Raw genomic sequence first — 549,983 nt, forward strand, 5'->3', positions numbered from 1 at the left:
CACCTTCATGCTTTGGAGAAGGAAATGGCAACCCGCTCCAGTGTTCTTGCCTGGAGAATCCCAGGGATGGAGGAGCTTGGTGGGCTGCCGTCTATGGGGTTGCACAGAGTTGGACATGACTGATGTGACTTAACAGCAGCAGCAGCTGAAGGACTGGGGTGAACCTCGGGTTCTCTCTCTGGTCCAATGATGGTAACAGCACAGAGAAAGCAGGGGGATGAGGAAAGAGCTCACATTTATAAGAAGGAAGGTGTAGAGCTATTCAAGGGGTGATTCAGATCACACCCTGACAGAGTGCTTTGATTGCAGATTTGGAGCTTAAGATATGAAACATCAAATTGCAGAAAGGCAGGAAGCAGCAGCGCACCTTGGCTCTCTGGAGAGGGAAGGAGATTGACTGCAGCTGTGGTCTGTGGACCTGGAGCCTTCATGGGGCTACTCTGCTTGCTAAGAAATCCCAGGAGGGTCTTTTAGAGTAAAGATTGGCCCCAGAAGTCAGATCGCAGAATGATAGCTACCTGGCCATGTGCAGAGATTGAAGATCAATGGGTGAAAGATCAATCTGAATAAATGATCTATTAATATATACCACTGGTTCCTAGCAATTAATCTCCAGGAGAATGACAGCCCGCCAGTTACAGTGAACTGCTGATGGTGATTGACATAATGGGATCGTCTGCAGCTGCCAGGCTGCTGAGTTAGTGATATTCACATTTATTTTCCTGGTTGGATTGAGTGGTTTCTGGGGCAGCTCTGGAGTTTAGAACTGAAAACATACTGCTCACAAGACCAAAATAGTCTCTTCTAAGAGAAAGCGTACATAAGCAGATCTAGGACCAACCAGTGATCTACTGGAAGGAAAAAAGAGAGACCTTTCTTCTCTCCCCAGTGCTTAGTGAGGTCGTTGAAATATGGAGCTTGGTAGAGGGATTGGGAGAAACTTGCTCAGAAAAGAGGAAAGTTATCCCACATTTGAGGGCTGTCATTGTGAATGGAAATAACTGCATAGCCATGAGAAATATGTACTTTAGAGTATTTTTCCTTGTTTTTTTTTTTTTTTTAGAAGAATGCCGTGAAGGACACTTGTTCTTCCAAAATACGTGACCCCAGACTCTTTGTCTTCTAAGCTTAGAATCTGAAAGTCTACCTAGGGAATCCCTACTTATTCTTCAAAGCCCATCTCATTAGCTTATAACCTCTCCTGAAAGATATTTCCCAGGTGCTTTTGATGCTCCTCCCAAAATGTATTCCTCATCCACCCACCCTTCTCTGTGTCCACACCTACCATTTTAGTTATCACTTGCCTGCACTTCTGCTGGAGCCTCCTACCTGGTCTCCCCACTGACCGCCTTACCCATGGTCTAGTCTTCACACAACATCCAAATTCTGTGTCTTAATTATATATCAATGTGTATTATTAACATTGCACTCAGAGGAAACTTCACCGTAATCCTCACCACTGCCCACATAGCCCTACAAAAGCCGGCTCCTCACAGCTTCTATGCTTTCACCTCTTACCAAGCTCCCTACAGTTCCTGCTGCGCCAGGATAAGGTCAGACTCTTCTGCTCCATGAAGCCTTCCTTTTTCTGTCCACCCTCCCAGCACCTTCTTCTCCCGAACCCCACAGCTCAGATCTTCCCGTGATGGTTTCCTCATCATATGTAGATTTCAGCTCCTCAAAGAGGCATATCTGGACCAAGCCGGAAGGTAGCTTCCACCCCCTCACCCTAGTCACTATCATATTACCTTGCATATTGCCTTCACAGCGCTCATCATTATGTGGAATTATATATATATATATAATGTATGCATAATACTTGTTTATTACCTGTCTTTACCCACTAGAAGTTAAGCTCGGTAAAAATAGAATAGTTCTAGCATTATTTGCATCTCGCAGCAGGCAGTCAAGTACCTGGCTTATAGCAAGTATTCAAGTCTTTTTAGAATGAATGACTGAAAGAATGGCACAGGCTATCACTTACTCCTCTGAATTCCCATCGTATCCTATTCCCTTCTCTGTAACGATGTTCCCTACACTGTCGAATGGGGATCTGTCAGAATCCGTTTCTCTCATGCTTGATTACGAGCCCCTTATGGAGAGGACCGTGTATCCTGAGATGACATGTACTAAAGCAGAGGACAGTGTTATCCACATCGTCAGTATTTCTCAAACTTTAATGGGCGCACAAATCAGTGAGAGGATCCTGTCAAATGCAGTTTCTGATTCACAGTCTGGAGCGGAACTCAAGCACTCCTAACAGGCTTCCGAGTGATGCCAGTACTGCTGGGACTCAGCATACTTTGCGTAGAAAGGCATATTTTGAGTGAGTGATTTAAAATGTTGTTGTTGCTTCCCTTTGTATTTGCTACACAGCCCCACACAGCACTGGATATAAATTAGCATATATTAAGGAGAATGAATAAATGAATGAATCAAATGCTCTCAAATTTAGAGGAAGTAAAACTGACTCATAAATAATTAAAAAACATGCTTTACCTAAGACATCACAGTCCAGTCTAGAATCTTTGCCTCTATGGTTCTCTTTCCTGAGTCACAAGTCCTCCTTCCAGTCACCTCTTAGGGTTAAGGTTTACAGGTTCAAAGACATCAAAGATAAACTGCGAGTAGCTCCCCACCCCAAAATAAATGTCAAAGCTCTGGGAGGGGCACCCCGAGAGGAGAAGGGGCCATTGCTTGGTAACTACCCAATGCGCTCACACCCCTACAGGCTGTCAGGGTTTTTGTGGTCTGCCCAGCCTGGAGGGGTATCATCCAAGAGATCTTTGCCTGCCAGGCCTTTCTTTTTGGCAGAATCCATCGCATTTACATATGCCAATTGCTGAAGGGGGCCGGCAGAGACTTGAGAGTTGATAACCTAGTTTTAGCGGGTTGAAGAGGAAAATCCCCATGACCTGGGATTAGGGGGTGAGGGGCAGACCCCAGGGCATCAGGAGGACCCTGATGCACGGCTCCCAAGAGGTCTGGGGAGTGAAGACTGTGCTCCAGGCTGTCTCTACTCCGAAGTAGCTCAGAAAGGGTTCCCCCTGGGCAGGTGGGCTCTTGATTCCCACCCCACCTGACAGCACTGGAGCCCCCTGGGGGCTCTTCATTCAGAAAGTGCTCACTACGCACTAGCACCACGGGATCTGCCTGGAAGAAGCTGTGTTGACTTGCAGGGGGCTGAGCACAAAGAACAGCCTAGGAAACAGACGCGCACCGTTGCTCCAGGCGCCCGTGGGAACACAGGCCCTGGCCCTAGGGAGAGCATATGGAACACACAGAAAAAGCGTAAGCTGCCAAACAGCTGACCTGACTGGAAGCTTTTCCCAAACTCTTTCCTCTCATCATTTTTCCCATCCCTGTTGGTCTTGAAAAGCTGTGATGGTTATCTCGGTCCTTCCAATCAGTCACTGAGCGTAGAATCAGGCCAGGCTTGCGGGGAAGCCCCAGAGTCAAGGCTTCCAGATTCTCCAGGATTGTATCACCCCCTGCTTCCCAAGTAACTCCGAGGACTTGGGGAATTTGAAAGATCCAAAGGATTAATATGAAGAAAGGGTTCAGCTGTTTTGCCCCTTTGCTGTGAGCAGGAAGAAAAGCAAAATGCAGGATGTCCACAGGGCACTTCGGTCAGATAGACAGATGTGAGTGTGAACACACCGAGATTTTGGATCCCAAGCCGCCTCCCTGCAGCGCTGATGGGCAGCCTGCTTACTCAGAACACGGTCCACGAGCACCCGGGAGAGGGCTGACAATGCGGGTCCTCCTCCCAGACCCTGATGCGCCTTCAGCTGGGCTAGTATCTTCCATCCTGCTGGGGGAAAGGAGGTGGACGAATGAGGATTCAAGTTCCCTAGGATTTTCTCATCAAAACCCGCTTCTCCTCTGTCCTGATTATGGGTGCCTAATTACTGTGCAAGTGTAAAACCCGCATTTCTGTTTTAGCCCCCAAACACAGCAATATTTAAATTCTTAGGCACCAAGAACAGACAAGTGAGATAAACTGCAACTTGTCCCACGAATCAAAAGTGACATCAGGAGTGGCCCCTTTCCCTCACAGAAAGAGCAGGGTCCACGGTGCGCCCCTCGCTTTCTCACAACCACCCCTTCAGCTCTGTCCGCCCCCCGTGTCCCTGTTCTTCCTCTTCAATTTCTTGACTCAGAATAGTTGCTGGCTCATCATGTGATGGGGTCTCTCCCATCCCTGAGTGTTTGGTCAATAGGATCTGACCAGGAAGGGGTCCTCCCAGTCTCCATCTCTCCAGCTGGCTCTTAGATTCAAGGCCCTTCTTGCTTTGCACTCCCCTGCACTGCTCTTCAGCCTGAAGCTCCCCCAGAGCTCTGGGCTGGGGGGAGCATGTCCTTCTGTCACTGTGAGCGCTCACTGTCTCCAGGACCCTCTGGCTTGAACCCCTCTTTTGCCTGGCTGCTCACAGCTCCTTTGATCCCTGGGGAACCAGAATGGCAGGTGGCAGCTTGGTGTTTGAGACCTCTTCACAGGTGAGTTCATATGCCCCACTCTGGAAAGCATCCCGCTGGCCACTCTTCATGGACTGAGAAATATATACACTTGGAGTCTATGCAGGGTAGTGAGACTGATTAGGCTGGCTGAAGTTCAAATCCCAGCCCTGCCATTGAAAATCTATCTGACCTTGAACAACCATGGGATGGGAACTGTTTCTTTGGATTCTTCAGCTGGGTATTCAGGATCATAACACCCACTTCCTAGCATGTAACTGGCACAGAAGTCATCGGTTTTTCTAGGTTTTTCTTCCTTTCCAGAAAACCTCTCCTGGTCAACCAGATGCTGGTTACCTGGACTGTCTCTGGTTCTGTGTATTCGAGCTGCCAGCCTCCCTCTTTACTCTTCATGCCCACGGACAGTACAGTCCCTTCTTCCAAAGACTGGTAGTCAGTGCACCTGGAGCTCCGAGAGGTGACCTGTCCTTGTCTGGGCAAAATCGTTCTGGAAATGTGAACCCTTCATGGATGAAGGAATTCACTGCCACACTGTTAGAAGCTGTGGGACAGCAAAGATTCCCAGGAGCCCCCTGCCCAGTGTTCACTCAGGTGGCTCGACCTTGTGTTCACTTTTTAGCCACTTCATTGCTGCAAAAAAAAAAAAAAAATCTGGACAGATCAATTAAGATTTAATTATTATTCTACAATGAATACAAAATAATTATTGTGGTCTTTTAATTAAGGATTGATGTGGGGAAAGTGGAAATCATAAGAACAGTTATATAACAGTTTCTTTCCTCAGGGAGGCTTTGACTTGTTAGTCTCAGGAGATGTGAACCCAACATAACGGTTTTATTAGCTCTTATTAAAGCTTTGATACATGCACTTCAAAGAAGTGGCCGTTCTCCTTTTCATCTGAAGTGCAGGAATCTCCTCCGGCATCTGGGCTGTCTGGAGGGGCAGCTGCTCTCTGTAGAGCTCAGAGCCGAGAACCTAGAACAAACCGAATTTTCTGACAACCCCAGTTCTCCCTACAGCTGTTTATTTTCCCTTTTTCCATCTTCTCCTATAGAGTTACGGAGTAGGGTGTGGACAATGGGACAGGGGCTTCTGTAATCAGGGTCAAACACCCTTTAGGGGTCAGCAGAGGTGGCTTGACTCAGAGAACAGACTGTAATCCTAGAGTTGGGAGCCATCAGTGAGATCCCCTAGCCCGCCCAACCCATTCTGTGCGAGAATCTTAGCAGCAGCATCTGGTCCTCAGCTGGTCGCCTAACCTCTGCTCTTAAGCCTATCAGTGATCAGGAGCCGGCTAACTTGGAAGTCTGCCTTGTCAACGTCTAGATACTGCCAGCTATTTTTCTAATCTTCTGTACATTGAGTCCATATCCATTTCCCTTTCCTACCATTCACAGACCCCAGTTCTGTCCTCTGGAACACAACTGAATAATCCAATTCATCTTCTCCATGGGACACTTTCAAATACCTAAAGCCAGCTGTTACTGCTTCCTGAAGTATTCTCTTTCTAAATTCATTGCCAGCGCAATCAGTCTTTTATTGACAAGATACCGAGACATTTCTCAGCCTTCTGGTCCCCCTTCTTCTCTTTCAGTGTCCTTCCCGAGTACAGAGCCCAGAACTGACTAGAGGGCTCTGAGCGACTCCAACTAGGAGAGAAGAGGGCAGGCCCTCATGTTATTCATACACGTATAAATAACAGGGCAGAGAAATGTACGTGTATATCCTGGTAAAGTCTATGGTCACCTGAAACTCACACAAATATTTCTTTTATAAACTGTATTCAAACCAATTCTTCTTTATCCTCTATTTGCAAAATCAAGCTGCCTTTCAAACCTGAAAACTAAGGCTCTACTTTTATCCTTGTAAAATTTATCTTGTTGCTTTCAACCTATCTTTCCAGATATCAAGATCTTTTGAGACTTGTTTATATCATTTGTCATATTAACTGACCTCTGCTTCGTGTCATCACAGATTTGATAAGCACAGGGTCAATGTTTCATCTGAGTCGTTGATAAATTCTTGAAACATGACAGAGACACGCAAAAACCTTTAAGATGCTCCTAGAGACCTGCCTCCCCTTAGATACCATTCCAGAGATCAACTCTCTTTTGAATGGCATTGCGCTATCAGCCTTAAATCCACACACAGCCTGTATTTTCCAGCTCATTCCAGAGGATACCAGGAGAAACTCTGTCAGAGTTTAACTATACTGTTATTGTTTCTCTACCACCCACCCCAGCACCACCATTCCTGTCTGCCAGACTAATGAAGATATCAAAAAAGGAGCTGAGGACGTTCAGCATGGCTTTCTTGTAGGAAATCGTGGATGCTTCTAATAGTCATCTCTTTACGTTTTGTGTGTTCACAGACCATCTGCTTAATAATACACTCTAGGACTTCTCTAAGAGTGAACATCAAGATCACTGGCCTGAAGTTTTTATCATTCACGTTTCCCCTTTTGTGAAACTGAGGACAACATTTGCCTATTAATCCAATTCCTCATGATTGAGGAAGATAAGATCAAGGCCGCCCAGGACTATATAATCAGATATTCAATTCAGAGTCCAAAGAATCGGGGAATCTGCATTATAAAAACATATTTCTTGGCCAGAGAGAGAGAGAGCCCCAAAGGCCTTGCCTTAGAGTTCTCCTGAGCACCTTAAAAATTTACCATCTAGGCCTGAAAAGCTGCTGGAAGATCTAACGAAAAGGTAAAATCCTAGCTTTATCTCCAACCAACAATTAGTTTCTACTGGTCCCAGTTTCCTCACCTGTAAAATGATGAAATATACTCTAATTTAGGTTTTAGTGATTTACCGGGTTAGTTACTAAGGGTGACCACACAGGTGACTAGATTTACATACCAAGACCTGACTCCCCAACTTTTTTCTGGAGGGTTTAAATAGCAATGCCATTTCCATTTGCCTTCTGGATATAAACGTACACAAACATATATACACACACACATGCTCACACACGTCAGACTCTACGATCATTAACTGTTTTTCTTTCCGATATGTGCATTTGCTGAAAATAAAATCCATTGTTCTAACATTATCTCTGTGTTATAATGAATCTGTTCTAGGAACAACTTGTTACAGCATCATCTGTCAAGAATGTATTACTAATGCCTTATAAGACGTTCTTTACTATGTACCCAAAGAACAGCCCTGGATCTAAATAACATTTATTACATGTTAGAAACATTGTCAGATAACTTCATACACGCAAGTAAGGTTGGAGGGTTTGTGCATGTCAACACACATGTCTTTCTAAGGAGAATAACAAAGCCCGGTGTGAACAGAAATATTTTGTGATATTCTGTCAAATTCAACATATCCTATTTATGTTCCTTGAAACACTTCAGGGCACATATATTTATCCAAACAGAATTGAAGTGAGCAAAATACAGGGAGGCCAGAAAGACATATGAACACACACACACACACATGCATGCACACGCACACACATACACAGTACCGCCAAGAGGCTGCTGGCAAAGAGGAGATTAAGAAAGAGGATGTAGAACTTGGCTCAAGGAGCTATGGAAAGCTGCCTCTATTCCATTATGTAGAATGTTAGGATGTCTCTCTCAGCTTTACTTCCTAGCTTAGGTCTAGGTGGAAAGATGTAAGGATGGTTCTCAATCCTCATGGCTGAGAAGAATCACCTATCAGATCAGATCAGATCAGATCAGTCGCTCAGTCGTGTCTAACTCTTTGCGACTCCATGAATCGCAGCACGCCAGGCCTCCCTGTCCATCACCAACTCCCGGAGTTCACTCAGACTCACATCCATCGAGTCAGTGATGCCATCCAGCCATCTCATCCTCTGTCGTCCCCTTCTCCTCTTGCCCCCAATCCGTCCCAGCATCAGAGTCTTTTCCAATGAGTCAACTCTTCGCATGAGGTGGCCAAAGTACTGGAGTTTCAGCTTTAGCATCATTCCTTCCAAAGAAATCCCAGGGCTGATCTCCTTCAGAATGGACTGGTTGGATCTCCTTGCAGTTCAAGGGACTCTCAAGAGTCTTCTCCAACATCACAGTTCAAAAGCATCAATTCTTCGGCGCTCAACCTTCTTCACAGTCCAACTCTCACATCCATACATGACCACAGGAAAAACCATAGCCTTGACTAGACGAAACTTTGTTGGCAAAGTAATGTCTCTGCTTTTGAATATGCTGCCTAGGTTGGTCATAACTTTCCTTCCAAAGAGTAAATGTCTTTTAATGTCATGGCTGCAGTCACCATCTGCAGTGATTTTGGAGCCCAGAAAAATAAAGTCTGACACTGTTTCCACTGTTTCCCCATCTATTTCCCATGAAGTGATGGGACCGGATGCCATGATCTTCGTTTTCTGAATGTTGAGTTTTAAGCCAACTTTTTCACTCTCCACTTTCACTTTCATCAAGAGGCTTTTTAGTTCCTCTTCACTTTCTGCCATAAGGGTGGTGTCATCTGCACACGTCCAAGGAGCCATGGCTGTGCAGGCGCAGGAAGGCCTAGAGGAGCTATCCCACATTGAAGGTCAGGAAGGGCGGCGGTGAGGAGATACTCCTGGTCCAAGGTAAGGAGCAATGGCTGCGCTTTGCTGGAGCAGCCATGAAGAGATACCCCACGCCCAAGGTAAGAGAAACCCAAGTAAGACGGTAGGTGTTGCAAGAGGGCATCAGAGGGCAAACACACTGAAACCATACTCACAGAAAACTAGTCAATCTAATCACACTAGGACCACAGCCTTGTCTAACTCAATGAAACTAAGCCATGCCCATGGGGCAACCCAAGACGGGCGGGCGGGTCATGGTGGAGAGATCTGACAGAATGTGGTCCACTGGAGAAGGGAATGGCAAACCACTTCAGTATTCTTGCCTTGAGAACCCCATGAACAGTATGAAAAGGCAAAATGATAGGATACTGAAAGAGAAACTCCCCAGGTCAGTAGGTGCCCAATATGCTACTGGAGATCAGTGGAGAAATAACTCCAGAAAGAATGAAGGGATAGAGCCAAAGTAAAAAGAATATCCAGCTGTGGATGTGACTGGTGATTGATAGAAGCAAGGTCTGATGCTATAAAGAGCAATATTGCATAGGAACCTGGAATGTCAGGTCCATGAATCAAGGCAAATTGAAAGTGGTCAAACAAGAGATGGCAAGAGTGAATGTCGACTTTCTAGGAATCAGCGAACTGAAATGGACTGGAATGGGTGAATTTAACTCAGATGACCATTATATCTACTACTGTGGGATTCCCTCAGAAGAAATGGAGTGGCCATCATGGTCAACAAAAGAGTCTGAAATGCAGTACTTGGATGCAATCTCAAAAACGAAAGAATGATCTCTGTTCGTTTCCAAGGCAAACCATTCAATATCACAGTAATCCAAGTCTATGCCCCAACCAGTAACACTGAAGAAGCTGAAGTTGAAGGGTTCTATGAAGACCTATAAGACCTTTTAGAACTAACACCCAAAAAAAATGTCCTTTTCATTGTAGGGGACTTGAATGTAAAAGTAGGAAGTCAAGAAACACCTGAAGTAACAGGCAAATTTGGCCTTGGAATCCGGAATGAAGCAGGGCAAAGACTAATAGAGTTTTGCCAAGAAAATGCACTGGTCATAACAAACACCCTCTTCCAACAACACAAGAGAAGACTCTACACATGGACATCACCAGATGGTCAACACCGAAATCAGATTGATTATATTCTTTGCAGCCAAAGATGGAGAAGCTCTATACAGTCAGCAAAAACAAGACCAGGAGCTGACTGTGGCTCAGACCATGAACTCCTTATTGCCAAATTCAGACTTAAATTGAAGAAAGTAGAGAAAACCACTAGACCATTCAGGTATGACCTAAATCAAATCCCTTATGATTATACAGTGGAAGTGAGAAATAGATTTAAGGGCCTAGATCTGATAGATAGAGTGCCTGATGAACTATGGAGTGAGGTTCGTGACATTGTATAGGAGACAGGGATCAAGACCATTCCCATGGAAAAGAAATGCAAAAAAGCAAAATGGCTGTCTGGGGAGGCCTTACAAATAGCTGTGAAAAGAAGAGAAGTGAAAAGCAAAGGAGAAAAGGGAAAATATAAACATCTGAATGCAGAGTTCCAAAGAATAGCAAGAAGAGATAAGAAAGCCTTCTTCAGCAATCAATGCAAAGAAATAGAGGAAAACAACAGAATGGGAAAGACTAGGGATCTCTTCAAGAAAATCAGAGATACCAAAGGAACATTTCATGCAAAGATGGGCTCGATAAAGGACAGAAATGGTATGGACCTAACAGAAGCAGAAGATATTAAGAAGAGATGGCAAAAATACACAGAAGAACTGTACAAAAAAGATCTTCACAACCCAGATAATCAGGATGGTGTGATCACTGACCTAGAGCCAGACATCCTGGAATGTGAAGTCAAGTGGGCCTTAGGAAGCATCATTACGAACAAAGCTAGTGGAGGTGATGGAATTCCAGTTGAGCTCTTCCAAATCCTAAAAGATGATGCTGTGAAAGTGCTGCACTCAATATGCCAGCAAATTTGGAAAACTCAGCAGTGGCCACAGGACTGGAAAAGGTCAGTTCTCATTCCAATCCCAAAGAATCACCTATAGGAACTTTCAATATGAAATATGATGGTATGGTTGGGTACTAGCCTCTACAGCCAAACTCTTTGGGTTCAAATGTGTTTTCAACTACCTTCAATCATCTCTGAACATTCATCTCCTCTGACATGAAACAGCTACTAATGGCATTACTATTAAGAACAAGTGAGTTAATATATATAAGAAATTGGTTTTTCCTTTAAGGTAAGCATTCATAAATGTCAACTCTTTTAGGCAAATATACCTAGCCCTGGTAGCTCAGACAATAAAGAATCTGCCTGTAATACAGGAGGCCCAGGTTCGATCCCTGGATTAGGAAGATCCCCTGGAGAATGGAACGGCTACCTACTCTAGGATTCTTGCGTGGGAAATCCCATGGACAGAGGAGCCTGGTGGGCTATAGTCCACAAGGCTGGCACACATGGCCGTATTTTCTGGTGAAGCCATGGCCAGTTTGACCACGTGCTGCCTTCTATTTGACTTTCTTCCTGCCCTGTGTCAGTTCCTTTTCATCTCCATCCTGCTTCTCTGGGATCACCTCTTCCACGAACACACCATAAAGCACTTGCCATAAGTTATGCCTCAGGCTCTGTTTTCCAGGGAACTAAACAAAGATTTAAGGTTTACTAAGATAAACTGGCATGGAGTGTTATTATGCTTTTGAACAGAAAACATAAATATCCATAATTGGAGTCTGCTACAATCATCAGAGGTGACCTAGCCAGCCACAGTTTGCCTAGGACTTGAAGATTAAAGTAGGGGCCAATCTAGAGGGCAGGGCCCACCCCCATGATCCTTCCCTGACACCCCCAGTGAAAACGGCCAGAGAAAAAGTTCAGTTCAAGATCAAGGAGGCCTTTCCCCTGAGGACAGACCCAGAAGCGACGGGTTTTAGAAAAGTCCAACACCTTAGCAGAGTGCCCTGTGGACCAAACCTATGCTGGAAAACTGTGAGAAGCTCCATAATTTGAAGGCTTACTTAAGTCCCCAGGAATAGGTCATGGGATCCAAGGTCCACCTAGGAGAAAGATAGAACTCCTGGAAAACCAGGAGTCTATGTAGCTAAATTGCTTGATCCAAGGCCTCACAAAGTGGATTGATTATTCTCCCAGATCAATGCAGGGTGAGGATTTTTGCATGGGTCCTACCTACATTCCTGAATTTGGCTCAGGAATGGAGTGACCTACAGTCAAAATTGAGACCCTTCACTAAGGAGGAACAGGGATTGAGACACTTAGACAAGATGTATGCTGTGAGATCACAGGACCCTGTGGGAAAGTGTTTCTATAACCCGAACATTTGTCTAAGCACACTCATGGTAAAAAAAAACTACACGTGGGAGATTCCAGAGAGAGCAATCAGGGAGACGGGCCACGGTGCCGAGAGCTGTGTCTAACGTCACACTCCTCAGCAGAGCGCAAACGGAAGCAAATACCAACCACGGAAGTCATTTCTCTTTCCACCTCCTCAGTTTGCCTGAGGCGGTTACACTCACTGCCTTTTCCTCTGTGTCCTAAGCTAGCTAACCTAGTTCCTGCCCACACAGGAAGGCTATGAAGAGCCCAGTATCAAGGCCAAGGATTGCCTCAGCAACCCAAGTCCTCATTCCTGGCACATACTCATCACGTCCCCTCTTCTGCTTCCTGGTTCCATTTCTGAGCTTTCGTACCTCCACTGGTTTCTGATGTTTGGCCTAGGATTTGAAATTTTCTCTTTCTGTCTCTTTTTTGGTACCTTTGGGATATTCGTTCTTTTCTATATAACTGCAACTTGGCCACCAGCCAATCCTGGTCTCCCTGGTCAAGTATAACTGGACTTTTGGCTGATCCACCTGATTTAACAGACTTCCCCTACCCAATACTACCAACTGAATTCCAACTGTGGCCCTATGCTCCCCAAAGTCTCTATTAAACACACACATACACGCATGGATGTGTGAACGCACACGCACGCGTGCACACACACACACACTGCAGAATGATAAATGACCCATTTTCCCGGAGTTTTAAAAGAGAGAAAAACCATCTCATTCTGTTTGTGAGTTCCCAAGCTAGATCTATTACCCCCGTGATAATGTAGAGTCCAGATGAATCACAGAGTCAGCCGGCTGCACTCAGTGGTCCTGGGCACACGAGTTCTTTGGTGAGAGAAGACCTGAGCTACACTACATGACCCTGCTGATGTCAAGCTGATTTATCCACAGCTCCTTCCACTTCTCCTCCGTTACCCAAACCTCAGGAGACAAGAAGCCTCATTTTGCCATTGACAATAAAGGGAAAGAGAAGTAGGGGTGGGAAGTGGATGAAATCAGAAAAGGGAAAACAAATCAAAGCTGTCTCTGGGTTTCCATTTGTACCAGACCCCACTCCCTGGCTGCATTTAAGCCCACTCACTGTTGTGAGTGGATTTTCACCAATGAGGCAAAAGTTATTTCTAGAGCCACCAAATTCACATTACTTAAGCAAGATGGAACTGTTTAAAATTTCAATGTTGTCCACCAAAAAAATAATAATAGGAAGTTGTATAGCACAGAATGTACCGACAGCAGTAATGTTTAGGTAATAATTCATGTGTAGGAGACGATGCTCTGGAAACCAGCCCAGCTGACTAATGCAGATTGGGGATGCTCTCCTATGGATGGCCAAACGATTGATTGACATTTCTGCCCCATCGTGAAATCAGCTCGCAAATGAAGTGGAGGTGGTTCCAAAAGGAGGGAAATTGAAGAAGAACGAGGTAATGAAGGGTGCTGAGCAGTCCTGCCCAGAGAAATTTGGGCAGAAAGACCAAAGTAACATTTTCAAGCTCAGTTTCTAATCTAAGCCAGCTCCTGTCTTGATTCTCGGCTATAATTTTAAAAGCTAAAAACAAGCTAATCATCTAATAAAGGTGACATTAACTATGCATTCTATCTTCCACTTGGAACCAGATCTCCCTCCCAAATAAATTAGCTGCCTCTTCCCAATCGTTCTGACAATAAGATCCATAAAACCAATGAACTCTCCTGCTGTACACACAGACCTCAGTGCTTATCTGCCCTCATCGGGAAATGTGGCATCAACTCTTGATGTCCGTGAGGGGGCAGGGCTTGAGTCTCCCTGCCATTCGGGGTGCTTTATGGTCTCCTCTGTCCATGACTCAGAAAAGGAAAATTCTCTGAACTATGATCTATGGAATGTAATGAGATAAGAAAATCAGCTCCCCTTGACTATGTAATGCCTAACAAAGCGAACTGGACCTAGCCTCCTGAATGTAACGCGGAGATTTTGAAGGAGATATCCTCCATATTTTGTGACTGAAATTTAGGGACAAGAGAGAACTTAGAAAGGGGCTACCATGTGCTAAGCTCTTGAAATGTAACGACTGTTTTATGTGTTGTAAGTATACAAATGGGCAATGGGCTTGAAGAGTAAGTATGAAAAGTGAACATAAAATATTGTGCTGATAATTATTATATTAGTCATGTCTGACTCTTTGCGATCTCATAGACTGTAGCCTACCAGGCTTCTCTGTCCATGGGATTTTCCAGGCAAGAGTACTGGAGTGGGTTGCCGTTTCCTTCTCCAGGGGATCTTCCTGACCCAGGTATCGAACCCAGGTCTCCTGTATTGCAGGCAGACGCTTTACCCTCTGAGCCACCAGGGAAGCCCCAATTATTATATTGTTTCTACATTGAAATGATACATTAGAAATATTGGGTCAAATAAAATATAAAAATAAAATTAACTTCACCTGTCTCTCTTGGTTCTTTTCAATGTGGTCTAAGTCCAGGTCTCCATTTCTTCTAAGTTCCTTAACCTCTTGGTCTCTTCTCTTTATCTGGGAAGCATTATGGCAGGATGAGGCAATCAATATTAGGATAAAATGAGGTAATTAATGTTAGGATATTTTGCCCCATCAAGTTTTATTTATTTATATATTTTTTTAGTTATCATGAAATGAAAATGAAGCTCAGGTAAACCTGAGTTTAAGTCCAGCTCTACCATTTATGAGATATTTCTTCTTAATTTAGTCCTTAGTCTTCTCATCTATGAAAGGGCTTAATAACAATTAATTTGCAAGATTGCTGTGAAGTTTAAATAAAATGATGTGTGTAAAGCAGTTCCTACAATGCCTGGGATATAGTAATCATTCAAAAAATAAGGTTGTTATTACTATTGGTCAAAGGAAATGGTGGAATAAAAGTGATTTTTAAACCTGTTATTGAATAATATGCCTCTTATCATGGGTGGTCATTCAAAATTGAATTATGGATACAGAGGAGACTTTTAACAATTGCTGGCTATCCTGTTGATGCACTTTCTGCATGGATTCAAAATCCTCTCCGGATCATTTTAGACCATTGCGCATAGAGACACGAGGACAACCCAACTCAGATCAAGTTCCACCTGCTCCCTGATCCTTGTCTGAGCCCTACGCCTCTCAAAAGGGACCGTCCACATCTATTTCTGAGGATAAGAATCTCCCACCCACTGTCTCATTGACCACACTGCCCACAATGTCCAGGGCCTGGCGTCAGTGGGAATCAATGGTGAAGACCTTGCCCTCTGTCCCTTCTACAACATCTTAGCTGGCTGGACCTCCTGCAACTACACTCAAAATACTGGCTGAAGAAAATTATAGAAAGCATTATTTTTTTCCTGTAAACCTTTTATTAGCTTCTTGTGGCTCTTAGAAATAAATCTAAGCTCATTGACGTTGTCTGCGGGACCAGTAGGATCAGGCCATGCCTGCCTCACCAGCTGTATTTTCACACATCCCCCTCCCTCTTCCTCTCTGCTCTATGCAAGTTGGTCCTAATTCCCACCGACCTCACCAGGGTCTTCCCTGCCTCTGAGTCCCTGATATAATGTTTTCTCTTCCCTCAGACTTCATCTTCCTGACTCCTGTTTATCCTTCAGGTCTCTGTTTATGTCTCCTCTGAAGAGAGATTTTCCTCATCTTTAATTCTAACATCACCCTGATTTTTCCTTCATGCCCCTTATGGTCCTGATGAAAATTTTACTTTTTCTTTCTCCTTCAGAATCACAACTTTCTTAAGGGCTGCATCCCCAGCACCTCATACAAATATGGATGCAATAACACTTGTTGACTCAGAGCATAAATAGATGAATAGCTAGACACTGGCTGTCCAAAGTGGAATTCATGACTCATCTACCTTTCTAATACCAGTATTTTCTCATCTCCATTGCCACTCCAGACCCTCAAGCCTAGAGTTCTTTCTTTTAAATGATTCTTCAGCAGGCCCTACACTCAGCCAGCAGTTGTGATGAATAAATCATTCTATGGCCAGATGCTGCAGCCGAGGAAGGAGTTACACAGGGTCTTCAATGCACAAGTGTATTGAAAATAATATTTTATCATTTGGAGTGTGCTACATCAGTTTTCATTCCAATCCCAAAGAAAGGCAATGCCAAAGAATGCTCAAACTACCGCACAATTGCACTCATCTCACACGCTAGTAAAGTAATGCTCAAAATTCTCCAAGCAAGGCTTCAACAATACATGAACTGTGAACTTCCAGATGTTCAAGCTGGTTTTAGAAAAGGCAGAGGAACCACAGATCAAATCGCCAACATCCATTGGATCATCGAAAAAGCAAGAGAGTTCCAGAAAATGATCTACTTCTGCTTTATTGACTATGCCAAAGCCTTTGACTGTGTGGATCACAACAAACTGTGGACAATTATGAAAGAGATGGGATTACCAGATCATCTGACCTGCCTCTTGAGAAATCTCTATGCAGGTCAAGAAGCAACAGTTAGAACTGGACATGGAACAACAGACTGGTTCCAAGTAGGAAAAGGAGTACATCAAGGTTGTATATTGTCACCCTCCTTATTTAACTTATATGCAGAGTACATCATGAGAAATGCTGGGCTGGAAGAAGCACAAGCTGGGATGAAGATTGCCAGGAGAAATATCAATAGCCTCAGATATGAAGATTACACCACCCTTATGGCAGAAAGTGAAGAAGAACTAAAGGGCCTCTTGATGAAAGTGAAAGAGGAGAGTGAAAAAGTTGGCTTAAAGCTCAACATTCAGAAAACTAAGATCATGGCATCCAGTCCCATCACTTCATGGGAAATAGATGGGGAAACAGTGGAAAGAGTGTCAGACTTTATTTTGGGGGGCTCCAAAATCACTGCAGTGGTGATTGAAGCCATGAAATTAAAAGACGCTTACTGCTTGGAAGGAAAGTTATGACCAACCTAAATAGCATGTTCAAAAGCAGAGACATTACTTTGCCAACAAAGGTCTGTCTAGTCAAAGCTATGGTTTTTCCAGTGGTCATGTGTGAATGTGAGAGTTAGACTGTAAAGAAAGCTGAGCACCGAAGAATTGATGCTTTTGAACTGTGGTGTTGGAGAAGACTCTTGAGAGTCCCTTGGACTGCAAGGAGATCCAACCAGTCTATCCTAAAGGAGATCAGTCCTGAGTGTTCATTGGAAGGACTGATGTTGAAGCTGAAACTCCAATACTTTGGTCACCTTATGCAAAGAGCTGACTCATTTGAAAAGATCTTGATGCTGGGAAAGATTGAAGGCAGGAGGAGAAGGGAATGACAGAGGATGAAATGGCTGGATGGCATCACCAACTCAATGGACATGAGTTTGAGTAAAGTCCAGGAGTTGGTGATGGACAGGGAGGCCTGGCGTGCTGCAATCCATGGGGTCTCAAAGAGTCAGACACAACTGAACGACTGAACTGACTGACTAACACAATGTGTGAGTACATGTATATTATCTCATTTTTCCTTCACAACAGTCTTACAGGATAGGAACATCAACTGTCCCCATTTTGCAGATGAGCAAACTGAGACAGAGATTAGGAATGAAGCCGTAACATCAGCTAATTGCCAAATGAAGATCTGAAACAAACTTGGTTTAACTCCAACATTCATACGTCTAATCTCCGGAGTTCACTGTCTTTCTCAGCTACAGGCACTAGCTTTGTCAGTTAACTCTCATTTGACCTTAGCTCCTCTCTGCTTCTCTCTTAATCCACCTAAGCTCTTTTCTTAGATTGTTTGTTTAGTCACTAAGTAGTGTCCAACTTTTCGTGACCCCATGGACTGTAGTCTGCCAGGATCCTCTGTCCATAGGATTTTCCAGGCAAGAATATTGAAGTGGGCCACCATGCCCTCTTCCAAGGGATCTTCCTGACCCAGAAATTTAACCTGCATGCATCTCTTGCATTACAGGTGAATTCTTTACCACTGAGCCACCTGGGAAGCCCTTTTTCTGGATAGTGAGCACTAATACTCAGAAATATATCATTTTTCAGGGACTAGATTTTCAACCTAATGATTACCTCTGAAAATTTCCTCTCCTTTTGACTTTATTGCCCTAAAGATTTTGCTTTATTGGGTGATCCATCCTGACTATAGGGAGAGAGGTCATGAAACTAAAAATCTTCCACTATTTGTTAGAAGCTGTGAAAAGTGAGCTTTAACCCAGTATGTAAGAAGAAGGAAGTGACTACCCTGGTGGGCCAGTGGCTAAGACTCCACGCAGGAGCAACACCTTAATGGTAGTTCCCCCAAACAACTCCAATCTCAGGCAGAAGTTAGTTTTTCCTCAACACTCTAGTACTATGGATGGTTGAGTCTTCTCTCTGGTTCTGACATCCAGAATGCCTTTTACTAGATCTATAACTCCTTTTGTAAAAAAAAAAAAAAAAAAACTAAGGTCATTGTGACTCTTGGACTTAACTAAGGGACAGGAGAAAAGCAGCATTTAGTTGGTCCCTTCTGTGCGTCAGTCATTCTAAGTATTTCACATGCGTCACCTTATCCAACTGCCTAACAACCCATGACATGATTATCAGTATCCCTTTAATATACAAGATAACACACAGAGACACAGAGCAGTTAAATAATGTGTCCAAGATCACATTAGCTACTATGTAGTAAGCTGAATATGTCATACCTATTTTTTTTAATTCCTAGGTCATGCTTTTTCCTTTATCTGCGTGATATCCATAACCCCAAACCTTTCTGGTTTGACCAGTAAACCTCCTCTCGTTTTGTTTCTGAGTCTCCTGGTCCTCATTGTTTTTGGGTGGGTTTCCCCCTCAGACACCACCTCCATCCAGACCCTGAGTGCTATAGTTTCCTCTCCCACCCGTCACCAAAAAAGTCATCTTATTTTCCTCTTTCCTTTCTTGAGCAATATAAATTTATGTTTAGATGTATGTTTATTTGACTTACATTTGCAAGACAAATCACTTGCATTTCATTTGGGAGCTGGGCTTGTGCAAATGTGCGTGCATGCGTGCTCAGTCGCTTCAGTGGTGTCCGACTCTTTTCGACCCCAGAGACCAATACCCACCAGGCTCCTCTGTCCTTGGGATTTTCCGGGCATGAGTGCTGAAGTGGGTTGCCATTTCCTTCTCCAGGGGATCTTCTTGACCCAGGGATCAAACCCGGGTCTCCTGCATCTCCTGCACTGCAGGCAGATTCTTTTCTGCTGAACAAATGCCTGCATGATGCCACATATTATCAGGTTAACAGAAAGTAGGACCCATGGGATGGAAGATAGAGCAGCTTTGATAGGATAAGTGGAGATCTTGTAAAAGGCAGCTAATGGATGAGAGGGCAACTTGGCTACTGGAGGTAGAGGTGGAATGGAACCAGGGAAAGGGCTCAGGGGGCCCTAATGCACTGAAAGAGAGACAAGAGCCAAGGGAGGTGGGAGCACACTGCTTGACCAAATGAAGAGTGAGCTTCAAGTTTCCATTCAGTCTGGTCCAAAATGTACCATTACCATTGTGTGTGTGTGTGTGTGTGTGTGTGTGTGTTAGTTGCTCAGTCATGTCTGACTCTTTACAACCCCATGGACTGTAGTCTGCCAGGATCCTGTGTCCATGGGATTTTCCAGGCAAGAATACTGGAGTGGGTCGCCATTACCTTCTCCAAGCATTACCTTTGACTTATCTCTAAATGTAAAAGAGACGTAGAGAAAGATTAATTGCAATGTGACCCTTATAGAAGACAGTATTGGTCACAGACGACCTGGCTCAAGCAGTGAATCTGATTGGGTTGCATACACAGAGGATACCTACGAAATATCATGGATCTAGCACAGCAGACACAATTAACCAGGTTTCTCATACAATTTAAGCATGGCATCTGTGTTGGTTAGGTTCACACAAAAGATGGGTCTGCTCATATTAGTGAGGGTTCTAGGGAAGATCTACCTTGTGGAATCTGCATTCTGCAGGCTAGTTTTTAAGATTCTTCTCTTGGGAGTCATCAGCCATCTCTCTTGGGTAAAAATCTGTGAGCTTTAATTTATAAACACGACCATCAGATTTACTTGTAAGTGCCCTGATTTGAGTTTCAGTGTAAGCGCAATGTCTGAATGCCAAGTGTGAGAGAGGTTTTTAGAGATACAGTTTTACAGAGATATAGAACGCACTGATGGCTTACATGTGTGTGTTGCCTAGGAATGAATGCCTGGCCACTCTTGATAAGAGACATAACTATATCCAGTTTACAGTCCCTCTTCCTGGGACTGCCTGATGTAGAGACTTGCTCTGGGCTAAGTCACAACTGTTAATAGTCATACGACCCCCATAAAGTAGATACAATTTTCATCCACCCAGATGTTTTACCTGTAGGTATAAGTGTCCTAGTTGCTGTGCATTGGCTAGATATCAGCTCACAGCTCCCTCGTCTGTAGAATTGCCTTGGGTTAAGCCATAACTACCATATCCCACCACCTCCAGAGCCTTGCTCAGGAGGATCATGTTTTATACGCAATTTGTGCTTCACAGCTTCCCTGATGATGAGAACCAAAGCAAGTGTCCAGAAAATATATTCTCCTTAACCTTTCCCTCTGTCCCATCCTGTTCTTCTCATTCTCCTTCCTCCAAGAGCACGCCTCCAAAATTGAGATGTATATATACAATGGCTTCCCTCGTGGCTCAGACAGTGAAAGAATCTGCCTGCAATGTGGGAGACCTGGGTTTGATCCCTGGGTCTGGAAGATCCACTGCAGAAGGAAATGGCAACCCACTTCAGTATTCTTGTCTGGGAAATCCCATGGACAGAGGACCCTGACCAGATACAGTCCATGGGGTTGCAAAGAGTCCAACACACCTGAGTGACTGAGCACACACAAAGAAACATATACAATGGAATATCATTCAGCTATGAGAAAGAAGGATATCCTGCCATTTGCAACAACATGAATGAACCTTGAAGACATTATGCTAAGTGAAATAAGCCAGACAGAGAAAGACAAATACTGTAGGTTCTCACACTCAGAATCCCGGAAAGTTGAACTTATGGAAGCATGAAATAGAATGGTGGTTACCAAGACCCAGAGGAGTAGGGAAAAAGGGAAACATTGGCCACAGAGTACAAACTTCCAGTTAGAAGATGAATAAATCCTAGGGATCTAGTGCATAGCATGGTGATTATAGATAACAATACTGTACTGTACCCTTGAAAGTTGCTAACAGAGGAGATCTTACATGTTCTCACTGCAAGAAAGAGATGATAATTACCCGATGTGATGAAGGTGTTAGCTAACACCACCGTGGTAATTATATTGCAATATATAAGTGTATCTAATCAACACTGTACACCTTGGAATTACACATGTTATATGTCAATTATATCTCAACAAAGCTGAGAAAAAAATTGTTTGAACAAGGATCCCCATTTTAGGCTCTGCCAGATAATTTTTTCCCAGCTTTGTTGAGATCTAGGGCTTCCCAGGTGGCACTAATGGTAAAAAGAACCCTCCTGCCAAAGCAAGAAATGTAAGAGATGTGGGTTCAGTCCCTGGGTCGGAAAGTCCCATGGAGAAGGGCATGGCAACCCACTCCAGTATTCTTGCCTGGAGAATCCCAAGGACTGAGGAGCCTGGCGGGCTGTGGTCCACAGGGTCACAAAGAGTCAGACATGACTGAAGTGACTCAGCACTCACGCGCTAGGGAACACCCCCAGTGGCATCAGCTTCCTGCCTCTGGCTGGACCAAGCTCTTCTGGAGCTGTTGCCTAGGCAACACTCAATAGCTCTCCAGCCCCACTCAGGCCACCCTGTCCCACCCAGTTACATGCCCTGTGAGTAGAGTGATGTGACCTGTGCTCCACCCTGGCTGGCAACAACCTACTGAGGACTCAGGAGGAGGCTGGCTTTCCTCATTTCCCCAGGTCTATAAAGAGCCCACTCTTGCATTCACCTTCAGATTTAGGGAATGAGGCTTTGACCTGACTCAGCCCCAGCTGCTCCTGTTCCTGGACTCAGGGAGAGTCCACAGGGTGAAGCAGAGGTTTCAAGTCTGCGTGGGATTGAGGCCAAACTCACTGAATCGCTGGTACCCAACACTAAACTGTCCTGACACCTCTCTTAACAAGTCTCTCCTCATGAGCAGCAGGGACAAGGAGAGGGAGCCGCTCCTTCTCCATGAACAGGTGTTCCCCGGGCCATTCTCCTACAAGCAAGGTGATCAGCAATGGACTCAGGCAGAGAACTGGGAAAGAAGATGCTGACCAACCCCCAATGTACATCTATTGAGTTTTGAGGTGCTTGGGAAGTAACACTCCTTTCTCTCCCTCCATATAGAAGAAAGAATCAACAGATGGAGAACAACAGGTCATCTTTCCTCTTTGCTAAGTGTCAAGAAAACAAGACCTTCCCCAAGAGGTCTGCTAACACTTCATCCCTGAATTTCACGATTTACTGACCGTGTGAGAGGCCACGCCAGACAACCTCTGGCCTCCCATGAGGCTTCCTGCTCAGGAGAGAGGAGACAGGAATGCATGAGACAGGCCAGGCCAGAGAGCAAGCAAGCAAGAGGAGGAGCTCAGTTTCTCCCACTTAGATTCTGTAATGGAAGATGTCACTGTTCCCCGCCCTGGAGAGGAGAGAGGGTTGGGTAGAGAAGTGTTACCTCTATCTGGTGCTTTCTTTTCCATCATTACTAAATGCCCCAGGAAGGTGGGAGGCTTTGGAAAACGCAAAGGGATTTGCAAGCACTCAGCAGGCAGGAGTAAGAGCTAAACAATCCCTAATGCCCGCTGGGCAGTGCCTTTCACCGAGAACGGTCCCACCCAAAATACCACCAGCACCCCCATGGGAAGCAGAAGTTCTTCTAGGAGGAAACAGGAGGCAAGGAGCGGGAAGACCACTTCCACCCTCAAGCACACACACTATTGATCACTTATAGATTCCAAAGCGCAAGACACTCAGCAAAGTGAATCAGGAGGGGCACCACCAGTTTCCCAAGCTCGGAAAAACCAGGAGACACAGATCCCTGGAGAGCAAGGCATCATTCCGAGCGCTTCATTGAGCGCCCCGCTCCAGGAGGGCGGAAGTCGGCCGTGGCCTTTCCCGGGAGAAAACACCTGCAGAGACGGCAACGCAGTCCGTGGCCGGTCATTTCTGCGGAAAGCTGCAGTCAGCTACCCGGGAGTTCTCACCTCCCTTTCTTCCTTCCCGTTTCTCTTTCCCTTTTCTTAAAGACTGCAATCCTTCTCTGCGAGGCTAATTGTTTGCCTGTCATAATTCCCAGGACTGTCCCTGTCAGCCCCCATCTGCTTAAGGACAAAAGGTTTTCAAGGGAGAATTTTTACAAATGCCAGTTCACACACCCACCCCCTTGTTCCTTTCCTGCTTTCAAAAAAGACCAGTGTTGCCTTGGCTTTAGCCTTTAAACAAGTATTCCCAGAACTGTGGCTTGGCCATCTAATTCTGCACACATTATGGGGTCTGGCCATATTAACAGGGTTATAAATATGCCTGAAGTTTAGAATTGATGATCAACAAAGTACTCGAGCAGGCATACTTCTTACTGAAGCCCGAGAGCGCCACAGTGACTCGCAGAGAGGGTCCACACACATCATTTTCACCTTCATTTCCTAATCTGATCTACTTATATTTTACGCCACATGAAAAATGGATGGGAAGCTACTTGATGAGTAGCTTTGATGAGTTTGGTGAATTTTCTCTGTAAGTCGTCTCCCCCACCTGCTGTTCCAGTGAGCATGACACCAGAATTCTCAGAACCACTTAGCCCAGGCCAGGCCAGGCCAGCCGCAGAGCCAAAACCCACACCCAAGGACCGGAAGAAACAGGGGCCCCAGATCTTCATGGAAATAAGAACCGGGCACTCAGGAAGTCAGCCAGCAGGCCCAGGAAAGTGCCATAGACTCAGCCTTTCCCAGCATCTCAGGGGTTGAGTGAGTTATGGGCAAATGAAAGTTTGTAGATAAAAAGAATCCCGGAAACCAATTGGTTTCAGATTTATTTACATAACTGGCTTGGAGAGCCTTTTGGAAACGGTCCTCTGTGTCTGACCCTTGTGCTTTTAGTAACACACATTTCATAATACCAGGCACTCCATCTTATCCTGGAAATTTTAGCCAAACATTTTAAGATGATTTGCTACTCAAGATTGTATACATATTTCAGAAAAAGGCCTAATAATAATCAGAGTGACGACCAACTACGACTGACCACTTAGGATGTGTCTGGCAGTATTCTGAGCACTTTAGAGAGACTGATTTATTTATTCTTCCCAGGATTGTGTCCATTACACAGATGAGGGAATAGAGGCAACATTGCAGATCAGAGATGTGCTGGCAAGTGGCACAGCAGGGATTCAAAGACAGGTAGACTGGCTGTGGAGCCCAAACACTTAGCCAAGACACTATGCTACTTCTCACATTTATGTTCATCAAGATTCTGTTATGAAATTAACATATACACATGACTATGTATAAAACAGATAATCAAGAAGGGCTTCCCTGGTGGCTCAGTGGTAAAGAATCTGCCTGCCAATACAGGAGATGAGTTCGATCCCTGGGTTGGGAAGATTCCCTGGAGAAGGAAATGACAACCCACTCCAGTATTCTTGCTGGGAAATCCCATGGACAGAGGAGCGTGGTAGGCTACAGTCCATGGGGTGCAAAAGAGTCAGCACAACTTAGCAACTAAACAGCAATAAACAATCAACAAGGACTTACTTATAACAAGAAACTCTATTCAATACTTTGTAATAACCTATAAGGGAAAAGAGTCCACAAAAGAATAAATATATGTATAATGCGATCACTTTACTGTACACCCGAAACTAACACAGCATGTAAATCAACTATGTGCTGTGCTGTGTGTAGTTGCTCAGTCGTGTATGACTCTTTGTGACCCTATGGACTGTAGGGGTCTCTGTCCATGGGGATTCTCCAAGCAAGAATACTGGAGTGGGTTGCCATACCCTCCTATAGGGGATCTTCCCAACCCAGGGATTGAACCCAGGTCTCCCACTTTGTAGGTAATTCTTTACCATCTGAGCCAGCAGAGAAGCCCAAGAATACTGGAGTGGGTAGCCTATCCCTTCTCCAAAATCAACTATAACCCAATATAAAATAAAAACTAAATTAAAAAAAAATTTTTTGAGGAAAAAGATTCTGTTATGAACAAGCTGAGTATAAGGATAGAGTCAATTAACATTCAGTTCAGTTTAGTCACTCAGTCGTGTCTGACTCTTTGCAACCCCATGGACTGCAGCATGCCAGGCCTCCCTGTCCATCACCAACTCCCAGAGCCTACTTAAACTCATGTCCATCGAGTCAGTGATGCCATCCAACCATCTCATCCTCTGTCATCACCTTCTCCTCCCACCTTCAACCTTTTCCTTCAATCTCTCCCAAATAACACCAGAGCCTTCTATAAAAAAGTAGTCCAATTGTCTATCTCAAATGCCTGTATAAAAGGGCAAGTAACATCTAGCAAGAATAGTATGGCCTGTGAACTGGGGAATATGAAAGAGGCCTAAATTTATTAAATAAAAAAAAAAACACTACTTTATTTATTTATTGTCCATGCTGCACAACTTGTGGGATCTTAGGTCCCCAACCAGGGATTGAACCCATGTCCCCGGCACAGAAAAATGCACTTTTAAGCACTGGACCACTAGGAAAGTCCCGATTTTTTAAAAACACTGCTTTAAAAAAAAATGTCCTTAGGCTCAATTCTGCCAACTGGCTGCCAATAGGGGAGTCCTAGATCTAGTCTAAAATTTTGCAGACAGTGAAACTAGCCCAGAAAGGGAAAGTGGTCTGCACAAGGTCACACATAAATAGTGACAGAAGCCAGGCTAGAATCCAAGACTCATGGGCCTTTCTGCCTGCATAAAAATACTCTCCACCCACTACCTCCCCAAGCCTTTTCCTCCCTCACTAGTTCCCATCTCACTGATGCACATGCAAGGAGGCTTTTATTCTATTTGCAAAGTAAATAGAGCTGAGACACAGATTACTCTCAAGCTTCGACGCTTTTATCCAATATAAACAGAATCAGGGTAACCTGCTCCCTCTCACTCCTGTCTCCCTCACGCACACAGGCTCTGTGCCACCTTCAGCATCATTAGCAGAAGGCAAATAGGACTCAGGCACCCCAGCCAAACTGGGGAACACTGTTTACCTCCAGTCCTACCAGGGAGATGCTTAGAATTTCTGCTTTCCTTCTGTTTTCCCACTGACTCTCTGGTGGGAATGAAGACTGGATAGTTCTACATGAGGTACGTCACAGGAGAAAGAGCTGTGGACTGGGAGTTGGAAGATCTGGGTTCTCTCATAGACCCCTGAATCTCAGTTTACTTATTGCAGTGATGTGAGGATTAAATAGGTTAATAGAAAATAAAGGTCTGAAATCTGGTAATTAGCAAAGTCCCTATTCTCTGCTCCTCAGATTCCCCAAACTAACCAAAGAGAACACACACTCTCTCTCTCGTACACGTACACCTATGAAAAATAATACACGTAGTTAAGAAGTTACACTTTGATAACGATAGAGCTGCCATTATGCAAAAGACTCTTTTTCAGAACTCATTCCTCAGAATGATATCAGGGGCTCTAGAAAATTCAGGATGGCTCTGACAGTGGCAACTCTTCATTCTCTAAGTGTGAATTGATTCGATCTTCGGTTATAACCAGATGTCTTTCTTAGCTCTGGAGACTACACCTGGGATGCGAGCCTGGGACATTAGGTTTGGGTGTGGGAGGCAGGGCGGTGTAGAAAAAAGTGCTCAGGATTCCACGTCAGAAGACCTGGATTGTGCTCTGCTCAGACACCTACCAGTCCTGTAGCTTCAGGCAAGTCCATAACGTCTCTCAGCCTCAGTGTCTTCATCTATAAAACAGGAAGGATAACAATTTCTTCATAGGATTTTTATGAGAACCAAAAGATAATAGTATATGTAAAAGTGTTCCTTAGGCCATAAAATCCAAATGTAAATTCTAAAGCAGTTTTTTTTTAAATATAAAAGATGTGGAGTGATTAGTAAATTAAATCTGAAGGCAGTTCTTATAATGGAACTTTAAAGTCATTATACTGGGAGCAAGAATAATTACCATCATTGTAAAGCTCCTGATAAGACAACCTTAAATGGCCAAACTCATATCTACACAGTTCATTCATTTAGTCCGCAAGTTGACAAGTGTCCTTGGATCACCTAGAAGTGCCAAGATCTGGTAGATTCAGGGGATGCCAAGTCAAATGCAAATAGCCCCTTTATGTCTAAAAGCTCACAGAGCAATGTGACTAGACGTCTAACATTTGCTGTTCATTTATCTCATTACCTTAGAGTTCAATCTGCTATGAACAAACTACAACTGCAGAGCAGCCCTAGAGGCTTCTTGAGGCTCCTGAGCATCTACAAAATGCTCTGAAAAATAAAAGGCACTCTCACCACGTGAGCCAAAGAGAGGATGAACCAGCATGTGGGTGAGTGAGGACCACAAAGATGGTGGAGTCAACACCAGGGAAAGTTTCCGGGAGGAAGTGAGAATGGAAACACATCAGGAGTGCCACCCATAGCTCGGAGGACCACCCTTACCAAACGCCACTCACTTCCTGCCCGCCATCTGGTCTCTGGTGATGTAATCTACAACATAAAGGAACTAAGCAAAGAACGGTCAACATCCATCTCAGCTCTGAGATTTCGTGATTCCTTGCCATGCTCAGCTAACCTGAAGGAGTCAATTCATCTCAAAATAGTTGAAACCTGAGTCAGCACAGGTGAGGCAGAATACAAGGAGCATCCCCACCACCATCACCACCCCCGCCCCACGCTTTCCAAGAAGACAAAGCTGCCCATCATTTGCCTTTAATCTGTTTTCTTAATTTTCTTCCGAAGGAAAGTCACAGCTCCAATCAGTCCTCTAATCAATGGCTGCACTGCTCTTGTACAAATGAGCTGGATTTATTAAAGGAGTCCTCTCTTCGATGGAAATGGGCTCCCTGCTGGGGCTGCAAATACAGGCTAAGATTGACTGCTCCCAGAATAGGTGAAGATGTAAAGGAAATGAGCGCAGGCAAGTGACGGGGAAGAGAGGTTCCAAGGCCTCTGTGCGACCACCGCACCACCGTAGGCAGGAACGGGTGGTCACCAGGGACCCCCGGACATTTACATCTCAGGCTGAGCCTGGGCACGTAATAGCAGTGCCTCCCAAGTAAGCGTCCTCTGTCAATCCTCCCCGGGCCTTAGGAAAAGAAGCTTACCCAAAAACAGGCTGAAAGGGAGACTCTTCCAGAGACAGAACCTCACAGAAACCAAGAGGTTATAGGCTGTCATAGCTGGAGAGATCCCCGGAGGGTGAGGTACAGCCCCCCACTGAGAGTGTGCTCTGTGAAAGGACCCCAATATTTATGAATCACGGACAACTAGAAGCAGAGGAAATTCATATTCCAAAGCTGTAAGAAATTGTTCACATTAGACAAACATTAGATATTTGCATATTACATTTGGGGGCTGAGATCTCCTTGATGGTAAGAAGTAGACACTAAACTCTTGCTTACAAAGAGAGGAAGCCAGTGGAGACGCTTGGAATGAGGAAAACTTCATCTGTGCTGCAAATCATGTCAAGTTCTGCCTTCACTGTAGGCAGATTCATATTTCTGGAAATTACTATTATGTTTCCTGGGGTGTTGTGGAGAGGATGGGGAAATCAATTTCTTGTTTATTTTCCCTTGAAGCCTCCAAGAAGCCTGAGGGGATGGGATCTCAGTGTAAAATATGGACAAAGGCACTTGTGTGGTGGGCTGGCATCTGGCTCTGGTGACATGATGGAAGACAGAGACACAGAGAGAGAGAGAGAGACAGAGAGAGAGAAAGAGGGACAGAGCCACAGAGAGAGAGAGACAGAAAGAGACAGAGAGAGAGAGAGGGAGGGACAGAGCCACAGAAGGGGCAGGGAGAATGGGAGTCCTATGCCGTAAACAATAGGAGCCAAGCTGCTTAGTCGCTCTGTTTCAAGCATTTCTATGCTCAGTTATAATTTCCTTCTGTTACCCTCAAACCTCACTTTTGTTCAGTGTGTCAGCCTGAGAGAGAGCAGTCTGCAAAAGCAAAACAATTGCAAGATGGTGAGGAGTATCAGCGTAGCAGAGATGCAGCACAAAACCAGCATGGAGATGATGAGGGTCACGCAGGATGTGTTTGTGGACCACGCAGCCACTCCTCGATAATCCTCCTTCAAAGCTGCGGCCAGGGGAACCTGGCCGAAGGCGTGCTGTTCTGTAGTTGGGTGGAAAAGGAGGCTGGTGCTGACTGTGAATAAGGGGAGGCTGGGTAACGTCTGAAGGCTGGAGAACATCTGGATTCCAGGAGAAACAGAGTCCAGACGTGTCACGAAGTGACTTGCCCAGGGCCACAGAGCTAGTCAGTGACAGAGACAAACTCAGGTAGAGCTGGTGTGATTCTTAGTCTTGAGGGGTTTTTTTTGTTTTTTTTTTTAACAACCCTGGACTCACCACACCTCTCCCCACATTTCAAAGTCCAGTCAAGCTTTAAGTCACCAGTGCTCACCACTCAGAGAGAGAGGAGGAGGAGGAGGAGGAAGGAGGGGAGGAAAGGGAGGGGAGCAGACTTAGACAGTGCTTAGGGAAGCAGACGTTCCAGAGTTTTCGGATTGCTCATACTTTTCTTGACCTGGCTCTGTTTTCTGGAGACTTGTGGACTGTTAGAACTGGAGGATCAGCCAGTCTATTGCCCAGAGAGTGCTGGTGACTGGCCTAAAATTACTGCAGCTACAAGTCCAGGATGCTTGGAAGCAGAGGATGACAGCAGCAGACACAAAATGTGGAGGGAAAATGAAGAAAAACAAAGGCCCCAGGGAGACCCGACTGCAGGGAGGGCGGTGGGAGGAACCCCTGTGTACCTTCCTGTTCTCCCTGGCCCACCGGCTTCCCTGACTCTGCTGTGTCGCTTCCTCTCTCCTTCCTGGAGCCCCTAAAGCAACTAGAGTGAGAAAAGACCGCATCTTACTCGTCTGCATCCTGTCTCGTTCCCCATCCTTACTCACCTCGTGTGAGTCCTGTTTCCCCTACACTCCTAGCTCCTGTGAGGTGGGAACTGGACTCCATGGTATGGACTGTTCTGCATGCTTCTCTTTTACAAAACACCTCGCCCTATTTTGAATAAGCGATCCATGATCAATAAGTACCTGCTTGTTGATTACCCTTTGAGAAAACTTGCAAAACTTCTCAAGGTGCACACATTCTTATATTATAGAGGGAAACATGTAAAGGCAGGGGAAATGAGGCTTAGTCTTCTAATCTGAAAAATATAAAAGGGAAAGACTCCATGACACAGGGCCATTCCTTCTTATCTGAGCTGCGTTATTTTTGGGAACAAAATGCAGCAATGGCACTGACTGACTGTACAGTGTGGACAGGACATCCTCAGACCAAGAGGCTCTCTCCCCCTTTCCCTGCCGTCCCCTTCTGTCTCATTCCACACAGAGTCTTCCAAGAGCCTTGCCACGCAGAGTGTTCAGGGTGTGACCGCAGCCTCAAGGACTCCAGCAGAGACACAGGCAGGAACCCGCCCGAGGTCTGTGAGGAGTGGCTGCTTTGGGATGCGTTTATATTTGCTTCGTCTCAGTCGAAACTCCAAGTCTGATGGCGAGGAAGGGGATTCTGCAACGTGCGGTTGGCAACACTGTCAGAACATGGAGTTGGCTTTGCCTTCAGAGACGGGGCCGGAAGTGGGTGGTGGCTGCAACTGGAGAACCTGCCTCAGGCACGGACGAGTGTGTGGAGTGTGGCAGTGGCCCCCTCTCCCCCACACCTTCCCCACACCTCCCAGCCTATGTGTCTGTGCATCATTAAAATCTTACTCGTGATGTAAAATGCCAGCCTGAAGTCCTGAGGTAACTTTGGCAGCCATAAAACTATCTATGGAAATCTTGAATTTTAAGTTGTCTCCTCTCCTCATTGCAGAACATTCTAGGGGATTGTGAGAAGGAGGCTCAGGCTTCCTCATCAACTAGGGAGATGCTAACAAAAGACTGGAGAGGAGCACACATGCGCCCACCTAAAACATCCATCACAAAGCCTTTTGCCTGACATTACACCGTCACTTAACCTTTTCCAACTGAAAAGCAGATTCCTTCTGTATTTACTGTTGAGCCAGGTCATAGCTCCGCAGCCCTCGCAGAGAGCAACCACATGCAGCATCCATCCTTCCATCCTGGCAAATTGAGGCAGAGCTAAAGACAGATGCCCCTCTGACCCTCATCCTCTGACCTTCGCTCCTGAAAACCACTTGCCTTCAAGGTGACCAAGTTTTGTGTTGGAACCTATTAAATATACACACCACAGTGACTGAAGTGTTCCTGAAAGGATGGGAAAAGGGAGTGCCAAGAAAGAGGAAGCATTCTGGAATGAATTATTGATCAAGTTTTCTTTCACACACATACACACACACACACACGCCACACACACACACGTGCAAGGGTCAAGCATTCCCAGCCAGAAGGAGATGGCATCTTGTGCAGTCTTCACAGGGTTAAGAAAGATAACCTCTTTGCTCTAAACTCCATCTATCTGGTGGTTGGGAAATGTGTTTACGTCTCTGTGTATCTCCTTTTGTTTGGTTTTCCGAGAGAGCCTGAATCAGCGGATTTCAGAAGAAAGCTAACACATCTGATAGGCTTAGAGAAATGATGTGTGCCACGTGAAAAAAAAATTAATTAAATAAAATGTTTTTCACTTATATAGCAGTTTTTATCCCAGTCTCTAAACAGGTTATGGGTATTAATTAAATGTTGTCATGCATGACTTGTCACCTGGGCTCTATTGACCCGAGTGGAAAGCGCGGGTCTGATTGCTGTGAGAGACAGAGAAACTGAGGCAGTGTGGAAGGAAGGATGAAACAGTCCTGAGGAAGGTTCCCTTACCATCTCACGAGAACCTAGTCAGTGAGGAACTCAAGGGAACTGTCACCTCTGCACTGGCCACGCCGGCTTCACTGGTCTCATGAGAACCACTGTGGAGATGGCAAACCATGTACAGCCGATACCAGTTCTGGAAACCTCACTCTCAATGGGGGCCATTCCCTGCTCCAGCAGCTGATGCAACTGCCTCCTTCCAGGCCAACTTTGTAGCCATTACAAGAGTATTAGTTATCTATGCTTATATTCTTTGCAGCCAAAGATGGAGAAGTTCTATACAGTTAGCAAATGCAAGACCAGGAGCTGACTGTGGCTCAGATCATGAACTCCTTATTGCCAAATTCAGACTTAAATTGAAGAAAGTAGAGAAAACCACTAGACCATTCAGGTATGACCTAAATCAAATCCCTTATGATTATACAGTGGAAGTGAGAAATAGATTTAAGGGACTAGATCTGATAGATAGAGTGCCTGATGAACTATGGACAGAGGTTGGTGACATTGTACAGGAGACAGGGATCTAGACCATCCCCATGGAAAAGAAATGCGAAAAAAGCAAAATGGCTATCTGGGGAAGCCTTACAAATAGCTGTGAAAAGAAGAGAAGCGAAAAGCAAAGGAGAAAAGGAAAGATATAAGCATCTGAATGCAGAGTTCCAAAGAATAGCAAGGAGAGATAAGAAAGCCTTCCTCAGGGATCAATGCAAAGAAATAGAGGAAAACAACAGAATGGGAAAGACTAGAGGTCTCTTCAAGAAAATTAGAGATACCAAGGGGACATTTCATGCAAAGATGGGCTCGATAAATGACAGAAATGGTATGGACCTAACAGAAGCAGAAGATAACAAGAAGAGGTGGCAAGAATACACAGAAGAACTGTACAAAAAGATCTTCATGACCCAGATAATCACGATGGTGTGATCACTCACCTAGAGCCAGACATCAAGGAATGTGAGTCAAGTAGGCCTTAGAAAGCATCACTACGAACAAAGCTAGTGGAGGTGATGGAATTCCAGTTGAGCTATTTCAAATCCTGAAAGATGATGCTGTGAAAGTGCTGCACTCAATATGCCAGCAAATTTGGAAAATTCAGCAGTGGCCACAGGACTGGAAAAGGTCAGTATTCATTCCAATCCCAAAGAAAGGCAATGCCAAAGAATGCTCAAACTACTGCACAATTGCACTCATCTCACACGCTAGTAAAGTGATGCTCAAAATTCTTCAAGCCAGGCTTCAGCAATACGTGAACCGTGAACTTTCAGATGTTCAAGCTGATTTTAGAAAAGGCAGAGGAACCAGACATCAAATTGCCAACATCCACTGGATCATGGAAAAAGGAAGAGAGTGCCAGAAAAACATCTACTTCTACTTTATTGACTATGCCAAAGCCTTTGACTGTGTGGATCACAATAAACTGTGGAAAATTCTGAAAGAAATGGGAATACCAGAGCACCTGACCTGCCTCTTGATAAATCTCTATGCAGGTCAGGAAGCAACAGTTAGAACTGGACATGGAACAACAGACTGGTTCCAAATAGGAAAAGGAGTACGTCAAGGCTGTATATTGTCACCCTGCTTATTTAACTTATAAGCAGAGTACATCATGAGAAATGCTGGGCTGGATGAAGCACAAGCTGGAATCAAGATTGTCAGGAGAAATATCAATAACCTCAGATATGCAGATGACATCACCCTTATGGCAGAAAGTGAAGAGGGACTAAACAGCCTCTTGATGAAAGTGAAAGAGGAGAGTGAAAATGTTGGCTTAAAGCTCAACATTCAGAAAACGAAGATCATGGCATCTGGTCCCATCACTTCATGGGAAATAGATGGGGAAACAGTGGAAAGAGTGTCAGACTTTATTTTTGGGGGCTCCAAAATCACTGCAGTGGTGATTGAAGCCATGAAATTAAAAGACACTTCCTCCTTGGAAGGAAAGTTATGACCAACCTAGGTAGCATGTTCAAAAGCAGAGACATTACTTTGCCAACAAAGGTCTGTCTAGTCAAGGCTATGGTTTTTCCAGTGATCATGTATGGATGTGAGAGTTGGACTGTGAAGAAAGCTGAGCACTGAAGAATTGATGCTTTTGAACTGTGGTGCTGGAGAAGACTCTTATGAGTCCCTTGGACTGCAAGGAGGTCCAACCAGTCCACCCTAAAGGAGATCAGTCCTGGGTGTTCATTGGAAGGACTGATGCTAAAGCTGAAACTCCAATACTTTGGCTACCTCATGCAAAGAGTTGACTCATTGGAAAAGACCCTGATTCTGGAAGGGATTGGGGGCAGGAGGAGAAGGGGACGACAGAGGATGAGATGGCTGGATGGCATCACCGACTCAATGGACATGGGTTTGGGTGAACTCCCGGAGTTGGTGACGGACAGGGAGGCCTGGCATGCTGAGATTCATGGGGTTGCAAGGAGTCGGACACGACTGAGCCACTGAAATGAACTGAACTGAACTAATTAAAGCAATTATCACGAACATAAACTTAAGCAACACACATTTATTGTCTCACCGTTTCTGCAGACCAGGAATCTGAGCATGAGTCAGCTGGGTTCCATGCTTAGGGTCTTACAAGATGTCAGTGGGGGCTGCGTTCTCACCTGGAGGCTCAGCTGAGGAAGGGTCTGCCCCCACAATCTGGGCAGCATTCCGTTCCTTGCCGCTATTTTTCGTTGGCTGTTGGCTGCTCTCCCTAAAGTCTACCAGCAGTTCCTTGCTGCCTAGGCTTCCTCTGCATGCACGTTTATTTATCATGTCAGCAAGGAGAGGATTTGTGTCAGATATCAAGACAGAATCTTATACAACGTAATACAATCACGCTCTGTGCTTTGTGATTATAAAAGGGGACATCTCATCACTTTCTCTGTATTCTATTAGAAGGAATTTGCATGTCTCACCCACACTCAAGGTAAGGGAATTACATAAAGGTGTAGATACCAGGAGAAAGGGATCCTGAGAAGCTGGAGTCTGGCAGCCAAATTCAGAAATCTGGAAATAGAAACTCCTTCATATCTCCAAGCTCTGTAGCTGGCTTTTAAGGAAAAAAAAAAAAAAAAAAGGTAAGGAGTTTGTCAGATTATTTGATATTACAGGCAGACTTCTGAGACATTGCCAGTTCGGTTCCAGACCACCACAATAAAGCAAATATCACATAAAGAGAGTCATGAATTTTTTCTTATTTCTCAGGGCATATAAAAGTTATGTTTACACTAAACTGTGGTCGATTAAGTATGCAATAGCATTATGTCTAAAAAAATGTGTGTACCTTGATTAAGAATATTGATTACTAATGACCATCCTCTGACAATGCAGTTACACAAAACTTCACTTGTAAAAAGTGCAATATGGGCAAAGCACAGTAAGATGAGGTATGCCTGTATCTACCTCGCAGAAAACAGGAGAACTCAGCAGAACACTGAACCCATACAAAAACAGATGTTTGATAAAGATCTCAGGGAAGCTGCAGAGGTTTCCCTCATTAATCAAGACATACAGGATTAATTTACTCAACTAGCAGCCAGGGTGCTAAGATGGCCCCTTCAGTTCCCCTCTTTTAGTTCAAGAACCACAGGGAGTCTCATCTAGATTGAAGTGTGAGGGACCTAGGTGGAGCAGCACGTCAGAAACTTTAACATGCATGTGACTTAACTAGGCTTCTTGTTTTCGCCTACTCTTTTTTTTTTCTTTTCTTTTTTCTTTTTAGTTGATTCACAGTAATGTGTTAGTTAAGGTGTACAGCCACGTGATTCAGTTATACCCACACGAGTTCTGAGGTCTTGTTGGAATGCAGACTCTGACACAATAAGTCTGGACTCAGGTCAAGATTCTGCAAGCTCCCAGATGACATCACTGTTGCTGGTCCTCAGAACATACTTTGAATACCAAGAGGACAAGGTAAGAGAGGATGAAAGAACCAAATAGTAAAATTTTCCCTCTGCCCAAAGTGACTGTGACTAATAGGATTTTAAGTCATTTAAATATTTTGAGTGAAAAATCTCTGAAACATTCCAAGAGCCAGATGGGAATTGCCTTTTTTTCCACGCACATGGCATACTGTGAATTTGGGGAGAAAATGATATTTAGGCTTGGGGAAGTGTGGAGAGAGAAAGCTTGGAGTGGGACAGTGAGTGACGCCATGGGGAGAAATCTTGAAGCCAGTGAGGATTCAGGTGAGTGTCTGAGAAAACTGGAGCTTGGTCAGAGCTAGCTAAAACAGCCTAGATGGACCTGAAGGAGAGATGGAGCATTGAGCATCCTGGATGGGATCAACTAGAGAGAGTCAAAAAACAAAAAAGGAGAAAAAGGAGACAGGATTTCTAACAATTATGGATCAGAAACAACCAACAGTCTCCAACCAAATGCACAAAAGAGAATGGAAAGCAAACGGGATTTCTGAGAAGGATGCAAAGGGCAGGAGGCAAGGAGTAGAGAATGTGGCCACCAGTTTAGCTTTCTAGCAGAAGCTAATGGGGGTATATTTTAAAGGCAAAGGTTTGGTTTTGAGCCAGAGAATAGAAGCAGAGGAAATGCCATGCCTGGGAGGCCCAGGGTGGCTAAGTAATATTTTAACTCTGAGTGACGCTAACTTAGCCATGGGGCAGCACAATATTGGAAGGCACAGGGCCATGCAATGTGGAGCGAAGACTTGGAACTGGGGATCAGGAGACCTGGCTTCTCTGTCGGGTTCATCTTTTCACTCATTATAAATTCACTGGGAGCCTGCCAGACTCCAAGCCCTATGCTAAGTTCTGGAAAACTTAAAATAGCAATTGAAATAATAATAAAAAAAATAACAAAAGTAATACAATAATGTTAGTAATAACATTTGAAGTGATTTATTTGTGTTAAGTGCTATCCTAAGTAATTCATATTTGTTGAGTACTTTAACTGTTAGAGGCTTCCCTGGTGGCTCAGACGGTAAAGAACCCACCTGCAATGCAGGAGATCCAGGTTTGATCCCTGGGTCAGGAAAATCCCCTAAAGAAGGGAATGGCTACCCCCCTTCACCCCCACTATCCTTGCAGTATCCTTGCCTGAAGAATCCGATAGACAGAGGAGCCTAGTGGGCTGCAGTCCATGAGTTCACAAAGAGTTGGATATGACTGAGCAACTAACTTTTTAGATATGAGAACAATCTATTGAGGTAAGTAATGCTTTTATGTTCATTTTTCAGATGTTGAAACTGAGGTGGATAAATAACAGGACAGATTATTTCTGCTCTAAGGGAGCTTATTTCTAACAGTCATGTCTCCAATTAACAGAATGACTTCTGGTGACTTCTCAAGCTGTTTCCCCTTCTTTAGCTATGACAATCATAGATAAAAGTGTGAAGAACTGTTCATTATCGTATTCAATCCTTGCAATAACCTTATGAGGTAATTACTATTATCATTCCCATTTCACAGATGAGGAAACTAAGGTTCAGAGAAGCTAAATAAATTTCCCAAGGGGCCTCGTCTGGGATTTAAACTCAGGCAGCCTAACTCTAGACTGAAATACAGCACCATGGCAAATTAGGAGACTGGACTAAATCTCTGAGGTCACATTTCACTGGAACGTTCCACTGCCTTCCTATAAGTCCCTTGAATCTCATGTATTTTATGATTCAGATATTTCTGTATTCAAACTGGCTATGTGCGCCAACAGAGTTCAAGGGGTAGGACACATTGTGACAGGGAAGGAATCCATCTGTGGTCTGTGGGCAAAGGCAGTGAAGAGCCAAGTCAGCTCTCTCTCTGTGGTTGCTGGTTTCATCATGCGGACCCAGACCCGGTACTGTAGGGAGAGGCTCCACTCAGCTGGGAGGCCTCACGGTGCAAGGAATAACTGACTGTGCATGCAGGGATTTGTTTCAGCAGAGATCCAGAATGCAACCTTTCCGGATCGAGTTGGACAGGAAAGGATTTAAATTGAGGTCATGCACTGAGAAAGAGGAGAGTGCATGAGTCATGCTCATTGCTGGAGTCAGAAACAAATCCATTTCCCTGTGAGGAGTGTTATCAAGCAGGAAATCAAGTCCCCAGGTGAAGGAGGCAATGAGGTGCCCGAGGGAAACGGCAGAGGCAGCCAGGCAGACACCGGAGTGAGTGCGTCTCCAGACTCCGTCGAACTTCACACTAAAGCAAAAAGTCTTCACAGACCATGTGCAATCTTTTGGCTTTTAGAAGACATAACAAAATTTAATGGATGTCCCCAAACTTGAGAATTTTAACTTGTCCAGAGTCAAAGTCATTCATTCATTCCTTCATCCCACAAGTATTCAGTGAATGTCTGCTAAGCTCCAAGCCTAAGAGATTTGACAAACAGAAACGGACCCTGGCTTTCTCAAGCTCATTTCTAGCTACAGAAAACACTCAGAGAGCCTGATAACTATAGATAAACCCATAGTAGTTAAGTAAGACAATTTGAGATGGTGATAATGTTATGTAGGGCACAGAGATGATCTGATTGAAAGGGAGGGGCTGGAGATGGGACGCTCTTAGACATGGCGGTCAGGAAAGATCTACATTATGAGTGACACTGGATCTGAGACCTGAAGGGTGAAAGGAAACCCGTGTGACAAGCAAGGGGAAGAGAGTGCCCGCAAGCGGGAAGGGCAGGTTCAAGGGCTCCGGAGCAGCAGCAAGCATGGCCTGTTCAGGGACGTCACAGGAGGCCATGTGGCCACAGAGTGATGGGAGGAGCACGCTGGGTGAGGTCCTCGAGAGCAGAAGCCAGGACAGGGAGGGGACAGGGGGCTGTGGGTGCCTCACCGAGCAGGTTGGTTCTAGTCTAAGAGCAAAGGTAGCTTATTAAGCAGAGGAGAGACTTGCTTTGCTTTATGCCAAAGGGCACTTTGCTCCAGTGTGGAGAACGAACTTGAGGGGGTTCCAGAATGCTGGCCGGGAGACTTGTGAGAAGGCTATCGCAGTCACCCACATGGGAGATGATGGAGGGGCAGAGGAGGTGGGGAAAAGAGTGGATGGATCCAAGAGCTATTCTGGAGCTGAAACTGATGGTACTTGCGAATGGATTAGGTGTGGGGATGAGGAAGAGGGTGTATGTGTCCCCCAGTATCACAGTCTTTCTGTTCTCAAAGCTCTTCTTGGTGAATTCCATTCAACTTCATAAAACAGGGCTTCCCTGGTGGCTCAGATGATAAAGAGTTTACCTACAATGTGGGAGACCCAGGTTCGATCCTTGGGTCAGGAAGATCCACTGGAGAAGGAAACGGCAACCCACTCCAATCCTCTTGCCTGAGAAATTCCATGGATGGAGGAGCCTGGTGCGGTACGGCCCATGGGGTCGCAAAGAGTCGGACACGACTGAGCAACTTCACTTTCACTTTCATAAAACAGAGATGCCCCAGTGTGCAAAGCACAGTTAACCAGTGCAGGCATCCCGCGCTCTTCTCTTTTGTGCTGCTGACCGTGACCCAGGGCAGACCACGGTGGAGAGGAGAGAGAGCCAAGGATGTGGACGACCTGCCCCCTGGATCTGCAGCCTCCCTGCACCATTAGCCTCCAGACTCCCAGGCTGGAATCACCTGGGGGAGGCCAGAGATGCTGCGCTGGGCACAGACCATTGGCAGATGGCTTTGCCAATAGTTTCATCTCTGCCTGTGCCATCAGTGAGGAATGAGTAGATCAGGATGGGTGTGTGGGTGTGTGTGTAGGAAAGTCAAGGTTAAAGTTGAGAAAACCATGGAGAGCAGAGGCAGGCTTGCAATTACCTACTGAAAGGGTCCTCCTCAGCTGCCTTGAATTAACAGAAAGAAAAATAACTCCATCTCACTCCTGGATGTCTCTGAACTCTTGGAAATCTGTCTGTGATTTGCAGCAGGAGGGCAGGAGGTAAAATCTGCCCGTCCTTAGCTTCCCTCCCTCCCCAGTACCCCTCGTCCCCTCTAAGGCAGGGCCCTCTGGCGGGACGGTGGGCTGCCGCCTCCCAGAGGCCAGGTCGTGAGCCAGAGGGAATCTCGGACACGCTGCCCCTTCGTGACCTAGTCAAAGCCAATTAGCCAGAAAGCAGGAAGAGTAGGTCTTTGAAAACTTTTCTTGAAAGCAAAATAAAAACCCAGAGCTGGGCCTGAGTGATCCACCTTCAAAAATCAGAGAAAACGAAGAGGAATCTCAGGTGGGAGGAAAAGCAGACTCATTGAAGACAGAACCCAAGGGTATGTCTTATTTGGCCCGTGATAAAAGGGGGAGCACCAGACGGATGGAGTGAGGGGTCTGCTGAGCCTTTAGAAAGGGGCTCTCCCTTCCATCCACGCATTTCATATTACGAGTTTTGACAAATTACTCAATCTTGTAGGCCTTTGTTACTTTGTAGGGCTTCCCTTGTGGCTCAGCTGGTAAAGAATCTGCCTGCAATGCAGGAGACCTGGGTTCAATCCCTGGGTTGGGAAGATCCCCTAGAGAAGGGAAAGGCTATCCACTCCAGTATTCTGGCCTGGAGAATATAGGGACAGTTCATGAGGTCTCAAAGAGTCGGACACGACTGAGCCACTTTTAAGGGAAAGGGAAAACACACCATAAAACCTTAATTGGGGACTGGGCCAAATGACCTATCGAGGTCTTTGCAAGGTGTAAGGACTACAACAGTATACAAGAGGCAGAAGCGTGCAGCGGCAGGGAACACAGAGGAGAAACAGCTTACACCCAGCTGTATCATATCCTGGACAAGCAGCCTTGGACATCAAATCATGACTTCTCTGTCCTTTAATTCCTTAACTTGCAAAGCACAGACCATAGGAAGGTTGCTGTAAGGACTGAATGAGTTAACATAAGTAAACTGCTTAGAACAGAGCCTGCTTATTGCTCCATAAATATTAGATGTGTTTTCTCTGAAAACCAGTCTCCTGTATACCAATTACTCAATTATTTTGGCTCCAAAGAATTCAAATACAAGATCCTTAGGCTACCAGGATGATCTGGCCTCATCTTGTCTGTTTTCCTGCTTCCATGGAAACTTTGTCTAAACTATCCCAGAGAGACGGGAGCTTGTGCCACAGAATAGAATTTGGGGAAGTGCCCCGAGTTGTCTGGTTTCCATGGCTACCAGCTGGCGAGCCTGGATATGACCAGGAAGTCTCCCCTCTGACTAGGAAATCTGGTGGGTGCCACCGCCACCGTAAATGAGGCCGGCCTCACAAAATCAGGCATTTGGGCAAAAGATCACAGTGAAGGGTAGCTGTCTGAGAGCATAAAGCCACTTAAAGAGCCAGCTCAAGCTCTTATCCCCCGGTCAGTGTTCCAGGGGCTCGTGGAACAGAATACTCTCATCCCAATCTTGTTTTACTTAGTAAGGCCAAAGATTCATTAATTAACCATCAGTCTCATTAAAAAGAAGAGACACAACTTCACAAAGCACTGGGGACCCACAGTTCTCAGAGCCAGGAGCAGAGACTGTCGGGAAAGGGAGGCCGAGAATGGTGACTCTGTGACCCGGCTTGGGGAGCAAAGCATCCCCAGAAGTCTTCCTTTCTTTAGCACGATGTTGAATGCTGCTCTGAAATATGAATAATAAATGGCATGTGGGTGAGTCCATTCTCCAACAACTCAGAGCGTCAGAAGCAGCTGTCATCCTATCCACTCCAGAAGAAAGGGGCAGAACTGCAAATGCCTTTCCTTATTTAACAGAAAACTGAGGTCCACCGGAGAAGAACTGACCCAAGTCTGCAAAGCACTGAGAGATTTGAAATTGAACTCCGTTGTCTGACACCCAGCTACTCAGGCAGCCTCATACCTGATAGTTTAAGCAAGGGAGAATAAGATACCTTCCCACAGAATCTCCAGTTACTCGCCTTGCATGACCCAAAAAAGCAGTAATGTTTGGAAAGAATAGGGAAACCATCTCCCAGTGGTCTCAGTGCCTCTGGTCCCTTCCCCTGCAATGCAATACTGTTCCCAGAGTGATTTTTTCTAAAACTTAAATCTGCTTCTGTTACTCTCCTGGTTAAATCCTTAAATGACTCCCCATTGACTTTAGGATAAAATCCAAAGGCCTTGTAATGAGACCAATTCATGAATTGGCTCCTGCTTCTCTTACCAGCATCATCCCTTCTTCTACCCCAAACACACACACACACACACACACACCATTCCACCCATCAGAAGCGCCCAATAGCTATGCTTTCTCTTTTCTCCAAGATACAGTATGGATCTCACACTGTCTGTCCAGCCTTTCCGACTTCAGTTCCTCCACAGCCAGACACCGCCTCCCCCAGGATGCCTTCCCTGACCATCAGGCTGAATGAGGTTCCCCTGTCCGTGCTCTTGCAAGGTACGGAGGAGTTCCCTTAGCTAGCGTGTGTCACCACCTTTCGAGTCAGTGACCCCTTTCCATACGAGCTGCCCTAGGGCAGAGGCTGGGAATATCCATGCCCGTCTCCCCAGTCCCTAAAACAGTATCTGGCACATGGTAGATGCCTAATAGATAGTTAACAATTGCCTCTCTCTCACCTAAATTCTGCCCCTTTAGTTTTAATATTTTTATATATATTTATTTGCAACCCCATTTTATCTCAACCAAGGAAAAAACAAGGGAGCAGAATCAATAGTTAATTACTCTGAAAATGATTATCACCAGCTTTATTGACAAAAAGAATGGTATCTATAGCTCAAATCAACAGATGCCCTAGAAGTCCTTTCTAGCTAATGTGTATGCCTCTGTGGTATAGATGTGCGTTTGTGCACACATATATGCATGTGTGAAGAGCAATGTGGTATGTGCAATTGCCTGTGAGGTTTGTTTTTATAATTTAACCTTTATTTTGCTGATTGCGTACATGTTAGAGAATGAAGGGGAGAAAATAGCAAGAAGTTGGAAGAAATGAGCCTGATACTACAAATGACCCAAAGGCATACAATCCACCAGAGGGATAACTCACAATACCCCAGGAATTTAGCCAAAAGCTATCAGTGTTCATGATCCCTTTGTCATAATAACCCCTTAAGTTCCAGTTGCCTGCTAGAGTTTACAAAGCACTTTCGCATTACCCATTTGTTTCTGACAGCATTCTGAAAGGTATGAAGCATATTTGATCTTGTCTTGTTTTATCTCTAAATAATGTAGCAAGCAGCCATGTACCCACCAACAAAGCGAAAGTTAGAGCCTTACTGCAGATCTGCACTTTCGGTGCTCGCCAGTGTTGTCGTCTTCGCCCACCCCACTTCTCCCCTACCCCGTACCCTGTAGCACCACGCTAAAGGAAGCCGTCTCTTCCCTCTATATGTATTTCCAAAAAGCATCTTTTTATTTTAGTTTTTTTAAACTAAAGCTAGCTTGAAGTGAGCATCACGTGACATAATATCTTTGTGTCTGATTTTTTTAACTTAATGCTGTATTGCTAGATTTCAGTCTTACTGTTGCATGGAACTGTTGTATGTTCTTTTTGTGTGCCAGATAATATTCCATTCTACAACTAACTATACATTATACAACTTCTATATATACATTATACAAATTCTCCCTCAGTGGGTACTTGAGTTGTTTACAAGTTGTTTTGCTATTGAACGATGCTGTTATGGATATTCTTATGCACGTATCTTTGTACACATGTGCAGAGGTATCTCTTGGGTATTGATCAGCAGTGCAATTTCAAGGAAATAGAGAAAGTAAATGTTAAACTTCCCAGGATAAGGTTAGATTGTTTTATGAAGTGATTGCACCAAATTGCCTGAGCGCCACCAGACTGTAGGCGCCCCCATCAATCCGGATCCTCTCCAACAGTGAGGTTGACCCAAATAACTGAGAGTGATAAAACATGAGTCTCAAGCCAGTATCCTCTGAGCCAAATGAGGCTATCTGTCTTGCAAAGTATTTTACTGGTTATTTGCTTTGTTGTTGTTTCATAGCTAAGTCGTGTCCAATTCTTTTGCAACCCCACAGACGGTAGCTCGCCAAGCTCCACTGTGCATGTGATTTCCCAGGCAAGAATACTGGGTGGGTTGCCATTTTCATCTGCAGGAAGTCTTCCCGATCCAGGGATCGAACCTGCGTTTCCTACTTTGGCAGGCGGATTCTCTACCAATGAGCCGCCTGTTATTTGTTGACTGAGTTTAATCTGACTTGAAAGGCTTTGGATGAACAGACAGTTTTGTCTACTACAGTCCTCAGTCTTCCCTGATGTCTTATACGTGGGCTAATTCACACATTTTATTATCACCCGGCCTCTATGAGCATCTGCGTTTGAGATCCCTGTGAGTCATAAAGCTTCTGAATTTAGACTTACGGAAGAGTGAGTCCAAGAAAACGTGCTTTCTAAAAGAATACAGGAAGATTTCATCAAATGCCTTGAAGATTGTTGAAAATTATCTCTAAAAACTGAAACCGAGGTATAATCTAAGGAGTTAGTGAAATTCAAGTCCAACTGCCAGGTGCAAATGGGATGGTATGCGAAATAAGCAATGTTGAAGGCACGTGCTGTCATAGTTAAGCTTTACGCCAACTCATAGAGGTATGTGTTCTTCATTCAAAGCCCAAGAAAGTGAAGCATAGGGAAGGCCCGTGGCATCTCAAGCTAATAAGCAGGGGAGAGCTGGGTTTTGAATGGATGACTGGATCCAAAACCCATGTACAGTACTCTAGAGCACACTGCCTCCAAAATAACACCAAGTACCTCCTCTCTGTTCATGAGAGCACATACCAGTTTCATGCTGCTGCTAAGTCGCTTCAGTCGTGTCCAACTCTGTGCAACTCCATAGACAGTAGCCCACCAGGCTCCCCTGTCCCTGGAATTCTCCAGGCAAGAACACTGGAGTAGGTTGCCATTTCCTTCTCCAATGCATGAAAGTGAAAAGTTAAAGTGAAGTCACTTAGTCGTGTCTGACCCTCAGCGACCCCCCAGACTGCAGCCCACCGGGCTCCCCCGTCCATGGGATTTTCCAGGCAAGAGTGCTGGAGTGGGGTGCCATTGCAAGTTTCATAGGAAGCACCAAATTTAACCCCCTATTATCACTGCAGGGGGGTATAGCAGTGGTTCCTGCTGTTTTGTGGAAACGAGAAATCGAGGTCTGGAGAAATTAAGGGGTTCACCCAACATCACCTGGGGAGTAGGTGAAGGTACTGGGATTTGGACATATTCTCCTCTCACTAACACCAGCTTCTTATTCCGTACAGGCTGAGTCACCAGCCCATACCGAAAGAACCAATGGGAGTCATTGCCAGCTGACGTAATTTATTCTTTCTGGATAGAACCACAAGTCTCCTCACAGCCAGGCACGGAAATTGATGGTCCCACAAGGAGCAAGTTTGGGAAGGAAGAGAACAGTTTCACCTGTACTCATCTAGATATGGGGCTGAACTTTGAGACTAATTATCTCCTCTGGAAGCCTGCTAAAACAGGAGGCACATGCCAAAGCTCAGAGATTCACTAATCTCCCTGGAAAGGAGAGAAATGTCAGGAAGATAGTCTTCCAGAGAAAAGTAACATCCTCCCAGGAAACAATGACAAGCGTGGGAACCACTTCCATCAAGTTTTAACACGATGCCCTTCTCCTTCTCAAAGTAGGTTTGGGAGGTTGCCAGAATAAACTGATCATCCTTGGAGAATAAACTAAACTTTGAATTTTTCCAATCCAGGTCAGCTTTCCTCCATGCTGGGTCCTGCTGAGGGTTTTATTGTAGAGACCAGGAGGACCTTCCAATTTCAGAATTGTCCTCCAGAAGAGCCATCACTGGATCATTTACCAACAAGTCTGAAATCTGAGCCTATTTGAAAAGAGAATGTTTCTGAAAGACTGGGATGTCATTAATAATAGGTGCTCCAAGCTTGCATGGAGGCTGTTTCTTCCTGAGCATCTCCCAATCCCAGGAAAGTCTTGGGATGATGACTACTTGCTTTCCTTCAGGCACAGAACTAGGCACAGAGGATGCAATGATGAATAAGATAGGCCTCGCCCTCAAAGATCTTGCAGACTTCTATGGAAGACACATACAGAAATAGGCACAGGGAAGTTTCCTGGGGGTCCAGTGGCCAAGGCTCCGTGCTCCCAATGCAGGGGCCCAGGGTCTGATCCCTGGTTAGGGAGCTAGATCCCACATTCCACAACTAAGACCCAGTGCAGCCAAGTAAATAAATTAATTTTAAAAAATAAATAGGCAAAATCAGAGTACCACGTTCAATGATAAAAGCATGCAGCCAGTCCTGAAGATGAGAGAAATGTGGTTAGCGCTCTCTGTGGTGAAAAAAGAGCATGAGGAAAAGGAGACTTAAGAGTTGTACTTTAAGAATGGATATAAATTCCATCCTTTGGATGGTCAGTTCCATCCACTGGATTCCAAGTTTGTGTCTAGAATCCTGTCCTGAGCTACCTCTTCACCAAAAAGACAGAGTAGGTATCTCCTGTGTGGCAGAAAATTAATACTTTCATTCGTAGAGCTGAGACTCAATGGTCCTAAGATTAAAGAGAAAATATATCCCCTTGAAAGGCATGAGTGTAGATTGCAGCCCTGTTCCTACGCTAGAGGAAGAAACTAGCCCTCCACTCAAGGGTTCTCCACCTACCTGGATTTGTTTTGTACCTGTGGAGACAGAGGCTGAATTGATCACCTCTGATAGTAGCATCTGCCTCTTTATCTTTCTCTCTCTTACCCAGCAATAATAGCAACCTTTTCTATTGTCTCAGAATCCACAAGTTCAAACTGGCACCTTTATCTCCTGTGACCATCGGATCACCAGATGCGCCTGTCTCTACTTTGCCCTCCAGAGAAACTACAGGTTAATTTGTTGCAAAGTAGTGGAGAAAAGAACTGCCATCACCTTCTCCCCGGCAATTTTAGCATCCCCACTCCTCCTATCCCCCTCCCTCCCATCGAAGTCAATAACGCCAACCATTTCATCCTGATCTGTCCCTTTCCCCTGCACTATATAAAGCTAGCTACAGATGGCATGCACGATTGATGCTCCAAAACTCACCAGTGCCCACTCCCTTCCATCAAGCTGGTTCCTAAATCTGTGGATGCAGCAGGCTTCAGAAGAGGAAGCGGCGTGATCATGCAGTATGAGCCTTGGCACAATGGACTCTGGGCTGTGCCAGGGCCATGATGCCCGAGTCTCACCCGCTCTGATGCAGCACTCAGGATGGCATCTGGTTGCCCTACTGCCCACGTGATGGGAGCCTGGTGCTGAGAGCCAAGTTTCTCTCTTGAACGTGCCTTGGGTAGTAGATAAAGAAATTCATGATAAGTGGGGAGAGATGAAAAAGAAAAGGAACAGGGGCAAAGGGGTTGAGGGGGCTTAGAGGAAACAAAACCTGGAACACTTCTTTCTCTGCTCATTCATCTTCCTGCAGACAGCTTCCAGAGGGGTCTTGGGTAGAACCAACTGAAGAAGCAGGATAAAGGATTCTGGAGGCCTTTCTCCCTTGAGAGTTTTTTGTTTTGTTTTGTTTTTTAGCTGTTCCCTATATTTGTGCCCCAGTCATCCTAAATTCTGTCCCCAGAGCATTTAATAATCATAATAATACTCATAGGTTGATATCTATTATGTTCTAAGCATTGAATAAGATGTTTTCTACTCCGTTTCTCATTTAATTCTTAGGCAAAGCTGAAAACTGGTATTTCCTCCCAGTTTTCTTCCCAATTTCTTCCCTTTTTATTAGAAGATAAAATGGAGATATTAAAGAAGTTGCCAAGATCATACAGCTCTTAAATGGTGGAGCCAGGATTCAAACCCCGGTCGGGAAGATATCAAACGCTTATTCCTAAAGGATCTTGTCAACCTCAACCAGCTGTCTTAGTAGAGTCAAAAAGCATTACCTGAAGCTCCCTTTCTTGGAGATATTTACATTTTAATAGCCTGTCTTTTAATGAGGCTTCAATGAGCAAAGAAATGAGTTGCTTGTAATGCTATTTGGGGCACTGTAATAGGTCACAGAGAAAATTCACGGGGTCAAGTGTGTCTCAAATAATGGTGCGTATCTCTCGCAACTCTATGTAATGAAGCCAGACCCATCTGAAGGGAGATTGAAACTGTTTTGTATTTATCTCAATAGAAATTGTGTTCATTAGGGTTATGACCAAGAGAAATTTTACATGGATATAGGAAAGACTTCCCAGAGAGGGAGATTGTGGAAGTATGACAGATGACTGCAACACACACATGAACACACACACACACAGCTCTCACTCTCCAGCCTGGAGAAGTTCGGTCCTACCTGTTCACAGAGATGAATCTAAGGTGATTTCCCAGGAAAACTCTTCTTCTCAACTTGGAACATTTAACTTTGACTCAGAATATTTCATTTGATTTCCCAGGACCTCCTAAAGGCACACAGTTGACATTTTCTGTCCTTAAAACAAGATCAGATAAGCAAAACTAGAGACTTCCAACACATTCTTTGAAAAGAAAAATATTTCCCCAGACTTGGCTTAAGAATAGGCTGTCCAGGCAGTAACATTTGGAAATTCAACTGTCGCCTTTTTCCAGGCTTCCAGGTCTCTCAACCCAAGTTAACTCTCTGTCCTTCTGGGTCAGCCTATCAGTTCAGTGCAGTCGCTCCACTGAACCTGAGCAAATCACTTACTGATCGGCTACCAAGCACAACCCCTTGAAAGCAAGCAGCAAACCCAAGGGCCTTTATTTGTCCATGTCTCTCCTTTCCTGCTGTGGAGACAAGCTCGTCTCCCATCAAGGAAGATAGAAGGGGAGCTGCCCACCTCAACCCCAGGGCGGGCAGAGGCTAGGATGCTCCCTCCCTCTCCCTCTCCCTCTTCCCTTCCCAAGTCCTCCGGAGGCTGCCCTGCCAGAAAGGGAGAAGAAGGAAGGCCACAGCCTCCAGAGGAGAATCCATCCATCAGGAGCCTCAGTTCAGTTCAGTTCAGACGCTCAGTCATGTCCGACTCTTTGCAACCCCATCACCAACTCCTGGAGCTTGCTCAAAACTCATGTCCGTCGAGTCAGTGATGTCATCCAACCTGCCTGCCATGTGCAAATCAAGAATGAAAAGAAATTGAAACAGGGTTTTAACACATTCTCATCCAGAGATGTAAAGGCAGGTGAGCTGGATGAATATGGGCTTGGGGAGCCCACGGCTGACTTTCTGTGTGCTCTTTCTTCCTGGCACAGGCAAGAAGCCCTGAATATTCTAGTTCCATCCTACCCACAAGCTGTATGCTATCTGACAAATGCTTTCGTAATCAGCTATTGGTGATTTTGTCCTGCCCTTAAGAATAGATGATCAAGCTGGTCAGTGTTTAACCTCAGAGGAGAAGCCAAAGTCCCCGTTACAAGTGTCCCACGGCACCTTTGCAATGTGCCCCCCACCCCCAGCCTGTCTGCCCTCATTTCTTAATAATTGCCCTCTCACAGCCCTCCAGCAAATGGTCTCCTTGCTGGATCTCCGATTTAATGGTCCTTGCCCTGGCTATGCTTTTTGACTAGAATCATATTTCCCTAGAAATCTCCTCCGATCATCCCCTTATCACATCAAGTGTTTGTTCAAATACCACCTGTCAAAGGAGCCTCCCCTCTTCCCTAAGCCCCAGAGCACCCCAGCTGCCCTGGCCCCTCCTCAGGCCCCCTCCCCACAGATCCACTTTGCCCTGTCCTGTGCTCTCCTCTTCCATTGCACCCATCATTTCATAACATACTGCATACTTTACTGGTTTATTGTTTATGTTGTTTATTTTCCTTTATCTGCATATCCTACTGGAATACAAACTCTATTAGAGCAGGGTTTCTTGAGGTTTTTTTTTTTTTTCCATCACGATGTATCCCAAAATATCTAGGGTAATCCCTGCCACATAATAGATGCTCAAGAAATGTTGGCCGAATGAGTGCTGACTGAAGGGAGTACATCTCTGATGGAGGGATTCCAAATACTCTCTAGAACCAGATATTCACGCTCTACCTGTATTCCAGGCAGTCAGGTTCACCCCAACTCTCCAAAGACAGGCAGACTCACGTATTTCTTCTATTCCTCACACCCTTAAATCCTCAGTCCCCTTCGATCTATTTTCCTTTCACATTTCTTTTCATTTCACGTTCTGCAACCACAGGCAAAGTTCACCCTCCCACCTTTTTACTTCCTGATTCATCTCGCATTATAGATTTACGGTGCCCACCCACAGCCTCTCGGGTTGCTGCTGTACTTGCCTGCAATTCAGGCTCTTCTTCCCTCTCACTGGTTCTGGTCTCCCAGGCCTGCCTGCCACTCGGTTCTGCTTGGACGCTGAGTTCCTCTGCTGGACAAGAGCTGCCCCACACACCCTGACTTGGCTTGGAGAGGCTCTTCTGAGGAAACTGGGACCCTGGAATAAAGTCATGTTCTTGAAATTCACTTACTGTTGTCAGTGGTACCTGAACACACTCGAATCAATAGTAACAAGCTCTCCGCTCCATCAGGAAACAAGTTTAGTAAAGAGGATGACGCACACTCATGCCTCCTCTTGTTCTGGATGTCAGGACTAACCTTGAATTTGTACATCAATATGACAACAGCAAAACTTGTAAAAACCTAAAGCCACAATGATGATAAACTGTCCCTGAACTGCACGTGTGTTTTACAGAAAATTTCTCCTAAATAACTCTTTCTGACAGCAAGAATCAAATGATACTTCCCTTTTCAACAGCTGCTCAATCTCAAAGCTGGGGGCAGCCAGTTTTTACACTGTCATCAGCCACCTTGCCAACTTTATGGGATGGAAGCTCTGAAGGCTCCAGACGGAGGCGAGGCTGCAAGGCTCACAGCGGGATACAGAGAGGCTAGGTTTGAGCCCAGGCCCCAGACCCCATAGCCAGGGTTCAGCCTTCCCATCTGTGCTCTCTGACTCAGCCCCGCAGCACTCTTCAGCTCCCAGTTGATTAGTTCAGTTCAGCTGCTCAGTTGTGTCCGACTCTTTGCAACCCCATGGACCGCAGCACGCCAGACCTGCCTGTCCATCACCAACTCCTGGAGCTTACTCAACCTCATGTCCATTGAGCTGGTGATGCCATCCAACCATCTCATCCTCTGTCATCCCCTTCTCCTCCAGCCCTCAATCTTTCCCAGCATCAGGGTCTTTTCCAAGGAGTCAGTTCTTCGCATCAGGTGGCCAAAGGATTGGAGTTTCAGCTTCAGCATCAGTCCTCCCAATGAATATTCAGGACTGATTTCCTTTAGGATAGACTGGTCTCAGTCAATACTTCTGCAGATAAATCCTTCTCCTTTCATGCTGCAGAAATGTTTTTTCCTCACCCCAACTGCATAGCCATATTGTCCCCTTGGTGGATGTGCAAGGCATCTATTTCAGGTTGAGGCACCAAACAGATGCTCTCTGCTCCAGCTCCCTGCCTCCTCTTCGCTCTTGATCCACACCTCGACTATCACACTTCTTGCTTTGAAGTTACTTGCTTGTGTGTCACTCTCCTCTAAAGGGCTCCTCCAGAACAGGGACCCTGTCTTACTCAGCTCTATTGCCCCAGATTTTAGCACAACATTTGATACAAAAGTTTTCAATCAAGATAGGTAGTCTTTGAGATGTCAAATGAGTGACAGTCGTGTCCAGAAGAGGGAGCACCCTTTCCAAAGGGTGGAGCACCAGATCCAAACTCCATTCCAGGCCCACGGGCACTACCCCAGCTACACAGTCCTCTCCAGAGCTGGCCAGTCAGGGGCCTCCAGAACAGCTACAACTCACTTCAGGATCTAAAGTCCCAGGGACCCCACAGTATTGCTGCTCCAAGAGCCTTGGAGAAAACTCAGAGAAGCAAAGAGGTGCTGGAGTTGGCAGGCACACAAATAGAGGAGAGTAAAGCTCTCAAGAGGGCAGAGGAGGGGCAGGGGGTGCTGGGAGGAGCACCCACTACATCTCCAGTCTGAACCCTGATGTGGCAGAGCCTCAGAAGTCTCTGAACTAAGTGCTCCCGCTCTGAGGCCCCTACAAGGAGGGCCATGGCTGAGTCAAGAAAGGGCTTTCATATCGATCTGGAATTACACTCTCTATAAGCAAAATCTCAAGCTCCCTGAAAGCTGGCCCAGCTGTACTTTGTTTTATTTCCATAATCTTCACTCCAAACCCCGCTTCTAGTTGGGGCCTCCCTCCTAAATACACACACACACACTCCTAGGACCAAGTTCAAATGTCTACCACAATGATGGGACCTAGAGTCTTCTCAGCTGTCTGTGCAAGTCAGTTAGATGTAACTAAGGTGCTAAGGCCTCCTCTGTATCCAGCACAGTTCTGGGCATACGAACCTGAACAAGCATGGCTCCTGCCCACATAGAGCTCTCAATCGAGGAAATCAGATGAACACACAGAGAAAGTAGTGTTAGTTACTCAGTTGTGTCCCACTGTCTGCAAGCGAGTGGACTGTAGCTTGCCAGGCTCCTCTCTCCATGGAATTCTCCAGGCAAGAATATTGGACTGGGTTACCATTTCCTTTTCAAGGGATCGTCCTCACACAGGAATCAAACCCAGGTCTCCTGCATTGTATGCAGATTCTTTACTGTCTGAGCCACAAGGGAAGCCCCTATATAGAAGTTACTGCTACTGCTGCTGCTACTGCTAAGTTGCTTCAGTCGTGTCCAACTCTGTGCAACCCCTTAGACAGCAGCCCACTAGGCTCCTCTGTCCCTGGGATTCTCCAGGCAAGAATACTGGAGTGGGTTGCCATTTCCTTCTCCGATGCATGAAAGTGAAAAGTGAAAGTGAAGTCACTCAGCCATGCCCAATCTTAGTGACCTCATGGACTGCAGTCTACCAGGCTCCTCCGTCCATGGGATTTTCCAGGCAAGAGTACTGGAGTGAGGTGCCATTGCCTTCTCTAATATAGAAGTTAAGGAAGTTGTAAAAAGCAATAGAAATGCTGTGGAATTAAGAAAGAGAAGGAGCCATTCCTCTTAAAGAGGATCGGAGATGGCTGAAGCGGCTTAGCACATACCCGCGTACCTTGAATATTTACTTTCAAACTTTATCCCCAGTGGGAGCCCCTGCCCTCAGTCTTGATATCAAATCTCAACACGTAGACTTCAATAAGAAGTTGTGAATCGGGGCAGTGTTCCATGGGAACGGTGGCACGTGGGGCCTCTCGGGGAACTGAGAATATTCCCACACCACTTAATAGGTGGGGATAGTGGGAAGCAGTGTGCCCAGAGGACTTGGGGATCAAAGCATGTGGGACTATAAAGTGCCAAGCCAAGGGCTTCCAATGGGATGGCGCCGGCAGGGCGGACCACTGAAGGCTTCTAAGGAGTGAACTGATCCGATCAGGTCTCGGCTGGTTTCCCTGAGATCTGTGTCCTCACTGCAGGAAGTAATCACCCTGCAAGGAACACAGTGTTCCTCCTATTCTTAAACGATGAGGAAGGCGTTCGCTGCCTCTGTGGTCTGTCTGAGTTCCTGGAGGTCGATCTCTGTGTGTTTATCTCCGAGGGCCTTCAATGCCAAGTACGCCACTAGATGCTGAACACGGCCAGGTGAGCACGGGTGCGGCACCTCATCCCCCTGTGAGAGGACCACCAGGCCTGTGTGTGCAGTGCCTTCTACCTAACCGATTCGGGTCCCCAGATGGCAAATACGGTGTTCCTTTTGTTCACAACACATATTCTCTATCTTCCCTGAAGGCTTCCCAAGGAGAAGGCATTGCTACTCAGTGACATGCAGCCATTTTCATTACAAACATACGGTATTGACCAACCCCTGCGAATGGGTTACCACTGAGCAACACACACTCACTTGTCTAGCCCAAATGACAATGTGTGTTAGCCAGTGGAGGGCCATGAGTGACCCATCCTTGCTGTGCAAGGGCATACACACGAAAGCAGGTAAACTCGAATCATTAGAGGCAAGAAGGAAGGGTGCTGTGGCCAACCTTGCTCTTTGATCAGAGGAAATGCAAGTGGATGTTCCCTCGCTAATGACACTCACGTTCTGCCGCATACTGACTTATCTGGATTAGCGGGCTTGGGCGGAGCTGGAGCAGAAACTGTGAAGTCAGAAGAAGTAAGCCTTCCTTTCTTGTGGCTTCTGGGTTATCGGGGACTAAGGAGTGTTTCCATGGTAGAAGCGATAATCAGATAATTACAGGGAACATATTTTTAATATAAAAATTGGACATATGGTTTGACAAGTGTGGAAAATATAAGAGAGTTTAAAAAAAAACACATTGAAAATTTGGACTGTTCCTGAACAAGCTTTGACATGTGGTCACCTTCACATAGTGCCCTCACTTAGAGACGAATACAGCGCGTGTAATTCAGGATAAACCAATTAACACAAACCATTAATCACAACTCTGGTTCACCTGTGATCTGCATGTAAGACCTCATCAGCATTGCTCAGCTGGGCCTCTGTGTGACTCTCAGTGGCTCAGCCAGTGACTCAGAGGTCTCCGCGTCCTGCAAGTGAGGAGCCTCCATCGCTGTGAGCACACAGGACAGCTCTGGCCAGTGCAGCACCTGGGCGAGACTTCGAAGCTGATCAAGTTAAGGGGGGCGGGTTACACAGTGTCCTCCCAGGGAGCTTTCTCGGAGGGGGTTCTCCATCTCGTTTGTGGACAGTTCCCATCAGGATGAAGTCACGGCTTTCCTCGCCACCTAAGAATTATTTTGTTCTCATCCACAAAATGCTCAGTTGGTCTCAATCACCCCGATACACATGTAGACACACCTCCGACATAATCCACCCCTCTCTCACACACACACACATGCACACGCACGCACACACACGTAAGAGCAGGTTCCATTTGGTTGTAGCTCTTGGGAGGGATGCAAAAAGGAGCCAGATTTGCATAGGATGCCAGACAAGCCCTCCGGCCCCTGAAACTTCACACCTGTCTCCTGCCAGCACTCCAAGTGCCATCTGCTTCCCCAGGAAAGCCAGACACAAGGCCCCCCTCTTTCTGCCTTTGGTAGATGAAGAGAAAACCTGGCATGGGGAGCCTTAATTGCTCAGAAATAACCCCATGGTATGCAACATACAGTTACATGAAGATCCGAAGAGAAAGCCTTGGCAGTCTTCTTACAAACATTCAGATAATGGTTGGGACATGCAAAAGAGAAACTATTTAAGGACTCAACCGCATCCCATATTATTTCCACCGCCAAGAACTCCACCAGTGAGGAGCTCTGAGTGTGCGGTAGAAAGTCCCCCAACAAAGGCATGGGAAGCATCCAGGCAGGATTGTCCTTTTTCATCTACCTCACACTGGGGTTGTGAGGCTCTCCTAGAGCTCTTTCTATTAATACCACCTCACACAAATAATCTTACTCCTTGGTACTACTTGTAAAATCGACTTCTAACTCCAGTTTCGAGGCCAGAGCAGAGGGAAATGCCCTCTTCCAGGCCTGAACGAGAGCAGCCACACAAAGCAGGGAGGCGTGAGAGAAGCAGCAGGGTTTCTCATGTGGAGAGTCGGCGCAGGACTGTCAAGGCCGGAGGACGCTCGAGGGCAGGGTTTATCAGTGGTGCCCTCTTGACATTTGGGGCTGGATGCTTCTTTGCCATAGGGAGGTTTTCTGTGTGGGGTGGGATGTTTCGAGCATTCTTGGCTTCAATTCATTACATCCCAGACATCCTGCTCCCCAGTAAGACAGCCAGAAATATCTTCAGACGTTGTCCAATGTCTCCTGGGGTTGAGGGAGGGGCTGGTGGGGAGGGCAGCTTCACCCCTTTGGAAAACCACTGAACTAGAGAGTCTCGCAAAGTCTCTTCAAAGCCCATTGGGGTATGTAGGTGGCAGAGAACGTTCTGATAGCGTTGCATTAATCACAGAGAATGATATTCACTTGCTTGTGAGCGATGTCTCCCACTAGACTGCGTTTCAGTGAGGACAGGCGTCGTCTCCCTCTGAGCCCTGCCGTCTCTCCAGTCCACAGCCTGGTGCCTGGCACAGGCGTCAAAGGGAGGGGTCAACGCCTGGATGAAGCAGGTTGGACCTGGTCTCCTTCCCAGCCTCGAGCTCCCTGTGCCAAGTGCGGGGTCTTTGTGTTGGTGATGGGGGTAGGGCAGGATAACTTCACAAAACTAATAAAATAAATGACTAAATAAATGGAACCTCTCGTCTAAAGAACACAGAGATAAGATAAATCATTCTGAGTCCTGGGAAAATTATCTCCACCATCCTGCCCCACTTTCTCCGTTCAGCCAGAAAACACTTTAATTTATCTTGTGAAATTTTTCATCCACCAGACGAACATTAAGTATTTCTTTCTTCTTTTTTTTTTTTTTTTAAATATTCTTCTCTCTACAAAGGTGGGTTGGCTCTTGACTCATTGGAATAAAAGCTCCATTAGCCTCACTGCACGTAAGGCTCGTGAGGTTGGCCTGGATTCAGGGCCGGCAGAAGGATAAAGAAATCTGACACTCATTCTTCACGTAATTAGAGTTGGTAAAATAAACTGTGTGCATTTCATTAAGGGAATGGATCCATCAGGCCCAAGACAGGGCGGGAATCCCATGCTCACTGTATCAGCCTTTTGTCTCAAATTAGCCCCCAGCTGATCAAAAAGGTTCCTGTGGAGTCCCTGGGGAAAATTCCTGCGCCCCACCACCTCTAGCCCTTCACGCCATTTAGTTTCTGAGTCCACATAGTTTTGCTCAGCTGGCTCAGACTCAGCAAACTACACACAGTTGTCTGCTTATACACGACACATGTTCTCCAAATCCCTGCGTCAGACGCTGCTCTCGCCCCTGTAACATGATGGCGTTTGCCAGCAGATACCCAGGAATCCTCCCCTGGCCAAGAAGGCACTGGTTTTTTATGCATGTCAAGAGCCAGGATGGGTTTGCACGGAGAAACCCACACTTGTGACCCGCCTTGGGACAAGTAGCAAAAGGAATGACATTGCTGATGGGGCATTAATAGAATAATCTGTGATGTAGAAATAATTTCTTTTTGAAAAGCAAATGCCCCTTCCTAAATTCAAATTATGGTTTTTACCTGTTAATATCCTCTTTTGCATGCCGGATCCAACCAACCCTAACTCAGCTTTCAAAAAACGCCTAGGTCTTGGAAGCGTCCAATGTTCTTGGATTACCAACTGAAAGCTGCAGTCATAGGTCTGTGTGGTCTCCCTCTCTGCCATCTTACCATGCCCTCACTTTGGCTAACTTAAAATCAGTCTAAATCTCCTCTAGCAGTTCTCCCCCGCTCCTCACCTAGCAGATGCTCTTATCTTTCTGCATATTTGATCTCTAGGACAGAGAGGAAGGCGGCTCTGGGAATAAGATAGGCTTAAGGAACAGACAAGCCAGGTCTCTCCGGATTTGGAAAAATATCTCAAGTAAGAAACAAGAAAAGAGCCAGAATAGTATAGGACCACTGGGAAGGAAAGACAGTCTTCGAAACTGACAGCCTGGGGAGGAGGCTAGGGAAGTAGGAATTGTTTTATCCAGAGGTGCCAGAGAGCAGCCTGGCAGTCTGCCCTCATTAGAATTTGTGGGGCCCTATGCAGGGGCCACATGGCTGTGCTGTGCTGGGAGAGACGAGGAAATAGCCGAGGCTACGATATCAGCTAGCAAGGGGACTTCTCTGCTGGTGCGGGCTGTGAAACGGCTTTCACCATTTCCGGGGTCTTCAAGATCAGGAGAGGCGGTTTTCTATCTGAGAAGAAAATAATGTTGAGCTAGCCCGAGTGGATCCTTAGAAGTTTCTGTAACTCTAGGAAACTATAAAAATGTCCAAGGGGCTCTTCCCAGGGTAGGGTGCAGGGCCCGAGCAGACTCCAGGAGGGGAAGGGGTGCTATGGGAGTCTGGCTGGGTCCAGCATTCGCACCCTTTAACCCAGCCGGGGTCTCCTCCGGCTTCAGCGTGTGCTGACGGTATTTCTCCGTAGTCCTGGTGGGTGTACTTTGCGGTGTTTTCTTTTTCATCATCTCGCTGATAGAAGTGCTTGTGTGTATGTGTGTGCTTGCACACATGTGCATTTTCTTGGCCATTTGCTCCATGGGAAGGTTTCCAGGGATATTTCCATGAGGGTAGAAGCTTGAGCAGAGATGAAGAGCTAGGGGGAGGTGGCTCAGGGGTGGGGAGAGGGGCTGTTCACGGCTGAGCCGTGGCTTCTCCGTGAACTCAGCTGCTTGGCATCCATGACATCTCTGCCGTCGAGCTCACAGCAGAGCTGGGGGCCGTTCTCCCCACACCCTCCTCCCCAGCTCCCTCCTCCCCCGCTCCCTCCTCCGTCCCCATCTACACCCTGCTCTCCTTCTCCCCACTGGGTTCTTCAATTTCAATGAGTTTATTGGCATGACGAATGTTGCCAAAGCCAAGAGCGCCGAGTCTCAGCGTCTGGGGATGGATTTCACAGTGGGAAGGGGGTGATGACCGGGGCCTCAGACCACATTCCCACTGTGGGTTTCAGCTTCAGTCTGAGCCGGTGGCAGGCTGCCAGAGACCCTGTTCCCGTGGATTTCCAGTCCCAGCTGAACTCACCAACCTTGTCTCCAGACGGGGAGAAAGTTCTTATTATGGCAGAGGTCATGTCTGGAGCCTCAGGTCGGGGCAGAGGGGCAGAGGGGAAGCTTCAAGCTCCTGTTTTCAAGGAGCAGTTTATAAACACATCTCTCACTGTCCTGTGTAAGCCAGGCCGCCAAAACTCCAGCCACCCACCGACACTGCAAATTCACACACTGGGGCCAGGGTGACGAAGACAGGCAGCTCTCAGCCCAGGCATTCACGGGAGATTAGAAAGGGTCCTTGATGGTCTTCTGAACATGGAACAGTTCTATCTTTTTCCATACCCACCCCCTCCCCCAAACACACACATAAGAAAAACAGTTTGGAGTAGGCAAGAGAAGATGGATATTGTTACAACCAGAGCCTCAAATATCCATCTCAAATGAGTTCTAGCTAAGGAAGTCTCCTTCCTAATGAACGAGCCTTATGAGGCTTATCAAACTTCTATTTTCTCTGTCTCTCTTTTTCTCTTTCTCATTTTCTCAAACACACGCGCGTGCGTGCGCACACACACACACACACACACACACACACTCCCCTTGTCAGCACAGCAGACTTTCCCCACCAGGGTGCCTCAGCTGATGGAAATTTCTATTTGCAATGAAAATCAACTTTGGATAAAACACATCACAGCAAGGGACTTTTTTTCCCCGGCTGCCCCAAGATTGATCTGGTCCATAGGATGCCCCAGATCATTGCATTCGGTAATTTCATTCTGCTTATGATCTATTTCTTATACGATCAATATGATAAATGCGAGGGAGAGCAAAGCGGGTTACGGCCCGACGCTGCTGAAGTGAGGAGAGGGGAGCGCTGGGCTGCCGCGCCGTGTGTCTCATGAAGCAGAAAAGCAATTCAGTCAGACTAAAGGCTACAGACAAGGTGGTATATTCTCCGTGATAAATGCAAATGATGTGAGTCCATTTCCTTCCCACCCCAACCCCGCGCACATGGCGGGAGGGGTGGGCAGAGAAGAGCCCGGGTCTGGAATCACGGTATTCCCCTAGGGACCCTCAGGAAGTCTGCACGAGGCACGCACGTGGTATGGGGTGAACGTGGGGGTGCCGGGAGGGAAGAGCCAGGGTTGGTTACATAGTCAGAGCTAAGCAAGGCCCCTCTTCCTGATCCAGCCATGCCTCTGAGCACTGCCACTCTTAAAGCGGGGCACAAGGGAATCAGGCATCTAGCCAGTGGAGAACCACGGGGAAATTTGGGGCCGTGCACTGATCCATGAGAACCACATCATCTTTTCTGAGCCCCTGAGTTCCCTTTGGCTACAGGTCTTATAAGAAACAATCCGTGTCCCTGCCTGCCTTGTTATTTTGTGCCAGGGTCTCCTGCTGTCCCAGAGGAGCTGGTGTACTTCGGTTCAGTTCAGCCGCTCAGTCCTGTCCGACTCTGCAGCCCCATGGACTGCAGCACGCCAGGCCTCCCTATCCATCACCACAACTTCCAGAGTTTACTCAAACTCATGTCCATCGAGTCAGTGATGCCATCCAACCATCTCATCCTCTGTCGTCCCCTTCTCCTCCCACTTTCAATCTTTCCCAGCATCAGGGTCTTTTCCAATAAGTCAGTTCTTCACATCAGGTGGTCAAGGGATTGGAGCTTCAGCATCAGTCCTTCCAGTGAATATTCAGGACTGATTTCCTTTAGGATGGACTGGTTGGATCTCCTTGCCTGGTGTACTTAGGTGTCTTTGAACAAGCCACTGAATTCTCTGCATTCGAGTTTCATCATCTGATAAAGGAGATCCATTCTGTCTCTGAGGTTGTTGGAGAGTGTCTTTATGAGGATGAAATGAAATAATGTAGATAGGTGTAGAAACATATAATGTGCCCAAAGTGTAAGATGCTGGTTGTTGTAGGCATTGGGAAACCTAGAAAAGAAGAAAGGGAGGCAACTGTCCTCAGAGCTTAGAGCTTGATGGGAAAGATGGTCAAATACAAGAAGAGGAGAAGCAAGGCAAGTTCACACAGAATAAACAGTCCTGGACCAGGGAATACAAACCCTGAGCTGTAAGCATGGTTCTTCCACTCCCCCGTCACATGGTTGTACAAGTTCCTTCCTCTCCTGGGCCTCAGCTTACCCAAAGGAGCATGTTGGAGAATCTCCAAGGCCACCATAGGCTCTGATTTTTTTTTTATGATGCTGTAACAAATCAATCCCTAATGTGGATGCAAAAAATGGAAGAGCAATCTGAGCTCCAGAAGGAAATGAAATAGACTGAGATTTTTAGAACAGGGGAAGGGCATGCTTTGGCAAAATGGAATGGCAGGGACATTCCAAATGTGGAAATCAACCTTGCTAAGCTTCCCAAGTGGGAGTGGGTGTCTCCCAATCAAACGTGTTCAAACACAGGTGGCTGGATCTTAGAGAAGAAGGGTAAAGAGAAAGGTCAAATGGCATGGGAGATACCTTTGGCATCTGAGGCCTCATCTGGGAAGAGGGCAGACAGATGGCAGGGGACGGCACTGTCAGGGTGGTTGGGCTCTCCACACCAGTTGAGAAGGGCCTGACATGCTGCCCTCTCACCTCCCGTCTGCACCAAAAAGACCTCGGGATCTTTCACAGGAGGGCTTTGTCACCACAACGCTGCTGTGTCTTGTGTCCTTCCAGGAAATTAAATTTGAAGTTGCTTAACCCTGCTAGTGTTTGATCCCTCCCAGACACTCTCCCCCTCCCGCTGCAGAAAGCCTGAGGCGGGTGCGGGGAACGTAGGCCAGGGAGAGAGTGCTGTGGGTGGGGACGTCGTGTAAGATGGATTCCAGCAACTCTGCGCCGGTGATTCTCTGCCCTCCCGCCCCTGCCACTGCAAGAAAGTCTGGCCTGTGTTTGAATAGGGGCAGACAGAAGTCCCTGTCTCTTCTCATCCAGGCGGCAGAGGTTGGCATGAATCTCCAGGGGGAATGTTGGCTAGCCACTGTACCAAGGGCAGAACTGGGAACTGTGATCCCACTGATAACCAAGCCTTCATTGCCCATGTGAAAATGGTCAGGACAGCTCCTCTGGACACCTTCCATGTGCAAGGGGGCCAAGGGAATTGTGTTCTTAATATGTACTATTTCTACCAAACGTATATCTTGGTGGTGGTGTTCAGTCACTAAGTCATGTCCTACTCTTTGTGACTCCATGGACTGCAGCATACCAGGCTTCCCTGTCCATCACCATCTCCCAGAGTTTGCTCAAACCCATGTCCATTGAGTCGATGATGCCATCCAATCATCTCATCCTCTGTCATCCCCTTCTCTTCTTGCTTTCAATCTTTCCCGGCATCAGGGTCTTTTCTTATGAGTCAGGTGGCCAAAGTATTGGAGCTTCAGCTTCAGCATCAGTCCTTCCAGTGAATATTCAAGTTTGATTTCCTTTAGGATTGACTGGTTTGATCTCCTTAGATTTTATATCTTAGATTTTATTAAAGGTGACCTTTCATGTGTTCATTCAGTACTGAGAAGAGAGCTCCAAAACATGAAAGTGTTGCCTCCTTCATGATGGCTGAGACAGCTGAGACCTGTCCAGGGTGAGACAGATGGTAATTAGAAGACTCGAGGGTCTAGACAGTGTGGGAGGTCTGTGGCTTTTGAAGGAGGTGGGGGCCTGGGTGGGAGACCATATGCAGCTGTTTGGCCACATGCAGCTGTTTTCCGATTAAAAGAAGACATGAAACTTTGAAAATGGGAACCACTTATTTTAGCCCAAGTTTTCTCATCTCCTCTCCACTCAAGTATCTCAGCAGGTATGAAGCTCAGAAGGAGCACAGGGCGGTGTCAAGGATCAAAGGTGAGATCCACCCCCTTTGGCTTTGCTGGCACGAGTCGTCCAGGCAGAGTGCTTCAAACTTGCTTATCAGTGACTGAGGATCATCAGCAAAGGAAAAGAACTTACTGAGTTGGTGTGTTCAAAAGCTGCAGCTGGTGTGCTGAATTAAGAATATACAACTCAATAACAAAAAAAAAAAAAACAATCCGATTGATAACTGGGCAGAGGATCTGAACAGACATTTTTCCAAAGAAGATATACGAATGGCCAACAGATACATGAAAAAATGTTCAACATCATGAATCATCAGGGCAATGCAATTAACACCATGATGCTAGATCATCTCACAATTGTTACAATGGCTATGATCAAAAAGACAGCAAATACAAGTGTTGGCAAGGATGTGGAAAAGGGGAACCTTCGTGCACTGTTGGTGAGAGTGTAAGTTGGTGCAGTCACAGTGGAAAACCGTATCAAGGTTTCTCCAAAAATTAAGAATAGAATCACCACATGATCCAGCAATGATATTTCTGGGAATTTATATTAAGAATACGAAAATATCAACTCAAAAATAAATATGCACCCATATGTTAGCTGCAGCATTATTAGCAACAGCCAAGATATGGAAATAGCCTAAGTGCTGTTCATCCATTCAGTGGATGAATGGATAAAGTAAATATGGTCTATATGTATGGAATACTACTCAGCCATAAAAAAGATGAAATCTGGCTATTCATGACAACATGGATGAACTTTGATGGTATTATCCTAGGTGAAAAAATCAGATGGAGAAGGACTAATACTATATGATTTTACTCATATGTGGAATAGTAAACAAACAAGACAAAACAAAAACATGTAGATATAGAGAACAGACGGTTACAAGAGGGGGAAGGGGATGGAGGGAAGATGAAATGGACAAAGAGGGTCAATTGTGTGGTGACATATGGAGGCTTACTTTTCATGGTAAGTAGACTGCAGGGTATACAGAAGCCAAAGTACAATGCTATGCTCAAGAAACTGATATAATGTTATAAACCAGTGTTACCCCAATAATAAAATTAAGTAAGGGCACATATGACCTACTGAAGGTGGAGGTACAAGCCACTTACATGTGATCAGCAGCTAACTTCCTCAGCATCAGAGCTCCCATTTCAAGGGATTGAAAACTCTGAGGTCCTTTTAATTGGTACAGGGCTTCCCAGGTGGTGCTAGTGATAAAGAACCCACCTGTCAATGCAGGAGACATAAGAGATGCGGGTTCGATCCGTGGGTCAGGGAGATCCCCTGGAGGAGGGCATGGTCACCCACTCCAGTATTCTTGCCTGGAAAATCCCATGGAGAGAGGAGCCTGGTGGGCTAGAGTCCATGGGGTCACAAAGAATCGGACATGACCGAGCGACTTGGCATGCACAGCACACAGTTTCAACAACCCCACACAAAGGAAAGAAAGTGACAAAATTTGCTTCTCACAGATCCCACAAATGGGGAGGATGCACAAAGTGAGCTGAGGCAGGGACAGTCCTTTACCCCTGCTTCCCAGGTCAATCACAGATCAAAGGTCACAGGCAGGTGGGCAGAAAATACAGAGCAGGGTAGTGAGCACCTGTTACTTGTAAGATGGTTGGGGTGGAGATCACTAACTTCTCATGAGCTCAACTCTGAACAGTTATTTCAAAAGGCGACCCAGGAAAAGCCAAGTGGGAACTTGGGTCAGGACTCCTAAGCTCCATCCTTATCTACGTGTCCAGACTCGGAGTAAGCAGTGTTGGCATCCTGTAAAATGCCAGGCAGCAGCTCAAAATAGTCATTCTTCCTGTCCCACCTTCCAGGTCAGAAGAGGAGAAACACTGCTCCTCCCCCAGCCTCCCCACTTGTGAGTTCCTTTTCTAATGCCTTGACTTCAGCTTCTTTCGGTTTTCGGCCTTGAAGGGATTTCTAACTCGCTCTGTGCCAGCAGCCCAGGTTGCTCTTCTTTGGTCTGTAACGAGTTCAATTCCCGTGAAAAGCCAGAGCCTGCTTCAGAGGCATCAGGGCAAGTCCCAGGCAACCTTTCTGCCTTACTTGCCTGTGAATTCATCTCAAGCCCCCGGACAACTTAGACTCTGCTCCCTCCAGCCCACTCTCAATGCTCCAGAAGAAGTCAAATACCAAAACTCAAGGGGAATTTTCCAGTGGAAAGGCTTCCAAAATCACCAAAGACTTGAATTACCTTTCCATCGTTGGGAAAGTCCACCAAATAGCAGAGACATGATCTCTTTCTTTTTCCCCTGGCTTGCCATTCGAAACAGTCTGCTCCCGATCCAAGGCCTGTCACGAGGCCTCTCCCCAAAGAGCTCAACTCCAGTAATTGGAAGCAGCCCTACCTCGCCTTTGGTCTTGGGTATTTTCATCATGGGACTGTTCCAGCCAAGGCATAAATTTTGCCAAGGAAAACTTTGCTTTGAAACCTCCATCTTATCCAAACAGAGAGCTGGAATTGACTCTTGGCAGCTCCAGAGATAGTTCTGAGTTATGAAAAATAGAACATATGTGTCAGCGAATCTATGAGATTGTCCCAGTTTGCGGGGGGGTGGAAAAAAAGGCAATCTTACACATGAACTCATCTCTCCTTCCTATAGCTGATAAAGCCACTGCACCTGCCAAGTTCAGAGTCCTTTGAAGCCACCTGTTCTGCTCCCCTAGATGTGACCACCCCCTCAAACCTTTTACCCAAGGAAGTTTGTAAGGCAAAAGAGCAAGAGGTGTTTCAAAGAAAGAGAAGATCTAAGGTACAGAGAAACATAGCTGTATTCTTCAAGGGGAGGCATTCAAATTCCAGCTCCTGGCAAGATTACAACTTGGGGAAGGTTTGGTCCAACTTGGAGGAACTTCAGTGTTGGGGAAAAAGGGCATTTGCAGGCGCTGTCTACCTCCTTCGGGAGTAGAGTGGGTCCTCATGATGGAAACCAGATTTATACCCAGAAGCTGGAGAAAACATTTGCAAATATTCAAGCCAATCATCTGACCTGGAAAACAGAAAGTATGCAACCCCCTGACAGCCTTCCCCCAGGCAGGGGTTGAGGGAGGCAGAGAAGGGCCCTTCTTGAGAAATTCCAGGCTCTGTGAATTTCCTCCTGTCCTGCCTCATCCCGGATTACCGATTTCTCTCCTAGTGGCTTTCACAGCTCCTGGAGAAGAAGTGTTATCACATCACACTCTCAGGACAGTCACCCTAGGGGGAGAGAAGGCTTTAGAATCACAAAATCTCACAATGAGACATGACTGTAAAGTCCATTTAGTCACCTGGCCCATCTCATCAAGAATGCCTCCCAACACAGGAACCTCCATTGCCCAGAAGGTTGCTGTCGTCCGAATAGCTCGAGGGGCAGGACCACACAGGCTGCGTCATCGCTGTGGTAACCAGATATGGAGACAGACGAAACAACTTTACCAGCTTAGGGGATAATGCTGCTTAAGACCATGGGCTGAGACTGCCCGGAATTAGACCCCCTAAGCTCAAACACTAGCCCTACCATTTACTCTTAGGTGACTCTGGGCAACCCAACTGACCTGTCTGAGCCTTGGTCCCTCATTTGTAAAATAGGGGTCATGATAAGACCTACCTCATTTGGTGTGTGTGAGGTTAAAATGATCCAACATGAGTAAAGCACCTAGAATACGCTTATTCCACCACATCAGCCAATAGAGATCCTCAATGTAAAAAAACTTACTATAAGTAATTGTATATACTATGTATACAAAAGCATTAATATCAGTATAATGGGCCCTCATACATCAAAATAGTATCATGAATGATTCATCCAGCTGCAACTGCACTCCACCCACTTCACTCCCAGCCCCAACTATTTTAAAGCAAATCCTATTTAATCCTTAAAGGTTTCAGTATTCATCTTTAAAAAGGGGCACACTTTAAAAAATTAATAACCATAATAACATTATCACCCTCCTCCCAAAATATAAAATGATTCTATAATATCAAATATCTTCCATCTCTGTTCAAAATAATATGAAGAAAGGTCCGCACATTGAAATTTGTTGATATGTCTCTTGCTGTGGTCAGTCGCTCAGTCATGTCCAATTCTTTGTGACCCTACACACCGTAGCCTGCCAGGCTCCTCTGTTCATGGGGATTTCTCCAGGCAAAAATACTGGAGTGGGTATTGCCACGCCCTCGTCCAGGGGATCTTCCCAACCCGGGGACCGGAATCAGGTCTCCTGCATCCCAGGCAGATTCTTTACCCGCTGACCTACCAAGTAAGCCTGGTATGTCTCTTTCAGCTCAGTTCAGCTCAGTCGTGTCCAACTCTTTTCGACCCCATGAATCGCAGCACGCCAGGCCTTCCTGTCCATCACCAACTCCCGGAGTTCACTCAAACTCATGTGCATCGAGTCAGTGATGCCATCCAGCCATCTCATCCTCTGTCGTCCCCTTCTCCCCCTGCCCCCAATCCCTCCCAGCATCAGGGTCTTTTCCAATGAGTCAACTCTTCACATGAGGTGGCCAAAGTATTGGAGTTTCAGCCTCAGCATCAGTCCTTTCAATGAACACCCAGGACTGGTCTCCTTTAAGATGGACTGGTTGGATCTCCTTGCAGTCCAAGAGACTCGCAAGAGTCTTCTCCAACACCACAGTTCAAAAGCAGCAATTCTTTGGCGCTCAGCTTTCTTCACAGTCCAACTCTCACATTCATACATGACCACAGGAAAAACCATAGCCTTGACTAGATGGACCTTTGTTGGCAAAGTAATGTCTCTGCTTTTTAATATGCTACCTAGGTTGGTCATAACTGTCCTTCCAAGGAGTAAGGGTCTTTAAATTTCATGGCTTCAATCACCATCTGCAGTGATTTTGGAGCCCAAAAAAATAAAGTCTGCCACTGTTTCTACTGTTTTCCCATCTATTTCCCATGAAGTGATGGGACCAGATGACCTATAGTTTCCTCCTTCAATTTTATTTTTTTTACTCATTTTCTCCTTGCAACTTTTTTGTCATAAGATCGGAGCATTTGTTGTATAGACTTTCTAACAGTCTGGAGTCTACTGATTACATATCATTTAACATGTTTCTCCATCCTTTTTATTTCTTGTATATTGATCATTAGATCTGCAGGCTTTAATAATTTGATACATCTACTTTAATAATCGAGATTCAATAATTTGACAAGCCTACTTCATGGGCAGCGGTATGTGCCACTGTCAGGAGGTTCACAACGTCTGGCTGGCGCTTTGGTGAGGATGTCAGCAGTGTCAGTGATCACCGTCTAGATTTATTAATTCATGGTCAGATCGGCAGCCAAAATGCAGGACGTCCAGTTACATTTGAATTTCAGGTAAACGATGAACAATTTTTAGTGTCAGTTTATTTTAAATACACTTGTACTAAGGAATTAATTGTTTTTTATCTGAAACTTATAGTTAAGTGGGGTTCTATGTTTTTATTTGTTAAATCTGGCAACCATAATAAGGGGCTGCAAAACAGTGACTTTCTATGATTCCTTTTTTATTTCTTAGTCATATTTTTCTAAACATGCACTTCCCTTCGTTGATTTGATAGCCCTAAAATACATATCACATATGAGAAGCAGAAGAGATACTTGACTTTTTTTTTCTTTTACTTGTCAGTTGAAAAATAATGAGATACATCCTCTAATGATCAATAGAGGCAACCTCATGAGCTCACAGATGTGAATGTATTTGTTGTGAATTCCAACTCTTTGCAATTATTATCTTTTTTGATGCTTAAACCATCCCATCTCTGATCAGTGAAAATCTATTCTAGTAGGCTCCTGAGTCCTTTTTGACATGACATCAGTAGTTTAATATTTAGTTTGCTTTCTAGCGTGACCAGATTTTCTAGGCTCATCATGTATATTTCCAGCCCTGGATCTTAAATCAGGCATTTCTTCAAGAAACCCTATTTCCCTTTAAGGGGAAATGGTACTTAGAAAACATAACCAGGGAGCTACAAGAGTTCCATGCTACTGAGGTGTTCATTATTTGTAGGTCTTTTCAGCAAATAGACCCAGGAAACATGTATCTTTTTCAAAGATAATGAAATTCATAAATTTGTAATATTTTCCTTAGTGATGCAAAACCACGTGTTTTTCTTTGCTTCATTGATCTCACATCTGTATTCCTTTTCTCCCATGGTAAAAATCCCTATTGTCAATGACATTCATTTGATTACTCACATACAATACATACACATAAAATAATGTATACACCCAATATACAACTTCGCTTACACCACAACTTTGGATAGCAAAATATCAATGCTACCACCAGCAATATGCTTGGTAAACATAACATAAGGTTCTGTTTCATTTTGTATAGTTATTTTTATTCTTAGGGCATATATCACTAGGGAAATAAAAATATGTACTTTTTATATAAGCAGAGACATTACTTTGCTGACAAAGGTCTGCTTAGTCAAAGCTATGGTTTTTCCAATAGTCATGTATGGATGTGAGAGCTGGACCATAAAGAAAGCTGAGGGCTGAAAAATTGATGCTTTTGAACTGTGTTGTTGGAGAAGACTCTTGAGTCCCTTGGAAAGCAAGGAGATCAAACCAGTCAATCCTAAAGGAAATCAGTCCTGAATATTCAATGAAAGGACCAATGCTGAAGCTGAAGCTCTAATACTTTAGCCACCTGATGCAAAGAACTGACTCACTGGAAAAGACCCTGATGCTGGGAAAGATTAAAGTCAGGAGGAGAAGGGGATGACAGAGGATGAGATGGTTGGATGGCATTACCGACTCCATGAACATGAGTTTGAGTAAACTCAGGGAGTTGGTGATGGACAGGGAAGCCCGGTGTGCTGCAGTCCATGGGGTTGCAAAGAGTCAGACACGACTGAGTGACTAAACTGAACTGATGTTCCAACTGGATGTACATTTAAGTTCTCTTTTTAAAATTTCATTTTACTTTAAATCAATAGGAATTGCTCTTTTGTGTTGCATTTTTAAATTATGTAAAAGCATTTATATAGTTCCAAAGACAACTCTATAAAACATTCAAAGAAATCTAATGCTTATTCTGGTCTCCTCTACTCTACTCTTTTCTTCCTTCTAAAGGTAAACAAACTATTTTCACAATTTATCCTTCATTGGTTTATCCTTCTATAATTACTTTAATCTAAGCAAATACAAAGATACATCTGTATCCTCCTCATTCTCCAAGGCTCAGCTCCAACATTACTCCTCTGAGGCTTCACCACCAAGAGCTGAGTACTCACCAAATTGATTACAGTTAGAAGGATCACCTGCCTAACAATATACCAGTATGGCCACACTGTTCACAACTAACCTCCATTCTTATGGATCCGTTTTCTGTTCTAATGGGTTGGTGCCCGAGTTTTACCCGATGACGGTTCGTTGCATTTGCATCTGCCTCTCTTGGGAGCAAACGCTGCTCAGATTTCCTAGAAAGTCAAGGCCAGGCCAGCCCTTATATCTTTTTTTTATGTTCCATACAGCCACCCTTAATGAAAATTCGTTGAATTGAAAGCATATAAATCAGGGCCTCTTAGCCCTGGATAAGCATCCAAATTACCCATATAGCTTTTCCAGCTTTTTTAATAAGTACAGGTTGCCAAGTTCTACCCAAGACCCACTGAATCAGAATCTCCAAATGTGATCACCAAGAATCTGTATTAAATAATAAAGCACGATTCTATTACACAGCCAGTTTGAGAGCCTTTGACCAAAAGCCACTCCACATAAAGGCCCCCGTGGAGCACGTGCAGGCAGCTGCAGTGGGTGTTTCTTAGTAGAGTCTCCCCTCCGCTGTTTAAGATGGGGCAGTTCTGTCAGTACAACCAAGAGGAAAGCTTAGCTAGCCATTTCATTTTCCCTGAGGATTTCCTCCGGAGAAAACCTAAAGAACTGTGGAGGGTGGGCTTATGCCTTTGAAAGAAAATGGTTGCATTCAAAGGTTAATTACTTTTTAAGGTCACATAGTTTTGTCAACACCAAGGATAAAACTGGCTCCATGGTCTCCTGGCCCAGAGCTCGTCATCATTAGTAAAACAGTTGCTTCCCTTTACCAAGCCCAGGATTATCCAAGGGCAGGGATAACCCACGTCTTCTCTGTCTCTCCAAGGGCACTTCCATCCCCAGGCAGGATCCAGAAGGGATTTCAGGGATCTGATCCAATCCCTAAGGTGAGACAGCCCTGTCCTGAGTCAGACAGTTAAACGCAGGGCTCAGACTAGAAGCCCAGTCTCCAGCCTTCCGGGCTGATCAGGCTTTTTACTTTCCTCAATGCCTCCAGTCTCGCCCTTTCCTATGTCACCCGGTTAACAGGGACTGCATCCACGCTTTGGGTACGAACAAAGCTGAGTTGGGGTTGCTGACATCTAGTCTCAGCCAAATGGGCCGAGTCTCAGAAATCTCAGATTTCTGCAACTATGTCGAAGGCAGGACTCAGATCCTGCTCCACTTGTCTCAGCTTCAGAGACAAAGCCATTCCCAGACCAGTGTCCAGGAAGCCACCAGACGTGAGCTGGGAGGGGCAGAGGGAGCTGGTGGAGAAAGGATTATCTCCTCCTTTTACAATAGCTTTAAATGAGCTCTCATTTTATTTTTCTTGATCATCTGGCAGTGAAACGGGGCAGCGGGTGCGTGGGATGGCTGGGGCAGGGGCCCCCTGAAGTAGCAGCGCCATCGGCTTCCTCCAATTCTGCCTTTTCACGTCTAGCCCCAGGGCTCTGTAAGCCAGAGATGGTCTAATTGGTGTCCTGGTGGAAAGGGATGGTGGCTGAGCTCTACAGAAACAGGCCTAGGTTTTTCTTCCATTGTGCCAGGCTCCGTAATCCTCACCATTCTCTGCCCCCCGCCCCCAGTTTGAACCAAAGGCAAAACCTGGAGGTGGTCCACTTGGGTACATCTGGCTATTTTGGAAAACTCCGGGGAGGAAGTCATCACAGTAATCGAATGCATCAATTAAACCCAACAGATCCTTTTCAATCACAGGCAGCATATATGTACACGCACACACACACACACACACACACACAATCTCATTGTACTCTCCAGGACTCACTCTGGCCTCCCCATCTTCCACATTGTGAAGAAAGGCAAAAAAAAAAAAAAAAAAAAAAGAAACTCTATGCAGATCACAAGGCTGAGGTTATGAGGGATGAAGGAAACCGGTGGGGGGAGGAGGGGGGCAAGCATGCTGGTGAACTTGGGTGTGTGCCAGGGAAGGGGCTTTGAAGGAAGAGTGCTCATTCTATAGGGACGCTAATCTTGAGAAGTTCACTGGGATAATTCTGGGTCTCTCTCACTGGGACGCACACAAAACTGTGCTGTGGGATGGGAGCCTCCCAGCTGTTCCCTGTGGCTCCTTTGGAACAGAGGTCAGTGGTAGAGAACAGCCTTCTGCCCAAGGCTTTCAGAAAAATCACTGCTTTCACTAGATTAAAGTTCAAAAGAAAATTGTAAGCTAGAATTTAAGAATCTTCCAGGCTAAAAGTGCTGTAAAAACTATAACAAGTACCAAGAGTTTTAGTAATATATTCTAGGTCTCCTAAAGGTTATAAGATAGTAAATGCTTAATCATTGGATGGATACAAAGAGATAAAGAATGACCACTTATTGAGTTGATGCAGGCAATAATTTTTATAGAGGGTATCCCCCCCAAATATATGTTCAAGTTTGTGTCTACTAAAAGTATATGTTCAATTTCTAACCCTAGTACCTCTGTATGTGACCTTATTTAAAAATAGAGTCTTTGCAGATGTATTCAAGTTAAGAGGAAGTCATACTGGATTAGTTCAGTTCAGTTCTGTCGCTCAGTTGTGTCCGACTCTTTGCAACCCCATGGACTGCAGCACACCAGGCTTCCCTGTCCATCACCAACTCCCGAAGTTTACTCAAACTCACATACATCATGTTGGTGATGCCATCCAACCATCCCATCCTTTGTCATCCCCTTCTCTTCCCACCTTCAATCTTTCCCAGCATCAGGGTCTTTTCCAATGAGTCAATTCTTCACATCAGGTGGCCAAAGTATTGGAGCTTCCGCTTCAGCATCAGTCCTTCCAATGAATATTCAGGACTGATCTCCTTTAGGATGGACTGGTGGGATCTCCAAGCAGTCCAAGGGACTCTCAAGAGTCTTCTCCAACACCACATTTCAAAAGCATCAATTCTGGATTCAGTTCAGCTCACTTCAGTCGCTCAGTCATGTCTGACTTTATGCAACCCCATGAATTGCAGCACACCAGGCCTCCCTGTCCATCACCAACTCCCGGAGTTCACTCAAACTCAGGTCCAGCAAGTCAGTGATGCCATCCAGCCATCTCATCCTCTGTCGTCCCCTTCTCCTCCTGCCCCCAATCTCTCCCAGCATCAGAGTCTTTTCCAATGAGTCAACTCTTCGCATGAGGTGGCCAAAGTACTGGAGTTTCAGCTTTAGCATCAGTCCTTCCAAAGAACACCCAGGACCAATCTCCTTCAGAATGGACTGGTTGGATCTCCTTGCAGTCCAAGGGACTCTCAAGAGTCTTCTCCAACACTAGGGTGGGCCCAAATCCAATGATTGATATCCTTATAAGAAGGCCATAGGAACACACACATGGACAGGAAAGATGACCATGTGAAGACAGGGGCAGAAAGTGGAGAGATCTGACTACAAACTAAGGAATTCCAAGGGCTCTGGACAACAGCCAGAAGCTGGAAGAGGCAAGGAAGGGTCTTCACTAGAGCTTTCAGAGGGACCCATGGCCCTGCTGACACCATGACTTCCAATTTCTGGACTCCAGCCACCATGAGAGGATAATCTGTGGGTTTAAACCATCCAGTGTGTGGTCCTTTAGGAAACCAATGGGCTGCCCAGGTGGCACAGTGGTAAAGAATCCACCTGCCAACGCAGGAGGCACAAGAGACAAGGGTTCCATCCCAGGGTCGGGAAGATCCCGTTAGACTTCATTGTGCTATGAATTTCTCTCACACATGCTCACTCTTCCTGCCCCTTGAGTAAATATCAGCTGCATACCTTGTGCTTGCTCTTGGGGACGGAAACCAGACCCTAGTACCCAGAGCTGGCAAGTGCGACTCCTGACTCAGGAGCACATTCAATCCCAAACAATTAAGATAATCCAATCCACATCGCCACTGATGCCTTCAGAGGCAGAATCTCCCCCAGGCAGTGGGAGGAGGAGGAGAAGGGGAGAAGAAAGACAGTGGGCTCAGTCTCAAGGTCACTGTGACCTCCCAGCCTGAGTTACTTGGGACAGATGGCTTAGAGGCAATGCCAAAGTTCTTAGAGGCTGACACCAGAGTCCACTTCTGAGGAATCGTGATTGAAAGTAAAGATGGCACAAGCTTCAAGGGACAGGGCACCTTCCAGAGACTTGCGGGGGAGCCCACACATCTCCATGAACAGTGCATGGAGCTGGCCTCAGAAATCTTGCCTTGATCTTGGCTTCTCCATTTATCAGCTGCATCCCTTGAATGAAGCGTTCGATCTCCTAAGCCTCAGTGGCCTCGTTGGAAAACAGTGATGTTGCTTGACTTCCTTGCTATCTTTCTGTGTTGTTCCGAAGACTGAAACATATCAGGACCCAACGCATCCCACTTTACGGAGGAGGAGAACCAGGCTGCCTGACTTCCCCAGGGCCACAGTGCCAGTTAGTGACAGACAGGGGCTGACACGGAGGAGCTGCCCTGTAAGTAGCAGGTTTTCTCGAGCCAGACACTGCGGTTTACAAGACTCATTTAATTCTCCTAACAACTCTGTGATGTCCACATTCTTTTCCTATTTTCCTGTTGAGGGGATTGACGTCAGCAAGAGGTTAAGTAACTGCTGAGACCAAAAGGAGTCGGTGGCACAGCCAGGAACCAAGTCCACTCTGAAGTCTGTGCTCTGAGCAACTGTACTTGGACCCAGCCAGCTTTCTAGCATGTGTCCACCTGCTCCTAATGCACTTGAAAACTTTGCCAATGCTTGCTACACACACTATTATGTTAATTATTAATTGTAACTTTTATATATTATTGCATTAAGAGAAGTGAGCATTAATTTGACTTTGAAGCTCGTCAGAAGCACACAGGTGAGTCACAGGTCCTGGGATGAGGTGGCTTCAGAAACTACAAAGCAATTTATCACGTTCTTATGTCAAAGGGTCTTTCCTATACCAGTAACAGTGAATTAGAAAGCATCTCGGATGTCTCAAATGAGGAGACGTTCAGCCTCCTGAGAGTCCTGTGCCGTCACATTCCATGTAGGAAAGGGAGACCCAGATCGGTGGAGCGGGGCTGGGCGGAGGAACACAGTTCACGGGTGTGTGCAGATCCAAGTCTGCAGAAGACCCCAGTGTCAGAACCAAGACCTTCTAAAGTTTGGCTCCGAGATGTGTATTTAGCCAGTTTTGACAGACTGGAGGAAAGCCAGGGTGAAGTGGTAACAGCAGATTGATTAAAATTTTTCACTTCCAAGGTAAGGTACAAGAGAAACATAAGGCCTGGCCTCTGCCCAAAAGGACTTCGCAACCTGATGAAAAAAAAAAATGCAATGCTGAAGCTAAGCACACTAGTGAGTAAAAAGAGAGGTCAGAGGAGATTGTAGCAGAAATGTTGCATAGCAAAAGGAAAAGACCCTGGACTCAGAGTGAAAACATCCAGGTTCCAGTATCTTCTCTGCCACATAACTGGATGGGTGATCTACAAACGGCTTAAGCTTGCTGACCGTCTTTACCTTTATCTTCTGGGAAATGGTGAAAGTAACTCAGCAAACATGTATCTAGTGAATTCTCTAGGCCAAGCTCACTATGGATAGAAACAAGTTTACAAATTATTAACCTTTTATGAGCATCAAGTGCCCTGAGCAGACCTTGGAAAGAATATCTTTAAAAACACAGGTCCTGGAAATGGCAACCCACTCCAGTATCCTTGCCTGGAAAAGTCTAAGGACAGAGGAGCCTGGAGGGCTGCAGTCCATGGGGTTACTCTACTGAGCACGTGTGCATGAGGGTGGAGGGAGGTGGGTTGGTATTAATAAACTGGTTCGGTTCAGTTCAGTCCCTCAGTCGTGTTCAACTCTGCAACCACATGAATCACAGCATGCCAGGCCTCCCTGTCCATCACCAACTCCTGGAGTTCACTCAGACTCACGTCCATCGAGTCGGTAATGCCATCCAGCCATCTCATCCTCTGTTGTCCCCTTCTCCCCCTGCCCCCAATCCCTCCCAGCATCAGGGTCTTTTCCAATGAGTCAACTCTTCACATGAGGTGGCCAAAGTATTGGAGTTTCACCCTCAGCATCAGTCCTTCCAAAGAACACCCAGGACTGGTCTCCTTTAAGATGGACTGGTTGGATCTCCTTGCAGTCCAAGGGACTCGCAAGAATCTTCTCCAACACCACAGTTCAAAAGCATCAATTCTTCGGCGCTTGGCTTTCTTCACAGTCCAACTCTCATATCCATACATGACCACGGGAAAAACCATAGCCGTGACTAGATGGACCTTTGTTGGCAAAGTAATATCTCTGCTTTTGAATATGCTGTCTAGGTTGGTCATAACTTTCCTTCCAAGGAGGAAGTGTCTTTCAATTTCATGGCTGCAATCACCATCTGCAGTGATTTTGGAGCCCCCCAAAATAAAGTCTGACACTCTTTCCACTGCTTCCCCATCTATTTCCAATGAAGTGATGGGACCAGATGCCATGATCTTCATTTTCTGAATGTTGAGCTTTAAGCCAACTTTTTCACTCTCCACTTTCACTTTCATCAAGAGGCTTTTTAGTTCCTCTTCACTTTCTGCCATAAGGGTGGTGTCATCTGCATATCTGAGGTTATTGATATTTCTCCCGGCAATCTTGATTCCAGCTTGTGTTTCTTCCAGTCCAGCGTTTCTCATGATGTATTCTGCATAGAAGTTAAATAAGCAAGTTAAATAAGCAATTGTTAAATAAACAAGCAATATACAGCCTTGATGTACTCCTTTTCCTATTTGGAACCAGTCTGTTGTTCCATGTCCAGTTCTAACTGTTGCTTCCTGACCTGCATATAGGTTTCTCAAGAGGCAGGTAGGACTATTAAAAAAAAAAAAAAAAAAGGTCTTGAGATCCTAAAGCTTGTTCAGGTTCTGGGAAGTGAGGAAAGGAACAATGTGTTCCAGAACATGGGCAGAAGTATGGAGAGAAAACAGGCTTAACAATTTCAGGAAACCCAGAGAGGACCAGTAGTCTAGATGGGTGGACAGAGGTTTTCAGAAATAAGACTGAGCATAGAGAGTGGGCAAGGTAATGAAGAACCTTGAAAGATGACCTATACGTCTTCTGATATTATGATTATGGGGTGTTATTTTTATTCAAGGGGAGGAAAAAGCAAAGCAATTCATGCTGCTCACCCAAACATCAGGACATTCTGTTCCTCTGTGATTGTGCTTCATGAAAATGCTCTCCAGCAAAAAAAAAAAAAAAAAAAAAGAGAGAGAGAGAAAGAATGATTAAGGGGAAAAAAAATAACCAGAGCCACATTCACTTCAGCTCCACTGAGAGCACAGCAGGAAGAAGTCGCTGTGTTTGCCAAACTCCAGAAAGAGACACAATTGATGGGGGGGGGGGGGGGAGGGTAGAGAGGGGGCAGGGGCTGGTGTAGCTTTATTCTCCCAAGAGGATATTGTAAATAATGGCGAGGTATGGTGCACAGAAGGGGAAATTACTCTGACAGGGCCCTTTTAGGGAGGAAAATGGAACTAAATACATGTTCCATTATTTCTGATCTTTCATTCAACTCCCCATTTACATGGGGGCTCCCCGGAGCTGATGTTTCCCCTTCGCTGTCATAAGTAGTCATTGACTGGAGCCAATCATTTCGAAATAAAGGCCCACAATTCTTCCATTGTCATGATTAACACAGGGTAATAATTATTAGCCACACGGAAAAACTGCATAGCAGAGAGATACCGCTGCCAGGCTGCCCAGCTTTCCCCACGCCAGAAAAGTTCCCCAGCATTCCACCAGGGGGGGCAACGTCCCCGAGAGACCACAGAAGGGCTTTGGGAGGCCAGGTGGGCAGGCAGGGCTGGGGTTTGTGGCTCAGATGGTAAAGAATCTGCCTGCAAGGCGGGAGACCTGGGTTTGATCCATGGGTCGGGAAGATCCCCTGGAAGAGGGCATGGCAACCCACTCTAGTATTCATGCCTGGAGAATCCCCATGGACAGAGGGGCCTGGCAGGCTGCAGTCCATGGGGTCGCAAAGAGTCGGACACGCCTGAGCGACTAAGCACAGCACAGCAGGACCTTGTGGGACAGCATAAGACAGAAATTCCACAAAGAGGAGAGGGGTCGGGAGAGCCAGGTGGGAGGGGTCGGAGGATGAGGGGAGGAAGTGAAGCAGATCCACCCTACCTGATAATCCCCTACTCGCCTCGGAAACATCAGGAAATATTATCAGCTGGATGGGTCGAAGGGGCTGGAGCCACCCACGACTCAGAAAGCGTCATAACAGCAGAGCCCTGGACAAGAGAGTTTATCAAAGGCAGGCAGAGACAGAAATATCCAACTGCAGGCAATTCAAAGGCAAATTCCTCCTTTGCAGCTCCATTACTGCACTGCACATCCCGGGTGGTGTCCTGGGCACTGGGCTCTCTTAGTCGTGGCCAGAAAGCTGTCTAGTGTCCAAGGCCCTTCTTCCATTCTCCAAGGAGAGAGTTGGAGTGAGGACAGCAGAGAGGGGCATAAGGAGTCTAATTCCTCCTTCTTACGGATGCGGAAACCAGGGCCAAAAGGAGGGAAGGGTCTCGTGCAAGGCCAGGCAAGCGTGGCAGCGAGGTCAGCACTCAGGTCGCCCAACACCCAGAGGGGAGGGGGTCCAACCTCCGTTTATTGATGGAAATAGTAGCCTTGCCATTTGGATACTGATTCTGAGTGCATAGAAGCCATTTCAGAAAGGGGAAGAAAAACACATACACAAAAACAAATAAACAAAAATCAGTGTTGTGACCCCAGAAAGAAAGACGAGGAAAGTTAGAAGATGACAGAACCAGAATCGCTCTTGCTCTTAATCTTTGCTTTCCACCTCGTATGTGCGAAGTTGCTTCGGCTGTGTCCGACTCTCTGTGACCCCGTGGACCGTAGCCCACCAGTCTCCTCTATCCATGGGGTTCTCCAGGCAAGAATACTAGGGTAACCGGCAAGAATTTATTTCAGAAAAGGGATAAAAACGGAATTATTAAACTGACTATGAGGGGAATGTGTGGACCTTACTTTCTAGGAATTCAAAACTCAGAATACAGCAAATAACGTTAAAGTGCTTTCTTTCCTGGTGGCTATTAATTGTTTCATGATTGGTGATGACCCTGTTGATTCCTGCCTGCCAAGACTTGCGCCATTTCTGACTTTTTCCTTTTAGACACTAGTAGTTCACATCCTGCCCTAAATTTACAGCATTGAAGCAGGCCCTGGGGTGGGCATCTGGATGCCAGGACATCTGAGTTATTTAGGCAGTGAGGGCAGTGGACTTTACTCTCCACCAGCCTCCTCTGGGCAAGGCCCCATCCCCCTACCCCCACCCCGTCCAAGGGCCCAGGATCAGCCGCTAGAGGCATCCCAGGCCCCTCCTCGCCAGCCCCTGCTCGGCACTGCCTCCCAGCAGATCAGCAGACCCGAGACAAGCCCCCGGGCGGGGTCTAGCTTTTCCAACCAGCCCCTGTTCATCACTCGAATCACACACAGGCTCCAGTCCCAGGGAGGGCCTGGCACCGCATTAGGTCCTCCAGGTATCAGACAGGAGAGAGAAGGCTGGGGGCAGACAGAGAAAGAGCTTAATGTTCTGTCCCTGAAGAGCCTGCAGTCAGAGGCAGGAAGAAATTCTTCTGCTATCATTCTTGTCTTCCTTTCTCCCCTAATTGGGAGGAGATGTAAGTTCAATTCTGTTGGGGTTTGCAGAGCCCAGATGCAATCAAGGAGAATGCAGACTCTGGTGCTTGGCTGGCCCTGCTCCCTGTGAATCCCACAGTGACCGGCTGGTATGCTCTCTCTAAGGCTGGGGCTCCAGCCCATCACCCCATTATCCTGCGGTGTTGTGCGGGGCAGAGGTTGACAGAAGCTAGTGGGGACCTGCACGTGTGGGCAACTTCTTTCCTCTGGACCAAGTCTCACGGTTCAATGCATTCACCCTGCGAAAGAGAGGAAAGTTGAGCCCATCAGTATGATTGTTTATAATAATCACCGTAACAACGGCGACACGCTCTCCTGTGTAGGAGAAAATGACTCTGCTGACCTTCAGCAGAAGCGGAGCTCGGCGATGTTCTGCTGGACTTGTGATGAGGACTCCCAAGGAGCCTCTGGCTCACTGGCCAGCTCAGTGCTGAGAATGGGGATTGAGGCCCGGAGCCTCCCGTGTCCTGCCACGTGAAGAGCAGACTCCCATACTTTCATCCCTTTTTCCTCCTCAGAAGAGAACAAAACTAGAGAAAAGGGATGTCAGAGAAACCCAAGTTCAAATTCGGACTACCTGGACGATCTCGGGTCAGTTCCTTGGCTTTCTGGTCATCAGTTTCTGCATCTAGAAAGTGGGGTGGTAACACCTATGAAGACCAGACTTGTGAGGACATGGAGTCAGGTGGGCACACTGCCAACTGCAGTGATGGAAGCAAGGTGGGCAACCCAATACATGTTAGCATGGACCACCTTATGACGAAAATCATGAGCAACTGAAGGGCAGGTATCCCTTTGTCTAAATGAAGAAACCTGGAATAAGGAGGTGCTCCCCTACAGGTTGTGATCTCAGAGGAGTAGACTGCATTGGCTCTGTCCTCGCTGCCTTACTCCCACTGGGAAGGCCTTGCCTGTGTCTGCCCACAAGACACTGCGTCCTCAGAAAGCCAGGCCGCCCAGCTCCGGCTGGAGTTCGGAGAGTGACTGTCCTCTGATTCAGGCTGGGAGGTTAACGTGGAGTTTGTGGCTGGTGAGGGCGGCTAAGCAGAGAAGGACCTCAAAAGAGCATCTTCATACTGTCTCTCAGGCAGTGAGGGTCCACGCCTTTCTGATTCCTGTACACTTGGGAGTGTCCTCCGAGGCATCTCAGCATCTCCGGTCCTCCCCCGCCTGTCTGGAAGAAGCAGGTGGATGGGGACCGGCCTGCAGTGAGGGCCGACTGCAGCTGGGAAGTGCCCTGTGCTTCCACACAGGAAGGGAACTGGGCAGAATCTCGGTCTGCAGCACTTTCCCGTGGATGCGTGGGAGAGAAGGAGGGACGCCAACGGGATGGGGAGACGATGTAGCCACCCCAAAAGCAGAGGGGTATCTCTAAGGCAACCAACTCATTCTCTCAAACACTGAACAAGAGGATGGACTGTAGATTCAGCAACTGAGAAGGCTTGGCTCTCAAAAGGACCTTTAGAACTTTAAGACTGCATCCCTGTTAGACAAATGTGTTGTGCTCTCCAACTCACAGCGAGCATCGTGTCTGATTCTTGTGAAGCAGAGCATGCAGGCCAAGGATATCATTTCCACTTTATAGATGAGGAAACAGAGGCACAGAGAGGCTTAGCCAGGGATTACATGGCCAAACCGGTAGTATGTCTCCTTTTGGGGGGATCTCTTAGGGAAAAAAAATAGCAAAGAGGACCCTGTCTCAGGTCTTCAGTACCCTGCACAGAACAGCAGCAAAAGCCACATGCCGCAGCTGAGCCCTTCGCCCCATCTTCACCTCCCACATCTGAAGCCCGGCGGTCCATGCTCCCCCCTCGCCCCCTGCAATCTTCTCACCCAGGACACACAGGAGTCTTTAGATGGATCCAGAGGCCCTTCACATAGGTTTAGGGCTGCAGTTGGCTGAGCCTCTGAGAATATTCTCCTCCCAGAGCAGCATTCTTGATGGATGGAGAGAGAGAGGGAGGGTTAGGGAGAGAAGCTGAGGACACAGGCACACCAGCTCCACTTGTGGGAGGTTGAGTGAGAAAGGAGTGAAATCCCGCCTTGCTTGATTTGGAGCCTTAACAGGCTGGCTACTGTTTAAGGTACACAGGAACGTGGGTTTTGTGAAGGGCCAAAAGGGGAGGAGAGAGGCGGCTGACATCTTTATGAATGGTGCTGAGAATCCTGGAGCAGGTGCCCAGTGGCCACATCCTGGACCGCTGTCCCCAGCGCCCAGCCAGTGGCCCGCCGCTCTTCATTCCCGTGGCCTGGCCCACACACTCCAGTCTGGCCCATCAGACCAGGCCCTTGGTCCCAGTCCATGTGGGGGGCGGAGGGGCGGCTGCTTCTGCACTGCGCCCGCCTCAGCATCCACTGGCAAAAGTGAGGTGGGGGGTGGGAGACGGAAGGGCCCACCCACCGGGGAACGTGTCCCTGCCGTGAAGTGGGGGAGGTTCAGGACGCGTGGGGCAAACGAAAGGGGGCAGGCGTCTTGGAGCCAGGGGAGCTTGGAGCCAGGGCACCCGCGGTCTCAGCTCTGGGAGCTAGAGGCAAGCCCGCTAAGAGACCGTGCTCCACCCAATGGTCACCGCTGACACTGGCTTCCTGCCCACAGCTCCAAGCATGCAGCCCCCCAGCCCAGGCCCCGTGCCACTCAAAGCCCCCTAAATGTATGCACGGGCACACTCGCAGGCAGCGTTCCCATGCTCAACACTGACTGCTTGCCACCCTCCCAACCTCCGAAAGAGAGCAGACTGGATGCTGAAAGCCTGCCAAAGTATGGCCGCCTTCCAGCACCAAAAATACCTCCCGCCATCCGAGGGGCTACCGGACTGGCATCTATTTGTGGGGCTGGAGCTGCTACTGTGACAGAGAGGACTTCCCCTGAGCATGGGCTTGTTGCCCACTTGGGCCTATTCTCCCCCAAAGTCTCAGGCTTGCTTGCAAAGGCCTGCGGAGGCCTGCGGAGGCCTGCTCAGCCAGACCTGCCTCTGCAGGAGCAATGCTTCTTTCTCCCGGGCGAAGTTCGGCTCCATTCCGGAGTGTGCCTTTGTCCTGTTCTCTCCTGCTCCTATGATCCTCCTCCCCAGCCCAAGTCACCCATCTGGGGACCAGCAAAGAAGAGCCTGGGGCCTGGAATGGCAATGCAGTAGGCACCAGTGATTTTGCAGGACTGAGGATCCAGGAGCACCGTGGCCTGTAGAGGTGGGTGGCTGGGGCGAGGAAAACCCTGTTGAGCTACAGTCTTCCAAAGATGAGGATTGGGCTTACAGCAAACATCTGCCCACCCATTCCTCTATTCATCTGATAGACATTTACTAAACACCCACCACTTGCCCAGAGCTGTGCTGGGCTGTGACCATCACTCCTGATGGACACGAGGAGGAACTTGCAAGGGGCTGGCAGAGGCTTGATGAGTCCCCAGGGGCCATGAGTTTGATATCAGCTGAACAGGATGAGAAAGAGGACATCAAAGCTCACAAAGATGCCAGGAAACTCAGGTCCGAGAAAGACGTAGATGGGTCTGAGGGCATGAAACCTATGAGCAAGATTATCAGCATAATTTCCCTTAAAAAATATGTGTGGAAGAAATAATCATGTACTATATACCATTCCATTTAAGAAATCTAATAAAGTCACTCTTAATAAATAATGTTTGTGGAATGAATGAATGAATGGATACCCAGTGATCAAAAGGATATGATTATTGGAGCACCTTTGAAGATCAAAGGCTCATATATATTGCCATTGCCTCAGAGAGTGTTATATCTAAATATACAGCATGAATCCGAGGTGTTCTTTTTTTATTCCCAAGATATATTGTTGTAATAATGTGCTTAACTAATAAGACCTATATTTGTTTTAGCCTATCAGGACTAAAAATATGAACAAATCTTTCCATTTTAATGACACTATTAAAATCTGCTAACATTTCTATATATTTCTATTTTAGCTCCCACAACTCTCTGAAGATTGAAAGTAGGAATTCCCATTTTACAGATGGACAAACCAAGGCCCAGAGAAGTTGAGGGTTCTTAACAGGTGCCTCCCAGTAGACCGAGTAGTGTCCTTGCCATTGTTGTGCTGGCCACAGGCACCCCCATCACGTCACAGGACTCAGACCTCAGGCTGTGCTCCATGGCGACGTGCAGACGGGGTGGCGTCGGGTCGTGTGCGACAGGCTTTCCTGCCTGGCTTCCCTCTCTCCCTCCCTCTCTTCACTATTTATTTGAAAGGGAGAGGGGAGACTGGGGTGAAGGAGGCAGTGAGTGTTTCATTTTACCTCCCTTACTCTTCCTTCTAGGGTTGATTTCTGGACCACAGGAGGTAGGATTAGAAAGTTATTTAAATTGCTACCAAAATCAAAATCGTCCCAAGACATAATTAAGTTGAGGCATAAGGAGATCAAGCCAGTCCATCCTACAGGAAATCAACCCTGAATATTCATTGGAAGGACTGATGCTGAAACTGAAGCTCCAATACTTTGGTCACCTGATGCAAAGAGCCAATTCATTAGAAAAGACCCTGATACTTGGAAATATTGAAGGCAGGAGAAGGGGACAACAGAGGATGAGATGGTCAGATGGCGTCACCAACTTAATGGACATGAGTTTGAGCAAGCTCTGGAAGATGATGAAGGACAGGGAAGCCTGGCATGCTGCGGTCCATGGGGTTGAAAAGAGTCGGACATGACTGAGCGACTGAACAACAACAACAACAAAAAAAGAGAGAGATGGAACCTCTTCCAGAGCCATGCAGCACTTGATTTGAGAACCAGAAGGTCCTAATTTTCAGCTTCAAGCTTTATCAGTTAGGTATTTCCAAGCCTACCACTGCCTATCCTGGGTTGAGCTGACCAGACCCATGCTCCATGTATCAAATAAAGAAATTTTCCAAAATCTTCTAGCAACTTCTTCAAATCATATTCCTTAATAAATTGTGGTTTATATTCAGTCTAACCAAAGTTAAGACGGTAGGCAAGGCTGTCTGGATGGAGAGACAAGATCAAGTTATAAAGAGAAATAAATAACAGTATAGAGTAACATGATAATTGCCTGGAGGACTGCCAACAATAAATACTAAAGAAGTTTAAAGAAGAGAGCAGGTATGGATCAGGAAAGACAGCTTAGACAAATTCTTTGTGGCTGCACAGGACACTACAAAGAATAACCAGTTTAAGTCACAAGAAGACAAATTTCAGCTAATTAACAGTGAGGAAAGAACTTTTGAGAAATGAGCTAATTTTTGTGGATGAAGTAAATCTTACATTTCCCCCACAATACCTTACTTAATTCAAGGGGTGATTGCACAGCATAACAGGTGAGTCTACATTTATTTCTCCTTTTTTTTTTTTTTATTCTTTAAGGCCCCTGCTGCCCTGAGAATTACGTGCGATTTGTTTTAGGGTTTCTTGTGATTTTTTCCCCCCCTTCTCTTTTCTTTATACTACTGAGGGCTGTGGCCACGAGAGGGCAGTAGACGGAGCTTATCAGAATACTTGGACGTATTGAGTAAACTCGCGTGTGCTCTGATCGCCAACAGGGACTATGCAGATCCAGCGAAGTCGCTGGAGTCCAGCTCGCAGGCCTGTTTCGCAAAGCCGCGTGCAGAGGCTGCGGGGGAACCGAGATTCTACAGGACGTGGAAGCAAGCAAGTTAAGGCACTGAGGCCCTGCCATCCGGAATCCAGGCGCCTCTCACCTTAGTTTATTAAAACAAGTTCTTGTACCGCTACCTCTCTGATTCCCCTGCCAGGAAGGCTTCCTGGGTCTGGACATAGAAAGCTCCCCGCTTGTCTCAGCCTCCCTACATTTGCCAGATGCCCAGGGTCTCTAACCAGAGTCGGAAACTTGCAATTCAGAGCAAGGCTCGTCTTCACATAATAAATATGGTAATTAAAAACAACAACAACAACAACTTCAAACCTCATTTGACAGCTTGTTGGCTTTCTGAGATTCACGAGCAGACGGAATCTGCTTGCACAAATTCCGAGAGCCCCCTTCTTAACCTCATCAGCCAAAGGCCGGTCCCCCCCACCCCCCGCAACGCACCCCTCCAATTAAAGACGAAGAGGAACTGTGCAGTATGCGCGCGGTGACAGGTGATGCTGGCGGGGGCGTGGGGGGAGGGGTGCCCACGTCCCGACTGACCTCACCCACCCACTCCGCTTCAGTCCTGAGCTCCCCACGCCCCGCGGGGCTCGGCGAGGCCCCCACCCGAATTCCCAGGCCCCAGCACGATTGGCGTGCCCAACCCCCCGCAATCCCGCTTTGGCCACTTAAGGTGGCTGGCGGGTCCAGGCTGGAGTTGGGCGCCGAGAAGACAGCGGGGCGGCCTCCCCCGGCCCAAGCTGGTTGTCCTTTGTTGACAGCTGGCGGAGGAGGAGGTCCGGGGGTGGGGGTGGCAGGGGTTGGGGGGGGGGTGGGCGGGGAAGGGGCAGGGGGCTGGCTGCAGAGGGCGGTGCCAGCGGCGGGCGCGGCCCCCGTCCGGGCGGGCGCGGCCGGCAGGGAGGGGGTTAAGGCGCGCGGCCTCTATGATAATGAGCCGCCTGGTAATATAGGGGGGCCGGCGCTCAGGGCCCTGCCGCCGCCGCCGCCGCCGCGGGAGCCGAGCCGCCGGGCGCAGCGCCGTCCGCGCCAGACTGGAGCGGGAGCGCGGCCGAACGCAGTTGCTGGGAATTTTTCAGCCGAGAGGGCAGGCGATCCAGACACAGGGACCCCGCGATTCAGACAGGGACCCCGCGATCCAGACCGAGACCCCGCGATCCAGACCGAGACCCCGCGCGAGCTCGGGAGCCGTGGGGAGCCCGGGGGCCGCCGGAGCAAGCGGAGCCAACCTCGAAATAGATCCGGAGAGCCAGGTTCCCGGAGGAAATGGGACTGTGAACGAACCCGGGGAGCGAGAAGGGAAGGAAGCGCTGCGATTGCTGATGTCAGAGGAGCCCGGAAAGTCGCGCTGGAAAAAATCTGAAGACAGCCGGGGCTCTGCCGCTTCCCAAGGAGAGACCACAGCCAGCCGCCACCACCGCCGCCGCCCCCCGCCCCCCACACCCCCTCGGCGCCTCCCGGTTCTCCCCGCGAGCCGGCCACCGCGCCCGGCGGGGCTGCCACCGGGCGGCGGATGACGGAGGGGCTCGCGGGCCGGAGACCGAGGGGCCACTTCAGGAATACAGATAAGTGGCTGGTGGCTTGACGTGGATTTTAATGAATTTGGACTCCATGTGGATGCGGTCGTCCGCGTGATCGCGAGCCGTGAGCAGCCGGAGAAGCAGGCAGCGCGCCGGCCTCGGTAGCCGGCGGCCGAAGCGGTCGGACCGGGGACGGAAGGACAGACCGACATCTCCGAGCTGGGTAAGCGGTGCCCAAGGCCGGGCGCTCGGAGTCCGCGGCGCCTGCCCGCTGCCCGATCCTCCGGAAGCGCGCTCGCCTCGCGGCGGCTTCCCCGGTGCCCCGCCTCCGCGGGGTCCCAGCCCCGAGCGCCGGGGCTCGGCTGCAGCCGGCGAGACCCCGCGCCGGGCCGGCCACTTTCGCGGGCCGGAGCGCGGCGCCCGGGCGCGCGCGCGTGTGCGGGCTTCACTCGGTGCGGCCGCCTCACGCCCCGGCTTCCCCGCCGGCGCCTCGCTTCCCCGCCCGGCTGCTGGCAGGCGGCGCTCCTCCGCGCGCCTCCACGGCGCACCTGCCGGCTAGCTGCGGCTCCGGGCAGCACAGGGGTGGCGGGGCTGTCCCGAGAGCTGCAGCCCCAAGCGGGCCTACCCGGACACCGCACCCGCAGGAAAGCCGGGTCCATGGTGGCCGCCGCTCAACGGGGGGCGGAGGGGAGGGCGGCGTTCCCTCTGGAGCCCAGAGACCCTGGAGGCCACTGGCGGTTTTTTGGAGCAGGGAACTCGGGAATCCTAGGCGCAGCTTCCCGAGGCTCAGGGAAGGAGTCCAAGGCACGAATGGGACAAGTGCTCTGTGCGCCCTGGCGGTGAAGCGCCCATCACTGCCACCCCCAGCTCTGAGCTGCAGGAGAGGGTCGGGGGCTGAAGGATGAGCTTACTTCGGGTCTGAGAGGCGCCTTATAAGCCACTTTAGAATATTTCTTTCCTTAGGCTTCTTCCTGCCCCACCCCACAAGTGATGTAGGGATCTTAGAAAATTCTAGCCCTGTTTCTCCATCCCACAGGTAGTCTCTATACATACGTTAATCATGGTCTGGATGGTCAGAGAGAGAGCCATCCCGAAACTGCCATCCCAGGCCCCTGACGAATGTCCACCTGTTTGGCACGACCCTTGCTCTAGGAAAGAGCTACCTACTCAGACTCATCCTGTAGGGATGGAGTTGGAGGGAGTCAGCTGTTTCTAGAAATGAGAGCCCTATGAAGTGGGTAGTGGAAATATCACTGGTCTCCTGTAAGAATCTAAGATCCTAGGGCAACCGTGGCATATCCTAGCAGCGGGTAGACACGGGACACTAGACAGGACCAGCTCGAGGTGGTGGCTTGGGGACCCAGCAGCTTGGAGGGAACCCACTGGGATCTTGGAACCCACTCAATCCCCTTCCTTCTATCCCTGAGCACAGTGGACAAGGTTATGAGCGGCAGATGAAGATGAGTACTGGGCTGGGCAGGGCTGGACCTTCTGGAAGCTGGGAGTCAGCTTCAGCTCAGCCTCCACCCCCACCCCAACAAGAGCAGGCTCTGTCTTGCTGGGCTTCTTTCCCAGACCTTGAAACTTCACTCTTCCCTCTGGACAGGCTTTGGGTTCTGGGGCCTTCCCCAGAGTGACAGAGCCCAGGGAAGAGATAGCTCTGGCTGGAAGAATTCAGCTATTCCTATTTGAGATGCACAACTTTTGTGCAGTCACCCCAGAATGCTCCAGGAGTTGCTAGCAGCTGCCTCTCCTGTGACCTCCTGGCAAGAAGAGAAGAATCCATTAACTTTCCCTTCACCCCCATCTAGTACCTTTTGAAGTAATTACCTAGGCTGTCCCCTCCTTGGCCTGGGGGGAGGGGGTCCAGAGGCAAGGTGGGTAAACTAAGAGCCATCTGGCAAGATGCCCTGGTAAGGTTTTGCTTTTCCCCTTCTTCCACCTGGCATCTCTGTTTCTACCCACCCTTCCTCATCCCAGAATGTGTCCTCGCCGGCTGTCAGCGTCACCTAAAAGAGAGGTTCCGCTCAGCCCTCCAGCCAGCCATCTTCGTGCACTGCTGATAACGGCAGGGCAGGGCGGGCTGCCCTCTCTGCTCCCTCGCTGTCCTCAACAAATCGTATTAGGATGGGGCAGATTGGCTTGCAGAGCAGCTAAATGGAAATGACATGTAGAGCGCTGTGCAATGGAGACGCGGCTAAGGAGTGTCAAGGTGGGAAGTGATGGAGAGTGGGAAGGGCCCCTCTGCCCAGGACTGCGAGTCTGGCAAGGGGATTCCACCTGGCCCTTCTCTTTGACAGGATGTAAGGACCAGGGTCACTCATAGCCTGGTGCCGGACGGGGGGACTGGTTGGCCTTTCAGCCCTAGGCTAAATGAAGAGTAAATGGTGGTGTCCCATCACCCCCAAAGAAACGGTGCAATTACAAGGTTGGTGGCCCTGCTCTCAGAGCTGCTCTGAACACCCACCCCTGTCCCCAGAGCACCAGGGAACATTCGCCCCCTCCAGCCTCTAGACCATCAGAGCCGCAGGCATGTCGGATGCAAAAGTTCTCCAGCTGTTGTAGTGGAGTCTGAGCTTAACATGAGGTTCCAGAGACACCCCTTGAAGAACAGCTACTTCTCTACCAGGCTCCTTTCCCACTTCCAGATCCTTCTGGCAATTCTGTTCATCTTTATTTCATGGGCACATTACAAGGAAACACACGAGCAGGAGGGGAGGCCAGTGACACAGTTAAATATACACGGCGGCAGCTGGCAGCAGCCTCAACTCGCCAGTTCAGGTGCCATGAAATATTTATGGCCCTGGAGTTGTCACTGTTGGGGGGGTTTCTAGTCTCTGTCCTGCCTCCTCTGCTATGGCTGCCTCTCCAAGCTCTGGGGTTTGGTGCAGGGGGAGGTGATTTCTGTCTCCAGAAGCGATATCCTTCCCCCACCCCACCCCCCGCCCCAGCTGTCTCCCTGCATTGCCACACAGCTGTCTCCACACACGCAGACAGGGATGGGGGGGAGCAGTATCATCTGTGTCCATCACAGCCGAGGGGAAGAGAGACGCCCCAAGCCAAGCCCGCAGCCCACCCCCCCGCCCCGGCCCGTTCTGATCATAGAGACCGGAGCATCGTATTACTGGAGTCTGAACTACAAATAAGTCAGGATGGTCAATAGGGAAACTGGCAGGAGCAGGCTTTGGGGTGCTGTAGTTTTAGAGCTCGTGGACACAGCCACCCCCCAGCACTGCCGCCCTCGCCCAGGGCCAGTCTGTTATCAATTCATTCTAAGAGCATCTTTCTCCCCTTTGCAGATGCTCAGTTCCAACAATAATGAACGGAACCGATTCCCTTATGGGAAACAGTTTTTTTTTTTTTTTTTTTTCCACTTAGTTACAAAGATTTCATGCCTGATTAGAGTAAATGAGGGGTGGTGGGGGGGGTGTTCCCTTCTTGTCTGGTTGTTTCTAAAGGTGAGCCCTGTGGAGACAGAGAAAGGCCGTTCTTCCCGGGGATGGGGGGAGGGGGTCAAACAGCTGGTCCCAAGGGCCAGGAGGGATGAAGGTAAGAGCTGGACACCCCCTTTCTCCATGGGCGTAGCCCTCAGCTTCTTCAGGGCCCCGTTTCCTGGCCTTTGGGGCATAGGGAACCTCTACTCTTCTATCTGGGATTCAAAGGCAGAAATAGAGGCCAGAAAGTTCTTTGTTGGGGAGCCAGGTCCCTACTGGGAAAGTGTAAAGGGAGAGGAAGAGGGGAGGCGGGGAGAGGAAAGAAAAGGTCCCAGCAGCGCAGGGGCTCCTGCTCCCACCGCGTTGGCCCCTGGCCTGGCCTGGTCCTGTCTCCTACAGGGTGGGGTGTTCCCTGTGCCCCCCTCTCCTCACCGCAGGCCATCTGCCCTGTCTCCCCTCGGCCCCCAGCTCAGCCCGGGCCCTACTGACCCTTTACCCTGCCCCCCTCCGCTGGCACCAGCATCCTCCTCCCAACCCCTGCCGGCTGGCCCCTCCCTGAGGCTCTGCCAGCTGTTGGCCTGGCAGCAGGCTGCCCCACGGGGATGCTGGCGGGATGGTGGGGAGAGTGGACGGAGGGGGCATGCTGGGTTCATGCAGGCCTTCAAGGCTGGAGCTCCGAGCTCAGGCTACAGACTGCTTCAAACCTGCGCATCAGCCCCGTGGGGGTGCCAGGTTTGCTAGGGAGCGGTCGTGAGGCTGGGGTTCCCTCCCCTCGGGGAACGCCTGAGTTGGGTGAGGAGTCCCCACCTTGGCCCTCGGAGACAGGCTATTTGCTCCAAGGCTTGGTCAAAGCATTTCCCTCTCCCCAGACCTAGAGCCCTGAACTTTGTGGGGATGGAACCCAGCAGACTGACCAGAGATGCAGACCAAGATACAGGCACGCCAGGCGCACGTGGTGAGACCCAAGTCAAGACGCAGGAGCAGTCACAGACAGGCTGAGGCAGGCGGGGGTGACAGAGGACAGAGATAAAGACAGAGAGCCTGACGGTGGAAGGGGGGCGGGAAGGGCTGAGAGCAAACTCAGGGACAGCCGGTGGGAAGGATGCGGGCAGAACAACCCTCGGGTCCTCCGGGGGCCTTAAGGGGGCTGAACCGGGAAACCGAAGCTGCAGGTTCTCTCCACTAGAGGGGGCGCTTGAAAACCAGGCTGGGCCCTAAACAGTGGCTTTTGTAGAGGGTTTTTTGTGTGTGTGTTTTCTGATTTGTTTTTGCTGTGTTTGTTTTGTTTTAGGAGAAGGAAAAATATAGTTAAGATATATTAGAAACTCCCAGCTGTCACTGCTCTGAGGCCACAACGGGCAGGGTCCCATTGCTGGTGGGACGTCGGGGCCCCGTCTGGTGGCAGGGGAGCAGGACAGGGCGCCTGCGGCATTAAGAGGGGGGCCAGGGTGGGGGAGCCGCTCCAGGAGGGGCCTGCCAGGCTGGCAGGATGCGTCTGGGGGCCGGGGGGTGGGCAGGCATTCTCAAGCAGTCCTGGCCGCCAGCTGGCCCCGCCACGGAGAGGCTCTAGCCTCTCTTTATCAGCGATGCAAGTTTTTGGCCCGACCCCAAAGTGCCTTCACAGGCTTTCCTTTTCTCCCAGCCCCACTAAACGTGCATTTTCCAAACAGTCTCAGGTGGTGGCAAGACTGCTCCTGAGGAGACTTTTTAAAAGAGACCTTTCAGGAACTGAACGCATGTCAGCGTTGTATCACTGATTTCATCTTTGTCTTCATACTCTCTGTGGGAGCCTTTCTCTGAATTATAATTCCCCCTTTCATTTCAGCAGAGGACAATATGGAGAGAACAGGGTCCAGAGGCTTTTCTCATCTGAGCAGACAGTAACCGTCTGATGGGGGTGGGGAAGATATTAAAAGTTTGGGGATGGCAGCGGGCCGGAAAGGAGCATCTCTTAGGATCTGATAGCTTCCTCTGATATTTAATCTTGGCTCCCCCTTTGGCTCACGTTTACCTGGGGTCAAAGAGGGAGTGGAGGGAGGAGAGAGCAAGGAAAAAAGAAAAACAAGATAAATGTATCATGTTATGAAAGTCTAATCCTGCTTTCCCTTGGCTAAAATTACTTTCGGTATGAGAGATAAAAGGCAGTGGAGTCGCCCTTGCAGAGTTCAGCTTGTCTGCGAGAAGGAAGTGGGGGAGAGCGCCCAGGGCCAGTGGATTATCCCCCCTGCTCTGCCTGCCCCCCGCAAAAAACATGTGTTCTCTCTGCAGCTTTGAGAGAGGGGGCGGAGGCCCTGACTAAGGCACCTTGACTTCTTCTCCACGCTGTCTGGGGAGTTAAACTTCTTGTATCTTTGCATTTACAAGCCTGCCTTCCCACCTTGGTTTCTTGTTTGCCTATGGAGGAACAGGGAGGGATAGCAGAAAGAGGAGTGGAACAGCTCAACAAACTCCAAGTGAGAATCGTTGCCCTTGTGCTGAACCAAGACAGAAAGACAATGAAACCTGGAATCGGAACCCACTTAGGTTTAATCAAGTAGAAATTGATCACTTAGGCACTGCCAGGAATGTGTAACACCCAGTACCAAGACGAAAATATAACTGATCCTACCTTCAAGACACTTACAGCATCCTGTGGGGGAGGGAAAATGAACCTCCCCTCCCAGAATTTCAATATGAAAGTAAAGGCAGAATGGAGTTAGCAGTATGCTGGGGGATCAGAGGGAGTGGAGGTGCAGAAGTTTCCCTTTTGCTCGCAGGTTTTCTGGGAGGAAGACTGTGATGCCAGAAAACCTCACAGTTCCCGTCAAGAGGGCCTGTCTCAGCCTCTCCCATTGCTCAGCCTCTCAGAGCTACCCCAGCCTTTTTTTCCCCCCTCATCCCCCTCCACGGATTTTAAACTGACACCACTGTAGTTGTTTTCTATTAGTCAACATCCTAGAGCAAGATCTCCATGTAGCACCCTCCCAAGGGCTTTGCACTGTGTATTCTATGTAAATTGCATCCCTTTCCGGTCTCCTGGAGCTGGCAGCTTGGACTCCACTGTGCTTCATCAGGAAATGTTGTTACTCATCTGTATTCACATTGAAGTGTCCAGAATCCTGCTGTTAGCGCACGCACTTTTGTCTGAAAGAACCCATTAAAGGGAACCCAGAGAAAATATATTCGGATTTCTCCCCCTCACCTTGACTGAGCAGGAAAGCCCCCTCCAAGAGCCATCCCTGCCTTCTGTCTGCCTCCTGGAGAAGGACTCTCCTTTAAAGGTTCTGTCCATAGAGAAGGCAGGAGGATTAAGGGAGGGAGGTTACAAGCAGGCGGATCTCACTTCAACTTGAAAACTTTCTCTAATCCCATAATGGAGGGTGGTGTTCTGCTTGTACCTTGATGTGTTCAGATCAGATTTGGGGTGCGAGGAGACCCGGGCCTGGGGTGGACAGAACCAGGGGGCGTGCTTGGATTGTAAGAGGCCTTTGAAACCTTTAAAGTCTATGCTTTTGAGAAATACGTGTATGTGTGTACGTGTGTGTGTGTGTATTTCTGAAGAGAAGGAATTTGTAAGCACCCCCGCCCCCGCCCGGTGTGAAGAACCACTGAACTTGAGGCTCCAGGAGCTTACTTGGCCTCAGTTTCCACTTGATGCTCTGGTGGTGTAGAGGCTTCGGGTGAGGAATTGTAACCCCAGTGCCTGCTCCGTGTCCCCAAGTGACAGATGACTGACTCAGAGGAAAGACGAGGGGTCCAAGGCTGGAGCGCCCAGGTGTGGGCATCGCTGTGCAACCGTGGACAAGTCATGGCACCTCTCTGGGCAGGAGGCAGGGCAGAGGGTTTCTGCCTTGAAGGGGCCAAGGGTGGAAGGTTCAGGAGGGGAAGAAGGGCTGGGTGAGAAAGCCCTGACTGCCCCGTGGAGGCAGGAGGGCCAGCGGGCAGACAGAAGTGACACCAGGGGACGTTGCCGCTTTGAAGCGGTTTCCTGCTCCATGAAAGCGAAAGGCCTCAGCTGGGCTGGGTAAATATTACGCTGGCCTCTGACCTCCCACCTCCCCTGACCACCCCCACCCCCTACTGCAGCTTCCTTTTTTTTTTTTTTTTTTTCCTGAGCTACAAAGATACCTGAGGGAGAAGAAGCTGCTTTCTGAACTCAGGGTTCTCATTGGAAGCCCTTGGCCAAAGCCAGGCGGGAGGGCCAGGCTCCACCGCTGCACCCAGCCCTGGGAGCCCAGGTCAGCCAGCCCTACAGGGTCTGAACCCCTGCTCCACGCTGAAGGCTGGTGATTTTTCCAGGAAAGAGGCAGTCAGGGTTTCACAAGCCTCTGGAAGGACTGGCCCCCTACTCTCACCCCAGCCACCCAGACCTTCCTGGCAAGTCCCTTGACTCTCTGTGAAATTAAAACCCATAACCAATAGGGTTTCGGCCAGGCAAACACCCCCTGAGGTTTATCTGGAAATTAACAGAATTCAAGTCTAACGCCCCATTCCGAGTGACCCCCAGCGTGTGAAGCCCTGCAGGCTCTGGGCCCAAGAACATAGCTGTGAGAGGCTTTGAGAAAACCATGTGAACCATTTGTGAAACTGGGAAGTCACACCTGGCACCCGCCTTCAAGATCCTGAGAGCAGCTAAGAGGGGTCGGAACAGATGGTCAGGAAGAGGCTTGTGTCAGGTTAGGGTCCTGATGCATGAGAACAAAGGGCCTGCCTTCACACTTGTGGCTCTTCCATCTTCCTGAAAGCTTTCTCACCTGTTGACTAATGCTCATCCTCCAATTGCTCCCAGGTCAAAGAGGGAGATACGAGGGAGCCCCAAGGCACTCTGGGAGAATGGCCTCCTGCCCCTCACACAGCACCTCTGTTTCTTCATCTGTATAGTGGGGATGAATTCTTTCCCTGACTCTTCAAGCGCCCTCACTTGCCTTTGTTTCTGGAGCTGGGCATGGGAAGATAATGTTAAGGGATTTGGAAAAACAACAATTGTCACAACGTGCAAAATAATTCTAAAAGAGCAGAAATACAGCCAAGCTAGAGATTGTTTTCCCCTCCCCTCTCTCTCTCTCTGAAATTTGTTTGGAATTTTCTGATAAAAATAAGATTTTATTTAAAGAAAATCTGTGTGCTAAAGATTTTTATATGTAGAAATAGATGAAGAGCTTAAGACTCAATGGAGACTGGAAACTGAGAACAAAACCCACTGTGATCCTGGCACCCAGGTCATATGTGTGGCTCTGGGTTAGGACTAAGCTGTGGAGATGGAGTTTGAATTCCGAATTTGCTACCCTTGGAGCTTTGATGTCTTCACATATAAGAGTAGAGATTTAGGATACTATCACAGACCTGACACGTTGGCATTTTCCTGGGAGTCAGCCTCCAATGAAGGACAGAGGGCAGAGTTCTCAGGCTCCTAGCTGCCTGCCTGCAATCAGCTTACATTTGTCTGCAGAGGGAGCTCCTAGAAGCGTGGATATGAATGGGATGGACACAGCATGAAAAGCACTTGCAGACACTGGGGCCCAGGGCCCAAGCTAGACCCTGGGGCTCAGGAACTAGATCCCTGGGCAGAGCTGATCCCTGGGCAGAACGTAGCAGGATGTCGGGGGAGAAGCTGTCTTCTACTAGCCCAAGAAGCTCCCCCTGACCCAGCCCTCCCCTCTTCAGCGCAGAGCCTGGCCCCTCGTTGGAAACAGCACGGGAGGGCGGACGCAAGCAGAGGGAGCCCCGTGCCTTCCACAGCACTGCCCAAGAGCCAGAGGTGGAAAGCGAGGGTGACAAGGTGCCTGGGGTTTCTTTTCCAGAATGTTATGAAGAAAACTGTTTGCACTGCAAGAGAATAGGTGTTATACATAGAACACTTGAGAAACGTCTCTGAGTGTTTGATAGCAACTTTTCCCCGGTCCACACAATAGATGCAGAAGCTGAGCCCAACCTGGGGGAGTGGACTGTCATCCAGCCCGGTGAGTCGAGCTGTGGAGAGAATGAGGAGGTCCGTCTGCCCCAGCCAAGCCCAGCACACCGTCTCCACCTGCCTGTGTGAGAATTTCTCTTTCCAGCCTCTCATGCCTCGACCCTGAGCCCCGCCACGTCTCTGACTCTCTTTCTTGGGTTTGAGCAGGTGTCCCTGAGGCCGGACCTCTCCCCTGCCCTGCCAGTCTGCCAGCCCTCGGGCACCCCCACGCTTCTCCATGGCACAGGGCAGTGTGTGGAGAAACCGCTCCCCCCCATTAAAGACTCCAACAAGCTTTCCCCCATCCACAGCAGGCCTTGCTATTTGCAGAGTCAATGGCCCTGGCAAAGCCTAGCTCTCCCCTCCCTCCCCAGAGGCAGTGTGGGCCCTGTTTGCGTGGCGGTCTCTATAGACTCGGCATTCACAGCTTGGAGAGGCTGAGACAATGACCTGAGCAGCTGTCTGCAAACGGAGCTGGCTGGGAGACTGCCGGAACGGGAGGTGGGAGCCAGGGCCGGCCGGGTTTGCCCAGCTCACACCTGCGAGCTTTCTCAGGCAGCCATGGTGGGCCCGAAGGCCACAGGAGGCAGGGCTGGGATCCAGCGGACCTGGCCCAGGCCACCTGACTGACTCCGGCCACAAGCCCCAGCCTCCTGGGCCAAGGCTTCCACCAGCCGTGTAGTCACTCTGGGCCTGGAGGGACAAGCAAGGCCCTGTCTTCTGAGGAAGCAGTGGCCTCTGGCCTGAGGACAGGAAGCGGAGAACACCTGTCCAGGTAGGGACAGACAGGCCACCTCCCCAGGAGCCTGCCCAGGCAGAAGAAAGGTTTTGGGTTTTTTGGTTTCTTTTTTGCATTACTTGTAAGGAGGCTGAAGTTGGCACAACGTAATTAACTTTGTACAAATGTTTATCGAATACCTGCTATGTGGCGGGTATCATGTGAGGGAGGCAAGGCGCTGTCCTGGCTCTTGAGGAGCTCCCTGTGTGGCAAGGGAAATGGGAACACACGCAAATAATGGTCATACAAATTAAGTGTTGTGGGAACACAGGAGAGAGAAATCAGCCAGTCATATGATCCAGGGAGGGAAGGAACTCTGCATCCACGTGGGGGATTCAAGCAGAGGCTGGAAGGTAATGACCAGGTCTCCTGTGAAGCAGGAAGGTGGAAGAGGTGATGACCAAAGTCCTCACCCACACCCCAGCGCTCTCACCATGGGTCTTTATGTTTGCTGCTCGGGGAATTCAATGCAGGAAAAGGCTCCTTTGAGAAGTGAGGTTGGGTATCAGGCCCTTGAGAATGACCGGCAGCTGCTGGCCTAAATTCCACAGTAAACAGAGCCGGTTCTCACACCTTCGCCCCCACCCCATGACTCCCCTCAGAGCAGGGTGCCAGGAAGGCTGGAGGACTGGGATAAGCCCTGGCCTCTCCTGGAGCCAGAATTGTCCTAATCGTGTCCAAGTGAGCCCTCTGTCTACAAGCAGGGGCAGAGCCGCGTACATGGTCAGCTCTCTGCCTGCACAGCTCTAACTTCTAATCACTGTCATAAACAGGATGGAAGCAGCTGCTCACTCCAGTCTATTATCAGCTTGGTTGGAGACAGAGAAATTTAAATGACAGTAAGATGCTTAGCAAAGAAACGAAAGTCGGTGTTAAAAATAAAGAAAACGAGACAGCTTGTTTCATCGAAATAGAAGGGTTATTAAACAGCCCTGAATTAATCAGTGATCTGCCAGGGCTGGGACTCAGAGCCCGCGGAGCCGGGATAGAGAGCTGGAGAAGACAGGGCAATCAGAGGCAGGTAGGGGCTGCCTGCGATCTCGGGCCAGCTGCTGGGACCGTGGAAGCAAGGGTCTTAGAAGGGAAGGTGGCAAGTATAGGTTTTCTTCCCCACAGATAAGAGCAGGTCAGGTGGGGAGGGGACTTTGGCACCCCAGCCTCTCTGCCTGCAAAGCCCTGTTTCTGGATTCTTTTCACCTGCCACACCTGCGTTAGCCCGTGAGCCATCTCCAGTCCTCAGCCCCTCCCCAGGGCTGGACAGGAGCCAAGGGGCATTGGGTGGAGGGCTCCTAGCCAGGCCTCTTCTTTTCTCACAGGGTGTCTCCAAGAATGCAAGTCTGACTTAAGCTCCTTACACTGCACCCCCATTCCGGAAGAGTGGTGACCATGTATGCTGGGTGTGGCCAGAGCCTGCCTGGTGCAGGGAGACTGACCTCCAGAGTCGGGGGTCTGTCCTTGCTGGTATCACTCACTCCCCGCAGCAGAGCAGCAGAGAGAGGGATGTAACTCCAGGATCACGTCCAAGGCCCACTTCCAAATCAGTGCTTTCTCCAAAATATTTCACCTCAAGTCTGCCTATGTCTGTGAAGTGGTTATGCTGATGCTCCTCTCTCCTTCACAGGCTTGCATGAGCAGTGCATTAACGGGATGCTGTTGTTCAGTCACTCAGTTGTGTCCAACTTTTTGCAACCCCATGATTCCCTGTCCTTCACTATCTCCTGGAGCTTGCTCAAACTCATGTCCATTGAGCCGGTGGTGCCATCTAACCACCTGTCCTCTGTCACCCCCTTCTTCTCCCGCCTTCAGTCTTTCCCAGAATCAGGGTCTTTTCTAATAAGTCAGCTCTTCCCATCAGCCAAAGTACTGGAACTTCAGCTTCAGCATCAGTCCTTCCATTGAAAATTCAGGGTTGATTTCCTTTAGGATTGACTGGTTTGATCTCCTTGCAGTCCAAGGGACTCTCAAGAGCCTTCTCCAGTACCAGAATTCGAAAGCATCAATTCTTTGGCACTCAGTGTAGGTGAAATTCTTATTATAGTTAGCTATAAGATCGCTACACAAATGCTAGTTTACACTACAGTGGGGTCCCTTGGAGACTCAGGACAAATGGAAAGGAAGGTTTGCCAGAGAGTGTGGAGTGGGTCTGGGGAAAAGAGATTTGCGCGCACCTGGGCGGGGCCTCAGGCGGGGAGGCGGGGCCTCGGGCGGGAGGCGTGGCCGCGAGGAGGCGGGGCCATGGCCGGGGAGGCGGGGCCTCGCTTGTCCTGAGCACATGTGGCTCCTGACAGGCCGCCTGCTAGATCTTGAATTAATCACCCCAGGAGCGTTTTCTTTGCTCTTTGACCTCAACATTCTTTCTCCTCCCGCCTCCCTCCCTCTCGCTTCCCTCCTGGCTGTTTACCCTTTTCCAGGCTCCTCTCTCACACCCCATTCATCATCGGGGGCCAGATCCTCCCTGGAAAAGCCCTCTCATCTCCGGCCCAGGTGGCCCCGTGCTGCCCCGGCCTGTGTTTCCCTCTCTCCCCTCCGGCACATTTTTCTCCCTGCCGTGTCCGGCGTCTCCCATAACTGTGCCCTTCCCTTTCGCTCACCACTGTAGGGCCTCAAAAGCCTCTTCTCTCCTCCCCGCTCACCCAGGTGCTCAGGGTCCTCCAGACCGAGTGCGTTCTGGCACAGACAAGCCCCGTAAGTGGGCACATCTCTGCCCAGAGTGCCCCTGGCCCCGCCGTGTCCACGTGTCTCCTTTATCCAGTGCCACCACGGTTCCCCTGCTCCGTGTGAGCCTGAGTGCGCCTGTTACTTAACAGAAGCTGCTTGACAGCTCTGGATCTTTTCTGCCAAGAGCTCAGAGCCTCAGACAAAGAGAGAAAAATAATAGAAGCTGAAGGTGGGGAGGGACAGGGTGGGGACACAGCCTGCTTAAGAAGCTTCCTCATAAAAAGGAGTTATAGCTTTTTATTCAAAGGCAGGCTGTTGGTTCAGAAAAGCCTGGGAAAGAAGGAGAGGCGGAGAAGGTACTGGAGGGGAGTTCCATCCATTGTGCTGACCAGACCCCAAGCATGGGAAGAGCCCCCCCAGACTGTGGAGATCAGCCCGGGCAAGCAGCTCTCAGCATCTCTCCCTCCTCCTGTAGACCAGCTGTCCTCTCTTCCCCTTTCCTTCTTTCCTGCCAGGGGCACCTGGGTGAATCATCCAGAGCCCAAAAGGGGCCCTTAAATCTCTCTCAGGACCCTGAGAGGAGGGGGTGAGGCCCAGGACAGTGTGGAGCCCAAGGGACTGGAGTGATGGCTACCAGTCCTCCCCAGAGGCCTGGGTCCCCAAGCTCCACGCACAAGAAGCCAAGGCTTCCTTGTCGTCGCCACCACCCAGGGCAGCCATTGTTGCCAAGGAGATGATGCCCTTGCAAGTGTTTCTCCAAAAACAGAAACAAGAGTAATTGGTGTTTATTCAAAACTGTAGTGTTTGCAAAACACCTCGTCTGTTTTCTCATGGACTCTCACCACAACCCTGTGAGGTATCCTTTTACAGTTGAGGAAAGTCAGACTCCAAAACATTAAATAATGTGTTCAAGGTCACTGAACTAGTAAGTGGTAGAGCAAGACTTGCACCCAGGTCTACTTCCAAAGGGCTTCCTGGGTGGCTTAGCCATAAAGAATCTGCTGGCTAATGTAGGAGCTCCAGGAACCGAAGGTTCGATCCCTGGTTTGGGAAGATCCCCTGGAGGAGGGCATGGCAACCCACTCCAGTATTCTTGCCTGGAGAACCCCATGGACAGAGGAGCCTGGTGGGCTACAATCCATGGGGTCACAAAGAGTCAGACACGAAGTGACTTAGCATGCACTCACATCCTACCTCCAAAACCCACAGCCTTCCCTCTGTGTCTGCTGCCATGTGTCACAGTGAGTTTGACTTCCTCATAGAAGAGTCCTCCTCTGAAACCTTCCGGGGGGGAGTCTCACCCCACCCCCTCTGCTCCTGATCACTTTATGCTATCTGCTGGCCACTTACGAGTGTGTATTTTTTAATGTGATCAATGGTAGTATATGATTCATGGCTTTGGCACTCTCTTGCCAAGGCTTTTCCTGCACCAGCCCTGTCTGTAGGGGGCATTCTTCAAAGGAGAGCTGGCATCTTCCCACTCTGCTCCATCCTTTTCCCCACCTTATCCATCCAGCTAATGACATTTGCTAATCACCCAGTGGGCCCAAGATGAACAGCAGCCAGGATCCTTCCCAAGTGGTTCACTCTCTTCTTCACTGCTGCCCAGTGACCGATTATGACAAATATTTGAGCCAAGTGTGTTAGTTCCACCACGGCTTAGAGCAGCCTAGGGGGTGAGAGAAGCATATATGCAATCCCCTCCCCTTTGCCCTGCTCTCCACAAGTCAGACTGAGTGCTGCTACTGCTGCTAAGTCGCTTCAGTCGTGTCCGACTCTTCGCGACCCCAAGGACTGCAGCCCACCAGTCTCCTCCACCCATGGGATTTTCCAGGCAAGAGTACTGGAGTGGGGTGCCATCGCCTTCTCTGAGACTGAGTGCAGTGTTGAGTCAAAGGCCTCATGCTAACCCTGCACAGATGTCAAAGACCTCTACTTCAATGGGAAGGTAGGACATAGTCACATGGAAAAGAGGGCAGACACTACAGTGCAATGTTTGCTAGAAACAGCAATTTCTAATTGACTTTGGAGAAGAGACAGGTGAGCGTCTAGAGGCTTCCTGAAATTCTGAAGGATGGGCAGGGTTTGGAGACGCCAAGAAGAAAGTGGAGATGGGCATTCCAGAGATAAAACTGTGCGAGGTCTTTTGGGGACTCGGCAAATGAACAAGTTTGTTAGGAGTGGAGTCACTCTGGAAGAGGCAGGAAGGAGAGCCAGAGAAAGACAGAAGAGCCAGCTTGGGAGAACTTGAACTTGTGCACTTAGCAGTCCCAGGTCTGTCTGGGCAACAGCAGGGAACCCAGGAGGGTGTTTCCATGGGTGGATGTCATACTTTGGCCATATGCCTGGCAAAGTCAGTCAACGGTAGTCTTCTGACGCACGAGAAATGAAGCAGGACAAGGCACACCTTGCAGGAAATCTTCGGCTCAATCTTTGATGCTGGTGGCTTTCACCATAGCCGGGGGCGTCCATCAGGGTGGGAAGCCTGGATGGTGACTGTCTTACATGCACATTTTCAGGGTGGCAGTGCAGGGTTGCTGGTGAAGAGGACCACTCTTTTGAACTTTGGGAACCCCAGCTTCTGGAAACCACATTAAAAAAAAAATGCACCTTGATCTGGCATTAATGGCCACTTTCCCTGACAAAGACAAGGAAGCAGTGATGGGGAGCTCCCCTGGTCCCTGGAGCCTCTTAGTGGCTGCCATGGGGCAGAAAGCAGGAAGGTCTGCAAGAGAAACAGCAAGTGCATCCAGGGTCTCCTGGGAGCTGCTAAAATTCTTCTTCAAGAGGAGAAAGGCAGGACCGCTTCCCAGAGAGTAAGTGTCGTGTAGGGCCAGTCCCCTGTCTAAGTTGAGATGAATGTCTAGGGCTTTGTTTTTTCACTTTCTTCGCTCTTTTGCCTCCTCCAACACCTCACCCCTCACTGCTGAGAACTGGACATGTGTCACTATTCTCTGAAAATATGGCAGGTAACGGAGCATAATATGCCATCATGTGGAGTAACTGTACCTGATTAGGATCTAAGCCCTTAGTGGGGCCCCTCTGCCCTGTGTTCTGCTCTCTTGTCCTGTTTCTGTCTCGGAGTTCCTAGCTCTCCCTTGTACAGTAAGCATGGGTGAGAAGGCAGGAGACGCCCTGCCAGGCCTCTCGGAAAGATCTTTTGGAATTTCTCTGAAAGGTGACTGCCAGCCAGCAAACCTTTTGTCACAAAGCACCTCTGGACTCCACCTTGTATCAGATAACTCAGTCCTGGCCGCTCCACCCTCAGCCCTGCTCCCTTACCCAGATAAAATGGGAACCTCAAGGCTTGACCTTTAAAGTACTTGCCAAGTCTTGTTTAACATTCTCGCGAGTCTTCCGAGACCAGGGACAAGAGAGTTTGGTTGAAAAATAATTTGTAAATATCTCAGTGATGTAAAAGGGTGGGGAAAGCATGGGTGTCAGTAAGTTCTGCTTCCTAGCAGAATGATGCTAGTTACTCAACCCTCCTGAGAAGATTCCATTTTTGTCATCTGTGAAATGGGGAGAATAATACCTATCTTGCAAAATAATCACAAAATTACCCATTCGTTTGCCAAGAATCTAGCAGTGTGCCACATAGCAGATGGTTAATAAATAATAATAATGATAGCTGCTCCTCTTTATTATTTTTGCCATCATGGAAATTTTTATCGTCCTACTAGTCACGGCCCTTCAATTATGAGGTCTTCAAACATGAATTTGGATTTGACTTAGCAAAGCTAAATTCCCACTTTTATTCCTTTGCCAGACTTGGGAAGGGGCTTGAAAATGCCTCTTCCTGTCCTTTGATTTCAAAAGGCCTACCCACAGAACAACCCCACCACTGGGGTGGTTTGGGTACAGTCCGGCTGGAGTCCGGGGACCAGTGGGGTAACCTTTCTAGGGGCCCCATAATGCAGAGGGCAGGCACACTCCCAGAGCTCAGCTTGGAGGCTCAGTGCCCCGCTAAGTCACCGAAATTCTTTCTGCCCCGGGGGTGAGGTGGTCACGGCCAGGCCGGGCCGCACCATCCCCCAGAGGGGGTTGAAGAGGGCAGAGCCCACGGAAGGGGGACAGGGAGGGGTGGCGGGCTGGCAGCTGCTTGAAATTGATGGTTCTTGTAGTTTGGTTTATACCGTGGGCCCCTCTCCGCGCTGCCCGGGGGGCGACCTTTAGATAATAAAGGGAATTCTGGGAGAGCTCTGACAGGCCCGTGACATATGGGGCAGGTCTGCAGGGTCAGGCGGTGTATCTCCCTGCTCCCGCCCCCGGGGTAATGAATCTTGTTTTGACTTGGCGGAGCCAGCCCAGCCAGTGCCCCAGAAAGGAGCCCAGCCCCTCCCTGCTGCAGCCCTTCAAATCAGCGCCTGTCTTTGGAACCCCTTCATAATGCAGGGAGACAATTCCAAACTTTGATAGCCTGTGAGTGGAGAGGAGAAACATGGCGTGTTTTGCTAAGGTGCTGGGAGAACTGGTGCAGTTTCCAGGGCTCAAGGAGAGCCCACTGGGAGAACTGGGAGAAATTAAAAACAACAACAGAAAACCCTCCCCGGGGTGAAGAGGCAGGGCTCCCCAGAGGACAGGCCAGAGGAGGATCTGTGGTGGGAATAGAGCAATGTGGCTCCCAGGGGGCCACAGAGTATCCCCAAGTGTTCTTAGGGTGGGCAGGCGACACGTGGACTCTTCTGGGCCGGAGCAGAAGAGGGTGGGGGAGGCGAGATGGACCGGAACTCTCTGCAGGAGCAACGAGAGAGGTGAGAGGTACTACACCCGCCGGGGCCAAAGTGGGCTCAGGGGCCCTGTGTTTGCCTGGGTGAGAAGGGAAGCTCGTCTCGCCACCCTTGGTTCTCACAGAAACCCGAAGGGGCCTCCATCTCCAGGAGAGTTGGCCCCGTGGTGGTTTCCACCCACCCCCCTCGCCACAGACACCCTTTTCTTTCAAGGAGCAGGTCGCAAGCCCAGCCGGTGGAGTGGGTCGCTCCTCCTGGCTTCAGGAGTTTGCGAGGAGTGCTGTGGCTGAGCACCACCCCGGGTGGCTTAGACACTGGGGGTTAACGGCCTCCTGGAGGCCTGGAGTGAGGGTGCGGGCAGGGCTGTGAGGGAGGGCGCTGTCCCGGACTCTCTCCTTGGCTTGCAGGTGGCCGTCATCTCCCTGTGTCTGTTCACATGTCTTCCCTCAAAGCCTATCTGTTTCTGTGCCCGAAAGCCCCCTTTTTGTAAGGACACCAGTACATTGAGACATAAGAGATGTGGGTTCGATCCCTGGATCAGGAAGGTCCCCTGGAGAAAGGCATGGCCACCCACTCCAGTATTCTTGGCCTAGAGAATCCGGTGGACAGAGGGGCCTGGCGGGCTACAGTCCATGCAGTTGCAAAGACTTGGACATGACTGAAGTGACTTATAATACACACACACCACCCTAATTATCTAATTTTAATTCAGTTACCTCTGTAAAGACCCTGACAACAAACGCAGTCCTGCTCTGAGGTCGTGAGGCTTAAGACTTTGCCGTATGAATCTGGGGGTGCGTGTCAGCAGAGGCACCTGAGACACCTGCCTTTCAAGCCAGGGCCCAGCCCTGAACCTCCCCTGCCCCTGCCTTGCCCACGGTGCCATCTGGGGGCGGAAAACCCGCCCCTGCCATGCACTCATGGGGGATGCAAGGCATCCGCCTGGCCCCCTCACCATCTGGAATCTGGGTGCTTCCCTAACTGCTGATCAGTGTTAGGGACGCCCCCACATTTCCTTCATTTACTCCTTGATTATTTGAAACTGGATTGGATTTATCCACCTGTGGAAAAGAATGGCGTGAAGGATAAGCAGGGTATCTCCCTTCGCACAGTGAGAGGAGCAACTTCCAGATGCTACTGAAAGTTGCCTTGACATACTGCGGGGTCGGGGCTGGGGAACACAATGTCGTCTATTTCACTTTCTCAGAAAAGAGGCCCAGAGGCCACATAGACAGAGGCCCGTTTTCCTCCTCCGTCTCCCCTCGCCTCCTCTCTCTCGCTCTGGGGCAAGGTGTAGCCACTTAGCTTCACAGAACAGCCCAGAGTCTGGGGGGGGGGGAAAATGACATTCGATTAATGATGCAAACGCAGCTGGTGCAGCAGTGACATCTAAATTGTTCCTTTGGTCCTGTTATTTTCTGTAGGAAATTCTGCCTCTCCCCACCCCACCCCCTCCCCTTTTCCCTTTAAATCGCGTGCATGAAATACACTAATAACAATCTCGGGTGTCTGTGCCTGAGTGACAGCTGAAATAAGAAAAAGACTAATCGTACCTCCTGCAGCCCCGTCACATGGAGATTAAATGAGTCTCTCCCCCACCCCCTCCCTGCCCCCCTCCCCCTCCCCCCACTTTCTCTCCTGGTCTCTTCTCAATGAGAATCATGGGCATTTGAATAATAATATTATAGACGCCATCAGGGTGACAGTGGGGGAAAAAATCAGCTCAAACCCATGATTACTCCTTCCATCTAATAATTATTTAAATACCAGATAACTCCTTTCACTCTAATTGAGGCCTTTCAGCTGTCGGCGTCACCCTGGGCCTCTGCGCACGCCCTGGCGCTCACCTTGTGCTACCCAGCGTGCCTGGACTACCGCGGAGGTCGCTGTTCGACAGAATGACACTTGGAGTCCTGGCATGTACAGCCATGCAGATGACATGCGTGTGGGTCCTTCGGGGCAGTCCATCCACGGGAGGCAAGGCGGGGCCCCCCGAATTTTGCTGTGAGAACATTTTACTCTCGTAGATTTTGATTCATAGAAATCCTACCAGAAAGGCTGCTTTCTCGGGTCATTGGAACCAGTCCCCTGCCTCTGGGTAAGCGTATTCCTCAACAGCTGTCAGGAAAACTCACTGTCAGAAAATTCCATAATTTCCTTGGCAGGATGCCCCGGGATCCTCTCTGGATAGGATGCCCGCTGGATAGCTCACTCCTGTCCCTTCTGCTCTATTTCTGACTCTTTGAGAAAAAGAAAGACACGGCCTGTGCTGGGACACGTGTCCTGTCTATGAGGTTGTCTGCAAGCCCGAGGAAGATGGTACGGGATGCTGTGGTAGCTCCCCAGTCATAGTTCAGTCAGTTCAGTCGCTCAGTCGTGTCCGACTCCCTGCGACCCCGTGAACCACAGCACGCCAGGCCTCCCCATCTATCACCAACTCCCAGAGCTCACCCAAACCCATGTCTATCGAGTTGGTGATGCCATCCAACCGGCTCATCCTCTGTCGTTCCCTTCTCCTCCTGCCCTCAATCTTTCCCAGCATCAGGGTCTTTTCAAATGAGTCAGCTCTTCGCATCAGGTAGCCAAAGTATTGGAGTTACAGCTTCAGCATCATTCCTTCCAATGAACACCCAGGACTGATCTCCTTCAGAATGGACTGGTTGGATCTCCTTGCAGTCCAAGGGGCACTCAAGAGTCTTCTCCAGCACCACAGTTCAAAAGCATCAATTCTTCGGCGCTCAGCTTTCTTCACAGTCCAACTCTCACGTCCACACATGACCACTGGGAAGACCAGTCACAGAAGAGGCGCCCTTCTCATGCGTGATGACCGCCTGGGCCTGCCTGGGCCTGGAGGAGGTCACTTCCCTGACACAGAGGGGAGCCTTGTGTCCCTTTTCTTCCCTGCCCCTTAATCTGCACCCCTTGAGTCTGCCCTGCATTATCACCTCCCTGTCCAGGCCCAGTGCCAGGCCCACTTCCGCCGTCACTGGGCCTCCACCATCAAAAGGCATCTTCTGCGCCCCCCAAACAGGGCAGCGTCGAGTCTTAACGTAACTGACCCTTGGGACTGCTTCGCCCACAGCAGAGGAAGCAATGGGGCTTTGGTCACAAGGTCTGGGTTCTGCTGGCACCTGCCTGCAAGTCACGCTGACTCACCTTTGACGATTTGTTTCCTTTCCATGTGTTTTGGCTTCTTCATTTGAAAAAAGAGAAGTGGGTTGGAGTCATCTTAGAGTCGCCTTCAGCGCTGGCCTGGAATCCCTGCTTTAAAGGCGCCACTTGTTAGGAGGGGCAGCTGAGGAGAGAACGGGCTTCTCCCCGACATGGAGAGGAAAGGGCTTTGGGTGAAGCCCAGGAACAGCTGCTGACTCCTCTGACTTCACAGGCCTCGTTTTCTGTTTGTTTTCTGTTCAGTCTCTCAATCGTGTCCAACGCTTTGTGACCCCGTGGACTGCAGCACACCAGGCTTCCCTGTCCGTTTTGTTTTATTGATGTATAGTTGATTTTATTATAGCTGATGTTGTGTTAGTTTCAGGTGTACAGCAAAGTGATTCAGCTATATATATATTTTTTCAGATTCTTTTCCATTATAGGTTATTATAAGATATTGAATATTGCACCCTCTGTTTTAAAGTAAATCCTATTTTATATATTGTAGTATCTGTTAATCCTATACCCCTAAATTATCCCTGCCCCCGTTCTTTTTCCCTTTAGTAGCCATAAATTTGCTTTCTATGTCTGAGTTGGTATCTGTTTTGTATATGGGTTCATTTGTATTATTTTTTAGAATCCACATATGTGATATCACTATAATATTTGTCTTCCTCTGTCTTAATTAGTATGATATTCTCTAGGTCCACCCATGTTGCTGCGAATGGCAGTATTTCCGTTTTTTTATGACTGGGTAATATTCCATTGTATATGCGTACCGTAGCTTCTTGATCCATTCCTCTGTGGATGGACACTGTCGTTGCTTCCACGTCTTGCCTGTTGTAAGTAGCGCACAGCCCCCGTCCTCATACTTACTGTGTGGATTCTGGCTTCTCAGGATCCTGGCTGTGTGAGCCGCCTAGTTGGTGCAGTTATAATAATAGACACCTTTACTGTTATCGTGATGAAACGTATCATAGCCTGGGTGTGATGATGCCAGCAGTGCCAATGACAGAGCGATGGAGGAGCTGCGGATGGGCCCAAGGGCGGGGGCTCAAGCACCAAGAACTTTCACTCAGTTTAGCAAAATTGTATTCCGACGCTAACTCCTCTTCCTGCCTCCTCTTCTTTCCTTTTGCAATAAGGGGGGCCAACAAGCAGAGAGGCTTGTGCTCCCAGATATCCTGAAAGAGGCAACAGAACGGGTTGTGGGGAGAGAATCCTTCACTGAGCTGAGCTGGAAATGCGTGATTGTCGTCTCGTCCCTGCTCTGCCCCTGGTGCCCGCAGCATCTGATCGGGAAGGTATTAGATGCCTTCTCTAGCTGTCATCAACACCTGCTTCCTGAGCCCTCATCGGGGAGATGGTGTCACCAGGCCCTCCAAATGGAATATTTAGTGACTCTTGCTTCCCAAAGAGGCAAGTGTGGCCTCCCCTTGGCATCAGTGCGCTGAGTGCTTTGTGGGTAGAGCTGGCATCCCAGGGCGGCGCGTCCTCACCTGAGACCTGGGATGGGGGAGAGGGAAGCTGGTAGGAGAACAGCCACTCAGCAGGTGTGGCTCTCGAGAATGCATGCGGCACAGCGACTTCACAAACTAGACAGAGAGAGGAAGAGGGACCGGAAGGAGGCATCATGGAGAAAATCCCCGGGGGTGACACTTGGGGTGAGGAGGAAATGCTAGATCTACAAAACCATATGCATGTGTTCACTGGCTTCTACCAAATTAAGGGTGGAAAATGTATTCTAAGACAGACTGTGGGATGGACGGAGATGAAAAGCTGGGAATGTTGACAAATAGATTACTACTGATAAAGGCTAAGGTATCTCGAACGTTTACGATGGGCCAAGCATTGTTCTAAGCGCTTTATGTGTATTAAATGACTTCACCGTCATAACCCTATGAGGTAGATGCTAGTGCCAATCTCGTTACGTCTAGTGAGACAGCATCAGAGAACAGCTATGTACCTTGACCAAGTTTACACAGCTGTTGCCTCTGTTTGAATCCAAGCACCTAAATCCAGAGCGTATGAGTCTCTCCATCAGAGGCATCTCATCAGAGGCACAGAGGTGGGTACCCTTCTCCCTTACCCTGAACTCAGACAGGACCAACCAGACCAGACCTTGCCAACCAGACCCTTCTTTGGAAGAGCTACCTGGTAACGTCAGCCTTGGCATTGAAAGCTCTCGATTCACTCTTGAAGCCAGTTTGTCCTTGTGAATTCCAAGGTGGGATGCAAGCGTCCCTCCGCCCCTGCACCGCAGGGGACCCGGTCTCCTCTTGACCCTGACGCCCCAGTGCCTGCGTCTCCCACGTGGACCACGCTTGAGCCCCGTGAAAGGAATCTGTGTGGCTGGTCCCCAGGAGCAGTCTGTCCCAGAGTAGATGCTGATTGAGAGGGAAGGGGAAAACAGTACAATTACTGGTCTGTTGAGACCTCTAGATTTAACCAGCCCTGCCAGGCAGGACAGAAGGACCTCAGCTGTTATTGCAATTATTGACTCTAGAAACTGAAAGAAGCAAGTCTCAAGATACCATTTTGTCTGAAGGAAGAAATCTTACCAACTGCTTATGACATCCTTTGTTTTAATAGCATTCTTTAAGATCAAATAACATCCTTTATTGGTCAAGAAATAGGCTCGGGTTGACGCTGGAGCAGCCTAAAGCCACACACCTCATGGTGACACAGGCAGGATTTGAACGCAGGTCTCTCTGAGTTCCCCACTCTGCCCCCTGCCCCAGGGCTCCATGCCTTCTGGACACCAGGCCAGTTTTCCCACTCACACTTCAACTCTTCGGATCCTGTACCTCTACCAGGCTCCCTGCAGGCTGCAGAGAGCCGTGCTGGGACTTGTGCAGTAGTGTGCTGGAGATGATCACCTTCAATCTATTCTCTTTTCTCTGATGCACACCTTCACCAGGCCAGGGAGGGCTGGGGCTCAATGGGCTGCCCGCAGTGTTCATTCCCATGGAAAGGAAGAATATGAGCGAAAAGAGAAGTCAGGAGGTCTGGCAGGATTCCTAAAGTGCTGTCTCTTGGGGAGGCTTCAATGATAATAATAACTAGTATGAGTTAAGCGTTCACTGAGTGCCAGCTCCCATGCTAAGAGGCGTTCCCCGCATTATCTCATTTACTCGGATGACAACCCGAGGGGTCGGTACCGTCATTATCCCATCCTCCCAGAAAGGAGGATGAGACTGGACTTGCCCAAGGTCCCAAATTTCTTCCCAGATTCTGCCTGACAATAGAAGCCACTCACTCTTCAAACTGTGTCTCTGGAGGATGCCTGGCAGGGCGGTGAGACAGTTCATCTTAACCTCACTTGGTGTCCTCTGGTGTCACCTCTGCTCCTGGGACCGTCCCCGCCCCCCCATGGGCTAAGCATGTCTGTGCATGTATGTTGTGGGGCAGGCAGGGGTTCTCTGCCCGCGTACTCAATGCCAGAGTGTCTCAGAGAGCCCTGCCCAAAAGGCCAAACCCCAAGTACATCATGATGGCAACTATATCCTCACGGCGGGAGGCGGAGGGAGACGCACTACCCTCCAACTGTAGGCAAAGGAGCTCTCCCGCCCAGAGAAGGGGCGCGCACAGCCCTGCCTCCTGCCGCTCCCTACCCAGATGGAGAATATGAGGATTCTGTTATTTCCTTTCTGCAGCTCCTCTTGAGGAATTCATGTCCGGCTACCGGCCCCAGGACATAGCTAAAAATAACCTCCGATTTTCAAACCGAAAGCTCAGTCCGTCGGGGAGGCTTTGCCGGTGAGCGCATGGGGCCGGAAGGGCTGTGTCAGAGCTCCTGAGGTCAGCCCAGGCCTCATGCCGCTGCGCCTTCCTCTTTCCAAGGAAGCCCGGGGCCTGATGAATCACCCCAGAAGAGCACCCCAGTGCAGCCTCCTTGGAGGCGAGCAGTCAGGTGGGGCCCGCCTCTGGCACCATGGGGGCTGTCAGGTGTGGGAGGCACAGTTGTGGAGGACAGGGGGAGTTTTGAAAAACACGGAGCAGAGAGCACGTGGATCCCGCAGGGGCCATCTATTCGATCCCCAATTCCAGCCCCGTGTAGCCCGGTGGGGGATAAATAAAGGGACCCAGGACCCTGATGCTGGGAAAGATTGAAAGTGGGAGGAGAAGGGGACAACAGAGGATGGGATGGTTGGATGGCATCACCAACTCAATGGACGTGAGTTTGAGTAAACTCAGAGGCCTGGCACGCTGCAGACCATGGGGTCACAAAGTGACGGACATGACTGAGCCACTGACCTGAACTGAATTGGACTCTCCTAGGCTGCCTTGGAGCACGTGCTCCATCCTGGGCGTGAGCCTTTTCACTCCTGCTGCCTCATTGCCCCAACTTCTGTCTGGACTTGTCCGAGAAGGTTGCCGGACAGTCTGTCCAGCCGGGAGAAAAGATTTCTCTGCTAAAGCCACCACTGTCCCCGCCTCCCCCATAAAAGTCAGGAGCAGGCAGAGCAATGGGAAGGCTCCACCGTCTACCCCCTGCCCACCACTCTCTGAAGGTCTGCGGGAGCCCCACCTTGCCCCTCTGGGCAAGCTTCCCTGGAATAGTAGGAAAAGCTGTAGAACCTGGGGCTTGGGAGGGCAGGGAGGGAGCAGGGAAGTCAGGGCAGGGGACTCACCGGCGGGGGCGGGCAGCCTGAGGTTGACCGTGTGGAGCCTTAAGCCATCATGGGGCTCCAGCAGTGGCTGCCATGAGACTGACCTTCAACTCACCTCCCTTTGCTCCTGCCCGTGTCTCCCAAACCCAGAACTCTCGCCCGGGTGGGTAAGGCTGGACTCAGCCAGCCAGTCCCCGTGAGTAAGGTGGCCGGCTCCCCGCTGGACTCAGCCTGCAAAGGAGGCAACAGGGTCCATGCTTTCCGGGGAAGCAGTGGCTGACGTCCTCCTGACTCAAAGAGGAGGGGTGGGTGGTTGTCTGCCCTTTTCCCGGGGACTCTTCAGGGTCCTGAATAGCACCCGTGGGGGCCCCGGGCCTAGCTCACTCTCCGAACAAGTTTTCCCTGCTAACACTGCGGGATTCTCTCTAGAGAGGACCAGACTGAAGGGCGGTGAGAGGCAATGTTAGATGACCAGCTCCCCTCCTTCCTTCCCTGTGGGGGACGGAGCGTGAAAGAGGAAACCAGTGGTGCGAGGGGGTGGACGGCTGAAATAAGAAGGAATTTTATTTGTGACACCAGATTCGGAAGGGAGAGCCTGGGAGAGGGCCTCCCTAACCACGGGTGTTTCACAGGCTGGAGCATTTTCCACTGGACTGGGAGCAAGCAGGAGGAACCTGGCAACTGAGTGGGAAGACTGGCCTTAGTCCTCACACTGGGATCCACTGGCTGCGGGGACTCAGTCTGTTAACCTCTCTGAGAGGTAAAAACGATCTCTGAAGAGGACAGAAATAGAGATGCTTTGTAAAGTTTAAAAAAAAAAAAAACATTTTATAGTGTCAAAGCTGGAGACCAAAATAGATAATAGGATTCCCTGAACATCCGGAAGAGGGAGAATGTTTGTTAAAAATAGAAAAACCCAAATACAGAAGGAAGAGGCTCACAGAGCTAGTAGGCGCTGGGACCTGGGTCAAGCAAGATTTGTTTTCTGTCTGACCGCTCTGCCTCTTGTGTTTTGCAGAACCATGTGAGGGCCAGGCCGGGAAGGCGGAGTTCGCGAGAGATCGGAGGCCCTGTGTCCTGGCCCTCGGCCGGCTCAGAATGGAACAGAGGAGGCCTGGGCAGCGGGCGGCAGATGGGGACGGCTGGCCTGTGGTCCTGCTCTCGGCCGTCTGCGTGCTGCTTGCGCCCCGGGCGGCCGGCGTGCCCCAGTTCAGCACCTTCCACTCGGAGAACCGCGACTGGACCTTCAACCACCTGACGGTGCACCGCGGGACTGGGGCGGTGTACGTGGGCGCCATCAACCGCGTGTACAAGCTTACGGGCAACCTGACCATCCAGGTGGCTCACAAGACGGGCCCGGAGGAGGACAACAAGTCCTGCTACCCGCCGCTGATCGTGCAGCCCTGCGGCGAGGTGCTTACGCTGACCAACAACGTCAACAAGCTGCTCATCATCGACTACTCGGAGAACCGGCTGCTGGCCTGCGGCAGTCTGTACCAGGGCGTGTGCAAGCTGCTGCGGCTCGACGACCTCTTCATCCTGGTGGAGCCGTCCCACAAGAAGGAGCACTACCTGTCCAGCGTCAACAAGACGGGCACGATGTACGGGGTGATCGTGCGCTCCGAAGGCGAGGACGGCAAGCTCTTCATCGGCACGGCCGTGGACGGCAAGCAGGACTACTTCCCCACGCTGTCGAGCCGCAAGCTGCCGCGCGACCCCGAGTCCTCCGCCATGCTCGACTACGAGCTGCACAGCGACTTCGTCTCCTCGCTCATCAAGATCCCCTCTGACACCCTGGCCCTGGTGGCCCACTTCGACATCTTCTACATCTACGGCTTCGCCAGCGGGGGCTTCGTCTACTTCCTGACGGTCCAGCCCGAGACGCCCGAAGGCGTGGCCATCAACTCGGCCGGGGACCTCTTCTACACCTCGCGCATCGTGCGGCTCTGCAAGGACGACCCCAAGTTCCACTCCTACGTGTCCCTGCCCTTCGGCTGCACGCGGGCCGGGGTGGAATACCGCCTCCTGCAGGCCGCCTACCTCGCCAAGCCTGGGGACGCGCTGGCGCGGGCCTTCAACATCAGCAGCCAGGACGACGTGCTCTTCGCCATCTTCTCCAAAGGGCAGAAGCAGTACCACCAGCCGCCGGATGACTCCGCCCTCTGCGCCTTCCCCATCCGCGCCATCAACCTGCAGATCAAGGAGCGCCTGCAGTCGTGCTACCAGGGCGAGGGCAACCTGGAGCTCAACTGGCTGCTGGGGAAGGACGTGCAGTGCACCAAGGCGGTAAGGAGGACGCCCCTGGCACACACCCCGCTCAGTACACGCCTGCCCCCAGACCCCCTGCGGGAGGAAATGGCAACCCGCTCCAGTATTCTCGCCGGGAAAACCCCATGGACAGAGGAGCCTGGCGGGGCTACCGTCCATGGGGTCGCAAAGAGTCAGACAGGACTTTGCTACTGGACAACCCAGACCATCGCAGCCTGCAATGAGAGAGGTGGCAGGTTCATGCACTTGAGCTACCTTTGTTGATCCTGCGGAATCATCCCGCATGTATCTCATCCAGTGTCTCTACCCCACCAGCCACTGTTGTAAGCGTTGCCAGCTTCAGCTGTGAACCCTACCACATCACGAACTGCCCTCATGGAGTTTTTGTGTGTGTCCATGACTTTTGCTCAGTCGTGTCCGACTCTTTGCGAACCCATGGACTGCAGCCCGCCAGGCTCCTCTGTCCATGGGGATTCTCCAGGCAAGAATACTGGAGTGGGTTGCCATGCCCTCCTCCAGGGGATCTTCCCAACCCAGGGATCGAACCTGGGTCTCCCGTGCTGCAGGCAGATTCTTTAACGTCTTAGCCACCAAGGAAAGCCCCTCACTCACTTCGTTAGTGAGGCAAGACATAGAAATACATAAAACGGGTAGTCTCTCCAGTGATGACTGTTGCTGTAGAGAGAAAATAAAGCAGGGAATGGGGAGAGGCAGGACCCAAGAGGACTGGTTCATTGAGAAAGCAGCATCTGAGCAAAGAATGAGGAAAAGCCAGCTGTGTGGGTATCTGGGGAGAGCATTGGAGAGAGTGGGCAGGAACAGCAGTACAGAGAATGCCGGGCATGTCCAGAGCATGTGAGGAAGAGCGAGGAGACCACTGCAGCTGGACCACAGCATGTGGCAGAAATTGTGGCTAGAGAGGAGGCCGGTCAGGGGTAACAGGAACCACATCCTGTCCACGCAGGGCCCTGCCGGCCACGGTAAGGGGTAAAGGAGGCAGGCAGGTATGTAGGCTGGAAGAGAGGGAAGAGGGTCAAGCGCAACTGGTAGGTTGAAAACTAGGGAAGAAGAACCAGGCATCCCAGCAGAGGGAAAGAAGGAGAGGAAGGGGAGTTCAGAGTCCAGACCTGAGGGTGGCAGAGACAAGGAAGTTGGTGGCGAGCCCTGTCCTATGAGAGGATCAGAATGCCGCCATCTCGGTGGTCACCATGATCCATCAGTCTGTCCATCCATCCGTCACGTCATCCATCTACCCACCCCTCCGTTCTTCCCTTCATCCCTCCTTCCGTCCATCCATTCAGCAAGAGGGTATCGAAGATCTCTCGAGTGCCCAGCACCGTACTGGGCACTGGGAATGCACACATAAAAAAGACATGGTCGTGACTCTCCAAAAAAATAGCCAGCAGCGTCATGTGATGCCGAAGAGTTTGGGATCAGAGTTTAGATTCCATCTGTGCTACTTCCCGGCTTCAGAAGTGGCTTAGTGTATCTACATCATCATCTGTGAAGTGGGACTCATAATGCCTACTTCACAGGATGATCAGATGTGGCAAGATTAACACCATGCCTGGCGTGTTAGGTTGGCCATTATTAGTTAACTGTTATGCAGTGTGACAAATTCTAAGATGGATTTCTGTGCAAAGTCCTATGGACACGAGATCTGCAGCCTGGGGAACAATGTGACACCAAGTGACCCATATGGCTGCCTTTTGAACCCCATAAAGGGGGAGTGTCTGCTACTGGGACCAAAAGCCACTTCTTAAAGCAAGAAAAAAAAATCACATGTAGACTATGTTTCTGTTTCTACTGTCGGTTTCTTGGTAAATAGAACAGTAGTTAAGGCCACAGGCTTGGAATTCCAACAGATTTGTATTTAAAAGTCATTCCTACCACTTGTGTGACCTTGGGCAAGTTACGCACCTGATCTGAGTTGTATTTTTATTTTAACAATAGAAATACCAAGTCTCTTTTTATGGTTTTTATGAGGATTAAAAGTATGTATTAGTGCAATACTTGGCACATAGCATCTAATACAGAGAAGGCAATGGCACCCCACTCCAGTACTCTTGCCTGGAAAATCCCATGGATGGAGGAGCCTGGTGGGCTGCAGTCCATGGGGTCGCTAAGAGTCAGACACGACTGACTGACTTCACTTTTACTTTTCACTTTCCTGCATTGGAGGAGGAAATGGCAACCCACTCCAGTGTTCTTGCCTGGAGAATCCCAGGGACGGGGGAGCCTGGTGGGCTGCTGCCTATAGGGTCACACAGAGTCGAACACGACTGAAGTGACTTAGCAGCAGCAGCAGCAGCAGCATCTGATAAATGACAGCTATATATTAATTAAAGAACCAATCATTTCTTGTTATTTTTCCTTTGTACAATGAGGAGGTTGAGCCAAATAGTTTCCAAAGTTCTTTACAGCCCTGAAATTCTATAACCTATGGCCCCAATGAATTGAGAAAGTAGCATTGAGATATATACATTGCCATGTGTAAAATAGACAGCCAGTGAGAAGGTGCTATATAACCCAGGGAGCTCCGCCCAGTGCTCCGTGATGACTTGGATGTGGGGAGAGATGCTCCTGAGGGCGGGTATATATGTATACTTGCATCTGATTCACGTTGTTGTACAGCAGACAACAACCCAGTATTGAAAGCAATTATCCTCCAATTAAAAATAAATTTAAAAGATAATAAAACAAAAATACAGATTGACAACCAAAAAAAAAAAGAAGAAGAAGAAATGGCCTTCAGTCAGCACAGCAGGCTGCCCACCACAGGTTTGTTAAATGAATAAATAAAATTCCCTCAAGCACTTAAAAAAACAGAGAGGAGAGGAAACGAAAGGGTTAACGCCTTGCAGAGTCTGTCCTGGTTCCCACTGCCCAGAGGGGGCCTTGTCAGGAGGAAACTGCTGATTCCTGCCTGCTTCTGAGCCAGAGGAAGGAGGAAGAGCCCACACCCTCACGGGACTCCCCTGTCTGCAGAGACAAGCCTGGGCTAGTAAGCAAAGGGCTGCAAAGGCGGGGGACAGCAAGTGGGCTATAGGGCTCGGAGAGAAGAGCCCCGCACTCACCACGCCCACCCAGAGCATCAGACTCTGCTGAGGTCACCTGGATAGCAGGGGTGGGGTGGGGGGCTACAGGAAGGGCCCCTTACCCTCCTTATAGTCCCAGACCTGGGCACCCAGAGGCATTTTGGTGGCCTCAGAGGGGCTTAAGGGTGAGTGAGAGAAGCAGAGGTCCCAGGGCTTAATTTTAACATGCTCTCTGGACTCACAGGAAACTCTCAGATAAAAGATTTTGAGCTCTGTTCCCAGGAAAGAAATAAGGAAGGGGACCCTCACTCACTTAATAGCAGCTCTGTCCTAAAGGCTGTGCTGGCCAGCTTAAGGGTTATCTCACTTGATCCTTAGTATGATCCTATAAAGCAAGGATGTTTGACAGATGGAAGAATAAAGATCCCCAAAACTCAATTGCTAACATCAATACAACCATAAATGGCACAGCAGGGGGTTGGATGCGGTTTAGCCCATAGGACTTCTGAATCCAAGCTCTTTGCCTTTAGCCATGATGTTCCTAAGGAAAGCCATGCTTCAGGCTCTCCCTTTCTGGACAAAAGTAAACAGGCAGCAGGTGTCTGAGAATATCTGACAACTTAGAGAAGAGAGAAAGAAATGCTGGCCAATCCTGGCAGCTTAGGCTCAGAACAAGCCATTTCCCTCCCAGTCTGGGGATTCTAGACTCAGGAGGGATATAGAGAAATTCAAAATCACAGACAAATGTTCGGCTTCTGTCATTATTTCTCAGAAGCTGGCTTGAGTTATGCCTGAGCCCAGACTCTGCAGCCTTACTGGTCCCTGGAGAGAGTGAGAAGGAAAGCAAGGCCATGAAATCAAGAACTTTCAGAGCCGAAAGGCAGCTTGACGATTGCCTGGTCCAATCCTTTTCCTTTACAGTTGAGAACATTTAGACTCAAAGAGGGTATGTGACAGATCAAGATCACCTGTCTGGAGGCAGGGCTACAATCTAGATTTTCTGATTCTTTACCGGGCACTTGTGCCTACAGCGTAGGGATGAGAAAGAGAAGTAGAAAATGTAAAAAGTGGTAGCTGAGTCCTCTGACCTGTCTTTCTAGGGAGCTTGAAATCCCCATCATTGGCTCCAGGGATGTGCTGGTGAGTCTTAAACGCATGGTTATATGCAGGCAGTGAATGTGGTAGGGAAGAGATGGGGCTGGGGGATCTTGATCAAAAGCATCTGCCAATGTCCTTGGTGTAAATACTCCGACTGTGAATGATTTCAAGCCACTAATGTGATGCCACTAAATGCAGAGATAGATGTATGGGCATCCCTCCTGAGCTGGCTGGAGCAGGTCATTGCTTCACTCCCTTCCTGAGAAACTTATCTCTTCTGTTGTACAGAGTTGCATAAAATCCAGAGTTCAAGGTAATCCTTAACCTGAGACTTAAGTTTCCTTTCCTAAAGAATAAACACATACATACACACACAACCACACACAAGCGTGGTGCCATGAGTCACTTGTTGGAGCAGCAGATCACGACAAAACACCAAGGAATCAGAAGGATGCAAACACTGTGCCCTTTGGATCTGAACAGGGAATGGAAGGGAAGTCCCTGTTTTACCAAAAGGGAAAAAAAAAAACAAAACACGCTGATACACCAGTTCTTCCTAGGAAATGAGTCTGTCAGGGAGCAATAAGTCAGCCCGCTCTTCCCTGGTGTGGCTGAGAGGAGGAGCGTAATGGGAACACGTCTCTCCACCATGCCTTCCATGCTTCCTGTGACCATCATTTCCTTCCTCCCTGGGATGCCCAGAAGGAACAGCTGCAACCGTGCTCAGTGCTCTTTCAAGCCCAGAGTTGGCAACTTTTGCCCAAAGGGTCCCCTGTTGTGTAATCAGCCAGGCCATGTCAGAGGACCCGTCATGGCCAGCCCCAGGCCAAACAGGGTACAGAGAATGCAAGCTCCTTAGCAGGACCTGGTCTTGGGATGCATGCAGTCTGTTTTCTTCTTCTTTTTTTTTTTTTTAGCTGAATGAGATCTTGGAAATAATTTAAAAGCTCCTAAAGAGGATGTTACTAGTTAAGGTTCACAGAGCCACACAGAGATAGAGCAGAGGGTAGAAATCTTTCTCTCCAGCTATTTTTCCACTTGTTCAAGGCCATCTCCTTTTGAAGTGCCCCAGTCTCTCCTGGTAGATACTCTTTATACAAGCACACCCTGCAAAAGGCTGCTAATGGGAAGGTCTTCATCCTCAGAATCTACCCAAACTCCATCGAAGCCCTCTAACAGACGATGGTGAAAATCGCTGTGTGCTTGTGCTTACTTGCTCAGTCGTGTCCGACTCTTGCGACCCCAAGGACTGTAGCCCACCAGGCTTCTCTGTCCTTGGGATTCTCCAGGCAAGAATACTGGAGTGAGTTGCATGTCTTCCTCTAGGGGATCTGCTCGAGCCAGGCAGAACCCGTGTCTCCTGCATTGCATGTAGGTGGATTCTTTACCCACTGAACCATAAGGGAAGCCTGAAAATCACTGTCCAATGTAACCAATCTTTGCAGGCATCATTTCCTTTCCTCCCCAGTGATTCTCTCATGCAGATGGGCAGGTAGTGTGACACATGAAGAAACTGAGATTCATGTAGATGAAGTAACTTTTCCAAAGTATAAGGCATTATTCAATATTACGATAACTGTTTTCAGTCTATCCCCAGTATGGGATGTGGAATGGCTGAAAATTCCTTATGCCCAGAGGCAGGACTTTACAGTCCAGGAAACAAATAAGGAGCCCCGTCCAGGCTGGTAAGAATCTTGTGAGGTTGCCTCTAGACTGAATCCTCACTGTCTAAACAGAAAGAACCCCACCAATGGCATGGGCCACAAGGAGTTTCAATGACAAGGACATAAGTTCCAGCAATCAGTTTTGCAAATTGCCGCTGGTGATCTCTGGGTGGCAGCGGGTGCAGGAGGAAGAAAGCTGCTGGGTCCTCTCTCTGGATTCGCTGGAGCCAGCGTAGGTTCACAGGGCGGGTGTATGGGTCTGCGCAGGCAGCACATGTTAGTCCCCACGCCTGCACTTCTCCGAGGCCCAGTGTCCCAGGCTGATGGCCGCAGCGGCTGGGCTGGTGTGGAGTGACTCGGCCCTGCCTCCACTGACACTCACCCCAGGTCCCTCCCCTTCTCTCCAGCCGGTGCCCATCGATGACAACTTCTGTGGACTGGACATCAACCAGCCACTCGGAGGCTCGGTCCCAGTGGAGGGCCTGACCCTGTATGCCACCAGCCGGGACCGCATGACCTCAGTGGCCTCCTACGTTTACAATGGCTACAGCGTGGTGTTCGTGGGGACAAAAAGCGGCAAGCTGAAAAAGGTAAGGGTCTGAGCCTGGATGTCACAATGCCGTAACTAGAGGCAACTTGGTTTTCTTGGGGGTGGGGTTAGTTAAAATGGGGACGGCACTAGGGGGTCATCTGTGGTTTATCTTCCAGCTAGTTCCTCTAGCTGTTGGTCAATGAGTGTCTTGGGAATATACACATATTTCAATATTGTTGAAACACCAAGGAATTAGGAAGGTGTGTCTGTCTAAAGGAGAAAAAACAAATGTTATCTTCAAATCAAGTAGAACTGGTTTTTTGATTATCTATATTATGAATGGCTCACATCACAAATCCCTCCCCACAGCTTCCAGAGTTGAGCAGAAGTCTTTGTTGAGTCCCAAGAAGCTGCTTGAAGCAGATGATGGGTCCCGGTTCTCAGTAAATGGGGTGCAGCTCTGGGATGGTATACGTGCCTGGCTTAGAGGCCATTCCCCTGCCTCCTTTTCCTGCAATCGCAGACCCTTCCCCACCCCTCCGTCCCCACCCCCAGGACCCAGGAGGAAGTAGACATCTTATCCTGTGTGTGTGTGTGCGCGCGCGTGCACGCCTGACCCGGGCGCTTCTGCCTGCAGGAGGGCATGGGCCCTCTGGGGCTGGCAGCGCGGGAAGTCTCCTGCGTGGCGGGCTGAGGCTGGCAGCTTGTACCTGCTTGTCTAGTGCTCCGGGCATGGAGATGACGGAGTGCAGTCTGGTTCATTACGTGGGATTACAGCCGCTGCATTCTTTCCAGTCCCTGCTAATCCCTTTTTTCCAAGCTCACCCCTCCATCCTGCCCCCTTTCCCCGTGCTCCCACCTGTGGATCAAGGCACCGGCCAGACCTCTCTGCCTCTCACCTTTGATGTTGGTTTCAACCCTCCTAGATCTTCCCTCCTAATCCATTTAGAGCCTCTGGAGAGGTGTTGTTTGGGAAGGAGGGTGGCAGGGAAGGAGCCTGAGGAGGAAGTACCGTGTTCTGCTTGTTCTGAGTTGCTGGCAAGGAGGTGAGAAAAACCAGTCCGGGTTGATGTGGAGGTGCTGAACCCAGCAGACCTCTTCTTCTCGTGGTACCAGAGCCCCTTAAGCCTTTCCTCACTCCAGGGAGAGCTTCCTGCCTCTTCCAGCCCTGCACCTCTCCTCGGCCTGGGACTGTGGGCCCTGGCTTGGTTTCAGGCCCAGGAGACTGAGGATATGTGTGGTCCCTGTGTTTGCTTTTCCAAAAGTGGAGAGGGAAGGGGTTGGCCTTCTGAGATTCCACTAGGATTTAAAAGTGGTATATTCTGGGAAAGAATCTGCAAAGGAATGTATATATTTAAAACTGAATCAGTTTGGTGTGGCTCAGATGATAAAGAAATTTGCCTGCAGTGGGGGACACCCGGGTTTGATCCCTGAGTTAGGACGATCCCCTGGAGAAAGAAATGGCAACCCATTCCAGTATTCTTGCTTGGAGAATTCCATAGACAGAGAGCCTGGCAGGGGACAGTTCATGGGATCGCAAAGAGTCGGACACAACTGAGCAACAAACACACACACACCTACCTGAACCTAACACAACATTATAAATCAACTATACTTTGACTTTTAAAAAGTAGTGTAGAATCAGAAAGACCCCCTGGAGGAGGAAAGGGCACCGGACTCTAGTACTTGCCTGGAGAATTCAGAGGAGCCGGGTGAGCTACAGTCCATATGGAGTCGCAAAGAGTCAGACACGACTGAATGACTGAGCACAGCATATATTCTATCCACAGGGTTCAACTTGGACACTCCGAGGCTGGCTACCTTTCTGCAGGGTTATCTATACAGTCGAGTAAATTTCGCCCAGGGACTTTGGGCCAAAGGGTCTATGGGAGTTGAAATCTAGCCCGAACTCTTCTTGTCAAGCCAGGCACCCTCGGGTATAAACATACCCCCAGAGGGGTCCTCTTACTCTTTCATCTGCCCATAGAAACCACCTCCTTCTCAGCTGCACAAGGACTTTCTAAGGCCAGCAGTAGCCACAACCAGGCTGGTGCTCAGCATCTTTTCCTGTCCTTCTGGAACCTTCAGTCTTCTTCTGGATCATTCCTGTGACCCTGTCTCTGTTCTCTTAAAAGTTCTATTAAAGGCGGGAGTCATGCTTCATTCATATTTATTTCCTTCTTCCTGCCTCATCCTTTCATCAAATTTTCCCTCCTGGGATGGGCCCCAAAACTATCTTGAAAAATAGAACCCTTTTCTGAGAATTCTTAGAGACCATCTAGCCCAACACTTGTGTTATTTGACAGGAAAATTGAGGTCCAGAGAGGAAAAATTACTCATCCAAGCTTGGAGATGAGGACAAATTGCCTCTTGCCCTGACACCCAAGTTGGCACCCTTTTTACATAAAGAGGCAGCCACGGAGCCTGAGGGTGGAGGCTGAGAACAGTCTTCGGGTTCAGGCTTGCTACAGGGTTCAGCCAGGGGCTAGCACCTTCACTCTGCTGGACTCTGGATCCGAGTTAAGGAATTATTGTTTTCTGAATGGATGGATGAGGGCTGAGTGAAGGCAGAACCCCCCAGCTAGGCCCAAAGGACCCTGTGCACACCTTCCATTGCCTCTGTGCGTCTTGTGCACACAGACAGGGCGCTGCTTGGGGCACCTTTCCAAGCCAGGCTCTCCAGGTGGCCGAGCTCTCCTAACCCTGTAGGAACCCCAGCAGACAGGTCACTAAGGAGGCAAGTTGCAGGGTTCGAGGACGAGGCTGGGGGTGTGGCCGCCCACAGCTTGTTCCAACCTGCAGGCTGGCTCCTTCTCCTCTCTCTTGGCTTCGCTGTTCTCTGCCTGTTTCTATGAGCTCATAATACCCCTCTTTCTCCTCTGGCGACTCACCCTTCCTTTCCACCCACACGCCTTGGAAGCACCTGATACCAATGCCAGGCTCCCACGAGCCTCCCGTTTACCCAGAGAAATGGCCCATAAGGAATTTGTGGAATGTCCCCAGGAAACCCTACCATGGTCCAGGCCCCAAAGCTCTTTCAACACAGGAAGGAAAATAAAGAAAAAAAATATATATATAGCCAAGAGTTTGGAGACGGGAGGGAAGCTGGGTGCGTCAGAACCACTCACTTCTTCCCTGCCTGGCCAGGCGTCTGTCAGACCGTGTGGACTGCGTCCATGGCAGCCCATGGGAACAGGATGTCCCGAGTGGGGACGGCTAGAGGAAGCAGAGACTCGCTAGACGTGGCAGGACCGTGAAGGGCTGCTCTGTGCTGTGTCACGTTCATGCTCACACCCAGCCCTCTGCTAGACACGTGGAGAGCAGTGCAGACAGGCCACTGCCTGCTGAGTCGCGAACATGCGGAGGGAACAAACAGAATAAGGGCGAGACCTCAGAACCAAGAGGGGTCATATTGCAGAGCCTAAGGTCCAGTGCAGTAGAGGCCATAAGAGGACAGGCTAGAATCCCCTACAGAGATGGAACAGTTCCAGAGATATCAGCTGCAACCAGGTGATTAACCTGGAGGGCTTCCTGGAAGAGGAAGCTTACCAGGATTTGCTCCAAGACTGAATTAAACAAAGTTGAGGGTGGGAGAAAGGGACCCTGTAGACCTCGGCTGCCACACTGAGAAGATACGAAGCATGTGTCAGGAAGGTCTAGAGTGCCTGGCGGGGCTTGGAGGACTCGGTGATGTAGAAGCCAAGAGGCAGAGTGTCTTGAGGCTTCAGGCGTTAAGAGGATCAAGTGAAAAGGACCTTGGGATTTTCACTGACCTTGTGAGCCAACTGTCTGATCCGGCAGAGTTAATTAGCCTTCACCACACAAACAAAAGAGCAAATTCCAAGTCATGGGAAATGGTGTCTCCACTTTACACTGCAGATAACATTGTAAGAGGGCTAAGTCAACTAAAAAGCATGAGCTCAGCAAGGGCTGGAAGGATATGGGAGTCTTGCTCTCCGGAGAGTAAAGGAGGAGACCTAACAGCTTTCTTCATACAGTGTGATTTACTGAGCACTTATTAAGTGTTGTTCATAGAGCTTTTATCTCCTAACTCATCTAATCTTTATATCACTCACTGGGGTAAGTGCTGTGATGCCCTCCATTTTACTGATGAGGAAACGGAGGCCCAGAAAGGTAAAGAAATATGTCCAAGGCTGCACGGCAAAGTAAGTGGCAGAGCTGGGGTTCAAACCTGGATCACCTGGTTTCCCAAGCTTCGGGCTTCTCCTCTAAGCTGTTGCAGATGAATTAGACGGACTCGTGTGGCCCCAAAGGGCACCCGAGGGCCACCAGGTGGGGCTTCCGGTAAAATAGCTTTCCACTTAGTATAAGGAAGGAGCTTCTGGTAGCCAAACCATCCCATCATAGAAAGGGTTGACTCAGAAGGAAATGATCTCCCAGTCTCAGTGGAAACATTGGGGCAGAGCCTGGGTGGCCCCCGATCAGCGAGGCTGTGGAGGGCGCCTGCCCCACGCACGAGACTTTCCATTCATGCCACGGCTCCTGCTCTGCCTCCTTCGGTAGGAGTGGGGGTTAAGGGGGACCAGAGGAGGCGTCCAGAGCTGGGAGGCCGAGGCCCCTGGGGTGTGTGGGCTCTGAAGTCCCCTCTGGGCCTGTGCTGACCCTTGGGGTGTGGCAGAAAGGCCCCTCGGGGTCAGGAGGGAGACACTTGGCCCAGAGAGAGGGCGAGACGGGGCGCAGATGATGGTGAAGGTGGGCTGGCCAGGGACGCGGGGCCCCCCGGACCTGGGTGCGACCGACTCCCAACAGCCCTCCTGGCCGCGGGCGGGCCCTGGGGGCCCCCGGAGCAGACAGGGAAGAGTGTGGCCACAGGGACCACGAGCTCGTTGCCTACCACATCCCAGGTTGGCGCGTGCAGTCCGAGAGGCAGGCCGCAGGCTGTAGGAGGGAAGGGGCTGAGCCGAGATGGCAAGAGACACCAGGAGCAGGAGGCAGGACTCGCAGGGCTTGGGGCAAAGACCTGTTGGTTCCTCTCCTTCATTCGCAGCTGCTGAAACCACTGCCTCAAGGCCTGGCTTCCCCTTTCTCGGCCTCCTCTGGCCCCCCAGCCCCAGGGCCTCCCAAGAGCAGGGGCCCGCTTCTCCTTCTTGTCCCTGCATCGCGACACCCCTCCTGCTGTTGGAGGCCTGTCCTCACCTAGCCCGTAAGGCCCTCCTCAGATACCCCACCGCTTTGCTCCAACAAACACGGGAGCAGCTGCTAACGCGTCCCCGCCTCTTGAGAGTCACCATCCTGGAGATCAGGGACCCTCTTTTCCATAGATGTCACCCATCCCTGCGGTCAGATCCCTTGCCTCTCACCCCTCAGGTGCTCATGAAATTTGTCTCAGATGTACTGGGCATACCTCCTCCAGGCCAGACGTGCATTTGTACACAGTGATACAGAGCCAGACACCAAGAGTGACTCCTGTTCACGTGGCTGGTTTGCAGAGGAAGGAAGTTGGGATGTGGTGGGCAAGTCTGGGCGGAAGGGGAGGCGGGTGAGGAGTCTAAGAAGCAAGAGAACTGCCAGGACAGGAAGAGAGTTTGTTTGCTGGTGAACAGCGCTTGGAAGAGGGTGGAGCGGAGGTCTCAGAAATGTGGACGGAGCTGGGAGAAGGGAGCTGGGTTGCCGCAGTCGCCTGCGTGTCCCCGGGAGAGCATGGCCAGCCATCTGCTTTGCCTGCATCACGGGCAGGCTGGCCTCCAGCAGGGAGGCAGGTACCAAGGCCCAGGTGACGACCCTCCTCAGCACCATCCCCCCCGCCAGCCCTCTGTTTATTGGACGAACTCCCGGACATTTTGGCAAATCCACAGAGACTCAGCCTTTTCAAGGTCTGGGGAGGGCCGTGGCCTCTTCTAGCCCCACCTTCTTTCCCGATGGCTAAGGCAGCCACCAGAATGCCTGTGAAATTCTTGAGGAAAATTCTTTCTGCCTTCCCCCATGGGACCTAGCAGCGAAGGCCTCCAGTCCGCAGCCCACAGGAAACCCGTCTGACATCCCTTCCCATTCCTATTCTTCTCTTTGTAAGCTCACAGACGATTTACTGAGCCAAGTCAGGAAAACTGCAAGCTTCTTGCAGGAGTAGCTTAAGAGCTGGAAAGGCTCCATCAGGAGCACAGAAGGATTAAGTCTCCCGGGCCCTGGGGCTGATGGCTCGGTTACTTGATAACACTGATTGTTTCTAAGATATCTTTCCGCAGTTCTTTGCATCCTCCACAAACACTCCAGCTAAGGGTGGTGACTGCTCCCTGCATCTCCGCTCCATCTTCCAAACGTGGAAAATGGAGCCCCCAGGATGTTCACTATCTTGCCCAAGGTTACACGGCCCCGCCGTTGGCAACACGGAAAGCTTGGCATTTAGGCTTCCTCCCACACAGACGTTCCTAACCTATGACTTGGCTCCTTTGTGGGGTGGGGTTGTCTTGTGGACGGAAAGCCAAGTTGGATGCAAAGCTGAGAAACATGCCCCTCTCTGTGAGCCAACGCCACCAAACAATAGCCACTCATTCCTCATTCCTCGGAGTGGAAATGATTCACTCGGTCTCTCGGTGTGAACCCTGGACCAAGTAAACAGCCAGGGTCGCGGCTCTTGTCGCAGGAGACTCAGCGGCTGTCCCGGGACCTGGGACCACTGGGCCGATGCTCTGGCTCCCCGAGACATTTCAGCAGCAGCTCCAGGGGCTGGGGGGAGTGGGAAGCAGACACCCTCTCCTCCTGCCCTAGGGCCCGCGCGGAGGAGGTTGGGGTGGTGGTTGGAGCTCACCATCACATCCCTAGTAATGAGGTTGGCTCCCTGCCCAGGCTCCTGCCGCCAAACTCGCTGTTTGTTTTGTTGTTTTATCGGCCTCTTGGGTCCCGAGAACCGGTCTTCTGAAAGCTGGGAAAGGCAGCATTTCATTGGCACAGGGAAGGGGGCATATTTACAGAATCCCCCTAAACCCTTGCCCCCAGCCAAAACATCTCCCTGACCATGACAAGCGGGGAGAGGGGTGTGGGTTTCTATCTGCAGCCCCCGCTGAGCTCCAGGGAAGAGGCCCTGATCTCCCAGAGCCGTTCTGAAAGGGAGAAGGGAAAGGTTCGTTTACTGTTTGCACCTTTCGTGTGCCTCCTCGTGTGCTTGAGTCCCGGGCAGGCCCTGCGTGAGGCGCCAGGCCGCGTGCTCAGCTGCTGCTTACCACACCCGAGAGGAACCCTTTGGAGTCCAGGCTGTGTCTCAGAGCAGGTGAAGCACAAGGGTCATGATTCAAGCTCTCGGAACCCAAGTGGCCCAAATAGGTTCTGGAGAATTTTTCAGAGGCCACAGTGCTAATGTTTGCAGAGCATCTTTAGGAACATACAAACCGCATCGACGTACATCCTTTGGGACCATTGAGCCTCGCCTGCTTGTGGATACAGAGCATGGCAAAGAGCTCAAAGTTGGACAAGACCTCCGAAGACCACCTGGTCCTGTCCTCCTGCCCTCAGATAGGAGCTTGTTTGCATAACAAAGAGCATCTGAGCTTCCAGAATGCAGTCCTGACTCCAACTATTAACTGCTTGACCTCTGAGCTTTAGTTTTCTCATGTGTAAAATGAAGACAATCATAATACCTGCCTCGTGAAACTGTAATGAGAATTAAATGAAATCATTCGCTTTTGAACAAAAATGTACTGAATGCCTACTATGCACCATTTGCTGGGTATACAGTACTGAAAAGTCAACACTGCCTGCCCTAGTCAAGATTATACCTTAATGTGGGAAGACAGATGAGAAAATAATGGGAAAGCACAATATACAGTATATTTAGAAGATAACAAGTGATAACGAAAAAAATAGAGCATAATAAAATAATTTATGAAAAGCGGGGTGCTGAGTTTATATGCATTTAAGTATGACTATGATTGTTACTTAACTTGTGAGCCTCACGGTTTTGTTTTTTTTTCCCTGTGGAGTGGGTAGTAGTAATAAACACTTTGCGTGGTTGCTGGAAGGACACAGTGAAATCTTGTATGAAAAGCGCTTGCTCTGGTGCTTGGCAACAAAAGCGCTTCTTTATCATTAGCAGCATCTCTGAGGCTGCCCCCGAAGCCCACTTCTCCTCTGACTCCCTGGGGGAGTGGAGCTGTCAGATCAGCCTCCTTTTTAGTGACATGTTTGCAAGGTCAGATGGAGGAAGCGAATCCTGCTTCCTGCCCCCAGCCCTAATCATGGGAAAGAAAATACTTAGAAGACTAGACCAGCCGGGCCAAACTAATCTAACCCTGCTGGACACTGCCACCCAGCTGCCTTAGTCACCAGGGAGAGCTTTCCAAGTCCCGTATCATCCAACTGTAGGTACTGACCCCTCCTCGAGGCGGGGCTGGGGGAAGTGCGGGTTCCGCTCCTACAGCTTGGTAGTATGAACTAAAGTGGAATCATTCGCTGTGCTTCACTCACTCCCAAGCCCACCATAATATCCTTGGGTTGCACAGCTCTGACTTAGATGAACTGTGTGATCTTGAGCAGACCTCAGTTTCCTAAACTGACCCACTGATGCTGCTTTGTAAGATTGCTATGCACGTCAGACACGGGGGCTGTAAAGTACTTACTCTCGGGCCTGGTGCATAGTAGATGCTCAATAAACGGCCGCCGTTGTTGCCATTACCGCTGTTACTACAAGCGGGACCCTCTCTAGTATTATTGCTACCACTTTTGTACCATTACCATGCTTTACTTCCAACGACGCAGATTCTCTTGGTTTCTATTAGCTCATGAATCCTTATTTTAATGGCACCCCACTCCAGTACTCTTGCCTGGAAAATCCCATGGACGGAGGAGCCTGGTAGGCTGCAGTCCATGGGGTCGCTAAGAGTAGGAAATGACTGAGCAACTTCACTTTCACTTTTCACTTTCATGCATTGGAGAAGGAAATGGCAACCCACTCCAGTGTTCTTGCCTGGAGAATCCCAGAGACGGCGGAGCCTGGTGGGCTTCCGTCTTTGGGGTCGCACAGAGTCAGACATGACTGAAGTGACTTAGCAGCAGCAGGGTGCTTCCCAGGTGGGGCAGTGGTAAAGAATCCACAGGAGACTTGGGTTCGATCCCTGTGTCGGGAAGATCCCCTGGAGAAGGAAATGGCAACCCACTCCAGTATTCCTGTCTGGAGAATCCCATGGACGGAGGAGCCTGGCAGGCTACAGTCCATGGGGTCTCTAGAGGCGGACACGAGTGAGCCTGCGTGACAAGGAAAAATGCTCTGTTGCAGATGGTAGTACTGAGGTTCACAGGTATCATGGATTGCTCAGGGCCACAGGGTAAACCAAGGGAAGACTGGAATGAGAGCTGTCACAGATATTTCAGGGGGACATGGTACAGCACGCATCTGGTCACCTGTATGGTCCCTGCAACGATGAAGCTGAAAGCTTGCAGCTACTTGAGCTTCCTTTCCTTCCTGTTATCATGTATGCTTCCATCCAGAGAAACCAGAGATATATGGAGATGCAGGATGGTGAAGGTCACCCTGAGGTTCTGTCCTTTGAATTTCTTGCTGGGATTCTGTCTTTTCTGGCCTCAGCCTCCAAAAAGGTTTCCAGGCTCGTAGGAGCTGGTGCCTCTGGGATTGTCCCGGTATCTCATCACACTCCAGTACCTCATTGGATTTCAAAGGCTATTGCGACCAGCTGGGTAGATACGCCCCGTCCCAACCTGGAAGGGGCAGTGGCATCCACTTGCTTTAGTAACACATCAGGAGTTCTCACCCTTGTCTGTTCAGAGTGGACGAAAGTGCAGCCAAGGAAAGAGGAGAAAGCCATGGAGTCCGGACCTTGCAAAGGGGTCAGGCCCTCTTATCACACGAAGTCAGGAAGGTTCCCCTGATCTTATAACTGGAAAGGATCTCAGAAATTAGTCCAGCCAACAGACTCTGGGCAGGTGAGATGTTCATTGTTCTCATTTGTGAATAAGATGGCTGAGGCCTAGGAAGGTTAAGTGATCAGCACAGGGTCACCCAGGTTCTTAGTAACAAAGGCAAGACTAAAATCTAGGTTTTTAGATTTCAGTTCGGGGACCCTTCTTTCTGTATCGTTTGGAAGAACATTCCCTCTGCACGAAACCTCAGGCTCACCTCTGCCTCTCCGTGGGTTCTAAGCACCCCAAGCAGAACCCAAACGTAGTCCAGGGATTGTTCTAGCTGAGTCTAGCTGAGCTTCCTGTCCCAGGCCTGGCCATGCAGCCTTCCTCTGGGGTGGCCAGCATCCCTGAGCCCTCACCATATGTGACCTGAGGCGCTTCCTAGAGGCTGTCCAGCTCAGGGGCCTGCTCACCCACAAAATGCTTCTCTTGGACTAAGAAGTTCTGACAAGTCAGAAGAACACTGAATTGGGGACCTCAGTCAGGTCTTATAGGTGAGTCCTTTTTCTAGGCATGCTGCTTTATTTTTTATTTTTGACGAGGAGTGAGCCCATTATAAGTTAAGCACTCACTATCCCCTGGAGGAGGGGATGATAACCCACTCCAGTATTCTTGCCTGAAAAATCCCATGGACAGAGGACCGTGGCAGGTTACAGTCCATGCGGTCACAAAGAGTCAGACACAATTGAGCCAGCATACACACACACACACACACACACACACACACACACGTGCTAAGCCCTGCACTAAGTGGCTTTTTAGTTAAGCCTCGCCGTACCCTTGTAAGGTAAGGATTAATAGTATGTCCATTTTCCATATGAGCAAAGGGAGGCTCAGCAGAGTTAGGTAGCTAGCCAGAGCCTCATTGCTACTAAGTGGAAAGCTGGGATTGGAATCTGAACCTGTCTGTCTCCAGACCTGGGCTTAGTGAACCACTAACGCTGAGCCCTGGGCTGCCCTCCTCTAAGGCTCGGCTGGCTCCTCTGTGACCCACCACCTGCCCAAGGGAGCTGCAAGGAGCTGCAAGAGAGGAGAGTCGGGGGGACCGAGTTTGCCCTCTTTCCAGCCAAGGTGCCCGGGGCCATGGCAGCTGTCCCCCCAGCACACGCTGCCTGGTGCCACTCCCCGCAGGCCTCCTCCTCCCCTCCCCACCCACCTCAGCCCAGACCACAGAGGATGGCGTGGCTGCCTTTGCACCACACACAGTCCCCAGCTGACCCCCCCTTTACCCAGGCATCATTGTTTGCCATGAGCTTTCTGAAGGGGACACAAAGCAGTGTTACTGACGAGGCGAAGAGCAGCTGTGTCAAGTGTGGGGCATCACGCTGCTGTCAAGCCCATCACCCGGGCATCCCTTGGAGCCTCCCGGCTCTCCTTCAAAGACGCTGTCTGGGGTCTTTTGTGTGCCCGTCATACCGTTTGGAGCTGTCCGGGCAAAGGTTTTGGCCGTGGGGAGGAAGACAGTGAGCAATGGAGTCATTTCGATCTGGCGACATTGGAAGAGACGTTTAATGCAATAGTTAACAGCAAACCACGGCCAGGGGGTGGGGGTGGGTGGGTCGCAATGCTTGTTCTCTGTTTATGGAGCTTATGCAATCCCATCAATATTGATGCCTGATGCCTTTGATTCTGACACTAATCATTGCTATGAATTAAATTTGCAGCCATATAATTAGGATTGCTATTAATAGGGCCCTGAGCTAAGCTCTACGATGCGGCATGTCTTTTTCTTGATAGAAATGGCATCCTTGGAACTCTGCTAATGGGGCGCACCTGGGATTTGCCAAGAATGACGCGAAAATTATACATTCTATATTTGTATTGGGCCTTTACTAAAATGCCAGCGAGCAAAGGTGAGGCTGGCTGGAAGGTTCTCCCCTGCCCTGTGGCTGTGGGCAGCAATTAGGTATCTCTCTCACACTTCCAAGTCTTTAGGAAAGGATATTCCAGAGCCAACTTGCTTGCTCATGGTCCAGCTACAGAGAGCAGAGAGTCAGGAAGGTCTTCCTTAAGTTTAACCTAGTTCTAGTTAGCTTAGGCTAAGGGACTAGGTACTCTCGTAATTTTGTTCTCAGACTTTGAGGGGGATATGAACCAACCAAGGGAAGAAGAGTGTCTTGGTATGCCCCAAGCTTGCTGGAAGGGGCTGAGCCAAACCCCTATTGAGAATCCCAGTTGGCCGCATTTCTAGGGTGATGAGTAAGCATGACCCCCCAACTCATAATTGATTCCAAGGCCTCCCATCCAGAGAGCACCAGTGAACCTCACACCTAAAAGAGCCCCCTGCTAGCCTGCTGGGAAAGAGCGAGCTGTCCAGCGTGATGAGATGCCTTCCCAGCTAAACCTACAGCAGGTTCATTGACTGAGGAGCCCCGTCTTTTATTACCATGAGGTCCCCAGGTCAGCACTCGAGACCCGATGCCCCCATTCAGCCTCTGAGTAATCACGTGTCATGGTGCACGAAAGGGTCCTCTAATCCTTTTCCAACAGCAACACATGTGATGACGGGCCCTGGCCCCTGGGAATAGCAGTGCGCACCAGTCGGCATAAGGGATGCATTAGTCCCTGCCCGTTTGACCTTCAGCCTGAAAATAATTTTTCCTCCCTATCATCATTTATTGATTTTTTTCCTTTCATGTTTTTAAGTCATTGTGAGAAGACAATGGTTTGAGTTCAAGTCCTAACCTTCCCATTTATTAAATCTGTGGTCTTAGCTAAGTTACGTAACCTCTTGGAAACTTGGAGTTGCAAGTTTGCATCCTTAAAGCAGGGATGGTAATATCTACTTTGTAAGGATCATAATGATTTTAAAGAAGTGTCTGAATTGCTTATCACAGGGCTTCTGTACCTAATGAGAGTCCCCGCTTCCCTTCCCCTTTCTCACGTACATACTTGGATGCACAGGACGACAGGCGGTAACTCTTGGTACCCACAGCATTCGGGAGAATGCCACTCTATTTCCCACCTATTCTCAGGGGCAGCACATGGAAAATTGGTTCTTCCAAACGAATGGTGAGCTGCAGCATCAATTCCAAATGCCTTTGATCTTTTGCTCACTACTCATGAGAAGGCTGAACAGGGGTTCCTCACCCCACCACAGACACCCAAGTCTCTGCTGTTTCTCTGTATTCTCAAGTAACACAGAATCCTAGGCGGACTGAACACATCCTTGGGTATTCAGGGGCCCTGAGTTCCAGCATGGCTTCCCAGCGCTTAGCACCTCGAGGCAGAGAAAGGGGTGAGAGCGCCTTAGCATCTCCTGGAATGGAGGCTCTTTTTCATACAGGAGTCTTACTCAGTTCTGCGTTCAACCCACACCTCCAGGGTACATTTACCCATTCTGTGTGCGGGCATGTGCAGGGGCCAGTGGCCAACATTAGCCAGAGAATGTATTGATAGAAAAGCCTGGAAAACAGTGTGCTTGGTTCAGTCCTCAAGTACCCGAATTTGTCACAAATTAGCAAACAACTATTTTACTCTTTGTGCCTGAAGTTGAGAGGGGTAGAGATTCGTGTTGGGGTATTGTTGAGGGGGTCACTGTTCTTTTGGTTCCCACCAGGCAGAGAGCATAGATCAGTCCCTTTAATTCTTTAAATTAGCTTGCTGTTGGGCAAGCACCTAGTTACTCATATATGCATTCAAGCACAACCACACAGTGAACGCTCATCCCATTATGGCCTCTTGTCACTTGCAAGATCTTGAATGATGCAAGCGAAACCCCCATGGGCTCACCCAGTGAGGTGATGCTCCCACAAGTGCTGCTGAACCTCCAGTCTTCCCAAGAGTCTAACTGCTCTGGAATCCATAAAACACGGAGTGGCTTCAGTCCCAGACAGATTGCTGGTCTCCCCAGAGGAATGGCCACAGTCAGAGAAACAGAGGAAAAAATATGCCCAACCTCCCCCCACCATCAAATCAAAGAAATAAAAAATCTGTCTCCTTGGTGCCTCCCCAGTATTTATGTCTGAGCTCAGCAGACACCCCTGGGCTGCAGCCAGTCTGTGTTAGCATTAGTCCATTACGCTTTTTATGATGCATGTTACCTACCCTGCACCCTACCCCCCCATTGCAACATTTTATGACTGTCCTTTTCATTTCTGGAAAGAGCTTCACAGAATGGCAGATGCCTGCATTTCCCCACTCTTTGGGGAGCTATTTGTAGGCAGCCTGTCCCAGGCCATAAACAATGGGAGATAAACCACAGCCACTCGCAGTAAATGCATCCAAGGCCAAGGAGACACAAAGAGTACGGGCTAGGGGGAGCTTGGTGCTGTCTCTACATGCCCAGTGGCCAGTGGGTCTGGAGTAGCTGCCGCCCACAGGGAGAAGCAAGGGACTGATGCAGAAGTGGATGCCACAGTCCCGGATTTCTGCAAAAGCCAGAGGGAAATCCTACCACGCTCCCTCATTCCCATGCAAGCCCCTTGTCCCTGAACTGTGATCAGAACCAGTAAACTTTCCAATAAGAAGAGGATGGTTCCCTTTGGCATCATTTTCTGCTGCCAGTTCGTGTTACTACACAGATCACTCAGTGCCACTCCTATCCCATTGATGCTGCTAGATCTTGGAGCCGCTGTCCGCCAAGTGTCTGTGCCTTCCGCCACCCCATGTCCCTGGGACACCCACCCCAGCCCCTCCCTTCTCCCTTCTCCCCTCTCCAATCTTCTTACCCTCCCTTACGGCCAAGACCTAGTCTTACCAATCAATCACGGCCAACTTCTGCCTCATTAAAACTTCAGCCAGGACTCTGGTGGTCCTGGAGGTGATATTTATGTATTTCAGCTTGAAGCGGCACCCACACACAAGCTGCTTGTGACGCCGCAGGAGCCAACACCTGGAGCCAGCTTTGCTCCATAAAAGGCACCCCTGGGAGAAGAAAACCAAATTCTGAATGAATAATTGGTCTGGTGGAGCTTTCAGATTCTTTCTGCACGCACAAACAGCCACCGCAAGCAATGAATGGAGCAGAGATAGAAGGAGGCGGTTGGTGGAGAAGGACTGCCAGCAAAGCCCTGAATAATGAGTGCGTGGAAGAGTTTTCTTCATCCTCAACCCCGTCGTCACGGCAGCACGTGGACTGAGGGTGGAGGTGACGCTCTTTTTCTCCTCCTCCTTTGGTTCCAGACCCCACATCAAATGGATACAAGCAGATGAAAGTGGTGTGCATTTAAAATGTCTGTACACATCAGGCTGCTGGAGATAGTAGCTATTATACCACATGTATGTTTTTTTTGCAGTAAGCTGCTAAATTATTTATTGGGCACTGGGCTTTAATCTCATAAACCTGCCTGCGGGTCCCAGGCCCTGGCAGGCTGAGCACCACATAAAACGCAGACATAGGCCCGGCTGTGCGGAGCACTCTGGTGACTCTGGGTAGTGAGTCTTCATTTTCACTCAATCCTTCCCCCCAGATCAGCTCATTAACAGCAGGCAGACCCAATGAAGAGCCTTCTCGTTTTTCTCTGACTCTGAACTCGGAAGTTGATTGGCATCTTATGTGGTAGACCAGAGCCCCCACCTGAGCACAGAGAGCCAGGGGCGTAGTGGTAAGGGGCTGTCCCAGAGGCTGAGGGATGGGAGCCCTTAGAGAGGGCGGATGAGCCCAGGACCCCTGGATGTTGTTGGGATCGTCCAGAACTAAATCCCTAAGCTGTGAGCGCTTCTGATTACCCCAACTTACTGAGAGATGACCCTGAATGAACCCTTGCCCCTTGGGCATCAATTTGTCCCTTTTAAGTCAAAGTGGTCTCTGCTCTCCTCCCTGGTTCCAGTCCAGAAGGTAGCTCTCTCGGTGTAAATCTCCTGGTCATTCTCTGAATGCCAAGATACTAAGAACCCCCTTGAACTCACCTAATGGTTTGAGGTACAAAGAGCTTTCATATATACAGCACCCATTTTGAGCTCATCTAGTAATCCTAACAACCCCATAGGCTGATCTTACAGATGAGGAAGCTGGCCCAGCAGCATCAAGTGGTTTGCCCAGCATCACCCGACGATAGCACTATAATCAGACCCTGGCTGCCGATCCTTTGTCCGTTCTAGGTAGGGGAGCTCACAGGCGTTAAGCTAGTGTGGAAACTGAGGCAGCAGCCATCTCTGACACCCAAGCTGCCCAGGGCTGGCTGTGTGGGAGCCATGTTAACAGCCATGCCCTTGTCCCAAGAATGTGAGTACAAGAAGGCTGTGCTTTCCAGACCCTGGGCCTCTCCTCTCCTTGAGCAGATGAAGCAGTGCCGGGACTTGTCTGGGTTTCATCATTCACCGCGCTGCAGCCGCCAGCATCTTGTAACTCTTTCTCACAAAGTCAGAGGGGCAGGGACGTCCACTAGGAGGATGTGGCAGGAGCTGGATGTGGCAGGAGCTGAATGCATGGGATTTTTCACCAACGTTCCGGGATTCGGGAGAGTTCACGATCTGCCCCACAAATGTTCTGCAAACGTCTATATGTCCATAATGTGTGTATAGAGGGCCCATTACTCTCATCAGATTCTCAGGGCAGTCCATGACCCTACAACGTTGACTCTAATTTTTTAATATATACATTTTTAATTGGAGGGCGTGTGCTTCACAATGATGTGTTAGTTCCTGCTGTACAGCAGTGTGAATCAGCAATAGGTGCACATATAGCCCCTCCTTCTGCACCTCCCTCCCAGCCCCCAATCCCACCACTCTGGGTCCTCACAGAGCGCCAAGCTGAGCTCCCTGTGTCATACAACGGCTTCCCACGAGCTGTTTCATACGTCAGGGTCATTCTCTCAATTTTTCCCTCGTGGTTTTTAGGCAGTGCGCCTTTGAGCTGTAGGGCGATGACTTCAGTCCCCCAATTCCATCCTCCTTTAATCAAAGCATCTTGCTCTCATCTATTTAATATGTGTCAGGGTTACCAGTATGATTCCTTTGTTGTTTAAAAAGTAAGTTCAAATGACAGGTGATGAAATCTTGGCCTTACCTGACCATCGAGTGGTGTGTGCCTCTTGTAACAGGCATGCCTATAGCATACTCACCACCTACCATGCACACACGCACATATTAGACACATATGTATGCACATGAACACATGTACAAGTGTGTATTCTCACACACAACAACAGCAACAACCGCTCCCATTCCCAACCTGGTGTAAGTGGCAACAGAACAAGGTGAGACAGAAGGAACCCAGATCAAGGCCAAGAGGTGAGTGAGAGCCGAGGCATGGAGACTAGATCAGGCCTGTGGGAAGACCACGCAGGCAGGAGGCAGAACACCCATCCCTGTCCTGGTTGCAAAGGCAAATCGGACCGCACAGGCCAGGACAGGAGGACAAATGGGCAGGTCCACGTGAGTGTCCGGAGGACTAGCCCAGGCTGGAGGCAGGAGTCCTGATCGTTGAGTCTGTGGTTCCAAGCCCAGCCTGAGGCCAGGGACAGGGGTGTGCATGGGGAGGGCGTGAGTTACTCCTAGAACCTTGATGCGTCTCCGTGGCCTTCTCACCTTGGGACTTTGTGTGCCGTCCTCTCATAGTAGAAACACTTCCTTCCCCTTGCCCACCTAACACCTTCTCATTGTCAAGATGCCTTGACATCACCTCCTCCAGGAAGCCCCCCACCCCGGCTTGTGTGCTCCGTGGGGCCCCATCACATGGCTATCAGAGTAGAGAACACAGTGGTTAACAAGAGTCCAAACGTGAGAGCCAAGATGTCCTGGTTCCACTCCTGACTCTGCCCCTTGGTACTTGGGTGACACAGTAGGAATCACTCCCCCTCTCTACGCCTGCTGCTTCATCTGCAAACTAGAAATAATGAAAGTTTCTATCTCACAGGCTTGTTGAGTTAGTTACATGAGCTGCATGTTGGTGAGCCAATACAGGTAAAGCATGTAGATCCGTGTCCAAAATAGGACCAGGGCTCAGTGAATGTCACCTATGGTCATTATATGTTTCGTCATCATCCTGCTTCTTCTCCCTGCCCTTCAGTACACTCAGCAGTTTTGGGATTGTGGTTGCATTTGTCATTTCTGCGTCTGTAGGATCAAATAATATGGCAGTCACTCAGTACAAGTCTAAAAAGAAAGAAAGGAGTCAGGGAAAGTGAGCAGTGGGGGGAAGAACTCCTCAAACAGAAGTCATCTCTCTGCCCCTGTCGTAAGGCATCTTCTCGGTGGGAGTCAGAAAGGGCTTGCGGGGGTGTCCTCCTCCACATAAGGGAGCACTGAGGAGTTCCTAGCAATGTCTCTGCCTGGCCAAGAGCAAGAGACGGGATTCTTTGAGGAGTGCACGTGAGTCAAGCCATCACATCTCATACACAGGAATTCAAGCCGTCAACTGCCGCAGGCAGATTCCTTTGGGACTACCCTTTCCCAGAAGGGAAAATTCCTTCAGCCTCATTTCACTCACAGCCTCACTCACCTGTCACTTCTCTGTCTGCAAATCCTACTAGGCACCAGTATGTTAGTTGCTCAGTCACGTCCAAGTCTTTGCAACCTCATGAACCATAGCCCACACCAGGTTCCCCTGTCCAGGGAATTCTCCAGGCAGGAATATTGCAGTGGGTAACCATTTCCTTCTCCAAAGGATCTTCCTGACCTAGGGATCAAATCTGGGTCTCCTGCATTACAGGCAGATTCTTTACCCTCTGAGCCAGCAGAGAAGCCCACTAGGTACCAGGTCTGCACCAAACAACAGCCGGCAGCAGAGATACCAAGATGCTCTGCCCAGCCCGCTCTGTGATTCCATCAATCTTCTGGAGTCCAGAGCTTAGTAGACTGTATGCCTCCTGCCACCAAGGGTTTGAAGGTGCAGAACTATGTCCATGATTACTTCACATGTCCATTCATACATTTGCTCATTCAAAAAAATGTGAATATTACTATCGATGCCTACTATGTGCTTTCAAGTATATTACTTGTTGCTGATATCATCATTAATTACATTAAGCCAGTATCCCTCAACTGAGGCAATTCTGTGGACATTTGGCAAGGTCTGGAGACATTTGGTTGTTATGTCTGGGGCAGGAGGGGCTACTGGCATCCACTGGGCGGAGGCCAGGGATACTGCCGAACATCCTAGGATGCACAGAACAGCGCCCACAACAAGGAATGATCTGGCCCCACATGCTGTAATGCCGCAGCGGAGAAACTGAGTGAAGCAACGTACAGTTATTGGTCATCAGCCCTGTGCCAGCCAACTGCGCTAGGCACTCGGCTTTATTTAATCCTCCCAACTGCTCTGCAGCACGGGGACCAGGACTCCGTATCTTTCCAGATGAGAAAACCAAGTCGCAGGGAGGTGGAATTATTTCCCCATTCATCCATGTCACGTGTGTTTATTGGACAGCTCAGTCAGGTGGTGGATTTGGAGAGGAAAAGCAGGTCTGCGGGCCCCACAGTCTGTGCTCGTCCATTAAACCAGGCTAGCTCTCTGCTCCAGAGCAGGCGAGAGAAAATAGGAAATAAGTAAGGACAGGAGAAGCGCAAGTTTGGGGAGGAACGCGGAGCTGATAAATGCCACTGGGTATGATGACAAAGGTCCTGCTTTCCTTCCCGGCCCTGCTGCCCTTCTCCCCCACACGGACACGCACGCTCCCAGACATGCACGTAAGCTATGGAACCACATCCCTGAGGCCCCAGTTTGCCTTCAGGTTTATTTTGGTGTGGGTGGTGATTTTCGCTTGAGATTGCACCCCCACTCCCCTCCCTTCAAAACGTGTCTCATCTTATAAACACAGCCAACCCTTCGGCTGGGAGAAGGGTGGAAATATTTCTCCTCCTGTTCCTGAAGTGTCTTGATAAAGATCTGCTCTCTGCCAGCCTCCAGCTTCTCCTTGTGCTGATTTAGTGTGTGCTGGAGGAGGTGTGGTATTTTATCTGTAGCTCCTGCCTGGTGGGCTGTCTGGACGGGGCCCACATGTGTCGTGGGAAGAATGTGGACTTTGGAATCAGACTATTCTGGTGCAAATCTTGGCCCACCTACTTGGTAGATGGTATTGGGAAAATTAGCCTTATTGAGCTCTGATTTCGTCATCTGTGAAAGGAGAATGATGAGATATACCTTGAAGGGTGCTTTTCATAAATAAATGAGGTCAGGCATGTTCAGCTTTTAGCGTGGTGCTTGGTGAAGAGTGAGTCCTTGGGAAATGCAAGCCAGTATCCCCATCTCCCCTTCAGCCCCAGGTCGGCTCTTCCCAGGGGCTCACGGAGAGGGAGCTGTAGTCTGTGCATCCTCCTGGTGGGCCTCCCTACCTGCTCTGGGTCTTCTCTGGGGCTCGTGTGCGTGGGTCAGCCTAGGCCCCCAAATCGACCACAGAACTGCCGTCCTGCCCTGCCTCTGCGGTTAGCTGGGTGACTTAGACCAAAGCCGCCAACCCCCTGGCACAACTCGTGAGTCACCCATATTTCCCATTTGGCCCTCAGCCCAGCAGAGGCCTGAAGAATGCCACAGAAGAGTGAGCAGTGGCACAGCTGACCCTTTTTAAGGTTGTATCCTGACATCATTTCAGATGCTGGGGCCAGGAGCCATCTTCAAGATGCCTTGGAGTAGTAACTGTCCTCAGCACCGACCTTTTGTCCTTCTCCAGCTTCTCACAACAGCACCTCTCCTAGAATGAATGGAGACAGGAGGAAAACGCATTCATTGAGCAGCTACCGAGCACTTAGGCCTTTTGCGCCCTGGACACAGCCCGCCCTCCCCTCCTGGGTGCACTACACCCAGCCCACCCGAAGCAGGAGGCATGAGCTCTGCTCTAAGGGCCCTCAGAAGAGGAGCTCCCTTTCCTCTCTGCTGTCGTATCTTGGGTGACCTCCTGAACCGCAGGGGCAGGAAGATCCAGCGTTGGCCATTACAGCATGCAGTGTCCTTTCTCACGCCCTGTCTCGTTCAGTTCCGGTAGCAGCTTGAGAGGTGCATCTCCTTATCTCCATTAGGAAGGTGGGGTAAACAGCTCCCAGAAAATGATTCGGTCCATGAGCCCTGGAGCCTTGACAGAAGTTCTCCTTTCCTGGTTCAAAGCTCACAGTCCCCACGATGCCTCAGCTCCCTCACTGGATTCTTTTTTATATCCTACTTAAGCAACCATTTAAAACATGTTCTCAGAACCCTGTAGGTGATGGGCCCTGGGAGATTTAAAGGGCAGCGCCACAAGGGTCCTCTCCTCAGGTACCTGCAGTCTATTTGAAGGTGTGGGATATGTTTACCTACTTCTCGCTTCCTCTGAAGACAGGATGCTGTGGGCCCTCTCACTGAGGTTCTGGCAGTGCAGCTGGGGCAGGGGTGGATATAGAACAGGGGAATAGGAGCCCAGACATCAAGGAGCCTGGGCTCCAGCCGTTGCTCTGTAGCCATAGACCTTGGGGAAGTTGTCCTGTTCCCTTATATCTAAAGTGGAGACCTTGATAATTCTGGTTCCTAGTTCTAAGGACTAAGGGGGAGATTGAGTGAAATAATATGTGTGAAAGCTTTTGGAAAGCAAATGTTAGGCTCAGTATTCTCATTCTTTCCCCCGCCCCACCCTGCCACGTCTTATTAGGCGCCTCAGACACTCTGAGACATTTCTATCGCTAGATCACCATTGCAGCCTGACCATATGTCTCGTGACCCAGGAATTACAGTTCCGTGCTATAACTCTTGCACCAAGCCTTGCCCTCCTCCCCTTCAATTGAACATCTTCACATGTTCCTCCTAAAGGAGATCAGTCCTGAATATTCATTGGAAAGACTAATGTTGAAGCTGAAACTCCAATACTTTGGCCACCTGACGTGAAGAGCTGACTCATTTGAAAAGACCCTGATGCTGGGAAAGATTGAAGGTGGGAGGAGAAGGGGACGACAGCAGATAAGATGGTTGGATGACATCACCTACTCAATGGACATGGGTTTGGGTGGACTCCAGGAGTTGGTGATGGACAGGGAGGCGTGCTGCAGTTCATGGGGTCGCAAAGAGTCGGACACAACTGAGCGACTGAACTGAAACTGAAACATGCGTGATGGTAGGTTAAATAACATCCCTCCCCATTAAAATAATAGAATGAGCAAGGCCCTGGAAAGAGACGTGGACGTGCAGGTTAGACTCCAGGAACACGTGACCCGGTGATGCCTGCAGGTGGAGAGCAAAACGCCAGAAATTTCCACCAGCTCTTGGTCGCCATCCCAGCAGGAGGGGGATCAGCAGCTCAGGAAGGGCCAGGTGCCCTGAGGACATCTATCTTCCCGCAGCTCTAGGTGTCATGGTCTCTCCAAGGAAGAGTTTTAACCGGGAAAGTTTTCAGAGTTGCCTTCGTGAGATGGGTTGTAGGGAAGTAAGCTTGAGCACAGAGCAGAAAAGCATTTCAGGTCTCAAGTGCTCACGGGATGCACTCCTTGTGAAGGCTGCTGCCCCCGTCCTTCTAAAGCCAGCCCTGCCTGGTGTCTCTGGCTCCCTGCAGAGCTGAGATTAGCTAGGTAACCCAAACGTCTCCCTCTCGCTGGTCTGTGACGCGCCCCTGCCAGGACGGGAGCCATTACCTTTTCCAGATGTTGGGATAATTGCAGGGCCCGTCACCCTTGGGGGCTTCTGGGATCACTCTCCCAGGGACTCCAGATCCTTTTACTTGATCCTCAGGGGAGTCAGTAACCATAAATGAGCAAGTGGGGGATGCGGAGGAGAGGAGCTAAAGTATTTGCCCAGAGACATAGTGAGCTGCTCGTAATTCCAGCTCAGAATTCTTAAGTCCGCGAAACGCTGAAATATGTCTCTTGTCCCTCCCCCTTACTTCCTACAGGAAGACTTTGGTACAAAATAGCGTTGCAGTTCCCAGAGCAGCGCTCTATCGCTCAGCTCCCTCTCCACAGATGTGGGGCCGCCTACTCCGCCCCCCCATCCCACTTTCTCCATCACTGCCTCCTGCCTCCGAGCCTACCTTCCTGGAGACACTCTTGACACTGGCATTAAACAGCTGCCGGCAGCACCTGCTGGCACTCCCTGGTGCACGGATAACAACCCAACTTTAGAAAGAAAGAATGCCGGACAAGAAAGGCTGTAAGAGTTGTAGTCCTAAGTTCGGAGCTTTTTTTTTTGCCAAATTACCTTTTCTGCATTTCTCTGTTGATTCTCCTATTCTTGGGTATTTTCTACTTTCCACTTATGAATCCACTGCTCCAACCCCTACTTGGAAAACCAAGAAAAGGAAACCTGTTTCGGGATGAAATGTGGTGTCAGCATGTGGCTAGGCTCTTAACAGCTCACATGCAAGTCCCTGGGGCTGCCTCCAGTCTCCAGAGCCTTTAGCAGTGGAGGGGGGAAAGACAGAGGCGTCAGCTGTTCCCTCCTCCCCGCTCCGCCCGTTTCCAGCAGTGCTGATGCAGGGTGATGGAGAGACAGTTCTTAGAGTCTGTGCCTCATGACAACGCCCTCGAAAGTCGTTACCTGGACGGCTTTTCCTGCTCTGTGCTTCCGCCCTGGAGTTCCTCCTGTTTATCTCAGGAGCCATCAGAGGGAGACCCACCACATCTCTGCTTACCATCCGGTGGTTGCTAAGCCCGCCCACCGGGCGGCTCACCATCCTGCACACAGAGGTCTAGCTGCTCGGAAGCCACCTACACCCCGTTCTTCACGACAGTGTCCCTGAGTACCGAGGGATCCTGCTGCCCTGCTCATTTCTTCCTGCTGCCAGCTGGAGCTCACATACAAAGCCTATGATTTACTTTAAAATGGTAGGTCAGAAGCAGTGGATTCTTTTTTTTTTTTTTTCCTTGCTTTCAGACAGAGGCCAATGAGGAAGAAAGTGGCAGCTTCAGGAAACTGAGTTGTGTCTTGTGGTTGCCAGGGGTGTGCGGCCTGTGAGGGCTGGAGGGGCTGAGTTACTGGAAGCAGGGTTCAAGGGAGCCTTGCAAAGGTCAACCCAAAGCTGTATTTGTGGGAACAATCAAACTTGATGACTCCACTGGTTTTCTCTTGTGTCATGGAAAGGGCTCCAGGGGAATTCTTGGCAAGTCTTTAGAAAAAGAAAAAGAAAAAAAAATATACATATATATATATAGCTAAAGATGGGTGTATTTATAGAGAGCTATATGGATCTATTTATGCCAGTCATGCCAATTATCTCTGCAGGGAGGAGGAGGTGCCTCTGGAAAGAGGAAAGCAGAAGCATCTCCCTGCAGCTCTCCCAGGCTCTCGGAGAAGGAAACACAAGCGTCATGGGAGATACTGGGGTCCTTGGGCTTAATCCCCAGGGACCCACTCCTAGACCAAGAAAGGCTCCCCGATGGAGGCCAAGCCTCTGAGCCCAGAGTTCTCTGAACTATTCTGGCAAGTCCCTGCCATCTAGAGGACACCTTGGAAGGAGATCTTTCTGGGTTCTGCAACCTAATCTTCAGAGTGGAGTGTGAGAGGCAAGGGGACCATATGGGAAAGCGCAGGGGTGCCGGCGGGGGGGGTGACGACTGAGAGCTGATGACCCAGAGAAGCGGAGGAATGCTCCGCATTCATTTGCTTCCCACCTGTGAGAACAAAGCTTAATTGGACTTTTGGGTTTGGAGGGGCCCAGACCCTGATTTTAGAGGCGTCAGGAAGTTTGCCTGCTTGGCTGGGACCATCTGCTGGCCCCCTGGGAGTCTGGAGGAACAACCAAGACTTACTGAGAAGCTGGGCTCAAGATTCTTTGCAGAATCTCCCTGGAATTACATGATGTATGTGTGGTATACATGTATGTGTGAGTGTGTATATGCATGTGCCTGTGCATGCACATGCGTTTATATATGTGTGTGTGGTGTGTCTGTGTGTCTCTGTGTATGTGCGTGTGTGGTTTGTGTGTATGTGTGTGTGAGCATGCCTGCCTGTGTGCGTGTGCTCTTCCCAGCTTCTCTCCATCAAGGGCCCTCCCGGGGTGGGTGAGGCAGCCAGGGCCGTGAGTGCTTTGGGTGGGAGGGTTAGCTGGGCGAGCCCAGCATCTGACTCTGCACCTCTTATCCCATTTCCGTCGTGTCAACAGCTTTCAGAATTGACTGAAGCATAACCACCTGCCTCACCCCCAGCTTGTGCCCCGCCTCCCCATCCCTGCCTATACCCGCCCATTAGAGGCCCAGGGGTGTGATGAGTAAGCTGGGCTAATGACACTACACCCACCTCGTGTAGGATTGCCCTTGGTATGTACCTCCCTTGACATGGTTCTGAAGCCGCGGGAGGGGATGGGAGGCAGGACCTTATTGCCAAACCCTTTTGGCTGGAGCTGTCACCTGTATTCCTCCTCCACTGCAGACACCCCATGCCGCTCCTCCCCCGGCAAACTGAATAGCCTAGTACCAGCAGGGAGATGCAGGGTCTAAGGAAGATGTCCAGGGTGGCAGCAGAGAACACGGCAGTTGTGACATTCTTGCACCTCCCCTTCCTCCTACCCATCTCACCCCACCCACACCCATCCTTAGGGCCAGTCATTCCTCATTCCTCAGGCGTAGGCCAGCGTGTGAGCATCTGGAGAAATCAGGAATGGAAGTCAGGCTCATGTCAGGAACTTTCTAGAATACCACTGTCCCAAAGAACTTCCTGTGATAAGGGGAACGTTTATGTCTCTTCCAGCCAGTACTGGAGCTACTACCCACAAGTGCCTATTGAGAGACTGAGACACGTTAGTGCAGCTGAAAAACTGGATCTCCTGATTTTCCTGAATTTTAATTAATTGTGATATAAGTAGCTGCACGTGGCTAGTGGCTAGCCCACTGGATGGGGTACTTTGGGAATATGCAGTAGAAAGAACCCGAAAGTCTAGGACACCTTTCACGCCTAAAAGAGAATCCTCCGTCTGTCAGTCCCAATTTAAAAGTTGGGGGCAGGGGGTGGGGAGTTTTGTCAGATGCCTAGGCAGAGTTTATTTTCCATCAGCCCCCAGAGTGAGCCGCATTTTCAGCCTACAGCACGCGATCTGCTTCTTTCTATGATCTGTTCCCCAGGCGAAAGACACTGAGGGCGGGAACAAACAGGAGGGGCCCAGCCCTCCCCACCCCCTGCCCGGGAACCACCCTGGCCCTCCCCTGCACCTGGCCCGGTTCCCGTCCTCCGCGTGGGACCCTCGGAGGCGGTGGGGCTGGGGGCGCCACGCAGAGCGGGGCCACAGCTGCAGACCTCTGCTCGCCCTCCGTCTCTGCCCCTTCGTTTCTTTCCAGTCAGCAGAGTCAAAGAGGCCCTGCAGCCCTCTTTCCCGGTCTCCTCTGCTCCCCATCCCCTGCTGCGGGAGATTAAGAGGGAACGAAGGGAGACAGGAGGCCGAGCGAGTGTGAAATGAAATGTTAGCGATATTCAAGGCAGTGACTTTCTGAGCCCCTCACTGCCCTCCCTCCCAATCCGGGATGAACCTGTCTGGTCTCTGAGCCGTCGGAGACTTCTTTCCTGTCTTGAGCCGTCAGACCCTTGGTCCTGCACGCTCTCCCCCCTCCCAGGAACACAAGAACACGTGTGGCCGGTCCATCTGTGACCTTTATTCTCCGGACCTCACTCCCGGAAGGGGAGGAAGCCCCAGAAGAGCTTGTGCTCCCTACCCCAGATTGGATGAATTCCATCTTCCTCCCGGCCCTCAACCTTCCCAGTTCCTCCGGGGACACAACAGGAAGAGGGGAAAAGCCCTCTTTCTGGGCCAGAGGTTGGCAGTCCCGGCTGGATCCTGCAGGAGGAGAAAGCCCGGCAGGAGGGAAGTCTTCCTCCTTCGGATCCCAGAAGGGCATCCTCTGCCAGCCTCTACAGCCAGAGAACTGACCACCCTGTGAAGCTTTGTTCATTCATCGCCCAGCAGCGGGTGGAGCCTCCTTGAACAGAGGCTAGCTGCCCCTCCCAGGGTAGGTGGCCACCCAGGAGTCCAGGACGCAGACCCTGCACAAGTCATCTCAGCTGGGAGGCCGCTCTGCAAGCCCCTTTGCTTTGCCTCACCTGCAGAGACCGCTGAAAAGCCCCCGTTTTGCTGCCAACCAGCAGAATGATGGCAGATACCCCTTGGTTTCCTTCTTCTTAAGCTGACCTTCCATGAATGTCATTCCAAAAAAAAAAAAAAAACCAAACTCCACTTCCGTGGGCCAAGCAAGGGGCTTTTAATCGCTGTGGAAGGGCAGCAACCGTCTCTTGCAGTTCTCTTGGTGGCTCTGATTTCTCAAGGAAGAGAGAGGAGCCAGCTCTTGGTTTGAGTTGGAGTCACTCACTGCCTCGCCAGCTCTGCACTTTGGAACTGGGCTGAGCTAGATTGAACAGACCGTGGCAGGGGACAGAGGACAGATATTAGTGAATTCGCGGTTGTTTGTGCAGTAGTGAGAGCAGGGAGGAGCCAGAGTGAGGTAATAGGACTTCCTAAATCGGTACTCTCCGGGGAATGGAGCATTTCAGCATTTCCTTTCCTAGCTGAGTTTCCAAATAAGAAAGTTGGAGGGGCACATTTGCATCTTGAAAGTTGTTTTTCAGGATGTGGATTTAAAAATATACATCCTCCTCCTACCTACTGGTACACCACCACCTCCTCCAATGCCCAGACCCTCTCTCTTCCCGCCAGGTCTGTGGGGGCTGGCCTACAGATCGGGGGAGGAGGTGATTCTGGGAGAAGAGGGGGGTCTGGCAGAAACCAGGGGTGAAATTCCCCTCCCAGCCGCTCACTGACTTCTGACCTCTGCACCTTTCTTGCTAGCGATCCCTAAATTACTGAGCTGTCTAAGCCTCCCTTGGGAGGAGGGAGGCAAACAGGGCTGCTGGGAGGTAGAGCAGGGAAAGTATGAGGGGAAGGTCAGGGGTCGTTTCACAGTATGTTTTGGCAAAGGAGGCCCATGGAGCAACCAGTGGGATCGGACTTTCATCCTTCCAGAACTTCCCTCCCAAGGCAAACAAAGGCTGTCACTGGAGTGGTGATTTGGAGCATGTGCTCTGAGGAACCGGGGCTCAGCCTTCAGGGCCTGCGACCTGGGGGAAGGATTAAGTAACGGTCTCCCCTGCACCCCGCCTGCCCCCAGGCTCCTCAGCCTGGGGAGGTGACGGAAATGCCTGGGAAGGCCACAGCCGGGACCACAGAGGCTCAGCCACGCGGGCAGCTGGTGTCCTCAGGGTCCAGCCAGGACGCAGCTTCCGCAGCGCTCTGATAGCTTCCAGCATTGCCATGCGGCTCCAGAGAACCACCCTGCGCGTCTGTCTCCTGTGCGGGCAAAATCAGGTCTGAAAGGAAAGAAGAGGTGGTGGTGAGCTCAGGCCCGGTTAGTTAGCTCGTCTTCCTCATTCAGTCGCGCTCAGCTCTTTGCGATCCCATGGCTCCTCTGTCCATGGGATTCTCCAGGCAAGAATACTGGAGTGGGTGGCCGTTCCCTTCTCCAGGGGGGGCCTTCCCAGCCCGGGGATCTCAACTGAGTCGCTCACGTTGCAGGCAGATTCTTTACCATCTGAGCCATGAGGGAAGCCCGGAGGTGAGTGCCGGGACAGCTCGGAAGGCTGGGAGTTTGGGAGTCCAGAAGAACCAGCCCCTGCCAGCCCCCGCCAGCCCCCCTCAAACCTGGGGAGTGGGGAGACACCAAAAACTTGACCTGACCATGACAGTAGCCAGTAGGACTCTTCCCCCGCCCCCCCCAGCTTAGATGTCTTCTCCCACAGCTCTCCTTGGCTGCTTCAGCATTCAGGGCGGTAGCAGCAAATCCTCCTGAAGGGCAGGAACTCCCCAGCACGAGCTGGTCTTAACTGGAACCAAGTCTCCAAAGATAGGGCCGTGGCATCACATGATCTCTGTCTTCATTGGTTCGTCTTCCGCTTGCTCACTGCCTGACTTTGGGCAAGGCCCTTGGCCACTGTGACTCGGGGGTCCTCCTCTGTGAAACAGGGATATCGCTCGTGCCCCCTGGTGTGCACGCGGCCGCCCCGTGAAAGCAGATGCAGAGAGCACAGGGCTGGATCAGTGTCGGCTCTTCCGGTTCTGTCTTGCCTCCCAGCTCTGTTCTTTGTGGGGGCCTTGGGAACATGTACCCACTGACCATCCACCCCCCAGGTAGCCATGACCTCTGCCATGCCAAGGAGTGGACTGAGCGATGACCCCTTAACTCTGCCCCCTCATCCTGCTCGTGGCCTTCCAGGCAAGGAGGTGGCCACTTAGCCCTTCTGGACCTAGCCCCTCTCCCCTCTCCCTGAAGCAGAGGCGTTTCCTCCGCTGACAGTTTGAAGACAGGTCATTTTTCTTCTCTTCCCATATAATGGCCTTTACTCCCCTACCCACCACCCCCCCTTTCCAAGCCTTAATGACTTTAACATACACATAGTTCTGAAAAAAAAAAATACAAGCCCCCTGTGAGCTGCCCAGACCCCTTGTAGTGGAGGAGAAATAACCCAAGCACATGTCCACAAGTCACCGCCGGCGATGACAGGGGTCTGCGCGCCGACTTCCTCCTGTGTTTGAAGCCAGAGCAGGGGGGCGGGGTGGCAGGGAGGAGACAGGGGCCTGGGCATTCGGTGGTTCCCTTTGATCCTCCTAGAAACGCTGTAGCATTTAGGGAAATATTTCACCCTGAGAAATCTAAAGCGTAAGAAAGACAGGCTGGGCGGGTGTCGGGGACGATGATGGAGGGAGATTGCTACCAGATGACCTTTTCTCTCCTTGAGAGTCTGAATCTCTGCTGTCTTGCTTCTCTGGGCTGGGGAGGGAGGAGACAGTCTCTAAGGGGAGACACTGGCTCAGAGTATTTATGGATCTGCTGAGACCTGCTACCCCGACCAACATGCATGGCTTCTACCTCCAGCTTCTCTGTGGTTTGCCTGACAGAGAGAGACACGGAGGCCCACAGAGCCCAGGGCCCTCATCTTCCCAGTGCAGACAGCATCCAGGGCCACCCTGTCCGCCTGCCACCCTCAGGGCTGTGCCCCAGCCTCCAGGGATGGCACCTTGTCTGTGAATGAACATCCAGGGGACGGTCTGCTAGGAGGTGGAAGACAGGCGCCACCTGCCTCTTGATTGTGTCCCCAGCCCTGCATCTACCCACACGGGGCCCGGAGCAGGAGCTGACCTGCAGGAGGAAGGATCCAGCAGAAGGGAGAGATGACACAGGCCTGGGGCCCCGCTGCACCCCCAGGCGTGGAAATGGAGCTGGCCGGAATCCAGGTTTTCCTCTAAATCAGAGGCAAAGGCACCCACCCAGCAACCTTACCCCTTGACCGAAGACGGGAACGTGCCTGTCTGACCTCACGTTATTGGTGCAATTATCATCATTATTGGTAATACCACCATCATTATCCTGTAATTGACCAGTTTCAATGGCAGGGAGTCCCAGACCTCCTCTGGGCTTTTGTGTTCCGAGAAAATGAGTTGTGGCAGCCTCCCCACCCCTCTGCTCATCCTTACCACCCACAGGGCCTCTTCCCTGTCCCATCACCTGAGACTCCCTGGCCCCGGTCCAGCGCCTATATCCTTCTGTGGGGATGCCGCGTGGTGGGGTTAGGTTCCCCGGGCAAACGGGGAGGCCTATTTGCTGGGAGATGGCATATGTCTCCCTCCTTCCAGACAAGAACAAGATTCAATCCAGGCCCCAAGCCAGTGGTTCTCAGGCTTGAATGTGCCTCAGGGTCCCCTGGAGAGCTGGCTGGACTGCAGATTGCTAGGCCCTGTCCGGGGAGTTTCAGATTTCATGGAGCGGGGCATGGGGCCCGAGAACGTGTCTTTCCCAGATGCTGATTTTTGCCAAGTCCCCAGATGATGCTGACGCTCTTGTAGGGAGTGCACTTTGCAAACCATGGCCCTAAATCATCCTCAGTTGAGTATGAAAGGGTTGAGTCGCTTGCACTCTTGTCTCTTCCCATCCTCCTGGATACGGTGTTTACACTGTGCCTTATTCCATGGCCTCAAAATCCAGTTCCCAGGCAGGGGGCTGAGGGCCCAGGTGCTGCAGGAGGTGGGGAGCACTGCTAGCCCTTACACCGCAGGACCCCTTGGAGAGAAGGCATAGGCAGGCAACAACCCTCCCCACCCCCTGAAGACTGAGGCCTTCAGTTGGCATTTCGGTGAGCCTTCCTCCGGGGGAGGCTGAGGCCAGCCTGGCTCACCGTGCTAACCTTTGTTGGGAACGCTGGGCTGCAGCCAAGCCCTCCTCCCTGCTTCTTGCCCACCTGTTCCTCTAGCTGAGCTTTGGGCTCCGCAGAGGGTGACTGGCTCTCTGTGCCCACTGTCCCCAGCCCCCGGGGTGCCCACTGTCTGCACACGTTCTCAAAGGGAGGCTCCCACAAGTCTGTGCCGTAGCCTCCCGCGCATCCCCACCCGCTGCAGAGCTCAGGGATCCTCCAGAAGCTGCGTCCTGGGAGCAGGGCTGTTTCTCTTTCTCTGCTCTTACATCACACCTCTGGAGGAAAAGGAGGGAGGCGGGCTGGAGCTGACCCTCGGTGGCCTGCTCCTGTATGGCAGAGACCAGGCTAGATGTGTTCCTCATGGTCTCCCATCAGCAGGAGTGTTTGTTCCCCTGATGCTTGCTCTGGTCCTCTGGGGAAGGCCCCAAGCTTGTGTTTTTTGTTTTTTTTTTTTTTAATTTTAATTGGAGGATAATTACAATATTGTAATTTTTTTTTTTTTTTTGCCATACATCAACATGAATCAGCCACAGGCCCCAAACTTGTTTTGCAACAACAGGTTTGAAATCTCAGGGCATACACTATACCTGGATTATAAGAAGTGGGCAGAGTCTAGCCCAGAGGTTCTGAAACTCAAATTGGCATCAAAATCCCCTGAAAGCTTGTTAAAACATACGCGGTTGTGTCCCCCACACTTGCGAGGGGCTCTGATTCAGAAGCTCCGGTCCGGTATGGGGCCTGAGACTTCTATTTCTAACAAGTTCCAGGTGGGGCTGATGCCACTGACATGGGGACCATGCTTGAAGTACCACAGGTCCAGTTCTGTAGTCCGTTGATGAGGCTTTTGCTGACTGTAATTCCGTGTTTCTCTTCATCAGAACTTTATTCCACCCCCTACATTAGATTATAGTCTTTCTGAGTTCTTCTGAGGTCACTGAGGAGAAATGTGACCAGCTTGCTGATTCCAAGCTGCTTCTTCATTCATTCAAAAGATAATAATCATTATAGCAAATGCTTACACAGTGCTTACTAAGTGCCACTGTCCTAGAGCATTGCATATATTATCTCTTTTCATCCCCATAATGGTCCTGTGAGGTATCTGGAATCATTATCTCCATTAGACTAGTGAGTAACTGAGGCACAGGGAAGTTCAGGTTATAAGTTGAGTTAAGGTTCACCAGAGGCAGAGTGAACCAGACAGTGTGGTTCTAGGATCTGTCCTCCTAACCAGTCCTCAGCTCCTGAGTATCTGTTGAAAGGTAGGCACCGTACTGGATTCTGAAGGGTCAGGTAGGGAGAACGCAAAGAGGCTTGCCACATTTTGCCTTGTATTAACAGTCGGAAGGAATGCCATAGGACAGCACCGTGCCAAGTGCTGAGCACGTAAAGCAGGGAGGATGAGTGGCTTGGCCTGGGAAAGGCGGCAAAGGAGAGTGGGCGCTGAGCTCAGCTTACAAATCAGGAAGGAGTTTTCCAGCTGGAGAAAAGGCTAAAAGGCCACTCCCTGGTGGCAGCCAGACAGTCCGTGCAAAGGCACTGTGTTCACGAACACAGCAGTCCAGAGGCTGAGAGTGGCTCCATGTTCGAGGGGCTGGAGGAGGAAGGGGAAGGAGAGAGAGAGCTGCCGCAAAAGCAGGTCGGGCCAGGCGGTGCACCGTCTTGAATGACATGCTCAGGGGTTTGGACTCCGGAATGAAGGGGGAGCCATTTGAGGTCTTTGAGCAAGTCAGGGGCATAACCAGAGGTATTACTGTGAAAGGTCCAGCCTTGGGTCTACCGTGGGCTCACCTCCCACTGCACCCTCTGTCACATTCCTGAACAAAATCACTTTCCCTGGCACTTTTTACGGTCTGAACAACATCCTTTGTCTATTTTGCAGTTCAGAACTTTTTCTAGTTCTCTTTCCCATTCTCCTTGAGGCTTTTCCAACTGGTATCAACCTAATTCCGACCTTGTCACTCATGGTCATTGGATCTTATTCTCCATGACCCCAAGTCATGCTGTTGTATAGCCTCAAAGTCCGTGCTTAGGTAGATCAAGGCTCCGGCTTGGGCAGGTACGGGTATCCTTGGATACACACATAAGGTCAAGGATTACAGGGGTCATAGCCCTGCGTCCTCCTCGCTCCCATGGAAATGGATGGGCCCCAGAGTTAATTTCAAGCCATTTGAATTCCCTCTCAGGGCTTACTTCAGTGCATTTAAAAGGTTTTGTGAGATCTGTCTAAACTGGCTCTTATCATCTGATTGGAAATGCTGTTGGAATGAATATCAGAGGCAGCATCCTTTGACCTTCATTTTCTCACCTGTGAAATGGCAATAGTTCCTTACCCATGTATTCAACAGAGTTTTATGATCTGAAATCAAACCTGGATTTGGAAGCATTCTGTAAGCTGTAAAGCACCCAAGAAACATGAGATAAAGGAGGAGGCATAAGGCTGGTAGCTTCAGATAAGCGCAGAGTCGAGTCATCCATCAATTTGCTTCAAACGAAACCCCAAGATACCACGCAATGGGAGGCAAACCCATGTCCAGCTTTTTAACCACCCCAATGAGTCCCTCAGTTCAGTTCAGTCGTTCAGTCATGTCCAACTCTTTGTGACCCCAGGAACTGCAGCACGCCAGGCCTCTCTGTCCATCACCAACTCCTGGAGTCCACCCAAACCCATGTCCATCAAGTCAGTGATGCCATCCAACCATTTCATCCTCTGCTATGCCCTTCTCCTCCTGCCCTCAGTCTTTCCCAAGATCGAACAACCATGAGCGACAAGGTTGGAATTAGGTTGATTCAGTTGGAATGAGTCCCCAGGTGCCTTGTAACCATCTTGTAGGGCCCTCTGTCTCGGGCCATCGGTTTCCTTAGGCTCTCTCTTGGGAAAACTGCCTTTCTTGCGTTGTTTCTGCAGCCTGACCTCTGCTCCCCAGGGCTTCCAGCTGTAGCTCCCATCCCCCGCTGGGACTCTGGATAACCCTTCCAGCTTTCCAGCCCATTTCCCAGGAGAACAGTGATGACTGGATGGGAGCCAGCTGGTCCCAGAGTTCCGAGCAGAGAAGCTTCTGGTCCCGGGCTCAAGCAGGCGGATGGAGTCCTCACCAGGCTGCCAAGATCTTTAAGAGACACAGGCAAGTTAGGCCTTGTCCACCCTGACAGGCTCTTTAAGAGATAACCTTACCTCTTGCTCATCCTTCAGGCCAGGTGGCCTCTCTCCTTTCCTACTCGGATGCTGGAGCCTTTGTATCTCCCATTCGGAGAACTCTGGGCTGGCAGCTATACCAGCCCTGGGGATGTCCAGTGGTGAAGGAAGGGGGCACTTCCCCTGAGAAGGAATGGCTCCACTCCCCCAGCAATTGGCCGTATTCCGTAGTTGAGTCCACACTCACCATCGACGCTGCTCTGGGTTGGGTGAACCTGATGGAACATCCACATTTGTTCTCAGCCCAGCACTTCCTGTCCTCCCCGCCACACTCTCCCCTTAGCCTTCTTTCCCGTCATCCCTCAGTCTAGTTTCCAAGTGGTCCAGGGTCTCCAGGTGTTCCCTTCTCCCATCATATGCTTCCTTCCAAAGATTTCTGCAGCGTCAGCCAGGTTGCTCACTGCTGGAGGCCCGGTGGAGGTGCTGTTGACTTCTGTTTTCTGAAGCATCTGGGAGCAGCACCCACAGAGTTGCCGGCACACAAAGTTCCAGCCACAGCTGGCTGCCCGAGAGCATCAGTCTGCCAGGTCAGGCTAGGCCAGGCCAGAGACTTCCAGCATCAGGGAGGTGTCAGATCAAGGGGACCAAATCCCACCTCCTTGGTGTCCCAGGGATGTTGAGGGAGACAGGGAAGCACCAGCTCCTTTCCTTGAGCACGTCTCTCCTGGGCCCACCATTGCTGTCCTGGGGGCCTTGTCACTCTGCAGCAGTGACCCCTAGGATGTGACACAGGAGGGGAGGGCTCGGGGCTGGTACAGAGTCGGGAGTGTCCTGTGGGCTTCGAGTCCTGGTGGAGACGTAACGCAGAGGGAGCCGCCAGAGCCTCCCCCAGGCTGCCTGTCAGTGGCATGGTCCTGGCGCACTAACTGGCTTAGCAGGAGACACGGCAACCACCCCCCCCCAACCCTGATGGCATTGCTAGGAGACACGGCAACCACCCCCCGCCACCCTGACGGCATCGCTAGGAGACACGGCAACCACCCCCCGCCACCCTGACGGCATCGCTGAGCGGGCCGACCTAGGAGAGCTGCCACCCTCGGCCACGTCCTCTACCCTGCCCAGCCATGCAGCGCCCACCCCCAGCCCGTCTCCTCCGTCTGGCCCCACACCTGGCCGACGACCAGCAGGAGAGTTAGGCAGCATCTCTGCCCTCCTTGGGCAGCCCTCGCCTCCTCCCAGCCACCCACGGAGTCTCCTTATGACCCTGCCTTCTGTGTTCCTGCCTGCCTCCCCCGGGTGCCCTGCAAGAACAGAGCAGGAATGCGGGCTGTCCGAGGAGTCAGCCCTTCGCTCCCTTGCCCTCAGCCCCTCATACAACCCGAGGTCTTACCAGGAGCCCCCGCTCCCCTCCTTCCTACATCCGGAAGCCCCGCTCACAGGGGAGGCCAGTCCGTGGGCGGGGTCACCAGGCAGACCCTGGACTCATTTGCAGAGATTGGCCTCTGACCCCAATACCGTCCTCAGAGAGGGTTTGGCAGAAGCCAGAGACCTGGGTCCGATCCCTGGGTTGGGAAGATCTCTTGGAGAAGGGAAAGGCTACCCACTCCAGTATTCTGCCCTGGAGAATTCTAGGGACTGTAGAGTCCATGGGGTGGCAAAGAGTCAGACGCGACTGAGCGACTTTCACTTCAGTGTTTCTCTCTCTAAGGATCTCCTCCCGGGCTCCTAATTCTGCCCCTGGTGTGGTTTGTGCCTGCGTGTGTGTGTGTCCATACACAGTGTGTGTGTGTGTCCATACATGGTGTGTGTGTGTCCATCCATACATGGCATGTGTCCATCCATCTGTACACGGCGTGTGTGTTCTGTACACATGGTGTGTGTGTGTGTCCATACACCTGTGTGTCTGTACACAGCGTGTGCCTGTACACAGCATGCGTGTGTGTCCATACACAGTGTGTGTGTGTGTATCCGTTCACAGTGTCTGTGTGTCCGTACACGTGTGTCTGTTCGTACATTCTGTGTGTGTGTCCATACACGGTGTGTGTGTGTCTGTACGAGCCTCACACCCTGGCATCCCAGCACATGCCCGCGCAGCATCCCCGGCGGCACGCGGACGTGGAAGTGGAGATTGCAGAGCAGATGTTGCTGGGAGTTCTTCCTGGTCCAGTGCTGCCCATCCCTCCGCAGGCCAGGCCTGTAATGAGAGGATTAGTTTTCGTTCCCCTCAATCTCAGCCCCAGTATGGCTGGCAAATGCTGGTTCAGCTGTAGCATTTTCATTGGCAAATCCCCGACTCACCCTGGAGACGGGTTCACCAAACACACTCAGGCCCAGAACTGGATCTGCCTGGAACTGGCGCCCGGGCCTCTGGTCTCGGCCAGATGCAACAGCTGGGGACCGCAGCGTGGGCCTTTTGTCCCCCTGCAGATGGATGGGGGCACATGGAGGCTGGGTGGGGCCGCACGTGAATCCTGACTGCCTGAGCTAGCTGCGTGACCTTGAGGATGTAGCTGAAGTTCTCTGAGGTTAGCTTTTCTCCTTCCTTAATGAGCATAGTAACACAGGACTCACAGGACTTGTTGTGAGGATTAAGGACGATAGTGTGTTCGCGTGTAGTCAGCGCTCAGTAAAGGCTAGGGGAGTCGGAATCTAAATGGTACACACGGTGCAGGAAAAGCGAGCCACAAACTTTTTAGAGCCCTTGGAAGGGCTCACGCATCCGAGACTCTTAGAGCAGCAGGAGGGAGCATGGCCATCCTAGAGAACCCCTCACATGCTTCCCCTGCTAGCTCCCGTGCTGAGTGCTCCGTGTGTATTAGCCACAGTCCCCCACCAGCCCACCTTATGAATGAGGAAATTCGGCTTGCCAAAGGGCAGTACCTTGCCCCACGTCATGCAGCCCTGTCGTGGTTCAGCGTGGAGTCCAACCGAGCAAGAAGGGCTCCGGGCTTCCCTCTCAACCACAACCCTCTACCACCCTCGGCTGTGCCAGGCACCTCCAGCCCAGAGAGGACAGGGACTGGCTCCAGGCCACCCAGCTGGGAACCTTCTCCCTCCTAGGCCTGGACTCTCTGTCCACAGGCTAATTGGCCACATTATGTATTTTTTTAATTTTATGTGTTTATTTTTGGCCGCACTGATCTTCGTTGCCACGTGGGCTTTTCTCTAGTTGTGCTGAGTGGGGGCTCCTCTTCTTTGCAGCGGGGGGCTTCTCATCGCCGCGTCCTCTCTCGTTGCAGAGCATAGGCTCTAGGGCACACACGCTCAGTAGTTGTGACTCGAGGGCTTAGCTTTTTAGAGGTATGTGGGATCTTCCCAGACCAGGGATCAAACCCGTGTTTCCTGCATTGGCGAGCGGACCCTTCACCACTGAGCCACCGGGGAGCCCTGGCCGCATTTTTTTAGAAGGTGCTGGAGGGACCCATCTTCTCCAGCCAGACAGCCCCATGTGACTCAGTTAGCCCCTTCTCCTCTGCTACTGGAGGAAACGTCCCCTGAAGTCAGAGAGCTGTTTTGTGCAGGTCCTGAGGGGACTCCAGGCAAGGCAGGAGTTCAGCCTTCCCTTCTGCGCAAAGAGGCAGCGTGCTCAGTACTCCCTGGGGACACGATGCGCTCAGCACCCTCTGCCCTCTGGGATCTTTTAGAAACACAGGCGGCTTCCTTGGGATGGTTGCCACCCAAGAACTCAGAACACTTGCTCCCCAGTGGTGAGATAAGTGTCAGGGCATGTGCTCTGCTCAGCCTGCCCAGGCTGAGATCAGACCCTTGTGACCTTCAGTGTCAGCTGCAGATGTAGGCAGTGCCATGGGCACCAGCCGGCAGTGGCATCAGCAATGGGAAAGAGGGGCAGCCCTGAATTGCAAGCACGTAGCTAGGGTAAAGATCCCACCTGCCAATGCAGGACACCTGAGAGATCATAAACTATAGCCCTTGTTCTCAAGAATCCCAGGATCTAATGAAGAGGACAAGACAGGGAAAGTAACAGGGAAAAAAGCCAGTGAGCAAATTCTGATACCAGTGATAGTCATGCCAGGAGTTCAAGGATCAGTTCAGGGATCAGGGGTCAAGGACCATATTTTATTTAAGCTTCATACTGCAGGATTTTTAACACTCAGAAGGGACTTAAAGAACTTTGTTGGTGCATCACCAATCATGGTTGATTGTTCATTAAAAGCAATGCAAATTGTTCAATCCCTGGGTTTGGAAGATCCCCTGGAAAAGGAAATGGCAACCCACTCCAATATTCTTGCCTGGGAAATCCCATGGACAGAGGAACCTGGCCAATTACAGTCCATGTGGTTACAAAAGAACTGGACATGACTTGGAGACTAAAAAACAACAGTATGTAAACATATAGCTGATTCACTTTGCTGTACAGAAGAAACTAAGACAACATTGTGAAGACTACATACTCTGATAAAACTTTTAAAGATTGGAATAGTGTTTGGCCATAGTAAACGTTGAATAAAAGTAAGCTATGATTATGATTACCCAATTGCACTCATCCCACACGCTGGTAAAGTAATGCTCAAAATTCTCCAAGCCAGGCTTCAGCAATACATAAACCATGAACTTCCAGATGTTCAAGCTGGTTTTAGAAAAGGCAGAGGAACCAGAGATCAAATTGCCAACATCCACTGGATCATTGAAAAGGCAAGAGAGTTCCAGAAAAACGTCTATTTCTGCTTTATTGACTATGCCAAAGCCTTTGTGTGGATCACAATAAACTCTGGAAAATTCTGAAAGAGATGGGAATACAAGACCACCTGACGTGCCTCTTAAGAAACCTATATGCAGGTCAGGAAGCAACAGTTAGAACTGGACATGGAACAACAGACTGGCTCCAAATAGGAAAAGGAGTACATCAAGGCTGTATATTGTCACCCTGCTTATTTAACTTCTATGCAGAGTACATCATGAGAAACACTGGGCTGGAAGAATCACAAGCTGGAATCAAGATTGCTGGGAGAAATATCAATAACCTCAGATATGCAGATGACACCACCCTTATGGCAGAAAGTGAAGAGGAACTCAAAAGCCTCTTGATGAAAGTGAAAGATGAGAGTGAAAAAGTTGGTTTAAAGTTTAACATTCAGAAAACTAAGATCATGGCATCTGGTCCCATCACTTCATGGGAAATAGATGGGGAAACAGTGTCAGACTTTATTTTTTTGGGCTCCAGAATCACTGCAGATGGTGACTGCAGCCATGAAATTAAAAGACGCTTACTCCTTGGAAGGAAAGTTATGACCAACCTAGATAGCATATTGAAAAGCAGAGACATTACTTTGCCAACAAAGGTCTGTCTAGTCAAGGCTATGGCTTTTCCAGTGGTCAGGTATGGATGTGAGAGTTGGACTGTGAAGAAAGCTGAGCGCCGAAGAATTCATGCTTTTGAAGTGTGGTGTTGGAGAAGACTTGAGAGTCCCTTGGACTGCAAGGAGATCCAACCAGTCCATCCTAAAGGAGATCAGCCCTGGGTGTTCATTGGAAGGAATGATGCTAAAGCTGAAACTCCAATACTTTGGCCACCTGATGCAAAGAGCTGACTCATTGGAAAAGACTCTGATGCTGGGAGGGATTGGGGGCAGGAGGAGAAGGGAACGACAGAGGATGAGATGGCTGGACGGCATCACCAACTCTATGGACGTGAGTTTGGGTGAACTCCAGGAGTCAGTGATGGACAGGGAGGCCTGGCATGCTGGAATTCACAGGGTCGCAAAGAGTCGGACACAACTGAGCGACTGAACTGAACTGAAGTAAGTCTGATTGAAAGCACCCCATTCCCAGCATCCTTAATTCCTAATAGCCCTTTCAGGTCAAATAGTGGCAATGCCAGTGCATGGCAGCCTCTTCACTCCCGCTACCGTCACCGCTCTTTTTTGATATGGGCAACTGACCTCTTTCCAAGTTTGTCAAGTGCGAAGCAAATTTACCTACTTACTTTTACTATGTGCCCCCTTATTCTGTCTGGCAGTCAGATTGAGCCCCATAATGAGATGCTGCTGCTAAGTTGCTTCAGTCGTGTCCGATTCTGTGTGACCCCATAGACGGCAGCCCACAAGGCTCCCCCGTCCCTGGGATTCTCCAGGCAAGAACACTGGAGAGGGTTGCCATTTCCTTCTCCTATGCATGAAAGTGAAAAGTGAAAGTGAAGTTGCTCAGTCGTGTCCGACTCTTAGCAACCCCATGGACTGCAGCCCACCAGGCTCCTCCGTCCATGGGACTTTCCAGGCAAGAGTACTGGAGTGGGGTGACATTGCCTTCTCCACCATAATGAGATAGGACCACCAATTACTGCAACCTGGGAATGGCACCCCCTCCAGGAAGGCTTGCCTTCTCAGCCCTAACTGATCCCTGAACTGCTGGCACGACTATCGCTAGTATCAGACATTTGCTCACTGGCTTTGTTCCCTGTTTCTTTCCCTGTCTTGTCCTCTCCGTTAGATCCTGGGATTCTTGAGAAGCAAGGACCATATTTTATTTAAGCTTCATACTGTGGGATATTTAACACTCAGAAGGGCTTAAAGAACTTGGTTGGTGGATCGCCAATCATGGTTGATTGTTTATTAAAAGCAATGCAGATTGTAGACAGTTTTGGTCAGTATCTAGGCCTGTCCCAAAGGCCAAAGTAACTTTGGGGTCGTGAAATCCTATCATGAAGCCTGTTCAACTTTGACCACGCCAGAATCATTCCATCTTCAGGTCCTTGGCTCAGCTAGCCCCGTGAGGAGCACCCCCACAGACAGCTGTTGCCCACCAGCTGCCCCTTACCCTCACCTGGCAGGCATCCAGCCCTGCAGGGCCCCCCCCCCGCCCCTCCCCTCTCTGTGGGTGGCTGTGGCTGTTTTCCTGGCTGAGGTTCAGATCCCCCCCGCCCCCCACCCCCCGGCTTCCCCTTCAGCCTGTCAATCACCACTCTCTGGAGATGGTCACCAAGGCCCACCCTCCTTCTCCCCAGCTTCCAGTCACAAATGACTGCTCCAAGGCAGGCTGCTCTTTGTTTAAAGTTCCTTTCATTTGACTTTGGGCTAAAGAGGAAGATAAATGACACTCTGTCTCTTTAAGGTAAAAAAAAGCATTAAAAAAAAAAGACTTCTTTTCTTTTTTTTTTTTTTTTTTTTGCCTTTTAGAAGGAAAAAAAAATTCCTTTAAGTTATTAGGGGAAAGAAAATCATTTGACTTAAGCAGCCTCTGGCAGTCTGGTGATGCTGAGACAATATACCTGTCAGCATCTATCAGGTTTGGAAAACAAAGCCATCTGCATATGGGGAAACGCAGGGGGCTGGGAGTGAGAAGAGGTGGTGAATAGCTGATAAGGGAGGTACGGGGCACCCCACGCCACAGAAGCCCTTGCACATCCTGATTGCCGTGACTGGCTGTGACCAGGAAAGTCCAGATATTTGAGGAGGGAGTATTAAGTCTGAAATTTCCCTTTTTTTTTTTTTTAAATAGTGAAGATTTTAAAGTTCATCCAGCCTAGACTTTCAGTTTTGGGGGGTTAAAAAAAACTCGAGTGTGTGAAAGGGAGGTGATTTACTCAAAGCCAGTGCCAGAACCAAGGCTGGAATCCAGTTTCCACCCAGTTTCCACGCCTCTGTGGGTCTTGGTCCCTTCTCTGCTGATCCGAGTCCGCGTTGTCACCTGTTGAACACACTGTTTCTGTTCTTCCCCTCCCATCCCCCAGATTCTGCCCCTGGGAACCCCAACGCTATCTCCAAGTCCAAGCCTGACTCCTTATTGCCCCCACCCCCTTGGTGCCCAAGCCCCTTGCCCCCTTGCCCGCAAGACAGGGTTCACTCTAGAGCAAATGTTCTAGGAGAGGGGCTCTGGCTTATATCCGGACAGGGCCAGGTGCACCCAAATTATCCTTCTGGATGAAGCACCGATCTGCCCTGGGGCTGGGGCTGTGCAATACCCAGTCTCCTGTAGGTGACAGAGAACTCTGCCTGATGAGGTTCAGTTTTATCAGCGCACAAGGCTGGCGCTTCAAGATTTTTTGCTGATCCTACTATATAACCCATCTGAACTCTCCCTGTGTCTTGTCGTCACTCCATTAATCTGCGCTTGTTTATCGGGTTTTTAGTATGTGTCACGTCTGGATCTGGAGCGTGTGGCCTGTCACCCCCATCTGCCCGTGACTCCCGGAGGTCAGCCTCTTCTTTCCTCCGACTCTCCCCACAGCACACAGGGGAGTGCAGTGCAGGGAGGGGCCGGCCTCAACCCAGCCCAGCTGCTCCACATCCAATAACTTGGCCTGGGCAAGGGCAATCAGGACCCTCTCCAGGGAGTTCACTCTACAGCGTGCAGGATGGGCTGCTGATCAGCACAGACTGATAGACCACTACAGGGGCTGAGTATCTTTTGGAATGAATGTGGGGGTGGAGTCTAAAGTACCCGATCCTAGAGGCGTCCAGCCTTCTGCTTCCCAGATGTCCCACCTCTTGTGGCCCCATGTCCTGGTTAAGAACTGTGGTGGGGGGGCAGGCGTTAGCCTCTCGGGAGCAGTACCTGTTACTCTTTAAAACCACATATACTTTATATCTTCTGTCTTTATTTTCCCTTTTTCGTAAACTAGAAAAGCTCCCCTGATGGAAGCACCAGCAAGAGCACTTGAATCAGGCACCTTTTTTTTTTTTTTTTTTCCAAATTAGCTGTTGTGCCTTGGACAAGGCACTCAACCTCTCTGAGCCTATTTATTCTTTCACAAAACTATGACAACATAATCCTCCACATGGGTTTGTTATGAGGATGAAATAAGGGAAAGGGTGTCGTTCACTTACTTATTCAGTGTTTCTTGAGTACCTACCGTGTATAGGTTACTGTTCTAGGGGTTGGGGACACATCAGTGCAGAAAAGAGCAAAGAACCTGTTGGGTTCTGGTGACCTGCTCTAAAATCAGCATCCTGAGTGGATGGCATCTTTCCATCCCCACAGTCCACTCCTCTCCTCTGGGTAGATGCCGCCACACCCCACCCAGACGCAGCTTTGTATGCAGAGGGAACAGGAGAGAGAGACAAGCACTGACGTTTCTTATAAATTGTACCCTTTAATCCTCCCAGCGTGTAGGTATCATTGTGGACACTTTCCATTTTTAAAAAACCAAGGCCCCAAAGGGTTAGGTCACTTGCTCAAGAATAGCAACACCAGAATACAAAGCCAGGCCTTCCGACTCGAAAGCCCTGCCCTTGCGGTTCCACCCACAGGCATCCGCACGGCAAGTTCATCCTGTCATTTGAATCAGTCCTAATTACGCTGGGTCCCCAAAGCCAGGGAGTCATTCTGTGATGGGTCGAGGGGGGCAAGGGGGGCCCAGGAGGGCACGCAGGTGCTGGTGTTTGTATCTGCCGAGTCTGTGCGTGGGGTATCAGCGACGGGGGTCTCGGCGGGGAATTGGCATTTGGGCTGCTAAATAACCGCAATTTGTATTAAGCAAAAACATAGTCATTATGTATCACGTGTGGCCTGCCGTGGCTCGCTCACGCTGGAGAAGCGGGAAGCTGATGGCGCTCTGGCCTGCGGTCTAGCAAGCAGTTTCCATCAGGGGTCCTGGGAGGCCCTTCTAGGGGCAGGATGAGGGGGTCAGGTGGTTGGCCAGAAGACAGGAGGATGGGGGCGTATGCCCCTCAGCTTCAGAAGGGGACTTGTGTCTCTTGCCCTCCTACCTCTGTGGGCTCCTCGTCAGTAGGGCCATTCCGATTCTCATTAACTCCAGTAAATACGCATCCCAGTGCTGGGCAGGGGACACACGTGTTGATATTTAATTATATAGTGTGCACTGAGTCTATTATGGCTCCTCCAGGGAATGGCAGTTGCAGACAACGAGGTGCAATGGAGTACGTTCAAAACGACTTAGTTAATGAATGCATTAGCCGCTCACTTTGGTGTGTGTGTGTATGTGGTGGTGGGTGGGGTGAGGGGAGAGAGAACACCAGCTCTTTTCCTGGTGCCTTCTTCTCCTCCTCTAAGCCCTTTTCTTCAAGGAGCTCTAGGAAATTCTCGACCGTCAGAACGGCCTCCATCAGGAGCTCTGGTCAAAGAGCTAGAGAGCAAAGAGGGTTAAAACTTGGCAGTGACTGAAGTCAGTGAAGCTTGGAAATGACGTGTGGATTTCCTTTGTCTGGCTGATGCCAGTCCCCAACGACCTAGAGACTCAGGGAAATCATCGAGCTGACATTCCATCGTAGCCCCGAGCTCTGCTCTCTATTTTGGGAACTCCCTCCCCCGTCCTGTAGCCCCAGGTGCAGACTCACTCAGGTGCTGAGCTGCACAGAATCCCAGCACGCTGGCAATTGAGTGGTTTCGGGGGCAAGGAGGAGGAGGAGGACTGCAGGGAGTAAGCCAGGTGAGGTGTTAGGAACTGAAGCCAGAGGTGATGAATCCCTTCACTTAGTAACTGTCAGGGGAGAGAGCCTTTGTCCCAAGTTCCTGCCAGTATGTATCCCTCACCCTCCTCCAAATCTGTGCCCCTTCCTGCCTTTGGTGAAGTGTGAGGTCAGTGCATGAAGTTGTTTTGTGTTCTGTGCAGATTTCATTACTCTCCCACTTTGCGTGTTTGTCAATTCCCCTTTCCTTGCCCCCTACCCTACGGACTCAATCTCTCATCCCTTTGAACTTCCAGAACGCTTTCCGAAGATTCCACCTGCATTTGTTGTTAAGTTTCAAAGTTCTCTGTAAGGTTCCCTCCCAGTGCGAGCTGCTGGGTGCAGAGCCCAGATCGTGGTCAGCTGTCTGCGCCTAGCACCGTGCTTTGCATAACAGGCATTCGAGCAGTATTGGAAGTGATGCAGTCTGTCCCCATCACGTCTTCAGGACATCCCAGCAGGTCTGTGAGCCTATCTTCCTTTGTCTTTGGAGTTTGTGCTCCCGCCTCAGTGGACACAGCCTGGTGGCCAGTTGCCCACTTTATCAGCCTAGTATCAGCTCTTAGGGCAGCTAGCCAAGCCAGAGACCTCACCGAGAGAACGGGTGACTGGGGGTGGCACTCGGGTGACCAGCTGCCAGCCTTTCTACGGAAGTTCCTGATCGGTTGAGATTTCTTTTCTCTCCCTTCCAAAATGTTGCTGTTTGGGGTTGATTTCTTTCTGCACCACGTGTTAAATGTGAGAGAAGGTAACCTGGTGGAGACAAGGCACCTTTTCAGAGTTCTGTGTCCTTGGACCACTGGAGGTGGGCCCTGCCTTCTCGTGGAAGGTGACCCGCAATTTATCTGTACAGCGTAAATAGCCCTCAGCCTGTCGCAGGACGTGAACCCTCCAGGGGATGTTTCTGAGCAGGAGGGAGGAGTATAGTCAGCCCTGAGTCAGTGTGCCCGTGGAAACTGCGGGACATTTGTCATCTTTGGTCAAAAAGTGAGACCCAGGTGCCCTCGTCCATGTAGAGGACAGAATCCCACCTGGATGCTTGGGGTCTTCTCAGAGCTGGGGCTCTGAAGTCCTAAGATGGAAGAGGGGGGCCCCAGCCACACACTTGCCTCTGGGTCCCCGCAAGAGAGAGACAAATCCTCTAAGACCAGCCTAAGGCTGGACTGGCCTTAAACCTAGTGGAGGCACCTGGGCCTGAGGGCCTTTTAAGTCCAGTGACATTAAACGAGGGTTTGTCCTGAGCTGATGGGGAGAGCCTGGTGGGTGGGTATGTCCCTGGGAGGAGGATTATGGGAGCAAAACTGTTGAGACAATAGAGGATGCGGGATCCAGAAAACCCTCATCCGAGCGCGTGCTCTGCCACTTCCTAGATACGTGACCTTGGGCAAGTCTCATAAACCCGCAGAGCTTTGTTTCCCCATATATAAAATTGGGATAATAATTCTCACCCTGCAGGCACGTCGTGAGGCTGCAGTGAGGTATAGTATGAGGAAAGACTTCAGAAGCAATAAAAGCATTCTATAAAGGTAGGGTGTTATTATGCTCTCCCATCCAGGCCTCGGTTCCTTCTCCAGGGTAAGAGAACGAGCGTTATAAAATGAATCAGAGCCTAGGCACCCATCAGCCGACGCAGGGAGGGCCAGGTGCCTGCAGTAGACCCACCAATACGGGACTGTCCAGACCTCGTAAATGAGGCAGAAAGGAAACCCTCCATCTCCGAGCTCTTTTGCAAATTCGAGTTGGAGGCAAAAGAGCGGCTGAAGTCCAGCACATCTGGTTCCACTCCTGACTTCCTGTCCCGGAGACCTCTCCTGCCTGGAACTCCCATAGCCGGCCCCTACCTAAGCTGCTCTGCTAACAGAGTATTTTTAACCTGCCACCTCCTTCCGCTTTGCCGATCTGCAGACAAGGGTCCCGGCGAGATAACAGAATCCATTAGTGCCGCTAGCGTCAGGCAGTGCCTGCTAAGTATGTCCTCGGAGCGCCCTCGCCAGACACCCCTGCCGGATGATGGACACTGAGGGCAGGCTGGCTCCAGGCCCCGGGCAAAGGAGGCTCCTGTGGGGCCCCAGGGGGTCTGTGTCCCCGCTTCTTGGGCGTTTTCAGGGATGGTCCCTTTCCTTGTATGTAGAGGAGCCATGTTATTCCAGAGTAAGGATCAGTGCTTCCCTGGTGGCTCAGCAGGTAAAGAATCCACCTGCAATGCAGGAAACACAGGAGACGTGGGTTCGATCCCTGGGTCGGGAAGATCCCCAGGGGGAGGAAATGGCAACCCACTCCAGTATTCTTGCCTGGAAAATCCCATGGACCGAGGAGCATGGTGGGCTACAGCCCTAAAGGTCTCACAAGAGTCCGGCACGACTAAGCAACTGAGCGTGTATTAGATAAAGAGTGAGGATCAGATGCCCTTGGCTTCCCTTTCCTCTCAAAATCCCACTGGAATTCGGGTAGAAAGCATTGCTTAGAAGAGTCTGGAACTGGCTCTCAAGGGAAGACACCAGCAAGGGGTAACTGGTGGTGAACCCATGGGAGGAGGGACTAGGGAGGAAGAATCACGTTCTCCTTACCTTTGGAGGGGGCAGGGGAACGAGGCTGCAACTCCAGAAGGTGGAGAAGGATTCGGGGAACACGATGGGGGACTCTCAGCCCCTCCCCGGGACCCTCCTCAGGTCCAGGTTGGCAGTGGTGGCCCAGAGGAGCTTGGAGAAAGCTCGGACGGCAGGCAGGGGCGGATCGGCTGGGAGGGGCTGGCCACAGAAGGGAAGATCTCTTCAGCGGGAGCCCGCTGGTGGGCTGAAGGTGTCCCCCAGCCAAGTCCTCTGTAACGGCTCACACCCACACCAGCCCCTCCTGCTGAGGCCCATTTCCATGCTAAACTGTTCATTATGGCCACGCGGCCAGCACTACAGAGGTGTCAGAACCCATCAGTGCGGGGAGAGTGGACAGGGGTTCACAGGAACGCACCCCCGCCCTGCGCTCGGCGGGAGGCTCAGACCCCGGGGAAGCGGTGATGAGAATCCGTGATGCTGACGTCCAAGGGTGGGAGAAGGGCGTGCAGCCCAGAGGTGGAGCTCAGTTCTCTGAGCCAGTCTTTACTGAGCATCGCTGTACCCCACGCTGTGCTCCACCTAGGGCAGAACACAGCTCAGTTCAGATAGGGAAAAGGACACACCAGCAAGTAACCACAGGACTCGCTGTTTGAAGGTACAGGGATGTATGAGGTCCCATATGCAAGTGAGGACCTGTGCCTAGGGATGCAGAGTTCCTGGGGGTGGGAGGTCAGAAGAGGCTCCACCGGGGAAGTGAGCTGTAAGCCGAGTTGGGGAGGCCTCATCAGCCTCCCTGCTTCAGCCCTGGGGTGTGCAGTTTGGAGCCCCCACCGTCCCCAATCTCCAGCTGCCCACGAGCAGCTGGCCCCTCTGTCTTCCCCAGGTGCCCCTCCTGCCTTCCTCTTTGCCCCCCCCGCCCCAGCCCAGCTGAGGCTTTGCTCGCCTGCTCCTGAACCTCTGCTGGCTCCGCATCCCTTCCCTTAAGTTCAGTCAGTTCTATTCAGTCGCTTGGTCGTGTCCGACTCTTTGCGACCCCATGGACTGCAGCATGCCAGGCCTCCCTGTCCATCACCAACTCCTGGAGCTTGCTCAAATTCATATCCGTTGAGCGGGTGATGCTATCTAACCATCTTATCCTCTGTTGCCCCCTTATCCTTTTACCCTCAGTCTTTCCCAGCATCAGGGTTATTTCCAATGAGTCAGCTTTTGGCATCAGGTGGTCAGAGTGTTAGAGCTTCAGCATCAGTTCAGTTCAGTTCAGTTGTGTCCAACTCTTTGTGACCTCATGGACTGCAGCACTCCAGGCCTCCCTGTCCATCACCGACTCCCAGAGCTTGCTCAAACTCACGTCCATTGAGTTGGTGATGCCATCCAACCGTCTCATCCTCTGTCGTCCCCTTCTCCTCCCGCCTTCAGTCTTTCCCAGCATCAGGGGCCGTATTCTCTAACCCTTTTCACAGCGCCCCACAGCTTTTAGGAGGCAGCTCAGACCCCTGAGCAAGGTCCCGGCGTCTGGCCACCAGAAACCCCTCACCTCCACCCACGTGCCTTCCCCACGTCTGCCACACTCAGAGCCCTCGTTCTGGGTTCTCCAGGCCTCTTTCTCTCTCCTCATCCAGATTCCACCTCCTCAGGGAAGCCCTCCCTGATTTTCCCATTCAGTCAGTTAAGCTCTTACTGTTGGGGAGAGCACTTAGCAAAGCCAGCGTCCTGCTTGAGTTATTCAACGTTCCTCTCTCCAAGGCAGCATGCACAGTGACCAGTGTCGCAGAGTTTGGGGTGGGACTGTCTGGATTCAAAACTTGATCTGTTTGCTAGTGTGTCTTTGGCCAAGCACTTAAGCTCCCTATGTCTTATTTTTCTCATCAGCAATATGCGTGAACAGTGGTACCTGTCTCAGTGGGGCTGTTGTGGGCAAGTAATCATTGCCATGGGTAAAGCATGCAGAAACGGGCCTGTTTCCTCTTATTTTTATTTCCTGTGTGATTGCTGTCTGCTCTTCTTGCCTGGTTGTGAATTCCTGGAGGTCAGGAAGCACACAGGATTCATCTTTGTATTCTTCCAAAGAGATTCCGCTTCTCCTGTGGTCTAGAAAGAAACACAAAGGGCTCAAGCTAGAAAGGACCAGAGAGGTCATTTGGAGCGAATGCTGGTTTTCCTGATTGGTAAACCGAGGTCCAGATGAGCTGAAGGACCTGCTCGAATCACACAGCCAAAGGAACCTCACGGTCAGGATGTGAGATCCAGGTCTCATCAGCCTTTCCCGAGCCAACACAAATGCTATTTCTATGTGCTCTTCGGAGAACAGATGGTCAGCATTGTCTCAGCCTTCTCTCGGCGTATCAGTGACCACACTTTAGATGGCCGCTCAACCCCGGACCCCGCCTGCTAATGGATGTCCACTGTCCTCAGCCCTTTGGCCTTTCCTACTGAGGCAGGTTTTCCAACCTTCCAGTCGGGGTGCTGCGTGTGCTTTACGTAGGGAGTGGCACCCCAGATCGGGACTTGACCCTAACAGAGACTCCAGGGGTGGAGGGGGGGGTGCAGGGGAAGGGAACCAACCGAGTCCAGAAGACACGGTCCGGCCCAATCCCACTTCCTCCCGGCACCTCCCTGCCAGGCACCCAGGACGCGTTCAGACTCCTCCCTTCACCGTGGACTTGATACAATCTGGAAAATGCATTAAACATTAGAGAGTAGTTGACGCGTAATTAATAAAGTACGGATTTTGGCTGGAAGCCTCAACTTAAAATAGCACGGCGGCTGAGAGCGAGGGCAGGGGAGGGAGGCGCAGAAGATGGCATGTGATGAGAAACGAGACTGTTATCTCTGTGCAGAACGGGGTCGAGTCCCTGAAATTAAGGAGGGGGCAGAAAGAGAACAGTTGTGTTTGTGTCATTAATAAGGGTAAGGTCATAGCTCAGGGAGGTGAAACGTCTTGCCCCGGGCTAGCTGTGTGTCCCAGGACAGAGCCAGGGACCCGAGCCTGGGCCGGGGCCTTTGACACTAGTCCACACTCGGGCATTGAAAGAGTGCCTTTCGCGTCTCCCTGAACCCCTCTCGTGAGGTTGCACCTTCCAGGGCTCTTTTTAATTTGAGAGATGTTTTAATGGCATTTTGAGACAGCCTGTTCCCTCGCCGATTCTCCAGAGAGGCTGGAGGGAGGTTTGTGTCTTCTTTGAAGAAGAAAAAAAAAAAAGGTGGAGGGGAGCCTTTTCTTCTGCCAGCACGTTCAGAGAGACCCTTGCTGTGGTTAACCAGCCTTGTGGTGTGAGGGGAGAGGTGAAGAAGGGGCTTGAGGAAGCAGAGGGAGAGGGGAGAAAAGGCTTCTGTGGTTAATTCAAATGCCTGGCCTCCGGGGCTTTCTCTACGGAAGCTGGAGCCCTGCTGCTTTCTGCCAGCCAACCCCAAGCTGGCTTTCAGAAGCAAAATGCAAATTTCTGCCCAGCTAATCAACCCTGACAAGGTAGCGTCACCTCCAGCCTGCCCGTCATTAACAAACGACCCAAGACAGACCTGAGCAATCAGGAGTACCCGCCCCGGGTGGAGGAGGCCACGCTGGAAGGTTCCAGAAACTTTAAAATGAGCTCACCAGAGAGCAGAACCTTAACACCGAAAGGGACACTGAGTCAGACAGGAAGTCCCTGCATGACCCCTTCATTCCGCTTTGACAATATTGCCTTCCTCTCTCTGGGGACAGAAACGAACTGGATTGTGTTTAAACAGTAATGAGTGGGTGAGGGCGTGTGGAAGTCTATTATATTATGAGACCCGGTGGGCCCTCTATGAGAATAATTAATCTATTAATTATGTGACATAAGGAAAACAGTCCTGGCTTCTGCGGCGTGATTGCTGTTGCATTTGTTTCTATATCCCCAAAGCCGTAAGCACCATGACTGGCACGTCAGTCAGTCCGTTCAGTCGCTCAGTCGTGTCCGACTCTTTGCCACCCCATGGGCTGCAGCACGCCAGGCCTCCCTGTCCATCACCAACCCCAGGAGTTTACTCAAACTCATGTCCGCTGTGTCTGTGATACCATCCAACCATCTCATCCGCTGTCATCTCCTTCTTCTCCCACCTTCAATCTTTTCCAGCATCAGGGGCTTTTCCAGTGAGTCAGTTCTTCCCATCAGGTGGCCAAAGGACTGGAGCTTCAGCTTCAGCATCAGTCCTTCCAATGAATATTCAGGACTGATTTCCTTTAGGGTGGACTGGTTGGATCAGTGGCACATGGCTCTTCAGAAATGCTTGTGGTCAAATCTTTGCTCCAGGTCTCCCAGAGCCTCAGTATGTTAGTCTATGGCATGGAGATGGAGGGAGCTCCCCTTCCCTCCAGGCTGTTGAGTGGATTCAGTGAGAAGCCACTGTGGGTCTGGGAGCCAGGCAGCAGCCCAGTGATGTCTGACTACCTTGTTCTGCCTGTTTCTGGCTTCTCCCTTCTTCCCTCCCATGACTGGGTCACAGCGAGCAAGAGGATCTGAGAGTCAGAGAGACACGAGGCATTTCTGCCCTCTATCCCCTGATTCCCCATGCAGGCACCTCATGCTCAAATATCTGAAACTTGAACCCAGGACCGTATATGACTACTTCTTTCCCTGGAAGAAGTAGGTCAGTGATCCCGACCTGGGGGCCCAGCCAGCAGCCAAAGTCCCAGCTCTAACCATTCCTGCTTTACTGGGTGGGGGGTTGTCACCAGGAAGGAGGGAAGGGGCAGAGGAGGAGAGTGCCGTCTCTGGTGCCCAGGGAGTGAGGGGGAGGCCGGTGGGAGCGGCAGGTTGGGTTTCACTGGCATTCCAGAGCGGGCTTTCGTCCTGCGGCTGAATCAGAGCCGAGGAGCTGCGGAGACCAGAGGAGCCTCAGAGCCGGGCTGTGGGCAAACCTGATAGCCCATCTGGAATCTGTCCCCGGACTGCCCCCTCCTCCCCCGCGCCCTGAGCCCATTGGAGGAGCCACCGCTGTGGGAATGCAGGGCCTGGCGCCTTAACCAGCAGGCTGGGCAAATCCCCCAGGTGCCAGCCCACTGGCCTGCACAACCTCTCCCAGCTCTAAAAGCACAGATCCCCTCCGCACCAGCCCCCAGCATGGGTTCCTGCCCATTCCTCTCAGAACCAGAGTGAGCCAACCTCAAGGCTCCCCATAGCTCCAAAGAAGGAGGTGCCTCAGAGTTCAAGCCATCCTGTGTTCACTCCAGGGGCCAGAGAGTGTCTCCCCAATGCATAACAGGAAGACATCTAGATGGGCATCCAGGTCAGTCAGTCAGTTCAGTCACTCAGTCGTGTCTAACTCTCTGCGACCTCATGGACTGCAGCACACCAGGCCTTCCTGTCCATCACCATCTCCCAGAACTTGCTCAAACTCATCTCCCTTGAGTTGGTGATGCCATCCAACCATCTCATCCTCTGCCATCCCCTTCTCCTCCTGCCTTCAATCTTTCCCAGCATCAGGGTCCTTTCAAATGAGTCAGTTCTTCACATCAGGTGGCCAAAGGATTGCAGCTTCAGCTTCAGCGTCAGTCCTTCCAATGAATATCCAGGGCTGATTTCCTTTAGGGCGACCAGGTAGCCCTGGGCTTTCTGAATCCTCCCAGCCCTTGGCTGTCCAAGTCCTGAATCTCCTTGGATGTCTGGTGCCCTACAACTCCCGTCACTCCAGTGTTCTAAATGCCCAAACTCTCCCAACGAAGGGATCGAAGAGCTGAAAGAGCCCGATTTATGCCCAGGGCAGGGACAACCAGCTGTCTGCAGCCTCGCACTTGCTTCTCAGATCTGCCTGAAGGTGGTTTGCTTTGAAACTTGAAGGAGTTGTTTGCTGCCTGAGGGACTCAGTTTGCTCTTTCCTAATAGGATACCCGTCTTGCAGGAATGATCATGAGGATCACAGAGGAAAATGTGGATTACAGGGAAAAAAAATGTTGCTAGTTCCAACTCTTTGAGACCTCATGGACTACAACATGCCAGCCTTCACTGTCCTTCACCATCTCCCAGAGTTTGCTCAAACTCGTGTCCATTCAGTGAGTGATTCGATCCAACCATCTCATCCTCTGTCATGCCCTTCTCCTCTTGCCCTCAACCTTTCCCAGCATCAAGGTCTTTTCTAATGAGTCAGCTCTTCACATCAGGTGGAGACCACCCCTCGACCATCCTCTCTGCAGAGCAGCTGACACCACAGTGGCAGTGGCAGTGATAAGTGCCAGCCTCAGCTGGAGACCCTGACCCCCAGGACTCCTTGTCCCCTCCCTCTCTGGGGTGTCCTCCCAAAGCCTCTTGGAGTGGGATTTATTTCTCCATGTCCCCGGCACCTCCCTACCCCGGGGACCTGATCGGGGGGTCATGGTGCCATGTTATCACCCACCATATTTGATTAACCTTTGATCACTACCCAAAACCGAGACAGCGTATTAAAAAGCAGAGACATCCCTTTGTCGACAGAGGTCCGTCTAGTTAAAGCTATGGTTTTTCCAGTGGTCATGTACAGAAACGAGAGTTGGACCATAAAGAAGGCTGAGAGCCAGAGAACTGATGCTTTCGAACTGTGGTGTTGGAGAAGACTCTTGAGAGTCCCTTGGACTGCAAGGAGATCCAACCTGTCCATCCTAAAGGAGATCAGTTCTGAATATTCACTGGAAGGACTGATGCTGAAGCTAAAGCTCCAGTCCTTTGGCCATCTAATACGAAGAGTTGACTCATTAGAAAAGACCCTGATGCTGGGAAAGGTTGAGGGCAGGAGGAGAAGGGGATGACAGAGGATGAGATGGTTGGATGGCATCACTGACTGAATGGACACAAGTTTGAGCAAACTCTGGGAGATGGTGAAGGACAGTGAAGCCTGGCGTGCTGCAGTCCATGGGGTTGCAAAGAGTTGGACAGGACTGAGCGACTGAACAACAGCCACCCAGCCAGCATGTGGGGTTGGACACCTGTGGGCCTCTCCCCCTGTCTCTCCATGAGCAGGAAGGAGTACCCCCCACCCCCGGAATACCCTCAGCTTAGTGGGCTGGAAACAGAGCCCACCAGAGGGATCCTGAAATCTGAGTAAAGTTATCCTTTGTTGGAGAACCTGATGGGGTCAGAGGCAGCTCAGACCACCTGGAGGGAACAGGCCCTTTGCCCACCACAAATCTCTTTTCACAACAAACTTTGAGAACAGCCTGTTTTCCCAGCGCGACTTCCTGCATGGTGTTTGCCTAATCCGCCTGTCCAAAATCCCTCTCCAAACACGAGGTTTCCTGCCCAGCACTGGCAATCAGAGAGCTAATTATCTGGGATTAGAGATGGAATGGAGGGTGGGGGAAGGCTCCCATTTAATTACAGGAAAAAATTAGCCCAACTGATGTGGGCAAAGCCACTGGGATTAGAATGGAGGTCCAGGTTTGAAGGCAGGGCAGGTTGGAAGGCACGAGCACCCTGTGCTCCAGCCTGGGGTCGTCTGCCCTTTGGCGGCCATGAGATGAGGAGGAGGGCTCCAAGAGTTTCTCTCTTGGGGATACAGGAGAGATGTGTGTGTATGTGTGTGTGTGTTGGAGAAAGACCAGGGGGAGAGGCAGAGACAGCTCAGAGAAAGACAAAGAGGGATAACAGACACGCAGAGAAACTGGAAGTGACAGGAGAAACACAAGGAAGAGAGGGAGAAGGGGACCCACGGGCAGGAGGCGGGAGGGGCTTGCTGGCGACAGCAGACATCCCTGAGGCCGCATCCTGCCCCAGCGTCCCGCGGGCTGGCCTTTGCGTCCCTTTCAAGGCGGGATGGGGGAAATAGGCCTCCCCCGCCTTCCTTCTTCTCCTCTCCCCGCTCTCCTTCTTCTAGCGCCTGGCACACGGACCCATTTTGCCACCCACAGCGCAGGTGATGAGCAGGCTCATCCCAGCAGGAGGACGAGGCTGCAATGAAGAGCATGGCTCCTTTGGGGTCCTAGTGATCTGGAGTCCCTTCTGTGGCCTGAAGATAGGGCTTCCTGCCAGTCCTTGCCTCCTCTCCTAGGAGAAGAAGCTCCTGGCTCAGAGAGACATTCATTCATTAAGTTATTCGTTCATTCTTCCATTTTACAAATAGCTAGGGAGCCTGAGTTTGAGTGAGCTCCAGGAGTTGGTGATGGACAGGGAAGCCTGGCATGTCCATGGGGTCGCAAAGAGTTGGACGTGACTGAATGACTGAACTGATCTGAGGGAGCAGTATTAGGGGCCAAACCCATCATTGAGGTATGGATTTTCGTTAGCCCAACAGAATGGAAATTGACTCTGGCTCTAAGTTGTGAGCGATAATCTCCTCAGTTCTTCCCTCTCACATACACTAAAACCATCCTGGAAATAGCCCAGAAACACCTCCTGGCCGGCTCCTTTCCACAGAGGATCTGAGCACATTGTACAAAGACCTGACAAAGCACCAGGACATCAAACAACACAGTGCAAGCCTGTGCTGTGCACAGTGTGTGAGTCCTTGAAAATGATTATTTATATGCATTCATATGTAGTAGCCCACTTCTTTCCAAATAAAGAATTAGGTGACATACAAGACTGGCAGACATTTATAACGAAAACCATCCCTGGACTAGAAAGCCCAAGTCGTGAGAGGAGCAAAAATAAATAGGCCATGAATAAAGCCAAAACAGATACCAGCACCCAGCCTCAAATTTGCCCTGAGTATCCTGGCAGCCACATCAAAAAGGGAAATGGGCTGAACTAGAAATTTTTAATCTCCAATAGAAGAGATTTTTATTTTTCAGGAGAGACAATTTCCAGACATTACGTTCTATAAGTAGTTTGCCGTGTGAGCCCTTATACAGAAACCAGGAAAAAAGTTTGGCATCACAATCAGAAGCATCTTGTATGTGGCAGTTTCTTAGCTCGCCTTCCACTGACGCGTCGGGGCTGTGACCCCCTCGTAGCAGTCATCAGGCAGTGAACTGCTCTCATGGAGTAACCAACAAAAAGAGGCAAGAGTAAGGCCTTTGAGGAAAGTGAAACTTGCTGGTTGAGCTCTAGAGGCCCACGTTTGTGGCTTTCTGGAGCTCTAACTTAACTCAAGGACAGAATGCAATTTTTTAATCACCCTCTTTGTGCTTGGCACTCTGTTGAAAGTTGAATAAAATGAACTCGATAGCTTCAGCTTCTGGGAATTTATCATTTTTGTGGGCACTTCTATTGGGGCTCAGACAGCAGAATAAGAGCCTTAAAATGATCAATAGTAAGATGTTAACATCCTTTATAAGACAAGGGTGAATGCGTTTTGGGGAGGCATTGTTGTTCAGTCACCGTGTCTGACTCTTTGTGGCCTCATGAACTGCAGCACCCCAGGCTCCTCTGTCCTTCACTATCTCCTGGAGTTTGCTCAGATTCATCTCTGTAGAGTCAATGACGCCATCCAACCATCTCGTCATCTGCTGCCCCCTTCTCCTTCTGTCTTCAATCTTTCCCAGCATCACTGGGGAGGCACGCAGCTTAGTAAAAGACTATATAATCAAACTGACCCAGGTTCCGGTCTCTCTCTACCACTTACTGGCTATGTGACCTAAAGCTAGCCTGACCTCTCTGAGGCCCATGTCTTCATCAGTAAAGTGGGCCTGGGGGATTAAAGTGGGTACTTGGAATAAGGCAGCTGTTGCCTCACGCGGCACATAGCATATGCTCAGTTAAGGGCAGCTGCACTGCATTCCAGGGTTTCTGACGAAGGCGACCTTCCTGGCATGAGGAGAGGAGGCTGAGCAAGCGAGGAGGCTCGCCAGGGTGGCGGGGACCCATGGTCCCCCTCTGAGAAATCCCCTCAAAGCCATCACTCCCTAACAACTGGGATGGTCCAGAGCAGCTCTGCAGCTATCCAGCCTAAGTTCTGCCTCTCAGCTTTATGTTTATCACCAGTTGACTGGGAAATCCATGACCCTCCTATCTCTCCCGTTTGCTTTCCTCTTTGGAGACGCCCAGGACTTGGCCTTTCAGCGAAGGAAGGCCCGTCTCTCCTTGTAGGGAAGGCCCATCCTTTCCTGCCCAGCCCCGTGGTCTCTCTCCAGACCTCTGCCCTCAGGGGACCTTCCTCTGCAAGTCCTGGTGAGGTTCAGGTGTCAGATGGAGTGAGGGGCATCCCTTCCTGATTCGCCCGGAGGCAGCCCTTGTCTAGACTGGATGCCAGCCAGCCCCAGGCAGCCTCCGGGTGACAGCGGAGAGAAGGGCAGACGCCCAGAGCTGGGCGGGTTGAGAGAGGCAGATCCATCCCGAGCATCGCGGGGTCGGCCAGGGCTGGGCTCACACCAGGCTGGTCTTTGGGACACACCCCTTTGGCCCACCCTCTCCTGCTCTGCTTTTTTTTTCCGCGGTTTCTCTGGTACTTTCCAGCTCACTGCCAAATTGTCAAAAGCCATGAGAGGCAAAGTGCTGTTCAGTTAATGATTCCGGTCCCTGGAGAGGTGGAGCGCTCTTTTAAGAGGAAAAAAAATAGGATTCGGGGGGGGGGTGGGGGGTGGGAGGGGCACGGAGGGGGGTCGCCTTAGTACTTTACACAAAAGCCAAGCTGCAGCTCCTTCTAGTTCTTTCTTTTAAGGAGGAGATTAGAAGTGGGGAGGGTTGCCCCGAGCGGCCTTCTCTCTGTGGGGAAAAGCCGGGGCCTCCCCCTCACTTGCCTCTTTCTCACAGAGCAGAAAGAGTCTGCAGCGGAATGCAGCCATCCTTTGGGGGCCCAGCAGCCTCTGCCCTCAGCATCCCCAGCACAGGTCCTGGGGAGACCCTGGCAAAACCACCCCTCCGCGCTCAGAGGTCGCTTTCAAAAGCAGGCAGCAACCTCCCGCCCCACAAAGGGCGCCCGCCGCACCTGCCCTCGCTGCCCGCCCCCCTCTCCTTCCCCAGCTGTTCCCCTGGGAAAGGGCTGAGAGTTGGGGGGCGGGGAGCCTTGGGCCCCTGAAGAGGTCCCTCCCGGCCCAGTTTTCCTCCTCAGTCTGGTCCCTCCCAAGTCTGTGGATCAGGAGTGAATCAGTCAGAAAGTCTTCACCTCCGTGCAGCCCTTTCCAGAGTCCTGGTTGTTTCCAGATTCCTTATCTAATTTGTCCTCACGATAGCCTTGTCATGCTGGCTGTATTTTTTTTTTTTTTTTTTACCATTTTTGCAGAGGAAGAAAGTAAAAATTAACCTCCTTGACTGAGGGTCCCCTGTGTGGCCTCCCCCCGAGCCAGTTAAGACATCAGCCCTGACTGGACAGTCTACGCCTGTCAGAAGGGAAGCCTGACGTGTCAGAGAGGAAACAGCAAACCCCTCTGAAGAGAAACAGCAAACCCCTCTGAAGAGGCTGCCCTCCTCACAGAGACGAGACCCGGGCACTCTTTAATTCCCATCATCTCCAAGTGTGTGGAGAAGGCAATGGCAACACACTCCAGTACTCTTGCCTGGAAAATCCCATGGGTGGAGAAGCTGAGGTCGCAAAGAGTTGGACACGACTGAACGACTTCACTTTCTTTCTTTTCAAGTGTGACCTGCCTTGAGGGGGAGTTTTATGTTTTGTTTCAGAGTATCCCCAGGACAGCCCCCTGCCTTCTTGACCCCTGTCCTCTGCTCACATCCTCATGGGAAGAATCCCATAGGCTGCAGAGAGACAGCCACCCACTGGGTGCCGTGGCATGTGGCTGCCCAGAGTCCAGGGGCCCATAGCCTTCCAGGCAGTGGGACCCTCTCAGGGGTCGGGAGGATGGGAAGCCAGAAACAATGGGCAGTGGCTGCACCTGGCTGACCCTGGAGCCCATGGGATGTTCTGTTCAGAGAAAAGGTGGTACGAGGTTTGCAGTGCACAAGGCCGAGCCCACTTCCTGCCTTCACCAGCCCCCTCCGTGAGCCCCTGGCACCTGCTGCAGGCAGTGTGGCACCCAGGCCCCAGTGGGGGCTGCGTGCTGGTGCTGCGCCTGGCAGCTGTGGGGTGTCAGCTCAGGAGGGGGCGGGCATTGAGGAGAAGCAGGTGTCCAGCCCAAGAGAAACTGGTGACCGGGAAGGGTCTCTGAGCAGCGAGGCCCGGGTAGGCGGCTAGAGTCCATGGCGGACCGAGCAAACGAGACGGTCCTTGCTCATCACCCCACCCCACCCCCAGCCCACCTTGATTAGAATGATCTGGCCCCCGAAGAACAGCAAGGAATTAATTAGGGGTCTGTTGTCATGAAGCAGCTCATTATTAAAGTCCCTTTCCTGGGAGGGGAGATGGGAAAGGTGAGACAACAACAGCTATTCAGACAGAATCTTCCTCAGCTGCCTGCTCTGCCCTTGTGCTCCGCCAGGAAGCCAGACACAGCAGAGCCCACACGGCAGCCCTGAGCTGCCCCGGCCGCCCGGATTTCAGGCGGTGGAGGCTTTCTGTCCTCACCGCCCTTCCCTTCTCGGACCCTGTTCCTCAGACCTCAACTCTGACTCCATCTTCGTGACCCTAACCCTCACTCTCCATCTGTTGCTGAGTCAGCAGAGCTCCAGCTTAGTGCTTCTTTTCAGAGCAGCACCTTGAATGTTTATAGTTGTTGCTGTTCAGCCGCGTCTGACTCTTTGTGACCCCAGAGACTGCAGCATACCAGGATTCCCTGTCCTTCACCATCTCCTGGAGCTTGCTCAAACTCATGTCCATTGAGCTGCTGATGCCATCCAATCATCTCATCCTCTGTCGTCGCCTTCTCCTCCTGCCTTCAATCTTTCCCAGCATCAGGGTCTTTTCCAGTGAGTCGGCTCTTTGCATCAGGTGGCCAAAGAATCAGAGCTTCAGCTTCAGTCCTTCCAATGAATATTCAGGACTGATTTCCTATAGGATGGACTGGTTTGATCTCCTTGCCATCCAAGGGACTCTCAGGAGTCTTCTCCAACACCTCCTGCTAAGAGCTCTTACCAATCCCACGGGAGCCAAAAAAAGCTCATTTCAACAGATGCTAAAGTGCTCGGTATGTTTGCGTGCCAGGTTCCAGAAGACTTTGCCGTGGGGGATGGGGTGGATATATGGACAGGATTGCCTCATTCTCTCCCCAGTCTTTTCTATAAATGGGAAAACAGAGGCCCAAAAGAGTTGAGTTCTGGCTTGCTGCCTGCCAGCTCTGTGACCTTGCGGAAGTTACTCACACCTCTGTGCCTCAGTTTCTCATCTATGACATGGGATAATAAGACCTTTGTGTGGATTACATGAGATGTGTAAAGTCCTTGGCATGATAGCTAACAATGTGTTGTTGTTTAGTTGCTCAGTCTAAACTGACTAAAGTCACTAAAGTTTAGTGACTAAAAGTCATGTCCGACTCTTTTCAACCCCATGGACTGTAGCCCACGAGGCTCCTCTGTCCATGGGATTTCCCAGGCAAAAATACTGGAGTGGGTTGCCATTTTCTTCTCCAGGAGATCTTCCCAACCCAGGGATTGAACTTCATCTCCTGCATGGGCAGGCAGATTCTTTACCACTGAGCCACCTGGAAAGCCCTGTCTAACAATAAGAGGGATTAAATAAAGGCTGTGACTTGCGTTCCACTCCTGCCTGGTTTCAGCAGCAAGAATCTATCCATCCATCAGTATGTGTTCCTGCGGTCCTACTCAGTACACAGCAGTACCCAGTACATAAGGCATATGGTGCTGTACAGAACTCAGTGTCTGCTTCCCAGGGACTGACAACAACCTCAGGAAAGATAACTTCACATTTTCACAAGTACCTGTGCCTAGGTACTTGTGGGGGTACCTAACCCCCACGCTAGGTACTATGGGGGTTCAAAGGAAGGACTGGTGTAGACTTCATGGAGGAGGTGGCGTTTGGGTTGGGCCTTGAAGGATGATTAGGATCTAGGAAGTAAAATGAATTCTTAAGCAGAGGTATAAAAACCAAGAACCTGGGGACCCAACGGGGAAAAAAATTGCTGGGAGAGACTGAAGGTGGGAGAAGAAATGGACGACAGAGGATGAGATGGTTGGATGGCATCACCGACTCTATGGACATGAGTTTGAGTGAACTCCAGGAGTTTGTGATGGACAGGGAGGCCTGGCATGCTGCAGTCCATGGAATCGAAAAGAGTTGGACACAACTGAGCAACTGAACTGAATTGGAAAATGGTGAGAAGGTCATATGAGTTAGACCTCTGAATGACACCATGGACTGTAGCCCACGAGGCTCCTCCATCCATGGAATTTTCTAGGCAAGAGTACTGGAGTGGGTTGCCATTTCCTTCTCCATTCAGTTGGGACAATTACAGGTAATTTGTGTGTGTGTGTGTGTGTGTGTGTGTGTGTGTGTGTGTGTGCGCGCGCGCGCGCATGGATGCATGCAGTAATTTCCTTTATTTAATTTTCCAAAAGTAGTGTGTGTTCATCATTTAAAAAAAAAATAGGAGGCCAAGATAAGCTAGAGAAAGAAAATTACAAACACCTGAAATTTAAGGACTTTGCATACAGAAAAGGCAGGATCAAATAAGTGTTTTAAGAAGATTAATCTGGCAGTGTTTGGTGGAACAGATTAGAGCAGGAATATGCTGGAGGCAGGGAGATTTCTCAGGTTATTGCAGTAACACAGATAAGAGGCAATAAAGACTCAGACCTAGCCCGTTAGCAATGGGAACAGAAATACAGCGACGTGGATGTGTTTCTCTCAGTTATGGTGCCTTTTTTGCACCGTGGTAGACACATGCCACATGCGTTTTTAAAAAATGACTTTTCCTTTTAAAGTCTCAGGGAGTCTCCTGCACTCAGGCACAAGCCCGGTGTCAGAAAGCCATGCTCACAGCCTAGACCTCGCTTCCGATCTTTCCAGCCTGAAATGCCATCTTCCGTGTTAATGAAAGCAAGAGATTACTGTTCCAGATTATAAAATGTGGGGCAATTTTAGGCCATTGAAAAGAATGAGTTAATTAAAGAGTGTAATAACCCTCTTCAGCTCCCGCCCTGTTTTGCTCTTTTTCCAGCTGCAGGTGGCCTTCTTTGTCACCCTGGAGGAGACAGCTATATGATCTATTTTGTTCCCCGGGACTTATCTCCAGGGACACCCAGCACTTTGCACATGTAATTTTTAGTCCCAGTGCAGGCATTGTCCTCCTGTTTGACTTAGGGAAAGCAGAGGCCCCAGGGGATGGCTGAGTGAAAGGCTGAGTGCAGGCTCAGGCAGCCTCTGCTTGGAGGTCTGCTAGACTCCCTCCTAGCAGCCTGATCTTGAGCTCGACACTTTGTTTCTAATGCTGTAAGATGGGAAGGCCCTACGCAGAGTGTTTTCAAGATTGTTCACTGTCTGTATCTCCAGCTTTTTTGCACACTGGTTGTCAAGCTCAATAGATGTTCCGTAAATATGTTGAACTAATTGATAAAGGGAGATAAGCCATTCAAAGAAAGAAAGAAAGAAAGAAAGTGAAGTCTCTCAGTCGTGTCCAACTCTTTGCAACCCTGTGGACTGTAGTCCACCAGGCTTCTCTGTCCATGGGATTCTCCAGGCAAGAATACTGGAGTGGGTTGCCATGCCCTCCTCCAGAAGATCTTCCCAACCCAGGGATTGAACCCGGGTCTCCTGCATTGCAGACAGACGCTTTATCCTAGGAGCCACCAGGAAACAACCCAGCCCCAGGAAGTGTTAGTTTCCTTTGCCCCATCCCCACCCCTCTCCGCCAGTGGCCCCTGGAAATTTTCCGAGGTAGTAGTTAACCCTGGCGGGCATATGTCCATATGCCTCATCTTCCCTGCCTGCTGTTTCAGAGCTTGGTGAAGCCTGCATTGCCCGAACATGGACCTAAAGGTTGGTTCTAAATCATTCCCAGTTCAAAAAGCCTAAGCGGTTAGATTGTATCCCCACACGGCCAGGGCCTCCCCAGGCCAGTCACCTGGGTGTGATGGCTTGAATGGAGATCCTGAGGCTCCAACATTGCTAGAGCTTTGGGTAAACAGAGATTCTGAATTTAGCAGGAGACGCTCATTATTCTTTATGAATTCCTCCTGCTACCCCTCCGTGCTCCCCGCCCCCCAGCTCTGTGCGCTCCCAGCGAATTATTGCTTTGCCGCTGCGTGATTTGATTTCATCTGAGGCTGCTTAATGCTTCTTCCGTCCCTCGCTGTGTTTATCTTATTGTTTCCCAGAACAATCAAGTGCTTCCTCTGCCCCTGGCAGCTTCAGCTTGTTCCTGGAGCCTCCTGACCTGCCCAAGCCTTGAGCTGGAGCATCCTTGAAAGGCAGAGCTGGTCTCAGGTCAGAGCCCCGTGCTCCGGAACTGCCTCTAGTCACTCACCTCTCTTGGTTTCTCTTGTCCCTTCCCGAGCCCCTGCCAGCCCTCCCTGGTAGAGCGAGACCCAAGATGCTGGATTCTGGTACTTCTGGGCCTCGGTGTCGCTCTCCCATGAAAAGTACAGGGCCAGGCCCTGAGACAGGAGTTGGTGCCCTTGTGAAGTGTAGCTGGTCCTTACCCCCAGAAAGGCAGGAAGATTCCTCGCCACTCTGTGGGCTGTTGGATGGTGATGCCTTGGCCAGCCACCCCTGGCTGACAAGGAGCAGAGAAGTCATGACTTAGAAGAGAACCCCAGCTAACATCCTAAACCCCAGGTCAGAGGCCCCTGCGCAGTACCTAGTCACCACATCCCCTGTCCTCAGAAGCCTAAATTCTCAGCCCGTCCAGAGATGCAGAAGTCCAGAGGCAAGTGGTTCCTCTTGAGACCCCCTCCCTGCTCTCCAGGAGAAAACCCTCCCTGACCTGACCTTCTGAAATCCAGGAGCCTCTAGCCCCGAGGCCTGTGTGCTAGCCCGTCCACCCCCTGGTTACTATCTGGGGCAGGTTCCTAACATGCACAGAAACAGAAATAACTGAACCTGGAAATGTCAGTCTCCAGTGTCAAAGCCCCAGGATTGACCGACAACTCACTGGGGACCAGTGCAGGCAGCATCCACGTGCATGTGTGTGGAGGATGTGTGTGTGTGTGTGTGTGTGTGTGTGCGCGCACACACAAGGGTGAGGGTCACTGGAGTTCTCAAGTTTAGTGCACCTCAGTGACCTCCTTCTATCTTGTGGACAGGAAAGATCCTTAGTTTCCCTCTTCCTCGTCTCTCCTGGCTCCATGCAACCCACAGGCCAAGTTTTCTAGGCTCCTGTGTCCTCTGCAGTTATCCGAGCGTTTAGGGGCAGGCTCCCAGCTGTCCTCCAGGGAGCCTCAGCCCACTGGACTGTGTGTGACTACCGTTTGCACAGATTGGGGCCTGAGAGAGGGGCGCTGAGCCCCTTCCAGCACCCTGGAGGTTGCTGCTGCTGTGTCTCTGTGTCCGTCTGTGGATTCACGTGTAGTGAGTGCCGGAGAGAGGGAGGAAGACTCTCAGAGACCGAATCTACCAGAGACTTCAATCTATAAATAATTCGGGTCATGAAACTCTACAAAAATAAACTTCAGCACGAATCCTCACCCTCGAAGCACTAAATGCACAGCTGCAGATACACACGCTCATTAACTCACTCCCAAGTTCAGTCTGAGCAGCAGCAGGCTTCTCGACCTTCTTTAACAGACTCAGTGTGTACACACACACACACTTGTGCATGGAGACACACATTATGCACTACACAAGCCCAGAGTCCTGAGGCAGAAATAAAATCAAATAATAAAGGCCTCCTCCAAGGGGAATTTTACGACACACGGTGGTAAGACCTGCTGAAATTGTTGAGCCCTCAGTGACTACATACCAAAAGCCTCACCCTCTCCAAATTTACTCAGGTCTGACAAACTGAGTTTCCAAGAAATCTGGGCTTGGACGTAATAATCGCACTTCTATATTTATGTCACATCTTATAAAGTTTGCAAAGACTTTGCATTTCCTTCCCCTCCTGTTTCTCAGGTTCGGTATCAGCTCCTCCAGGAAGCCCTCCCCTCCTTGCCAGCCTTCCTGGATTTCCCCCCGCAAACCTCTGTCACACGGGGCAGCCCAGGTGTGTGAGGTCTGATGGGATTGTCCATTTGCCCGTTCCTGGGCCTTCCTAAGGGGACCCTTTCTCAAAGCATCCCCAGCTCTCAACAGAAGCCTAGCTCCCAGGAGGCCATGTCCTGAATGAATATTGGACAGTCCTGAAACTCATGGCTAATAAGTCATTTCATCTCACAACATCCTGCTTGAGCTCTGAGGACAGAAGTAACCACCCTTATTTGGCAGCAACGGAACCTATTACACAAACAACTGAAGCGACTTGCCTGAAGTCACACAGCCAATTAATGAGAAAGCTGGGATTAGATCCCAGCCCTACAGACACAAACCAGCACCTCCCTCTGCGGGGTGCTGCCTCTCAAACCAATCTTCTTCCTACTGAGACGCCCGAGAAGATCCCTGGTTCTATGGCTCCTCAGCAGCTATTACAAAAAATACTATGACTTCTAGTACCCCTACTACTACTAATAAAGTGATATGAGAGTGTCAGATCCCAAGCAAAAGCTCCATAATTTAGAACTAACTAGAGAAGAAGTTGATGCATAGGAAAAAGCGTTTGGAGGGCCTGCAGGTAACCTAGTTAATTGGATATGCTGATTTGAATTGGATATTCAAGTAAAGAGGCTGTCATTAATTTCTGTGCAGACCTAGCTGTGATTTAAAGGCAAGTGACTGCTAATAGGATTACTATTTCATTCTCCTTTCGAAGAGGCCCCTCCTACCTGGAAGACCAGACAGTAAATCTCCCATGGATTTCAGCTCACCTCCTCCTGCCTCAGAGCCAGCCCTCATCAGCTGACTTTTAGCCTCCCAGCACAGTCCTCCCAAATGAGGCTCTGAGCTTACTGCCACCTCTGGGAGACAGGTGATTGTCCCACTGTGGCCTTGGGGTCTGAAAGAGGAAGAGCAGCTAAAGGCAGAGCTTGGACGCTCATCTACCCATCTCCTCTGTTCTCAGCTGCAGTGAACAGCTGTGTGCACCCATTAATATTTCTTAGGAGAGTCACAAATTGACTCTGAGAAACTGGACGCTGTGTGGGTAACCCAGTTCTGCCACCCTTTAGCTGTGTGGTCTTGAGAAAGTGATGTCCTTCTCCGCGCCTCCAATTTCCTATCTGTACAATGGGAATGGTAATAATATGTCCTTCAGGGGTGGCTCGTAAGGATTAAATGAGTTCATTTTTGTTAAGCACTTTCGACAGCAGTCAGCATGTTATAAAAGCTATAGAAGTGGTTGTGTGTGTTGTGTGTTTAATCGCTAAGTCGTGTCCAACTCTCTGCGACCCCATGGACAGTAGTCCGCCAGGCTCCTCTTTCCATGGGATTTTCCAGGCAAGAGTACTGGAGTGGGTTGCTATTTCCTTCCCCAGGGGAATCTTCCTGACCCAGGGATCGAACCGGCATCACCTGCATTCCAGGTGGATTCTTTACCGCCGAGCCACCAAAGAAGCTCCAATAGAAATGGGAGCTATTATTAAATTCTTTAGGCCAACAGGGCCCTTTGAAAAATCCACCAAGTCCATCCCACCTTGAGGCAGGTCCACATCTAACCGTGAACCAAAGAAGCCATCCTGTGTTCAAAGCCCTCCTGAGGAGGAGGGCGCGGCCTCCTGCGGTCTCCCCCTGTGCGGCAGGGGCTCCTCTCAGCAGGAATTCTGCCTGGACCGAGCCTCAGCCTCCTTGTCCGATGGTTTAGGCACATGATTTTCCTTTTGCTGGTCTCTGTGGAGACTGTCGCCCTCCGTTGTAGGACACTGTCCATCTTGTCCCACCTTCTGAGCGGTGTCCAAGCAAAATGACAACCGCTAACTCTGCGTGTCCGCTGAGATCCCGCCCTCCCAGGAGAGGAGGAGCCCAACTAGAAAGACAGGTTGAAGTGACCAGCTTTCCCCTCTGGCCTGCGTCACCTCCCTGCCTGCGCGGACTCCACGCTCCTCCTCTGCCTGGTTGGATTACCTGGCTGGGGCCTGTGCGGCTCGGTCTGATAACGCCCTTCTCTTGGATTGGATTCCTGGCCTATTTCAGCGTCCTGTGTCCTTGTGGTCATTGGATCCTGGCCCTGGGGCTCAAGCTTCAAAGCTGAAGAGAACTCTGATCGCGGGACACTACAGGACAGACGCAAGCTGCTGCGTTTTACTATCCACTTTTGTCTGGGTTTCTGCCGCAGTCTCCACCACCCCCATCCTGTGTCTGGCGAGGACGGAGGGCAACGTCAAAACAGAAAACTTCCAAGGCAGAGAAAGACGGGGACCCCTGGGCTTGAATTACAACAGGGCCACCCTTGTCCCTCCTCAGTCCAGGGGTGTTGGCTTCATCAGCCGTGTTTTCCTCTGGACCACCCTGGATGGAGCTGGTGGGAGCCCCAGGGCCAGCCCTGACCGCCTGCGTCCACGAGTGGAAGGGCTTGGATGAGACGGGCTCCAAAGCCCCATAGCTCCAGCAGTGTCCCTAAGTCTGTGATTCTCCTGTGACAGGTACGGAGCAGATCGCCTATTCAGAGAGAGAAACTGCGGCTCGGGGAGGTGAGGTAACTGACCTGAAAGTAAACAGGAGGCAGAAATCAAGCCCAGACAAGAACAAGAACACAGTCAGAGCAGAAACCCCGGAACCTGGTGTCGCACTAGGCGTGCTGCCCGCAGGGAGAGAGAGGAATCAGGGGAGGGAACGGCCTCTGCTGCCCAGCTGGCCCGACCCACCTTCAGCCTGCCGGTACCACCCGCACCTCATCCCTGGGACCCCAGCCCCCTGTCCCCCTTCTACATCTCTGTCTTCTCATCGGGATCTCGGAGGGCTGCACACCTCAAGCCGAACAGTACGGACTTCTCGGGCAGGACTGCTCCCCTCTCCAGGGATTTAGAGGGAGTGACATAGGCTAGCTCAGTTCAGGTTCAGTATGAAGAACATTTTCTGTTCTGGTTTTGTTTCAGCTCTGATGTTTTCAGAGTTCTGTAGGTTAGATTCTGGCCTCAACTGGTTTATTGAAAGGTTCGGATTGTAGACAGGAAAAAAAAAAAGTTTAGCCTTCTTATTCAGAAAAAAGTTAAGGACTGGGATTAGTCCTAACTGGGACATACCAGAGTATGTGATGATAAGTTATCTTTGGTAAGATTCCACTCCAACATGGCCATGGGTACCATCTAGTCCCAGGGCCCAGAGAGGGAGGGCCAGACGAGGTGTTCCTCCTTCTGAGTGTGTGTGCCCAGCCTCTTGGGGAGGAGGTTGATATATCTGGCAGAGGGTTAACCAGCCTGCCCAGGTGGGGATATCCTAAGCTGGCCAGCCCTGAAGTAGGATGATGGTTCTGCAGCTCTTGGGGCTGAGCCAGTGCCTGGAGGAAAATTAAAACATCCTTGGAGAGGAGCAGCTGTCCTAGGGAGGGTGGGAAGCGACACTGGGACATTTCCTTTTCAGAGGAGAAAGCGGAGCTTGAACGCTCCCATTTTATGGATATGGAATAGTGAGGTTAAGCTAATCAGAAGTCATGACTATCACATCTCCCCCTACATCCTGCAGTAGCCTGAGAACTTTTTTTTTTAACAGTCTTTTTAAAAAATATTAATGTATTTATTTGACTCCATTTGGTCTTAGTTGTGGCATGCAGGGTCTTCATTGTATCACGGGGATCTTTCGTTGAGACTCAAGGACTCTCTCCAGTTTGGGGCTCGTGGTCTCCGGAGCACAGGCTTAGTTGCTCCGTGGTAGTTCCCTGACCAGGAATTGAACCCATGTCCCCTGTGTTGTAAGGCAGATTCTTAACCACGGGGCCACCAGGGAAGTCCCGGCTGAGAACTTCTGTGATTAAAAGCTACTATGTTTCTAGAAGAATCTCTTGGAAATTTTGGATTTCTCCATCTAAGAGAGAATGCTGTTCTGAAAGCTAAGAGGAGCTATTTTCATTGTGGGGCATTTTCCCAGACTGAGACCCTTGTTCTTCCCTCTGTTTGAATCCATCATGAGATTCGCTGCAGGGTGGGGAACAGTAGCCTCGGCCCCACCGCATCATTGCTGACCCTGAGTCTTCCTCCACCCAACAAGAATGAACTAAATGGCCTCCTCACCCCTGCCTGGAAGGAGGGGCTTTAATGACAGTTGTCAAGGCAGCAGCTTGGAACAGTAGGAAGCCACTAGTTAGGAAGGAAAAGGTCGAAAGAGGAGTTTAGGGGAAAAGAAGAATCTACCCTACAGGGCAGTTTCTGGGGTAAGAGTGGCTAAGAGCGAGTTTCTTTGGTTCCACTGAGGTCACCCCCTCATCTTCAAGACCAGAGCTCCCACCAAAGTCACCCACGAAGCAGGCAAGGAAAGCACGGCACCTCAACTCTCGCCCTGCTCCAGTGGCCGCACCCCTGGGATCCAGGCACAGGGCCTCACGCAGGAATCTGCTGGTCCCGCCACTAGGAGCTCCAGAACCACTGTGCCCTGCCCCACAGTGGGATCGTGGTCTGCTTCTTACCCACGCCAGTCCAGCCAAGTCAACAATCACAGACCATACCCCGGCTCAGGCCCCTCAAGTATGCGAACTCTTAGGAGGCTAGAAAAATGTGAAAAGGAGCACTAATCCAACTTTCCCAAGTCTGCAGTAAATAAATGCTCCTGACCTTCCCTACTAGGCCAGTAAAAACTGAAAATGCATCCATTCGTCCATGCTTGCCTGTTTACTGTGGCATCGGGCTCCATGCTTAGCGCTTGTGATGAATAAGTCATAGTCCTTGCTCTCAGTGGGGTGGGAGAAATGGGCAGAGGGAAGGAGATGGTTAGAAGTCCAAGAGAGAAATCAAAGTGAATAGGAGGGAAGGACTTCATCTTAAAATCATCCAGAGAAAACTGTCTTTTGACCTCAACTTTGATTTAGCACGAAAGAGCCCACGATACTTTATCAGCTGGATCATAGTTCATGTCCTTTCAATAAGCATTTCTCAAGCAGTCCCTTTTATCCGTCACCGGCTCTGTTCCCAGTTTCATTCTAGTCCTCAGAGGCTAGTCCTCAGAGAAACAGAAAGCATTCCTGCCTTCAAAATGTTGGTGGACTTACGCACATGTGAGGCAATCAGAGAACAATTTAAGTAGGTAGTCAATACGCATTAGCTAATATATATACAATGAACAAGTCAATTGATTATAATCTCAGGACAAAAAGCCCTCAGGGTGAGGAGCAATTAGTGTGGTAGAGATATTGGAGAAGGCTTTATGGGGGAAGTGGGCTTGAACGAGGGGGTTTAGATGGACAGAGAACGAAGAAACGGCCCGCGTTGGCAAAATTGGTCAACAGTCAGCTTGTGTGTTGGAAACAGGAAGCCTGGCAGGAGGAGTGCGTTCAAACCATGGGCTCCCCGTCATCTTGTTTCTGTATGAACTGATGGTCCTCGGGGGCCTCTCTCTACTGGCTTTCCATATTCTATGTACAACTTGAGTGTTAGTTGCTGAGTCATGTCCAACTCTTTGTGACCCCATGGACTGTAGCCCTCCAGGCTCCTCCGTCCTTGGGATTTTCCAGGCAAGAATACTGGAGTGGGTTGCCATTTTCTTCCCCGGGGGATCTTCCCAACCCAGGGGTCGAGCCCCAGTCTTCGGCATTGCAGGCAGAGTCATTACCGCCTGAGCTACCAGGACACTTCATGTAATGCTTAGACTACAGGAATGTTTCTCCAACCCTCAGCCCGGTAGTCTCCACATCAGCTGGGAATTTATTAGAAATGAAGTTTCTCAGGCCTCATTCCCCCTGAATCAGAAACTGGGATAGTCCCGGGGTGAATTTCTCCACTCCCTCAGGTGGTTCTCCGGGCGTGCTGGTTTGAGAACCGTGGGTGACATTGGTGCCTTTAAACCCCGGCTGCTCATTAGCGTCCCCCGGGGAGCTTTGAAACCCAAACAAGATGCCAGGTCCCCAAGCACAGAGTTCCTGATGAATGGATCCAGCCATGTGTTTTAAAACCTCCCCAAATTATTCTCATGTACATCAAGCCTGAGAAGCACCAAACTTGATGATCTCTAGGTTCGTCCTGATTTCTTATCCTGGGATGGACTCTGAGACTGACTCCCAGGTTTCTGTCCTCAGGGATTCCTGGCTCCCCAAAATCACCTGGTGGATTTGCACACATCATTCAGGGGATATTGTTGTGGTGGGGTGGCGGGAGCAGAAAGCTCTTTCTGAGATCCTAAAATCCTCAGTTTTTTGATGGTTTCTGTGCTGGCCCCACCATCCTCCCTTACCTGCTCAAGGCAGAACCACTGTGTGTAGATGTTGATTCTCCTACCCCAAACGCAACCAAGTGTGCACAAGCACACACTCACACCCCCCCATCACACGGTGCTGAGTACATGTGCATACACACACAAGAATAACCATGTAAGGATATTCAGATCACACCTAAAGACATATATGCACACACAAATAAACCCACCATTAGAAGGTTCAGACCAGCACACTCAGACTGCTTGGAAAAGGATTCCTCTTGGTGGAAACTGGACTGTTTGAACTAAGAAGCACCTCTGTCTTCCCTGTAACCCAGCCTGCTTCAGGTAGCCCTTGGGGACCGGACATGAGGATTATCTTCTATAAACTACCTGCTCTAGGCTCAGGCAGGGAATTCACAAGGGGCTGCCGAGGACAGATGCTGAGGATGCCCTTGTTTCTTTCGCAGATTCGAGCCGATGGTCCCCCCCACGGTGGGGTCCAATATGAGATGGTCTCCGTGCTCAAAGATGGGAGCCCCATCCTCCGGGACATGGCCTTCTCCATCGACCAGCGCTACCTGTACATCATGTCTGAGAGGCAGGTACGTGCTGGCACCTACCCCTGCTCTCCAGAGCCCAGGAGGCGCAGATCACCATGACCTTTTGCAGAAGCTTTTCCGAGGAACAAGAGAGACCCCTGGGCCTGCTGCTCAGAGGCCCGGGGAAGCTTATGCAGGGAGTCAGGGAGAAGCCACTGGGGCCAGGCGCTTCCCGGAGCTTCTCTGCAGGCCACAGACCCTGTCTGAGCACATGATGAACAGCCCCGCAAGAACAGGCCAGACTGCACGGAGCAGCTTGGTGTGATTAGAAGGTAGATTTACTGCCCCGGGGCCCACAGAGTCTGCTGCTCAAGGGAGCCAAAGATGTGTAAATAATCCAGGCCTCCAGGCTGGACTCAGTCCTGGGAGAGATAAACCCAAGATAGGGCCCCAAAAGGAGATTAAAAAAAAAAATCTTGGCCTGAGTCTTAGAGGGATGCCAGGTAGAAGTTGGCCAGCTCTGAGGAGCTGCAGCTCTGCCTGCAGAGATGGGGAGCCCTGAGAAATGGACCTCTCTCCTTTGCTGGGTAACCCCCGAGTGGGTTCCCCACTTGCCTGGGTGAAACGTTATTCCCTCGGGGTTTTATTCGACCTGATATATGTAGGAGCAGAGCGAAGGCAAATGCAAGGAGAGCCGTAGTGAAGGATAAGAGAAGGGGAAGACAGGGATTCACCAAAGCAATGGAGATGCAGCAAGCAAAGCTTAGACCTTAGGAAAAGCTGGCTCCTTTTCCACTCATTGCCAGTGGGTCAACAGCTGGTCAGCAGTGGCGGCGGCCTTGTCATTGACCTGCCCATGGTAAGATCAAGGCCGTAAGAAGCAGAAAGGACCGTGACTCTGTCTTGGTGCAGAGGACACTGACTTGGGCTAGGTAAGGATGCTGTGCTGGACAACCAGCGAGCTCTCTCAAGCTGCCTCCCTGCTTGAGCATCATTCTCAAAACACTGCAAAGATCCCAGGCATCTGTCATCAGGTTCACCTGCCCAGCGTTCTCTCTCTCTCTCCTTCATGTTTGTGTTTGTGAATTCTGAATCAGGGACAAGGGAGGAGGGAAGGAGGCAGCGGTAAACGGATACCTGATGGCATAAAGGCAGTAGGGCTGCAACTCTAACTTGAAAATTCCTTCTCAGAAGAGATGACACAAATCAGAGGCTAATCATTGGCAAATCATACCACATCCTCTTGAAGCCGCTTTTTTTTTTTACCTGCCTTTATGTAGCCCCCATGATCAAGGCATAAACAGGGCCAGATGGGAACTTGTAACCCTAAAAAAGAAAAAAAAAAAAAAAGGCTGGTCATGTATTTATTGGGAACAACGTTCTGGAAAAACATCACAATAAATGGAACTTGGTCACTCTCCTTAAGTTGCTTGGAATCTAACAAGGGAATCTTTAGCATCAGATTGGAGGCTATAAATGCTCTGCCTTTCCTTCCTGTTTTTCTTTGTTTATAAAACAAACAGTTATTTCTTTAAAATGGTAGATGGGCACCATACAAATTCAAATAATACACACAGAAAAGGAAATAACAAGTTCCCAAACCAAACAGCCCCAAATGTAACACCATGTCATCATTTGATGAACACCATTCTGGATGCTTCTGCAGAATTATCTACAGATTTAGAAGGATGGGTGAATAGATGGTCCCATAGGCAGGTGCATAAAAGGATGGTCAGAGGGATTAAATAGACCTGTGGTCCCCCACCTTTTTTGACACCAGGAACCAATTTCATGGAAGACAGTTTTTCCATAGACGGCAGTGGGGGGTGGCGGGGTTGGTTTCGGGATGATTCAAGGACATTGCATTTATCATGCACTTTATTTCTATTGTGGTTACGCCAGCTCCACCTCAGACCATCGGGCATTAGACCCCAGAGGTTGGGGAGCCCTGAAATAGAGCCACATTGACATGATATTAATATTTCAGAAGATGTTAAGTATGGCTGAGGAGCAAGCTAACTCTGGATAAAAATTCTGTCTTGGGTTCTCAGAGCCCCATGAAGTGGAAAAGCAGAAAGAGCTAACAGAAGTGGCCAGTGAGACTTTAGTGGGACTGAGACGATGCTGAGACACATCTCTGGGCTAAATGCTCGGTCTCTTCAGTCCCGTCTGACTCTTTGCAGCTCTATGGACTGTGTAGCCTGCCAGGCTCCTCTGTCCAGAGATTCATATCTTTCACTCAAATGAGATGCTTTTTGAAATTGAATTCAAAACGTGACCAAAGGAAAGGGCTGGAGGCTGATAAGTGGCCTTCAGGGAATATAATGACCTCTCCAAACAATATCTGATGTTGCCTCTGAGAGCATCAGCTCTGACTAAACTGAGCATCTGCAGCTCATTTCTGAATAACCCTCCTTCAGTCTCATCGTCTGGGTCTGCTGCCCAGCTCCTGTCAGTTTGCACCAAAGCAGAGCTGCTCAGCGGTAACTGTCACACTAAACAGATATAGGAGGAGTTTGGGTTTAATGCCCTGTGGCTATCTGGAATCAGGTGAGCTGTGAGTCGGGGAGGTCCCTGTGCCAGGCGGAGCCTGGATCAGTGGGCAGTGTCGGGGTGGAGGGTGGGGAATTGGTGGTAGAGCTCGGAGTCCTGTCGCTTGGAGAGCCACAGGCCACATGCCAGTCGCTACCCCAGGGATCTCACCAGGAGCCGGGCTCGGGGAGAGGGGCCAAGAGCCACTCAGGAGGGCCATGTGATGCGAGCAGCGATGAGTGCAGAGTTCTCACAGACCGCCTGGACCTCTCTAAGGGAGCAGTTGAATGTGTGGCGAGAGAACAGTCAATGGTAATGAAATCAGATGACGTGCGTTCTGGTTCAGTGTTTGCTCTGATACTGGATGGATGACCCCCTTAACAGCCTCTATTTCTTCCCTTCTGAAATGGAAGAAGTGAGGTGAAGTCGTTCAGTCCTGTCCGACTCTTTGTGACCCCATGGACCGTAGCCCCCGCCGCCAGTCTCCTCCATCCGTGGGATTCTTCCAGGCAAGAATGCTGGAGTGGGTTGCCATTTCCTTCTCCAGGGGATCTTCCTGACCCAGGGATCAAACTCTGGTCTCCTGCATTGCAGGCAAACTCTATACTGTCTAAGCCACCAGTGAATCCTGGTGGAAATGGAAGATTTGTGTCCAATAACAGGATCGTGTCTGAGGTCTGACGCTCTCAACAGGGTGGCCTCAGACAAGTCCCACCACCTCGTCTCACGGGGGTCGATGTGATATGGGCTGAGACGGCAAGCAGGGAGTTCCTGCCGCATCACCTCGCATGCCACAAACGCTCATTCCTGACGGCCCCTCCCAGCTCTCAGCCCATGGGTGCTGATTAGGAGGAAGCTGAGTGGCGGTCGGTACTGCCAGCAGGCCTCAGGCCAGGCCAGGAGCCCTGTGCTCTCATTCCAGCCCCCCTTTAGCCAGCTTGGTGACCTAGACCCTGGACTTCCCAGGGACTCAGTGTCCTCAGCTTGAAAGATGGAGAGAATAAATATGACTTTTGAGTCTCTTCCAGCTATTAAAGAGTTTGTCTAAGGTCTGGGGATCAGGACTCTTTTCCATCTCCAGAAGACAGCCTCAAAGCACAGGAAACAATCTTGAGGTTAGACCAAAAGAACTTTCTGAAGGAGGCTTTTTATGAGGCTGTGTGTGCTCGTATGAACTTCATCCCCCAAGGATGAACACTGCAGTGAGGATAGAATGGTGGCTATGGGCTTCCCTGGTGGCTCAGTTGATAAAGAATCGGCCTGCAATGCAGGAGACCCGGGTTTGATCCCTGGGTTGGGAAGATTCCCTGAAGAAGGCAATGGCAACCCACTCCAGTATTCTTGTTTGGGAAATCCCATGGCCAGAGGAGCCTGGAGGGCTACAGTCCATGGGGTTGCAAAAGTCAGACAAGACTGAAGTGACTAAACCACCACCATGGATAAGCAGATTCCTGTTTTGAGGCAACGATCTAAGGCTTTGGAGTTCCCTGAAAGACCTAAGACTTTGACTTTATAAGACATGATGGGAATGGGGGTTTCCATCACTCTACTTTACAATAAACCTCTGGGCAGCCTCCTCTCATCTCTCCCTTCCCCGGGTCCCTAGCTTTTGTCTCCATTTCCCTCCCCTTCCCCCAAATCATGGTGCCTGTTGTATCCTTGATGCCGCAAGAGAGTAGATGCAGGTGCCTGACCTCCAGTCCTGCCTAGAGAGTCTCCCCTCCCCACAGAGTCAGAAGAATCCAATATAGGCTCATGTGTTCAGGCAAGCTTCCTCTCTCTCTCTCTTAGTTAATTAAATGTAATTAAGAAATAGGACTAGTAAGAAGTGTTGGACCATTAGTGCCACTGCTTAACGACCTTTGACAAGTTAGTGTTAATGTTCTGTTAATAGATCCAAGGCCGGCCGGTCCCAGGGGAGCGTTTGGGACCCGATTCCCCCAATCCTACTAATTGCCCAGGTGCTCCACTGATACGCTGCCCGGCCCTTCCTTAGAAAGTCCGCCCCGGCTTCCTCGACAGCGAACCGACAGGCAGATGTTGTGGGAGGGGATACAAGTCGCTACCACATCCTCGGTGTCTAATGGGAGTCAGACTGCGGGTCCAGGGAAAATCAGGCAGTGAGCCAAGTGAAAACCTAAGTCATGAGATGAAAAGAAACTTGATAGCCCCAGTTTCCACCCAGCTTGTCAGGCTGGCCACTCTCCGAAAGGGAAGCTCCCCCTGTACGCGGGGTGGATGGGAAAGTAGTATGGGGATGGAAGCAATTATTCTATTTTATACTTTAATTAGTTTGAATTAGCAGAGGGAATAGAGGCATAAAATGATCCAGCGAAGGGTGAAATGGAAAAAGGGAGTCACAGTGGAGAATGGCTCCGCGAAGGCTGGAAAAGGCCTTGGGAACAGCAGAGAGGCTGGCGATGGGTGTGGGCGTGCGTGCTCGCACGTGTGTGTGTGTGTGTGTGTGTGTGTGTTTAGGGTGGGTGAGGGCATGGGATGCTGCTGTCTACTTCAAGACCTGGAGAGGCAAGATAGCATAGTGGTTAATTAGCACGAGCATGGCCGTCAGACCACCTTGCACGTCATCTGTTGCCACTAACTAGATATATGGCTTTAAGAAAGCGATTTCACTTTTTGACACCTCACTTTCTCCATCTGTATAATGGGCCTAATAGTGGTGACCATTGCGAGGATTGAGAGACCTCAGTGCTCAGTCACACAGCCAGTGCTTTCAATAAGTGGCAGTGATTATCATCATTATCACAAGACCCTGATGCTGGGAAAGACTGAAGGCAGGAGGAGAAGGGGATGACAGAGGACGAGATGGTTGGATGGCATCACCGACTCAGGGGACATGAGTTTGAGGAAGTTCCGGGAGCTGGTGATGAACAGGGAGGGCTGGCGTGCTGCAGTCCATGCGGTTGCAAACAGTCGGAAATGACTGAGCGGCTGAACAACAACATTGTTATTAGTGGTATTATTCGAATTTCTGAGACCTCAGGGAGGGCCAGAAGCATCTCCACTGTAAATTACGGGTAAGACAGATCCCAGTCTCGGGCAAACACCTCCAACCTGGCATTCTTGCTGCTCGATCCCAAGGGACGCCTCAGAAACCTCTGCCCTGGTCGAACGACAGCGTCCGGCTGAGTTGCTCACAATCTGCTATTTATTTTTAAAGTCCAGGAATGTGCCCAGCAGACTAAACAGTCCTGCTCCCCTTGATACAGACAGAGGCAGCTCTGGGCTCATGTGTGAGGCCCAGGAGGCCAGTATTCCAGGCATCTGTGGAGAGAAGGGAGGGGGACCCTGAGCCCCAGTCATCCCCCAAGACTCAGGCTCCTGTCTGGCCACGTGTGTGGACAGTGGGGTAGAAAGGCGCTGCCCACCATGTCTGACCTCTGCAACGAAGTGAACTGTATCTCCAGCTCACTGCCATAGATGGAGCCGCCGTGCTCACAAACTAAGTCAGGCGTTCAGGCAGGTGCCCCAAAGGCTGCTTGTCTCTTCTCTGCAGCATCCAGACTGGAACCTCAGCTGGGAAGACGTGAATGGGCGGGGGTGACTGGATGACTAGGGCTAGCATGCTCTGGAGCCACGTCCTCCCACTCAAATGGCAGCTGGAACCAGCTGGGCCGTCAGCTGCTGTGGCTTCCACGAGGCCTCCCCCTGTGCCTTGGGCTTCCTCACAGCATGGCGGCCTCAAGGTGCTCAGACTTCCTGAGCACGGCCGCTCAGGGCTCCAAGAGTGAATATTCCCCCAGATAACGTGTGTCAGGCGAGTGTATTCTCCTTGGTTCTGTCTCGTCTCAACAAAAATTTGAAGCACCGGACGTTAGAGTCCTCGGCATGTCATAGCTCTTGGACAGACTGTTATAGCTCTCGGGTCTCGAACAGACCGTGTTATAGCTCTTAGACAAATCCATGTTACAGCTCCGTGTTACAGCTCAATTTTATTTAGAAAATAGCAGGAAAATACATCCTCGAGGCGTGAGGGCATGCCAACCCAAAGACGTGAAGAGAAGAGGGGGGGAGCACGCCAGCGCATGGGAGAAAGAGAGAGAGACCCCCGCCCTTCGGCTCCTCTTTTTATATGATTTCTCTTCCCCCTGGGCCTGCCCCGCGTAAATTGGGCAAGCCAGCAGGGCTGTTCGTTCTACCTGAGGTCCTCACTCCGGTCTTCGGACCTTCCTTTGTTCCATTTTCGCGGGCTTTTCCCTTCCTTGCTTTTAACCACCGCCATTTCTGGACTCCTGTTTGCTATTCTAACTATCTAACAGGTGGGACTGTTACTGCCTTCTTTATGACTTAACCTTAGAAGTCTTACAGTTCCTTCTTCCGCCTGCCTCCTCACCTCTCTACCGCCCGTCTCCCCGTGACTCTGGCGCGTGTAGCCCATGACCCCACTTTGAGACCCAAAGCACGGGGAAGATAAATACATGGTTTCCTGTCTCAGGAACCCACAGAGCATCTGCGCTGGTAAGGACTCACAGCTCACCCATCCTGACCCCAGTATGAGGCCCATGGGGTGTAGAGCAGGCCAGCTTCCATTTCAGCCTATGCTAAACCCAACACCTAAGATCAGAGTCCTCAGAACTGGTTTGGTTTCCCTAAACTCACAGAAAAGTGCCAGTAGCTTTAAAGCTGGCTGTTGATGGACTGAAGGTTGTGTTGAGCCCTAAAGGAGACCTACATCAAAGGTGGCTCCTGAAACTGCTTCTGGGAAGCCTTTGAAGGAATCCATCAGGAATAGGATCATGCTACCTGGAAACTGCCCAGGTGATGGCATGTGATTTTCAAGGGCTGTCCTGGTCTTGTATCCCTGTGCAGAGTTTGCGGCAGCCCACTCAAAAGACCCTTCTCCTGGGCAATCCACCTTCACATGCAGGGTAGGGCAATGGGACTTCACCATTGATGAATGGATAGTGACTTTCTCACCACCTCCACCTTAAGTCGTTTCAGAGAGTTGGGGCAAGGAGAACTCTGGCCTGGAGTTACTAGAAATCAAAATTATTTGGAAAGATTATGAAGCCGCCCTTCTCTGAATGTTTCAAGCGTAGGAGAGACCCCTGCCCCTCAGCTCCTTGCACCGGTTTAAGACCCCGTGCATGGTGGGGGAGAGGACTTGGAGGGCAAACCGAATGCCTCTAGCATGCCACCCCAGCCAGCTTCACCTGAGAATCAATTTTGGTTTCCTTGGTTTGGAGGAGGGCCTGTCAACTATAAACCAGGACCAAGGGCCAAAAATAAGAAGCATTTTCAAAGGGCCTTATTGTGATGTAAGGGTACTAAGTCTGTCACCTGTGGCCAACACCACTGAACGGCCAAGCCCCTAGGCCTCTAACGACTTGGGGAAGGAGCAGAAAAGAATGTGCGGAGCTGTCCTTCCAGATGGCCCCTGCTCATTTATTTTGACATCTCAGACTATTATTTTGATTGTGCACATTTGTTTAGTCCTGGCGATAAGGCTTCCCAGGGCGCAGGCAGAGCGTGCCAAGGTGTATTTTTACAAGGCGGTTGGAGTCCCAGTAACAGGAGACCTCCCTTCTGCCGGGACTGAGAGGCCTGGGCTGCAGCCGGGGAAGGAGGGAATCTGAGGAGGCAGGGGCTGGAGCAGAGCCTGGGGGACTTTGGGGGAGAATTACAGAGTTTGCGGATTAGGAAAGTGAGAATAAGCAAATTTCTGCCGTACTTGTGTTTTCAAATGTGTCACTTTCAATCCAGGCCTTTGATGCACACATGTTTCTAGTTAAGGACCGCACTGTGGCCCAGAAGCCAAGCACACATCTCAGCGTCTTTCCCAAAGGAGGGGCAAAGCCTGCCTCCCGGAGGATGGGGCGCAAGGACCAGTGACCACCCCAGGCTCGGGTTTGATTTTTTTTCCCCTCTTTCTCTCCCCCCATTTCAAATGTCAGGGAGCAAAGAGGCTGACACGGAGCTGATTCCCTGGCTATTAATATTCTCATTGGAGCATTTTTAATAAATATTTTCACATGAAGGAAGCGAATCACAAACCCACCCTATTAATCAGGCGCTTGGCTTGTATTTAAGAAAGAAAACTCCAGCCTCTTATTTTAAAATCCTTTGGTTTGGAAAGAAATGATTGAACACAATGCCCAGGCTGGGAGAACCGGTGCCAAAAAAGCTCATTTCTCTAAATGCGCAGGGAGGCTGGAGACTCTTCCTCTAATCCTTGGCAGGGGACGTGATGTCTCTTACCAGGTAGGACTGCCAGATGCTGACTCTCTGATGACCCAGAATGACGTTCCTAGGATGGAGAGGTGGGACATCACCATACCTCAATCCCAGAAGGAACTCCTCCCCATATACTAAAGATGAGGAAAACGATGCCAGAGAGGGGAATCACTTCCTAGATCATTCCCCGAATTACCAAAAAAGCCAGAATTAATCCTAATTCACCTGGTCCAGCCCGGCATTCTTTTCCCAACTTGGCAACAGCTTCACTCAGCACAGGCCAGACTGAACATCGGTTGTGTTAAAAAAAAAAAAAAAAAAAGACTTTCAATTAAAAAACATTAAAGCTACCCAAGCCCAAGGGAGTCCCTGTAGATGTTCCCAAGGGTCAAATTAAAATAAGGAAAGATTTGCATCTCATTTGCATACACAGACTCATTCATTCAACAGACCATTAAGTGTCTACCATGTATAATGCATAGAGCTGTCCACTGGCAAGTTATTTGCATATGCAGATATAGACAGGGCAATCTTTCTAAGTCATATTCCAGCAAAAGGTCTTATAAATAGGTACCTTCTTGATTTCTTTCTGTTCTTTACAATGCAACAACAGCACCGTTCAGCATGCTTTTGTATAGGGATAAATAAAATATAATCCCTGACCTCAGGGATGCTACATTCCGGTGGGGAAGAATGACGTATAGATAAATTGCGATATAAAGTGAGCAGTACTGTCGCAGAGATATACAGCATGCCCAGTGACTGAAGTAACTCATACCGACCATGGGGAGCCCTGTCCTCGTCCCTCCCATGCTTGGGCTCATTCAGAGGACAGACCCTCTCCCTGACCTAGCAGTCCAGAGCTGGGGGAGCTTCAGGAACTGTCTGGTGAAGGGCAGTCCTTCCTTTTATAGGTGAGAACAGGGGACCTTTGAGACCTTGAGACCAAAGTATCCACCAAGCCAGAGTGCAAAGAAGTAGATAGTGACTGATGATGGGCAGTTTCCTGGCCACCATGAAGAGCATGGGCTCTGGAGACTGCCAGCCTGCCCACCTTCCTGGCTGCCTGCTGTGTGACCTTAGGCCAATTGTTTCCCCTCTCTGCTTCGCTTGCCTCTACTAAAAATGGGGATAATTATGACATTGCTTGAGGATTAAGTGAAGTGAATGAATACATTAAAAATATTAAATGAAGTGAATTCATACATTAAAAAGCACTCTGAAAAGTACCTGACATGCATTACCTGCTTAATAAACGTTAGTAACAGTAATTATGCTTTTAAGGTGGTGGCCCCATGCATAATCGCCAGGTGAAGCTCTGCGAATCAAGCTCCCCTCACAGCCACACCTCGAAAAGAAACTTGGCCACCCCGCCTTGCCTCTCAGCTCTACCTAATTTAAGACGTGTTGAAATCTAACTAACATTTAGGTCGTGTTTTTCTTCTGATAGTTTGCAAACATGACCTGGGCTAATACAACAATCTCCTGGGATAAATAGTATTGTCTTTGCTTTTTTTTTTTTTAATAGATAAGAAAACTGCGATTCAGTCTGGCTAAGTAATTTGCCCAGGGCCCCTGAGCTGGCCCGCGGGCAGAGCTAGGACAGCGCCCCCCACCCCCCGCACCCTGACCAGGGAACAGACGCGGAGTGAAGCCGAGCCTTGTCCCGCGTCCTCCGGGGATGGCGCCCCCTGGTGGCCGCACGGCTGCAGCGGGCCCGCCCCCCTGCTCCCGGTCCACCTGCAGCTCTCAGGGCTCCAGACCAGGCCAGACTCGAGACTCCTCCCTGGACACCCGCCAAGGACCCTGGGGCAGGGCGCTGTTTTGTTTTATAAAAAAGAAACCAATAGAGGCCTGCTGCCCGATGTGTCCAGTCACAGGAAATGTCTCTGGTGGTCAGAGAGGAAAGAGAGAGGGCACCCGCCCCAGGAAGCTGCTGTTTGTCCGGCAGGCCGGGTCTTCCGCCAGCATCATCTCAGCCGCTTACAGCAACCTTGAAAGACTGGTATTCTCAGCCCCGTGTGACACGGGGGGAAGTCAGGGGCGGCAGGGTCCAGCGACCAGAGAAAGGCCGGGCCCCCCAGGGACTCCTAGGAGGCAGAGCCGGGGCAGAGGCGCTTGCCAAGCTATCTCCTGCCCTGCCTGCCATCCCCCCACCACCTAGGAGCCCAGTTCAAGGTGCCCAGTGGGTGAGGCCAGCACTGCCCTGCACACTCTACCACACGGCCTGTCTGGCAGAGGCACACCTTTGCTAGGAGGGCAGGTGCAGACGCGTGAGAGACATTGCACAAAGCTGATCGAGCGTTTTAGGCGCACTTCCAAGTGTGAGCCAGGCAACAGGTACCGATCGGCTGCCTCGCTGGCCCTACCCAGGGGTTCTTGGGCTCTCAAGAGCCTTCTGTGTTGCCATCTTGAGTCTGTCTCATCTAGCCAAATGCGGGGGGCCCCATCACGACGCCCCAAAACCCTGCAGCCTACGTTTCGGCTCCCTACCAGAGCGCCCTCTCACACTCCCCACGTGGAGTTTCTGTAACCGAGCATGTTTTATTTAGACCGTAACATTTAGTGCCGCTTTGGATTTCCAATTAGGCTTCAGTCAGATGCGGAGAGCCTGATTTCGTTTTGGTGTTTTGATCAACACAAAAGAGGGCCACATCAAGAGGAGCCCTTGTCAGTTATTTCTACCTGCTGGCAGCTGGAACAGTTGCTGTGATGTGAAGATGAAGCTTTGGAGATGCCAAGAGATTGGCCGGGTATGGAAGGGGCGAGGGTGGGGGGGTTAGTGAGCCCCTGGGAAGAAGCACAAGTTAGGGTTCTGAGAGCCCAGCCCATACTCCATGGGGTCCCTCAGCAGGCAGCCTGAGCTCCTTCCTGCCTGGACCAGGGTCCCACTGCCCTTGTGAGATGGCCTTTTATCCAGAGGTTCCTAGAACACTGGCTTTCCCCAACACGGGAAGCTGATCACTAGTGGATTTCTCCAGAGAAAAGTTGCTGAGCTCTCTAGCCAGAAATGACCCCCTAAGCTAGTTTCTAGAAATATCAGAGAGAGGGTTGCTTCACTACCCATGAGTTCTGCCCAGCTCACTCACATGTGCTGCCTGTCAGACAGGTTTTCCCTCTGGGGCTGGCCTAAGGGACAACATTTAGAAGCCAACTTTGAGCTGCCAGGGAGTCGGAGGGGCAGCAGAGGGGTGAGTGTGGCAGAGTGTCAGGGGAGTGGGAAGTTAGGATCCTGCCTCCAGGGACTCATCACAGACTGTCACGAGTGCCTCTGAGTTAAGGCCAACTGGAGCCTCAGTTTCCCCATCAATAAAATGTATCGGAATGCTCCCCGCGGCCATGACATGTGGGTGTTTCTGCAGCCGTAAATGTATTTCAGACGGTGGCTATGGGTACAGCCCTTGGAGGCTGACCCAGATCGGCCTGTGTGATCATGTGTGTATGCGCGTGAGACAGGGGTACGTGGAGACAAGGGAGGTGAAAATAGCATCACTTTGTGTTCTGGGCTGTGGAGAGGTCTCTCCACTAACACGACTTTTTCCTGCAACAGGGCAGGAAGCTCTGCTGTGCTCACTGCGGGGGGAAGTGGTCATGCGCCCTCTCCTGCAGGCGGGCTTGCTGTTTTCAGAGCCCGGCTTCGCTGTGGTTTTCCAGCTGGCCCTTTGATCTCGCCTGCCCCACTTAGGGACCCAGCGTCTCAGCCACAGTCTTCCTTCATAGTTTGCATGCCGCACAGTTCAATTCCCCGAGCCTTCACCACTCCGCCCAGAGTTCCCTTCCTCTCTCCTGCTTCTGGTTATCCCCACTCCCTACCAGACCACCTACAGATTGGGGTTTGAAATTTGCACCAGCTGGAGGGAGAACTGGCCATGTCATCAGCCGTTGGTGGCTTCCAAGCAGTCTGGGTTCAGTCTGTCCATCAAGTCGTGTTTAATGATGGGAAGAGGGAGATGGGCAGAGAGGAGAGCCAGGCAGACGGAAGATTAGAAAAGGGGAAAGTGAAGTGGACAGAGCTGAGAACAGTGTCTCAGTGAGCCATTCACCCACCGAGTAACTCATCAACAACCTCTGAGGACTTCTTATGCGCACAGAGCTCGCCCTCACAAAATCACAGATCCAGGATGCACGCACACATCCACATTTACAACAGTGTGCAGAGCACTGGGAATGTGTGAGAGGGTGCTACCCGACAGAGCCGGTGAGTCAAGGAAGGCTTCCTGGAGGGGGTGATATTCTAGGTATATTATGAAAGAAGAGGGGGTTCACTGAGTGGAAGCCAAAGCCAAAGAATCTGAAAAATCACATTGTGTTTACTAATATGCATGAGTGCTAAGTCACTTGAGTTGTGTCCAACTCTTTGTGACCTTACGGACTTGTAGCCCGTACTGGGATTCTCCAGGCAAGAATACTGGAGTGGGTTGCCATGCCCTCCTCCAGGGAATCTTCACAACCCAGGGATCGAACCTGCCTCTTCCACACTGCAGGCAGATTCTTTACAACTGAGCCACCATGGGGGAAGCCTGTGATTCCTAACACAGCATCGTAAATCATCTCTGCTTCAATTTTTTTGAAAAAAAAAACAAAAAACAAAAAACAAAGGAATGCTTCTCAAGTGAGGGAAAGCATGGAGGCATGAAATAATTCAGCATGCTCAGGGACCGTACCCCTAAATCTGATGTTGGAGCCGAAGGCAAGGGTTTCGGGGCATCAGTCCTCGTGGAATATCCACAGCTCACAGGCAGGCAGCCTTCCAGTGGATGCTCCCCACCTCCTCTTGCCAAGAGGAGAGGAGCCTCAGCCTAGAGAGAAGGTACCACTGGTTCCCCAACCCTGCCGCTGGCATACGGTGCCCGGGAGGAAACAAGCCCATGCCCAGCTCTCTGTGATCCTCCTCCACCAGCGGGGACCCTGGCCAGGCCTTGGAGCTGAGCAGCAAGTCAAAAGATGCGCAGTGAGAAGGAAGATGCCCGCCACGGGCAGAGCCCACTGCTGAAGCCCCCTGTGGCCAGGCCAGCGCCCCGTCCCTCAGGACAGTCACCCCTCCGGCTGTGCGGCAGGGAAACCTCTGCCCGACGCAGGTTTGTGGGAAAGGAGAGTGCGCCGGTTCGGTTCATTCAGTTGATCATCCCAACAGCACTCCTTGCTGACGGGGACCTTGTCTGTCCAGGCGGCTTCTGTCTCCCAAAGACATATTGCAGTGTTTGGCCCTTACTAGGTGCTCGATAAACAGTTGCTGAAGTCTTGGAAGAGGGGAAAAGACAAGAAAAGGGAGGGTTCGGAAGCATTGTGGGATAATCTAAAGAGCTCGTTTTTGGAGGCAGGTGGGCCTGTATTCTCGGCTCTGCCGCTCTTCGTTGAGCCTGGCTTATCCTCCCTAAAGCCTCAGTTTTACCTTCTGAAAAATGGGGAGAAGAGTAAGACCTGCATTGTAAGGGTGCTAAGAAGATTCAGTGACTAATCCCTGCAGCATGCCTGGGACAGAGGAAGAGCCAGACCCTAGAAGCAGCTCCAGCTAAGCCCTGTCCTTCCCTCTGCTTCACTCATGAGCTTTCTGCTCCTCTACCTCTGAGCACCGCCCACTGCCAACCCCACTCCAACTAACATGTTGCTCATTTTTCATCCTTCAGTCATCTGCCAGTTGCATCTATTTCTAGCCTCTGTCTTATGAGACAAGAAGAAGGAAGGGAACAGATAACTGCAGAGGCTCATTTGCCAGTTGTCAGCTCCTGCCGTCAGCAGAGCTCTCTGTCTGCTTCTCCCTGGGCGCCTGGAGAGAATCACTGTGACCTTTTATTTACTAGTTGATCTAGTCGGCTCTTGGCTCCGTATCACCTCTCTGCTCCCCGCCGCCCACCACGCGGCTCCAGCCCACCTTCAGCATCCCTGCCCCTCCATCAACCCAGCGCTGGCTTCCTGCCTCCCATGCCCCATCACACTTAGGACGGGCGAGCTGCCCCGGGCCCTCTGAGCCACCCCGTCTTCATGATCGGAGTCTTAAAAACCTGTGAGCAGGCATAGAGAGGGAGGAGAACCAGAATTATGGATGGCTCCTGCTCGCTGCTCCCACCAGGGAGGATTTCTGCTGCTGATTCTCTTCTGCAGGGCTCCTTCTCCATCTCGGTTTCACTGTGGAGCTGCACACAGATGTCAGCCAGTAAGCGACCTGCCCCAGAGCTCTCAGTAAGGCAGCAACACAGTCTCTCCCAGTTCCTCACCCCAGAGTCTGTCCTTTGACCTTTGCAGTTTTCACTCCATCTCCCTTCAACTTCTGCCACCCTGTGTGCGAGCTCCTGGCCTGGATGGATGCAGTGGTCCACAGCCCTTTCAGCTTTTCTTTCTCGTTCATCCCTAAAGCCAGCTACACATTCACCTACAGCCCCTCTGAGCCAGCTGGGCTGAGATGGGCAGGCCTGGGGGTTCGTCGTTGGAAACGGTGACAAGTGTAGAGGTGAGGAGGAGATAAAGATGACTAAGAAGTGGGTGCTGACAGGGGTCCCAGAAGGCCAGAAATGAGCCAGGCAGACCCAAGCTCTGTGTCTTGCAGGAGCTAATTGTATATACAGTATGCCTGTGTGTGCATGTGTATGCACATGCACCCATATTATATCATATGCAAATTCACTTCTGGAAAAAATGGTCCAAAGTAGAGTATGGCTTTCTGACTCCATCACCTTCAGGCCATCTGCCTTGGACTTCCCAAAGCCTTCAATGCCCATCCCAGAACTGGCCAGCCTTCCAGCTCCCTTGAACGGGAGTTGAGGGAGAGGAATTTTAAAAGCCTTTGGGCAAGTCAGCTCCCTGCTTTCCAAGCTCTCTTCTTGGCTATCGCTGTCAGCATCAATTTTCTGCAGGGAGTGATTTAACCTTCATTTATTCATTAATTCTTTTTTCCCCTTAACTTCATTAGGTAAGATTTATAAAGGTGCTGAATTGGAAAGGTCACCTGTCCCTGGGCCCAGGACACGGTGTGCCTGCCTGCGTACTCCTGAGTTTCCTTCCAGGAGTGCTCTGGTGGTAGGGAGGGGAGGGGAGCAGAGGAGAGAGTGAAAGCGGAGCCTGTGATGCCCAGAAAGGCCAGGCAGGCAGAGGGGTGCTGGAACCTCTAAGCACAGGCCATGCTACCTTCTTGGGGTTGAAAGACTGAGCTGTGTGGGGGCAAGGCAGACTCCATGTTAAGCACATCTGGAATCCTGTCCCCACCCCTTGCTATATTGACCCTCATCCGACGACCCCATCTTATCGAGCCTTCCGTTTCCTCAGATAAATTGTCTATAAGGGTAGACTCTACTTTATCAGATGCAGCAGGGTGAAATAAGGTGACGCAAGCACAGCGCTGAGCACGGTGCCTGGCACACAGCAACCAGGAGCCTTTGAAAAAGCTCTTGAACGTTCTAGATGGGCCCTGGCCGTGCTGGGCAATTCATCAACTAGTGACCACTGAAGACTGGTGGGTGGGGAGTCTGATTTCTCCAAGAAAATGAAGGGCCCATATTTTATGACTGATCCCATCTCCAGAACCACAGGGAAAGCCTCAGCTCAGGGAGAAGCCAGAAGGAACCACGCCACGGCTCCATGTCAAGACTGTTTGCCAAGGCCCAGCAGATTTCTGCAGGAAGTCGGGCTAAGCTGGCATCCTGCTGTCTGACTACACGCACTGTCTCAGGCCCACCCAGCAATTACCCAGAGCCATGGGCCTTCCTTCAGCCTTGAGCCATCTCTTCTTGAGGAGCTGTCTCTTTTAGGAACAGCCTCCCTAGAAGGAGGGGACGCAGAATACAGACGAAAGATCCAGGCAGGTATTTTGAACTTGTAGAAAGACGAGAGTATCTGCTTGCTGCCATTTTCTTGAGTTCCATCAGAACTCAAGACGGTCCCAGTTGACCCCAGGCAGAATGAATTTAGCTCTCTGAGTTTCTCTAACTTTATGGTAAAAGCTACATACCTGGAGGGAACATCTATTTGGTGCCTCCCTCATTAGGATCTAAGCTACTCAGGGTACCTGTTACAGGTCCGAGGTACCCCACACCCCTCCAGTGCCTATAATACAGCCAGAACTCAATCAGCGTTTGAGAAAATAGTTTTAATAGGAAAGCACGGAGGGAAGCGGGCAGACAAACCTATGCTGTGTGCCAAGCTGAGAATATTGGGTTTGAATGTGATCACAGAGGATTACAATAATTAATTTTATTTTATCTAATACTCTTGCAGTTGGGGCCTCCAGAATCCAACATGCAAATGTACGCTCTTAGTGCAAATTGGAGCATGCCCAGATTAATAGAGAAAAGTCTAGTCCCCCGACTTTCTCTGGAGTCCTATCTCCCTCACCTGGGCTCACCTATTGTTTGCCAAGGATGGGCTGAGGAGTAAATTCCAGGACAAGAAGGAGCTCCAGGGCTGCGTAAATGTGACCAGTGCCTCCCCGCTGCTGCATGGAGTGAAGAGAGGTGCTGGGCATGGGACAGCAGCCCGTCAAGCCCAGGGTTTCCAAGTAGCAGCCGCAGGAAATCTAGACTGCGAATCTGGCCCCAGCGCGGTCCCCACCGCCACGAAAACCATGTCACATGTATGATATTAGTCAGTACTGTTCTCACGCCCCCAGATTTAATGAGATGTTTTGAGCATGGTTAATAAACAATGCTTGACCTTTTTAGAGTAGCAGCCCTGTACCGTTTTATTTCCCGAGATAGGGCCTTATACAACAGACTCTGTGGTGTCGTGACTGCTGTTTTCTGATGGATGTAGTTCTAAACATGAGTTTGATTCTGTGACACACGGGTCTCCCCTGAGGTCCCCGGGGATACGGGTCACTGAAAAGCCCAGATAGGAAGTCACCAGCCGTCATACCTGGGCTTCACAGTCACGCCTCATTTCCGAGTTCTTCCCTGCTTCCGCCTGTGGCCGCAACCATGACCCCCGTGTCTGGCAACTGAGGCCACTGTAGTCCGTGCCTCTGTCTCAGCCTGGCTGTGGACAATTTCCTCTTCCTGGAGCTCAAGCTAAATCAATTTCTAGGAAAGCAAGAAGGCGTCACATAACCCTCTTTTGGTGGGTTTTCCTGAAGCATAGATATTAGTCCATGGTATACCTGGTTCTATTTTGCATTAAGCTCAATTTTTTTTTTTAACCTGTTCAGTTCAGTTCAGTTCAGTCGCTCAGTTGTGTCCGACTCTTTGCGACCCCATGAATCGCAGCACTCCAGGCCTCCCTGTCCATCACCAACTCCCTGAGTTTACCCAAACTCATGTCTGTCAAGTCAGTGATGCCATCCAGCCATCTCATCCTCCGTCGTCCTCTTCTCCTCCTGCCCCCAATCCCTCCTAGCATCAGAGTCTTTTCCAATGAGTCAACTCTTCACATGAGGTGGCCAAAGTATCAGAGTTTCAGCTTCAGCGTCAGTCCTTCCAATGAACACCCAGGACTGATCTCCTTTAGGATGGACTGGTTGGATCTCCTTGCAGTCCAAGGGACTCTCAAGAGTCTTCTCCAACACCACAGTTCAAAAGCATCAATTCTTCGGCACTCAGCCCTCTTCACAGTCCAACTCTCACATCCATACATGACCACTGCAAAAACCATACCTTGACTAGACGGACCTTTGTTGGCAAAGTAATATCTCTGCTTTTGAATATGCTATCTGGTTGGTCATAACTTTCCTTCCAAGGAGTGAGCATCTTTTAATTTCATGGCTACAATCACCATCTGCAGTGATTTTAGAGCCCCCAAAAATAAAGTCTGCCACTGTTTCCACTGTTTCCCCATCTATTTGCCATGAGGTGATGGGACCAGATGCCAGGATCTTAGTTTTCTGAATGTTGAGCTTTAAGCCAACTTTTTCACTCTCCTCTTTCACTTTCATCAAGACTCTTTTTAGTTCCTCTTCACTTTCTGCCATAAGGGGGGTGTCATCTGCATATCTGAGGTTATTGATATTTCTCCCGGCAATCTTGATTCTAGCTTGTGTTTCTTCCAGTCCAGCATTTCTCATGATGGACTCTGCATATAAGTTAAATAAGCAGGGTGAAAATATACAGCCTTGACGTACTCCTTTTCCTATTTGGAACCACTCTGTAGCCCTAGACTAACATCTAGTGGCCATGACATAATGGTGGGCATCAGGACAGAGACTGAAGCTTCACCAACAATTTAGTCTTTAAATATTTTCACCCTGGAGCTAGGTGGACAGAATAGATAACCTGTATCTCTCAGAACCTGCCCCTCAGGGACACATCTCGCATCCTTTATAGAACAAAGGTGATTGACATTTCCCGAGTCCAATGAATAGCTTTGTCATTTCAGTCCAGCGTATAAGCCCCTCCTCCTTCAGGGGGGCCTTTGGCCCAGAGGTGTGGCTTCCCTGCATCCTAAGGCTACAGTCTGAACATCTAAAATTACTTGAAACATAAACAATGACAGATAACCATTAGAGGAGAGTCATTCTTTTACACTGTAAAAATAAAGCTGGGAATTGTCACTTTTAAGAGGTAAGAGAGAGACATATGGGCAGAATACCAAGAGACGCTCATTTGCCTCTTAACATTAAATCTAAATCATAAAACCGCAGACAGGAGACTCTTACATTTGGATCCTCTTTTGTTTTCCTTTCTTTGTATAAAGGGTATAGTGTGTGCAAAAAAAAAAAAAATACACACTCAAAAGAATGTATCCTTTCTCCACTGTTATTCCTCGGTGGTAAAAAATAGATTCCAGCTGTCTCACCTCTAAGTCTGTAACTACTAACTAATCTTGATCCAGTGAGATTTCTTGGGGCGACATTTGGACCGTTTCCATCATGACACTGGCTTCTATGTGTGTGTGTGAAGCTCTGCTCTTCCACTTGCTTGGCCTTGACAGAAGAAATTTAGGAAGTTACTAATACACGCTACTGGAGAAGGCAATGGCACCCCACTCCTGTACTCTTGCCCGGAAAATCCCATGGACGGAGCTACAACAGGAACAAACCTTGAAAACACAATACTAAGTAAAAAAAAAAAAGCCAGCCACAGAAACCCTCCTGTTGCTTGCTTCATTGATGTAAAATGTCCAGAATGGCAAATCCATAGAGAAAGAGAGCTGACTGGTGCTTCCCTGGGGCTGGAGAGGTGCAGGGGCGGGCAAAATGGAGAGTGACTGCCAATGGGTACAGGGTTTCTTTTGGAAAGTGAGGGAAATGCCCTAAAATTGATCATGGTCATGGACGCAAAACTCTGAATATCCTGAAAACCACTGACTTGTACACTTTACATATGTGAATATTGCAGTATGTGAATTATATCTCAATAAAGCTGTGGCTTAAAGAGAACTCACGGGAAGGGTGGGCCATGATTGGCAGTTACTCCACAACCGGTCCTCGGGCACCCTCACCCGAGAAGGCATGGCTGCCCGCCGCGGGTGATGCCGGCGGGGGGCCGTCCTCGGGCACCCTCACCCGAGAAGGCATGGCTGCCTGCCGTGGGTGATGCCGGCGGGGGGCCTCCAGGGGGTCTGGCTGTCCTTCTCTCTCTCTTCCTTCCCTTCTCCGCCCTGCCCGTCTCCTGCCTTGGTCTCTGCTCTACCTGTCCCTTCTGTTTCCCCTCTTTTTCCTTCTCTCCCTATGCTCCCACCAGCCAGCAGGCTTTCCTTGACCCCAGGAAGCTGAAAGGGGAGGGGACAAGAGATAACCGTGAACATTCATCGTTCACTATATTGATAAATTATTATTGCTGCCTAGAACTTCATCTAATCTGCACAACATCCCCATTAAGGGGATAATCATCCACACTTCATAGATGAAGAAACTGAGACTCGAGCGAGCAGCATAACCCAAGCTGGTCAAGGGGCAAAACGAGAATTCAAAAGCCAGGTCTCTCTGGCCTCAGCGTCAATTCTCCAGAGCATGAGAGGACCTTGAATATGAGTCTGGACTGGGTTATTTATTGATGAATTCTAATAGCAGCCATTTGATGGGCTTCAAAACTGCAGTATCCACGATCTCATCTGTTGGCCCGATATTTATGGCCACTTATGGGTGATATCTGTGTGGCCCTCCATTCATTCCATTCATTATGGTTTCATTAAGAGCCTGGTCCTTTTTAGAAGTCTGTTTGTCACTTTTAACTGCTCTGTTTAATCTCCGAGTGCCCTGATCCTTCTTCACCACAAGCCGGAGGGGGGCAGCTCCGGATGGCCCTTTTCTTCTCGCAGTTGTGTGCAGGCGGTGGGGCGGGGGTGACAAGCGTGATGGGGACATCTGTGTGTCATGAGTGTGTGTGACGTGAGCATGTGTGTGCGTGTGATGGGAGGACGTGTGAAGTGTGCGTGCTGTCCGTGTGCTGGTGTGGAGTGTGAGTGAAGGGTATGAATGTGTGTTTGTGTTCGTGAGTGTTTGTACTGAAGAGTATGTGTGTGTAGAGTGAGGGTGTGTGTGTGTGTCGGGAGGCTATCATCCACTGTATCCTCTTTATTTTCAGAAGCACCCAGATTCTTGAATTAAGGCCTAGCCGTTTATTTCCAAAGCACAGGGATTGCTCCCCCCTCTCCCATGACGGCCTCCCAGGCTTCCTCCCCTAAGACATGCTTGGAGTTGGAAGGGGGTCTTGAGACCAGCCTTGCGCTCATCAGGGACCTTGAATTCTTGCTTAGAGGTCCCAGGGATGGAGATCAACCCTTCCTCCCTGCGTTGCTGGTTCATAGAAAGATTCTTGCTTTGGACTAATCTTCCTTGAGGGAGGCCTGGAGCTGTTTTACTGTGTTTAATTCATATGCAAAATGGCTACTCCTGAGGAATCGGAAAGAAAAGACATTCAAAAGGGATGTGCTTTATCCTGTCCTTCGCTGTCCCCAGAGCACACCCGAAAGCTCATTCTGTCTGTTGGTGTCTGCCCAGGACACTTCACCCACCCCCTCCGCGAACCGCCCCCCACCTCCATGGAGCCTTCTCTTCTCCTCAACCCACTCTTGACTCTCACCTTCTCTGGACTGCCCCCCACCAGAGAATTTAGAAGAGATAGTGTTTAGGATCCGAAACTATTCTGTCTGTGGGTCATCTGGGTAAAACTCTGGTCAAGCCACACTACACATTTCCCCTCCCTGTTTCACTAGAGATGCCCTGTTTGGGCTTTCCAGGTGGCACTAATGGTAAAGAACCCACTTGCCAATGCAGGAGACATAAGAGACGCAGGTTCGATTGCCGGGTTGGGAAGATCCCTTGCAGGAAGGCATGGCAACCTACTCCAGTGTTCTTGCCTGGAGAATCCCATGGACAGAGGAGCCTGCTGGGCTACAGTCCATAGGGTCGCAAAAGGTCAGACACGACCGAAGCACTTAGCACACACGCGCCCTATTGGGCATCAGGGCCGGTGGATGTGATGGTTCAGGTTGTGTGCAGCAAGCTGAGGGCCAGTTCAGTTCAGTCGCTCAGTCGTGTCCAACTCTTTGCGACCCCATGGACCGCAGCATGCCAGGCTTCCCTGTCCATCAGCCACTCCCAAAGCTTGCTCAAACTCATGTCCATCAAGTCGGTGATGGCATCCAACCATCTCATCCTCTGTTGTCCTCTTCTCCTCCCACCTTCAATCTTTCCCAGCCTCAAGGTCTTTTCCAATGAGTCAGTTCTTCACATCTGCTGGCCAAAGTATTGGGAGTTTCAGTTTCAGGGTTCATTTCCTTTAGGATGGACTAATCTGATCTCTTTGCAGTCCAAGGGACTCTCAAGAGTCTTCTCCAACACCATAGTTCAAAAGTGTCAGTTCTTTGGCTGAGGGCCAAGGGGAGCCAAAACCAAGTCCTTACTCATCTTACCAAACCATGCACCTAGAGGGGTCACCTTTTCCAAATTGCACAAAAGGGCTGTATTGGCTAGAGGTGGCCAGGAAAGGGAGCCTCAGAGGGCTCATACCTGTTGTCTCAAGGCCTCTAGTTGCAGCCAGAGGCATGCTTGATGGGGACGCAGAGAGGCTGCCTCCCTGGCCCTCAGCAGATGAAGCCAGGCCCCCGCAGCCCTCCTGCAGAAGGCCTGGACCCCTCCCATCACACTTGGATCACTGCTTAACTCCACATAGCTCTTGTCTGACTCCAGCTTAATTTTCACTTATCAGTATCTGCCTTTTAAGTGTCCTAAGTCTTTTTTTCACATCTTTGTTGTGTCCTTCCAGATAGCAAGCTCTAGGAGGGTGGACAGCATGCCCACCCTTTGCTTTCCGCCACCCCTGTGACATCTATCCAAAGATTCGGCCCCACTCGGGGCCAAGTCAGTGTTGCTGATCTGCTGAGCCACCAGCTGAAGGGGTAGCAAAACCAAAGCTCTGTTTGCGAAGACTTGATGGATCCCTCTCCTGAAATGCCAGCTCAGCTGAGTGTCTCAGGGGACAGAACCCATCCACTCAGCCTCCCTCCTTCTCTGGTTCCTAAGGGTTAGAAGGTTCTGGAGAAACTCAGCCCATCTCCTGATCTCTCTCCAGGGTGACACAAAATGCTGGACAGGAAAATGAAGAAGTGGCCCCAGTCCTCCACCAGATTAACTTTTGATTATCACTTAGCAAACCATCAGTTGAGGCTTTCCATGTGGCACAGTGTTAAAGAAACTGCCTGCCAACGCAGGAGATGTAAGAAACGTAGGTTCGATCCCTGGGTCAGGAAGAGCCACTGGAGTAGCAAATGGCAACCTGCTCCAGTATTCTTCCCTGGAAAATTCCATGGACAGAGGAGGCCGGTGGGCTACCGTCCATGGGATCGCAAAGAGCTGGACACAAATGAGTGCACACCCATGCATTATGAACCATTGATCAGCACTGTGATGTGCGGTGGCTTGGCAGGGATTAAAGCTGTACCCCTCCAGATGCACGTCTGGTTTGAATGAGGGACAGGTCATCGTGGAGACAGAGCATGCCAGGAAATGGCCTTTACCTGGCTCTGTGATGTGGTGCCTCTTCAGTTCAGTGTATGAGGCGTGTCCAGCCTGCAGCAGTGGGAGAAGTACCTGTCTGCCTTTCTTCCTGGGGACCTCAAACCCCGGGCCCCTGGCTGACCCCCTCCACTTCTGTCTCCATCTTTCAGCATTGGTACCCCCTCAGCATGCTCTCACACTCTGAAATAAAGCATTCAGGCAGTCACGAAATAGCTGTATTGATGCTCCACCCCGCATGCCCCGAGATGATAATGCATCGCCCGTCGTGCGTATCCAGACGGAGCCAGATTACGCTCAGGTGCTTAAAAGTCCAGGTCTAATTAGAGTTCCAGGGAATCAAGCCATTGTATTATTAATGATTCTCCGCCAATGTTCTGATTAAAACAGTAATTTTAATAAGCACAGCTCGATGCTAAGTGTTCACTGAGCACCTAATTACATCAGTTATAACTCCAAAATTATTTAAAATTCCCCCTTTTTTTTTTCCACCAGACCCAGCATGCACCAAGTAAAATAGAGACTCAGACAACTCGGTGATTATTTGGTCTAATTAATTTCTTAAGGACCTGTTTTTTTAATAAAGAATCTTTTGTCTGTCTTCCATCTACCCACCTCCCCCTCCACCCCTTTCTATGCTCAGAGGCTCCGTGTCATTGGTTACATTTGAGGCCACCATCGAAGGAGGCCATGAACAGAAAGAAGTGAGGAAGGGAAAGATGTGGCCCGTCCCCTGCACCAGCCTCCAGGCGAGGCAAGGTTGCAGAGTCCGCACTGATGGCCCCAGCCTGGCTGGGCTGAGAGGGCGTGTAGCCAGAAGCCAGTTCCTCACCACATGCTTGTCTCCTAACTTAGACCAGCTTGGGATGTCTTCTGTAATGATCACACTTGCATCTCCAGGAGGACGAAGGCAAGTGGGTTGACAGGCTTCCTTCCCATCGTGGCTGTTCATAAATCCTTTTGACCCGTGAGGCACTTGAGTTTGAAAAAGAGACCTCACACCTGTTCACTAATTGCAAGGACACCAGAATTTCAGAAAGAATGGTCTGCTGAGTCATCCGAGAGTCGACGTGCAACGTTTCCTTTAAAAAAAAAAAATCGTGTCATCAATAAGTTATCAGTCTATCGCCAGAAATAACACCAATAAACTCCCCTGCATTTGTGCGGTAAACTCCATCCTGAACAATGCACTGCTCCGGCTCTCACTTCATGTGACCCTCATGACAACAAGAGAGTTAGGAACAGCTGTTGTTAGCATTCTCACACTCAACCGGTATGTCGGAGAACCAAATCACAGCTTTATTTTTTTTTCCCACCATCCCTTCACCTCTGCCTGGGGCAGACTGCTTAGCTCATCATCTCACTCTTGGATAATAAAAAGTCCTTCATGTCTCAAACACAGTCTCCAGCCAGGAGTATAATGCCTGGTTCCAGACTAGAAGTAAAACTCTGGACTTCACTGATGCCCAGATCTTTCTCCCCCCAACCCCCTGGGTCTGCTGCATGCTCCCCACTTGCAGAGGTGGGGAGACGCATTTCCTGTCTTTCTGTCACTTATCTCCCCCCACTTAGGCTGTCGTTACTGACCCCTTGCACATCCTTAGCCTGTCACTGTCACCAGGGAGCTCAGTGGCCTCCCAAAGTCCTGCCTTCCCTGTGTCTCCCAAGAGCTCGCCACCCTACTCTCTGGATTTCCTGCTTCCCAGCTCTTCCTGTCCACTCTGACCCCTACAGTCCTGAGGATGCATCTCAAGCTTCCTAAGAGGTCATAATGAATGCGCCTCCCTGGTGGCTCAAATGGTAAAGAATCTGCCTGCAATGTGGAAGACTATGGTTCGACCTCTGGGTTGGGAAGATCCTCTGGAGAAGGGCATGGCAACCCACTCCAGTGTTCTTGCCTGGAGAATCCCCATGGTCAGAGGAGCCTGGTGGGCTTCATTCCATGGGATCACAGAGTCGGACACAACTGAGCAACTAACCCACAATGAAGGGTGGCTGGGTTACAACATCCCAGGGCCTTCTTCCGAATATCTCACAAAATCCTTCCGTCATTCTTCTTCGACCACATTGCATTAATGTGGGTCAAGGGATGCAGAGTAAAGGGTAGAAGATTCATGTGGTTGGATCTTAAGAACCTACTCTGAAATCTTGCCTGACAGCCAGCCATCCTACTTTAGTAGGCAGCAGTCATATCTCAGCACCTTGGTGGATGCTTTCGTTCTGACATCCACCGATATTTACAAGTGTGGAAACTGAAGCTCAGAGAGGTTAAGTGGCTCACCCAGCACAGCTGAGCATATGCTGCGGCTGAGCCAAGTGCTTCTGACACTAATAGTCGTGTCCTTTCCATGACACCATGCACCTCTGCTAGGTTATAAACATTAACTCTATTAAAAAAAAAAAAAAAAGCCTTCGCGTCACCTAATGGATCCCAGCAGAATGCCAGGAGCCTCAGCCACACCTACAGCGTCTTTGCATAGTTCTTAGTACATTTACTTAAGGAGCTTAAAATAAAACCTGGATCACCCGGTAAGTGTGATTAGCTTCTCAGCAGGTATTTATAGACCTATTTTATGTAAGAAACTGGAGTTGGAACATACAGGGATATCTCATATGAAGAAATAGAAAGTAGAGCCCTGTGAATAACCTAAAAAGATAGAGACCTCAGAAGAGTTTAAAAAATATGTTCAGAGTCCTGCCAGTTGGGCAGGGGATCGGATTCTAGACTCAGAGAGAGAGGTCACAGAGGTCAATGAAAGAGGGTTCCTGGAGCAGGGATTTGCGTGCTCAGGAGAGAAAGACATTCTGATTAGTAGGAACGTGTGCACAAAGCAAGTTAAGGAGGCAAAACCATGCAGAGCAGGAGAGGAGGCCTGCCTGCCAGGCGTGGGATTCACGCTGACAGAAGAGTCTGGAATGGGGATGTGAGCTCGGATGGGGAGCAGAGGTTAAAATGCTCAAACACTGGGCTGGGATGTTTGGATTATAAACTTCCTCCAAGAAGCATTTTTTTCTTGTTGTTTTTGAATTTTTATTTTTTGGGCAGGGGGAAGGTATTGATTTTTGTTTGTATTTTAGCTGAGGCCATGGTTACAGAACACCGCCTCTGAGAATCCTTCCCTGATTTTCCCTTCCTCTTTGCTCTCGTACTTTTGCCACATCCCAGTAATAGTGCGGTTCCGTGATGATTTGGCACACCATGTGTCTTCCTGACAACACTATGAGTGCTTCAGGATCAGGACCCAAAGTCTACTCATCTTTGAACTCTATGCCTACACAGACTATATAGCTGGCCCTTCATGTATTAATAATAACTAACAGCTGTATCCCAAGCACTGGACTAAGTGTTTTCCAACCCATGTCACCCTTTATGCCTGAGAGGCAGTTTAGGGGGAGGTTCTGCAGCCAACCTGCCAAGATTTGAATCCCAGCTCTACGACTTACTGAATATAACTTACTTAACGGGGTGTTAGCAGCTCAGTCATGTCCGACTCTGCGACCCCATGGACTGCAGCCCACCAGGCTCCTCTGTCCATGGGATTTTCCAGGCAAGAGTACTGGAGCAGGTTGCCATTTCCTCCTTCAGGGCATCTTCTCAACCCAGGGATCGAACCCGGGTCTCCCACATTGCAGGCAGATGCTTTCCGTCTGAGCCACCAGGGAAGCCCACTGTGACTGTGTGACTATCAACAGATTCGCTAAGCCTCTCTGTGCCTCAGTTTCTTCCCCATCTGCAGAGAGAAATCCTACACAGGTATGTGCTATACCTATCACCGTTTTGTGAAGTCGCTCAGTCATATCCAACTCTTTGTGACCCCGTGGGCTGTAGCCTACCGGGCTCCTCCGTCCATGGGATTCTCCAGGCAAGAATACTGGAGTGGGCTGCCATTTCCTTCTCCAGGGGATCTTCCCGACCCAGGGATCGAACCCGGGTCTCCCGCATGGCAGGCAGATGCTTTACCCTCTGAGCCACCAGGGAAGCCACAAATGAGGCTCGGAGCTGAGTAACGTGCCACGGTTCACATTGTCTGAGAAGCAAAGGGGCAGGGGTCTGGACGAGGCGGCTTGACTGTAGGGCCCGTGCCCTCAAGCACTACGCCTTTTTCAGGAGGAGAGCCGAGGGAGTGCAGAACACATGCAGTGTGGGAGGCGGAGAAGGGAGATGGATGGCCCTCCGCCCCGTCCTGCCGTGAGGATGGGCCCCGAAGAGCGAGGCCGCGGGAACGCCCGGGCAGGGACGGACCTGACACGCTCGTGAGAGCGGACACGCAGAGCTCCGCCCCTTCCTCCTTCCTCTTCCGCCTCCGCCGCCCTGGCCCGCCAAGCCTCGGCCCTGCGTCGCCTTTCTGGTCGGCAGTCTCACCCTAGGACACGCACGGCCTTCGGCTTCTCCCAGCACCTTCGCGTGGCTGTTTTCTGTGCCTGCTTCTCTCTCCTTGCACAGTGTCCTTCCGCCACTCCTGCCTCCGAAGATATCACCCAGTTTGCCAGGCCTCCCGCCCCGGATAATGCCTTACTGCCCCTTCAGCCCGAAGGGGTCACTCCCCGTTGAACCTCTCATCTTTCCCTTTCTGGCTTCTCCACCAGCGGGGATGGTCTTTATCCACTTGGCCCGTCTCTAAAGCTTCCCAAAGCAGCACTGAGGCATGGGATTCAGCCTTACACCACCTTGTCAAGCTTAAGTGACGGAGTGTGTGTTAGTCGCTCATTCGTGTCCGACTCTTTGCGACCCCATGGACTGGAGCCCGCCAGGATCCTCCCTCCATGGAATCCTCCAGCCAAGAATACTGGAGTGGGTTGCTATGCCCTCCTCCAGGGAAATGAATGGGTGCATGAATGAATAAGCGAGCTCTATACTCAGATATGCAGATGACACCACCCTTATGGCAGAAAGTGAAGAGGAACTCAAAAGCCTCTTGATGGAAGTGAAAGTGGAGAGTGAAAAAGTTGGCTTAAAGCTCAACATTCAGAAAACGAAGATCATGGCATCCGCTCCCACCACTTAATGGGAAATAGATGGGGAAACAGTGGAAACTGTCAGACTTTATTTTTCTGGGCTCCAAAATCACTACAGATGGTGACTGCAGCCATGAAATTAAAAGACGCTTACTCCTTGGAAGGAAAGTTATGACCAACCTAGATAGCATATTCAAAAGCAGAGACATTACTTTGCCAACAAAGGTTCATCTAGTCAAGGCTATGGTTTTTCCTGTGGTCATGTATGGATGTGAGAGTTGGACTGTGAAGAAGGCTGAGCGCCAAAGAATTGATGCATTTGAACTGTGGTGTTGGAGAAGACTCTTGAGAGTCCCTTGGACTGCAAGGAGATCCAACCAGTCCATTCTGAAGGAGCCCTGGGATTTCTTTGGAAGGAATGATGCTAAAGCTGAAACTCCAGTACTTTGGCCACCTCATGCGAAGGGTTGACTCATTGGAAAAGACGCTGACGCTGGGAGGGATTGGGGGCAGGAGGAGAAGGGGACGACAGAGGATGAGATGGCTGGATGGCATCACTGACTCGATGGACGTGAGTCTGAGTGAATTCCGGGAGTTGGTGGTGGACAGGGAGGCCTGGCGTGCTGCGATTCATGGGGTCGCAAAGAGTCGGACATGACTGAACGACTGATCTGATCTGATACTGAAAGCTGGAGAAGGCAATGGCACCCCACTCCAGTACTCTTGCCTGGAAAATCCCATGGACGGAGGAGCCTGGTGGTCTGCAGTCCATGGGGTCGCTAGGAGTCGGACACGACTGAGCAACTTCCCTTTCATTTTTCACTTTCATGCATTGGAGAAGGAAATGGCAACCCACTCCAGTGTTCTTGCCTGGAGAATCCCAGGGACAAGGGAGCCTGGTGGGATGCCGTCTACGGGGTTGCACGGAGTCGGACACGACTGAAGTGACGTAGCAGCAGCAGCATACTGAAAGTGGGGCTTCCCAGGCGGCTCGGTAATAAAGAACTCACTTGCCAATGCAGGAGACATAAGAGATGCCGGTTTGATCCCTGGGTCGAGAAGATCCCCTTAGGGAGGGCTGCAATTCATGGGGTCGCAAAGAGTCAAACACGACTGAGTGACTGATCTGATCTGATCTGTTTCTTGCCTGGAGAATCCCGTGGACAGAGGAGCCTGGCGGGCTACAGTCCTTGGGGTTCAAAGAGTCGGGAATGACTGAAGCGACTTAGCATGCTCGCAGGCATACTGAAAGCAAGTTAAAAATCTTAATATAAGTGAGGAGACTTTTGTAACATACAGTCGTATCCTCCACTCCTGTCTCTTACACACATGTGCACACGTGTGCATGCACACTTATCCACTACCTACTAACTTGTCCTAGAAAGCTGTGAATCACAAGAAACTTCTCTGTCCTTTCTAGGGGAGCTAGTCACTCAGCATTCGAAGAAAAATCAGTGTTTTCACATCAAATGTGTCAGGGAGGACAAGATGTCATCGTGTCAGATAGTTGGAAAGGCGTGTTGAGAGATGACGGGAAAGACGCACTCCCTGGGTCTACTGCAGATCAGAGTTCTGTTTCAGTGGCTTCCGGTCTGCTCAGAGTTGCGTGGCAGCTCAGGCAGCGAGGGGGGCCGTCTCCGACCCAGCACCTGTGGGCAGGGCTGAGACAGCTCTGTTCCTTCCTTGTGTGCACAGCTGCTGCTGGGGATGGGCTGACAAGGGGCCTAGGAGGTTTGGCTTACCCAGAGCTGAGTCCAGCTTCTACTGTCTGGGAGGACTGCATTCCCTATATCAGGATGACCTGGGAACTTCAACCTGGGGGCCCTTCACTATCCAGGAAGTGTATTCCAGGGAAGGTATTGAGGTCCCGAGACCCCACCAGCTTGTCTCAGTAACGCTGTGTGCCAGCACCCGAGGCAGAAGTGCCGTTGGGCACCAGGAAGCAGAAACTGGAGCTTGGTCGGGAGGCAGTGCCAGCAACTCTGCTAAACGGGGCTTGGTGTGAACCCCTTGGGGAGTAGGGGTGTCCTGAAGGCCCACTTGCCGTCTTAGAGGAGTCCCTGAGTCCCCTTCTCAGACAACACTGAAGGAGCCCCACCTCCTACCCAGGCAACAGCAAAGGTGTTCTTACCCCAGGTGTCTGAGCAGCCTCTTCACCGCCCTGATGATTCCGTCCCCAAACCTCACCTTTTATTTTTTTTAATTAATTTATTTATTGTAATTGGAGGCTAATTACTTTACAATACTGTAGTGGGTTTTGGCGTACATTGTCATGAATCAGCCATGGGTGTACCTGTGTTCCCCAAACCTCACCTTTTAGAACTTATGGGCGGCAGACCCTTCAAAGAGAACTCAGGATTAACAGGAGGGCCACGCCCTCCTGTCTTGCTCCCCAGGTGATGGGAAGGTGGGAGAGCCAGAAGTTGAAGGGGTGCGGCCCAGAAACCAGGTTGCGTTGGGCAGATGTCCCACTCTCAGATGAATCAGGCTCCATGTGACAAGGCTGCCCGTGGGCCCTCTGCATCCAGGGGCCTGTGGAAAAGCCTGGACCCACAGGAGTGTGAATGAATGAATGGGAATGGGCTGGTGAAGGGCATCCTTGCTTCATCACTCCATCCCCTGCCATCATCACTCTCCCCTCTGGGGTTGATGACGAGTTGATGTTGGCCCTGCAGGGAGCTTTGTGGGCCCTCTCTAATCCCAGCCATCTGGTTTCCAGGTGAGAGATCTGTTTTAGCTATTTCTTAGGCCCTATTTCCCAAATCCTCTCATCCCCTATTTCCTACCCCACCTGCTTTCCCTCACTGAATAAATCCACGGTTGTCATGGAGACAACATAGTATCAGCATCTCTGCTGCTTTGTAGATCCTTCCGGAAAACAGAATGAGAAAGGGCCCTCCTTGTACCTTCTTAGTGTGTCTGGCACAGGAGTCCTGTCTGACAAAGTGTGGTCTGGTGTTGGATGTTTCTGCTTCGCCCACTCACTTTCCTCCCTCTGTCCTTCCTTCGCCCAAGTTCCACCTTCTTAGGAGACTAAGCCCGGTTTGACTTTTTTCAGCCGAGGTCAGGGTCCTGTGTTCTTCAGCCTCCAGCAGGGACTGTGTCATGAATAAGGAGAAGAGTTTGAGGGACTGTACAGATGTAATTCTCCCCAGATGATGGATCAGCAGTCTCAGTGCAGAGAGGCCAGGTGGCTCGCTCTAGATCACGCCACATGCAGTGCAGAGCCTGCAGCTTCCCTTGCAAACACTGCCACCTTCAGTGGGTCTGCACCAAGAGACAGCACAGTAACTACCACTATTAAGCACCAACTGTGTGCAAGGCTCTCCGTGTACAAATGTCACTCAAACCTCCAAACAACCTTGTGAAGTTAATATCATTATTGTCGGCATGTTACAGAGGAGGAAACTGAGGCATGAGGAGGTCAATGAGGACCCTTTACTCATTGATCATCATAGCAGCTGGATTTGAAACTGAGATCTGTCTCCTTCAAAGCCCCACTTCTTAACCAGGACAAAGTAAATAGGGCCTCTACCAAAAGGCTTCAAGAGGGGCCATCATTACCCAAGTGTTCATCGATAGCATGAATTCCACTGTTTGGGGCCAGAAATTGCTTTCCCCATCATCCTTTCCCCTTTGACTCCTACATGACCCTCTGCTGGGTTTTATGAATGAGAAAGGGAAAAAAAATATATCATTGAAAAGTCCGACGAACTTTGGCTCCCATTCTCAGAATGATAGATAGCTTTAATTACTCCGAACTACTCAGCCACTCCACTCTTCTCCCCCAAGTCATTAAAAATAGATTTTTCTCTTTGAGCTTCACTCCGCCCTCGGGTGTCCAGATAGTCAGGAGTTCTTAGGAGACAGCCCCAGGGTCAGCTTCTGGTCAGAAGGTTGCACGTTGCTTTGGTGACAATCACAGGGTCCAGAAACTCCAGCTGGCTTCCTGAGAGGTTCACGCCTCCTTCTTGATGCTATTGGTCACGTGACTTTCACAGCTCAGAGGATGGGCAGGGGGCTGGATTGGCATTTACTTTATGAGGATTTAAGGGGCTCTCACACATCACTATTGGTTTTTAAAGAACTGGACCTAAACCTGGGAACAAACAATAATGACTTCTTCACATTAATTACTGGGAAGTTGATTCGTTGGAAAGGCCGGAGCTGAAAATAGGAGCTCAGAAGGGCTCTGCTCCCTGATGAGCAGGCAGGATGAAGTGAGATGGGTATGGTGGGCTCCGTTTTAAAAATAAGGGAGGGAGGCTTGAAGAGGTTAAGCCGCTTTGCTGAGGTCTCACTGCAAATGACTAGCAAGGCCAGGACAGGAAGCCCCTGCCCCCTCGGCCTCCAGGCGGGGCTGGCTGAGGGCTTGTGGCTCAGGGTAGAGGGTGTGGGACCCGTTCAGAGTCACACTGCTCTGGTCCTGGCAGGCTTTTAAGACATCCCTCAGGGCATCCTCAGCCCCATCAGCCTTCCCCCCCCACACCCTCTCACATCAGCCCTTGTATCATCTGGCTCCAGATCCACCAGCTGACTCCCCGTCAGCAAACAGAAAGCCGAGCATGCGGCCAGCAGCGGTCGGAGGGGAGGTGTCAGTACAGGGGCCGGCCCCCGTGTCCAGAAGGAAGAAAGGTGATCCTGACGGCCAGCCCTAGGGGCAGCCCCAGGCGAGGGGCCTTCCCTGTCTGCTGCCGCCGCGCCCCCCTCACCACCCCATCCTGGCAGTCGGGCATACCCAGGCTCCAGTTCCGTTTCCGCCACCTGCAGGCGTACAACTAGGGCAGGTGATTGAACCCAAGACTCGGGCAAACCCACTCCAGTGTTCTTGCCTGGAGAATCCCAGGGACAGGGGAGCCTGGTGGGCTGCCGTCCATGGGGTCACACGACTGACGCGACTTAGCAGCAGCAGCAGTTTTCTAACAAGCAAGGTGGGTCTCTTCCCTCACCTGTGAGGCTGGTGTGAGGATCAGGCGAGGGGACAGAGGACGGAGTACAGCAGGCGCAGATGAACAGCCGCCTCATCCCCTTCCTTGGACAAAGCTCAGCCAACTGCCCGCTCAGAGGAAGGTGGCGTGGGCCTGGGGCGCCCTCAGCGGAGGCCTCAGTCCCCCTCAGATCCAAAGAGGGGGTCTCACGGCTGCCCCCAACCACACCTAGCAGAGGAGAACGAGGTTAAAATGCTGCTTCAGACATCTGGTCGACAATCAGCTCTTTGCCTGTAAAGCACGAGAGAGCGAACAAGGGTATTATTCCATGAAGTCTTGCTGAGCCAAAGAGCTATTTATTGTACGAGGTGTGTTTGGAGCCTGGGGAGGCTGGCCTGTCCCTGGAGGGTCAGCTTTGGCTTGGATGCCTGAGGGCTGGGGGCTGGACGAGGCCTCCCTAACCGTCTGCCTGTGTTTCTCTTCCTGCGAGAATGCTGAACTCTGGCCCCATCGGGCGTACAGGGAAGGCAGAGCCCTAAGCTGTCAGGCCAGCTGTACCTGTTCCCCATGGGGCTGACAAGATTTGGCTAAGCCTGTGAAGAGAGACTCCTCCCGCCCATCCCTGCCAGCCGGTAACAACTGCCAGGTACCGGCCAGCTCCTAAGATCAGTGGAGTCAAATGAAAGCCCAGCCTGCCCTCTGGTTGCTTCCCACCTCTTGAATCCCACTCTGACCTCAGCCTCCGGACTGACCCCTGCACCTCCTGTCCCTCTTTTTCTCCAAAAGATCCCTTATGGCATGTCACCACTACGGCCACGGAGGACCCCCTCCCCTCCAGCTGACCTTCTACACTCCCTGAGACGGGCCCCAGGGTTTCAGCCAACACTTTGTGTGTACTAGTCACTCAGTCATATCCAATTCTTTGCAACCCTGTGGACTGTAACCTGCCAGGCTCTGTCCATGGAATTCTCCGGGGAAGCATACTGGAGTGGGTTGCCATTTCCTTCTCCCGGGGATCCTCCCAATCCAGGGAACGAACCTGGGTCTCCCACCACGGTGAAGGCAGATTCTTCACCATCTGAGCCACCTTGGGTGCCTCTATTTCCTGGTGAAGCAAATGGATCTCTCACTACGTAACAATCCGCAGCCTCTGCCTGCAGGAGCTGAGTACAGCGAACGAGATAAGCGCGCAGAGCGTGCTCACACCCTCTCCCAGCCTGGCTGTGATGGTGCCGAGGAGCCCAGCCTGCATGCCAGCCCTGGCAGGGCCTCCCTTCAGCCTGCCCTCGGCCTGTGACCACAGATGAGCATCAGGTTGCTTCTTGAAAAAACATATCTGGTTTGGGAAAAAGAGCAGAAAGGAGGTCTGAGACCCTAGAGGCTCCAAGGGAAGAGAGGGTGGGCTGGGGGGAGGGCCCATCAAGAGAAGGGACAAAAGACAGGAGGGCGGCTCCGGGAGCCAGCTGTGCCTCAGCTGCTGTGCGCTTTGCCCCGGGGCCCCGGGGCCCCTGAGGCTGTGGCTCAGGCCAACTGCATGCTTCCACGCAGGCTGTGTGTGTGCCCTCCCAGCCCCGCCACCTGGCTCTCAGCCACTGAGAAGGCCGCTGTTTCTCTCCTTGAGTCAGGAGGCAGGGGATATGTGTGGGGACAGGTGGGGACATCTGGCGGGGGCGGGAGGCGCAGGTTCCGGGGAAGCAGGGGGTGAAATGCTCAGTCCTCAGGGCCCCTGCGGCCTGGGGAGCAGCTTTCCCTTATTCCTCCCTCTCTCTGTCTCTCTCTTACCCGACTGCCCCCTCTGAAGCAGGCTGCCCACGTGAAAGGCCCCCGAGGCCAGCCTCTGCACTTGGTCCTCTGATCCACAGCTGCCCCTTGCTTGATGTCCCAGATGTCCCTCCGTCGTGCGTCTGTTCTACCATGCTAAGATGATCCAGTTTCCTTGGTTTTGTCCTCAACCAAACCATGGGCTCCAGAGAGCAGAGAATGTGGCCTGAGCGTTTCACCCTCTGCCTAATGGAGAGCTTGCATGCTAAGTTGAGTCCGACTCTTTGCAGTCCTGTGGACTCTAGCTCGCGAGTCTCCTCTGTCCATGGGGACTCTCCGGGCAAGAATACTGGAGTGGGTTGCCATGCCCTCCTCCAGGGGATCTTCCCGACCCAGGGATCGGGCCCCGGTCTCTCATGTCTCCTGCTTTGGCAGGCAGGTTCTTTGCCACTCGTGCCACCTGGGAAGCCCAGTGGAGAGCTTTGTGTGTGTGTGTGTTGCTTAGTCGTGTCCAGCTCTTTACGACCCCACCCACCAGGCTCCCCTGTCCTTGGGATTCTCCAGGTAGGTTACTGGAGTGGGTTGCCATGGCCTTCTCCAGGGGATCTTCCCAACCCAGGGATCGAACTCAGGTTTCCCACATTGCAGGCAGATTCTTTACCTTCTGAGCCACCAAGGAAGCCCACAGTATAAATGCTCTGTAAATACTAAAGGGTCACGGGGGACCCAGGCCCAGCCCACGGTCAGAATTCTCTACGTTGGTCTCCTTCTAACTCAGGTGTCTCTCCCGTAGACACCCCCGGATTCTCAGAACCCGGTAGCTCCTTCTCGGTGTCCACACAGGGTGGCAGAGATGTGGGCTTGATTCTCTCTCCCCAGGCTTCCCTGCTGAGGCGTGCTGTCCCTCGCTCAGCTATTGGGGAGCTCTTCTCTGAAGAGGGACGGCTTGGCACCTGACGGAGAAACTCTCCAGGCTGATGGTAACCACCAGGGTCACAGAGGTCTCCGGGGCCTTCCTGGACGGTTCTAGCCCTGCAGGTGTGCCGTGTCCTTTGAGACCTTCAGGAAGGAGGTGGCTTCTAGCCCTTCCCTTGGTGACTTGTCCCCAAAGCCAATGATCATCTGCTGTCACAGCCCTTGTTGAGCTAGACCCCTCACCCTGTGGGCCAACGGGGGCGGGTGGGGAGCAGGGACCACTCCAAACTCTGAGCCCTGCTGAGCCCCACCCGCGTTACATGAGCCCCTGGGACTCAGGCCAAGGGGGAGGCCCTGGAGACTGGGGCCCCGGAGCTGGAGAAGCCAAGAACACAGGATGAGTCACCTTTAATGAAGAGTGTTTCTTAAGTAAATGACTTAATAGGGCAGTTACATTCATTAGAGGCGTAATTACGAGGCCTAAGATCAAGTGGAGATGAATGCCGAGTGAGCGGTGGGTGGACTCCAGTGTGGCGTGACCCCGTGGTGCAGGGGAGAAGGTGGTGGAGGCAGCAGGGGAGGGTTGTCCTCACTGCCGCACCCGTGTGCCCTCCCAGCCACCCGGATCCCCGCACTCAGGCTGGGGGGCTGGGGGGCCTCCAGCATAATGAAAGCACAATCATAATAAACAAACACTAATTAAAATGTCATCGAGTGTCCCATTAGACTCTGAGTCAGCCCTGACAAAGCCCCGCCTGACGCGGTGGACGCTCTCCAGGACTAGCTCCCTTTCCTTCTAGAGCTTCCCCAAGACAGAGCGCATCCCCAGCCCATCCTCCCCCAGGCCCCGGAGCAAGTGCCCACCTGTCGCCTGCCTGGTGCCAGCTGAGTGGTCCCTGACCCCAGGTCCCCCACAGACTCAGAGATATTGGAATCAATTACTCCCTGGGCCGTGGAGCAGTCCCCAGACCAGCCTCCAGCTCTCCTCCCCGAGAAGCAGTCTAGTTCCTTCTGCAGCCCCAAGGCAGAGTTTGATTCTATTTCTTCATGGCCCCAGGCAGAGCCTGACATTTAAAAAGATTTCCCAGGATGTGAGGTCACGTTCACCAGTGGTTCTCATTAAAAAAAATTAGCTGGAGAGCTTGTTGGAACCATTTCTCAGGCCCTGCCTCATGCCAGAATTTCTGACTCAGTTGGACTCTGGATTTTGATGTCTCTGAAGGTCACAGGTCATGCCAAGGGTGTTGGTTTGAGGATCCAGGATGCCTCTTCATGGAGGACACTCTTTTGGCCAAGAAGTGATGGACTGGAGAGCTTACATTGTGTGTGTATTCCAGCTGTGTGGACTTCTCTGTCCTTCCCAAGTCAACCCAGACTTGTTCTCCAGATTTCTATACACTCATCACTCTTTACCCTCAAGCTCTGCTTTCCTGTTTGCTCATGTGGTTCCTTCCACCTGGGACGCTCTTCATCTGTGTAAATTCACCCTTGAAGACCCAGACCCAGGCCACATCCCTCACAAAGCCTCCTTGGGACACCCATATAGAGCCACGCTCCCCCCATGAGAACAAAACTCCAGGAACCTAGCGGCGTGTGTCATTTTAAGTTTTCTAGCAACCATATTTTAAAGAGTAAAAGAGGCAGCTGAAATCAATAGTGAGGTTTTTATTTAACCCAAAATTTACTAAATTTTCTCAACACTTGTCAATAAGAATTATTAATGTGCTATTTCCCATCCTGGTTTTTCATGCTCGGTCATCTACATCCAGTTGTCTTTAGAGCGTATCTCAATTCCAGCTAGCCCCTTCCATATGCTGGTAGCCACACGGGCTCATGTGTTGGATGGCATAGATGTAGAAGTAGTTTTTTCTTTGCTGCAAATTCCCTCAGCCCTCTTTCAATACCTCTTTTAGAACACACATCACTTTTCTTGTTTTTATTGCTAGTCTGCTTGCAACTTGAAGGTGAAGGCTGTGTTTTAATGCTGCTGTTGATTTTATTGCCCTAAAGTGCCCGGCACTGGCCTTTCTGTACAATGTGATCAATGCCTTCGAGTTGATGAATGAATATGGAAGCACATGATTATAGGGAAGACAGAGCACCCGTGGAAACACCTGACTCTGAGTGCCTCCCTCCAGTACCCCGTGACGTTTCTCTCCTCCAGTTTGTATGTGGCTGTCAGATCTCCGAAAAGAGAATAAATTCAAGTTTTAGGACCCCCACTCCCATAAAAGTTTCCTGTTTTACTTTGCTCTTCAACTCTGTGTATTAAAAAAAAAAAAAAAATTCCCACCAGGAGGGCCCAGGAAACAGGAAAATAGTTGTGCAGTTGGTTTCGTGTTTGGAGAAGAACAGGCTTCTCACTATCTCCGCGGCACTTGGCGTGAAAGTGGGCTTTGTTGCTGGAGACACTGCTCCCATTCAGGGCCCCGTTCCCCAGCTGCTGAGAGCAGGGCTGTGTTTTGACAGACGGGCCGAATGCAATGCAGACAGTTGTTTTAATTTCCAGCCAGATGCAGACATCACTCACACGGAGCCCGAAACCCAGGAAAGGGAGCGGGGCACTGGACCGTGGCTCTCAGGCCTCCGAGGGCGGGTTGGGAGGGGGAGGGCGCTAGCGGAAGCCCCCCTGGGTGACTGGGGTCAGGGATACCCTGAAGGGCTGAGGGTCCCTGGGCGTGGGGAAGGGCCCACAGGGAGAGCATCCATCAGGCACACGCCAGAAAGGTGCTTCTGGCAGGGATCGCAGGTCACGAGTCAGGGGTCAGTGGGGGCTCCTTAAGGCAGGGTGCTGTCAGCGGCCGGTGGTATGGCTGGAGATTACCTTTGAACCGTCCACGTCATTCAGCAGTCTCAGGGAGAAGTTAGGAGCATCCTGGAAGACAGAGCTGGAAGGACTCAAGCGGCCTTCCTCTGGGTCAGAAGTGTACCTTCCGAAGCCTCCCAGACACACGTCCCCTTGACTCGGCTCACACCTCCCATGGATGGGAGTCCCTGCTAGAACCCCGGTCTGCTGCGTTATTGGACAGCCTTGACGTTCTTCTGTTGAGCTTTCGTGGATCTTTTCACCCCTGGGTCTCACCTCCGCCACAGGGCTGCCCTTCAAACCATGGCAAACCACTTCCGTGTCCCCCTTGAGATTCACCTTCTCTGAGCTAAAGAAACATCCAGGTCTCTCAAGCTGTACTTCAGATGCCAGTGCTGGGTCCCACCCCATCGTGACCACCCTTCTGGGAAGTCTGTCTGGTGAGGCTACACGTCTCCAGGGGCAGGCTGCCCAGCCCTGAACTGGGAACTCCCCAGGGTGGGGCACCTTCGTCTTGACACCACGTCCATTAACGCAGCCTGTGACCCAGTTGGCCCCCAGAGCCGTGCCATCACCCTGTCAGGTCCAATTGGACCTCCAAGTTGAGAGTCCACTCAAACCTGCACACCTGTCGTGCATGAGCTATTTCAAACCAGCTGTCTCCAACCTCCACTTAGAATATCTGCTTTTTTAAACTGAATTTCCAGATTTTACACTTAGGCTTTCTGCATTTCATTTATTTTATTATTAAAGGCAACTCAGGAATGCTTAAAGCTGATCATGTCACTCAGAGGGAAAAGCTTTGTAATTCAGAATGTTAAGATGTGGGGAGAATGAGTCGGTGCAGGGGACACCCAATAGAGAGAAGGAAGGTTTCTGGGGTTGGTACCCAAAACCTCTCACGATCTGACCCCTGGTCACACACACCAGCCGCATCTCTCAGCTCGTTGCATCCAGTGTGCACACCACACTTGAGTTAAGCTGAGCTGAGCCATGATTCCCAGGAGATGCAGTGGTAAGAATCCGCCTGCCAATGCAGGAGACACAAGAGATGCGGGTTTGATCCCTGGGTCGAAAGATCCCGTGAGGAAGGAAATGGCAACCCACTCCAGTATTCTGGCCTGGACAATTCTATGGACAGCGGAGCCTGATGGGCTACAGTCCACGGGGTCGCGAAAGAGTCGGACAGGACTGAGTTCGCATGCACCAACAGCCATGATTACTTTTGCTCATGGTAATCTCTCAGCTAGGAAGGCCCTTCCAGGCATCTGCAGCAGGCCCACTCTTACCCTGACTCTCCCACACTCGGCTGCTGGTCCGTTTTCCAGACAGATTGTGCTGGGTGGCCCCTCCTTTAATGTGCCAAGGCCCCTAGGGCATATACCCATCTCCTGCGATGGATGTTCACCACAATGTAGAGTAGGTCTCAGTTTGTAATTACCGAGTCCCGCGGGCTTCGTGCTCTGCAGGGGGGCAGATCTGTGTCCGATTCGCTGCAGTTTCTCTAGCACACAGCACTGGAGCCTTGACGCAGTGACATCTGATAAATGGTTGCTGGGTGAGCCGTGTTAGACTCCATCCCGAGCCTCTCGGGAGGATGCTGTGAAGGCGTCTCCATCAGACCCTTCATCTCTCTGTCAGAGGCGGAACACTGGGCTGCTGGACCCCAGGTTGTGTTTCTGCTTGACTTCACACGTCCAGTAGGTGGGGAACCTCTCTGCCCTGACACATGAGATCCCATTCCCAGCCTAGCAAATGTTTTTGCAGCCCAGCTGCCTGCAGGCTCAGCCATCGACAGATACCTAGGACATACCGAATGCAAGACTTCAATCTTCTGACCCTTTGCCTGGCCTTAATGTTAACACCCGCTGGGCAGGTAAGGGTGAGTAATGAGCACATAGGCCTGGTTTCTGTCCCAGCATGGCCTCACCCGGAAGCCAGAAAGGGAAGGCTGCCTGCTCTTGGGGGGAGGTCACAGGCTTGAGCTACACACTCCCCGTTTCCCTAGCAAGACGGCATCAGACAGGCAGCTCATCTCTGTTCACATTTAGCCAGACTTTTCAAAGGACGGGAGATTTACTAGAGAAAAGTGAATACAGACATCAGAGAATGGGATAATTGGATCCAGGTGGTGCGTCTGGTTGGCGGTAAAAAGATGGTGCCACTCAGTGCATACTATTTGATAGGAAAAGTTTCTCCTTCTCTCTTTTTATTTATCAGTGTTTTCTTTGCAGGCAGGATGTCTCAGCCCGAGCCCAGCTGAAAGCTCTTCAGAGGCTAGCTGGTGGCACTCAATAGCCTTTCAGCAGACTTAACCATTTCCAGCGTCTTCCCGGAGCAGGCCTGGCCCTCCTGAGGACTTGAGAGCAGGCAGAGAGAGGCTGGAGGGCTTGCTTCCACCCCTGGGGAAGGCCAGAAGCCTGAGAGCTGTTAGCTGTGCCTGCCTCGTGCAGGGGAAACAGATGAGAACACCGAAGGACCGATTCAGCCCTGTTGTCTCCTCTCTAGGCGTGGTGGCAGTGCAAGTGTGCACACGCGCGTGTGTGTTAGTCACTCAATCGTGTCCGACTCTTTGAGACCCCATGAACTGTAGCCCACCAAGCTCCTCTGTCCATGGACGTCTCCAGGCAAGAATACTGGAGTGGGTAGCCTATCCCTGCTCCAGAGGATCTTCCCGACCCAGGGATGGAACTCTGGTCTCCTGCATCGCAGGCAGATTCTTTCCCATTTGAGCTACAGTGGTTAGGTGTAACTGAGTCTGAACACACCGTCCGGAGGCATCACTCCCTGATCTAACCTGCTGTCTTTTCCCTCTCGGCCAGATCACCAGGGTCCCCGTGGAATCCTGTGAGCAGTACACGACCTGCGGGGAGTGCCTGAGCTCGGGGGACCCTCACTGTGGCTGGTGTGCCCTGCACAACATGTAAGTTTGGCACAGTCTGGAAAAAAACACCTGGAATGCAGAAGACCAGGTACTTTCCTGGGACTGTTGATGAGGGATGTGACCTCAGTTTGCAGGGAGAGAGGAATTTCCCTCTGCTGAGCAGTAATTCTAATCGCAGTCAGAGTGCTGAAAGCAAAGAAGAGAGGCTGTAAGTGCCTTCTTTCCAAGGGCAGTGCCTCTGTGGTCTCACCTCCAAAACCCGACCCCTACTCCCTCCATCTCTGGCCAGCTGCTCTGAAGTCTGCGCCTTTGCTACAGGGAAGGCTAGTGGTGTTGGAAGAACTTGCAAGGGAGTTTGAAGTGTCTCTAGATTGTAGCCTGAACAAGGCACCTCATTCCTGGAGTCTGGACTCCAGTGAGAGGCCGTGTGACCCGGCATGGTCCACTGACAACCCTGGGCCTCCTTTTCCCCATCACCAGAAAGGGATAATGCCTACCTCGCAGGTGAACCGTGAGGATTAAATGCTAAATAAATGCTTTGGCAGTAAGGAAGCTCAGGATAAGCTACACAAGTCAAAATGATGATCATGGACTCGGAACCCTTGGGAGGACCCTTCTGGCCTCGTCAGTCAGTCCCTGGTTCCAAGAAGCCTACATCTTACTCCAACTGGCCTCGAATCCCTATTCAGATACACCCCCTGCCACTGAATACCAGCCCAATGGAAATGCAAAATCGCACGTAAACTTCCTAACTCCAAGAGCCCCAGAGGGAGAGCAGAGGGAAGAAACTCCAAAGACAGAGGGGGAGGCGGCTGGCTAGGAATTCTGCTCCCCAGCGGCCTAGGAAACTCCAGGGCTCCTTGCCAGCCAGCAGAGCACCCCCACGAGAAGTGCCGGTTTAGGGTGGGGGCGGAGGCGGAGGGCCAGAGTTCAGGGTCCTGCACAATCGCTCTTGGCTTCCAGCCTCCGCAGCAGGTGTTGGAAGGGCTATGCAGGGAGAGAGCGAAGCAGGCGCCTCACAGATGCAAAATCCGGACTGGATTGGCGCCCACACATCCTGGGTTCCCGGCTTAGATTCGGAGGTAAGGGGCTCCTCAGAAAAGTTTTTGCCAGAAATGCCCTCACTAGAACCCAGACAGAGTGGTACCATGTGGGTCAGACAAATGGTAGAGATACTGATGGCACCCCCGCTGGGCCCCAGGAATGCCAGAAAGGGAAAAGTGAAGTCATGCAGTCGTGTCCGACTCTTTGTGACCCCGTGGACCATAGCCCACCAGGCTCCTCGGTCCATGGGATTTTCCAGGCAAGAGTACTGGAGTGCGTTGCCATTTCCTTCTCCAGGGGATCTTCCCGACCCAGGAATTGAACCTGGGTCTCCAGCATTGAGAGGTGGCTACAATTGGGATTCCCGTCAGTGAGGCTGGCCCTACAGCCAGCAGGCTGTCTTTCCTCACGAGGGTTTCTCCCTCCACGGAACCTGACAGCCACCCCCAGCTCCTTGCAGTGGCCTGGGTCACCTGGCCCCCTCACTGGGCGGTGGACAGGTCCAGCCATACCACCTGCTCCCTGCTCCTCCCTGCCAATCTGGCCACGATGTCTGAATCTGCCAGAGGCCCCAGACCACCCATCCTCCTCCTGGGCCAGATCAGCGGGGGAGCTGACTTAGAATGACTGCAGAAAGGGTCTCAGGTTTCCTCTACGCTCTGAGCCCCTCCCCTGTCATCAAGGCCCAGGGATGCACTGCTCCTTCCAACAGCTCAGTTTGCCTCTTGTACCACGTGGGGATCAAGCCTTTCCTGTTTCACCTGGACTTTTCCCTTCTCCTGGCCCGTCTCATCTTCGGCCCCTCGGGCACTGCCCACCCACCTGCTGTCCCCTTGCCTGGGTGACAGGACCGAGCGGAGGGACCACCTCCAGCAGCCCGGCCCACGCGCTGGATTTGAGCAGAGGCAGAGGGCTGAGGGCGGTAGCTCAAGAGCCGCTGGGTCCAGGGATGGGGGGCGGAGTGGATCTGAAACCCTCCTGTCTCTTCTGTAGGCCTTGCTCTTGCGAGTGTGTTATTGTCTCAGAGGCTATTTATCTCTGTTGGGGCTGTTGCCATAAATAGTATGATAAAAAAGAGCCATTTCAGTGAGTCAATGAGATAAAGGCTCCAGTCAAGAGCTCACTTTAGAGCTATCTTAAGGATTCACTTAAACCTCCATAATTCTTTCCTTTGACAGCATTCATATTTAGATCCATTATGTGCGTGGCAAGGAAGGGTTGGGGGGAGGGACTTTGTGGGGAGTTCGGTGGGAATCTCTGCTGGGTCGTGGACTCTTGTCGCATCCCCGGAGGGGGCGCTTTGGTCAGAGAAGTGCCAGCCCTGGAGCATGTTCCCAGGGGTTCCCTGCGTGCAGGGGTCACAGTGCCCACCTGCTGCTGTGGCCCTGGACGCCAAGGACCAGAGATGAAGGTGGGGGACGAAGCCACCACACGCGCTTCCTGACAGAGGCAACCCTGCCCGCGCATCCCCGTCTGTGTCTGTGTTTCACAAACATTTATTGAAAATAAGCCATGTGGCAGGTGGAATATCTCAATGAATAAAACATGGCCCCTGCCTTCAAAGAGCCGGGAATCCAGCCACAAGGTCACACGCACACTATCCCACACAGCTAAGACCCTGTCCAGGGTTTTACATGTCCCTGGGGGGGAATAATAATAATATCCATAGCCATCATCATTAATATTTTTCTTAGTAGGGCCAAGAACAGGCCATTTTCCAAACACTAATTCTTTTAATACTTACACCAGGCCTGTGAGATATAGTATTATCATTGGGCCCAGCATTTTACAGCTGGGGGAGCTGACACGTGGGGACTTCCAGGAACTTGCCCAATGGGACCACAGCTAGTAGGCTGGAGATCTGGGTTAGAACCCAAGCAGCCTGGCCCCAGAGTTCACATTCTGTGCCTTTTGCCTGATACTTCTTCTGTTCCCCAACCTTCCCTCCCTCACTCACAGAGCTTCCCATAAAGATGCTGTCTATACGAGCTATTCTTTATGTCTGAACTGCATCTCTCATTTGGGAGGGGGGGCGTTGATCCCACATCTCTTAGTCTGTCCTCTTTTTAAATAATCTTCTCAATTGTTTCTTATTACTTTTGGCTGTCCCGGGTCTCTGTTGCTGAGCAGGCTTTTCTCTCGCTGCAGAGCACGGGCTCTGAGGTGCGTGGGCTTCAGTAGGTGCAGCTCCGGGGCTCTAGAACACAGGCTCTGGAGTTGTGGTGCCCGGGCTTAGTTGCTCCACAGCATGAGGGATCTTCCCGAATCAGGGGTTGAACCTGTGTCTCCTGTATTGGCAAGCAGATCTGTTGCAGGAAGGGGGACCCCTTCCAGGGCCCAAAACTGGGCTTTTGTCTAACACTCAGAAATGAATTGCCCAAGGAGATACACATGTTGACAAAGCAAGACACTTTATTGGAAAGGCCGCTGGGCAGACAGCAGGAGGGTGAGGGAACCCAGGAGAACTGCTCCGCCACGTGGCTCGCAGTCTCTGGTTTTACGGTGATGGGATTAGTTTCCGGGTTGTCTTTAGCCCATCATTCTGGTGGTGCACGCCTTGTTCAGCCAAGATGGATGCCAGCGAGGAGGATTCTGGGAGGAGGTCAGACCTGTGGTGTCTCCTTTTGACCTTTCCCGAACTCTTCCGGTGGGCGGTGGCTTCTCAGTTCCGTGTTCCTCACCAGGACCTCCTGTCATAAAACAACTCATGCCAGCGGTGACTGCGGTGGCCGGCCAGGGTGGCGGTTTCAGTCAGTGTGCGTCCCCCAACAGAGTCTTTCCCACCGAGCCACCAGGGAAGCCCCTCCCTTAGTCTGTCTTTGACCGCAGTAGAGACCACCTGGGAGTCACCGAGCCCCCTGGGAGAAGTGACGCTCGTCCTGAGGAGGCGGACACGGGCCGCAGAGCCCCCTCCTCACCCCTGTGCGTCTGTGGCAGGTGTTCCCGCAGGGACCGGTGCCAGCGGGCCTGGGAGCCCAACCGATTTGCCGCCAGCATCAGCCAGTGCGTGAGGCTCGAGGCGCACCCCAGCAGCATCTCCGTGTCTGAGCACAGCCGGCTGGTGAGTGAGCCCCTGCGGGGCCTGGGGGCGGGGCACAGCGCGCACAAGCGTGGGTGTGTTCCTTTAACTCCAGCACAGTGTAAGCCGATCGGACTTGACGCGCTCCGAGGACATTTTAGAGGAAAACTACGGTAACGCCTGTCCTTACTCAGGACCCAGTCATTCGCCCCACTCCTTGCAGATCCATCACCCATTGATCTGGTTTGTAAATCTACATTTTGCATTTAGCAGCAAGCCTCTGCAACATCATGCAATCCCATCCCATTCTGTGGTGTATGATAGAGATTTCAAGGGACCACCTGGTAGAGTTGCTCACAGGAACTTGGAGTTGCCTTTGTACATGTATGTGAGAGAGAGACAGACAGACAGATGGACAGACAGACACAGAGAGACTGAGGCTTAATTCACAGGGTGTGCGGAAAGAGAATATTAAAGAGAAGACAGCAGTCCTTCACCACCTGTCGAGGTGCAACCCCAAATATTCCGCGTCCTCAGGCCTGCGCAGTTATTTCCTTCTGGAGGTTTTATGGGCATTCACGAATGCTAATTAGTTAATGAACCTTCCAAGACTTGTGTTCATTCATCCCCACCGGGAGGTTTTGGCTCCCACAGAGCTGAGGGAACAAACAGCAGAGTTTGTACCTAAGTCTCTCGGCCCCATGGAAACGAAACTGGGGCAGAGATTCAGCGGCAGACAAATGTATGGAAAGGCTAGGTGATGGCCACTGGGGCTGAGAAAGCCCTCCAGGCATCATGGGAGGACAAAGTGAGACCTCCCTCCCTCAGGACTCGCTTCTCGGAGGACACGGGGTGTTGTCACCGCGAACCCCCATGGGCACTCCCCACTGGGAGTCACGTTTCTCACCTCTGGTTTCCAATACCACTTAGATATATTGTTGTCATTTAGTACAAACCCACTTCCAAGGGCACGCAATTCAGAGTGGTGTTTTGCTATTAAATGGTTTCTCGATCGTTCTTCTGACAGTCTGTGATGTTTTTACCATTCAGAGGAGGATATTCAAACTTAAAAAGCCTGCAGACCACTGGCCTGCCTCCCTGGAAGCCTAGGGAACCACAGACATCATCCAGGGCATTGGTGTCCACTTCCTGCCTTTCTCTGATCCCCTAAGCGCCTTGTGAGGCAACTGCCCTGCTCTCAGGGAACACTCAGTGGGCAAAGAGCCAGAGGCCAACCGAGAATAGAAGCCCACCACCTTGGCGACCGAGAATAGAAGCCCACCACCTTGGTAGCCAGCCCCTGCATGACAGCCAGGGTGGGGAGCCAGCCAAATGGTAAACTCCTTATAAACCTCCAGGCTGGTGGCACGTGTTCTCCTATGAACCGGAGCTAAGGCTTATTTGTGATGAGTCCAACTCTGACTGGCTTTTTTCAAGTTTTCATGGTTTCATGTCAAAATGAGCTCAGGCTGAGATGGGTTTTGGGACCTTCCCTCACCCCTACCATCCCTTCCTCTCCCCTCAGTGCTTTATGATTCTGGACAAGACTGAAGAGTAATATTAATAATAAAGACCACTGATCCTGCATCACCCCTTGCAGTGCTACGGTAAAGGCTCTGGGTCAAAGCTAGAAGGTCTCCTGGACCGACATCTTCTTCCTAGATGAGGTCCAGGGAGAGGAGTGAGCAAGTGGACAGTGGCAGGGCCAGGCCTGGAGCCCAGGTCCCCCGAGCCCTGCGGGGTCTTCCCACAGCATCGTCTCTCTGCTCCACCCACAGCTCAGCCTGGTTGTGAGCGATGCCCCCGATCTGTCTGTGGGCATCTCCTGTGCCTTTGGGAACCTGACGGAGGTAGAGGGACAAGTATCTGGGAGCCAGGTCATCTGCATCTCACCGGGACCCAAGGATGTGCCTGTCATCCCTCTGGATCAGGGTAAGAAGCCTCTGCAGTGAGCGTCAAATGCTCGGAGCTGCTTGATCAGGCTGGCCCAGAGTAGGGGACCCAGGAGACAGGGTGGCAAGTGCCAGCACAGACCGACTGACGGCTGCCAGACTAGGTCTTCTTACGCCAGACTCTAATTTGACTTATAAATCCATTTAAGTTTGAAAGCAAACTGTCATGCCCCAAGGACATTTCAGGAAGAGGGAGGTCCCTGTCTCCCACTTGGGTTAAGCCTGCACAGTGTGCATAAGAGTTTTTCCAGACTTCCCTTTCCTTCAAGGAACGTCAGTGGCTTCAGCCAGTGGTTTTTAGTAGGTTCTCTCTGTAGAACTGGGGGCCTTTAGGGCTTTTGACCTGATATATATATATATTTTTTTTTAAGTTTTATTTTTATATTGGTGACCTGATATTTCTGACAGTCTTTCAGTAACTGAACATATTCGACCTAGGCAGGGGACTCTACAGGGTCTGATCTGTCACCTCCTCCCTAAGAGGGGGACCTAGGGTGACTGGGTCTCAGTGATGGGCTGGTCATCAGAAGGATGAAAGGGACTCTTGGAAGAGGACTCAGGAAGGCTCCGTCTGCCATCACTGCCCCATGGGAGCCCCGGAGTGGCTGAATGATTTAGCCCCCAGCCTCTCCACTGGGCTCCCAGCTTGTAACTTTCTCCTTCCGCCCCCCCCCCCCCCCCCGCTTTTTTTTTTCAGACTGGTTTGGGCTAGAGCTGCAGCTGAGATCCAAGGAGACGGGGAAGATATTCGTCAGCACTGAGTTCAAGTTCTACAACTGCAGCGCCCACCAACTGTAAGCACGCCCCTAGCGCGAGCCGGCGTTCAGTGCCAGAGCGGGAAGAGCACTAGGCCAGTGCCCTCCCTTAGAGATGAGGTCGGGGAGACTGGCGAGCAAGCAGGTCATGGCAGGGCCAGGCCAGGAGCCGACTTGCCCCGGGTCTGGATGCGTGTGTGGGGGGGAGTTTCCTAAGTTCCCACAGGACAAGAACTTGTCACCACCCAGTCTCCCGATCAGACGTGGCACTTTGTCTAGAACAGCGTAAAGTGCCCCCTAAATATTTCAGTTATATTCGGTTTATTCAGTTATACCAAACCGAATGGCATTCGCTGTCCACAGCCTCTGATCTCATTCAGTCTCCCTTGCACCACACCCTACCCTCAACTCTCAAGCTAAGAGTTAAAAAGGGTTTGAAGTAAAAATAGAAGTCACGGCCCAGGAGCCCGAAGGAAAGTCCTCCCTTTTATGCCAGCGGGTGGTGGCTTTGAATGTGGAGATCGACAGCCAGCGAAACGTAGCCACATCATCCATGGGCACATGAAGAGGGACTCAGAGATGACAGCCTCAGAGGAAGGGGCAAGGCTGGGGAAATGGCCTCACCCAGCGCCCAAATAAAGGACCTGGGCTGGGACACAGCAAGGAGGCTTTCAACTCTACTGACGTCCACACTGAGCCTTCAACTTTTCAAGGAGGAAGTGAAAACCAGACCCAACCATCGGTCCCCAGAGGGGCTTAGGTGCTGCCCATCTGACTTCACCAGCCACGTCCAGCGGCTGAGTGCCATGGCTGTGAGTTCTTACAGCTATGCAGGAAGCTGGGCACACTTCATAAGTAAAAATTGGGGCCAGGAGTGGAGGAGAGAGACCCATACTTAGTTTCTGCCGGTCTTCTCTTGAAGGGAAACTGAGACTCTTTCCACGTCATCTGGAAACTCATGTGCTGTTTGATTTAGAAAAAGAGAAATCGGGGTCTCTATAATAGGGCCACGTAAGGGCCATATGACCTTGGTCATAGGCAAGAGCAGAGGTCAACCAAGAGCTCCAGGCCGGAGGGAGAAGCGCCTGGGAACGTTCTGTGGCCCCATCCTTCCTGTTGCCCAGGACAGGATCCACCTGAGCACTCCAGGGGCGTCAAGTCTGAGGGTCCAGGCTGTGGCCACGATGGGCCCAGCAATCCATGTGGGGAAAGGGTCTGTTAGCAGCTAAGCCCTAAAGGAAACTTTAAGCCGTAAAAATAGACAAATGAGCTTCGTTCATCTCCCCTTTTCTGATCTGGATTTTCATGATGAGAATCATCTGCTGGAGTTCTCGGGTCTCCAGAGTAGCTAAGGAAGGAGACGTCGCTTGGATCCATTCAGGACAAATCAATAGATATGCCGAGAAAGACAGAACAAGTGATAGAAAGTGGCCTGGGAGGAGCCAAGGCAAGGCGGTATGTGGCAGGAGCTGAACCAGATAAAATCGCCCCCCAAGCCCTGCGTCCAATCCCAGCTAACCCTGTTTTGGGAACTGTGAGCATCTTGGAGTGGGAACTCCCCAACCTCCCTCTCACGCTCCAGCACAGTGGTGATGGAACGCATTGCTTGTGAGGACGTCCTCACCTCCACGACACCCGGTGTGATGTCACCACTCTCAACCATGGCAGTGGAGATGCTATCACGGGCAGCAAGTTTTAGCAGAAAGAAAAGCAAGTATCTTTGACCTTTTATTGCCACGCACTGTCTTATCCGTCCACTTACAAATCACAGGATCACGTTCAAGCCTCTCCTTTTACTATGGTAAACTAAGGCCCAGAGGGGACAGGTGCTCCATTGGAGGCCACCAGATTAGCAGGTGGACAAGCCTGTTCTCGAAGAACCCTGATCTCATCATCCTTGATCCATTTTTGTGATTTACTTGCTGAATCGTAAGATGTGAGGAAGACCCAATCCATCTGGCCCAAGTTCAGGAACGAAATAACTACGGGCATATCTAGAAGGGGATGAAAATATCCGGCATGGGGAAGAAGTGTCGATGGGATAACGCGCCTGGTCCTTATAAACCAACGGGCCCTGGATCAAGCCCCATCCTCCCAAATGCCATTAGAGCCCCAGCAGGTGGCGCCAGTTTGCAGACCTGGCCATGTGCCTGCCAGGTTGGTCCAGAGGCGACAAGACTGGACTAGGGGATCTGGCAAGGAGCGAGTAGGAAAACTCCACCGGCCAAACCTATTTCCCTGATGGTGGTCTGACCGCACACAGGGAACCTAGATGATACACACAGAATGCAGGGGAAACCAGAGGCAAAGAGGCGCTCTACCTGGCGAGAAAGGCAGGAGCCACGCACAGCCTGTGGCTACCATGTCTGGCTACTTGGAGGGGGTGACAGAGTTATCAGTTGATACCATTCACTCCACTCAAACTCCAAAACACAGGTGATATGAACCACCTGTGAACACTCAAATATGGTTTAAGAGCTTGAAGTAACAGGTAAGTTAAGCCCCTAAAGATAATACATTTAGCATTGTATTTTTTAAAACCACGTCATGTACGTTATCTCGTTTGGCACAAAACATCCCTGTGGAGTGGACAGAAAAGTTTCCGTACAGACGGATGAAGAAATTCTGGTTCAGCAGGTGAAGTGACTTACTCGGGGCAGCCATAATGGCAGGGCCAGAGGCAAAACGGGAACCAGGTCAGCCCAGTTCCTATCCCTGCTCTCCTTGGGCTGTTCCATCCTATAAGTGGTGCTAGGCTGGCAAATGTTTAGCTATCAGAAATCAGGGGGAAAAATTTAGTAGGTGGCATTTTCCAATTGCTATGGCATAAATACTCCCTCTGTGGCTCGTTTCAAGCTGCTATCATGTCGATGACCCGCTTGCAACATTCCTGAAAATATGAATAATTGGCTGTCATGAGCTGAAACAGACCAGCTCTAGCACTCCACTGCTTTCGGAGACATTATTCCCACTCTGGACACATTTCTCCCTCAATTTTCTGGCCCCCTGGTCCCCTGAGCATCTTAGAGGGAGAGGCCACAATTTCAGGGCTGGGGAAATTGTGAGCGCGAGACTCGGGTGACAGACTTACGTCACGGTGCGTGGGCTCCCTGGCCCCCTCCCCTGCCCTGTGTGCTCTCCTCTCTCTGCCTCTTACTGTCTGTGTCTTTGCAGGTGCCTGTCCTGTGTCAACAGCGCCTTCCGCTGCCATTGGTGCAAATACCGAAACCTCTGTACTCATGACCCCACCACCTGCTCCTTCCAGGAGGGTCGGATCAACATTTCAGAGGTAAGCAGGGCTCAGCCTGGCACGGCAACATCCCCAGTAGATCTAAGCAGACCTCCCTTTTCAGATGGCCAGTCCGACAGCTTGGCCATCTCCTTGCCCTGGTCCATGTTGGGCTTCTTCCAGAGAGGTTAGAAAGCCCTGGTATTATAAAGCTCCCCCACCCCAAAAAAAGGCAGCAAATACTCCCGAGAAGAAGTGCGCTGTATTTGCTAGACTCCTGGAATTGTATTCATTCAAAAGTTCGAGGGGAGCTGAGGGCTGAGACTGAAAGCTCAGGGGAAACATATCCAACCAAACAGACTCCACGGTCTAGAAGAGCGTAGAGAATGGCATTTGTTCTCTGAGTTTTAAGCCCTCTGCTTGGCTGCAGACATGGTCTAGTTCAATAGCACATTCACTGTCAACCACTCTTTCATGCCAGCCTCTCTTCCTAGGCTAAAATTCAATGATTCTTTGACTCTTTTGTAGGACTGAGTAGGTAGCCTTACAGAAGAGAGAGGCAGTCCACTGGAGAAAAGAGCCCAGGCTTGCTAAAGCCACATGTCATGATCCACTCGATGTGCCATCGCTAAGACCGGTTCCACCCTTGTTATCAACACAGGGAGATAATAAATTGCTTATCTTTCCAATAAATAATCCCACCCAGTGATGCTTCCTTGAGGTTCACTTTCTTACAAGCTCACAGCAGGCCTTAGGACAACGAAGCCTGCTGGGTCAATGTCCTTTTCTGATATCTAATGTTTTCCATGCCCCAGGGTGATCAGTAGTTGGGTTTGAACAACTATAGAGACCTTACGTATTCCCACAAATACACATGTGCGTGAATATACATCCCCATCTCGTTCTACCTTTTAGGAAATCCATAAATGTAAATAAGTGACTGTGTAGCATGTACAAATATTGCTGTGACCTTTATCTGTCTCCCTCTTACACTAGACTGAAGAAGTGAAGTCGCTCAGTCGTGTCCGACTCTTTGTGACCCCATGGACTGTAGCCTGCCAGGCTCCTCTGTCCATGGGATTTTCCAGACAAGAATACTGGAGTGGGTTGCCATTTCACTACAACCTCCTTAAAGGCAGGAGTTTCCTCAGGGCCTTTTTCAGTGAAAGTTTGTAGCACGCATGCGTGAAAGCATAGAGGAATCAATGACCACTGTAACCAAACGTCATTGATAGGAAGTGTTCCTTGGAGCTCCTTGTCTAAGATTTCAAGAAAGTTTCTTGTCTCTCCTAATCAAGGTAGAAGTAACAGTTACTTCCAAGAAAGAGCACCTTGATTGACATGATCATGTTGTACAGTTAATTTTTTTTTAATTAGAGGATAATTGCTTTACAATGTTGTGTTGGTTTCTACTGTAGAAAAATATGAATCAGCCATTCAGTTCAATTCAGTCACTCAGTCGTGTCCAACTCTTTGAGACCCCATGGACTGCAGCACGCCAGGCCTCCCTGTCCATCACCAACTCCTGGGGTTTACTCAAACTCATGAGCCATTGAGTTGGTGATGCTATCCAATCATCTCATCCTCTGTCATCCCCTTCTCCTCCCGCCTTCAATCCCAGCATCAGGGTCTTTTCAAATAAGTCAGTTCTTTGCATCAGGTGGCCAAAGTATTGGAGTTTCAGCTTCAGCACCAGTCCTTCTAATGAATAGTAAGGACTGATCTCCTTTAGGATGGACTGGTTGGATCTCCTTGCAGTCCAAGGGACTCTCAAGAGTCTTCTCCAACACCACAGTTCAAAAGCATCAATTCTTCGACGCTCAGCTTTCTTCACAGTCCAACTCTCACATCCATACATGACTACTGGAAAAACCATAGCTTTGACTACACGGACCTTTGTTGGCAAAGTAATGTCTTTGTTTTTTAACATGGTGTGTAGGCTGGTCATAACTTTTCTTCCAAGGAGTAAGCATCTTTTAATTTCATGGCTGCAGTCACCATCTGCAATGATTTGGGAGCCCAAAAAAATAAAGTCTGTCACTGTTTCCACTGTTTTCTCATCTATTTGCCATGAAGTGATGGGACCAGATGCCATGATCTTAGTTTTCTGAATGCTGAGTGTTAAGCCAACTTTTTAACTCTCCTCTTTCACGTTCATCAAGAGGCTCTTTAGTTCCTCTTCACTTTCTCCCATAATGGTGGTGTTACCTGCATATCTGAGGTTATTGATATTTCTCCCGGCAATCTTGATTCCAGCTTGTGTTTCTTCCAGTCCAGCATTTCTCATGATGGACTCTGCATATAAGTTAAATAAGCAAGGTGACAATATACAGCCTTGACGTACTCCTTCTCCTATTTGGAACCAGTCTGTTGTTCCATGTCCAGTTCTAACTGCTGCTTCCTGACCTGTTAAGTGTCCCTATATCCCCTCCCCTTGAGCCTCCTTCTACTCCACCCGCCCAGCCCTCCAGGTATCACAGAGCACCAGGCTGAGCTGCCTGTGTTATATAGCAACTTCCCACGAGCTGGCCATTTGACACACGGCAGCGTAGATATTTCGGCACTGCTCTCTCTGTTCATCCCAGCCTCTCCTCCTCCTGACGTGTCCACAAGTCCGCGCTCTGTGTCTGCGTCTCTATCCTTGCCCTGCGGATAGGCTCATCAGTGTTAAACACCTCACAATTTTATTTGTCAATTGTTGTTTAGTCGCTAAGTCAGGCCTGACTGTTTTGCAACCCCATGTACTGTAACTCACCAGGCTCCTCTGTCCATGGGATTTCCCAGGAAAGAACACTGGAATGGGTTGCCATTTCCTTCCCCAAGGAATCTTCCTGACCCAGGAATCAAACTCAGGTCTCCTGTATTGGCAGGCAGGTTCTTCACCACTGAGCTACCCGGGAAGCCCAGTTATACCTCAATAAAGCTAATTTTTTAAACTTTTAATTTAAGAAGAAAGTAAGCCTTGAAAGGTTTCCCAAATGCAATCACACACACACACACACACACACACACACACACACACATACACACACACACACACACACACACACGGTCTTGAATTCTTCTTAGCTTCTGAAACAATATGTGTTATATTCAGGCTAGAAAAAAAATGAAATCTGCCTGTCTTGAAAGAAACACACACAGATGGTGCCCACAGGCGGTATTTAAGGCAGACCCAACTGCAGGTGCCTCCGCGGGATGGAGCCAGTTATCTCAGGCCCTGAGAACCTTTCAGGGAAGGCCTTTCCTCCAGCCAGTCAGGATGCTTTGAAGTGGCTGCCCAGAGAGTGCCACACTGGTCTTAGTCAGCCTTGGAAATTAATCCCAGCCCTGGGATCCTGCAGGAGGCTGAGACCACTTTTCAGGCCTGTCTTCTCACCCATAGGAAAGGACCCACAACCCGAGGGTGCGGTGGGAGAGAGGGGGGACCCAGCCTGGGAGTCCACAGGACAATGGCCAGGGGAGGCTGGACGCCAGGGGCAGGGTGACGCTGAGGCCAAGGCTGGGCAGTGAAGGGCCTCAGAAACTGACCTTCATACCAGCCGCTTCTAACCTCCTAACTTAAGTTAGTAAGTGTTAGTCGCTCAGTCGTGCCCAACTCTTTGCGACCCCATAGACTGCAGCCCGCCAGGCTCCTCTATCCATGTGATTCTCCAGGCAAGGATACTAGAGGGGGTTGCCATTTCCTCCTCCAGGGGATCTTCCCTACCCAGGGATCTAACACGGGTCTCCAGCACTGCAGGCAGATTCTTTACGGACTGAGCTACAAGGGAAGCCCTTAACCTCCTAACTTGGTTAATGAAATAAGTCGAGAAGGACCACAGAATGCCGAGAGAGAGAGAGAGAGAGAGAGAGAGAGAGAGGGAGGATGACGGGGACATCCGGATGAGAAGCCACTTCATTTTCTCCTGGCAGCTGGGTTCCTTCAGGCCCAGAGAAACCCAGAGCCGAGCCAGAGAGGACCTGCAAGCCACAGGAGTGCGGGGGGTGGAAGACCCAGCGAGACAGTAACTCTGCCCGTGTGGGGCCAGGGGCCTGAGGCCCAGAGGGCTAACTGGAATCATGCCGCCTCCCTCACACTCTCTAGAAGTCCCTGGAACACAGCTCCCTCTCGGCCACGGGTAACTCAAGTATTCCAGAGAGCCGGGCCTGGGAGAGACGGTTGCCATCCGAAGTTAGGATTAAATTAATACCGAAAGAGCCCTGGGGGTAAAGCCAGAGGCTTCCCGGCTCCGTTTTCATTTCCTCTCCTTAATGTCTGCTCCTGGAGGTGAGAGAAATGCCTTAGTCTCATCGCCTCCTCCTCCTCACCCTGCTGACAGGCCCCAGGCCCCACCCCGGGGATGGGCTCTCTCGGAGGGGTGGCCCCGGGCCCCCTAAGGCTCCTGACTTAGCTCAGGATGGGAAGTGGGAGGCAGGACCCCAGGAGATGGCAGGGCCGCAGCCCCTCACACATCACTTCCCAGCTGACAGCCCCCAGACCCTGCTGCTTGCTGTCCAAAGCTTGCTTTAGGGGGAAGTCCCGATCCGGAAAACGGGGGGAACCACAGAGGTAAGCGTGTTCAGCTTGAGCAAAGTTCCTTTATTCAGTTGGGAGTCTTTCCTGGCATCCTCAGGTTCTTCTGGGAACTCGAGATCCCTTAGCAGTCCCTTTGGGGTTCCTAGAATATCTTTTATGCTTCCAGTAAGCCCCCTCCCCCCTACCCCATTGCAATTTAAACCAAAATTTTACATCTATCTACTTCTTAGGAACAATATATAACTGATTAGCTCCATTGATTTGTATAGCAAGGCTAAGACATCACGCATTTGCATTTCTCTCGCATGTGACAGGAGGGTGGGGGAGGGGAACCAGCCTCACCAGCATCACTCGGGAACTTGTTAGAAATTCAAATTCCTGGGCCCCATCCCAGAGTAAGCCGAAGATTGAGAACCACTGACATATGGCATCTCAATTGATTCTCACAACAGACCTGCAGTTTCACATAATTCATATTTGACAGATGTAGTAACCAAGATGCTAAAAATTTAGTTTTTTTTTTTTCTTTGCCTAAGGCTACAGAGAACTCAGGCATCCAAAAAGGCGGAGTACAGGATGCTTTCTCCAGAAAATCAGGCCCAGTTCACACGTCTGTTTTCATGGTCTCAGCTACACTTGCAGTCCTGATCTTAACCAGGCTCTGTGCTGTTGGTCATGAGGGTTCGGGGTGGGGAGAGCGTCTGTGTGGCGCTCAGTCGCTCAGTCGTGCCCGACTCTTTGAGATCCCATGAACTGTAGCCCACCAGGCTCCTCTGTCCACGGGATTCTCCAGGCAAGGATACTGGAGTGGGTTGCCATGCCCTCCTCCAGGAGATCTCCCTGACCCAGGGATCCAAGCCGCATCTTTTCCATTTCCTGCATTGGCAGGCGGGTTCTTTACCCCTAGTGCCATCTGGGAAGCCCCCCAGTGTGGAGGGACCCACACAAATCCATTCGCACAGAGAAACTGCCCATGGAAGACAGGTCAGTAGTACCACGTCCAGATGCAAAGGTGGCCAGTACATGAGGTACATCTGCCTACTTCTTTCCAAAGGGCTGATGGACCGATGATCCCAGGCTTAGTCCTGAAAACCAAGAACCGCTTTGCTAAGTGAAAGTGAAAGTGTTAGTCGTTCAGTCCGACTAACAACCCCATAGACTGTCCGACTCTTTGCAACCCCATGGACTGTAGCCCTCCAGGCTTCTCCAGCTGTGAGATTTTCCAGGCAATACTGGAGTGGATTGCCATCTCCTTCTCCAGGGGATCTTCCCAACTCAAGGATCGAACCTGTGTCTCCCACATTGAGGGCAGACTCTTTACCATCTGAGCCACCAGGGAGGTCCTAGAGTGAATGCAATTCAAAATAAACATATTAGTAGTTAGCATTTGTTGAGAGTTTATTATATATGCAACATTATACATATATATTTTTAACTTCAGTTGTAACTATTCTATGAAGTAAATTCTATCCTAGATGAATAAACTGATAAGTTTAAACAGTTTTTCTATGATCCTCACATAAATGCAGAAGTCATGATTCAGTATGCCCAAGCTGGCGCTGAATAAGTTGAAGTCCTCTGATCCTGAGTTCACGTGAGAAATATGCAGTGATAATATTAACATGGTTAATGCAGTTTATTACCACTGACGACAGACCTTCATGTCCCTATTGCCTGCAACCTAGAGTTGTCAAGTATAACTGATCCCATTTTATAGATGCCTGCGTGGTAAGTCTGTTCAGTCATGTTTGACTCTTTGCAACCCTAGGGACTGTAGCCCACCAGGCACCTCTGTCCATGGGGTTCTCCAGGCAAGAATACTGGAGTGGGTTGCCATGCGGTCCTTCAGGGGATCTTCCCAACCCAGGGATCGAAATCACATCTCTTACGTCTCCTACATTGGCAGGCGGGCTCTTTACCACTAGCGCCACCTTGGAAGCCCATTTTGTAGATGAGGAAGTTGAATTTCAATTGAGCCATCTCTTGAGTGCTTTTAAGTTCATGAGCCAGACCTTTTCCCCACTCAGAGCACAGCCGGTCTCGGATGGGGTCCCAGAAATCCGGGCCCCCCTGGGCCAGGTTAAGCGGTGACACGGTGTTTGCGAGCGGGTGTGCGCTGGAGTATATATGGCTTTCAGCTTGAAAAGCTCATCTCCCACCATGGCTAAACCAGGCCTAGTGAGATGTAGATACATAAATATCTCCTTTACACCCTGTCCCCGGGGAAAGATAGAACCACATAAATCCGATTAGCTTACCCGGATGCGGGCTGCTCTCTCTCTTTGAAGTCCAGTGGGTGAAGATAATGTCATTTGCACGTGGGAGCAGTCATTTCTGAGGGCTGAAGGAAGGGTCCCCCGTGCTGAGAGCCGGTGAAGTACAGAACAGTGTGGACCGTGCCACCCAGAGGCTCGTCCATTGGGCTACAGGGCCAGCATCCTGCCCTCCCCGCTCATGTCTCCTCCTCCTCAGCCCACCCCTCCCCTGGGATGTCCCCAAACAGGACATCTGCTCATCTTGATAGAAGCTCAGCTTGCTGCCAAGGAGCGGAGCGGGATCCTGCTGCCCATTGACCTAGAGGCAGAGGGAGGAGTAGAATGACCTACAGAGGTCACTCAGGAGACCGGGGGTCTGCAGGAGCAATGTCTTTCAGCAGCGTTCACAGCAGTCCTCACGCTGTGCATGAAGGGCACAGCATGCTGTGTGCATCTGTGTGTGTGTGGGTGCGTGCGTGCGTGTGTGCGTGTGTGTGTGTGCGCGTGCGTCTGTGTGTGTGTATGTACTCCCAGGAGCAAACAGGTTGGAAATGGCCTTTTATATTTGATGAAACCTATCACCTTCCACGGGCTTCCCTGGTAGCTCAGCTGGTAAAGAATCCACCTGCAATGCAGGAGACCCCGATTCAATTCCTGGGTCAGAAAGATTCCCCTGGAGAAGCGATAGGCTACCCACTGCAGCTTGGGCTTCGCTGGTGGCTCAAACGGTAAACAATCCGCCCGCCATGCGGGAGACCCCGGTTCGATTCCTGGGTCAGGAAGACTCCCTGGAGGAGAGCATGGCAACTCACTCCTGTATTCTTGCCTGGAGAATCCCCGTGGGCAGAGGAGCCTGGTGGGCTACAGTCCATGGGGTCACAAAGAGGCAGACATGACCAAGCGACTAAGCCAGCACAGCACAGCATCACCTGTCACAAACCCCGGAGGAACTGACGTTCCAGCAACTTGGTGATGTCCTGGGCTGCCGGCTCTCCTGCACCTCAACCCTCACCACCGCCTTCCCCACCCAAGACCCACTGCACCTCCAGACAGTCAGCAGAACGATCTCCTAACCCAAGGAGTCTGTGTATCTATCCCCTGTTTCCTAGGAGAAGAGACGACACCTGGGCACCAGCCACTTCCTTCCCTAGAGAATGCAAGGAAGGATGCAATTCTGTCTGGCCCAAGAGAAATAGCCAAAAAAAACAAGCAAAGCCTGAGATTCTTTTCCCCAGGGGCAATCTCAGAACCCTCTTTAGGCATTTGGAAGCCCCTAACCATCACCCTTCAGCTTAGTCCCAGAGAGTCTGAAACAGCAGACCCCAGGAATTTTTTTTAAATAAAATTTTAGAATCTCTTTAAAAAATGCATAAAAGTACTCATAAAGTCTACTTATGATTCTTCAACTTTCAGGCTGAATCAGACAACCCAGCCCGAAAGATGAGGGTGTGTGTGGGTGTGTAGGTGTGTATTTGTGCATGTACACATGCATATGTGTATTTTTGTCATGGTTAATAGGATTCTATAATCTTGTTCACTAACCTAAGACATCATACTCCCAAAAGTATGTCTTAAAGACTCTGCTCATGAAATTTGAATTTGTTCTCTGAGCTCATTAGAGGTGAAAAACAACGGGTCATCCTTTACAATATATCAACTAGTTCTGATTCTGAAAATCTGTTCTCTCCCTCTCTCTTACAGGTACACACACACACACACACACACACACACATGCACACACCCCTTGCTGTACCTCAGCCTTATTTCCAGTCTAAATTAAAATTCTGATTTATTAGACTCAATGAGGATTTTTAGCCACGAACAGGAAATAATATCTCCTTTTCTATGGGATGCCTGGGTTTTCCTAAAGTGGTGTTCACTTTTTTTTTTCCTTGGCTATAAATATATGAAAGACTCTGTCAAGAGTGCCCTCGGGGAATAAAAGTAAAAGTGCAGCAAAGAGCAAGTTTATGAGTTGGCAGCTTGAGTGACTGGCTTCTAAACAGGGCCCCATCTGTTCTGGGGCTGTCTTGTGATCCTGTCTCCTGTGGAAACCGAGCTTGCCCCTTGCCCTCACAGGCAGTCACCGAGGGCCAGCTCCATGACCCCAGAGCTTCAGCCAGACCCTCCTAGACAGGTTTCTGTGGCAGACTTCTGGACCCAGCTTTCCGTAAATCCTCAGGATTCCTCCAATAGATACGGACATGCCAATTTAGCAATCCTGTGACTCCAGAAACAGTGACCATTGCAGATCAATCCCAGCTTTGGGAATCAAACTCCCGCCCAAGTCTCTAGATGTCCGGAAGACAGGGATTTGCCCTCATCTCTGAAGAATCTGGGAAGTTGGAGCCGAAAGGAAAGTTTGAGATAGTTTTGTGTCTGTTGCTTTACTTCCTTGATTTCCACTTACCTTCCCACAAGCCATTAGCAGTTGTCCACTACATGTCAGGAATGGGGAAAAAGCCTGGGGATACGGAGGTGCGTAAGATGCAGCCTAATCGTCAATGCTCACAAGCCAGTGAGGAGGACAAGTCAACAGGAAACTGCAGTTGTGAGGGCCCAGTGCTGCTGGCGGAGGCCCAGGGGGCTGGGGAGTATCTGTGACCTGCCAGTAGGGACAGGGTCAGGGCTGCTTTACAAAGAAGGAGCTGCAGAGCTGAGTTTGAAGGCTCCGGTGCTCTTTCCTGGAAAATCCCATGGACGGAGGAGCCTGGTAGGCTGCAGTCCATGGGGTCGCTACGAGTCGGACACGACTGAGCGACTTCACTTTCACTTTTCACTTTCATGCATTGGAGGAGGAAATGGCAACCCACTCCAGTGTTCTTGCGTGGCGAATCCCAGGGATGGGGGAGCCTGGTGGGCTGCCGTCTATGGGGTCGCACAGAGTCGGACACGACTGAAGCAACTTAGCAGCAGCAGCAGCAACTAAAGAGGGCTGAGTCAAGGGCCAGGAGGAAGATTAGGTGTGTGGTGGGGAGTGTTTCCAGTACAGAGAAAAGCATCTTCAAAGGACCAGAGGTTGATGAGTGAGGGCGATGACTCCTCAGGTCTAATCTTAAATTCCTCTGTGGTATGCACAGGAATCTCAGAGTAATAGGGACACAGGGGCCAGATGGTGAAGGACTTCCTTCTGAGGCCCACTGCTGAAGCCCACGTTGAGCCAGAAGCCCCCGTCCCCCGCCCCCTACCCCCACCCCCACCACACCACCACAGGCCGTCCATCGTTCAACATTCCTGCCATACCAATGGCTTCTTTCCTGGGATGCCTTGGGCCTTGGAGAAGGACCATTTATTGTTCTAGACTGTCCTACACCTTGATGCTTTTGAAATGCGGTGTTGGAGAAGATTCTTGAGAGTCCCTTGGACTGCAAGGAGATCCAACCAGTCCATCCTAAAGGAGATCAGTCCTGAATATTCACTGGAAGGACTCATGCTGAAGCTGAAACTCCAATACTTTGGCCTCCTGATGCAAAGAACTGACTCATTGGAAAAGACCCTGACACTGGGAAAGATTGAAGGCGGGAGGAGAAGGGGACGACAGAGGCGGAGATGGTTGGATGGCATCACCGACTCAATGGACATGAGTTTGAGTAAGCTCCGGGAGTTGGTGATGGTCAGGGAGGCCTGGCGTGTTGCAGTCCATGGGGTCACAAAGAGTCAGACACGACTGCGCGACTGAACCGAACTGTCCTACACCTTGAGGAAGTTCACCATCCTGCCCCCCGACCCCCAGCCCCACACTAAATGCCAGTAGCACCTTCCGCAGGAGAGCAACCCTACACCGTCCCTAAAGAACCACACCACCATGGACCACAAGGGCACAAGGAAATAGGTGCCTCCTTCAAGACTTGCCCCAGCTGATCCTTGGAGACAGGACACGGCTGCACGTGAAGGAGGCTGCGTGTCCTCACTGCCCCAGGCCACTGGGCAGTGTCCTCCCAGAGAGGGAGAAAGTGGGCAGGGGGCTGGAGCTGTGGGGAGGTGGCCGTCTGACCTCTGGCGGAGAAACAGCCTCTGGAAGAAGAGCTGGGGGACATCACTCTCCTCCTCGCATCCTGGCTCTCTCATGGCCCTTCCCGCAGCGCGGGCCCACCAAGATTTTCTTTTTTTTCTGTTTTGTTTTCCAAAGCAACATGGTCTTCACACCGGGCCTGGTAATAAACTGAGATAAAAAGCCAGAGCAAGCATTTAGAGCACTGATAGTTGAGGCGGGGCAGGGGCGGGGGGGGTACAGTGGGGGCTTGATCCAACTCCTGAAAAGACCGCTCAGTCAGAGCTGGGAGCCGAGGCTGCCGATAACAGATGGCCTCGGGCACGGAAGGTGCACGTGAGAGGGGAGCTGGAGCCCGGTGGGGAGAGGCAACCAGCGGTGGAGGCGTCCAGGCTGGGGACAGGCACGTGTAGAGCCCCGTTTAGCCTGTGTCTCAGGAGATAAAAATTCCGCAACCTGCCACATCGAGGCTTGAAAATTTAATTCCTCGATGGTAACATGCACGTCAGATTCAGGATGACTCGTGGGCTGGGGATGACAATCTCAAAGCCCTGGAGCTAAGAGATAGGTCTCACATTCCCTGCCGACTCCACAATGAGGAGCGTCCTCGGGGGCACCCCGCCTGGATGCAGAGGGGTCTGGCGCAGCATCAAGGGCCTGTCCCTCCACCCGGGCTTGGGGAGTAGGGAGGTATGAGCCAGGACAGACCAGACAGAGGCCTTCTGCTTGCTCCCCAGGACTGCCCCCAGCTGGTCCCCACCGAGGAGATCCTGATACCCGTCGGGGAAGTGAAGCCAATCACCCTCAAGGCCCGAAACCTACCCCAGCCTCAGTCTGGCCAGCGGGGCTATGAATGCGTCCTCAACATCCAGGGAGCCGTCCATCGGGTCCCCGCCCTGCGCTTCAACAGCTCCAGTGTCCAGTGCCAGAACAGTTCGGTAAGAGGACCGGGGCCCAGGCCAGCCAGAGCCGGCCTTTCTCTCACACCTTTGCCAGGGCCTCAGCCTGGCCTCCCCCCAGCTTCTAGAACCTTCTGCGTCCACAAGCAACCCCTGTCCACAGAGACAGAGGAGCGTATACAGACACCCAGGGTTCCTCAGCAGAGCAGGGCAGGTGTTGGAGGGAGTGGAGGGCTGCAAGGACCCCCGTGGCTTAAGTTGAGAGCTTTGCGCCCTCTCCGAGTTGAAAGAGTACCTCTTAGCCTTTGGTGAAACTTTTTCAGTGCCAGTCAACGTGACCCCAGAGCCTGCCCCGGTTTGGGAAGTGGATGCAGGGGGGGTGCCACGCGGGAGGAAAGCTGCGGAATGGACCAGGGGAGGTAGGAAGGCCGTGGGGAGGGGGGAGGAGGAGGAGGACGCAGTGAACCTCAAGAGCAGCAAGGGTTAAACCGATCCTGAACGCCAGAGAGCCCCACGAGGTGTTTCATTATCCCGCTAGCCCAGCGAAGGTCTTTTCATCTGCCAGCTCCCTGTCTCTGCCCGTGGGGGGTCAGCTGGGAGATGGAGGGGGGAGGAATGTGACAAAGGTGCTGAGGGAAGGTAATTCGCCTGCGAGCGATAAAGAGAAATCTTGGGCCTCTTATCAGGGAACTGTCGGGTTCCCAGGTCATGGGCGCTTGATAGAATTTGTAATTGGTGGAAGACTGCCCAGCACCCGGGGAAGGTAGGAGATGAGAAAGTCATGGAGCACGACAAAGGGAGGAAGGCGGCGGGAAGCTGGGCCCAGGGAGGGGGGCGGGCTGACGGTGACGAGCCCTGGGAGCCCCCGCGGCGGGGAGTCCCAGGGGCGGTCTCCTCCGAGGCTCAGGAGCTGGACCATCAGAGGGGCGGGTTCTGATGTGTTTGAAGGCCTGAGGGTCCCAGGCAGGATCAACACGGGAGGAAGTCCACTCCCGACTGCGGCTTGGTAGCCTTCAGAGGTTGGGCTGCTCAGAGGTGTGCCTGCAAAGCTCTGGGCACTGTCCCTAGTGGACTATTGACCGAAGTAAAGCTCACACGTGGAAAGAAAGGGCCCCTGCAGGGCCCGGCCGGTCAACCACTGAGGCACTGCCGTCTGTCATGCACATGCTGCGTCAGGGCTTTGCGGGGTGTCCAGAGCAGTGAGTGGACTTCCTAAAGAGACTTCCATGGGGGGAATCCAGTGCAAATCCCAGGAAGTGCTGGGTTCAAGACCAAACACCAGGGGACGGGGAGCACGGGGTGGGCTGGGAGGGAGGGCAGAGAAGACCCCTGGGGGAAGGTGCGTCTGAGCCAGGCTAGAAGAGGCAAGGTGCTGGAGACTGGAGGCTGTCAGGAGCGGAGAGGCTTTCCTTATGAGGTGTGAACCAAACGGGTGCAGCGAGGGGCTTAGGAGAGTTTCCTCAGACACAGGGGCTCCAGAGGTTTCTGGAGGAAAGCAGTGGAAGCGACAGTTGGAGAACTAAGCCTGGATTGGATTATAGGAGGTTTTGAATGCCAGCAAAGGGGTCTGAGCGGGATCCTGTTGGCGCCAGTGACTGGGAGTCGGAGGGAGGCACTGTGGGGATGATGTGAGCGCGCCTGGGGCTCCTGTCTCTCCATCTGCTCCTCTCTCATCCCAGAGGGAACCCGAGCCCCTGGTTTGTTTCCTGGCCCCCTGGGATGCCAGCAGCACCCTGACCCCCAGGATAGAATTCCTCGTGAACGTGTGCCTCGCCCCTCTCCCCGCAGTACCAGTACGACGGCATGGACATCAGCAACCTGGCCGTGGACTTTGCCGTGGTGTGGAATGGCAATTTCATCATCGACAACCCTCAGGACCTGAAAGGTAGGCGGCTACTTCCGGGTCAAGTTTTGGTCTTTCCGTGACCCCGGGAAAGACCGGGGCTAGAGGGATCAGAGCCGGCCGGCCGCGGTGCCATGAATAATATACTCCCCCTGTCCACGGAACTCTTCAGAGGCCCCCAAAGCAACATTTGGTGCCATCAAAGGAGTCCTGTTGGGGACCCTGTTTTATTACAACCAGAGCATCCGCCAGGCGGCTGCCGGCTCATTGCCTATTCCTCTGGCTCCCGAAGACTTTGAAGTGTCTGTGGAACCTGACTAGGAGAACAGCAGGCAGGAACGTCCTGCCGGTTTCCCTGGAAATGGAGATATTATTCCCAATGAGGTCCTGGTTCCCCTGTGTTTGGCCTCAGTGGCTGTACAAAGAAGGCTTGTCCATCTGCTCCCCTGGTCCTGAGGTGGGTGGGAAGGCCCAGCTGGCTGACTCCAGGGCACGGCTGTTGCGAGAAACCTCAGGAAGGAGCTGGGCTGATGCAGGAGGGGGCGTTCCATGAGGTGGCCTCCTTCTGGTCCTGCAGACCCACGTGGAGGTCCTCCTGGGCGCCAGGTCGGCTGCCCTCCTACAGCATTCCTCCCAGCGCTCCAGAGTGACTGAAGTGACTCCAGTTTGATGAGCACCCTGGCTAGGCACTCACTGAGTGATTTATTTAGGACTTTTTTTTTGTCCTAACCATTGTAACACTGAGAAGGATGCCCTAGCATTATCTTCATTTTATAAATAAGGGAACCAAGACCCAAAGAAGCTAAAAGAGGGACCAAGACTGCTGGCTTTGGCAACACGGACACTAAAATTGGAACAAGGTGGAGACCAGCCTGACCCCTGCACAAAGTGGTGCCAGCTGACAAAGTGTTCCATGTTTTTAAGACAAAGACTGTGTAGAATAACTTATATGTGGAATCTGGGGGGGAAAGTCCCAAATCATCAGAAACAGAATAGAAAAGTGGTTGGAAGGTTGGAGAAATAGGGAGAAGTTGGTAAAAGGCTACAAACTTCCAGCCCTAAGATGAATAAGAATCTAATTATAGCATGGTGACTATGGTTGATATCACTGTGTTATGGAACTGGAGTTTGCTAAGAGAGCAGAACTTAAATGTTCTTAAATTTGTGTGTTCTTAACATCTATTAATTAACAAGATGGGAGAAATCTTTTCGCTCTGTAGTATATCAAATTATCACTTTAAATATTATACAATTTTTTTTTGTCAGTTACACCTCAATGAAGTTGAAAAAAGAAAGAAATGGACCAAGAGTCAAATAATAAGAGCCAGGATTTGAACCCAGACAGTCTCATTTTGGAGCTCACGTGCTTAACCAAGGCACTGTCCTTCCTCCCATGGCTCAGGCCACTGTGAGATGTGAAACCTTCTCCCCCAGAACCCTGTCCTCTGACCCAGGGCCATGAGCCACATGTCACGTTTCAATTAGCTAGGGTTTTCACAAGCCTGTCCTTCAGGCTGAGGTCACCCCAGGGGCACAGAGAGAGGGACCAAGGCCCCGGGAGGACCTGCGAGTGCTTCAGCATCTCCTCCAGGCGCTGCCATCCCTGTGCTGGATGCTGCCATCGAAATCAGAGCCCAGGCTGGGAGATTCTTCTTCTATTTCTCCTCATACCCAGGCCACATTTTCCCAGTGCTAGGAGATAGACATTTCGCCTGCTGGGAATCTGGGCTTAGTTCCCAGAGGTTGCCTTTGCACCTGGAGTTTTAGAGAAAAAAAATGGCCACATCCAAGCTCTTGTATCAGAATCCTCCCTTGTGGCACCCAGCAACTTTTAAGCAGCTCCTTGAATGCACAGGCCATGGTGTCTTCACACTCACCTCCCACCCAGGCCTCGCTGTCCCTGGAGGCTAATGCATTGTGTTGGTGCAAAAGACTAGGATTCCATAATCCAACAAACTGGGGTTCAAATCCTGCCTCTTTCACTGATAGCTAGATGAACTCACAGTAATTACCACTCCTATGTACGTCCCAAGTTCTCTATCTGGGGGGCCATAGTGAGGATCAATTGAGGAATTAGATGTGGACCATTCATGCATGTTAATAAATGCAGTGTCGACCTGTTCATTTTAAGATTCCCATTTCCTGCCCTGTACCATAAGAAACCATAGGATCAGGATGTTTCAATGTAGTCTCTGTAGCTGGGATTGAGGAATGCTTGGCAGAGCAGAGGAACAGGATGAGAATAAAAGGGAAGAATAAACCCACGGAAGAACAAAAAAATGCGCCTCCCCTGGGACCTGTCCCTGGCCTCCAGACGCACGCCGCCCAGGGGCCTGCGAGCTCATGTGTGCTTGACCAGGAGAACTGAGAAAGGGCTTTCCCAGTATCCCACTTCTGGAGAATTCCTCCTGGGACTCTGAATCAAAACACCAGCGGACAACAACCAAGCCTCGGGCTCACAAAACGGTTCTGCCACTGGCCTGCCCAGGGCTTCTAAGTGCAGAAGAGACAAAACCGAGCGCATCTGCAGCCCCCAGAAGTAGCCAGTTTGCCCTCTTTTGGGATGTTCTCTCCATCCACAAGACTGCGCCGACCCTCTTTCCTAATGAGCTAGCTCTGTCTCCACGCCACCAGGCACATGGCCTCTCTTAAAAGCCCAGCCAGCATCTCTCTCAGACCCACCAGGTCCCCCTGCGTACCCCTCTCCTCTCGGGACCTGCGTTCTAGCAGCACAGCGAGTGTTTTCCAGCTTGGGGCTCTAACCTTTAAACTCTGAGAGTCCCTACCTCTCTCTTTGAGCTTCATTTTTGCCTGAAATGGGGAAATCGGTCCTTACCTCTTTCAACGAGGTCCATATGTGCCAGAAATAGAGGCAGCAGCGTAAGAATGTAGCTTGAGTTGAAAGAAAAGATAGTAAGCATGTACAGAACATAGGTTATGTTGCAGACACTGTTAATCACTGAATATACCACATCTCATTCAAACCTCACGAAAAACAAGGATTATTGTGTGGATCACAACAAACTGTAGAAAATTCTTAAAGAGAAGAGAATTCCAGACCACCTCACCTGCCTCCTGAGAAATCTGTATCCAGGTCAAGAAGCAACAGTTAGAACTTGACATGGAACAACAGACTGGTTCAAAATCGGGAAAGGAGTACGTCAAGGCTGTATATTGTCACCCTGCTTATTTAACTTATATGCAGAGTACATCATGAGAAATGCTGGGCTGGATGAAGCACAAGCTGGAATCAAGATTCCCAGGAGAAATATCCATAACCTCAGATATTCAAATGACATCACACTTGTGGCAGAAAGGAAAGAACTAAAGAGCCTCTGGATGAAATTGAAAAAGGAGAGTGAAAAAGTTGGCTTAAAACTCAACATTCAGAAAACTAAGATCGTGGCATCTGGTCCCATCACTTCTTGGCAAATAGATGGGGAAACAGTGGAAACTGTGACAGACTTTATTTTGGGGGGCTCCAAAATCACTGCAGATGGTGACTGCAGCCTTGAAATTAAAAGATGTCTGCTCCTTGGAAGAAAAGTTATGACCAATCTAGACAGCATATTAAAAAGCAGAGATGTTACTTTGCCAACAAAGATCTGTGTAGTCAAGGCTGTGGTTTTTCCAGTAGTCATGTATGGATGTGAGAGTTGGACTAAAAAGAAAGCTGAGTGCCGAAGAATTGATGCTTTTGAACTGTGGTGTTGGAGAAGACTCTTGAGAGTTCCTTGGACTGCAAGGAGATCCAACCAGTCCATCCTAAAGGAAATCAGTCCTGAATATTCATTGGAAGGGCTGATGCTGAAGCTGAAACTCCAATACTTTGGCCACCTGATGCAAGGAACTGACTCATTTGAAAAGACCCTGATGCTGGGAGAGATTGAAGGCAGAAGGAGAAGGGGATGACTGAGGCTGAGGTGGTTGGATGGCATCATCAACTCAATGCACGTGAGTTTGAGTAAACTCCGGGAGTTGGTGATGAATAGGGAGGCCTGGTGCGCTGCAGTCCATGGGGTCTCAAAGAGTCAGACACGACTGAGCGACTGAACTGAACTGATCAGAACTGAACTGACTGAACTAACTGATCCCCGAGTGTTACATACTAGATACTCAAAGAATTTAAATTCTTTGTCACATTGCTAGGAAGTGCTGAAGCCACAAGAAAAGCCCTGATCCAATTTAATCTAGAGCCAGAATTCTTAAATAATAATATTTTCTGTCGTGCCTTTAAACAACTGCTAAGAGCCTCAATTTATTATTAATTCCCCGTCAATTATTCTTTGCAAGGATAATGACAATCATTGGTGTTATCCATGGACGGGGCAGTTTCTATCACGCTCGCAAGAAGGGGGTAAGCAGTGAGGAGTCCTCTGCAGCTCCCTGTGTGACCGCCCCGTCCTTCTCTCTGCAGTCCACCTCTACAAGTGTGCAGCCCAGCGGGAGAGCTGCGGCCTGTGCCTCAAGGCCGACCGGAAGTTTGAGTGCGGCTGGTGCAGCGGCGAGCGCAGATGCACGCTCCAGCAGCACTGCGGCAGCTCCTCCAGCCCCTGGCTCGACTGGTCCAGCCACAACGTCAAGTGCTCCAACCCTCAGATCACCGAGGTAAGCCCCCCAGGTTCCCCGAGTGGGGCGGAATGGCTGGGAGCCGACCCCCCGCCCAGGGCACTGGGAACTGAGCCTTTATGGAAGCATGCTTGATGTAGAGTGAGGTTAGTGCGAGGGCAGGTAACGCCTCTCATGGGTGTCCCGATGGCCCGTGTGCAGCCATAAGTGACAAGTGTGTGGGAGTGTGTCCTCATGCACGTGCACAGCCACGCGTGTGCCTCGGTGTGCATGTGTGTGCCAAGGAGGCAGAGCCAGCCCAGCCTGCCTGCCAGGCCAGCTTTGCCAGGTGGGGATGAGAAATTGGCTGGACGGTGGGTGAACATTTCAGAAAAAACAGGCTCAGCTTTTCTCAGCAGAAATGTGATGTCAGGGGCTGCAATTAGCCCAGAGTTGCAAAGTTGAAAATGGAAGGAGAAAGCGAAGGCAGGCACTACATGAGCCACCGCGCCGTTTCCCCGGGTTTCCTTTCTGTCCGAATTTGTTTGTGCATTTTAATGGAAAGAAATAGGTAACTAATTATCCTGAGGAGGGAAAAAATGATGTTTCCTGAATAGTCACTTGCAAAGGAAGATGAAGAGATGATGTGAATGAATACGCAGCTGCTTGGGGTTTGAATGGCTGGGGAGAGGAGGAGTTGCATTTAACTCTGGTTGCCTTAGGAGCTCATCACTCTTTACTGTTCCCTACTCACCGACTGTCGCTTGCACTTTGAAACTAATTACACATTCCTCATGATGACTAGGAATATCAGCCAGGGCAGGTACCACTGTGATTTGCAAGTCTAAGAAAGCAGGAGCAGGGAGTTCTCTGCTGGTCCAGTGGGTTACACTTGGCCTTTGGCTGCCATGGACCGGGTTCTAGCCCTGGTCGGGGAACAAAGATCGCACAAGCCATGCAGTTTGGCAAAAAAAATTTTTAAAAAGAAAAGAAGAAAGCAGGAGCAGCTGCTCCTTTTCTGCTTCTTCCCTGAGCAGCTGCACTGTCCCTTTTCCTGCCTCATTTTCCCATTACTGGCCAAAGCAAGCCAAGTCTGGCTCTAAGTCAAGTCTGGCTCTAAGCCAATTCTGGCTCTCACCTGTGTCACAGAGTATTGGGAAACTAATGGAACATCCCTGTGACCAATTTGCAGCTTCAGATCAGTTAAAAAAAAAAAAAAAAGAAGAAGCCTCAAGATCAAATGAGTATTGTTAACCTACCATGAGATATTCGAAGAGGGAGCAAATATTTGTTTGGTGTGCTTGGCACTGTCTCATTTAGCCCTCATAAACTCCATGAGAAGCCAAAATTCTCACCTCCGTTTTACAGAGGAAGAAAACGTGGCTCTGAGTGATGGAATTGTCCAAGTTCACAATGGCAGAGCTTATATTTCAGCTCAGATACATTTAATTGTAAGAACATTTTTAAAGTGTCTATGATTTGCCCAAGTAATACTAAACAAGAAGCGGGCTTCGACTGAGGGTCTAGGTCCGGGCAGCCGAAGAGTGTGGTTAGCAAGATGAACAAAGATGCGCAGTAGATAGCATCAATGAAGCAAAAGTTGGTAGAAACTGGAGAAAGAGAAAGCCTCAAAGGGTTGCTGAGACCTAAATTAATTGAATTGTGGCTGGAAGGATCAGCGGAAGGCATACTGTAAAGATCATGACTTTAAATGATGTGATTTGCTTTTTGCTTTTGCGCTAGAGGTAATTAAAGAAAAAAGACTAGAACATGTTACTGTGGATGACTTGGTGGCTGAAAGCTCACCAAAAGGCAGAGCCCTGGAACCCGACACTGAAAAGGACATTCCTTGCTCAGCGTGCCAGCCTTTAAGATCGAATGAGATTGTGTTGTCTGGGGGCTTTATTTCTGGAAGTAAAACCTGCCGTAAATTAGAAATCGATCTCCCAAAATAAAATCCTTTTTTGTATGATGGTACAGTAAAAAAGAAGTGGGCTTCCCATCCCTCACGTCCAGCCTTCCTAGGGGGTACAGACCAGATGCCGTGCATCCACAGGGCTGTGAATCCCAGGGACAGTGAGGAGCTGGAGGAGCGCGTGTCCCTCCATCCTGGTTCTCATCCATCCCTGTAGGAAGGTGCTGTGAGGGTGCGGACTCTGCCCTTCAAAGACCAGGCTTCTACAATCCCAATCTTCTCTTGGCCATGCCCGCTGGCGGTGCCTACTGACTCTCTCCTATGCCCTCATCTCACTGGCAAAGTGCTCGCCCCGGCCTCTGCCCCCAGACTAGCTCCCTGAGCCGCTCAGGGCTCCGTGCCTTCTCCCTGATTCTAGTGATTTCCAGCAGCGGCTGCCCTGAGAACTTGCTCCATTCTGTAATTCTTCTTGCTGCGGCTGTAGTTTGTCTCTCTGCTTCCGCACCTGCGGTCCAGGAGCTCTTGGATCAGACAGGAAGGACCCGTTTCCATCAGCCCTCTCACCCTTGCCAACCCTGACTGCCGCCCCAGCCCCGCCCGAAGGCAGGCTTCTCCAGAGAAACCACTGCCCCCATGCCCCTGCTCACTGACCGGGGACTGACAGGCTGCTCTGTTCCCCAGGACACCCAGGCTATGCGATGCTAATTAACCCCCTGAGGTAATTAGGCGGTAATTGATTTTCCCAGTGAACGCAGCAGCAGGAAGTGGAGGCCCTGAGCAGTGGGGTCTCTCCTGTTGGTGTTTTTCAAGTAGAGGCTGTAGACAAAGAAAGAGCATCAGGGGAGAGAGACAAACCCACACGGTGTCTCCAGCCACTCCAGGGACGGCAGGCACTCCGGACAGGACACGTGGGTGGGAGAAGCCAGAGCAGGAACCTTCTACCCGCGTTCAGTGTGCACCCCCTACCCCCAGCCAAGCCTCCTCTCCTTACAAAAGCCATTTTTCACTTTTTAAACTTAGCATGTTTGAGATAATTTCAGACTGATAAAAAGGTGCAAAAATAGTACAAAGAACTTTCATATACCCTTCACCCAGATTCTCCAAAATTAGCATCTTATATAACCACAGAACAATGATCAGAATCAGGAAATTAATAGTGATGGAATAACGCCATCCAATATACATGTCTTCTTCACATTTCCCAGTCGTCCCGATGATGCCCTTTTTCTGGTCCTGACTCCAATCCACATCACGTATGGCATTCGTCATCACAACTCCCCAGTGCCTGAATCCCCAGTCTTTGTCTTTCATGACCATTATTTTGTAGAATGTCTTTGAATCAGGATTTGTCTGACAGTTTTCTCATGATTAAATTCAAGTGACATGTATATGTCTAGCAAGGAACACTAAAACAACTGGAGTTTGCACGTCAAAAGGGCACATGAGCCGACTTGATTTAGCCCCAGTGGCCAAATCTGCAGCAATGTGAGCAAGAAAATAAATAATCATCCTAATGTACTTGATGCAAGAAAATAATAGAAGAATGTGTGGTCCTTATTGATATAAATAAACATTGTGGGAGAGAGGAAGCTCCTCTTTATACTAGAATCCCAAGTCCTAAAAATAGAAGGGCTTTAGGGGAACAGAAATATCACCACTTAGCAAAGTTCACAGTAATCTTTGTTTCAGGCAGGAATGTCCAATGAAGGCTAAAATTAGCAAATGAAAGAACGGTGAGAAATGGGATGCTGACTGAGCCTCAAGCTCTCTCCCCACACAACCTGTGTTCATTACAAGAATGGTGCAGAGTACTTTTGTACACGCTCTACAGTGAAGAAGCCTGGTGGACGGTGGTTAAGGGTTTAAGGTATCTTAACCAGGTGATCAAAGTTAGCATCATGAGTAATCAGGAGAACCAACCTCTGTAGCATGAACTGAGAAGAGCACCACCTCATTTCAGCGGCATCTGTTCCCAGGAACGTGTGATTTGTTAAAAGTAACTTTCAAGAAGAGTCAACTCATTTCCTTTACCTGGGCTTTCTTGGCTAATTCCTTGACGTTGGCCTAGATCTATTTTTTTTTTTTTAACAATCGGAATTCTACAAGCTCTGTGCTCTTTTTTACATACCTCCCTCCTGTCTCTGACCCTCCCTTATCTTCAAAAATGTATAGCCCCTCAGGACGTGCCCACGTGTAAACAGGAGCCATTGACCACAAAGATCCTTCCTGAGGGAGGAGATGGCCCACGGTGGTTCCTGGGAGCAGCGGGGTGTCCACTGCTGGAAACCAGCGGGGACTGGAATGGGGCTCTCTTGCCTGCGGGGGCAGGGCAATCAGTGAGCTGACCTCAAAGGAATTCTACTTTAGGAAAAGGAGTGAGCTGAAGCTTAGTTGGATGAACAGCTGTGCTCTTCCTTAACCCCTCCTAACCCAGCTGTCTCCATGGCAACCAAGCCCTCCCTTAGAGACCCATCTCCTGTGGCAGCTCCATGTAGGACACGTCTTCCAGCCGATTGAATTTCCCAGTTTGCCTCGACTTCAGGTTAGGACCCCCTCAGGACTCACCGTCTGCTCCCTCTCAGCCAGCCCTTGGTGTGATAATGACGCTGTCCCCCGCGGGAGGCATCCCAGGCTGTTCCCACTCCAGCTGTCATCCCGGGCGTCTGCACACGTGTCACCTGTTCAGGCCCCAGAACAGGAGATGACTCGTGGAGGTTTGGAAATCACGCTTCTGTTCCTCCCCAGCGTGTGCCTCAGGGACCCGCCGGGACATCACAGTGGAGGATGTTAGGAGCCATCCCCTAGAGAGAAAGCAAAGCCCAGAGAGACTGTGAGTGGGCAGTGCCCAGCAGAACGGGCCAATGGAAGAGCTTCTTGGGAGAAAACTTTGGGAAGGGCCAAGAGGCATTGGAGCACCTGTCAAAGAGGTCTCCACTCCAAGCGAGTGCATTGGTCTGCTAGGGCTGCAGGGATCAGACTCCCCTCTGGGGACCTTAAAAAACAGAAATTTGCTTTCTCAGTTCCGGAGGCCGAAGTCTGACATTCGGCTTTCGGTGGGTTGGTTCATGCTGTAAGGGCTGTGAGGAGAATGTGTTCGAGCCTTTCTCTTGGTTTCTGGTGGTTTGGGGCAGTATTTGGCATTCTTTGGCTTGTGGAAGCAGCTGCCTGACCTCAGCCTTCATATCACCAAGGTGTTCTCCCAGTGTGCATGTCTGTCTCCAATTTTTTAAAATAAGAATCCCAGTCATATTTGATTAGGGCCCACACTGATGACCTCATTTTTAATGTGATTATCTCTGTAAAGACCCTATCTCCAAATAAGGTCTTATTCTGAGGTGATGGGAGTTAGGGATTCAACATGTGAATTTGTGGGGGATAAAATTCAACACAAATTCCCACAACAGAATATTCTAAGCAAAAAGAGGAGGTGCTGTGGTTCTAAGGAATTGATTCAGGCATGATAAGGTTAGAAGTTATCACATGGATAAATTAGTCCTGAGTTGGGTGGCCAGGTGATGCAGCCAGCCTATCCCTGAACACTGGCCACCTGGAAGAGGCTGGAACCTGCTTGCCCTACAGGCTGCTCTACTTCTCCCAAAGGGCTTCAGGCAGAGATTTGTAAATTGTAACCCTTTGCAGCTGCCTGCTATTAGGAAAGAGGACTGCAGCAGGGACCTAGAGCTCCACACCTAACAAGAACACCAGTCAGGCCAAGGACCTGAACAGATGAGTCACACTCGTAGTTCCAGGAGTCTTACTAATAATAGCTTTTCTTTAACAAGACACTACTATATGCCAGAACCCATAGATTCCGCATACCTGCTCCTTCTTATTACAATCCTGCAAGATGACTGTAATTATCTCCATTTAACAGCCAGGGAAACAGTGCTTAGGGGAGTAAATAATTTGCCCAAAGTCACACATCTGGTTAGTGGCAAGACAAATTCACTAGTGCTTCTTGACTCCAGAATGCAGACTTGCCCTGCCTTTTGATGCTCCTTCTCTTGGTCAGAGGGATAGAGAAGTATTCCCTGGCTGTGCACTTCCCACTTCACCCCACCCTCAAAACATCTGAGCCCAGGATCCGAGTCCCCTTGGTCAGTGTCAGGAGATACGGACAAACCGGGGACATTGGCTACTCTTTTAAGTCTTAAAATAACCTTCCCCTGTCTTCCTAAAGATAATTAAGTTCACACTTATTTCTATCAGTGGGGGAAGAAAATGGTAGAACATTTGGGGGCACTTTTAAGTGTAAGGCGATCACTTCTTGTATATCCAGGGGAGGTGTTACTTTAATTACCTGTGGTCCTTAAAGCTATCGGACTCTTCGGTTGGTTTCTGGTCAGTGTCTATGAATGGGATGATGGTCACAGTGAAAGTTGCTCTCACAAGCATCTCAGTTGATGGGAAAGCCCAAAGGCTGGGGCCCAGGCAGTTCATGTCTGCAGGTGAGAATGAAGATCGGGGTGAAATAAAGGCAAAGCAGGCTTAGGATGCAAGGGACAAATCCCCCGTGTTGGGGTCCTCAGTGAGTGATCAGGAGCCTACACCATTTGGGTACCAGGAGACACTCCTGTGTACCTCTGAAGTCCCCTGCCACACTGTCCAGTAAGGTCACACTGATGCCAGATCCTAGGAGAACTGGTTTTGCGGTGGTCTCTCCATTAACCACTTTGTAGCTTTTCCGTATAAAGTTGTCAACTTCAGTAACTCCCCACGCCTCGCTAAACCACCGTTAGGGACTATCCATTCTGTTTCACATTATCTTAGGTACATGTAACCGGGAAAGAAAACCAGTTGTATAAAACTGCCAACACTGCCCTCCAAAACCAGGCATAAATAATTCTTGATGCGCTAGAAGTTTGAGATGATCCATTGCTCTTGATTCCTCCTGCTCTCCGTTTGCCCTAACATTTTAAAGCAGATCTTTTTCCTGGATTCTCTCAGTTGCAAATGCTTGTGTGAAACTGTGTGGCAAGCTGGATACTTGGAAGTATTTATCTATAAGGCTACAGCGAGTTTCCGCAGGAAAAGACAAGAGCCACCTGCCCAGGGTGAGAGTGACTCGCTGCAAAGTTCCCAACAAATAAATAAATAAGTCAGCCAGCTTTCCTGAGAAACAAGTCAGCCCTCTGATCTCCCGTTCATTTATTTGCAGGCCTCATTAATATAACATCACTGCAACAAACAGCTAACGGGGGATGGTGTCAGGATGAATAATGGAGTTACTCTGCTGAGATAACAATTAGGTTTTGAATGTACTATCAGCTAAGACAGAGCCGGCAAGGATCCGTGCTGGGTAGAAAGCTGGTGTTGCCGATGCTATGGATGCCTGCAGAGCTCTTTGGCTGGGCTCTGCCGTGAAGAGTGTGCTCACGCTTGCTTGAGCACACACACGCCCACGTCCACACCCACACAGACACGCGAAGGTGGAAAAGGACGTGACAGTCTGCTATCTTGGATTCAGTATCCAGGTGCCTTGGGGAGCCAGGCTGGGGTCAAAATTTGCGGGCACAATGTTGACATCACTGCCCTCTCAAGTCAGGAAAACTCTAAGCAACAGGAAAGGAGTAAGTGGGTTAGTCAGGAGAAGATTAACTGTCTCCATACTACCCACAAGTGTCCTCCCTGGCCTGTCCTGATGAGGGGGCAGAGCCCTCCTGATCCCAACCTCAGACACAGGAGCTTCCGATACAAAGTGTACCCATCCACTGGGGGTACTCCACCCGAGTGACTCCCCTGGACCCACACCCTTGGCTGTGCTGGGAGGCTCTGAATTCTCCTTTCCCATCTCCTCTTAAGAACACAGTCTAGGGTGCTGACAGCCTGCTGCAGACATGGCAAGAGCACCACAGGTCCGTCAGAGAGGCAGCCAACGCCGTGCTGGGCAGTCTCCACACCTGACTTTCCTCTGCTACAACTTGGCTCTCTCCCCTTTCCCTGAGCCCCACCAAGAACAATACCCAGAGGATCCACTTGCATGGGACACTTGTAAACATGAAGCCACTTTGGGAGAAATATCAATAACCTCAGATATGCAGATGACACCAATCTTATAGCGGAAGGCAAAGAGGAATTAAAGAGCCTCTTGATGAAAGTGAAAGAGGAGAGTGAAAAAAGCTGGCTTAAAACTCAACATTCAAAAAATGAAGATCATGGCATCCGGTCCCATCACTTCATGGCAAATAGGTGGGGAAACAATGGAAAGAGTAACAGACTTTATTTTGAGGGGCTCCAAAATCACTGCAGATGGACTGCAGTCATGAAATTAAAAGACGCTTCCTCCTTGGAATAAAAGCTATGAAAAACCTAGACATTATATTAAAAAGCAGAAATATTACTTTGCTGACAAAGGTCCACCTAGTCAAAGCTATGGATGTGAGAGTTGGACCATGTATGGATGTGAGAGTTGGACCATAAAGAAAGCTGATCGCCCAAGAATTGATGGTTTTGAACTGTGGTGTTGGAGGAGACTCTTGAGTGTCCCTTGGATGGCAAGGAGATCCAACCAGTCCACCCTAAAAGAAATCAGTTCTGAATATTCATTGGAAGGACTGATGCTGAAGCTAATACTTTGGCCACTTGATGCAAAGAACTGACTCATTTGAAAAGACCCCGATGATGGGAAAGATTGAAGGCGAGAGGAGACAGGGATGACAGAGGATGAGATGGTTGGATGGCATCACCGACATGATAAACTTGAGTTTGAGAAAACTCCAGGAGTTGGTGATAGAGAGGGTGGCCTGGCATGCTGTGGTCCATTGTGTCGCAAAGAGTCAGACGCAACTAAGTGACTGAACTGAACTGAACCAATGCTTTGAGGTATAGGATACCCGTAATTTCTGAGTATTTCTGAGGTTCTGTGGAGTTCATTGTTTTGCTTCTGGGTCAAGGCTGTGTATTGTCACCCTGCTTATTTAACTTATATGCAGAGTGCTGCTGCTGCTGCTGCTGCTGCTAAGTCACTTCAGTCATGTCCGACTCTGCGACCCCATAGACAGCAGCCCACCAGGCTCCCCCGTCCCTGGGATTCTCCAGGCAAGAACACTGGAGTGGGTTGCCATTTCCTTCTCCAATGCATGAAAGTGAAAAGTGAAAGTGAAGTCGCTCAGCCGTGTCCAACTCCTAGTGACCCCATGGACTGCAGCCGACCAGGCTCCTCCGTCCATAGGATTTTCCAGGCAAGAGTACTGGAGTGGGTTGCCATTGCCTTCTCCATATATGCAGAGTACATCATGTGAAATGCTGGGCTAGATGAAGCACAAGCTAGAATTAAGATTGCCGGGAGAAATATCAATAACCTCAGATACGCAGATGACACCACCCTTATGGCAGAAAGTGAAGAGGAACTAAAGAGCTTCTGGATGAAAGTGAAAGAGGAGAGTGAAAATGTTGGCTTAAAACTCAACATTCAGAAAACTAAGATCATGGCATCGGGTCCCATCACTTCATAGCAAGTAGATGGGGAAACAATGGAAACAGTGAGAGACTTTATTTTGGGGGGCTCCATTTTCACCGCAGATGGTGACTGCAGCCATGAAATTAAAAGACGCTTCCTCCTTGGGAGAAAACAGTAGTCATGTATGCATATGAGAGTTGGACTATAAAAAAAGCTGAGTGCTGAAGAATTGATGCTTTTGAACTGTGATGTTAAAGAAGACTCTTGAGAATCCCTTGGACTGCAAGGACAGGCAACCAGTCCATCCTAAAGGAAAACAGGCCTGAATATTCACTGGAAGGACTGATGCTGAAGCTGAAACTCCACTACTTTGGCTGCCTGATGCAAAGAACTGACTCATTGGAAAAGATCCTGATGCTAGGAAAGATTGAAGGCAGGAGAAAGAGGGGACAACAGAGGATGAGATGGTTGGATGGCATCACCAACTTAATGGACATGAGTTTGAGCAAACTCCGGGAGTTGGTGATGGTCAGGGAGGCCTGGCGTGCTGCAGTCCATGGGGTTGCAAAGAGTCTGACACAACTAAGCGACTGAACTGAACTGAATTTTTTTGGAACTCAACTGGCCTGGCTTATGCTGAGATTTCTTAATCACAAAATAGTAATGAGAAAAAAGATAGCTAGCACTCACTAAATGCTCACCTGGGACCTAGCACTGCTAACTTATCACCGTCTGTATATTATCTCATTTAGACCTTATGACAACTTCTATGAGGTGGAAGCAATTATCATGAGCCCCACTTTACAGATGAGGAAACCAAGGTACTATGAAGGGTGATACCTTTCTTAATGTCACACTGCTAGTGAGCTGTAGAACTAGGACTTCATCCTAGCTACTTGAATCTAGAATTCCCATGTTTGACCCTGTAGCATGCTTCATCTCTTTCCTGGGCTCACTTAGACAAATAGAACTGTCAGTCCATGGGCTGGGGGAGGGAGTGGAGTGGGCACCACGCTCGTCATCAAGCCTGCTACAGAGATGGGAAGCAAGCCAGTGGTCCCCACCCAGAGCATCATTTGGGGAGACTCGAATGCACAGGGAGAGATGGCACCGGGGCAAGGCTGAGGGGAGCGTGGGCATTCACAGGGTCAGGGCCAGAGAGCGGGGAGGATGGAAGCTGAGAAGTTCAGAGAAATGGTGGCTAGCCAACTCCAGAGCTCCTTGGAGGGCAGCAAGTGTGGCCTCAGCCATGGCGGGCCTGCACAGAGGGGCTCACGAGGCTGGGGCATGAATTCTCATAGCTGACGGCCTTGGGGCTGTGCCCCGGCAGGACGCTGGAGACTCGGGCAGTGTGGTGGGGAGGCTGGAGGCACCGGTTAGGTGGACCTGGCTGGGCTCTGACGTTCACTCTGTCCCCTTGAGCCGGTTCCTTCGCCTATCCAGAACACTATTCTGCGTGTATAAAATGAAAATAATGGTAGCACCTCCTTCATAACTTGTCGTGAGCTCTAAGTGAGATGTAATATATAAGAAAGTGAAAGTGTTAGTCTCTCAGTCATGTCCGACTCTTTGCGACCCCATGGACTGTAGCCTGCCGGGCTCTTCTGTCCATGGGGATTCTCCAGGCCAGAATACTGGAGTGGGTAGCCACTCCCTTCTCCAGGGGGTCTTCCCAACCCAGGAGTCAAAGCCAGATCTCCCACATTGCAGGTGGATTGTTTACCATCTGAGCCACCAGGAGAAACCCAATATATAAGACCCTCAGCACAATTCGACTCATGATAAGTACTTAATAAGTGAAAAAATTGGTAAGTAGGTACCATTATCAGAATCTTTAGTAACCTGGAGCTGATGCCCACTTCTGTCTCATCTCCCATCACGTCTATCAGGCAGGAGATATAAACAAAGAAGACAGGGTCTCTAGGATGGGAGCCAGTGTTCGTGAGGCTCCCACCTCGAAGGGGTTCTCCTGTGACCCCTTAACCATCTACCTGTACATCTGCCCCAACTCCAGCCTCCAGGGCTCTGCCCAAGTCCAGGAGTGGCCCAGCCAGTGCTCCCTTGGCTGCCCAGAACCTGGGCCTCCAGCACCTCCCTCTGCTCTCGGTGCAGCCCCGCGGAGCTCCCCAGCTGTAATTAATCGGCTGCATCTGCTCTCGCCCTTGGGCGGCTTTGTGGCATAGTTCCCTCCGAACTGTTCAATTAGCGGCTGCAAGAATCAGGGCGAGTGCAGCATCGCGGCGGCTGTTTTCCAGGTCACGGCACCCACGGTGGAAAACACACATGACACAGTCTGGCAGGAACGCAGGCTTGGCCGGGCTGCCCAGGCCTGTGGCGGGCGAGGTCGGGCTGCAGGCAGGTGAGGTCTGAGGAGGTGGGGGAGTGGGTCCCCAAGTCAGGGACTCCTGGCGACTTTTAGAGGATGCGCAGGAGACAGGAGTCTCCTGGTTTGTCCCTCCCATCATTCATGCCAGCCTCATCCCACAGCCTGCTGGCCTGCTCATCCGGGCCTACAGAGGGCAGATGAGGGGCATGGCCCGGGCTGGGGCCAGACACCGGGATCCTGGCATGATCTGTGATTGCTTCTGGGACAGGGCTTAGGGGCTGCCGGACTGAGCCCTCTCTCTGCCTTAATGTGTTTCCCATATTCTCTTTCTGAATCCTGCAAATAGACAAACTTAATTCTACAACCAGTTAAAAAGCCAATACTCTTAAGGCAAGGTAATAACACAACTTTAAGTCTCAGTAGGATGCAAATAAAAGTTTCCTCAGTTCTTGCCTGGTGGCTCAGATGATAAAGAATCTGCCTGCAATGCAGGAGACCAGGGTTCTATCCCTGGGTCGGGAAGGTCCTCTGGAGAAAGGAATGGCTATCCACTCCAGGATTCTTGCCTGGAGAATTCCACGGACAGAGGAGCCTGGCAGGCTACAGTCCATGGGGTCGCACAGAAAGTTGGACATGACTGAGTGACTAACACACTTAAAGGGTTCTTTGGAGTTTCCCTGGTGGCTCAGATGGTAATGAATCCACCTGCAAACCAGGAGACCTGGGTTTTATCCCTGGGTCAGGAAGACCCCCTGGAGGAGGGCATGGCAACCCACTCGAATATTGTTGCCTGGATAATCCCATGGACAGAGGACCCTGGCAGACCACAGTCCATGGGGTCGCAAAGAGTCAGATACGAGTAAGCAACAGAGCACATACGCATAAAAGGTCCTTTAGGGAAGAGACACATAGAGTGACAGGTGACTGAAACGGGGAAAGGAATTCCAGGGAGTAAGATAAGCATGTGGGAAAGAGAAGGGCTTACCTCCCCCTGGGGTTTGCCCAGGGCCCGCCTGGCTGGGGGCGTGTGAGCCCGCACTAGGGCAAGTCGATGTTGGCACAGGCCTCCCTTGCAGTGAATCAGCAGGCCTTTGCTCAAGCCGCGAGCCTGCTTGGCGTTTCTTTCTTACACTCTCAGAGGATGCATGGATATCCAAGGGTCCAAAGAAAAACATCTGAAATGATCAAAGGGCCTGGAAAACAAGAGCTTCCAATGTAAGGCTGATGGAATTGCAGAAGCACAGACCAGGGGTGACTTAATTGCTGTCTTCAGTATCTGAAAGAGGTTTGATGAGGAGGCAGCTGTTCGGTCCTCCATTCAAGGAGAAATCACAGCAGAAACTGGCTTGAGCTAAAGTCAGCGAGATTGCAGGAAGAACTTGATGCTTCCGATGTGAAAAGACTGCCCCACTTCCAAACAACACCTGGGCACCTACCTCCATCCTTGCAGCGGTCATTCGAGAACACAGGTTGTCCTGGAATCTGCCTGAGCCCAGCGTTTCCCAGGAAGAAAGAGCTGGGGACAGGTCTTGACAGCTGCTCTGTCTCAGGCAGTGTGAGATGTGTCAGGTTACTAAGGAAAACGGAGGAAGTCCCTGTCCCGAGATAGTTATTGTCTTATTGAGAAAAGACAGAGTCCAGGGTGACCCTTGCCGTCGGGGGTGTTCACCCATGGCAGTGAGGGTGTAGGCAAAGGGGCTCCTAAATCTGCCGAGATGGTTAGAGAAAGGCTTTCTGAGGAGGTGTCATTAGCAGAGACTCGTGTGACGGGTGAAGCATGTGTTAGCCTCACGCATGAGGGGCAGAGGGAACCGTGGCTCAAAGGCACACGGGCTTCGGACCCTGTAGCCACGGGCGCCCCACCTCCCCCAGGGAGCACGCATAGTTCGTAAGAGAGTGGAACCAGAGCTCGGGGAGGGGACAAGGCGGAGCACACAGCTAGAGCCGGCCCAGAACGTGGGGGAGCCCCTCGGTCGCCCCCCATACCCCCGCTCAGCAGCTGCTCTGTCTCTCCCCGCTCCTCCCATACTTCTGGCTCTCCCTTGGGGTCCACAGAGGCGAGTGGACAGCGATCCCTGGTCCACGGTGTGTGCTGCAAAACATGGAGCTGAAATGAGTCCATGTATAAAGATCTTCCCAGCTGATTTCACAGGATTTCAGCTCCCTCCCGCCTCTCTCCACACCCCCCCTACCCACAAGCACACACACACATCCATCCCAAACTGTCAAACCGTTTGTTTGCGTGGGTGTCTCATTCAGAGTTACTTTCCTGAAAGAGTCCATTGAGTTCGTAATGCAATGCCCCATCGACCTCAGAATGGCCAATAGCCAGGGGCAAAGAAGTGACGAGAAGGGAAGAATGAAGGCCATTTTAGACTGGGCCAGTGTCCTCCCAAATTTATTCTGGGTGAAAGGGCGATGTCTGGCTCTGAACATGCTTCTGCGGGGAGCCGTGAACCCGCGGACACCAAGGCCCCGCCCTGGGCGGCACGGCCACTCCCCCACCAAGCTCAGGCTTTCTCCAATCAGCCCGCAAGCATCTCTCTCCGCCCTGGATAAGCCCACCGAGCACCGTCTAAGTTATGTATTCCCTGGACCGTGTGCCCTCTTTCCAGGTAAATAGAAAGATGCCTCCCACCTCTAGGCTCTCTCCACCACCACCACCCCATGTTTTTGTGGTCTAGGAAGACACAGGTGCAGGGGAACTCTAGGAAGGAAACTAACTGCCAACTATCGTGACCTGTTCTCGCAACCATCATCATATGAGGGACTTTCCAAGTGTTGTCTTACTTCACCTTCACAGCATCCCTGCGAGGCCAGCACTGTTTTCTGTTTTCTGATGAAAACACAGAGAGTGAAGGTTACCTAGCTTGTAAGTATCAAGCTGGAATTCAGAGTCTGTCCCCCTCCCGAGCTCACTCTCTTCCCGCCGCTGACACCGCCGGAGCATCAGGCCCTCCTTCCGCACCCCTGCGCAGCCGGCAGCCCGGGGCCCATCCGAAACTAGAAGACCAGATGCATGGATCTGGCTGCTCCCCTGGCTGTCTCTTGGTCTCCCTCTGACCATGGGGGGACTCTCTTTGCCTCACCTCTCCAGGAGGTTAGCACTTTCTCCCCTGTGGCCCCACACCTCCTCCCAGATCTGGAAGGCCTTCCTGGGAGCTCTACAAGCAATAGTCTGGGACTCCACCAACTCGCCCCCCTGTAGTCCTACACGGAGAAGCCAGACGTGGCTCCCAAGGGGACCAAGCTTCCTGAGTGCCATGCTGGGTGCCCTGCCATCAAACCCTACTGTACTGAAGAGAGAGTCTTGGAGGCAGTCTCCAGGGTGGGGCACTGGTGGGCCTGGGGCAGTGTCCTGAAGACTCCTGTTCACGCCCTCTCTGGAGAATCCATTCTTTTCCTCCAAGCCTCACCTCCAGAGCCTCTCCTCCATGCTTGGTCCTGGGGAGAAGTGAGAGCAGGATGGCCGGGATGTTACCACCACGAAGACAGGGCTTTGGCAGACCCTGACCCTCATTCTCAGAGTCACCTGGAAGCCCTCAGGTGGCAGGTGGTGAGTTTCACGGGACTCCTGTCTCTGTCCCACTGAGCCCAGACCTCCACCCTGTCTCGCTTTGATTTTCAAGCCAGGGGGGAGAGAAAATGACACGGGCAAAGGCACAGAGAGCTTTAGAGTGCGTTGTGTGGACAGGAACCCCTGGGCTCTGGGGAGCACTTGGGGGACAGAGAGTGAGAGGGCTGACGTGGCTGAAGTTACTAAGATCAGAAAGTGACGAGCCAGCCCGGGAGTCAGAGACTTTGCCTGGACAGTGGCCAGAGCCGTTGAAGGTTTTCAGAGCAAGCTACCAGTCCCCAGATCAGGTATGTGTCCATGACGACCACCTGGCCGTGTGAGGAAGTCAGATCACATGGAGGAAGACCAAGGATAGTGTGACTGAGGACACAGATCCGCTTATCACCTCCTCTGACACCGGAGCAGGACACGGATTCAAAACACACCTGGGCGCCAGCACTGACGGTCCCTGTGTTTATCACACACGGTAGGAGAGGGAAGGGGAACAGAGATGCTTGCAAGATCCTAGCTAGGTGCACGGTGATCCCATTAACCTTGAAAGAGGATCTGGGAGGACAATCAGGCTGGGGGTGGAAGGAGGGAAAATTAAGAGTTCATTTTTAGACATGGTGAAATCTGAGGTGCCTGAGGGACATGCATGTGGAAGTCGAGGTGTCCAGTAGCGATTGGATATATGGATATGGAGCTCCAGAGAGAGGTCTGAGCCAACAATATAGATTTGGAAAGCATCCATAATGGCGGCCTTGGGAATCCTCTTGCAAATCAAGTTCTCACCACCTCATCTGTGTTTTGGAAATCCAGATTTTTGTTCATCAGTTTTGTCTGAAGCAAGAAAAGGGAAGCTACACCCCGTGTAAGCCCCAGGGCACAGTGGCTGCTGAGTGTTCTGACCCTCAAACTCCTTCACCACCTCCCCAGGTGCTGGAGGCACAGGATATAGTGTGTGCTGTGTGGGGAAGACCCACAGCGACCCAACACTCCCCAGCCACTTGCCCCTAACCTGTGAGGATGATCCCAGTCTGGATTCCAGCAGCTCTTACCTGGGTTAGAAGGGCTCAGACTTGGGTCTGCACACCCCTAACTATCCATCTCTTTGATGTGTCTTCATGCAAGATGATTATGCTTGCTAATAATGTTGTTAAGTCCACCATCTCTAAACAGCATAAGCTGGCTTATGCTTCTGAGCAGCTCTGTGCTCACAAATGTCCATTTGTGACAGTCCCCAAGTGACCAGGCCTCTGCCTCAGACCCTTGAAGATCACTGTGGTGAATTCCCAGCAGGAGGACACTGCCCTGTGGACCTGCCAACACCACAGAATAGCCACAATACCATCCCCACGTGCTACCTGCAAGACCGAAATATTTTTAGGCTTTCCAGAAAGATTTCATTTCACAGTGTTTCTGAAAGGTTGTAATTAACCACCGTGAGCAAGAGAATGTATTTTTAAAAATAAAAGTGGAGGAAAGAGAGCAAGCCAATCATCACGGTTCTGTCAGGGTTTTCAGTAGGTTCCTGGCATCCAGGTGGCTAAAGGAGGGGAGGGCGGACCAGTGATGCTCGTTCCAGGCTATCAGGGGAGGGCGCCGGCTCAGATTTGCTCAGTGGTACCTCCTTCCTCCTGACACTCTTCCTGCAGGGCCATGGAGGCCACCTTTTCCTTTTCCTCCTTACAAGTGTCCATCTCCCAGAGCCCAGGAGGCCCAGGGACCTGAGGAAGTGGCGCCGGGGAGGGTGGAAAAACCAAGATCTCGTGTTGGTTATTTTTAGAATCCCCAGAGACAGGAAAGCCGTGGGGCTACATGTTCCTCCTGCCAGCTCCTTTCTTTCCAAATCTCCCTGACTCCCCCCCACCTCCAACCCCATACCCAGTGCCCAGAGATGCCTCTGGGCACCCCTTTCCCTCCCTCAGGAATTTATCTCATGAATCTGATTTTTTTGTATTCACCAGTTCAGTTGCTCAGTTGTGTCCCCGCCACAACCATCATCTCCTCCTGTCTGCTCTCACCTAGGCGCTCACGGCCAAGCTGGAGGCCTCATGCATGGTGCTCACGTTGCTGGCAGAGAGCAGTGCCCCCTTGAGAAAGACAGGCAGAGGAAGAGTCTCCAGAGCGTTCAATAGCATTTTCACCTGTGCTCACCACTCATCGCTGCCCAGAGACCCCATCTGGAGGTTTCTGGTGGACTCTTGGCTTTGCCCCACCCTCCTTGCCTCTCTCCCTCCCTTACTGTCTTATCTGTCTAATGTGCAGTGAAAAGAGCCCTGAACATTTTTTTTCTATTTGGTCCATGTATACAAGTTGTATGATCTTAGAATAAGACACCCTGGCTCTCCTTCCAGTTCCGAAATTCTGTGCTTCTGCCTGAGGTTGGGTTCATGTCTAATTTCCTCCTACTTTGGATAACTATGGACCTCAAAGTAGGAATTATTCCCTGGAATCTGTTGGATCCCAAAGAGCTGTGTTTTTCCTGGAGCCTGATTCATTCTCAGATAGAAATTTACACATTAGGAGAGCCTGATTCTCCAAGTTCCTTTTCCTGTTGCATCAAAATAAAATCAAGCAGTCAGCATTTGTTGACTGAATTAAGAAATGAGTAAATAAACGATCCTGGCTCCTGGGAAACTTCCCTGGTGGCTCAGACGGTAAAAGCATCTGCCTACAATGCAGGAGACTTGGGTTCGATCCCTGGGTTGGGAAGATCCCCTGGAGAAGGAAATGGCAACCCACTCCAGTATGCCTGCCTGGAAAATCCCATGGACAGAGGAGCCTGGCAGGCTACAGTCCATGGGGTCGCAAAGAGTTGGACACGACTGAGCAACTTCACTTCACTTAACTGGAAAGGAAGCCAGCAAACTTTGGAAAATCAGGAAGCTCTTTCTCTTTGATACGAGCACGATCGAGTACAGGATTTTTCTTTTGTGTGTGTGTTGGGTAATGTCAAATATACTTTCCGTCTGTGGTCATCCCCTGCAGTGGCCCTTAATCAGGGACTCCTCAGAGCTCCCAGGGCTTTTCCTTCAAATCTACCTTATCACTGTGTACCCTGCATCAGCCTTACTTATGGCCTTCTTATCTCCTCCTCCTTGACCACTAAGTTCCTTGAGGGCAAATTCCCTGTTCATCGTTGTAAACTCAACTGAGGCTAGCACACAGGGGCGGCCGGCATGACATGTCGCAGTTCAGTTCAGTTCAGTTCAGTCGCTCAGTCGTGTCCGACTCTGTGACCCCATGGACTGCTGCACGCCAGGGCTCCCTGTCCATCACCAACTCCCGGAGCCTGCTCAAACTCACGTCCATGGCGTCGGTGATGCCATCCAACCATCTCATCCTCTGTCGTCACAATTACAGAGCCCTTGGGAGTTGACAGAATGGTCCCGGACACCCTCCATGTGGGAGCTTCCAGGGTGACGTTGGTTAGAGAGGATTATCCTCCTTCCCAACTAAAGAGACCTGAGGTTCAGGGAGATTCTGAGACTTGCTTTCAGTCAGGCAACTCGTGAATTCAAGCACTGCCTTGAGCCTAGTACTTTCTCCTAATCTCTTTCTCGTAAGTGGACGAATGAATGAAGGCGTCATCGGATGGAGGTCCTAAAGACCCAATGAAGTAGGTACAATTTCATTGTCAGGATGATGACATTGGGATCCTAGACAAGTTTAAAAGTGGCGGAAACGCAGTTCCACCCCAGACTCCAGGTGTTCCAAAGCCTCCCTGCAGGGAGGGAAACGGGTGCCCCTGCCCCTCCTGCCGTGACCGACCAATTACTCCTCCCGCTTCCCTCCCGCAGATCCTGACGGTGTCCGGACCTCCTGAAGGGGGCACTCGAGTGACCATCCACGGCGTGAACCTGGGCCTGGACTTCTCGGAGATCGCCCACCACGTGCAAGTGGCTGGGGTGCCCTGCACGCCCCTGCCAGGGGATTACATCGTCGCTGAGCAGTGAGTCCAGTCTGCTGGGGCCCACGCCCTCCCTCCACCCCCCCAAAGCTTGGGGAGGACTCGCCCCTCTCTCTCTCCTCTGGGACTACTCCAGGATCCGTCCCCCTGTCTCCCTCTTCCCAGGGACCCCACTCCCTGAAGCCCTCCCAGGACCCTCTCCTAGCCCACTTCCACTCTTCGAGTGTCCTGTTCTATGTGATTTCCAATTCCTTGGCTCCTCTGGCATCAGGGCTCCCGGTGCCAGGCCGCCCCGCAGTTGGTCTCCGCCTGCCCACTGGCTGACTGAGCTGCCTTCCCAGCTCGTCTGTTCTCCTCCTTGGCCTCCCCCTTCTCCTCCGGCCCCCTGTTGGAAGGCATCCCACTCGGTGGGCTGCGGGCAACAATTTGTTTGGCTCGTGGGGCTCCGACAGCAGCTTAATCCGAACAGGGCCTCCGCCGGAGCAAATTCATTTATTTCACTAAGGGAAATGTCAGCTGGAAATTAGAAAATAGGCATGTAGCAGCGGACGGGCGAACGGGGCTCCCGGAGTGACATATGTTCCAATTTGGGGTGCTCATTTGGCAGTGGCGGCCGCTGTGGAGTCAGTAGACAGGAGGTGGGCAGAAGGCTGGGGGGCTGCTGGGGGTTGGAGGGCAGCAGGAGTGATGTTCCCCCGCTAGGGAGAAAGGGAGGGGGCCGCCAGGGTCTCCTGCATGATTTCTCAGGCGGAGTTGGGCCACATCACCCTGGGTCCAGCGGGCACGCAGCTCTGCAGGGGGCACTGGGAACCTGGCCGTGAGCAGGGCTGGAAGCCGCGTTCTCCCCTAAAACGCCACCCCTTGCAGCCTCCCTCAAGCCAGCCCTGAGTAACTACCAGAAAAGAGGCACTGGCAACCGTAAAAAAAAGACAGTGTGTCTTCCATCGGCACTTAGGCTTTCCCATCCGTTCTCTTGCTTCTAATTGGTAAGGACTCTGAGAGGTAGACATTATTATCACTATTTTAAGAGCAAAAGACCTGGAAGTGAAGTGACATCCCCCCACCCCCTCACCCCCATTCACTCAGGGCATAAAAGTGGCTGTAGAGAGTTGGAACTCAGGTCTCCTAAGTTTTGGTTCAGGCCTCTTGCTGTTCCCTAACAGCCAGGAGAGACTCCCAGATAAGAGTGGCCTGAAAATCCCATGATCTGTCAGCATGTGGTTTTCTGGGTCAGAGGCCGTGATTCCAGGATGGCCAGGACAGGGTCAGAGTTGGGGGCTGAGTTCCCCGACTCTGGGGACTCCCGGCGGGGGAAGCAGAAGCCGCCTACCTGATCCTTCGGACCTTCAGATCCTGCAGACTGAACCCTTCATTATCAGCGCTGGCCCTTCAAGGAATGAATCCTGGAGGAGAGAATGGCCAGGTCTACAAGAAAGAGATGAAGAGGCGAATGGGGAAATATTTAAGTAGCGATTCTGAGCCAGGAGGGGAGGGGAAAGCTGGCGGGCAGGAACCAGGAGCCTGCGGACTGTGGTCAGGCGGTCTCTATAGAGCCCAGCGCCCAGCCAGACCCAGCTAGACACTCAGTCACACTGAGCCCAAATCCGCCTTGGCCTCACAGACGTGCCCTAGGCCTCGGGACACAGGCCAAGTCTCCAACTTGGTGACATGCCACAGGACTGCAAAGGAAAGGGTTTGCGGGAGATGAAAGGGTAAGGCTTTGAACTGAGAGGTGCTGAGTCTTGGGCAGCTGAACATGGAAATAGCCGGGGATCTGGGATTCAAAAAAGTCTAAGTCCTGCCTGATCTACTCTGGGCAGCCCTGAGACCTTAGTAAACTGCTCCGTCTCTCCACTCTTCACTGGCCTCAAGGAAACCACGATTCTTACTGCGTGGGTTTTGGGGGAGAATTCAGTAAGATGAAAACGAGGAGCCCGTAACATGCCTTGGGAACATCAGGAAAGCTTGTTCCATCTTTGAAATCAACTGCATCACACCCACCCAGGTCCCCAGGGAAGAAAGTTCCCTCAAAAAAACTGAAAGTGAGGATACGAAAGGAGCCTGGGAAGGTGAATGGTTGCCAGGGGTCCCTGGCAAGGCCAGTAGGCACCCTAGAAAACCACCCCCATTGTCTCCTTGGGCACGGGGGAGGCAGGAGGCGGCAGGCGCATTCCACACCTCGGCGGCACGCAGCCCTGGCTTCCAGCCGTGCCAGGCTCATTACTGCTCTCGAGGTTTCAGAGTTTGTTAACATCATTAAAGCCTCCATCCCAGGCAGTGAGCAGCAGGCACAATCATTACAGATGTCTGCGAGAGATGAATTTGGCTAAATGGACCCAGTGCAGAGTCCCGGGCACAGGCAGGATTAGTGGGCACGGTAATGTCTCACCATATGCTTGTGCCACGCCATCGATCACTCAGCAATTAGGTTAATGTTGGTTAAGGGGTCCCGCTTAGTCCTGCAATCAGCACCCCACAGGTCTGGGGAGGGCCGGATAACTCCATCACAGGACGTTTCCTGGGTGATGAGCGGCAGGTTGAGGCTGCAGCTCAGCCCTTCCTGAGACAGGGGCTCTGTATGAGACAGACTCCGCTTAGGATGAGAGACCCGCCCCCGGTCTCTCTCATCCGCTGTATCTATGAGCTCAGCCATGCCTTGATAGATGTTAGATTGCATGTGCTCCCCACCCCAAGGATGCATGCTCATGGGGAGAAAAGCACCACCCATGCCAGTCTGCAGGAGGTGGTGCAGGGTGGGGTGAGGGCACTGGGCTGGGTGCCAGGAGCTCAGCTATTGATGAGCTCTGTGACTTTGGGCAAGTCCCTTTGCTCCATGATCCTCAAATGTCTCATCTGGAAAGTGGGTATGTCGAAACAGATCTCTGCAATCACTTTTACGGTCCCTAGGATATCAGAAACGATAACCTCTATGCCTCATAGGATCTACAACTCCCATCATTAGAAAGCATTATCAGTGGCACTAATGTGAATCCAGAAGCCCACTATCTACCAGGAGGAGTCAAGCCTTCAAATGTGGAAGCTAACTGTTAAAGGGTTATTTAGTCTAATTCCTCATTTTACAAGGAGAAACTTTAAACATCCCCAGCTCCTGTCTCCTGGTAATACACAGGGAGACTGAAGCTATCAGGGATGCTGGGAGGAGGCAGGGAGACAGGGAGGTAGGAGGCCCCCAGAAGTCTAACCACAGGAACTTGCTGACCTGTAAGGCCTGAAGGAGGGAGTGGTACCCACACCGCTGCCTGTGGGTCTCTCCTGCCAGGGAGGGACACACAGAGAGCATTCTGCTGATTTTAGGGCAGCAGAGTGGAGGAGCATCAAAGGCATGAGTTTTGGAGCCAGGCTGAACCTGGATTTGAATCACAGCTCTGCCACTTGCCAGCTCTCTGGCCATAGATGAGTCACTTAGCACCTCCAAGCCTTGGTTTCCTTGTCTGTAAAAATAGAGACAGTAAGACCCACCCTTAGGATGTCTGAGGATGACATGAGATCCTGTCTGGTACAGTGCCTGCCACATGCAGCTCAGTAAGCTGGAGCTCTTGTTATTATTGAGAGACTCCACTTTGGCTTGACCCTCATCCTCAGTATAACCTTCTGCACTCCCTACAGCTGCCCTCGCGCTCAGGGATCAAACGCCAGTAAGAGTAACAGATCCACTCAGTCAAGGGGGCCTCTCCATCCTTCACTGCAAGCACTGGGTCCCAGGAATGAAAAGGAAGAAGAGAGACAGGTCGCCAGAGTTCCCTACAACGTGGTCTGCGTCCTTAGCATTCTCACCCAGTTCTTAGACTTACCAGACAGACCCTTCTGCAGCCCACTGCCACCCCTGTCCACTCAAGAGAGGGATGGATGAAGCAGAAGCCCACTCCACCGGCGGGGAGAGGACTCGGCTGCAGGCCCTCCCTGCAGACCAGTCCCTGGGCCCCCCATCACTCTTTTCCAGGAGGGACACTCAGAGCCAGCTGCAGGCACTCAGCCTTGGGCCCTGGGGCAGCGCCCTCTCCCCTCCGTCCGCCTTCTCACAGGTGCTTGACACGCAAAGCTCACCTTTTGGGCCATGAACGCTGAGCAAGAATATGTTCTGGAAAACAGAGTGTGCCAAGAGGCCCCAGCCCTGTGGTTCACCCCCTACAGGGACAGCAGAATAGGCCATCCTGGGCCTTCTCCTCTCTTAGGTCCCGGGAGGAATAAAGATGCCCATGACCTTCACGTGTTCTCACGTTTCCTCTTTCCCAGACTTCGAGCCCACCCTGATTTCCTCCTGCTTTTTCTTCTCGAGGGTGGTTCCAGCACAGTGACCAAGGTTGGGTGAGTGAGGGACAAGAAAGCGTTGATGAGAAAGGAAAGAGACTCATCTGCTCCCTACTCCTCTTGGCCCTCCCCTCCCCCCACTTCCAGCAGAGAACAGAGATAATCCGCTGATGCTGCTGGAGAGTGCAGATCAGCAGGATTGGATGGCAGGGACCCCAGACAGGAGCAGGCGCTGGGGTCCAGGAAGCCCAATAGGAGGGCTGTGACTCCAAGCAGGAAGCAGCGTGGAAATAACCCCACACAGTACCTCAAATGAAGCTTCTCAAATGCTCCTCTAATGAGGTTTAAGGAGACAATTATGTGTAAAATACTAATTGATCATCGCTATCATCTTTACTGTGGGTCCATAATTAATTTATTTATCCTTAGTGAAAAGGAGGGGAGAACAGCCTTCGACATGCACCCACTAGTGTCTTGTCGAACTTAATATGCTAAACGCAATAAGACAGTTATTGCATGTTAAGTAAATATTCACCAGGAGTGAAAGTACTTATTTGGGATTAACTGTTATGAAGGAGATGGAGCTCGGTGGCATGCCGTGTGCGCGAGCACGCCGTGTATTTGTTTAATGCAAGTTTTATTACATCGAAATGAAATCTCTGTTTAGTTACCTTCCTTCCTAGAGAAGCTGTTGAGATAAGCATCGCTCAGTTAAACATGGATCTTCCCCACCGTGCCTGGATAATGCTGAGGATTACTGGAGAGGGGTCTGTTTTTCTGCCTCCCCACTAAGCCAGCCTACCAAGGGCACCAGACTGCTCTGAACTCTTAAATGGCATTGGGAGGAGGGTTTCTCTTTACTGAGCCTGGTGGGGCCCTTTCCCACCCACCCTATGCCTTAGGATTCCGGGCAAGAAGTTCCCCCAAAAATCTGATTTCTTCCCTTCCTCCCATATGCTCCAGCTGCTGCCCACTCCTAGAGGCGGATGTGGCCAAGGCAACCGGTCTGTAAATGTGCTTGTTGTGACTTATCTCAGGCACCAGGGAAGCCCCCACCCCACAAGAGGGCATCGATTTTGCACAGCAGCAGAGGGCGTGCCCCGCCCCCTCTTCCCTCCAGCTCTCCTGTTGACGTGAGACATGATTTCCAACCCCGGGGTTGGTTGGCCGCCTCGCCCACCAGCTTCCTGCGCTCTGCCCTTGATTAAGTGGGAGTCCAGTGTAGACTGCTGTCCTAATGAACTCATCCACCTGCCACCCCGTCACCCGCTGCTGCTGGACGCCGCTGCTCTCATTCAGCCGGGAGCTCCGGTTCGGGGAACTCACTGTCTGGCCAGATTATCTGTCCCCTCACTGCAAACCACAGGGAGGGAAACAAACCACACATGAGTCAGCTTGCCCAGTCAGTCCTCAGTCCTTCTTCTCGGGAGTGTTCAAGTGTTGGCCTGCCGCTGCCTCTGCCCTGCCCCTCGGTCTCTCTCCAGGGCGTTAGGTTTATCCCACGGATATTGGGACAGGACTCAGTGCTGAGCCCTGCACGAGGCACTGGGGACTGCAGGCTTGTTCATAGAAACAGGCAGCATAGCGTTTTGAAGGGACACAGGTCTTTAGAGATGTGCTCATCCACCTTCTCACTGGGTCCATGAAAGATTAAAGCCCAGAGAGGGAAAGTCCTTGGCCCAAGGTCACACAGCCACATGGTTGAGCAAGCTGTCTTGGTCCAGCCCTGGTGTAAGACTGTGTTGAGTTACTCACCGTGACTGTGGTAGGGTGAGCAAACAGGGGCAGGAATGCCAGCTGTCCCCAAGTCTCTGATGGGAAGGTTTGCTCTCTTTGTCAGGATCGTCTGTGAGATGGGCCACGCCCTCGTGGGAACCACCTCTGGGCCTGTGCGCCTGTGCATTGGCGAGTGTCAGCCGGAGTTCATGACCAAGTCCCATCAACAGTACACCTTTGTGGTGAGTACTGAGTACTGGGTCTTGTGCTTGGCTGTGCTGCTGCTGAGTCGCTTCAGTCGTGTCCGACTTTTTGCGACCCTCTGGGCTGTAGCCTGCCAGGCTCCTCTGCCCGTGGGATTCTCCAGGCAAGAATACTTGAGTGGGTTGCCAGGCCCTGCTCCAGGGGATCTTCCTAACCCAGGGATGGAACCCACGTCTCTTCTGTTTCCTGCATTGGCAGGTAGGTGGGTTCTTTACCACTAGCACCACCTGGGCAGTTGCTGGGGTGCAGGTTCCCAGAAAGGGCACATTTCTGCTCCCCACTTCTCCCAGGAAAGTCCCACCCTCCCCTTCCCAAGCCAGTGCCTCCAGGCTTCTTGCAGACTGAGTAGGAAACCAGAAAAAATAAAGCCTATCTTTCCCGGGTGAATCGAGTTTGCGACCAACAATGCTTCTTCAGACACTTGGGAGTCCCAGGGAGCCACAGGTCAGGGTTCTGAATAAGCAACATCAGAGCTTTCTTAGAAAGTGGATCCTCAACTCAGGGTGGGGAGGTGCTGCCCTTTGTCCTGCCAATGTGATATCTTTGTCTAATTCCAGCCTAATGAGGACAGATAGCCTGAGGGACCTAATTAAAAGGGTCTATATTTATCCACATGCTTTTTTTTCTGCCAGGGATATTGTAAGAGGGAGTTTAGAGGAGCCATTTGAAATCCTGCAGGGACACGTGTCTGTGTGTGCGACCACGGAGAGGAATATAAGAGTGAGCTGCTCTGTGTATTGGTGTGTTGCATGCACATACGCACATACACAGCCCTGAAAACACTTCTTCACACCCAGGCAACAGGTGGAATCACAAAGACTTTCTCCACTCCTTCTGAACAACCCTCTTCTGGGGCCCAGAAGTCCCTTTTCCGACACCTAACCAGCATTGTTCTATCAAGTTCTTTGTTAAAAAGCGTTAGCACCCTGCAGAGGGGGTCAAACCAGCCTTGCTCAGAGTATTGAAAAGTTACTAGATCACAAAATTCTCTTCTGTCTAAAACATTTTACTGCTTATTTTAGGTTTTCCGGTCTCTGCCTTGTTATCTCAGCAACTCTACCTTTTCCTTATACCAGTCTTCTCTTGGCTTGGAGGGTATCACAGGCTTCCCAGGTGGAGCTAGTGGTAAAGAACTGGCCTGCCAATGCAGAAGGCAGAAGAGATGTGGGTTCAATGCCTGGGTCGGGAAGATCCCCTGAAGAAGGAAATGGCAACCGCCTCCAGTATTTTTGCCTGGAGAATCCCATGGACAGAGAAGCCTGGTAGGCTACAGTTCATAGGGTAGTAAAGAGTCAGACACGACTGAAGCGATTTAGCACACACGGATGCATACACACATGCATGGCCTATATCTGCAGTCCACCTCCCCCATCTGAGAGGGTCTTGTGTGAGAAGCAAACTCAGAAAGACTAGATGGAGAGAGAGTGATAGAGTGACGAGCAGGGGGAGCTTCAGAGATCACGTCGCCCTCCTCCTCTCTTGACAGAGGAGCAAGCAAGACTGATTGCCATCCCAGACTGATGCAGAAAACTTGCTCCAGGAGTGAGTAGAACTTGCTTGCATCGCGTCGCTAGTGAGTGGCTAATGCAGACTGGAGTTCATATTGTGTGGTTGCTCAGTTAAATGCACTTTCCACTCCACTCTACTGCCCACTAGGCAGAAACAATTTCTTTCTAATGCATTCTAGGCCAGTGACATTTCTTTTAGGCTTCAGGGTGATTGTTACAATTTAATGAGCTTAGTAGAACATCCCAACCAACGATGGGCCATCCTCCTGGTGAAGGTCGAGGAAGCCAACATTACTGACGAGCCGCCTGCACCAGGCACCCTGCCATGCCCCTCTCAGGCTGAGGGAGGGCTTGAAGGACGTGAGCTTGGACCATTAACGGAGACTCTTGGTGGCCCAGTCCAGACAGGGATGCTTTATTCAGCCCTATCGATTTTGTGCCAAAAAAATCAGTACTGCTCCAGATAGAGAAGCATTCTCAATTGTTCTCAATTTGTAAACTAATTGATAGATTAGTCAGTGTCATCTCTGCCTTCCCATCAGTGTTATGAGCAGAACACTCCCCAGGGAGTTAATTACTTGCCAAACGTGGCCTTTCTGCCTTCCCTGGATATGCCCGGAGCCTCTTCTTAGAAAGGGTCTCAGCTCCAGGGTAGGCAGAGAGTGTTTGGAGTTCCCCCTTTTGTCTTTTTAGGTCTAGCCTGGGCTTCTCCCTTTGGGCAAAGCCTGAGCCGTGATCATGTCTCTGCTTCCTCCCAAAGAACCCTTCCGTGCTGTCACTCAACCCCATCCGAGGGCCTGAGTCTGGAGGCACCATGGTGACCATCACAGGCCACTATCTCGGGTCTGGAAGCAGCGTGGCCGTTTATCTGGGCAACCAGACCTGCGAGTTCTACGGGTGAGAGGGGCTTGGACGAGCTCTCAGAGACCGTGCGTGTGTGGGCTGTGCACACATACATGCACATGTATGAGCAGTTCCACATATATGCCTGCCCCACCATGTCCATGGTAGGCGTGACATCCTAGCCCCAAACCCTGTTCCAGTTGCTGAGAGAAATGCCTGCCAGTAGTCAGTCTGTATCGCATCATAAGGGCTAAACAGTTCTACGAACACTTGGAAGTGAAGCCCATGAGACCTGCTCCTGAGCAGGGCTCCCAGGAGCGCTCAGTCGCCATCAGGATTGAGCGTTCATTAGGTCCCCACCGTGGTGACTCCAGAAGCATGGCCTCTGTCCCCACACCACACAGAGATGCCTCCTTGGGGCATCTCTCATGTGTAAAAATTGAAGCCAACTATTTGGCAGGTATTCCAATGAGTCTCTGGGGATGTAGAGAATCTAGAGAGAATTCTGAACGGGATCTCTAGATGGGAACCCAACTTGCTCAGTAGACCTCCTGCCTGGACCGTACACGGCCTGGGGCCAAGACTTTGTGTTTTCTGTGTTAGCTTATCTGCATGGTAGATACTCCATGTGTCCACTGACCGACCAGACTCCAAGCACTGGCTAAATAGTCATGTTTTAGAAAAATCCAGAAAGACAGGAGTTCTCCCAAAGCCCAAGGAGCCGTGCCCCTCCCCCACCTTCTCTAACCCCCTTCTCCAATTGGTTGCCTCCCCAACCCAACCAGAGCTGGAGCTCAGGTAGAAAGAGACACTGATACACACTGCTAAGGGATGTTCCCTAGCCTGGGGTAGAACAGGACAGAAGAACCCACCCTTCAACTGGGGGAAAGCCCCTTCTCAGGCCAGAGGCCGCCCCACTTGCCTTGGCTCCTAACCCTCCTGCGGTCTGCCTGCAGGCGGTCCATGAACGAGATTGTGTGCGTCTCACCCCCGTCGTCTAATGGGCTGGGGCCCGTCCCCGTCTCCGTGAGCGTCGACCGGGCCCGAGTGGACAACAACCTTCAGTTCGAGTACATAGACGACCCCCGGGTGCAGCGCATCGAGCCCGAGTGGAGCATCGCCAGGTGAGGCGGAGGAGGCGCCCAGCCGCCGCGCCCGAGCCCCTCCCACCCCGGGGCGGCTCCCCCCGCGTCCTCGGGGAGCGTGGGGGCAGTGCAGAGGGTTGTCTCCCTCACCCAGCCTCTGCTTCTTCCCAGTGGCCACACACCCCTGACCATCACGGGCTTCAACCTGGATGTCATTCAGGAGCCGAGGATCCGCGTCAAGTTTAACGGCAAAGAATCTGTCAACGTGAGTACCAGCGCGTCCACCCGGCCCTCAGGAAACGCGGTTGTGGGTGTGTTTGGCAAGGTGACGGGGTCTGTGTTAGCACTGGGGCCTTCGACTGCCAGAGCAGAGTCCGCGATCATGGCCCCAGACACCAGGGCCTTGCAGTGGTTTTTATAATTACAGTATAACCGTTGCTCATCAGAAGGTCACAGCTCTGTGGGCTACAAGGGCGAGTGACTCCTTATCCCGGTATGGCTTCTGAGCCTCGGATATGGCACCAAAGGGCTCCTGTTTTCTGCCATGTTCCCTTCAAGGTCTGATAAGAGGAGTGTGAGAGGGTGAAGAAATTCTGGCTGCAGATTCAGATGTTTTCAAATTAGAAATAGGATGCTGCCATCTATTAGCTGTACACCCATGATAAAGTCGTTTAACCTCTCTGATCCTCGCTTCCCCGGCTAGAAATGCTGATGATGAGACTCTCCTTGTGGATATGTAACATGCAATGAGGCTGGCACTTGATAAACGCTAGTCACTGTGTGCAGATAATTCCATCCTGGTTGCTAAGATGATCAAGCTGAACATTTCACTTCACTCTCCTGGGCAGAGCCATGTAATTTAATTTTTTTTTTCCCACTGTGGATTTTTGTGATGTTAAAAAAAGTTCTCTATCGTCAGAGTAGAATGTCTGCTATGTTGTTATAAATTTTTTAGTTTGTTCTACTGGCTCCATCTTTCTCTTTTCAGTCAATATGCTCTGAAACATTATTGTATTCATAATTATAGTCCAGGAGATGCTATTATGGCCATCATTTTTCACATGAGTTACTATTATTACTGCTTTGACCTTCTGGAGATTGACGAGGCTGAGATGGAGATGGAAAAGGTGGTGTTGCATCGACCGTCTTTTTCCTGACGCATTCCCAGCATGCTTGGGGCTTCCCTGGGAAGCAGAAATACACAAAATGACAGACTTGCCGGAAGCTAGATCTGGAAAGGTCTCGGAGATCATCTGGTCCAAACTTCTCCTTGTGTAGCTTAGAAAATAGGGCCAGAAGGGAGTAATGACTTGCCCCCAGACATGAAGGCGGCAGGTGGTAGGGCCAAGCTCAGTCCCACACATCTGACTCTTCATAGCTAGACTATGTGAGATGCTGGTGGGCTTGACGTTCCATCGTGCCAGAGGTGTGGGATGCCAGTCTGTCACCTCCAGTGCCCATCGTGGTAACAGCTCCATAGGCTAGACGAGCACATGGCTCTGTGTCCCAGTGAAGAGCTTGATATCTGAGCAAAAGAGACTGTGTCCCCTCTCCACTTTCAGGCTGAGGCCACAGCCCACCTCCACCTGTCTGCTGTCTCTAGGAACTGGCCAGCCTGGGGAGGGTCACAGTCCCTCCAGGGTCAGCAAGACCCCAGAAGTCAAAGCATCAGAATACAGAAAATAAAAGACACGGTTCATTTAGCACAGGGGGAATTTTGTAGGATGAGTACATGACTGAGAAGGTGAACCTCCAAGGCTGCATGGTTAGTCTCCAGGAAGCTGTTTGAAGGGAAGAGAGAGCTGGGAAGGGCCCCCCAACAGCTGACATCCTTCTGAGAATGCTTGGGTCTTGCTGCCCTCCCCAGGACGGGCTGGCAGGAATCTCCCCAGCAGCTCCCCCCGCCCACCCCCCAGGACCTCAGTGCTTCAAGGAGTTAAGAAGCAGCCCCTCCCTCTCGAGAGTCGGGGGGCCCTGAGTACCAGCAGTGACCTGCCTGGCGTCTGCGGGCTGCAGCCTAGAGGAAGGGCCTGGGCGTGCATGTCTCCAGCAAGCTAGTCCTGGGAGGGAAAGCCGGTCTGCTCTGCCCAGTGCCTTCCCTTTCAGGGGTGCTGGGAGAGAACCGTGTGTCCCCTCGGCCCTGCCTGGAGCCCACCTCACCCTCAGGCCCCGGCGCTAACCCCCACCCCCCGCCTCTGGGTTTGGAAGCAGACCCAGGGGGACGGGCCAGAGCGCAGGCTGCCAAACCCGAAGGAATGTTTGGCAGGCAAAGTGCCGATGCAGCGCTGGGCAGGGAGCAAACAGAGGCTGTTTGTCTGGGGGTGATTTGCTCATTCTCAGAGGAGCCTCATCCAGGGGCACCGGAGCAAGCGGAAAGGAGACAGGGTGGGCAGGGCGGCGGCGCTCAGGCTGGGGGTCTGTCCCGTGGACCCCAGGGTGGGACCCCCAGCTCAGCTCCTCCGCCTGTTTGACAGCACCTCTGTTTCCCTCCTGCCAGGGTGTCCCAGCTGGCATGTGAAAGGGACTCTGGGTTCATAGGGGGCTGCTGAGGGGACCTGCAGAAGGGGGGGTGGGTACTGCTCTCTGATGGCACGGAGCCCTCCTGAACCGTTTGGTTTAAACTCTTCAACTCCCCCTGGAAAGGGAGGGTTAAGGCTTGGAGCGCTGACATCATCTCCATGCAAGTGTCCGCTTTTTCTGCCCTCTCACACACCATCTTGTTTTCCGAACGTGAAGCCCGGGTTTGTGTATGTTGGCCGGACATGCAACACGTGTGGAGCTGCCAGGACAGCGCGTACTTGAGCAGGGTTCCCACACATGCCCCTGGTGGTTGCTGGGACACCGAGCCTCCCTCAGCCCCAGCAGCTGCAGAGGGCCGGACAGGAGAAGCGGGGAGGGTCCAGACCCTGCTCGGGCTCCGGGGTGGGGTCTCCAGTCGGGCTGCTGCCTGGGCAGCCCCCAGACCAGCCGGCAGAGGAGGGCCAGCTCGGCGACCTGTTAGCTGGAGACCAGGGCCCACCCAGGAGGAAAGGACATTGTGAACTCAGGGGCGATACCACGGTCGCACCTCCGTGGACAGTGAAGGGTCCCTCGGAGAAGAGAGAGACCTTGACTAGGACATTTAAGGAGGTGAAGGAGCTTTTTCATCCATCACTGTGGTCAGTAAACATTAACTGAATACCTACTGTGTGCTCGTCTCACACAGCTTCCCACATCCCATCACACACACACACATTTATACACACACACATACACACACATGGACACACACACATACATAGACACACACACACATTTATACACACACATAGACACACATATATACATATACACACACATGGACACACACATACATAGACACACATACACACGCACGCAGGAGACACACACATACATAGACACAGATACACACATATATACACACATACACACACATGGACACACATGCATAGACATACACATGTGCAGGAGACACACACATACATACATATACACACATACATGCACATATATACATACATGTACACATACACACACATGGACACACACATACATAGACACACACATTTACACACACACATAGACATACATATATACATATACACACACATGGACACACACATACATAGACATACACACGCGCAGGACACACACCCATACATAGACACAGACACACACACACATATACATACATATATGCACATACATGCACAAATATACATGCATATACACATACACACACATGGACACACACATACATAGACACACATACACACGCACGCAGGAGACACACACAGACACAGACACAGATACACACATATATACACACATACATACACACACACGGACACACACATGCATAGACATACACATGTGCAGGAGACACACACATACATAGACACATACACACGTATACATACATATGCACACATACATACACATATATACATATATATACACGGACACACACACATACATACACACACACATTTATACACACACATAGACATACATATATACATGTACACATGCAGGAGACACACACATTCATAGACACACACACATGGGCACACACATAGACACACACACACACGTACACACACATGCAGGACACGGCTTCTGTTCTTATCTTTTCCTCATTTGTTCATGTTCCCTCATTCCCAGGCCTTTGCTACTGTTTTTCTCTGCCTGGAACTTGATCCTTTTACCATCCCTGCTGTCTGGGAAAGTCCTACACATTCTCCAGGTTAAATTTCATTCATTGTTTCCAAAGGAAAGCTCCCATGAGTCACCCTCACCCTGCCTCAGGCCACACGCGCGCGCGCGCACACACACACACACACACACATACACACAGGCTGGTGCGCACACACACAGGCACCCCTAGAGTGCCAGGGACTCCCCCATCTGGGCGTTTCTCACTCCATCTGTGCCTTTAGCAGTGCCACGGCCCCTCCTGGGCCACAGGCCCTCGGCTGGGACCACGCTGTGATGCTGGTTGGATCCTTGTCTCCGCCCGGGACTGGGGCCGTTTCACTGATGGCCCAGCTCCTGGGCACAGCGCCTATGGGTGCTCAGTCAATGTGGGCGAGTGAAGAAGTGAAGTTAAAACACACCCCTCCTCCTTCACACACACACAAAACCAACAACAGAAAAATACAATTTCACAGCTCTTTTCCCGAAGTAAGTAGCTCACTGGAGACCAGCTAACAAAGCAGAAGGTGGGACAATGGGAGTGTGACCCGCAGTGTCGCCGGCTGGGTGTTGGAACACTGCGCTCTGGGCCCCATAGGTGTGCAAAGTTGTGAACACCACCACCCTGACCTGCCTGGCACCCTCGCTGACCACGGACTATCGGCCCGGCCTGGACACCGTGGAGCGGCCAGACGAGTTTGGATTTGTCTTTAACAACGTCCAGTCCTTGCTGATTTACAACGACACCAAGTTCATCTACTACCCCAACCCGACCTTTGAACTTCTCAGCCCTACAGGAGTCTTGGATCAGAAGCCAGGATCCCCTATCATTCTGAAGGTAGGAGCACGGCGTGGCCAGACCACCCCTCTCCCATCCTGGCCTCGCCTCCCTTCAATGCCCACAGGCTTCCGTCGCTGTCAGCGCCCTATGGAGAGCTCTATGAGGAGAGCTCAGGAATAGCTACAGGCCCACGGAGTGACATATCTTGAGCTTGGGATTCTCGAGGAACCCTGGAGAATATTTTTGTGTTCTTGTGGACATTGGGCCCAAAAAGCCTTGCAGTGCATTGGAAGCAACCATGTCCTTTATTGACCTCATCCGTGGCCACCATAACTGCCGTCAAATGTGAGGCGGTCAGGGTCCCCGGTATATGTCCAAGGGTGTGTTACTCCACGCTTTCAGCTCTCACTGCTCTCTCCTTCCCTTTCATCGCCTCCTCCCTCTGTTTTCTCTTTTCCTCTCTAAATTGTGGCGGATGGACGTCCTCGCCAACGGAATCCCTCTTTGGTTTTTGCATTGCTGCCCTTACCCTCTCTCTTTAATCTCTTCTTAAATAGGCAATTAACTTCTGTGTGCACGTGTCAATTATTCCTAATAAGACTGCTATTATCTGCAGGGCAAAAATCTTTGCCCTCCTGCTTCTGGAGGTGCCAAGCTCAACTACACAGTGCTGATCGGAGAGACCCCGTGTGCGGTCACCGTGTCCGAGACGCAGCTCCTCTGCGAGCCTCCCAACCTCACGGGGCAGCACAAGGTCATGGTGAGTGAACCTTATTCTTATTCTTTCTTCCCTCTTCACCTTGCATGTATAATCTATCGAAGCAAAAGGGTTTTCCACCCCCTGCACATCTCCTCATCTCAAGGTTCTATATTAAAATGGATAGGTGGATAGGAGCAGAGGACACAAGAAAAGAAAGCCAGGTGATCCGCAGGAAGTTGTTTGGTCTTCAGACTACACTGTGTGGTTGTGGTTGCTCCTGTCCTTTCTGAAACGAGAAGGACTGGACGGCTTGACAGCATCTGTGTGCGTGTGTCACATGCAGGTCCACGTGGGCGGGATGGTGTTCTCGCCCGGCTCCGTGAGCGTCATCTCAGACAGCTTGCTGACCCTGCCCGCCATCGTGAGCATTGCAGCGGGAGGCAGCCTCCTGCTCATCATTGTCATCATCGTGCTCATCGCCTACAAGCGCAAGTCTCGAGAGAACGACCTCACTCTCAAGCGGCTTCAAATGCAGATGGACAACCTGGAGTCCCGTGTGGCCCTGGAGTGTAAGGAAGGTAAGTGGGCTGTTCCTTTGACATGCGTGCAGAAGTCCTATTGACATGCACGCAGTGAGGCCCCAGGTCTGATAGCATTATTCTGTCCCGCTGCGCCCTGACTCATCCCACAATCTGGCCACCTTCCTCTCTTTCCTGGGACAGCGGGTGGCCCTCAGTGTCCCCACAGGCAGAGCCTCCTGGGCCCTGTGGCCTCAGACTCTAGATCCCCACGTGGGAATGGCTCCTTTTGCCTGCAGGAGAGCGCGTCCCCCCTCCTGGCCCGTCCCCTCCCCCAGGGCGTTGTCACCCCGTGCCGCAGGCTGAGCCTCTGAAGGCCACGTGCGGGACATCTCAGGCTGTGATGGTGGAGACTGTGCTTCCTCCATCTCCCAAGCCACCGCCGCTGCCAGGAGACTAGTGCACCTGGTGTCCCCTCGGGCTGAGGGCCCAGCAGACTCTCTGGGCAAACATCTCAATCAGGAATCAAAACACTTCTCCTTTTACTGCAAACTTCGAGATCAGAACAAGCCCCCTGTGAGGAGCTGGGCTGGGAAAGTGGACCATGGCCCCTCCCTCTGCCGGGGGTAGGGCAGAGAGAGGAGGGGGCAGGCTTGCCATCAAGGGGAAGCCCCTGCTGGCCAAGGGCCCGGCAGGCACGGCACCCTAAGGCTGGGTTTGGTGGCGTTCTCGGTCGTGTGTGTGTGTGTGTGTGTGTCTATGTGTGTGAAAATATATATAACATACGACTTACCATTTAACTTTCTAATCTCTATACCCTAGTGCTCCCCCCTCCAGTTCAGAGGCATCGAGTGCACGTGTGTGTGCAAGCAAGTGTGCATGCTCAGTCGCCTCAGGCGTGTCTAACTCTTTGCGACCCCATGAAATGCAGCCCACCAGGCTCCTCTGTTCATGGGATTCTCCAGGCAAAATTACTGGAGTGGGTTGCCATGCGCTCCTCCAGGGGATCTTCCCAACCCAGGGATCGAACCCCAGGATCTCTTATGTCTCCTGCTTTGGCAGGTGGGTTCTTTACCACTGGTACCACCTGGGAAACTCCTCAGAGGTATTAAGTACATTCAGAATATTGTGTGACCATACCCACCATCCATCTCCAGACGTCCCTCATTTTCCCCAAATGAAACTCTGTACTCATGAAACAATCGTTCCTCGTCCTCCTCTCCCTTTGGCCCTTCTACTGTCTGTGCCAGGACTCCGACTGCTCTAGGAACCTCATCGTACAGTATTTGTCCTTTTGTCTAGTTTATTTCACTTAGCATCATGTCTTCAAGGTTCATCCATGTTGCAGCATGTGACAGAATTTCATTCCTTTTTCAGGTTGCATAATTGTTCATTAGGTGTGGAAACCACATTTTGTTTATCAGGTTATCTGTCAATGGGCATTTGGGTTGCTTCCACCTCTTGGTATTGTGAATAATGCTGTTATGAACGTGAGTGTACAAGGATCTATTCAAGTCCCTGCTTCCAGTTCTTGTGGGCATATATGTCAGAGAGGAATTGATGGGTCATAGGATAACAATTCTGTGTTTAATTTTTGGGGGAATCATCAAATTGGTTTCCAGAGCAGTGGTGCCATTTTACTTTCCCTCCAACAAAATACGAAGGTTTGAGTTTTCCCACGTCCTTGTCGACACTTGTTATTTTCCATTATTTACATTAGTCATGCTAACGAGTGGAGCTTCCCTAGTGACACTAGTCTTAAAGAACCCGCCTGCCAATGCGGGAGACGTAAGAGATGCAGGTTCGATGCCTGGGTTGGGAAGATCCCTTGGAGAAGGGCACAGCAACCCACTCCAGTCTTCATGCCTGGGAAATCCTATGAACAGCAGGGTCTGGCGGGCTACAATCCGTAGCATCACAAAGAGTCGGACACGACCAAAGTGACTTGGCACACACGCATACTAATGGGTATGAAGCGGTATCTCCTGGTGGTTTTGATTTTCATTTTCCCCCAAGGTCTCTGCATCTTGATTTTTTCTTTTGCTGGGAAAAGGGGAGCAGAGCTGCCTATTCTGGTCTTTGTTGGATCCGCTCAACCCGTCTCTCGCCTGTCTCTAGCATCTGTGCCACCATGACCCAAGTCACGTGTGCTTCGTTTGTTTTAACAGCACGTGTAATACATAGAAAGAAAATTCAAAATTATAGATAAGCATAGAGGAAGAAATGGGCTTCCCTGGTGGCTCAGCAGTAAAGAATCCACCTGCAGTGCAGGAGATGCAGGTTCAATCCCTGGGTTGAGAAGATTCCCCTGGAGAAGAGGATGGCAATCCACTCCAGTATTCTTGCCTGGAAAAACCGATGGACAGAGGAGCCTGGTGGGCTGCAGTCTGTGGGGTCGCAAAAGAGTCAGACACGACTTTGCAACTAAAGACACATAGAGGAGGAAACAGTATAGAAATCTCCCGTATTCCCACCACCTAAAAAGGCAGTCTGGAGCTAGCTCACCCCCTCTGGAGGTGCACGCCTGTAACCCCACACACGCACCGTCTCCGCATCCCAGCCCTTCCCTCCTCCTTCACAAACGTCTCTGCCTCTCCCCTCCCTGTCTGGGTTCCCCTCCTGAGTTTCCCTGTCTCCCCCGTACCTTCCCAGCTTTTGCCGAGCTCCAGACAGACATCAACGAGCTGACCAGCGACCTGGACCGCTCAGGAATCCCCTACCTGGACTATAGGACCTATGCTATGCGAGTCCTGTTCCCAGGCATCGAGGACCATCCTGTCCTGCGTGAGCTGGAGGTAACACCTGCCTCCCTCACCCAGCTGCCCACTGGGCACCCGGGGCCTGGGTTTCCTAGGAGATGCCCCGCAGCTGAGAAGGGTCATGAGTGAGGAGGAGAAACCGCCTGTAGAAGCACCAGCACCACGGGGACATTTCCGAACAGGAAACTCATGGCAACGGGGGCACCCGGGTTCTTCGGGATGATTCCAGGGGAAGGCTGACTGTCGTTCTTTAATTAATGACTGAATTAATTAAGATTTGGTCTCATTTCCAAATGGATTTGAGGTGGCTTAGGGAAAGGCCCATGATTCTGTGAGGTTTACACGTTCATTTCTCAGTTTGTTTTACGAAAGAGAGTACATCAGGGCAGAGGAGATGGAGGGGAGGGGAGTAAACCCAGCTAGTCCGATGGGGTAGCTCCTGTTGTGTTGGATCCTTGGCGCAATCAGATGTATAGCATCCTCTTTGGAGCCCAGCCCTCTCCACCCCCTGGGAGGTCAGACCACAGAGAGCAGGCATTCCTGCCTCTCCAGGGTGGGGTGGCTATCAGTGTCATGGAGAGGGTCCTAGAGCTGGTGCCATCATCAGCTGAGACGCCCCGGCCTCTGGGATAGCCGGAAGCCCGTCCTGACGCCACGCTGCCAACCCCTCCCCCAGGTGCAGGGCAATGGGCAGCAGCACGTGGAGAAGGCCTCCCGTCCTGACGCCACGCTGCCAACCCCTCCCCCAGGTGCAGGGCAACGGGCAGCAGCACGTGGAGAAGGCCCTGAAGCTCTTCGCGCAGCTCATCAACAACAAGGTGTTCCTGCTGACCTTCATCCGCACCCTGGAGCTGCAGCGCAGCTTCTCCATGCGGGACCGCGGCAACGTGGCCTCGCTCATCATGACGGGCCTGCAGGGCCGCCTGGAGTACGCCACCGACGTCCTCAAGCAGCTGCTGTCCGACCTCATCGACAAGAACCTGGAGAACAAGAACCACCCCAAGCTGCTGCTCCGGAGGTCAGACCTGCGCTCCGGGGCTGGGGAGGCAGCCGGAGTCTGAACGGGGATGTGGTGGGGGGCGGTGCCCCTCCCGGGGAAAGCCTGTGTCCCCGCGGCCCCCCAGTGCAGAGTCTCATCTCCCCTTCCCCGGGCGGCTGGGCCGTGTCCACAGGGGCTGGGTGTCCAGTGCATCTCAGCCTGGATCCCAGCACGGCCACCGGCTCGTCATGAGGCCTGGGGCCAGCGGTGCAGCATCTCTGCTGTTTAGCCCTCTCATGAACACTCATAACACTCATCTCCAAGTCTTTCTCCCTCCCCCTGTATCTCGAGTTTCACTGTCCAACGCCATAGCACATGTGGCCACTAATTAAAATGAGATAAAATGTGAGATTCAGTCCCTCCGTTGCACTAGCCACATCCTGAGGGCTCGGTCCCCACAAGTGGCCCCCATGTTGGAAACGCAGGCAGAGGCTGTTCCCATCCCTGGAGGAGTTCTCCCTTCAGCACCCAGCTAAGGATTTGGTGCAGCCTGTGCCTTCAATGCCCAGCTTCCAGGATCTGAATCACCAGCACCTACCACCAGCCCCTCCCCAGTTGCCATTTTCCCAGCAGGGAAGAGGGTCAGAGACCTTGACATGCATCCCCCAAGCCCACCGTCTCTGGAGGCCCCAGGGATCCAGCACAGCTTTGGAACCACCTCCACGTCACCACCTCCTCCATACCCTTCTCCTAGCAAGGTCTCAGGCTTCCAGACCCCATGTGGGGTGAGGAGGGAGGAAGAATGGCTTTGTGTTATGAATACAGAGCCCCCATTCTGCCAATCTGAGCATTAGAAACTCTCATTAAGAACTGTTGTATTTAAATTAGAGTTAATCTCAGGCATAATGCAGGGAGAGGGTGCTGGGAGGGGCCCACTGAGAAAGCTACAATTTCTTCTGCCTTTGTCACTCTCTCCCAGGCCCTGGGTTGCTGAGCCGCCCTGGCAAATGCCTGGGATTTACTGCGATCGGAGGGTGTAATTTGCACCACGTGCAGGGAGTTCAAGTACTCCTCCAGCGTCCTCATCCCTGAGGGATCTGTCAGGGCCGCGTTGTTCCTTCCCAGGTCCCCAGAGCTGCGGCCTGGGGTGGGCGTGGGGGGTGGGGGGCGGCAAGGCAAAGGGGCAAGGCTTGCAGAAGCAGATCCCCTGTTAGCTAAACGCTTATGTACACGGCTCTCTATGTGAGGGGCCGGATCCAGACCCCACGTGTCAGCAGTGTGACAGCTTCCGGGTCTAGGCACTCTTCCTAGCACTTTTTGTACATTGACTCATTCAACCTTGACAACAGCCCTGTGGGATACACGGTGATGACGGTGATGGTGGTTACCATTATTAATTGTGGTTGTTATTATTATGATTAATTCCCCAATTAGAAATGGGGAAACTGAATCCAGAGAAAGGGAAGCAACTTACTCGAGATCAAACAGCCAGTCCGTGGCAGTCGAGATTTGAACTCAGTCTGATTCTGAGTGTTCGGAGGGGCAGGTATCAGGGGCCTTCTAGATATGCATGTAAGTATTCAGACCAGGCAGGAAACCTCAGAGGGACAGAGAAACTGTATTTATCCCTCTGAGGCCAGAAGAGGGCTGGAGGATGGTGTCCTTGGCACCTGCGCCTGTAGACCTAGAGTGCCACTCCATTTTCCCAGGAAATTGAGGCTCAGAAGGCAAAAGCCTCTGGCCCAAGGTCTCGCGTCTTGCTACTGGGGTGAAGTCGGGACAGGACGCAGTGTCCTGGCTCCCAGCCCTGGGTTCTCTTGGGCGAGAGTCCACCTAAAAAGCCAGGCACCCTCTTGGGAGCCCTCCATGAAGGGCTGCCTCTCATCCCTTCTGCCTCCCCAGGACAGAGTCTGTGGCAGAGAAGATGCTGACCAATTGGTTTGCCTTCCTCCTGCACAAGTTCCTGAAGGTGAGAATGGGAGCGGGGTGGGGACTGGGAGGTGAGAGAGGGATGGGGGAGCTGCCCCTCTGAGCCTGGCCGCCAGGGCTGCATGGGTGCCCCCCATCCCCCCCATTTGGAGCAGGAACCTACCTGTCCAGGTGCCCCAAAACCACGCAGGCCTAGGAGCAGGGTCAGAAGAGGGAGGGAGGGGGAAGGCAGGCTGGGCTCCTGCTGCCCACGCCCACCTGTGCCCACCACCCATGACCGCTTGTGCCCGCAGGAGAGCAGGGTCAGGAGAGGGAGGGGGGAGGCAAGCTGGGGCCCCGCCCACCTGTGCTCGCCGCCCACACCCGCCTGTACCCACAGGAGTGTGCCGGGGAGCCGCTGTTCATGCTGTACTGCGCCATCAAGCAGCAGATGGAGAAGGGCCCCATCGACGCCATCACCGGCGAGGCACGCTACTCGCTGAGCGAGGACAAGCTCATCCGGCAGCAGATCGACTACAAGACCCTGGTGAGGAGGCGGGGAGCCTGGCGGGACAGCGCGGACCTCCTGCTTCTGAGCCCCGCCCCAGCCTCTGGCCACCAAGCCAGCCTGAGGGCTTGGCAGCAAGGCCGGGAGACCGTCTGGGGGACAGTCCAGGCCCAGCCCAGGGTCCCAAGGATGGGCACGCCAGCCTGGGCTCCTCTTCCCATCTCATTGTGTGGACCCAAAGAGCTCCAATTGCCTCAGTTTACCCTAGATTGCCCAGCATCGGGCTTGGGGAAGTTGGCATGATGGAAAAGAAGTCTGCTGATTTCTAATGTAGAGACTTCAGGGAGGCGGGAGGTCAACCCACCTGCAACCACCCCTAAGCCCTTAGGATGCCTGGACCCGGGATGGCAGCCTCCCCTAGGCCATTGGGGGCTACAGGGTGGAGTCCTGGTTCTTTGAGAAGTAGAGGAGTGGGCAGAAGGACTCGGGTTGCCATCGGCAGATGGCTGGAAGGTGGGAGAAACTGAGATGCAGAGAGACGCTCATTTCTCCTTTGAGGAGGAGGAGGAGTCTGGGTAAGAGAAGGTTCCAGGGCTGCACTCCCCACCCTCAAATGACATCTTCAACTCACATATCCCCTCCCCACCCTCGATCACCACCTGCAGATTCTGAACTGCGTCAACCCTGACAACGAGAACAGCCCGGAGATCCCAGTGAAGGTGTTAAACTGTGACACCATCACGCAGGTCAAGGAGAAGATCCTTGATGCCGTCTACAAGAACGTGCCCTACTCCCAGAGGCCCAGGGCTGTGGACATGGACTTGGGTAGGAGCCCTGGCCTTGGCGGCACCAGGGCAGCCTCCTGAGGGCACTGGGGCTGGGGGGCGGGCTGGGAAGACGGGATGCCCTGCCCAGCAGATGGCCCCTCCTGGGGCCTGACTGGGTCCCCCATCCCAGGTGGGGAGCCGGGTGAAACACTTCTCCCAGGGCACTACCTGCTCAGACGTGGCTGCCTCTCAGGAGGCTCCTCCCAGCCTTGCACCCACGGAGCCCTAGACGTCTTAAGGGCGTCATTGTCCCCGCTCGCGGGAGCCAGGGTTGCCAGGCCCCTAGAGAACGCCCCACAGGGCGGTCCCGGCCCCCGTCCCTCACACTGCTGCCCGCCCCCTCCTCCCAGAGTGGCGACAAGGCCGGATCGCCAGGGTCGTGCTACAGGATGAGGACATCACGACCAAGATCGAGGGCGACTGGAAGAGGCTGAACACGCTCATGCACTATCAGGTGAGGGGCTTTGCGCCAGGGACCCGGGCCCTCCCGAAATGCCCCCACCCTCTAAGGTTTGCTCTAAGGCCCTCAAGCCCTAAAAGAGTTTTCCTGTCGCCCCTATCTACCAGGGAATCCCTGGTAGCTCAGCTGGTAAAGAATCTACCTGCAATGTGGGGGACCCTGGTTCAATCCCTGGGTTGGGAAGATCCCTTGGAGAAGGGATGGGCTATCCACTCTAGTATTCTTAGGCTTCCCTGGTGGCTCAGCTGGTAAAGAATCCACCCACTCTGCAGGAGATCTGGGTTCAGTCCCTGGGTCGGAAAGATCTCCCGGAGAAAGGAACAGCTACCCACTCCAGTATTCTTGCCTGGAGAATCCCATGGATTGTAGGAGCCCCTACAGCCCATAGGGTCACAAAAAGTCGGGCACGACTGAGCAACTAAGCACAGCACAGCGCATCTCCCCTATTTGACTCCTCACTGAGTCCAGAGCAGTGATTCTCAGCCCCACCTGCTGATTAGAATTACTGGGGGGTGTAAAAACACGAGTGTCCAGACTCATCCTGAGAAACTGACTTAACTGCTCTGGGGTCCGGTGTGACCTTCCCATCCTGTACAGAGTGTAGCTCTTCTCGTGCAGGAAAATCACATCTTTCAAGGATAGGTTCAGAGGCGTCTGCCACTTTCTCTGACTTCTGACTAATGCAGCTTACCTTCCACTTCGCGCCTGCAACGAAGCAGGGAATTGAGTCTTAGTTTCTGCCGCTTACCAGCTGGTGTCCTTGGGGAAGCGGCTTAAGCTCTCGCTCTTCTCATCTGTAAAATGGAGTTAATGGTGATCCCTGCCCCATGAAGTGGTGAAGAATAGACTGAATATAGTAGGTAGAGCATTCGGCGCACCGGCAGACACACTAAAAGAACAGTCATAAAAGAAAAATCCCAACAAAAGAACAAAAGATCCAAGAGGTATCAGCTCTCACTCTGCTTGCTTTGCAAGGTAACTGGTCACAGCTGGGGCCTCTATAAGATTAAGCACAGGTAGGCTGGTAGGGATTCTAAAAAAAATACTAAAATAGAAGCTGGAAAGGAGAGTCAGTGAGGGAAATTAAACCAACCAGAGGAAGCGCCTCAGGCTGCAGGACCCTGGGGGACTGCTTGATTAATAACATCACCCTCTGTCCCTGCCTCACGCGGGGAGGGTGTGCAGGGCTGGCACACTGGGCTCTCACACACTGAGGTCCTAAAGGCCAGCAGGACCTGGCTGGGAGCCTCTTGGTGCACACAGAAAGCTAGGGAAGGGGCAAAATCCCCAAAACGTTCCCTTCCAGGCTCCATCCTCCTAACTGACTTGTGTTCACCATGCTGACACTTGGCCTGGACTCCCACCCTAAATGGAGAGCGTGTGGTATAGTGGAAAGAGAGAAGGGTTTGTGAGCGCTATTTAAACCCCTGCTTCCCCACGTACCGGTGATGTGACTTTAATCTCCCTGAACCCTGAGCTCCTCATGAGTAAATGGAAACACAGTCCCAAATTGCGAATGTGGTTGGGAGTGTTAGAAACCACAGGTGAGGTTTACCAGGATGCGTGTACCTCTCCATAGTAGCTATAATCATGCTGTTGATCCACCCCACCCCGCTTCACATTGTGCAGAATGCATCCTGGAGCACAGTTGTAATGAACCAGTTAGAACCGAAGAAGAAAGTACAAAAGAAAAGAGCATCACGCCCCCAGTTTATGTTTCTCGAAGGCAGCGATGCGCTGCTCCTCTGTCTTTGCTGCCCTAATGCTTATGAATAGGCTGTCTGTCCTGTGACTCCCAGTCAGAAGAATGGAATATTCTTCATTACTGTGTTCATCATGCACGATGTCATTTATCTTTCATGTATTCATTCATTCCTCAAATACTTACTGAGATTTACTCTGTGCGAGGCACTTCCCACATGCCAGCCCTGAGTGACAGGGGACAACAGGGATATTCTTCCCTTTGAGAGATGATGATGGTGGTGGTGATGGTGGTGATGATGGTGATGGTGAAGATGACGGTGGTGGTGTGATATTGATGATGATGATGGTGAAGATGGTGGTGATGGTAAAGATGATGGTGATGATAATGGTGAAGATGTAATGATGGTGGTGATGGTGGTGATGGTGATGATGGTGGTGGTGATGGTGGTGGTGATGGTAACCCCAGCATTTACTGACTCTCACTGGGCACCAGGCACTGCTCTCCACCTTTACTCGCACTAACGCCTTTAATCTTCACAACAAACCTAGACACAATTATTACCCCTTTGACAAATGAGACAATTGAGGCACAGAGAGCTTAAGTGACTTTCCCGAAGCCATGTCACCAGGAAGTGCAGAGGCAAGGTCAGACCCAGCCAGGTGTCTTGACCACGGCTTTGCATCATGTGTTGGTCAAGAGAAAAACTGGAGACTAAGGACAAGAGAGATTTAGTGATGAGACCGGGAGCTGAGTTGAACTGTGGTCATTCCAGTCACCTTGTGAATCTCTCTTTAGGTGACAACCAGCCATAAATGATAATGCAATCCATTCTCCCTTGGAGAATAAACCCTTGCCCCTGCCAGGCGTTCAAGTATCATTGTTAGGATGCTAGTTGCAGAGTTCCTGAAAGATTGAGGTGGAGAGTTCCCCCTCCATGTCAGGCCTGGTGCAAGCTGCCCGCAGGCCATGGGGCTTCCCCCGCTGGGAAGTAACTATGCCTTGGCATCTTCCAGGCACTGTGAAGAGCCTTGGACCCTGCAGCTTTATGCCATCAAGTCAAAGCATTGCCCTCTTGTTACCCTCCCAGGAGTCAAAGGTCCTTGGAGCCCCTACAGGAGAAAAATCTGCATAACCTTAATTAACAAAGAGATTTTTAAAAACTTCCTGGGCTCCCGCAGATTTATAGGGAGGGTGAAATTAAACACCACCGCTAAAACTGGCTATCAGGGAATCTCGTTAGCACTAATGTTCATTTATAGTTTGACTTCCCAACATTTAATTCCTTTTTGGTGGGAGAGAGGGACTGACAATTTAAGACCCAGAAAGATGGTTTTATGACTGGTGCAGCTATAAATCAAACTTATAAAGTTCATAAAAATTGTTAAAATAAAAAATGGTTTAATAGGAATGTTTTATGGCCCATAACATTATTATAGCTATTTTATTCCCTCTGCGTTAGGGGTTTAATTGGATCGCCACAATTCTGGGGATTCTCCGTTTTTATTGGATGGAGGGTAATCTTAAATCAAAATGGCTCCAAATGTCTTCAATATGGCGCCTCATTTATCAGCTGTCCCCCTGCAGGCTGGGTGCTGAGCCTCGGCACCCTCACAGAGGACACGCAAGACACCTTCTTTCTCTCTTGAGTCCCCAGGAGCGGCTGCCCTCTGGGGAAGTTCCTCAAGGTGGCTGAACCATTATAGGGCCCAGGCCAGAAAGAAATCAGAGCCAAAAGGGAAAAATGGGCTCAGACCAGGGTGTCTTGAAATAAAATCCCGAATTAGAATGCAGTGAGGAGAACACGTGCTCTGGAGCCCGACAGCCTGGTGACCAATTTCGGCTCTATCGTATGTGAAGCATGTGACCTTGAAGGCGGAGGCTCAGCCGCTAAGGGCTTCGGTTCCTCCTCTGTAAAATGCGGACAGTCGTACGTAACTCACGGAACTGAAGGTAGGCTGGGCTACCCCAGCTCCCTCTAACAGAAACACAAGGCAAACCACCTGGATAACTTGACATTTTTTTACTAGTCACATTTAAAAAGTAAAGATGAACGGATGAACGTGGTGTTAACAATGTTGTCTCTAACACCACTGATCTAAAATAACTGTCATTTAAACACGTAATCAACATAAACATTATTAATGAGACAGTTCGTATACCTTTATTCAGGCTCAGTCATTGAAATTCGGTGTGTCTTGTACATTTCCAGCATACCTGAGCACGAACACGTACAGGGCATCTCCCTTTGGTCCAGTCAGACTGTAAGCGCCCAACAGCTACAGGTGGCAAGTAGCTACCATGCTGAATAGCAGCAGTGATTATTCCTAGCATTCCTCACCTCCTCACCCTCTACCCCTACCTATTCCATCAGCTTCTAGAAGTATCGACAGTCCCATTTCCCAAGGTGCTGACATCCACCCAAAGTGTGTCTCTCGTCTCCCCCTCAGGTGTCAGACAGATCGGTGGTGGCCCTGGTCCCCAAGCAGACCTCCTCCTACAACATCCCCGCCTCCGCCAGCATCTCCCGGACATCCATCAGCAGATACGGTAAGGACCGCAGACATGGCCTGGGCGGCCAGGGGCATCTTCTGTGGCTCCAGGGGCTGCTCCCCACCCCTGCTGACGGTGGGAGCCTGTGCCGCTGCCACAGCTGGCCTGCAATCAAAGGAGGCCGGCACGGCCCGTCTCCTCGGGGCTGTGGCACCAGATGGCACCGTGAATCTTATCTTGGATAGCCCAGGTCTGATGGAGGCATCTGAAGGGCCCAGAACCAAGGAGGCCCTTGGATGGGATGTTCACAGAACCCAGTCCCAGTGCGTGTTTACTGTCCTGGCTGAATCATTAACAATGTCCCCCCTTTACTCTCGGTGATACGGACCAAATAACTTCCCTGGTGGCGCAGATGGTAAAGAATCTGCCCACAATGCGGGAGACCCAGGCTCGATTCCCTGGGTTGGGAAAGTCCCCTGGAGAAGGAAATGGCAACCCACTCCAGCATTCTTGCCTGGAGAATCCCATGGAGAGAGGAGCCTGGGGGGTCACAAAGAGTCAGACACGACTGAAGTGACTAACGCTTTCGCTTCGCTTCCCCTTTGGCTCTCAGTAGTATCCGGATACGGGCATTCGGTTGGCCATCCCAGGCCTTCTACCCCTGAGTGCTGGGCCCCCAGTGCCCTCTGAGGATGAGGTTGAGGAGTTTCTGTTCTTCTAGTTCTGGGTGGCGCTAGTCTTCGAGCCGTGCAGCCAAAGGACCCCTCAGGCCTGAAGCAGGAGGGGCTCTGGCAGTTCTGTATTCTGGGCCCGAAGTAAGAAGGAGCCTTAACTCTCGAGAGGGAGCTTTTCCATTCACAGACCCTTAGTGCCCACACTTCGATCAAAGCCCCTGTGAGAATATCTGGCTGACATTCCACCTATTGATTAGTCTTTGCTGGAAGCATCAGGGATGGAGGTACTCCTGTATTCCCCAGGGCCACTCCAGCTCACAGAATTTCTAGAACCTCATTTTGGCAACAAGATTTCAGGCTGTCCTCACACCAGCCAAGGATCACTAAAATAACCCACCAAATATGAAACCCCAAGCACTCCCTTCTGATCGAAACCGGCTTGTTCTTAGTGAGGGCAGCAGGTGGGCAGGGATTCTAGAAGGATTCTACCAGCAAGGATGAGGAAACGAGTCACTCACGGGCCTCCGCCGCCTCCTTCCCCTCAGACTCCTCCTTCAGGTACACAGGCAGCCCCGACAGCCTGCGGTCTCGGGCCCCCATGATCACCCCGGACCTGGAGAGCGGGGTCAAGGTGTGGCACCTGGTGAAGAACCACGACCACGGGGACCAGAAGGAGGGGGACCGGGGCAGCAAGATGGTGTCGGAGATCTACCTGACCCGGCTGCTGGCCACCAAGGTAACAGCCCCTGCTCTGCCCTGGCCCAGGGAGGGCACCTCAGAGACGTGTCCTGCCCCAACCCCTACCCAGCCCATGGCATAGGAAGGATGCCACGGGCTCTGCCCCTCCAGGGGACCCACCTGGACAAGGAGGGCCTCGTCCTGGGGTGTGCTTCCCTGGAGGTCAGGCCACTACTGTTCTCTACCCTGTGGCAAAAATCACAGTGGTCTGCCCGGCTCACTCCATAGCTCCCCTATTACTCCTCAGAGGACCGGTGCTCTGGCTTCTGGGTCCCCATACCCCTCAAGAAGATACTGGGGTTTTTATTGGCAAATATGAGATGGACGGATATGCCATCTTCCTCTGTCAGTGTCTTCTCTACCCACTTTCTGCCCACACTGGGAGCAAAAGCATGAAGGCCTGGTCCATTGGGTAATCTAAGAGAGAGCTTCCCCTTCCCCATTCCATCACGTGTGTGCGTGCTAAGTCGCTTCAGTCAAGTCCAGCTCTTTGCAACTCCATGGGCTGTAGCTCTCCAGGCTCCTCTGTCCATGGGATTCTCCAGGTAAGAATACTGGAGTGGCCTGCCATTTCCTCCTCCAGGGAGTCTTCCTGACCCAGGGATCAAACCCATGTCTCTTGAGTCTCTTGTATTGGCAGGTGAGTTCTTTACCACTAGCCACCTGGGAAGCCGTCTCATCTACCCCCACAAATGCTGACAGAGGCTGAGATCTAAAGCAGCCTGCCAGCCTCCCCAGCAGAGAACAGTATACCTATAAGCGTAGCAACCATATATAGCTTGTATTTGACAGGACTCTCCTCCACTGAACCAACAAAAATGCTGCTGAAATTCTAATACAGTGGCTTCTCAGACTTGTTCCCTGAAGTGTCACAGAAATACACCATCAGAGAATGTGTCTCAAATTTTGCTGATAATATGCTGATAAGAGACCAGACTTCCCAAGTGGCTCAGTAGTAAAGAACCCATCTTCCAGATCAGGAGATGCAGGAGATGAGGATTCTATCCCCAGGTCAGGAAGATCCCCAGGAGGAGGGTATGGCAACCCAGTCCAGTATTTTTGCCTGGGAAATCCCACAGACAGAGGAGCCTGGTGGGTTACAGTCCATGGGGTTGCAAAGAGTTGGACACAACTTAGCAACTGCATACTCACAAAGAGACACCAAAAGGTTGGACATTTACTGACCTTCAGAGATGTTTCTTGAACCTGCGAACTGTGGGCCCCAGGCCCAGCCTTGGCCCTGCCCCCCGATATCCTCCAAGGCCCCGTGATCAGGGCTGTGCCTGAGCATTCTTAGATCTGTACCCTTTGCCCAGTCCTCACTGTAAACCCCACTTATCCCAGGCTGCTAACACAGTGAACCCTTTCACACCTTCCTGCCAGACCCTCTGTGGTCCTCCCCTGCTCCTGCTGGAAGGGTCCCAGTCCTCTGGCTGGTTCTTTAGATGCCCTCTCATACCCTCTCATACCAGCCTGTGCCCCTCATTCCCTGTGGGAAGCCTGAGCTTGGAGCACTTTCTGTCTTCGATCAAACGCCCTCTGCCCACACCCACCTGGCATGGACACAAGCATAAGTGTGCACATGGCTCCCGGTTGGAGGCAGTTCCTCCTGGAAATCTGCAGCCCATCAGTCCTTCCCACCTTCCCGATACTCCAGAAGGACCCTCGTCCCCCCACCTCTGCCATCCTGTCTGCACAGCCTGGCATCGCAGACAGATTTCCGAGGCAGGGTCGGTCCAAGCAAGGCACCATCCGGCCTGTGCGTCTGCTGCCAGCCCCCTCCCCCGCCTCAGCCTCCCCCACCGCCCCTCCCCCAGGGCACCCTGCAGAAGTTCGTGGACGACTTGTTCGAGACCTTGTTCAGCACTGTGCACCGGGGCAGCGCCCTCCCCCTGGCCATCAAGTACATGTTCGATTTCCTGGATGAGCAGGCGGACAGACACAGCATCCACGACACGGACGTGCGGCACACTTGGAAGAGCAACTGGTAAACCCCTCGGGCAGCTCAGGCCGGGCTGCAGCCTGGCGAGGCCAGGACCGGGGGTGGGGCATGGGGTAGGGCCCAGCAGGGACCGGGGAGATGGGGGGTGGAGTAGGGCCCAGAAGGGACCAGGGAGATGGGGGGTGGAGTAGGGCCCAGCAGGGACCAGGGAGATGGGGGGTGGAGTAGGGCCCAGCAGGGACCAGGGAGATGGGGGATGGGGTAGGGCCCAGCAGGGACCAGGGAGATGGGGGATGGGGTAGGGCCCAGCAGGGACCAGGGAGATGGGGGGTGGAGTAGGGCCCAGCAGGGACCAGAGAGATGGGGGGTGGAGTAGGGCCCAGCAGGGACCGGGGAGATGGGGGGTGGAGTAGGGCCCAGCAGGGACTGGGGAGATGGGGGGTGGGGTAGGGCCCAGCAGGGACCAGGGAGATGGGGCGTGGGGTAGGGCCCAGAAGGGACCAGGGAGATGGGGGGTAGAGTAGGGCCCAGAAGGGACCAGGGAGATGGGGGGCGGGAACCTGTTCTCTGCCATGGCTGGGTAATCCAAGGCTCCTAGGACAAATATATGCTCCGCAGAGCCGATGTGGTCCCCAGGTGCCAGGCGGGGCCCACCCAACGTAGGGCCCAGCACCAGGACACACACACACATACACACACACTCGAGGTCCTGTCCTTTCAGGCCAAGACCCTTTCCCAGGCCACACCCTCTCCTCTCTGACTTGTGGTTCTTGGGAAAGGGAGCCAGGGGAACCCACACACAGCCACATCCCAGACCGACTGAGCAGCAAGCCAGGCAGCATGGGGCCTCCTGAGCACAGCAGAGTCTCGGGCACATCCTGGCATGGGGAGAGCCCTGCATTAAACTCGGACCCCCGAGGAGGCTGGCCAGTGCTGGGGGAGAGCTTGCACCTGCTGTGGACTTGAGCCCACCATTGCACACGCAACCCCTTAAAGCCGAGTGATCACCCCAGCTCCATGGTTCTCAGGAAGCCACAGGCAAGAGGTCCCACGGGCCTGACTCCGTCCCCTCCCTGGGCAGACCCAGTAGAGGGAGAGACGGCTCCCCCGGGCCCTTCGCACAAGACGTCTGTCTGCTGGGTTTTGAACCTGGATCTCAGACCATGCTGAAGACGGGCCCTCATGTCCCGCTGGGCCTGGCCAAGAGCCAGAGCACAGACCTTCCTCAGGAAGGAGCAGAGAGAGGGCAGAGAGGAGGGCCAGGCCTGAGGTTGGGCAGGCTGCCCACACAGCTGTCTGGACTCAGCCCTCACCTCGGAAAACAGAGCCAGCACAGATGGGCCCCGGCTGTTATTTAGGAATCCAAAGTCCTAGCAACCAGCCAAACACTGGGGGAAAACCCGGCCCCAGACCCCACCTATTCCTCCCTTTCCGGGGTGTTGTGGCTGCCAAGCCCTCCAGAGGCCGCAGCTTTTGATCACAGTGGAGCGAAGCTAAGAGGCTCTGGTGGTCTCGGGGCGTGGAGCCCCCCAGGGCAGGTCCCTGAGACCAGCCTTCCACCCGCATTCCCAGGGCCTGGGCTGTGGCTGCTCCATGGCTTTGGAGCTCCGCCCACCACCACCCCCAGCCCGGCCCGGCGTGATTTCAAGGGAATCAAGAGAAAGTTCTGGATTGTCCTCCTCTCCATGCCTGCTGTTTCTGGCCAAGTCACAGAAGCACCCTCCCCTGGAATTGTGGCAGGGACAGTCCTCTTACCAGACCTCAGATACCTAATGCCCAAGGAGAGAACACTGGAAGTTTCCAGAGTTGCTGGGGGAAGGGAGGGTGGACCAGCGGAGCGGCCTCTTCGCCCAGGCTGCCCCCTCCAGGTTAAATGAAGGATCCCCCGTTTCGCTGCAAAGATAGGCGGAAGTCCTAATGGAAGGCCTTGGATCTGGGCAAAGCTGATCTTTCCCAACACTTGGCATGGGGCGTGGAGACATTTGGGAAGGTCTGGGGTCCAGGAGATTCAGGAGATAAGGAAGAAGAGAGGGGAAGTCAGCCCAGAGGACAAGCGGGACAGAGCTCACTCCACAGAGGAGCCCAAAGAGTAAAGGGCCAGCGGGCGGCTGGAGAGGAGGGCCAAGTTGGAAAAGGCCACAGAAACAGCAGCTGTTCTGGTTTTGAAGGGGAATAAATGGGCTTATCCTCCTCACAGCCAAAGGAGCAGAGAAAACGCATTCTCCTCCGATTATAAATTCCCTGAGTCACAGAAAGAATTCTCCTAACGACTGATCAGTTGCTCTCGGGGTGGGAAAAACGCAGAGCCCCAGCGAGTCATTCCCAGCATGCCAACAATGGCCTCCTCTTCTGCCTCTGCCCCTGCCCGGAGCTGAGAACGCCCTGGGGAGTGCCCTGAAAGCGCTGCCCCCAGGGGAGCCCATTCCTCCGCCCGGCGCGGCGGGGCCAGCCCTGGGAAGCGGCCGGCCGGCCCTTCTGGGCAGGGAACCCAGGTGGGGCCTTTGTGCCCACTCTGAGGCTGGGGCTGCCACTCCGTCCTTCCGGACAATGGCCACGGGCACCGGGAAGGGGCCTCTGGGAGCCTGGGGCTTTGTCTGAGGCTCTGAGAAAGCGATACAGGCCCTCTAGACTTAGGCTCCCCCAGGGGCACAGGAGTCTTTGGAAAAGACCTCCAGGAGGGAGTGAAGCCACCCACGCCCACCTCGGAGCAGTTGAAGCACGAGGTCAGTGCCCTGTTAGGGCACAGTGGGGCTCCTTCTCTTCCAGCGTCAGTCAAAGCTCAGGCTAAATTAGCAGCCCTGGCTGGACCAGTTTTCTGTGATTCCATTCCCTTGCCCTTCGGAGAGAATTTTGCATTTGTGGGGTTGGGAGGAATATTCGTGGACGGCACGGGGCCGGGCCCGGACGCAGCCCTCAGAGACCCCTCTGCCCTCTCCTCCAGCCTCCCTCTGCGCTTCTGGGTGAACGTGATCAAGAACCCCCAGTTTGTATTTGACATCCATAAGGGCAGCATCACAGACGCCTGCCTCTCGGTGGTGGCCCAGACCTTCATGGACTCTTGCTCAACTTCAGAGCACCGGCTGGGCAAGGACTCCCCTTCCAACAAGCTGCTCTACGCCAAGGACATCCCCAGCTACAAGAGCTGGGTGGAGAGGTCAGTAGTATCCCTAAGACCGGCCCACTCCCCAGTGCCTGCTTCATTCCCTCCTCTGGGCTTCACTGACCAAGGACTTAAAGCCCTGCTTGTGGTCCCTTCCAGACCTCGTGCTCATCTTTTTCTCCCTTGCCCAGAGTTCCTGCTGGGGGAGGAAAGGGGAGCTTTGCAACCCCTGAGTCAGATTTAGCATTCTGATCACCCTTTACTGAGCATATGCTAAGTGCTAAGCACTCAGCACTTTGATGAAGACGTTGTATGTATCATCTCAGTAAAGTACCCAACAGAGCTGTGAAGTAGGTCTTATTATCATCCCCTTTTTACTGAGGAGGCCACTGAAGCAGAGATGCCAAGTGACTTACCCAGGGACACAGAGCTAGCAGGGCGCTGAACTGGAATGTGAATACAGAGAGTCTGGTCACAGCACTGCAGACTCTGGCCTGAGGGGGAACAAGTGTGCAGGCCCCAAACTCAGCTTGAGAGCAGAGGCCAGAGCAGGCTTCGTTAGAAGAGGAACAGGGCAGCAGCAGGGGACACCCATCCTCTCCGGGGTCCTGGGGTCAGGGGACGGACAGGCGGGTCTTTGCTGAGCCCCCCACCAAGGAGCCTGTCCTCTCTATGGCAGATACTATGCAGACATCGCCAAGCTCCCCGCCATCAGTGACCAGGACATGAACGCCTACCTCGCCGAGCAGTCCCGTCTGCATGCCATGGAGTTCAACATGCTGAGTGCCCTCAATGAGATCTACTCGTACGTCAGCAAGTACAGCGAAGAGGTGAGACAGGAACCCGCACCGAGAGGGCCAGGCAGGTTAACCAGAAAGCCAGGCTCCATCCTTAAACAACAGCAATGGGTGGTAATTCCAAAAACATTCACGGAGTCAAAAAGTCACCCGCTCTTCCTTTGGAAGGCAACCTATCCTCTCCTGATTCATCCTGTGCTTTCTTAAACTTTATTTTGGCTGGTCTTCATTGTTAATGCAATTCAGTTCAGTTCAGTTCAGTTGCTCTGTCATGTCCGACTCTTTGTGACCCCATGAATCACAGCACGCCAGGCCTCCCTGTCCATCACCAACTCCCAGAGTTCATTCAAACTCAGGTCCATTGAGTCGGTGATGCCATCCAGCCATCTCATCCTCTGTCGTCCCCTTCTCCTCCTGCCCCCAATCCCTCCCAGCATCAGGGTCTTTTCCAGTGAGTCAACTCTTCACATGAGGTGGCCAAAGTATTGGAGTTTCAGCTTCAGCATCAGTCCTTCCAATGAACACCCAGGGCTGATCTCCTTTAGAATGGACTGGTTGGATCTCCTTGCAGTCCAAGGGATTCTCAAGAGTCTTCTCCAACACTACAGTTCAAAAGCATCAATTCTTTGGCGCTCAGCCCTCTTCACTGTCCAACTCTCACATCCACACATGACCACTGGAAAAACCATAGCCTTGACTAGACGGACCTTTGTTGGCAAAGTAATGTCTCTGCTTTTTAATATGCTGTCTAGGTTGGTCATAACTTTCCTTCCAAGGAGTAAGCGTCTTTTGATTTCATGGCTGCAGTCACCATCTGCAGTGATTTTGGAGCCCCCAAAAAATAAAGTCTGACACTGTTTCCACTGTTTCCTCATCTATTTCCCATGAAGTGATGGGACCGGATGCCATGATCTTAGTTTTCTGAATGTTGAGCTTTAAGCCAACTTTTTCACTCTCCTCTTTCACTTTCATCAAGAGGCTTTTTAGTTCCTCTTCACTTTCTGCCATAAGGGTGGTGTCATCCGCATATCTGGGGTTATTGATATTTCTCCCGACAATCTTGATTCCAGCTTGTGCTTCTTCCAGCCCAGCATTTCTCATGATGTACTCTGCATAGACGTTAAATAAGCAGGGTGACAATATACAGCCTTGATGTACTCCTTTTCCTATTTGGAACCAGTCTGTTGTTCCATGTCCACTTCTAACTGTTGCTTCCTGACCTGCATATAGCTCTCTCAAGAGGCAGGTCAGGTGGTCTGGTAATCCCATCTCTTTCAGAATTTTCCACAGTTTATTGTGATCCACACAGTCAAAGGCTTTGGCATAGTCAAAAAAGCAGAAATAGATGTTTTTCTGGAACTCTCTTGCTTTTCCGATGATCTAGCAGATGTTGGCAATTTGATCTCTGGTTCCTCTGCCTTTTCTAAAACCAGCTTGGACATCTGGAAGTTCACGGTTCATGTATTACTGAAACCTGGCTTGGAGAATTTTGAGCATTACTTTGCTAGCGTGTGAGATGAGTGCAATTGTGTGGTAGTTTGAGCATTCTTTGGCATTGCCTTTCCTCGGGATTGGAATGAAAACTGACCTTTTCCAGTCCTGTGGCCACTGCTGAGTTTTCCAAATTTGCTGGCATATTGAGTGCAGCACTTTCACAGCATCATCTTTCAGGATTTGAAATAGCTCAACTGGAATTTCATCACCTCCACTAGCTTTGTTCATAGTGATGCTTTCTAAGCCCACTTGACTTCACATTCCAGGATGTCTGGCTCTAGGTGAGTGATCACACCATCATGATTATCTTGGTCATGAAGATCTTTTTTAATACGTAACACTTTTTATTAAATATTGTCATTGTTGCCCGGATCAAAGTAGATGATTAATTTCATCCCTTCTGAAACAGCAAATCAGACTATTCTTTGCAGTTGGGCAGAAGCTGTCAGTTGAAATATTTCAGACAGACAGGTGGACATGGCTAGATCCTGAAGAAGACAACTTCAGGACAACAAGTCATGCATCAGCATCGTACCTGAACATAGTAATAGTTATAGCTAACACTTACACAGCACTTCCTGTATGCCAAATGTTTTAAAAGCTTTAGATAAATACATGCATACACACACATACGTATATCATACACCTGTTCAGGTGATCATCTGCGTTATTTAGAGTTGTGCTCATTGGGCAGGATAGAAAAGCAGATGGAAGGATGAAGGACGTGGGGAAAGCCATCTCGCATGCTGAATGCTGAGCCTGCCCACCTTTGTTTTCATCCGTCAGCTCATCGGGGCACTGGAGCAGGACGAGCAGGCGCGGCGCCAGCGGCTGGCATACAAGGTGGAACAGCTCATCAACGCCATGTCCATTGAGAGCTGAGAGATGGAGCCTCCCATTCCTGGGAAGAGGGACCCACAAAAGCTGTCACACTGGGCGTCTCAGAAGGAAAGACAAGTGAAGGGGGTCAGGCCCCAGAGCTTGCTGTCCCCTGAGACCCTAACCCCGGGGAGAGGGGAGGGCCCCTCTCCCCACGCCAGCCAAGTTTCGTCCCAGCCGGTCCCTGCAGGGAGAGACCAGGGGCAGCACAGCCACGCACGACGAGAGGGACGCAGGGGCCCGGACAAGGTGGTTCTTCAAGCCGAGAGGCACAACTGAGCACAGTTCTGCCTCTGTGACTGCTGCTTTGCATGAAAACTCATTTGATGTATATTGGGGAAATAATGAGAACTTTATTTAATTTTTTTTTTAAGAAAAAGGAAAACCAGAAATAAAACAAAAAGCCTCCCTGTTCATCCCGTCCAACTTTCGTTTAATTCTGCTTTCTGTCCCCCTTCCTTCTTTTGCACCCATCCCTCCCTCCTCGCACAACTCCTGGTTCCCAACAACTGGAAAAAAAGCCTACAAAGAGATGCTGAGAGAAATTGATTGTTTCCTTGCCCTTGAAACCTTCTTTGTCTAAGAAGTGAGGAGAAGAATGAGCATACGTTGGCACCAAACACTCCGAAGGAAGACCAGCCAATGAAACCAGAAGAGGTGGGGAAGGTGGGACTTCGCACGAACAGCCGAGCCCCCGGGCTCCACCCTGCTGACAGCAAGCTGAGCTTTATGTCCGCACGTCCTTGCGTCCTCTTCTCCAGCGGACCTGTGTGTCTCAAGAGCACCGATGCTTTTTGCTACTGTTTGGTTGTTTTCTTTAAACCCAAACCTCAACAAGTGAGGAGCTGATTTTGGTACTTTTCCTTCGGGTTTCCCTACAGTGACTACCAGACATGAGAGCTGGGCCTCTCCCAGAGGGGACGCCTGGTCTCCCGAAGGACGCTGGGCAGCTCTGCCTTATATCCATCCCCGTCGTAAACCAGGCTCCCCGGGGGCAGGGCCCTGGAGGAGCACGGGCCAGGCCTCCGGGAGGTTCTGTCCGGGAGCCGAAAGGGGGACATGGGTGTTCAGACTCTGCTCCCGTCTGCCCGTTGTTTCTTACAATTAAAAAGATAACAAAAATCAAACACTGTTTACAGCAAGCAATACTTGAAGAGCATAGGTTCAAGAAGCTGCAGTATTTATTGTTGTGCTTTCTTTGTTTTATTCTCTCGTGCCTAGAGAGGGGGGATGACCCTTCACTCGAATGTGAACGCTCCTGATGGTCTGAGCACTGGCCGCAGTAGAGAGGACTGTAGCATCCCCAGGTTGAGTCTTCTGCCTCTCTCTCTCTCTGCCTCTCGCGTCCTCCTGAATTCGAAGGACAAGTGGGTGGCTTCTCACTGGGCTTCTGTCTTTCCTGCTGACACCTAAATCCGTGGATGCCCAGCTGTCCTGAGTGTAGTTTCCAGATAAAGAGACCAAAGCTCCACACCCTGATCCGGAGGCCCCATGGAAGGCAGTGGGGGCATCCCAGGGAAGGACACCCCCCGCACCGGTGCAGGGCCCTGGTGATTGGACAGCCACCAGCTCCCAGGCCTCCCACCCTGGCAAGGATCCAAGCAGCCAGCTCCAAGTTCTCTGCAGGCAGCCCCAGAGAGGGTGGGAAGGACGAGAGAAAGGTGAGGGATGGGAAGAGAGGCCGCTGGAGAGGTCCCGTCTGCCCTGCTCTGCGAAGGGCCACACTGCTGGGAAGCGGGACCAGGAAGAGACCAGACCAGGGTCACTTCCTCTGTAATTAGCTCTGGGCCCCGGCTCCTCTGGGCCCGGATTTACCTCCAAACCCTTCCAGTTTCCAGAGACTCTGCTGACCATACTGGATTGTCAGGAAGTGGCCGGGGGAGGGGGAGCTCAGAGGGCTGGCTTCCATGGCTGGCGTGTGGCTTTGGATCGCTGTGTTCACCACATGGCAGACATCACCGGGTCACCTCAGCTCCAGTTTCTTGCCTGAATGCGGCTGACAAATGGGACGAGAAAAGCATTCAGCAAAATACTCAGGAAATGCGCTGTTTTCATTATAATTCACAACCAGCCATGCCAAGACCGCTTCCTTCTGATAATCCACTTCTGCTAAAAGTTTCTCTGGGCCCTGTGAATAGCCTGAAAGAAATCCTAATGACTGGCCTTCTGCACTAAGCCAAAGTGTTTGCCCTTCGTAGCACCCAAAGCTTATCAGCTCAGCGCCCACGATATATGGAGATGAAAGGCGAGGAGATACGGGCAAGGGGAGCATGAGCAGGGCAGTCTGTGCTGCCCACAGACGAGCACAGCTCCTCCCCTCATTCTGCTTCTGAGCTCCGAAGGAAGGTGGTCTGGTCACACCGCTGCTTAGATCGGCACCTCGGGCTTTGCTCCACCAAGAAGTAAAAGCTAGACGTCTCAGCTGCGTCATGACCAACCCTGACCTCTGTGCGTCTATCCACTGTTTCCCAGCAGCTACTTTTGGTGACCACTCACCACTCCTGGGGCTGAGTCCTTGATGGTCTGGGGGGCATGGGAGAGTGGTAGGGGATGGCCGCTCAGAGAGTGGACACGAGAGGCACCAGAGCTCACATGAGAGCCTCCACTGCCTTTCTCAGGATTCCTCGGGAGGACTGGGGAAGCGGGGCTGGCGAAGGAGGTGGCAGGGGGCATCCCTAAAGAAGGAAGGAAGATCAAGGAAAACTACACAGGACTCAAGTCAGGCCGTGAGGGTGAAAGGTTGGAGAGCCTTGCTTGACTTTGGGTCACCAAGAGTCCGTGCCCTGCGGGATGGGAGGAGAGGGCCTCCCTCCTCACTGTCATCCAACGTGGAGATATCCTAACCTCGCGTAAGGAATAAGTGTTCAAGTCTCGGCCTCTGACCCTACACAAAGCCATCCATCTTGGAGGGAAGCCAAGAGAGACTGCTCTCTGAAAGTTTGATCCAGATCCATCTTGTTTCACCAAAGTGCGCAAGAGACAGTTCACCAGAAAAGGGCAAGCACGCTAGAAAGTTCATTTGGCAAGACAGAGGGTGTCCACGCCCGAGGTGGGCAAGCTGGCCTGAGCCCCTCCAGCTGGCCTGCTGCCGCCTCCCAACCTCTGCAGGGGTTCCGGGGCTTCCTGCCCCCCACTCCCGTTACCCCGCTCCAGCCCAGCTCAGAACTGTCTCTGATCCACTTCTGGTGGAGCGCTCCCCATCCTTGGAAAGTTCAGTCATTGAAAGCAAGGAGCCCCTGGGAGCCTCACTCACAGAATAGAGCTGTTTCCTGCACGCATTCATTCACTCAGGGAGCGTTCCTGAGCTAATACTGTTCCCCAGGCCCTGCTCCAGGTGCTGAGGAATGAACGAGACTGAGAAGGACCTCTTTCTAGCGCACGGACATTCTTCCACTTGCTGGTTCCTATCACCACCTTAGCCCTCCTCCCAGACCTGCAGAGGGCATGCGTTTTGGAGGAAAGGGGAGCGGGAAAGTGGAAGAAAGTTGACTGACCCAGCTGCCTTACCTGCTTCCAGGGACAGTCCTCCAGCCACAAGGGCCTTTCTTGTCCCCGCCGCCACTGTCTCTTCTGGTGGCCCTCCACCTGCCTCTTGAGCTCCTGACCTTCCTCCATCTCCGCCAAATGAGAACAAGAAATAATAGTCAAGGCCCCTGGCCCTGCTGAGCACGAAGCAGAAGCGGTGGACGGGATGGGCTGGACTGCGATGGTCTGGGCAGCACAAATAAGGAATGTTTCTAGAAGCCTCTGGCTGATCAGCCTCCAGGCGCATCCCGGTTGCCACACCTGCCACCATTCAGTTCAGTTCAGTCGCTCAGTCGTGTCCGACTCTCGCAACCCCATGGACCGCAGCACGCCAGGCCTCCCTGTCCATCACCAACTCCCGGAGTTTGCTCAAACTCATGTCCATCGAGTCGGTGATGCCATCAAGCCATCTCATTCTCCGTCGTCCCCTTCTCCTCCCGCCTTCAATCTATTAACCCGCGGCACATACTGAGCAGGCAGCTGCCCCAGCGGGGGGCCCGCTGCTCCTTGCCATGCTGTGTCCTGACTCAGGCTCCGGGGGCCTGGCCGTGGACAGGAAAGAACTGAGGCTCGGGGGTGGGAGCTCTGTGGGCAAGAGGATGCAGAGGAGTTCGGCGACCCGGGGCGCTGGAAGCGGACCCCGCGTGTTCAGGGCCTTCTGGCGCCTCGTCTCAGGAAGAAGCTTTGAGAAGGTGGCAGCATCCTCTTCGTCACCCCACCTCTCTCCCGCCACCTCTTCCCTTTCTGCCGGTTTCCCCAAGAGTGAAGGTGTACCCTCTGGGGCTCACGATGCCACGGATGAGAGATGAAGTTTCACCCCTGGTATTAGGGAGGTCCTGAGAGACAGGGCCTCAGCCCCATCAGCAAACTGGAAAGTCTGTGTGGACATGCTGACTGCATTCCCCTCTGTCCTTTGCGCTGCGGCCTCAGGGCAGAGGGGAGGGCCGCCCGGATTTCGCTCACAGCCCTGACTGGCCTCCTGTGCTCTCCGTGTCGGCATCACGGCAGGAGAACGTGCTGGAACGTGGCTCCCCCTGCAGAGCAGATATTGGCAGGTATGTCAGGGAGGGGGAACAAGCGCTTTAGACCACGAAACTAGGGACCTGAACCCGCCTGCCTCTCCCCTCAACTGCTCCTTCCCAAACCCACTCTTCTTGACACACTGGAATCTGTATAATATATATATATATTTTTAAGAAAATAGAATAATAGCTGTCTGGTTTTGTTGTTTTTACAGGTGTTGTGGAATAAAAGCTGTAAGAAAATTACGTATTTAAAATGTTCCAATAAAATGGGTTTTTTTGTTATTCTAATATATTATTGTGTACCTATTGTAAATATGAAACACTCCTATTTTGCAAGCCAAGGACACAATTTGTACTGTTGTTATATATAAATAAAGTTTACTGGATAAAAAACCTTATATCGTCAAAGAAACGTGGTTGTTCGGTAGCGTATATGCAGAATAACGTTTCATGGGCATATTTTAGAAGAGGCTACTCGTGGGAAGATGAGCTAAGGTGTTTTGAGGGACTCCTAGAATTCTCTCTGGAGCTGGAGCTTATGAATGTCCAGTTATCAGTGTCAACACGCACACACACACACACACACACTCTGGAGCTGGAGCTTATGAATATCCAGTTATCAGTGTCAACACACACACACACACATACACACACACACACACACACACACACACACACACTCTGGATTGCACCCGTAGGTGAACACTGCCCCCTAGCCCCAAGACCCAGAACATTGCTTTTCCCCAACAAGAGGCTGACAGTGTAGATCTGAGATTGAGGTACTTTCCTAGAGGTGAAAGAGATCTCCAAAGGAGGAAATCCACCCGCAGTGCTTCCTGAGAATTGCACTCATGTATTAAACATTTTAAGCACCTCCCACAGCCCGGCACATGGTAAGTGCTGGGGGATGAAACACTAAAGGAGAAAGACATAGCCTTTGCCCTCACCAGCCTGAGAATCATAAGGATCCCGAAAAAGGGGTGTCTCAGCAGGGCCGTGGAGGAATGTTATGGGCTGTTTTTTTACTCTCAGTTGCAGGATTAAGGGTGAATCAAGGGAAGAGGAGAGACAGCGTGTGCTTAGATCCAGCCCAGAGGAGAGGCCTGGGGTTAAAGCAGTTCAGGCTGACATGGAGTCCGCAGGCAAAGAGGCCTCCAGGTAGGGAGCTGAGGTTTGGCCTGAGGGTGCCACGTCCCATCCACCGCTCTTTCCCCGTTTTGCTTTCTCATGTTCCAGAGTGTGGGGGTGAACCTTCCACTCTCAGCTGCTAAAAGGAGCAGATGAGGATAACTCGTCAATTTGACATCTCAACTGAGCATGCCAGGAAACCACTGCTCTCCCCCGCCACGAGATCAGAACTGTGTCTGGGCCCACAGCCTCGCCCCCAGCACCAAGAGCGGAGGATCCTTAAGGATAAGACACAGCCCTCGCCTTCAGAGAGTCTCCAATCTGATGGTGGAGACAGCCCCTGCCTTCAGGGTGACTCCAGCCAGACGGGAGACACAGACCCTGATCTCGGGGACAGCCCAGTTTTATATGGACAGACCACGCAGGTACGAATGGGGCCCAGGAAATTTTGGTTTCAAAAACTTTTTTGAAATGATTTCCAAATGATTCTGAGAAACAAAATCATATCAACAAGTGCATGTTGATAAATCTAGGGCATGCTAGAGTTATGGGATTATTGTAGATTCAGAGAGACAATTCCTATGCAGTGCCTATTCTGCAGCCTCTGAATTTAGGGTGTTGTGTACACACATACCCACACACACACGCACTCGCTCCTGGTGAGAGTGGAGGGATGCCAGTGCTGGTCCTGAGGGTGAGGAAATGCAAGCACAACACCCTGGGGAGACAGGAGATCACGTCGCCCAGGCCTGTGTGTAGTTAGGGCCTCATTTTCAATTGCACGCAGGGTTTTGCTGTGAGTGCAGCAGGCTGTTTGGCTAACGTTAAACCATCCTCGGCTTCTCTTCTAAACGCAGACCTTGGGCGCTGGAGGCACTCTGTTCCACCGCACCGACAAAGCTATAATCCTTCCTTGGCAGAAGCACTGGCGCGGCCCCGGCCAGCTCCTGGAGGCTCGGCGGTGTGGGGCAGTTAGACGAGACCGGCCTCCGCCACTGCCGCCTGGGGACCCTGGGGTCAGCTGGGCTGGGACGCAGGCCCATATGGGCTGGATGGAGGAGGCCATTTCTCTGCATGGAGTCTTGTACCCCAGACTTTCTCCAATCTTCTTTCCACCCCCTGCCCCGCCCCCCGCCGTGTCTCCCCTCAGCAACTTGAACTTGAGGCACTGCTGTTATTAAATATCTGCTGCAGGAACTACTACCCTCAGGGAAGGAGGAAATCGTGGAGAAGGGAATCCTCCAGGCATCTGTCTGTCCCGCTCATGGTCGTCGTCCCAGGACAGAGCACAGGATGCACCAGATGGACCTAAAGCAGGTGCCGAATCAGAAGTTTCTGAATGAATGAACGATGAAATGATAGGGTGCTGTGAACCACTTCCTTAGTGCAGACACTGAAACATCCTCTTTTTCAGGGTCTCATGTGATAGGCAGATTCCATTTTTATAGTCTGAGGAGCAGAGAGGTTAAAGGATTTGTCTAAGGTCACCCAGCTACTCTGCTCTTTCCACTGCACAACACTGCCTTCCATTCACTCTAGAAAGATTTAATACTTGAAAGTCTTCCCAGGCCTTGATCCTTGGCCTTGTAACAGGCAAGTGCCGTGAGCGTCCATTACGAGCCACAATTGCTCGATACAATCACTGTCTCTCTGTCGCTTGTAGTGAGAACAACACTAAACCCGGCTCTGCTAGACGAACAAAGGGAACAAAACTAAGTCTTAACGTTGCAACCTTTCTCAGATTTTACAATCTAATATCAACACTCACCATTATTTAAGAGAGAAAGACTCATCCCTTTTCTTAGTGGGAATTGGATCTCATTTTTACTACAAATGCAAAATCGTGTTGTCAACTGCAGCCCTAGGATTCTCAGAGAGCTGGGTCTTTCGGTGTGAGGGGAAACCTTCAAGATGAGCTGCTCACGAGATTTTAGGGAAGTGGGCGCTGCTGGTGGTCTGCGCTTGATCAGGGCAACACTGTGTGTTGTCAAACCTCCTCCTCAGTGAGTGCTGGCTGCTAGGAGCCGGGAGCTAAGGCTGTGGTCCAGTGGCAGCACATGGGTAGGGTTTTCCGCATCCTATTATAATATTTATCTTATTCCTGGCTTTGCTTTATGCCTCTTATTCTTTTATTCCTCACTCCCCCTATCTTTTCTAACGGCAAGTTTTCATATATCCCTGGCTAAGAGCACAGGCCTTGGATTCAGATTGCCTCGGGTTAAATTCTATTCCCAAAATGCATGGCCCGGGACAAGTCACATGACCTTCCTGTATATCAGTTTTCAAATCTATAAAATGGAGATTATCTGCATTAAATAAGGGTTTTGCAAAGGTTAAATAAGATAATACATATAAAGAACTCCATAAATATTGTAATACGTAAATGAGAGAGAAAGAAAGAGAGAATTAACCATCTACCCTCCTTTTACATGCAGTCCAGCAGGACCTACCGGAGGCTCTGAGAGTCTCTATCTGGCTGTGGGAAGAAGCAGAATTAATACTCATAGATTTCAGCAATAAAAGTTGGTGCCTGAGAGTAAAGCCCTTAGGAAACTAGGCATGGATGCTGACCAAGGAAAACAGGAGATGAATTAAGGCTTTACCCAAAGGCAGAACCACTTAGGAGCCAGCCGGTAAATAAGCTCCAGGTAAATGCAGAGGGGAAGAGCGGAATGGATCAAACCAAATCAGCACGTGTTAAATGCACAGGCAGAGCCCGCGTGCCCACAAAGTCAGGAGATGGCTTCCAGAAAGCCTCACTGGGACCAGGGTCCAAAAGTGTCAGGAGCCTTATAGGAAAGACACTCCACCTAGAGGGCCAGGGGGTAGAACAACTCTCAGGCCCAAGCCAGGGGTAACAGAGAAGGGCAAGTAGGCTGGACGCAGAGGGCATTTACCCCAGAGAACCAAGTCCCAGAGGAAGCGGAGGAGGAGAGAGAACGCAGGGCTCAGCAGACCTGGGAGGAGGGTCCCTCCTGTTTCCCCTCTGGATCCCTGAGCACCTCCATCCTCAGCTGGTTTCAGATGAGTGTGTTATTCAAGGTTTTCCAGAGAACCAGAACTAGACCAATAGGAAGTGTGTGTGTCTAACTGAGTGTGTAAGTGTGTGGATAGGCAGGTAGACAGAAATTTTAAAGAATCAGCTCACACAATTGTAGGAACTGCCAAGCCTGAACTCTGCAGGGCAAGCTGGCAGCTAGCAACTTCTGCAAGAGTGGATGCACAGTCTCAGGTCCAAAGGCAGAGGAAGAATTTCTTCTAATTTGAGAAAACACAGTGTTGCTCTTACGGCTTTCAACTGTTAGATGAGGCCCACCCATACCGTGGAAGACAGCCTGCTTTCTCACAGTCTGCGACTGTAAATGCTGATGTTGTTGTTGTTCAGTCACCCAGTCGTGTCCGACTCTTTGCAGCCCCATGGACTGCAGCATGCCAGGCCTCCCTGTCCCGCACCATCTCCCAGCGTTTATTGGTGATGCCATCCAGCTGCATATTAACCACAACTAAAACATAACTTTGCAGCAGTGCTTAGAATGGTGTTTGACCAAGCTGGGCACCACAGCCTAACTAAATTGACACAAAAAAATTCACCATCACAGTGAGGGAAAGTCAGATCACCTACCATCAAACACTGAAGCTAAGCTCAGTGCAAATGATCTGTAAATCCATCCACCTCGATGAGTTTTTGTTGTTGTTGTTGTTTTTTACTGTGGTAAAATACACATAACATAAAATTTACCATCTTAACCACTTTTTGCTGTTCAATACATTCACATTGTTATGCAACCATCCACATAACACTTTTCATCTTGCAAAACTGAACCTCTATACCCACTAAAAAATAACTCCTCATTTTCCCCTCTCCAACACATCCCCTGACAAACACCAAGAAACCCTAGGGTCATAAGCTTGCACTAAGTCCCTGCCCTCTGTACATACCACCCATTACTACTGCCCATCGGATCGTTTAATGAGACCCTCGTATCAGCCCCACTTAAGAAAAAATGATAGCTTCAGATTCAAGGAACTATGGAAACAGCAAGTGCCAAATATGGAGCCAACATAAGGATTAAGAAATCAGAGAGGGTAGATTTGGAGCAGCAGAGAGCAACAGTACAAGGAGCCTGAGCAGTTCCAAACGTGAGTGTGAAGGAGGCAGCTGCCGGAGGAGGGAGCATTCTGGGTTCCTTTCGGGGTCCGCCGTGGGGCAAACACCCTCTCCCCCAGACCCAGCCACAGCTCTCTTCTCTAAGTTCCCCATGTTAGGACGTGATCCTCAGAGCCTGGGGGGCAGAGTTTCTGGAGCATTCCCAAAGAACATAGCAGAGGTCACCCGAGTCTTGAGGTCCTCGTTTTTCTACCTACAGAGAACCAGCCTAGACTTCAGATATTAGGGAGGCTGGAGGCCAGTCCCTCCTGCCTGCCCAGCCTGGACGCTCCCTATTCCTACACTCCCATTGCCATTTCCCTCCTCCTTCTGTGCTCCTTTGCACTGAATGAATGCTGTCTTTTATCAGAGACACACAAAAAGCAGTCAGGGGGACACTGGGCAAAGCACATAACTCAGACAGCCTCAGTCTAAAACACTAGCTTTGAGGAACCTTCCTCTGGTGGTCTCTGATCTTGGTCTTTAGAAAATTCTGAACTTGGAAACGTGTGATGTGATCCTCCCTTTCCTCTGTGCTCTGCCCCACTCCCCCTAGGTTGCCCACCTCTCCTTTCAAGGCCCCTTCCCCTAGACCTTGCAGGGAAGAAAGGACGGGGCCTCTACATACCTCAGACGGCCCTGCGTCCCTCCCCTCGCCCTTGCGCTGGTCTTAGCGCTTTCTGAGTCTCCTCCCTCTCTGCGTCAGCGGCATCGCTGGCTTTTCACCGTTCTGTAACAGTAAATGGACAAAGCCCGCTCCTAGGGCCTCGTTCTAGTCTGTACCACACAGTCAGACGCTTTCGCTGAAGGAGGCTCCATCGGAACCTGGACTCCCTGGCTGCGGCTTCTCTGAGCAGCCCAGATTCCCGGGGGGCACCAAGCCCCACCCAGCCCCCTTCATCCCAGCCCCCATGCCCATGTCTTTGTTCACGTTGAGCCTTCTGGGAACTGAGACAGAAATACAGCAAGATGGTGAGATGCGTATGACAAGCCAAACAGGGCACAGACTCTGCCAATGCAGAATAGCAGCACTGTGGTGCTCTGGCTTGTTCCAAGGGCAACGTGAAAGACAGCTCACACAGATGGGGAAGATAGGAGACGGGGGCCAGGATCCAGGAAAGAAGCAAGGTGGTCGCCAGGCTCAGGTGGAAACCTCGCAGCCCTTGTCGCCTTCTTTCTACAGAGCCTGGTTAAACCACCCAGCCGGCACCCAGAAGGAAAGACAGGAATACAGGAGGCGCGTGTCAACAGCTCAGATGGAGAAACACTACACTCTGAGGGTTCAAAGCTGGGCTGGCGTGAATAATAATGAAGGGGCTGGCCGCGCCTTTCTGCAAGGGAGTGCCAGGCCCTCCATCTCTGCCATGATTCCCACAACCATGAGGCTGGTGCAGATGCCGTCTGCAAAGTCATGGCTGACTTCCTGACCTTGGGCTGGCCGCTTGACCTCTAGGGCTCACTTTTTTCTCCTCTGTAAAACAAGAGGGTTAGAGGAAGTAAACTCTAACATCCCTCCATCTCTGGAGTGTTATGGATTCTATGACTATCAGAACAAAAAGAGAAAAGTCTGAGAACCAGAGGAAGAAAGTATCTTATAAAAACACAGACAGTAAATAAAACAAAAAGCCAAGCTCAGAACCCAGGTGTCTAGATTACCAGCCCAGGGCTCTGGCTGAGCCAGAGGAAGAGCTTCAGCATAACAGTTTGCACGGTTACATTTTCTATGCCTCCCGCTCCCAAAAGCAAAATGCCCCCACCAAGCAAATGTGTTTTTTATCTTCCCACGACCAGTTTCTCTGTTATCAGTCTGTCCATGCATGGCCCTTCCCAGGTAGCTTTCGAAATGCGTTTTCTTTAATTATGGATTATTGACAGGATGAAATGCTATAGACCATGAAAAACTAAATGTGGGAACTGTCAATATGCGGATATGTGAATAAGGACTAACTTCTCAGGGAAAGGAGGACGGCACCATATAGGGACAAGTACTCATGATTAAATGGGTGGGAGAGGGACCAGGTGCTCATTGTTTATTGACCAAGATTAGAGGCAAATTTAAATTGTCTTCTTTTTTAATTTTTTTTATTGAAGTACCGTTGATTTACAACGTCGTGTTAGCTTCTGGTGTACAGCAACGTGACTCGGTTGCATGTATTTTTTCAATTTCTTTTCTGCTAGAATTTACTGTAGCATATTGACCTTGTTTATTTTATATATGGTGGTTTGTATCGGTTAATCCCAAACTCCCTCTTTATCCCTTCCTCCCACCCTCTCCACTTTGGTACCCGGAAGTTTGTTTGCTAAGTCTGTGAGTCTGCTTCTGCTTTGCAGATAAATTCATTTGTATCGTATTTTAGATTCTACATGTAGGTGATATCATATGATCCCTGTCTCTCTGACTTACTCAGTTTGATAATCTCTAGGTCTATCCATCAGAGAAGGCAATGGCACCCCACTCCAGTACTCTTGCGTGGAAAATCCCATGGACAGAGGAGCCTGGTGGGCTGCAGTCCATGGGGTCACGAAGAGTCAGACATGACTGAGCGACTTCACTTTCAGTTTTCACTTTCATGCGTTGGAGAAGGAAATGGCAACCCACTCCAGTGTTCTTGCCTGAAGAATCCCAGGGACAGGGGAGCCTGGTGGGCTGCCATCTATGGGGTCACACAGAGTCGGACATGACTGAAGCGACTTAGCAGCAGTATCCTGTATATATATATATATACTACCTCTTATTTATCCACTCATCTATTGATGGACACTTAGGTTGCTTCCATGGTTGGCTGTTGCAAATAGTACTGCTGTGAACACAGGGGTGCATGTATCTTTGAATCACGAATTTATCCAGATATATGCCCAGATTAAATAAACAAGTACTTATTATTTTAAAATGCTGGCTGTCTTAGCCATCTCAGCCACTGCTTTGGACAGAATGTGACCAGGTGCACAGAATCCTTTTTCTAGCGATGGGCTTCCCCCTCCTCCTTCTCCCTGCAGGCCCCAGGCCCTAGCTCCAACCCTCACCAGGCACAAGGGCTCCCCCCACACACACCCAAGCTCAGGAGTCAGCAGCTAGATGGCCCACTTGCCTGGCTGGCTGGGAAGCCAGGGCAGCAGCAGGCTGGTGGACGTGGGGAGCAGGACCTGCAGGCAGAGCTCCCACCCTGGCTAAGGAGAGCGAGGACCCTCAGATGACCCCACTAACCTGGGTGGAGAGGAGACCTCCGAGCCCTGGCTGGGGAGACCAGCTTCAAACCCCTGGAGCTCACACCACCAGATTCTACCACCATGAGAGCTGAGCCAGAGGACCCTCAGAGCTCAAGGAGGTGAAAACGTCTTCTCCAGATGACAAATTCCCAGCTCAGAGGAGCCTGGGGGAGGGGCTGCAGTTCCTATTTGGCCTGAGCCACCCAAGGACAGAAGTGATAATCCTGGGCCTTGGGATCGGAGGCAACCGGAGTGAAAAACAGGTTCTGCTGCTTAGTAGCTGGGTGATATTAGTTGCTTCTTATTCCCTCTGGGGTTTCCCAGGTAGTACTAGTGGTGAAGAACCCACCTGCCAGTGCAGGTAGATGTAAGAGACACAGGTTCAATCCCTGGGTCGGGAAGATCCACTGGAGGAAGGCACGGCAACCCACTCCAGTATTCTTGCCTGGAGAATCCCCTGGACAGAGGAGCCTGGTGGGCTGCAGTCCATGGGGTCACACAGAGTCGGACACAACTGAAGTCACTTAGCATGCACACACTCTATCTGAGCAGAACTTCTAATCTGTAAATTGTGGTATTGGCTCGGGGGGCTCTGGGGGAATTTAGATGAATGTGATGTCCTTAGCCCAGGCGTGGCATATGCTTACCAGTCACTTGAGAAGTGGGGAGGTTTCTTGCCTATGTTAGTATCTCACCCCACCTCCCTGAAATATTCTGGCCCTTCTTCTCCCGCATTCTTCCCCAGTCTGGAGTCTGGAGCTGCCCCATTCAGCTGCCCTGAGATGCTGAGGGCAGGGAGGCGCCCAGGTCGGCCCTCGGTCTCCAGCCACCTCGGTACTTTCTTAACGGGAAACTGAAGCCTAGCAACCGGCTGCTCCATCCCAGTCCCCTGAGTCACTGAAAAGCTCTGACCAGAGGTTCTGGCCAAAGGGTTGACTCTGTTCAGGAAGTGAATCCCAGCTTGGGAGAAACAGGCAGCGACTCCAAAGAGCCATCTGGAAGGGATGGTGTTTCCAACTAGTACTGGGAAAGACAAGGCGATGATCAGAGCAGTGTGGCATTAGCACAAGAATAGACAGACCAGTGGGACTAGACAGCCTTGAAACAGACCCTAATTTATATTTAAGGACTTGATAAATGATAAAAGAAACGTCATTAATTATTGGAGAAGGTGTGAATTATGCAAAAACTGGAATCAAGGAAAACTGGTTATTTGAAAATGAATCAATTTTGATCCTCCTCTCACAGCCTACACTAAAATTTCACTTAACTCGAAGGGTTAAACCTGTCAAAACAAAGGAAGCGGAGGGGGGGGAAATCAGAACATGTCATTTTTCCACATGGTAAGACTGAACAGTATAAAGATGCAAATGGCTCATGAATTAAGATATATGTTGAATCCAATCCCTTTCAAAGTCCCAAATGGGATTGGGTTTTTTTTTCTGGAACTAAACAGCATGAATCTAAAATTCATCTGGAAAATGAGCAGGAATAGCCAATTTTTTTTTGTAAAACAGGGTAATTGTGGGAGATTTGTTCCACCAGATAACCAAATGCTCCATTTCATATACAAATATGTCATATTGTAAAATACGTGACTGTATAAAGATACAATAATTAAAACAGTGTGATTATAATAGAAGAACTAACTGAACAGGATAAGACAGCTCAGAATATCCTACTGTATACTAAAAAATTTCGTGTGTGATTAAGGTGGCATTCAAGTCAATGGGAAAGAAAATATTATTTAATACATGAAGCTGGGATAGATGTTAACTCTTTAGAGGGAAAATCTATTTAAATCCTTATCACACAAGAGAGGACAAACTAAATTCCAGATGAATTGAAGAGTTAAATGTAAAACAAGAAACCATAAAATACTTGTAATAAAATACAGATTACTATTTCTATCTCAGTGTGGAGATGGAATTTCTAAGTATAAAAGCAATTGGAAAAATCACAAAGGAAAAATAGATCTATTTGGCTGCATAAAATTTCAAACCATGTCTATAAAAAAAAACGTAGAAAGTAAAAATAAACAGCAAAATCAACCTGAGAAAAATGTCTGCAACAAAAACATCAAGAAAATTAATGTTCTTAAAATATAAAATAGCATTTATACATAACGGAAACCACTAAACACAAAAGAAAATGTGCAAAGAGCAAGAATAGGCTATCTGCAGAAGAAATACAAATATGCATAACTGTTTAAATATACGAGGGGCTGTTAAGCCTCACTAGCAATCAATACATGAGAAGAAAACACAGTCCTGAAATGCATGTTTTGCCATATCGAATTAGCAAATTCTTGTAAAAGTCAATGCAGAGTATCGATGCAGGTACGATGCAATGACGGGCTTCTCACGCCCTGCTAGCATGGTAGATACGTGCACAATATTTCTAGAATACAAAGTGGTGATAAGCCTCCAGAGCCTTTAAAATAGTCATTCTCTTTGTTGCCATAACTCCACTTTGATTTTGGACAAGTGAAAATGTGGACAAACATAAACGTTCACCTCTTTTATTTATAATGATAGGTGGAAATAAATACGCCCCAAGGTTTTGAATATCCACCAAGTTTTGGAAAGTTCAGTACATTATAGTTCAGCCACAAGATGGAATATTATACAATCACTTAAAATTATGCCCTCATAGAATCTTTCATGATTTGGAAAACTGTCCACAATGTGTTATAGAATGGTCTGAATAAGACAGTGGGAGTGTGGGTGAAGTTTATTTCTTACTTATTCTGTTTCCCATGTGTGCTGAGTCACTCAGTCGTGTCCGACTCTTTATGACCCAATGAACAGTAGCCCACCAGGCTCCTCTGTCCATGGGATTCTCCAGGCAAGAATACTGGAAATGGGTTGAAATGACATGGGTTGCCATTTCCTTCTCCCATGTTTCCCATCCCAGCCACCAGCGTCTACAAATGTAATGACTGTAATTTAAAAAGTACTGTACTCTTGAGCTTCTCTTCCACAATCACTCTTGTGGGCAAAGAACTCTCTCACCCTCTTGTCTCAGCAGACCCTCTTCTTTCCAGCCCTAACTCAACTGTCCTCCACTGGCGACCCTTTCACTCCCCTTTGTGAAAGGGTTAAGTGAAAGTTAGGAAGTGAAAGCTAGGAAGTAGAGGGGCCCTCACATGGTATGCATTGTCCTGGCCACCCCAGCCACAGGACCCAGCACCCAGGGAGAAGGAACAGTGATTCCCCAGGCTTTGGCGTTGGCACAGTCTGCCTGGGTTCATGTATGATGCTGGCTAACGATCGTGGGAAGCTCTCCACTGAGCCAAGTATGCTGCAAGAGTGAAGGTTCTGTCGTGGCCACTACTGTCTCTCCAAAGCAGATTCAACAAATATTGAATGAATGAAGAATGAAGGAACATTTCTTCTGTGAAATGGATGAAGTACGCCCGTTTGACAGAGTGTTGTGAGAACCGAATGCAGTGATGTAAGCACACGGGCCCCTCGTAGACGCCGGATGAACGCTGGTACCCATGCCGCAGCCGGCTGACCCCCGACGGGGGCCTTGGTCTCCCTGCTTTCCTATGGTTAGACAGCTTTGCTGAAGCTATGCATGGCTTAGCCTTGTCTCTTTGAGTTTTCCCAGATGGTCTGAAACACGTGGCTTTCCTCTTCTTGTTTTCCTTTTGGTTTCCTCTGAATCGATTCTGCCACTAGTGAAGGGCAGTAAATTAATAACTAGCTTTCCCCCCACGACACCAAGCCCAACAACTAATTGGCTCAATATCTCCCTGTTGCTGTGTCACTTTGGGATTTTCTGGGTGAGATATAAATAAGCCGATTCTATTAATAAGCCATTTGGCCAAGGGAAGAAAATACTCTTCTGAGATCCCCAGGGGCCTGGGGAAGCCGCCCGGTGGCCCGTGGAGCGAAAGACTTGATTACAGGAATGAAGCATGCCGCCTCCGTGCCCACCTCCCTGCAAAGCTGTACTCCCAGCAGAGTCCTCTCGGGTCCTGGGGGGGCAGGGGAGGGAAAGCTTTGATAAGTTTAAAAATTATAATTTAGATAAATCTGCACATTCATTGGTCTGAGCGAGTCTCTGGAAAATAATAGTTAGCAGGGTAGAACCTGCCGCATTTCAGGGCTTTATTGTCTCCTTATAATTAAGTCCTGCACAGAAATCCAATTACAAATGTTCTCAATCGCCCTCCAGCTAAGTGCTAACAGAAGAGAGGAAGAAGGCTCTTGGACTTAAATAACTCTGGATAAAAATTAATATCGTGGCCGTGTTGGCTAATTAAAAGTACCGCCTCTATTAGCAGGCCTTTATATTAATAAATGAGACTATTATTATCATATCTGACAACCAGGGCCCTTATCAAGTCTGTTCTGTCAGCTTTGCTCTTGAAAGCACAAGTTCGTTGCCCCGGGTCCAGGCTTCTATGGGAGCAGCAGGAACAACTGCCTTCTAGCCTGGAGTTTACAGAGATGGACACCCTGGCCTCCACCGCCTTGCCTTTCCTCACACTGTCTGCAAGGTGAGATGGTTCCTGCTTCACAGGTGGCGGAAGCTAAGGCTTCACGTTCAGTTCAGTCGCTCAGTCATGTCCGACTCTTTGCGACCCCATGGACTGCAGCACGCCAGGGCTCCCTGTCCATCACCAACTCCCGGAGCTTGCTCAAACTCATGTCCATCAAGTCGGTGATGCCATCCAACCACCTCATCTTCTGTCATCCCCTTCTTCTCCAGCCCTCAATCTTTCCCAGCATCAGGGTCTTTTCCAAGGAGTCAGGTCTTCACATCAGGTGGCCAAAGTATTGGAGCTTCAGCTTCAGCCTCAGTCCTTCCAATGAATATTCAGGACTGATTTCCTTTGGGATGGACTGGTTGGATCTCCTTGCAGTCTAAGGGACTCTCAAGAGTCTTCTCCAACACCACAGTTCAAAAGCATTGATTCTTCAGCCCTCAGCTTTCTTTATAGTCCAACTCTCACATTCATAGACTACTGGAAAAACCATAGCTTTGACTAGATGGACCTTTGTTGGCCAAGTAATGTCTCTGCTTTTTAATCTGCTGTCTAGGTTGATCAGAGCTTTTCTCCCAATGTGCAAGAGTCTTTTAATTTCATGGCTGCAGTCACCATCTGCAGTGATGTTGGAGCCCATGTTCAGTAACTTCTCCTAACAAGAGGCAAAGGACCCTGAGTCTAGGACTCATTAGACTATGATCTATATATATGCAACATTATATATTACATATATATAATATAAAATATATATGGACTTTATGTATTTATATATTTTATGTATTATTAATATGTATTATGTATAATTTCTCAGGCAAGACTACTGGAGTGGATTGCCATTTCCTTCTCCAGGGGATCTTCCTGACCCAGGGATCAAACTCAAGTCTCCCACATTGCGGGCAGATTCTTTACCATGTGAGCCACCAGGGAAGCCCTATATATATATACATATAATTGTATTATATATTATATTATAATATTATCACATTATACTAGCTAAAGTTTCCTTGTGGGCAAGGGCACAGGGGGAAGTTTTTAGTACACACTGGTTCTCAGAAATTGGAAAACTCCCCTTCAGTGTATTTGGCACATTCCTTTGTTCCTGGTGAATTATTTCAAGTGTCCTCCTGCGGGCCAGGCAGTGTCTGAGGCACCAGACACATGGTCATCCCTGCTCTCACGGGGCAAGCAGGTATTTCCAATGGTAGAACAAGTGCAGGGCACTTCGGAGCCCACTGAGAAGTATTCATAGCCAACCCAGGCCTGGGGATAAGGAAGACTCGTCAGGGGAGGTGGCAGCTAAGCTGAGTTTGGAAGGAAAAAGGGAAGAAACCCAGGTGCAGTGGTGAGCCAACAGGGTAGGAGGAGATTCCCAAGCCAGGAAACCTTGTATGTAAAGCCTGAAGAGAGTAGTTGGACAGTGCTCACTGTGCCTAAAGCATCAAATTCAAGGTGCATTCAGAAAAAATGATACAGCTGCAGAAGGAAGTCAGGCCTGATCACATCAGGTAAGGTCTTGCCACGACACTCACAGTTTGGGCAGCTTACCCAAGGGTGATAAAAAGTCTTTGAATGGTTTTAAAGTTCTGGTCTCTCTGGCAGGAATGTGGGGATGAGCTGACTCCTGGAAGCAAAGGGCAGGTTAGAAGTAACGCAGAAGAGACATCAGGGGACCATGGAGGTGGAGGGAGGGACCCTGCTCAAGAAACATATAAGACACTTTCTTTTCTCCAGAGCTCCAGTTTGCTTCTAATGAGCAGCCGTGTTTAAAAACAACTGGACTATATGACGATCTTTTACTTTTATCTAGTTTGACTCACTGGAAAAGACCCTGATGCTGGGAAAGATTGAAGGCAAGAGGAGAAGGAGGTGACAGAGGACGAGATGGCTGGATGGCATCACCGACTCGAAGGTCGTGAGTGTGAGCAAGCTCTGGGAGATGGTGAAGGACAGGGAAGCCTGGCGTGCTGCACTCCACGGGGTCACAAAGAGCCGGACGCGACTGAGCGACTGAACAGCAGCAGTTGGCTTCACTTTGTCTACTTCCCAGTCAGTGCTCCCATCTCATTTAGTTTATATTTTTCAATTTCTCCATCTCTTCTTTCTTTTTTTATTGATGTTCTTTCTCAAGCCTTTAGCAAGCATAGTAGAAAAGCTTCTGTATAATATATGTAAATAATATGTATGATATATATACATTTTATAAAACTTTTGAATTTTTGCCTAACTAAAAAATTTATGACTTTTTGATTCTGCTTGTTTGACTTAGTATGAATAGAATACTAGATTTCTAATTTAAAAATATAGATATGCAACAAGCAACAAATGTTTACAGTATAGCACAGGGAACTATAGTCAGTATCTTATAATAATCTATAATGGAAAATAATTTCAAAAATAATATGTGTGTAACTGAATCACCTTGCTGTGCACCTGAAACGTTGTAAATGAACTATACATCAATAAAATATATACTTGAAGAAAGAAAGAAAAAAAACATACGAAACATAAAATCCACCCAACTCAGAGACTGGCCGCAAGCCCATGTGAGGGAGACACAAGAGTTGTAGCTGACCCCAGCTTTCTAGCTGGAACAAAATGAAGGGATTCCAGAAGACAGGAAAGAGAGAATGGATGAGGGGCAGCTTTGGGTGAAAGATAAGAAGTTCGATCTGGGGTATGAAAAGCTTTCCATTCTTGAGGGGCGCTCAAGGGCATTGTCTGGTGAGCTGTGGGTCCAGGGGTCTGGACCTCAAGAGAAACAACCCTTCGGGACTGAGCTGGTCACACATCAGCGATTCCAGGGTTACCGCAGATGACGTCATTGCAAGAAGCAGGTGGGTAGACATCCACAGTCTTGTTCACCTTCGCAGCAGATACTTAAAACGCTTAGCATGCATCTCCTATGGGCAAGGCACCCTTCGCTTGTCATCAAGCGTTTCTCCTATTAGGATATTATGTCTTGGTGACAAGAGATGAGGCATGTCATGTCCAGTTTCCCCCAGACCCACACAGAAATGTTAGATTTTTATTTGAGCCATCAGAATCTGTGGGCAACCCAGTGACCATGAATAGAATTCTAATTCTGTGCCCCAACTTCGGTTGGCCTCAGGTTTACTCTGAAGCCAGAACTATCATGAGACCAGAGTGACTGAGAAAAAGTAGCCAAATACTCTCTCAGTCTCAGAGAATATTTATCCTAAGTCACCAGAGCCCCATAATGAAACCCAGACTCGATCATTTTAATGTCTAAATTACAAAAATAATGATAATAATGAATGAAATACTGACTAGACTTAAAGAATGAAAGCTTTTAAGTGAGGCAGGAGTAGGGGGAAGAGGGAGGAAAGAAAAATATCTGAAAACAACATCTTGTTTTTACAAAGTAATGGGCCAACCACTTGCCATCCATCAGCTAACAAATGCAGGAAAGTCCAGATTGATAGGAATGCTTAAGAGAATGGGGAAGGCCCACTGAGGCAAGGGATTTTTCTCAAGATAAGGAGGTTTTTTCAGCTTTCACTGAAAATCTTTCCAGCATATCTGGTTAGGCTTTCCTGCTCTAGTGAGTCAGTTGACTTTCTGATCCTGCTTTTGGGTGGATCTTTTGGTTGGGAGGGCAGGTCTAGCCAGCATAGGGTTCAGGAGGTAAGCGGTGTCTTACACAAGATTATAAAGTGTTCATTCAGAAGGCAGACCCCTCACATTGTATCTGGAGAGGTACCAAGGTCAAAGCCACATGGTAAGGCCAAGACCTGACCATCAACCCAAGCAACTGGAGGGGGAGCTAAAGATGGAGTCAAAGCAAGAGGTTAGGGCCTGGGAGATAGAACTGGGAAGCTGGAGAACAGCAAGCAGGGACAGTGGTGAGCAGAGGGGTCTAAAGGGGCCCTAGAGATCAAGAATTAGTCTCGGGGTTTCTGCTGTTGTATAACAAATGATCCCAAAACTTAGTGGCCTAAAACAGACTTCTACCATATTTTATTCATTTAGAAGCAACTGAGTCCAGCCCACACTAAAGGGGAAGGGATTACACAGGTGAGTGACTACCCAGAGGCAGGGATCACTAGAGGCTGTCTTAAAAGCTTGAGTGAGTAAGTGAGTGAAGTCGCTCAGGTGTGTCCGACTCTTTGCGACCCCGTGGACTGTAGCCCACCAGGCTCCTCCATCCATGGGATTCTCCAGGCAAGAATACTGGAGTGGGTTGCCATTTCCTTCTCCAGGGGTTCTTCCCGACCCAAAAGCTTACCTACTACCTTTTTTGTCTCCAAAAGTGGTACCACATGTATGGGCAAGCCAGGTTCATTTTAGGGGCTGGAAACCAGTATGTGGGATAAACAACTTCTTTGACAGATGAGAATCTTGCAGAATTTCTGGCTCATTCATTATCTTCCTGGGTTGTTATTTTCCATGGCAGCAGATGATGAAATGGAAGGCTTAGGCAGCTCCAGTAACTGCGTACTGATTTTCAGGTATTTTCTCCAAGCTGACTTTTTGACCAAATCACTGATGACATCCTGACATTTGTACCTATCCTCCCGTTGATCCCTCTCTCTCAAAAACACGTCTACAATTATTGTCTGTGTTACAAATTAGTCTCAAATAAAAGGCAGCGAGCTCTAAGCATCAACACTTTCTCACAATGCTACTTTGACGGATAAATCTTCTGGGAGTAGTGCTCCAACATCCAGCCAGTCACATCAGGAAAATGCGATTTGTCTCTTGTCAAGGTGCGTGAAAGGCCTCTGCTCTTTTAAAGGGGGTATCAAGCATCAGGATGGCCGTCTCAGGTGGTGCTTAGTGGTAAAGAACCCGCCTGCCAATACAGGAAATGTAAGAGACGCGGGTTCGATCCCTGGGTTGGGAAGACCCCGTGGAGAAGGGCATGGCAGCCCACTCCAGTATTCTTGCCCGAGAATCCCATGGACAGAGAAGCCTGGTGGGCTGTGGTCCATAGGGTCGCACAGAGTGGGACACGACTGAAGTGACTTAGCACACACAAATAGCAGGAAGTGAGTGAGAACACGGGGTGATGTGTGGTCAGAGGAATGCAATTAAATTGCAGCCGGGGCCTGTTCCACCTGCCTGGATGCGGCCTGGCTCCATCCTTTCAGATGCCTGGAGAGATGCATGAGCAGGCGCAGTCCAGGAAGGTCCAGGAAGGGAGTACACAGTGGGACCCTGGCTGCATATTTTTACACCGGGACTGAGTGTCTGTGGAGGACTCCTTGAGAAAGCACGCTACAAATGCATCTTTCTGTGTGCGTCAGAACAACCAGGGACCAGGCCAGGTCTGTGGAGGGGAAACAGGAAAAATGAGCAAAGAGAGAAGGATGGTAGTAGGGTGTGGAGAAAGGAGGTGGCCAGAGAAGAGAGAGAAACTAGCAGGAAGAGCCCACGGTGGAGATACAGCAGGCTCGTGCGCCCGGCTTGCGTGCCAGCAGCCATACCTCCCTCTTCCTAAACTCCTTTCACCAACTCCAGAGAGCTCTCACAGAGCCCAGAGGACACAGGATGAACAAAACAGGCATTGATGCTGTTCAACCAGAGTTCCCGGTAGAGGGGCACGGAAGTGGAGCAGGGCAGAGGCTCGTGGGGGAGACGGCGGGTCATGAGAGTGAACCGTCACGGCCACGGATGCTGCAGGCCCGTCCCCGTCCCCACGCCAGCCCCCCGCAGCAGACTGCGTGTCCTCCCGGCTTGGGCTCAGCCTGACGGAAATAAGCCTCCCCACCTTCCCCAAACCGCAGCCCGAGAGCCGGCGTTCAGTTCTCTCACACACTTCTCTCTCGGTCTCTCACTGCTTTGACCATTCTTGGGATCTGGGTGTTTTGTTTTGTTTTTTTTTTTTTTTAATCCTTTCTCTGCCTCTTCAAGGGCTTCTCTGGTGGCTCAGCTGGTAAAGAATCCACCTGCAATGCGGGAGACCTGGGTTCAATCCCTGGGTTGGGAAGATCCCCTGGAGAAGGGAAAGGCTACCCACTCCAGGATTCTGGCCTGAAGAATTCCGTGGACTGTAGAGTCTATGGGGTCACAAAGAGTCGGACACGACTGAGTGACTTGCACTTCACTCACTGCCTCTTCAAGCTCTGGCCATTCAGACTTGTTAGGAACAGGAAGGGCCAGAGGAAAAGCCAAGGGCTGCCGTTTGCCACGGGTTTGGGAGAGAGCACGTCCTCCAGCCCTGCTGACAGGAAGAGGAAGGAAGTGCCTCTACCGGGGCAGAGGTAAAGGGCAGTGGCCTGGCCTCCCTCGCACCCTGCTCGTCTCTGAATGGCTCTGTGTCCCTGTGGTATCACTCTGGGCACACGGCAAGGAAGACAACTCGGCCAAGGAAGCCATCGGCAGCTGGCGCGACGTTGGCTCCCAGGTACACATCTGGTCCCGGCCCACTCTGACAGCCCTCGGTGTCTCTGGTCGGTGGGTTCCTCTCCAGCCCCCAGGCCTCGGACGTCAGCTTTACCTCACTTGACTTGCTAGTCGGAGTCCTGAAGTGGATTGTTGAGACAACCCTCAGCTCCTTTCCCCGCCACGTTCCTCACCTCCTTTTATGAGTTCCTTCCTAAATGTCTGCCCTAAATCTCTCCTGCCATGATTTCCTTCTACAATCGGGAGCAGAGACCTGGAGTCAGCAAAATGCCACAAATTCTGGACACCCTTGCTGTACACAGAGGTCAAGCGCCTGAAGCGGCTTAACTGTTCGCACGGGTACGCTGGGAACCGGGCGTCTCAATTAGGGCTTGAGAAGGATGGATGGAAAGCCAGGGTGGGGAAGCCTCCTTCAGAGGCCGTGCAGCAGCCCCCCTGAAGGCTGGGGGGTGTACACCCACAGTGCCCACCCCTGGCACAGCTCATAGCTCCAGCAACAGGACTTGGAATGCACTCCCGGGGGAAACCAACCAGCCCCACGTGCAAAGATGCTCCCAGCCGGGTCCCCATCGTTGGTCCCGCAGAGCCCTTCTGGGGAGCCCGGGGCCCCCTCATGCCCCTGACTCGTGCCTACCCTTCTCCCACCCAGACCGCCAGCGTGCATGCTGAGCCATCTTTTCAATTTTCTGGTTGGCTTGGCAAATGGCAGCTGCCCTGTCCCCAGAGACCCGGGCCTCTGCACAACTTCCCCACACTCCCCTTCGCTGTCCCTGCCTGGTGAACACCAGACCATCCCAGACTGGCCATCAAGCGGGCTTCCATGCCAGTCGGACACTCCATGTGCCCCTCCCTCGCCTCTGCCCTCCTAATCCCAAGGGGGCTCCCTTCCTCCCTGACCCCCACCCCCAGACTCAGCAACAGGGCAGCTCCAAACGCCAAAAGAGGAGAGAGAGGGAGTAGGGAGGGGAGGCTGGGAACTAAAAGCCCCCACCCCCCACCTGCATCTGCTGCTGCACGCACACCCCTCCCCCAGCAGCAGCCCCCTCGTTAGATCCAAAGGCTCTGGTGCCAGCCCGGCCCCTTGGAGCAGTGACAGCCACATGCTTCGTGTGCCCAATTCTGCAGCTGGGCTAATTACTGTGGTTCCAGAGCTTGGGGTCCAGCCCCAAACCAAACAAATTAGGACAAAACCATAGCCTTCATTCCTCTCCTTCCCAGCCAGCAGTTGCTAAAGGACCCCTATAATTGATAACAGTGCAATAAAAACCCACCACCTGTCCTTCATCCTAAGGACTCGGGAGTCCAACCAACAGCACAGCGCATCCCTCTATGGCCACAGCAACACGGCTTAACAATACGGCATCTCCAAGGGCCAGCGTCGCTTCTCCCAGGCTGGACCATGTCCTGGCACATGGCACCGGGGGCCTGTCACGTCCCCGGACATGGTCCAGGACATGGACAGCTGGGTGGACAGGCTAGACCATGGAGGACTTGGGGCCAGGACTTCCCACAGGGGTGGACCAGCCCTGTCAGAACTGCTGCTGCTGCTGTTAGCCCTGGTGTGGACCCGGGGATTTGTGGCTGGAACAGCAGCAGTGGGTGGCCTGGGCCCTCAGGGCACTCAAGTGGACAACTCAGAGGCTGAGAATCACCTCCCAGGAGGCCAAATCCAGAAAACTGGGGAAGCAGGAGGAGAGGATCAGTCACGTCTGGCAGTTAGTAGGAGGGCCCTGGCTCCAGCATCCAGGCTCAGGAGCAGAAATTAAAACAAGGATGTGGTGATGTGCGAGAGCTGGATGTTAGGGAAGGAGATCACAGCACTGTTAAGGCCAGGCTCCGCCAGCCAGGAGGAAACAGGACCCTGATCAGATGCTGAACTCAGACAGCCTGACCAGGGTCCCACTTAGTCCTGAAACAGAAGTGGCAAAAGAGACTGGGTCAGAGACAAGGACCAGCTCGTGGACATCAGTGAGGTGGACCTATGCCCCACATCCAGTTTGAGCCTGAACAGGTCCTTTGGTGGAGCTCTGGCCTGAGAGTGTCAGGCACCCAAACCCCAACACCAGACCACACGGGACGGAGCAGCCGCCCAGGTGCACATGACCATGAGAAGCCAGGGCCGGCCAGTCTGGAGTGAAGGGGCAGAGAACACCTGGAACCTGACCCGTGGTAAGCACCTTCCGAGGAAAGTGCCCAGAAGAGCTCCCAGAAGTCCCAAGACCAGCGGCATCAGCCTTCCTGGGAACCTGCTAGAAATCTACATTCTCCAGCCTCACCATAGGCCCCTGTATCACAGACTCAGATGGTGGGGCTGGACCACCTATATTTTTATAAGCTCTCCCGGTGACTCTGATTCTAAAGGTTGAAAATCTCTAGGTACAGTTCTCAGGGGAGTAGGTGCGTGCATGCGAAGTTGCTTCAGTCGTGTCTGACTCTTTGCGACCCCATGGACTATATAGCCCACCAGGCTCGTCTATCCATGGGATTCTACAGGCAAGAATACTGGAGTGGGTTGCCATGCCCTCCTCCAGGGGATCTTCCCCACTGAGAGATTGAACCCGCGTCTCTTACATCTCCTGCACTGGCAGGCAGGCTCTTTACTACTACCTGGGAAGCCCTCTCAGGGGAGACTTCCATTTATTCACAGTTGTTTTCAAATTCAGTCCTACGCTGAAATTGTCTGGCAGGCTTGTTAAAACACAGATCCCTGGAGTCCCTGACTCGAGGGGCTGAGGTGGGCAGCCTGAGAAGAGGCATTTCTGACTAGTTCCGAGGTGATGCTGATTCTGCTGGTCCAGGGACCCCACTTTGAGAACCACTGATTTAAATATCTGGGGACAGGATGTAATCCTGTGGCTGGAGGTGAGCTTTTCCCAGACTGCATCTCTCGGTTGAAGCCAGGGCCCAGGGGGAAGCATCAATTCTAATTAGGCAACGTGCAGGGATGGATGCTTATATTCCCCTTCCAAATTCACAGGTCAAAGTCCGATGGGTTTGGAAACAGGGCCTATGAGCAAGTGATAAAGGGTAAAGGAGGTCGGAGGCAGGACTTCAATCTGAACGACTTGGTGCCTTTATAAGAAAAGGGAGAGACACGAGAGCCCTTTCTCTCTCTCTTCCTCGTGAGGACATGGCTAGAAGGTTGTCTAGAAGCCAGGAGAGAGGTCTCACCAGAAACCATATCGACCAGCACCTTGATCTAGGCCTCCAGACTGTGAGAAATAAAGCTCTCTTATTTCAGCCACTCAAGATCCACTGGAGAAAGGAAAGGCTCCCCAGCCCAGGTTCTGGCCTGGAGAATTCCATGGACTGTATAGTCCATGGGGTTTCGAAGAGTCAGACACGGCTGAGCGACTTTCACTTTCACTTACTTTCAGCCTGTGGTGCTTTATTATGGCAGCCTAACCCTGAATATTCACTGGAAGGACTGATGCTGAAGCTGAAGCTCCAATCCTCTGGCCACCTGATGCGGAGAGCCGACTCATCTGAAAAGACCCTGATGCTGGGAAAGATTGAAGGCGGGAGGGGAAGGGGACGACAGAGGATGAGATGGTTGAATGGCATCACCAACTCAATGGACATGAATCTGAGCAAACTCCCAAAGACACTGAAGGACAGGGAAGCCTGGCGTGCTGCAGTCTGTGGGGTCGCAAAGAGTTGGACACGACTTAGCGACTGTACAAGAACAACAAGCAGACTGAGACAGACTCAGGGACCAAACAACCTGAGTATGTCTGGATATTTAATCAAAGAGAGCGAAAGAACAGTGTCCATGTTTCTGCCCCAGCTGGCAGCACCAATGAATGCCACCGAAGGTTTTCTGCTGGTTGGGACCCCTCCTCACCTTCTGAGTGATCCTCCTGTTTTCCCTCCCCGTGCAAACACCCCTTCCAAAACTGCCTTTAAAGTCTCTCCCTGGCTCCCCTCTCCTCCTCCGTCTGTCCACCAACGGCCTCTCCAGCCAGCCCCCAGGCAGGCCTTCATCTCTGGTTCAAGGTCACACCCTTGAACCCCCTGCCTCCCTGCCTCAGTCTCCTTTCACCTCTGCCCCTGGCTCTGGCCCAGATGAATCATCTCAAGGGGCGGTCGGGAGAAACCAGCTAGGCCGGGCAGAGGAGGACCCGGCTAGCCAGCGAGTCCCTGCGGAGGCAGCAGCCCCAGGTCAGGGAGGCTCCCGGAAGATTTATTGGCCACTAAACCCAGCTGGAGGGGGTGGAGTAAGTAGGCAGAGTGTAATCAAAGTGATATTTTATGTTGTTCCATCTCAGGAAAATAATTGTTCCACTGGAACATCATTACACTATCATTTTTCTACTCTTGCACCACTTACTGGGAAGTAGAAACTCACTTTCTTCTTCATAATAAGCAGCAATTTCAATAACTCAAAAAGCTTTTTCTGAGATGGAGCCATTCTCCATCCTTCGGCAACGGAAAGATAGTCCCCTGCCCCAGACTCCCAGGCTGGAGCAAGAGTCTCAGGAGCTCCTGGGGACGGCTGACCCCGCCTTCCAGTGCCCTCCCTGCCCGCCACTCGGGGGACCATTGATCCCAGTTTTCCAGGATTAAAAGGTTTTCCAAGGTGCTGGACTTTCAGCACCAATGTCAGGTCAGAAAAATAAAATAGGGAAGGAAGATTGACAATGAGGGGTAGAGTGATGGACTTTTAAGTAGGTTGATGGGGTAGGCTTCATTAAGAAGGTGGCATCTGAGCAAAAGTTTAAAGGAGGTGAGGCAGGTTATGAGGATATTTAAGGGAAGGGCATTCCAGACAGAAGGATCAGTCAGTGCAAAGTTAGAGGCAGAGCTTGGCGTGTGTATTCCAGGAATCCCATGGAGGCCCTTGGGGCTGGAGCAGTGTGAACAAGGGGAAAAGGGAAGGAGAGAGAAAGGGCAAGCGTGATCAGAGAGGCCAGATTTTGCAGGATTCTACAGACTCTGATGAGACTGTTTGGCTTGTACCTGGAGGAGATGAACAAAAGGACATGATGCAGTTTACGTTCTCCTGGACTGGCTCTGACCGCTGCGGAAGACCATGGAACGCCAGTTAGGAGACTGGCGCAGTAACACAAATAGGTAATGACTATGCCTAAGACCAAGATGGTGATTAGCGGACCTGCTGGACAGCAGCTGGGTCCTGGGTATATTTTGAAGATGAAGCTGATAGATTTTCCTGATGGAGATTGGGTATGAGGTGTTAGAGCAAAGAAGAACGGTGTGACTTCCAATATGTAAATGCACAAGGCCCATCACTAGATCATAGAATAAATAATGCATGTGTTGCAAAGGCTCACTCCACCCCAGAAAAACATGCACTTGAGATATTGATGGATTTAAGTTAGAAACTAGACTGCACTCCCAAATGGAATCATTTAGACGCTGGAGTATGGTCTTTAATGCAGAATAGATGTGCTTTTATCGCTAGGGCTGGGGCTGAATAACAGGACCACCTACCCAAGGTCAGCTCTCTAGCCTGGCGGCTGACTCGGTGCAGTCCAGCAGTTAAGAGATTGGATCTCCATTTAAACTGTCTGAGGTTCCGTTTTTTTCCTCTAATGATTGTTGTCAGAATTGAATAAGATTATGTTCATAAAATACATAACACAGGACCCTGGGGAAGGCTTCATTACCGGTAGAGATGCTGTGCATGCTAAGTCACCTCAGCTGTCTCTGACTCTTGGCGACCCTGTGGACTGCAGCCCACCAGCCCCGTCTGTCCATGGGATTCTCCAGGCAAGAATACTGGAGTGGGTTGCCATGCCATCCTCCAGGGGACCTTCCTAACACAGGGATCAAACCCTCATCTCTTACGTCTCCTGCACTGGCAGGCAGGTTCTTCTCCTCTAACGCCACCGGGGAAGCCCCAAGAGATGTTGAACGCTCTTTCAACAGCGTTGAAATTCTGACAGTGACCAGCAGAGGGCGCCACCAGCAGAGGCAGCGCCGGTGCACTGCTAGGGAGACGGGCATGTGTGCCTTGGATCCACTAATCAAAAAAAACACATAAATCAATAAAATAAACCAGATTCACATAAATAATAAGCTGGCATTATGTTTTTCCTCTCTCCTCTTTCTCCTTACCCCTTTTTGCTGAGTTTTACATTTCTCCTGATTCTCCTCCTCGTTACAGAGACCCCTTGCTGTGTGAAATGGATCTTCTATTTTGGGGCTGCCTTTGATCAGAAGAGCCCCAAAGCCCTGGCATTACAGGAGAAAAATGTACCAGCCTGCACCACCAGTCAGTTCCCAGCTCCTCCCCAGAGCCCCAGCAGAAGACCAGACGACTCTCCCGGTACCCTGGGCGTGGGGAGGACCAAGACAAGGATAGATCAGGTTTGTCCAATTTTGCTCTGGCCCTTGGAAATTCTGCTCCTTATCTCGTCTCCCATTGCTTCACCACACTGCCAAAATTACCTCGATAATATATTTTTTTTAATTTAAGAATTCATTTTCACTTCAAGAAAGAAGAACACTGCAGCCAGATAAGAAACTCCATCTGTCATCAAGAAAAAAGGGTCGTGGATTTGGGTGTCACAAATCCTGTAATGTCTTAAATTAAGGTGCCACTTCTGCAGGCTTTCTTCATGTTTGTGAAATGATTATTCTACAGAGGTGCATTTAATATGCTTAAAATAATGATTATGCATGTTTAATACATCAATTTAAGTTATTATCTCCCATGCTATAAAATGCAGGATAATTTCATAAATAATTATAAAGCATTTACAAATGGCGACTTGATGCAAAGCATTCTTGCTAATCCTTTATCTTTCACAAACACAGAAATAACAATTAGATTCCTGGAATGGGAAAGGGAGGTTATGTTCTAGAAAGTGTCACTCCCTTACTGAATGCAAATAAGGAGGCAAGGGAAAAAAATAAAAGCCCTGGGTAGAACCAGTGTACTTTCCCCCACTCCTGACAGCTGGAAGATGTCTGTCCAGGTTATCATTAGTCTAGGTACCCAGCTTTCTCTCTGCAGGCATTAGGGAGTGGGGGTGTGGCCTCAGGGAAGGGAGGTGTCTTTGAATCCCTTAGAGAAAGAATAATTCTGCCTCCTCCTAATTTTTTAAGAAATAGAGAAGTTGCCGTACTGAGACCTGACCACAGGGTTAGAATAAGAAGCAACATTCCCCACCCAATCACACACATATAGGCAGGACATCCTTTGACTGTTGGAAGTTTGATCCAGATCTTCAATTATGCCGAAGGATGAATTGAGTCACTAGGGACCATATATGACAAAAAGCTTCAGCCTCCGCCCTTCAGCCTGTCCATCAATGACACAGACTTAGAGAGGCAGGAGATCCCCTCAAAGGGCTTCTACTCTTGATGGGGAGCCTGAATGTTCACTTTGAAACTATTCAATAACACAGACAGCATAGAGCTGAGGTTAAATCAGCCACGGTAAAATTTAGTTGACATAAATAAAGTAAATCCAGGGAGACTTTTTGGAAGAAATGAGATGGAGCCAGGTCACAGATCAGTGGAATCAAGTAAATGGAGGGACAATGCACGGTGCATTTACGGCACCTGCCACACACACGGTAAGGACCAGCTGTGACTCAAGCCAGGACGCCAAGGGCTCGGAGGCATCTTGGGATAAAGCCCTTTGCACCCCGCCAAGTCAGCCTGTCTCTCAAAGGCTGGACAGTGGCAGAGACAAGGACGGGAAGGAGGTCCTAAGTATGCCTCCAGCCGATCCAAACCCCAGCTCTGCAGAAAGGGATGTGAGGGAGAAAGAGAAGGGGCAAGACCTCGAGGCCCCGATGCTGGGACGTCGCTTCCTATGACGGTGCATCACAGCCACTTACACACCAGCAGGGCTCAGGTGGGTCCCAGCTGAAGACTGACTCCCCAGGTCTGGGGAGGAGGACGGGTAGAGGAGGGTCTTAACACCAACCAGTGGGTCAGCGCCGTGCCACGCTGCAACCCCACGGAGGAGGCTGCCGACAGTTGCCGAGTGGGCTCAGGAGTAGGCTCCAATCACAGCTCAGATGTAAGAGCCTCAGAGAAGCTGGAGGGCATCTCCTCCACTTCTGCCAGTCTCAGAGCCCCCAGCAGGGAGGGTCAGGGGATAAGACAGACTGAATTCTTACAGCTGAGTCCTTGACTCTTTTCCTGCAAAAGACGGCCAAGAATTCATCTCCAGGAACCCACTCGAAGTGCACCTTTCTCCTCCCACAGCCATACCCACACACTTTCGTCACCACCGTGACACGTCTGCAGAGGCCCCGGCCAGGTCACGAACACTCACCTAGCCCCGGTTCCGGCAACACGCGGCTGGGCAACTGACCACAGGCAGAAGAAGAATCTCTCTGGCTCTCAGACACCAGTCCCCAGTCTAAGGGACCCTTGGATCTTTCATCCTGTCTCTAGCTCCCTTCTGTGTCCTCTGCGCTGTAGTTTTGGTAAAATCAACTAGCCCAGTAATGAACTCACGGAAACAGCATATCTGCTTAGCTTCAAAAAATCACCCCCTCAATGATTACCTGGTGGTTTTAACACATCTCCACAAATTTTTTTCCACTCTCCCCCAGAAAGTGGAGCTTAATTCCATCCCCTTGATTGTGATCTGGACTTGGTGAGTCCCTTCTAACAAACAGAGTGTGGGAAGGGGAAAATAGTGACTTTTTAGTAGGGAGCATTAATGAGGAATCACCCAGGGGCTGAACTTCCTTGGTGGTTCAGATAATAAAGAATCTGCCTGCAATGCAGAAGACTAGTGTTTGAACCCTGGGTGGGGAAGATCCCCTGGATAAGGGAATGGCAACCCACTCCAGCATTCTTGCCCCGAGAATTCCATAGACAGAGGGGCCTGGTGAGCTACAGTCCATGGAGTCGCAAGGAGTCAAGCACAATTGCACGACTAACACTGAAGCTTTTTCTAGTAAGATACACGTCGGCAGGACTACTAGATGATTCTGGAACAGTAGGCTGAGGCTACACTTTGAGAGCCCAGGAAGGGCTCACACCCATGGTTTGTCATGCTGAGGCCACGGGCCTTGTGACATCACTGGATGAGACGGGCACTCTGCCTCAGTGGTATTCTTCCTAAAAGCCCGCGCGTGCTTCTGCTGTCACTTCAGTCGTGTCCGATTCTTTGTGACCCCATGGACTGTAGCCCGCTAGGCTCCTCTATCCACGGAATTTTCCAGGCAAGAATGCTGGAGTGAGTTGCCATTTCCTTCTCCAGAAGCCCATAACCTCACTCAAATCATAAGAACATATCAGACAAACCCAAATTGGGGGACAATCTACAATACACCTAACTAGTGCTTATCAGAACCTCCATGGTCATGAAAAGTAAAGGGAAGTTTGAGAAACGGCCACAGATTGGAGTGAAGGATGACTCCAACGCAGCATCCAAATGGCATCCTGGAGCAGCAGAGGAGCATTAGCGGGAACACTGGAGAAATTAGCATAAAGTCTATTGTTTACCTGTTCGTCTGGTTTCAATGCTCATGTCTTGATTTTGAGAAATGTATAATGATTATGTATGATGTTAGCAGCAGCGGGAGCTGGGTAGAGGGTACACAGAACTCTGGACTGTCTTTGCACCTCTTATATAAATCGGAAACTATTTCAAATTCAAAAGCCTTGGTTCTTCTAAGAAAAGAACTTATTGTCTTGCTCTTTTTCCCTCCCTCCCCAAACCTCTCCCCCCTAACATGCCCACTTGTGTTGCTCTGTGTCACCAAGTCAATACCTTGGGGTTATTTCCCTCTCCTGAACACACCAGGCATCCTCTTATCTCATGGGTTTTGCTCATGTTGCCTGCCTACCCCTGCCTTCCTGCTGGTCCCACCACACCAGCCTTGAGGGCTAGTCCCGAGCTCACCTTCCCTGTGGCCCACCCACTGCCAAAGCCCCTTGTTTGGTTCTTCAGGCACTTGTTGTCCACATCACTCCTCTCCATCCTTATAAGCAGAGACGGCTTTGCGGGAGTAACACTCAGCTTGGAAATGTCCACCACACTCCCACCCTCCTGCTTTCCCCACCAACTCCTTCAGGCTGAGACACACCCCACCCCCCAACGGTGACTGCAGCCATGAAATTAAAAGATGCTTACTCCTTGGAAGGGAAGTTATGACCGACCTAGACAACATATTCAAACGCAGAGACGTTACTTTGTCAACAAAGGTCCGTCTAGTCAAGGCTATGGTTTTTCCTGTGGTCATGTGTGGATGTGAGAGTTGGACTGTGAAGAAAGCTGAGCATCGAAGAATTGATGCTTTTGAACTGTGGTGTTGGAGAAGACTCTTGAGAGTCCCTTGGACTGCAAGGAGATCCAACCAGTCCATTCTGAAGGAGATCAGCCCTGGGTGTTCTTTGGAAGGAATGATGCTAAAGCTGAAACTCCAGTACTTTGGCCACCTCATGTGAAGAGTTGACTCATTGGAAAAGACTCTGATGCTGGGAGGGATTGGGGGCAGGAGGAGAAGGGGACGACAGAGGATGAGATGGATGGATGGCATCACCGACTCGATGGACATGAGTTTGAGTGAACTCCGGGAGTTGGTGATGGACAGGAAGGCCTGGCGTGCTGCAATTCATAGGGTCACAAAGAGTCAGACAGGACTGAGCGACTGAACTGAACTGAACTGAACCCCACCCCCACCCCGCCCACCAACCCCCAGCCTCTGGAGAACAGGATAACAGTGCCTCCTGGTGATAGGGATGAGGAACTGCGCACCTCCCCATCCCTGCTGCTGCTGCTGCTGCTGCTAAGTCGCTTCAGTCTTGTCCGACTCTGTGCAACCCCATAGATGGCAGCCCACCAGGCTCCCCTGTCCCTGGGATTCTCCAGGCAAGAACACTGGGGTGGGTTGCCACTTCCTTCTCCAATGCATGAAAATAAAAAGTGAGAGTGAAGTCGCTCAGTCATGTCCGACTCTTAGCAACCCCATGGACTGCAGCCTACCAGGCTCCTCCGTCCACAGGATTCTCCAGGCAAGAACACTGGAGTGGGTTGCATTTCCTTCTCCCATCCCTACAGCTCTTCAGATCCTGGGCCCTGATGGAGCCATGCTCCAGCCTGTCTTCTTTCTCTTTCATCTCCTCTCAAGACTCAGTGAACTTCAGCACAAGTGACCCGGTTTCCCGTGTAGGCACACACCCTTTTCCAGTTCTATGCTAGGCTTTTTCCCTTTCTTTCTCTTGAACCCAGGTCTCCCGCATTGCAGGCAAATTCTTTACCAGCTGAGCCGCAAGGGAAGCCCTAACTCTTGCCAAAGCCACCCCCACAGGATTTCTTCACTCCCCGTTTTTGTTACATTTTGTGAACAAACCAATGACCTTCACTGAGACCAATAAAAGCTGGCCTCATTATATAGCAATTGGGGAAGGGGAGGGACAACCCTGAGTTCTGCACAGAAATTAGACAAAATAAAAACTCAGTCTCATTGACTTCTAAAACCCTTGGAAATACTCTGAAATTCCATTTAGGCTTTTCCATGTCTCTCTCTACATTCTCATCCTTTTCTAATCATTTTTCCTCAGACTCCAATATTCAAAATAAAAAATGTTTACCTATTTTACTCAATACTATCATATGTCTCTTTTAATTACTAGCTTTACAAGAGTATTGTTTTCTACTATTTTGCATGGCAAATGCACAGTACTTAATCTATACTCTGGGTTAAATAGGTTTTTGGCAGCCCGCCCGGGAGGCTTGCCAGCACTGATATCCTTGTCGTTGTGGGAAAAAGCTTCAGACAACTAACTCAAATGAATTTTTGGAACTCAACCCATATAAGTCAGGAACTGCCTGGGCTGCCGTGAATGGTTGTTTGATTGGTTTGGGGGATATAGGTCTTTCTTGTTTCCCAAATGAACTCATTCAATATGCAACAAATACAAATTAAGGCCTATTACAGGCAAGCCGTCTGCCAGACCCAGGGGATGCTATGGGGCCAAGTTTAGTATCTGCCCTCACAAGAGGCAGATGGGTGAGCGGGCAAGTCCAAGGCCAGGCTGTGATGGGGGTTTGTATTAGCTGAAGTCCACCAGAGAAACAGAGCCAATAGGAAGTTATATACACATAGGCCTCCCCAGTGGGTAAAGAAGCTGCCTGCAATGCAGGAGACACAGGAGACGGGGTTTCCATCCCTGGGTCGGGAAGATCCCCTGGAGAAGGAAACGGCGGCCCACTCCAGTATTCTTGCCTGAAAAACCCCATGGACAGAGGAGCCTGGAAGGCTACCGTCCAAAGGGTCACAAGGAGTCAGACATGACTAGCGACTAAGCACATGTATACATATATATATGAAAAGAGAGATTTTAAGGAATTGTGGGGGCTGGCAAGTTTGAAATCTGTAAAGAAAGCTGGCAGGCCTGAAATTTAGGTAAAAGTTGATACAGTCTTCAGTCTGAAGTTTGTAGGGCAGCTAGAAGGCAAGAAATTGGAGGGGGACTTCCGTGTATCAGCCTTGAGGTCAATTTGTTCTTATTCAGAAAACAGGCCTTCAGGGGACTGGATGAGCGCACACAAACACACACGCACGCACACACACACACACACACACTTTGGTGGGCAATCCACTTCACTCAAAGTCTACTGATTGTTCATGTTGAGAACATCTGAAATATATCTTTGCAGCAACATCCAGACTGGCGTTTGAGCAAACAGCTGGCCTCCGTAACCTTGCTGAGCTGACACGCAGAATCAACTATCACATGGGAAAAGCTCAGTGAGCCTAGACTCCGTAGGTGGCGTTCCTCCCCAGTCTACGGGAATAAGGTACAAGCTGAGACCTGAGATAGGGCTTCGCCAGGTGAATGTTTGGCAGACAGGGCCAGCGCTCCCCTCCACATCCCCTGGGTGGTCTGTTCCAAGAGGGGCTCAGAGGATTACACTGTACTTTGCACACCCCTGGGCTTCCCTTGTGGCTCAGAAGGTAAAGAATCTGCCTGCAATGCGGGAGACCTGGGTTCGATCCCTGGGTTGGGAAGATCCCCCAGTGAAGGGAAAGACTACCCACTCCAGTATTCTGGCCTGGAGAATTCCATGCACTGTATAGTCCACGAGGTCGCAAAGACTCCGACACGACCGAGCAACTTTCACACATAGCTTGCACACCCCCAGGGTTTCCCCGTGGCTCAGAAGGTAAAGATCCCACCCAGGGGATCCATCCCTGGGTCAGAAAGATTCCTTGGGAAAGGAAATGGCAACCCACTCCAGTATTCTTGCCTGAAAAACCCCAGGGACAGAGGAGCCTGGCGGCTACAGTCCAGTACAGAACCTGGCAGAGAGTCAGAGAGGACCGAGCGACTGACACACACTTGCGCCCCGACCCTCCAACGCGCCCCCCTAGACACACTTCCTCAGACCCTAGGAGGCAGGGCAAGCCTCTGTCTGCTCTGGTTGCGGAGGGCAAGTTCAGCCTTGGTCCAAGAGCCCAGACCCGACGGCTCAGGAGTGAGTGTCTCCTCTTCCCCTCCCCCTGGAGGCCCGGGCTCCTGCAGAAACACTGGCTCCTGGCGTCCGCCGGCCGCGTTCACATCCCAGAACTGCACCTGTGCACTTGCCGCCCGAGGGTGCCACCGAGCCGGCCCCGAGCCCGGGTCTGCCTGGGCGCCCCCCGCCCGCCCCGCTCGCGGCCCCGCGCCCCCCTTCCCGCTTCTGGAGGCGGCGGAGCATCTGGCGCCCGTCTCCTGAGCAGTCCGTCAGCCTTCACGCCGCTGTCACCACCAGACGTGGGGGAACGAAAACAAAAGACGTGACAAATTTGTCCTTTTCTCTTTCATAATTAACCAAAATATCTCAGCGTGTCGCGAAGCACGGCTCCTAATTAACAGACAGGCGAGAGGCGATTAAGGGGAAAAAAAAAAAAAAGCCCCGCATCCCCCCGCGCCCCCTCCCCACCCCCAGCAGCCCCTCCCCCTCCCCGTAATTATGTTTGCAGGAGAGAATGATATTCTGGTCAGACGCGACAGACAGAGAGCCCAGTCCCCAGCGAGGCAATTAATATTTCACACCTGCCAACGCGCAGTGGCCGGGGGAGCGGGGGGCGCTGGGGAGGCGAGCGCCTTGTCACCAGGCCAGGGTGTGCAAAAGCCAAGTGGCGACAGTCCTTCTGTTGGGCTTCGGGGATGGGCAGGGCGGGCTGGCGCGGAAAACAACTCTTTCTGGCGTGGACGGGGGTGGCGGGGGAGGTGGTTGGACGATCAATGGACAGAACAAAGAATCTTCCAGAACAAAGTCATTGTATCTGGACAGAACAAAGTAGTCGCATCTACTCTTCAGCGGCTGTCCAGCTCTGGCCCCACCTCCGGGCTCACACCACAAGAGGGTGGCATGGAAGGAGGGGTGGGCAGCTCCACACGTGGGCATGCACCCGTTCCCCCCCCCAGACCCACAGGTGCATACATTGCCTGCAGGGGCACTGTTTCCTATGCCAACCCTGCCAACCCCAAGCAAGCATCCTCACACCCTCTCTGGTGCTCCCCAGGGAGCCAAGGCAGGGACACACACACTCATATTTATGCTTTTATGTAACCCGGCCACAGACAACCATTCCCAAGGCAAACAATCAGCAAAAAGTTAGTGACTATTTATTATGTTCAGGTTCTTGCCCCGCTGAGATTCTAGCCTCAATGATGGAGATAAAACTACTGTGACTTTAAAAAAAAAAAGAAAAGAAAAGAAGATCGCTACAAAGCTCTGTCTGGTAAGGGATACTTACCAGGCAGGGGTGTCTTCCTCGCCTGTTCTAAGCACTCGCTAGTCATCAGGTTCTCTCACAATCGCTTCACATCCTTTATATCATTCACTGCCTATAAAAACGATGGCAGACACAGAACACCCCTGCATCTCACATACAAGAAATCCAAGACTCCTGGAGGTTAGGCATCTTACCCAAGTTAGAAAGTTAACAAAGCTGCGATCTAAGCTCTTCTGTCTGGTGCCTAATTCAGGTGACCCATTCACAATCGCCTAAAGGTTAAAGCCACCCAAGTGTCACAGTTGAATGTGTTCACAGATGAATGGATAAAGGTCATGGAGTACATCTATACAATGGAATACTATTCAGCCTTGAAAAGGAAGACACTTCTGACTCACAACACAGATAAGGCTCAAGGATATTAGGTGAAGTGAAATAAGCCATTCACAAAAACACACTGTGTGATTCTTATATGAGTGATCTGCTGCTGCTGTTGCTAAGTCACTTCAGTCATGTCCGACTCTGTGCGACCCCAGAGATGGCAGCCCACCAGGCTCCCCCGTCCCTGGGCTTCTCCAGGCAAGAACACTGGAGTGGGTTGCCATTTCCTTCTCCAATGCATGAAAGTGAAAAGTGAAAGTGAAGTCGCTCAGTCGTGCCCAACTCTTAGCTACCCCATGGACTGCAGCCTACCAGGCTCCTCCGTCCATGGGATTTTTCCAGGCAAGAGTACTGGAGTGGGGTGCCATTGTCTTCTCCGATGAGTGACCTAGAGAAGTCAAATTCATAGACACAGAAAGCAAACTGAGGGTCTTGAGGGGCTGGGAGAAGTGGCGGAATCCGTGTTTACTGAGTGTGGAGTTTCAGCGGGAGAAGACATAAAGCTTCTGGAGATGGACAGTGGCTATGGCTGTACAGCAATGGGAAGGGATTCATGCGGCTCAACTGTGAACTCAGAGATGCTATGATGGTACATTCTATGTTATGCTTTTTTACCACAATTTAAAACATAAACAAATAGCAGGGGTTAGGGTGTGAAGGTCGGCAAAATACCAAACCAAATGCACACGGGGAGCTGGTGCCTCCCTGGAGGAGGGACCTGTGGAGTCCATTTCAATCCAGAGGAAACCATTGTAATAGAGATGATTCTAGAAGGGATATCTGAGTGACAGATTGGATCAGATGTCATTTAGGGCTCTGGATTCCAGAGTGAAGACTCTGAAGTTTCCAAGGACAACAAAGCCTTTGTGGAGAAGGAAGTGGGAAGTGAGTCCAGCTGAAGTGTAGGGGCCTAAGGAGAAAAGAGGCCCCTGGACTAGCTAGGATACTCAGACATGGGGCCTGAGGCCATGCTGCGGGGTTTGGACATCCACAGGCATCGGGGAAACTTGGGAGGCCTGAGCAGAGAGTGGTGGGGTTGGAAAGGTTGTTCAGAGGTGAAGATAGTCAGAGATACAGTCAGAACTAGAAAATGAGAGAAAGCAGAGCCTCACCCAGGAAGAGGCCACTGCCCTTGGGGAAGAGACTGAGCGGGAAAACAGACAGGTAGATGAAAGGTGACTTCAGGCTTTTCCAGGGAAAAGAGGCAGCATCAGGGGCACTAATGTCCTCGAGGACGAGGGCACAGCCTCCCTGCGTGGGGAGGAGGGAAGCTGATGGGAGGGGCGCTGCAGTTCAGTCCAGGTCCCCCCTTGAGAAAGACGATTCCCCTCCCTTGAGCTGCCAGGGCCTTACCGATTCCCCCTCCAATGCGAATCTCAATCCCACTCACTTCTCCCCCACTGCTCTGGAGCCACTCCGGCCCAACCATGGCCCACTGCTTTCCTGTGGCATCACTAAGTCATAGAAACAATTTGGTCCGCAAGATGCCAATCAGGGAACTAGCTTCCGTGTGGTGGAATTACTTGCTAAAAGAACTGCAAAACTGATATTGATGGATCCTATTGAGGAACCTGAGCCTCCTAACTCAAAACAGGAGCAATTAATTCCCTGGTGCGGAGACTTCTGAGACCGTTTGCCATCCTTCCCTTCCCCCCAGGACTTTACAATCAATTTAAGCTCATCAAAAACGAAATATTGATAAAAAAGGTTGTGCATATCTGCCCCAAGTGTGAAATGAGTTTATAGCAAGGCCAGTGGGAGAATAGAGATTTATACAAATCTTAGGGACCCAGACACAGAGCTGGCATCTCTCCTTCTCTTGGTGAGATCCTGAGATCACGGGCACGTTCCTTTTAAGAGCCTCCATCTCTTCCTTAGTAAATGGCTACTATTTCTTCATGTATTCACTCTTAGATCTGTCTGTTCAAAAGTAAATCTTGAACAGATAGTCCGAGTCAGGTATTGTGCTTGACACTGGAGACACGGTGTTGAACGGGGTACAGTGTCTACCCTCAGGGAGCTACGTTCTGGTGAGACAGGGTCTGGGATGGAGACCAGGAAGAAGCTGTGTTGCCACATGGTCAGGAGAGGACAGAGCCTTGGACCGGGCGGTGGTGTGGACGTCGAGAGAAGAGAAGGGACTCAAGTTACGTGCTAGAGGTGAAATTCACAAGGCGTGCTGATAGATGAGAGGTTAGAACCAGAAGAGAGATAGGGGAGAAGAGAGTAACTCCTGTAAGAAGAGTTAGAAACAGCAAGACCCTCGGCACTGTGCCTAGCACACACTGGGGCTCCAGGGCTCTTAGCACTGAGGGAATGAGAATGGAATCCCAGGGACACTTCCATAGAGGAGGGCAGGAGTAACAGAGAGAGACTTCGGAAGGAGGTGAATCTCAAGCCCAGTTTAAAGCAGAGGAGGGAAGCGGATTGACATGGGGGTGGAAGAGGAGGGCGTTGGGGGTTTCCGGTGGGAGGCAGAAAGGCATGGACCAAACACAGGTTTGGAAGTGGCAACTGTGAGTCATCAGACTTAGAATCAGTTAGGATTGCACATAAGAGGATTTTGCTTAATATACAAGTAAGACATATGTAGGATTTTAGGTTAAAATAGAACTAAATCCCGATCCTCAAATTCCTGACTCCTCTTCAGATCTGTGAGCCTAGATTGAGAGGTCTTTTTCCCCCCTCCATTTGGACACTCCCTCCTTTTATGCAAGCAGGAAGAAATTTGAGTTGAAAAGGTTCCGAGAAGTTGTGGGGCAAAGGGGCTGGGTGGGTAAGGACCAGCACCAGAGCCATCTCAGCACCTCTAACCAGCTGTCTCCCGGAGTGTGTTCTAAAAGAGAGCCCACCCGTGGGCCTGCTGGGTCTCCCTGTTTTAGCAGCTGCTGCCTACGCAACCTCTGCTCCACTTTCAGCCCCCACTCTCTGAAGGTTGCATTGTGTAAGCAGGAAAAGTGACTTAAGCTTCAGATTGGAGCAGCCTCGCCCCAGGCATATACATCCCCCACCGTTGGCTGCGGCAATCTGTGTGGGTGGCCCAGGCCCGCCCCTCCCCATGAAGGGAGCGTGGAAGGGGCTGAAGCCACTCCTGCAACAGCTGGGGCCATGCCTTCCCCATCTGAGTACCGCCTATGCCCAGCTCTCCAGCTCAGCTCTTCTCAAAGAGAAGAGCTCCTGGTCCACGGAGTCCTGGGGTTCCCGAGACACTTTCAGGGGTCAGAAGAGTCAAAATATTTTTTTAATGATATTAAGACATTATTTGTCTCTTTCACTGTGTTGACATTAGCAGGATGGCGCAAAGGCAACAGCGGGTAAACCAGTTGACACCCACAAGAACCACAGTAACGACGCCAAATTGAACTAACGATCATTGTGTTTTCCTCATCTTGTATTCACAGTTTCATGAATGTGTTCATGAAGCAGTAGAAATTGTTAATTTTATTAAATCTCAACCCTAAGTCACATCTTTTAAGTTTCCGTGCGAGTAAATGAGAAGTGCACGTAGAGCATTTTTTCAGACGCTGAAACCTCGTCTTTGTCCCAAGTGAAAAAGCACTTGAGCGACTGAGCTGTTAACTGAATGGCTTACTCCTTTCACGAAACACCATTTTTATTTGAAAGAACAGTTGACAAGCTATGGTAATTTAGAATCATGTTTTTGGTTAGAATTTTCTCGAAAATGAGCAAAGTGAACCTGTCACTTTAAGGAAAACCCTTGACAGATACGTGGCCAATGGTAAAACCGGACTTTCATGTGGAAAGTTTGGAAAATTTCATGACCTGATCGCTTCCCAACACTTAAAATCTTTCCTGATGAGGTCAGTGACAATAGTAACAAATGTTTTTTTGTTTTTCTTTTTTTTAATCTTGTATAATGTGGTGTGTCAACATTTGCCAATCTACAAAACTCAGTGAAATAATGTTTTCCAAATGTCCAGGCATGCCTGGATAAAAGATCCGCTGCCAGTAGAAGAATCACCCATGTATTTTCATGCAATACATGCAAAAGGGTATGAAATATTTACTGATATGGTTTCAAGCTCTCAATTGCAAACAACCTTTAAGAAACTGTCATGTTTGGAGTTTTGGTTTAGGATCAAAGATGAATTGCCACAATTATCTAAAGAAACTATGAAAAACTCCTACCTTTTCTATCTACATATTTGGATGAGGCCAGATTTTCTCCACATATTTCAACCAAAACAGCAAATCCCAACAGATTGATGCAGAAGCAGATGGGATCCAGTCAGACATGAAAAATATTTTTTAATGGAAAACAATGCCACTTTTCTCACAAATCTTTTTGTTTTGAAAAGGGGATGGAATGGGGAGGGAGGAGGGAGGAGGGTTCAGGATGGGGAACACATGTATACCTGTGGTGGATTCATTTTGATATTTGGCAAAACTAATACAGTTATGTAAAGTTTAAAAATAAAATAAAATTAAAAAAAAAAAAAACAAAAAAAAAAAACCCAAGGAACACCGAGGATGGCCAGCCACCAAGAGAAGCCATGAAGAGATAAGGAAAATCCTCTCCTTGAGTTTTAGGAAAAAGCATGACCCTGCCTGTACTTTGATTTTAGACTTTCAAATTCCAGAACAATGAGAAAGTAAATTTCTGTTTTCTAAAATTTAATTTTTTTGAGATTTTTTTTAAAAAATGTGGGCCATATTTTCAATTAAATTTGTTACAACATTGAAAAAAAAAAAGAAAAATATTTTTCATAAAAATATGTTATTTATATTAACATCGAATGGTGGTGGTGATGGTTTTGTTGCTAAGTTGTGCCCAACTCTTTGCGGCCCCATGGACTGTGACCTGCCAGGTTCCTCTGTCCATGGGATTTCTCAGGCAAGAATACTGGAATGGGCTGCCATTTCCTTCTCCAGGGTAACATGGAATAACTCTACTATCATTATTTTTATTTTTTGCTGTTATTTTTAAATAAATTGAAAAGAAGAATTTTTTAATTTCTGTTTTAGTGTCTAATATGGGAACTATTGTATTAAAAATACAACTCACATAAACAAACGATCTCTGGCATTCTCAATAATTGTTAAAAGAGTGTGAAGACTCCTGAGACCACAAAGTTTGAGAATCTCTCTCTAGCTCACTGTGCCCACCACCATATCAGCTTTCTCTGGGCCTGGGGCCCAGGTGTTCCTCCTGCTTCCATGCCCCAAGATCTAGTTCCTGAATCATAATGTCAACCACAGATGCATAATGCTTCCCTAGAACTTTCAAGGGTTCCCTTTCAGGGTGGTCTATGAGGGCTCTATGCTGCCATGGGATCCCTGTGCTCAGCACCTACCCCTGCCCTTGCTCGCTCTCTCATACACACACAACAATTGCTACTATGGACAGTAAAGACCCAAGACTTTCCTGTAGCAGCTTTTTGATCCTGGAAAAGTCAACCTCTCAGGCTTTGTTTTCCTCAACAGTAATACACAGATGTTAATAGTTAAAACCATCCTAGTGGGGTTTGCACAAGCCTCTTATCTTCATCCATCAGAGGGAAGGAAGAAGAAGCAAGAACTTCAATCCAATGGCCTCCAGAACAAAAAACACCATCACAGAAAACTAACCAGAATGAACACGTGGATCCCGGTCTTGTATAACTCAATGGAACTATGAGTCATGCTGGGAGGCCCATCCAAGATGGACAGGTCGTGTTTGAGAGTTCGGACAAAACGTGGTCCATTGGAGAAGGGAGTGGCAAACCACTTCAGTATTCTTGCCTCAAGAACCCCATGAACAGTATGAAAAGATAAAAAGATATGACATGATAGATGAGCCCCCCAGGTCAGCAGGTGTCCAGTATGGTACTGGGGAAGAGCAAAGAAATAGCTCCAGAAAGAATAACAAGGCTGAGCCAAAGAGGAAATGGTGCTCAGCTGTGGATGTGTCTGATGGTGAAAGAAAAGTCTGATGCTGTAAAGAACAATATTGCATAGGAACCTGGAATGTCAGGTCCATGAATCAAGGCAAATTGAAAGTAGTCAAACAGGAGATGGCAAGAGTGAACGTTGACATTCTAGGAATCAGTGAACTAAAATGGACTGGAATGGGTGAAATCAAATGACCATTATATCTACCACTGTGGTCTAGAATCCCTTAGAAGGAATGGAATAGCCCTCATAGTCAACAAAAGAGTCCAAAATGCAGTACTTAGGTGCAATCTCAAAAACAACAGGATGATCTTTGTTCATGTCCAAGGCAAACCATTCAACATCACAGTAATCCAAGACTATCCCTAACCATTAATGCTGAAGAAACTGAAGTTGAACAGTTCCATAAATACTTACAATACTTTCTAGAACTAACACCAAAAGAAGATGTCCTTTTCATCATAGGGTATTGGAATGCAAAAGTAGGAAGTCAAGAGATATTTGGAATAACAGGCAAGTTTGACCTTTGAGTACAAACTGAAGTGAGGCAAAGGCTAACAGAATTTTGCCAAGAGAACACACCGGTCATAGCAAACACCGTCTTCCAACAACACAAGAGACAGCTCTACACATGGGCATCACCAGATGATCAATACCAAAATAAGATTGATTATATTCTTTGTAGCCAAAGATGGAGAAGCTCTACACAGTCAGTAAAAATAAGACCAGGAGCTGACTATGGCTCAGATCATGAACTTCTTATTGCCAAATTCAGACTTAAATTGGAGAAAGTAGGGAAAACCACTAGACCATTCAGGTATGACCTAAATCAAATCCCTTATAATTATACAGTGTAAGTGACAAATAGATTCAAGGGATTAGATCTGATAGAGTGCCTGAAGAACTCTGGACGCAGGTTTGTGACAATGTACAAGAGGCAATGATCAAGACCATCCCCAAGAAAAAGAAATGCAAAAAGGCAAAATGGTTGTCTGAGGAGGCCTTACAAATAACTGAGAAAAGAAGAAAAGCTAAATACGAAGGAGAAAAGAAAAGATATACCCAACTGAATGCAGAGTTACAGAGAATAGCAAGGAGAGATAAGAAAGCCCTCCTCAGTGATCAGTGCAAAGAAATAGAGGAAATCAATAGAATGGGAAAGACTAGAGATCTCTTCAAGAAAATTAGAGATACCAAGGGAACATTTCATGCAAAATGGGCACAATAAGGGACAAAAATGGTAAGGACCTAACAGAAGCAGAAGAGATTAAGAAAAGTAGCAAGACTACACAGAGGAACTGTACAAAAATATCTTAATGACCTGGATAACTATGATGGTGTTGTCACTCATCTAGAGCCAGATGTCCTGGAGTGTGAAGTCAAGTGGGCCCTAGGAAGCATCACTACAAACAAAGCTAATAGAGGTGATTGATGGAACTCCAGCTGAGCTATTTCAAATCCTAAAAGATGATGCTGTGAAAATGCTGCACTCAATATTCCAGCAAATTTGGAAAACTCAGTAGTGGCCACAGGACTAGAAAAAGTCAGTTTTCATTCCAATCCCAAAGAAGGGCAATGCCAAAGAGTCCTCAAACTACCGCACAATTGCACTCATTTCACAGGCTCACAAGAAAAATCTCAAAATCCTTCAAGCCAGGCTTCAACAATGCATGAACCGAGAACTTCCAGATGTACAAGCTGTATTTAGAAAAGGCAGAAGAACAAGAGATCAAATTGCTAACATCCATTGGATCATAGAAAAAGCAAGGTAATTCCAGAAAAACATTTACTTCTGCTTCATTGACTATGATAAAGGCTCTGGCTGTGTGTGGATCACAACAAACTGTGGAAAATTCTGAAAGAGATGGACATACCTGACCTGCCTCCTGAGAAACCTGTATGTGGGTCAAGAAGCAGCAGTTAGAACTGGACATGGAATGATGGACTGGTCCCTAATTGAGAAAGGACTGTATCAAAGCTATATATTGTCACCCTGCTTATCTTACTTATATGTAGAGTACATCATGAGAAATGCTGAGCTGAATGATGCACAAGCTGGACTCAAGACTGCTGGGAGAAATATCAATAACCTCAGATATACAGATGATACCTCCCTAATGGCAGAAGTGAAGAGGAACTAAAGAGTGTCTTGATGAAGGTGAAAGAGGTGAGTGAAAAAACTGGCTTAAAAACATGGAAAAAACTAAGATCATGGCATCCAGTCCCATCACTTCATGGCAAATAGTAGGGGAAACGATGGAAACAGTGACAGACTTTATTTTCTTCACTCCAAAATCACTGCAGATGGTGACTTCAGCCATGAAGTTAAAAGACTCCTGCTTCTTGGAAGAAAAGCTATGACAAATCTAGACAAAGGCCAACAAAGGCCCATATAGTCAAAGCTATGGTTTTTCCAGTAGTCATGTACAGATGTGAGAGTTGGACCGTAAAGAAGGCTAAGCACTGAAGAATTGATGCTTTCAAACTGTGGTGCTGCAGAAGACTCTTGAGAGTCCCTCGGACAGCAAGGAGATCAAACCTGTCAATTCTAAAGGACATCAACCCTGAATATTCATGAAGGAACTGATGCTTAAGCTGAAGCTCCAATGTTTTGGCCAGTTGATGTGGAGAGCTGACTCACTGGAAAAAACGCTGATGCTGGGAAAGATTGAAGGCAGGAGGAGAATGAGGCAACAGAGGATGAGATGGTTGGGCAGCTTCATTGACTCAGTGGACATCAGTTTGAGCAAACTCTGGAAGATAGTGAAGAACAGGGAAGTCTGACATACTGTAGTCCATGGGGTCACAACGAGTTGGACACAACTTAATGACTGAACAACCAAGTGGGGTTGTTGTGAGAATTAAGCAAGACAAACTAAATATTCCCCATCTGGAGACCTACCCTCACCTTCCCCACCTGCTCTGTGTCCCTGGAGGCTTCCAGTTGGGTTTGGCCATTGGGGGGCACTGGTGGAGGACTCTAAGGGCAGGAGGAGAAGGTGGTCAGAGGGCCTGCACCTCCTGACATGTACACACGTACACACAGGGATCGGGCGGCAGAGGAGGCAGAGCTGCTGTTGGATGGCCCTTCACACTCGGCACATCGTCCTCCCTTTGGCCTTCAGGCCTCAGGATGGTCTTCATTGGCCCTGAGGTAACTGACCACCCCCCTGCTGGTTTCACCCGGCCCTAACTCTTCCTTTAAACTCTCCTTCCGTCACATTGTCTGCGTGTGCCATTTAGTTTCTGCAGGACCTTGATCAATGCAGGATATGAAACACTGGACACTCAGATGTGTTTGCACCAAAGAAGAGTTCTTTTCCTTCTGACACAAAGTCCTCTATGACCACTGGGCATCTCCAGGTCATGGCTCACCTTCCTAGTGGGGCAAGAAGGGACAGAGATTTAATTCCACTAAATGCAGTTTATTCTCAGCACCGCTTATGTCTAAGGCACTGCACAAGGGATTCACAAAGAAGCTCAGGAAAAGGAACAAACCCCCTGCGCTTTCCCATCTTTGTGCCTTTCCTCCTGGTGTTCCCTGCACCCCAAGCATTCTTCTCTTTCCATCAGCTAGAACCCTCAGATGTCACCTTCTTAAGAAAACCTCCCATATGCCCCAGTGATAAAGAATGTCTTTCTCACCCAAAAATCTCTTTTCAAGCACTTATCTCCTTTTAACTTGTATCATTCAATTTGATTCAACACACATTTACCCAGTGCTTTTTTTTTATGCCAAGCCCTATAGCAGACAACAAGCAGTATAAGGAAAAATTTTAGACATTACCTGCCCTAAGGGAGCTCACACTCTCGCTAGGAAGACAGAAACACAAATAATTATGATGTAAAGGGAAAGAGGTCATAACAAGTTTATACAAAATGCTATAGTTTGGTTAATGGAAGCACTACAGAAACATCTAAACAGATGAGAGGTGATCAAGACCATTAGAAGGGCAGTGGTACCCTCTCAGGAAATAGGTTTTGGAAGGCTGGAAGCCTCAGTTGAGCAGCCATTGTGGAGAGTGCTCACTACATCGGTAAACCTGAGGTCAAGCCCTTGGGTCTTTGATTTATCGACTGGTGGATTGTGGGGATGCCATAGGACCTCCTTGTACCCTGGTGAAGAAACCCAGAGCTGCCTAGAGGGAGCGGCAGACTCTCAGGGTTTGATCAAAAGGCCGCAGGTGCTTTCCAACCAAAATTCCAGACCTGGCCCATCGACGCCACAGGGGGCAGCAGCATGATGCTCCAAACAGCCAGATGAGAACCCCTGGGAGACAGAAAGCTCCTGAAAGCTGAGAATAGTTGTGTTTTTGCAAGGGGATGAGGGTGGGGTGGGTGAGTGGGAATAGAGGGGGAGAAGCCCAGTGGGAGATTGTGTTGGCTCTGAAGCTCTGGTCTTGTACTGCCCGCCTCTCCCCCAACACACACACAGACACACACACAGCTACCGTGAGATGACCTTTGTCTATGCAGAGCAAGCAGCATCACAACCAGACCTCTAGAATTCCAAGAGTATTCGAGAAATCCTAGAACCCTGCTGAGATGAGAGCTAATGGGGCCAGAAGTGTGCTTCCAGTTGCACCTGGGTGTCGACTCGTCCGTCCAGTACTCTTCCCTAGCCCCCAGCAGTCAAGGTTGGTTTATCTACTAAGAATCTGGCTACCTCTCAAGTTCCGCTTCTTTCAAAGGAGAATGCCAGACAGAGAGGAGTACACAGTAAAGGAACAGGATCTAAAAGGGACCCTAAATTGGCAAAGGGCAGCAGGTTCCTGGGACAAATCAAGAGAGTTTCTGCAGAACCAAAGATTCTCTGCCTTGGAGCTCATCCTCACCCTCTCCTTTAAATTCACCAAGAGGATTCACCTAACTCACCAATTAGAATTTAGAACCTCCCCCCACTACACATTACAGACAGAGTCACTGTATTCCCAAGGGAATACGTTTACAGGCCAAAATCATTTGACCTTGAGAAATGAAACCACTTTAAAAGAAAGAGAACAACTCAACACCATGCATCCCATGAAGCAAGATAACTTGGGACAGATGGACCAAGATTTTTAAATAAGCATAATAAATATTCTCAACAAAAGCACTGAATATGAAATAAGTCATGCAAATAAATAAAAATCTTGTATTAGAATAATAATTGAAATAAATAAAAGAGATGAATTGCTGGAAGGATAACCCTGAAGACAGAATATATAAACCAGAAACTCATGTTGAGGAATTCTCCTAGAAGTCATCAAAAGAAGATAGAAATTTTTAAAGAAAGACTAAGAGTGTTGTAAGTAAACAGAGATATTTATATTCAAATGATGGAATTCCGAGCAAGAAAGGAAAAAACAGAGGGAAAGAAATATTTGAAGAAATTTAGAGAAAAGATGAAAAATCTGAGATTGAAAAGATTTATAAAGTGCCAAGTAGAATAATAAATAAAAACCCTCATCTAGACATATTTTAGTGAAATTCAGAAATCAAAGATGCAGAAAACTTCTAAAAGCTTTCAAAAGAAAAACAGATGATTTAAAGAGGTTAAGATTGATTTCATCAGACTTCTTAACAGTCCATTGGGTAAAAGAAAACAAAGAAATATTTTTAAAGTATTAAAGGAAAAGAACACTGAGCCTAGAATTTTACACATAGACAAATCGTCATTTATTGCAAGTGTTATCAAGATATTTCCAGACATATGAGGTTTATAATACAAAATCCCATTTTGATAACTCTTGGAAGAGCACTCAGATATAAAGAGAAATAACTTCAGGAAAGTGCTGCAAGAGAAATTCGATGGAAGAATGATCAAATACTTTAATAAAGCTTGTTGTTGTCTGAAAAAGTAAGGATCAAACAAAAGATTTTAAAAGAAAAACATATTTATAACTCTCAAAACTAAGATTTTAGACACTCAAGCAAATAAATGTATGAATAGGTTTAAAGATGACAACAATAATAATAAAAATAGAAAAGAAAACTTTTAAATAGCGTAAGATGATTTATCTATGCAATGAAAATGAGACAAAATAAAAAACAAAGGGAATGTAGAGTAAATGAAAAATATGAAATAATATGGCAGAAATAACTCCTTAGTTAGTACTATTATAGTACATGAGGGGATTTAGCTTACCAATTAAAACACTGAGGCTCACTCTAAAATTAAAACAGTGTGGTATTGCTGCTCTAGTAGGAGACAATTAAAATAAATTAGTAGGTATAGAAATAGACCCAAGTGCACAATGAAAACTTTTATACGATAAAGGCAACATCTCAAATCACTGAAGAAAAGATAGAATTTTAAATAAATGATGCTGAGATAACTGAATAGCCATTTGGAAAAAGATAAAATTGGAATCAGCCCTTTCACCCTACCCAGGAATAAACTGCAAGTCCCTAAGAGATGTAAGATACATCAAGGAACCCACACTGTATTAGAGGAAAACAGGTGATTTATCTGATAATTTGGGATTGGTAAAAGACTTTCTCATTATGACTCAAAATCTAAAATCAATAAAAGATAATTCAACCAAATAAAACAATTTTTTTGCATGGCTAAAATTAGCATAAACAAAATCAAATGCGCATTGTATTAAATATATTGGGAAAATATTTGCAATGACTATCACAGAAAAAGGGCTCATATCTCTTATATATAAAAAGCTTACAAAATCAAGAGACTAACAGAAAAATCACGAAACTAACAGAAAAAAAAAGAGAGAAAAGATATTTTAAAAATAAATAGAATGAGAGAAATGCCAATTGAAACTATACTGATACCATTTTGAAACTACAAAATATGCAGAATTTCGAAAGCTTCATAAAGCATTCTGTTGACAAGGATATGAGGAAGTAGTCACTTGAAATCGATCCCAGTGGGAATGTAGAATGTAGAACGATAATCCCGCCTATAAGAGGGATTGGCAGGATCTCACACAACTGCATACGCGTGTGAACTTTCACTCAATGCTGCTGCTGCTGCTGCTAAGTCGTTTCAGTCATGTCCAACTCTGTGCGACCCCATAGACGCAGCCCATCAGGCTCCTCCGTCCCTGGGATTCTCCAGGCAAGAACACTGGAGTCGGTTGCCATTTCCTTCTACTTTCACTCAATAATCCTATTTATATTAATTTACTTTGAAGATCCATCTTCAAAAATATAAAACAAAATATGCACATGGTTATTCACTGTAGTATTATTCATAGTAACAAAATATCAAGAACAATCTACATGCATATATGCAGAGCAGATTGGTAGAATAAGTCATTGTATACCCACACAGTTCAGTTCAGTCGCTCAATTGTGTCCGACTCTGTGTCTGCAACCCCATGGACTGCAGCACACCAGGCCTCCCTGTCCATCACCAACTCCCAGAGTTTACTCAAACTCATGTCCACTGAGTCGGTGATGCCATCCAAGCATCTCATCCTCTGTCATCCCCTTCTCCTTCCGCCTTCAATCTTTCCCAGCATCAGGGTCTTTTCAAATGAGTTAATTCTTCACATCAGGTGGCCAAAGTATTGGAGTTTCAGCTTCAACATCAGTCCTTCTAATAAATATTCAAGACTGATTTCCTTTAAAATGGACTGGTTGGATCTCCTTGCAGTCCAAGGGACTCTCAAGAGTCTTCTCCAACACCACAGTTCAAAAGCATCAATTCTTCGGTGCTCAGTATATCCATTCAATGGCATAATATGCAGCTATAAAAATGAGAAATATCTCTGTAAACTGAAATGATTTCCATAGTATTTTTAAATAGAAGACACAGATAGTATGCTATATTTTGTAAGAAAGAAGGTGAAATAAGAATATATACCCATTTTTGCAAAAGAAGCATAAGAAGGATGAATCAGAAATGAGTGAATATGGTTATCTGAAGGGAATGAGTTAAAATAAGGAAGAAAAGCTAACAAAGAGTCAGAACTGTCTCTAAGTATACTGTTTGCATAGTTTTGATTTTTTTGACCCATGTAAACATTTTACCATACAAAAAATAAAGCTAACTCATCAAACACGTGGGAAAAGACCTTAGAGCTGAATGTAAATAGGAATAAGCGTATCTGAGTATTAAATTGGTAAGATAACTATACAGAAGGAAAAATTAATACAACTAACTTTTGATCATAGTACTTGGATGTCTATGTCTATAACTCCTCAGTTAGACACATTCTAAAAGTAAATGCAAAGAAATTTTGAACCTTTTCTAACAGTATTGTTTTAGTAGTGGTATAAGTACAGTACTTTCAAGATTATTTGCATGTGTTACAGCAATGAGCAAATATATTGATGTTGAGAACAAGGGACGTTGAGAATCTGTTGGAGAGAATCATTGTGGAGGGATGAGATACAAATAAAAAATGGGAAAAGGAAGGGAAGAATCTTGTAGTATTGGATTGGAGCTGGAGGTATTAATGCATGATGTTTAAGCATTCACTTTTCTCCAACTTTATTGAGATAAAATTGAAGTACAGGAAGCCACACATATATAAACTTATGCAATTCATTCGGTTTTGACAAATGTCCTTACAAATAAAACATCGTTACAATAAAGATCGCAAACATTTCCATTGTTCCCAGAAGTCTCTTTGTGATCTTAACATCCACCCTCCTCTACCTTCATCCTCTATCTCTTTCCTGTCACTATATGTGAGTGTGCATTTTCTGGAATTTTACATAAATAGGAGGATACGGTGTGTACTTTTTTGCCTTGCTTCTTTCACTGAGTACAGTTATTTGAGCTTCGTCAATGCTGTGTATTTATTCTTATTATTTTTATTTCTACAGTTGGAATGGCTTTGTTATTAAGTTCATTAAAGTTTATATTGTTGTGTTTTTCTGATGAATTGTCATTTGAATTGTCCACCTTTATCTTGAAAAGTAAAAGAGTGATACTCTTTATTTGGAAGACTATTTTGTCTGATTTTAAAATAACCATTCTAGCCTTCTTTTGCTTATTACTTGAATGCTATGTATTTACTTTTAAGACTGTATTTTTGTACATAGAGAATGTCAGTTGAAGGAAACAAATTAGAGACTTGTTTTTTTGTTTGTTTTTTATTCATTTTGTCAAACTCTAGCTCTTGACAGGTTTAGGCCATTAGCAGAGCTTCTCTGGTGGCTCAGACAGTAAAGAATCTGCCTGCAGTGCGGGAGACCTGTGCTTGCTGCCTGGGTCGGGAAGATCCCCTGGAGAAGAGAATGACTACCCACGCCAGTATTATTCCCTGGAAAATTCCATGAACAGAGGAATCTGGCGGGCTACATTCCATGGGGTCACAAACAGTTGGACACAACTGAGCAACTAACATAAGTACAGGCCATTAGCATTTAATATAATTATTAATATTGTTGAATTTATTTCTGCCATTCTACTATTTGTTTTCTATTTTTCCCCTTTATATTTATATCCATATCTCCCCTTTCCAGCCCCCTTTGGGATTAATTAATTTTTAATATTCTATTTTTATTTTCTATTGGCATTTTTATAAATCTGTTTGTATTATCTTGTAGTGTTTCCTCTAGAGATTACAATACCTACACTTTCATTTTCAAGTAAAATGTAGAAACTTTGCAATCATATAAACTCCTTTACGATTCCCCTCAACCAACCTTTATGTTATCATTGTTATTTGTATTATATCTTCATACACTGAAAATTCTACCTGATGGTGTTATAACCTCCGCCTTCTATACTCAGGCGTGTCCTAAAGAACTGGGGGAAACATGGTCTCTTATATTTACCCAGATAGTTACCATTTACGTTTTGCTCTCTTCATTCCTCAAGACCAAATTTTCTGTTGTTATCATTTTTATGCAACCTGATATATTCTCTTTAACACTTCTCACAGAACAGGTAATCTAGTGACAACTTCTCTTTTGCTTTCCTTCAAAAGTCTCTTTTGACTTCCTACTTAAAGTATACTTTTGCTGCATATAGAGTTCTGGGTTGACTGTTCTTTTTTTTTCAGCCCTCGAAAGATGAGGTACCACTGTTTTCTGACCTTCAGAGTTTCTAATGAGAAATCTCCAGTAATTAGAACTTTTGTTCCCCTGTATGTAAAGTGTCATTTTTCCCTCTAAATGCTTTCAAAAGTTTTTCTTTGCTTTAATTTTCACCATTTTTATTATGCGTCTTGGTGTGGTCTTCTTTGAGTTTATCCTATTTAGAGTTTATTAAGCTTCTTGACTCTTGAATCTTACAACATGAAATAAAATTAAAATTCAATACAATGTTAATAGAAATATGGAACACATACAGTGAAGGCCCAGAAAAGGAGGAGACAATTCTACCAAGTTGGTAAAGGAAAGGAGATACCAGAAATGGACGTGAGCAGGTATACAGAGTGTGAGAGACACAGTCTCGGCACAGGGAACATTGTAAGCAAACACGAGATCTGACACCTAGAGAACTCAGCTCTTCATTCTCCAGCGCTCTTTCACTTCACTTCCTATTTTCTAAACCAGCTGGTTTTGTCTGTGAAGTTCTCAATGACATCTTTAGGAGGGACATGCTTTCTCATACTGTCTTTTCTTCTTAATGGCAAGAGTAGCATTTCCTCCTTACCCCTGTACCTTCTGAGGATGTCTAACATCAGACTTTACAAATTAAAAAAAAAAAAATGGCCCTGATCTTTGAGTAGTATGTGGAGGACTGATTCTCGTTTGTCACTTTATGAAGATACAGTGCCAGAATGAGGAAATGGTTTTCCCCACTAAAAAGGCAAAAAAAAAAAAAAAAAAAAAAATCTGCCTCTTTAGACACTAACAAGTTAATTGGTTGAAAAACTTTGAGACTCTTAGAAACATAATAAGCAAACAATTTCATTTTATCACCCAAACTTATACCTAATAAAACTAGCCCTCCAAACCTTAGATGTTCAACCAGCATTAATTATGACATTTAAGGGGATAAAATTAAGTGCTTTGTTGGTTTCTCTAGATAATTTACATATCATTACTCTACAATTTATGTTGCAATGAGTCTTATTAAAACTAGTAAATGAAAATGGAATAGTATTACCTTCAAGCTTTCAGGACCCTAAGGTCAGAGTCACTAATTTTTTTCTCTTTTAAAATTATAATAGTCAATTTTAAAAATATATCTACTGTAGAATTTAATCATTCATTTTAAAAGGGAAAGCATGAAACCAAAATGAGCTGGTATTTATCATTTCACTGGGAATATATCAAACTTACAATCAATGCTTTATAATATAGAGGATGAGAAGAAAACACAGACAGAAATGGAGAAAAATCAACCAGAGCAGAGAAGAGAAGGAGGCAAAAAAATACCAAAAGTGAAACAGAGGAAATGACATTATTAAACTTTGTTAGCCCAGAACCGTTCAAATTTATTTGACTGTGGAGCGCTGAAAATAGCTCAACACCAACAGTGCTCCCAGGGACATATTCTGAGAAACGCTGATTAGAGCCATCCTCAAACATCCTCCCGGAGTGGTGGGTAACATTTGTGCAAAGAGCTTGGAGTGCAAAGGCAAAGACTGGAACACTTGTGCAGAGCCCTTCTGCATCCATCAATTCCCAGACAAGAGAAGTGGCCCTGGGTGACCACGGTTCAGTCCGTGGCACCCTCTCCCACAGGCCACCTCTTTGGAGAGGCCTAGCCAAAGCTGGTCTGCAGTCCAGAGGGTGGGAGCAAAGTGTTCTGTGAAGCACACCAGGCTGGTAAGAGGTTCCTGCTATGCATCGGGACTCTGGGCACCTGGAGCACCTCCAGACAAAATTGGGGGTGTGCTGGGAATGTGCCCACTTATCTGGGGGCCGGCACCTTTGGAAGCAGTGCTGTGGAAGCTAAGGAAACAGAGGCTCTCAGATCCTAAGAGATGCCCCGCATTCGGAAAGCAGAAGTTATGACCTCTCGTCCTGGACTTCTCTACTTCTCCTTTATTCCATTTTCTCTTTCTCCTGGTCACTTGGTGTTTTCTGCCTCCTCTGTCTCTCTCCCTCCCATCCTCATCTGTATCTCCTCCGTCTCTCATTTGAGGTTCTACCGGGTCCTTCTGTCAGACGGGGATCCGCCAGGACTCGCCGTGGACCCTGTCTCTCCCTCTAGATAAATCGGCCCCCCGCCGCCCTCCTCTCATCCCCAGGCCCAGGTGAGGGAGGGAGCCCGCCCTGCATCTTCAGGTGGGGGGGCGGGAAGGGTGGGAGTGTCGTTGTCCACGCCGCTGTAGGTCTCTTGAGTTGGAGGGGAGGGAGAGTCGTTTCTGGAGCCGGGTCTCCTCAGAATCCAGTCTCCACCCGCTCCCTCCGCAGAGAGAGGATCCGGCCGGCGTGACATTTCCCGCCAGCTCCGCCAGGCCTCAAGGAGACAATTAATGCCTCACACCTGCCTCTACCGGAGGCTGTGCCGGAAGAGGAGGGAATGGCGGCGGGCGAAGAAGTGCGTCAACCTGCAGAAAGTTTTAAAGCGGTGGGAGAGAGTGGGGAGGGGGCACTGAACCCAAATCTTACTGAAGAAACGCCTCTTGGCATTCCCTCAAGGGCCACCCCGAGACGTGGCCGCTGAGCAGACACGGCATCACCCAGAGCGAGGCTGCCGGGCTTCTCCGTGGTCAAAGCTTCCGGAAGGAAGGAGAAAGAAAGCTGGTGGCAGAGCCTCGCCCTTGGCCTGGAGCCCTGAAATGCCGGACCTTGAACCCTGCCTGCCTCGCGGACGGGCATGGGGGTCTGTCTAAGGTCGCAGGGGCCCAGCTTCCAGGGCCAGGGAGAGAGGGAGAGCCCTCCCGGGCAAGTGGCTTCTGATAAAAAGGCAGACGGACAGACCGAGACGGACGGGGCTCCTTCCTTCCCAGACGCCCCCGCGCCTGCGTGGGCAGACAGATGGGCCTTTCCTCTGGGCTTTACAGATTAATGCGTCCTTCGTATCAATTATAGAGACAAGAAAGTGTAATTTTCTCCCCATGTTTGTACCGTTCAGGATTAATCTGCCTGTAAATGGATAATCTGTCAGCTTCCGAGACACTAAAGTGGGGAGGGGGTGGGGCAGGAAGTGGGGGAGAGATTTACCAGTGGGTAATGCCATCTGCTTTATTAGGTTGTTTTATAAACCTGACATTCAATTTGTTCTAGAGGACTTGGTGACGGATTATTCTGTAAATTCCCAAATAATTACGATAACCGGAGAAAGGGGGGGAAAGGAGGGAGAGAGAGGTGGGTCTGGAGGGGTGGGGGTTGCTAGCATACCTGGGAGGAAGGGTCCCAGAGGACAGAATCCACCCTCGGCTCCCTCCGGGGTGGGAGCCCAGGCCTCAGACAGGGGTTGGTCAAAAGGCCCCAGAGAGCGCTTCAGCTCCTGGTCTCCTCCATCCCCCTGCCTTTTCAAATCCTCAGACTCTCTGCTTGCCTCAACAGGACAGCAAAGTCACGTGAGCAGGGACTCTGTTATCAATAAGATCTCATATTCTTTCTCCTGTCACCTGGGTCTGAACCCCATGCTCTCTTTACTGGCTCTGTGAACTTGAGTAAATTAAACTCTGTGCCTCAGTCTCTTCAAGGGTACAGCCGGGCCAGTGGTAATACTTACCTCCCACCGTTGCTGCCGAGATCAAATTAGTCCTATATGGAAATCACTTTAAAATGATGCTTGGTGCATACTAAGTACTGTATAAACGATTTGCATTTTTATTATTCCTTTGTGTTTTTATCCCTCAGGTTTGAGCCTGGTCCAGATAGTATAGTACACTCTCGATAGACATCTAATGGTTGGATCTGAAAAAATCATGACAGTAGAATCCGAATTTGGCACCTAGAGGCCCCTCAGCCATCCCGGGTTCAGCCCCCACCATCCATCCCCTCGGAACCTTGCCAAGGATACGGAGCTCGCTGCCCACCGCTGGGTGGCTCAGGCCTTCAACCTGACCCAAAGCCAAGGACTGCCCCCCGCCAGTCCCCACAGAGCCCTCCCCAGGGTTCCAGCTGCCGCGTCTGCACAGCGAGGCAGACAGAGCCCCCCGGGTGAAGCATAGTCTTGGTTATCAGCTCTGAGAGCTCGTTTCTCAGCAGAATGCTATTCAATTACCCCGTGCATGTTTATCTTTTAAATTTCCGAATGCTGCCTTCCGTGGCTTCTGTAGCTTATTTGCTGCTTGTGCTGAGGTGGAGGGGGTTGGGGGAAGGAAGGCCACAAGGTGTGTGTCCCCACAACCCACCTCCCTGACACCCTTCCTGTGTTCTGGGGTCCAAGCGTGATGAGGTCCAGCCATGTGATCCTGGGAGTCCAGGTGGCGGGAGGAGAGGGGAGGGACTAGAATCCTCCCTGTCTGCTCTTTCTGCCCATCTCTGTGCGTTTGTCTTCCAAAGGACGGCTCTCTGTTAGTTCAGCTGGTTACCAGGATAAAGAGGCTCTGGAGTGTAGTCTGAGGCTTCCCACAGGGAAGACGTCTGTGTCATGGGCAACACCTGGGTAGAATACACACATCTCAACGTGCATTCCTGATCTTAGGCCTCTGTGTCATCCATGTGAAAGTCCTACATCCACAAGAATTTATTCCCTTCATTACTTCATGTAATCATACATGGAGCTAGGATGTGGACTGCGTGCTGCTGCTGCTGCTAAGTCGCTTCAGTCATGTCCGATTCTGTGCGACCCCATAGACGGCAGCCCACCAGGCTCCCCTCTCCCTGGGATTCTCCAGGCAAGAACACTGGAGTGGGTTGCCATTTCCTTCTCCAATGCATGAAAGTGAAAAGTGAAAGTGAAGTCGCTCAGTCATGTCCAACTCGCGACCCCATGGACTGGAGCCTACCAGGCTCCTCCATCCATGGGATTTTCCAGGCAAGAGTACTGGAGTGGGGTGCCATTGCCTTCTCCGGTGGACTTTGTAGTGGGCTTCTACTATGTTCCCTGTCCAGAACCAACCTCCCTAGTTCTTCTGGTAAAAGAATTCTTTTTTCTCTGGAGAATCTATTCCAAGAGGTTTGGATGGGACCATTGCTGCCCATCTTCACTGATGTGCAGGAGACTTTGTCCTGACCAATCAGGATACTTTGTGCCCTTGGCCAAACTAATTGAATCAAGCGTGGCCATGTGACCCAAAACCAGGCGATCAGGTCCTTCTGCAGGGCTTTTCTGCCAAAGGTTTTGGGGAAGAAGCTTTATTCTTTCCAAGTTGCTAGTCTGGTGAGATGTGAGCCTTTGGCTATTGGCAGCCCCATGCTCACCATCAGGAGAGCGCCTGGGATAGATAGAGCCCTGATGATATTGTGGAAATCCTTGTCTAACCAGACATATCCTCTAGACTTTTCAGTTACATGAGTCAAAATATTCCTCTGTTTAACTTGAAGGTATGAGTTGTGTCACTGTCATACCAAACCTCATGAATATAGGCTGCAATTACCACCTCCTCCCCATCTTCAAGCTTCATCTCACAAAGTCGAGGTGTTTGTCAAGGAAGAGCTGGGAGTGGGGTGATCTGCTTCTTAATAGGAGTCAGGCTGTATACCTTCGCAGGACCCTTCCAGTTCCCAGAAGGTCCTCTTCTATTATAGCCCCTCTTCCCTCGTATCATTCCTGTGTGCACTGATAGATGGGCTTCTCCTTATTGGTTTATAAAGTTTCTCCTACTCTTTTCCTAATGACCTTTGTCTCCATCAGTCATCACAGGCTCCCTAGGGACAGGGAGATCAATCACTTCTGGGTCTTCTTGTCTCCACCAATTTCTAGTCCAAGGTTCTCAACTGTCTAATATGCAGCCTGATGGTTTGAGGGTATCTGCCTGTTTGCCGATATAGGAATGTATCCCTGGGGATGCATGAGAATGAAGCTGGAGAGGCTTCCAAAAAGCATGGGGGAAGAGAGACAGAATAAAGAGCAGAGCAAACAGGACCCCTTGGGCTTTCAGAGTCAGAGGTCCTCTTCAGTAACTTGAGCTGGCTTTATGGTATCATTTACTCAGACCCCATCTTCTACCAAAACAGGACCAAGGGAACTTACAACTATGATTCTTGAGCTACAGACAATGATAACAGAAACGTAGTGTTGACTTCCTTAACTGTGTGTCCAGCCCTGGCACCAGGCCCACTTGGGGACCCCAAGAGCAGCCCCGTCCCACTGGCTGTGGTCCTCACTAACTGTCCTACCCAGTCTCTGGCTGGGCTAACTAGTGAAGGGCTTTTCCTGCTGAAGGCAATCTGTAAAGACTGGAAGAGGTGGCTGAATCTTCAGATGTGCAGACACTAATGCAAGGCTACAAGGATCATGAGGAATCCGGGAAATGTGACACCACAAAAAGAAAAACCAGAGCTGCCGTAACCTGCCCTGAGGAAACAGACATCGACACACTTCCTGACAAAGAACTTAAAAGAACTGTGTTTAAAAATGAAAAAGCAAGTCACAGACTGGCAGAGAATATTCAAAATTTGTATATCTGACATGACTCATGTCCAGAATTTATCATGAAGTCTTACAACTCAATAATAAAAAAAAAATTAAACTTGGCAAAAGACAAACACTTAACAAAGAAGAAGTATCCAATAAGCACATTAAAAGATTGCCAACATCTATAATTTTCAGGGAAATAAAAATTAAAACCACAGTGAAATACTACTTCATACCCAACAGAACCACTAAAATATTAAAAAATAGTCAATACAAGTGCTGGTGATGATTTGGAACGACTAGAACCCTCCTACGCTGCTGGTGGGAGTGTTAAATAGCACAGCTTCTTAGGAAAAGGATTTTGCAATTTCTTAAAAAAGTTAAACATACATCAGTCTTCCAACTATTAGGCATTTACCCAAGAGAAATGAAAACCCATGTTCACACAAAGAAACATACAAATGTTCTTAGCAATTTTATTTGTAATAGTTTGCTTTGGTGGCTCAGATGGTAAAGAACCTGTCTGCAATGCAGGAGACCCAGGTTCCATCCTTAACTTGGGAAGATGCCCTGGAGAAGGAAATGGCTACCCACTCTAGTATTCTTGCCTGGAGAATCTCATGGACAGAGGAGTCTGGTGGGCTATAATCCATAGGGTCCCAGAGAGTCAGACACGACTAAGCAACTAACATAACTAACAAGACTGTAAACAACCTGTCTATCAACAGTTGAACGGATAAGCAAATGTGGTACCTTCAAACAATGAAGTACCTGTTGTTCAGTCACTAAATCATGTCCAACTCTTTGTGACCCTATGGACTGCTGCATGCCAAGCTCCCCTGTCCTTCTCCTGTATCTCCCAGAGTTTGCTCAGATTCATGTCCATTGGGCAGTGGCAAAGAATGTACAACAGAACACTGCTGCTGCTGCTGCTGCTGCTAAGTCGCTGCAGTCGTGTCCGACTCTGTGTGACCCCATAGGCGGCAGCCCAACAGGCTCCACCGTCCCTGGGATTCTCCAGGCAAGAACACTGGAGTGGGTTGCCATTTCCTTCTCCAATGCATGAAAGTGAAAAGTGAAAGTGAAGTCGCTCAGTCGTATCTGACTCTTAGCAACCCCAAAGAATGAACTATTGGCATATATAACCACATGCATAAATCTCAAAAATAATTACACTGAGTAAAAGGAATCAGACACACAAAAGGCACATATTCTGTATTTCCATGTCTGTGAAGCTGGAAAAAAGGCAAAATTAATCTGTGGTGTTAGAAGTGGGATCAGGGGTTGCCTGGGCTAGAGACAGGGTTTTGACCACAAAAGTGTACAGGGAGTTTTCTGTGGTGATGGAAGTGGTCATTCCTTAATTGGAGTAGTGGTTACGTGACTAGATCTATTTGTCAAATCTCATCAACCCTTACATGCTGTGTGTATAATATGGTATGCAAAATATTCCTCAATGAATAAAGTAGTCTTGAATCAAAACGCATACACGGAGCAGAGTGATGGACGCTCTCAGCTCACACTGCCCCGTCCTGCTCTTCCTTCTTCACACAGAACACCGCAGATCCAACAGAGGGAGGCGAAGGCAAGCCTTTGTGCCAGGGCTCTGGCTTTGGACATCACAGCCCCAGACTCACGAGGCAGCTGAAGAGAAAGTCCAGCCCTGCTCGGACACAGTCCTTACCAGAACCCCGAGGAAAGAGTCATCCGCCAGATGCCGCAGACACAAGCAGGACCTACACCAGCCTCCAAGCTCTCTGCTCCCGGAGAACTTGGGCAAGTTCTTCAACCTCTGGGTGCCGCTGTTTCCTCATCGGTGAATGGGAACAACTCCCGCGCTTGTTAAGATTCAGTTAATAACAAACATCCTATATGAACAGATAGATAAGGAATCTAGAAAAAAGGTACTGATGAAGCTGTTGGCAGGGAAGGAATGGAGACGCAGGTGCAGGAAACGGACTTGTGGACACAGTGGGAGAGGCAGGGATGGACGGATGGAGATAGCCTCAACACACATACACTCTCCTGTGTACTGTGGACAGCTGCTGAGAACTTGCTGTGTAGCAGAGGGAGCCCCGTCTGGTGCTCCCTGATGACCTAGAGGGGTGGGGGTGGAGGGGAGGGAGGGGAGGGATCAACTACTGCTGACTCAGGTTATTGTATGGCAGAAACGAGGACAAGATAGTAAAAATTAAAACAACAAAAAAGTTTAAAAGATTCAATTCATGGACCTCAAGGGTGTAGAACAGAGCTCAGCAAAGAGGACTGCACAAGGAATGTTGGCGGGTCTCGGGATAGTGGGGACCTAAGGCCGCAGGTGTGAGCTCCAGGCGGAGGGTGTGGCTGCGGAGGGACCCATCCTGCGCAAGTTATCTCTTGCTGTCCGTGCCAGAGGCACTGCGCCTGGTGTGGGCACGCCCCCCGGACTCTTCGTACTTTGGACTTTCATTTCCTAGGGCCACCATAACAAGGCACTGCAGCTTAAAACAACCAAAGTTTATTTTCTCACAGTCTTGAGGCTAGAAAGCCAAGATGAAGGTGGTGCGGGGCCGCACGCCCTCCCGAGTCGCTATGAGGGGGTGCGTCCTTGCTTCTTTCAGGTCCTGGAGGTCCAGCTTCCCTTGGCCCAGAGCAGCATCACTCGAGCATCACTCCACGTGGCCATCGTCCCTGTCTGTCTCTGTCAGCGTCCTAACTCTCCGCTCTGTATAAGGACACCAGTCACACTGGATCCGGGCCCACACCACTCCAGTGTGATCTCATCTTCACCAGCTGACACGACAGAGACTGCTTTTGCCAATAAAGTCGTGTTCACACAAGGTCAGGCTGGGAGCGTAGCTTTCTGAGGGCCACCGTTCAACCATAACACTGGGTCTCCACTCTACACTGAATGTCTGCGTAAAGATGCCGAGGGGACATGCGTGTCCAGGCATGTCATCACACAGGTCTGAGCAGTGTGTGTACACTTCCAGGCTCTGGCTGAGTGGACCCATACAGTGGGTTCCATGTTCGCGTCTTGGGTGTCTATCAAACACGGGATTGTCTGTCTTGAATAACAGTCTGTTTCTCCCTGCCCCGACCCCGGGCCCCAGCTCTATTCTGCGACTCCTTACCTGCCCAGAGGTCCCTGTGCTCACAAACAAAAGGAAGGGTTTTTAATGACTTTCCTCTAGTAAAATGAGTTACTTCCTGACTGACATATTTCCTCCTCTAATTATACACTTACCTCCTCTACCAGCTTACTGAGGAGAAGAGATAAAAGGGTCAAGACTCAGGCTGACTCAGGGCACACAGGCACGCATGCGCACACACACACTTTCACAAGGAGCGGATAGGGTGTGGTACTCAAAGCAAGTGCGTGTGGAGGACCCTGGGGGGTCTTCCTGCCCGAGATAAACATCTGCACAGCTCCCTGCAGCACCTCATACCACCAGGGTCTTCAAATCTAGAACTGCATGTGTATTTTCAGGCACTAACATTAATATCAGTATTTTTAAACATTCTTTTAAGATTAAAAATACAAATAATAACTCACCCTCCCCCAAAAAACTTACTCTAAGATTGCTGCTGGTTTCTCCACTGGCACATGAACATAGACTGGGTGAGGGAGTAAATAACACAGATCTCCTGCCTGACCTCCTGCTGGCTGCCCCTGAGAAAGAGGGGTTCGGAGGCTGAGTTTGAGGAGGGACCCAGAAAAGATCTGACGACCCTTCTGCCTGGCCTGCAAGCAACTGGACAAGGATCTAAACAATGGATTCTCTCCACCTCTTTTTAGAGAAACACAGCTTACAAAACCAAGAAGAAAATTCAGGATCATATTCCAACCTCCTCATGGTACAGAAGGGAAGACGGAGGTCCGGGAAGGAATTCAGTGTTGTCTAAGCTCAGGGATCCAGTGTCTCCCGACTCCAGTCTTCTTTCCTCCTCACCCACTCCATCTCTTTAGGCCTGGAGGGGGCGGTAGAGAAGGAGGGTGGAGGGAAGAGCCCCCCTCGGGGAAGATGCAGAGAGCCACAGAAGAACATTACATAAAGCACAGAAACTCCTTCTCCAGCTGAAGTTTCCTCCATAACCCAGACCTCCCTCCCAAAAAGTCCAAGGTGCCCCCCGCCTGCCCCAGCCCCTCTGCTGATCTACTTAACCCAGAGATACTGGTGCTCCTGCGCTTTGATCCTGCAGGCGTCGGGAGCTTTTTGTTCTATTATTCACTGCAGGGTGGATGCTGGGTTGTCTCTCCTCATTACAGGCTGTGGCTGGACTGCCCACCACCTCCCCAAGGCCACCGGAAGATGTCCATCAATAAGTCAGTAACAGCGACTGGATGTGAGAAGCCTTCTGGGGCAAGAATTGGCACCATTTCAGAATCAGAGTTTTCGACAAGCCTCTTTTTTAGGAGGAGAGCTGGAGAGGAAAGCAATAAGCATAAAAACTATAGAAGTGCAGGTAGAGATGCCATGAGACACGTCTCTGCCCAGCTGATCCGGCAGCTTCGGAAGGCGGGTCTTGCTCGTAGGGCTGTGTGTGTCCCCCAGAGCAGCCGACACACAGTGAGACACCACCGGTGTTTATTTAACAAGTGAGTGCATGAGCGGGCTTCTCCTCCCAACCCTCAAGACCATCTTCTCCAAGAAGGAGCACAGAGCTTCGTTGCACTTCTAACTGCACACAGTGATAGGACAGGTCTGGCTGTCTATCCACGATCCCACACATACACACCAGAGGGTATAAGGTCTAGGCAGTCATTCCCTTCTGTTCACAGCTGCATCCTTAGCACCCAGCACCGTGCCCAGCTCATAGCGGGCTCTCAACCAATGTGTACAATAAATTAATAAATTGGGTGTCAGACCTGAGACCTATTTCCAGGTCAGCTGCCAGCTTGCTGAGTAACCTGGGCCAGTCACTTCCCCTCTCTGGGTCTTAGTTTGTCCCTCTCTGTACTGAGGGCTGTGTGCCAGAAGATCTCCAGTGAGGTCATCCAGTCTAGACATTTCTTAGGAAGATGAAAAACGGGCGTCACCATACACAGTCATGCGGTGACTCTTCCAAACTCATGTTCTGTCCCTCACATCGTTATGGGAGCTTGCATCACCAGGCCTCTGATAACCTATGTTACATCGTAAACCACAGATACCTGCAGCCAGGATGAATGTTCAGAAACTAGATAAAAGAAATGCCCTAGCCTGGAAGGCATGACTTCCCTCAAAGTGGCAAAACCTTGGCAAGTTTGTATCTTCATTTCTGAAGCTGCTTTCCCCCCACCAACTCCAGGCACAGACTCCGCAGCGGGAAGAACATGAAAAGGGAGGGAAGCCCTTAGGAAGCCATTTCCCAGCACATAGTCTAGAAACACAGGTGGAACTCAGCGTGGGCGGAGGCCAGTGACGCTTTTTGTAATTAATCTTGGAGTCTCCAAGGAGAGAAAACACATTCCAAACTGACTGCTGGAGAAAAGCACAAGGTGGGACCATAGAAGATTAAGGACAACTCAGGCTCAGGGAGGACTTGGCCTGCCTTGCTGGCTGGCAACGACCAACTTCAAGAGAACTAACTGTGCAGTGTGGTTGCCTAAGTGGACTAGGCCACACAACGATCACTGGCATCACTCCTGTGGGAGTCCACTCTCCACAGCTAAGCCCTTCAGAGGCCCTTCAGACATCATTATGACTGGACAAGTCCCCAGCAACCCCTCCATCTTTACTCCCACCTTGCAGAAAGCTTGCCTTTCTGGAATTGTTTTTAGTCCACATGCATTATGTCTTTGTGGGGTGGGCAAAGGGGAGGGCGTCAGCCCCAGTTCACAGACCCAGGGGGTGGAATTTGAGGGCTGGCCAAGGTTTTTCCAGTAGTCATGTAGGGATGAGAGTTAGACTATAAGGAAGGTGGAGCACCAAAGAATTGATGCTTTTGAACTGTGGTGTTGGAGAAGACTCTTGAGCGCCACTTGGACTTCAAGGAGATCAAACCAGTCCATCCGAAAGGAAATCAGTCCTTAATATTCATTGGAAGGACTGATGCTGAAGCTGAAGCTCCAGTACTTTGGCTACTTGATGTGAAGAACTGACTCATTGGAAAAAACCCTGATCCTAGGAAAAACAGAGGCAGGAGGAGAAGGGGATGATAGAGGATGAGATGGTTGGATGGCATCACTGACTCCATGGACATGAGTCTGAGCAAACTCCGGGAGATAGAGAAGGACAGGGAGGCCTGGCGTGCTGCAGTCCATGGGGTCGCAAAGAGTCGGGCACGACTGAGCAACTGAACAACAACAGGCTAGTCACTTCTAAGTCTTGACCCTGCCCCTCCGCACCCCGCTGCCTCCTCCGTCCTCCCCCAGAGCCTCGCTCAAGGTCAGGGAGGAGGGAGCGGTGGTTCCCAGCACTGCGGTCACCTGACACGTACTTTACAAGCTGTTGACTCCCAAACAATACAGTCCATGCTGATCTGCACGGTACCTTCCGCCTAGGTTTCCAGTAAACTATTTCCACCGAACAAACACGCAGTCTCCCGGTTCCCGCGCGGACCTGGAAAAACACAGCGCTTGGCTGGGCTCCCGGCCTGCGGTTTGCCTGCCATCCGCTCTGGGCCAGCGCCGGCCGCATGTGGACGCACGCGGGGTGCCCTGGCGCCCAGATTCCACCGGGGGGCGCCCGCGGGCCGCAGGAGCGCCGGCCGCTCGCGCCCCGTCTCCCGGGCGCGCCCGGCCCGCGCCTGCGCACACCCGAGGCCTCCCCGGGCCCCGCGCCCGAGAGCCGCGCTTCCGGCGGCCTTGGCTCTGGAGGTTACTGCGGGCCACCCGCCCTGGAGGGCTGGCTCTGAGGTCCGCGAGCGGGAACACGGGGACGGTGTCCGCCCTGCGGAGATCCGGTGGCCGTGTTCTGAGGCCCCAGGGGCGCTATCAGAGGCGGCGGCCTGCGGTGGCGCGGGGGGCTTTTAGGAAGCAGCCGCTGCGCCTTAAATCCCGGAGCCGCTCGGCTGGCCTCGCGACGTTCCGGCCTCGGGTCCACCGACCGCCTGTCAGCTCCAAGCTGAGCAAGGCCACCTCGATTTTCAGAAGTCGCACCGAACCCGGGCAGGGGAGGCCTGGGGCGAGGGCCCCTGGCGCGTCCATGGTACAGAGAGAGCCGCAGGAACGGAGGGGCCAGCGGGCCAGTTGGACTTACTGCTCGCCGAGTCCCAAGGTCAGAGCGGGGAACGACGCCAGGGATCAGCCAGACACCGATGGGAGAACTGGGAGAGCACGTTGTCCAAGGTCACTGAGTTTGCTGGCAAGGAGCAAACCCTACCGTGTGAGCCCTTCCTTTCAGTTCAGTCGCTCAGTCGTGTCCGACTCTGCGAGTTTGATCAAACTCATTAATGTCCATCGCGTCGGTGATGCCATCCAACCATCTCATCGTCCGTCGTCCCCTTCTCTCGCCTTCAGTCTTTCCCAGCATCAGGGTCTTTTCCAATGAGTCAGTTCTTGGGACCCTGTAATGGTTCCCCTAGCTCTTAGGAGGAAGTTCGAGCTCCTTAAAAGGGCCTCGAGGCCCTACGGCATCATCAGCCCCTGCTTACTGGGCAACAGAGCCGCTCCCTTCGCCTCTCCGTCTCTGGGCTTGGCCAGGTTCAGTGAGCCCGGCCTCCTGCAGCCCCAGTCTCTGCGGGCAACTCCTCCGTGTCTTCTAGCTCCAGGCTCACACGCCATTTCCTCAGGAAAGCTCTCCAGGCCTTCCCCTGTGCCTCACGCACAGAGCCCCGTCCAACAATGTGGCCAGATAGCCCATGCCACACTTCCCTGCTTCTTTACCCAGAGTCCTCTTCTACCCCCAGACTGTGCCTGGGCCCATGATAAAGTGAAAGTGAAGTCGCTCAGTCCTGTCCGACTCTTTTCGACACCATGGACTGTAGCCTACCAGGCTCCTCCATCCATGGATGGGATTTTCCAGGCAAGAGTACTGGAGCGGGTTGCCATTTCCTTCTCCAGGGGATCTTCTCAACCCAGGGATTGAACCCAGGTCTCCTGCATGGTGGGCAGACGCTTTACCACCTGAGCCATCAGGGAAGCCCTTGATAGGCACTCTATAAATATGGTATGAATGAATGAACGGGTCAGAGCTCCTCCCACCTGGTTTCTGGACCTATGTACTTTTCAACATATTGCACACTGACCCTTTTACTCTTTTAACTAAAGGCTTATGGCATGGAAGCACCTATGTTATATGGCAAAGCTGGGGAAATCAAGGCTCAGAACAAGAGCCAGTTCTTGAAAGAATACTGTGTTCCTTGCTTTTGCTTCCAAGAAGTAATTTTCAACATGGTGTTTTTCCTAGTGCTCTGAATGGTAATTTCTAACTTAAGTTATTTTTGTTATTTCACTCAGAGAAACGACCTCACAAAACAGATTTCAAACCACGTTCCTAGAATCTGACGGACTGTTTGAGGGGCTCCATGTGCCCACTTCAATCAGAGCAGCACCATTTTCATTTTATTTTTTTATTTTCCAGGTAGTTCTTGTGGAAAAGAAAAGGAGCCAAGGTTTCTTTTGATGCTTTAAGAATATTTAGAAATGAATGGCACCAAAAGATTGCAGAGTAGAGCAGCTGAAGAGCTGTGAACAATGGTTAGCAGCTAATCATTTCAAAGGCCTGTAACTCCCACTCCCAGTAAGGCACACACCACAATTTCCCAACCTACTGAGCTTCCCCCTGTTCTTTTATGCGGAGTCTATTTCTGTGGCGCTTCATTATTTCTTCTTCCCTCATAGCGGGGAATCTGATGTTAAATGGATACAGGAAGAAAAGCAGAGGTATATTTTTTTTCAAAGTTTGTCACATTTATAGGAGAAGTTGCTATGTTACTTTTTTTTTAAAACTGGAGGATAATTGCTTTACAATATTGTATTGGTTTCTGCCGCACATCACCATGAATCAGCCATAGGTATACATATATCCGCTCCCTCCTGAACATCCCACCACACCCTACCCCTCTAGGTTGCCACAGAGCACTGGGTTGAGCTCCCGGTGTCACACAATAAATTCCCACTTCTTGGTTGAAGAAGAGAGTTGAATGTTTGATATTTCTCCTTAGAAAAATGTTCTGAGGCCCCAGTTCCGCCCCTCCCCCTGCCAAGTGGCCTAGTCTGTGGAACTCGTGAATGTGAACGAGCAAGAGGAACTTTACTGATGTGATTACGTTAAGAATCTTAAAGAGATTATCCTGGATTAGCCACGTGGGCCCAATGTAATCAGGAGAGGCCTTACAAGGAGCGGGGAAGTGTGTCTAAGGTGTGAGGTGAGGCAGTGGAAGCAGAGCTTGGAGCCAACGCGAGGTGAGGAAGACTCAGCTCAACACTGATGGCTTTGAAGACAGAGGAAGGGACACGACTCACAATGCAGGTGCCCTCCAAAAGACAGACAAGGGCAGGAAACGGGTTCTCCCTTAGCACTTTAGAGGGAACACAGTCCTGCTGGCACCTTGATTTGAACCCCAGTGAGACGGATTTTGGACTTCGGGCCTTCAGAACTGGAAGATACACGTTCAGCCGCTACATTTGGAGCGATGTGTCACTGCGATAGGAAACTAATCCCCTCCCCCCCAAAAAAGAGGAAAAATATCCCTGCCATAGACCCACTTTAATGGAAAGAAGGGGGTTCATTGGTGACGAGAATGACTGGGCTGGAGCTATGGTGTGGCCAGAGTGCCCGTGCAGCTGGGGGAGGAATGTGAGCGGCGAGCCAGATGCACGGTATTCTGTTGTTCCAGAAAGGGGGTAAGGCCGTGCCACGGGGTACACGCTGTAGCACTTGCATGCAGTCTTACGTTCTGACTATGTGTATAGCCATTTTTATTTCCCCTGCTGGCCTGGAAGATTCCCAGATGGCATTCATTTTTATATCCCTGTTGTTCCCAGCGCCTTGTGTGAACGTGTGAGGCATTTCACACTTCCCAAAGCACTGGTGTGCCAGTATCCATTTTGAGTCTCACCACAACTCTCCCGGGGTGAGGCAAGACCGGTTGTAGTATTGCTAGAAGTTTTCGTTTTGCCAAGGACTAGCACCCAGATTTCCCTGGCACCCAGGCCCTTTTATCTTCAGCATCCCGACCATTTTATCAGCAAAGTGAACGCTGGAGCACAGATGAGGAAGTTGAGGCACTTTCAGACTCCCAAGGGTCCCGGTGGTGGGTGGGCTCTGGGGAGGGGTGGTCCAGAATGACTGTGTGGACCACCATGGTCCACTTCCTCCCTCTACACACAGGAGGAAATCCTTTTGCCCAACTGAAAGTGGAGAGGAAACCCCACAGCAGTGAATCTGGTTTTTCAAGAACACCGCAAAGGATGTGGATGGGAAGAGGGCGAGGCCCCCTCTGGTTCTGGCTCCAGGCGAGGCTTACTGTCGGGGGTCCCCACCCTGAACCCCTGCCTCTTCTAAGGAAGGGTTGCTGTGGAGTTAGGGAGGCGGAAGGGTCATGCCTGCGGGTGGGACTCCAGGCACTGAGGGCAGCTGGAAGAGAATGGTGTCTATCACTCTTTTGCATCTTAAAAATTCTGTTTCCCATCAACATTCTCACAGCCCAGTCTCTGGAATTAGAGATAATTTCAAGTCACAGGTCCCCACTCAGTCCTGGTGTAACCTTGGCAGGCGTGGATGGATCTCACTTCATCTGCAAAAAGTGGGTAACACCGACCCTGTGTGTTGTTGGAAAGACAAAAAAATAATGTAAGGAAGATAAGAAGCACACCCACAATAGCTATATTACAGATAATCAAGAAAATGGGGGAGATTGTATTTCTCAAGCATGGGCAGCTGGTAAACAAAGGGTGACACCGAGACCCCATCCTGAACCCAAGCCTTCAACTTCTCATCCAAAGGCCCTTCACTCCCCCGGAACATTCTATGGCCATACGCCGGCCCTCCCAGGCAAAGCTTCCCCACCCGGTTCACACCGAGAGCAGCAGGGGCCGCTTCTGACTCGGCCCCCACCGAGGGGGAAGCCCGCACGCTGCACAGCTGCACACATCTGGAACCTCGCCCGGCTGGAGCCCCGAGGGGCGCGCAGGGCTCTCCAAAACCTGTGCGCCCGAAGATATCAGAGCGGCCACAGGCCTCTCCGCCCTGCCGCGGCCCTTCGGCTCCCGCCCGCGCGCCCAGGAGCACTGAGCCCAAGGTCAGGGTGGACCCCTGGGCGCCAGGCACGGGATCTGTGGGGCAGCCCCCTGCGCGCGTCCCTGTAGGGAGCGGCGGCGCGCGCAGGGAGCCCCCGGCGCGCACACGCCCGCAAACCCGTAAGCCCAGCCCCAAGGTTTTGCACCGGTGGACGATCGGCGCGAGGATCGGGGTCGGGGGAGGCCCAAGGCGGGCCAGGGAGGCCGGGAGAAGCCGTCCCGGGCGGCCGGGAGGCGTCGGGAGAGGGGCCCGGCGCGGCGGCGCTCGGCCCGCCCTGGCCCGCGGCCCGCAGGGTTCAGACGAGGCCAAGGCGGCCAAAAGCGGCCGGCGCGCGCCAGGGGCCGCGGCCAAGGCTGACGCGGGGTGCTGAACAATGTTGGGACGAGCCGGCGCGGCCCCAGGGCTCCGCCGAGCCGCGCTGGTCGGGCCCTCCCCATAGGCGGCTCTGCCAAGCGGCCTGCCCCTGGTCCTCCGGCGGCGGCCCAATCCCCAGCCCGCTCTCCGACCCCGGAGGGCGGGAGGGAAACGCCGGCTTTCTCCCCGGACTCTCGTCGCCTCGGGGCTCCACGGCGCTGGTGCGCGGCTGGGATCCCGGAGCACGCTGGGGAACGACGGGAAACACAGGCCTCGTCTTCAATCTGTTGTGCGATCTACGCGCGCACGCGCGGGTCACAGGGGCCTGGGGGGATGGCCGCGGCCCAGTGCACACGCTTGGGGGTGCGGCGTGGGGGGCGCAGCCTTCTGGAGAATGAACACCTGCTTGGCCAGGGAGACAGGCACGGGGACCCAGAAACTGACCCGGGCCGCCCCTCTTCCCAAGGAGCCTTTACACAGCCCTGACTTACCTTTTTGTGATTAATAAGACTGCAGATAATAAAGAGCTTTGCATTTGGCTGGGCAGTTTCAAACCCGCCTTTCCTCTTTATGCTCACAGCAACTGTATGTAGCCGACCGGACAGGCCATTTCACAGACGGGAGAGCACACAGCGGGGAAAGGCCTGAGGTTCTGGGCCCTTGTCCCCAGCTAGACTCTAACAAACAGGCAAGTTCCTTCTCCTTTTCCTCCAGTGGCAGGGGGCCAGGTTTCCACCCTCTGACATTCCCGGACATGGTGGCCTCTGTTTCTCTTGAGAGTTAGGCTGTGGAGTACCTACTGCCTGGAGAGGGGCTGACAGCAAGTGACAAGGACGCAGGTTCCCCTTACTGTAGAAGAAACGATGTGAGTGGCCAAGTGGCCTCCTTAGATGCTTCCCTTCTAGATGGAAGGAAGATGGGCACTCCTGGCCCTAGAGCAGGGGTTCTCAAAGTCTTATCCACAGACTGGCAGCAGGAACATTGTCTAGAAACTTGTCAGAAAGGCACATGGTCCCAGACCTACTGAATCAGATGCTCTGAAGGTGGAGGCCAGCAAGCTTTGCTTTAAGGGGCTCTCCAGCCCTTTCTGTGATGCACTCTGAAATCTGGAAAACCCCCTGGTCCAGAAAAGCGTCCCTATAGGCTAAAGACAGGCCCTGCCTCCCAAAGGCTGACTGCTGACTTAGGGGCCAGAGAAGGCAAGAAGTGAACTGGAAGGTTCAGTGGTTAGCTGCAGTTGTGGAAGGCCATTCCTCAGAGTCCCTTAACTCAATGTGTGTGTGTGTGTGTGTGTGCGCGCGCGTGCGTGTGTGTGTGCCCATAAAACACTGGAAGGAATGGAGACTTTAGGACCCCACACAAAACTGTATTTATAAACTCACTGAACTCCCCACGTGTACCTGCTAAAGATGAGCTCAGTGTTAGCTGACTCTTTGAGTTAGAAAGGTCAACCAATTCATTTCATGAAATGGAACTTCATTGTTAGGTGCCTGAGGTACGAAGTGGAGCAGACAGTGCTGTGTCCATCCCCTGGCCAGCTGAAATGTGGCACTATCTGGGTTAGTGTGGTGCCAGTCAGGGGAGGCTGAGTTCCTCCCCGCTGGCCCCAGGGAATGACTTGGGAGTGGGCATCAGGCGTGATTCTGGCCAAGGAGATATGATGGAAGACTGGGGAAGTGATGAAGAGTTGATGCACACAGGAAAAGTGCATCCTTTTTTGTCTCTGGATGTCATTACTTGGAACTGCCACCATCTTCCTGGACAAAGGAAGAAGTTAGCCTAGAAGGACAAGCAGCATATTGGGGTGACGGGAGAAAGCCAGGAAACACCTGGAGTCTTCACGACACTTTTGAACCACTACATGAACTGACCTTGGGTGGTGGCTAGGGTGAGGAGTTGAGATGAGAAAGTGGGGGAACCCTTGGGATTTTAAGTGAGAAAAAAAGATCATTTTCTTATTTAGACCATTTTTAGTTGGGTTTTCTGTTATTTGCTGCCCATCATCCTAATACAATTAATGTGATTAGGATCGCACTGGAATACACAAGCAGAAAGAAACAAGTCCAATAGGGCGTCAGAGGGAGTTACGGGGAGGACGTTGGAGACTTTGGGCAGCTCTAGGCGCTGGACTATCTTCACTCCCACATCTGTTTTGGGAGTCCCCTGTGCCCCACTAGTGGGGCTCTGCCACTCTCTTGCCTTCTGCATGCTTTCTGTCTCCTGTTTTCTCTTTCTACCAACTGGCTATGCTCTCCAATTTCCAGTTCAAATTTCCAAGAATGAGGCCCTGGTTGGCCTCTTTATTGATCATTTCTTCAGAGCGCTTCATGCCTGGTCACTTCATCAGCCGCTGGTCGGTCTGTGGGTTGACTGTCCTTGGATCCAAATCCCGTCTAATGCACCATGGAAAGGAGGGTGGATGCAGAACACAGCCAGCCCGACTTTGAGGCTAAGGTCGTAGGCTGGGAAGGCTCCCTTGAAAGGGAGCAGTCTTCTTGGCGGGTACCAGGACTGACTTGCCAGCAGTCTTCATGGGGAGCTGTAAAATGGCAGTGCTGAGCCAACAGGGTCAGAGCAAAGGAATCCATTCCCACCGCAAGCCTTCTCTGCTATAGATCTGTTTTATACTTGAGAGTGAGGGGCTCCCAGTCAAAAGGCCTGCCTGGATCCTTGATCTACCCCCAAACACTCAGTCAAACCTCTCGAAAAACACCCCCACCCCAAGTGCACCCACCCATGCATCCGCACAGGAAGCAGACGCCCGGCTGTCGTCCAAGACGCACACACCACACGTGACTTTTCCATATGGCGCTGTGTGGCAACCGTCACAAGTGTTGTTCCGTTGCTTCAGTCATGGTGAAACAATGCGTTGGGATGTGTGAGTGACAGCAGCATTGATGGAGTGCAAGCAGGAGCGAGGGAACCCCCGTGGCAGAGTGTTTCCTGAATCAGAGCGTTAAACATGCGTAAGTGTGAGAAGCACCTGGGAGCCCGCATGTGAGGGTGTGACTGCTTCCACTGTGTTTGTGGCATTCTGATAGTATGCGTGTTGTTTTCCTCTTAAGAGCAAATAATCACAAGCGTGGAAGAGGTACAAACTGAGATATTTCTGTCTCTCATTGGCACTGTATCCTTAGGCGAATTGTTTGAACTTTCTGATCTTCAAAGTCTTCGTAGGCAAAATGTGTCTAATAATACTTTAGTTGTAGGATCACCAGGATCCTTATATACAGACAGGGACCTAAGAAAATGTCGAGCAGTTACTATTATAACAGTTTAAAGGTGTCATTCTAAAAGACCCCTTTCCTGGGGCAAGTGGACTATGGGATTCTTTTGAGAGAATCATAGTCTGTAGTATTGGCTGGGTCCCTTGATGTCTGTCACCCGGCTCAACAAATGAGCTTGAGATTCAGCGTGGTCATCCTATCAGAAAGGAGAATGACTAGAAGGTGCCAAGCGGGTGGTGAGATACTGGGAAGGAGACACCTTCATTCATGTGAATCCACCCAGGAAATGAAGAAGAAGCCCCAGGAGCGTCCCAAGCTGAGCCCAGGTGTAACTCACTGTCTCATGCTATGTGGGGAAAGGAGTGGGAGCCAGGCGGGATTCTGGCTGGGTCCCTGAGGAAGAGGTCAAGTTCACCAGGGAGCAGGGACCACAGTGGCCGGGTGATACTGAGGCAATCTGCCCAGCACTGAGACATGGCAGCAATGGAAACAGGATTCTCAGGACTGGGGAGCCAAAAGACCTGTACAGCAGTGGAGGAAGGTATTTGGAAATCCTTGGGACTAGAGTCAGGAAAGGTCTATCAGGCCTCCAAGAGGACTCACAGGTTCAGTGAGTCTCCAGGTGAGAGTCCAGCCTGGTCAACGCCTTGATGTTAGCCTTATGATATCCTCAGCAGGAGTCCAGCCATGGCTTACTACTTTCAAAATCGGAATTATGAGATAATAAGTAGGTATGTCATAAGCCTCTGGGCTTCCCAGGTGGTTCTAGGTAAAGAGCCTGCCTGCCAGTGCAGGAGATGTAAGTGACAGGTGTGCTATCCCTGGGTTGGGAAGATCCCCTGGAGGAGGGCATGGGAACCCAATCCACTGTTCTTGCCTGGAAAATCCCATGGACAGAGGAGCCTGGCGGGATACTGTCCATAGGGTTGGTTGCACAGAGTTGCACCCTACTGAAGCAACTTAGCGAGCATGGACATCTTAAGCCACTAAGTTTGTGATGAGTTCTATGCTGATCAGTGAAGAAATACATGGTCCAGACTTAGGACTTAGAAATGTGCCCATCTTCATCTTCTATATATTCTGGTTCTTCCTACCTTTATTTCCTTTTTATTTTCCGTTAACTTTATTTAAAGTCACAAACTAAAAAATAAAATACAAAATTAAAGTCGCAAACTGATTATTAAGAGGCAGAAAGAATTTGACTCTATCTGAAGGCTTCTCTGGTGGCTCAGATGGTAAAGAAGCTGCCTACAGTGCAGGAGACGCAGGTTCGATCCCTGGATGAGGAAGGTCCCTTGGAGAAGGGAATGGCTACCCACTCCAGTATTCTTGCCTGGAGAATCCCATGGACAGAGGAGCCTGGCGGGCTACAGTCCATGGGGTCACAAAGAGTCGGACATGACTGAGTGACTAACACACTAAGTGCTGATAAAAATATAAGACAATATAAGAAAAATATGAAGCCTGAATTCTACTTCTGCCACTCAGTTGGTGTGGCTTTGGGAAAACTTCTTAACTTTCCTATATCTTAGTTTCTCATCTGTAAAATAAGGATTATAATGTTTACTTACTGACTTAAATAGTCAGACTTGAGTCACATAATGTAGTCCAATGCACTTTATAAAATATGGAGCCGTGTACAAATATAAGCTCTGGGAGAGCGTGAAGGACAGGGAAGCCTGGTGTGCTGCAGTTCATGGGGTCACAAAGAGTCAGACACGACTGAACGACTGAAAATAGCAACGAACATAAGCTACTATTTTTATGAAGCCAGAGTAGCCAGCAGGATGCTTGAGGGAAGCTAAGTGAGCCAATGGCAGTGAAAATCCAGCTACAAAAGCTAGAATTCTAATAGGAAAGAGAAAATAAAGACAGCCCTTTACAGAGGTGCTGGGAAGTAGCCACAATGGCTGTGTCTTCTCTCCAGTGCGCTTTCATTTTCCAGATAAGAAGAGTGGATTGAGACGCAGGCCAAGGTAATTCTCAGGATCACTAGTAACCAGATTTCAAATCCTAAGTGTGACAAAAAAGTAATATGACCCCTAACGTGGCCAACAAAATTACTTAGAGAAGGAAGGAAGAAAAAAGGAGGCCACAGTATAATACTTTATGTAATGAGGATATTAAAGAGAACCAATGAATGAAGTCAAACACCTATAAAGCAGAGGAGAAGCAGAAGGAAATGTCTTGGAGGAAATGTGGTCATACGCCTGCGCTTAACAATGGCGAGCAAAACGTCTTACTCAGGAAAGAGATCGTTGGAGAGAAAGGCTGCAGGATTGTGTAGCAGCATATGGAAATTCAATCCACAACAAAGAAAACCAGACAAGAGATGGGCGATAAGCACACCCAAGAAGAACAGAAAGACAGATGGAGGAGTTCTACGACTACTAACAGCATCCGAATGAACAGAATGCTTTTTAAGGATCAGATTACAGTAGCTTTACGGAGGAGAAATACTTTGGAGAAAATTCAGGAAAGGAAAACCAGCACTGAGGCTATATTTACCCAACAATAACAACAAAGCGTTTGTTTCCTGCCTGTTCCATTGTTCATTGACAATGAAACTGTAATTTTAAGATGTGACCCCAGGTGATACGAAAAACGTAAATTCCAGATCAATTTACAGAAGTAATCGAAAGCTTTCACAAGCACACAAAATCTTAAACTCATTTTAGAGATGCAGTCAACTGAGAACCAATTCCAGGAAGGAAGAGCAGGTAATCCTGGGCCACAGAGAAGATCCATTTGTAGGATCCTGAGTTAATTTAAGACTAAGTTGAGTTCGGAGCTCAATTTTACCATTTGTTATTCGTGAGATGCAGAGCATGTTAATTAGGCTCTGTAAAACTGAGATAATAAACACTTTACAGGGGTTTGGAGAGGACAAGGTGGAATAATGTATGTAAAATGGCTGGTTTATAGTCAGTGACCAAAAAGGGTAACTAATCTTTAAACCACTATTGTCTCCCCAGCTGTAAAGTAAGGGAGCTAACTGAATACACCGCAGGATCTTTTCTGCCTCTCAAGGCTTATGGTTCCACCCTTGTATATTGTTGGTGGGGAGTAAAATGGTGCCCTGGCTGTGGCAAGTAGTTTGGCAGTTCCTCAAAGAGCTAAACATAGAATCGTCATGCCACCCAGTAATTCTACTCTAGTTATATAATACTCAAATGAATTGGGAGTGGGGACTTAAACAAATGCTAGGCCACCAACGTTCATTACGGCATGATTTACAGTAGCCAAAAGATGGAAAGAGCTGAGTGTCCATCAACAGATGAGCGGCTCAACAAAATGTGGAACCCATGTACCGTGGAGTATTATTCAATTATTCAGCCGCAAAAAAGAATGAAGCTCTGTTACATGCTACAACGTGGGTAGACCTTGATGCCTTTCTGCTAGGTGAGATAGGCCAGGGACAGAGGACAAATATTATATGATTCCATTTATATGAGATACATAGAATAGGACTTTTCGTAGAGACAGAAAGTAAAGATTACCGTGGACTGTGGAAGGGAGAAGGGGAAGTTATTGCTTAACGGGTATCGAGTTTCTATTTGCGATAAGAGAAATGGTTTTGGAGACAGTGTGGTAGTGGCCGCTGCTAAGTCACGTCGGTCGTGTCCGACTCTGTGCGACCCCACAGACGGCAGCCCACCAGGCTGTGCCATCCCTGGGATTCTCCAGGCAAGAACGCTGGAGTGGGTTGCCATTGCCTTCTCCAATGCAGGAAAGTGAAAAGTGAAAGGGAAGTCGCTCAGGCGTGTTCGACTCTTCGAGACCCTATGAACTGCAGCCCACCAGGCTGTGCCGTCCCTGGGATTCTCCAGGCAAGGCTACTGGAGTGGGGTGCCATCACCTTCTCTGACAAATGTAACTAATGCCCCTTAATTGTACACTTAAACATGGGTAAATGGCATATTTTATGTTATATTAATAATTTTCCCACCAAAAAGTGTGATTCACTCTTTCAGACTCTCCAAAGTAGAGAAGTGATTGCTGCTAGCAGCTTTCATATTCCTTTCGGCTGTGAGCGTGGCCTCTTGAGTCAGTTTGTTTGGGTTCAGATCCGCCCTCTGTTATTGCCTGTGCCGCTGGGGGCCAGGTACTCAGACTTTGGAACTTCAGTTTCCTCTTCAGTGAAATGGAGATAACATCATCCCTGCCTCATAAGGTTGTTATGAGGAAGCTATGAAGCTCTTCCATTATGACTGGTAGACAGAAAATACTTGCAGAGTATAGGTGTTTATCATTCCTTGGTAATCTTCACTAAAGTGGTGGCAGAAGGCAGAGAGCATCAGAGGGTGGGGTGTGGGATGCTGGGGTGAAAGCTCTTGCCACTCTTGATTCTGATTTTCCAAGATGCTTCTGATGAGATGGGCACTGAAGGGCCCTCTGCTCTGGGCTCTCACCCTCGGGTGACTGGATACAACAAAGTTACTCCTTGGAGCTCTTCTTCAAGCCCACTTCATCCTTTCCACTATAGGCAGAGAGAGAATTCTAAAGTCTTCAGTAACAGCATGTCACCGCTCTTAGAATCCAGTCCAAAGCCTTGAATAAGACTTACAAGGCACGTCCTGATCGAGTCCATTTACTTCTCCTTTCTCAACTCTCACCACACCTCATCTCATCCTTTGTGGTTCAACTGTGTTGATGCTCACAGCGCCATCTGGAAGGCTCCCTACCTCACCACTTCACTTGGCTCTCTCCTCCCTGCACTTGGACTTGGTACCTCCCAGGAGGGTTTCTCTGACTCACTGAGGCCGAGTCACATGCTTCTGCCATGAGCTGACTTAATGTTCTTTCTCCGATTGCTACCATTGCATACTCACTCTGTTGTTATTGCCTGTTTTCTTATCATCTTTCCAGTGAGATCATAAGCTCCTTGTGCTATTAACCATTTCATCCCCAGTACCTAGCACAGTACCTGACTCGTAGAAACACATGCTAAATAAATGGATGAGTGAACTTGAGTTCACTCAACTCGAAAGACTAGATGGATGGATGATCAGGCCTTGGTTCTATAAATTGCATCGGGTTGTGAGATGGTGTCATCAGTTTTTTCAGACCTTTACCAGATGGTTTTTCCAGTAATCATGTATGGATGTGAGAGTTGGGCTATAAAGAAAGCCAAGCACTGAAGAATCAATGCTTTTGAACTGTGGTGTTGGAGAAGACTCTTGAGAGTCCCTTGGACTGCAAGGAGATTCAACTAGTCCATCCTAAAGGAAATCAGTCCTGAATATTCATTGGAAGGACTGAGGCTGAAACTGAAACTCCAATTCTTTGACCACCTGATGCAAAGAGCTGACTCATTGGAAAAGTCCTGATGCTGGGAAAGATTGAAGTCAGGAGGAGAAGGGGACGACAGAGACTGAGATGGTTGGATGGCATCACTGACTCGATGGGCATGAGTTTGAGCAAACTCCAGAAGTTGGTGATGGACAGGGAAGCCTGGTGTGCTGCAGTCCATGGGGTCGTAAAGAGTCGGACACGACTGAGCGACTGAATGGAACTGAACCAGATGGTTATGGACCCTTGACATTGTATCAGTATTGATGGGGAATAGTAACAGCACAGGTCTCAAATAAGAGAGGTAGAATGACTGTTTTTTAGAATCTTCACTGGCTCCAACTGTCTACCTTCAGATAGGTTCCTACACATGATCCCTGTCCCTCTACCACCCAAACCTACCTGGTTCTTAATTCTCCCACTTCTGCTGATGGAAGCACCAGCATCTGAGCTACTAAAATTTAACATCCATGTTGTCTTTGACTCTCATATCACTTCAGATCTCTGCAGTCCCTCAGTCCACTAATTTGACCTCCCATCTACACCCGCTTTCCCATTCCTGCTATTACTGTTGCAGAAACCAGTACTCGAGAAACCAAGCACCACACTTGTAGAGCTGGAGAGCTGGGGTGTATTACGCCGTCAGGCCCAGAGGAGTTAACACTCCAAGCTCTGAGCCCTGAACAAAGGGATTACAGAGTTTTTACAGACAGACTGTAGTGGGCAACACTAGCTGTTAATAGGCTGGTTTAAACTAAGGGGTTTCTTGTGTGGGAACAGCAGTCAAGATGGGGAGGGGGATGCCTGGCCTGGACAGGCGTGATTAAGCAGGTTGCAGGGGCCCGGTGATTGCAAAGAGCAGGACAAGGGTGAGTGAGATAAACTCCAGTTCCTAGTATTGCAAGTCCCCACTTTCTGAGACTACGTGACCTACGTGATCTAGACTTTGCAAGGGGCCAGCTGAGTTACAGAGGCAGGATGAGCAGGAGGTAATGTAAAATTTTAACTTTTCCTCTTCATTACTACTAAAAATGGCTGTGTATAAGAACAAAGCTCAGTTAAAGAATAAGTTTTCCTCCACATTGTGAACGCATCAAGGACCCTCGGGTAACTTAACATCATTCACTTTGTATCACAGACTTCAGGCTAGCCTCTGCTTCTCTAGTGCCTCAGAAAAGCGGCGTGTTTGAAATAGATTATCATGGCACATACCCAACCAGTTTTAAATGATATCAAATGGGACAATGAACTTAGCATTGCTCATTTTTTAATCTTTATAAGACTAGGAAAATTAGGGACATGTCCCTGTAATAGGAAACGGGAAGGCCGGCCTTTTCTCTTTTGAAACAGTGGCCTTGTTTTATTGTCTTTGACAATAAAGATGTCTTTGGAAAAGAGTATATATATATATATGTATATGAGTGTGCGTATGTACAACTGAATCACTTTGCTGTACACCTGTAAGTTAATTACACTCCAGTTTTACAAGTTTTAGGCAATATATAATAATTAGAATGGAGAATTCAGTAATTATAATAAATGCCTAGTTTAAAAAAACTAGACTTCAGTTTTTTAAAAATTGGTAATAAATAAATAAATAGGTCTTAAACAGTGGTTGAATTTGTAGTTTAGCCACTGCCAAAAGGACTGCTAATTAATATTGATTATACCACTATTAAATCATAGAAATAATTAAGCTTTTATTAAAATTTCAAAGAGCAATTTTATACAGTTTTCTCTTGCTGCTTAAATTGAATTGTCCTGCTATTTAAGTGACTTTTTCACACTATTACTTCTCAGTGGCACCCAATAGACAACTTCTTTGGAAAAAAGTACAGGATAATAGAGACTTTAGCTTTGAGAAGTATAGAAGGGCGGTAACATCCAGCCCAATCGCTTGTCAAGCTGAAGTCTTGTTTTCCCAAGTAGTTTGGACAAGACTCACATCTCTTGGCTCAGTACTGGACTCTGCAGGCAGGGAGGCTTATGTACGGCCTTGGATTTCTCTGAGCTTCCGTTTCCCCATCCGAAGGATGTAGAGAATAGTAACATCTCCCTACAAACTTTTCTGGAACAGTACCCAGCATGTCAACCAGCTGCCTACTAGCCCGAGTTATCCCCTGCCCGAGCCTGGATGTCTCTTGCCTCCCCTGAAGTGAGCAGTCTGTCTGAGAAGACTGTCTAGCTTTTAACGTTCCAACAGAGCATGACTCATTTCTATCTTTTCCCATCGCGCATCTAGTTCTCATTTTAATAAACAATTCAGAAAAATCTATATCGTTTAGAGGATTTGGTCATTATTTGTAACTATTTGGCACGTGCCCAGAAATGGTTTAGGTGTCTGGTACTGGAGAGGGTCAAAGCATCTAAATCACCCATCAGAGTCTCCAAGGTCTAATCATCGAATTCTAGCCCTGAAGGAAGCGCAACATCATGTTTTTTTTCAGCATTTGGAGGTGATTTCACAAGCAGCAGCTTAGTATGTAAGGGCATGCTCCCTTACTTAAGAGCAACATGACAACTGGCTATCCGAATGATTCTTCTGTGTCTCATAAAACCAGGGTTAGATATTTTCCATGTTGTTTAATCCCCTTTATTTGAAGGCTCATACGTTAATTCGTACTTGAGTTGTCTGCAGCTGAATTATATTCTTCTTGTGTCAGGAATTGAAAATGATGCAATCTAATGTGTGTAGCTCTTGCCCTCTCTGCCAGAAGCCTTAGAGCCAGCTTCTGGCACCTGTGCCAGTCGGTCCAACATAACTGCTTAATTGTCCACTCTTCTTGCATCCTTCAGCTGTGTTCTGCAGGGCTTTACTATGAATTATCTTATTTTGGACTGTGTTTCAATCTTGAAAGCATTAGTCGCTCAGTCATGTCCGACTCCTGCGGCCCCATGGACTGTAGACCGCCAGGCCCCTCTGTCCATGGGATTCTCCAGGCAAGAATACTGGAGTGGGTTGCCATGCCCTCCTCCAGGGGATCTTCCTGACCCAGGGATCAAACTCTGGTCTGCTGCATTGCAGGCAGGAGACCTGCAGAGCAGAGAGAGAGAGGCATCTCCCACATCCCTCCCCTAAGCTCCTCCATCAGCAGTGTGCAGTCTCTGCCCTCCCAGTTTTCAGGTGAAGGAGCTTCCACCTTGAGTATAGTGGACAGAGTCCTGTGTCACCCAGACACCTCTTCAGGGGTGAAGTACTTTTCACCCACTACTGCAAACGCTCAGCAATCAGTCTTCAAGTCTTGCCTAAAGAGAAGCCCTTTGCCTGAAGGCACAGCCCTCCCTAGAACAGTCTGCATTCAACGACTGGCATCGTACTCACGAATGCCTCTGCCCCCTTAATCCAACTCAGAACCATAGTAAGGGATCATCTCAGCTTCAGAGATTCCTGTGAAGTCTGGTGAGGTCTTTGTAAAACCATGCTGCTGCTGCTAAGCCGCTTCAGTCGTGTTCGACTCTGTGCGACCCCATAGACAGCAGCCCACCAGGCTCCCCTGTCCCTGGGATTCTCCAGGCAAGAACACTGGAATGGGTTGCCATTTCCTTCTCCAATGCATGAAAGTGAAAAGTGAAAGTAAAGTCGCTTAGTCGTGTCCGACTCTTAGCGATCCCATGGACTATAGCCTACCAGGCTCCTCCACCCATGGGATTTTCCAGGCAAGAGTACTGGAGTGGGCTGCCATTGCCTTCTCCTGTAAAACCATGGGTCATCCAAATTCCCCTTCTGCTGAATTCTTCTTTCTATCCACCCCTTCTCCATGTGTTCAAATGAAGAGCAACATTTAATAAACTTCTATGCTAGAAAAAAAAATTACTGTTTGAGCCAAATTTTAATCGAGTCCTTTCTAAAATAGGAGGCAGTAAAATATGCAACCCTAAATTTTAAAAATTTGATAGTTCATTCAATTCAACAGTAGGAATAACAGCAAAAATACTGGGTAAGTATTGTAAGAAAATGTGAGTAAATCACTGTGTAGATATTTGAGATATCTGTTCAGGAAGGATCAAATAGAAGTATGCAAAGAGCCGACACATTGGAAAAGACACTGATGCTGGGAAAAATTGAAGCCAGGACGAGAAGGGGGCAACAGAGGGTGAGATGGTTGGATGACATCACTGACTCGATGGACATGAATTTGAGCAAACTCTGGGAGTTGGTGATGGACAGGGAGGCCTGGCATGCTGCAGTCCATGGGGTTGCAAAGAATCCAACATGACTTAATGACTGAACAACAACAATGTTTGTGTATATATATATACACATATATATCTATAGCTTCCCGGAGAAGGCAATGGCAACCCGTTCCGGTGCTCTTGCCTGGAAAATCCCATTGGCAGAGGAGCCTGGTGGACTGCAGTCCTTGGGGTCGCTAAGAGTTGGACAGGACTGAGCGACTTCACTTTCACTTTTCACTTTCATGCATTGGAGAAGGAAATGGCAGCCCACTCCAGTATTCTTGCCTGGAGAATCCCAGGGATGGGGGAGCCTGGTGGGCTGCCGTCTATGGGGTCGCACAGAGTCGGACACAACTGAAGTGACTTAGCAGCAGCAGCATACAGCTTCCCAGGTGGCGCTAGTGTTAAAGAACCTGCCTGCCAAAGCAAGTGACATAAGAGACATGGGTTCCATCCCTGGGTCAGTAAGAGCCCCTGGAGGAGGAAATGGCAACCCACTCCAGTATTCTTGCCCAGAGAATCCCATGGATAGAGGAGCCTGGCAGGCTACAATCCTTGGGGTTACAAAGAGTTAGACACAACTGAAGCAACTTAGCATGCATGCATCACTTAGCATGCACACATATACGTGTGTGTGTGTGTGTGTGTGTACACGCTAAGTCACTTTAGTCATGTTCGACTTTTGCCAGCTTTATGTTCTTGGACAGGTCATGTATCATGTCATTTCTTCAGATTCATCATCTCAAAACTGTAGATAAAAACAGTCACAACTAATGCTGCTTTAAGGATTAAAGAGATACTTAGGATATAGTGAGCTCTCAATGAAAACTTTTAGCTTTTACTCTTACAACTCTCTTTTTCTAATTTATAACAATGCTTCTAACAACATATCCTGACAGTGTTTAAAAGCGCTGTATTCAGAAGTTGAACACTAGGCTTACATCTTTTTAGGCAGGATGACGTATCTCCCCCAAATGCTAAAGATTAGAAAGTCCTTTGTTTCGCTTTCTGTAGATGTTGCCTCACTTAAGCTCCAGTGATTTAGAACATATGAAAATCTTTAACAGGCCCATTGGGGCAGGCAGGAGCAGCTGTGAGCATGGAGGGGAGGGATCGAGACTTAGTAACTTACAGGGTCAGGGAGCCACGCAGCCCCCTTCCTTGATCCCCGCCTCCCTGCCACCAGGACATTGGGCAGAAACAAGATCTCTTCCCTTGTTTCCCAAACAAGAGCTGAATGAAGTCTTGATCTGTTTCTTCCAAGCTCACTCATGAGTAAAGTCTTCACTCAGGGGCCAGCCTTCCCTGTGGTCAGAGAGGATGGGGTCTAGCAAGATACCCACTTGAGATAATGACTGCATATGGTGAGCAAGCTCCAGACCCTGGTAGTCAAGGGACCGGGTCATGGGTTGGGGAGAAAGATGGTGACAAGGACAACTGCTGTCTCAGAAGCCCAGCTTCAGCTCTCAGCCATCATCCCTGGGCTCGTCCCTGCTCTCGGCAGCAGCAGCAGCAGCAGACAATAGCACCAAACTCTCTGGGCTCAAAACCATCAGCAATCAGACGACCAAGGAGAGAAAGCAAACAAGTGTGTCACTTTATTATGCTCCAGACATTGTGTTAAAGGGTTTACATGGAATATCTAATAGAATATGTAAGACAGAAATGTGAAATGCACGAAAGCTAGATTTCTAAAAATTGATATTTTTTTTATTCCTAATGTATACCATTATTTCATTATATCTTTAGAGGAGTCACAATGAATTACAGCATAAGCATACTTGTTACAGCATCTATTCATTGTTTCCCTGTGTGGCTCAGATGGTAAAGAATCTGTCTGCAATGCAGGAGGCCCAAGTTTAATCCCTGGATCAGGAAGATCCTCTGGCTACCCACTCCAGTATTCTATTCATGTGTGTTTTTAAATATTCATCTATTGAAATGGAATCAAAATCCCTTTATTGGGGATTTTTAGATTCAGTTAGGTATCTATCAGTTCTCATTAGTGATAATCTGAGATTGCGTTAGCCAGTACCATAATCACCAGCCACATGTGGCCACTGAGCCCTTGAGATATGTCACTGTTTCATTTTACTTAATTGTCATACTTTACATTTTCCAGTGGTCATGTATGGATGTGAGAGTTGGACCATAAAGAAAGCTGAGCACCAAAGAATAGATGCTTTAGAATAGGTGTTGGAGAAGACTCTTGAGAGTCCCTTGGACTATAAGGAGGTCCAACCAGTCCATCCTAAAGGAAATCTGTCCTGAATATTCACTGGAAGGACTGATGCTGAAGCTGAAACTCCAATACTCTGGCCACCTGATGCGAAGAACTGACTCACTGGCAAAGACCCTGATGCTGGGAAAGATTGAAGGTAGGAGGAGAAGGGGACGACAGAGGGTGAGATGGTTGGATGGCGTCACTGACAAGATGGACATGAGTTTGAGTAAGCTCTGGGAGTTGGTGATGGACAGGGAAGCCTGGTGTGCTGTGGTCCATGGGGTCTCAAAGAGTAGGACACAACTGAGCGACTGAACTGAACTGATACTTTACATTTAAAAACTGAAAGAGTGTAAAATATTTTTCTAAAAATATGACTTGATTATTTTGGTAGGACAGCATGTAACCTTCACTGTGAAATTTTGCTCTCACATTACTGTACTATACACACTATTTCTAATATTACATGTAAACACTGTACTGATCAAGTTGATGTCTATACACTGATTTCAGCTTTTTCAGTGATTTTTTTTCCTATACACCAATGTAATGTTATAATGTGTTTATTTGAATGCTTTATACAGACAGTGCAAGTTCCAGTGATACCTCTATAAATTATAATTGCTATAATTTATACCAATTTATAAATAATAAATTATATAAAGTATGATTTTAATTGTAATACAATTAAATTATTTTTCTATTTAAAAATTAAGAATGGACAAGTTTTTTAATTCAAAGTGAAGGCATTGTACTGATGCAGAATTGCATACAGGTACAAAAGCTGGCGGAGAAGGCAATGGCACCCCACTTCAGTACTCTTGCCTGGAAAATCCCATGGACGGAGGAGCCTGGTAGGCTGCAGTCCATGGGGTCACTAAGAGTTGGACACGACTGAGCGACTTCACTTTCACTTTTCACTTTCATGCATTGGAGAAGGAAATGGCAACCCACTCCAGTGTTCTTGCCTGGAGAATCCCAGGGACAGGGGAGCCTGATGGGCTGCCGTCTATGGGGTGGCACAGAATTGGACACGACTGAAGCGACTTAGCAGCAGCAGCAACAGCAGCAAAAGCTGGTGAGAACACTAAAAAAATGATTGGTAAAGGCATGTTGTAAATTTCACAATGAATGGCAACTGTGATTTGCTGACATGGAGCACAATGAGAAAGATGGGCGTAGAAAAATCTTTGGAGATAATAAAGTACACAATGTTAAGAGACTTTTCAGAAAACACATACTGAATTTGATTTATTTCCTCCAGTGTTTGAAAAAGAATTGTTGAAATTAATTACCTGAAATCAGGATTAAACATCTAAGTTTTTCATGTTTTGTAGACAATTTATCTTCACTTTCTCTTTTACAGCTTTATTGAGATATAATTGAAATACAAAAACCTGCACATATTTGATGTATTCAATTTGTTGAGTTTTTACATACCTTATATATACCTGTGATACCATCACCACATTCAAGGTAATAAACATGTCTATCGCCTCCCAAAGTTTCTTTGTGTCCCTTGTGTGTGTGTGAACACTTAACATGAGATCTTCCTTTTAACAAAATTTTAAGTGCACAATACCGTATTATTAGCTACAGGTATGTTGTATAGCACATTTCTACAACTTGTGTGTCTTCTATGACTGTAAATTTATACAAGTTGAGTAGCAACTGCCCATTTTTCTCTCCCTCCACCCACTGGCAACCAGCATTCTATTTTCTGCTTCTGTGAGTTTGATTAGTTTAGATAGCTGATTTAAGTGGAATCATGCAGTATTTGCCCTTCTATGACTCACTTACTTAGCATGGTGTCTTCCAGATCTATCCATGTCATCCCAAATTCTTAAGACTTTTAATAAGATTTGAGCTTGTCATTTTGGCCAGATACAAAATTGCTTTCATTTTCACCTTTTTAGATGGAGAGATGGTAAAAGAAACTATTATCTCAGTTACAGAAATTTTTGTTGGAAAGTTGAGAAAAATACTAAAGAAGATATTTCACAAAAGTAAGAACTTCAGTTAAGCCACCACAACTCATAAAATACAAGATCTTCTTAACAATACCAAAGATCAACTGATTCAAAATCTGAACAATTGTAAAAAAATTTCACCTGTCTATCTAGGTCATGGATAAGCTTTTCCTTTTCTTGCATTGCCTTTAAATGAGTCACAAGATATAAAAGACACTGTACAATTAGTACTTTGGGTATGTTTTGTCTCCAAAGATTTCTTGGTTTACAAAGAAATATTTTCCATTCATAGCCCTAAAATAGCAAACTGATGGTACAGATATTTTTAACATATTTGACATCTGTCAAAGAAGAATACTGGCTCGATATTAAAAAATTAGTTTCTAACACAACAAACAATTTTCAGCCGTATTAGGCCAAAAAAACCAGTTTATTGGAATTTTTTAAAAGGAACTGATGTTTCCTGTAAGCCTTTGTTTCACTGTATGATACATCTTACAAATATTTATGCTTAGTTGAAGCATACACCATGAAATTTGTCATGGATATAGTTGTTAAAATCATTCAGTGTTTGTACGCTAATCTAATGAACCATTGCAAGTGAATAGAACTGTTGAAAGAAATAAAAGATGGTGAGTTTAACGGCCTCGTGACTTCTTTGCCAATGCTCTTCTGGTTGAGTTGTGAGAGTTTTGCAAGGATTTGCTGTACCCTTAACTCTAATTTAAGATTTTCTTGAAAATAAAGGAATATTTGCCCAATAACCAAAATTCAAAAACAAAATATGGCAATGTGATTTACATTTTCAGACTGCATATGAATGAGCTAAATTTGAAGGCATAAGAAAAGGAAAAGCTTATCTGTGACCTAGCTAGAGAGACACAAGGTTTTGAGTTGAAGTTGAAACTTTTCATTATATGATCAATTAATAATGATTTTACAGTTCTCTTATATGAGCAAATATGAAAACAATTTTTCATTGTGATTGATAGTATTTAGGTAAACTGACTGTATAAGCTACAAGAACTATGTGAAGAACTCAACACTAATAAAGAATTGTTTTTCAATCTGTCAATACCATTTTGAGTTCACTGTTTATATTACTGAGCTAACACAAGAGTTACTGAATTTACTTAGCTTTGACATGAATCTGAAATTGGTATCTTTGGCTTTGAAGTCAAAGCAATTATTTCTAAAAAGATAAACCAGTCTTGTCCATGTGGATGCAGTATTAAAAGAGAATGATTTTTCAGTTATGGGGAAAATGTAAATATGTTTAGAACACCTTAAGTATGTGAATATACTTATCCAACTATGAATTACATAAAATTATAAATACTTCACCTATTCCTCATAAAAACTTAGCATCCAAATATGGTGTGCTATAAGTCTAAAGTACACTTAGTCAGAATAAAACAGCCTAAAATATCTCAATATGTTTATATTGATTATATGATTGAATATATCATGTTATGTAAAGTATATTAGTAAAATTACTTTGCTTATTTATTTTTACCTTTTTAATATGGCTATAAGAAAGTTTTAAATTGCATAGGTAGCTTATAATATATTTCTATTAGACAGCGCTGGTCTGGGGGAGTCTGCAAACTGTCTCCTCAGTAAAGACTGCACTGAGTTGCCTCAAAGAACAAGGAGGGGAGGAAGCAGCCTGGACAAATGACAGGTCCCCTTACAACTGGGAGAATTTTTTGCCCTGTTGGGTATATAATGTTTGTCAGTGCTTGCCATTGTCTTTCTGCTCTTTCCTCTTCCAACCACAAAAAGAAAAGAAAGAGGAAGGTCCCTTCTAGAAGCTTAAAGCCAGATTTCCTCTGGAAATCTAGCTGGCCAGTTAAAATACGTCAGAGTCTATTCAGAGAACCAAGGAGTGAAACAGAATGCCCTTTCTCTAGTAAGGCCAAGAAAATAACTACAGGCTTTTTGAGCCCAGATCTATCAGAAGCCCAAAAGCAGAGAAACGGAGAGACTCTGAGCTTCTCAGAACATTGGAAGAGCTAAGACTCTTTAACACTGGAAATTTCATCTAAGAAGTTAAAAGGTTGTTTTTGCAAAGTAAGAAAAGTGGGGTTAGGTGAAGAAGTGATTAGGGCTAAAATCAAAGTTCAATGGGAGAAGGATATTTAATTTGCCCTTGTGTATTTTTTCTTTCTCTCTGTATTTCCCTAAACTATACAAGAATCATACACAATGATTAGTTATGACCCAATGATTCATACCCTTGTTTTAACAATCATATTTGGAAGAATATCAGTACAAATGATCAGATTGTTGGGTACTTTGGCACAGTTAGGGAAAGGCTTTGTTTGTTTGGGGAGGTAGGGTGCAATGGAGAAATAACCCATTTACCTGATGGCAGATACATAGGACTTGGACATGGAAACTGGGAGGAAATGAACACTTGCTGAGCAAGCTTGCACACTCAGCCGTGGTGCTCTGTCTGTGTCATAACCAGCTTTCTGCCTGGCACAGTGCCTGCCCCACGTAGGCGGCCAGCATCATCTGCTGGATTGAATTATAAAAATGAGATCATTTCCACCAAGAGTTTTGTTGTCTAATCAGAAGACAGAATGCAAACCATGAAAAATTAAATAAATACAGTTGCTTTTATTTTTGTGTATTTTTGTACTGTGTTTGAATTTGTTTTGTCAATTATAAAAACCTTTTTATTGTTTGCTTGGGTTTTTTTAAGAAAAGACAATGGGTACACAGGATACAATATAGATATTGCTTTTACTACCTGAATCCTCACTCTGCAAATATTCCCTGTAAAGACTTGGAACCATTTTTACCCCACATACATTACCCTAATTGAAAACCTGCTGTAAAGTATTTGCATGCTGGGGCCAGTAAAAACTCATCATTTGAACGCAAGTCTGGACAAGAGGACGCAGGATGCCCTGCCGTCTGTCTTAGCTATTTCCCCGGCAAGACGGCTTCTCTCCTGCTTGCGCCGTTGATTGCATTGTTTAAACTTGTGTGTTATCGCTCTCATCTTCCCCACATTGTTCAGTGAAACGCCTTCTAAGCAAGTGGAAAAGCCTGTGAACCCAGTACACGAACCAAAGAGACCTAGAAAAACCCAAATCACTAAAAAGATAGTTGAGAGCGGAAAAGCACTTTGAGAGAAGACAACGGATAGAATATAAGCAGGTAGAAATGATAACATAATGTGTATTGGCTATTGAACAACAGGGTTGCTGAGCATTTATCTATACTCACTAATGAGTTCATTAAATGCAACTGTCATTTTAAATCCTTTATCTTTATAGTTCAGGAATCCCCCATGGATTGTTACAGAGATTTCTAAGAGGGTTTTAATGGGGGGCTGGTGGAATTGGCTGGGGTTTTAAGAAATGCTTTTTTATTTTTCTCACTTAAAATCATGAAATATGAGCTCAAGCTATTTGAAATTTTAATATCCAAAATATTTTCAGGAATAAACGGGTAATAAAACAGGATGCCTGAGGTCACAAAGTGAAAACAGAATCAGGTGGTGTCATGAACAAATCTGCATTATAGTTCTCATGCCTAGAACAGTCTTGTACAGTACAAAGAACTTAACATTTTTATGTTACTTAGAGATATTGGGCAAATAGATAACTCTAAATGATTTCCAAACAGAACTTCAAAGCAGTCCTGTGATGTTGAAATAAAGTTGGAATCCTAAATAAAAATTTTTAAATCCCAAATCTTAAATACATTTGAAATTTTTGATATCTTTATAAGATCTTCTCTCCTTAAAAAAGAAAAAAAAAATTGATTGTGGAAGCCATAGCTGGTCTATGACCACCGTGGCTGTTCCTAGCTGGTTTCTGTATGTTTAATTATCTCTATCCCTCTATGTCCCAGGAGTCAGCACAAAGCCCTCAGATTTTTCTGGCAAAACATTAATCATAATAGCTTCTGGTTGAGGAAACATCAACTTCCCATTTCTTTTCCTATCAGATGAAATGTCTCCTTCCCGTGATCAAGTTCCCACCACGTCACCAAGTTACTCCATTAACTTGCCCTCTTTGTATGATATTTGTGGTTCTTTCATTCCTTCTGGGGTTGGCAGACACTCCTTTCTTTTCCTAAAGAAGACATAAGGATGACCTATGACATGAAAAGATGTTCAACATGGTTAATCATTAGAGAAACACAAGTTAAAACCACAGTGACGCGTCACCTCACATCTGACAGGATGACTGTCCTCAAAAAGTCTACAAATAACAAATGTTGGAGAAGATGTGGGAAAAAAGGAACTCTTACACCCTGCTGGTGGGAATTCAAATTGATGTAGCCACCATAGAAAACAGTATTTAGGTTTCTTTAAAAAAAGACAAACTAAAAATAGAACTACCATAGTATCCAGCAATCCCACTCCTGTGTATATTTTCAGAAAAAGTGAAATCTCTAATTCGAATGATACATGCACCCCAAGGTTCATAGCAGCACTTTTTACAATAGCCAAGGCGTGGAAGCAGCTCAAGTGCTCTTCAACAGATGACTGGATGGAGAAGATGTGTTATATGCATATATACACAATGGAATATTATTTAGCCATTAAAAATAATGAATTATTTCCATTTGCAGCAACGTGGATGGACTTAAAGAATATTATGATTAGTGAAATAAGTCAGACAAAGACAAATTTTATATGATATCACTCATATATGGACTATAAAAATAATACAAATAAATGTATATACAAAATAGAAACAGACTCACAGACACAGAAAACAAACTTACGGTCACCAACGGGGAGAGTGAGAGGGGAGGGACAAGTTAGGGGTATGGGATTAACAAATACAAGCTGCTATACATAAAATGTGCTTCCCTGGTGGCTCAGATGATAAAGAATCTTCCTGCAGGAGACCTGGGTTCGATCCCTGGGTCAGGAAAATACCCTGGAGAAGGGAACGGTTACCCATCCCAGTATTCTTGCCTGGAGAATTCCATGGACAGAGGGGTCTGGTGAACTACAGTCCATAGGGGTGCGAAGAGTCATACATGACTGAGCGACTAACAATTTTTTCACTTTCATGCATAACATAGAGTTTTTTAAAATGTAGTGATAGGTTGAAGATCAATTTGGTTGAAGCAGAAACTCGAATTTGAAGATTCCCAAATTTCCACTCAGCTCCCCTTGTCCCATCCTACCATACCATGAGATACTGCCCCTTCTAAACTACAGCAAGATGTCTGGAGATTTGGTGACTGAAGAATATAAAACAGAAAGTCTCTGGACTGTCAGAAAATAGCCCTTGTTTAGGACAAGTGCATCACTCTGAAAACAGGGGCATGAATTGAATGCTGCCCATCCAGCTCACTTCTCCCACTAGCTCCCAGGTTGCAGGAAGCTAGGAATAAACACTCTAGGCACGAGAATTGAAAATCTTCTAGGGTCTCTGGCAAACACAAGAGAAAAGATCTGAAGCTACTGATGCCAGGGATTTTCCCAAAGATACATCCCAGCCAGAACACTCCTACAGTAGACACCACACTTGACAAACCAAATCCTTTCTCTCAGGGCTCACAGTCAGCTTGCTGGTGCCCCACTCATGAACTTCAAGCGTCATCAAATGTCAAAGAATGACATAGACCAAAGCCAAAAAGCAAATAAACAAACAGGAAGAAAAGAAGAAACCTGGAGGAAATGGAGCCATACAGGAAGCAGAATTTTTTTAAAAAAAAGGTAAAGAACTATCACCAATATTCTCAGAGAAGTAAGAGAAGACATAGTGTCCATAAAACAAAAATAGAATGCAAAAAAAAAGGAAAGAAAAGAAACAACATATAGAAAATAAAGTACTCGAGAAATAAAAAACATTCTGGAAGAAATTAAAAATGTAATAAAGGTGGTGAGCATCTCCTAGAACAGCGTGAAAAACACAAGATGGAAAACATTATTGAAAAGACAAAGTGAGAGGACTTGTTTCAAATTGAAACATCCAAAGAACAAAGTACTTCAAGATACTTTCCCCAAATGGATGTTACATGTTTCCAGAGATAAAGGACTTATTGAGAACCCAACATTATAGCTGAACATAGTCCACAAAAGGTACATTAAGGTTTCTCAGAACACTGACGAATAAAGAAAACATCCTACAATTTCCAGGAAGAGAATATGGCACATCCAAATATCGGGAATTGGCTTTGAATTTCAGGAATAGCTTTGAATTTCTTAACAGCAACATGGGACCTAAAGAACGATGGAGCAGGGCCTTCGAAATTATAAAAGAAACCAATTTACAATCAATAATTCTATTTGTTGCTAGACTAACTGTGAAAGTGGAATAAAGACAATTTCAAACACATAAGATATCAAAAAGTTTGCCTCTAGCACGCTGCTTTTCAGAAAACTGGTAAAGAATGTACTTGTTAATAAAGGGAATAAATTAAGGAAGAGGGAAATGGGGAACAAGAAACAGGGAATCCAACAGAAGGGAGGAAAAGAGAATCCTTGGCATGAAGGTAAAGGGAGAGCCTAGAATAAGAGCTGTGCTTCAGGCAGCGGGGGCAGCCAGTCCAGACGGCAGCACATTCAAAGGCTCTCAGAAATATTTCTTTAGGAAGACGAGATTGATGGAATGCCTGGTGCATTTGAATGTCTTGGGAAGAGGGGTCAACAATAGTGGCAGGGTTAGGGTTTAATTGATGAAATAAAAAGGAAAATGGAAGACTATAGTTATTTCCGGGGAAGATAAAAAATAATTCAAGAAATTTAAAAAATAATAGTTTCTTGGCTTACTTGTAAGTAGAGTTTGTATAATAATAAAATAATATATACAGAATACAGATCATATAGATCACTATAACTTTGCAAAATGAATCAGTTATTGTCCTTCCTGGAATTAACTTAGTGGGGATAAGAAGAGTGAATGGGATAATAGAGGAGGTAAAGTGAAAGACAGGTAAACTTCATCTGCCAACATAGGGAATTTGAGTAATGACTTACATGGGAAATCTGGAAGTAGCAATGTAAACACATTATTTAGAGATATGGAGGTAAATACTTATAGAATTAGGTAAAAGAGAGTAAAGTGGACTGATGTAAACATGGGAAATAAGAGAAAAAGCATCCTTTTTTGGTTGTGTTTATTTTTTTTTTCTTTTTGGCAATAAGTCCTATGAAATAACAAGAGTCTTTAAACTGTATATGCAGAGATTGATAAAATCTGTCATATATGCATATATAAAGGTGTGTATGTGTGTGCAGCGAAACTGATCTATTTCAACTTCTACCTCTACCAGTTTATATACAAAGATAAATCACAAGGAAATTTTAAAATTTCTATCTGGTCTTTGGGTCTTGTTGGGGTGGGGGACAAAAATACATCCCTGGAACTCAACTATAGGCCTGCCCTCATTAGATAAAGGAGTAAGAATTTTTATTTTTGGAAGATTTTGCTTCATTATGTACCCCATGCTACTAACAGTGTTGGCACGCAGCAAGCTCATAAATATTTGCTGAATGAACTGATAATTGAGTTGAAAACAGAATTGAATTACTGGAATACAATAACATGTAACACAAAAAGGGAAATCCCTGTATGTAGACTTCATTAAAATTAATATGTTTGTTATTAATAAAGCTCAACTTCTAAAATAACTGAAATAGAATGCTAAAAAGTTGAGTTAAAAAATGACCAATTTAAAAAGATGAGAAAATAAAGAGGAAAAATAAAAAGTGGGACAAATAGAAAACATAAAGTAAGATGGTAGAAATAAATCTAAATGGATAAGTAATGATAATAAATGTAAGTGGACTGAAAACTTACCACCTAAAGGGCAGAGATTATTAAAATGGTCCTGGGAGAATTCAACTTTATACTGTTTACAAAAGACAGACCTTGAAGTGAGGACACAGAAATGTCAAAAATAAAAGGATGAAAAAAAATCTGGCAAATATTAATAAAAAGAAAGCCTATGTAGCTACATCAATATGAGGCAAAACACACTTTAATGCAAAAACCTTTAGATCAAATGTTAACCTAAAGGTTAAATAGATTAAATGTTTCATTCACCATGAAAATATAAAAATTCTATTCTTTTCTATATCTAATGATATAGTTTCAAATATACACAGCAAAAAAGGGTAGTACAACCTAAAGAGCAAAATTCACCTGCTCAGTAGAAATTTTAGTACAATTCACTCCAAAAATAACAAATCAGGCAGTAAGAAAATTAGCTAGAAGTAAAAGAATTCATAGACACAATTAACACATTTATTCCAAAGACTGTACATAAAACTCTGAATCCAACAATTGGCAAATACACATTGTGGTCAAGCACACGTGGGATACTTATGAAAATGAAACTTTATCAACAAGCTGGTAAGCAAGTCTCTGTAAGTAGGAAAGCTGTCATGTCACTGACACTACGCTTTCTGACCTAAATGGACTTAAATGTTTTTTTTTTTTAATAACATAACAAACTCAATATGTTTGAAAAATTCTAAAACAAGCTTCTAAAAATTCCTTGGATCAAAGAACAAACCAAGGTATAAATGGGAAAATGCATAAATTCAAAGGATAATAAAATAGCACACATCAAGATATATGTAAGGAGAAAAGTTGTTATTAGTGGGAATTTTACAAATTTTCATGTTTGTTTAGAAAATAAGAAAGAATGGAAATTAGTGAGATGAGTCTTAAAAAATTACAAAAAAATAGCAGAATGCACACAAAGCCAAAAGTTGTTATCTTTAAAAACCTTAAAATTGATATCCTTTGACTAGATTGAGTTCTAAAAAAGAAAGAAGGAAAATAATATTAGAATTTTAAAATGATGCATAACTATAGATGTAAGAGATAATTAAGAGTATCAGACTTTATTTTTTGGGGCTCCAAAATCACTGCAGATGGTGACTGCAGCCATGAAATTAAAAGACACTTACTCCTTGGAAGAAAAGTTATGACCAACCTAGATAGCATATTGAAAAGCAGAGACATTACTTTGCCAACAAAGGTCCGTCTAGTCAAGGCTATGGTTTTTCCAGTGGTCACGTATGGATGTGAGAGTTGGACTGTGAAGAAAGCTGAGCGCCGAAGAATTGATGCTTTTGAACTGTGGTGTTGGAGAAGACTCTTGAGAGTCTCTTGGACTGCAAGGAGATCCAACCAGTCCATTCTGAAGGAGATCAGCCCTGGGATTTCTTTGGAAGGAATGATGCTAAAGCTGAAACTCCAGTATTTTGGCCACTTCATGCAAAGAGTTGACTTATTGGAAAAGACTGTGATGCTGGGAGGGATTGGGGGCAGGAGGAGAAGGGGACGACAGAGGATGAGATGGCTAATTGGCATCACTGACTCGATGGATGTGAGTCTGAGTGAACTCCGGGAGTTGATGATGGACTGGGAGGCCTGGCGTGCTGTGATTCATTGGGTTGCAAAGAGTTGGACACAACTGAGCGACTGAACTGAACTGATGAACAGTTATATCCTTTAAGTTAAAAAACAGATGAAAAGGAAAATATTATATACCAAAACTGAGTAAAAAAAAAAAAAACAGAAAAAATGCATATTACTATAACTGTTAAGTAAATTGAATAAATCATTAAAACTTGACACCCACACTCTCACACATACTCAGTCTCACTCAGATATTTTAGAAGTGAGTTCTGTAAAACAGTAAAAAATCAAATAATTCTGATTTTATACAAACACTTCCCCATAATAAAGAGGCAACAATAGTCACCAACTTACCATATATTTTTAACAAACTTTAAAGCAAAAGGTCAAGGAGCAACAGTTAGAACTGGACATGGAACAACAGACTGGTTCCAAATCGGGAAAGGAGTATGTCAAGTCTGTATATTGTCACCATGCCTATTTAACTTATATGTAAAGTATATCATGTGAAATACCAGGCTGGATGAAGCACAAGCTGGAATCAAGAATGCCAGGAGAAATTCCAGTAACCTCAGATACACAGATGACACCACCCATATGACAGAAAGCAAAGAAAAACTAAAGAGCCTCTTGATGAAAGTGAAAGAGGAGAGTGAAAAAATTGGCTTAAAATTCAACATTCAGAAAATGAAGATCATGGCATAAATGAAGATCATGGCATCCAGTCCCATCACTTCATGGCAAATAGATGGGGAAACAATGGAAACAGTGACAGACTTCATTTTGGGCGGCTCCAAAATCACTGCAGATGGTGATTGCAGCCATGAAATTAAGACATTTGCTCCTTGGAAGAAAAGTTATGACTAACCTAGACAGCATATTAAAAAGCAAAGACATTATTGAAAAAGGTCCGTCTAGTCAAAGCTATGGTTTTCCCAGTAGTCATGTATGGATATGAGGGTTGGACCATAAAGAAAGCTGAGCGCTGAAGAATTGATGCTTTTGAACTGTGGTTCTGGAGGAGACTCTTGAGAGTCCCTTGGACTGCAAGGAGATCCAACCAGTCCATCCTAAAGGAAATCAGTCCTGTATATTCATTGGAAGGACTGATGCTGAAACTTAAACTCTAATACTTCGGCCACCTGATCCAAAACTCATTGGAAAAGACCCTGATGCTGGGAAAGATTGAAGGTGGGAGGAGAAGGGGCTGGACAGAGGATAAGATGGTTGGATGGCATCACCAACTCAATGGACATGAATTTGAGTAAGCTCCAGGAGCTGGTGATGGACAGGGGAGCCTGGCGTGCTGCAGTCCACGGGGTGGCAAAGAGTTGGACACGACTGAGCGACCGAACTGAACTGAAAGCAAAAGTATACTAGGACAGTAAGAGAAATAATAATAACATACTAGGCTATTGCCGAGCAGGACATGGCAGCCCACTCCAGTGCTCTTGCCTGGAGAATCCCATGGACAAAGGAACCTGGCAAGCTACAGTCCATGGGGTCCCAAAGAGGGGAACATGACTGAAGCAACTTAGCATGTACACATGCAACCTATCGCTAAGCAGAGGTGCAAGACTTTTCTTCATTCTTTAACTTTTGACATTTCTTTATCTGAGGCAAAATGATAGCAAACAAAAGCTCACAGTTACATTCACACATACACATACAGAAATGGTGCAAAAAGTGATCTTCAATTGTATTAATAATGTTCTATTTTCTAAGGTGAGTGAGGGATCACAAGTTCCTTGCAGTACTCTTTATGGACTTTTTTATGTCTAATATATTTCAAAATGCATTTTTAAGCCGCTAAAAGGCCTTTGAGATATAACTGAGGATGCCTGAGAATTGGGGTATTTTAAACTGAAATGTTAATAGTTTCTGGAGACATTTAAAGACTCATAAAATATAGTTTATCCATGTGTTATTCTTAACTCTTAATCTTCTTTTCTCCCCAGAAATACACTGAATTTCCTCTATCACTATATCTTCAGTGGGATATATGTTCTATTTTTTCTGTCATCTTTCACCATCTCAACTTAAAAACATCCTCAAGCCTGCACTGTCCTTAATAAACCTCAGAAAGAATTCCCATCATGGATACCTGTTGTGAGTTCCTCCCCTCTCCTCTTACCAGAGTTCTTGGAAGAGCAGCCTGTACTTTCTTTCTTTAACCCATCACTTCCACTCACTCTGCAAACCACTACAGTCTGGTTCCTGTCCACGTTGGCAGAAGAGCTCACTCGTAACAACTGCTGGAAAGTCAAATTCAGAAGAGCTTTCCAGTTTAACAGACCTTTGCTGTCCTTGGCTCTGTCCTTCTCCCTGAAGCTCTTTCCTCCCTTGATTCTGGGGTGCTTTCCTGGTTCTCACACCTCTGCCCCCGGCTGTATTCTTCACCACCTCTGAGCTGTCACCTTTGTTCTGAATCAGACCAAATGCATGAGGGCGTGTCTGGACTATCTGTTCCATCCATCACTTCGTCTATCCTTGTTCCCAAACTTATGCTATCTTCATTGCTGTATCTTTATAATCCATCTTGATCTAGACTAAGATATTCAGCTTGTTTGGATGAAGACTGGCTCGGTTATTACTGGCTCTTCAAATTTTCATACAGATTTTAGAAAGTTGCTTTTTTTTTTGTAGTCATCGCCCACTTAAATCTACCCTAAATTTTTTTGGGAAACTTTTGAAATTCTACGATCTGAGAATATCTAACCCAGTTATTCCCACTCATTTTAAGGGTTAACTTAGAGGGCAGTTTCATCAGAAACCTTTTTCTCTTCCTCAACACAGTTTGCTTAGCTTCTCATTTTAGTACTATCCCATTTACTATATCATGAAATGATATAAATATTTAATATATTATTAACATGAGGCATAGAAAAGTAAACCTATCTGTCTTTCACGCAACTGGCAAGTTTTAAATTTGGAATTCAAATCCAGATTCCAAAGTATGATTTTTTTTTTCACTATTTACTCCTCCTCTTCTAATGACATAATACTTAATCACGGAATTTAAATTTAATTTGTTAGAGATTTGATGTTTACTTTCTAAAAACCTAATGAATTATTAACTTCATAGAAACAATATTTACTACCTGTAAATAAGGGTTTAACATCAGCTTTCAACTTTAGCTATCATATCTATACTTTCTTATTCTAAATAAAAATATAGTTTAAATTATTTATTGCCCCGGGAATGTGTCAACATAAAACAAGTGTGTTATTATATTCATGAATTCTGTGGGTCAGTGCCCAGCCGGAAGGGGTAGACTCAGCTCTACCAGGAGGTCCAGGGCCTCAGTGGGAAGACTGGAGTGTCTGGCACGCCACTGGGGCTGTCAACCAGAGAGCCTAGTTGGGTTCTCTCCTCATGGCCTGCAGCACCTCGCTTCCAAAAGAGGGAGCATGTCAGGAGAGCAAGCATCCCAAAGAAGCAGGAGGAGGCCGCAGGGCCCTTTCCCATCCAGTCTCAGAAGTCATGCAGCAGCCCTTCCATCGTACTCTCCTGGTGGAAGGAGTCACGAGCAAGCTCAGCTTTAAGAGGAGAGGACATGCAGCCTGCCTCTCAATGGTAGGAGTGTCAACACATGTGGAGCCATACCTTAAAACCACCACCGTTTATAAAACTTTCTAGACTTTAATCGTGTTTTTGCTATCCGCATGCTTGCTTCCCTCTTTCCTGTTATTATGGGGTTTGAGAGTGACGCCTTCTCAGTACCCACAGGTAGATACACTCTGCAGGAGAGATGACGGCCCAGCATGAGTTCCCGTTGCTCTTTCCATCACGAGGATCTGGGAAGATATTAAAAACAAATTCCTATTCTTCCACTCCTCTCTTCTGGAATTACCCCATTGCCATGGACTGCGTAAAGGACTGGCCTAGACTGGGTTCCAAGAGATAGAACAGGGAATATTTCTTTGACTTAAGAAATTTGCTTTTAGACTATGGTAATAAGTAACATATGGGGAGAGATCTAGATGAAGATCAATGAACATTTTAGTATTTCATTTGAATAGTAGTAAGGCACAGTTTAGGCTTCCCTGATAGCTCGGTTGGCAAAGAATTCATCTGTAATGCAGGAGACCCCGGTTCAATTCCTGGGTCGGGAAGATCCCCTGGGGAAGGGATAGGCTACCCACTCTAGTATTCTTGCACTTCCCTTGTGGCTCAGCTGGTAAAGAATCCACCTGCAATGCGGGAGACCTGGATTCCATCCCTGAGTTGGGAAGATCCCCTGGAGAAGGGAAAGACTACCCACTCCAGTACTGTGGCCTGGAGAATTCCATGGACTGTATGGTCCAATGGGGTCACAAAGAGTCAGACATGACTGAGTGACTTTCATTTTCAAGGCACATTTCTTGAACACTTTCCACTTGTCGGCACCGTGCTCAGCACTCATTTGCTCTTTTAGTATTCCATGCTCTTGCCACTCAGAGTGTGGTCCTCAGATGAGCAGCATCAACATCACCTGGGAGCTTATTAAAAATGTGGACTCTCGGGCCCTAGCCCAGACTTCTTAAATGTGAATGTGCATTTAACACTTTCCCGAGGTGATCTGTGTACATGTTAAAATTTTAGACCCACTGCTTAACAAAGTAGCACTGCTATCTTCCTGGAGAACCTTGCTGAAGAGTGTGTAATTGGTGAGTTAGCAGAATCCAAATCTAGATTTAATCAGCTCCAAAGCCTATCCTCCTAACAAATGCTCTGAAACACCCCAAAGTAAATTTCATCATCACATTAGCAAGGATTTTGCTATTTGTCTAAAGAAAGACTGTGAAAGTCCTCAGTAATTCTGAGAAAGGGACTCTGGAAACAGGTTTCTCCACGAAAGCAGTATTGCTCCACCACTCGGCAAATTATTTAGCCCTGTTTCCCCTGCTAGATTGAGAGTTCCTTAAGTGATGGGAAGAATCTGTTTGTTTTCACATCTCTAGAAACTAACACAGAAGCTGGCATGTAACATATGATCTGTCCCTTACATGCACATTAATGAATCAACAATGAACTGTCTATTCAAGTGAACTGTATAGACTGTGGACGTTAACTGGGGAGCTGAGGTTATTTTGCTGTAAAAGAGGATGTAGGGGTTCTCTCCGGGGTTTGCTACAGCCCAGGATTTCAGCTGCCTAAATCTTCTGCCCTTGGCTTGTCAATGAAGCTTATCTCTCCGTCCAGGCAGTCCCCCACCCCAGCCAAGCAATGGACTTCCTGAGAAAGTTCTCCTTTCTTTCCCAGCTTCCTTGTGGCTATAATTAACTTCCACTTGATTTATGAAGGACAGGACCTGTGAAGCACAGAGAAGCTTGATCATAAGCCCCACATTTCTGTGGCCCCTCGATTTCCAACACTTTATTTTATGTACTCCGTCTCATCTCTTCCTATTGAGAAATCCAGGGAGAGGTGAGCAGGGAGGTGCAGCCATGTTTGGTGGTTAGAACAACCAGATGTCTGGTCTTCCAGGATAGTTTCCATCAGGCTTGCTCTCCTGGCATAGCTATTAATAACATCCTCATTCACTGTCCAAATGAATGCTCCCCCTAGTCACTGGAGCTTCGTGATGGACCCAAAGTTACCCTCATGGCCTTGGTGCAGAATACGGCCAGCCCCTCACTCGGGGAGGTGCTTTCTGGACTGCTAAGCCATCCGTTGTTGGTTGCTTCTCAAAGTGTGGTCTTCAGGGCAACTGCTTCAGCAAGCTTTAGAGCTGTGTGCCCGTGCAGGTGCTCAGGATCCACTCTGGTCCTCGTCGCTTGGAACCAGGAGCGCTGCAAGGCCTTAGTCTGATGCTCTCGGCTATAACCTCAGCTCACCTTGAAGACCCCTGGCAACCTGCTTGTCTCCCAAGCACACATCTTCCCAGCCCTGGGTACCCAGAGTTGTTAGTTTTCAGTTTCCAGACCTCCTGCTTTCCACCAGCCTTCAGCAGTGGCCTGACTCCCACTCCCCCCGACGCCGCCACCGACAGCAGAACACTATTATTAGGCGGTAGAGTCAGAACTAGAGCTTCGATCCCGGTAGTCTTTTGATCTGCAGGGCGGAGGAGAGAATCGCCGGAAGAGTCAGCCCCGCCTGAGGTTATATAGTCCGGCTCTCTTTCCTCTGGGCTCTGGCGGCCTGCAGGCCAGCAGGAAGGAGCTGAGCTATTCTTAGCCAAGGTGTGGGAGCCTGGCAGGAGCTGCAGCCACTGCCCCAAGGGTCAGAGACAGGAACTGGCCACCCACTCTGGCTGCTTCGCCTCTCGCCCTTGGCTGCCCGGCACACAAGGAGACGACCCCCACACTCCCACGTCTGGCAGTAGCTTACGGCTCAGACACCGGCCGCCCACCCCGCTCAGTCCCCTCGGCAGCAGGCATGGCTCGGCCTGCCTCTTAGAGGGAAGCCGGTGGGTGGGTACAGTTGGAGCCAGAGTCACCTTGGCAACCATCTCTCTGAGCCCTATCACACGGCAGATGCCAGGACTGGGCCCCACGGAGGGGCAAGGATTCACTCGGGTCTACCAGGATGTTCAGAGTCTGAACACCTAACCGGCGCTGGGCGCTGTCATGGGCTGTAGGAACTGTGAGATGGGGCTAAGGTTTCCAAACACAGTCAGAAGACGTGGGCTTATCTGTGACAACATTTTTCACAGGAAACTGAAGAAATTAGGATAAGATCACCAACTGTGCCTCTGTAGAAAGGGCTTTCTTTTGAGTTTAGGCTCCACTCACCTTGAGGTTGTAAAAATGACCTTGTTTTTCTGAAACAATGATAATAGCATGTGATAATCCTGTGTTTGTCCCTAGCATTAAAACGTTTTCTTTTACTGATGTCTGGGCAAGTGGAGACTCCTCAAAGGAAAATAAAGAGGTAGTGCATTCATTCACCCAGTAAATATTGAGAGGGTCTGTTATCCACCTGCACTGTTCCAAGGCACAACATACACGTGGTGTCTGCTGCTGTGTCGCTTACAGTCAAAAGAGAAAGACAAGGAACCAACAAGTAAATGTGTGGTTGTAGACTGTGATATGCAGCATGAATGCATGTTTCAAGGTGGGGTGGGCTGTGAGAGAGAAAAGTGACTGGGGATGGGGGTGCTTATTTCCATGGGGTGGTCAGGGAGGATGGGACGATGAGCCGGGTTACAGAAAGAGGAGCAGTCAGACAAAGAAACAGCTTGGGTCAAGAGTTAAGGTGGGAAAAGACCTTGGGAGGTTTTAGGAACCCCAAACGGCCAGAATGGTGGGGAGACTGGGCAAGGAGGTGAGACCAAGAGAGGAGACTGAGAGACAAGTAAGAGTCCAGCCCAGCCAGGTCTCCAGATCACAGTGAGGAGTTTGGATCTTATTTTAGAGCAAAGGGCAATCACGGAAGAGTTTTCAACAAGAGAATGAAATGCCTCCGTTTTAATTCTTCATACAGTATCTCTGCCTGATGTCTGAATAAAGAGAAGAAGAAACACCACCAACAACAACAACAAAAAATGGTTATCAGGAGACCAGACTAGAAGCTACTCGTGTTCCAAGTGAGAAATGCAGGAATAGGGGAGTTACTGACAAGCTGTGTGGCAGACTCAAGACCTCCTTGGAGAAGACTATGTTCTAGTTGTGAAGCAAACACACACAGTGAGTCAGATTAGCTGGCAAATGACTAAAGTCATATGTTTGGACACAGAGTTTTGGAGAGAAAAGCTGAGAACCCTCCAGGGCCTTGCCATTCTTTCTCCAGTTCCAGTCCTCCAGCTTCACTCTGGGGTCTTCAGACAACTGCCGTGCTAGCTCTCCCAGGTTAGGACATCCTCAGAGGAATCTCCCAAGTCCCACCCCAACCAGTCCTCTCAAAGCTCCCGTGTTTGGATATGGCCATTTCTGAAGACACACATCTGGGAAGCAGCTGCCTCCTCACTCTCACAAAATCTTCTCTGTCTGATCCAGTTGAAGTCAGAGTGGAGAAGAGGTGTGGGGGACTAAGGAAACGCAGAAAATCTGTCCAAGATGGGATCTAGAGTGTCAGGGGCACCACCCCAAATCTTCGGAGCCATGTCTCCGGGGTAGCCACTGGGATTCCAACTGGTCTTTGCGCCTCCCTCTGATCCCTGCAAGACCAAATGCGTCCCACAGCTGTGTGCCATCTGCCACCCCCTACCCCGAAGGAAGCTGCAGTTTGGAGGTTAAAGATGTGAGGGGGAAGAGAGTGACTCTTGGTTGGCTCTGGAGGGTTAGTTATGGGAATAGGCGTCTAGACTTCCCACGTAGTAGGCAAATGGCCCAACATCCAACTGCACAGTGGCTCCCCCCAAAACTCTCCTGGCATGAGAAAAAATTTCAAAGAAAAAAGTCAATATGCTAGGGTTTCCAAACTCTTTCCCTACTAAATGTTTCACAGACCCGAGCTTACAAACTTCACCTTTCCAGTTTATTTACTCCCGTTTACTCTCTGTCCCTCTCCCTTCCTCCACACCCCAAACACTTGCACCCCGAGTTCCCAACCTGGGTCATCATGAAGTCTAACAACTTCTAGTCACACTGACATGGAATCCTCCCCAAAGGAAGAGAACCGGAGGCCCGTCCAGCAGATGACGTTATCGGCCCCTCCCTGAACTCAGAAGCCTGATGCCGCCCAGACATATGGATCTTTTTAGAGACTTAGGAAATTTAGCAATTCCGTTTCACACCCTCCAAGCCCTCCTGCTCTGACACTGTTCTGTTGGGACTGCCCCAGGAGAGGGAAGGAGTGGACCCATGGAGGCTCTTTTATTCTTCTTCATCCTTTGTCATTGCTCCTGGCAAGAGTCTGCTCAATCTGGAAGGAAATTGTTTCTCTCTGCGTCCAGTCTTGGGCTGAAAACAGGAAGGAATTGAGAGGGAGAGAGAAAGAAAGGAGGGAAAGAAAGAACACAGCAGCACTATTTTGGTTAGTTTTCCAAGACACAAGGCTGGAAACCCCTCAACCACCGACACACTGTGTCTTGCTCCTCCCCTTCTGCACTGCGGCCTCTTCCGGAGGAGCCATTTTCATGCCATCGTGCACAGGAACAGAGCTGCTGAGTCCCGGCCGTGCTCAGCCCGAGCACAGTGTTCTGCCTCTTTACTTCCTTCACGTTATCCATCCTGAGCCTCTGTGGCTCCATTCAGCCTTACTCTGTATGCTCAGAAATGGAAAATGCTTCTGCTGAGGTGAAAAGAGCTCCCTGCCTCCTTGTGGGCACACCTGCCCCTATCCTCCCCCTCAGAGGGCACGTAGGAGGCTACCATGTTTTGAAGGAAAGGGAAGTTTCTTGCTGTTATGGAAGAAAGAACAACTCTGCTCAAAGGTCAGACACCAGCACAGCCGAGGAGAGTGTTCTGGCTCTCAGAGGTCTGATTCTCACAGCCTGAGACCTCTGGTGATTCCCAGCTGGGAAGTCTGCAAAATTTATACCCGAAAGGGTGGGGCTATCTTGGATGAAGATGGTAAACTAGGAGGAGTCCGAAAAATTCGTAGGAATTGGGCTGTCCTTGACCCATTCCCCCGACCCGCTGCCTCTGAGGTGGTCTCTTTTAGGTGTAGCCTTAACTCAGAAGATAAGCAGTAGAAGAGGGGCGAAGGGAGAAATGTTCCCAGAGCCAGGCCCCAACCAACCACCTTATTTTATGTGACGGTTTCAAGAAAGAAAAGACCTCCATGGAAAGTGCAACCATCAATAGTTTGGGACAGATGTTTCCTTTCCAGCCACCTTTTCCTGCCCCAAGCTAAAAATAACCACCCTCTGTGCTTTGGCTTCCATCAAATGTATGTCATTAAAGTTGTCTGTTCGGGTTTCCAGAAACAAAGACTGATGCGTTCCTGGATTTTCCAGCCTGTTGGGCCATGAGCTAGATGCAGTATTGGGTGCAAGATGACTCTAGCCCCCTGAGGTGATTCTTGGGTCCCAAACATCACTTCCCTGCTCCTACCTTAAGGTAGCACCACAGAGTTTCCAAGTGAGGAAGCGCAGTTTGCCAAGTATCTCCACTTCTGTTACTCCAAATAAATCCTTCACGTTGGCATTTCCTTGAATCCATTACACTCCAGCCCCTAGGGTAGCCTTGACCCCTTCTTGTACTCTGGCTTTACTGGAAATACAAATGTTATCTGGTCGCACTCAAGAGGGATGCTAAGATAGGCCTGCCCTGGCAGGAAGATTTATTGGAAACCTAGAAGAGACACAAGGGACATAAGCAGAGCCAATAGCAGAGGTACAGACACACTCACATTCACAGGGGGCTGCCCCATTCTCAGAGGGCTGCTTCCCGCGGCTTAGAAATGTTTTCTCCAAGTGCCTTCATCACTGACATATTCGCTCTTAAGCCAAGCTGTTTTCGGTTATCACGTGGCTGCTCCCTCAGACAACCTAGGTCCTAACAAATCTTAAGAGGACTACAATAAAAATCAGCACACTTATTTTCCTTTTCACGGTGCAAATAACTTTATTTGTCATTTTTTGTTTGTGAAAGTAATGCATCATTATTGTAAAAAATAAAATAAAAAAAGGGCCATGCTGTACACAGAAGTGAAGAAGGCAGCATTTACCCCTAACTCTGCCAGCCAGAGATAACCATGTGATGCAGCTTATAGCCTTTCACACACTGACCTTTTCTCCCTTCCTACCGCAAAATATCACCACACCGCAATGTGCTTTCTTCCCACATGCATGTCTTATCACTAGCTCTTAATAGCTATAGTTATAGCCATGCACAGAAAAGCTACGGATTACATGCAAGTCCAGATGAAATGCCACATCCTTCTCTCTTACTGAGAAACCTGTCCCTTAGGAAGCAAAACTCAGATGGCAGATCTGAGCCAATATTGAAGGGAGGGAGAAATGAAACATTGCATTTGATGCCTCTTTTCTGAACATCATTACATTTCTGGGCTTTAAGGATGTCCCAAGGGGCCTACTAAAGATGCTAATATATTATCTCAGGCACCTGCCCTGGATGCTTGGCCCAAGCTCACTCCCTTCTAAGGAAAAGACCCCTCCCCGCCCCAACTCAAGTGCAAGAGAGGGACGTCGTCCCAACATAACATATACATGCAACTTGAACACTTTTGTAACTTAAATATTTATAATAAATTAAGACACAAATTATTTACAAGCAAGTAATAATATGGGAGAAGGCAATGGCACCCCACTCCAGTACTCTTGCCTGGAAAATCCCATGGACATAGGAGCCTGGTAGGCTGCAGTCCATGGGGTCGCTAAGAGTCGGACACGACTGAGTGACTTCACTTTGACTTTTCACTTTCACACATTGGAGAAGGAAATGGCAACCCATTCCAGTGTTCTTGCCTGGAGAATCCCAGGGATGGGGGAGCCTGGTGGGCTGCCGTCCATGGGGTCACACAGAGTCGGACACGACTGAAGTGACTTAGCAGCAGCAGCAGTAATAATATGGGTGAAAATGAAGATATCTTCTAGGAAAAATATAGATAAATAAGATAAAAGGAATTTTACCAAAAATCATTGAAACTTTCATAAATAAATGATTTCCTAGAAAAATAACAAAATTTACTCAAGAGGAAATGTTTTAAAACTGAGAACTCATAAGCAAATGGAAAATAGTATTTTTAAATAGTCCCACACTAAATATCAGGCCCAAGTGATTTCGTAGGAAAAAGTTCTAACAAATCTTTAAAAAAGTGATCATCACAATCTTATGAAAACTCTTCCTGGGACTATTTAAAAAAAAAAAAAGAAATATTCTCCAAGTCAGTTTATAAGAACTTAATAATCCCAATACCAAAATCAGACAATATAGACCCATTTCATTTATAAATATAGAAACACAAGCCATCAATAGAAGACTGCATTAGCAAATTAAATTCTACAGTATATAAAAAAGATAATAAACCATGACAAGGTTGGGTTTAATGCAAAATCAGTTTAATGTTAGAAAGTCTATAAATGTAATTCACTACAGTCCCATATTGAAAGAGAATCTCTTCAATAGATACAGATATTTTTAAAAAATCATCATATGTTCACTATTAAAGAAATCTTTTAATAAATTAAAATAGAAGGGAATTTCTTTAGCATGATATAAAAAGCACATTTAAAAAATTAAGCAAATGTCATCCTAAGTGGGGAAACTTTAGAACGTTACCCTTTAAAATCTGAAATGCATCAAGAATGTTTAAGATCACCCATCTTTCATTCTTGTTGCAGATGTTCTCCAAGTACATTAACTTTAAAAAAAGAAAAATAATTCAAAGGGAGGACTGGAAAGAAAAACTAAAAATATCACTATTTGCAGTCGATATGATCATTTACATAGAAAACCCAAAAGAATCTACAAATACTTAGAAATAATAGAATTTAACAAGGTAGCTCAGTGGAGGATTAATATAAAACAATGAGCTGTCATTTCATACACCAGAAACAAAAATAATTAAATAGAAGATACTATTTACAGCAGTATTAGAGGACATCAATTACCTAGGAATAAATCTAACAAAAGATGAATTAAAACCACTACAGGGAAAAACATAAACTTTAAAGAAGACCCAAGTAATAAAGAGCTATGCCAGCTTCACTGAACAGAAAATTCTATTCTCTCCAAATTAATCTACAGGGAAATTCTGATCAAAATCCAAAAGGTTATTTTGGGGAGGAATCTGATAAGTGAATTCTGATCTATATGGGAGAGTCCCTGATAGCTCAGTTGGTAAAGAATCCCCCTGCAATGCAGGAGACCCCAGTTCGATTCCTGGGTGAGGAAGATCTGCTGGAGGAGGGATAGGCTATCCACTCCAGTATTCTTGGGCTTCCCTTGTAGCTCAGCTGGTCAAGAATCTGCTGGCAATATGGGAGACCTGGGTGGGATCCCTGGGTTGGGAAGATCTCCTGGAGAAGGGAAAGGCTACCCACTCCAATAATCTGGCCTGGAGAATTCCTGTATGGGCCATGGGGTTGCAAAGTCAGACACACTGAGCGACTTTAACCTTCACTTTTCAAAGAGCCTAGAATAGCCAGGTCACTTTTCTGAGAAAAAAATTGAGTCTTCACTTGACCTAACCATATCAGGACTTATCCAAAGCTGCACACATGGTGGCCGATGGATAGCGAGCCCAGAAAGAGGCCCCCACACACATGAAGTGTAGATATGTAACAGAAATGGCATTTCAGATGAACAGGGAGAGGCCGCACAGCAAACAGAGCTGGGCAAGGGTTTCTCTGTATAAAAAACACATGAACCTGGATTCATGCCAAGTATTCACCCCGCATGTCTCAGTCCCAACCCCACACTTCTGTAATCCTCTCTATAATGCAGAGTATAATGTATGTTTGCTCTATTATGTGAGAATATTCACTTCTACTACAGAGGACAAGGAAAGCAAACAGGATAGGTGAAAATCATCAGTATTAACTATAGATGATAAGTAAGCAAGCAGTTTGTGAGACATAAGCAGAATTCAGATGACTAAAAACAAGAGCAAGTTTGTAATCTGTAAGACATGAAAAAATAGAATAAATGGAAAGTATTATATAAAACAGAAGGGAACAAACAAGAGTGTTACTTATGTGTAGAAAGGAATAGAAAAATCAAGTCATACGTCAGCAGGTGTAGAGCATGCCCCCTCAGGGCTGACATCTCTAAGCTCTCTTCCTGTTGGTAGCCTCGCCCTGGCCCCTGTATGCTCTGCTGCAGAAACACTGGCAAAAGTGGTGACTTCCCAGAACGTGTGAGTTGTATCAGTAAGCCTGACGCCAGGCCTGCTTGCCCTTGAGTCTCCCCGTAGAACCAGTGCGTGTTACTTCCAAGCATCTTCCACCTACTGACTCCTTAACCTCAATTCTGATACTTGCAGCTACACTAGCGGAGCAAAACACAAGATTCAGAGAGCTCAGTCCTTTCACGCTGTTGCACCCCATCCCACGTGGGTTGCTGTGCTGCGCTGTGCTTAGTCGCTCAGTCACGTCTGACTCTTTGCGACTCCATGGACTGTAGCCCGCCAGGCTCCTCTGTTCATGGGGATTCTCCAGGCAAGACTACTGGAGTGAGTTGCCATGCCCTCCTCCAGGGGATCTTCTCACACAGGAATTGAACCCAGATATCCTGTAAGTTTCCCGCATTGCGGGCAGATTTTTTACTATCTGAGCCACCAGGGAAGCCCAAGAATACTGGAGTGGGTAGCCTATCCCTTCTCCAGGGGATCTTCCCGATCCAGGAATTGAACTCAGGTCTCCCACATTGCAGGCAGATTTCTTTACCAGCTGAGCTACCAGGGAAGCCCCCAAGTGTGTTAACCTATCTGATTCTTTCCTATTGTTTCTGCTGCTGCTGCTGCTAAGTCGCTTCAGTCGTGTCCGACTCTGTGCGACCCCACAGACAGCAGCCCACCAGGCTCCCCTGTCCCTGGGATTCTCCAGGCAAGAACACTGGAATGGGTTGCCATTTCCTTCTCCAATGCATGAAAGTGAAAAGTGAAAGTGAAGTCGCTCAGTCGTGTCCGACTCTGTGTGACCCCATGGACTGCAGCCTACCAGGCTCCTCCGTCCATGGGATTTTCCAGGCAAGAGTACTGGAGTGGGTTGCCACTGCCTTCTCCTCCTATTGTTTCTAACTGTGTGTAAATAGACAGCCTCTAAATACATAACCTTTGTGATTTGATCGCCATAATTTGGTTTGAGCCTTCTTGGTCTGGGGCCTCTATAGCCTGCCTCGAGCACACTTGGAGGTTTCCACTGCATGGAACCAATCTCCCAAAAGACACTCCATGCCACATTTCCCAGACTCCCTTGTCAGCTGGTTCCTGGTTTTGTTCTGCAAAGAAGAAGTACTGGAGAGATCGGCAGGTGGGAAGAGGAAAGAATGGGCTCACATCTGACTACAGGTTCTCATCGCCTCCTTCTAATATTAATATCTGGACACTTCCACCACCAAGGATCCCTCCTTGCCAAACTGGGCTCCAAATCCTGAAAACTTTCAAAGACCCAAGATAAGAAAGCAATGTGGGGGGAAAAAAGTCTTGGTTCCAAAATATGAAAATGGTAAATCAAAATGAAAAAATGTTTTATTAAGTGCCTCATATTCTTGCCTGGAGAATCCTAGGGACGGGGGAGCCTGGTGGCTGCCGTCTATGGGGTCGCACAGAGTCGGACACGACTGAAGCAACTTAGAAAAACAAAAAAAAAGGTAAACTTAACCAACTTAGAAGCTGCAACTCACTCTTTTGATGAGATGAGAAGGTTGGATGGCATCACCAACTTGATGGACATGAGTTTGAGCAAACTCGGGGGGTTGGTGATGGACAGGAAAGCCTGGCATGCTACGGTCCACGGGGTTGCAAAGAGTCAGACACAACTGAGGGAGTGAATTGAACTGATAAATGTACTAAAGTTTAAATCACAAGAACAAAATGAAGAATAAACCATAAGACTCAAAAAATTTTTTAATAATTTTCCTTACTTTTTTTTATACATCAAAGAAGTTACATTTAACACAGGATGAGGGTCTATTTTAAATGGATTGATATGACATGTATGTGTTTGGGGCCTGGGGTGGTGGATGTTCATTGGTAAGGGTAGCCATGACCGAGTGGTCTATAAAGGGTCCAACAGAGCCTCTCACTCTACAGATGACTGTTACATCCTCCACGATGTGTGGTGTCATTAACATCCTCTTTCGGCAACAGCTCATGTGACAAAGTTGGGGAGGAGAGACATGAAGGAGCAGCCAAGAAAGGCTAGAGCTTTGAAGGCACTTACTAGCTCAACTCTGTGTGGCCTGTGACGGAACACAAGGCTGTGGTCCCAGGGTGGATGTGTATCCAGTGGCTAGAACCTGAGTTTGTGGGTGATCAGGAGTATGTGCTCGGAGTATGAGTCTCAGGGACCCTGGAAAATAGGAAGAGTGGTCAGTTATCCCCTGGTGGCATGGTTCCGGTGTCATCCATAGTCCTTTAAGCCAGAGAACAGCTCTGGTTTCCAGAGTAAGTGATCGGTCAGCCTCCAATGCCCTCTACTCCTATTCCCCTCCCTGAAGTCTGTCATCGACTTTGTGCCTAGCCTGTCTTTGTTCTATACCAGGGCTTCCTAAACTTTAGCATGTATAAAAAAGTGCCTATCAAAAGCGTAGAGTCCCAGACCTTACCCTCTGTGCACCATGCTTTGAGAACCTCTGCTCCACAGGATCATTCTCTTCTCTGCCTCCAAAACGAATTAAGAAATTCAGGTGCTAGGGACAAGTTCTTTCCTGTTTCCTGTGCTCCAGCTAGGGCAGACAAAGGGCATTCAAAGTAACCAGAAGAATTTACTGAGGATGAAGGAAGAGCCAAGAGAGACAAATCTGTTTTCATATGGGGTTTCCAACCTCCCATTCTGTTCACCTCTTCTCACTGGGGGTAAAGCAGTCCCGTTTCCTGGAGCTGAGAGAGTCGGGGTTGGGGAAGGAAACTCTTTTTCTCTGTTCACTTGGGAGTTCCAAGGACAAAAGCCTGATTTTAAAAATGTGTCTTGTAACGCTTTCTGTCCCCATCTGCAGGCCCTTGAGATCACGGTGTGGTCAGTGTGGTCAGATGTGAATTCCTATCTGCACTTTCCATCAGTCATAGCATACTGCGACGTGTGCTACCAAGTCTGCTTCAGGAGGCTTTGCCTTATTCTGTGATGCAAGGCTTCATTTCCTCTGTCAAGGAAAGTCAGGCAACAAGACCACAGTGGAAATTCTGGGTTTTGCTTTTAGACCCCGGCACACTTCCACTCTCATAATGCCAGGGGGTCTCTGCAGAGAAGGAAATCAGAGAGGAGCTGAGGGTGCTGGGCTTTCTGCCCCTGTGGGCTCCGTGCGGCGGTCATCGTGGAAGAGACTGGACTGGATATCTGTAATCCTGCGAGCCCACTCAGGATCTCAGAGCATGGTCTCCAAGACTGTGCCTTCTACCCACCGCTCCAGGTGCCATCATCTGCTCCTCCAGGCTCCTCTATCCCTCCGTCTCCACCCCCACAGTCCGGTCTGTAACTAGGCTGACCTCCCAGCTCCCAACACCCAGAACAACTCCTGAGGAGCAGGGCAGCTCCAGGATGAACTAGGTAAAAGGTGGTGGAGTCAGGAGAAGTATTTTTTTCTGACAGAAGATCAGGATGGAGCCCCTAGAGTCTCAGCCCCAGGACTGGAGACAGGGAGGGGTGTGTGGGGGGGTGACTGGAGAGAAAGCATGCCAGGTGCTAGTGGAGTTCTTTGTCTTTATGATGCTGGTGACAGGATCAAACTATGTGAGAAAGTAGGGCTGGTCACAGGGAGAAAAATTAAAACCCTCCAAATTAAAATGAACAAATCTTGTAAGGGGAAAAAAAAAAGTGGACAGTTACCGTCATTTACGTGTCCTGCTCAGGCTTTCTGCATCGTTACCACACATCGCAGTCTGCATCAGGTTTAACACGGGGTACGTTTTACCTGGCTTCTCTGTTTTTACCTGATTAGCAAAAATGCTCACACTTGTCAACTCAGGTCCTTACCAGTAGATTCCTTCTGCAAGACTGTTCTCAGCTTAAAACTTAAAAACCAAGAAAAACAAAAAGGAAAGGAAATGAGGAAAAAGAAAAAGAAAAAAAAATCAGAGGAAACCTGCCCTGGATACCTGTAAGGCTGACACCAAGGGGTTAAAAGTTCAGTGGAAGTGAGCTTTGAAGAAGCTGGGGTCGCTCTATTAAGTTGAACAGGGCTTCTGGGGCCCCTTACAAAACCTTTTTTGGCCTCGACAGCGGCAACCCCGGCCTCCCTCCTAACGTCCTCCGCCTTTGGGACTAAGCGGGAAGCTCACGTTAGTGGCAGCCAAGGAGAGGGGCTGGCCGTGCCAGGACCGAAGAGGGAGGGGAGGGGAAAAAGCGAGTTTCGCCCACCCCACGCTCGGGCGGAGGGGCGGGGAGCCGCGCGTCCCGGCCGGGCCAGGCAGTGTCTCGCTCTCTGCGCATCTCTCCGGGGTCGCCGCGGGAACGATGCTGGGCCGCAGGGGCGCGCGCGCGGGGCGCGGGATGGCGCGGGGCTGGACCGCGCTCTGCCTGCTGAGTCTGCTGCGTGAGTACGGGCCGCGCGCCCGGCCCGCCCGGCTGGGCGGCGGGGAGGGTTGGCGCTCTCCCGGGGGCAGAGCGCGCCGGGTCGAGGCGACCACGGAACCAGGGGGACCCCCCGCCCCGGGGACCCCCCGCCCCACCCCCCCGCGCCCACGCCCACTGCCGCAGCTCCTGGCTTGGTGGGACTAAGGCCGCCCCAACAGAGCCCAGTGGGGACCGGCCCCTCACCTGGGAGTCGGTGGGGGTGGGACGCGACGAGAAGGGGACCCCCTGAGTGTAGCCCAGTTGTAAACCGGGCGGCGCGCCCCAGGCCTCCAGGAGTCAGGCCAGGAGACTCTTCTCTGAAATAAAGCGCTCTGGAGATGCCAAAGGTGCGCGCGGAGCGCAGAGCTGGAGCCAGAACCCGGGGAGAGGGGTGGAGAGAAGAAAAGGAAAGGAAAGGAAAAGTTTATAGCTGATGGTTGGTTCAGAAAGCAAGCGGTGGCCGGAGCCGGTTGCTGGGAAGGGAGCGCTGGCGCCCACGTACCACCGGGAAACGGGGAGCCAGAACTGGACCTTCAAGCAATGGGAGTGAAGCCCACCTGGGACGAGGCCCGGGTCCGAGGTCCAGAGGCCAGGGAGGTAGGCTGAGTTAGGTGACATGGGGCGTTTGCAGTGAAGAAGAGTCCGTGAGAGTAAATTTAAGATGGGAAAGCTAGGTTAAGACTCCTTCTCTGGGCATCCACACCTGCTTCCCTGGAGAGAAGGGACGGGTGAATGGAATTTGTTCTGTACTCTGCCTTTCTCGCCCCACCACAACCGCTCACCCCGGCACAAATTCAAGCTCGTTGCATTTGGGGGGTTTTCTTTCCCTGCTCTGTTCTCCAAGTTCTAACTAGTGGACAGACCTGCAGACTTGGGGGCACTCCTTTGCTTATCCAGGCAGGCCTGCATACTTCTTAAGCTCTTGCTGTCATTTCTGTTGAAAAGAAAATTATTGGTAGGCACACAATCAATATTCGTAATTGCTTTCATTTGGGGATAACATTCTCCGTCTCATCTCATGGAGTTCAGATGGATTTAAATATTATAAGTTATTCTCTTGTTAGCTCCAGGTTCTGCTTCCAGGCCTCCCAATTCCCTAGTCTTAACTGCATCCTAAAAGCCACCCACCACGGCCCCTCTGAGTGACCTGGGTCAGCCAGCCAGGCCTCTTATGCTCTCTCCCTTTGGGCCCACCCAGTTGGAGAGAGACTCCAGCCAGGGGAAGCTCTGTTAGGCTCTGGGCTGACTTGTTCGGTGGACCCAGATGTGGTGTTTGGGGCCGGGAAAAAAGCTGTCTCTAAGATGTTGAAGCCCTAGAATGGGGAACGGCCTTGGGGGCTGTCTGCACCTCACAACGGGCTGAGTTGACCGGCAGCTCGGATTCCTATCTGATGCTCCTCGCTCCTTTGGCTTCACAGCTCATGATGACCTGGTCCCTGGCCGAGTGAGGCCCACCCTTTTCTTATTTCCTCAGCTGGCCAGTCTCAGTCTCGCCTTGGCCTGCAGTGGAAGGGACGCGAAAGTGATTTAACCTCTGCAGAACCCTGGACAGACACGCAGAGAATTGCAGCGTGTCCGCTTTGGGGATGAGCAGCGGGGCCTGGGTGCCTCCGCTCAGTCTGGCCCCACTGCTCAGGCCAGTTTGTAGCTTTATGCCTTCCCCAGGAGCTTTCTGGGGTTTGCTTTTATTTAATACCAGGAGTCATTTTCTGGTATATTGTGGGGTAGATGAAATGAGTGAGTATACCTGAAATGCTAACGAGGGGACATTGCAGAAATTCTGTGGTATGGTTACCGTGAACTTTAGGGCACCCACAGAAGGGAGGCCTGGAGTTTTCTCCTCTCCCGGAGCTTTGTTCTGGGAAGGTCAGTTTTCCGTCCCTGTGAAAAGCTGTCCCGGGCTTGAACCAGAGCGGACTTTCTCCGTTGGAGATGGGGTCACTCTGTGGGGTGACCAGAGGCAGGGTGGGGTCTGACCTGAGTGTGTGTGTGTGACCAGAATCACACCTCCAGCTGGGAGGATAAACCTTGCAGGTAATTAGGGAAGCCCACTTGTCAGGCCCAGGGTATCTGTTTCCTCCAAGCCCTCCAAGCCTGTCTTTCCTCTTTGTCCAGCGCGTCCCACCCCTTCACATTCCTCTTCTTCCTCTGCGTCCTTCGTGCCTGCTGACCCCACACCCATATCCTGTCTGGGGCTGTGTGTAAGAGGGGGAAAAAGAAAAGGGAAAAGAATTTTATCAGATATTTTCCGGAGGGGAGAGACTCCACCCTTGACTCGCTGCCACATGGAGACCAAGACGAGCAGCCTTGGGACCTCTGACTAATTCCGTGGTCCCCAGCGCTCCCCCTCCTAGGGCCGGCCCAGCTGGCACTGCCTTTGCAAACGCAGGTTTCCCTAGGCATTCCTGTTTGACTGATAAAAGGAGCCTGGGCAACTTTTTCTCATCCCTTTGGCTCCACCTCCTGGGCCTCTGTGTTCACTAGTTCTCATCTCCTTTGGAAGAGTCTTTGTCTTCCAAAGCTCAGGGCCAGAAGGACCACACTGCAGCAGATAAACTCAGGCCTAGCGTTCTTACAAAAGCAAATCAAAAGGAGCAACAATTCCACTTCTTACCACCTTGCTGCCCAATTTCCTTTAGCTCCTTGGGCAGGAGGGCGCAGGCCTGTGTTCATGGCGGGGTGGTTACCCGGCTCCACCCTGAGGGTGCTTGGGTCTCCCTCTCCCATTGACTTTGCTGGATGTCACTAAATGGCTCCAAGTGTGGTGAATTGAAAATCTGAAGGTATGGAAAAGGAATAAAATACCACCCTCCAAAAGAAAATGCTCAGAGTTGCCAGGGCAGAATTTCCGTATTTTTCTGGGCTTTGACTTTCCTAATGAGAACATTCTCTTCCTTCCTCAGCTAAGAAATAAAAACACAGTGTCTACACTTTTTAGTCTCAAGGGCCCTTGACTTTGCTAAGGAGAAAGATGCATGCGTCTTGGGAGAATGTGGTAGAAATGAGGAGGGATATATACCAGGGCATGTGTCCCAGGACATAGACCCCGGAGCCTGCTATGAATCACTTCCCTTTGGACGTAAAGGAAAAGGCCTCTGGCTTCATTCGGAAGTCTGCTCCTGATTTAAGAGGGAAAAAAACCCACAAAGAATCCACCCCTGCTACCTTCCTGGAGAGCACCATCTCTAGGTAGCCCACTCCATTGTTTAAAAAAATGCCTTAACGAGTCTTTGGTTGAGAAAACCTGGACCCTGGCACAAACCGTTGCTGGGCAGTGGCAGACAGGAAGTTGAAGTGCCGAGCATGATAAAATAAAGTGAAACTTTGTAATTGATGAACCCAAGAGACAAAAGGCTGAAGGACTCTGAGCCCAGGAAAGCATAGAGAGAGGAGGGAAGCGCTTGGAGCAATAGGGGAACGGTAGTGAGTGGAGGTTGGAAAAGACCTGGCTGGGAAAATTCCTGATGGTGTGGCCCGGCTGTTTAGCAGGGGAATGCCTGGTATTTCAAGATTATGCTGCTGTCTCTTCTGGGTTGTACTGTAATCTTCCTGCATGATCTTAAATCTTCAGTCAGTTCACACTGGCCTTGCAGCCCTGTTAGTGCTGCTCTGGGTAGGGGGAATAAAGGAATGGGTATTTGGCAAGCCCATGGTACAGCAGTGTAGAACAAGAACTCCTGCAGCCTGAGCACAGAGCTATAAAACAGAGGTTCCTGGAAATGATGAAAGTGGAGGAAAAGGTGACTGGGAGAAACGTAGGCCCACTGAGAGAGCTCACGATATTAGGGTTCCCCAGGAAGTGGATGGGGGTCCAAGATGTGCTATTTGAATATAAAAGGGGAGTCTCAGAACCCTGGGAACACTCAGGCCACAGACTCTCCATTTACGCTCACACCTCAGCTTAGCCTCTGTAACATAGGAAGGCATCAGCCTAAAACTTTGATCCAGTTGCACATGACCCAAACCCGCCGAGACCCATAGCATGGAGGCTTCCTGAATGCTCCCAGGAACATGGGTACCTTGTTATCTCCCAGAGTCGTTTATTCTATTAAAGAAAAATCTTATGATTATTAGCTTTTTTTTTTTTTGGTATTGCAGTGGAATTAGCCTTTCTGTAACTTCTAGTCATTGATTGTAATTCTATTCCTTGAACTCTCATAGGATTAAATCTGATCTTTCTTCAGGACAATCCTTAACAACCTTTTTAGTCTGCCCCACGAGATTACAAATTCCTCGAGGACAGGGATTTATTTAAATTCTAGTGACACTAACACGTAACAGTAGAAAGGTGTTAATTTGTGCTCTCCACAGTGCTGAGTCTGGTCCTCTGCACCTCACTGGTGCTTTGGAAGATTAAGAATGAATGAACAAGTGAAATGAATCTTGAAGAAGATTGTTTATTCTCTCTCCTCAAATTCTTCCTGTCTGGATCAAAGATCAGTGAATTTTATTTATTTATTTATTTTTTTCCTGTAAAGGGCCAGATAGTAAATATTTCAGGCTCTGGAGTCCATATGTGGTCTCTGACACATATTCTGCATTGTTTACTTCACAGCACTCTAAACCTGTAGAAGCCATTCTCAGCTCACTGGCCAAACAACACACAACCCATGGGTCAGATTTGGTCCACCAGCACCAAGCAACAACCATCGATCTAGATGAAATAACACTAAGCCCTCAGCCGTATGACTTAGTCTCTAGAACTTTCCTAATTCTGATTATCCTCTCAAGGGCATTCCCTTAATTAAATTAATTTCCTCTTATAGCATTGAGTGAGATGGTTCTATCAATACAGAGAAGTGGTCAGTGTGAACACGCCTGATGCAGTTGCCATTCAACCCAAGTGCATATTGTGAACTCAGAAAGGATTGTGTTCAGTGCCTTGAGTTAAAAATAAAACAAGTCTAAGAGAGGGTTCCAGCACTCAGGAAATCTGCGATGTAACTGAGGTGACAAGACCTACACTCAGGAAACTGTATATGATCTTCTGCCAGATAAGTCGTGCAGATACATGTCTTAATGTCTCCTAGAAGCAGGAGAAAAGGGACCTGTCCTTTGCCCTAAAGATAATCACTGTTTCTGGAGCACTTAACAGATAGGCTACTGCTTTACACCCCCTATCTCCTTTATTCCTCCAAAGAGCAAGGAGGAAGGAGCTATTTTTATCTCCATTTTACAGATAAGGTATAGAAAGGGGAAGAAGCTTCCTATGGTCATGAAGCTAGAACTTGGTAGAGGAACCTTTAACACAGTCCAATTACAGAGTCTGAGCTCTCTGTCCTGGGGCTCTCCTGTCTTCTCATCAGCCATCAACGCAGGCGGTGGGCTCCCGGCAGAGGCCAGCTTGCTCCTTCCCAGCCCTGCATCTAAGATATCCGAGACCTCCAGGAAACTGCTCTCAGGCCGGGTGCTACAGAACCTGAAAGGGTGGGCAGAATGGGGCTGACTGCCTAAGAGATGAGAAAACAGAACCAGCAAAAAAGAAAAAACAGCCCCACTACAACTCAGAGGGCTATGAAAAACAAGACCAAATAATGGGGAAAAAACATATCAAAGTACAGGAATTTAGTAATTTATGCAGCAGAGCTTTCTGGATCTCTGAAGATTTGTAAACACCCTTTAAAGTTTAAAAGAATTTTCAATATATTAATTGTAGGTAGAAATCTTTTAAAAACCTATTACATATGTTTCTGCTTTCTCGGTGTATTAGGGGAAAAAAGGGCTTTAACCTTCAGTCTTAGATGTATCAGGAAAATAATTTGGTTATGGTGCAACTCAGTGCCATTGTTAATTCTCATTGTTGTTCAGTCGATAAGTCATGTCTGACTCTTTGCGACCCCATGGACTGCAGCATGCCAGGCTTGCCTGTCCTTCACTATCTCCTGGAGTTTGCTCAGATTCATGTCCATTGAGTGTGAATACTAATGAAAGTGTGTATTTTTTTATTTACTCTGACCACAAATGGTTCCAGACTAGTGTGGGTTTTAATACTCATGTCTGGTTTTAATTTATTGCTGTTTATTCATTTTCAGCTGTTGCTTTGCCTTGTTGTTTGCCTCTAGTAGTCTCTTACTAAGTTTTAGCTTTGACTAGGATAGCAGATGAAGACGTTTGTTAGGATTCTGTGTCAAACAAGAGTAATTGCCTCTGAAATAAGTACCTGTAAGTTAAATGCATGACGTTTACAACATGAATTTTGGCTTCTTGGAATCCTCATGTCTCTAACTGCCCGATCCCTTGTCTCCTTTTATCCCGAGTTCGTGGGCTGAGATCAAGTAGGGTAGATAGGGGCAAATAGTGTGCTTCAGGAGACACAGTTAATACAGATGGAGTGAGAGGTGAACAGCAGAAGATAGGCATTCTTTCAAGTTTAACTTGTGGCATAATGCTCTGTTGGGTTGGGGTAAGGGCCGTTCCTCCAGTTTCTAGAGTGAAACGAGGTGGAGGCTTCATTGACCGTCTCTTGGATCTGGCTGGGAGGCTGCTATGACTTCCATATGCAGTTGGAGATGAGAAGCTCAGATAAAGAAAGATCTGCCTTGGATGGTCTAACGCCAAGGGCACGTCGGGGAAGACAGGATAAATGCAGACCTGTGGTCGTCTTGATTCTTTTCATTGCATTCCTCCAAGACCCATCTCTTCATGGGAGCACTAGAGAGGGAGCCCTAGAGGCTGTGAAAACAAGAGCCCTCCTCACAGACAGTCTCCAGGCGCAGTGCCTAGGTCAAGATCGGCCCCCAGGGCTCTGCCAAGGTGTCGCCTTGCCCTGCACCAGCTCGTACGTACCCCATTGCTCAGCCTTGCCTTCCTGCCTTCCCTCTTTGTCCTGTCTCTCAAGGGTCTCATGGGCTTCCCCACTCCACCTATGCCTGGGGATGTGAATCTGCGGTTGGGATTCCTCCTCATTTGCAGACAGATCCTGTAACCTGTTCCTCCGTTCTTAGCAGAGGGGCAGGGGATGTGGGAGAAGGCAGCCCCAGCCAGGAGCCTGACCGCGGTGGCTCAGGAGCTGGCCGGGGTGCAGGGTTGCCTCACTCCTCTGGAACAGCCACCTCTGCGCTCAGAATGGGCAGTGGGTCTCTCTTCACATCTGGAAAAATTCAAAACTGTTTGTCTGGGTGAAGGAGGCCCCGGGGAAGGGGGTTCAAAAGCATGACCTAACCTCAGCCAGGCCCAGATTTTGTTGGGGAGAGGAGAGGGCTGGGCCAGGCCGGGCCAGATGGGATTCCCAAGAATTGGTGTCCTGGAGGGAAGAAGAAAAACAGGGTGGGCAGGAGGGATGTCGAGGGGGAACGCCAGTGGTGCTTTGGAATGGTAACCTTGGGGGATGGTCCTTCAGTTCAGTGTCCAAATGTTCCTACCACCTTCCCCCTGCACTGAACTTAGACCTTCGGGTCAGATTGCTGAGAGGCACTTGTTCAGTCGCTCAGTCGTGGCCGACTCTTTGCGACCCCGTGGACTGCAGCACGCCAGGCTTCCCTGTCCTTCACCATCTCCCGGAGCTTGCTCAAACTCATGTCCATTGAGTCGGGGATGCCATCCAACTGTCCCCTCCTCTATGGTCCCCTGGGAAAGATAGAAAGCAGCAGCAGAAGGGGATGACAGAGGACGAGAGGGACTGATTTAAGGACAAAACCACTAGGTCTGCTTCCCCATCTATTTTATTTTGAGAGATTCATTCCTCCCACCCCCAGCACCAGCCAGCCAGAAACCCAGCTTTTTCTCCCCGAAGTGTGGAAGATGCATCCTGATCCTTAGCAGTTTGGACCCCCTGACCCTCTTGCTGCTTCTACTCAAGGGTCAGCTAAACCTCGGGCGCCCCATGGCTCCTTGCCCTGCATTAATGACAGTGTTCCCCCTTGGCTGGAACCTCGGTGATCCAGGTTCTTATCTCTGAAATGGAAATAGTAATACCATGTGTTCTCCTCCTCTTTTGCCCCATCATTTTCAGATAGGTACTTTGTACTCAGCAGGAGTACCAGCCTGCCTGCAGCAGGCTGGGAAGAGAGGTGGAAGACGGAGAGTGAGACTTGACACCACTTTTGGGGGAAAATTCATTGCCTTAAAACCATTACCTAACTGCTGCCTTGAGGCTGTGGAAAAGAAGAGGTGTTCTTCTGCACTGCATTTACCTGGAAACCTCCGAAAAGCACAGACTCAGATCTCAATCAGAAAAGTTAGAGACAAGCTTTAGGGTGCCCTGGGACCCCGGGGGGCCTTTCCTAGAGGATAGTATTGCTGGGTGTGAGCTCTGGATGCCAAGTCTACCTCGAATTGTTTCTAGGGCTCAAGCCAAGAATATAGTAGAGGCCCATATCCCATATATTATATGTCTAAATACTTCAAGTTATAAATCAGGCCAACGAACTGGTAAATAAAATATCTTCTGTCTTCTTAAAAATGTACCTTCATGGCCACCTGGAAGGCCAGATTTGAATTTAAGACTCTCAGAGCCTTGGGGTTCAGTGTCACAGGGGGGCTTAGCAGGAAGGGATGGCCCTCGGCCTTTGCCCACCCTCTTCTCTTCCTCTTACCCAAGGCTGTGGTCCACACTGTAAGGGACCCTGCGTGCAGGCAAGGGACACCCCACCCACACGCTTGAGCTCTCACCTTTTCTCTGCACACTGGCCACCCTTGAGCTTGGAGAATATTCCCTGGAGCTGCAGTTCACCCTTGGAAGGATGGAGAAGAGACCCATGCAGGTCCTCCAGTAAGCAAAGAGCCATTTGGGCAAGAAGTTCTAGGACTTCTGGTTGCAACACATGATCTAGAAGAGAGTGTAGCCCCCTGTTGGCCCCATGGACTCCTCACATTTTGGGAACAGGGAGGGCAGGAGAAGGAACAGTGTGTAGGCTCTTAAGCACAGGGTCCATACTGGTAGCTTTTCCTTCCTGGACCTGAGGATGGCACTGCTGGGCAGCACAGGGAACACGGGAGGGTTAAGAACCTGCAGGAAAAGTTTCAGAGAATAACTACTGCTAGAAGCATTACACTATAGCATTTGTTATCTTGTTGATTTCCCCAACAATCCAAATAAGAAAAGACCCTCATTTAAAAATTAATACACATACACATTAAATGATCAAATTCTTGGCAGAACCAGAACCCAGCTGTCTGTCCCCACGGCATTTGATGAGAAACCAAGTCATATGCTCTCTAGTCCATCAGCTAGATTCCTAGGTCAGAGCGTCCCAAAAGGAATCTTGGGCTTGTGAGCCACAGTTCCTCAATTAAAAAAAAAAAAAAAAGAATAGGTTTTAAGGCCCTGAGGGAGAGAATGAAAGGATTTGGGTAATGGGGCAATCTACAAAGGAAAAAAGTTTTTTTTAAAGGATTTCATAGAGATGGTGTGAATCTAGTGGTTATTCCAAGTTAATAAATTGAATGGAGAGATGGGTACATTCAAAAGGAAATAGAAGTGCATCTTTTCCCACATTTTAGATCTTGGCAATACTTATTCAGGTGTAATTTGAAATTTTTATATTTTACTTAGCCTATTATGAGCATTGCCTCATATTCTCATGCTGCTATAATTGTAGCATATTTTGGTTTGTAGTGATTATGGTATGCTGAGTACATATAACATTTACCCTATTGTAATTCATTTAGCTGCTTGCAACTTTGCCCTCCTATAAATAATACTACGCTAGATGTTTGGTGCATGCAAACTTTTCTTTCTCTGTTTCCTTGGGAAAAAATCTAGTGGGAAATGAGTCAACTGTGCAGGAGGGTGTCATTGTTCTGCTCTGTTGCCGGGGGATGTTCTAGATGGATTCTCCCTAATGTCAAGAAACTGAATCAGGTGATGCCAAGAGGCTTCAGGATGATCTGCGCTCTGATATTTCTTCTTTGTTTCTCTATAGCTTCTATGGAATTCACAAGTACACCCATAACTACTACTGCCACAGTGTCAGCCAGCCCAGAAATATCTTCACCTGTCCCTACAACTACGTCCGACTGGAGAAGCATGAACTCAAGTACTTTGAGAAGCACCAGCCTCTACAGTGTCTCTCAGGACAGCAGTGGGACCACAGCAGTCACCTCAGGTAAAGATTTCTCGTCTCAAGCCCCAGAAGGGTGCTGCTGCACTTGGGTAAAGCATTAGGATATTTGCAAACCACTTCTGTCCTCCGTGTTCCCCCACAGATGGAAACATACAAGCTGCTTTTAATAATGGCTTGAGTATCATGCTTGGGGAACCCTGAAGTATGTTCTAGACAATTCTTCCTGTAGTGACAGCTTTCTCCAGTCAATGTCTGGGCTGCTCGTTCTCATCAGGAACTCTCCTTGTACTCCTGAGTCCAGCTTAGTGATAAAAGAAGAATCTATGATCTTTTCTAAGTAAAGCAAACCGTGTACAAATTGGGGGTCTTTGGTGTCTCTAAGGTACCAGTTTCAGCGTTCAGTTTCAGCGTCTTGGAGGGCATTTCTAACACATTCTAGATTATAGCTCTGGTTTCAACAGCTGGCTGGAAATGAGTTGCCAAGGGTTAGGATGTGAAGTAACTTTTAACTCCCCAGATTCCCTTTTCTGGGTTGAAGTGCGAGCCTATGTGAATGAACTGAGGTGTGTGTGTGTGTGTGTGTGTGTGTGTGTGTGTGTCTGTGTGTTTATGCCATTGTGCACGTGTTCACACTTGCGTATTGGTCAGTTCCAGCGTCTACAGCCAGTTTCACGTCTACCTCTGAGACCCTCCCAGCCTCTGGGGCCGTGAACTCTTCTGTCCAGTCACAGACCTCGTTAGCCACCACGGTGCCTTCTACCCTCATCAGCTTTGCGACTTCAGAGGCGACTCTGCAGCCCAGCACGTTTCCTGGAAATATTTCGGATTCCCTGTACAATAGTACCAGCCCTGTGACTTCTTCCATTAATACCTCTCCATCATTTTCTTCTACCCAAAGTATCCTCAAGGTGGGTGAATTGGGCTAAAAATAACAGATTACCCCCTTACTTCATATGTATGCAAGCTCTCTCCCTTCCCCTTAACCTCTGCTTATCCAAACCAATGAATTTTGATCATACAGGAGGTCACATGAGAATTATGCAGCTTAAATATTGCTGAAAGGGGAGGAAAACGGTAGGGTTTGGTGGCAAGACTGATCTGTGCCATGGGTATAATGTTTCTAGAGAGTAGAGAGTGAAGAGGATTCTCAGAAATCCATCCAATCCTTGGTGGTTCTTTCTTATACCTCTTAGTCTAGTCGTGGACCAAGGTAGCACTCGCCTTTGGGCATATTTTGAAACTATCTTGCACTTAATGGTGCTGCTTTTCCCAAAATGTTTAGGGCGAATACTGTTTCCTTTCTGCGAGAGGGTTTGGTGGTATGCCAGGTGTAGAGAGGCAGTGAGGAGCTAAGAAGACTAGGGGTGTTGAGCTCAAACTGCCTTGTTCAGTCTTGGGGCTTGTGGCTATCAACAGCTTTCAGCAGGAAGAGTAGAAAATGTGAGGGTGTGGAGCCTGCCAGCAGGCATGGGAGACCTGGTTTCTGCTTTTAAGGGAGCCAGAATAGAAATCTAGAGAGTCCCAGGGCCCAAGAGGAAAATGAGTGTCACCAGAGTCTGCCTGGCCACCTCATTATCTGTTCCCCTGCAAGTGTGTAATTCGCTGGCGGGAAAACAGCTCCAAGGGGAAAGATCCTACCCTCTTCCATTTCGGCCGCATCCAAGCCAATGTTTACCAAGATTGCAAATAGCTACTTGCCTGCAAGCCCAGGCTAGTAACTAAAGTTTTGACTATCCGATGTGTTAAGAAGTGAGGTGAAGGAAGAGTATGTCTTATAACTTTCTAGTCTCCTAACAACATGTTTAAATTTCCTTTTTTAAAAGCCTATTTAAAAACTATGTCATAGAAATCAAACCAGAAAAGAGATGGGGAAGAAATGATGCTGACTTATTTACTTTTTTTTTAATACAGAATGAAATAAAATGTTCCAGAGTCAAAGAAGTGAAATTGGCCCACAGCATCTGCCTGAAGCTAAATGAGACCTCCAGCTGTGTAAGTCAAACCCTTCTGCCCATTCCACCCCGCTCCCTCTCCTCCCAAAATTACTTCTGAACCTCCTTAAGGTGAGTATTGGAAGGACCAAGTTGGGTAGAGGCAGGGGCAGTTTAACATGGACAGGCTGCTTTGAATATTGAGCTTTACATTTAGGGAGTAAGAGGCCCCATCTGGTGGACAAAGAAGGCAAAGATGATTTTATTTAAATTTACTTTCCCCCCTCCTCTATTGTACTATATAGGCTTCTCAGGTACTCAGTGGTTAAGAATCTGCTTGCCCATGCAGGTGACATGGGTTCCATCCCTGAGTTGGGAAGATTCCCCTGGAGGAGGAAACGGCAGCCCACTCCAGTATTCTTGTCTGGAAAATCCCATGGACAGAGGAGCCTGGTAGGCTACAGTCCATAGCGTTGCAAATAGTTGGATATGACTGAGCACACACACATGCATATTGTAATATATAGTCCGATTTAGGTTTGCTTTTATGTTAAGAAAGTCCTACAGGAAATATAAACTAGTCACTTAAAAAATCAATTTATAATTATTTTCATATGACTCTTTAATATAGAGAGAATTTTTTGCTGTAAATGCTTCATTCTCCGTGTAACCAGTTCCCCTAGCATTATTTAGTCAACGATTCTCTCCTTTATCGACTGGAATTCTTCCTTTAGTTTGTGTTAAGTTTTTATGTGCCCTGTGCTGTGCTTAGTTGCTCAGTCATGTCCAACTCTTTGCGACCCCATGGACTGCAGCCCACCAGGCTCCTCTGTTCATGGGGATTCTCCAGGCAAGAACACTGGAGTGGGTTGCATGCCCTTCTTCAGGGGATCTTCCCAACCCAGGGATCAAACCCAGGTCTCCCACATTGCAGGATTCTTTACTGCCTGATCCAGCAGGGAAGCCCAAGAATGCTGGAGTAGGTAGCCTATCCCTTCTCCAGGGGATCTTCCCAACCCAGGAATTGGACCGGGATCTCCTGCACTGGAGGTGGATTCTTTACCAGCTGAGCTACCAGGGAAGCCCTTACACTTTTATACATCAACACTTTCAATATCTAGCCAAGTGGGTCTCTGCTATACAAAGACCTGTGTATAAGGCATTTTTCATCTGTTTTTAGAAAAATTTTAAAAACAAGAAGTCAAAAACCCCACAAAACCATTAAAATTTTAATTGGAACCTCTGCAAAACCTCACCATTTTTTCCTGATTTTCCTCTGGTATTGTTCTGTGTCTTTTTATTTTTTTAATTTTTAAAATGTTTTTTACTATAGGTTTTATGTATTTCTTAAGATTTGTTTATTATATAGATTTTCCACAATATAGTCCAGTTGATTGTTTCTTGTATATTAGAAAGTTCATTGAGTTTATCATATTTATCTTGGGTCTAGCCATTTTCTTTAACATGCTTATTAATTCCAGGAGATTTTTTTTAATGATTATTTTTCATTTTTAAGGTAAACCATCTTGTCATTTCTTATAATATGTTGGTTTTGTTTTTCTTTTTAGTAGTTATGCCTCTTTCAGTTTCATGTCTTATTCCATGGCAAACTGTACAGTATTGTATTAATTTTTAATGATGATAGCAGATCTCCTTGCTTTGTTTCAGTAAATCCAGTTTCCTGCCAGTAACAATTTCCTGGATGAAAGAAAGGATGATAGGAAGAATGGTATTTACTTATAGATAAAAAGCATGCTCTTACAAGTTGGGAATCCATTTCAGGGAACCATATATATGACATGTGACATGCATGTATTGGAAAGAGTCTGGGTAAATACTGTAGTTTGTAGAGGATGTTATGTTACTTATTTTTGTCCATTTTGACTGTTGGTATCTTGTGATTATCAGTTGGGTCATTCTAACTCACAGGTCTTCTAAAATAATACCTAAGAAAATTATTTAACTTACAATTTTAAAAAAACAACAGAAATTTGGAAGACATAGGTTCACGCAATGGGAATAGCTAAGTGCAACTTGTAAAACAGCTAAGCATGAATATACAGTGTGTACATGTTAAGATTCTGTGTGTTTCTGATGCTGATTTTCAACTCCACTCATTTAAAAAACATTTTTTTTTTTGCCCAACAGTTTGCTAATTATAGCCAAGAAAAATGATCATCTTCTCTCTCTGTATTATCTTGGCTGAGCACTTATTTTCCTGTGCGTTGCGGTGGTCTGTGCCAGAATACTAATTCTTCGTACAAACGATTTAGAGCTAATCGCAGACGATTTATTCTAAATGTCTGTCCACTGCTCTTCAAAGTTCACGTTTAATGAGGGTCATCGTACCAGATAAGTGCCAGAAACTTACTGCTACTCCAGAAATAACTGCTTTTACTGTGCTGCAGTCTCTCTCTCTCTCTGAGGCCTTTACTGTCTAATCTACTTTGTGCCACAGCTGAAAAGATCCGCACTCTACTGTAATTTGGGGAGAATCTGCCAGTGGGGATGTGGAAAGATAGTAATTCCTCCAATATCCTAAAGAAGGCTTCTGCGCTGCCCGTGATGAATCAACTCAATAGCAGCGCCTATGCAGTGCTGGTTTTTTTCCCTTTCCTTCCGCCTCTGTTGACCCCTGTCTCCCTGGGGGTTCCTCTTCCCCAGCCCTCAGGTAGCATTGCCTCCTCTTTCCCTCAGTCAGCAGTCCTTCTTCCAGAGTTGTGGGCCACAGCTCCTGTTCCCCAGATTCCTTTTCCATGAGTCCTACTGCATGCTTCTCTGATAATCAGCCTCTTCCCCACCGTGGTGTGGTGCCTCCTAATTTTCCTTAGGTTGCTTTCGTACGTTGGCCGTCAGAGGACCTTATGGCCCTGGTTCTCATCGAGGGGAAACTCAGGCCTAATGAGAAGTATGAAGGACGTGGGTCCCCCTAACATCACACCCTCAAGTACTTATGTAATGCTGTCATGCTCTTCCATCTAATATGCTCCCATAACAGAAATAAGCATTGTTCTCAGCTCTCCAGACACTCATTTTACACTGGTAGACAGTAAGGATCCAGTCTGCTGGCTCTTGCTATGGGGATCACTGGGCCTGTCTTCTGTACATGCATTCTGTAGACATTTCTATCCCAGCTACTCTCCTTTTGCTTTTGTGCTTCACCTCTAGATAGAGGTCACCTATGTCAGCCAGAGGACGGTAATCCCATACTCTTGTCAAGCAGCTGGTACTACATCTCAGGAGCCTCATTAGCAGAACGTGTCACCCACGTCTGACATTCATTCTCTCTGCTGCAACGTCAGGTTAATTTACTTTTTGGTGGTTGTGATTTCCCACATAGTTTTCAGAATGTAAGCTTACTTTATTCTCTTATGCGTGTGTGAGTTGCTCAGTCCTGTCCGACTCTTTGCAACCCCATGGACTGGGCTTGCCAGGCTCCTCCATCCATGGGATTTTCCAGGCAAGAATACTGTAGTGGGTTGCCATTCCCCTCTTCAGGGGATCTTCCCCAGCCGGGGATCGAACCTAGGTCTCCCACATTGCAGATAGACTCTTTACCGTCTTCTTTACCAGCTGAGCTGCCAGGGAAGCCCTTATTCTCTTATTTCATATCTATTTATCCAGGGGAATCTACCAAGGAGTCATTTTAATGGTGGTAAAATATACATAACATGAAATTTACCATTTTAAATGTGCAGTTCAGTACTGTTGAGTACATTCACCCTGTTGTATGATCAATGTTAGGAACTCATTTCATCTTCCAGAACTGAAACTCTCCACCCATTAAACAACTTCCCTTTCCCCCCGCCTCCTCCTTCTCCCTGATAACCACTGTTCTTTCTATCTCTAGGAATTTGGTTATTCTAGGTACCTCATATGAGTGGAATCATGTAGTATTTATCTTTTTGTGACTGATATATAATCACTTAGTCTAATGTCCTCAAGGTTCATCCATGATGTAGCATGTGTCAGAATTTTCTTTTTTAAGGCTGAATAATATTCCGTTGTATGTTCATGTCCAATTTTATTCATTCATTCACCTATGAACACTTGGGTCGCTTCCCCCTTTTGGCTTATGGTTAATAATGCTGTTATGAACATGTTTGCTCAGAGATCTCAACACTCTTATTTCATTTCTTTTGGTATATATCCAGAAATGGAATTGCTGGATCATATGGGAACTCTATTTTAAAAATTTTGAGGAATCACCATACTGTTTTCCATAATAGCTGCACCACCTTATGTTCTCACCAATGGGACACAGACGTTCCAGTTTCTCCTCATCCTCACCAGCACTCATTATTTTCGGTTTTTTGATAGCAGCCGTCTGATTGGATGTGAGGTGCATCTGATTGCCATTTCCTAATGATTAATGATGCTGAGCTTCCTTTCATGTGCTCACTAACTGTTTGTGTATCTTCTCTGGAGAAATCTCTATTCAAGTCCTTTGCCCTCCAATTTGTCTTTCGGAACTGCCTTTCTTCAGAACCACCTATGTTTATAAGCAGAGGTGATATTTGCTCAGCTAGCTCACACCCGCCGTGTGCTCCCATTTACTTCATTGGGCAGGCTGCCTCCAGGTAATGTCCCCCAGCCGTGTCTTCCTTGCCCTCCGCTCAAACAGTACAGGTCAGTTTCCATGCAGGAAAAATAAGTTGCAGATGGGGGACGGATGAAGACAGAGTGTCTTCTGGAAAGAATCTGAGATCTGGCACACCCTGACTTTTGGTCAGCTGCCCACCTGTGTGACTTGTCCTTTAATTATTCCAGTCTCTATATGAAAAGAGGGATTTTAGCTGCATTGTCAAGCTTACACCAAAGTCAATAAAATACTGAGAGAGGGGGAGGAAGGGAGAGAGAGAGGTGACTGATTCTAGAGTTTTAAGATTGAGTAATATCTTAAAGTTGAGAAAAATACCTGTCCCTCTCTCCCCCGACTCCAATATTTAATGTGCTTCTTTAACATGCCGAGAGTCTTTGCAAAGTTTGAGAATGCTGCTTTAGAAAACTTAGGTGGTTTTATTATGATGATGATAATTGTTTTTATAAAATATCATGTGCTAGCTAATGGTCCACCAGTCTGATTCCCACGAGCAACATGGTGAGGCTGTGGCTTCCTCCTGCCCACTGTCCCATGATGCCTGCCTGCAGCCTCTCTTGGGGGAGGATGTTTATTTCAAGCGTCCGGAGGCGCATTGTGCTTTGTTCAGGATCCACCTGCTTCTGTCCAGGCTCAGACACAATTCACTGATGCTGCTGGATTCCAGAGTAGGAGGGAGGCTGGCTGGCCACTGTTATTCCCCTGAATCGAGTCCAAGAAACTAAGCAAGGGGCGGAGGGCCCCCGTGTGGAAGTCAAACCACTTGGGACGTTAAGATGAACAAGAGTTCACCGAGTTCTTGTTTTTCTGGTGCTATGCTTTGTGCAGTCTGGGTTCAAAATTATTTAATGTCCACCCACATCCCCCTCCCCGCCCCCAACTAAGAGGCCTTACAATCTAGTCACAGAGAAATGATAATAGCAGTAAGGCAGAATGTGATTAAACATCGATGTGCAGATTCTAGACAATACGGTCTAGGAGGTGTTGCTTCAGAACAGCTGCTGTTTATCCCGTGCCCACTTGGTTCCAAGCACCTTGTCAGACACTCTTCACAGAGCAGCTCTTCAGTCACCACCCCTACTGAGTCTTCAGCTGAGGAGCCTCACACTCAGATGAGCTGTATGACTTGCAAAGAATCTAGTAAATAGCAGAGCAGTCTGCTGGAAGACGGGGACTGGCTTCTTGGAGGAGGGGAGGTGGAAGCGAGTCTTGAAGGAATAAATTCCAAGGGGAAAGGCCATGTGCTTCATTCCCGGGGCAACCCGTTCTGTGAAGGCTGCAGGCTCATACACGCCTGGGCTTCCTCAGGGTGGCACCCACACTCCCAAGGCCCTTCCCCAGCTACTCCTGCATACATTCTGTCCATTCTGTGAGGCCTATTTCGAGATGTTTCTGATAACCCCGAAGCAGGTGTGTGCTTGCTCTCCTGTACATGTCCACGGTTCCATTGTGCCTCTCTTAGGGTTCTTACCATGTGACTATCAACTCTGAAGTCTCTTTGTGCCTCAGTTTCTTCATCTATAAAATGGGGAGAAAAACAGTATCCATCTCATAGAGTTGTGTGAAACCTAAGTGAGTCAACATGCAGAAAGCACTTAGAACCAGTGCCTGAGACACAGGAAGCCGTGTCTATCTTCATGGCCGTGTGTACATACCAACAGCTCCGACCACATGGAATTCATTGCTAGCCCCGCTCCACACACACACACACCACACACGACGCATGCACAGAGGGATTCACGCAGTCCTGACCACCATCAGAACAGCTGAGCCTGATCAAGGCGGAGCTTCTTAGGACTCAGCACACGGAGGAGGTGCCTCCTTGTTGGGCTTGTTTCGATTGTGCCCCGTCCCCCTGCCTCTCTCGGGAGCGAGACACATGTCAGCCAGAGATACCTTACAAGCCCAGAGTCATCCAGGCAGGGACTTCCCTCCTCCTCCTCCAGAAGCTGCTCACGGGGGAGCAAGGCAAGTCTGAGGGGACACGAGCCCAGAGAAGAAGGAGACTGCTGACCACACCCAGTGTGGTGCCCAGACTCCCCACAGCAAATGCTATTGTGAGGAGCTCCTATCCTGGGACTTCCCTGGAGACCTCCCTCATCTGTCCTTCTCCCAAGGGAGAAGGAGCCATGGCCTGAGGACTCATCTCTCTGTAACCTTGGCTCTTGGGGCCCTTCTAAGGTTCCCGCTGGATTCCTCTCTTCTGTGATCCAGAGGTTAGCTCGCCCTGCTGTCTGGCCTCCCCAAAGCCTCGAATTCCAGCTGGCAGAAGAAAGCTGGGACGTGAGGCCAATCTTGACCTTGCCTTGTGCAGGAGCAAAGGAGCCTGGGTTTTACTGCCTTGGGCCACAGCAATAGGAAAATACCCAGGCTGCTTGCCAAGCTGGGAGGGCCCTGTGGCCTTGCCCTCGGAGCAGCACTGCTCCGCAAACAGGAAGCTTTCTCCTCCACGGAGGCTCAGCTCTGATGCCCCTCACACGCCCCAGCAGTTTTCCCCTCACAGGAAAGCTGTCAGAGTTGCTCAGGCATTTCCTCCCCCGCCATCTGCCATCCGGACAGTGGAGAGTGTCTTGGTTTTGATTCTTTTTCTGGGTAGAGCAGGCCACTCCCTTCGGAGGCTGCTGGAATAAATCCTAGAAGACTGAGGAGGGGGAACAGCCAGGGCTTCTAATTTATCCCTTTCCCGAGACTATACTGTTGAAGAATTGTCAGAGTCTGTCTTCTGAGTCTGAGCATCTGACTCTCATGGACCAGTCAGTCAGCAACCTGGAGCGACCTGTCTACCTCATGTGAAACTGGGTTCCGTGTCTCTAGTGGGCACAGGGAATGGAAGACTAGACAAGAGCCCCACTTGAATTTGAGCCATGCTGTCTGTGAGACCCCTTGGAGACTAAGAGAGAAGGGACGAGGATCCCATTGCATCTATAGTCATAAATTTCTTCTCTACTCCTCACCTCCCTTGGCTTTTCCTTCAATATCTGGGCCTCTTACAGCCTTGAAACAGAGGGTTTTATCTTCATTTGTATTGCACTGTTAATCTTTTGTGTTATTGGTGATTTCTTTTGAACTTAATTTGGATAGTGTAGCTTTACATGGGCAATCCTTCAATAAGGTAATGGTTCCTAAATTTGTTCTCTGACATCATAGAGTGCCAGCTAAAACCACCTTTTGGTCTTGGAAAATTTTGGAGTTTTGTTTTTTTTTTCTTATTGTGTTTTTGCACTATGAAGTTTGCAAGTTTTTTTTTTTTCCACTTGGAATTTTAGGTGGGGGGGGGAAAGGATTCTTTTTGTTTTGAGGGTAACAGTGGGACTTTAATCCGAATCATTGCCTGAGACTCTGGATACAGTGCAGAGGATACCAGCGGCCTCATGTCCTGCTCACCACTTTTCTCTGTTGTCCCAGGAGGAGTTTAAGAAGAACAATGAAGAGAAACTGACCCGAGTCCTGTGTCAGGAGGAACAGGCCGAGGTGTGCTCCTTGCTCCTGGCCCAGTCTGAGGTGAGGCCTCAGTGCCTGCTGCTGGTCCTGACCAACGGGACAGGTAAGGGACAGGGCTGTGCTGAGGTCTAGAGGGGGAGACGGGCTGGGGTTAGAGGATGCTGGGTAGAGACCAGGCATCGCATCTCAGAGGGCACAGGTGCCAGGGAGCAGGGCCGTGCTGAGGCTGAGAAAGACCCTCCTGAGATCTACCCTCACTGTCAGAGCCTCTTCTAGAACAGTGCAGGACGAGCTGTTCCAGCTTCTAGATGCCGCAAACTCCATTTCTCATTCCAGAAAGTTCCAGCAAGATCAAACTTCTGAAAAGGCACCAGTCTGACCTGAGAGAGGTAAGTTTGCAGAGATGAGGGGTCTCAGGGGAGAAAGTATCTACCTACCCTTCCTAGCTCTCCACCCTTCTCCAACGGTCTTTGCCCTTCTATCTTTGAAACGAAATTTTACAGTTCAGCTTAATGAAGAGATACCAGTCTTAAGTCCTATTTAGAAAATCCCCGAGGTCTGTGTCTTCTTGGGTGTATTCAGTGTTGAGTCACACAGAGGCATCTAGCATGGGCTGGGCTCCTCTTCTAGAACCCACATTCCACAAGTGGAAGGCTCACTTTTCTATGGCTTCTCTTCAAGATGGGCATCCAGGACATCTCTGAAGAAGCTGTCAGCAGCCACCAGAGCTCTTCCCGGAAGACCTTGATTGCACTGGTCACCTCGGGGATCCTGCTGGCCATCTTGATCACCACGTGCTATTTCCTGATGAACCGCCGCAGCTGGAGCCCAACAGGAGAAAGGCTGGTCAGTTCTGGGCTCCAGGGCAAAGCAAATGATGAAGCCAGGTCTCCTGGGGAGGTCCATGAATGTCACGCAAGGGGAGGAGAAATACCGGAAGAGGCACTCCTGTGGCCTCACACAGGAATGTGTGCATGCACATTACTGTATCTGTGGACAAGTCAGAACAATATATAGTAGACTGGGGAGGGGGGCGTGAACTGGGACCTTGCCCCCCCCGCCCCACCATGGTAACAGATGGTTTGTGTCATCTATTTATTGTTTTCCCTGGGATAGTTTAGCTGGGGACAAACCAGAACAGCTAAAGCAGCCACTTCTTTGCAAGCATGTTAAAGGCCCATGGGTACCCAGTGTCTCACAAGAAGGGGACATGTGGAAGGAAACTCGACTCCTGAAGTGGTCTAGAGGAGGGTTTGGCTGTTGGCCCCTGGCCTCCTCTGGGGACCGCCCAGTTCCTGGCGCGAGTTGGCTCTCGAGCTGCCGTGGCACTGTGGGCGCCTCTCCTCTGTCCTTTCTCCTCTAGGAGCTGGAACCCTGAGCGCTCTTCAGGAAGAAAGGAGTCTGCACACGCAGCTGCAGCCCCCTCCCCCTCCTCTGCCTCCCCCCTCCCCCTCATCTGGCTCCCATGCTTACGAGATAATACTCCTTTATTTATACACCATCCAGGGCGAAGACCCTTATTACGTGGAGAACGGTGGAGGCCAGGGCTATAGCTCAGGCCCTGAGGCCTCCCCCGAGGCTCAGGGAAAGGCCATTGTGAATCGAGGGGCTCAGGAGAATGGCACCGGCCAGGCCACCTCCAGAAACGGCCATTCAGCGAGACAACGTGTGGTGGCTGATACTGAACTGTGACGTGGCTGGGGAGGGGCGAGGCCGGGAGGGATCCGGGGGAGGAGCCCCTCCCTGGGTCTGAGCGCATGCGGCCTCTGCGCTGGAGCGGCGCCCCCTCACCATCCCCCCTTTCCCAGCGCACACACCCACGGAAGCCGTCCCCGGAGCCCCGCCCTGTACCAGGCCAAGGGGTCCTCCTGCCCTCAACGCATTCAGCTCCCTGCACCCACCGCTGGGCTATTCTGAGGAAAGGTGTGATGCATACAGCCAAGATGCTGAGAAGCTCCTCGGGGGTGGGGGGTGGGGGAGGCAGATGGTCTTGCAGCTTCCACGCAGGGGCCCCTTTCCTCCCCCTCCTCTCTGCATCATTATAGGAACTCCCAGGGGAAAGCAGGAGCTTTTCTGGACTGTGATTTCGTCCCAAGAGGTGTTACCTTTTCCTGTTTCTTCCTTGTATTTTTCTTTCTCTACTTAAGAACACCACAGCAATCCCTCGCACTTGCCCCTTCGTAATGATACAGCCAGAAAATCATGCCGTCTTAACCCATCTCCGTTATTCCCCACTCTGAGGCACTGAGCGTTTGCTCACCAGCTCCTCTCTTGCTCTCTAAGTTCCCCGAGCTCCACAGGTAAACCACCCCCCACCCCCACCACCGCCTCTGTAGACTGAGGCCTGTACAGCTTTTCTGGCTGAGTCTGGAACCAGACTCCCAAGTTTTAGAACAAGGTCCAGAGTCTGTGTGTTTGGAGGATCTGGTAGGGATACGTGCGGACACACGGGTTCCCACTCATAGGGCAGAGGGGTGTGGACACACAGCTTGGTCCCGGTCTCTGCAGGGCCACAGAGAGCCTCTGCTGGGACTGCTGTCTCTGCCAGAGGGTCAGAGTGGACAGGATCATGGGACCAGATCTCTGAGCCAGGCCTCTTGACCCGTGAGCTTTGAAGGAAGCCTTCTGCTCTGAGGCTAGGTTCTGGCCTTCACCTCTGTCTCGACGGCCTCCTGCTGCCTCTCCCTGACTCCTGGGTTGAGCTGTGGCCTCAGTCTCCCAGCAGACTCTTTTCTGCAGGTGACCCAGGTCCTTGGGTTTTTTTTTTTTCTTCTTTTTCCAGAAGGGTGAAAAGGGATCCTGATTTCAATGACGGTTGGAAATAGAACTTTCCAGAGATAGGAAGATGGGGTGGATTTTTTGTTTTGTTTTTCTGAATAAAACATGCTGTGTGTAAATATGTAATTAAAGTGATCCTGAAACACATCTGTTCTGTGTTCTGGGCCAGCTGGGTGTGTCTGAAGACCAGAGCAGAGGTCTCCCCACGAGACCTAAGGGGACCATGCCGGGACATGGAGGGTGGGGCTGGCCATCTCAGGGTACCAAGCAGGATGCTGCCTTTCGTCTGGGCCTACTGACTGCTCCCCTCTCTGGGGGAAGACAGGAATGCTCTCAGGGAAGCTGATACTCCTAGTTGCAGAAAGAAAAGCAGAGAGAATGCCTACAACTTGGAAGCCACACCCTTCGTGAACACCTTCTGAGAAGAGGTACATATGCAAAAGATGCCAGACTACGGGAAGGAACCAGGGCCTGTGAACCCTCAGCTGTCACACCATCCCTGCCCCCAGCTGCGGGCACAACAGTGAGGGACAGTGTGGGAACGTCTCTCTAAGAGATCTGGCTGCCAGCCCCTGGAGGGGGTGGCTTCCACCTCTGCATTAAGACAGCAGCCTAACTGCAAAACTGTCTGTAAGCGCCCCCCCACCCGCAGAGCCCAGACACCCCCACTCCACCCAAGCCCATAGGAAGTGGGGGAAGGGGAGCTGTCGGACAATCAGGACCTTCAGGAAAGGTTCCCAAGTGTGTCAACAATGGCAGTGGCGGTTGGGGTCAAACAAAGGATCCTTCCAGGCTTATCTGGCCCAGGCCAGACCTTTCCCCTCAGCAGCAATCCCCCCCACCCCACTTCCCCCTTGCTTTTCTCCCACTGCTCTAACCAGACGTTTCTCCCCAGGACTCGGGGAGGCAAAGGGAGGAAGTCTTGAGGTTTCCCTAGAAGGTGACGGCTGAGGGTTGGAGAAAGGGAAGATGTTAATTAAAAAAAGTCAGGCTGGCCTCTGTCCGGTCACACATCCTGCCCTGAGACTGACTGGAGGAGAGTCTGGCCAAGTAAGACTGGTGGTACAGGGTACAGACTCCCGGGAAACCAGGGGAAGAAAAGGCAGCTGGGTCTTTGAAACTCCTTCAGCCTCAGGCTCAGTTCAGCTCAATCACTGTCGTGTCCAACTTTGCGACCCCACAGACTGCAGCACGCCAGGCTTCCCTGTCCATCACCAACTCCCGGAGTTTATTCAAACTCATGTCCATTGAGTCGTTGGATGCCATCCACCCATCTCATCCTCTGTCGTCCCCTTCTCCTCTTGCCTTCAATCTTTCTCAGCATCAGGGCCGTTTCCCATGAGTCAGTTCTTCACATCAGGTGGCCAAAGTATTGGAGTTTCAGCATCAACATCAGTCCTTCCAATGAATATTCAGGACTGATTTCCTATAGGATGGACTGGTTGGATCTCCTTGTGGTCCAAGGGACTCTCAAGAGTCTTCTCCAACACAACAGTTCAAAAGCATCAATTCTTCGGTGCTCAGCTTTCTTTATAGTCCAACTCTCACGTCCATACATGACCACTGGAAAAACCACAGCCTTGACTAGATGGACTTTGTTGGCAAAGGCATATCTCTGCTTTTCAATATGCTGTCAGCCTCAGGCTCAGCAACCTGTAACAGTACATTACCCTGAGTTTGTCAGAATGTGTAGGCTTTGGGAGCAAGCCGTGTGTGTGTGTGTTTGTGTGTGTGTGTGTTTAGGGGACAGCATGGGGTGGCAACTGGTTCTTCTTGTTGCTGGACAGCTTGCCCTGAGAAACTCATTGCTTTCTAGAGAAATCACAACTTCCCCCGCCTTTGGTTTGAGCATCTTGGTGTGGCAATGGCTCCACCTGCTGGCCATGCAGAGCTCCTACCGCTCAGTTTGGTTCAATTGCCTCCATGTTGGGTTTCTCTCCCCTGCAGCCCCTGCCCTTCAAACAGCCTAGTCCAGAGGATTCCACACCTGAAGCTCATTTAATTATAGACGGTGATGATTGGAGGGCACTTGAAAGATATTTTCAAGTCAAAAACCTATGGCATAGTTACGAATTGAGGCCCTGAGAGGGGAGGTAGCTTGCCCGAATCACCTGGAATTCAGAAGTCCTGAATCCAAAGCTTTCCCTGCTCTTGTGCTGGGACCTCAGGGTTCCTGCAATGTCCTGAAGCTGGTGAGGGCAGGGTCAGGATAGGTCTGGGACTTTGTGTCTGGGGCATTTCGTCAGGGGGAGCTTTCCCAGGTCTGGGCAGCCAAGCAAGTCCCCGGACCTTGGTTCCCTCTACTCTGCCTGCAGTCAGCCCTGGAGAATTAACCCTGGACTGTTACATAGTTCACTGGGGAAAAATGTACCTAGATGTATCTTCTTCTAGATTTTCATTTCATGGAAAAAAAGAGGACTGTGTCCTAAGTCTGGATATATGTGTTGGTGACAGAGTGGCCCCCTGGTTTTTCCCTTGAAAACGCTTTATAATAATGCAGAACACTTATGTACCCAATAAAGGAAACGTGCTTGAACCATCCCCAAACCATTCCTCTTCCTCAGCCTGTGGAAAAATTGTCTTCCACAAAACCGGAAAGGTTGGGGCCCATTGGACTGCAGAGATGGGATCAAGAGTGGTCACAGCTGGGAGCAGGGCGATAATAGAGGCAGTAGGGAGACGAAGTGGAATTCAAAAGGACGTTCTGAAGGTAGAGTAGGTAGGACTTGCTCCATCATTTATTCCTTCAAATGATAATAACAATAATCATGGCTCACATTTATTGAATACTGACTGTATCAAAATTGAGATGCTGTATCAAAATTTAAATAGTGTATTTTTGGTTTAGTAGCCACAGAACCCCTATGACGTAGGTACCATGATCTCAGAAAATGAAATGGAAACTCCCTGAGAGTAACAAGGGACTACGCTAGGGACTTGGTGACAGAGGCAAAGATGAACAAGACGTGAGTTTGAACTCACGGATCTTTCTAGGCCGTGCGGTGCCGCCTACTGGTGGGATATTAGTCCCCCACCAGGGATCAATCTCGTGCCCCCGCCTGCTGTGGAAGCATGGAGTCTTAACAGCTGGACTGCCAGGGAGTCCCAAACCCACAGAGTTTTAAATCTTGGGTGAATACAAGTGCATTCAAACAAGCACATAAAAACAAAGCAGAACTTCCCTGGCAGTCCGGTGATTAAGAATCCGCCTGCCAATGCCGGGGGACATGGCTTCAATCCCTGACCCAGGAAGATTCCTCATGCCACGGGGCAACTAAGCCCAGGCGCCCAAACTACTAAGCCGGGCTCTCGAGCCCACAGGCCCCAACTACCGAAGCCCTGGGCTCCGAAACTAGAGAAGCGACTGCAACGGCAAGGCCTGGCACCACAACAAGGAGCGGGCCCTGCCCGCTGCCACTCACGAAGTCCGCGTGTAGCAATGAAGACCCAGCGCAGCGGGTCCTGGCACCATAACAAGGAGCAGGCCCTGCCCGCTGCCACTCACGAAGTCCGCGTGTAGCAATGAAGACCCAGTGCAGCCAAAATAAACGTACGGCAGAGAGGCAGAAGTGAGGCGAGAAAAGATTCGATGAAGTGCTGTGTCCCAGAGGCGGGCGGGACCCCTTCCAGCAGGGGAGAGTAGGGGCTGGCTGGCCACGGCCAGGCGATGTCTGAGTGGGGCTGTAAAAATGGCTGGGAATGTCTGAGGCTGCTAGAAACGCATACGTACGTGTATGTGGTGATGGGGATATAGGGAGGTAAAAGATCCTTTCAGAACACTGTCCTCTGGGCCTTCCCTGGCGGTCCAGGGGTTAAGACTCTGCTTGACCACTGCAGGGTCTGCGGAGTCTACCCCTGGTTGGCGGACTAGTATCTCACCAGCCCCATGGTGCTGCCAAAAAAGAAAAAGCAAAACAAAATACTGTGTTTTCAATCTTACGGTTACCAGAGGGGAAAGAAGCGGGGAGGGATACATTGGGAGACTGGGATTGACATATACACACTGCTGCTGCTAAGTCGCTTCAGTCGTGTCCGACTCTGTGCGACCCCACAGACGGCAGCCCACCAGGCTCCCCGGTCCCTGGGACTCTCCAGGCAAGAACACTGGAGTGGGTCGCCATTTCCTTCTCCAGTGCATGAAAGTGAAAAGTGAAAGTGAAGTCGCTCAGCCGTGTCCGACTCTTAGGGACCCCATGGACTGCACCCACCAGGCTCCTCCGTCCATGGGATTTTCCAGGCGAGAGCACTGGAGTGGGTGCCAGTGCCACTTGTGTGAAATAGATGACTAGCAAGTCCGTGTACAATGAAGTGCAAGCGTTAGTCACTCAGCCGTGTACGACTCTGCAACCCCATGGACTGTAGCCCGACAGGCTCCTCTGCCCATGGAATTTTCCAGGCAAGAATACTGGAGTGTGTAACCATTCCCTTCTCCAGGGGATCTTCCCAAACCAAGGATCGAATCTGAGTCTTCCATACTGCAGGCAGATTCTTTACCATCTGAACCACCAGGGAAGCCCAACAGGTCCTCGTTAGGGACCTATTCAATAGGGAACGCTACTCAACACTCTGTAATGACCTATGTGGGAAAAGAATCTTTTAAAAGAGTGGAGATATATATATATGTATAACTGATTCATCTGGCTGTACATCTGAAACAACATTGTAAATCAACTTTACTCCAATAAAAAAATTTTTTTTAAAGAAAGAAGTTAACCATTGTATGTGACAAATAAAAAGTGTTTTGAAGTTCCAGGAAAACAAAACAAAACACTGTTTTCCAGTGTGGCAGAGGAGTAGGAGGTATGAAGGGAAGCCAAATACCAAAAAGATGTGTATCACAGTTTGTGTGCGGCATTTAATGCCTGACCACAGGCATTATTTAGATGTATTCAATAAAAGAGAGAGTCAGAGCAGAGTTTCTATTTATTCACAGATTTATTCATTTATTCAACAGTTTTCTGAGTGCTTATTTTAAGCCAGGTTCTATACCAGGCACCTGGGATAAGACACAGTCTCTCTGGCAAGTTTTTACACTGGGTAGGTGTGGAGGGAGAAAGGACAGAATAATTGGAGTTGAGTGTGAGTGCTATGGCATGGGGAGCTTTCAGGCGGAAGGGGCATGGAAGTCAAGGAAGGCCTCGCAGAGGAGGTGACATCTCAGCTGACCCCGGGGACAAGCAGGATTTAAAAAGGAGAGATGGGTGTTCTAAGAAGAGGCAGACGCCTTGGCCCAGGCACGAGTGGTGGTCATCCCAGAAACACGAGTGGTGCTTTTAAGGCCCAAGTAAAGGATATGATCCTTCTTTCCACCTTTTATTTCTGTGCTGAGACTTGCTATTCGTTCCTTTAAGTTATTGAGCAATGTTATCGTTGCTCAGTGAAGCATGTTGATGATGGTTGTTTTTAAATCCTTGTCAGATAATTCCAACATCTCTGTCATCTCCGTGTTGGCATCTGCTAATTATTTCTTCTCATTCAAGTTGAAATTTTCCTGGTTCTTGGCATCATGAGTGATTTTAAATTGCATCTTGGACACTTCAGGTATTGTGTTGTGAGACTGATCTGTTTCAGCAGGGCCCCTTTCCTACTGCTCTGCCAGGGCGGGGCGGGGCGGGGTGGAGGGTGACCTCCTGGTTACAGCCAGGTGGGGGTAAAAGTCCAGGGTCTCCATGCAGCCGTCGACACTTGTGGAGTGGTGGGCTTCTCGTTATTGCTGGACCAGAGCAGAAGTTCAGCAACCCGTCTAGGTCTCTGCTGATACCACCTTGGTGCCATGTCACTCCTTGAGTCCTGAGGTCCCTAGCCTTTGCTTTGCCTTTCAGATGTTTGTTGTATCTGTGATGTTCGGGATTTTAGGAAGCACTTAACCAGAGGAAGAGGGAGAAAGTGGATCTGCTTCATCTTGTCTGGAGCTGGATGTTCATGTGACAAGTATGAGAGAGGAGAGGAAATCACTAGCGATGAAGCTGGAGAGCCAGGCTGCTGAAGGCCAGCTCTTCTCAAAGCCATCTGACACCATAGAGAAGTGAGAGTTCTCGCCATCAATAATTACTGTATCAGAAAGTAAAACCGAGAACATTTCAATCTTTTCATTAATTCATTTAAAAATAATCGTCTCATTGAGTATATAAATATACACATTTTAATGGAAAATAATTATACTTTCCAAGACAAAAGCAAGTCAGGAGAGAAGTCTTGTTTCGCAATTTGGTAAATTTCTTCACTATCTGCTTAATACAAACTGCTGATTCTCTTAAATGTTTCTATGTTCAATCTGTGGTCACATTACATGTTATGTGGCCTCTGGAACACTCCACTGTGCTATACTGATGGGAGAAAAAAAAGTGAAAGAAGGCAAATAGCGTTTAATTGTCATGAAAATAATTTTGACCTTAGTGAGAGCCCTTTGGAAAGGTCTTGAGGACCCTCAGGGAGACCCTGGATCACACTTTGAGAACTGCTGCTCAGGAATTCCCTTTTTCAGGATCCACTAGCCCCTGTGGCTACTAAACACTTGAGATGTGGCCAGTGTGAAGGAAGAACAGAGCTTCCCATTTTATTTAATTTTAATTAAGTCAGCTGGAACAACATAAATTTTTTTGTTAAATATAATCTTGTTATTTTGGTAAGAATTCATTTTTCATTTACCCTTGGAAAGTGAGCATCTGAATTGAGATATGTTGTACATATGAAATAAAGGTCAGATTTTGAAGACTTAGGAGAAAAAGTAAGACATCTCATTAATAGTTCTTATGTTGGGCTTATGCTGCTATGATAAGATTTTGAATATATCGGATTATATAAAATGTATTTTTAAAATTCATTTCACCTGTTTTTTAAGAACTTTGAAAAATGTGGCTACATCTAAAATGTAAAGTTACCAGACTTCTCTTCTGGTCCAGCGGTGAAGAATCCACCTGCCAATGCAGGGGACACAGGTTTGATCCCTGGTCAGGGAAGATTCCACATGCCCCAGGGTGACTAAGCCCCAGCACCATGACTGCTGAGCCCGAGCTCTGGGGCCTGTGAGCCGCTCCTACTGAAGCCTCCACACAGCTGTGAAGACCTGGCAGGGCCAAAAATAAGCAAATAAGCAAATTTTCTGTGAATAGTTACTTATGTAGCTCATGTTACATTTCTAGTGCTGGGCAAGACGGCTGTAAATGAATCTACATGATGAAAGCTTATATGCCTTGTGAAGTTTGCCTTTATTTTGAAAGTAATATAGAGCTACTGACAGGTCCCGAGAAGGGAAGTGACATAATCAGATGTGTATTTTGGAACGCTCACCCTGGCAGAAGCATGGGGCATGGATCAGAGAGGACCTAGTTAGGAGATGGCTGCATTGGCGATGATAAGGAAAGCACGTGGCCTGAAGGAGGCAGAGGGGGAAGGTGGTCTCAGGAATGATAATGGCATTGTGGTTACTAGGGGAAGAGCATCATGGTTCTTAGGAGCTGTTTTGTTGTTTAGTCACTCGGTCGTGTCCAACTCCCTTGTATCCCCATGGACTGTAGCCTGCCAGGCTCCTCTGTCCATTGGATTTTCCAGGCAAGAATACCGGAGTGGCTTGCCATTTCCCACTTCAGGGTTCGACCCAGGGATCAAACTTGCATCTCACATATTACGGGTGGATTCCTTACCACTGAGTCCCCGGGAAGGCTAAACATTTTAGGAAACAGATGCAGAACTCTTCAGGGATGAAGTGTCATAAGATCTGCAGCTTTCTTTCTTTATCATCTATCAATACATTTTATTTATTTTTAATTTTTATATTGGAGTCTAGTTGATTTACAATGTTGTGTTAGTTTCAGGTATGCAACGAAGAATATACCCACATACACCCACTCTTTTTCAGATTCTTTCCCTGTAACTTACTTTCAAATCCACTGTATTTACATAGAAACTTCACACACACACACACACACACACACACTGTATATCTGTGAGAGAATGACAAATAGCATCCGAATGTTACTACGAAAAAACATAAACCTAAGGGAAGAGAAGCAGGGAGAGAAAGCAAATCCGACACGAAATATCAGCAATTGTGAACCTAGAAGTAATCCAGTCAATAGGGGATCGTTTTACTTGCCTTTTAACTCTTGCTATATTTTGACATTTTTCAAAACAAAAGATGGGAAAAACGATGAAAAAACAAAGAACCTTAACATGGTGGTTGGATATGAGAGAAAGGGGAAAAGGCAGCGACAAATGATTTTCTGTTTCTTGTAGGACAATGGAACGGACACTGTCATTCTTGAGACGGAAACACAGGAGGAGAAGCGAGCTCGTGGGCTGAGGATGAGTTGAGCCCAGATCTGTGGACTCTGAGGTGCCTTTGGGCTCCAACAGAGAGTGTCTGAGGGGCTGGTCAGTGACTCAGCCGGTAAAGAGTCAGCCTGCAATGCAGGAGACACAGGAGACACGGGTGCGATCCCTGGGTCAGGAAGATCCCCTGGAGAAGGGAATGGCAGCCCACTCCAGCATCCTTGCCTGGAGAATCCCATGGACAGAGGAGCCTGGCAGGCCACAGCCCATGGGGTCTCAGAGTCAGACAAGACTGAGCGACTAAGCACGCATGCACACAGGCAGAGAGTGTACAAGCTGAAGGCTCTGAGAGGGAACTTGGCTAGAGACACAGACTTGGATGACCTTAAAATTTAGATGTAACTGAAGGGGAGTTCCACGCTGTCAAGGGTGTGTTTGGAGATTGAGAGGAGGCGGGTGTCAGGATGGAACTCCGGGGAGCACTGACTTTTCAGGGTCAGCCAAGAAGGCTGCCATGGTAGCCAGTGTCCAGGCTGGCCCCCAGTGCTGTCTCCGATCTTCATACTGGTGTATGGTCCTCCCTGATGTTGTACCAGGGTCGGGCAGTGTGACAAGGGCGGAAGTGATGGGATGGCACCCCTGAGATCTCCTGGGGAAGCCACCTCCCCATCACCAGCAGTCCTGTGCAGAGGTCCACATGTGCAGAACTGAGGCCTCCTGCCCAGAGCCATGCAAGGGAGCTGGAAGAGCTGGAAGAGAATCTTCATGAATGAATAATGAGTGAGACTGCATATCAAGAGAAAGCCCAAGTCAAAACAGCTCAGTTAAACTGCTCCCAAATTCCTAACCCTCAGAAACGATGCTGTTCTAAGCTGCTAAATTTTGGGGTAATTTATTATGCAGCAACAAATAACTAATAAGGATGCCTCAAATGGAGACTTAAAAGGATGGTCAAGGAGACATGCCAATGTTAAGCCTGACACTGCCCACTCTAGCTGGTAACCCTTTGCATAAATTATTTTATGACAGGAGGCCCTGGGGTCATAAGGAACCAGGGAAGAGATTATTTCATGGAGAAAGTTGTGTTATTCAGTGTCAAATGCCACCAAGCAATGGAGAAGTGGAATTTTCAACAAAGGGGTGATCGGTAACCTCAGTGAAAGCAATCAGTAGGGTGTGGGAGGGCAGAAACCAGATTAGAGTAGACTGAAGAGTAAGTAAGGATAAAAGCTAGAATTTTTCCATTATCACACTTAATTGAGGGGGAAAAACCCTTATGATAAGTAACAAACCCCCATTTTAGGGATGAGAAATCCGGGGTCACATTGCTACTATGTGGTAAAATCTGGACGCCTCTGCCCCAGAAGCTTGTTAAAGAATTCTAACTGCATTCGTGACTCTTTCTGGGAAGAGAGCAGATAAATTCTGTAGCCTCATCCCATTTCCAGGGATGTTCTTGAATCAGAACAATTTTGGTGCTCCTGCCAGCTGCCCAGCTGGGATGGATGCTCCTTTGTCTGTTTCTGCCTAACTCCTGCCTTGGGAAGAGAACTGACAAATTAAAGAGAATGAAGAGCCTTTCTTTCATTCATTCCATAGCTATTTATTGAGCTCTTTATAAGAGCTGCAGCTACCGGCCAGCCTTCACAGATGAGAAGGGGCTCCCAAAGTGATGTTTTACATATGAAGCCAGAACTCCATGAGCAGAAGAAAACCTTCTTTATCTTCCTGGAGAAGAGGCCCTACCCAAGGCTGAATAAAGCACAGCAGATTCAGCAAGTGCAGCATCAACAAAATTGAAGCAATCAGAGTAATCATTCAGCAGTGATTAATAGCAACAACTCTTGGGTCTCATACATGAAGCTATAGATACGTAGCTATTTCTAGCTCTAAATCTGTTTTAATGGCTTGGGTCTTCAATCAATCAATTCACCTTCCTATGACCCACATTGCCTTCCTCACAGAAAGATTTCCTGAGAAAGTTTTACCATAGAAGTAGAACCACCTCAGACCAGCTTGAGCTGCATTAAGTGACCACACGGTGTCGTGATCTGCCTCCCTGGCTTTGGAATCAGACAGGCCCGCCCTGGGAGTCCAGCTCTGAATGAGCTGTGTGACTTTGAGTGGGTCACTTTTTTTTTTTTTTTTAACATCTTTCACTTCCAGATTCCTCATCTGGAAAAAAATGGAGATAATATTATCTACCTCCTACCATGATTGTTAGGGGAAACACTGACACCACCCACTCTGGCCCATAACCATTTATTTGCATGAGTTATTTTGACAGCAGGTCCCGGTAAGGAACTTGGTATTACCTAACAAGCCACCACCAACTGGAAGAATTTGGGAAAGGTCAAAAGGAGACGACAGTCCATATGTCCTACCAATCTCCCAGAATCCTCTTTGCTGGAGTCCATCTCGGCTGAGCCATGTACACACCACTAGGAAGGACCGAGTCAGAATGATTAGCCAGAGACAACTGGAAACTAACCCCACAACCATAAAACCCAAGACTGTGAGCCACGTGGCGGAGCGGTCCTCCTGGGTTCCCTTACCTCCCACACTCTCCACCCCGGCTCCCCTTCCCAGTAGAGTCTCTTGCTTTGTCAGCATGTGTCTTGGACAGTTTGTCTCTGAATGTTAGAAGCCCACTCTCAGGTCCTAGAAGGGGTTCCCCTTCCTGCAATATGACCACAAGTATAACAGGAAGAAAAAAAATATGCAAAAACAGGACTGCCATATTTCTTCACTCTAAGTGGGGCAGGAGTCATCTCAGAGGCCATCTCAGGCCATCTCATCTCAGTGGCTCATTTGTTGAGGAGGACACTCCGGTAAACTTTCGCGGCTGAGACAAGCAGTTGAGCCGCTCTATACCCCGCCATCTCCTTAGCTCCTCTGACCCAGGACTGAGAACAGCCTGGACTGGAGACCTTTGTTCAAAGAGCTAAATGTATTTGTGTGATTAAGTAACAGGAAGCTGATGTTTTCAGGGCAAGGTGGAGAACAGTAGAGACATGGAGGAGAAGGCTCTTAGGAAGGAAAAATGGCTGCAGCAGGGCTCTGGGTAGCAAAAGAGCCAAAGGAGAAGGCACAGGGGCGAGGGAGGTGGGGAGATTTACTGTGGCGAGTTCCAGCTACTGCTTGCTCTAGGTGGTGCTATAACTTCCTGTCTTGCCTCTTGACCTTCAGTGAAAATCTTCCACTCGAAATGGCCCTGTGCTCTGGGGGCTTTCCAGACGGAAGGAAGGGAAGAGTTCGACTTGCTCTGAGACTAAGAGGATGCTGGGAAATAACCTTGAATTCAGCTTGAGCAGGAATTCATAAGAAACCAGGATCATGAAAATGTCAGCCCATCCCCTAAGAATCCTTGGAAATCTTGGGGAGGACATGGACAGCCCACAAAATTTGGTCCGGGGGCTGGGGCTGTTTAAGGAAAACATGTTCTAAGAAGGCTGGCAAAAATCACATTACATCAGGATTAAATGAGAGAATGTACAGAAACCAATTAGCTCAGAGCCCAACCCGTGATCAGCACTCACTACAGGTAGCTTCTTATTATGATTTAATGGGCAGTTTCCTCTTTTCTTCACCCTTTTGACCTTCAAGGACTCACAATCTACTTGAAAATTATGATGTAGTCATTCATTTATTCTACAAACATTTATCAACTCCCTTCTATGTAGCAGTTAATTTAAATAACTTCAGGCAGTAGTGATGGGCATAGCTCATCTGCTTGGGCTTAGTATGTGCTAAGCGCTTTACCTAGCTTGTTTCATTTAATTCTCATGACAATCCTAGGGAAAGTTGGAAGTGTTAGTCGCTCAGTCGTGTCTGACTCTATTTGACCCCATGAACAGTAGCCTGCCAGGCTCCTCTGTCCATGGAATTTTCCAGGCAAGAATACTAGAGTGGGTAGCCATTTCCTTCTCCAGATAATCTTCCCAACCCAGGGATCAAACCCAGGTATCCTGCACTTGTAGGTGGATACTTTACCATCCGAGCCACTAAAGATGCCCAATCCTAGGGAGGAACCGAGGATTATATTCTTACTTTATAAACGAGCAGGCTGAGGCACAGTGAGGTTAAGGGACTTGCCCAGACCACATAGCTAGCCAGTGGGAGGGGCAAGGTTTGAACTCAGGCAGTTGGATTTCAGTGCATTCTTTAAAACTCCACACTGTGCTGTTTTTGAATGCCCCTGACGCGTGTGAGTGATGGCCTACGAGGGGGAGGGATCATGAGTGAAGGGTCTTGGGGAGATAAGCTTACAATTATGGCTAGGATATTCTTGCCATCTTTTCCCTCCTACCTCCCATCCCCCTTCTAACTGTCGCTGTCAAGACGCGGGTGGCACCAGCACTCTGACCCTTGCTTCTGCTCATCCCCTGGTTTAAGGTTTCCCATCCCGCCTGTGCCCACCGTTAGCAAACGGACACATAAAGAGGGAGAGAAGGAAAAGACCCACGGAACCAACCAAAAGATAATAAGAAGCTGACTATTTTGCCATAATGCAGCACAAGAACAATAAATAAATCAATCACTTGGTGGGGGGGAGGTGGGGAACGACTTTCCTATAATCAGCTATTAAAGGCTTGTACCACTTAATTAGTCTATTAATTAAAACTGTTCTCCTCCTTCCACATGTTATCAGCCTGCCAAGGCAGAGAAAACTCAAACCCCGGGGGCAGAAGATAAGAGAAGTAAGAAAGACTGGAGTGCGCAGCAGATTCAAACAGCTGGGCCTGCGTGTGTGTTAAAAGCACAGCGCTTAGTGCCCAGGGCAAATCCACCTGCTAGCATGAAGGGAACGTTTATCAAAAACCAAAAGGCTGTTGTCTTTGTTGAACAGAAAGGGGAAAAAAAATGATTTCATCTTGAAAGAGAAAAACCACCATCACCACACACAGGGATCTGTGAAGGGCAGATCCACTGGGTGTTCCCTGGGGCACCGGACACAGTGAGAAACAAACATGCTTAGGGCAAAGGCAGGCAGCATTATCAGAAGAAGCAGGGGGCTCTGCCCTGATGCTGGGAACTCACACACCCGAGTTCCTACTACGTGCCAGGCACCACCTCTGTTCTCTATGTTTGTAACATCGTGTTGTGATGACTTCAGTGGCATTCTTAGAGTGCCCTAGAGTTGCTTTTGTGTACTCAGCTGCTCAGTCATGTCCGACTCTTTGTGACCCTCTGTCCACCGGGCTTCTCCAGACAAAAATACTGGAGGGGCTTGCCACTCCCTCTTCCAGGGGATCTTCCCCACCCAGGGATTGAACCCACATCTCTTGTGTCTCCTGCATTGGCAGGCGGATTCTTCACCGCTGCGCCACCAGGGGAGCCCAGCGGACTTGTGGAAGTCCCCAGAGGCGCCTCCTACGAGCCCTTACAGCCGTGGGCACCACACCAGCCACTCAGCGCTTGCCCTTCTGTTCTGGCTCTCAGTGGTCCACGCCCCCTGCCCACCAAGAGCTAAGAGAAGCCTCTCATTGCTGCAGTGGCTGACCGTGTCAAGCAAACTCAAAGGGCACAAGAACTTACTAGTCATCCTTGAGCAGCTCAGATAGACTCCGAGTCCCGCAGCTCTCTCCATGCTCCTGGGAGCATGACGGCCTTCGGACTCCTTTCCTGTCCTTTCCAGCCCCTCCGCCGCCCTCCGCCCTCCCCTGGTTACCGAACACACATGCCCATGCACTGGAATGGAGGTGACCAGACACAGAGGGGGGGCTGGAGGCAGGGGTCTCCATCAGCAACAGCCCACCAGCAGGGGTGAGGACACCGTCTTATTGTAACCCTCACATCAGCCATGTGACAGACCATTAGCCATCCTATTTTGCAAAATGGGGAAACTGTCACTTAGAGAGGGTTAGTCGTTTGTCCAGGACTCCACAGGCAGTGACGAAGCACTCAGATGAGCTCAGTAAATAGTTGCTAACATACAAAATTGAAAATATGGAGGTAGGAGAAGCTCACCAGCTTCTGGGAACTTTAGGTCCTGCAGGGGGGTCCAACTATGTAATAAAAGGGAACGGTCAATTGAGGCTACCCCTCTAGGGTGGTAGAAGGGGCAGAGATAGGGAGTATAAGGTCAGCTCCAAGGTCAACTCCTCCTGAACCCAATTCTGCTGGATACCTGTTGTTATATAATGCACTTTTGGCCAACAACTCATCACACTTCCCCTCAACCTGGCCCCCACCCCCCAAAAAACCCCTTCTGGAAATGGTTAAGTGGACATACGTTAGCTGTAGGACGCTCAGAATGTCAACACGTTAGAAGGGAGGGGCAGTGGTAAGGTGGTGGAGAGAGCCTGGACTTGGAACCCAGGGACAGGTTTCTGTTTCTGGTAACCAGCTGGTGCCCTCAGGCAAGTTATTTCCATTGTCCACGGTCAGCTTCCTCATATGCAAAATGGGAAATGTCAGTCGCCTCTGTCAAAATGGTACTGAGAGGATTAAGCAAAGTAATCCAATATTACTATTACATAGAGAGAACTTTAAAATTACAAAGGGCTTCTACGTAGACACCTGGCAACCCTCAGAGCAACCTAGAGCATTATTATCTCCATTTTTCAATTGAGAAAAAAATCCAAGACTCAGAAAGATTGGAACTCATTGGTAAACAGTGAGTATTCAAAAGCAGTGGGCCTGGCCCCACCACGCCTGACTCTCAGGCCCTGCAGCCCCAAGGTGTCCGTCCCGGAGTCCCCCGTCTGGGCTGGGTGTCCCGTTCCCAGCTTTCATTCACCAGGTAAGCAGTAAACGTCTTGCTCCTATCTGGCACCAGGTACCGCGCCCAGCATTGAGTACTCTACTGCAGCGCTCCCGGCGTGGCAGAGAGAGTGGGTGTCGGCTAAGTGAGGAACAGTCTCTGTGACAAATATTTCCAGGTGCGGAGGACAAGGTGACATAGGTGGAGACAGACACAGAAGGGAAACTTGGAAGAATGAGGAGGACACATGTGCGTGCTAAATTGTTTCACTTGTGCCCGACTCTCTGCAACCTGTGGACTGTAGCCCACCAGGCTCCTCTGTCCATGGGATTCTCCAGGCAAGAATACTGGAGTGGGTTGCCATCTCCCCCCACAGGGAATCTTCCCCACCCAGGGACCAAACCCGCGTCTCTTACGCCTCCTGCATTGGCAGACAGGTTCTTTAGCACTAGAGCTACCTGGGACACCCTAATGAGTAGGACGTAGCCTCACAAACCAGGGAAGGGGGTTCTCACCTCAATGTGGGGGAGAGCTTGATATTTGGTACAAGTGAAGCACAAAGAGGGAGAGAGAAGCAGAGAGAAGCAGAGAGAAAGGAGGCCAGAGGGTTAGCAAGGGCCAGAGCCTGGAGGCTGATAGAGCTGGGTGAAGGACTTTGGACCTCATCCTTAATAAATGCAGAGCTGCCTGAGTGCTTTCAGCAGGGAAGTAGATGATATTTTTGGAAGATCTTCTGGCTGGGATGTGAGCGTGGATCTGAGCCTGGTGAGACTGGAGGCAGGTAGGCCAGCTAGGATGGAGACAGATGCAGGAACTGAAGCAAGAAATAATGGCGGTCTGAGCTTGGGACAGGGCCATGGAGATGGAGAGAAGGGCAATCTCTGAAACGGACTGCGGGCATGGTGACTGATGGGGGACGTGAATGCAGGGAGGGAAGGTAGGGGAAGGAGTCAAGCATGATGCCAGCTTGTATCTGGCCTGTGCAACTGGTGAGTGAAGATTTCCCTTATCTGACAAAGGGGCATTTGGGGCAGAATATCTGCTATTTGTCAGGTGTATCCTGCATGAGCCTGGACCCCAAATTCACCCAGGGACCTGTAAATTATGTCTGTCTTGCCCAGAGGAGAAGCAGTGGATGAAAAGATCCTGCTAGCTTGAGAACGCCTGAAGAACTATGGATGGAGGTTCATAGCATTGTACAGGAGGCAGTGATCAAAACCATCCCCAAGAAAAAGGAATAAAAGGCACAATGGATCAATATCAATAACCTCAGATATGCAAATGACACCACCCATATGGAAGAAAGCAAAGAGGAACTAAAGAGCCTCTTGACGAAGGTGAAAGAGGAGAGTGAAAAAGCTGGCTTAAAACTCAACATTCAGAAAATGAAAATCATGGCATCCAGTCCCATCACTTCATGGCAAATAGATGGAAACAATGGAAACAGTGACAGACTTTATTTTGGGGGCTCCAAAATCGCTGTGAATGGTGACTGCTGCCATGAAATTAAAAGACGCTTGCTCCTTGGAAGAAAAGCTATGAACAACCTAAACAGCATATTAAAAAGCAGAGACATTATTTCGCCAACAAAGGTCCATAATAGTGAAAACTATGGTTTTTCCAGTTATCATGTACGGATGTGAGAGTTGGACCATAGAGAAGGCTGAGCACTTAAGAACTGATGCTTTTGAACTGTGTTGCTGGAGAAGACTCCTGAGAGTCCCTTGGACTGCAAGGAAATCAAACCAGTCAATCTTAAGGAAATCAACCCTGAATATTCATTGGAAGGAATGATGCTAAAGCTGAAGCTCCAATACTTTGGCCACCGGATGCCAAGAACCGACTCATTAGAAGAGACCCTGATGCTGGGAAAGATTGAAGGCAGGAGGAGAAGGGGATGACAGAGGATGAGATGGTTGGATGGCATCACTGACTCAATGGACATGAGTTTGAGCAAGCTCTGGGAGATGGTGAAAGACAGGGAAGCCTGGCGTGCTGCAGTCCACAGGGTTTCGAAGAGTCAGACATGACTGAGTGACTGAACAACAACAAACTTGAGAATTCTACTTGCCAGCAGCCAAGGTGTGGACGTGTGTTGGTGGTGAAGCATCTGGTATGAGGGGCATCTGGTTCTTCTGGAGCAAAGGCATTGGTTTCCCTGGGTCTCCAGCAGACCTCCTGTTCCCTCAACCCCGCTTCCCTTTGATTATTGCTTCCCTGGTGGTTCAGAGGTTAAAGTGTCTACCTGCAATGCGGGAGACCTTGGTTTGATCCCTGGGTCAGGAAGCTTCCCCTGGAGAAGGAAATGACAACCCACTCCAGTATTCTTGCCTGGAGAATCCCATGGACCGAGGAGCCTGGTGGGCTACAGTCCACGGGGCCGCAAAGAGTCAAACATGACTGAGAGACTTCACTTTCACTTTTCACTGTCAAGGCACACCATGTAAAGCACCTTAATAGATGCAGAGGGAGAAACTATAAGAGTTTATAACCTAGAAGATGCGAAAAGACAACTAATCACAAAAGTAACTACAGGTCCACATGAATAGGATTAATAGTCATAAACGGCATACAGAACATATTCCCAGGAGGCCGTGGTCGTAGACACTTCTGAATGGGAAAACCAGGGAGGAAGTGGTATTCAAGCTGGTTGTAAAGGAGAGGTGGAATGTCTATAGGCATAAATGTGGGATTGCAGTAGGCAGGTATTCCTGAAGGAAGAAAAAGCATTAGCAAAGATGGCAGCAGGCACACGCAGTCACCAGCCCCATCTCCTGCTGTCTTAGGGTACCTTAAGCTGGGGTGCAGGGAGCTTTGACAAGTCTGAGAATTCCCTGATGGTGTAAAAATTACGTTTAGGGATGAGTGTGCACTTTTCTGGAGAGAGGGCCCACAGCCCTCCTTCAATTCTCTGAAGGGTCTAGAGTAGAGAAAAGGTTTTATTTCACTGGTGGGTCTGAGGCATCGAAAGGAAATCAGTCCTGAATATTCACTGGAAGGACTGATGCTGAAGCTGAAGCTCCAATAATTTGACCACCTGATGGGAAGAAGCGACTCATTGGAAAAGATCCTGATGCTGGGAAAGATTGAGGGCAGGAGGAGAAAGGGACGACAGAGGATGAGGTGGTTGGATGGCTCGATGGACATGAGTTTGAGTAAGCTCCGAGAGTTGATGATGGACAGGGAGGCCTGGCGTGCTGCAGTCCATGGGGTCGCAAAGAGTCAGACACGACTGAGCGACTGAACTGAAGCATCTACATACGTCTGTTGTTTTCAAAAAAGAAACCTCCTTGAAGAACTGTCCAGTGCACCCTTCGGATCTCTAGACAGGCCCAAGAAGGCCCTGGAAAAAAGGTAGCTCACACGGGCTTCTCTCCCTTTGCCCACCCTTGCCCCCGGCCCCACCTCCATTCTACGAGTGGTCCCCACGCTCACCAGCCTCCACCGCCTTGAGGTCAATAAGGGAGGCAAGGTCAGAGCGCCAGACGGGAGAATCGGGGACTCACGCAGAGGCTCTGGGACCTCCTTCGGAGACGCGGTGGGCAGGAGCCGCTCTGCGCTGAAGCTAGAGCCGGAGAGGTCGGCCTGCGGGGTCCCCCAGCCCCGTGTGAACCCATAGCCGCGTTCTGGGGCAGTCCGCGGCAAGGCCGGGCTGCGGCAGCCCCCTCGGGCCGCGGGGTTGCGGTGCCGGCGGCGGCCGCTGGGCGGCGCAGAGCGGCGCGCGGAGCGTGGGAAGCGCGGGCGCGCGGGCGGGCCGGGCTCGCTCACGCCCGGGCAGCGGCGGCCGCCGCCGGGCCCGAATGCGGAGCCGCTGCGCAGCTAGCGCCTGCCGCAGGGCGCACGGGGCGCGGCGAGGCGGCCGTGCCGCCCCTGGCGGGGAGGGGGCGGCCGCTGGAGGTAAGAGCCGGGCCGCCGATCGGGTGGGAGCGGCGCGGCGGCCAGGCCTGCGGCCAGTCTCCAAAGCCCCGGGCAAGGCTAGGGGGCTCCCCTCCCGGCCCTGGGGGGGGGGGGGGCAGGCATGCTCCGGGCCTACCGCGATCGGGTCGCCCCCACCCCCGCTGCGGCGCCGGCCTCCAGCCGCAGCTGCCCTGGCCGCGTGGGTGGGAGCAGACTGGGGCCGGCTTCTGCCCTGGCCGGCACCCCACTACCCCGGGCTCAGGGGGCCCGGGGCCAGCAGGGCGGGGGAGGCAAATGATCAGCTCCCGCACCCACCCAGGGGCCCGGCCCGGGAGCCCCTGCCCACTCCTCACCTTCCGCTTCTGGGCTCCGCAGTGGGCGTGGTGCCCCCCTCTGCTGCAGAGGGGGGGCGCCCCGGAGTTGAGGAAGGCCGTGGGGGAGGAGAGCGCAGAGACAGGTGGTTGAGGGGGCGAGCGATGGTGCGGGAAGAAGGCTTGTGATCTTAATGCGTATTTCTTTCTCGCCCCTTCTTCGCGGTGTGGGCGGGGGGCGCGGAGGTGCGCGTGGAGGAGGGGGTGGGAAGGCTTTAGGCTCGGGAGAGGCAGGCGCAGCCAGAGATGCCACTGGGCAAATGTCCCTGTTCGGTGCCCGCCGCCCCCCAAATTAATGAAGTGGGTGTGGCGGTGCAGGTAGAGGAGTTGGATGAAGACCTGGCCCAGAACTGCCCGGAACTGGCCGCGGTCAGCGGCCGGGCTCCCCGCTGCATGTCTGGGAGCCGCATGCACTGAGCGCTCTGCAGCGGCTGGGGGTGGGGGCGGCGGGTCGCCATGCCCTCTCATCCTCCTGGAAGCTTCAGCCACGGGGACAGCTCCGGAGATGGGGGCTGGGAGAAGGACGTGGGGGTGGGGGCGGTGTCCGGAGGGGAACGGCAGTCTCCAGGCCTGCAGACTAAGTTCCTAGGTGGTGGATGGGCCAGGAGATGGTGGGAGGTGGGAGCTGTAGGGAAAGCAGGTAATGTCCTTAGGACCACCCCCACACCCACCCCCTTCCAGCTTTGTCTGTAGCCATAGACCAAAATTTGGGATTCGGCATTTGCCAAATATGCTTAATTTTTTTTTTCTTCTTTCCTCTTTCCCTTTCGGTTTGTTTTGTTTTTTAGAGGAACGGCAAATGACAAGGCAGAGGGAAGGCTGGCCCAGCCAATCCCGGAGCCGCTGCAGCACCGGTTCCCCACATACATTGTGGTGCAGGGACAGAGAGGAGGGGGCGGCTGGCCCCGCGCCTCCCCTGCCCGGGGCCCCCTGGCCGCTCCCCGGGGAGAAGGGAAGCTGGACAGAGGCTGCCTGGGGCCAGGGTGCAAGGGTGCAGCCGCACCTCCCTGCTGCCCGGCGTGGGAAGAAGAACGCGGAGCCAGGCAAGTCTCCCTCTGTGTCCTCTGGGGTGGAAGGAGCATGTAGAGACAGGGCTGCGGCGGCCAGCGCCTGGCCTTGTTCTGGCATCGGCGGCCAGAGGGCTGTGCCTCGAGCCCCTTGGGTTTGGTTCTGCTCTCGGCCCGTCCCTGGCACTTGACAGCTGCGGCGTCGCCGTGCTGATTGGTGCCACCATGTTATATAACGCTTATATAATCTCCCGGGGCGAGCGCTGCGTCTCCGCTCTCGGGTCACACAGCCGCTGTGTCCGTGTGGGAGTCCGCATCTGTGGAAGCTCGTGGGCGGACTGACACCCTCATGCTCACCCTGGCTCCCTCTGCTCATCCAGGCTGTAGGAAGCGACCCGGGAGAGCCCACTCCAACTGTCTGGAGCTGACCCAGTGGGGTTGGCCGGATGGCCTTCCTCCCGTTCTTGTCCCTTCCATGTCCCCCTTGCCCCGTGGACCTTCTGGTGGAGTGAGTTCCATTCTTGCGCCCTGAGGCCACTTTTTTGTTCCTGGGATCCCTTGGCATGGCAGATGGGTATGGTGGGATGACCCCCCAGAATGTTGCAGTGGAAGAATATACGGTACATAGGGTTGGATAAAGACAGCGAAAAATTGAGGTTTTGAGCAAGAGTGACTAGAAGAATGGGATGATGGTGGCCTTCTAAGAAATTTGGAGCCAGCCTTGGGGCTAGAGGATGGTCAGGGAAGGGTGTACAGGGAAGTGGATCAGACGGCAAAGATAAACATGGTGTTCTTTTACTGTACTCTCCACTGGGCTGTCCCTGGTTACCAGGGCAACAGAAGCAGTGATGAAAATCATGCCTTTCGTTCAGTGGAAAAATCTGGCTCCTCCTCCCGCCTCTTCCTTCTCTAATCATGTGCAACCTATCAGAAGAGTGATGGCTCCAGGGATCAGAGACCCCAGTGTGTTCATATCAGGCCCCCTCCTTCCCCATTTTTGGTCATCTTTCCCTTTCCTGTGTTCCCCATCTCCCCCAGAGCTCAATAATTGGCAGTTGCGGAGGAGTTGGACTGGATGGAGGGGGAAGGGCATGGACGTCATTGCAGGGCAGGGTGAGCAGAGCGCGTGGGCAGCGATGTGGATGCAGGAATGACTGGCACACGAGGAGGGTCAGGCATTGATTAGCTGGATGGAGCTTGTGCCTGGGGTGGTAGGAGCTGGGGGCAGGAGGGTGGGGGCGATGATGGGAGGCCTGGAGAGTGTGGCGGTCTGGATGCGCAGTGGTGGTAGGAAATGGGAAGGCCCTGAGGTTTCTGGTGTGGCCGTGGCTCCCGAGGAAAGCTCGGACTCATTCATTCAGTGCTTTTTTGGGCCTCCCATGTGAGGTAAGGTTCTGGGAACTGGGAAGACACAGGTAGGATTGGGCCTTGAAGCGATCATGATAGATGAGGGTGGGATACGCATACGGGGGGAGATCAGCTGGCGTGGTTACAAGCCTAGACTCGGGCTCCAGGCAGGAGACTGGCAATATTCCAGACTGGAAGTGATAGATTAAGGTGGAGCCTGCGAGAAAGTGGAGGAAGAGGTAGTTCGCAGAGCCCTCTTGGCTTAGGCACAGGACATGGGCAAGAGAAGATGCTGATATTTTGAGCCTTCGTGATTGACAGAAGTAGCAAAATCAAGGTTCAAACTTGGGAGTCATGTTTGATTTGCCTTTGGACACACTGCCCAAGACAACAGCAGGGTGTCTGAGTAGAAATATTTATGGTCAGGCAAAGAGAATTTGCAGTGGAAATCCGTTCTGGGAAGAGAGTTGGAGGAAACCATATTATTACGAAGCTTTGAAGGTGTGAGGTTGCTGAGAAGGTGTGGAGAGAGAGATCCCAGGGCCTGGGACATGGGCCTCGGGCTGGATGAGGCTTTGAGCCTGGCACTTGTTTATTACTAGGGCCGGCCCAGACTGCTGGACCAGATTTCTGCTAATGAACGCCCACGTCTCCTACCAAACCACACCCTTTTTTGAAGTTCAGGTTTCTGTTTGAGTTTTCCTCTCCCTGGTAACTATGTCCAGAAGGATATGTCCTGGAAAGATAGATACGTATGCTTACCTCTCCGAGCTCTCTCCTTGACCTTTGCTCTACCATCCGCTTATAAATTCCTGAGAGGCCCTGCCCTGTGCTACAGAGATGCACCATATGCCTTCAGCCTCCACCAGCAAGGCTGTTCTTTCTGGCTCATTTCCAGTCACCACTGAAGGAATAAGAGTGCTCGACAGAGGCCTTTGCTGGCAACATGATCATGAGCACATCACTTCCTTTTCCAGGCTATAGGCCTAGTCTAAGGGTCTAGTTTCTTCCAGCTCTGAAGACTTCAGATAGGACGTCCAGTTTTTTCCCTGCGTCTTCTGTTGAAGACCAGGTGTTTGAAACCAGCAGCCCAGATTTCTTTGGTGCCTTGTGGGAGGGGGCATGGAAGAAATGGAGCCTTGGTGCCTAGAGCAGGTCCCTGTCTCCAGGGTGGGTGGGAGCCCTGCGAGTAGCGGGTTGCCCCTGTTCTTCTTGGGAGTGTGGAAATACTAGAAGGGTAGTTTTTCCCCAGTGACCAGGAGTGGGCCAGCTGTGGCCTGTGGGCTGATGCCTGCTTTTGTAAATAAAGTTTGACTGGCACACAGGCCCGCTGTCTATGTCTATGGCTGTTTCCACGCTGCGTTGGTACAGCCGAGTTGTCACAACAGAGACTGTATGACCTGCAAGCCTAAGTCTTTACTGCCTTGCCCTGCAAGAAAAAAAAGTGTTCACCGCTGTCCTAGAACACCAGAAAAGTGCTTGGGTCACCACTGAGGGTGCTTACAATGGCTAGATTCCTGGGATTCTTGAAGATTGTGCCTTGGGCCTTCCTTGGTGATCCCGTGAGAGGATGAGGCAGCAGTTGATGTAGTAGGTTCTTACAGTCAGCCCCAAGACAGTGCTCCCCTGTCTGGAAGCCCCTTCTGTTTGGATCCCTTTTCCTGAAGCCTTTCTGTCCCCAGGCCCCAGCATCCCCCAGCACATACACTTCTTTGAGCCCAGAGGCCTGAATTCCTTGTCAGGGATGGCTTGAGGCCCTGGCGTGACAAGCTACCTCCCCACTCATTTCTCAGGCCCCTGCAGAGGACAGTGGACCAACTGGTGTCTGGTGAGGAGAAGAAGAGGCTCGTAGGTTCTGATGCGTCCCGCGGCGTGTTTCTCTTGATACCTTTGTCTTGCCGCTTCTGGCCTCTCTCTGCCCTTTTGGCTGGAGGCCCTGGAGATGCGTCTGCAGAGAGGGTCTGCAGCCCAGCAGGGTCTGTCAGCCGGAGCCTGGCCCTGCCGCCTGGGGTTGGTGGGGTGTGAGCCTGGGTGGCTCGAGGCTGGAATCCCAGCACTCGGGATTCTTGCTGCCAACCGTACTGGGTCCTCTCAGGTCCCGGTTTCCACCTTTTTTTGACTCAGTCCTCAAACTGGAGTCTCAGGGAAACTCCTGGCAAGGAACAGGATGAATTTCAAATTCTTCCTTTTACAAAACAGCAGCCTCAGGGCAGTCCGGTCGCTTCTTCTCAGGGCTGAGGTAGGAAGTGAGACACTTTGGTGGCGAGAGGAAACAGTGTGTGCAGAGCCCTGCAGGAGGGGGGCAGGCGGGTGGTGACTGAGGTTTATTCCCGTTGCAGCTGGAAGGGAGGAGGCTGGCCAGGGGAGGCAGGAGCCGACGACCCAGAATAGCAAAGAAGACAGAAGCTAAGCACACCCAGAGCTGCTTTTAGCCGGCAATGGTAAGCCTGGCTCTAGAAGTCTTCTCACCTGCTCTACACACATTTCCCCCCGAGGCCCCAGGAACATTTTCTTCTCATTGAAGAAAAAAGAGAAAAGGTCTTTATCAAAAATCCTTTTTAAATACCTTTCAGTCCAGGGTGAACCCACACTACGCGGGTTTCCACAAATGTTCAGACAAGTGCACTGACTTGGAGGAACATTCATTTGCTACAGATTTATTAAGGATCTGTTCTGGGTTGGGCATTGTGCAAAGCTTGGTGGGGATACAGATATCTAGAGGATTCACAGAATAGTCTGGAAGGTATGTGGGCAGTTGAACCGATTTTAATAGGACCTGCCCCAGATCATTTGAAAAGACCCTGATGCTGGGAAAGATCGAAGGCGGGAGGAGAAGGGGACAACAGAGGATGAGATGGTTGGATGGCATCACTGACTCAATGGACATGAGTTTGAGTAAACTCCCGGACTTGGTGATGGGAGGCCTGGCATGTTGCAGTCCAGGGGGTCGCAAAGAGTCAGACACGACTGAGTGACTGAACTGAACTGCCCCAGATCATCAGCTTTAGGCGAGCGCATTTGTGTCTGTCGGGTTCACTGCAGTGGCCCAGTGTGGGCACTGCACTCGGCACTTGGCGGCCGTGCACACCCCTGAAACTGGCTGACCCATCCGCGCAGGCTCCCATGTCCCTGTAACTGACTCACCCAGCCCTGTTGGTGTCCGTCCTGGAAAGCAGGAGGGACCTGAGGAGGTAAGTGGAGCAATACAGGAGCTCACAGCAGCCCGTGTGACAAACCTGGGTAAAGATGGACTCTTTAATAATAACCGGACAGACTGGTTATGTGGGTGCTGTTAAGGAGAAAGGATGCAGACGGGTTGACCCTGTTGGGAAGGAGGGACCTTTGACCTTGGGACTGTGAGAAAGGAGGAGAATGACCTGGGACAAAGAGGTGGGTCACCATCCCCATGTGACCGGGTAAAGCCGGGGAGCTAAGGAAGAAAAAAGAACCAGCCGGTGGCAGGGAAGGTAGGATGGAGTCAGGAGAGGAGAAACCAGAATGGGAGGGAGCCTGGAGGCATCGCGGGCCCAGGGCGGACACGGAGCCGAAGCAGGTAAGTCCCAGGGGAAAATGCTGGCAGTGGCCGTCCGATCTGACCAGCGGGCCTCCTCCCAATAATACGACCATGACCAGATATGACCCAGAATACCACGTTTCTCTGCACCGGGCAGGCACAGGGAAAGTAAGTGCAGTTTGAGGTTATAGTTACTATGGAAGTTTTCATGTATCTGCTAAGGTAAGGAGAGCATAAGTGATTTTGGTGTTCTGTCACTCCATTTTATCCTGTAATCAACACATGGCCCTGTCTGCTTCATTTGTATGTTCATCAACCTTATCCCTTACTCCCCTTTTGGAAGATTTTACAGCAGATCCAAGATACCACATTTCATCCATAAATACTGCATGATGAATCTTTTAAAAAGTATTATTTTAAAAAAACATAACTCCCGTAGTATCACTCCCAGCAAAAGCAGTCATTCTTAATGTCACCGATTATCCATTCTGTTACGTTTCCCTTGCTTGTCTCAGTTTTTTTTTTTTTTTTTAACACAGTTGGTATTTTGTCTGAATCAAGCTCCACACAAGGTCCCCATGTTTCATGTCGTTCACGATCGATCTCAGTGTCTCTGTTAGGAAAGAGGATGCTCTTTCGGGAAAGCTCAATGCTATGCAATTCTGCGGTTCAGATTTACTTAGCTGCCCCGCCCCATCTCCAATCGGCTACCGTTAACAGCTCTCCTGAGTTTTGTGAACCATTTGGTGATTTTTGAGCATCCTTCATTATTCCTCTTGTCTTTGTGGTGTAACGTAACTAGTCGTTTTTTCCTTCCTTTGATAAGTATTTCTCGCGAGTCTGCTCGGTGCCGGACACTGTAGCCGGCACGCCGCGGTGAACAGACAGGCCGGCTTTGCTCTCGAGGAGCTTCTAGTCTGACCACGCGGGTGCTGTTGAGGGCCTGCTGGCTGTCCCCGACCCCGTCCAGCCGGCTGAACTGGGTGGCCGCAGGCGTCCCTGCTCGTCCGACGGATCCACTGCGTCCCCGGGCTTGGTGTTGGTGCTCTCGTGTGGTCCTCACACGTGGTTGATCAGTGGTGTCCCCGGGTGTGGCGGCTGCATCAGGTCCCCGTTCCATGGCCGTGCCCGGGGATTCGGACAGTGTCACCAACTGACTCTGCGTGCGTCCGCAAGACGCTGTTGGGCCTGAGCCTTTGTCGCTGAGCCAGTGAATGCGGAGAGCTGGCTTGGCTTGGTGGCTTGTAGAGGGGTGAGTGGAAACTTGTGGGAGGTGCTTGGAGCAGTCAGGGGGCTCAGCACACACCGTGGTGCAGGCCTGTTCCTGGAGCAGGTCGGGTGTTTCTGTGCCTCTGGATTTCTGGGGACCTTTCGGCTCTGGCCCTTAACAATTAGGCCACCTGCCTAATCAGCCCTGCTTTCTCAACCTCCTGTTCTCTGCCGAGCAGCCCAGCACTGGGTGGCTATGTTGTCTCAGTAGCACTGTTCAGGCCTGTCTTGCTAATAAGACCTTTCACTGATTTGCAATTCTCTGTGGACAAATAATCAGATTTTTTGGGACACTGTGACTTTTGATTTTGAGAATGGCCCATGGTTCATGATTTAGGCTTCCCTGTTGGCTCAGAGGCTAAAGCATCTGCCTGCAATGTGGGAGACCTGGATTCAATCCCTGGGTCAGGAAGACCCCCTGGAGAAGGAAATGGCAACCCACTCCTGTACTCTTGCCTGGAAAATCCCATGGACATAGAAGCCTGGTGGGCTATAGTCCATGGGATCGCAAAGAGCTAGACACGATTGAACGACTTCACTTTCACTTTCATGATTCTTGTTGCAGTTTTCAAGTTCAAATACAGGTATATTGCAGTTCCTGAATTATAGCATCTGAGCCTTTAAAAAAAAATCTTAGTTCATAAAATTAATGTATTCTCAGATACAAAGACTTTCACCTTCTCTAGATCTTTTATTGTACACTTAAGATAATACTGATTATATGAATATGCCAAGATACGTATTTCTGAAGGCTATATAGTGTAGCCTTTGGTGATACGGTTTTATTTTCTTCTAATTAATCTTTATTTTGATTGTCCTCTGGTATTAGTTAAAACTTTTAAGCAAATTTCCTTGTGTGTTGCGTGTGTGTGCATGTTTATATACAGCAAGGCTGTGCTAATAATACAAAAGTGAAAATGATTGGGTGTCTTGTGTTCCCGCGTGAACTACTTACAGTTCTATCTGAGGGCAGCCGCTCTTCTTTACTCTGAATTTCATCCTGAGACGTATTCAGGACACTCTTTCAGCACCTCCCTCTCCTCCTGGCATCACTGTTTCTCCTCTCTTAACTGGATCGTTTTGATATGCTGCTATTTTTCCCATCATAAAAAAAAAAAAAGCTTCTTTGACCCCATCCATGTCTTCCAGCTACTGCCCCAAACAGTTTCAGCCCTTGCTTCCTTCACTCCCCTTCTCTCATCTCCCCAGTCAGGCTTGTCCGAACCACTCTGGGCAACAGTGCTCTGGCCACGGCCAGCGGTGACCTCCATCTACTACATGCAGTGGTCCCTTCTTGGTCTTCATCCTGGTATCAGCAGCTCCAGCAGTGTTGGCCCAGCTGCTCGTACCCTTTTCCTTGGAGCTCTTTCTTCACTTGGCTTCCAGGGACCGTGTTTCTGGTTTCCCACCTGTCTTATCTGCCGTCCCTTTCAGCATCTCTGCTCCTTGACTTCTCAGTGTTAGAAGGCCCAGGGCTTCTCCTCTCCCCCTTCTGATTCTCTTTGGGGCCCTCTCCCGACTCGTGGCGTTATATACCCCCTGTATGGATGCTACCTGGAATTCGCTCCAGAGGAATTCTGTGAGATAAACAAGACTAACCATGAGATGATAATGGTTGAAGGTGGCGGGTAGGTACCTGGAGATTTATCACACGATTATCTCTAGTTTTGTCTATGTTGGAATTTGCCGTAATGAAAAGAAAAATCTACGTGCCGATGAGCACCCCTGCCCAGTTCTTTGTCTCAAGCCCAGCCTCCCTCCTGAAGTTCTGTTCTGTCTGTCTGCCCACAAAACGTTTCAACTTGAATGTTAATAGACATTTCATACTTAACACGCCCAACAGTGAGCTCCCAATTTTTCCACGTAAATGTACTCTTCCCCCAGTCTCCTGTCTTGGTTTTACTCATCCGTAATGCCTGTGGTCTTGCTTCACTTCTCTCTTTCACGTCCTTCATCCAGTCCACCAGTGAATTTCCATCACTCTGCCTGTAACATATATTCAGACATAGGATATGACTAGTCAGAGCTGCCTCCACTGCCATCACCCTGGTCCAGGCCAGCATCATCGCTCACCTGCTTCTCATCTGCCCTGTACAGGCTGTAGTCCTCACCGTGGTCGGGAGGATCCCTGCCGTGCTCAAAAACCTGCTGTGGCTTCTTCTGCTTTTGGTGAAACCCATGGTCCCCAGGGTGGCCTACAAGACTCCGTAACTTATGAACAGAGTCCAGTAGAAATACAGCGAGTTACACAGAAGTGCCACATTCGTAATTTAACACTTTTCTGGTAGCTAAATTTAAAAGGGAAAAGGTGGAATTAATTTTGATAATTTAACCCAGTATGTCAACACCGTTTTCATCTCTGATGTCTTTTTTGATGTTCTTTTTTTGTGCTACATCACCCCCATGGCACACGCAGTTTGGACCAGCTACGTTTCATGCGTTCGGTGTCCTGACATGCCTGGCGGCCGCCATAGTTCATCTGCAGGCCTCCGTGGTCTTTGCTTCTGTGTCATTCCCTCCTACCGCTCTTCTCTTCTCTCACTTTGCTCCAGCCGCACCGGCTTCCTCGCTGCTCCTCGAATAAACCGGGCATTTCCAGTTTCAGGGCCTTTGCACCTCCTGCTCCATCCGTCTGGAATGCTTTTCCCCAGATGGCCGCATAGCTGGCTCTCCCTTCCTTTGGGTCTGTGCTCGTATCTGCTCTACCTTCCAGCGCCCCGCCTGCCCCCGCACCCTTGCTAGCATTCCCTGCATCTCTTCCCTACAGTGGTTTTCCTCCATCGTGTGTGCGTGCGTCCTAAGTTGCTTGTGTTGTGTCCAACTCTCTGTGACCCCATGGACTGTAGCCCACCAGGCTCCTCCGTCCATGGGATTCTCCAAGCAAGAGTACTGGAGTGGGTGGCCATTCTCTCCTCCAGGGGATCTTCCCAACCCAGGGATTGAACCTGCATCTTTTACATCTCCTGCCTTGGCAGGCTGGTTCTTTACCACTGGCACCATTGGGGAAGCCCTTTCTCCATAGTATTATTACCATTTAACATACTTCTGTTAGATTTTCTCTCTCTCCTCACTGGAATCTGAGCTCTATGAGGGCAGAGATTTTTGTCTGTATCATTCCCTGCTATATTTCAAAGGCAGGAAACAGTGCTGGGCACATATAAGAAGTAGATTGATGTTGTTGAGGAATTAAATGTATTAAGAATGATTCTTTTTTTTTTTTTAGTAAGAACCATGGAATTGAGTAGTATTGTTTCAGAATATCTTGGTGTCATATTTTGCATGACAATTGAACCAGACCTTCAAACAGTTTGAAGGTCTGGTTCAAGTCACAATATTTTGAAAGAGTCTTCTCTATAATGATGTTATTATGGGTTCAACTTATAATTTAACTGGATTCAAGACCCCTGAGGCACTGTATTTCGTTCACTTCACTGAGAGATTTAAAAACAAAAGTGGAACATCCTGTTTTATGGGTGTGCATAGATCCTTGGTTTCAGAGACAACTTCCTTCCATCGAATTTGGTAACATCACCATGTAATGGTGGAAGTGATTTCCAAATGCTGGTTTTTGAAACAGTTTTTCTGTGACATAAGTCTCTTTCAAAAAGGAAATGCTTTCTTAGCCACTTTTAAGATGTCACTGTACCTTAAAAAGACAGATTAAATGTTTGTTTGTTTGAATAATATCCGTTAATCAACATTCTCCTGACTCATTACTGAAGAGGTCAGCAAGTCCTGGAATCTTGTTTTCCAGTTTAAAAAGAAGCATCACTTCTGCTTCGGGCGAGCTGCTTTTCAGGTCCTCTGCCGTGAGATAGTCATGGCAGTGCGGTCTTGAGCCTTGAGGGTCCCAGCCGTTCATTACAAAGAACTGCCATTTACCGAATTGAAGAGGATGTCCTTACATTTACTTAACCAGGCACAGGTATACTATATACTCAAGTGTGGCTCAGACAGTGAAGAATCTGCCTGCAATGCAGGAGACCCAGGTTGGATGCCTGAGTCGGGAAGATCCCCTGGAGAAGGAAATGGCTACTCATTCCTCTATTCTTGCCTGGAGAATTCCCATGGATAGAGGAGCCTGGCGGGCTACAGTCCATGGGATCACAAAGAGCAGGACACGACTGAGAGACTGACGTTTTCACACCAATGACTGGTCTGTCCTGTCCATCCATCCTTTGATGTCTTGTGTCTCCTGCCCAGACCCAGGATGCAGACATGGTGGCTGCTTGAGGCACCAGCATATTTTGAGTTATGAGGTGAGCATGGCTGGGATTGCTGGAAGAGATGGCCAAGCTGGCTAGAGTAACCAGCTGCCTTCTTTTTTATTTTATTGAGGTATAATTGGTTTACCATGCTGTGTTAATTTCTATTCTACAGCAGAGTGATTCAGTTATGGTGTGCATACACTCTTTTTATATTCTTTTCCATTATGGTTTATCTTGGGATATTGAATAGAGTTCCGTGCTCTACAGTAGGACCCTGTTTATTCATACTGTGTGTAAGAGTTTGTATCTACTAACACCAAACTCCCAGCCCATTCCTCTCCTACCTACCCCTGCTTGACAACTACAAGTCTCTTTATGTCTGAGACTGTTTCATAGATAGGTTCATTTGCATCATATTTTAGATTCTACATCTTTCTCTTTCTGACTTACTTTAGTCTGTACGACAGCCTATAGTTGCACCCTTGTCACTGCAAATGGCATCGTTTTGTTCCTTTTTCTGGTTGAGAAATAGCCCACCGTGTGTGTGCTGCCTCTTCTTTATTGGTTCGTCTGTTGATGGACGTTCAGCTGTTTCTGTGCCCTCGCTGTTGTGAACAGTGCCCGCTGTCTTCTTAGAGAGAGAGGTGGTATGTCTTTGCAGCACGGTGCCGTATCTTCCATCCATCCATTCACCTATTCGTGGAAAATGCTCGTGCAAGTTCACTTTCCATCCGTTTTGACAGTGTAGGAGGTGTGTCAACTGGATACGTGTGCTTGGAGCTGTTTTTCCAGCTGCTGTGACCAGAATCACAGTTGAAAAGATCTGCATCTGGACGGAGAACTGCAGCTCCAGCTGGGCACAGACGCCCTGGTTACTTTCTGCTGTGGTAGAGACCGTCTCCCACGTGCCCTGGGCCTGCATCAGTGAGCAGGGCTAATCCCTAGCGGGCTAGTCTTTGGTACTTAGACCATCAGCCAACGCGTCAGCTTCTGGGTTTGACATACGTTTGTACAGGGCCTCCTGTGGGAAAGGCTCTGCGTCTCCGGATGGAGTGGGGTGGGCATGGGAAAGGAAGGAGCATGCCAACATGAATGCGAGCTGGGCTCCGTCCTCAGGGGGCTGCTGCTTACTGAGAGGGGCAGACACCCACGCTGAAAACAAAACAAAGCGTCAGAGTGATGTGCATGGAGTGTGAGAAAGTGTTCTGTTAATCAGAAGGAGTTGGGATTTGAAGGAGAGGTGAGGAACCGGAGCAGGGGGTCTCATCCATCTTGTTCATGGCTGAATCCTCAGAGCCTAGCTCTGCACTGCATCCCCATCCAGTGCTCAGTAAATGTGCATTTGTTAGAGGTTGGGATGGGCTTCCCTGGTGGCTCAGAGAGTAAAGAATCTGCCTGCAGTGCGGGAGACCCGGGTTTGCAGTACGGGAGACCCGGGTTTAATTCCTGGGTCAGGAAGATTCCCCTGGAGAAGGGAATGGCAACCCATTCCAGTATTCTTGCCTGGAGAATCCCATGGACAGAGGAGCCTGGCAGGCTACAGCCCACAGAGCTGGACACGACTGAAGCGACTTAGCACGCACGGGTGTTGAAGGAGTGGGCTTCACCACCAGAGACGAAGGCGATGTCCTGTTGAGAGGAGGTGGCTGGTGCAGCAGGAGCAGGGCCGTGTACCAGGAAGGGGGCCGTGTAGCAGGAAGGGGGCCGTGTAGCGGGAGGGGGGCCGTGTACTGGGAGCGGGGCCATGTGCCAGGTGAGGGGCCATGTGCCAGGTGAGGGGCCGTGTACCAGGTGGGCCAGCCATGGGGGAGCCTGGACCAGCTTTCCAGGAATTTGGTTTTGGTGGTTTGGAGAAGGCAATAGCACCCCATTCCAGTACTTTTGCCTGGAAAATCCCATGGACGGAGGAGCCTGGTAGGCTGCGGTTCATGAGGTCGCTGGGAGTCGGACACGACTGAGCGACTTCACTTTCACTTTTCACTTTCATGCATTGGAGAAGGAAATGGCAACCCACTCCAGTGTTCTTGCCTGGAGAATCCCAGGGACAGGGGAGCCTGGTGGTCTGCCGTCTATGGGGTCGCACAGAGTCAGACACGACTGAAGCGACGCAGCAGCAGCAACCTCTTTATATTCCAGTTCTCATTAGGAATTGCCTGGAAACCATAGTTTCTTTCTCCAGGAGGAAAGAAGAGTCACAGCAGCACATGATTTGACATGTACCATCAGAGGACTCCCAGACCCCAAGTTACAAACTCCTGCCATAGGCTGGGGAGCCGTCAGTCCTTATTGAGCTCTTTAAAGGGGTAAGACCCCCTTTTTTTGCCCCCTGGAGTCTTTGGGAGTTGACTTGGTTGAGTGTGTACCATGTAGGCATTCTGGGTTTTGAAGGCACTGGTAAGTGACGGGCTTAACAGTGGTCCTGATGAGCTTGAGGAAGCAATGGAGAGCTGAGGGGCGGGGGGCTCTGTGTACTCACGTGGAGAGATTCAATGTTTCCGTGTTTGCTCCATGGAGCAGGGGGCAAAACAGTTTACCTGAGAGAAGATAGAAAAAAAAAAAATTAATTGTTACAACTTACTCATTCAGGGACTTCCCTGACGGACCAGTGTTAAGACTCCAGACTTCCAGTACCGGGGGTGTGGGTTTGATCTCTGGTCAGGAAACTAAGATCCCACATGCCCTATGGCGTGGCCAAAAAAAAAAAAGAAAAATTTTTTTAATTACTAATTCAGAATATGGAATGCTTATGCTAGTTATTTTTTTTTTTTCTGTGACATGGTTTCCAGCCCAGATACCCAGCTAAGCAGTAATTACAGACATAAAGAGGCAATGTTTTGCAATTCTTGGGTCTGTGAGTGTGGAAGGGAGTCATTAGAGTTTCTTATCACCCATGTATCGGGTTGAGAGAACTCCTTAGCAATCCTGACCCATCATGGAAGGCTGCCTGGAGGAAGAATGTGGCAAGAGTTCATAGGCCATCTTGGGAAAATTTGTTCCTGTTATCATAAAGTTCTTATCTAGAGTATCTGTGTACCTAATTAAAAAATAAGCTAAACAACCAAATTTCTTGTCCTCTAGAAGTTTGTAGTGGATCTGCTGTACAGATAGGCAGTCTGGAGAGTTAAAAAAAAACCCAGTATGGGCAGCACAGTGTTAACTTTTGTGTGTGGTAGGTAAGCTCACTCATGGAGGGGCGAGGTTCAGGGGCGGTGTGGCCATGCTTTTTCTCAGAGAACAATGTTGATTGAACATTGGCCCTGCCCCAGGCTGGGTTAGAGACTGGCCAGCACCAGCAGGCACTGCTGGATGGAAGAGGGAGCCCTCGGTCTGCCCCTTGAGCACAGCCAGGGACAGACACGGGGGTCTTGCGAGAAGCTCTTGCCCGAAGCGTACGGCAGGAAAGGGGCTTAATGAAGTCGGCTCTTCCTCCCCTCTGCTCACATCCCCCACCTGTGGGATTTTGCTTGCAGGGAGGTTGGTCTGGACGGAGTTTTAAAAGTTCTTTCAAAAGGAAGAGCCCCTCCTGTTTTCCCTTGAGTGGTCTTCAGACTGCAAATCCAGACACCTTAATGAGTGGTGAAATCAATTTGGTGGGTTGGGACCGATTTGAAAAAAAAAAAAAAAAAACGTAATAGGAAGTATTAGATGGCATAGTATGTAGTAAAGATGAGTATGATTTCATGATAGTGATTTCAGTGGTGTATGTAGATGTAGGTATCTATCTATGTCTGTATCTACGGATGTGTGTATCTATATGCACACAAGTGCGACAAGGGGGCAGCAGAGGATGAGATGGTTGGATGGCATCACTGACTCCATGGACATGAGTTGGAGCAAGCTCAGGGAGATAGTGAAGGACAGGGAAGCCTGGCGTGCTGCAGTCCGTGGGGTCGCAAAGCGCTGGACATGACTTAGCAGCTGAACAACAGCAACACACAAGTGCACATACATACGCGTGTGTGCATGTACCAGGCCACCTTGTCAACTTTCCTATGGCAGCTCAGGGTCCACCAAGTTTGAGAAACAAGTGCGGGAAGGATTTCTTTGCTCTCAGGGGAGACAGCAGGTTCCGGCCGCTTCCCCAGAGGCCATCGCTATGGAGACAGATGTGGCGAGAGAGCTGTTTTCTTTTTTTAAGAGCCGCAGAGTCAGGCTCTCACAGCGTGATCTGAGGTCCGTCTGTGGCTGCTCACCCACTCCTGCCCCCACTTCCCTGTGCCCGGTGTTTCCTGCTGCGGCCAGCTGGGCAGAGAGGTGGGCAGAGCTCTCCAGGGGTGGGAGCAGACGCCACCTCCCCCTCTGTCACAGGTGTGACCCCCTGGGGAGCAGCGTCTTCAGCCCTGTGCCCTCTTCTCTGGCTTCCTGACTTGATTAGCTGTTTCCATACCAAGGTCAGGGCTGGGAGAGGAAGGCCATCCCGACCCATTACTTTGCCCTGTGGTTCTCCATTTCACAGGTGGACTGGGAGGGGAGTTTCAAGTTCCGGCTGTCTGGGGAGGGGATTCCTGGGAGATTGGGTTGAGCCAGCTCCCCGCCTCAGAATGACCACTTAGCTCGGTAATTCTCTGGCTCCATCTTTCCTGCAAAGGCCAGGAGCCTTTCTCGGATCTTGCTTCTCCTTCCGTCAGCTGTGCTGACCGGCCTGCAGGGCGCTGACCCACTTGTGGTACCTCAAATAGAGGTTTAAATTAGGACCTTTAATCTGTAAGAGGCTTACAGCCTGTTGGCTGGCCAGCTGCTCTGGACTGCCCTGTGGGCAGAGCTGGGCTTCGCCTGGCCCTTGTTGGGTCGAGGGAACCTTGGGGATGGGAATCACGGTGGCTTCCTTGCAGAAGTGACCGGACTTGTAGCCTCGTTCACGAAGGCCTGGGAGCAGCCAGAGGCCAGGGCAGCAGAGTTGCTTGCCCAGCACTCCTTCTGCCGTCTGCCCTTACACACACATCCCTGGGAGTGGGTGGGCGCCGTCTCTGGAGATGGGACAGGGTGGCGGTCTGTCCTTGTAATGATGGAATGGGTGCTGGTGCGCCTTCTTCTGGGAGCCGAACCCGGCTCCTCCGGATCTGCAGTTAGCTCTGTTTGCGTTTCCATCTCTCAGATGTTAACCAAGAGCTGGCCGTCCAGGGTGTGCCGGGCGCCGCAGGGCACAAGGGAGCATGAGACTGGGGGCCTCCCCCGAATTTCTCGTCTTTTTGAGGAGACCTGACCAGCACGTGTCACTCTTCCCACGGACTCACATTTGTGTGGGTGGTAGCTGTTTACCGCAGCAAATTATCAAGTTCAAAGTCACAGGCGTAGTGCTGGTGGTGGGGGGAGGTTCTGTGGGAGGCCTGGGGAGGGAGAGGGCTCTGGGGTGGCGAGAGCTGGCTGTGAGTGGCGGGGCTCAGTGGGATGTGGAGTGGGGAGGATGGAGAGGGAGGGAGGAGCCCCGGGAACAGAGGCTGGGAGAGAGGGTGGTCCCCCAACTAAGTGCAGTCACCGGAGGGTCTACCTCCCCAACCATGTCTTGAAATCGCCCCAGTTTTGGTCCTACAGACTATTACCCCTTGATAACACAGAGATAGACCTCAGGTTCCCACCGTTTTCTCCTGTTTATCATTTATAATAACAATAATGATTCTTGATCTTATTGGGCACTGACTACACACCAATGTTGTTGTGCTTTCCGTAGACGGCCTCACTGAGTCTTCCCAGCAGTATCCTGAGGTCATTGGTATTTTGTGCATGTTGCCGAAACTGAGGCAGAGGAAGGTGAAGTGATTTGCCGGAAGTCCACCTGAGACAACCCAAAAGCAGAGGCCATGCTCTTAACCCACTCGTTCCCAAACTTATCTGAACAGTGAAATCACCAGGGGCTCTTTTAAACTTTCCAAAGCCCGGGCCAGTTACGTTACATGAGGACCAATTACATCACAGTCTCTGGAGAGTGGGACTCCGGCATGGGTAGTTTTTGAAGTTTCCCAGGTGATTTCAATGTGCCAGGTTTAGAAACCACTATCTGAACCCTCTGAGTTTTAGGGCCTGTGAGTATTTGATTAAATAATTTTCATCTTCCCCCAGGCCCCTGTCACCCACCGTCCCCTAGTGATTAACTCCAGCTTCCCGTCTGAGGGAGCAGGACCAATGTCACCACCACAGCTGGGACTCCCCGGAGGGAAGCCTGGGTGGGCTGGAGTGGGCAGAAGGTGGGCTGGCCGCCTGGCATCAGTGCCCACGTCCCCCGCTCTGAGCGCCACCCTGGGGCAGAGGCTGCTTGCAGAGCCCTGGAGACCTTCAACCGTGGCTTCTCACGTCTTCTGCTCCCCTGGGCCCCTGACTTCATCGGGGAAGGGAGAGGGTCACACGAGGGCACATCGCTTCTAGACAAGTCTTGCTCCTCTCCTGTCTGTCCCCGGGTGAACCTGAAATGGACACGAAGCGTGGAGTCCTTTGGGTGCTGGGAACAGCACTAAATTTAGCAAAACTGTAGCTGGTGGGGGGCCGGCCTGTAGTGAGCCAACCCAGCCCCGAGCGGGCTAGATTTACAGTCAGCAGCCCAGCGAGCGCCATCTGCGCTTGGGCAAGCCTGTGGTTACTTGGGGTCTTTCCTTGTCTCGCGTCCTGCAGGCTCCCCGGCTCTGCCCTGTGACACTTGGCTCGACCGCCACCACCCCTCGGGGTTGGCCTTCCGTCCGTCCCTGCCTCATGTGTCTGGACTTCCCCCTCCAGCACCTTTGCCTAGGCCTGCATTCTTCCTAGGCCTCTTGGCCAGTGTTGCCAGCCTTCATTGCCAAGGCCCTGGAGAGCAGGACCTGTTTGTTGTTGTTCAGTCACTCCATCACGTCCGACTCTTTGTGACCCCATGGACTACAGCATGCCAGGCCTCCCTGTCCTTCACCATCTCCTGGAGTTTGCTCAGACTCGTGTCCATTGAGTTGGTGATGCCATCCAACCATCTCATCCTCTGTCGTCCCCTTCTCCTCCTGCCTTCACTCTTTCCCAGCATCAGGGTCTTTTCCAGTGAGTCAGCTCTTTGAATCATGTGGCCAAGGGATTGGAGTATCAGCTTCAGCATCAGTCCTTCCAGTGAGTATTCAGGGTTGATTTCCTTTAGGATTGACACGTTGAATCTCCTTGCTGTCCAAGGGACTCTCAAGAGTCTTCTCCAGCACCACAGTTCAAAAGCATCGATTCTTTGGCACTCAGCCTTTGGTCAGTTTTTTACAGGGCATCTGGCCATCTTAGGACACTTTTTGGTTCAGATTGTTGAGTGGAGGTAAGGGAAGAGCCGGGATGATTGGTCAAACAAGGTTGTGAGGGACCAAGATGGTCTGTTCCTACCAGGAGCTCAGCCAGGTACATGGCACCAGAGTGAAGTACCATGTAGGGTGGCCGTGGGTGGGCTTTGAGACTCTTTGGTCCTTGGGGCTGTCTTTGGTTGGCTCGGTCTTCTGCCCTGATGTGGACCTTCTCTGAGAGGAAGTGGGTTTTGTGGAATTGAAGGTGGAGGTCTGCTGGTGGCAACACCATCTGGTCCTGGGCCACCTCCTCCATCCCCAGCTCAGATCTGGCAGTGGTGGCTTCTCTGGCAGAGACTCTGCTGTCTTAATGCCCTAAGGTATAATGACCAGGCTCCATCTCTCAGCCTTCTCCAAGCTGGATGCTTACACTTTGAGCAGGGCTGGGGTCTTGCCTTGGTGACGTGATTTGTCCGTACGAGGCAGTGGTTCTCAACTAGGGGCAGCTTTGCCTCCAGGGGCCACTTGGCTGCGTTCGGAGACAGTTTTGATTGTCACAGCTGAGGAGCAGGAGGGGTATTTATTACTGGTGTCCAGTGGGTAGAAGCCAGGGATACAGCAAAGTACTGTACGCTGAGCCTGGCAGCCCGCCCCACAACAGAGAATTATCCAGTCCAAAATGACGATAGTGCTGAGGTTGAGAAGCCCTGGTCTAGGAGGGATGGTCTTGTAGAAATGGCCCTGCCAGGTAATTTCACCCAGATCCTTGCTTCTTGAGAAGGAGGAGCTATATAGCCATTGCCTTTGCCCTTTGTACCCTGACTTCTCGGCTTCTCGGCACGTACAGTGCCCTCTCATCATTGTGTTTAGGAAGTTGTTTCCAGGGAGTTGCTTCAACCTCATATGGCCCCGTTTCCCATAGAATCCCCCCATCAAGCACCCATGGGTGCAGGTGGTCATCTGGGGCGGCTTGGTGCAGCCTGGTGCGCTTGTGCAAGCTCCAAGATAAACTTGAAGCATGCCGGGGAAGCTGGTCCATGCAGACATCACATGGGAGTGACCTGTTTTCCCTCATTCTCTGGCGGCTGAGGGGCTTGCTCTGCCTTGCAGAACTGAGTTCCGCTTGCTAAAGTTCTCTTAGACCAGGAAACACAGACACATTGCCCTGGAGAACACGATGTTGCTTCCCAGATGAGACATCCAACCCGTTGCCATACCTCAGCAGCCCCGCGATGGCCTGTCTGCCGACACCATGCTCCTGCAGCCGGCACGACTGCCTGAAGGCTAGAATGGGGAAACAAAAGACGTCCTCCGCAAAGTGAGGACCTTAGCTCGCTCTGCGTGATGTGGGGAATCCACGGGCTTTTTACAATCCACCAAGCCTCAAGATTCTTCCCATGTGACTTCACTGCCTTGACTCTTCATTTGTGATGCCAGAGAGTGAAGGTGTGATACAGATGCGGGGAGGAAGGGGTGGAGGGGGTGCTGGCCGAGGAGGTGGGAAGGACTGACGTGGAGAGAGGCCAGGCTGCCATGGAGATGCTCAGAAGCTCTCCTGAGCGCCTTCGACATTCTCGCCCCAGGTCACTTCTCGGTGTTGTTCCCCTGCCCCTGATACAGTCACTCAATTTCCACCAGTTCAAGGGAGACCAGCATATTTTGGGATGGGCCCAAGCCAAACAGGGAGAAATGTAATGCTGTGTAGTCAGTACCAGGGATGTCACTTGGTTTTGGCCGTGGTTTTTTTTTGTTTGTTTGTTTGTTTTGAGCTTTCTGTCTCCTTTTGTTGATAGAAGTCACCTGGGGAATGGATTATCTGACAAGCCCTGGTATTCCGGGAATTCAGATTCGCTGAACTTATCCTTATCCTCATGTGAAGGACTAGGATGATGACTTGGGGCTTGAAAACCAGGTTCTAGATCTGTCTAAGCGAGCAACCCTGACAGCCGAAACCAAAAGCCTCCGGAGTCCTGTTCAGCGGTGGTTAACATCTGAATGGATCCAAGGGATGGCTGGGTGTATATTTAGAGAGTCACACCCAGGGGAGAAAGAACCCCTGGGTAAGCCTGGCTTGCTCATCCCAGCCGCAGGTCTGAGCACACCCAGGGTCACATCCTCTTATTCCATAGTCGGCTGAGGTCACTTCCTTGTGTACCCAGGGCTGCCCACACCCAACCACTATTTCCTGCCCTGGGTCAGGGAGTGTTGCTCATTCTCCACAGAACCTCTTTGGTAGCTTATCGTCATCTACCAGCATTCTTTGGCCTCGGGCCCTAAGCCTCCTTCCCGCTTAGCTCCCATCTTGCTCCAGGTCCTGAACAGGCCTTTGAGTCTCTGCCTTCTGCATGGACTTCCTGGCTTCTGGGCCCACAGCTACTTCAATGCCCTGCCGGCCACTGGATGTGGAAGCCCTGGGTTGCTGGTTTGGAGCTGGGTCGTCTCCTCAGTCATCTTGGTCTTTATTCTCTTCAGCCCCTGATCTCTACCACTTCTGTCTCGTTAAAAAAAAAAAAATCTTGTTTCTCATAAAAATTACTCCATAGTTCACCATGCATCTCAAAAACCCAAATGCATTTTCCAACTGTGTCTCAGAACAAGCTTGGCAAACTAATTGGGAGTTTTTAAAACACATGTTTATTTAATATAGCTTTGAAGTGTTGTAGAGTAATATTTCTGCCATTTATTAAAAGGCAATAGGAAAGCAATCAGAAATGTGTATGTCTCTTTATGTCTCGTGAGCAGAGACGGTAGGCCCTGAAATCTGTTGATGTTGAGGCAACAACCCGTTTGGATAAAAGTCCATTGTTCTTCATTTTTTTCTCATTAGCTATTTTTTTTTTTAAAGGAAACTTTGTAACTGACATATAATACGCATACAGAAAAATAAGCAAATCGTTAAGTATTGGGCACAAAGTGCCCACAGCCTGTAACTAGCACCCACGTCAAGCCAAGGAACAGAACATACCAGACCTCGTTCCAGAACATGCCTTGGGCTTTTTTCCAGCTCCTGACCGCCCTTCCAAGGGTAACCACTATTTTGACTGCTAAAATGACAGATTAGTTTTGCCTGCTTTTCAGCTTTATATAAAGGTAATCACGCATTTTGGCCACCTGATGCAAAGAGCTGACTCATTGGAAAAGACCCTGATGCGGCAAAGACTGAAGGCAGGAGGAGAAGGGGGAGACAGAGGATGAAACGGTTGGATGGCATCATCGAGTCGACGGACATGAGTTTGAGCAAACTCAGGGAGGTAATGAAGGACAGAGAAGACTGCTGTGCTTCAGTCCACAGGGTCGCAAAGAATCGGACACGACTTAGCGACTGAACAACAGCAGCCACGCGGTGTGTTCTCTCTTGCATTCAGCCGCTTCCGTTCATCCTTCTGTCTGTGACGTTCATCCGTGCTTTGTGCTGATGCAACTACACACGCCTGCTCTTGTGGCTGTGTGCTATTCCATTTATTCATAGGACACAGTTTATTATTTGTTCTCTGGTTGATGAGTGTTCTGGCTGTGTGTGGAGTTTGACTGTTTGAAACCGTGTTCCTGTGAATATGTTTGAATGTGTCTTTGGTGAGTGAACGTACGCATGTACACATGTCTCTGTGCGTGTGTGCATAACGTACGTGTGTGTTTCTGTTGGGTACGTACCTGGGTAGGAATGAAACAGCTGGATCGTAGTCTTAGTTCTTGTTGTTCAGTTGCCAAGTTGTGTCCGGCTCTTTGCAACCCCGTGCACGCCAGGCTTTCCTGTCCTTCACTATCTCCTGGACTTTGCTCAAACTCATGTCCATTGACAGTGATGCCATCCAACTATCTCATCCTCTGTTGCTCCCTTCTCCTCCTGTCCTCAATCTTTGATGGCACCGGGGTCTTTTCCAATAAGTCAGTTCTTATCACATCAGGTGGTCAAAGTATTGGAGCTTCAGCTTTGGCCTCAGTCCTTCCAATAAATATTCCTGGTGGATTTCCTTTAGGATTGACTGTTTTGATCTTGCTGTTGAAGGGACTCTCAAGAGTCTTCTCCAGCACCACAGTTTGAAAACATCAGTTCTTTGGTGCTCAGCCTTCTTTATGGTCCAACTCTCACATCCGCACATGACTACTGGAAAAATCATGGTAGAAATTGCCAAACGGTGGCACAGTTATACTTCCACTAGTAAGTAGCAAAGTTCTGGTTGTTCCTCTTTCTTCATTGTACTCTTTCTAGTGGGTCTGAAGCAATTCTGGACTGTGGTCTGAATTTGCCTTTCCGTGATTGGCCATTTTATTATCCTCATTTTTGTGAAGTGCCTGTTAGGATAGTTTACTCTTTTGTCTGTTGAATTCCCTGTCTTTTTCATATTGGTTTCTTGAAAGCTCTGCATCTGTTGTTGAATATATGCATTGCACATATTTCCTCCCTTGCCTAGCTTTTGATATCCATTCCTATAGGGTTATTCCTGAGGTTAACCCTTAGCAAACCTTTGGATTATATATAGTACTTTGTTGCATGGGGATCTTTTATTCTTTGTTAGTGTTGTTGACATTGGGACTACATTCTGCCAGTAACTTGTCTACAGAGGTGGTATTGTGGTATTGGTTGTATAGGGTGGGACAGGAACTCTCGAAGTTCTTGGTATATGGAGGTGTTGGCACCTTTGAGATCATATTAAAGTAAAAACTGTTCACATCCAAGTGCTTGCTGTGTGCCATATCTTCTTCTAAGCTTTTACATGGACTCATTTATTCCTCATACATGCTTGTTATTACCCCCACAAGTCACTATTATTAGTGTCTAATGGTGTGTGTGCGTGCTCAGTTGTGTCCAACTCTTTGCAACTGCATGGATTGCAGCCTACCAGTCTCCTCCATCCATGGGATTCTCCAGGCCAGAATACTGGAGTGGGCAGCCATTTCCTTCTCCAGGAAGGAGATCTTTCCCACCCAGGGATTGAACCCATGTCTCCTGCATTGGCAGGCAGGTTATCCATCACTCTTATCCCCATTTTCAAGTGAGGAAACTGAGGATCCGTGAGGTCTTATAATTACTGAAGGTCACATAACTGGGAGCTTGGATGCAGAGCTCATGCCCGGTAATCAATTGTACTGTGTAGGAAACTGCAGTTCCTAAAATCGATAATTTATTAGGATGCCTGGCACATAATAAGTGCTCAATAAATACCTGCTGAGTGACAGGGTTTGACAGTGGTGAGTTGGATGATGGCTTTGTCCGGTAGGGAGGTTGGCTGGCAGTAGGGTATGTCATGTTCCATCCTGATGTACCCCTTGCCTAGAGCAGTGCCCATCACGTGTAGACATCATGGTGGACATTTGTGGAGTGAATGACTCGGTTACAGCCAGGCTGTAAATCCTGCTTCGCAGAAGGGGTGCATTCAGAGGATGCTGTAGGGAGGGCCCCGGGGCCCAGACGGGCACATCAGGGCCCCGGGAGAATTCAGAGTCCAGCTCACAGCCTCCTGGTGTCCAGCCACAGGGCAGCCCAGCTCGCGGAGGCAGGCCAGGGGCCAGTGTCAGCAGGCAGGCCTGTCCCAGTTACAGGCTGTTGGGTCAGAAGAGGTCCCGGCAGCAGTGCGGGGCCGGCAGGCTCCAAGGTCAGGTAATCCAGAGTCACAAGGTTGCAGGCAGTAAAAGTTCAGGCAGGCAGGAAAGCGAGCCAAGGAGCGCTTGCAGGGAGCCGTTTCCCTGGGCCGGCCGGCCGGCCTCCCTCCTGAATGAGGCCTTTCTTCTCAGGCTTCTGAGGGCCTGCGAGGAATACAGCAGACCTCGGGCTGGGCTGGGCCAGGCGACCCAGAGACCAGCCTGCACTGGAGCCAGAAGAAGCCATCGTGAGTGTCTGCTCAGACTCTTCACTTAGCTGGCGAGGAAATGAAGGCATCAGAGCGACGTTACTCAGAGCCAGGGAAGAGCCGGCCTGGGGACCGTGGACTGCAGTGTTTTCTGCTTCCTTGTGTTTTCCATCAAAAGTTAAGAGGCGGCAGGGACTGCGATCCTGGAAGGAGGACGGACTAGGGTGAACGCCTTAGAGAAGAACCATGGAGAGTCCTCGGATGTGGGGGAGAAGGAGGAGACATGTGACTGCAGCACAGAGCCTGGGAGGAGGGCGGCTCCAGGGATGGGGAGTGGGTCGGAAGCTGCCAGGTGATGAACGCAGCCATGAGCGGAGAATATAAAAGTTCCATGAAGACAGAGCCTTTTTCATTGTTATTGAAGCTCCAATACTTTGGCCACCTGATGCGAAGAGCTGACTCATTTGAAAAGACCCTGATGCTGGGAAAGATTGAGGGTAGGAGGAGAAGGGGATGACAGAGGATGAGAAGGTTGGATGGCATCACGGACTCAATGGACATGGGTTTGGGTGGATTCCGGCAGTTGGTGACGGACAGGGAGGCCTGGCATGCTGCAGTCCATGGGATTGCAAAGAGTCCGACACGACTGAGTCACTGAACTGAACTAAAACTGAAGCATAACATACAGAAAAGTACACAGAGAGTGAGGACCTTTTTTTTCTATTTTTTTTTTTATTGTGGTAAACACGATGGCACCCCACTCCAGTACTCTTGCCTGGAAAATCCCATGGATGGAGGAGCCTGGTAGGCTGCAGTCCATGGGGTCGCTAAGAGTTGGAAACGACTGAGCGACTTCACTTTCACTTTTCACTTTCATGCATTGGACAGGGAAATGGCAACCCACTCCAGTGTTCTTGCCTGGAGAATCCCAGGGACGGGGGAGCCTGGTGGGCTGCAGTCTATGGGGTCGCACAGAGTCAGACACGACTGAAACGACTTAGCAGCAGCAGCAGCAAACACATAAAATGTACCATCGTAACCATTTTGAGTATTCAGTTCACTGATATTCTGTACATTCATATTCTTGTACAACCATCACCACCATCCATCTCCAGAATTCTTTTCATCTTTCAGAATTGAAACAGTACCCATTAAATACTTGGGCTTCCCTGGTGGCTCAGACAGTCAAGAATCTGCCTGCAGTGTGGGAGACCTGGGTTCGATCCCTGGGTGGGGAAGATCCCCTGGAGGAGAGAATGGCCACCCATTCCAGTATTCTTGCCTGGAGAATCCCTATGGGCAGAGGAGCTACAGTCCATGGGGTCACAGAGAGTCGGGCACGACTGAGTGACTAAGCCCACAGCACACATTAAATACTAACTCCCCATCCCCTCCCCACTGCTGCTAATCACTTCAGTCGTGTCCGACTCTGTGCGACCCCATAGACTGCAGCCTACCAGGCTCCTCCATCCATGGGATTTTCCAGGCAAGAGTACTGCAGTGGGGTGCCATCGCCTTCTCCGCAACCCCTGACAAACACACCCACCTACTTTCTACTACTCTAGGCACTTTATACGGAGAAGGTGATGGCACCCCACTCCAGTACTCTTGGAGCCTGGTGGGCTGCAGTCCATGGGGTCGCTAAGAGTCGGACACGACTGAGCGACTTCACTTTCACTTTTCACTTCCGTGCATTGGAGAAGGAAATGGCAACCCACTCCAGTGTTCTTGCCTGGAGAATCCCAGGGATGGGGGAGCCTGGTGGGCTGCTGTTTATGGGGTCGCACAGAGTCGGACACGACTGAAGCGACGCAGCAGCAGCAGGCACTTTATAAAAGTAGAATCATACAGTATTTGCCTTTTTTGGGGTACTGGCTTATTTCACTTAACATCATGTCTTTAAGTTTATCTGTGCTATAGCATGTGTCAGAATTTCCTTCCTTTTAAAGCTGAATAATATCCCTTTGTATGGATATACTGCATTTCATTTACCCATTCATCTGTGGATGGACACTCGGGGCAAGAACTTTTATATGGTTTGCTTGCCAGTGAATAGAGTAGGTCCTGGCCTTAGTATGTGTTCATCAAATAATTGTTGAATGAATTTTAGTTATATTGAACATGAACTGACGGTAGGCTACCTAGGTGGGCTGTCCCAACAGGTGTTCCCAGATGACTGAGGACTGAAGGTGAGGTAGGGATGAGGCCAGCCATGAGAAGGTGCTCTCAGGGTGCCGGGGGCCAAGATGGGAGCCGGGCCTGGGCTCAGCACGGGCGAGAGCAGAGCCATGGAGGATGCAGAAAAGGTGGTCTCAGGGAAGTGCTACGTGCTTCACACTAAGAGAGGTTTTTAGAAGGGAGGGCTGAGTACCATCCAAGTCAGGAGGGATGAGGTCTGAGGACAGAACACGAGTTGGTAAACAGTGGTAGACCCAAGGTGAACTTGACTCTGTCTGACGTCATTGTTGACCTCGGAAAGAAATTCGTGGTGGAGGTACAGGCCAGAACCTGCGATCAGGGAAAATTCACTAAAACAGCCGGAGCCGTTAAACGCTGAGTGCCAGAAGGTGCCAGGCCCTGCCGCAGGAGACACAGCAGTGGAGATGCATGATGCTCAGACCATTCAAACTTCATGCAAGTCTCGAACTTGAGTGTGGCTTTGGAATACTGTTGGGCTCTGCGCAGTATAGAGGGGAGAGACGGCAGCCCCAGGTACATAAGCAGCGAGAAAAAGAGCTTGGTGGAGGGAGTGGGGGCCTGCCTGGAAACCCCAGGAAAGCCAGATCCATGAGGCAGAGGATACATGGGGGAAAGTGGGAAATACCTTGGCCTTTCTGTTCTTTGCTTTTAACGTTGATTAGAAGATGACGATTGGGAAGCTTGAGTGATCTACATCGAAACGCCGCATCTAGCATAACTTAGCAGTCCCACTTACAATTCCTAGACACTAATCCCCAGGACAACCCGGTTTACCCTGTAAGTACAATAGAATATTTTACCGTGGACGCTGGTAGCTGTCAAGACCTGGGTCCTTGTGACAGACAGACCTGGCTCAAAGGTGAGTGTGGCTGTTTCTGGGCTGCGTGCTGGAGAATCTGAGCCCCCGTTCAGTGTCACTGCTATGCAGCGAGCTCCCGCCGAGCGCCAGGCCTGGTGCTAGATGCTCGGAGGTCAAGGCGAAATGGCTGAGAGATAAAAAGCCAGACTTGAACCGGGACTGTCGCGAGACTCACCTGCGTCTTCAAGGCTTTCTGCAGGGGAGATGTTGGGCTGGAGACTGAGAAAGCTGATGCCCCACCTGCCACCACCTCACTCTTCAGCAGCTTCCACACAAGTGCTCACGGCCACCACTGTACCCTGGGGCCAGGCAAAAGCCTGGCCTCTCATAATGAAAGTGAAAGTTGCTCAGTCGTGTCTGACTCTTTACGACCCCGTGGACTATACCGTCCATGGAATTCTCCAGGCTAGAATACTGGAGTGGGGAGCCTTTCCCGTCTCCAGGGGTTCCTCCCAACCCAAGGATTGAGCCCAGGTCTCCCACATTGCAGGTAGATTCTCTACCAGCTGAGCCTCAAGGGGAGCCACAAGTGAAGCCCAAGAATACTGGAGTGGGTAGCCTATCCCTTCTCCAGCAGGTCTTCCCGACCCAGGAATCGAACTGGGGTCTCCTGTATTGCAGGCGGATTCTTTACCAACTGAGCTATCAGGGAACTCCCTCTCATACATAGCCCCCACTGAGAGAGCAGTTTGGTGAATTCCTATGTGCACCCACAAGGTTTGCCCCAGATCTCAAGGAAATATTTAGAAATGGTTTTTAAAGATAATATCCAGTTAACTTCCCCAGACCCAGGATGCCTGCAAGCTATCCATCTAAAGGAAAAGGCCTAGAGCATTCCCACAGGACATAAACGAGGGATCCAAGTATGTGAGAACGCAGATCCTCTCTATGGGGTACCAGTCAGATGACTCCCCCAGGGCATGAACCAAGGCAGAGGGTGTGAGGCAGGAGAGGCCAGGGTCCTTAGGTACCTGTTTCTGAGTACCAGGGTTTACCTGGCAGAGCTGAGAAGTGCAAAGCCTCACACTGCCTGCCTCTAGCTCTGAGATGCTGAAAGGGAAGCTAAGATGCTACCAGGAGGCTTTGAATCTCTGCAGGCTCAGCCTGAGTTAGCTCTTGATACCACTGTTCACTCCACAGTAGATTCCCTTAGCATCCAGCCTCGTCTGCTTGGCATAGGTTTTAGGGAGCCTTATACATTGATACTGGAGAAGGCAATGGCACCCCACTCCAGTAGTCTTGCCCGGAAAATCCCATGGACGCAGGAGCCTGGTGGGCTGCTGTTCATGGGGTGGTAGAGAGTCAGACATGACTGAGCAACTTCACGACTGAGCGACTTCACTTTTACTTTCACACACTGATACAAAGAGTAAAATAACACAGTCAAATTTATCAAGCATTTGTTGTGTCCAGATGCCCGCTTCTTGTTTCTGTGTTATTAGCTCGTTTAAACCTTATGGTGACTCCACAGGATAATTGCTGTTTGACAGATGAGGAAACCGAGTCACCGAGAGGCATGGTCTCTTTCCTGAAATCACTCAGCTAGTGACAGGTGGAGTTGGGAACTGAAGCCGTCTGCCCGCAGAGCCAGTACTCTTCAGGGAAATTGGCCCCGGTAGGGTGTGTAGGATCCACCCAAGGAGGGAGCAGAGAGGTCAGCCGCTGAGCGGTCAGGCGCGGAGATCCGGTTTCGGCCCGTCGGAGCAGCTGCCCCCGCTGCTTCCGGGAAGGGCCGGCCGCCCTGCTGTATTACCCGTGTTTGCCGGGTGGATTAGCCTCTCTTCCTCGTGTCAAAATAAGCCAAGCAGGAAAAAAAAAAAAAAAAATCAACCAACAACACATGATTTCTAGCAGGAAAAGCTCTGCAGCCTCTCGGGTAAGAGGGAGATCTCTGCTGCGGAGGCTGAAACGCCCCAGTCGCGTCCCAGCTGTAGGTGTGTGCTGGGGGGACCCGAGACCCCGGGCTTGATGGGTTGTTGCCTTGAGACCGCGGCCCCACTGGGCGCTCACTGCCCGCCAGCTGCCTTCCTCCTCTGCTTCCCATTATGCCGTGTGAGATTTGCTGGTGTCTCGTCCTGCCAGGAGCTAGCTCTGGGTCGTGGCAATCTCAGTTTCCATCTGCAGTGTGACGAGACTGGGTTTGAGCAGTGATTTTTTTTTTAATTGCAAAGGAACATGGTCCTCCAATAAAACAACTTTGGATAGGTACAGACGATGAAGCAGTTTAAAGCAGAGGTGTAAATTTTCAAAAAATAAACAGGCAGGGAAAACAGCTTAGGCCACGAATTCTCTGCAGATTGTTCCCTGAGCCTGACTGGTTCTATGTCCAGACTGTTCTGCACACCATTCTTTGCCCCTTGGCCTTTGCTCCTTCCATTGTTATTGGAAGGTTTGGATTCCTCAGAGCCCCCTTCAGCTTCCACCTCCTCCGCGAAGCCTCTGCCTCCCGTGAATCCTGCCCCCTCCAGGTTCCCACTGCATTTATTAGCTGTTTTAATCTTTGGGCTCCCCCATACTGCCTAGTGGTGGCTTCAAAGAACTTATGTGTAGAAGAAATTTGCATATTTTATATATGCAAACAATTTAGTTGGGTACATGCATGTACATATATACGCATATTAAATATATACGTGGCTCATATGGTAAGGAATCTGCCTGCAATGCGGGAGACCTGGGTCCGACCCCTGGGATCAAGAAGATCCTCTGGAGTAGGAAATGGCAACCCACTCCAGTATTCTTGCCTGGAGAATCCCATGGACAGAGGAGCCTGGTGGGCTACAGTCCTTGGGGTCACAAAAAGTCGGACGGGACTGAGCGACTGAGACTTCCACTTCCTGGATGCATAGACGTGTGTGTTTGCACACACGCGGCCTGTAAAGAAAGGTCACGCCTTCACGCCTCTTGGCACCTGGTGAATGATGAGCCCACGGTACAGTTTCGGTCGTCGGAATCATTTCTGTGTCCTCTGGAGCCTCCAGCCCACATCACGGGCTCAGTAAATTCTAGTGTCTGAAACGATTGCATGACATGCTGAGTCGCACCTGGCTTTGAGTCTTGCTTCTGCCGTAGCCCAGCTGAGTAACCTTTGGAAATACTCAGACTTCCTGTTTGTAAGATGGGGGATGGGAACGCTTGCCTTCCACAAGCATTTACTGAGTGCTTACTGTTTTCCAGGCACTCTTCTCGACTCCGGGTGTTTAGCACTTTACAAAGCAGACAGAAGACCCCGTCCTCATAGAGCTGGTTTCAGGAGGTTTCAGGAGGCGCGCCCACCCCACCCCTCCAGAGTTGCTGGGAGAAGAGGAGGAAATGGTCCCTTCTGATTGCTCGGACCCCAGCCTGGGTGGGACTGGGTGGCAGGACAGAGGCAGCCCCAGTGGCCTTTACGGAGTGCCGAGACTGCCAGGGTGGGGTTTCCATTGTAAGAGAAGAGGAGGAGCAGGAAAGACCCCCTGGGGAGTCCTGGAGGGCCAGCGTGTCTCTCTCCTCCCCAGGCATCATCTGTGCCTACCCCTGGGGCTGCATGCCCCGCACACACACAGCCCCTGTGGGGAGGAGAGCAGCAGCAGGGGGAGGTACCCCGGTCTGAGGGCTGTGCCCTAGAGTTGTGCCAGCTTCCCCGCCCCAGCCCTACCGCTGCTGGGGAAGGCTGGCACCAGTGCAGAAGCAGCCTGGCTGGCAGGAGCACATGGAGTCTTCCTGGCCACACAGGGCCCCTGAAAGAAGAGGCCATTTGATAGACCCCAGAGATCCACCCCCCAGCTTGTGCCAGAGGCAGGACTCTGGCGTCACTGAGCCCCCAACAGATCGGGGTCAAGTTCCCCCCCTGGTGGCCCAGTGGTAAATGGAGATGCTGAGTGGATTTGCTGTGGATGTGGCCTCCTCCTTGCCTCATGCTGTCACCGTGGGCTATTGCTCGTACAAGCATCCTTTCCTGCTTTCTACTTTCTGTCTAGAATCAGGGAGGGCAGCCTTGGGTGATGGTTTACCTGCCCTGTCCCCGCGTCTCTTTTCTGTGTGGGGAGTGCCCATCTCCAGTGTTACCTCTGTGGAGAGCAGAGAGGGGGCCATGGCTGTGGCCATCCCCGCCTTTGGTTCTGTCTGTGGCCGTGGTCACCTCTGGCTGCCCTGCTGGGCCTCAGAGCCTCCCTCCAGCCTCTCTGCTGGCTGCAGGGTGACGCTGAGTAAGTTTACTTGGCCTTTGCTAGGCTTTAGTTTTGTCATCTGTAAAATGGGACTTGTGATATTAATCATTGCCCTTGGGCTTCCCTGGTGGCTCAATTGGGAAAGAATTCGCCTGCAATGCAGGAGACCTGGGTTCAAACCCTTGGTTGGGAAGATCCCCTGGAGAAGGGAAAGGCTACCCACTCCATTATGCTGGCCTGGAGAATTCCATGGACTGTACAGTCCGTGGGGTTGCAAAGAGTTGGACATGACTAAGTGACTTTCACTTCACTCACTTTAGCTCACGGAGATATTTAAAGGATTCAGTGAGCTTGTAACGTGCTTGAAACAGCATCTGGCTCGTAGTAAGGACTCTGTCTGTTGATCCTGGATTGGTGACCACATCGTGTAGTGGTGGTGGGCTTGTTTGCTCGGCCCTGTGACCACGGGCTCACCGTGGGCAGGACGTGTCTTGTGTGGCCTTGTGGTATCGATACCTGGTGCACCCAGGGCCTGGCATGTGGTAGGCACTCAGCAGATCTGTGTCAGGAGAACAGTGACCTCTCAATCTGGGCCAGAGGGTGGGGCAGACCCCGCACCCACACGGGAAGGCACCTAGGAGGGAGGTGCGTGGAGGGGCGGTTCAGCAGTGTCAGAGTGGGTGCCGGGTGGGAGAATGGGAACACACGGTCACCCTGGGATCAGTGTGACCTAACCTCGGGGTGAATCAAGCTCTGGGGGTGATCAGGACCATGTGTGAGGGCGCCTGGAACGGCTGGGAGAAAGCCTGTGAGGGGCAGGCACTGGGAAATGGTGGAAGGTTTTAGAGAAAGAGCAGGACAGGCGGGTCCAGGACTTCGGGGAAGATCCTGGTCGAAGACTCGGGACTGCCCTGGAGAAGAGAGGGCCTAGAGCTCGCAGAGCGACCTGTTGGCAGGTGCTGGGGCCCCACTGCTGAGAGTCACAAGCCGTGCGCCCTGCTCACCGCCCCACCCCCTCGGGCCCCGGTGCCACCAGGAACCAGGAACCAGGCCAGCCCGCGGTGACCTTCCCCGTCCGGGCCTGGCGCCTCTGGCCCTGGCGCCTGTGTGTTTGCAGCCTCCTGGCTCTGACGCACCTTGCCCAGGTTGCCCAGTTAGGGCAGCCCATGCCGCGCAAGTCCTAGCGCCCCGGCTCCTCCGAGGCCGCTTGATTTCCCCCTCCCTGTCCAGCCTCTGGGTGTCGGTGTTTATTATTTTCATCTTAAAGTGAGAGACAGCAAGGTTGCTGGAAAACAGTCCACATGCTGTTATCGGCTCTTCTCGCCCAGGACAGGCCTGTTTCCCAAGCCCAGGAGCAGGACCCGGGGCACAGGGCGGGGCGTCAGCAGAGCACGGAGGCCTTGCCTTGGGGGGCCGGGGGCACGGGGCGGGGGGGGCTTGGACCGTTCGGCCATGTGGTCCTGTGATGGGAGCCTGCGCCTCCTTGCTGCCTGGTCCTCTGGGCAGACACTGCTGCTCAGAGCCACCGTGGTGGACTGGCAGGAGGGCACAGGGCCCTGCTGTTGAGGACACTGGCTTCTCCTTGTTGCCACGCCCTTGAATCTGGGCCCCAGACTCTCGGGAGGTGCCTGGCTGGTGGAAGAAGGCGCTAGCAGCCCACCTGTGTTAATAAGCACCTGCAGCATACACTGTGGTACCTGGTCTGCCCCGCGGGCCTGCCGGGACATGGGGTGCGGGGGCAGTCCCCACTGTTTCATGAGTGTGGGCTACTGCTGAGCATACAGTATCTCATTTAATCCTCAGGGTAATCACATGTCATGGTTGTCGTTAGCACTGATTTATGGACGAAAAAGCTGAGACAGGAAGAGGTTAGTTAACTTGCCCTGGGTCGTACAGCCAGTAACTTGGGAGTCTCCCTGACTCAGAGCCTCCCGGAGTCAGTCCTGATGCCCGTGCGGGGGGCACCCAGAGCTCAGGGCTTAGTGCCAGGAAGACCTGGGGATGGTTTATTGCTCGGTTGTTCCTTTACTGGCTGGCTGGTCTCGGCCAGCTTCCCTTGCTTTTCTCATCTGTTCATCTGTAAAATGTGAATAACTGCGTATACTTCACAAGGCTTCGAGCCACGGGGCAGGGTGGGGATGGTGAAATGGGATAATGTGTCATAAAACTTCTTTGTGCACTAGAAAGAGTTATACATACAAGACACCTCACTTAAATGAGTCAGTAGTAAAAACTTATCTTAAAAAATTACAAAAATGGCACATGGAGATGTTCCCTTTTTTTTTTTCCCTTAAAAAAGGAAATGTGGTTGGTCCCACCTTTGTCTCTGCAGTTGTCAGGCATGAAAATGGGGAGGAGTTCATCAGGGACGGACAGGGTTCGGAGGAGGTCTCCTAAGACAGGGATGTCACTAGCTTGCCTAGCACAGGAGCTGTGAGTCTAGTCCTAGCTGCACATCTGCGCACAGGCTCCTCGGCTCCTAACCTGTGGATGGAGGTGGTGGTCATCCCGGCTTCTGAGCCTGTCATGAGGACCGAGCCGGGATACACGTGTGGGGCCGGCACCAGGCTCAGTGGATGTTGAGGTCCACGTTCATGATGAGGAGAAGACTGGGCAAGTAGGAGGGAAGCGGCATCCTGATCTGGAGGCTCATCCTTATTTGAAGTTTTTCTCAAAGGGGGACCAGAAATATCCGTGTCTTTTGGGAATGAGGGCCTCGGCCACAGGGCAACCTTGAGAGAAGGCCAGACCCTCATTAAGGACCCGAAGCCAGATGGAGGCTCTGTTTCCAAATCGGGGCGGGGGCATCGGTGGGGGTCAGGGCTGCAAGTCCTCTTGCAGGCGGCAGGGAGATGGCTGTGTCTTAAGAGGTCAGTGTGCCGGGTTCCAACTTGGGCCGGAGCAAACGGGGAGGTAAGACGTGGTGGGGGAGGGGGGAGACTAATGTTGGTAGTAGCTCATGGGGTCCCCTTTCTCTCTTTCTTGTATGAAGGTGATACAGAAACTCTGGGTATAGCCCAGAGGTACTCAGCCGTCAGTCAGTATCTGGGCCTTTTATGATTTCAAAAGTGAAAGGTAAATGTTGATATTTAGGATATTTAGAAAAGTGAAAGTGTTAGTCGCTCAGTCGTGTTTGACTCTCTACGACCCCATGGACTGTAGCCCGTCAGGCTCCTCTGTCCATGGCATTCTCCAGGCACTAATGCTGGAGTGGGTTGCCATGTCCTTCTCCAGGGGAATCTTCCTGACCCAGGGAGTGAACCCAGGTCCCCTGCAATGCAGGCAGATTCTTTACTGTCTTAGAAGTAGACCCCAAAGAACTCGTACCGTGTTCCACTCCTGTGTTCACATGTTCATCCGGCCAGCAGGCGGTCGCCGGAAACGGGCGCACCATCCGTGGTGGCGTGACGGCCTGCGAGACGCAGTCCAGGGCCACAGGAAGCTTCCTTGCAGGCAGGCTGTTTTATAACTGTTCCCAAATCATGTTAGCTCTGGAATCTATTTTAGGAACTCCTTTGGTTATGAACCGTATCTTATATTTAATTTTGATTCTCTTTCTCCTCCTGCCCTGGATTCAGTAGCCTCGTCCACAAACACTGTGTGCCTGGCGTTATCTTAGGTGTTAGAAATATTTAGAAGAATCAGAGCTCCTTGGTAGGAACACGTTAACGAACTAGAGCCTGTGCCTAGAACAGCCTCCCGAGGACTTCGGTTCTTTGTGCAGCCACCACTTCCATGTCTCAGAGGAACCCTGAGCTGCTATCTGGAGCCCATCAGTATTTGTGAGCTGCCTAGAACAGGGGGTCAAAGCAGAGAGGCTTTGCCCCCCTTTTCGTTGGTTGGTGAGTGTTTGTAAGAATTGCAGCCACTCCCGGGGCCACCTGAAGGTAGGTGAGGCTCTGTGTTTCTGCCTACCCCCGGGGTCTGCGACAGCGCTTCTTTGCCCCTTTCTCTTCATCTGCTCCTGTATCTGGTGAGGATGCTGTTGGGCTCTTTGCTTGGCTCATATCTACAGTCAGTAGCCGTGGGGAGCTATTAAGGTCTCTGGTCTTTCTCTGGGAGAGTGTGGGTTTGACAGAGGGTGCCTGCCCACCTCTAAGATAAGCTGTCTCCTCCGTCCTCAGCCTTGCGCTGGGCCACGCCAGAAAGAAAACCTCATGACTGATCCCGAGGTATAGAGTTGACGAAGCACTATGTTCAGCTCAGAGCAAACCACCCTTCGCATCCTCTGGCCAGGAGGTGTCAGTGACAATGTTCTGTGTTCAGCCCAGAGCAAGCCACCCTTCTCATCCTCTGGCCAGGGGGTGTTAGTAAAAGCACAGGTCGGGTGTCCCTTTGACATCTGCTTGGGGATCCTTTCTAGAAGCTGGAGTAACGAGGATTAACTTCATGTTTGATGAGTCTAGATCAGGAAGGAGAGAGCAGCAGGGGTCTCACGGGACCAGTGCGCCCAAGGAAGGGACCAGAACCAAGTAAGCCCGTTTTGTGTCTGCCAGGGACTTGAGGTGGTGATGTTGACAGGGAGGCCAAATCTAGCCTCATGAGCCAATCATCAATCAACAAGTAGAGATTGGGGTGCCTCTGGGAGCTTCACATTAGAGGGAATGAGAGTTCTAAACCTGGCCCAGGCCTTGTCTTTGAAAAGTTCAGGCTCTAGTTGGAGGCTCTGGACTGTAACAGAGGGCTCCACGTGCTGCTGGCACTTGGAGAAGGGAGGGCAGCCGTGGCCATCTCTCCTGCCTGGGAAAGGCTGGAGAACAAAGGTCAATCTCTTGCCTCATCTGGGAGAGACAGTGGGTCTCTGGTCCTCGCACCCATCAGCAGTGTCAGCCTGCCTTCTCCTTGCAGGAGCTTGGCCAGTGGAAAGGACCCATCCAGGGAGCTCCTCAGGGCACGGAGCTCTAGGTGAGAGAACAGGCTTCAGTTCCCAGCTCAGGGGAGTTAAGTAGATTTGTGGACATAGTATATGTGAAAGCCTCTGGTTGAGTGTTTTTCAATGGAGCAATAACTCAGCAGAACTTGGTTGATACGTTCCTAGGATCATGACTGAGAGTTTCCCAAGGAAGATACCACGGCAAGGTTTAATCAGATTGTTGGGGGGCGGGGTGAGGATGGGCATGGGGGGACGGTAGCCACCCTGCTGGAGAAGGCAAGTGAGAGGGAGTGAGAGATTCTGCTGGAAGAAGGCTCTGCTGGAGACCGGTCTGCTGGCCCTCCTGCTTGTGGAGCGTTTGTTCAGGTCTTGATCCCAGCGAGGAGAGATGTCAAAGCAGAAGAAGGGCAGAGCAGGGCTGCTGGCTGCTGAGGAGTGGTTAGAGTGTGGGCATGTTTACCCCAGAAAGGCGGGCAGAACGGGTTTGCTGGGCGCGGTTGTGTGCATGGACAGGACCGTCCCGCGATGTGGGTGCTGGGCTCGCTTACTCAGGGGTGCTCCAGAGGACAGGCTGGGGCTGCTGGGTGACAGTGGCTGGGGTGAGGGGCCACTGCTGATGCAGGGGACTGGGTTAGTGTCCCTCCCGTGGAGCTGGGAAGGATGTGAGCGACGGAAGACGGGTGACTGAGGCAATGAGCTCCTTCAAGTGGGGCGCGGGTGGCGGTGGGGGGCGGGTTCTGGCGTTTGCAGGTAAGTTGAATGGCCACCACGGGAGGATGCTAAGAATAAAGCAGTCACCCCAGCTGCCACTTCCTGCACCTTGCTCTGTACCAAGCAGTGCTGCCAAGTGTTTCACACCTATGGACCCTACAGCACTGGGCAGTGGAGACGGAGACGGCAGCCCACTCCAGCATTCTTGCCTGGTGGATCCCAGGGACAGAGGAGCCTGGCAGGCTACAGTCCATGGGGTCGCAAAGAGTCGGACACAACTGACGCGGCCGTCAAGCAGTGCTACCAAGTGTTTACTGCATGGACTCATTTAAACTCATTTAATCGCCCACAACACTGTGGGCAGGGGTGTGAGTTTTTCATTAGCCCTACTTTAAGATGAGAAACTTAGCCTGAGATCTGAAGTAACCCACCAAGGTCCCACACCCTGGCCTCCAGCCCAAGGCCAGTCTTCACGTATTGGTGAAAGGTGAGGCTGCATGATTCACAGGATGCCTCATATACCAGGTTTCTAAGCCTTCTAAGCCGGGTGGGCCATCCCCGCCACTGGGATGGAGTCAGGCGGCATTCTTGGGTCCAGGGCAGGAGTGATGATTCCTGCTCTCCCCGTGACTTCACAGGGACTGGGTCAGCAGGCGTGTGCCATTGGCTGTGAGGAACTGGCCTTGCGGGGGAAGTGGCTGGGGCATCCCCAGACCTATCTCGGCATCTCCACTCCTCCCGTCCACGTCCTCTAGCCCTCTGGTGACACTAGTCTCTCGGAAGCACCGGTGGTCCTTTTGTGGGTTGGCTTCCCCAGAAACTTCCTGAGTGCGTCACCAGCGCACTCAGCCTGAAGGCATCCCACCACCCACATGAGCTCTGTCCCTCCCGTTAGCTCCAGCGACTCCCAGGGCCTCGACCCGCCGTACCTGCAGGTGGGGTTACGAAGCCAGCTGTCCTCTTACTGTCCTGATGTCCTTGTTCTCCAGCCTCTGGCAGCCAGCAGGGACCCTGCTTCCGTGGGCAGGGTTAACTGCAGAGAGCCCAGCACCAAGCCTGACCCATGGTCGGTCCCAGACACTTTTCGGGGGGATAGAAAAGATGTAGGACTCCCTGCCTTCTCAGTGTCCACGCTGGGCCCCGGGGGGGTTGGAGATGTTAGAGGGAGGGTGGTGGACCACTCCTCTTGCTCCATGTTACATGGCAGTACGGGGAGAGAGCTCTCCGAGTCATCCTTTGTGTTTTAAAGCTGTCACTGCTGCTCTGTTTTGTGGAGGAAAACCCTGACCTTCTTACCTGAGTGAATCCTATCCTGAGAATAACGGCCTCCCGCCAGTCCCAGAGGCCTTCAGGGAGCAGAACTCTCAGCATTGTTCCAACACCATCCCTGCGCAAGTAAGACACCCACAGGGCCTCCTCGCACCTAATAGGTCTGGTCATCAGCCCCTCCCGACTCTTGAGCTCTGTATGCAGAAGACGTACTCAGACATTTTGTAGGAGCTTACTTTGGTCAAGGCTTAATATTATGAAAATCATATAAAATGCATCCTCAGTATGGCCCCGAATATGACATTCAAGATTATGTTTTAGCCTCCCCCATCAGATGAGAGCCTTGGCTCTGCTCCAGCTCCCGACAAGGCCAGCGTTTTGCTGAAAGTCAGGAGTCACGCCCTGGTGTGCGCGATGGTCCTGGGGTCTTTCCTCTCCTACTGAGGCTGTGGCCTAGGGCAGGGGCATGCCCTTGGATGGGGGAGAAGGCAGTATGGAAACTAAAGCTCAAATCTGAGCTGTTTGGGGAACTCCCATCCTACTGGTAATTTGCGACAACTTCTGTCTGGTTCTGACTCAGCTAAGCGCAGCAATAGTTGGTTCCAGGGCAAGAAACTCCACTTTTGAGACACATAGTGCTAAGCTCGTGTGGTCATGCAGAGGTCAGTCCAGCCTCATGAATCATCAGTTGCCCAGATTCTCTGTACCCTGGAGATGTCTCCTTCTGCTCAAAGCTTCCCTCTTCAATCAAGAACCCCAAGAGTGGCAGTAACATCTAAGGGTCCCAGCCTATGTGTGGAGGGCACCTGGCCAGGACACCCTCGTTTCCCAGCCACACCTGTCCATGGCACAGACCACTGGTTCCGCCGTGTAGGGAGGTGGTAGAGCTTCCTTCAGTCCAGCTCACGTGGACCGGCCACACTCCATCTCTGGAAATTATTTCCATCCAGTGACAGGGCCAGGGTTTCAAGAGCAGCCAGCCAAGAGTCGAGTTAGGTTACTCTCTGAGTCCCAGGAAAGACTTTGCCCCCTGCATTTTGGGCAGCTCTAGAAGCCCCTGGTCTGGAGCTTCTGACTAGTGGAATGACCGTGTTTACTGAGCCCCCAGCCCATCGTCAGAATAGCAGGTGCCCATTGCATTGCCAGCCTGGGTTTTGCTTGAGGCTGAGCCGTGAGCCCTCTAGGGACAGTAGCTTGGAAAGATCGGTGGCCTAGGGGAAGACAGACATTTTGGCCTCTTTCATTTTCCCAGGAGGTGATGGGAGCCAGCTTGGGCAGGACACTTTGGAGCCTGGAGTTTTGGCCTGAGAGGCGGACTGACTCAGTCTGCCCAGGAGAAAGCATCTACTTACAAACAGGGCATACTGGTCATAGTACCTGCCACCCTAGGCCTGACTGACCACCTAAACAGACGTGGCCCATTGCTCTCCTGCCCCTGGTGTATTTCACGCGGACGTCTGTGTTGGTGCTGGGACTCATTTCTGTCTGTTAAGGCCCTGACTTGGCCGACACTCCTCTCCTTTCACCCTGCAGTCGGGGGAGTCCCATGTTCCTGGGTCCGGCGTCTGCCAGGCCACTGACTGTCTGCTGCCTGGCTCCAGCTGCCTGCCCGCGGTGGCATCTGAGTCTGCATCTTCATGTCACCTCTGTCAGGACCTGCCCTCCAGCACAGGCTGTCCCCGTCCCTTGTCTCTCAGATTCTCACTTGGCACGTGGTGTGGCGTTGTGTCCTTGGAAGTGCTTGTGGTCACTGCTGGGGCCTTGTTTTGCTTCAGCTCAGCAGTCTGGGCAGAAGTGCCATGGTCCCCCCGGGTGGGGAATTTGATGGGAAAAACCCCGCCATGGTTCTAGGGTCCTTGTTCCTGGAGACTGACGAGATTTGGTCTTTAAGGCTGTGACGCTGACCACATCATGGTCATTATTATTAATCGAAACTGTTCACGGCACTGTTCTTTCAGGAACCTTCTTCCCTTGGCTACCATCAGACTTCTGATCTACAAGTACCATTTCTGACACACATAACCCACCCTCCCCCATTCAATTCAGCACATTTTTAGGCTTTTTCCAATTATATATATTCATAGACTCTGTGTTTTTATTTGTTCTTAAAGTTCCTTGAGATTTTCCTTAGAATTTCCTTACCAGGTATTTAACTGTCCCAGCACATTTGGCCTTTACATGGCATCTCAGCCTTTTTCCTCCAAGCCCCTCCTCTGTCTTAAGCCTACCACCCGCACGCACTCAATCTTGTCTACTCGGTCTTGTCTTGTGGCTATGCCTGGTTAGTACTTGGTTGGAAGACCCTGATTGCCAGGTGCTATAGGTCTTTTAGGTGTTACTAGGCCTTTTCTTCCAGTGCTTGGCATGGTACCAACCAAAACATCATCGTCTGTCATCATCATCATCAACATAGCGATACTGGTATCTGTTGAACATTAACTTTGTGTTGGGCATTGTGCTAAATGTCTCATACCATCCTCACCAAGAAAATCCATAGGAAGTACAGATGAAGCTCAAACTAGAAACCTAGGGAGGTCAAACAAGTTATTCAAGTCTCTATAACTAGTAGAGACTGTACAAAGATACACATTCAATCCTGTCTCATTTTAGAGTCTGATTTTTTTTTAACCACAATCTGTATTATCTTTGTTTAGTTATACGCACTCGGTAAAGATTTGTTGAATGGCAAGATTGCTCCCACAGTCGGGCTGGTCTCTGAGATACCACTCCCCATGATGAAAGTCCCCAATATTTTTTAACACTTAAGATTCCTAGGCTCTGTGATAATGGGATGTAAGTCATACACACCAGATTAAGCTACATAATCTGCACAGCTCATTGAGGAAGCTTTCCCCCATCTGCAGATCAGGAAACTGAGGCTCAGAAAGACTGAGTTAACTTGCTCAAGATCACACAGCAGAAAGTATGTAGTTGGGATTTCGATGCCAGTTATCTCTTGAACAGTATAAGTCTCTTCTCTTGATCACTGTATTACTGTTTATGAAAACAGGACTAATTTCTTCCTCTGTCCCTTTCTTCTTGCTGCTGCCTTCCTTAGCTTGGGGAGCTTTTTCTGTGTCTGTTTCTTTTCATCCTATTCTTTCTGAGAGGCCCAGGCTGGGCTCAGACTGTGTCTGTCCACACTGAACTTTGCAAAGTCAGTTCCTAGATTGATATTTTCTTAAACTTTACTTGCAAACCTATCTTAATGTTAAAAATCACCTGATTTAAGATTAGTGCTCCATACTATAATAGTAGAACTATTTGTCTATCTTATATCTGACTGAAGGAATGGAACAGAGAGCCTGGTGGCAAGCCCCTGTATATCTGGACACCTGATTGATGACGGAGTGGGCACTGCTAAGCAGTAGGGAATGGACGGTCATTTTAATAATAAACAGCGCTGGGTCAGTTGGATGTCCACAGGGAAAGAAATGAATCTTGACTGCTACCTCACGTCATACACAAAAATAAACTCCAGAGAGGTCATCAATCTCAATGTGAAAGTTAAGACAAAATAAAACTTCATCGACAAGATCACTTAGCATATTTTCATAACCTTGAGGTGGCTATACATTTTCTTAAAGAAGATACCGAGAATGTGAAAAAAATAAAGGACAGGATTGATAAGTTGGATGACATTAAAATGAGGAACTTCTCATTATCAAAAGACATCAATGAAAGAGAGAAAAGGCAAGCAGAGTGGAGAGGATACATGTAATACCCACTGCTGGCAAGCGCATTTGTACCCAGGATGCGTAACTAACCAACAAATACATAAGAAAAAGAACACCCCCCCCAAAAAAAAGGGCAAAAGGATATTCCATGCTTATAAACGGAGTTGCACGTCTTCTTCTCCCAAGCTCAGGTTGTAGCCCATTTGTCCCGGGTCATCGGCACAGCCTGGTGGCTGGCCTTGAGAACTGTCTAAGCCCCTGGCCCATCTTGTATTTTCTCTGTCTGGACTGTGGACTCTTCCTTCCGCATGTCCTGCGTCACTCAGCTGGTTTTCTGTCACTAGTGCCCCCTTTCTCATGAATACATAACATAGGTCTCTTCCTCTTTTCCGTTGGCTTGTTAACTTTTGACCAGCTATTTTAAGAGTATTTCTCTCTGGCTTCTTCTCCCCTACCATCCCTCCTGCCCCCCCACCCCCACCCCTTTTTCATTTCCCTTTTTGTACCTCCTTGTTTAGCCTAAAGACTTGTAAAAGTTATCCTAAAATATCTGAAGGCCTTTGAAGGAGGAGGCTTGTTCTATGGGCTCCAGAGGCAGAGAGAAGACGTAAAACTGGTCATTAGTTACCTCGAGAGAGACGTCATCTTAAGTGATGTTCCACTGTCTGAGTTCCCCAAAAGTGGGCTGGGGGTTATGGAGTGAAGCAGAGGCTGGACAGTGCCTTGGTCATAGTGTTGTTTACGGAGGGCCCTATGCCTTGGATGGGCAGCTGGATTAGGATAATCCCTTCCTGTCTGATCAACACAGCCCTGAACAGAGCCTCTGAGGATGCCTTGAGCAGCGACTCTCATCTGGGAGAGAGGGCCTACAAACTGAAATGATTCTTCTGTCCTTCTGGGATTGGGAGGGGGCACAAATACTAGCACTTTGAGGGTATCATGTGTCAAGTTAAAAATAACTCTGAAGCACCCCTCCACCCGCAGCCCTCAACGTGGGGCTGTTGGACAACCATTGACCCGAAAGGCAGGATTTCCTTATTTTCTTCTGCGCCATTCTTTCCTCTAGTAACAGCATCTGTGTGGTGAATTTTTTCAGTCTTATCTTCTTTGTTTCTTTCTTTAAATCCTCACTTGGGCAGCGCAGGTTCCTATAGCATATTGGATATATCACCACAGAGAAAACACAATAGAGGCTCTGCAGGTATATTCTGGCTTTTAAAAAGTCGGGACGATGTTTAAAAATCAAAAGCTTAATGTAATACACTTGGATTTGTAACTTCTCCTGAAATACTGGACCATCTGGGCCCTTGGGGGTTTCCACCCCCAGACCTGGGGAAGGGCTTGCTCCTTCCCCTCACACATCCCCCAGCCTTTACCTGCTGAGCCCCCCAAGGCATTGAACCTCCTGACTTCCTCAAGTAGTAAAATAGGCTTTCGTGGGCTAGCCTGGGATCCCAACCAGTACATTTAGTATTGTGAGAAAATGAATTCAGCTTTTAAAGAGCATTTTAGAAATATAAAAAATGCCAATTCGGGAATGCTTGTAGGGTCCTCAGTTAGAACCCCTCCCTGCGGTGAGGGGCTGTGTCCTGGACTTCTCCTATGCTGGATGTGGCCTCAGCAGCTAGTAGAGGGCGTCCTAATGAGGGGGGCATCCCTAGTGGCTCAGTGGTAAAGAATCCACCTGCAATACAGGAGACCTGGGTTCAGTCCCTGGGTCGGGAAGATCCCCTGGAGAAGGAAATGGCAACCCACTCTCCATTATTCTTGCCTGGGAAGTCCTATAGACAGAGGAGCCTGGAGGGCTGCAGTCCATGGGCTGGTGAAGAGTCGGACACGACTTAGCGACTCAACAATCACAACAAAGGTACCTGATGAATGATTTACCTCCTGGGATCACTGAGTGCCCTCTGCCTGCCCCTCTCCAGGCGGTGAGCAGAAACTCCTTCTCCCTGAGGACCTGAACCTGTCAGTTCCGCCCAAGACCAGACTACTGCTTGGTCTGTTATCTAGAACACCCACTCGAGCCCTCGATGCTCGTGCAGAGTTTGGGATGGGTCCCCTGCACAGCTGCCTGAGTTGAGAGAAGTGACTTCTTTCTTGGTGAAAGAGCCTGCCCCGTTCAGGAGGTGTCCAGGAGGGGATGGGAGCACAGCGAGGCCTGCGTCAGGCCTCTGCTCTCAGCTGGTGCCTGCCGACCTGGAGTTTGTGGCAATTACAGACGGCTTACATTCCGAACCCAGGGCAAGGGCTGGGTAAAAGTTCAGCTCATTCCCTTTAAAGAAAAAAAAAAAAATTCTTCCTCTTTGACATTTCAGAGTTTTGACCCAGATCAGTCAGAGGCCACGAGAGCTCGCGATGTCTGGAGAGAGCGTTTAGTTCCCAAGGCCTGAAGCTGCAGAGAAGCTGGAGCGAGCTAGTGACCTGCTGGGCTTGAGTTGAAGCCCTGTCTTTTCAAGTGTGCCCTGTCCCAGCCTCCCCAGACCTCACGGGGCAGACAGAAGGAGCGTGCCACCTTCCTCTCCCTCCAAAAGTTATCTTTACCCCCTGAAATCGAACACTGAGTACAGCCCTGTAAACTGCTTCCTGGTAGGCTAGGGTGTCCTTGCTAAGTAAACATCCTCCCCTGTTTTTGGAACCGAGTCCCCTTTCTGATTCCTGGTCATCCCATTTGCGTTTTTCTGTTCTGGATGCCATGTACAATCAGGTTAATAGAAGGAAGACCTAGAATGGGGCAGAGGCACCTGAAATGACTGTTTCAATCTTAGTAAAACTGTAAGGAGAGTAACGGGGTCGTGGGAAGAAAAAAAGAAGACTTAGATGAAAAGTGAAATGAAACAAGACCTCCCAAACATCGTGCGATCATAAGGTTTTGCAAGTCAGAGCTGATTCCCGCCAAGCGCCCGATGCGGGGACCTTCCTTTGCATGGGCTTGAGCTCTGTTGTTCTGTGGTTGAACCACAGTCGGCCTCCGTCTATAGGCTCTGTGGCTGCGCAGGGCCCCGCTGACCCCAAGTTGCTCTTGTGCCATCTCTCGTGACTTATTTGCCTTTCCTCTCTCACGTCCACCCACCCATGACATCTCCATCGCCATGGCAGTGAGCAGCCACGTCATTCACCAGCTCACGGGGTGATGGGCCAACTCTGTGCTGAGCCCTACTTCCTCCTAGTTCTCCCTCCTGAAGCAGGAGGCTCCCTGGCAGAGCTCAAAGCCCTTTGTTTATTTGATCCTGGGCTCTTGGATAAATCAGGAATGTCCTGACATGAACTTAGGCATGTTTTTCTTCCATGGAAAAGGAAACTATGGCAAATGGTATTTAAGTAGGCAGAGGACCATTCCGGGGGACTTGCTTTGGTGCCATCAAGGCCACATTCCTTTGGTCATCAGACCAGTAGGTGACTTCTTTATTGGCATGCTTTACCCTGGAGCCCAGAAGGTGTGAATTTGAAGCACTTTCTCCCCTGCTGAGAGCTTGGCACAGATGCTCTGGACTTCTTTTAAAGCTGTGGAGTGCCATGGTTGTCTTCCAAGTGGTCTTCTTTCTGCTGGGTGAAACCCTGGCCCAGAGCAGTTGCTTGAAGAAGCCTGCTTAGGAGTCGAGGTACGGGATAAGGTGTCTGCCTGGCGCCTCATTCTCTAGCTGTCTGGAAGTTGCAAGGATCTCCATATGATATACTTTGAGGCAGCTGCCCCTGAACCTGAATGAATACATCTCTCACTTCCCATCAGGACTAGGCTCTTGTGCTACAACTGGTTGTCAGGAACCTTGGCGGGTCTGCCTTTGGATGTGGCCATGTGGGAACCCAAGACACCCGGAGACTGTCTAGGTGTGTGTGGTTCAGTGAGTTAGCATCTGAGCTGTTCGGGAACGATTTCTGGGTTGGAGGGCAGGAAAATGTTCGGAGTTGGAGCTGTGTGCTCTGCTGCAATGGAGACCGGTCAGTATCCAAAAACAAGTCCGGTCAGTCTCCAGAGCATTGGTGGGAAACCCCCTCCTTATAAGTGGTTCCAGGTGTGAATGCCCATGTATTACCATGGCAGGGGCAGTGGGGGGTGGGCTGGTGGATGCTTGTCTCATTAAAGCCAGTCATTGGCCGCCCAGGGTTCAGTTTGGCTGCCACTCTGGTTTGCTCCTTTTCATGTTGTCAGAGGATCTTCTTGGGAACAAATGACTCAGCAACCTGAATCTCTGGGACTGAGTAGCCTAACTGCCTTGAGAGTGATTGGATGCATCCACCTAGGTCCTAAAATTCTGAACCCTGGAAGAGTGGAGATCCTCTAGATTCGTCAAGCTGCCATTCAGTTCAGTTTCTCTCACTCCTGCCCCAATAGAAGACTCGCAACTCATGGGGTAAGCAGGCAATGTTCTAATTATGCATTTTTGTCCTTAGGAAATTCCAGGGAGAAAAAAGGTCCTGGTTTATGGCCAAAAAAAGCAGAATATAACAAAAATCAGCTCCGGCTGTAATACTAGACTTGTCTGTGGCAGAAAGAGTTAATAGAACAGTGGTTTCAGGGTAGGGACCATTATTTTGGGGGATCCAGGAGAAGCACCTACGGTTCAAGAAATGATGACGCCACATTCAGTGTGGGACAGCCCTGTCTGGGCTCTGGGCACTGTCATTCAAAGAGTTAAGCTAGTCTGATGGCAGGGGAGCCCTCGGAGAAGGCGTGAGCCTGCAGGCACTAGGCCCTCTATGCCCCAGAGCAGTGAGGTCTGGGGTAAAAGGGGCCGGAGAAGTGCAGCCAGAGAAGCGAAGTGTAGGCCCAACTTTTTTTTTTGCCTTGTTTGACCAGCCTTGGCACTGCCCTCCGGCTCTCCAGGGGAAAAGCTGCAGTTCTGCTCTTGCAACACAAGGAGCAGACTGGAGAATTTAGATCTGCGTCACAGAGCTCTGAGAGAGAGAGAGAGAGAGAGAGAGGAGAGAGGAGAGAGAGAGAGCGAGCGCTCCGTGGATAGGTCTGCTAGCAACAGCCGTGCTGCAGCAGAGAGAGAGAGAGAAATCAAGAAACAAGTCATAGCAACACCGGGCACCAGGTTCTGCCAGCTCACTTGCCAAGCGTTCAGAAATCTGTCGGGGGCCGGAGGCCTCTGGGTAGCCTAGGCTAGGGAGATGACACGCAAGGTGGCACGGGCGGTTCCCGCGGGGAGGAGGTGGGGTGGCAGTGGGGGGCAGGGTCGGGAGCAAGAGGTTTCGGGGCGATGGCGGAAGGTTTGCTGGGACCAGTTTCTGGAACATTCGGGACTGCGGCACCTTACGGCCGGCCGAGATTTGGGTCTGCGCAGGCGACAATGGGTGGTCCGACGGGCTTCAGGACTTGATGGCGTAACCCCCTTCTTCCCCCACGTACGTATTTGCTGGGATCGGGGGCGATGTCTCTGCGTATGTGGGTGCTCTGTCTTTCTCACCTTCTTTCTCGATTTTTGCTTTTTTTTTTTCCCTCTGAGGGAGGGTTTTTTTCCACTTTAATTTCTTTTCCCTTAGTATCAGCTGCTCAAGCCTGACCAGGGTAAAGGAAAAAGTAGCAAGCCGTCCCCGGAGTCCCACCTGACCTCCCAGCCTTTACCCCCATTTCTTTCTATCTGGCAGACAGACAGACTGGTTTTCCAAGTTGTTTGGGTGTCAGTGTCTGTCCGTCCGTCCATACGGTTCTCAGGTGAAAGGTAAGGAGTGAGGAGGAAGAACACTGTGAGGAAGGCGAGAGGGGCAGCCTTTCCAGGGGTTGCCTGGTTTGAAATGTTCATCCCTGGGAACCCAGGGCTGGTGGGGGAGCAGGTGGGCAGGATGGGGCGTGGGTTGGGAGAAGTGGGGTAAAGCCGATTCGTTTGTCACTGCGTAGTTGGGGAAAGTGGGGAATGGTGACGCAGTCACTGTTGGGTCTTGTTGTGGGCTCTGGGGGGACAGGTAGTGAGGCTCCCGAGATCTGTAGGGCCAGCTGAGAGGGGTTGAGGATGAGCTGAGAAGGGAAGCTAGCATTTAGAGATTAAATGTCATCCTTTTGGCGTTGGAAAGTTGTTTACCTTGTGCTCTCTGTGTCTCCATGTTGGCACCCTTCCAGTTCACATGTGATGGCCTTCCTTGTACTGCTGCATCATTAACTAAGTGACTGAGCTGGCCTTCCATTGGCCAGGGGAGGGCTCTCACTCCAGACACTTCCTCTGATTGGTGGGTGGGCCAATGGCAGGTGAAAACCTTTTTTTGATTGGCGGAGGGCAGGGTATCAAATCTGAATTTGCATTTCACTTGCTTAAAGGGGAGGGGGGAGAAGCCCAGCAGCTTTCTAAAATCTGTTTAGGGGTGTGCGTATGCTCCTGTGTCTCTGCCTGATTTTGACTGACCAGTTGAAGCCTCTTCCTGTGCCTTTTTAATTTCATGCACTATAAGGAAGAGGAGCTAAGGGCTCCCCCAAACTTTTTTTTTGGAGGAGCAAGGGTTGGGGAGGTGGGTGCGCAGAGGGTTGACCAAACTGGAAGAGAATATTTGTTCTTTAGTGGGAATTTTCTGATCAGCCACACCTCAGCGTTGCGGCAAAATAATTCTTGGCTCCCCTGGAAACGCACGGGCAAGGTAGGGCACAGCTGCTACTGCTGCTCTTGCCACCACCCTGGGCTTCCTGCTGACTCTGGGCTACTCCCCGGGGACGAGAGATTTGCATTGACGTCCCGGGCTGTCCAGAGATGAGCCCATTATGGGAAGGACCTGCCTTCTGGAAGCTGCTGCTCCCTGGTGCTTGGAAAGGTGAGGATGGGGACTGAGCCTGGGACACGGCTCAGAAACTGCGTATTTATTTAGTGGGGTTTCAGGGAAAGCCATGGGGCCACAAGAGACGTGGAGGTCCCAGGTCAGAAGGGTTTGTCATCCTGGGGAGTGAGGAGAGTGAGCAAAACTAGGGCAGCCGGCTGCTCGCCTCTGGTTGGGGGAAGAGGGCTTGGGAAAATCAGGGTCCCAGCTCCCCACCCAGCCCTCGTTGCAACCCCTACGTCCGTGGGGAGGGGGTTTCCGATCCCCTCATCTTGCGCAGTGGCCCCCGCCCATGACTGCGCATCCAGGAGCGCAATGCGCTCCGGGTCTCTGGCCTAGGACAGCACCGCCCTTCTTATTACATAACGGAGGGCACGGCTGTGCTTTCTCGGCCCTTCCTTGCAACCCTACCTCCTGGCTCCCCAGGGCCCACAGAACGGGGGAGGGTCTGGTGGGAGACAAGTGATAAGACTTGACTCCCTTGGAGGGCTCGCTCTTGTCCAGTCAGTGAGAGGGGCTGGGTTTGCAGACAGAAATGGACTGCCGACCCCTGTCTCGGGGTATGAAATGCAGAACGTCCTTCTGAATGCCCTATGTCACCTATGGGCCCCCAGGACCTCTCGGGGGCGAGGGGGCGGTGGTGTGGGGGGAGCAGTGCCCTTTTTTCTCTCATGCTTTGTGAGAGGAAGTTTCTGAAGGAAAGATGTGACCATTGGGAGAGTAAGGAAGACTTTGGGGGGCCAGTTGGGAGGTGGTTGACAGTTCTCCTCCCCCTGTCTCTAGCTTCCCTTTCCCTGGGTGGGTTGATGGCATTTGGAGACTCCTTTTGATCATAAGGCTGCCATTTTGGAGGCATTTCTGCTGGTCTCGGACATGGTGGCGTTGGTTTTTCTGGTCCTGCTGTGCCAGTTCCGCAGAGTGGGCGGGGGGCGGGGGCTGTGACGGAGGAGGGGAGGGGGGGCAAAAGCGCAGCAGAGGCGGGCACAGTGGTGGCTGCCGCAGTGAAGATGGCCCCACGGGCAGGACTGCCCAGTGCCACTCTCGGACACAGCCCTGGGTGGGGGGTTCCACCAGCTGGGGCCCCGGCTTTGCCCAAACGTGGGCACTGCTCACTGAAGGTCTCGGTCTCCCATGCCTTCGTCAGCCTGAGGCTTAGAGCAATCCGGGGGAGGGAAAACCAGGTTTTTGAGGGGGAGGGTAAAAGCAGAGATATGGCAGCTCATCTCCGACGAGTTGGACCTGTGGTTTGTGCTCCCCAAATAGGTTCTGTCTCTGACAGTCTCTCCATGGGGACAGGGGGTGGGGTCCGTGGCAGCTTTGACGATCTATTTGGATGGCCCTGCCCTTTCCCCATTTTTTTCCCTCTGTGTTCCTCCGTACATCCCCTGCCAGGGCCATGGTTCCAGCTGTAGTTCTCCAGTGAGGCTCCCTGCCTCCCGTCCCTCTCCTTTCCAGGCCCTTCTGCGTGCAGCGGCCATCTTGTCTTTCTTGCTCAGAAATTTAAAATGGTTTCTCTTCGTCTCCAGAGTGAGATCCCTTCCCTTTAGCAGGATGCTGGAGGTTGTCTATGACTAGTCTCGTCTTAGCTCACCTTTCCAAGTTTGCCTAAGTGGACCAAGTATTCGAGCAAAACCAAGCAACTTACTTTTTCTTGCCTTTTCTCTGTCTCTGTTCTCACTGCTGATATTTCCCATGCCTCCTCCACTGCACCCACCTGCGGCAGTCCCACTATCTCCCAAGGACCTTTCCTGATTACTTTCACGAGAAGCAATCCTCACACCACCCCTGCTCACTTCGACCAAACTCCCATATCTTCATGCCTCTCTTATGCTACTTTAGATGTGCTAGGGTTCTTTTTGAGTTTAAGTCTTATGTCACCTATGAGATTGTGAGCCCCAGGAAGCCAGGGGAAAGAAAGGAAACATGTACCTATATGACGTTTTCTGTTTGGCAGGTACCACATCCAGCTCATTGACGGTGGTTATTTCATTTATTCCTCACTGCAACCCTGCAAGGAGTGGCTGGTAAGTGTTCTGCTCATGATTAGAACCTTGGTGTCTCACAGCCTTTGCATTTTTATTCTCTCACTCTTCAGTGTCTATGAAATGCCTCTTAGGAGGTAGATCCCCAAAACACATCTATTTAAGGAGTTCTGTGAGTCCCTGATGCTTTGTGGGAGTTTGGGTGGCTCATCTTCCTGAACCCAGGGTCTGGGTCACTTAGCTCTTCTGTGGCACCCTCCCTGTGGCCTTGTTAACTTTCTCCTCTTGCTTTGAGGATAGGTTCATGCAAGAGGATGAGTTTATTTTTGTAGCTGAAATTAATGGACTGCCAAACCTCAGTTTTCCCCTTGGAAGAGGAGGTGGAGGTGGAGGGGTTGCATTACCTTCAGGGCAGACAGAATAACCCCCGGAATACAGAGATCCGTAGAGACCAAAGAAGGAGAGATGTGGCACTTGGGCAGAGCTGGGTCTACATCTTGACTCTGCCTCACTCATCTGGGTGGTTTGAGACGTGTTACTTGATTTCCCTAAGTCTTACTGTCCCTGGTCAGTGAAATGAAGCCATTATACCTACTACACAGAAATGCCTAATACATTGTCAAACAGGTAGGCTCCTAAGAGAAAGCGATGCAGCTTCGTTCCCCTTGCCCAGTTGTCTGCTGGGAACTTAAGAAAGGAATATACGAGGTAGCTCGAGAAGAAATAGGGAAGAAGGAAGCTTATGTGTCTTAAGTGGTATCATAGGCAGGGGCAGGGAGGAGGTAACCGGGCAGTAGGCACCTGAAGCCTGCCAGGTCGTGCCTTTCCCCCCCCTGGGCTAAATACCCGTTCTTGTATTAGAACCTTCTGAATCAGGAAAGCACCATGGAAACGTAGATGAGCCATGTGGTGGCAGAGTGAGGGTTAACCAGTGAGCCTCCCTGGGATCCTTTTGATGCCAGGTTACTTTCCCTTCTTTCCGAATGCAGCGGTGGCTGCCCGCTTCCTGACGCTATCGCATCCCGTGGGAGGGGAGTTGGACACCCTGAAGCCCCTCGTCACCAGTTCCGGGGCTGCAGAGCAGGGAGTGACGACAGCTCATGAGTCGTCAGCCGACGGCAGCGGGGACCCTGGTGACGGCTGCTTTGTTGTTTTTTTCCTCTTCGGATGATGACTCAGTGTGTCGGGAGCCGGGAGATGGAGCACTCAGCCGAGTGGCCAGGACGTTCTGTCAACATGAAAGCAGCAAAAACAGCTCGTCGGAGCTCAGAGCTGACCCTGGGCTGGGGTCATTTTCAGGAAGGGCTTGGCAAAGGAAAGGCGACCGCCACGTATTGAGTTGGCAAGGGTGATACCGGGTAACTTAACAGGGCTCTGTAGACCCTTGAATTTTAGAACCTGAAAAAAAACGCAGCCGTTTGTGTTACTAGATGAGCTTGGCAACCAGGATGGCTTCTTGGGCTCCTCGCACTCGTCCCCGACAAAGAGACATCTTTCCGGGTCCAGAAAACCCCCTTGGGGATTTCTCAGTGTGGCTCATTGCCTTGGATGGAGGGCAAGTCCCTTTTTGGGGGGGAGCAAGGGTGGGGCCTGGCAGCCCTAGTGCCCGTTGTGGGGATGTAGTGTCTTGGGGGTCTCCTCTGCCAGCATCACGCGAAGATGGTGGCTCCCGCGTCACCGGTCTCAAGCCGAAGACCAGCTCTCTCGGGCAGCCATTCTTCAGACTCCCCTTTCCTCATCCCAAATCCCAAGCTTTTCTTCTTCTTCACCATCTTCCTCACTTCCTCCTCAGGTGCCATGGTGGGCCTTGACCTCCGCGCGCCCGCGCGCGCGTGTGTGTGTGTGTGGTGTCATCATGGCGGCTCGGGGTTCTAGGCTTTTCTCCCGTCTGCAGCAATGCGCTTTGTGCGCGTGACGCCCCCGTGGCCCCGCCCCGCCGGCCAGGCCCCGCCCTGCCGCCAGGCCCCGCCCCGCCGCCAAGCCTGTCCCTGAGACCCAGCGAGGAGACAGGCCCTTCGTTCTTTCGCCGCAGAATCTCGGCCAAACCACCATCATCCCCAGCATCCGGCTTCCCTTCTCTCCTCCCGCTCCGTCGGCCAGCGTCTGGGGCAGAGGAGCAAACAACTTGTGGGAGGGGATGATGGAGGGACAGATAGCCTGGCTGAGCTCTCTGGTCTCCTCAGCCCGGGTGCCATTTTTCTCAGCCTCCCACGCTCCTGTGGACGATGCCTGCTCTGACTTTTGTCGCTGCGCACCTCCTCTCCCCCTGAGGACCTCCCCGCGTGACTCGTTGGGATCTGGGGTCTCGGGCGCCCAGAAGGAGCAGGGGGACCCGGCCCAGGTCACGGGAGAGCTGAAGAGACAGGCGAGGGGGTGGGAGCTGGCCGACCCCACTCAAGTGCAAAGGCAGCCCCATCCCCACCCCCCACCCTTTTTTGCAGTCATGTCTTTTCGAGCCTAAGTAGAGAGCAACTTGACCTGAAAAAATTCGTGTCTCTATGTGGGTGTTGGAACGTCTGCAGATCTTTGTCCGGAAGCTGCGTGGTGCCCAGAGCCCAGGTTCTGTGCTTCAGGGAGCTGTTGTCCTTCGGGTTTGTTTTTGCAGCAGTGTGATGGATGGGTCCTCCTCAACGAGCCCCCGTGCCCACTGCGACTGGCCTTTCTCCAGGACGCTGGGCCTGGCGGTGGCCCTGCTTCTTGTTGGTGGACAGGGCGCCACAGCGGAGGGCCGTGTCCGGGGGCCCAGCAGAGACCCCGATGACTGGGGCCTGTGCGTGGTGCCTCACCTGGTGGTCCCTGGGAACTGAGCCCACCTTTCACTTCTTCCCCACAGAGAACTCAGGGGAGTTCAGCTCCAGAAGTAGGTGACAGCCTGCTGGAGACTCCGCTGATGATGGTGCTGGCGTTCAGAAGACAGTCGTCATCCTTTGGGGTAAACGTGTTGCCTGTTTGCGTGTCTTATTTGGAACACACAGAAAAAGGAGCTGCCTGGCAGCCTGGTTCTCTGCAGTAAGTATCTGTCTGCATTCTTTTATCCCTTCGAATGTCGGAAGTGGACGGACGCGTTGCTGAACTCAGCCGGCTCTTGTGCCTTCTTGGTTCTTTGCTGCACAGCCCCGCCCTTGGTCCTCCAGAAGCGGGTGCTGGATCTGTTTCCCCATGCTGCTGGAGAGCTGCAGAGAGCCTAGCAGTCAGTGTTCTGCCCCCGTGCATCCCCCCCTCGGGTTCAGCAGAAGTCGATTCTCCCTAAAATGGAGCCAAGAAGCTGGGTCCCCCCCGAACTGAGTGTTCACGGGCTGAATGGAAGGGCCCTGCCTGTGCTCACTGCCCCCAGCAGGGAGGTGACTCTCAGTTGCCTGGGTGGGGGAGTGGCGAGGGCGGGGATGTGCCTTGCCAGAATCTAGCATGGTTCTCTGCCAAGTTCTAGCTCCAGATCGCTAGGCCGCTAGGAACCTAGACTATATATAGCGTTGTGCTAAGCAATTCTTATCGGACCTGTCTGTCCCCTCACCCCCACGGGGAGGAGAGCTTCTATCAGAAAACCAGAACCTGGAGAGAGTGAGCCACCTCCACGGGGCCTTTTATTCTGGGAAGGGGTGTGGGTATGTGTGTGTGTGTGTGTGTGTGTGTGTGCACGCATGCATGCACATGCATCTGTGTGTGTACACGCATCTGCATCTGGTTGTCTGGTTCAGAGCTGCCAAGCTTTCTTTCCTTCCCTCTGTTTCAGATGCTAGGAGATTCAGGACCTTGCGGGTGCCGGCGATATAGGCTGAGGGGCGGGAGGGGCTGGTGGTTCTCGAAGGATCCTGGGTTTGTTTGGAGGAGAGGCTGGCACCCAGTGTGGCTGAGAGCACTGCGTGGCCTCCGCTGTGTCTTAACAGCTTCCGGTTTGCCCTGCTTTGCCCAAGCATGTCTTTTGACCTCTCCCTTCCTTCTTTGGAACCTTCTGCCTTCCCTGCCTTCCTCCAGCCCTGCCTTGTCCTTCCTCTGAGTCTCTTTGGGATCGATGAGGCAGCCCCAGCTCTGGGCATCCGGGAGCTTGTCTGCACCCCGCCCTCACCCTTGTTTGGGGTTTCTGGAAGTCTGGCTTGACCGGCAGAAGGGGTCAGTTGTCCGCAGAGTAGCGGTGGTGAATGAGTGCGTCTTGCTGGGACGAACAGAGCAGCATGATCTGGGTTCCTCTCAGAGATGCTGTTGAGCCCACAGTTTGTGTGGTTCTGGGACTGTAAGTGCCGATGGACATGACGTGACCCTGGGCTTGTCAGCGAGCCACTGCCAGGCTGCTTATTGGAAACCCAATGCAGGAAGGAAGATAGGATCCCACCACCTCCCTGCCTCCCAGGTAAGTCAGGTGTGGGCTGTGCGGTCCGGCCTTCCCCCAGCCCCTCTCTGCCCACGGAGGGCGTTCTCCTTAGTGGAGAAGCCTCAGACTTCTCCATTCAGAATCTCCCAGACAATTGCTCTCTTCTTTCCATCTTCCTCCTCCTGGCTTTTCTGTGAATGGGGTTAGTAACCAGTGAAGGCTTGGGGGCCGGGTGGCCAGCCTAAGTGATCGGACGCCAGCGACAGTGGGAGTGGCCCCTGGCAGAACAACCGTCGGGCCTCCCGCAGTCACTGCCCTCCCCAGGCCCCTGCGTCCAGCTCTAGGTTCTGGGTGCTGAGCCCTCAGAGGGGCTGCGAGCCTGCCTGGGAGCTGGGCCTTCCTTTCCCCATACCCTCTCTTACCTGGACGCCGGGGCATCTTTAGCCTCACTGGGCCTTAGTCTAGGCCCATGGCCTGGACTTTATGGACTGTGGGCTGGGCAGTGAACTTTGGGGTTCTTTCCTTACCTTAAGTTTTTTTTGTTTTGAGTGAGTTACTTTCTTTCTCTAGGCCCTCATTGCCTTTACTTAAAAAAATAATCCTGGTCCAGTGAGCCATTGCAAAGCATCTCCAGGCAGTTGACGCAGGAATGTTTTTCTCGCTGCTGCACTAGATACTGGTCACAATAATAGCGATGGTGATTAAAAAGGATGAGGCCTACGGAACTGGGAGGTCTGTCACTTGATGGAGATGGTGCAGACTGAGGCGCTGTGCACATTCTCAGGAGATCTCTGTCCTGTCGAGTCGATTCCTGCCCTGTCTGGGCCAGTAGGGCCGGATGGAGTGAGCTGACAGCCGATTGTCTGGGGTCTCAAGACCAAAGGGATGGTGCTGGGGAATTTTATGATGTTCTCGGATGGTATCACGAGGCCCCCTGTGGGATCCCAGTTCTCCTCTTGTGCCTCATGGACCTGGGTGGTGTTTCTGCCCCCACTCCCCCCGCCCACCCCTTTCCCCGGGAAGTCTGCTGCCTGCTGCCTCCCACTGTTTCATCTTTGCCTCTTCCCATCTGAGAAGAGACTCTGAGTTGGCCATGAGCAGCCTGGGATCCTTGCTGAGCGGATTTGGAAGAGTCCGCTGTGTCTTCCTTCAAGGAATCTGAAGCCTCAGCCCCTCTGGCAGGAATGGAGTGAGGGATGGCTAGGGGTGTTGGACCTGGAACAGGAATAAAGCAGACAGATCAGCTCTGGTGCAGCTGGGGAGATGAAGCGGGAGCCGGCCAAGTCCCTCAAGATGTGCCGGCTAGAGTCTGGCCAGCGCTGGCTGCCGGGCTGGAGCCAGATGGAGCTGCTGGCCGTGCTGGGGAGCCGCGGCTCCCTGTGCTCAGCGGGTCCCCAGGCCTGGCTCCGGGTGCCCACTGCCCGTGCTCACAGCCCTGCCCCTGGCTTGTCGTTGGGGGGTCACCAGGGTGCAGAGGCTGGCGTTGCTCCCTGAGACCCTGTTGTCTCTGGGGCCTCTGGTATCCACCCAGATTGGGGCTTGGTGCTCCCCTGCCGACTTGCCCAGTTTTCTCCCTCATCTCATGCGTTCCTTCCTTCCTGCTCCCCGGCCTGGCTGCTCCAGACGTGCCGTGGAGCGTTGTGTCAGGAGCCAGGCTGGCAGAGCATTTGGCATCCTCCCCTGAGAGGGGGGCCAGGCAGAGCCGGCGCTTCTCTGTTGACATTTGAGTCTGGGACCCGGGAGGTGGCTCGGGGGCCTCTCTCCGGCTGGGGTCCAACCGAGGTTAACAGGGCTGGTGGCCCTGGAGCCGCGTTGGTGCGGCTTTGCCGGGAGGTGTGCGGGAGGGGCCCTGCCAGGGGACCTGGTTGGTCAGCACCTTCCTGTCCATCGACTCCTGGTCTGCTCAGGACCGCGCACTGTCTAATGCACAGCTTGGCTCTGTTCCCTGGCACGAGTGCTCCCGGGGCTGCAGCGGGGCTTCAGTGAGCATCTGTACTCCGTGCTGGTCACTTTATTGGGCATGTTGTTGCCGGCCCCCCCTCCCACCTCCGATATATGCTAGAGCGCCTTTTCCACTCGCCGGCTGTCTGTGGGAGGCCCTCTTCATCTTGTGTTTCTTTTCTGGGACTTGGAGTGTCTGTCAGGGAAGCGCAGACACGGTTTGGTTCCTTGCTAGCTCCCTCCACGGGAGCTGCTCGTAGGCAGATGAGGCCAGAGAACGCCTCCAGCAGCCCCCCTGGGCCGGTGCAGTCGCTGGAGACCCGGGCAGGGGAGGAGCAGGGGGGCGGGGATGGAGAGAGCCACGCGGGGCGGGGGGACGGGGGTGGGGGAAGAGTTGTGCAGCATCTGACCACAGGATCAGATGAGCGGACATGCGTGCGTGGAGCCCGGATTGGGGTCTGTAACTAGGCTGGAAAGCCAGAGACAGGCCTCGGAGTCCTTGTTCTTAGCATGCAGTCCAGGGAAGCCAGCCTTTGTTAGGCCCCCTTTTGCTTATCTGATTTCATGCTCAGAACAATCCTTTTATGATTGAAGACACAGTGATTTGGTTAAGTGACTTAAGCAAGGTCACAAGCCTGGTGGGTGGTACTCCTGAGATTTAAACTTGGGCATCTCTGAGTCCGAAGCCTGCATGTTTTCTTCACGCTGTTAGGCTGAAGCCCGAGCTGAGACCCTCAGAGGACTGGCAGCCGACATGACCCAGAGGGCAAGGCCAGATACTCTGTGATCCCCGTGCACGGGCAGGTAGATACATTCCTTCCACATGGTGTCTTCAGCCTCTGCGGTATATGTGCTAAGGACAGTGCTCAGCATGGGGTTGCTGGACTCAACAAAATCAAGTTTCTGCCCCTGAAGGGGTGTATATCCTCACGTGGGGAAGATACTGTTAATGCTAGTAAATGGGATTTAAAGATAGACATAGAAGGAAAAGAAGGACCCTCTTCCTTCTGCAGAAGCGGGATCCAGATGGTGGTCGGGGAGGGTACTGGGGAGACTGAAGGACTTTGGCCCCTGGGGAAGCCATGTTGATTGAACTTCCAGAGAGAACTAACACACGTTCTAACCCTTCTCATTTCCCACCAGCTGGGAAAATCCATCCACAGCCCACAGACGCTCACAGAAGCTTGCAGTGGGTCAGGAATCAGGGTGGCCATAGCTGTCAAAACTTTGGTCACCAGCAGACTAGGGTTGTGTTTTTTTTTTTTTCCCCCACTAGCCACGGCTACTCCTGACCTCTTGTCTCTCCCACCCTTACCAGGCTCCAGCTGGCATCTTCCCCAGGGCCTGGTCACTGTCTTGTCCATGCAGCACCGGGGGACACTCGGGGCCAGTGTTTGCCGAGTCACTGGTAGAACCTGTGCCCACAGGAGGCAGAGCTCCGTGGAGCTGCTCCTCTGCCAGCACGCGTGGTTCCAAGATCCTCACAATAGGGAAGGGAAGAGAGGGGAGTCCCTTGGTATCAGATGCTCAGAGGAGCTTTGTGTCCCGAGAGGTTGAGGCAGGTCGGTAGCTGGGGATGGGGGAGGGCATGTTTCCTGTGTGCAGCGCCAGGACCCGGGGCCTGTTGACACGGTGGGGGTGCCGCGGCTGCCGGGCCCAGGGTGAGGCAGGCCACGTGACTCGCTGCTCTGGCACCGCAGTCCCGCCGGCCGGCCCACCCTGGCCTTGGAGGCTGCCACCTGCTGCCAGGCAGCCGGGGTTGCAGTGGGACCGAGTGTGGGCCTCGGTGGTGCGTGCCTGTGGGGGCTCACAGAACCCGTAGACGAGTCAGCAGGCCTGGGGTTCTGGCTGCATTGGTAAAAACGTACTCCCTAGCCTTACCTCTGTGGGCCTCGGTTTCATTGTCTATAAAAACGAGAGGGATTGAACTAGAATTTTTTTGGAGGTTCCAGTCAGCTCTGATACGGGGGCTCCCTGGATGTTTGTGGAGGTATTTCTTTTTTTTTTTTTTAATTATGTATTTCTTTTTGGCTGTGCTGGGTCTTCGTGGCTGTGTGCAGGCTGTCTGCAGTGGCAGAGAGTGGGGGCTACTCTTCACTGCCCTGCTTGGGCTTCTCATTGCGGTGGCTTGTCCTGCCTCGGAGCACAGGCTCTGGGCTTCAGGAGCTGCAGCACATGCGTGCAGCTGCACCGCGGGGGTGGGGGGGTAAGATCCTCCTGGACCAGAGATTGAACCTGTGTCCCCCCGCCGCATTGGCCGGCAGATTCTTAACCACTGGACCACCAGGGAAGCCCCATGGAGGTATTTCTTAGCCAGAAACTCGGGACCTGCGTTACGAGGAGAGGGGAGGGACCCCAGAGACGTGTCTGAGTGCAGCGGTAACCGTGTTTCCTGAAGGGACACGGTTGGAGTGAATTAGGGTGGGCGGGTGGAGGCACTTTTCAAAATACCCCAGAAGTAAATGCGAAAGGTGAAGACCATGAAAGTGTCTGCTGAGGACCCTCCAGGTAACCAAGGACATGGACTCCAGCACCTGCTAGGAGCTTGTCTAGAGACAGGCCGTGTGGGAACTGCTGCAGGGCTGCAGGGGGGTGACCTGACACGCCATGCTCCGGAGAGATTTTCCCTCCCTTTTTGGCCCTAAATCCTGGAGAGGAAATAGGTCTGCAGGGTCCTTGTGTCCTCTGCCTTCCCTGAAACTTCTCAGGGTCTGTGCCCCTGTTGCTGTCAGAAAGTTTCCCTTTATATTTAGCCTTCTTTTCTCATGTGATTGTTTAAGCCCTTCCATTAAAAAAAAAAAAAAGACAGGAGCAAAGAAAACAGAAATATCTCAGAGCCACCAGTTCCATTTTGGCTTTTTAGTCTTGAGCCCCTCCTTAAAAGACAGCAAAAATGAAACGTATGGCAAAGCGCAGGGTCCCCAGCCTTTCTGGACTTGTGTGCAGAGCCGGGCTGCGGCAAGGCGTGGCGGGGCCCCGGCCTCCCTGCTCCATGGTGGCCTTGGTCTCTGACGTCCACTGCGTCTCCAGGGGTGCGTGGGCAGGAGCCCCGAGGCAGAGGCGCATGCTGTGCAACCCGCTAGACAGAATGCAGAGCTTTAAAAATAGCTGCGTTTCTCCCAAGATGCTATCTGCTCGCCAGTCTCCAGGACACTTTACCTGGGGTTCGTCACTATGAATCCGGCCTCCTGGACTCCCCAAATGGTGGTGGGAACAGGGATTGGGGCTCGGATACAGGCAGGAGAGGAATTGCCTGGTAACCGTGGTCTCACCTGCACCCCATGATGTTTCACGGTTCTGTTCACGTTTGCTAGCTCTTCTGACCTCCACGCCCTGTGAGGGCGGGTGGGTGGTATGAGCCCCGTGCCTGATGACCCTGAACTGGAGAGAATCCTGCTTGTACCTGCGTAATTTGGGCCACCGTGCATCCAGGTCCCCTGACTCTGAGTGTTCTAGATAGGGGACCCAGGGGTGGGGTGGGGACGGCGGTGGGTCTTGGGCAGTTGACTTGGCCATTCCAGGTCTCAGGTCTCTTCTCTATATATTGAAGGGGCAGGAAACCTCAGAATATCTGGGTTCTCTGTTTTTTCAACTCTCTCGGAGCTCTCGTGAAGACTGGCGTGTGTTCTGTCTCTGGGAAGCCAGCCATGCACCATGCATTTCTGGTGAGGTTTCTTGCATTTGGAAGCTTCTGGAATATGCTGTGCTTCCGACCATTCTGACACGTCTGTACAGCACTTCATGCTTGTGCATATGGTCTGCTTCTGCCAAGTAGCTCTCTCAGAAATGAGGCCTCATGGTGGGGTCTCTGAGACTGTTTTCCCATCGGACTTGGAAGCGTTGCTTATGGAGCTCTGCCTAGCTGCTCGTTACCTGTTTGCTCGCTGCTTAACATGCAGCACCTGCTGGAAGAGCCGGCTGATGTGTGATGGGAACACTCACTTCAGCTCTGGTTGTTTGCATGATGACTGATTGGAAGAAGTAGACCTTTCCCGTGGAGAAGAAGGTGCTCAGAGAATCCTTGGGCAGCCGTGTGTTCTGAGTACTGAGCCCAGCCCCCACCCTCCACAAGAGCTTCTGAAGCAGAGCGTGGGCTGCAAGACTCCTTGGCCATGTGGCCCTCTGTGTGATCTGCATTTGGTTAGGAAGGGGGAAGGGGTGTTTGTTTATAGCATATTTAACCAGGGTGACTTAGGCTTTATCTGGAGGGTGTTTGAGGAAGGATTGGGGTTGGCTGGGGGGCAGCACACTTCACACGTCTGTACCATCTGGCCGTTCGTATCCCCTGAGTGCAGCCCCGGCTTGTAGAGAGACCTTGTGATGGGGAAGCCACCTGGGAGCTGTTTTGGTGGCCACAGACTTCAGGGACTTGACGTGTGAACGTTTGTCATTCTGGAGTCTGGCTGTCTGGAGGATGGAGCGGAGGAGGTCTGCACCGGCACAGGGAGGGGGTTTAGGCTACACCCCGGGGAGGACCACCATGGCGTCCCGACGGCTCCCGAGGAGAGACGAGGCTTCTTTGAGAGGGGGACCCAGGCGGTCCTTGGGAGAGTCTTTCGGGCCTGCGTCTGTGGACGCCGGGAGCAGCAGGAGGTGCGGGTGCTAGGATCCCCCGTGGGCTCCGCTAGTCCTTTCTGCCTCTGAGGCACGCCTGAGCTCGGGATGGGGGACACGCGAACGTTGTTTCCCTTTGCAGAGAGGACTTCTGGCACCGACTGCGTAGGACTGATTGTATTTGCGAATAAAAAGGGAGAAAGGCACGTTCGCCCCTCATCCCTGCCGGGAGAGCGCTGAGCTCTCTGATCCTGAGTTGTATCAGCACCGCCGCCATCCTGCCGGCTGGCTTCTCTGCACTCTAGGGATCGCGGACAGGGATCAGAGATGCATTGTGTGAGGGAGTGTGTGTGTGTGTGAGTGAGTGTGAACTGTGTGTGTGGGAGAGAGAGTATGTATATGTGAATTGTGTGTGTGGGGGGGAGAGAGAGACTGTGTGTGTGAGTGTATATGTGAATTGTGTGTGTGTGTGACTGTGAACTGTGTGTGTGGGAGAGTGTGTATATGTGAATTTTGTGTGTGTGGGGGAGAGAGAGACTGTGTGTGTGTGTGTGTATTTGTGAATGTGGCACATGAGGCAGGGCCATACATCTGTTGGCTGGAGAAAGGCAGGAGAGGGAAGAGGAGCTCTCGGGGCAGGTGCACAGCTCTGGGACCGCCGGCATTGTTGGCTGTTCTAAAGGCATGGGGGTGTGTTGAAGCACACCTAACATACTATTTAGAAGGGACCAAAGTCCAAAAATCAACCAGTTAATGTCTAAATGAGGGTTGTGTTAAATACAGAGAATCATATATCCTTTAGTATTACAACCGCCTGCATGTTTAACGTAGAAAGACCCGACAAGTCAGGAGCCTTCTGCTGCCGAGCCTCTGCCCGCGGCCACCACGTCTGTGAGCTCCTGCTGCTTTTGTGTCAGTTTTCGGACTCTCTTCTTGCCTGTTTCCCACCCTTGCTCACTCCTTAGGCATACAGGAATATCTGTCCGCACGCCCGTGGTATCGTTTCCTTGGGGACCTGTTCTTCCAGCATCTCTGACATCGTAAATGGTGTTCCCTTCGTTTCACATGTGAACACAGCGCAGGCTTGCTGCAGAGGTGAACCATTTCTGAGACGGGGCGGCTTCCCGCCTGCTCCTGGAGGAGGTCGTCTAGACCCCTGAGGAGAGGGGATCAAGGGTACCCACGTGGGGGCCAGCTCGGGGGCCCCCCGCGCCAGGCTTCCTGTCTGGGGTGGGCGTTGCTCAGGCGTGAATCCCCCAGCCATCCTAGCTGTTGCTTCTTCTCAGCTTGAGCCCTGAGTAGCAGCCTTGAAAGTCTGAGACCCCGTCCCCCTGCTAGGTTGACAGTGCCAGCAGAGAGGGTCAGAGAGGAAGTGAACATGGGCTCCCGGCCACGGGGCTCCCTCCGAACCAGGTGAGCTCTGTTCAGAAAGGAACGCGTCTAATCTTTTGGCCCTGACGGCCCTATTTGTGTTTGTCTCCTTCTCTCTCTCTTCCCTCCTCTCTCTCCCTCATCTCCCTCCCCCGCCTCCAGAAGAATTTAATCTGCCGGACAACAAACAATACTGTTATAAAACTTGGAAAACAAGAGGGCGAGGCCTCCCTGACAAGGGAAGGGCACGCCGGGTAACTGCCAGGGAGCCTGCCAGGCCCGAGATGGAGCCGGGCGAGGGCCCAGTTGGCTGGGCACCTGGGCGCCCGCCCGGGCCTGGCCCACCAGCCGTGCCATCCCCGGTCCAGAGGGGAAGGAACCGAAACGCAAGTGGGGGCCCAGAAGCACTTGAAAAGGGGAAGTAGCCTGTGTTCCCCTCTCCGATCTGATGGGAATGCACTAGACTGTGAAACTCTCCTCCCGCCCTCCTCCCCGCCCTCCTCCTCTCCCTCTGCCCTCCTCCCCCTCCCTCCTCCCACCACTCTCTGTTGCAGGTCCTGGACTGGCAGACCCAGGTCCCGAGGCTGGCATAAGCAGTTTAGGTGCAGCTACCTGCTGGGCCAGCTGCAGGCGAGTCAGGAGAGGAGGGTTCTCCGGGCCGCCCGGCACTGCAGACCTACCCCCTGCCTGCCCTCCCCCACCTAGGGAAGTGGAACCAGGTCAGGGGCATGCCCCGGTCCACATGCTCTGCCAGGTGTGGGCCCAGGTACCAGGTAGAATTGCCACTGGGAGGTCTGTGGGTGCTCCCCGGGCCTCCTGGTGCCCACAGGGGCCACGCTCCCGGGAGGATGTCCACCTCCGGGAGAGGCCCCGCTCTCCTTCCAAGAGGAGTCCGGCAGCGCCGCAGAGGCTGGGCATGCCTCTGGACATGTTCCTGCTGACAGACACAGTGCTTCTCCCCACAGGCAGGCATGCAGCCCTGTGAATGGGGCTCCCAGGGGGTTGGGGGGTGGCCTTCGCCTCCTGTTCACTCCCAGTGGCAGGGACGCTGGGCTCTGGGGGTCTCTTCCCCCAGCTTCCAGGGTTAGATTTAACCTGAGCCTGAAGTTTCACCTCCGAGTGCCTCCTCACCGGGTCAGTAAATGATGTTGGGGGGACAAGCAGGGAATGTTGGTGAAAGCTTCTCCTGGGGACCCGCTCTGGCACGGAGCCGCTAACTGTGGTGGGCATCGTGCGTGTGACAGACCATCCGCACACTCCCTTTCCTGCTTGTGGAAAGCGCCAGCTTCCGTGAAGGCAGTCCAGCACTGTGCCCACCCGCACCCAGGCGGAGCCGCTCTCTGGGCAACAGGGAGTCATCCTTGACCCCATCCTCACGCCCCCCGCCCCACCGTCTCTTGCTGCCCCCTCAGGCCCCGCGGCATCCCCAGGCAGGGTAGCCTTGTGCGTCCTCCCGGCCCAGGGCCTCCATGCCCTGTCCTGAGTCCAGGCCATGGGGAGATTTCCAGACCCAAGTCTTTGGTGGTGGTGTCAAGGAAGGGACGGAAGCCTCAGAACGTAGGTCCCCCGTACCCCAGCCCCAGGAGAAACCGGAAGTGCAGGTGCTGGGCCCATCCCAGCTGAGAAGGCAGTGATTTCTGGCGTCATTATCTCAAGGGTGATGTGCGTGTGCAATGGGGAGGGGTGATGGTTAGTGGGTCCGCGCCACCCCGGCTTTGGGATCCAGGGCTGGTGAAGTGTGGTGGTTCCCGACGCCGAGCCCTCCATGCTCTCGTGCTCCCGCCCCCCGTCCCTATACCTGTCGTTTTATTTCCCTTTCCTGATTCATTAACCACAAGCTAGTTGGCCACAGGCCCCACCCTGATCACTTGGAGACAAAATGTTCAGGACACTGGGCCGGGGCTGGAGCTGAGGGTGGCAGGAAGCTGGGCCGGGCCTCAGTGTTCAGAGGGACAGTGGTCCAGGAGTGCCTCGAGGGCAGACCGCTCCCCGTTCTCCAGGAGGGCCTTCTTGGGGCCCTTGTCTCCCCAAGATGACTCTTCCTCACTACCCGGAGCCCCGAAACCAGCATTCCCAGCGGCAGGAAGATGGATGAGCTGGCCTCCACTTCCGGCTCTCCTCCCCCGCTCCGGCTGGAACTTGCGTCAGTCGTCAGTCGTGTAAGTAGCTGTGACTCAGCACCCAGCGGGTCGGAGGGAGGGGGAGGCTGCCGCCTCCCAGGAACCTTACCGGCTCTGGATCTGAACACGCCTTGGTGGCGCAGGACATGGCTGGTAGCCCTGGTTCCTGTGTATTCTGTGTCTCTGCTTACAGATCTCATAAATAAGGGTTCTTCTCCTTCCTGTTTTCCTCCTTTATTATTTTTTTTGTAGGGGGTCACCATACTGGGCATAGGATTCTTAGGGCTTTAAATGACACAGACAGCATCATTTACAGAATACAGTAGACACTGTCTTTGCCATCTCTGGACTGTTCTTGAAGCAGAGGCCCATGAATTGTATTTAACCCTCAGATGTTTGGTTTTGGCCTGTGCAGTTTTTGTGTCTTATTTCTTGTTTAGCTGCATCTGACTCTGCGTGCCTTTAGACTGAGCGGGGCCACCGGACTTCTGCTGCACACTGTCCCTGCTTTGCTTGTCTTATTTCCTGCCTGGCCCTCCTTACATTTGAAGGTGCAGTGACCAGTCTGCCCCTGCCCCTCTCTTTTCGGATGAGCACCCTGAGGCCCGTTCCAGAAAAGTCCAGGCCCCCCGTTCTCAGAACCTGGGCTGAGCAGAAATTAAAGCTGCCGCTGTGTTCTGATGCACTGTGCGGTGACCTTTCCTCCACTCTTGGGTCCCTGCCCAGGCAGAGGAGTTTTCGTAGGCATGAGGGGGGTGGGGAAAAACCTCCAAATAGAACATGGACACGGAAGTGGCCTGGAGCAGCCCTGAGGCCCCCAAAGCCTCCTGCGAGGTGGCACCTTCCAGGGCCAATGTCCCCACTCGTCCAGGGCTGGCTCTCCCTCCTGGGCAGCCCGCTAAGCCCCTGTCCACTGATTGGCTTGCCCAGGGCTGCTCGGTTGCGGTGGGAAAACCTGGAGGCTTCAGCATGCTGGGGCTTTCCCAGGCTGCCTTCCTCCAGATCCAGGAGGCCTCCGGGCTGGGTGCCAGGGAGAGCATGCCGCTTCCAGCCGCCTTGGATCACCTGGCTGCATGCAACTTGGGGACAGAACCAGCGGCTGGGTTCAGGTAAGCGAGTCGCTCCCTGCCTGACTGACTTGGAGAAAGAAGCTTGGTTCTGTCGGGAGGTCTGAGACCTCAACAGACCCTTTTATCTGGTGGGCTTGGGAGCGCAAAAGCTTTGGATCCTAAGGTAACTCCCCCCGTGCCCTTTTAGAGTGTGCTACAGCAGTGCGTTGCTGATGATCTCTCGTCTCTCTTTCCAGGGCACTGAGTGTTTCAGAGCTCCAGAGTTGGGAGCATACACTTGGGTTCATGCCCCCGAGCTCCCTCGGTGACAGTTGCCTGTCCACCATGCGTGGCCTGTGCTCTGCACTCAGAGCTGACACTTCCCGGGGAGCTGGGGATTAGTCACCCTCATGACCTGACGACCCAAGTGTGTTCTGAAGGGCCAGAGCAAGGTGGAGTGTGAGGGGAGCTTAACCAAATGCCGGGCTAGACTGGGGTGCTTTTCTGAGGATGGGGTAGCTCCGCTGAGACCTGAAGGAGGGCTTGAGACCACCAGGCTTACTGTGCGGGTGGACTGGGGTGGTTCAGGGCTGGGAGTTTTGGGACAGTAGATGCAGAATATTCCACCAAGAGGGAGCAGCATGTGCAGAGAGGCCTTCTGGAGGGGGAGAGACATTCTGGGTCACCAAAGGACTCCTGTAATACCTTCGGAAAGGGGGTGGATAGTGGCAGCTGGAAGTTACTAAGGAAGAAGAGTTTGGCTGCAGTAGAAAGCAGCAAAGCTGAGAATTGCCAAATGCAGATCTCCTTCAACCCCCTCCTTTTATATTTTATTCGTATCCTGTAGTCATGACTCACGTTTAGTCTTGACCTTAAGCCTCAGTGATGACCTGATTCACACCCCAACCCCACTGACCCCACCTCTGCTGTTGACCGCAGGTGCCCATACTTAGAGCCCTTCCCCCCAGGCAGTGCCGACCCCTGCCTGGCCCAGACGCCCCCGTCTGTGACTGAGGCCTTGCAGAGCCCCACAGGTTGCAGAGGCGTCCACCACAGATGCTGCAGGGCCTTCCTCCCCAGCGTCTTCCCCACTGCCGCAGCCGCGCAGTGGAGACCCACCAGGCACGGCTTGAGGGAGAACGAAACCAGTATCAAAGAACCGGGTGTGCTCCCATCTCCACCCAAGTTTAACACGCTGGACAGTCAGCAACACCCCGCCGTCCATGCAGAAGCACTGCCTAGGATTCCCACCTGCCCTCAGTCTTGCTCATAATCAGGGGCAAGGGCAGAGGGAGACAGTCGGCAAACCACAAAGCAGGTGGCGGTGGGCAGAGGGGCAGGAGCACAGACGCTGGGGTCAGACCCGGCTTGGACCCGGCTCACCAGTCATGAGACTGTGGACAGGTTTTTGAACCACATTGAGGATCAGTTTCTTCTGCAAAAACAGGAATAATCCCTGGTTCGTGGTGAGAATTGAAGAGCACAGCTCGGTGTTCGCATTTTATTTCCTTCTCTTCCCTAGAGCAGCATGTCACGTTATTTACAGGAGGCAGAAAAAACAACGCTTTTATCTGGAGTCTTGAAGAGTTGGTAGGGAACCTGAGAGGTAAAGATTCTGTCTCTTGTTTCTCTCGGTTATGGTATCAGGAAATACAGACATACTTTCTTAGCTTCACCCACAGGAGATGGAAGTCTGATTTGAACCCTGTTCGCACATCTTATTTTCAAGCTGAATTTGAAAACAATGCAAAACAAAAGTCCATTCTTGTATTAGAGAGTTGTCTACTTAATACAATTTTAGGACACCAGTAGAGAATAAGATTGGTGGCTCACGGGGTCATACTTGAACGTCCTGACCGCTCATCTGTGATGGGGAAGGGCGAGCCCGTGATCTTCCTTACTAGGGTCCCTGGCCCAGGTGAAACCCACCTGTGTGTAGTGGTTAGAGCCTCCCAGGCAGAAAGGGTGCTTGTTTCCTGATGCAAGGAGATAACATCAGAAAATGCTTTGCAGACCGTGAAATAGTTTATGAAACAGGGCAAAACTAATGTAAATGTTCACACAGTTCAATGATAACTTTCACTATTTAATTTCATCATATATATAATAATGTGAAGGAACTGGTTGTGGAATTGAATAAATTAGCCTAGAATTCATGACTTTTGTATGGCGATTGTGTATGTGACTTACCAGCTTTGACTTTCATGTTCTTTGAGCATCACTTTGTAACTCTTCTCTGTGCCTTTTGAAGGGACCCTTATGTCCCGTGGCAAGTATAACTGCAGTAAGACATCTTTTTGCTCAGGCAAAGGCTGGGTCTTCTGATCGCATCTCCCTCCTTTCTTCAGTGAGATCCTCTTCTTCTGGAAGCTGGTTTCACATGGTGGCTTAGATTTTTCCATCTTTGTATCTAGCACCATTTGAAATCAGTGTTTTAGGAGTAAGAATTGCAGCACAGCCAAAGGCCACCTTCAGAGGAGCTGCTGCCCTGGGACCAGCTCCCCTCCTCCTGCCACCTGAGCTGGTTCAAGAAAAGAAGAATTTGAGAAGAAAAGTATATTCTTGAACATGTTGGGTTGTGGAAGGGGGACAGTGCAGGGATGGGGCTGTGTTCAGTAGAAACTCAGAGGCTTGAGCAGAGCCAGGGTTTGTGATAGTCTTCCTATGGACAGGTAGCAGCAGCCACCAGCAGGAACCTGTTGGTGGGGCCTTTCAGCGTGTGACTGGGCAGCGCTGGGTTGGGTACTTGACCGCAGTCGGCAGCGGGAGGGCCATGGACTGGAAGGACTCTCTCACCACACCTGCACTGTCCACCTGCTCCTACGCGCCGTGGAACATTCAGCTGCAGTTGCTGAGTAGGTGAAATCAGACTTGCCACCTGTACCATCAAGGTGTGGACCCCACTGAGCACCACCGGACCCATCTCTTACACAGGCTGACCGATTTCTCCTGGTGTTCAGAGTCTGTTTTTGTCTAGCACCATTTGAAATCGGTTATGATGTAGGGGGAAAAGCAGCAGCCTCGAGGTCTCGTGCCAAGTCTGGTCAGCAGCAGCCTGTGGCTTCCTGGAAGATGGATGGGCAGAGAGAGGGGGAGGGAGGTTACACCTTTTCCTACAATGGGTATTGACCCATTTTGGGTCAATACATCTACAATTCTTTATGCACAGGTAATAGATCATTTAGTGGATTTTTAGAAACAAATCACCGTAGTGTACCTAATGTCCTCAGTTTGCTAAAATGTGATAGTGCTGTAAACTCCGAATTGGTTTCTGTTAAATTATCTTTCTGTTCATGCATCCTGACCTTAATAAATATTTACTGTATTCAACTTACCATGTGTTTGTTTTTCATAGATTATTTTCCATTCATAATTTTATGATAAGTGGAGCCCTGAAAAATTAATTTGCTACATGCAAATGTTACCTACTTCATAAAGAGTTCAAAGTCGGTTACAGCAAACAGATATTAAAAATGTAGCCCGTTAAGAATGAAATTCTGTGAGCCAAGAAATAAAAGGAGAAAAACAATAATAGGAAAGTGTTGCAGACCTGAGTTGAAGGGGAAACTGACCTCAGTCGCAAATAGGCTGCAGCCCCGGAGCCTTTGCAGTCAGCATTCCCGCAGAAATGTTCGCTTAACTGAGCCCATACTCACGTGGCCCCTAGAGGGAGGTGCACTGATAAATTCAGCGATGTTAGGAGATGCAGACGTTCTCTACTTTTGTTCTTCATTTCTATCAACCCTTGAAGACAGAGTGAACCAGTTCTGTAAAGGTTCTCAAGAGATGAGCCAGATTTGATTTCACAGGGGGTTTCACTTCGGGAGTCTTCAGGTTGGAGAGCTGTGTCCCCTTGATTGACCTTTTTGAGCAGAAAGTGCAAGGCCAGCCCTGATCTACCTGCAGGACTTTGATTTCACATCTGTTCTCCATACATGGTGGCACCTCAACCACTTGGGAAGCGTTTTGAGGTCCAGTTCCTGCCAGTCTCCCCCCAGCTGGCTGCCCTGCCCAGTGGGGTGGGGTGAGGTGGGTGAAGCCTCTGTTGGGAAAACTTCCCTGGGAATGGGGGGCACCTCCCACTGTAGCTGTAGGGCTGTTTGGGGCTATTGACTGGAGAATTCAGGTTCTGGTTCCCAGGATGTGGTGGGAACAGTTAAGACCCTGGATTGTTTTCTTCACTTCTCTGCTGAGGTAGCTACAACAGACCTATGGGCATAAAAGCTTTGGGTCAACTGTAAGAAACTGAACAGCTTCTGATTCACCTACCGTGTCCCTGGCTCCAGGCTGCTGCTGCCAAGTCGCTTCAGTCGTGTCTGACTGTGCGACCCCATAGACTGCAGCTCACCAGGCTCCCCTGTCCCTGGGATTCTCCAGGCAAGAACACTGGAGTGGGCTAGGTATTGCCAATAAAGCAAGTCACCCGTGGATTCTGCCAGCAGGTTGCTATGATTCCAGTCCCCAAATGAGAAAGTGCCAGAAGATCTGGGTTTAACATGAAAGCATAAAAACAATGACTTGGGACATCTTTTCCATGAAAGTAGTTTCTGGAGTTCTCATGAATGCTTAATTTTAAACAAGTGCTCATGGCTGTGTCATGAGAAGCAAAATGAAAGCCCCTTGCTTGTAACTGAAGGGCCACTCATGGAGGATTATTTTTCTTTATTCATCTGAAGGTTGACAGCTTTTTAGCTAAAATTAGCATCCCAAGGTGGTTTGTGCTAATAGATTGCTGAGCAGTGTTTATTTTGAAGACAGCTTGAGTCTGCTTTTGTGACCATGCTTTCAACTTAGAAAATGCTTTGCCAGGCATGGGTCTATCTAAGTTTTACCACATGTTTATGGCTTTCTGGGTGGCTCAGTCAGTAAAGAATTTGCCGGCAACGCAGGAGACCTGGGTTTGATCCCTGGGTTGAGAAGTTCTCTGGAGAAGGAAAGGGCAATCCCATGGGCAGAGGAGCCTGGCCAGATATAGTCCATAGGGTTGGAAGAGTCAGACACGACTTGACTACACCACAACCACCACTTGTTTATCACCCCAAACAGGTCTTCTCGAACCAGCAGGTGAAGAATCGGGGTGGGGAACTTTCTCAATGTCATCCGGACGTGGATCGATGTGGTCACCTTCTGGTGGTATGAACACCAGAGGAAAGGAAAATAGTTTATTGACCACAGACCCCTATATTATGCTTCCCCCATATGTAAGCCATAAGGGACTGAAGTTAGCCATTTTTAAAGGTAATTCTTTAGAAGGTAAGTAGGAAAGAGCTAGTTAATTCAAGTTGAAAATGACTTCTAGGTATCCCAGCAGTGACTAAAACCTCTGAGTTTGAACTACACAGAGAATGTGTCAGATGCCCTCGCAGTCCACAGGAGGGCAGCAGTGTGGTGGCTTTAAAGTCTGCCCGCGCCATGCCAGGGTAAGGTTTTCTAGATAAGCCTGGAAATGATGAAAGCAATGCAGACTGGGAAAAGCAAACAACATCCCCACCCCACCCCATCCACAAATGTGTGTGAAGATCAAATGGTAACTCACTCCAGCATTCTTGCCTGGAAAATTCCATGGAGAGACATCTGGTAGGGTATACAGTCCATGGACTCGCAGAGTCGGACAGGAATAAACGACTAACACTTTGCAGTTTTGTATCATTTCTGGAAGACGAAGACTTTTCATTATCACCATAAAAGCTCTCCCAGTATATCTTATGAAAAAAAAAAAATACAGCAACTGGAGGACAACTGGTTAAAATCTGCCCGCCAGTGCAGGGTTCAGTTCCTGGTCTGGTTAAGAGTCCACGTCTCAGGGCAACTAAGCTACTTCGCCACAACTACCAAGACCACGTGGCAGAAGTTATGCTGCCCGTGCACCGTAGAGCACACGCCTGCAACAGAAGCAGCCTGTGCACCACAACCAGAAAGGAGCCCCTGCTTTCTGCAACTAGAGAGCCCTGTGCAGCAAGAAGACCCAGCCCAGCCAAAAATAGTACAGTAGCCTCAGGTTCAATTCAGTTCAGTCGCTCAGTCATGTCCAACTCTTTGTGACCCCATGGACCACAGCATGCCAGGCCTCCCCGTCCATCACCAACTCCCAGAGTCCACCCAAACCCATGTCCATTGAGTCGGTGATGCCATCCAGCCATCTCATCCTCTGTCATCCCCTTCTCGTCCCGCCTTCAATCTTTCCCAGCATTAGGGTCTTTTCAAATGAGTCAGCTCTTCGCATCAGGTGGCCAAAGTATCAGAGTTTCAGCTTCAACTTCAGTCCTTTCAATGAACATTCAGGGCTGATTTCCTTTAGGATGGACTGGTTGGATCTCAGGTTACAGGTAAATAAAATTTGGCAAAATGTTTTTTCTTTATAGCCAAGCTAATTCTCAGCGTTGGCATTATAAAGATTGTTTCCTTTGTTTTTAACCAGATAGCTTCCTCGGATTAGCTGGGTGACAAGATCTTAATTCAAGTCGTAGTCATTTTCTGACTTAACAGGCTGAATTACAAAAACACATTTTTTTCTTGCAAATATAAACACTTACCTCTGTCGTTACAAGTTTGTATGTGCAAGTTCACCTGCAGACGTGGACTCTGAGGCTGAAGAACCACTAACGCAGAGGTTCTCCCTTAGCTGATATTATAATCACTTGGGAAGCTTTACAGATGCCTAATGCCCAGGCACACCCCAGGTCAACAGCGTGACAGGGGGAGGGGGTGGGGGCGCCCAGGCATTAGTAAAAATCCCCAGGGGATTCCAGAGTGCAGCCGTGCTTCAGAAACATGCTATGCTTTCATGGCTGGGACCCGGGTTTTTACTCAGCTACACCCGTGTGTAAAAGTGATGTGGAAGATACGTCTTCTACCACACACATAGACGTATGTGTTCCCTCAAGGCCAGGAAATCATGAAGGCTGAGAGCCAGGCGGGAATCAGGAAGGGCTGCACACGATGGATTCTGTGAACTGGGCCTGA

General features: G+C 50.0%; 2 protein-coding genes and 3 long non-coding RNA genes across 9 annotated transcripts; 3 read left to right on the forward strand and 2 right to left on the reverse strand.

Moving 5' to 3' along the window:
* Positions 1-65,167: 65,167 nt before the first annotated feature.
* Positions 65,168-66,262, reverse strand: LOC129654097 (uncharacterized). The gene is made up of 3 exons (XR_008715409.1): positions 65,684-66,262; positions 65,539-65,612; positions 65,168-65,406 (listed from the first exon to the last, which is right to left on the reverse strand). It is a non-coding gene; the product is annotated as an uncharacterized LOC129654097 (long non-coding RNA).
* Positions 66,263-85,889: 19,627 nt separating this feature from the next.
* On the forward strand, positions 85,890-322,828 carry PLXNA2 (plexin A2). 2 transcript variants are annotated; one of them, XM_055583109.1, is made up of 32 exons: positions 86,484-86,619; positions 112,707-113,974; positions 120,164-120,346; positions 191,688-191,822; positions 233,550-233,650; positions 237,593-237,716; positions 239,453-239,606; positions 240,324-240,420; positions 243,556-243,670; positions 255,113-255,313; positions 257,063-257,159; positions 261,535-261,725; positions 280,668-280,819; positions 286,887-287,004; positions 289,295-289,431; positions 290,334-290,501; positions 290,634-290,727; positions 295,255-295,494; positions 296,054-296,197; positions 296,481-296,715; positions 299,308-299,450; positions 300,164-300,432; positions 302,296-302,362; positions 302,702-302,848; positions 303,475-303,634; positions 303,987-304,090; positions 308,249-308,348; positions 309,511-309,701; positions 311,521-311,690; positions 314,587-314,799; positions 315,425-315,575; positions 317,823-322,828. In XM_055583109.1, the coding sequence occupies exons 2-32, from the start codon at positions 112,787-112,789 to the stop codon at positions 317,916-317,918; spliced, it is 5,685 nt and encodes a 1,894-aa protein (XP_055439084.1). In that variant the 5' UTR covers positions 86,484-86,619; positions 112,707-112,786; the 3' UTR covers positions 317,919-322,828. The 2 variants fall into 2 exon arrangements, with proteins under 2 accessions (XP_055439085.1, XP_055439084.1); XM_055583110.1 differs by lacking the exons at positions 255,113-255,313; positions 257,063-257,159; positions 261,535-261,725; ... (18 more) ...; positions 315,425-315,575; positions 317,823-322,828 and adding an exon at positions 244,139-244,317 and having other exon boundaries at positions 85,890-86,619.
* Positions 249,105-266,550, reverse strand: LOC129653430 (uncharacterized). Its single transcript, XR_008715120.1, has 4 exons — positions 266,497-266,550; positions 266,146-266,381; positions 254,379-254,546; positions 249,105-249,214 (listed from the first exon to the last, which is right to left on the reverse strand). It is a non-coding gene; the product is annotated as an uncharacterized LOC129653430 (long non-coding RNA).
* Positions 322,829-336,856: 14,028 nt separating the features above from the next.
* Positions 336,857-348,488, forward strand: LOC129654098 (uncharacterized). 2 transcript variants are annotated; one of them, XR_008715411.1, is made up of 4 exons: positions 336,857-336,953; positions 337,256-337,494; positions 347,942-348,144; positions 348,254-348,488. It is a non-coding gene; the product is annotated as an uncharacterized LOC129654098 (long non-coding RNA). The 2 variants fall into 2 exon arrangements; XR_008715410.1 differs by lacking the exon at positions 336,857-336,953 and having other exon boundaries at positions 336,959-337,494.
* An 86,185-nt stretch (positions 348,489-434,673) lies between these two features.
* CD34 (CD34 molecule) lies at positions 434,674-457,758 on the forward strand. Of its 3 annotated transcripts, none has more exons than XM_055583113.1 (8): positions 434,674-434,853; positions 444,737-444,919; positions 445,532-445,785; positions 446,789-446,869; positions 454,814-454,952; positions 455,186-455,238; positions 455,531-455,695; positions 456,356-457,758. In XM_055583113.1, the coding sequence occupies exons 1-8, from the start codon at positions 434,775-434,777 to the stop codon at positions 456,539-456,541; spliced, it is 1,140 nt and encodes a 379-aa protein (XP_055439088.1). In that variant the 5' UTR covers positions 434,674-434,774; the 3' UTR covers positions 456,542-457,758. The 3 variants fall into 3 exon arrangements, with proteins under 3 accessions (XP_055439088.1, XP_055439089.1, XP_055439086.1); XM_055583114.1 differs by lacking the exon at positions 456,356-457,758 and adding an exon at positions 456,213-456,345 and having other exon boundaries at positions 434,677-434,853; positions 445,526-445,785; XM_055583111.1 differs by having other exon boundaries at positions 434,680-434,853; positions 445,526-445,785.
* The last annotated feature ends 92,225 nt before the right edge of the window (positions 457,759-549,983 follow it).

The sequence above is a fragment of the Bubalus kerabau genome, chromosome 5 (assembly GCF_029407905.1).
Source record: "Bubalus kerabau isolate K-KA32 ecotype Philippines breed swamp buffalo chromosome 5, PCC_UOA_SB_1v2, whole genome shotgun sequence".
NCBI lineage: Eukaryota > Metazoa > Chordata > Mammalia > Artiodactyla > Bovidae > Bubalus > Bubalus kerabau.

What these genes read in the sequence shown, in the direction of transcription:
- PLXNA2 (XM_055583109.1), top strand. Translation starts at nt 112,787, where the DNA reads ATGGAACAGAGGAGGCCTGGGCAGCGGGCGGCAGATGGGGACGGCTGG. An exon ending in TGTCATCCCTCTGGATCAGG is followed by an intron (nt 239,607 to 240,323) that starts GTAAGAAGCCTC and finishes TTTTTTTTTCAG; the next exon opens with ACTGGTTTGGGCTAGAGCTG. An exon ending in GATCCCCTATCATTCTGAAG is followed by an intron (nt 295,495 to 296,053) that starts GTAGGAGCACGG and finishes TATTATCTGCAG; the next exon opens with GGCAAAAATCTTTGCCCTCC.
- CD34 (XM_055583111.1), top strand. Translation starts at nt 434,775, where the DNA reads ATGCTGGGCCGCAGGGGCGCGCGCGCGGGGCGCGGGATGGCGCGGGGC. An exon ending in CTACCCAAAGTATCCTCAAG is followed by an intron (nt 445,786 to 446,788) that starts GTGGGTGAATTG and finishes TTTTTAATACAG; the next exon opens with AATGAAATAAAATGTTCCAG. An exon ending in ACCAGTCTGACCTGAGAGAG is followed by an intron (nt 455,239 to 455,530) that starts GTAAGTTTGCAG and finishes CTTCTCTTCAAG; the next exon opens with ATGGGCATCCAGGACATCTC.